Here is a 576,716-nt window from a genome sequence, read left to right as displayed (position 1 = left end):
GAAACTATGGAGACAGTAAAAATATCAATGGTTGCTGTGGTTAGGAGGGAGGGAGGAATGAACAGGTGAAGCACAGAGGATTTGGGGGCAATGAAACTATTATGTATGATACTATAATAGTAGATACATGTCGCTATACATTTGTCCAAACGCATATAAAATACAACACCAAGAGTGAACTGTAGTGTAAACTATGGACTTTGGATGATAATGATGTGTCAATGTAGGCTCATCAGTTGTAACAAATGCACAACTCTGGTGGGAGATGTTGACAGTGAGGGAGGCTGTGCATGTGTGGGGGCAGGGAGTATATGGGAACTTAATATGTTTTCTGCTTGATTTTGCTGTGGACCTAAAACTGCTCTAAAAAAGTATATTTAAAAGTAAAAAGAAACAAGTTATCTTAATTTTATAATATATTTTATTTAACCCAATATATGCAAAATATTATTGCAACATACAAAAATTATTAATGAGATATTTTATATTCTTTTTATAATACGCCTTTGAAATCTAGTGTGTAGTTTACATTTACAGACATCTCAATTCAGACTAGCCACATTTCAAGTGCTAATTAGCTATATGCAGCTAGTGGCTACCTATCACACTGAAGAGTGCAGGTCTATAGCATATTCAAGGAGGTGAGTTCAGTGAATATGCATTTAGATATCTTTGTAACGTCAAATTACTATGAAAGTTTTTAAATGCTTACTCTCAGTTTTTAACTTATGTCATCATGGACCAGCAGTGAATAGTTCAACAACCACATAGAATGAACCATACTTTGAGAAGCTATAGATTAGAAACCTCCATTCTGCACCAGATAGCAGGCATCAGTAACAAAACAGAAGACATGATAGTCATGAATTCTTTTTTTAATAAATTTATTTATTTTTATTTATTTATTATTTTTGGCTGTGGTGGGTCTTCATTGCTGTGCATGGGCTTTCTCTAGTTGCGGCAGCAGGCACTGCTCTGTTGCAGTGCGCGGGCTTCTCATTGTGGTGGCTTCTCTTGTTGTGGAGCATGGGCTCTAGGGGCAGGGGCTTGAGTAGTTGTGGCTCCCAGGCTCTAGAGCACAGGCTCAGTAGTTGTGGCACACGGGCTTAGTTGCTCCTTGGCATGTGGGATCTTCCCAGACCAGGGCTAGAACCCGTGTCCCTTGCATTGGCAGGCGGATTCTTAACCACTGCACCACCAGGGAAGCCTAGTCATGGATTCTTAAGAATCCTTTGTTCAGGGTGGAACCAAACTAAGGCTTTAGAGAGGTTCTTATGTTAGGGAAGATTAGGAAATCAAGTACAGACATCTTTCCTAGGCTTCTCTGCCACCTGGCTCCATGCAAACAGAAATTGAAAACACCAAACAAAGCTCAGAACAGGTAGTTTCAGCTATGGATACCTACCATCAAATTTTCCAAGGGGCTTAGAAATGGATAAACAGAGCTTAAAGTGAGATTTGAACAGGTAAAACAAAAATCAATTATTTTCAAATATAGGTTTGAATGGAGACAAATAAAAGAATTCTCTTAAGTAACAATGGCAGTTCTAGGGAAACAGCCTTGTTTATAGATGTATTAAAACCATCACAAACCTGTAAGGAGTCATTTTTCTGAGAAACAGTTCCCTTGAAAATAAATAAACAAAACTTATTTGCTCTGAAAGAGGAGGCAAAATTCACATACAACAGCTTCAAACAGCAACTTTTCAACCTAAATGAAACAGAAAAGCTTCATGTCTGAAAACCAGTCATAGCAAAGCAAATCAGTACTCAGAAAAAGTTCAAAATACAAAGGAAGCTTGAACAGAAAATAGAAACTAAAAGATGAAGATTTAAAAGCCCTACAAGTAACCATTAAAAGCAATCTCGGCCTTCCCTGGCGCAGTGGTTAAAACTCCACCTGCCAACGCAGGGAACAAGGGTTCGAGCCCTGGTCCGGGAAGATCCCACATGCCATGGAGCAACTAAGCCTGCGTGCCACAACTACTGAACCCAGGTGCCACAACTACTGAAGCCCACACACCTAGAGCCCATGCTCCACAACAAGAGAAGCCACTGCAGTGAGAAGCCTGCGCACCTCAACAAAGAGTAGCCCCTGCTCACCACAACTAAAGAAAGCCCATGTGCATCAATGAAGATCTAACACAGCCAAAAATAAATAAAATAAATAAATTAAAAAAAGAGAAATCTCCAACTGAGAATAACCAAATTTAATAGGTCCTCAGTCTACAGACTTCACAAAGTCAAGAACAAGCCAAATCACTTTCTATATATAGTTATGTAGAGTTAACTCTTAAATAGCTAATGAATTACAGCAGTGAGTAATTTGCCTAATCAATTTCCTGGTACTTGGATAATTACCCAAGAGCCAAAATCGAATTTAGAGGTTAGATTATTATAGACTAAATTGTTGTCCCCCATAAAGTTCATATGTTGAAGCCCTAACCCCCAATGTGACTTTATCTAGAGATAGTGTCTATAAGGAGGTAATCAAGGTTAAATGAGGTCATAAGGGTGGGGCCCTAATCCAGTAGGACTGGTGTACTCATAAAAAGAGGAAGAGATACCAGAGTTCTCTTTCTCCCTGAGCATGCACACAGAGGAAAGACCATCTATAAAGCAGGAAGAGGGTCCTCACCAGAAACAGATCCTGTCAGCACCTTGATCTTGGACTTCTAGCCTCCAGAATTGTGAGAAAATTAATTTCCATTGTTTAAACCACCTTGTGTATGGTTTCTCGTTGTGGCATCCCAAGCTGACTAACACAGTATATTTCGGAAATCCACAGTATACAAAGAGATTCCCAGATCATCTTTAGGGTCAATGAATATAATAGCAGCAAATTGACTCAGCTGCTATGATGCTGAGTGATCAAAATATGTGTGCCATTATATCTGTGCATGTGATTCTAATGGTGATGATCAGTCACAGGGGTTTTAGGCCTAATCAATCAATAAGAACTTGGCCCTGCAATAAATAGGAGAGACTAACACAACATTGTAAATCAAATATACTCCAATAAAAAGTTTTTTAAAACAAGGAGAGACCATTCCTAACAACTAAATGCTCACCATCTAGTTAGGGTGAGAAAAATAATGTGTGTAAAATACTTAATTATTCTCAATTGTGTTATTCATGCAATAGGCATTCTCCTTTTAGAGATACAGGATCAGTGCTTCCTTCACAAGAAGCTGGCAACAAAGGAATATCATTTGGTGCCACTGGTCCTGCCAGGATAGCCAATGTAGCTCATTAAAACCAAGGGGATGGTGCTTCCCTGGTGGCACAGTGGTTGAGAGTCCGCCTGCCAATGCAGGGGACACGGGTTCGTGCCCCAGTCCAGGAAGATCCCACATGCTGCGGAGCGGCTGGGCCCGTGAGCCATGGCCACTGAGCCTGTGCATCCGGAGCCTGTGTTCCGCAACAGGAGAGGCCACAACAGTGAGAGACCCATGTACCGCAAAAAAAAAAAACAAAAAACAAACCAAGGTGATGGGGACTTCCCTGGTGGCACAGTGGTTAAGAATCTGCCTGCCAATGCAGGGAACATGGGTTCGATCCCTGGTCCGGGAAGATCCCACATGCCTCAGAGCAACTAAGCCTGTGTGCCACAACTACTGAGCCTGCGCTCTAGAGCCTGTGAGCCACAACTACTGAGCCCACGTGCCACAACTACTGAAGCCCACACGCCTAGAGCCCGTGCTCCGCAACAAGAGAAGCTACTGAAATGAGAAGCCTGCGCACAACGAAGAGTAGCCCCCGCTCACCGCAACTAGAGAAAGCCCGCATGCAGCAACAAAGACCCAACGTGGCCAAAAATAATAAATAAATATATTTATTAAAAAAAAACCCAAGGTGATGGTAGTGAGAATACTAATGAGATAAGAATTAATTGTGTGGTGTGCTCTAATGCATTGAATCACAGAATGTCAGAACAGAACTTTAAAACTTTGGAACTAAACTTAAAGATCAAATGGTCGAAGCTCCCAACTTTACAACCCAGGCTTCTATATTCTTGAAGGACTATTCAAGAATATTAAGTGTACATAGGCTCCACATTGTCAAAAGGAAGAAAACTTCTTGAGACAAATGCTAGAGGATGAGGAAGGATGAAGAAAAAGTAAAGTAATACATATTGAGCATCTACAAAGTGCCAAGAGACACAGTGCTAAATATCTAACGTTAGTCATCTTACTTAAATTCTCTTATGTACCCCTTAAGGGGAAAGGTATTATTTATTCCATTTTACAGATGGAAAAGCAAAGGATCAGAGTGTGTGACTTGCATAAGACGATACTATACAGATAAAATGGCCTGAACCAGTGTTCTGCCCTAACCTCTGGCCAATTCTGAAGACTTCACTCTGCTTTTACACCTCAAACACACCCCCAGCATAATTCTTAAGCGTACCTTCGAGTCAAAAAGATTTTCAATGTAAGCATATCTCAAAAATAATAAAGTTCCTGCATATTGCCCTTTTGAGCCAAGCCATTTAATCTCCGGTTTGCCGAGAGTATTGGTTGCTCAAGATTCCCAGCTGAGTCCTCACCAGGATTTGCCCTTGGTAGACAGGAACTGCCCAAAGTTATCCCCATTCTTCAAGGGCAGCCACATCCAAGGCTGTGGCTGTGGGATACAAATGTCCAGCCCCTTTACCTCATTTGGGGGCAACTCTGAAGAACCAGGTCAGTTTCAGAGCTCCCCGCAAGGTCAGGTGAGGCCTCTGTTATGACTACATCACAGCTCAACTCCTCCCTCTGCCCAATCCTGCTTCCCTCACTCCCTTGCAAATGCTGATCTTGAGGGCACCTCCCCACCCTAAGAAAAAATTGGGAACCTGACCTAAGAAAAATATCATTTTTAATTTTACCAAAAATTTTATATAATGCTCCTGAAACAATGTGGAGAAAATTTTATCTTAACAGCCACTACATAAGAATCACTCCCTACTAATGGGAAAATAAGTTGGTAAGTCCTTTGAGGGGGTGCACATGGGGGTAAGAGCCTCAAGGGGCATGTCTGGTTAACAAATTAGGGTCACTAATTGGCTGAGATAATAAAGGGACGTTCAAAAACCGGGGAGAACTTAGTGAGATGAAGTGCAACATGTAGGAAGAACTAAAAGGAGACCCTGGACATTGGGACATCAGAGAGAGGAAAGAGAGGAGCTTGGTGGCAAGCAAAACATCTCAAGAAGATTTCAAGTCATTTGCAATGAGATGTGCAACATCATCTCGCTCCTCTGTCTCCCCTGCAAAATCTTCAGTGAATTGAACCCTGTTTACTTAGTGTGAGTAGATTCCCCTGGGGGAGCTCACAGAGGTTACTGTGGAGATATCTGGTACTTGGACTTCACTTTCAATGAAAAAAAGTCAAGTTATAGCTCAGGAAATGGTAACATAAACCCTAAGGAGACAGTAAACTCTAAGGAGACAGATGTACTGTGCCTCTCTGGTTGTAAGGATCTAAAGATGAAGCCCACTATCTATTGAAAGAGAAGCTACATCAATATACAAAAAAAGGGCAAATTTAAAACAACAGCATGCCATTTTCACTATCAGTCTAGCAAAGCGATTTTTAATGAAATTACCAATACAGGAAAAGAAAGTGCAAAGAAATTGACTCTCCTACACTATTTGAAAGATGGTATGTTGTTACAACCTTTCTAAAGGGCAATGTGGTGATATAGAGGAAGAAGCTTGTACATGTTCATGTTCTTTGACCCAATATTGAGCCGTAAGGAAACGTATCCCAAGGAAATGATGATAAACACAAAAATTTATGTACATGAAAATACTTTGGAACATTACTTGTAGTAACTAAAAATTATTCGAGTGGGAAAATGTTTAAATAAATTATGCCACACTACTGAAAATTCTTTCCTCAAAGAACATTTAATGAGATGGGGAAGTACTCGTGATAATGTTAAGTGAAGATATATGTACATTAGCTTTTTACACTAAATAAATGAGAATCCCAAATCTGTTAAAAAGAAAAAACTATAAATCTTTAAACTATTTGATCCAGGTTATAATATATGTACATGTGTTAATGAGTATATAGATACACCTGTGTGTATACATATTTGTGAATTAGGCAAAAATGGGTCGTGCGTTTTTTTACAAGCAGAAAAAAAATGGCATGAAAAAGAGAAATCAAACTAAAAGGCAAAATGCAGAACAAAATCTTTGATTTTATATCCTTAAACATAAGAGTAACTTGTTTCTTCTCATTTATATTAAACAAACAACCCATTTAACCACTCAAACTAAGTACCTGCCTGGTTGTGTAAACTATAGAACTAATAAAATCATTCCTCCGTATTTTCCCAGGAAATGAAAGAAACAGTTCCTATGAAGCCCAATTGTTGGGTCATCTGATTTAACATTTCACTTAAGGAAATATGGTTATGACATCCAAAGAATAAAGAGCCTTGTATGCTGTTTTCCTGTGGACAAATCTGCCTATTCTTCCCCCAAGGCTTAACTCAGGGGTTTTCATTTCGTTCCTGGTGTGGCAAGCACTAATGGAGAAGTTGTTAGGCAGAGAGGCATGTTCACATTGGCACTTCTGCTTTTCACTTAACTTTTCTATGAAATGTGTGAGAGTTCAGGATTTCCATAGACAAAAGGCTCATCTAGCTGATGAGCACTTTTCCCTAAAAAAAAAAAAAAAGCAGTCCTCCACAGATGAATGTGCTACCTCCTCCAGGAAAAACAGGAAACAATCACAAAAATACATTATTAGCTTTAAAACAACACTGTGTCATTCCCACCAAAAGTGGATGAGACACCGTTTCTCCCCTCCAGGACCTCACAGTCTACTAGGAAAATTAAACGTGTAAACAAGCAATTACAACACAATGAGATAAATATTATAAAGAAGTAGAGACAAAAGGTGGTGGGACCGTAAGTAGTTTGCCTCTGTGTTCTCAGTGCCCAGCTCCTGACCTATACAAGATACCTAACATATTTTCTTAGTAAATGAAAGAATGGATGGTTGAATTAAAGGATGAAGTAATTAATAGAATATGGAATGCTTGTACATGATCTTTTTTTTTTATTAGTTTCTGCTTTATAACAAAGTGAATCAGTCATACATATACATCTGTTCCCACATCCCTTCCCTCATGCATCTCCCTCCCTCCCACCCTCCCCATTCCACCCCTCCAGGCGGTCACAAAGCACCGAGCTGATCTCCCTGTGCTCTGCGGCTGCTTCCCACTATCTATCTACCTTACGTTTGGTAGTGTATACATGTCCATGCCTCTCTTTCGTTTTGTCACAGCTTACCCTTCCCCCTCCCCATATCCTCAAGTCCATTCTCAAGTAGGTCTGTGTCTTTATTCCCGTTTTACCCCTAGGTTCTTCATGACATTTTTTTAAAATTCCATATATATGTGTTAGCATACGGTATTTGTCTTTCTCTTTCTGAGTTACTTCACTCTGTATGACAGACTCTAGGTCTATCCACCTCATTACAAATAGCTCAGTTTCGTTTCTTTTTATGGCTGAGTAATATTCCATTGTATATACGTGCCACATCTTCTTTATCCATTCATCCGATGATGGACACTTAGGTTGTTTCCAGCTCCGGGCTATTGTGAATAGAGCTGCAATGAACATTTTGGTACATGTCTCTTTTTGAATTATGGTTTTCTCAGGGTATATGCCTAGTAGTGGGATTGCTGGGTCATATGGTAGTTCTATTTTTAGTTTTTTAAGGAACCTCCATACTGTTCTCCATAGTGGCTGTACCAATTCTTGCACATGATCTTGACCTTGAAGGATATGTAGGCTGTGATAAATATAGCCACAAGATTTTGCAGCTCCTTCCATTAAAAGGTGGAGTCTATTTCCTCACCCCTTTAATCCGGATTGGCTTGTATCTTACTTTGACCAATGGAATGTAGTGGAAGTGATACTCTGTGAGTTCTAAAGCCTAGACCTCAAGGGGCCCTGCAGCTAGCTTCTGCCTTTGATTTCTTTGAATGCTCCTGCCACCATGTAAGGAAGCCTAGGCTAGACCACCGAATGATGGCGGCATCGAGAGGCAGTGCCCAGACCCCAGATATGTGAGCAAAGCCATCTTAGACCTTCCAGCCCCAGCTGAGCTGCCAGCTAACAGCTTGAGTGAGCCCAGATGAGACCACCCAGTTAACCTACGGGGGTGTGGGAAATAATAAATTGTTGTTGTTTTCAGCCAATAATCTTTGGACTGGTTTGTTACACGACAATAGAAAACTAAGACTTAAGCATTAACTGGGGCAAAAAAGAAAGAAAAGGAAAGAGGAGGGAGAGAAGGAAGAAGAAGAGGGAGGGAGGAAAGAGAAAAAGGAAAAAAGAGAAAAGAAAAAATGGGGAAAAGGCTGTTCCAAGCAGAGGAAAGAACAAGTGCAATGCTGCAGAGTGTTCAAGAACACAGTGTGTTTAGGGAATGATGAGAACTCTGGGTGGCAAGAATATGAGATTCCAGTAAGAAAGCGGCAGGTAGATGAGGCTCGAGAGTTTGCTTGAAACCAGATGAAGGACTTTGTTTGCCAAGTTAGGGACTATGGGGAACAGAAAGGTTATATACAGCACTTTCAAACCAATATGACTTGGTTTGTTTTCTAGAAAAAAGTGACGGCAGTAAGGAGACTGAATTGGAGGGTGTGAAGCGGGTAACAGGAAGAGTGGTTGTGAGACTGTGACACAGATTCCAGTGCAAGAGAATGAAGACCTGAATGAAGGTAGAGTCAGTACAGATGAAAAGGAATGGATCCTGCTGAGGTTTCCAGGGTTGACACCCATGAATTTGACGGCTTCAGATGAGAGCAGGTGAGGTGGCATGAAAGAACCCCCATTTTATTATGCACATGAATACTGCGAGTCAGGTATTCAGACAGGGCACGGTGGGGACATCTCTGCTCCACAATGTCTGGGATGATGACTTGAACAGCTGAAGGTGACTCAAATGGCTGTGGTTGGGGGATCCTCTTCCAAATGATTTCCTCACTCATGTGGCTATTGCCTGGTCGGGACAGCTGAAGGACAGGCTGAGCTGAGACTGCTGACTGGATCACCTATACGTGGTCTTTCCATATTGTATTTCTCACATCATGAAGACTGGGTTCTGAGAGGGAGTGCCCTGAGAGGAGTGACTGGGGTCTATAACTCCAAGACACCAAGGCAGAAGCTACATGGCCCTTTCTGACCTAGCTCAGAAGTCATATGGTGTCACATCTGCCACATTTTATTAATTATAACCTTAATAAATATTATAGACAGATAGATAAATGATAAATTTGGCCAATAAAATGTGGTGGAAATGATACTCTGTGAGTTCTAGAGCCTTGACGTCAAGGGTCTTGCAGCTTCCACCTTTGCCCTGTTGGAATGCTCCTACCACCACGTAAGAAAGCCTAGGCTAGTCCCCTGAATGATGAGAGGGACAACCAAATAATAAGAAGAAAATTAATTAGTAAGAATCTTTATATTAATTATTAAACAAGTCACTAAGGCCAACCCACATTCCAGAAGAGGGTAATTTGGCTCCACTTCCTAATGGGGGAGTGGCAGGTCCCACTGTAGAAGAGCCTATGAAATGGGAGCTTTTGTTGCAGTGGTCTTAGGTAAAAACCAACTGCCACACTCAACAACATTGAGAGGAAAGAGGGGAGGAATCTAGGGCCAGGCAGAAGAGGACTTGATAAAAATGGACTTTCAGTAGACAAGGTCCAACTAGCAGAACTACAGCTTTCATTGAAGGTGGGGGGAGACAGTCCTTAACAGCTCATGGGTGCAGATCCTGTACACAGGGCCTGGCGGGTGATTTCCAAAGTCGGTGGGAGGTGGCATCAGGTCAAAGCAATTCACCCATTCTCCACTGAGCCACCCAGTCAACTGAGAGGAGTTTTAAGGTAGAGGAATCAAAGCTTATTAATTCAGCAGAACCATAGCAAGCAGTGAAAGGTGGCAGAGGTAAGCTAAGGTTTCATGGTGACAAAGGCATCTAGAGTGAATACCTGGCTCAACCAAGAGATGGTTTTTGGCAGCAATATTTTATTCTACACCACACTACACACAGGGGCTGAGGCTGCTAACAAGCCTCCTATTGTAATAATAGTAATGATAACTACTAACATTTATTCACATTAATTGAGCACTTATGATGCATTAAGACACTAGGCTAAGCACTTCACATACATTAAATACCTGAGAGCTGGGTACTATTATTATAAGCATTTCTCAGAAAAAAAATACTATGACTTAGAAAGGTCATAAGGCTAGCAAGTTGTGATGTCATAACTCATACATGGATCAGAGCCTGTCCTACTTTCTAGAAGTCAAGCTCTCCCATCCAGCCTAGGCCAAGTCACACTGCTAGTAGTAACAGGTGAAGCTGGGATGGGAGCCCAGGCTGACTGATCAGATGCAAGCATTTTTCCACTAAGAATTTCTGCCTTCCGTGACCAGCCTAGTCGGCAGGGTGGGCCAAAACTCCAAGGAACCCATTCTACAAATGCAGTGTCTGAGAGCTGCAAAAGGCAAGGTCAGGGGATGGGGAAGGAGCTGACAGGGAGGAGTGGGGATGACTCAGAAGTTTCTAGATTGGGAAACTGGGTGGATGTGGTGCTGTTACCCAACATGGGGAATGCTGGGGAGGAAGGGGTTTCGGAGAGAACACAGTGAGTTCAGCAATGGACATATCAAGCATGGGGGAATGTTATTCATTCACTTTTTGAACACGAAGTAAAAAGAATACAATTCCTCTCTTGGATTCCCTACTTGAAGAAAAAGGAAAAAGCTATTAAAGACAATTTGAGTCAAGCACTTGAAGGCCCCAGATATAGAACATGGAATTTCATACATGGAAGGGACCTTAAAATTCATACGCATCAATCTCCTCATTTTACAGATAAATAAATTGAGGCTCAGAAAGGTTAAAAGTGTTGCCCAAAGTCACACATCCAGTGTAATGAAGTAAGGCTCATTCTCTAAATCATAAATTGCCCAATTTTTTTTCATTCCTTCTCTTACTCGGAAATACATGAATGTTTTAAAGCCCCAAACAAGAACTGCAGCTATTTGGGGAAGAACCAAAAAAAGCCCCATCATGGTTTGTGCTATGCACGCAGCTCTAAAGGAGCTGTTATCCAATCACTGCAGTTGCCATAGCTCAGCTCACATCCTACATAAATGCCCTGACAGCAGCAAAAACGCAGCCCAAAGAGCTGGCTTATTCTGAACATCGTTCAGAACAAGACAGAGAGGGGAAGAGACAGAAGCCATCATTTATCATTTGGGACAAAAGCCATAGTCAGTGGGAAAATTTGATTTTCCATCATTTAAAGGGTATTAAAGTGAAAAAGAGACCTGGAAAGATGTTTCTGAGGAGGGTTTTTTTTTTAATAAAAGCAGCACATGGTGGGCTTAGCTACTATACATGTTTAGATCAGATGTGATGTTAAATCTGTATGCCAAGGGAGAGCATGAAAGACCTGTGGCTCACTGATTCCCCTCATTCAACCCCAGCTCAATATTATTTTATTAGCTTGTAATTAATGTTTTGATTCATGGAGCAGTGATAACATTCAGTGTTAAAATTCAGTACATAAGCATGAACACAGTGGAAGTGATTATATGAACAACCAAGAAATACCCTAATGTAAGGATAATCTGGGTGGCATCAAGTCTCTTAGACCACCATAATATTTTTTTAAACACTAGGGAAATAAAATAGAGAAATGGGAGAATGGGGGAGTGTAGGAGCTGGGGAGTCAATACAGGGCAGCCAAATAGAAATAAATATTGAGGGGGTTCTTTTCTCAATAGAGCACATATTTGTCCCCAAATTAATTTCAAAATGAGTTTTTTGGAATTAAAGTAGCTGAGAAGCTCAAGGCCTCATGAATAGCAGCCAAAGTTTTCACATATAGGCCTCACTGGAATTTGGCTTAGGGCCTGCAATACAGAAAGGGAGAATGGATGGGCCCTCCCCTCCCCAGTTAATACAGCCAAGCAAGATTGATCCACGCCACTCTCTCTCTACCCCATCATCCCCTGCCACTTGGGCCTTTATTCATGTAGTAGAAAAGGGGAAAGAAAGAAGCAGCAAGAAGGGAGGGCTTAAGAGAAAGCAAATATTAAGCTACCAAAATACCTGAAATACCTATTCTCAACAATTCCACCCTAAAAATGGCTGTTCTGTAGTTGGAGACCAAGCTGTCACATGCACGTTCTCTCCCATGCCACATTGCTTTCAGGTTCTCAGACATCAATAAATATGGATGATGTCCCTGTGGCAAAAAATTGTTAGCCATCCACTAAAACTCTTGCTCTCCCTCATAGTAAAGACTTGTTATGAAGACACACAGAACTGCACTTCCCCTCATCCCCTATTATCAAGGTGTGGCCATATGACTAGTTGTTCCTAATGGAATGCAAACAGAAGTAAAGTATGTTATTCTGGGCCAAGACTTTTAAGAAACAGGAATGCCTTTTCCATGCTTTCTTTCCCCTTCAATGGTGAGATACAGATAATAAAGATAATGTCCTTGGGAATAGTGGAGCTACAAGATGATGGAAGGAACCTGAGTCCCTGGGTCAGCATATGGAGTAAAACCAACCGTGGATGAGAAATACCCAATTGGAACATTATTCAAGCAAGAAATAAACTTCTATTATATTGGGGCCATTATATAAGTTGTGGTCATCTCACAGAAACAGAATGGACTTCCACCCAAAAGTCAGTTTGGATGTCGACACGGATGATGCCACAATACACAGTGAACATCTGGAAAGATTATTCATACAATGAGGTTTTCTGGGGGGAGCAGGACAGGGCCCCAAGGAGGTCCAAAAATGGCTTAAGAGAGCAAGAAGGGTCAACTAGCTTGGAGTTTAACCGTGATTAGGGGGCAGGGCTGGGGTGCAGGTTCCCACACGTGGACCAGGGCTTTTGTAGTTTGATCTTCCCACCAGCACCAAGGGAATAAATGCCCAGGCTTTCTTTTTGGCTTGTCCCAATGTGCAGTAGAAAGGGAAGGGAAGTGGTGGGCTTGAAAGCTGTCAGGAGTCACACGTCAAAAATTGAGGCAGATGCTTTATTACATTTACTCTTGATGTTTGATGACTGAAATGTGCCATGTTTCATTTAATTGGATGAACTTGTGTAAGTAGGCCATTATAGCCTTCTGTGAGGCCTGTAGCCTAAAGCCAGTAAGAGAAGTAGATGTTCTATTGAATAACTTGTCCAAGAGCCCAGTGTTGCATATTTTGAGAAATAAAATGAGTGCCTCAGTTACTCAATAAAGTCTGGAACGCTGAAGGGGATAAAGATGTCTTGGTGAGGCCTTGTGTTGTGGCTTTAGTATGTGTGGAGACGTGTGACATTCATTTATAATGTGTGAGGCAAGAGCTTTCCGGAGTCTTTCACCCCAAAGAAGGCATCCTTGGACAAAGAATTGCTACCATTGGCCGAGCCAGACAGCTAGACAATTAGCAATGACCCATGAATGTGTAAAATGTGCAAACGGGGCCAATTTCTGGCCAGGGCATCCATTGCTAACATGACTGCCTAAAATTCAGCCAATTGTGCTGAGGTTCTACCCTTGATCAGGTAAGATCTAGCTACGGGATGAAAACAGCAACTCTCCAGCAAGCTCCATTGCATGTGATAGTGGCACTGCCATACATAAAGTATATGAACTCCCATTGTTGTTCAGTCAGTTGATTCCAAGGGGCTTCCCAGGTAGCCCATAGGGTCTTACAGAGAGATGACCTCCTCCAGTTCCATGGCATCTGGCAAAGAACTGAGGAAAGGAGAGGCTCCCCACTCCTGCAGGTGGAATGCACCAGAAGACCCCAGATTTGGCTCCATCTGGTAGCAATGTAACCTTGGGGGCCATGCCAAGCTTGCAGAGTGCTGCTTTCATGATCCAAGGCATAATGGTCAGCTGAGTACAGAGGGTCACATGCTTGAGGTCTGAGAGCCTCCATCTTCAGAAGGGCCCAGCATCCGAACAGTACTTTTTCCTCTGATGGTGTATAGCATGTGGGCAAGGAGGGCAGTTTCTTGCACCAGAAGGCACTGGCAATTTATGACCGTTGTGGGTAGTTCAGAGACTCCAGGAGGCATGAGGCAAGGTCGCTACATTCTCTATAGTGATGGAGTCTCTGGGGGCATTAACAGGAGTACCTGTTTTATTACAGTTTGGACAGATTCCAGAGCCTTTTGTTGTAGGTAACCCCATTTAAAGTGGACGAGGTTATAAGTAACAGCATAAACGGGCTTAAGTAAAATTTGTAAATGAGGAATACATTGCCTCCAGAACCAAAAGCCAAAAAGATGCTGGGTTGATTTTAATGTCGTGGGTGCTGAGAGAGTTAACAACTGTTTCTTGACAATTTCAAAACTTTAACTTAAGTGTCAGGGTGCTGTACTATGTGTAGGGCAATGGCCCATACCTTTTTTGTGTTTGTATGTCCTGAATAAGCGTGCCAAATGAGTCTCAGAGGAGGAAGATGGAATCAGTTTGATGTCATACCTGTACTCCTAGAGAAAGTTAGATGTGCTTAAGATCTTGCCTGTAAGACTGTGCGAGACTACAGGGCTGTTGAGATACCCCATGGGCAGCCTGGTAAAAGTAAATTGAGTCCCTTCAGAGGTGAAGGCAAACTATGGCTAAGAGACCTTCAGTTAGACCCTGAACAAAACATATTAGCCAAATCTAGGATCACAAAGTACTTACCAGTTGCTGATTGGATGGAATAAGTAATTTAAATAATATTTGATATGAGGGCCTCAATGGATGGGACTGTTAGGGGAAACACCGACTGAAAGCGCCAGCCCTGGCCAGGCAAGATAATAGCCACTTGCATGAGTTATCTTAGAACAGGAGGTCCTGGTAAGGAACGTGGAACTAACAAGCTACCACCAACCTGAAGAATTCGGGAAAGGTCAAAAGGAGAGAGGAGACACCAGTCCATATGTCCTACCAAACTCCCAGAATCCTTCTCGCTGGAATCCATCTTGGCTGATTGATGGGCGCACCACCAGGAAGGACCCTGAGTCAAAATGATTGGCCAGAGACAACCCGGAAACTAACCCTATCACCATGAAACTGAGACTGTGAGCCACGTGGCAGAGCAGTTCTCCTGGGTTCCCTTACTCTCCTGCTCTCCGCCCAGGCACCCCTTCCCAATAAAGTCTCTTGCTTTGTCAGCACGTGTGTCTCCTCAGACAATTCTTTTCCGAGTGTTAGACAAGAGTCCAATCTCAGGCCCTGGAAGGGGTCCCCCTTCCTGCAACAAGACCATGAAATTATGGTGTCAATAATCCACTGAGAAGTGCCATCCATTCCTTCCAAGTTTAAGAATAGGCCAAAACAGTCTGCTAAATGAAGACGTAGTGGGGATAATCAACTCTTCTCTAAAATACAGTGGGTTTCAATCCTTGAAGGCCCTTCTATAACTAATGTGAATGAAAAATGTTGTCTGCCACATCAGCAAACAAAGGATGCCAAGGCCATCAAGCTACCAGCCACTACCAATTCCCCTAGGGTGAACCCTGAGGGGACTCAGGATGGAAAAGAACAGAAAACTGGCCCTAGATAGCTGACCTGCATATCAAAGGAATGATTTCCCTGAGCCTAGACTCTTGCATCTTCAAATACATAGAAAAGTGCTAAATTCATTATATTGAGATATCTGGTTTTCTTTAATTAACAATAATCTTTTGATGGTCCAACTACCTGGTTTTTGTTGCAAAAACTCCTACAAATCCTGGCTCCTCCCTGTTCTCTTCAGAGCCATCCCTCAGAGCTGTCTGAGAGGCAGCCTCCTGGGCCTGAGTCCTCAGAAAGTCCACCAAATAAAACAGAGCTCTCAACTTTTAGGTTGTGCATTTTTCTTTTCAGTTGACACTAACAATAGGCCCCCATACCAAACTCACCTTAATTTTGCATGTTTTTCCACAGCTGCAAAAGTGGAAACTCTGAAAAGGCTTATTTAGTTTCCACAGCTGGTTGTTTATATGATTACTTCACCCTATGAAGCATCCAAAAATCCAAACTCTGAGAAAGGGTGGCCTCTGAATCTACCAACCAGTTGTGTGGCAGCTTATTTGCTGTTTCATGTTGTTCTTGTCTGTGGTGGTCACATCCTCTTGCACTGGGGACTTGTCATCCAAGTCACTTGTTGCTTCCAAAGGAGCTTGCAAGTAGCCTTGGAAACTCAGGGTGAGAAGGTTTTATACAAAGGTAAAGAGAAAGGGGTGAATATTCCTTCATTGTGTGACTAATGCAACTTTCCTAAGGAGGATACAGAAAGCTGATGACTCACTTTCTGCATTTGTTTCCTATTATAGCGTTTATCTATTGACATATGGCTAAGGGGTGTTGCCATTGATGAAGCCTCAGCCTGCTGACTGAAGCCAGCCTAAACTTTTCAGCAGGGTGAAGCTTCCAGCTCTTGAATCTGGGATCCAGACCGTCAGCTCCCACATGGAGAACACCACGGACATAGGAAGAAAAGAAAAAGCTCTCTGTGTAAAAGTCAACCATGAAGACTCAGTTTAAGTAAGAATAATGCTGACAAGAGGGGTTTTTTTCTGTTTTTTTTTGTTCTTTTACGTTTTTGCTTAATGTTTTCCTCCTGTTCTGCTGTTTGCATAATTCAGAGTATGGCAGTTAATTTCTAATTACACAGACTGCTTATCATTTTCTTTTAGGAAATGAAATTAAATACTGCTCCTGGACTTGTACAATTAAGAGGTATCCTTGATCTACCTATCTTGTTATTTAATTCCCAACAAGGCCCAACCATTTGGGACACATGGTCTGCATGTTTTGATGTTGGTTTTTCCTGTGACTGGCTCCAGTTGCCAAGCCCCATTTCTCAGGGAAGTTGTTTTCATAGCAAAGGTTTGCTGGTGGAAAGTAATGAGATCTCATAAAGTAGGATTGCAGAAGTGCCTATTACTTGTTAAGTAGAGAAATTAATGCAGAGTTCATTTCTACAAAGTTTATCACATCAGATAGGAAACTCCTCTCTTCTGAGGATATGTGGAAGGGACTATAGGCACAGGAACAGACAAAACTGAGTTTGAATCCTGGCTCTACCACCTCATCACTTACTAGCTGTTTGACCTTGGGCAAGTTAACCTCTCTGAGCCTCAGTTTCCTCCTCCAGAAAATGAGGATGGTAACAGTATCTACCTCAAAGGACTGTCATGAAGAGTCTGGGAAACACTGTGTGTTCTTAGTTTTCCCCTCCCCCCATCCCATTCAAGCTCAGAGTTAGCTTTAAGTTCCTGCAAGAGGGGTAGGGAGAGGGACTAAAAGGCAAAATTGTCTACAAGTTTCCTAAAAGATCTTTGGTTTCCAAAAGAGTAATCCCCTAGGACCTAGAAGAACAGAGAGCCTCCAGAATACAGAACAAAAGTTTGAGGAAAAAAAATAAAGGAAGAAAGATTTGAGGACCCAGACTAGAGCAAGATTCCTCTGGGCAGAGGTAAGGAGTGAAAAGGGGAAGAAGAGATACACCAGACAATCTGGTAGTGAAACTGAGCAAGACTCTGTGGGGCCCTCCCAGGTACAAATCATTTCTGTGTCCATTTCTTGTTTGTAGGAAATAGGCTTCATTCAGCCTCCAGACCTTCCCTGAGTTCCAAAGGGCAGATTCAAACAGTTGCTAATCAGGGAAATAAGGGAATACATAAACAAAGGAGGAGAAATCAAGAAACAATAGTGCAGCGATTAAAGCAGGGTCCTGGTTCCTCCTCAAGGAATATACATAACAATATCTTTGAGTTCTTCTGCAGGAACTAAGGCCCCCACCCAGGTAGAGGATGGTAACTTCAGGCTGAGCATGAGATTCCTGGAGCACTGCCCTGTTTCCTCACCCCACCCCAATCAGAAGAAGTCACACACCCTGTAGCTCTCACCCCAAACTTTGTTTATAAAAACTTCTCCCCCAAAACCATCAGGGAGGTCGGTTGGGGTTCTTGAACACAAGCCACCGATTATCCTTGCTTGGCCCTACCATAAACCTTTCTCTGCTCCAAACTCTGACGTTTCAGTTTGTTTAGCCTCACTGTGCACAGGGCATACAAACTTGCATTCAGTAACAGTAGTATGGGTCTTGAACCTTGCTGACAATGTGGCTCCTGAACCCTGCTCCCCAGTAAGAAAAGACACTAAAGATGGCCAAGACCTCTCCAAGGAGTTAAGGGTTTGTGGTTCTAAACAATCACACTTGCTTGTCCCAAACTATCCTACCTATAATGTGTTACATTCTTTCCTCCTTAAACAGGAGACTTTTCGTATTGACTTAGTCATTTGCATTCATTGCCCTGCAGCTCTATTGAGTGATGCCCTCAGGTTCTTGCAAAATCTGTAGGGCCACTTACCTCTGCATTCCATGACCACAGACTATTGTGCTAATTGATGTTTGAATCTTCTTTCCATATTTTTTCTATAGTCCCCTGATCCCAGGCAGTCTCTCGTCCAATGTCCCTTCCTATCTGCAGTCAGCCATTATGTCTCCCTATAGCAGCTCCTCTTCTTTATTCCAGTTTGCTTTTACAAACTTTCTATGGGCTTAGAAATGAAACTGAGCAGGACCCTGTGAGGCTTCTGGGAACAGAAGCCTTTCCGTGTCCCCCATTTCTCTCTTTTTTTTTAACATTTTTTTGTTGAAATATAGTTGATTTACAGTGTGCCAATCTCTCCTGTACAGCAAAGTGACTCAGTTATACACATATATACATTCTTTTTCATATTCTTTTCCATTATGGTTTATCACAGGAGATTGAATATAGTTCCCTTTGCTATACATTAGGACCTTGTTGCTTATCTATTCTAAATGTAATTCCGTGTCCCCTGTTTCTTGTTTGTAGGGAACAGACTCCAGCCTCCATGACCTTCCCCAAGTTCCAAAGGGCAGATTTGAATAGTTGCTAATCAGGGAAGGGAGGGGACACAGAGACAAGGGAGGAGCAGCCAAGAAACAATAGTGTAGCCTTGGGGCAGGGTCCTGGTTCCCCCTAAAGGGATACACATAATATCTTTGAGCTCTTTACAGAACTGAAACCCCCAACAAATGGAAGATGTTAGCATTCTTCATTCCAGAGAAGATCAAAGTTTGATAACCTCGAGAAGCTCATCAGGAGACCACCTGAGACCAGATTAAAGGAGTGCAGGCCCTGCCCACACCATGATCCTTATCAGCAACCCCGCCCCTGAACCATTGCTATAAAACTCCTCACCAAATCTCCCCAGGTTGAGACACACAGTTTTTCAGGGCACGAGCCCACTGTGTCCCCCTTTGCCTGGCAAAGCAATAAAGCTATTCTTTTCTACTTCACCCAAAATTCTGTCACCAAGATTTGATTCAGCACCGGTGCACAGAGGCCAAGTTTTCAGCATCAGAAATAAAATTAAAATTTCTTAGAATTGATTACAGAATGAAATAAACAGAGGAACCCTGTAATATCTGTTTTGACTGTATTGTGGACTGAATTACTGTCCCCTCCCCCAAATTCATATGTTGAAGCCCTAATCCCCAATGTGACTGTATTTGGAGATGGGGCCTATAAAGAGGTAATAAAGGTTAGGTGAGGTCATAACGTAGAGCCCTAATCCAAAAGGACTGTGACCTTATAAGAGAAAGAGACATCTGAGCTCCCTCTCTCTCTACATACACAGAGAAAAAGCTATGTAAAGACACAGGAAGGGGCTTCCCTGGTGGCGCAGTGGTTGAGAGTCCACCTGCCGATGCAGGAGATACGGGTTCGTGCCCCGGTCTGAGAAGATCCCACATGCCGCGGAGCGGCTGGGCCCGTGAGCCATGGCTGCTGAGCCTGTGCGTCCGGAGCCTGTGCTCCGCAACGGTAGAGGCCACAACAGTGAGAGGCCTGCATACCGCAAAAAAAAAAAAAAAAAAAAAAAAAAAAAAGACACAGGAAGAAGATGGCCATCTGTAAGCCAGGAAGAGAGACCTCACCAGAAACCACTTTGATCTTGAACTTCCAGTCTCCAAAACTGTAAAAAGATAAATTTCTCTTGTTTAAGCCACCCAATCTGTGGTATTCTGTTATGGCAGCCTGAGCAGACTAATAGACTGAATTTTTTTTTTTTTTGGCCAGTTTCCAGGATCCTACCTGTGTTATTTAGAGTGGAATTGCTGGATAAGTAAGAAGTTACTTTAAAAAATTCAAATAACTTTGTTATAAAGCAGAAACTAACACACCACTGTAAAGCAATTATACTCCAATAAAGATGTTAAAAAAATTCAAATAAAGTATTATACAAGAAAAATTCACGGAGATGCTCCATTATGTGATCTATTAGGAAATGTATTGTAAGGTAAAATTCCAGTGCCACAATTGATCTTCACTTACATACTTGTGCAATAAGTCCTTTTGGCCAATGTAAAGCATAACTGATTAGCATTCTGGGGGTACAAATCTAAGAAGGGAAAAATACATTGTTATGAAGCCCTTTTGGTGCCCATGTTTTAATTCAGTTCTAAATACAATGATCATCACCAGGTTTCCAAAAGCACCATCAGGAAGCGTACTCATTTTGGTACTTATTGCAAGACTTTCCTGAAGAAGTACAGAAAATAAACTCAAGCTCCAAATATTATCTGGCCACTTCTTCTTTTTTTAAGAAAATACCACCAACTACTCAAAAACAGCTATGTTAAGATAAATATTAACCATTCAGATGAGGCCCATCCTCACTGCCATGAATGTGCTCTTTTATTATTGCTTAAAAAGATAAAAAATTAGCTAACTAATCCTATTCATGCATCACAAAGAAAAAAAATAATAATCTTAATTTTTTTCTGAATTCTTCTAGATCAGGGATGGCCAACTACAGATCATATGCCAAATCCAAATTCCAACTACATCCAGTTTTTGTAAGGCTCAGACCTAAGAATGTTTTTTAGATTCTTAAAGGATTGTAGATGATGATGATGATGACAACAATAATGGTGACAATGAAGAAGGAGAGATTTTATGTGGCCAGCAGAGCCAAAAATATTTACTATCTGGCCCTTTACAGAAAAATTTGCCTGATGGTAAAATTATGTATTGATTGGGCTTCCCTGGTGGCGCAGTGGTTGAGAGTCCACCTGCCAATGCAGGAGACATGGGTTTGTGCCTCGGTCCGGGAAGATCCCACATGCTGTAGAGTGGCTGGGCCCATGAGCCATGGCCACTGAGCCTGCATATCCGGAGCCTGTGCTCTGCGACGGGAGAGGACACAACAGTGAGAGGCCCGCGTACCGCAAAAAAAAAAAAAAAAAAAAATTATGTATTGACTTTGGGGCAAGCCCTATGAATGGTAGATAATGGTATTTATATGAAATCGCAAAGTAGGGCTAAATGTACAAGACTCTGCTCACATTGATTCCTCCTACAGTAGAAATACTGGATAATCAATCTCCACTAAAACAAAGAGTCAATGGAAAAGTGAAAACACTTAAAAGCGCCTGTGATTAATAACTGATATATCCCTTCTAATATAGAAAATAAGTCAATGGTTGCAACATCAGGGTAGGGAAGGGGTGCTGGGTAGAGAGGTACAAAGGACCATGATACAAAGGGATCAACTGATTGCAGTTGGTAGCAAATCAAAGAAAATTTAGGAGGAACACTTTTGTATAAGTCATTCCTAGAAGGCACACATCTTGACTAAATAGATCATAGATGTTAAAATCTGCCATTTAATTTGGCTGAGAAAAAAAAATCAGAAGCTAAAGACATTTGTATTATTCTTGGAAGGTTCTTGTGATAACAGAAATCTGTCTTTTCATCAAGGACAAGTATGCCAAAGAACTCTTATTTATATATATTACAGGGACTGAAGTGCAAAAGGAAGGTTTTTAAAATAAAGACTGCTTTTGCTGTAAGCAACCACCCCATGCAGAAGGTAAAGAACAGAAGAGCATTCCTTTTCCTTAAGTCTTGATTAGAATAGGTTGAGAAGAGGGCCATGTGTTATCTTTGTTCAAATGAACAAAGGACATAAAGAGGTAATTAACATTAGGAAATAAAGATATGAGAAAATGCTATCCTCCCAAATAAAGAAAGAACAATTTAAACTAATTTTGAGGCATCATTTTACGCTATTAAATTAGCAGGATTTTTTTTGACGGTAAGAACAACATATGCTGGCAAAGTTGGGGTAAAACTGGCACCCATCTACTGCTCTAGGGTGGGGTGGGGGTAAAGGGAACATCCACTGGAAATTGGAGGAAATGTGGCCCCTCACATTAAGAGACAGAAGATGTTCCTTCCCTTTGATGCAAGTGCTCACTTTGGAGGAAGTAATCTTAAGGAAATAATTCAAGAGAAGAAAAAAATTCTTGAATCAAAAAGATGTTCACTGTTGCCCTATAAACATAAACACAGGTAATCAGAAACAACCAAATATTCAAAACTGGGAGATGTGAATAAATACTGATATTATATCCATTTGGGAGATTATGCAGCCATTGAAATCCTAATAATAAAGACCACATAGTAACATGGAAAACTTTTAGGATACTGTTAAGTCAGAAAGCAAAATACAAAACAGTACGTAGAGTATGTTTACAACTATTAAATGTGTGCCTACTGGACAAAAACTTAAAAGCCATACCCCAAAATAAAACACTGTATGAGAGGATAGGGTTGTAAGATTACTGATGTTTTCTTGGCTTCAATTTTCTTTAATGTTGATATAAGTTTTCCTTGTTCAAGAAAAATTTGTTGAGCTTCCTGCATGTGCATATGAGCATTCCACTGAATGCATCTAAACCCCCTGGAATTTAATACATCCCATCTTGGATTTTTGGAAACTAGGTTTTCTGACCCTTGGTAATGAAAAACATAATTGTGGCCACTCGCATAGAAGAGTTTACAACCTTCTTTATGAGTCAACCAGAAACCTGAACTCAGAAGCGTGCTTCAGTTGTACATTTGATGTACTTTTGATACCAAGCAGGACTCTGTGGGGCTCCTGGGCACAACAGCCTTTCTGTGTCCCCCATTTCTTGATTACAGGAAATAGGCTTCACCCCTCAGTTCCAATGGGGCAGGTTCAAACAGTTACTAATTAGGGAAGGGAGGGGATGAAGAGACAAGGGAGGAACAGTCAAAAGACACAATAGTGCAGCCTTGGGGCAGGGTCCTGGTTCCCCCTCAAGGGACACACATAATATCCCTGAGCTGTTTTTTTGTTTTGTTTTTTTGTTTTTTTTGTTTTTGTGATACGCGGGCCTCTCACTGTTGTGGCCTCTCCCGTTGCGGAGCACAGGCTCCGCACGCGCAGGCTCAGCGGCCATGGCTCACGGGCCCAGCCGCTCCGCGGCACACGGGATCCTCCCGGACCGGGGCACGAACCCGCGCCCCGCACATCGGCAGGCGGATTCCCAACCACTGCGCCACCAGGGAAGCCCCCTTGAGCTGTTTTGAAGATACTGAAACCCCCACCAGGTGGGAGAAGTTAACTGTCTGCTGCCCACAAGCACAGAGACCCCAGACAGGTTGGAACCAGAAGGCTGATGACGCTGACTGCCACCTACCTCACCACCAACCAATCAGAAGAATGTCCACCAGCTGATCACGCCCTCTTTGAACCATTACTGTAAAACTTCTCACTACCCCCTCGAGGTCGGGACACACAGTTTTGAGGGCATTAGCCCACTGTGACCACCTTTGCCTGGCAAAGCAATAAAGCTATTCTTTTCTATGTCACCCAAAACTCTGTCTCCGAGAATTAACTCGGTGTTGGGGTACAGAGGCCAGATTTGGCTTCACTTTCTTCTTTTTCATATCTATATCTAGACCTTTACTTCCGCTAAGAGAGTCTTGCTGAGCTAGTATTTGAGTGTTGCCAGGCAAGCAAATAAATTCAGCTTTGTTTCAAACTGCCGGTTAGTAGTCTATCTTATTCTTTACATCCCACTACTATGGAATGTAGTATTATCTAAAGCTATCACTTAATATATATAGCTCTCATGACTTTTGGGAAACTGTCTGCCATGGCAGATCCCCTTCCCCCAATAAGGGCCACGATGGAAATTTGACTGCAAAAAGCACCCTATCGGCCTCCACTTGTTCCAGGAACTAGCCAGCCAGATAAAACGCTCCACCCCAACACTAAACAATCCTTCTTCTTTTGAAAAGTGCCCAAACTGCTAGTTTGCCCCCTGGCAGCCAACCAGGGACTGCTAGGTGTATTTAAAGACAATTAGAAAGTCTCCCCTGCTTCCAAAAATCCCACTTCAGTAGAATGCTTGCCAATTAGAAACTGTCTCGGTATTTCCTAACTTTCCACTATTAAACTAACTCTCCTCTCTACACTTTGAACCCCTGCTGAAACCAAAGTAACCTACAGAAGGCTTCCCTTGCTGAAAGTTCATGAATAAACAGCCTTTGTTAATTGTGCCTTAGTTTTTTTTTGTTTGTTTGTTTGGTTTTTTTTTTGCGGTAGGCGGGCCTCTCACTGTTGTGGCCTCTCCCCTTGCGGAGCACAGGCTCCGGAGCACAGGCTCAGTGGCCATGGCTCACGGACCTAGCCGCTCTGCGGCATGTGGGATCTTCCCAGACCGGGGCACGAACCCGTGTCCCCTGAATCGGCAGGCGGACTCTCAACCACTGCGCCACCAGGGAAGCCCTGTGCCTTAGTTTTGTCTTTGACACTGTGACAGTTTTTCTAATCGTCAAATAATTGAGATGGATACATTTGAAAAGGAGTAACAACCCAATGGTTCCTTAGGATTATAAAACAAATCCCATTAAAGGAAACCAAAAGCCAAATGTTTCATAGTTCAATTATGAAACAACCAAAGATGAAGAAAAGATAAGGCAAAATTTTAAAACTTATGAATGTGAGATTTCAATCACCTCTCAAAACGATTCAAATTAGAGAGAGGCATTTTACTCAAATCATGGATCGTTATACCAAGACTTACTTGCCTTTGGACGCATCTAGAATTCCAACAAAATCACTTAATTCCTGCTTCTTTGTCCAGTTACAGCTCCTTTGTCCTCTCAGACTCCTCTTGCTTGTCATGATCAAAGTGTCAGAGAAATCACAGGACCAGAGCAGACCCAATCCTCAGCATTGAAATGCAGTAGGCAGCATACCCCCAGGCTCTTCTCCCTGCCCCACCCGCCACCATTAAGTCCCAGAGATGATGAAAATTCCTTCTCAAAGAAAGCCTGCTAAAAATGTTTCCTTCAAACTAACTGTGAGTGAAAAATGCTGCCTCCATATCAGCAAACAAAGGATGCCAAGCCATCAAGCCACCAGCCATTGCATCTGCCCCCCAACAGTGCACCCTAAGGGGATTCAAGATGGGAAAGAACAGGATACTGGCCCTAGATAGCTGAGGTGTATATCAAAGGAATGATTTCAATCAGCCCAGACCCTTGCATCTTCCCATACATAGAAAAGTGCTAAATTCATTAACTTGAGATGGCTGGTTTTCTTTAATTAACAGTAATCTTTTGATGTTCTGAATATCTGGTTTTTGTTGCAAAAACTCCTATATATCCTGGCTCTGCCCTTACCTCTTCAAAGCAGTCCATCAGAGCTATCTGAGAGGCTGCCTCCCAGGCTTGAGTCCTCAGAAAGTCCACCAAATAAAATAGAATTCTCAACTTTTAGGTTGTGCATATTTTTCAGTCGACATAATCTATAAGTACCTACAAATAATTTAATGCAAACCCTTGTTGTGGGTTCAACTGCATCCCCCCAAAAGATATGTCCAAGTCCTAACACTCAGTATCTGTGAATATGACCTTATTTGAAAATAAGGTCTTTGCATATGTAATTAAGTTAAGATGAGGTCATACGGGACTAGAGCAGACCCTAAATCCAATGACTGGTATCTTCATAAGGAGAAAGTGATTTGGAGAGAGACAGGGAAGAAAGAGACAGAGATTAGAGTGATGCAGCTGCAAGCCAAGGGATGCCAAGAACGGCAGGCAACCACCTGAAGCTCGGAGAAAGGAGTGGAGAGTTTCCTGCAGAACCATCAGAGGGAACATGGCCCTGCAGACACTTTGATTTCAGAATTCTAGCCTCCAGAACTGTGAGAGAATAAATTTCTGTTGTTGAATTTGTGGTACTTTAATACAGCAGCTCTAGGAAACGGATACAACCTTCTTAGGCTATTTCCACTTAAAAGACATATAGCTCTAATGGTGGAAATGCAGGAATCAGTCAGCTGATGAGGAAGACTTTTAAAGAGTCACAGGGCCTCTGGGAAACCACCAGGAAAGTACATCAGGTATTTTATGGCAAAAACCAAACACTTGAAGGAACACAGGGGGTCAGTGTGGCCCCCAGAGTTGTGAGGAGAGGGAAGAAAGGACATCTGAAGTATTACCAAATGTTGTTCACACCTCATATCATTGCACATACAGCTTGCTATCGATTTACTAATTCAGAAACCCATCATTCATCTAGCATTAAATTATCTTAGTTCTCGGAACTTCTTCTTTACTTCCTTCCCTCTTCCTTTAACCATCTCACTAAGAAACTGCCCTAGAGAGTAGGCAAGCACAGAGGAGAAAGTAGTCCATATAGTCTATTAGCAACCATGGAAGGAATATTTATGGATACGCTAATAAGATCGTTTTCAATGAATTTTTCCCTTCCCTAAAGAAAGGAGAAAAGCCTTTGTATTCTTTTGCCCGGGAGATGGGGAGATTGTGCAGGCAAGAGGGGGAGGTGCTATTACATGGCAGAAAGCAGGGTAGGAGTTAGGTACAATTTCTGGCTTTCGTTTTCAAAGCCTTGAGATAATTGAGGCAATTAAATTAGGTCCTCAAAAGGAGGAGAAAGGGAAAAGCCCCTCCCCTTGTGTTGGGGTTGGGGTTCCAAGAGTGGAAGCAGCTAAATCAGAGAAGGAAAACACATCTCTGAGTCTTGGATTGAACCCTGACCCCTGAACTAGGGAGGACCTCAATGAGCAGAAGCTGGGGAGCCTCTAGGAGGCTGGGGAACCACATACAGATACACCGCAGCACCAGAAGCCCCAGCGAAGACCCCAGTGGCTGACTGACCTGGAAGCAGCCTAGGCTTAAACACGAGGCAGAATTAATCATGTGATATAAAAGCCAGGCTTCAACACAGCCCAAGGGAGGGAGAGACAAGGACCTGGTCATACCTGAAATAGTATTTCCCATAGCCCAGGCAGGATGGAGAGTAAGGGTCAGATTTCAACTGATTTTGGAAAAATTAAAGAATGCAAAATAATGTCTCTTGTGCACCCAAGTCTGTGGGCTCAAGTAAGAAGACTTAATGAAGGGGCAAGGAGGAGTTAATAATTAAATTTATTTGGAGGGTTGTATGTGAATTTCATTTCTGCAGTGTTTTTCATAGGCTAAATTAGTACAGAATTAGGAACTGACATGAATACGATTGTTCTTTATTTGTGGAGAGGTTTATTGCTGCCAAATAACAGAGACTTTGCCTATGTGGAGGCACTCATGTGTATGACAGCTAAAGCAGTCACCCATGAAATAGCTCCCCTGAAACTAAACTCCTGAAAGCAATGTTAGAAATTCTGGAGTAAGTGAACAGGACTTAGTCCTTGGACAGTGAAAGCAGTCTTTCTGCTACCCCATGACTGGCAAAGGTTCAGAGCAAAATCCAATTCTGTTTAGGTCAGATCACACAGGGCAATGTGTGACCACAGGTTGCACTGACCTATGGATAACAGAGCAAATATCTCAGCAGCAGACGCTCATAGCCATGATGCCCATAGCAACTAAGTTCCAACAAGAATCTGGACCATCACCATTGTGACAGACGAGGAAAAGGGGAATTGCAAACATGGGCTCAGAGTTGGAAGGGAGAGAGCAAATGCAGATTTTAGTCTGGCTTTATAAATTATCAGAAAGTCCATTATACTATATTATATTTTCAATTAAAAATTCTAAAATTACTCATAGTCTTGAAATGTGCTTTAAAACACATTTTGACCTTTTTCTCATTTTTTAAAGTTACAGATAGTCCTAATCAATAGAGGAGTTTGAGTTAACAATTTTCTGTAAGTGCTAATTAGAGGACAACATTAAGGCAGAAATTCATACAGCCAGAATCTGATTGTGTAAAAAATAATAATCTACGTTCAGGAATGAAATTATTGGAGTAATTCAACCTCTGACATGACAGCACAAGTAACTCCATGGACCCTCTCCCCAGCTAAACTGGTGAAAATTATTTTTAAAACAACCATTTACTATCTTTGGAAATGGCCCTATGATCATACAGCAAATGAAGAAACACTTATTCAAGAAAGTTCACTAAAACTCAGTAAGAACTATGAGTCTGTAGTATATAAACAAAAATATGTGCCCTCCCTTCTACCTCCCAATTAAATAAGACAAATTGCTCCAGACAGGTGCACTCAAGAACAAATAATTCCTATTGCTGAGACTAGTTTCTACGTAAGTGAGGCAGAGGTGGGGGCTCCCTTCTTCTTCCCAGCCCCCACTCACGGGACAGAAGCACGACCTGGGGCTCACTGCCACTGAGAATAGGGGGTTTCCAACTGTCCTTAACCCAGATCATGTTGCAGGGTTTTCATACCAAGAGAGACAAGCCTAGCAGACTGGGGCTGCTTTCACCCCTCCATCCAGCAAGCATTCAGTTCCCAAAGCCAAGGGTATCACTCAGAGACAAGTAAGCTATTAACTCTAACAACAGCACCAGAGCCCTGACTAAGAGATTTTGCCTCAGGGGAAGCAGGCCATAGTACAGAGAGTTCCAAATCCTGCTGAAGGAACTGACTTGATTTGGAACAGAGAATAGAGAAGTTCAAGCCTAAGGACACTCTCAAAAGTAGTAGAAGCTGTGCTGAAAGACAGCTGGGAGGAGATTGGTAGACTCATTGGAGATATACGCTAAATTGTAGGCCAGCTAGTTTGGAGAGAAATGGGGAAAGAGACAGCTAAGAAGAGCTCTCCTGGTGTCAGGACAAATCTAAAATACTGACCTTAGGAAATATCCTTTCAAAAGAGCCATCAAAGTAGGAACCCAAAGGAGGGCATCTCAAAAAATAAAGAAACAATATATGGGCAACTATAAATGCAACAGTCTAAGACTAAGAGTGGCATGCTCCAGAAACTACAAGTAGCTCAGGGTGCCTGGAGGAAAGGGCATGTCTAGAGTAAGGGAGTAGGGAGAGGTGACATAGAGGGGCAAGTGAGTGCCAAATTAGCAAGAAATTTTTCCTTGACCTTGCAAGTTACAGAAAATTACAGAAGGAGTTTAAGACAAGGAGTGACAGATGCTCTGAACTTCAGGATTAGTGCAGAATTTGTGGTAGCAATGGAAGGGGTAGACTAGAGGGGACTAGAAAACCACTAAAAGGAGGTGAGGAGTAAGGCAGGCCTAAACTAAGGAAAGGAGGAAGGATATAAGGAAGGGAGAACCTTTAAGACGTTATAATCCTATGGCTATCTGCCATGAGGGAGGACAGCTCTAGAATTCATTCTTTTGTTCATTCATTCATTCATTCATTTAATATGTGTTTATTGAGTGTCCATCAGTGCCCAGGCATACTGTTCTAGAATAGCCCCTAGGCTTAGGTTGAGTTACCCAGAAGCAGATCCCTGAGTTGATGATTTGTGGACAATTGATTTAATAAGAACTTGCTTTCCAGCAAAGCCAGGAAGGGAGTGGGGGAAGCAAGACAGAGATGGCAAGGAAGCCAAGCAAGGGGGTTGCTTCCTGTTGGGAGGGACTGGTGGTGGGTAATGCTGGGTGTTGCTCTGGTGGGCAGAGCTCAGTAAAACTTTCATCTGCTTGTCTGTTGATGGGTGGGTCTGAGTTCCCTCCCTGTTGGCTTTTTGCCCTGAGGAGACCTGGCACCGGAGGCTACAGGCTCTTTGGTGGGGCTAATGGTGGACTCCGGGAAGGCTCTCGTCAAGGAGTACTTCCCAGAACTTCTGCTACCAGTGTCCTTGTCCCCGCGGTGAGCCATAGCCGCCCCCAGCCTCTGCAGGAGACCCTCCAACACTAGCAGGAAGGTCTGGTTCAGTCTCCTATGGGGTCACTGCTCCTTCCCCCTGGTTCCTGATGTGCACACTACTTTGTGTGTGCCCTCCAAGAGTGGAGTCTCTGTTTCCCCCAGTCCTGTCGAAGTCCTGCAATCAAATCCTGCTAGCCTTCAACGTCTGATTCTCTGGGAATTCCTCCTCCCGTTGTCAGACCTCCATGTTGGGATGCCTGATGTGGGGTTGATTTTAGTCAAGTCCCTCAGAGAGTAGCTGCATTCTGACCCAGCAGGAGAACTTCGGAGTGTGAGTTACACCTCAGAGGTGTCCACATCTAACACAAGGGACCTGGGCTTTGATACTCCTGAGTGGAACCCCCACAGTGTAAGCTTTCTAAATGTAACTTAACTTTTTTTTCCTTACTTTTTATTTAATTTTTTGACACATGAAAAGTTGTACCTAATTAATGCATACAACTTCATGAATGTGGAGATAAGTATACATCCATGAAACCATCACCACAATCTATGCCATCAACCTATCTAACACCTCAAAAGTTCCTCCTCATAAAACTGAAAATAGAACTATTATATTATTGGGTGATCCCACTTGCTTCTATGTATCCAAAGGAATTGAAATCAGGATCTTGAAGAGATAAATGTGCCTTATCTATTAACTTGTTTGTCTTCTTTTTTTAATTTAGTGAAAGACAATTCTAACTTCTTGCAAGATTTCTTCTCACCTCAAGCCCCAAAGTCATCCCTGTTAATCTTCTATCACTCTTTAAAGTGTTCTTCCCTACCCCCTCCACTTAGCTATGCCATACCTGTTCATTCATTCAACAGACATTGATAGAGAACTTGCTGTGTGCCAGCCACTGAATTAAGGAGCTGGAAGTAAGAGAAAAATCAAAGATAAATAAAACTCAAATCCTTACCCAGTCCCAGCCTCTGATGACAAAATGATGTTAAATTTGTAATTAACTTTGTAATCTGACAGACAAAACACCTTATTTACAGACAATCTTTGACAAATTCACATAACCTCTCTAAACTTCAATTTTCTTAATTGGTAAAATAGGGATACTAATTAAACCCAATACTATCTATCTCCAAAGGATTTTAAAAAGATTAAACAATATATACAGAGGAAAACACAGGAGCTCACCAAAAAAGATACCGCACATCCAAAGACAAAGGAGAAGCTGCAGTGAGATGGCAGGAGAGGCGCAATCACAATAAAATCAAACCCCATAACCATTGGGTGGGTGACTCACAAACTGGAGAACAATTATACCACAGAAGTCGACCCACTGGAGTGAAGGTTCTAAGCCACACATCAGGCATCCCAACATGGAGGTCTGGCAACGGGAGGAGGAATTCCCAGAGAATCAGACGTTGAAGGCTAGCGGAATTCGATTGCAGGACTTCGACAGGACTGGGGGAAACAGAGACTCCACTCTTGGAGGGCACACACAAAGTAGTGTGCACATCAGGAACCAGGGGGAAGGAGCAGTGACCCCATAGGAGACTGAACCAGACCTTCCTGCGAGTGTTGGAGGGTCTCCTGCAGAGCCTGGGAGCAGCTATGGCTCACCACGGGGACAAGGACACTGGTAGCAGAAGTTCTGGGAAGTACTCCTTGACGAGAGCCTTCCCGGAGTCCACCATTAGCCCCACCAAAGAGCCTGTAGCCTCCAGTGCTGGGTCTCCTCAGGCCAAAAAGCCAACAGGGAGGGAACTCAGACCCACCCATCAGCAGAGAAGCTGATGAAAGTTTTACTGAGCTCTGCCCAACAGAGCAACACCCAACATTACCCACCACCAGTCCCTCCCAACAGGAACCTTACACAAGTCTCTCAGATAGCCTCATCCACCAGAGGGCAGACAGCAGAAGCAAGAAGAACTACAATCCTGCAGCCTGTGGAACAAAAACAACATTCACAGAAAGACAGACAAAATGAAAAGGCAGAGGACTGTGTACCAGATGAAGGAACAAGATAAAATCCCAGAAAAGCAACTAATGAAGTGGAGATAGGCAACCTCCCAGGAAAAGAATTCAGAATAATGATAAGGAAGACGATGCAGGACCTCGGAAAAAAATAATGGAAGCAAAGATTGAGAAGATGCAAGAAATGTTTAACAAAGACCTAGAAGAATTAAAGAACAAACACCTAGAAGAATTAAACAACAGAGATGAACAATACAATAACTGAAATGAAAACTACACTAGAAAGAATCAACAGCAGAATGACTGAGGCAGAAGAACGGATAAGTGACCTGGAAGGCAGAATGGTGGAATTCACTGCCATGGAACAGGATAAAGAAAAAAGAATGAGAAGAAATGAAGACAGCCGAAGAGACCTCTGGGACAACATTAAACGCAACAACATTCACATTACAGGGGTCCCAGAAGGAGAAGAGAGAGAGAAAGGACCAGAGAAAATATTTGAAGAGATTATTGTTGAAAACTTCCCTAACATGTAAAAGGAAATAGCCACCCAAGACCAGGAAGCACAGAGAGTCCCAGGCAGGATAAACCCAAGGAGAAACACGCCAAGACAAACAGTAATCAAACTGACAAAAATTAAAGACAGAAAAATTATTAAAAGCAACAAGGGAAAAATGACAAATAACACACAAGGGAACTCCTCTAAGATTAACAGCTGATTTCTCAGCAGAAACTCTACAAGCCAGAAGGGAGTGGCAGGATATATTTAAAGTGATGAAAGGGAAGAACCTACAACCAAGATTACTCTACCCGGTAAGGATCTCACTGAGGTTCGATGGAGAAATCAAAAGCTTTACAAACAAGCAAAAGCTAAGAGAATTCGGTACCACCAAACCAGTTCTACAGCAAATGCTTAAGGAACTTCTCTAAGTGGGAAACACAAGAGAAGAAAAGAACCTACAAAAACAAACCCAAAACAATTAAGAAAATGGTAATAAGAACATACATATCAACAACTGCCTTAAACGTAAATGGACTGAATGTTCCAACCAAAAGACACAGGCTCACTGAATGGATACAAAAACAAGACCCATATATATGCTGTCTACAAGAGACCCACTTCAGACCTAGGGACACATACAGACTGAAAGTGAGGAGATAGAAAAAGATATTCCATGCAAGTGGAAATCAAAAGAAAGCTGGAGTACCAACACTCATATCAGATAAAATAGACTTTAAAATAAAGAAAGTTACAAGAGACAAGGAAGGACAATACATAATGAGCAATGGATCAATCCAAGAAGAAGAAATAACAATTATAAATATACACGCACCCAACATAGGAGCACCTCAATACATAGGGCAAATGCTAACACGTATAAAAGAGGAAATCAACAGTAACACAATAATAGTGGGGAACTTTAACACCTCACTTACACCAATGGAAAGATCATCCAAAAGAAAACTAATAAGGAAACACAACTTTTAAATGACACAACAGACCAGATAGATTTAATTGATATTTATAGGACACTCCATTTGAAAACAGCAGATTACACTTTCTTCTCAACTGCACATGGAACATTCCCCAGAATAGATCACATCTTGGCTCACAAATCAAGCCTTGGTAAATTTAAGAAAACTGAAATCATATCAAGCATGTTTTCCGACCACAACGCTATGAGACTAGAAATCAATTACAGGGACGAAAACGTAAAAAACACAAAGACATGGACGTTAAACAATACGTTACTAAATTACCAAGAGATCACTGAAAAAAAATCAAAAAGGAAATCAAAAAATACCTAGAGACAAATGACAATGAAAACACAATGATCCAAAACCTATGGGATGCAGCAAAAGCAGTTCTAAGAGGGAAGTCTATAGCAATACAATCCTATCTTAAGAAACAAGAAAAATCTCAAATAAACAATCTAACATTACACCTAAAGGAATTAGACAAAGAAGAACAATCAAAACCCAAAGTTAGTAGAAGGAAAGAAATCTTAAAGATCAGAGCAGAAATAAAAGAAATAGAAACAAAGAAAACAAGACCAAAGATGAATAAAACTAAAAGCTGGTTCTTTGAGAAGGTAAACAAAACTAATAAACCTTTAGCCAGACTCATCTAGAAAAAGAGGGAGAGGACTCAAATCAATAAAATAAGAAATGAAAAAGAAGTTAAAACAGACACTGCAGAAATACAAAGCATCATAAGAGATTACTACAAGCAACTCTATGCCAATAAAATGGACTACCTGGAAGAAATGGACAAATTCTTATAAAGGTATAACCTTCCAAGACTGAACCAGGAAGAAAGAGAAAACATGAACAGATCAATCACATGTAATGAAATTGAAAATGTGATTAAAACTCTTCCAACAAACAAAAGTCCAGGACCAGATGGTTTCACAGCTGAATTCTATCAAACATTCAGAAGAGCTAATACCCATCCTTCTCAAACTCATCCAAAATACTGCAGAGGAAGGAACACCCCCAAACTCATTCTATGAGGCCACCATCACCCTGATACCAAAACCAGACAAAGATACTACAAAAAAAGAAAATTACAGACCAATACCACTGATGAATATAGATGCAAAAATCCTCAACAAAATACTAGCTAACAGAATCCAACAACACGTTAAAAGGATCATACACCATGATCAAGTGCGATTTATCCCAGGGATGCAAGGATTCTTTAATATACGCAAATTAATCAATGTGATCCACCATATTAACAAACTGAAGAATAAAACCCATATGCTCATCTCAATAGATGCAGAAAAAGCTTTTGACAAAATTCAACACCCATTTATGATAAAAACTCTCCAGAAAGTGGGCATAGAGGGAACCTACCTCAACATAATAAAGGCCATATATGACAAACCCACAGCAAACATCATTCTCAATGGTGAAAAACTGAAAGCATTTCCTCTAAGATTAGGAACAAGATAAGGATGTCTACTCTCATCACTATTATTCAACATAGTTTTGGAAGTCCTAGCCACGGCAATCAGAGAAGAAAAAGAAATAAAAGAAATACAAATTGGAAGAGAAGAAGTAAAACTGTCACTGTTTGCTGATGACATGATACTTTACATAGATAATCCTAAAAATGCCACCAGAAAACTACTAGAGCTAACCAATGAATCTGGTAAAATTGCAGGATACAAAATTAATGCACAGAAATCTCTTGTATTCCTATACACTAACAACGAAAGATCAGAAAGAGAAATTAAGGAAACAATACCATTCACCACTGCAACAAAAAGAATAAAATATCTAGGAATAAACCTAGGTAAGGAGGTAAAAGTCCTGTACTCAGAAAACTATAAGACACTGATGAAAGAAATCAAAGATGACACAAACAGATGGAGAGATATACCATGTTCTTGGACTGGAAGAATCAATATTGTGAAAATGACTATACTACCCAAAGCAATCTACAGATTCAATGCAATCCCTACTAAATTACCAACAGCATTTTTTATAGAACTAGAACAAAAAAAAATCTTAAAATTTGTATGGAGACACAAAAGACCCCGAACAGACAAAGCAGTCTTGAGGGAAAAAAACGGAGCTGGAGGAATCAGACTCCCTGACTTCAGACTATACTACAAAGCTACAGTAATCAAGACAATATGGTACTGACACAAAAACAGAAATATAGATCAATGCAACAGGATAGAAAGCCCAGAGATAAACCCATGCACCTATGGTCAACTAATCTATGACAAAGGAGGCAAGGATATACAATGGAGAAAAGAAAGTCTCTTCAATAAGTGGTGCTGGGAAAACTGGACAGCTACATGTAAAAGAATGAAATTAGAACACTCCCTATCACCATGCACAAAAATAAACTCAAAATGGATTCAAGATCTAAATGTAAGACCGGACACTATAAAACTCTTAGAGGAAAACATAGGAAGAACACTCTTTGACATATATCACAGCAAGATCTTTTTTGATCCACCTCCTAGAGTAATAGAAATAAAAAACAAAATAAACAAATGGGACCTAATGAAACTTAAAAACTTTTGCACAGCAAAGGAAACTATAAACAAGATGAAAAGACAACCCTCAGAATGGGAGAAAATATTTGCAAACGAATCAACAAAGGATTAATCTCCAAAATATATAAACAGCTCATGTAGCTCAATATTAAAAAAACAAACAACCCAATCAAAAAATGGGCAGAAGACCTAAATAGACATCTCTCCAAAGAAGACATACAGATGGCCAAGAGGCACATGAAAAGCTGCTAAACATCACTAATTATTAGAGAAATGCAAATCAAAGCCACAATGAGGTACCACCTTACACTGGTTAGAATGGGAATCATCAGAAAATCTACAAACAACAAATGCTGGAGAGGGTGTGGAGAAAAGGGAACCCTCTTGCACTGTTGGTGGGAATGTAAATGGATACAGCCACTATAGAGAAGAGTATGGAGGTTCCTTAAAAAACTAAAAATAGAACTACCATACGACCCAGAAATCCCACTACTGGGCATATACCCTGAGAAAACCATAATTCTAAAAGAGTCATGTACCAAAATGTTCATTGCAGCTCTATTTACAATAGCCAGGACACGGAAGCAACCTAAGTGTCCATCAACAGATGAATGGATAAAGAAGATGTGGCACATATATACAGTGGAATATTACTCAGCCATAAAAAGAAACGAAATTGAGTTATTTGTAGTGGGGTGGATGGACCTAGTGTCTGTCATACAGAGTGAAGTAAGTCAGAAAGAGAAAAACAAATACCATATGCTAACACATATATATGGATTCTAAGGGGAAAAAAAAAGGTCATGAAGTACCTATGGGTAAGATGGGAATAAAGACACAGACCTACTAGAGCATGGACTGAGGATATGGAGAGGGGGAAGGGTAAGCTGTGACAAAGTGAGAGAGTGGCATGGACATATATACACTACCCAATGTAAAATAGATAGCTAGTGGGAAGCAGCCGCATAGCACAGGGAGATCAGCTAGGTGGTTTGTGACCACCTAGAGGGGTGGGATAGGGAGGGTGGGAGGGAGACGCAAGAGGGAAGAGATATGGGAACATATGTATATGTATAACTGATTCACTTTGTTATAAAGCAGAAACTAACACACCATTGTAAAGCAATTATACTCCAATAAAGATGTTAAAAAAAAAAAAGACACATGCACCCCAATGTTCATTGCAGCACTATTTACAATAGCCAGTTCATGGAAGCAACCTAAATGCCCATCGACAGACGAATGGGTAAAGAAAATGTGGCACATATGTGCAGTGGAATATTAGCCATAAAAAGGAACAAAATTGGGTCATCTGTAGAGACGTGGATGGACCTAGAGACTGTCATACAGAGTGAAGTAAGTCAGAAAGAAAAGAACAAATATCATATATTAACACATATATGTGGAATCTAGAAAAATCGTACAGATGAACCAGTTTGCAAGGCAGAAATACAGACACAGATGTAGAGAACAAACGTATGGACACCAAGCGGGGAAAGCAGTGGGGGCGGGGATGGTGGTGGTGGGATGAATTGGGAGATTGGGATTGTCATGTATACACTAATATGTATAAAACAGATAACTAATAAGAACCTGCTATATAAAAAAATGAATAAAATTAATTTTTTTAAAAAAAAACAATGTATGCAAAGTACCTAGCAGAGTGTCTGGTATATAAAAAGCACCTAGAAAAAAAATTCTGTTAATTATAAGGAGTTTGGGAAAAGAGAGGGAAACTAATTCTGTCCCTTTCAAATAGTTGCAGCAAAACAGCTATAGTACAATGCAAAGATTAATCAGACTCACAAGATCCGGGTTTGAGTTTAACTCCAGTGCTTATCAGTGTCCTTGGACATATAAACTCTACTTTCCTCATTGTAGTAGATTTTTATTGATGGTTTAGAGGCTTCTCAGCATCTGATCCCCTTTTACATTTGGCGGGGGCCAAGGGGTCCCACTGTGTGAACCTTGGAGGAAGCAACTACAAAAGCCACAAAGCCCAGCTTTAGCAGCTAGGTCACAGGCACATGACCAGGCTCAGCCAGTCAGATGTCCCTCCTAGGGCTGAGCAAGAAATTGAGGACTCTGGTGTAGTGGAACCTACCATTTGGTGGAAACAGTGAGAGCAGTATCCAGTGGTCCTGGCAATGGTGCCAACAGAGGTAAGTCAGGGTTCATGTTCTAAAAACTGACCAGGATACGCTCTTCTGAAGATAAAGAGAATACCTATTTCACAGGGTTTCGGGGGTAATTAATTGTGAAAAAACTGATCACAGAGGCTGGAGCATAATACATGCTTAATAAATGCTTCTTGAGTCCGTTTATAAGGCTTTCTCAAGTTTCTCAAAAAAGGCTGAGAGTTTCTGAGTTGGCTCCATCTAAACAAGGAATTCCCAAGGACTATTTTTCCCATTTCATTTCTTATCCAAGTTATGTATTTCTCATCCCAATCATGTATTTCTCCTTGTTCTCCACTCCACATTCAAAGTACACTTAGCTCTGATATGTAGAAGAATTCAGTTCATTATCTCTAGTACTTGTATATTTTGTCTTGCTGTCTGGTTAAACAGTAACTACTTTATCTGGTGCTTTCTGAAAGGCAAGCTCAGAAGGCTTTGGAAGTAGTTTCCTGTCCTCTAGTTTAAGGTCTAGGTGAAGGAGAGAAAACTCAAAGCAGCTACAGTGAAACAGACAGTTACGTGCTAGATGTGATTTATGTGAGCAAATTTTGTTACAAAAACAGAGCTCTGTGTGACAATGTTCTGTGCATGTGGGCGTTCATAGGGTCTATTTTCCAGCCCTCTTCTTTGGCTCTACAAGGTGTCTTTTTGGGAAATCTCTTTCATTCTTTCAATTTCAACCACCAGCTGTAAGCTGGTGGCCCTCCAAGGCTGCCGTGCCACATTTCCACCCACCTGTTGTGCCCCTCCACCTGGTTCCACTCACACCTCTGCTCAGCACCAAAAACACTGAACTCATTATCTCCTACCTGACACTACCCCTTTGCACAGACCACTCCAGCCTCTGAGTTCTTTCTTTTTATTCATAATAACACCATTCCCCCAGTCGCCCAGGCCCCAGTCCTTGGTGTTATTTCTATTCCTTTCACCTCCTTCTCCTATAATTCATGCTTTGCATGGATATTTATACCCATCCTATCTTTTTCATTCTCACTGCCATCACCCCGGTTGAGACTCAAATGTTTTTTCTCTCTTGGTTATAACAGTAGCTGCCTAGTTAGCCTTTATCATTTCTCCCTTATTCCCTGGCTACATGCTTCCCTCCTCACAGACCTTAAATTACTAAACATTGCCTATTTAAGCCAACAAACATTTATTGCAAACCTAATCATGCATAACATTACAACACATACATACAAAACATTATCAGTGTTCAAAGACAAGGATAAATGGATTTGGTGTAAATCTTAAAAACAAAGTTTAAGAACTCCATTTCTATGGACTGAATGTTTCTTTCCCCCCCAGAATTCATATGTTGAAATCCTAACCCCCAAGATTATGGTAGTGGGAGGTGGGGACTTTGGGAGGTGATTAGGTCATGAGGGTGGAGACTTCATGAATGAGATTAGTGCCCTTATAAAAGAAATCCCAGGGACATCCCTTGCCCCTTCTGCCATGTGAGTGTACGGTGGGAAAATGGCCATCTATGCACCAGAAAGTGGGCCCCCAGCAAATTAGAAAATCTGTTATCAGCCTCCAGAACTGTGAGAAATAAATTCTTGTTTATAAACCACCCAGTCTATGATACTTTTGTTGTAGTAGCCTAAATGGACTGAGACACCCATCATTTGTATAAGATCTTTGACAATGAATAGGATTTTGACAGGTGGAGTTGAGTAAAAGGTCATTAAGGGAAAGGGGGCCACATTAGGAAAAATCCTGGGGTGGCAGCATGTTGGGGGGAGTTGCAAAGATTCCAGGAATTGCAAAGATTCCAGTTAGGACAAATTAGATAGAAGAAGGAAAGTACTGAAAGATGAGCTGGGAAAAGCTGGGAGGGCCCATTTAAAAAGGGGCTTTGAATGTCAAACTGAGAAGTTTATACTTCATTTCCTCTACACTGTCTAATAGATTTGAAGCATTATCCTTTGTTTTTAAGGATATTGAAGATTTTTGATCATGGAAGCAACACAAGCAAAGCTGTTAGTCTAAATGATGGTGCATGGGAGGTTTGGAGAGAAGAAACCGGAAACAAAGAAGTTAGGAAGCTTTTGCATTGTCACAGATCAGGGGCAATGAAGGAAGACCTGAACTAAGGCAGTGGCTGTGGAAATGAAAAGAAAAAAAATGCAAGAGGCATCATGAAGGTGAATCTTCAAGACCCAACAAATCATTTGAGGTAAAAGATGATGGAAAAGGAGAGTCTAGTATGATTCCATGTTGACTTTGAGAGTGGAAACTCCATTAATAGCGTCAGGATGTACTCAGGATTTAAGATGCTGTGGATAGGGTGATGTATCAAATCTTAGCTTGGTGTTTATAGTTATATCAAAGTCTCAGCAGGAAACAGAATTCATCCAGATTATTCAAATGAAGAGGCTTAATGAAAGGGACGCATCTGTAGATGTGTGGTTAATGTCAAGGGAACTAACAATGGATTTGAAGGAGAGATAGCAACAATGGGAAGTTATTAGCACCCCTAAGGCTGAAGGGACAAAGGGAAGGTATAGTATCACCAGAGCCTACTGAGACCTGGAGCCACCGAAGAATAGCTGCCTGGTGGGAGCTGAGATTGAGGAGGTGTGCAGATATCACACTAAAGCAAGAAAAGAGTGGGGAGAAATGCCCTGAGCTCTATTCCCTCCTGCCAGTGTCCTGCTTGTGCCTCCCACTGGAGCTCTGGAGAGAAGTTTCAGGTTCAGTCTCCCTAGGCACAGAGGAGGAAAGAAAGAGCAAAAAAAAAAATAGGGATAAAATTGAGAATAATATAGAGAAAAAGCCAACACAACAGTTTTCCAAAATTTGCCTTTAAATATTCCCTAATATGCTTTTTTATTCCCTGCTTCCATACATTGGTTCTTGCTAGTCCCTCTGCCTGGGAAATTTTCTCTTTCTCTGTTGAAGTCCTATCTATCCTCCAAATTCTAAGCTCAAAAGATTCTTCCTCCAAGGATACTTCCCTGATTAGCTCCAATCAGGGGTGTTCTTTCTTACCTGTAAATACCAAACCCTTTGTACTGCTCCTTCTGTGTTCATTAAAGGCTATCTTAATTACTTATGTCCATCTTTTACTATCTTACAGAAAATAACCTCAAGAAGTATAAAAATCTTCAGTAAGTACAAAAAATTCATTCATCGTATCACTCAAAAAGTCTACCATATTGTTTTACTCATGGTAGGAACTCTACAAACAATTTTGGAATACACGTGTAGGAACTGAACTCTTCGCTTTTATTCCAGCCGTTTGGCTAGCAATTTCTCTCTAACCCTCCTATTCTTTCCCCTCTAGGGTATCCATTAGTATAAGCTGCAGACTACCCATCAAACCTAAAAGCAAAACAGAACAGTTCAAAAAATATTCAGGAGTTTGGAAAAGGACATGGTTTGAGTAAATGCTGAGTGGGAAACTTCCTGTTTCTTTTATTGAAGGACTTTAGCAGAAGCATCTAGTACAATGGTTATACAGAGTAAGCACACAATAAATATTAGATGGATGAATGGACGGATGAATAATTGAAGAATATGTGGGGGAGGGACTCTCAAAGAATTTTTTTCACTTAACAGTTTAGAGAGGCTGGATATCAATTCTGGTTCTTCATGTCTTGAAGGCTGAGAATATAATTTTTATATGTTCTTTTCTAACATTCATTTCAACCTAACAACTGAATATTAGGCAGGGGTCTAGGGATCTTACCTGTTATGAAAATGAATTGGTCCTGAGAGCCTGCCAAGTCAGAATGGATTCAGCGTGAGTGCTGAAAAGACAGCTAACAGAGGTAACATCTATGTCTTCAGTCGGAAAAAGACAGATTCTCAGAGAGGAGCAGAGAGGTCATTCCAGTTGAAGGAAATGGTGACTACGGCAAAAATTGGTGGTCATAGACTGATGAATTTGGTTGTATGTCTGGAGGCAACGCTACAGAATATCCAAAACCAAAAACCTCAGGGAAAACCTGGCAAATTGGGTTAATATGCGTGAAGATATAGCAAAGTGTCCGCAGCTAGATTACATTTCCAGCACTGGGAATCTTAGGTTAAGAAGTTTAGAAACATCTTTTCAGGAGTCCTCATCTAATGCTCTGTTGCTTTATTTCACTTATTGTCATTTGCATTCTGCATATGGCCTTTTGATTCAAATTGGTTTGTTTCTTTGTTTTCTTATTCTCATGAATCTTTGTATACATCAGGAAATGCCCTACATTCTGCTTTATAAAGTCGGTGAAATTCTGACTTTTATCTGGTAGGCACTATACTCTAGGAAATGACTTCATGATGAGACTCAAACTAGTAGTTAGGCACAGTGGAATGTGTGTAAGCTGCTATCTCCATGGGTGTTAATTTTAACATGTTAATGAAAGACCTGGTTCCTCAGGCTGGCAGGCTCAGTCTCCTGCTGCGGCCAAGTGCTGTAATGTTCAACAGGGATATAATTTTTGACACTGACAGTTTAGAATTCAGTGGCTGCCCTCACTAGTGGACTCAGAAAGGCACAAAATAAGAAAAATATGCTGAATTTATTTAAAATGTATATGACCCATGATAGGCAGAATGGTGAGGTAGATAGAATGCCAGATGGGAACATAGGATGAAACAAAGACTCTGTGTTTTAAGAACAGTAACTGGACCATTCTCCCTGAAATGTTTGAAAAAAAGGTAGGAAAGTATTGGAGGACGAGGCCAAAAAAGTAGGATGGGGTTGTGTTCTTTGGGGGCTTGAGTATCAAGGTGAGGAGCTGTACTTAATTTGACAGACAATGGGAAGCCATAGATGTTTTTTGGGTTTGTTTTTGAGCAATTAACTAATATGATTAGAGCTGCTTAATTAATTATTAAAGCATGGGCTAACTTTAATTAAGGAGATAAAAGAGACCAGAAAACAAGTTGGGAAAGCATAATAGAGACAGCTCTCTGACCAATAAAAATCTATCCATGTCTTTTATGGTGTAGAGTTGATGCTGGAGAGTGGCCATCTATATTAACCAACATCCCCGCACCCAGCATCTAGTTGGGACCATATGACTGATTCTTGCCAATGAAATGTAAGCAGAACTGATGCTCACCACTTCCAGATTAAAGTGATTAAGTGTGCATGATCCTCCATGCTTTCTTTTTCCACTATCTGCCAGCCCCTTGACATCAGAGCAAATTTGAAACCACCAGATGGTAAAGCCATAAAATGGAAGCACAGACCTTTTCCACACTGTCAAGAATTTTTAAAGGTGTAGGAATCTGTTCAGGGCTACTTAACTTTAGTTACAACATGAGGCTCATAAGCCATAAATCAATTGCAGGGAAGCTAGTTTCTCTGTACAGAGAAAAACTGGAAGCTATGCTCTTGACATTCCTATCTTTTTCAGTCCCAGATGTTTCTTACCATCTCCCACCTTAGTATTTTATCCCAAAAACGACCTGATGAGGTAGCGTGCCTCAGTCATTAAAACCCTTGTAGAATTTAGAGAATTGATTTTGTACCCATTTATGGTAGAATACGGAGCCAATTAAACAATTCGATGGCCCATGGGAAAGTCTCACCCTAAATACATTCCTTACATTATCTGAAGTTCAAGCACCTAGAGATTCATTTACTGAAAACACACACACACACACACACACACACACATTTTCATAGGCTAACTTTCAGTGTGTCTACCCTAACTTCTGGGAAAACCACATAGCCTTCAGCTCCACAGAAGACTGCGCCAAAGTGGCCATGCACAATACCATTTACCGGTATAGTGAGTTGGGCAGGACCAGGCAGAGGGCCCCGATGAGTCCAGTTCACTCAAGACCCCCAGTCTTTAAGCCAAAATTCCCAGAGAAAATCAGAGTGCCTCACTCTATAGAGTGACTTGGAGAGCCCCGAAGGCCTGACAGGGTCATGGGAAGCAGAAGTCAAAAGGAGAGCAAGAGCAGGTCACAGCCAAGTCAGGGCAGGTCTTTGTGGGAAGCAAAGATTATACACAGAGAGGAAAGAACTGAGAGAGAAAGAGAGGCTCATTCCTAGAAGCACATCAATCGCTGATGTCTTTCTACTCTTTATTTCTAGTATGTGTGCATCCAAACAATATATTCCCCTTTCCTGAGGTAACCTGAGTGTAAAAGTCAAACTGACACAACATTTAAACAAGCTTACAGAAAAGGCTCCCATAAGCTTAAATCACCAATACTGATGCTGCTCTAAATTCCCTCCCAATTTTTATCAGTATACAAGAATATATTTTTTATTTAGTTGTAACCAGTATATACATCCTATTTTTTGTCCTTTTTTCATTTAACATTGTTTTGTATACATATTTCCAAGCAGCAACCTACTCCTATCATTTCTTCCATCTATGTATCATGCTCATGTGTTCATATGTCCAGTATGAAATACCTGTATAGTTTTCTACGTTCATTACTGTTAATAAACAGTGCTACAAACATCTTTGGACAAAATTTTTTTAAATTTCACTGGGATTTCTACTCAATTGGGGGATAACCAGGTTAAAAAACATAAACAGTGTTTTCATTCTTATTATCTGTTGCCAAATTGTTCTTCATAAAGATGCACATCTTGCTGAAAATGAAAATAACCCAAAATATATTAAATGTCTGCATTTAAAAGGAATGGAGGCATCTAAAAATCTATCCTAAAGAAATACACATAATGATTTTATGTAACAAGATGGTCATAATAATACTATTTATAACACTAAAAACATAAAAACTGAAATATTCAAATCACTGGGGAATGTCTAAATAAATTATGATATATCTACAGATATATCATGTGGCCATATATACTTTTTATTGCCATGAAAGTGATGTTTTCAAAGAATATTGACTGACATAAGAAATGCTTACAATATAAAGGCAAATGAAAAACACATTACCAACCCCAATATGCAATATAATTCAAATCATGTAAAGAAAAAGTTACCTACAAATATCTGCATATAAAGACTGTACACAGGGCTTCCCTGGTGGTGCAGTGGTTAAGAATCCGCCTGCCAATGCAGGGGACATGGGTTCGAGCCCTGGTCCGGGAAGATCCCACATGCCACAGAGCAACTAAGCCCGTGTGCCACAACTACTGAGCCTGCATGCCTAAAGCCTGTGCTCCGCAACAAGAGAAGCCACAGCAATGAGAAGCCCGTGCATCGCAATGAAGAGTAGCCCCCGCTCGCTGCAACTAGAGAAAGCCTGCGTGCAGCAACGAAGACCCAACACAGCCAATAAATTAATTAATTAATTAACTAAATAAATCTATTTTTTAAAAAAAGACTGTACACAAATATACTATAATGTTAATAGTAGTTATCTCTCAGTATAATGTTTTTATTAGTGCATCTACATTTTATAATCAGAAATAACAATAAATGTTATTTCAAAAAATAAATTATCAACATAGTAGAATTCTAAACACAAAATGATACAGAACAATAGTGAAGTTAAAATATTTAAACAGGCTATTGGTCAGTCAAACATGAGTGTGAACTTTCCTTCTAACTTAACTTGAAAGCATGTGCATGTTAGAGCTATAATAGGGGTGAGGAACTAGGAAGATGCAGGATAGAGGAGAAAATTTTAGAGCTTGGGGAGGAAAGGTCTAATGGGCAAGCTCCAGTCCAAAGACTTCTTCCGGTCAATAAGCTCAAACAATAAATTTTTTATATTCAGAATTTTGACCTTTGGCATTTACCTTTGTGATATAATAAAGAATATATTTTGGTCTTTGTCCCCCATTCCTGGCACAGAGCTTCAAAAATCCTTGGAGTTTCCTGATAGGAGTGTCTTTTGTTATACCTAAGGAGGCCCTTTCATTCATACCTCAGTTTATGCTAATGAAGTGACTGATGGTGGGTCCCCCTAAGTAGCTTCAGGATGGGACTGGTCACCAGAAAGACCAAGCATTATGAATAGAAGGTTGGAACTTTCAGCCTGCCCCACCCCATCTCTAGGGAGAGGAGGGGGCCTAGAGGTTGGGTTCAATCATGTGGCCAATGATTTAATTCATCATGCTACATAGTGAAATCTCCATAACAACCCTGAGGCACCGTAGAGCTTCCAAGTTGGTGTTTGTCCATGTTCTTGGAAGGTGGTGTGCCCTGATTCCACAAGGAGAGGGCATAGAAGCTCTATGTTACCTGCCTCCCAGACCTTGTCCAATTCATATCTTCCATTTGGCTGTTCCTGAATTGTATCCTCTATAATAAAACTGTAATCATAAGTATAGCACTTTCAGTGAGCTCTGTGAGTCATTCTAGTGAATTATTGAAACTGAAGGGAGGAGTGGTCTTAGGAAACCCCAAATGTGTAGCTGGCCAGGCAGAAGTGCAGGTGGCTTGGGAAGATCCAGGATCTGTGGCTGGCAGCTGAAGTAGGAAAAGCCTTGTAGGATGGAGCCCCTTAACCTGTAGGATCAGGGCTAACACTACGAGTTAATGTCAGAATTGAATTGAATGGATGGACTTAAGATTATCATACTAAGGGAAGTAAGTCAGACAGAGAAAGACAAATATCATATATCACTTATATGTGGAATCTAAAAAAAAAAATGATACAAATAAACTTATTTATAAAACAGAAAGAGTCTCACAGACACAGAAAACAAACTTATGGTTATCAAAGGGGAAAGAGGGGGGAGGGATAAATTAGGAATTTGGGATGAACAGATACACACGACTGTATATAAAATATATATTTTATATATAGTAGATATATCTGCTATACAGTAGGTATAGCACAGGGAACTATATTCAGTATCTTGTAATAACCTATAATGGAAAAGAATCTGAAAAAGAATATTATAGATATACCAAACTGAATCACTTTGCTGTATACCTGAAACATTATACATCAACCATACTTCAATTAAAAAAAAAATTGAACTGTAGAACCCCCAGTTGGTGTCAGAGAATTGCTGTGGGAATACAACCATCACGCACATATACAAAGGACAAAACAGTTCTCAAATATGTTTAAGGAGAATTCTATTAGTTAACATGATGCTAGCTGCTCAAAGAGATAAAGCCCATAATCTCAGTGGCTGAACTCCATAGTTTATTTCTTGCTCATATGAAGTCCAAAATGGGTGTTCCTGATTGAGTGGCCTTCCACATAGTCACTCAGGGACCCAGGCTACTTCCATCTTGGGTCTCCACTTCCTCCTCAGCCTCAAGAGTACTCCACACTCATCCAACAAATAGGGGAAGAGCACAGGGATTATACATGGGAAGTGTTTCTGGACCAGCCCTGGAAGTGGCCCACTCACTTCCATTAAGCTTTCATTGCCTGGAACTTGGGCCACCTCTCCCTCCAAAAGATCTTGGGAAATGCACTCTAGCTGTGAGCCCAAGAAGATGAAGTGGATTTTATGAGCAAGGCCAATCTCTACCACAAATAAATAAAATAATTTCCTTATTCCTGAAAACATTAATGACACAATCTAGATTTTAACCTTACTAATCTCAGTAGCTAAGAAAGACAGTTGTAACGAGGTAAGTTCCTCATTGCCAAGCGCTATGCTAGCATATTTCAAGATGGATCAGAACTACAGTATTTCAGTTCAGTGCAAGAAAGAGTTCTTCAGCACTTACCATCCAGGACCTATGGTAAGCAAACAGGGTACAAAGATGTCTAGACTTAGTCCTGCCCCGGAAGACCGTACCATCCAGTACAGAAGTTTACAGACCAGTGGAACTTTCCATTTAGCTTTCACACATTAAACCTATATACAATCAATGCAGACAAAAAGTCCTTAGCAAGTAGGAAGACAGTTAAAAAACAGAGATGCTTTAAAAATATAATATCAGTAGCACATTTAAAATGAGCATATTATTCAAAGAAGTGGATGGACATATTGATGGATGGATGGATGCATGGACGGATAGACAGATGTTCTGGTATATTTTAGAGAAAATTATTTTAATTAATGTAGTAAAACACATGACACAAGAATCAGAAAAGTATGGCTGACCTAAGGAAAGAAGGGGGAAAGCCACTTTTAAAAAACAACGAAATTCTTAGCTTCAAGAACAGGCAGTTCCCACATATATATGGAATTTAAAAAAAAAAAATGTCATGAAGAACCTAGGGGTAAAACGGGAATAAAGACACAGACCTACTTGAGAATGGACTTGAGGATATGGGGAAGGGGAAGGGTAAGCTGTGACAAAGGCAAAGAGAGGCATGGACATATATACACTACCAAACGTAAGGTAGATAGATAGTGGGAAGCAGCCGCAGAGCACAGGGAGATCAGCTCGGTGCTTTGTGACCGCCTGGAGGGGTGGGATGGGGAGGGTGGGAGGGAGGGAGATGCATGAGGGAGGGGATGTGGGAACAGATGTATATGTATGACTGATTCACTTTGTTATAAAGCAGAAACTAATAAAAAAAAAAAATTTTGCTTTAAAAGAACAGGCAGTTCCCAACACAGGCACTGGATGTGTTTGTTTATAAGTCAATTATTTGGAACTCAGAGTGCCTTTTCCCTTAGAAGCAACGTCATAAAGCATTATTTAGATTCCCAAGCAAAAGCAGAGCTGTCTGTTTAACCCCTAATGTATCTGAAGAATTGCATTGCACTCAGAGTCCTATTTCAACTGTAACTGAGCACCATCATCATTTCTACAAGAAAATGCATATGGTCGCCAACTTAGAAAACTGCTCCCACCATTGCAGCAAAAAGAATAGCAGGTAAAGAGGGGGAGACATTGTAGTCCAGTTTGGCTGAAGCAGCAACAGATTCCTTAAGATACCAAAATTCAACATGGAAGAAAGAGATGAAATTTCCGTGCTAGGGAAAATTGCAAGGGATAGGTGCTTCTGGGTTTCTGTAGCGAGTTCACATCTGTAGCTCCAGTTTCTTTTGAAAGCCCAGAAGATCTCAGTTCACATTATTACACAGCAAAAATCAGCTCTTCAGTTCGTGCAGTCTCCACCTTCCCTATAAACTTATACTTTTTCACTGCACTTATTTAAGTTGCCTGTCCAGCATGGTCAGTAGTATTAAATGCTACAGAGAGCTAAAGTAAAAGAAACGGAAAGTTCTAAATTTAGAGGATAAAGTGTAAACATGAGGGACTTTATGCCTAGTACGTATCTGTTTTGTAGGTTCCTTTCATCTGTTGAAAGTAGAGGGAAGGAGCTAGAGTAGATGAATGGGCATGGGCAGTGTAGGCCAGCTCCAGGTAGAGGCATTATCTTTGACATTGTCCCCAAGGTTGTATCTTTTACTTCAGCAGAGATTAGCAGCTTGGGTGTCAAAGTGGAAAACCCAAAAACACCTCAATAGATTTTCATAAGAGAAGGTACTTCTTGGAAAATTATTTCCCAGAATGTCCAAATTGGACAGAAAACGACAGTCATAGCCAAAAGGGGAAAAAGGAGGACATACAAGGTTTTTCTTCCCAAGCCATCATCACTGTCTGTATGGGTCATCTTTTAATTGTTTCCTTTATCAGATTTTTTAATCTTCCCAGGCAACATGAACCAATACCTCACAGAACATGACAGACCCATGGAAATAAAATGAAGCTGTATTTTTAAAATGAACTATTATATCAGGATGACTTAGTCTAAAAGAGTTTATTTGGGTGAAAAATTCTTTTTAAGGATTGTTTAAATCTTTTGGCAGTTTCATGTGACTAACATTTTTTTGAGGAGAAACTGCTAAGCAAAAAAGATCAAAAGTTTCCTTTGGGATTTTTTCCAGAAAAAAATGAATATAACATAGGAATTACTATGAATAAAGAACTTGAGGAAATGGTGGATTACTCAAGGAATCTAGACAAAAATCTAAGATCAAATCAAACGGCTCACTTGGGAAAAATGACTTCCAATTTATAAATGGTTAATTTTAAATATGTTGTTTTCCTTTATATTTGTATATATTTTATAGGTGAGAAAGAGTACATAAAACATTTAAATAAATTATAAATCAGAGTAATATAATAAAAATCAATGGAATCACTACCTAAGGACTATAAATTATCCATCATAAATAACTTGTATCTACTTACATATTCTTCCCTCATCAATCTTCCTACCTCCCTACCAGAAATATTTACTACCCTAAATTTTGTGTTCATCATTCTATTCCTTTTTTATAATTTTATCAATTATATATGTGCACCTAAACACTATGTTATTGAGTTTCCTTGTTTTGAGTACTAAAAAGCTATGTATACCTGCATATAATCTCTTGGAACTTGATTTTTTTTTAACCTAAGATTATGCTTCCAAGAATAAGCCATATTGTTGCTGGGAGATATAGTTCATGCATTTCATTGCTATATAATATTATATTTTATACATATACCAAACTTTAATCTATTCTTCTGTGAATAAACATTTGGAGGTTTGGGCGTTTTTTTTCATATGTATATATATCCTGGAGCACATAGGAAAGATTTTATTTAGGGTATTTACATAAAAAGAATTCCTAGTTCATAGGGTAAGTGATTGTTTAATTTTACAATATAAATGACAAAATTTTTTCAAGAATGGTTGCAACAATTTACAATCCACCAACAATTCATGAGTTCACATTAATCCAATCCTCTCCAGCACTTGATACTGTCAAATTGCATTATTTTTACAAAAATAGTGGGTATAAAGTCATATTTTATATTAATAGACAAAATAACGTGGGTGAATCTCAAAAACATGGTAAGTGAAAGAAGTCAAATGCAAAAGACTAAATACTGTATGACTCCATTTGTATGAAACTCCAGAAGTTTCAAAACTATAGTGACAGGACATAGATCAGTGGTTGCTTGGGGACAGGGGAGGGTATCAACTGCAAAAATGGGCATGAAGAAACTTTTTAGGGTGACAGAAATGCTCTACATCTTGGTTGTGGTGGATGTTACATGAATGAACACAATTCATCAGATTGTGCACTTAAAATGAGTGAATTCTATTGTATGTAAAGTATATCTTGTATTAGTGTGCTCAGGCTGCCATAACAAAATACCACAGACTGGGTGGCTCAAACAACAGAAATTTATTTTCTCACAGTTCTGGAGACTACAAGTCTAAGTTCATGCTGCTGTCAGGGTTGGTTTCTGGTAAAACCTGTCTTCCTGGCATGTAGAGGAGGGCTGTCTTCTCACTGTGTCCTTACATGGCCTTTCCTCTGTATGTGTGAGGAGAGACAGAGAGAGCACACGCTGGTATCTCCTCTTCTTCTTAAAGGACATCAGTCTTATCAGATTGGGGCCTCATTTTACCTATTTCCTTAAAGACCCTATCTGAGTACAGTCACACGGTGGGGCGGGGGGGTGTTAGCTCTTCAACTTATGAATTTCAAGGGACACAATTCAGTCCATAACATACCTTAGTAAGCTAAAAAAAATAAATAAAATGATTTTTGGTGTTTTTCTTAAGTCGAGGTAACACTGGTTTATAACATTATATAAGTTTCATGTGTACAACGTTATATTTTGACTTCTGTATGCAGTACAACATGCTCTAAATCATATTTCATTTTAGTCACTATTTCCATTTCCCTGATTACTAATGAGAGTGATTGTGATAGACATTATTTGTACTCCACCAGGTCCCCCTTATTGGGCCAGTGCAATTTTCCCCTAGATGCTGCTAGATTGGCTGCTAATGGTTCACATCTTCGCTCTTCTCTGGATAAATACACTTGGCCAATGGGAGTCACCTCACCTGAAAAAGCCTGGGCAGACCACAGCCAAAGACGGGTTGATAAAGAAATACAAAGGCCCAGTTCCTTTTCTTCAAGTGAGACAAATTTGTGGTGCCATCCAAGCTCCAGAGTTCCCCCATGGGATCAGGCTGAAACCACAACTCTGTTTAGCTTCTTCCCCTGCTCTATCCTGCTTCTCTCACTTTCTTATAGGTTTCTCCTTAGAGTACTTTCTTGCTGAAAAATCCCTATCTCAGGCTCCTGGAGAATGTAAACTAAGACAGTGACCATTTGTCCACTGTGTTTCTTTTTCTCTATAAAATGTCTTTTGCCCATTTTCCTAATAGGTTGTTGCCTATTCTTATTGGTTTAGGACTTCTTCATCTCTTTTGGGTACTAAATCTTTGTCTGTTTTATATTTGCAGATCTCTTTTACTAACCTGTCACTTATTTTTCATTTGCCTTTAAGCTGTCATTTGATAAACATAAGTTCTTAATTTTAATGCAGAAAAATTTATCAATATTGTTTTTACAGTTGGAACTTTTTATCTTGTTTAAGAAATCCTTCCATATCCTTAAGCATGAAATATATTCTCCCATATTTTCTATGAAATTCTTTTAATTTTTGATTTTTACATTTCCCTTTTAATCCATCTGGAATTGAATCCTGTGTATGGTGTGGGGAAGGGATTAAATTTCTTTTTTTTCTACACATGTATGTGTGTATGTATACATATATATGTATACATACACACATACATACACAGTAATAATCATTTATCTAAGGAGTCTCTTGGAAATAGATTTCTAGAGTCAACTGAGATGGTGATATAGGAGGCTCCTGAGCTCCCCACCTGCCACAGGTGCATCAAATGTACAGCTACACATGGAACAATTCCCTCCAAAAGAGATCCAGAAACTAGCTGAGTGATTCCTATACATTAAATGAATGAGAAAATGCCCACATTAAAATGGATAGGAAAGGCTGAGACACTCTCACCGTAAACCCCACCCCCAGCATAGCACCAGAAAATTGACAGGGAATCACCAACTCCTGGCTTCTCCCTGAACAGTGAAGAATTTTAACCCCAACTTTTAAGAATTCCACAAGAGGGACAGATTCCCAAAACACCTAGCTCTGAAAGCCAACCAGGCTTGTGTCCATGAGACCCACAAAACTATAGCAAACAAAAAAGCAATTCTTAATGGGCACACAACACTCCCATCCCCCAAGGCTTATCACAAACAGAGCAGGCAAAATCACCCATCTCCCAGTCTTTCCCTAAAAGAGGTTTAGTTGCATACCTTAGAAGCTGCAGCTTCAGGGCCAGGCTTCTAATTTAGCAGGCACTAGGGGCTGGATACAATCCTCCCCAGAGACTGGGGAAGCCAGAGGACACTCCTCCACCTCCTCTTTCCCACCTGCTCCAAATCACCAATACCTCTCTGAAAGGAGCTAGTACGCAAGTCTGCAGCCCATCTTTTACGGCTGCTGCCTGAAAGGCAGGTCTCCAGATTGTCTGGCTCTGATACAGTGGAGCTTCCATTCATAAGTCCCACAAGACTGTAGCAAACAAAGACACAATTCTTAACTGGTTATCAGCTCAGGGCTCAGCACACAGGGAATAGGCAAAATCACTTATCTCCTATCTTCTTTTGAATGAGGTACATCTGCATACTTTAAAAGCTGCTGCCTGAAGGTCAGCTTCTAATTTAGCAAGTGTATAAGTGCTGGCTGAAATATTCCCCAGATACCAGGGAAAACAGCAGATACCAGGGAAAACTGCAGATACCTCTCATGCCTTCTCCCTCCAGCTGACTCCAAAAAGACCAAGTCATCAGTATGTCCCTGGAAAGAGCTTGTGAACACACCTCAGGTCCCCACTTTTTGTAGCAGCCACCCAAGGATGGGCCACTGAATCACCTGGCTCTAACAGCCAACGTGACTGGCATTCACGAGTCCCACAGGACTGTAGCAAACAAAACAAAAGATAACCCACAATTTTTTAACAGATGCAGCAGCTCACTTCCCACCCGCACCCCGCCATGGCTACACACTCAAACCCCGCACAGAGGGAGCAGGCAAGAATGCCCGTCTCTCAGTTACTCTCTGGAAAGGGCCTAACTGTATACTTTCCTAGCTTCTGTCTGAGGGTCTGGTTTCCAATAAATGTACATCTAGGTACTGACTGCAATCCTCCCCTTTGGGTCACAGATGGGCCTTGGCACACCCTCAACTATGGGGAAGTACTAAGAACAAAGAAGGTAGCTTGGACAATCACAAAAGTCTGAGAGACAACCAAGAGCACAGACTGGTGATCAATGAAGTTCATCTCCTACATGAGACCATTCTGTCAAAATTGGGAGAGGTGGTTGTTTTATTTAACGTGTAGAAACTAACACAGAGAGTCAAGGAAAATGAAGAAACAGAGGAATATGTTCCAAACAAAAGAACAAGATAAAATTCCAGAAACAGATCTTAGTAAACCAAAGTTAAGTGATTTACCTCATCTGTAACAGGGAAGAGCTAAATCAGACTCCATGTTCGATCTGTTTCTTTGACTTTAACCTTTGCTTTCCGTTGCTTTTGTTATTATAATCATACATAATGGCCTGCCTCAGGGAACCCTGCGCCTCTGCCTGAATGTTAAAAGTGCCTCTGTTCAGCTCACCGGGAGACAATCTGACCCCACCCAACTGTGGATGGCTGCAAGAAAGAAGAAATTAACACATCCCCTCACTGAGGCTGGCCATTCCAGGGGATTTGTGCAAAACTTACGGCCTAAAATTTACTTCCTCATCTCCTCCCTCTCTCTGTGCTATAAAAGAAACTGGCATCCAAACCCAGATAAGATGGTTTTTCAGGGACACTAGTCTGCCATCTCCTAGGTCTGCCAACTTTCCAAATAAAGTCGTATTCCTTGCCTCAACACCTCGTCTCCGATTCATTGGCCTGTCATGCAGCGAACAGAGCGAGCTTGGACTCAGTAACACACTGAGTTCAAAATAATGGTTATAAAGGTGCTCACCAAAGTCAAGAGAGCAATGCATGAAAAAAGTGAGAATTTCAACAACATATAGAAAATACCAAAAAGTACCACAGAGAAATTACAGACGTAAAGAATACAATAACTGAACTGAAAAATTCAATAGAGGGGTTCAACAACAATCTATTAAGGATTTTTGCATATATTCAGTAAGGAGATTGGTCTGTAACTTTTTGTTGTTAAAATATCCTTGTCTAGTTTTGGTATTAAACTTATAGGATATACCAGTTCTTAAGTTTTCTAGGAGACTTTGTATAAGACTGTGTAAAATTAGAGTAATCTGATTATTACAGTTTTAATAAACTCACCTGTACAACCATGTAGAGCTGATGTTTGTCGGAAAATATTATATTAATTCAATTTCTGAAATAGTAATAAGACTATTAAGACATTCTTTTTGAGATAGTTTTGGTATGTTATATTTTTCAGGAAATTTTTCGATTATATCTGTATTTAATTGATTGGAGATAGTTGTTCATAATATTTTCATAATATTTTATTACATTTTAAACCTCTTCTATGTCTACAATTATATCTTTTTTATTCCTAATATTGTTTATTTATGCCTTCTCTTTCTTTTTTTTGATCAATCTGGTAGAGGTTTATCTTTTTTATTAACATTTTCTAATAGCCAAGTTACGCTTTGTTAATCTTCTCTATTGTATCTTTATCCATTCTCCTACTTTCTTTGATATGCTGTTGTTTTTCTAATTTCTTAGTTTTTGCTCATCAATTTAAAACCTTTTTTCTTTTATAATATAAACACTTTAAAATTATAAAGTTTTATCTTAATACCGATAATACTGATTTCTCTACATCCCCAAAATATGATATGTAGTATTGTCATCATTCAGTTCTAAGTATTTTTCAAATGTCCATTATTATTTCTTGTTCAATTTATTCACAAGAGTTTTGGGTAATTTCCAAATATTTGAAAATTTTTTGTTATTGACTTCTAAATCAACTGCATATGGTAAGAGAATGTGGTCTATAGGATATTAGTTATTTGAAATGTTTTAAAACTTGCTTTATGGATCAGTTTTTATAAATGTTCCACATGACATTGAGAAATATGTATATTCCTTAATAATTGAGTGTGGAGTTCTATATATGTCTATTAGATCAAGATTTTTAGTTATGTTCAAAATTTCTACATATCTACTCTTTTCTTATACATTGAGAAATGTATGCTGAAATATTTAACTATGATGTTGCATCAATTTTTGTATTCTATCAATTTTTACATTATGTATTTTGAGGCTATTTTATTAGATGCATACAAATTTAGGATTTTTATATCTCCCTGGTCAATTGAGCCTTTTATGATTTTGTGTTGATGTACTTGTTTATTGTGATCATTAGTATAAATGAACGTGTTTCTATGTCTTGTATTTTTATGTGACTTGCTTTTACTTCTCTTTTCTCCTTTAATACTTTTCAGTATTGATTCAGTCTATACAGCTGATTTTTTATTACATTTTATCTTTCTACTGATGTGGAATTTATGTATTCTATTTTTTACTTTTAGTAGTTGCCCTTGAATTTTTAAGCATTACTGTTTAAACTGCAAAATGTAATGATAAATAATATCTTAACCTACCTCTTGAACACTTTGTTGATTACCCCTTTTCTGACTTATATGCTGTTGTCTACACATTTAATAAGGCTATAATTACTGTTTATGACACAATATTTGCTTAGATTTACATATATATATATGATTTTATTTGTTCACCATTCCTTCTTGTATCTTACACCATCCTTATGGGATAATTCCTAATTTATAAAGAAAATTATTCAGAGTTTCTTTTAGCGCAGGTATCTTGGAGGTGAACTTTCTTAGGTTTTGTTTACTGAAAATGTATTTTACTCTCAACTTTGAAAGGTAGTCTTCTGGTAACACATTTGACAATTTCTTTGAACACTTTGAAGATACTATTCCACTGCTTTTTTTTTTTTTTGGCTTGTTTCCGTGGTTGCTGTGGAAAGTCTGATGTCATTCTAATTGTATTTTATTTATACTTTTTGCAGTATGTTGTGCGTCTTGGGTATATGAATTCATATTTTTCATCAGGTCTGGAAAATTCACATCCATTATCCTTTTATTTTTTTTTGAGTTCTTTTTTTAACATCTTTATTGGAGTATAATTGCTTTACCTTGATGTGTTAGTTTCTGCTTTATAACAAAGTGAATCAGGTATACATAAATATATATCCCCATATCTCCTCCCCCTTGCGTCTCCTTCCCACCCTCCCTATCCCACCCTTCTAGGTGGACACAAACCATGGAGCTGATCTCCCTGAGCTATGTGGCTGCTTCCCACTAGCTATCTATTTTACATTTGGTAGTGTATATATGTCCATGCCACTCTCTCACTTCGCCCCAGCTTACCCTTGCCCCTTCCCATGTCCTCAAGTCCATTCTCTAGTAGGTCTGCGTCTTTATTCCCATCTTGCCCCTAGGTTCTTCATGACCTTTTTTTTTTTAAGACTCCATATATATGTGTTAGCATACGGTATTTGTTTTTCTCTTTCTGACTTACTTCACTCTGTATGACAGACCCTAGGTCCATCCACATCACTACAAATAACTCAATTTCATTTCTATTTATGGCTGAGTAATATTCCATTGCATACATGTGCCACATCTTCTTTATCCATTCATCTGTTGATGGACACTTAGGTTGCTTCCATGTCCTAGCTATTGTAAATAGAGCTGCAATGAACACTGTGGTACATGACTCTTTTAGAATTATGGTTTTCTCAGGGTATATGCCCAGTAGTGGGATCGCTGGGTCGTATGGTAGCTCTATTTTTAGTTTTTAGTTGTTTTTTTTTAACATCTTTATTGGAGTATAATTGCTTTACAATAGTGTGTTAGTTTCTGCTTTATAACAAAGTGAATCAGTTATACATATACATATGTTCCCATATCTCTTCCCTCTTGCATCTCCCTCCCTCCCACCCTCCCTATCCCACCCCTCTAGGTGGTCCCAAACCACCTAGCTGATCTCCCTGTGCTATGTGGCTGCTTCCCGCTAGCTATCTATTTTATATTTGTTAGTGTATATATGTCCATGCCACTCTCTCACTTTGTCACAGATTATCCTTGCCCCTCCCCATGTCCTCAAGTCCATTCTCTAGTAGGTCTGTGTCTTTATTCCCATCTTGCCCCTAGTTTCTTCATGACCTTTTTTTTTTCTTCTTAGATTCCATATATATATGTTAGCATACGGTATCTGTTTTTCTCCTTCTGACTTACTTCACTCTGTATTACAGACTTTAGGTCCATCCACCTCACTACAAATAACTGAATTTTGTTTCTTTTTATGGCTGAGTAATATTCCATTGTACATATGTACCACATCTTCTTTATCCATTCATCTGTTGATGGACACTTAGGTTGCTTCCATGTCCTGGCTATTGTAAACAGAGCTGCAATGAACATTTTGGTACATGACTCTTTTTGAATTCTGGTTTTCTCAGGGTATATGCCCAGTAGTGAGATTGCTGGGCCATATGGTAGTTCTATTTTTAGTTTTTTAAGGAACCTCCATACTGTTCTCCATAGTGGCTGTATCAATTTATATTCCCACCAACAGTGCAAGAGGGTTACCTTTTCTCCACACTCTCTCCAGCATTTATTGTTTGTATATTTTTTGATAATGGCCATTCTGACCAGTGTGAGATGATATCTCATTGTAGTTTTGATTTGCATTTCTCTAATGTTTAATGATGTTGAGCATTCTTTCATGTGTTTCTTGGCAATCTGTATATCTTCTTTGAAGAAATGTCTATTTAGGTCTTCTTCCCATTTTTGGATTGGGTTGTTTTTTTTTATTGCCTTTTTGCATCCTTTTTATTCTCTCCTTCTGGCACTCAGGTTAGATGCATATTAGACCACCTTCTCATTCTATTCTCTATTTCTCTTTACTGTTTTCCATCTTCTGTCTTCCTACACCACATTCACTAATTTTCTCTTAAGCTTTGTCTAATATGCTATTTAATCTGTCATTGAGTTTTTATTTCAAGTTATATTTTTCACTTCTAGGATTTAATTTTTTTCAATTCTGTCTAGTCATTCCTGGTAGTATCTTGTTGTATATTTAGATTTATTGTTGTGCCTTTATTTCCTTAAACACTTCATACCCAACTGTTCAATGTTCAATACCTGGTTATATTCATATCTGCATCCTTGAAGGGTCCAAATCTATTGTTTGTTGTTTCTGATGATCTTCACTCATTGTGAATTCCTTACCATGGGTTTCATCATCTTTGATTGTGAGGTCATTGTTTCAATTTAATTAGTGGGAGTCTTGTGGGCAAAATTTGGAAAAGCTCTCCTCTAGAGAGTGTTTGCTTTTGCTTCTTCCAAGAGTCAAGCATTTACTTCAGCCTGAAGTGTTTGGCTGAGTGCAAGAGTCCCTGTATCATCTTCCCTACCTCCTCACTGTCCCAGGGCTCAGTATTCCAGCAGCAAAGCCTGTATTGCCATACACCTTCAGAGGAAATCTACCTCTCATTATAGCCCACTTCTCTGGTCTCAGTTCCCTGGCACTCCAGGTCCAATTCATAGTATGTTGGGAGTGCTGCCTGAATATATTCCCTTCCTCTGGTAATGTCTCAAAAAGTGTGTTCTATGCAGAATATAGTTGTTCTGAAGCAGCAGGGTTCTTCAAAGTTTGTATTTATCCATGATGCCAGAAGTGGAAATCCAGTGATTAATCTTTTTAACTACGTATTTAATTCATATCAACACATTCAGTTCATCTAACATTTAGTGAATGCATACTATGTTCCACCCAATGTTCTAGGTGCTGAAGATATAAAAATAAAACTATTTGTAGGTAAACTACTCTATTAACCCCCTCATTCAAAAAGCATTATTAGCTGTTTGAAACCTATTATTAACAGAATGAAAATCATGTCTAAAGTCAAACTCTATCTTTGCTAAGCTGATTCCTTCTCCATTTCTCCAGTTTCTGCTCATGGTACTCCTATTCTTTCCTTTACAGAGAATAAAACCTCAAGAGAGCTGACTCCTTCCTCTCCTTACCTCCATACATCAAAATAGTCCCTGAAAACCTCCCATTAATGCTTCTCTATCAACATCTCTTCCATCTGTCCCTTCTTTTCCATTTCCATAAACTCTTACTGCCACACACCTGGATTCTTGAAGTGCATTCTCCCTACTATCCCTGTCTTTTCTTTTTCTAGTGAACACTCCATATTGTTGCCAGACCAGTTTCCTTAGGCACAGCCCTAACCATGTCACTCATATCCACAAAATTCTTCATTGGGTTCCCATTACCTACCTCAGTATTTCTCAAATATTAGTAATGCGTGGATATCCCTTTAAAGGGAAAAAAAGTTAAATTAATTTTATCAGCATTTAATTTACAGAAAATATAAAAGTGTCATAAACGTTTTATGTTTAGATCTCTTATATAACCATAAACTAAAATAACTTTACAAATTAAATTAAAACAAAACTACCAAACCAATAAAAGTCAAATTAACAACACTAATTTAACATGACAGATAATAATTGGCTTAAACTAAATTATCTCAAACATAAGTACGGCACTGAATGCTATGGCACAGATTTGTTTGTTTGTTGTTGCTGCTGCTGCTTTTTGGCACACCTATACTGCAGTGTACCTGTGATGACTAAATCCTCCCACTTCTCTATTCAAAGCCCTAGGACATCGTCATTGTATGCTGGTGATGTCATTTGGCTTCAACTGGGGAAAAAACATCAGGATCATTTATTTTCTCCACCTGCCTCTGATTGGCTAGGGAATGCGAATAGAACAACCCACTGATACTATTTAACACTATCTAATCACTGAAGCCAACACAGCTCATTATGGTTGTCCTCAGTTTAAGGGTGAATTGTTCAGGTCATCTAAAATACATCAAAAAAATTTTTAGGGCTTCCCTGGTGGCGCAGTGGTTGGGAGTCTGCCTGCTGATGCAGGGGACGCGTGTTCGTGCCCCGGTCTGGGAGGATCCCACATGCCGCGGAGCGGCTGGGCCTGTGGGCCATGGCCGCTGAGCCTGCGCGTCCGGAGCCTGTGCTCCGCAGCGGGAGGGGCCACAACAGTGAGAGGCCTGCATACCGCAAAAAAAAAAAAAAAAAAAAAAAAAATTTTTAGATTATCATCTAAATAAAAACTTTTCCAGTTCTCATAGGCCTTATCTGGCCAATGAAATGCATCACTTCTGAACAAAAGCTTTAAATGACATGGCATAGCTTTGCATATTCTTCTTTTCTTCTGCCCTGCTAACCAGAAAGATGTTCCAGACAGATGCTGTAGCATTAGCTTGGGTCCTAGAGTGAAGCAGAGCCACAGCCGACCCATAATGTAGATATAAATGTGAGTGAGAAATAATCCTTCGTTGTTGTAAAAATAGTCTAAAAGAAAAGACATGGATCTTGTAGGTCTGTAAATCTCATTTTAAAAAATACTGACCAAAAATAAATAAATAAATAGGTAAATAAATACATAAATAAGCATTCACACTAGCATGTTTTAAATCCCTGGCTAATCTGCCCCAGTCAACATTTTCAAAATACCAAATACTCCCTCATCACTCCTCTGAATAAGTTCTATATTTTCTTACCATTGAGCTTTTAGTCACAGAATTATCTCTGTCTAGACATCCCTTTCCTCCCTTCTCACCTCTGCTCCCTATATACACTCAAAGAATTCTTCCTCAATCACTCCAGTGGAATAACTACCTCACTGCATACGTCTTTAATATGTACTACCTCTTTCCTTCTATCTTCTTTTCCTTCTATACTTTTTCCTCTATGTATCTCATATTTCCTACCAGATTCTCTCCCTGAGAGGTGCAATGGGTCTTTTATACCCTTATACCCCTGCCAGTGCCTAGCACAACGTGTTTTTTATACTAAATGCTCAATAAACAGTAGTTGAATAAATAAGTTTATTTAATCTTTTTTAAAATTTATTTATTTGTTTTTGCCTGTGTTGGGTCTTCATTGTTGCACATGGGCTTTCTCCAGTTGCAGCACGCGGGGGCTACTCTTCGTTGCAGTGCGCGGGCTTCTCACTGCAGTGGCTTGTCTTGTTGTGGAGCACAGGCTCTAGGTGTGAGGGCTTCAGCTGTTGTGGCACGCAGGCTCAACAGTTGTGGCTCACGGGCTTAGGTGCTCCACGGCATGTGGGATCCTCCCAGACCAGGGTTTGAACCTGTGTCCCCTGCATTGGCAGGCGGATTCTTAACCACTGTGCCACCAGGGAAGCCCTTTAATCTTTATTAATAAGATTTTAACAGCAACAACATTAAGATTGGTGAAGATGACAAATCCAGACCATGCAACTTTCTTTGTAATGCAGCTGTGAAAACTGCTGTCCTACAATGACTATGTTTTTGAACAGTTGTAAAACATTAGCTATGGAAAACGCCACAAAGGCAGAACTAATTTATCTGGTACTTAGTTAAAATTCTACACAGCATGAGGCAAGAGAGGAATTATTCTAAAAGCTCATTCTTATGAATTAATTAATTAGCCTTCTCTACCTATAGAACAAAATTAATTTAGAAATGAACACTGCTGGGAAAGTTTTTCAAAACATAAACTTTTTCAAAACTAGAAGCCTTTGTTATTAAATTTCACAAGGAGGTTCAAAAATAATGCAAAACAGTCCCCTTAAACATCAAGATAATTTTACATCAGCCACCTTTAGGAGTTGGGGGTGGTACAGAAAAGCTGGGCAAGACAAAACCAGAGAATAGAAGAATCATTAGAGTCCAGAGTCTTCAACTCTTTGCCCTCCCAGTCTTGCTTCAAAGCCATTGACCTCTCTATAGTCCATGTCCTTCTAGATCCTGACTTCTGGCTGTCTTGACCTTAGTTAATGGCCAGTCTGTTCTTCAATGCCCTGCCCTCACTCACTGTTAGCTTCGCGAGAGTTACAGCAGGAGACAGAATAGAGTCTTCAGTCTGACACTACATTTCCTACAATATCTCATTGAAGCTGATACTCCACTGCCTAGTTTTCACCTCCATAGTCACAGCAGGAGACTAACACATCAACACCCTCCCTTAGAGTCTCAGTAGGTTGAGAATTAAGAAAAGGGGGTCCCAGATACTCATATTCTGAGGAAGGTCTGCTGTATAAGCTGGGGACAGAGGGAAGGAGACACAATGGTTATAAGCAAAGAACCATCATGTGTAAAGGTAAAGGGCACTGTTATATTTAGGAAGCCGTTGCACGTTCAGTATGAGTGAGGCATAGATGGATGGTGGGGAGTGGTAAAAGAGAAGGCTTGGGAATATCACTGTCAGATTTTTGTTTTGGAAAGGTCATTCTGGAATGGGAAGTGGCCAAACTGGTGCCAGGGAGATCAGTTAGGAGGGGATAGCAGTCATATGGATGAGAAGTGGTGAGTAGAAAACTGGGATAGCAGCACTGGGGACAGAAAGAAGTGAAGAGATCTGAGAAATTTATGAAGATACAATTGAAGAATTAATCACTCTGTGTGTGTGTGTGCATGTATGTGTGTGTGTGTGTGTGTGTGTGTATGTGTGTGTTGCCAGGGGTGCGGGGGAGTGTAGGATGCTATGTTAAAACCAGGCTGAATGATCAGGTGAACCAGGGCCACTGTGTTAAAAGTCAATGGATTCTGGACATGCCATGGAAATAATTTCCTTCTTTTATTCAAATCTGATACCATTCTGAATTGAAATAATTTTCCTGACCTAAGCAATGGATCCAGGACATTTGCTCTTCAATCCAAGTCCCCAGTACTCTAACAGCTCCACTACCCAGTCACTTCAACTTCTGGCATCTTGATCCTCCTCCAATCCAGGTCTCTGATGAAGAAACCTTGCCTGTGTTTCTGACCCACTGATTTCCCTGGACCTTTTCTACCTTGGCTTGGGGAACAGAAGATGCTGATCTGCTTAGGTCAAGCAAGGCCACCCCTGGAGCTTGAAATGGGGACAGCTCTCCCCAACATACTTAGGCTGTACAGTAGAGGGTATAGTTAGATGAAAGGGAAAAGGATAATGTATCTCTTGTGAATATTCTCCTACCTGCCTGTTAAAATTTTACCCATTCTTCAGATAAGACTCAAATGCTACCTCTTTAAATAAGTCTTTCCAGACTCCACCCCCAAGCCCTGCAAACTTGAAGTGATTCTCCCTCTTTTATACTGTATTTTAAAAATATTTTCCAACCTATCTTCAGGTACTTCCATAGTCTATATTATATAATAGTCATTTGACTACATGTGTTCTGTCTCCTACTAAATTTTAAATCCCTTGAAGTTGAGAACTATGTCTTCCTAACTTTTCATTTATTCATTCAACAAATATTTGAATGATTAAATGAACAAAGGAATGAATCTCCCGTTACTCCCCACCACCTTATATATAACGTCATTCTTCCTCAGCAAATCTTTCCAGAGCTATTAAAGGCTATTTTTTTTATAGTCATGACTGTCACCTCCTTCTTCTGGGCTAGGAACAAAAGTGCAAATATCCAAAATAAAAAATGGAAATAGTAAAAAGAGGAGTTTGGGAGAAGGGACTTAGACTCAACTGATCTTCCTCTTTCCTTCACACCACTTTTTCCATTTTCTAAAAGTAATTGCTTTGAACCACTGATAAAAACCCAAAGGCTTCAGGATTTTTTTTTTTTTTTTTTTTTTGCAGTACGCGGGCCTCTCACTGCTGTGGCCTCTCCCATCACGGAGCACAGGCTCCAGACGCGCAGGCCCAGCAGCCACGGCCCACGGGCCCAGCCGCTCCGCGGCATATGGGATCCTCCCGGACCGGGGCACAAACCCACGTCCCCTGCATCGGCAGGCGGACTCTCAACCACTGCGCCACCAGGGAAGCCCCAGGATTTTTATAGCCTAGTTTGAGGTAAAGTTTTTCTTTACCCTGTAAATCTCTTCTCTATAAATATATTAAATATTTTCACCTTATTTTTCTTCCCATCAATATAAGCTTAAGTAAAATGATTTACAAAACATTGGTCTGTAATGGTTTGCCAATAAGTGACACATATTTGAAGCACTATCATAATGGAATTTTTAAGTAATTAAAATAATTTCACGACTAATTAACAACAGTTTAAAACCCCATAAAGCATTCCAACTTAAGCATTGCTATTCCTACTCCATCTGCCAAATATTAAGAAGACAGTACAAATATAAGAGAGGGGAAGCCATTTCCAATTATACCTCCATTTTTTACTCATTTAGGGCAATAGCTTTTAACTCAGATTACTTCTCTTGATTAATAGCATTTAATATATAAAAATGACTGTAAACATTCAGTATGAATGCAGAAGAAACACAGCTTTTTCTATTAAAAAAAGCAAAATGGAACTATCTTGATTTTATTTATCTAAACAAAGGCCAATACAAGTTATAGAAAACATCTGTTTGAATAAAGTCAGAAAATTCCCAAGGACATACTTAACTACTTCTGAGCATGCCTTCAGAAAAGACCCACCCATACGCGTATCTTGCAGTCCAGATGGAATGATGAAATTACCCAGTCCCTCCTGGCATTTATTTAAATGTTTGGCCTCCAGATACAAACTTCATCTAACAAATGAGAATGACTGTTCCAAAAATAAGTAATTCAAACCATCCTCTTACTTGCAGAAGTAAAAGATGAATTCTTCATGCATTAAATCATACTGTGCTAATGCAGTTTCTGTTCTAGAATATAAAGACTTTCAGTCATTCAACAAACATTGATTGGGATCCTGTCTTGCACAAGCCACTGTGCTAAGTACTGCAAGTATAGAAAGATGAATAAGATATGTCCTTCCCTTCAAGGGTGAAGTGTCTTGGTAAAAACCACAGAATTTTATTATGAATAACTATAATGCAATAGCAGTAAATTGCACAAGAGCAGAGCAAAATTATTCAAGTAAGGATTTAAAACTAATGTTATCATGGTAAACAGAATGAGTGGTGTCAGTTATAGCTGGAAAAATTAAGGAAGAATTTCTCAGAGGAGTAGTATTTGACAGAGAATTTAAAGGTTGGCTAGAATGTTAAGAAGCAGCAATATGAGGGACAAATAAGCAAAAACAGGAAATATACAATGTAAATGTGATGTGCATGACGTTTTGCAATACTATTTACAACATATACAAGACACTGTTGGCATCCAACCCATATCCCCTTGGAACTCACTGTTCTCTACACACTACCCTCAGACACAGAGGCATGGGAGTTGGTTGATAAGTTCCTCTGCTTCTTCACTTCTCAAGTACGATGTTCTATACCCTGTCCTAGAGGTCCTCAGCAAAACGGATCCCCAATTACCCACATCAACACACTCTATTAGCTATTTTCCCTTCCCTGTCTCCTTTCCTCATGTCCCTAGTAGTGCTTCCTGACATTACCTCCCAAATAAAATTCTCCACTCAGACCTACTCATAAGATATGCTTCTGGAGGAATCCAAATTAAAACACAATAGCTCAGACAAGTGGGGATGTTATTGATGACTGACAGAATGAACTGTTGTTTCACAGGTCGCTGAAAAAGAGCAATATTTCCCCAAACAGCGATAGGCTATCTGTGATCACTGATTTCCCTTTCATGGATATTTACAATACACATCAGGATAAGAATGGCACTGAAAAGTCCAGCAGCAAAACAGAAACCTATTTAACTTTGTTTAAGAATTAAACAAACCTATACGACACCCTTATTAACCTTCCAGTTAAAGCTAATTTGGAAAGTGCTGGAAATGATACTGACACATTCCTAACTTTTATGAAATTTTACTTACTCTTCTTTCATGGGGACCCAGAGCCAAATGAAGTATGTTTGCCGGTATCATAATATTCAGAGTTTTAAACCAAATTTTCATTTTGCTTAAATATATTTTAGCTTCTTTGCTAAATAATGACAACTGATTTTTTTTTTTTTTATCTTTGGCTGTGTTGGGTCTTCATTGCTGCGTGCGGACTTTCTCTAGTTGCGGCGAGCAGGGGCTGCTCTTTGTTGCAGTGCACAGGCTTCTCATTGCAGTGGCTTCTCTTGTTGCAGAGCATGGGCTCTAGGCTCACGGGCTTCAGTAGTTGCATCATGCGAGCTCAGTAGTTGTGGCTCGCAGGCTCTAGAGCACAGGCTCAGTAGTTGTGGTGCACGGGCTTAGTTGCTCCGCGGCATGTGGGATCTTCCCAGACCAAGGTTCGAACCCGCATCCCCTGCGTTGGCAGGCAGATTCTTAACCACCGCACCACCAGGGAAGCCCATGACAACTGATATTTAAATAGCTCATCCCCACTTGTCTGAGCTATTGAGTTTTAAACCTAAGCAATGTTTAGTGCTATTCAGACTCTCAGCTCACCTGGTTTTCTATGCACCAACGGCCTTGGCCTGGTTTTCTGTGGGCACCACCTACATTCAGAGGTGGAAAGAAAGTTAGAAGGGATTCTGGGAAGGTGTCAACAGAAACATGCATCCCTGCTCCCCAGCGCCTCACAGCACCAATTCAAATGCCTCTTACCTCTCCTCAACAGGAGCATCCACAGGGCCCAGTGGTTAGGTGGGGATTGAAGACAGTGAGGAAGGCCTGGTTAGACACCTTTGCATCTTGAAGGAGGAGCTGGCACCAAACTTTGCTTCCCTCCAGAGCTAGCTAAAGTCTAAGAAATTCCTGTGGCAAAAAGTCTAGAGATGAGAACCAGAGCTTTTCAGTTCCTAGAAGTAAGTCTGCTCCCTAAAAATCTTGGTATGTATCCCACCTCAGAGGAAGGGTAGTATGAGCCATAGGGAATGGTCCAGGGAGGACCTGTAGTGGAGCTGAATCTGGAGATGAGTCCTCCCTGCCAAAGAGGCTGCGAGAATCTGGTCTTTCAATCTGACAAGAGAGTGAGCAGGGCAGCTTCATCCTGCTGCCTCTATATAGGGCAGACCACATGCCAGAATGGAACTAAAATACTGAAACAGAATTACTAAAGAACACAGGTAACAACATGGGGAAAATAAAGGAACACCTAGTGATGGTCAACCACAGTTCAAAATAAGACTTTCTAAGACCAAGAAACATAAATTTTTTTCACTTTTTAAAAATCAGTGGATGAAATGAAAGAGAAGATGGTCACTTTTGAGAGCCATATTAATGGTCTGAAAGATCAAGGAAAAAATATTACAAAACAAAGCAATGGACTTCAACTTCTAGCCACAAAGGAGCAACATGTCTTGGATAAAAGCTGGTGCAAATGCACAAATTATCTGTGTGAAGTCACTGGAGATCAACAAGATAGGCAAGACTCCAGGGGTCAAAATTTCAGAGAGTTTGGAGGTATGTTGAGGTGAGTCCCTGTAGTACATTTGGTAGTTCACTGCATTGGGAATAGAGGCTTAGCAGAAAGCAGTGGTCAGGGCTTGTGGAAATCTCTCAGGGTTGCAGAGAAAAAAGTCAAAGCGTTATGTTGCCAAGGAGACCACAACTCAAATAGGAGGAGAGAAGTGAACAAAAAAAATTCTAGAATCAATCTCACCATGAGATATTTACTGATTCCTAACTTGTGCGCATGCTCAAGATGACAGTCCCAGAAAAGCAAAAAGAAAGCAACATCTAGGGCTTCCCTTGTGGCGCAGTGGTTGAGAGTCCGCCTGCCAATGTAGGGGACACGGGTTCGTGCCCTGGTCCAAGAAGATCCCACATGCCGCGGAGCGTCTGGGCCCGTGAGCCATGGCCGCTGACCCTGCACATCCGGAGCCTGTGCTCCACAACGGGAGAGGCCACAACAGTGAGAGGCCCACGTACCACAAAAAAAAAAAAAAAAAGAAAAAGAAAGCAACATCCAGGGGTGCTGAAGAGCTAATAAAAGACACCAGAATTCTAATAGTGCTAGGAAATCAAAGAACGGAGTTCAGGCTCAAGTAAGTAGATAGCCCTTTTAAACATACAAGACTTTAAATTGAGACTCCAAAAGAGAAAAGCCCTAAGACTAAGGGTGGTACTCTACCAGTAAGAACTACCAATAGACCAGCCATGACAAAGGCTAACACCTGCCATCAACTGGATCAAGGTGATCTTCCAGTGCTATGTCTGCCTTCTAGGAGAAATTTCAGATCAGCTGAAGCACCTACAATTTTTCATACACAATGTCCTGCGTCCAATTAAAAAGAGTTTCTGGACGTGAATAAACGCCTAAAAATCAAGAGAAAGAACAGACAATAAAAATAAACAGGTAGGGCTTCCCTGGTGGCGCAGTGGTTGAGAGTCCGCCCGCCGATGCAGGGGATACGGGTTCGTGCCCCGGTCCAGGAAGATCCCACATGCTGTGGAGCGGCTGGGCCCGTGAGCAATTGCCGCTGGGCCTGCGCGTCCGGAGCTTGTGCTCTGCAGCGGGAGAGGCCGCAGCAGTGAGAGGCCCGCGTACCGCAAAAAAAAAAAAAGAAAGAAATTAGGGGAGGACTTCCCAGTTGGTGCAGTGGTTAAGAATCCACCTGCCAATGCAAGGGACACGGGTTCGTGCCCTGGTCCGGGAAGATCCCACATGCTGCGGAGCAACTAAGCCTGTGCACCACAACTACTGAGCCCATGTGCCACAACTACTGAAGCCCATGCGCCTAGAGCCCGTGCTCCACAACAAAAGAAGCCACCGCAATGAGAAGCCTGCACACCGCAACGAAGAGTAGCCCCCGCTCGCCACAACTGGAGAAAGCCCACACACAGCAACAAAGACCCAACGCAGCCAAAAGTAATAAATAAATAAAAATAAATATATTTTTAAAAAGTTAGGGGGCTTCCCTGGTGGTGCAGTGGTTAAGAATCCACCTGCCAATGCAGGGGACACAGGTTCGAGTCCTGGTCAAGGAAGATCCCACATGTCGCAGAGCAACTAAGCCCGTGCGCCACAACTACTGAGCCTGCGCTCTAGAGCCCCCGTGCTACAACTTCTGAAGCCCGCACACCTAGAGCCTGTGCTCTGCAACAAGAGAAGCCACCGCAATGAAAAGCCCACACACCACAATGAAGAGTAACCCCCACTCACTGCAACTAGAGGAAGCCTGCACACAGCAACGAAGACCCAATGCAGCCAAAAATAAATAAACTAAATAATTTTTTTTAAGTTAGAAAGTTCTTACAATGTTCAGAAAATGATAAAGCATTTGTTTAAAGTATACTGTAATATGTCAATTATGCATGTTATAATCTATAGGATAGACAGCTCTCTCTTTCCCTGTTTCTCTCTGGAAAACTAGCTGGCTTCCAGTTTAGCCTGTATCTCCAATGAATATATCAATCTTCTCGCAATTGAGTTTTACCACAGCTCCCACTATTCTTGTGAGCCTATTAGGCTTTAATTTCTGCACATCTGTTGCAAATAAAGTAAGCTCCTTTGGGTGAAGATTTGAAGCTCTCTGTCCTGCAGTCTGCTTCTCCCCCCTACCCAAAATTCTGAACCAAGGGTCTGGTGCTGGTGCAGAGAGAACATTCTTCTTTCTCAGTGACACCAGTGCTTTAGGAGCTGAGCACTTAATGAATGGGAGAAGGCAGCATCAGCTTGCATCTCTCAGCATGGAACCCTTGCCCCACAAGCCAGAGTAAGGGCAATCTGGGCCCCAGTATTCTAAGCAGCACCATGCCCCAAGTAAAGCCTCCATCCCACTAGTGGGGTTAAGCAGAAGATGGGAGCCCCACCTCTCAGCCCCATTCATGAAGAACTTAGCCTCAGCAATGGGTAGCTAAGAGCAGAATGAGAAATGTTGATATCCTGCCCCTCCTTGGAAGGTAGCCCTCTAACTGGGAGCTGAAGGGAGAGGGAGCCTTGTGTTCTTGGCTTACCAGTCTGGAGTGGAGTTTCCAACTCACTAAGGTGGTTAAGGGGGAAGGATGGCACAGGTCTTGGTTCAAGTTCCATACACTTCTGCAATTCTTACCAAGTTTTAGAAGACTGTTTTGAATACATGTTTCTTCATTTGCTGTGTGCCCACAGGACCATTTCCTCAGACTCTAAATGGTTGGATTAGTTATAATTTTCACTAGTTTTACTGGGATATGAGTCATGAGCTCATCATACTGTCATACTGGAAGGAAAACTACTAAAATAAACTGTATAACTAACAAGCTAACAGAAGGAAAAGATGAAATAAGAAATATTTGAATAATATAAAAAAAGGCAACAAAGTAGGGAAAAAAACCAAAAAACAGATTCGACAAATGTATCATATATAGTACAATGGTAGATTTAAAAGTCATCTATATCATTGATTACATTAAATGTAAATGAACTAGGGCTTCCCTGGTGGCACAGTGGTTAAGAATCCACCTGCCAATGCAGGGGACACGGGTTCAAGCCCTGGTCCGGGAAGATCCCACATGCCGCAGAGCAACTAAGCCCGTGCGCCACAACTACTGAGCCTGCACTCTAGATCCCATGGGCCACAACTACTGAAACCTGCGTGTCACAACTACTGAAGCCCGCATGCCTAGGGCCCATGCTCCACAACAAGAGAAGCCACCACAATGAGAAGCCTGTGCACCACAACAAAGAGGAGCCCCCACTCACCACAACTAGAGAAAGCCCATGCACAGCAACAAAGGCCCAATGCAGCCAAAAATAAATAAATAAATTTATATTAAATATATATATATATAAATGAACTAAATATTCCAAATAAAAGACAAAATTATCAGACTGACTTTTTTTAAAAAATCAACTATATACTGCTTACAGAAGACATGCCTTATACATAACTACACAGAAAGTTAGAAAGTAAAAGGAAGGAAAAATACTAACCAAAGGAAAACTGGTTTAACTATAATAATATTAGATAGCATATTCTTTAAGGCAAGAAATATTATTTGAGATAAAGAATATGATATTTCATAATGATAAAATGGTCAACTCACAGAAACGTATAGAAATCCTAAATTTGTATGTACTTAGTAACACAATTTCAAATATATATAGCAAAAATTAGCAGAACTTAAAGGAAAAATAGAGAAATGCAAAGTAATATTTGGAGATTTTAATATACCTCTTTCAGTATCTTATAATAACAGTATCATTAAACATGTAATAGTTTTGAACAACAGGATTAATATGCTTGTCCTAATGGGCATATATAGAACACTGCAATCAACAACTGCAGAATAAACATTTCTTCCAAGTGGACATGGAAATTTTGCCAAAATAGAGCATACGTGGGACCAAAAATTTCAAATAAATAAAATCATATCCAAGTTTAATTCTCTAAACATAGTAGACTAAACTAGAAATAAAATCCCCCAAATGTTTTGTAATTACTCAGTAATCCATGGGTGAAATAAATTATAAGGAAAGTTAGAAAATATATGATAATGAAGATATAACATATCAAAAGCTTATGGGATTCAGTGCTTAGAGAGAGGGAAAGAGAGAGAGAGAGAGAGAACTTTTTAAATGAAATAATGGCTGAAAACCTTGTAAATCAGGGAGGGAAATGGTCATCCAGATTCATGAAGTTCAAAGAATTCTAAATAGGATCAATCCAAAGAAGACTACATCAAGACACATTATAATCCACTTGTCAAATGACAAAGACAAAAAGAAAATTTTGACAGCAGCAAGCGAAAAGCAACTTGTCATATATAAGGAAATTCCCCATAAGATATTAGTGGATTTCTCAGCAGAAACCTTGCAAGCCAGGAAAGAGTGGAATAATATATTCAAATTTCTGAAAGAAAAAAAAACCTGCCAACCAAGAATACTATACCCACCAAAAGTGGATAAAGTGAAGGAGACATACTTTCCCAGACCAACCAAAACTTGGAGAGTTCATCACCACTTGACCTGCCTTACAAAAAATGCTTCAGGGAGTTCTTCAAGTTGAAGCAAAAGCATGCTAAACAGCAATGTGAAAGCATATGAAAGTATGACTCTCACTGTTAAAGGTAAATATATAGACAAATATAGAACAAAGTAACATTGTAATGATGATACATAAATTACTTTTAAGGCTAATATAAAAAATTTTTAATTAAAATTTTTCAATGGATGCATAATATAAAAAGAAGCAAATTCTGACTAAAAGAATATAAAGTGTCAGAGGGAGGAGCAAAAGTGTAGAGTTTTTGTATGTGATTAAATTCAAATTGTTAACAACAAAATAGATACTAACAACCACAAGATATTTCCTGCAAACCTCACACTAATGACAAAGAAAAATATCTGTAAAAGGTTCACAAAACATAAAAAGAATGAAAGCAAATTACTACAAAAATTATCAAATAACAAAGGAAGACACCAAAAGAGGAAGAGAGGGACAAATCAACTGCAAAACAGACAGAAAACAATTAGCAAAATGGCACTAGTAAGTCCTCATCAATCAATAATTACTTTAAATATAAATGGATTAAAGTCCCCAATCAAAATGCATAGAGTAGCTGAGTGAATAAAGAACAAGATCCAGTGATATGCTGTCTACAAGAGACTTGCTTTAGATTTAAAGATGCATGTAAGCTAAAAGTGAGGAGATGGAAAAAGATATTCCGTACAAATGATAACCAAAATAGAGCAGGGGTGGCTATACTTATATCAGACAAAATAGACATTAAATCAAAAATATCTCTGGAGAGAAAGAAGGTCATTATATAATTATTAAAAGGCCAAATCATCAGGAAGATATAACAATTATAAATATATACCAGCCTAACATCAAAGCACCTAAATATATAAAGCAAACATTGACAGACATGAAGGCAGAATTTTACAGCAACACAATAATGGTAGGGGACTTTAATATTCCATTGACAATAATGGACAGAACATCCAGACAGAAAATCATTCAAGAAACAGCTAACTTGAAACATACTTTAGACCAAATGGACCTAACAGACATACAGAACTTTCCACCCAACAGCAGAAGAATACACATTCGTCTCAAGCACGCATGAAATATTCTCCTAGATAAGAGTACATGTGAGTCTTGTTTACAAATCAAGACTTAACAAATGTAAGAAGATCTAAGTCACGCCAAGTATCTTTTCCCACCACAATGGAATAAAACTAGAAATCAATGACAGCAAGAAAATAAGAAAATTCATAAATATGTAGAAACTAAACAACACATTCTTGAACAAGCACTGGTTAAGAAGAAAACAAAAGATAATTTTAAAAGTATTTTGAGAACATAATATACAAACAGGATGCAGCAAAAGTGGTACTAAGAGGGAAGTTTAGAGTCATGCAGCAAAAGCAGTACTAAGAGGCAAGTTTATAGTCATGAATACATAGGCTAAAAAAGAAGTATGACCTAAAATAACCAAACTTTCTACCTCAAGAAACTAGAAAAAGAACAACCAACTAAGCACAAAGTTAGCAGAAGGAAAGAAATAATAAAGATTAGAGCAGGAATAAATCAGACAGAGAACAGAAAGTGGAAAAAAATCAACAAAACTAAGAGTTGGCTTTTTGAAAAGATATAAAAGTGACAACCCCTTAGCTACATAAGAAAAGAGAGAAGACTCAAATGAATATAGTCAGAAATAAAAGACTCAAATAAAATCAGAAATAAATAAAATCAGAAATAAAATAAATCCATTACAATGGACGCCTAAGAAAGAAAAAGGATCATAAGAAACTATTACCAACAACTGGATAACCCAGAAAAAAACATAGATAAATTCCTTCAGAAGAAGACTTCAGAAAATTCCTTCAGAAGAAGACTTCAGAAGAAATAGAAAGCCTGAATAGACCAATAATAAGGAGAAAGAATCAGTAATTTAAAAAAACAAAAACAAAAACAAACAAACAAACAAAGATCTCTGAACAAAGAAAAGCCCAGGATCAGATGAGTTCCCTGGTAAATTCTACCAAACATTCAAAAAAGAATTAATACCAATCCTTCTTAAACTCTTCTAAAAAAATAGAAGAAGAGAGAATACTTCCAAACTCATTTTATGAGGCCAGCATTACCATGATACCAAAACCAGAGAAAGAAACTGCAAGAAAAGAAAATTATAGGCCAATATCCTTGAATGAACATAAATGTAAAAATTTGCAATGAAATACTAGCAAATCAAATTCAACAACAACACTTAAAAGAATCATACACCATGATCAACTGGGATATATCCCTGAGATGCAAAGATGGTTCAACATATGCAAATCAATCAATATGATACACCACATTAATAAAATTAAAGGAAAAATACATGATCATCTCAATAGATGCAGAAAAACCATTTGACAAAGTTCAACATCCACTCATGATTAAAACTCTCAACAAAATAGGTATAAAAGGAACTTACCTCAACACAATGAAGTCCTTATATGAAAATTCCACAGTTAATATCATAATCAATGGGTTAAAAATAAAAGCTTTCCCTCTAAGATCTGGTACAAGGCAAGTATGCCCACACTTTTCACGTCTGTTCGACATAGTACTGGAAGTTCTACCCAAAGCAATTAGGCAAGAAAATGAAATAAAGGTATCCAAATTGGAAAGGAAGAAGTAAAATTGTCTCTGTTTGCAGATGGCATGATATTATAGAGAAAACCCTAAAAACTCCACCAAAAAACTGTTAGAATTAATAAACAAATTCAGTAAAGTTAAAAGATACAAAATCAATATTCAAAAAATAACTTGTGTTTCTATACACCAACAACAAACTACCAGAAACAGTCCCATTCACAATAGCAGCAGGAAGAATAAAATTATTGGGAATAAATTTAGCCAAAGAGGTGAAAGACTTGTAGAGTGAAAATTATTTTTTAAAAGAATGAAGGAAACTTTAAAAGATACAGATAAACGGAAAGAAATCCTGTGTTCATAGATTGGAAGAATTAACATTGTTGATATGGCCATACTATTCAAAGTGATCTACAGGTTCAATGCAATCCCTATAAAAATTCCGATGGTATTCTTTTTTTTTTTTTTTTTTTGCGGTACGTGGGCCTCTCACTGTCGTGGCCTCTCCCATTGCGGAGCACAGGCTCCAGACGCGCAGGCTCAGCGGCCATGGCTCACGGGCCCAGCCGCTCCGCGGCATGTGGGATCCTCCCGGACCGGGGCACGAACACGTGTCCCCTGCATCGGCAGGCGGACTCTCAACCACTGCGCCACCAGGGAAGCCCCCGATGGTATTCTTTATAGAAATATTTAAAAACGCTAAAATTTGTATGGAAGCACAAAAGACCTCCAATAGCCAAAGCAATCATGAGGAAAAAGAGCAAAGAGGCATCACACTTTTTGATTTCAAAGTATATTAAACAGCTACAGTAATCAAAATAGTATGATACTGGCATAAAAACAGACATATAGACCAATGGAAAAGAACAGTCAGCCCAGAAATAAATCCATGCATCCATGGTCAACTGATATTCAACAAGGTTGCCAAGAACATACAATGGGGGAGAGGATAGTCTCTTCAACAAATGGTGTTAGGAAAACTAAATATCCACGTGCAGAAGAATAAAATTATATACTTATGTCATACCATATACAAAAATCAACCCAAAATGGCTTAAAGACTTAAACATAAGACTTGAAACCATAAATGTAGAGAAGAAAACAGGGGGAAATTTTCTTGACAACAGTCTGGGCTATGATTTTTCAGATATGACACCAGAAGCACAGGCAAGAAAGCAAAAATCAACAAGTGGAACTGCGTCAGACTAAAAAGCTTCTGCACAGCAAAGGAAACAATCAACAGAGTGAAAAGGCAATCTACAGAATGGGAGAAAGTATTTATAAGCCATACCTGATAAGGGGCTAATATCCAAAATATATAAGGAACTCATACAACTCAATAGCAAAAACAAAGCAAACAAAACAACCCAATTAAAATATGGGCAAAGCTCCTAAACAGACATTTCTCAAAAGACACACGAATGACCAAAGGTAAATGAAAAGGTGTTCAACATCGCTAATCATCATGGAAATACAAATCAAAACCACAATGAGATGTCACCTCACACTTGTTAGAATGGCTATTATCAAAAAAAGAACAAGTGTTGGAGAGGTTGTGGAGAAAACAGAATGCTTGTACACTATTGGTGGGAATGTAAATTGGTACAGCCATTATAGAAAACAGTATGGAAGTTCCCCCCCAAATTAAAAGAGAACTACATTATGATCCAAGCAATCCCACTTCTGAGTATATATTCAAAGGAAAGGAAATCAGCATCTTGAAGAGATATCTGCACTCCAGTGTTCACTGTAGCATTATTCACAATAGCCAAGATATGGAAATAACCTAAATGTCTGTTGACAGATGAATGGATAAAGAAGATGTCTTGTATATATATACAATGAAATGGTATTCACCTTTAAAAAGAAGGAGAACTTGGCATTTGTAACAACATTGCTGAACCCAAAGGACATTATGCTAAATAAAAAAAAGCCAAAAATAGAAAGACAAATACTGCATGATCTCACTTATATGTGGAATCCAAAACAGTCAAACTCATAGAAGCAGAGAGTAGAATGGTAGTAGTCAGCGGCTTGAGGGAGGGGAAAATACGGAGATGTTGGTCAAAGAGTACAAAGTTTCAGTTATGCAAGATGACTAAGTCTGGGAATCTACCGTAAAGCAATGTGAATATAGTTAACAGTATTGTATAGTACAGTTGAAATTTGCCAAGATAGACCTAAAGCATTCTCACCACAAAAAAAATGGTAACTATTAATATATGAGGTGATAGTTATATCAATTAGCTTCATTGTAGTGATTATTTCACAATGTATACATAAATCAAAATATTATCATAAACCTTAAATATATATAATTTTTGTCAATTATACCTTAATAATGATGGAAAAATATAATGAGGATATCATGAAAAATCTTTCTGGAAGGTAATTTGGCAATATTTATTAAAACTCTAATTATATAGGGCTTCCCTGGTGGCACAGTGGTTAAGAATCCAACTGCCAATGCAGGGGACACGGGTTCAAGCCCTGGTCCGGGAAGATCCCACATGCCGCGGAGCAACTAAGCCTGTGCACCACAACTACTGAGCCTGTGCTCTAGAGCCCACGTGTCACAACTACTGTGCCCATGTGCCACAACTACTGAAGGCCACGCAACTAGAGCCCGTGCTCCGCACCAAGAGAAGCCACTGCAATGAGAAGCCTGCGCACTGCAATGAAGAGTAACCCCCGCTCACCACAACTAGAGAAAGCCCTCGCGCAGCAATGAAGACCCAACACAGCCAAAAATAAAAAACTATAATTATACATTCTTTTCAACTCAGAAATCCTATTTCTTGGATTCTATCACACAGAAATAAAAATGCCAGTATGAAAACAAATCTCCAGTATGTAAGGAATAAATACAGAGATATTTACTGTAGCAATGTTTGTAGTGGCAAAAAGAAGGGAAGCAAAATTAATGTCAATCAACTGAAGCACAGAATATTAGGCAGTCATAGAAAAGAATGATGCAAGTACAGTGAAAAAAGAAAGATCCAGAAAAGTAAATTACAAAGATCCTGTTTTTGTTAAACAATTAACAGTGTGTGTGTGTGTGTGTGTGTGTGTGTGTACGTGCATAAAATTATATGATTGTGAAGAAAGTTCTGGAAGAAAAAGCACGAAGTTATTTACATTGGTTACTGGGGATGTCAGTGGGAGGTGGCGGGGTGTCAATAAAAAATTAAGTAAGTCATGGTTTTCAAAAGTTTCCATGAATTAAAGAAACAAGCATGTATACTATTAAATCATTTAAGTAAAAGCACAGCTGTGAGTATGCATGCATAAACATAAAAGGATAGCCTCCCAAAACATAATGCTAAGGATCTGGGATGGTAAGATTTCAGAAAACTTTTACTTTCTCTAGTACATTTTTCTAAATTGTTTGAATTTTTCACAATAAGTAAAAAGAAAGAAAGTTGTTGTTTTTTTTGTTTGTTTTTTGTTTTTTTGTGGTACGCGGGCCTCTCATTGTTGTGGCCTCTCCCGTTGCGGAGCACAGGCTCCGGACATGCAGGCTCAGCGGCCATGGCTCACGGGCCCAGCCGCTCCGCGACATGTGGGATCTTCCCAGACCGGGGCACGAACCCGTGTCCCCTGCATCGGCAGGCGGACTCTCAACCACTGCGCCACCAGGGAAGCCCAGAAAGAAAGTTTTAAAGAGGGAATTAATAAAGAAGCCAAAGTAAAACTAGAAATCAAGCCATGAAGCATCCCAGAAATATGATAGGAAGATCTCTGTCTTTGATTAAAACCCTGTCACCATGGCGGCCAAGTCAGGAGGGTCCCTGATAACCTCTTCTTTATTGTACCTTAAATCATCCTCAACTATATCTGAACCAGAGATGATTGATAATCTACACATGGATAATTATCTTGGGTCCTTCTGAGAAGCCAGGTGGAGAACACAGGACATAACATTTCTGGTAGGCCCCTCTGCTTTGTCAGCTTTCTTATGGGTCTACTTTGTGTGGACCAGTATAATTCTTTCCTTAGATTTTCTTATTCAAGATGACATCATGGTCCATTATGCCCAGGTACCAGTTTCCATTGTCCAATCCATCAACTTCTCTCTGTTCTTTGTGTAGTAAAAACAACTCTGCCCCAGCCACCACCCACCCAGGCTATAAAACAGATTTCAGGTTTTCACAGTGAATCACATCCCTGAGATGTTAACAGGAGCCTGCTTTTCCCAGACTGACATGTCTTTCCTTGAGGGTGACACCTTTCATTTTCCACCCACACACGACCCATAAAAGAAAGTTCTTTAATCATCTTCAGTTCTATTTGTTCTTAATAAATCTCATTCGTAGTTCCTGATGGGAATATGAGTGTGCTATCACTTTTCCTTTGCCCAATAACAATAACCATTTTCTCTTTCTTAATGACTATTGCTGAACTTTTCCTGATCCACTGAAATGTCACATTAACTCTGATTCTGAATTCTCCATCTCTTTCATTGTCATGTTGATCAGGCCAAAGATCTTGAAATCACACTTGACTCCTCACTCTTTCACATCCCACATCCATTCCACTAGTAAATCCTTCCAACTCTACTTTGCACAACAACATTAATCATTAACAGATTGCAAATTAAAACCACAATGAGATACCACTCCACATCCACTAGAATGGCTAAAATAAAAAATACTGACAATACCAAAGTCTGACAAACTTGAAAAGTGACTGGAACTCTCATGTACTGCTGGCAAGAATGCAAGATGGTATACTCTCAATGGAAAACAGTTTGGCAGTTCCTTATAAAGTTAAACGTACACTTACCATATATACCAATCACACTCTCAGATATTTACCCAAAAGAAATGAAAACTTATGTTCATACAAAAACCTATATACAAATATTTATACAACTTATTCATAATCACCAAAAGCTGGAAACCACCCAAATGTCCTTCATTTGGTTCAGTTGGTAAATGAATAAACAAACTGTGATACATCCATAAAATGGAATTCTACTCAGCAATAAAAAGGGATGAACTACTGATTCACATAACATCAAGGGTGAATGTCAAATGCATTTTGCTTAATGAAAGAGGTCAGATCCAAAAGGCTACATACTGTATGATTCCATTTATGTGAAATTCTGGAAAAGACAAAACTATAGGGACAGAAATAAGTTTGGTGGTTGCCAGCAGTTGGGGCTTAGGGGAATGGTATGACTACAAAAAGGCAGCATGAAGCAATTTTTAGAATAATGGAAATGTTCCATATTGTGACTGTGGTGGTGGATACATATATGAATATATGAATTTGTCAATAGCCCCCTGGTCCAAGCCACCATCAACTCTCCCCTGGACTCCTACAATAGTCTCCTAACTACTTTCTTGCCTCCACTCCTGTCCCCTTACAACATGGTAGCCAGAGTGACACTTTCAAACCTAACTTACATCATGTCATACCTATGCTCAAAGGGCTTAAAATAAAATCCAGTGTTCTTACTAAGGCACCATCTGTCCCCTGCCTACTTCTCTGACCTCATCACGTGGTACTGTATCCCTCATATTCCGGCCACACTGGCTTCCTTGCTTGTCCATGAAGACACCAAGGACACTCCAACTTCAAGGTCTTTACCCTTGCTGTTTCCTCTCACTGGAATCCAACTTCAAGGTCTTTACCCTTGCTGTTTCCTCTCACTGGAATGTTCTTTGCCAAATACCTGCATGGCTTATTCCATTGCTTAAAACTCTCAGTGACTCTCCACTGCCTATAGGATAAAATATCAACTCCTCAATGTGGCACTTATGACCCTTCATGATGTGGCCCACGCTCTTCTCTACATCCTTATCTGTCACACATTGGGCCCCAGCAAACTGTTTCTGAATTCTATGCACTTCCCCCTTTTTCCCTGGTGAATAAATAACTACCTATTTTTTGAAACTCAGCTCAGTCATCATCTTCAGATAAAATAGACAACTCCCTCTTCATGTACTCACCATGCCCTGCATGTGCTTCCATGTTGGGATGTGTTTTAATCAAGCTCTCCAGGTGATTCTTATGCATATTAAAGTTTGAGAAGCACTGGCCCAGCATTTATCATGTATATTATATTTGATTATGTGTCTGTCTCTCCTGGCTGGACTGAAAAGCCTTCAAGCCTTTGAATCTATTCCCACAGCCTAATGCAATGTCTGCCTCCCAATAGGACATGTAAATGTTAGATGAAAGAACAACTGAATGGATGCATGCCCATGCTTCCTTTCTTTCTACTTCCATGTTCCTGACAAAACAGAGCTCTCTTCCTGTGTTGACCATATGCCCAATTAGAGATTGGAATGGCACAGAAGTGCAGTTGAGTCTGGCACATATTTGCCTTATGTTGTTGTAACCAGACTGTGAGTCACCTATTTTTTTTTTTTTTTTTTTTTTTGGTACGCAGGCCTCTCACTGTTGTGGCCTCTTCCGTTGTGGAGCACAGGCTCCGGACACGCAGGCTCAGCGCCATGGCTCACAGGCCCAGCCGCTCCGCAGCACGTGGGACCTTCCCGGACCAGGGCACAAACCCGTGTCCCCTGCATCGGCAGGCGGACTCTCAACCACTGCGCCACCAGGGAAGCCCTGAGTCACCTATTTTTTGTCAGCTGGCTCACTAGGGCATTACATACTTAACTTGGGTTATTATTTATTTAGATAGTATTTAGCCACAAGACAGCCCTGAAATCTCAGTTTGAGAGAGACATTAAGTGCATAGCCTTGGTGCAAAGTTCTAGGAGTCATTGTAGAATTTTTAACCTAGAGCAATTATCTCACTAAGTCTTCATCTTTATTTGGTGGAAGCCATTCCTTAGATGCAAAATTTTGATATATTCATGCTGGGTTCTTTTTTTAAATTAATTTATTTATTTTTGGCTGTGTTGGGTCTTCGTTTCTGTGCGAGGGCTTTCTCTAGTTGCAGCGAGTGGGGGCCACTCTTCATCGCGGTGCGTGGGCCTCTCACTGTCGCAGCCTCTCTTGTTGCAGAGCACAGGCTCCAGACGCGCAGGCTCAGTAGTTGTGGCTCACGGGCCTAGTTGCTCCGTGGCATATGGGATCTTCCCAGACCAGGGCTCGAACCCACGTCCCCTGCACTGGCAGGCAGATTCTCAATGACTGCGCCACCAGGGAAGCCCCTGGGTTCTTTTTTTTGTGCTGAGTCATTTCATGGCTACTGCTTATGATTAGAGTTCACTATTCTAGAAAATAATGCTTTGAATAACATCTTTACCAATGTTCGTTTTCTACTGAATTTAATTTGTGCAAAGAACTTTAATCTGTAAAGTCCTTGACCTTCTCAGGTATTGACTGAAAGACAACATAGGTTCTCTCCACCCACCCGCCTTTCATTAGTATTACAACACTTCCTTTCCTGGTAGGGATGATGTATTACTGAATAAGGCGCTTAGCAATAGGGGTGGGGCACATGATATTTGTTCCTAGTAATATCATCAATCCAGAGAACTGTCTTGAGATTTTATTTCTTTTATCCAACAACTTATCTCTATTGTTTCAACCGCCAACTCCAACTCTAATGCTCTCCAGTAAAGCAAAGAGCTAGAAGAAATGGGAGATGGAAGAGAAAGGGAGAAGAGGAAGGAAGTGGCTTTCTGACTGTTATAAGGAAGATGGGCAATCAGGAAGGGAAAGAGGGGGCTGTCCAGACATTTCGCTTGGAGTAATATGCTCATGTCTACATCAGCCTGAATATTAGGTGGGTGTGGCCCAAGGAGAAGAAAAGGTTTTTAACTGATTGTGACTCACTCCTACTCTATGTACACTAATTAAGCTCCCACCCACTTATTTTTTCAGAAAAAAAAAATATATATATATATATATTTTTTTTCTTTTACAGCAAGATAGCCTTGGTCATTTGGACTGTGACTCAGCAGTTTCTGTCTGTGAAACCCAAACTGCTGCAAAATCCTAAAGGAATTGGATCATCTCTAAAGTTTGGATATTATGTATCAGTGGACCTTCTATCCCCAGGTGTGTTTAATCTAATTCTTCCAAATAGATTCCTCTACTGGACATCAGAAGCACGTGCAGCCCCTATAGGTAGGAAATAGAACAAGTCAAAAGCTTACCAATGCCATCTGACACTTTCCCTCTTGCAACCCCTTTATATAGGAGGGTGTGAAACTCAGTTTGGGGGTTGCTTAAACTACTGTAATTATTTTCTAGTTTTATTGCATTGTGCCTAAGTGCATAGACTGCATGATTTCTGCTGTTTAAAAGTACATTAGAGTTTTCTTTAAGGCCTAGTAAAAATAAATTTTTTAATTATGGTGTGGCTAATTAGAAAGAAACATTCTCTGTAAGGTACAAAGTTCAATATATTTTTATTAAATTAACTTTATTAATTATATTATTCAAATTAGACACATCCTCTTATTTTTATATTTTTTATCTGACAGAGTTGTCTTAACATCTCTAAAAAGCTATTAAATTAATATCAGTCTGTCAATGAGTTTCTGACAGTTTCTGCTTTATAAATATCAACACTAAGCTTATTTGGCATATATATTTCTTAGTTGTTATATCTTAGCTCTGTATAATCCTTTTTGCCTTGAATTCTGCTTTGCCTGAAATTAATATTGTCACCTTTGCCTGAAATTAATATTGTTTTCCTTTTATTTGCATTTTCAAAAATAAATTTTTGTCCATTTTTAATTTTTAAGATTCAATGTCTTTTTGTCTCTTATAAGCAATATGTAGATATGTGTTATATTAGGGCTTCCCTGGTGGCGCAGTGGTTGAGAGTCCGCCTGCCAATGCAGGGGACACGGGTTCGTGCCCCGGTCTGGGAAGATCCCACATGCCACAGAGCGGCTGGGCCCGTGAGCCATGGCCGCTGAGCCTGCGCGTCCGGAGCCTGTGCTCCGCAACGGGAGAGGCCACAACAGTGAGAGGCCCACGTACCACAAAAAAAAAAAAAAAGATATATGTTATATTATAACCTAATCAGAGAGTATTTCTACTTTAATAAGAAGTTATAATAATTTTTGTTTACTGTTATAATTGATGTTTCATTGCTTTTATGCCATTTTTGGTGTTCTTATTTTTCCTTTAAAGACACATACATTCTATGCATTGTTTGTGTTTATCCTATTTAGGCACTGTAAACTTTTGCAATCTATATAGTAAATGTTTACACAGATAGAGATCGTCAAGTTACTTTTTTCAAAAAATAACATGGATGCCATATTTCCCAAGTCCATAATACTCATGCCTTTCTGTTGCCTTCATTCATAAATAAATATTGACTATTTGAACCAAATCTTTTTCTCTCCAAATATTTTAGACATTGTCCTGTAGTCTTTCAGCATTTACCTTAGTTAAAAACACTGGGATTACCCTGATTTTTCCTTCCATTATAAGTAAACTAATTAAATGACTATTTATAGGATATGGTTAAATTCTTATAATTCAAAAATATATCTACATGAGAATTTCTTTGTATTTTTTGTGTCTGCAAGACTCTGGACTTTCAGCCTGCACAATCAGATCTTTTATTGACTCATGAACATTTTCTTCAATCATGTCTGATTATTGCTTGATTCCAGTCATACTAATCTCTTTCTCTGGTGTATCTATAATTTTTAGGCTTGATAATTTTTCTATTTACCCATGTCTTTTCATTTTTTTCTACTTGTTCCCTACATTCTGGGAAAAATTTTTTATATTTGTTTTCTGCATTACCGATTCAATATTTTCATTTCATTTCTGTTCTTTTCTGTTCCCAGAAAGGATTTTTGATTCTGCTATTGCATTTCTAGTTGTCTTACAGTTTCTTTTAATTTTTTTCCTTTATTTCAAATATTTTCCTGTTATTCTCCTACAGCTGACTTCATTTCTGCTACTACTTTCCCTAAGGCTTCTGCTCCTATTTCATAGAAGTTATGTCCTCTTGTAACCTTACAGATATAATTTTCTACTGGTTTCAATAGTAAATCATTTCACAGTTGGCATTCTTCTCCTGAGTCTTCAGGGTGGTGTTTCTCTTGTTCTGTCATATGTTTTTAACAGACCTCTATGTAAGTTGTTCCTATTTACTCATCCCCAAAATGAGGAGAGATCTAGTCTGACCCAGTTCTTGCCAAAAGACAGATTCTGGTTATCCTCATTTTCCCCTGGGCATTGCTCACATCACCTTCTGAGAACTCGATTGTGTTGATGTGCATTGCTCTCAATCCAATTTTCAGTGCCCAGAAGATATTCATTTTGAGCAACTCTGATGTACTAAGTTGGAACTTTCTCCCACCCCTATAGGTTGGCTTTATGGTGCACTAAATCAATAAAGAACATGGAAAACTATAATCACCAGCATACACTATGGTAAAGATTCTTTTGGTCTCCTTAACTGCAATGAGGTATTATCAATTCCCTCTTTACTTCCTTACAAGTAGTCTTCTGGAAGATTTGCAGTCTCTACTAAATACGAGAGATATACTAACAGAAAAGGAGATAAGCAAGAAAGAGTATTCTGGCTGTCTCATAATAGCTCCCCACTAGTAAGAGGATGGCTGTCATGTTTTCTGGTAGGCCCAGACCTGATGCTTTTGAGCCACCCAAACCCTATACTTCATTAAGGAAGTGTGGTGCTTCCCTTTATCACTTTGGCAAACTTTTTTTCTGTAACTGACAGCAAACTACCTGTATATCACAAATTGTATTTTTCAAATAAGTTTGTCACCCTTATAATTAGGTGACATTCTAAACAGAGTTGGGAAATGATAAAATGTTAGTCTTGATTTTCTTTGTTATTGTGAGCTTTCATCTTTTCTGTTTATCATCACTTTACTATCAAGTTGAGAATGTTAGCATCAGACCACCAGCCAGGTATCACCTTAAGACAAAAAATATACTTTGATTTTGACACACTACCCCCCAAAACCCCTCTCCCCAACCTGCCCAAAAAAAGCAGAATCAAGCCTGGTCATGTGACCTTTATTCACCAAGTTTAGTTTGGAATGACATTAAATTGTTTCCAAAAAGTTAATTCACGCTCAAAAGACAAAGTATTGGCAACATGGATTGACTTAAAATGCAGGCCATGGGCTCCCAAAGAGGAGTCCCAAAGATTCTTTGAGCCATGGCCACATTGAAAGAATGAGCTGAAAAAATTCCCATGAAACTACTTTGAAGAGAACGGTTCTCATCTGCATGCAGAAGTTCTACTATGTTGTTAAAAATTCAATCATATTACTTTATAGCCACACCTCTGTAGAGGTGCTTCTTTCTCACTCAGATGCTGCTTCATTAACTGCCATTAATCAAGCACCCATGTTGATGTCCTTAGGCCTAATCTTTACTTTCCTTGGGATAAAAATCTTACTTTTCTCAGTTGCCTGATTGTCTTAGGTTGACGTGCTAGTTATTAAGCTATTTTCACTCAGCTCCAAACCCAGCCTTCTTTGCAAAGCCTACTTTGCTTTATGGTGTTGGGACTGGGATCTTACAAACCACACTTCTGCTTGCCAGCTGTTCCCTTTTAGGCTTTGCTCGTACAAAGTGCTAGAGAGAGATGCAAGGCTGGAGGAGGAAGAAGGGACATGCTCCTTCCTGTTTACTTCCTATTTGCTTCTTGGAGTTTCGGATTAGCTTCCTGCTCCTAGGAAAGTCACCCCAACCTCACTTCCTTTTTTTTTTTTTTTTTCTTTTTGCCGTACGCAGGCCTCTCACTGTTGTGGCTTCTCCCGTTGCGGTGCACAGGCTCCTGACGTGCAGGCTCAGCGGCCATGGCTCACGGGCCCAGCTGCTCCGTGGCATGTGGGATCCTCCCGGACCGGGGCACGAACTCGTGTGCCCTGCATCGGCAGGCGGACTCTCAACCACTGTGCCACCAGGGAAGCCCCCAACCTCACTTCTTAATCACAGAAGTGGCAGTCTCTTCTTGTACCAGCAGCTGAATCCAGTTTGCAGTTTTTCCAACACTTGCAGAGGGAGTCTCATCATGCCCCCACTCCAGAGACACTGGCATCCCCTTCCTTTAGGGGTCTGGGTCCAGGCCACATGAGGCCTCTTCTTTCAGCACAAACACACCAGCCCCAGTCACCTGGTGTTCCTTCCTCAAGCATCCGTGTCTCAGCCTCATGTGGCCTTCCTCCAGATCTCTAAGCCTTAATAATTTTGACATCTTCTCTTTATTCCCTCAGTACTAGGGGTGGTAGCTGTTTCCTGAAGTTGCTACCTCTATGATACTTTAGAGATCTCTTTTTTCCTCTTCAGGCACCGTTATGGGTTGAACTGTGTCCCCTCAAAAGATGCTGAAGTCCTAACTCCTAGTACCTGTGAATGTGACCTTACTTGGAAATAAGGTCTTTGCCAATGATCAAGTTAAGATGCGGTCATGAAGATGAGCCTTAATTCAATATGATTAGTGTACTTACCAAAAGAGGAAATCAGGACAGAGACAAACATGTAGATGGAAGACAATGTGAATACACAGGGAGAATTCCATCCACAAGCCAGGGAAAACCTGAGGGTACCAGAAGCTAGGAGAGAGGCATGAAATATTCTCCCTCACAGCCCTTAGAAGGAATTTCCCTACCAACATCTTGTTTTCAGACTTCTGGCCTCCAGAACTGTGGGACAATAAAGTTCTGTTGTTTAAGCCACCCAGTTTGTGGTCCTTTGTTATGGTAGCCCTGGGAAACTAATACAGATAGGAAGTTAACAATTTTATACCTAGCTGACATTTTTTACATTAAATTCTCCTGTTAAAATAACTGGTGAGCTTTCTGTCACCTGACTGGACCCTGACTGATAAACTTGGGTTTCTCCTAGAAGCAGATCCTGCAAAAAGGATATAATGCATGTAGTTTATTTGGGGCCAGTTTATTTTGGAGGCAATACCAAGAAGAACCAGCAAGAGTGACAGGGGAAGGAAGGAAAGCAACGCAGGGTGGGTTAATGAAGTTTCTGCTGTGGGCAATTAGGGCTTAACCCTACTGGGGACCTCTGGGTGACGCTGTAGAATGTGCCTCAGAACTGTCCCACCCAAGGGGGGATGCAGCTGGAGTATTTATCCACCAACTCCTGTCCTTCATTACTTGAAGGCTAGTCCTGGAAACGTCAACACTCAGCACCTCCAGCTTTCCTTGTACATAGACCAAGTATGTTCCTGTGGCCAAAGAAAGCACTCAGGCAGTTGCAGGTGCTTACAGGAAGAAGCTGTGGGCATATATGGGAATGGTGAGGGCAAGAATAAATGTGGGCACCAACAGCATCTTCTACGCTGATTGTTAAGTCTTCAAGGCCTAGCTATTCAAAGCCCAAAGATGCCTTAAGAGGCACAGAAGATGATGAAATGTGGGCACCGTGTATTTTGCTAAAGAATTGCAGGGAAGCAGGAGCACTACTGCTCTTGCAAATCAAGAGCATCAGCCGAGCTGCACAACACAGTACAATAAAGCTCCCTTTGCACTCTTGCTGTCTGAGCTCATCTAATGCATGAAGATAGATTATGAAGATATATTTAAACTCTTTTGTTTACAGTCCTGATCCCATAGCCTCTGTTTAATGACTTGACAGAACCACTGAAGATAAGAACCAGAGGAGGTCTTAACAGATCAGCTAGAGTGCAAGTTTTAAAAAAAAAACTAGATTCAGAAACCTTTATACAAACAAAATCTTGCAATATGAAAAGCAAATGAAAATGGAGTCGCTCTGGTTTACACTTGTGAGAGGCAAGGGTTGAGGAAGTTTTATTTGTTGGGTGCCCTCTCATCTCACTGGCACCCCTGAAGTGAGGTCACAGACTTCCTCGAGCTCATACTGTCCAATTTTTTTTTTTTTTTTTGCAGTGCGAAGGCCTCTCACTGCTGTGGCCTCTCCCGTTGTGGAGCACAGGCTCCCTCCGGATGCGCAAGCTCAGCGGCCACAGCTCACGGGCCCAGCTGCTCCGCGGTGTGTGGGATCTTCCTGGACCGGGGCACGAACCCGTGTCCCCTGCATCGGCAGGCGGCCTCTCAACCACTGCGCCACCAGGGAAGCCCATACTGTCCAATTTTAAAAGCAGTGATCTACTCCAACTTTCTCATGTTAATGGAGAGAGAATTTTGATTTTTCTCCCTTAAAGTCTGCAAGATAATATCCATGTTTCCTAACACTAATGTTAGCTTTCTTTTTAAAATCCCCATAATTTGGATCACACTAATTCAGAGTGGTTGACTGGGCGTTCACTTGAGTGCTACTATTGAAAACGGGATTCACAAAGCAAATTAATTCGATTGAAATAAAAAGGTATGGGCTTCCCTGGTGGCGCAGTGTTTGAGAGTCCGCCTGCCGATGCAGGGGATACGGGTTCGTGCCTCGGTCTGGGAAGATCCCACATGCCGTGGAGCGGCCAGGCCCGTGAGCCATGGCTGCTGAGCCTGCGCGTCCGGAGCCTGTGCTCCACTACGGGAGAGGCCACAACAGTGAGAGGCCCGCGTACCGCAAAAAAATAAATAAATAAAATAAATAAATAAAAAATAAATTAAAAAAAATAAAAAGGTATGATGACCATTGCCACTTAAAATCCATTCCCATCACTTTTTAATTTACTTATTTATTTACTTATTTATTTTTGGCTGCATTTTGGGTCTCTGTTGCCGCGCACGGGCTTTCTCTAGTTTTGGCAAGTGGGGGCTACTCTTTGTTGCGGTGTGCAGGCTTCTCATTGCAGTGGCGTCTCTTGTTGCAGAGCACGGGCTCTAGGTGCATGGGCTTCAGTAGTTGTGGCCCATGGGCTCAGCAGTTGTGGCTCTCAGGCTCTAGAGCGCAGGCTCAGGGGTTGTGGCACATGGGCTTAGTTGCTCCACAGTATGTGGGATCTTCCCGGACCAGGGCTCGAACCCGTGTCCCCTGCATTGGCAGGCGGATTCTTAACCACTGTGCCACCAGGGAAGCCCTCCCATCACTTTAGGTAATGGGTTCTCATTTTTTTTTTAAATCTGGGTAAAATATCTAAGAGGAGGGGTGCAACTGAAGAGTGGGTGAAGAGAAAGAACTGGGAGATACCGATGTAAGAATCAGTAGTAGCTCTTAAAGAAGGAGTAACTTAACTTTGTATATGTGGATAAGCTCCTTGAAGGTATGAAGTCCAGAATGAAAAGAGCAGAAACCACAGGTTGGGGCTTAGAAGTCAATTATTTGATGTATTTATTTAGTGTAGCACAGCCGAGTAGTTAAGAATGCAGGTTGAATTAGTACACTGCCTTTGGCCAATGGTCTTATGGTGCTCTTGAATAGCATAGTTCTAATGAATGGTGAGGGTCCAGAGGATTCTAAAGAACATAGGTGTTCTTTAGATCCCTCTTGGGATCTTTACTAATTAAAAACACAAACACAAAACAAAACTGCTTTATGTGAGGTTCCTTTTAAGAAATCTTTCGTTAAACATCACTGTTAACTATAGTTCACTTTTCCCCTTAGTTTTCCTGATAGCCAAGATAATGGGTACCAATTGTAATGAATCACTGGCTCATCTAGAGGTTCTGCGATTTTAATCTGCATCACTGCTTGTTTTCTTGGTACAGTTATGTTTGTAGAATGCTAAGGCTGCTTTATTTGAGAGCAGTTTTTGCTGGATCCTCTGAGGATGGCTTGATTCTGGACATAATTCTTTAATTTCACAATTTTTTCAGTTTTGTACTTGTTGAACCATCATAATTTAGGTCATTTGAAAAGACCTGCAGCAAGCATCAGTGGTAGTTTTCATTATTTAACAGTTTTTCACAAGAATTCAATATGTTGGAATGCATCCTTCATTGGCATGTCAATATGTAGATCTGTACTCTACTTTAGGCAACTGACCATAATTCCTGTGGGCTGGTCAACCCTTAGTCAAGATCAGCCTGGCTGCAATAAATTGAAACTTCAATACTTTTGAGAATTACAGTGGTGTTCCTCATAGTGCTGAGAGTGGCTATAGGGAGCCCAATCACAAGCCTCTCATCAAAACAGAAGGTATCCCTCATTCATGTTGTTCCATAGAAGGATGATCTCTTTCCTTGATTCTTCTCCATCCCTGGAAATCTGCATTCCATGAGTAATGAGGACCATCATCCCCCTAGCCCTCAAGCGAGAGACACAGAATGATCTATATGCCTCTTCACTCCCTTGCCTCCCTGTGGGCATTATTAAATTGTTTCTTCTCTTTTTCACTTATTCTGGTTATGTATTGCTCTGTAACACCCCGAACTCAGTGGCATAAACAACTATTTAATGCTCACAGATTCTGTGGGTCCAGCAGGGATGGCTTGTCTACTACGTACTGCAATTTGGGGGCATATAGATACAGATTCAGATTCAGCTGAAGGTGACTCAAACTGTAGGTTGGAATTATGTGGAGACTTCACCCATCTGGCAGCTGGGTGGGGATGACTCTAAGGCTGGGCTCAGTTGGGAATGTCGACTGGAGCACCTCAACATGACCCCTCTGTGTGGCTTGGACTTCCTCACAGCATGGAGCCTGTGTTCCAAGAGGCAATGTCCTGAGAAGTAGCACGTGGAGAACAAGTATTTTAAGGGAGCCAGGCAGAAGCTGCATGGTCTCTTTTGACACAGCCTCAGATATCATACAGGATTACTTTTGTTACATTCCACTGGTTATAAGCAAGTCACAAAGGCCAGCCCAGATGCAAGGGGAGAGGCTTCTTGATAGGGGAGTGGCAAGTTCTCACTGCAGAAGAGCACAGGATGGGAGATATTGTTGTAACCATCTTTGGAAGAAACAATCTGCTACAACGCTTTTTTTTTTTTTTTTTTTTTTTTTTTTTGTGGTACGCGGGCCTCTCACTGTTGTGGCCTCTCCCGTTGCGGAGCACAGGCTCCGGACACGCAGGCTCAGCGGCCATGGCTCGTGGGCCCAGCCGCTCCGCGGCATGTGGGATCTTCCCGGACCAGGGCACGAACCCGTGTCCCCTGCATCGGCAGGCGGACTCTCAACCACTGCGCCACCAGGGAAGCCCCTGCTACAACGCTTTTGATGGTCATTTTTGCTCTCTGTTTCCTGATTACTCAGCAAAACCCCTCATCTAGGCCTTAGCCTTCTTCCAATCACAGAGTAATAGCCACCTCCACAATAGCTTCTCTGTTTCTTTTTCTTTTTTTAAAAAAATTAATTAATTTATTTATTTATGGCTGCGTTGGGTCTTTGTTGCTGTGCGCGGCTTCCTCTAGTTGCGGTGAGCAGGGGCTACTCTTCGTTGCGGTGCGCGGGCTTCTCATTGCGTGGCTTCTCGCTGTGGAGCACGGGCTCTAGGCGCACGGTTTTCAGTAGCTGTGGCTCGCGGGCTCTAGAGCTCAGGCTCAGTAGTTGTGGTGCACACGGGCTTAGTTGCTCCGTGGCATGTGGGATCTTCCCGGACCAGGGCTTGAACCCGTGTCTCCTGCATTGGCAGGCGGATTCTTAACCACTGCGCCACCAGGGAAGCCCCTCTGTTTCTTTTTTTAAAACACATATTTATTATTTTACAGTTCTATAAGTCCAACACAGGTCTTATCAGGCTAAAGTCAAGGTGTCTACAGGGCTGTGTTCTCTTCTGCAGGCTCTGAAGGAGAATTCGTTTGTTTGTTTACTCAGGTTGCTGGAAGAATTCAATTTCTTGTAGTTTTGTAGGACTGAGGTCCCATTTCCTTGCTGGATGTCAGCTGAGGGCTGTTCCCAGTTTCCAGAGGTCTACATAATTCCTCAGTTCACAGCCCCCTTCCCCTATCTTTAAAGCCAGCAATGGTGGAAGGTTTAAGGGCCTCTCAAACTTTGAACTTCACCTGCCTCTTCTTCCATAGCATCTCTCTGACTGACTCTTCTGCCTTCCTCTTCTACTTTTAAGGTCCCATAATGACTACATTGGGCTCACCCAGATAATCCATAATAGTTCCTTATTTTAAGAGCTGTAACCTTTATCATCAGAGGGTAATGGCAAAGTCCCTTTTGCCAGATAATATAACATGTAAAGGCATAAAACCAGGGATTAGAGTGTGGATATCTGAGCCGGGGGGAATGGTATTCAGCCTTACCATACTGACCCTCAGTGAGAACATCGTTTTTCTATTTTTTTAATCTGTTTTTATCTTTCTCTATTTTTCTTGTGATATATATATATATAAAACAAAAAATGTGCCATTTTTAAGTGTATAATTCGGTGGCATTGATTACATTCACAATGTTATACAACTATCACCACTGTCCATTTCCAAAACCCTTTCATCATCTCAAACAAAACTCTGTAACCATTAAGCAATAACTCCCCGCTTCCTCATCCCCCAGGTAACTGCTAATTTACTTTTTGTCTCTATGAATTTGCTTATTCTTGATATGCCATAAAAGTGGAACCATACAATATCTGTCCTTTTGTGCCTGTGTTATTTCACTTAGCAAAAGGTTTTCAAGGGTTCATCCACGTTGTAGCATGTATGACAACTTCATTCATTTTTATGGCTGAATAATATCCTAGTGTGTGTAAGTACCACATTTTGTTTATCCATTCATTTGTTGATTAGCACTAGGGTTGTTTCCACCTTTGGGCTACTGTGAATAATGCTGCTATGGACATTGACGTACAAGTATCTGTTTGGGTCCCTGATTTCAATTATTTTGAGTAAATACCTAGGTGTGCAATTGCAGGGTCTTATGATAATTCTATGTTTAACTTTTTGAGAAAAGGCCAAACTGTTTTGCACAGCAACTGCACCATTTCAACCAGCAATGTATGAGGGTTCTAATTTTTCCCTCATACATTGTTTATTTTCCCCTTTAAAAAAATTTTATAGGTGTGAAGTGGTATCTGATGGTTTTAATTTGCATTTCCCTAATGATTAATATTTTCAGCACATTTTCATGTACTTCCTGACCATTTGTATATCTTCTTTGGAGAAACATCTATTCAGGTTCTTTGCCCATTTTTAAACTTGGGTTGTTTGTCTTGCTGTTGTTGAGTTGTAGGAGTTCTTTATGTATTCTGGATATTAAAGCTTATCAGATACATGATTTTCAAGTATTTTCTCCCATTCTGTGGGTTGCCTTTTCATTCTCTTAATGGTGTCCTTCGATGCATAAAAGTTTTTAATTTTGATGAAGTCCAACTTATGTATTTTTTCTTTTGTCACCTGTGCTTTTGGTATCATATTTAAGAAACTATTGCCAAACCCAAGGTTATACAGAACTTCCCCTGTTTTCTTCTAAGAGTTTTATAGTTTTAGCTCATTACATTTAGGTCTTTGATCCATTTTGAATTAGTTTTTGTATATGATGTCAGATAAAGTCCAGCTTCAGTCTTTTGCATGTGGATATCCAGTTGTTAAAGTACCATTTGTTGAAGAGACTGTTCTTTCCCCCATTGAATGTTATTGGTATGCTTGTCGAAAATGAGTTGATCACTTCTCTATTTCTTGCATAACTTTCATAGGATAATCACTACTCTTTGCTTCTTTAATTTTTCACTCTTTATTCTCATTTAGCCATATTAATCCTATCCTCAGAATATCACAGTGGTTCCTCTACAGTCAAGGCTATTTTTCTCAGTAACCAGTGCTTAATCCATTTGGTTTCTCCCCATGTCCTATCATACTATCATGTAATTCTTCACTGTGCTAAACATTCTCCTCTGGCATAGAATGTCCTATTGACACAGTCTATTAATTGTCTTCCTACTCCTCTTTCAATGGCCTTTTAGGAAGCCACCTCACCCTCCTTTGTTACAGACTGTCAGAACTAGCTCAAAAAAACCTTTCCAGGGTTTCCCTGGTGGCGCAGTGGTTGGGGGTCTGCCTGTTGATGCAGGGGACACGGGTTTGTGCCCCGGTCCGGGAGGATCCCACATGCCGCAGAGTGGCTGGGCCCGTGAGCAATGGCCGCTGAGCCTGCGCATCCGGAGTCCTTGCTCCGCAACGGGAGAGGCCACAACAGTGAGAGGCCCGCGTACCGCCAAAAAAAAAACAAAAAACAAAAAACCTTTCCAGGACCTGTCTGGAATCCAAAGTCACAGGTTGCACTTGTGGCCTCAAGTTAAAGATTCATTCACTCATTCATTCATTCAACAAACACTTGTTAAATCCTTGTTAAATTAATGCCAGGCACTGAATTTCACGCTGGAATTTTCCATTCTCTGCCCAATTTCTTTGGAATGATATTTCATTCAGGCTCTTTGGTTGTCTACTCCAGCTCTGCCCCTGGTTGTAGTGTTTTGAATGCCTTTGACTCCATGCCTATCTTTCCTCAATTCCTGACAGTCTACCCTGGGTTTGAACCCTCTGCCCCCTGCTTGGCTAGAAACAGAGATCATATACTTTTCCTAAAAACGTTATTCTTCTCTTCACGGTAATAAAAGTGGCTACCTTATGTTGACACCTACTGTGTGCTAGAAGTTATACTGGATACGTGACAGGTTATGTCTAATGCTTATTCTGCTAATCATTGTTCTAGGCACTGGGGATACAGCAGTGAACAAAACAAAGTTCCTGCCTGAAAGGAGCTTATGTTCTCTCACAATCCTTGACATGATTCAGCAGGGTACAGAGAAGTTAAGTAAACTGCCCCAAACCACACAGCTGTTAAGTGGCAGAGCTGGAATTTGCAACTTAATTCTCTGATCCCAACACTTACACTCTCTCTACTGAATCCAGCTACCTCTCACGGTCTCACTACAGATAGTAACTCACATTTTCTAACACAAAATTTCTCAACACCAAGACTCTCACATTTTATAAATCTATTAAAACCTAATGAATGAGCAACTACAGAATGCATATCAAGGTACATGTAATTTGGAGGTTAACTAGAACATTTTGTTTCAACCTTGATTTTTAACATCCTTTAAAAATATATTAGCTAACTTTCCTGCTTTTACAAGAATAGTAATAGGGCTCCCTTAGACAATTCAGGATTTTATCTTAAGGTTATTATTCTAAGTAGCACTATAGATTCTCAGTATAGCATTATAGAAAAAAATTTGAGTAAATTGGATTAAAAATTCACTGACCCAAGGGCATACACTGAAAGGTAATTTTTAAATTTTTACTATATCTTTGGTATAAACTTATTTTTTCTTTTGTCTTTTGTCTTTTTCGCAGAGAGAGTAATGCTAAAAGAAGTCCGTTTAACTGTAACTGAGTACACCTTGAATTAGTGGACAGTACTCTAGTCTTGGCTCTGCTACAATGAGTTAGATGAACTTGTGCAGCTTAGGTCTTTCCTTACGCCTCAATTCTGCCTTCTGTAAAATGAAAGAGACTGGATTAAGAACATTCCTGTTTGTGTAGTGCTTTACATTTTTCAATGCAATATTTGTATATTATCTGACTTCTCTGCCTCAGTTCTTCACCCTGCTACTGGGTGTTTCATTCACCTTCCAAGTAAACTACCTACACTCCAGTCTTTGTGTCAGGTCTGCTTCTGGGGAAGCCCTCCACCTGACCTACATTTTACTTTGATGAATTCTCTGGTAATTCTTACTCTTCTATGTAGCTTTCATAATCTTGGTAATTTACAATCCAAGAAACAAGGGTCAGCAGAGTTGAGTAGAGTCCTAAGAGTTTACTTTCAAAATATCTCTCAAATTCAGAGAGTTCACAATAAGCAGTGGAGAGTCGAATCTCAAATGACTAAGGGAAACTTTTAGAAATACTCACAATGCTACTTATTCTTCCATAACTCCAAATCATCTTCCTCTGAAGCGTGAAGGTCGTTGTTCTCCTTTGAATGTTTTGGGGTTTTTCCCTCTAGCATCCTAGATGTGACAGATGCATGCACCCTTTGTCCCCTGGGATTTTAAAATATGCAACAATTGGCCCACATGGCCTTCAGTTTTAAATCTTTATATCCCTCTATGGCCTTACCTGACTGCTATGTTTAAAAGACCTAATGGTCTCTTTTCTTTGGCCTAATTTTGCCCAAGGAACATGAGTGCAAATATTTAGGGTTAATTTGGATTCTCCAAACTTAAACCCATCAAATAAGCAGTCAGTGACCAAACTGAAAGGATTTCTTTGTCCTCAGTGGATTGATTAAACATGGAATTCCATAAAGCTACTACTGTCCTGTGAACTGTGAGGCTCCAATACATTGAGTTCATTTGTTTCAACAAGACTTTGCAGGTCCCATTATATGTCATGACTTCTAGATATAGTGCAGTGGCACTTTCTGCAGCAAAAATAATTTCATCTTAAAACTGGAATGCAAATTAGAGTTTTTCTTTCAGATTTTACTTACTTAAATTTCTACCCCCTGAGGGTTGTGAGGGAGAGGAAGGGACAAAAATAAAGGGCACATTTCAAAAACTGAGTTCTTTAGAAACAGTATGGGTGGAAAGGATGTATACAATTTCAGGAGCAAACAGAGACCTGAACCATTTCTGTCATAGAACCTACAGGGGAATTTTTTATTTGCAAATGAAAAATAAATTAAAAAGAGAGAACTTTTCAGGGAAATGCTGGAGGAGTATACTTTGAAGCAGACTGTCCACCCAATAAGGCTTAAAATTGCCAATGGTCCATGAGGGTCTACTGGCTGATCAGTTCCATTGCAAAAATGGAAAGGCAGGGTTATGAGGACAGAACAGGCACGACAGAACAAGTAACTTCACTCTCTGGTGTCAGCCTAGGCGCACAGTACATAATCCGACTGTAGCTAAATCTCAGTTTCTTGGTTCTGAAAGAAGGCAATGATGCCCTTAAGGACAGAGAGAACAGGAAGAAAGGAAACATCCTATCTGACCCTCTGGGTCTGCTCCTTTTTCTACACTTACAGTTTCTCTCCGATCTTCCTGCTCCTCACCCCCACCCCCCACCCCAACACTAAATACCACCAGGCAGCCTCAGAGGAGAGGGGTTCAAAGAGACTGCTGCCTAGAGAAGTTTCTGTGTGTAAATCTTGGAAGCCTTTAATGCAGATGCGATCCGGAAGCTCCAAGCTTTGAAAACCTTTATTTTGAAGGTTTGAGGATAAACTTAGTTTTCTTGGCACTAGATAGATCCAATGTGAGGCATGATGACTGACATCTAAATTCCTTCCCTGGCTCATGTTCTGCCACCAAGTCAGTGATGGCCCCTACATCTGATTCAGCTCCCAAGGATTGTAGCTGTTTTACGAAAACAGAGGATGGTTATTTACAATGTTCTAGTTAAAATTATAAAGGTATCAGTTTTATAGAGAATGATAAGTTTCAGGATAGTAAACTGAATCCTCTCTACCTGTTGGCATGAACCAAAAGTAGTAACTTCTTTCATTTAAGTGATATCCTCATATTTCATTCCTGGCTCCATCAGACTTTTTACACCGCTTCATTGTTTATTTATTTAAATTGTAAATGTTCATGCCTGATACTTCTCTTCGTGGCTTCTACTCACTATTCATTTTTCTTTTTTTTTGTTTTTTTTTTGTTTTTTTAATTTTTATTGGAGTATAGTTGCTTTACAATGTTGTGTTAGTTTCTATTGTACAGCAAAGTGAATCAGCTATACGTATACATACATCCCCTCTTTTTTTAGATTTCCTTCCCATTAAGGGCACCACAGAGCATTGAGTAGAGTTCCCCGTGCTATACAGTAGGTTCCCACTAGTTATGTTTTATACATAGTATCAATAGTGTATATATATCAATCCCAATCTCCCAATTCATCCCACTAATCACTGTTAATTTTTCTTTGCTATTATTTTTGGACTTAATAAGCAGCGACATAAATTTAAATGCTGGCTTCTCAAACAAAAATTTCAGAAATAACTCCATGTCCCTTGCCAAATAAACAGATTTCTACATGCAAATATTTTCCATGTCTCTTGAGCCTCTTCTTCCCCTTCCCTTTGGATCCTTTTACCATAAGCAGTAGACCACCAACTTGTATAACATATATTCATATTTCACATAGTTTAAAAGTCAAATAGGTATATGAGTCTATACGGTGAAAATTTCTATTCAATTTTTATTCTCAGCCACCCAGTTCCACTGCCTGGAGGTGGACCATGTTGCCAGCTTTCATGTGTGTGTATATTTCCAGAGCTATTCTATTAATATATAAGTTACACACACACACACACACACACACACACCCCACACACACACACCCCACAATCATTATATATATATATATCTGTATTTCCTTCCCTCTTTTTACAAAAACAGTGACAACGTGCACACAGTTCTGCATCTTTTTTTCGCTTAACCAAATAGTGAAATAATCCCCATCTTCATGTATAAAGAGCCTTCTCACTCTTTTTTTACGGCTGCATAGCATTCAATTGCATGGATGTGTCATGATTTATAGAACCAGCCCCATATGGATACACAATGGGGATGTTTCCATTCTTTTCTATTACTAACAGTGCTGAAAAGCATAACTTGGTACACATTTCATCTTTCCCGTGAGCAAATATATTGGTAGGACATAGTCTTAAAAGTGGAATTGCTAAATTAAAGGTCACGTGCTTTTGTAATTTTGATAGGAGTGGCCTAATTGTCCTCCACAAAGTTAGTCCAATGTGCTGGTCTTATTCTCCTCTGAGCACCCCACTGTGTTTGAATCACATTGACACGTTTGTCTGCATTCTACTCACCTGCCCGTACCCAGGAACCCTCTAACTCTTGTCTTCTTTTTGTCAAGCACACATCCCATGAAGTATTTTGTTCTTATTCTGAATAACCTAAAAAGAAAAAGAAAAAAGGAAACTGGAATCAAAAGACTTGGATGTAAGTCTTGGCTATACTTCTTACATGCCTTGTGACATTGGGCAAATTATTCATCTACTCTGAGCCTAGTTTTTCTCATATAAAAAGTGGGATAAGGCTACCATTGCAAATGTTTTGTGAAAATGAAAAGAGACACTGCATAAAAAGCACCCAGTATGGTCCTGGCACACAGTAGGAATCCTGTAATTGACGGTTCCTTCCCTTCTATGTCTTAGTCCCATTTTGGTTTCCTAATTTTTAAAAAAGGAGCATAAAGTCTCAGAGAGTGTGGAATTATAAACTATGTGGAAATGTTTTGTAAACTAAATGTGGTAGACAGAATTCTAAAGGTGACCCCCAATGACTTACACCCCTATATAATCTCATCCTTTTGAATGTGGGAGGGATTATAAATGATATAATATGATTATTTTATGGTACATGGCACAACTGACTTTAAGTCAACTCAGTGGAGCTGACCAAATCCAGTGAGCTGTTTAGAGGCAAACAGTTTTCTCTAGCTAGTCACAGAGAAGAAAGGCAGAGTGACACTCACTGGCTGGCCTAGAACAGAGCACACATCCATTTGAACTGCCTATGGCAGCCGCATGGCCAGGAACTAGGTGCAGCCTCCAAAAGCTGAGAGCAGTCCCCAGTCAAAAGCAAACAGGAAAAACAGGGCTCTAAGTCCTACAACCCCAAGGAACTGAATTCTGCCAACAACCAGTGAGCCTGGAAGAGAACTTCAAGCCCCAGATGAGAATCATAGCCCTGACTGACACGTTGATATCAGCTCAATGAGACTCTGAGCAGAAAACCCAGGCACACTATGCCCAGATTCTAACCTACAGAATTGTGAGATAATAAATGTGTTGTTGTAGGCCACTAAGTTTGTGGTAAGTTGTTATGCAGCAATAGAAAACTAATACACTATATGAATTCTATGTCTGGTGAGATAAACCAGTGATGAGATTATATAGAGGTCATGGAAAACAAACACTAGTATTTCCTCCCTTTCAATACTACACTAGCATCATTTAACTTGTATTCTAGTTGATTCAATGCTTATCTTCCTTCTAGGAGCCAACCGCCCCCAAGCAGAAGCATGTACATTGCAACTTAATATTCCTTTCATGTTTTTAGGGCCTTGCATTCACTAAATGCCCACTGCTTGCTTCTAAGAAAACCTTTCTTTTCCCTTTTTCTTAAAACAATTTTTGATTCATTTGTAACTTAAATGACAAAATCTGACCTTAAAAGCACTGATGTGAGTTTTAGTTGTTTCATTTTATAATTCAGAAATGGTAGAACCCTCTCTCAGTCATAGACTAGACTGGATATTCCATGTATTGATTTGGTTATTGTTCTTGATTATCCACTTTGTATGTGTTTAGTGAATTTTCAGTATCTTATAAAGATAATTGTTCATTCTAAGTAAGATGAGCAGCTAGCAGTGACTTTCCTAAAGAGAAAGTCATTAGGTGACTTGACTTTAACTGATATCAGGGCTGTCCATGAGAACAAAATTATGAATCAGGAGAGCATGTAGCAGCTTAATTTGAAAGTTTATGAAAGTTTAAGACTAGCTATTATATGGTAACAATTATCTGAGAGATAAAACTGATAGATCTTATAAATGTTTTAAGTATGCTGGCTAAGACTTCTGAACTTTTTATATTATTGCATTAGTCCAGTTTTTTTACCCCTGAAAACTAAAACAATTATTATTCATTAAAAATGTATTTAAGGGCTTCCCTGGTGGCGCAGTGGTTGAGAGTCCGCCTGCCGATGCAGGGGACACGGGTTCGTGCCCTGGTCTGGGAAGATCCCACATGCCGCGGAGTGGCTCGGCCCGTGAGCCATGGCCGCTGAGCCTGCGCGTCCGGAGCCTGTGCTCCGCAACGGGAGAGGCCACGACAGTGAGAGGCCCGCGTACCGCAAAAAAATATAAATAAATAAATAAATTTTTAAAAAATGTATTTAATAAGAACAATATAGTAGTCAGATACAGCCTGTCTAATTTTTTAAATTGATGATGTTTAGGACATAATATTTATCTGAAATTTTATATTTACAATTCTGCATTCTGATTCTACCTGCTAACATAGGATCTTAGGCACTGAGATATTTGCATGACTTAAAAAATAATTTGGGGCTTCCCTGGTGGTGCAGTGGTTGAGAGTCCGCCTGCCAATGCAGGGGACACGGGTTCGTGCCCCGGTCCGGGAAGATCCCACATGCCGCGGAGCGGCTGGGCCTGTGAGCCATGGCTGCTGAGCCTGCGTGTCTGGAGCCCATGCTCCGCAACGGGAGAGGCCACAACAGTGAAAGGCCCGCATACCGCAAAAAAAAAAAAAAAAAAAAATTGGTGTACATGTGTCCATGGATAATATCTATCTCCCATATAGGGTTCAACGGGGTGAGCAAATTTCTAGATGGTGCTTCTACTCTTAGTTGTTAACTTGATGGACTAATTGATTAGGAACTTCTAATACAGTGATAAAAAGGTGCTTATGCTTATTACTTTTATTCTAAAACTATTGATTGTTTAAAAATTCATTTTTGATAGCTCGACTTTCCTAAATAAGGGAACTAAAGTGTCAAAGCACAGGCAGCCTGCTCCTATAGTGCTCTATAAGACAGCATCTAGATAAGAGACTACAGCTGCTGCCTCCACACCTCATTTTCCCCTTTGGAACTCAAGGGATTGTACAATTAATCCTCCTAACATCCATTAACACTTGATTAAGAACAGGTGGAGGGATCTTCATTTCACAAATAAGACTCTTACACATAAAGAGGTTAATGATTTGCTGACAAGCCAGCAACAAAACTGGGCCAGCAGCCCTCACGGCTGCCCTCTTGGCCCAGAATTCTCTGCTCCAGACCATCACGCTTCTATCTTTTACAGTCATACTCTCAGTGAAGCTGGTTTTCATTGTAAACCACATGCTTGCTTTTGGGATCAAAATGGAGAAACAGACACAACAGGTCTTTTATTATACTGGCTTCTTTTCATATTGTTCAAATAGTCACTGATCAATGTTGGTATTTACAAGATCATTTCTATCTAGTACTTTGGTCCCCTTTTGTCCCTCTATGTGAAGATGTTAGAAAAAAATGAAGTGAAAAAAAAAGAAAGAAATGAAGTGGTCTATTTTTATTTTTGACAAACACTTTTGGAATTCTGTCATAATAACAATATACAACTTTATGGTGAAGGACTAACATGGGGTCATCTTCTTGTTGGCATTAACACAGCTGAATACCAAAGAAAATATTTTTTTATTACATGAGTATTTTATGGAAGTGAGCTTCCTTTGTAACCATGTAAGTCTGCTAAGCCACTGAGAGTTTTTATGCAGTCATGATTATAAAACAAGTCTCGGAATTTGGGGAAACATCAAAAAACCTTAGGACCACACTGTACAATCTGAGGAGCCCCACTGTGTTATAAAATTTAAAACGGAGGGAAGTAATTGCAGGCTCCACTTTGAAGATATCAAACATGAGAATTTCACTCAAGCTGCCACCCCTTTTCTCCAGCTGGCAGCATCACCACCAGAATCACAAACAACAGCAGGTAATTTTAGCAGAATGTGTCTCATCCAAAAGAAAAAGAAAAGTTTAGTTGTACCAACAGACAAGAAAATTCAACAATTAGGCAACAATTAGCAAATAATGTGGCATCAATTCTATAAAGGATATTTGAAAATTGTAACTGAATTTTGAAAAATGCAAATTAACTTTGCTGGGAAAGATTGATCCAAAACACAGAAAACTTGTAGTTGTTTAATGTGGTCAGGAAATGGAATGTTCTTTTTTTCTTTTTAATTAATTAATTTATTTATTGGCTGTGTTGGGTCATCGTTGCTGCGCTCAGGCTTTCTCTAGTTGCGGCGAGCGGGGGCCACTCTTCGTTGCGGTGTGCAGGCTTCTCATTGCGCTGGCTTCTCTTGTTGCAGAGCACAGGCTCTAAATACACTGGCTTCAGTAGTTGTGGCATGCAGGCTCAATAGCTGTGGCACACGGGCTTAGTTGCTCTGCGGCATGTGGGACCTTCCCGGACCAGGGCTCAAACCCATGTCCCCGGCATTGGGAGGCAGATTCTTAACCACTGCGCTACAAGGGAAGCCCCTGGAATGTTCTTAAAAATCAACACTTTGATTAATAGAGGTAGCATGGTATTACATAAAGATTTTATGCGATTATGTGTCAGAAGATCAACTCTGCCTCTAGCATGGCTGTGTGACTTTTGTTCATTCATTTGACCTCTCTGAATTAGTTTTTTCACCTATAAAATGGGATGGTGGTGGGAGTAATACATATTCTTTTTATCTTACAGGGTTATTACAGGAATATATGTAAGCATAAAGTATAAACTTTTGTCACCACCATATATGGGGGTCTAGTTTTAAATTATTAGGTTAGAATCAACTGCATATGACATGAAAGCTAAGCTGTATATAAATGCATCTTTGATAAAGCAAGGATGTGGCATTAATAAATCTCATTCCACAAACCCATGGGTGCAAGGAATGACCTTTACATACATGCACCCCAATGTGCATAGCAGCACTATTCACAATAGCCAAGACATGCAAGCAACCTAATGTCCATTGACAGATGAATGGATAAAGAAGATGTGGTGTACTGATACAATGGAATACTACTCAGCCATAAAAAAGAATGAAATAATGCCACTTGCAGCAACATGAAGGGACCTAGAGATTATCATACTAAGCGAAGTAAGTCAGAGAAAGACAAATATATGATATCGCTTATAGTGGAATCTAAAATATGACACAATCTTATTTATGAAATAGAAACGGACTCACAGACATAGAAAACAAACTTATGGTTGCTAAAGCGGAAGGAGGGGAGATAAATTAAGAGTTTGGCATTAAGATATACACACTACTATACATAAAATAGATAACCAACAAGAACCCACTGTATAGCACAGAGAACTATACTCTATAGTTTGTAATAACCTATAAGGGAAGAGAATCTGAGAAAGAATATCTATATATAGAGATATAGATATAGATATATAGATATATATATCTGAATCACTTTGCTGTACACCAGAAACTAACATTGTAAATCAATTATACTTCAATAAAAAAAAAACTATATTCAATATCCTGCGGTTAAACCATAATGGAAAGGAATATAAAAAAGAATATACACATGTATAACTGAATCAGTTTGCTGTACACCTGAAACTAACACAACATTGTAAATCAACTATACTCCGATTTTTAAAAAATGACCTTTACATTTTTCCAAAATGTCACTTCAGTCGTTTTGGGGTTTCCCTTCCCTAAGGGCTGTCATCCATGTCTGTGATCTTACCCAGGGTCAAGGTACTGTTTGTGTGCATGTGTGTGGGTGTCCATCTGATCCTCTGTGATTCGTCTACACTGACAGCCACACTGGCCCTGACCAAATGGCACCCATTCCTGTCTTGGGTCTTGCTCCTTCCCCAAGGGCATTGCTGAGAAGCTGGGCACAGACCTCCTTGCTCTAGGGACCCATCAAACTTACCTCTGCTAGTCTGGGAAATGGTTGTTCAGCAGTTAGTTGTGATTTTGGTGTGCTAGTGAGAGGAGGTGAGGTCAAGGTCCTTTTCTGCCATGTTGGCTCTCTGCCACCTCAACAACAGTTTTAAAACAACTGTGGGGGGCTTCCCTGGTGGTGCAGTCGTTGGTGCAGTGGTTAAGAATCTGCCTGCCAATGCAGGGGACACGGGTTCAAGCCCTGGTCCGGGAAATCCCACATGCCTCGGAGCAACTAAGCTCATGTGCAACAACTACTGAGCCTGCACTCTACAGCTCACGAGCCACAACTACTGAAGCCAACGAACCACAACTACTGAGCCCACGTTTCACAACTACTGGAGCCTGCACGCCTAGAGCCCATGTTCCGCAACAAGAGAAGCCACTGCAATGAGAAGCCCGCACACCACAACAAAGAGTAGCCCCTGCGTACCACAATGTTCACTGCAGCTCTATTTACAATAGCCAGGACATGGAAACAACCTAAGTGTCCATCAACAGATGAATGGATAAAGATGTGGCACATATATACAATGGAATATTACTCAGCCATAAAAAGAAACAAAATTGAGTTATTTGTAGTGAGGTGGTTGGACCTACGGACTGTCATACAGAGTGAAGTAAATCAGAAAGAGACAAACAAATACCGTATGCTAACCCATATATATGGAATCTAAAAAAAAATGGTTCTGAAGAACCTAGTGGCAGGACAGGAATAAAGGTGCAGCCGTAGAGAATGGACTTGAGGACACGGGAAGGGGGAAGGGTAAGCTGGGACGAAGTGAGAGAGTGGCATGGACATATATACACTACCAAATGTAAAATAGCTAGTGGAGGTAGCACAAGGAGATCAGCTCGGTGCTTTGTGACCACCTAGAGGGGTGCAATAGGGAGGGTGGGAGGGAAACGCAAGAGGGAGGAGATATGGGGATATATGTACATGTATACCTCATTCACTTTGTTATAAAGCAAAAACTAACACACCCCTGTAAAGCAATTATACTCCAATAAAGACGTTTTTAAAAAAAAAAGTAGCCCCCGCTCGCCGCAACTAGACAAAGCCGGCGTGCAGCAACAAAGAACCAACACAGCCAAAAATAATTAATTAATTAATTAATTAATTAATTAATTAAGAAAAAACAATTGTGGGAAGAGCTGGGAAGATAAGGGTCCAAAACATGTAGTTGAAGGAGCAGGAAAAAAGTCACAAACGTGTCAGAACTCACAGGAAGTCAGCATGTCCTGCTGCTGGAATGGGACGACGAAGTCTCTGGAAGGTTGTTGGCTCTTCACGGCGGCCACCTCTGAGCTGTCAGCAAAGCGTCCGATGGAGGCCTGAGGTCGTTTTTGATGGTCAAGGCCAGCATCAGGAAGGAGGGAAGAGCCAGAGCGAAGTAGCACCCAGCCGCCCGCAGGGTGCAACCGTAACCTTCAGAATATCACGACCGCTGCTTCTCTTCTGCCTCCCAGAGCTTACACAGCTTGCCTTTCGGCCAACTCCAATATCCGTCTCTGACAAGAAACTCCTTGTTTGTGTGGTGCCCAAATCTCGGTGTCCCCACGTCAGTGCCTGGCAGCTAGCCGAGATGGCGGGAGACGCTCCTCAGAGCAGAGCCGGGCTCTTCCCGAGCCAGCGCGCGGGAATGGGCGTCCTGCGCGCTACGCGCTGTGCGTGCCGTTTACGCGCCGTGCGCGCCGTGTACGCACCGGGTATGCCCGCCCCTCGCAGCTTGAGCAGCCCGTAAGTTGTTTTATAAGAAGGTATGTGGTATTTCTGTGAAGCTGTATCAACAATAAGAATAAATCAGAACTAAAATGGTTCAAATTTCTCCACTGCAGCCACTGTAATTTAAGATTATCTGTGGTACAGAAAGAACAGACTTGTGGTAGGGGTGGGAGGGATGGATTGGGAGTTTGGGGTTAACAGATGTAAGCTATTATATATATAGGATGGATAAACAACAAGGTCCTACTATATAGCACAGGGAACTATATTCAGTATCCTGTGATAAGCCATAATGGAAAAGAATGTGAAGAAGAATGTATATATATGTACAACTGAATCACTGTACTGTACACCAGAAATGAACACATTATAAATCAACTACACTTCAAAAACAGTTTTTTTAAATGCAAACATTATCTGTGGTAAATTTAACCTCTTGTTCAGCCTTAAAACAAATTTTAATTCATCTGAGGCCTCACAATGGACCTAGTCCAGTTTAAGCCAGACCCACTTTGACCAGTTTGACCACTGGAGCAGCCCAGTTTCCAAGTCAGATTCCTACATCAATATGTATCCAGAATCCAACCATAGCTTTTCACCTCTATTGCTACCCCATGTGTTCCAAGCCATTATATTTTTATCACTTCACTCCTGGATTGGTGCACTAGCCTCTCACTGGCCTCCCTGCTTCTACTCAAGCTCCTCTATGGTCTATCATCCACATAGCAGTCAGAGTGAACCTATTAAAATAAGCCATATCATGTCACTCTTCTGATAATAATCCTTCAATGGCTCCTCTCTCTTGTCAAACTCCCCATAGTGGCCTACAAGGCCCTACATGACCTGATTTAGCTACTTCTCTGCCCTTATGTCCTATCACTCTCCCCCTTTGACATTTTTCCCCAGCAATACTGGCCTCTGGATGTTTGTCAGATATGCTAAGCACGTTTCCATCTCAGGGTCTTTGCAAATTCCATTCTTTCTGCCTGGAATGCTTTTCATTTTTACACGTGCAAGGCTTACTTCCATTACCTCCTATTCAAATGACACCTTATCAGTGAGGCCTTCCTGACACTCTATGTTATTTTTTTATTTTTTTATTCAACAAATATTTATCTATTTACTAAGTAGCAGGCACAGTGCAATACATTCAATTTTATCTCCTAATTATTTTTAACATCTTTATTGGAGTATAATTGCTTTACATTGGTGTGTTAGTTTCTGCTTTATAACAAAGTGAATCAGGTATACATAAATATGTATCCCCATATCTCCTCACCCTTGCATCTCCCTCCCACCCTCCCTATCCCACCCCTCTAGGTGGACACAAACCATGGAGCTGATCTCCCTGTGCTCTGTGGCTGCTTCCCACTAGCTATCTATTTTACGTTTGGTAGTGTATATATGTCCATGCCACTCTCTCACTTCGTCCCAGCTTACCCTTGCCCCTCCTCGTGTCCTCAAGTCCATTCTCTAGTAGGTCTGCATCTTTATTCCTGTCTTGCCCCTAGGTTCTAAATGACCATTTTCTTTTTTGTTCTTTTTGGATTCCATATATGTGTGTTAGTATACAGTATTTGTTTGTCTCTTTCTGACTTACTTCACTCTGTATGACAGTCCGTAGGTCCATCCACCTCACTACAAATAACTCAATTTTGTTTCTTTTTATGGCTGAGTAATATTCCATTGTATACATGTGCCACATCTTCTTTATCCATTCATCCGATGATGGACACTTAGGTTGTTTCCATCTCTGGGCTATTGTAAATAGGGCTGCTATGAACATTTTGGTACATGACTCTTTTTGAATTATGGTTTTCTCAGGGTATATGCCCAGTAGTGGGATTGCTGGGTCATATGGTAGTTCTATTTGTACTTTTTCAAGGAACCTCCATACTGTTCTCCATAGTGGCTGTACCAATTCACATTCCCACCAGCAGTGCAAGAGTGTTTCCTTTTCTCCACACCCTCTCCAGCATTTATTGTTTGTAGATTTTTTGATGATGGCCATTCTGACTGGTGTGAGATGATATCTCATTGTTGTTTTGATTTGCATTTCTCTAATGATTAATGATGTTGAGCATTCTTTCATGTGTTTGTTGGCAGTCTGTATATCTTCTTTGGAGAAATGTCTAGTTAAGTCTTCTGCCCATTTTTGGATTGGGTTTTTTGTTTTTTTGATATTGAGCTGCATGAGCTGCTTATAAATTTTGGAGATTAATCCTTTGTCAGTTGCTTCATTTGCAAATATTTTCTCCCATTCTGAGGGTTGTCTTTTACTCTTGTTTATGGTTTCCTTTGCTGTGCAAAAGTTTTTAAGTTTCACTAGGTCCCATTTCTTTATTTTTGTTTTTATTTCCATTTCTCTAGGAGCTGGGTCAAAAAGGATCTTGCTGTGATTTATGTCATAGAGTGTTCTGCCTATGTTTTCCTCTAAGCGTTTTATAGTGTGTGGCCTTACATTTAGGTCTTTAATCCATTTTGAGTTTATTTTTGTGTATGGTGTTAGGGAGTGTTCTAATTTCATTCTTTTACATGTACCTGTCCAGTTTTCCCAGCACCACTTATTGAAGAGGCTGTCTTTTCTCCATTGTATATCCTTGCCTCCTTTATCAAAGATAAGGTGACCATATGTGCATGGGTTTATCTCTGGGCTTTCTATCCTGTTCCACTGATCTATATTTCTATTTTTGTGCCAGTACCATACTCTCTTGATTAATGTAGCTTTGTAGTATCGTCTGAAGTCAGGGAGCCTGATTCCTCCAGCTCCGTTTTTGTTTCTCAACATTGCTTTGGCTATTCGGGGTCTTTTGTGTTTCCATACAAATTGTGAAATTTTTTGTTCTAGTTCTGTGAAAAATGCCAGTGGTAGTTTGATAGTGATTGCTTTGAATCTGTAGATTGCTTTGGGTAATATATTCATTTTCTCAATATTGATTCCTCCAATCCAAAAACATGGTATATCTCTCCCTCTGTTTGTATCATCTTTAATTTCTTTCATCAGTGTCTTATAGTTTTCTGCATACAGGTCTTTTGTCTCCTTAGGTAGGTTTATTCCTAGATATTTTTGTTGCAATGGTAAATGGGAGTGTTTCCTTAATTTCTTTTTCAGATATTTCATCATTAGTGTATAGGAATGCAAGAGACTTCTGTGCATTAATTTTATATCCTGCTACTTTACCAAATTCATTGATTAGCTCTAGTAGTTTTCTGGTAGCATCTTTAGGATTCTCTATGTACAGTATCATGTCATCTGCAAACAGTGACAGTTTTACTTCTTTTCCGATTTGGATTCCTTTTATTTCTTTTTCTTCGCTGACTGCTGTGGCTGAAACTTCCAAAACTATGTTGAATAATATTGGTGAGAGTGGGCAACCTTGTCTTGTTCCTGATCTTAGAGGAAATGGTTTCAGTTTTTCACCATTGAGAACGATGTTGGCTGTGGGTTTGTCATATATGGCCTTTATTATGCTGAGGAAAGTTTCCTCTATGCCTACTTTCTGCAGGGTTTTTATCATACATGGGTGTTGAATTTTGTCAAAAGCTTTCTCTGCATCTATTGAGATGACCATATGGTTTTTCTCCTTCAATTTGTTAATATGGTGTATCACATTGATTGATTTGCGTATATTGAAGAATCCAATGCTTCCCCCCAGCCCACCCCTGTCTCCACCAGTGAAGGGACTTCCTAGTGTGTGGAAACCTTTCCTCCTTCACAGCTCCCTCCCACTGGTGCAGGTCCCATCCCTACTCTTTTGTCTCTGTTTTTTCTTTTCTTTTTGCCCTACCCGGGTTTGTGGGGAGTTTCTTGCCTTTTGGGAAGTCTGAGGTCTCCTGCCAGCGTTCAGTAGGTGTTCTGTAGTAGTTGTTCCACATGTAGATGTATTTCTGATGTATTTGTGGGGAGGAACGTGATCTCCATGTCTTACTCCTCTGCCATCTTGAAGCTATCTCCCTGACACTCTATTTTAAATTGCAGTCCTATTCCTACAGTCTATCCCCCTTTTCTGCTTAATTTTTTTCCACAGCATTTATAACCATTTAACATACACTTCACTTTTTATTATCTGTCTCTCCCCACCTTCACCAGAATGCACGCTCCATGAGGGCAGGGTTTTTTTTCTTACTTGTTATGTTTTCTCTGCCTGGCTTGGGACTTGACATATGGGTGGGGCTTCACTGGTCTTTGCTTGTAACCAGCCCAGCTGCATCTGAGGTTTGGCCTTATGTTCGGAGGGGTCATCACATTTGTCTAGCTTGGAGGACTCCAGCTTTTAGAGGAGTCCCAGGTTCAGACTTTTTCAGTTCCTTTGGCTTCTCCATAACATTCCCATTCCTATGACCACGATTTGAGTCTTTTCCAATTAGGGCATTAATTTTAACCCAAGGAACCCAGCATGGCGTAGAAGCCAGAGAGTGTTGTTCTGCTTGTCTCACAACTGCATCCAGCTAGGCTCACAACTGTCTCCTCATTTGGGTCCCAGGTAGACTCAGATGGCCAGCATGTTGTATCGGTTATGGCTTGAAATCAGTAGTGGAAGTCTTTATGAACTTTTTTTAGCCAAGTTCCTTTTCAATCTAACAACTCCTCATGAAAATTGTGTTGGTCTTGATTCAGGGGTGGCAGCAGCCAAAAGTGAAATCATCAAAGGTCCTCTTCGAAGTCAACATGGAAATGGAATTAGGAGTGTAATAGGTTTATTGGGGGTAAAGCTTATGAAGGATAAAAAGGGGGCTGAAACAGAATTGGGCAGGGACACTTTGTAGATTGAAATGCAGAGTCTTTGCTCTGGAGCAAAGACTGCCAGTCGAAGAGTCCCGCATTGGGCAGAAACGGCCAGTCCCTAGACCTCTGCTGTGCTGAGTCACTGGCTGGGGCTGCCTGAGAAGAGCTTGCCCTCAGTTCCAAAGCTGAGGTGGATCCTGAAGACATTATAGCTGAAGGCTGTCAGCTGACTGAGCTCCTTGGCACTGAATGGCAAGTTCTTTCTTGAAGGGAGCTCTGAGCAGCACACCTCCCTGACTACCACACATAAGTGTTGTTTTGACTACCCCTGGCTCTCCAAGTTGGTCCATGGTGGATTGGGGAGGTAGAAACGTGGAAGCCAGACTTATGTAATGGTTCATTGCATCTGGGGGATGTCAGCTTGACCTCAATTGGCTGAGGACTGCTTGGTAGCAAGATTTCTTTTCTTTTTTCTTCTTTTATTTCCCCTTTGGTTGGGGGGAGAAAAGAACCAATAACTAACTGACCTTTATGACTTTGCCTGAGGTAACTGCCTCAAAATAGGAGCTTTTGAGCATTAACCAAAACCTTATCTTATAGTGACAGATAGGGTGATTCAGGGTTACGGGAGAGCACCAATCCTGTTTACATATTTTAAAATATCTCTCACAACTTATGCAAATCAGATGCTTTAAAATTTTAAATCATTCCCACTAGTGAACACTTCAAACAACAAACTAACACTGGCAGTTATTACATCATCTTAAAAAAAAACTCTTATAATCAATTAAACTCATTACACCTGAATAATCATTAGCAATGATGTATAATTTAAATAATCTCTGCAAGATGATTTATTTATGATTGTCAGACCTACTAACAATTTTCCAAAGCATCACTCTCTGATATAGTTTTCTACTGAAACCATTTTAAACTTAGGGAGTTTCCAGTACTACTCTGGGACAAACTATTACAGACAGGTAGAACAGCCCATGAAAATTACTTAAGGGTCTTGCTTTTCCTTATCTTCCTTCAGCTGGGCATCCTGGAAAGAATTTGTCTCTTTCTTGATATTCTCTACTTAAGCCACCAGATGTAATAACCAACTCACTCAGACATCCTTATATTTGGCTACCAAGTCCTGCAAATCCTCCTCCTTGATGGCCACCCACTCAGAGACCCTTGGGACAGCTGCCTATAACTTTTTTTTTTTTTGGCTGCACCATGTGGCCTGTGGGATCTTGATTCCCCGAGCAGCGATCGAACCCGTGTCCCCCTATTGGGAGCTCGGAGTCCCAACCACTGGACTTCCAGGGAAGTCCCCAGCTGCCTATAACTTAAGGGGTTGCTTTGCCACCACTGCGTGGACTACCATTTTCCCATCTTGGGACTGGGGGCACCTTATTATCACTGTGGAGTGATCCTACCATCCCTCCACATTTTCTCTCATGATCAATTGCATGCAACTTTATTCCCGTTTAGGCATGTTTGATAGCAAGAGATAGAAATCTAATCACACTAGCTTGAAGTGAAGCAGGATTTATTGTAACATTAAATGCTACAGTCTCATGGGCACTGGAGGATAAGAACTGGATTATAGCCAGGCCCCACAGGAATGGGAACTGGGTCGTCATGCACCGTAGAGGGCTTGCCCACTCTTGTGGAGCCACAGCAGAATTTCTTCTCTTGACGGGGTTGCTTGATCCTATCTTTTGTGGCTTTTTCACACCTCCAGAACTTCAGTTCACGTGTGCTGTTGGCTTGTCATGGCACTGACTCCTGCCCTGTCTCTATTTGATTTTATTTCTAAGATTCAGGCTCTCAGTGTCCCAATTTCTGAATTAAGTTTCGTAGTGTTCCAATTCTGAATTCCGAGGAGAAAGTCAGGTGCAAACCCCTGGTCCAAAAACCTGTGACTAGGACGAGGTTGCCATGACATTTCTATGGTGGAAGATGAAGCAGGTTTTCTAAGAAGAAAATATGGGTGGCAAGATAATGATCGATATGTCAGCTGAAAGTTGGGATTCAGTTTCTGGAGTCCCAGTGAGCATTTAGAAAGACGTATAAGAATTTGCATGAATACTTAGAATAATTTTATTATCAAGAAGTAGTATGGGACTTCCCTGGTGGCACAGTGGTTAAGAATCCACCTGCCAATGCAGGGGACATGGGTTCAAGCCCTGGTCTGGGAAGATCCCACATGCTGCAGAGCAACTAAGCCTGTGAGCCACAGCTACTGAGCCTGCGCTCTAGAGCCCGTGAACCACAACTACTGAGCCTGAATGCCACAACTACTGAAGCCCACGCACCTAGAGCCCATGCTCCGCAACAAGAGAAGCCACCGCAGTGAGAAGCCCGGGCACCACAACGAAGGGTAGCCCTAGCTCGCCACAACTAGGGAAAGCCTGTGCACAGCAGAGAAGACTCAATGCAGCCAAAAATAAATTAATTAATTAATTAATTTTAAAAAAGAAGTAGTATAGAATAATGATTAGGAGCAAAGACTTTGGAGTAAGACTTATAATCTATGTGACCTTGGACATGTTATTGAACTTCTATGTATCTCAGTTTCCTCGTTGGTGGAATGAAGATAATGGTACCCAGTGTTGTTGATACTTAATATATGTAAAATACTTAGAATAGTGCCTGGCTTGTATTAGGTGATAAATAAGCATGAGTTATTATGTTCTTAACTACATTTTTCTTAAAGTTCCTTACTGAGTAGCAGTATAAACTAAAGTTACATTTTATTGTTCAATTTCTATTTCTACAAAAATAAATATTATTTGTGTTATCTTATTGGCATCAATTGGTTGATAAATGGTTGGTGTGTGTAGACAGGTAAGGTCAGTTTCATGGTTATTTGGGCAATTTGCTTTATTATTTAGCACAGTGAAGAATTTAATATTTTAGTTACATAAGTACTGACTTTTGTTATATTTGTATACCACTTATCCTACTAGTTAATATTTTTCTTTAAATTAACACACTTAAATGAAGAAAAGTCTTAAGTACATTTCCCTAAAAGAGAAAGTACTTTATGATTACAATAAATACTCTGTATCACTTGCCTTAAATAGAAGATAACCATAGATATAAATACAATGAAAACAGTACAATTTTACTAAAGTCTAACTAGATAACACTTGCCTGCTCAGAGCTTGAGGTTAGCTTTCTGTTAAAAAAAAAAAAGATATCAGTAAGTGTTAGAAGGTGTTAAAGACCAGCCCTATGTTGAAAATTTGGTAGTGATGTAATCAGAGGATTAAAAAAATTCAACAGGGAATAATGCTCTCACTACGTGGCTTAATGTTATCAGATAGTGGGCGTGAGGCTGGCCAAAGCCATCCCTGAAATTCTCTCTCCTACTTCCAGTAGTAAAAGTTCTACACAATAAGAAAACACTGTCCTGGAGGGACTAAAAGTCTATAAGTAGGAAGAAGACTAGGAATGGTGCTTCACTCTTTTTTCCTCCATTTTCTCTGCAGGAGAATTCTACCTCAAGGGACATAGAGGGTCTGGAGTTCAAATCCTTTTCCCAACATTTACTAGTCTTATCTAGTAAATAGATAAGACTCCCATTTCATCACCTGAAATATGTGTGTGGTGGTGGGGGGTGGGCGTTGGGGTAAAATAATAGTATCTAACATGCAGAATTATTATGAAAATTAATTATGACCACACATGAGGAGTGCTCAGCACTGGTCTTGACTATAGTAAGCCCTAATAATATATATGTTTCGTGTTATAAATGGGATTGTGCATATGTTGACTTGCTTTTCATTCTTAATAATAACTTACAGTTCCCTCTCCATGTGACTTCATATAAATCTACCTCATTTTAAAAATGGCTACATAGAACCCCAGAGTATGTATATTCCATATTTTCTTTAACTTGTCTTTTGTTGGGGAACATTCAGGTGATTGTATGTGTGTGTGTGTGTGCGTGCATGTGTGTGTGTTCATTTTACAAGTGAGGGGACTGAGGCTCATAGAGGTTAAGGCAGCCGGGGCATACCAAAGCCACACCGTGCTCTATGCCTCTACACCCTGGAGCATTGTCAACAGCAGCTTCGTTCCCACCAATGGCAATGCTTTATCTACATATGCCAGAAATATCAGCTGTCCCTAAATGTCAGATTCCTGAACTGGAGTCAAGGCAGTTTGATTCACACATAAAGGGGGAAATGATATTACTCAAGGGGGTATGTAAAAGACCCCCTGCCTGTAGAAGGGGCATAAGTGTGTAGAGTGGAAGTGAAATGGGGTAGCCAGAGGTCGGACAGGGCTGGGAAAGGGGGTTAGGGGAAACAACACCAAGACTCATTAGAGGGAAAGAAAGAGACAGGAAAACTTTACAGGCTCACTCTGCCCACATCTCAATTTTGCATTCTCTTTTGTCCCCTGTTTATGGTGTAGAAGAAACAGCAAATTACATTTCAGTGCCTGTGTAGCACAGTGCCTCATCCTGAAAGTGCTCAATAAATATTTACTGAGTGAATGAATAGATTTACATTCCTGATTACCTAAGACTTATGGAATGTTGAGCCAGGCGTGTAAGCATGGCAGGGATGCCATCTAGGAGTAAAGGCACCATCCGACTTGGCCCTACGCAGGTGAGCCAACCGAGAGAAGTGCTGACCTTTATGGTTGCCACGTGGAATCAAACATAATTCATCGCATTGTTTCAGGTGCTAGTGGAGGAAGAAATAGCTTGGAAGAACCATTACGAGACTTCATATGTCCTTTGTGCAGCATCATAAAAACAGGATATCTTGCCCAAGTTTATGATTCCATTACAAAAGAAAAATAAAGCTATTAGTAAATCTAAGGGAAGATATTGACTACACATCTCTTTGTCTGACTCAGTTTACAGAATATATTGAATTGGGCTCTGTGGCCCCCAAGAGCAAAATCCATGAGTTATTTTTAGTGGAGTTAGAGCAAGTCTAAATAAATGTAAGGCTGTCTGCCTTGAGTTGCTCTTTATAGTAGCAGTATCATCCTCTTTATATCTTAGACATGCTTTCAAGATTCAATACTTGGAGCACAGGTAGCCTGCATTCCAGGTCAAATACCTGTGAACTGAGTGCTTTTAGAACAATGGTTCAAATTGATTTGAAGCAGTCCAAATCAAATGTATGTTATGCAGTTTGAATTCTGGTTGTTCCTCCTTTTAGCTATGTGTATTAGTCATGATTTTGCTGACATAAAGCTGTGTAATAAATAACTATCAAATCTCCCTTATTTTTCTCACTTGCAAGCCAGTGGATTGCCTACGGCTCTGTTGGGTTCAGCTGAGGTCAGCTTGGCTTGGTTCCAGGCTGTAGGTTGGGTTCTGGTCTGTTTCACATCCCTCTTCAATCTGCAGAAGATCCTCAGGGTATGTTCCCTCATGGTGAAAGTACAAGAAAGAAAGTCAAACCATGCAGGCACATCTAAAACCTCTACTTGTGTCATGCAGACTAACATCTGATTGGCCAAAGCCTATGTCATTGGAACAGGGAAGTATACTTCTTCCATGGGGAGGGGACAAGACAAGAAGGAAAAATTGTAAGCAAATAATGTAATCTAACACACCCTGGGACCTTGGTTAAGATGTGAAACCTCTTTGTGCCTCCATTTTCATCATCTGAAAGATGGGCATCGTCATGTTATCTACTTCATAGAGTTCTTTAGAGACTTAAATGAGTTAATATGCTTAAAGTAGTTGGAACAGTGCCTGGCTCATAGTAAGTACTCAAAAAATATCAGTTATTCATACTTAAGCTATTTTCTAAGCAAGTAAAGTAGAAAGTTCTTGGTTTCTAGGAACCTAAATTACAACAAATTTTAACATAATTATATCACTCATACTGATGGACATATTAACATATATTCAGAAAGATGATAAAATAGAGCTGAAGTAAGTAGAACCTTGATTAATCAGAATTCAACATGCATGGATGTAAGAATTTTAAATTGTTAAAATTACAGGGGAAATTGGAGATCCTCTCACCTCTGGAAGAGCATGGATTGGAGTCTGAAGATAAAGTTTAGGATTAAGTATCACTTGGGCATGTCCCTGAACTTAACCTGAAACATATATAAAATTGGGATATAATCAAGTTGTTTCTATGACTTGAACCCACGTCCACTGAAGAACTCTGGGAGCCAGTGGAGCACACAAGGGGCCAGGGTGCTGGAGTATTTGTACACCAACTCCTGTCATTTGTTGGATGAGCATTACTCTCAAGGGAGCATTAATTTCTCAGCCCTTCTGGCCTGCTGCATGGATGGCATAGCGGGCTCTGGAGGCCAGAGAAAACCTTCAGGCCCGCGTGCTCAGAAGTGGCAAGAGTGAAGGAATTTGGCCGGGGCTCCATTAGCAACTGCTACCCTCTCTCATTATATGCTGGTTTCCGCTGAAGCAGTGACTAGAACTGTCTTTATAAATCCTTATCCATGTCGTTGCTGACCTCTAACCTTCAGCCCTTGGAATGCTATCATATGGTAGCTCCTAAAACATATTGGTTGAATGAATCAAGGAATGATTTATTCTATCCATTAAACAGAAATGGGGGGTTGTTAATTAATAGATTTTCATTTTCAGGACAGTTTTGGATTTAAAGGAAAGTTGAGCAGAAAGTACAGAGAGTTTCTATATACTTCCTCCCCCACCCTCCCACCCCCAGTTTCCCCAATTATTAACATCTGGCATTAGTGTGGTACATTTGTTACAAATGACATACCAATACTGGTACTTTATTATTTACTAATGTCCATGGTTTACATTAGGGTTCAGTCTTTGTGTTGTACAGTTCTATGGGTTTTACCAAACGCATAATGTCATTTATCCACCATTACAGTATCATAGGGAATGATTTCACTGCCCTAAACATCCCCTGTGCTCCATCTATTCATTCTTTCCTTCCATCCTCCCCACAACCACTGACCTTTTTACTGCCTCTATGGTTTTGACTGCAACAGTCTTTTGAATAAACAGTTGCAAAGTATTTGAAAATTATAATATTTAGTTTAAAATTTTCAGGGGACAGCATGGATACTAGTTTACAAACTGATCAACTTGCTTTTTTGAAGAGACAACTTTTTTAATTTATTTATTTTAATTTATTTATTTTTGGCTGCATTGGGTCTTCCGTTGCTGTGCGCAGGCTTTCTCTAGTTGCGGCCCAGCGGGGGCTACTATTTGTTGCGGTGCGTGGGCTTCTCATCGCAGTGGCTTCTCTTGTTGCTGAGCACGGGCTCTAGGCGCGCGGGCTTCAGTAGTTGTGGTTCGCAGGCTCTAGAGTGCAGGCTCAGTAGCTGTGGCGCACCGGCTTAGCTGCTCCGCGGCATGTGGGATCTTCCCAGACCGGGGCCTGAACCCATATGCCCTACATTGGTAGGCGGATTCTTAACCACTGCACCACCAGGGAAGCCCTTGGACAGACAATTTTTTTTTTTTTTTTTTTTTTTTGCGGTACGCAGGCCTCCCACTGCCGTGGCCTCCCCCGCCGCGGAGCACAGGCTCTGGACGCGCAGGCTCAGCGGCCACGGCTCACGGGACCAGCCGCTCCGCGGCACGCGGGATCCTCCCGGACCGGGGCACGAACCCGCGCCCCCCACATCGGCAGGTAGACTCCCAACCACTGCGCCACCAGGGAAGCCCCAGACAACTTTTGTATCAAGTCCTCTTGTGGTCTCATAAATTGTCTTACCCCAATTTGCCTACTCTCATCCTTCTGCACTTGAATGCCCCTCCCTTGAGTTCTGGCATCTTTTGAGCTGCAAAACCCATTGCATTTAGGTTAATTTAGTGCCTGTTAATTGGAACTCAAAGCTGCTATACTTGGTATGATGTTAGATTATTGGACAGGTAAATTTTTTGTGGCTTCGGGGCGCTTCTTCAGGAGGGTGGTACTAGGGAGAGGGGATGTTGTTTGGCACTTTTTTCTTCTTTAGATTTTTCTTCCAATTTTATTTCCTATCCTAATTGCAGTGGGAACTGATTTAGCAGCTGTAACGTCACTCACAGCCTCTTGACATTGCTAGCAACTTGTTTATTTCTTCTCTTCATTGCTTCCTTCAGTTCCCTCAACCTGATTTCTCGTCTAAAGCACCTTGTTCAAAAACAAACAAAAATGTTTTATAAGGAAAACCCATAACTAAGAATCCACACTGCACTTTTCATATTAAAAAGCACTTTGGGGATCATCTTCATTTCTACCAACAAATAAACATTTTCCCAAGGCTTAAACAAAGGCATGACTTTAACAGTCTATAAAGAGACTGGCAACGTCTGATACTATATTAAAACGCTGATGTTACTACGTTAAAAAATTAGACAGATAACACATAAAGATTATATTGGCTGAATAATTTGTTTAAAGATATTTTAGCACCACTTTATTACATTTTTCTTTACTGGTGATATGTTTAACAATGTTAAAAAGCTTCGCAACGATTTTTATCATATGGTTCTCTGTGAAAGGGAGAGAGAAAATTAAGAATAAGACTGTATTTTTTAAGTCCATAGTAAATTGTTCAGGTCAACCAACACAAACTGGGTTATATTGTGACAACGTGCTAAGATTCACAAATACTAAGGCATAGTCTGTGTTGTAGGTTGGATTCTCCAAAAGCAAACAGTGAGATGGAGTTTGGGCTACATGATGGTTATTAGGGATCAGCACCTGTGAAGGGAATGTCCAGGGAGCAGGACTGGGCAGAGCGAGAAGCTGAACTGCAATGCAAGTCCCACAGAGTCTCCCTGAACCCGGCAGGGAGCTCTGGAGCAAAACTTGTCCATCAGAGTTGTCCTGAATCTGGCTGAACTGTCTGGAACTTGAAATCCCCAGCCTGAGCAGTCATTGATCGTGGGCCGGCCAGGAGGCTGTCTGTGGTGGAAGCAGACCCTGAAGGGGCTGACCACACTTCCTGAAGCCTGGAAGCAAGTCCCCTCCTTGAAGGGGGATATGGTGTGGTGGGAAGAACATACCCAAATATAATTTATCACAATGTGGGAAAAGCTATGATAGATGTGTGTCCAGGTTGCTATGGAAGCACAGAGCAGGGACTGGGCCAGGGAGGGTGTCAAAAAAGGCCTCTAGAAAGAGGTAACTCAGCTAAATGGGAGCTAGGGGCTGAAGAAGTGGGGGAAGATTTGCATTTTCAGAGCATATTTTATGTGAGGCTCTCCAAGTACTGACTTCATTTGGTACCTCTCTAGATTGGGACTTAGAAGAATTTAATTATTTCCCTTTCACAGCAGGATGAAATAAGCTATTCGAGGTAATTTAAACACAAAGCTAGGAAGAAACTTCAGTAGTTTGGGAGGCCTGTATTTTAACCACTAACTCAAAAGCCAGACTCAAATGGTTTGTCAGTTGAGTACAATATTCCAATCTGCTGAGGACAGGCTTCATAGGATGAAGGATTCTGGAGGCCTCACGCTGAGGTTGAGTCTAGTCATCAGAGGTTATGCTTCAATATGTTTGTTGTGTAATGTGTGATATGTAGACCTGAGGAAACATCTAGGTAACTCACTCAATTTTTCACTTTTTTAAAATGAATTTTGGTATCAGACACAAATTAATAATTACTATCAAAACTGTACAAAGAAGAAAACACCAAAAAGTGGCAAAGGTGGTTATTACCACACATAAAGCCTATTTCTCATCACCGAAATTTGTAGAAGCTAGTTCCAGTTCTCAGACTTTGCCTAATGTGACAAAAAGACCATTGTATCTATGTGTGACACTAAGGACAAGCAGGGCTGCGATTAGAAGGGTCTCAACACTTCATTTAATGCTCTGCTCTTGTCACTGTCTTGGAATCCTTAGTAATTTTATTTTTTTAATTTAATTTAATTTATTTATTTTTATACAGCAGATTCTTATTAGTTATCTATTTTAAACATATTAGTGTATATATATCAATCCCAATCTCCCAATTCATCCCACCACCTCCACCCTCATCCCCGCTTTCCCCAATTGGTGTCCATACGTTTGTTCTCTACATCTGTGTCTCTATTTCTATATTGCAAACCGGTTCATCTGTACCATTTTTCTAGATTCCACATATATGTGTTAACATACGATGTTTGTTTTTCTCTTTCTGACTTACTCTGTATGACACTCTCTAGGTCCATCCACATCTATACAAATGACCCAGTGTCATTCTTTTTTATGGTTGAGCAATATTCCATTGTACATATGTGCCACATCTTCTTTATCTATTCATCTGTAGATGGGCATTTAGGTTGCTTCCATGACCTGGCTATTGTAAATAGTGCTGCAATGAACATTGGGGTGCATGTGTCTTTTTGAATTATGGTTTTCTTGGGTATATGCCCAGTAGTGGGATTGCTGGGTCTTATGGTGACTCTATTTTTAGTTTTTTAAGGAACCTCCATACTGTTCTCCATAGTGGCTGTATCCATTTACATTCCCACCAACAGTGCAAGAGGGTTCCCTTTTCTCCACACCCTCTCCAGCATTTGTTGTTTTGTAGATTTTCTGATGATGCCCATTCTAACCAGTGTGAGGTCATACCTCACTGTAGTTTTGCTTTGCATTTCTCTAATAATTAGTGATGCTGAGCAGCTTTTCATGTGCCTCTTGGCCATCTGTATGTCTTCTTTGGAGAGATGTCTATCTAGGTCTTTTTTGATTTTTTGATTGGGTTGTTTGTTTTTTTAATATTGAGCTGCATGAGCTGTTTATATATTTTGAAGATTAATCCTTTGTCCGTTGATTCGTTTGCAGATATTCTGTCCCATTCTGAGGGTTGTCTTTTTGTCTTGTTTATAGCTTCCTTTGCTGTGCAAAAGCTTTTAAATTTCATTAGGTCCCATTTGTTTCTTTTTGTTTTTATTTCCATTACTCTAGGAGGCGGGTCAAAAAAGATCTTGCTGTGATTTATGTCAAAGAGTCCTCTTCCTATGTTTTCCTCTAAGAGTTTTATAGTGTCCGGTCTTACACTTAGGTCTCTAATCCATTTTGAGTTTATTTTTGTGTATGGTGTTAGGGAGTGTTCTAATTTCATTCCTTTACATGTGGCTGTCCAGTTTTCCCAGCACCACTTGTTGAAGAGACTGTCTTTGCTCCACTGTATATCCTTGCCTCCTTTGTCATAGATTAGTTGACCATAGGTGCATGGGTTTATCTCTGGGCTTTCTATCCTGTTCCATTGATCTATATTTCTGTTTTTGTGCCAGTACCATATTGTCTTGATTACTGTAGCTTTGTAGTATAGTCTGAAGTCAGGGAGTCTGATTCCTCCAGGTCTGTTTTTTTCCCTCAAGATTACTTTGGCTATGCGGGGTCTTTTGTGTCTCCACACAAATTTTAAGATTTTTTTGTTCTAGTTCTCTAAAAAATGCCGTTGGTAATTTGATAGGGGTTGCATTGAATCTGTAGATTGCTTTGGGTAGTATAGTCATTTTCACAATATTGATTCTTCCAATCCAAGAACATGGTATATCTCTCCATCTGTTTCTGTCATCTTTGATTTCTTTAATCAGTGTCTTATAGTTTCCTGAGTATAGGTCTTTTACCTCCTTAGGTAGGTTTATAGAATCCTTAGTAATTTTAGAACAAGGGATCTGTGTTTTGATTTTACACTGGGTTCCACAAATTATGTAGTCAGTCCTGATTACAAGCAATTGCTTAAATTAAGGAGCAGGTTTGTTTTCTGGGTCTATGCAAAATCTAGTCTTAATTGTTACTATGAAGTTTGGATTTTAAGACCTGGAAACTGCCTTTCTATCTTGTATTTTTATTTAATTAGCAAACTGTGTGTTCATTTTAGAACATTTAGTAAATACATAAACTTTAAAGAAAATCACCCAGAAACATTCCTTCCTCATGCCCCACTGTGATTGCAAAGATATTATTAATAATGTCTGATTAATTTCTCTTTATTTCCTATAACATTTAAAACATTTAAGTATGTTTTATACCAGATTCCCAAACTAGGGATGTGGAAAGGATACAGAGGAGACCCACAAGAATGCTGAAAATGTTTTTTTTAAAAAATGATGAGAAATGATTAGGGCAATGAGAACTTGAAGGTGAGATGTGTGTTTTCAACATAGCTCCAAAGAGTTAGTAAAAATGCAGAGTTCAACTCCGCTCCTTGGGGCTCCCTTCCTCCAAAGGTAAGCATAATTTGGAGGTTTCAGAGGGAACAGACATATTAGCAGTGTCCTGTTCACCACTGTATCTCCAAGTCTAACTTGATATTCTGAAAATATTTGTTCATTTGCCATTGAATTGGAGGACGATTTTTATGTATGAAGAGGTAATAGCAGAACATTGAAGCAGCAGGACCAAATAGGGTGACACTTGGAAAGATAAGGTGTGTCCGGAATACACCAATAGGAATGAAGCTGTGGTAAGCTGAATAGTGCCCCTCCCCCACACCCCCACAATAAGACCATGTCCTAATCCCAGGAACCTGTGAATATGTTACCTCACACGACAAAGGGGACTTTGCAGATGTGATTAAGTTAAGGATCTTTAGATGAGGAGATTATCCTGGTGGGCCCAATGTAATCACAAGCCTCCTTAAAAGAGGAAGGTAGGAGGGTCACAGACACAGAAGATGATGGTGGAAGATGCTGGCTTTGAAGATTAATGATGGGGCCATGAGCCAAAGGTAAGTGGCCTCTATAAGTTAGAAAGGCAAGGAAACAGATTCTCCCTTAAAGCCTCCAGAAAGAATAAAGCCTTGACAATTTATTTTAGAGCTTCTGACTTCCAGAACTATAAGGAGAAAATGTATGCTGTTTTGAGCCACTAAGTTTGTGGTAATTTGTTTTTGTAGCAATAGGAAACTATTAAAGAAGGAAAAGGCTAACTTGGGGAAACAGGGCAGATGATTCTGGAAAGATCAAGTTTCCAAGTAAATGAACATCTTTTATTCATAGTATAATGGTGAGCTAGTCTTAATCCTCACAGAAATCAGGAAGGGACATAGACTATAACACGATTAGGCATTTTCTTTCATCAGAGAATATTGTGGCATCTCTTCAAGAGGAATTTAAACACTGGAGAAGTTTTATTTACTGGTATGGTTTAGGTGCAATTCCACTAAAAACAGGGCCAATACTAGAGATTTATGAGTTGCACAGGTCATAAGCAAACTGTTAATAGATTTGCTTGTATTTCCCTATGATTAAAAAGGGTGTAGGAGTGAAGCCCAAGGGACACTACCAGGGAATATGTGTTCAAAACAAAACAAAACAGGTAGGATAATTGGAGAAAATTTTTGCCTAGAGTTTGTATCCAGAGCTGTGTGCCTAGCTTTCCTATTAAGATATTCAACAACGGATTTAGGGAAGGGGAAAACAGGCAAATTCAGAAGAAGAGAAAGGACGGGTAAAAGTGGAATTACCAAATATTACTTTTCCATCACTGTTGTCTTCCTTTCACTATTGGAATCTTGCTGCTTTTAAAAGCACAATTCCTGTAAATGACAATGAATACAAAAGTAATTTTCAGCTAGTAGACCATGGCATCTATTTTGTTAGTGGTAAAAATAAAAGTACTGTTGCTGTAATATTTTTATGTCTATAGGTAATGCTTTTTACAATCACTAACCCTGCTAATTTAACCTCCTAAATAAATCTCTAATCTGTTCATTTCCCTACACAGTCTGCCACCACCTGTGTCAATGGGGGTACCAACAGAAAACCTATGACATACTTGAATTGGGATAATTGAAGGTGGGATTATTTGCAAAGAGGTGAGTGCAGAGAAACTACATGGAATAGAAAACAGGGAAACCCTTGCCAATAAAAGCAAAGCTCCACAACCCCTAGGCCTGAAGGGAGCAGAGGAAGGAGCAGTTATGTGGAAACAGAGAGTCATGTACACACGGTAAATTTGAGAGGAGTGTGATCTTCCACTGAGGGACAGAGCCAGCCAGAGGCAATCCAGGAAGGAGGGAATTGGGAAAATAAGCGCCCTGACCTCCTTCCCCTCCAAATTTCCTATCTCCTCTAGGGGCTCCCCATTGACCAAACCCAACCAGAAGCCAGAAGACATGAGATCCTGTTTATGTAGTCCCTAGAATTCAGCTTCTCAGGGCATAAAGCAGGATGGAAAAGGTGAAGAGTAAACTTGGAAGGGCAAATAGAGAACATCCAGCATACCACTACCACCTTCGTATAATCCATCATCATCTCTCTACTAAACTAAAGCCTGAAGAGTTTCACACCATCCACTCTTGCTCCCCTTCCAATATATTCTCCAAACTTCAGTAGAAGTGATTTTTTTCAGTATGCAAATCTTATTATGGCAAATCTCTGTTTAAAACCTATCAATTACTTCCAAAGGGGATAAAAATCTTTACTCTGCTCCCAACCACATCTTGGGTCTCTTGTCCCCTCATTCCCTTTGTTCATGTCACACAGGTCTTTCAGTTCCTAAAATAAGCCACAAGGCCTTTGAACAAACTATTTCTTCTCCCTGGACTTCTCTACCACCAACCCAACCCAGCCCTTGGCCTAGACCATGACTCTGCTAGGGTTTCATGACTCTGAAACCCTATCTGCACTCCTCCACCAGACCCCCAGTGTAGGTAAAGTTCCCACTTTATACACATTGGTGAATTCCCTGAGAGCAGTTACGTTCATTTACAATTCTCTATCCATTTTGTAGGATCCTTTGATGAAGCTATCGTCTTCTGTTTTGGTCCCCCTGGTGCCTCCCATGCTGAGAACAATGCCAGGCACCTAGTAGGCGCCAAAAGAATGAATGACTAATGTTAACAAATTACAATTAAGTTTATTTCTTTGAATTCAAGCCGAAGCAAAAGTGGATATTGGAAAAAAAATAAGTAACTTTAACACACAATTATATAGGATCTTGCTGAAGAAAGCACTTCCTTGCCATAATGTGTTCTGTCCCTTCATTTCTGAGAGCTATGACACCTTCCATCATTCTCCTGTAACCATTTTCTCCAGCACAGCCTCAGCGCCCGGTCTCCAAGAGGAGGCAATGCTTCCCACAAGTGCCCGGTAAGGTCCAGTAAAACTGCCTCAGTGTTCCAGACACAAATGATGACTTAACTGGAAGCCTCTCCCCGCCTCCCTCCTCAGTGTTTGCCCTACCTCCCAGGTCACAAAGGATAAAGATTCATGACTCAGGAAATTTCAGCTTAGAGACTAGCTGCAATGTTTATTCCTCTCAGTCAAATGTCGGTAGAAAGGATCGTAGCGTATAATTATTTGGGTGTACATTGATATGTAATGACTTTTTTTTCCCCTTAGGATGAGAACTTCTGGGACCTGCTCTCTTAACAATTTTCCTATATATTATACAGCAGTGTAAACTATCATCATCATTTGTACATTACATCCCTAGTACATTTTTTAAAATTTAATTTAATTAATTTATTTTTTACACAGCAGGTTCTTATTAGTTATCTATTTTATACATATTAGTGTATATATGTCAATCCCAATCTCCCAATTCATCCCACCACCTCCACCCTCATCGCCGCTTTCCCCAATTGGTGTCCACACGTTTGTTCTCTACATTTGTGTCTCTATTTCTACCTTGCAGACCAGTTCATCTGTACCACTTTTCTAGAATCCACATATATGTGTTAACATACGATGTTTGTTTTTCTCTTTCTGACTTACTCTGTATGACACTCTCTAGGTCCATCCACATCTATACAAATGACCCAGTGTCATTCTTTTTTATGGTTGAGCAATATTCCATTGTACATATGTGCCACATCTTCTTTATCTATTCATCTGTAGATGGGCATTTAGGTTGCTTCCATGACCTGGCTATTGTAAATAGTGCTGCAATGAACATTGGGGTGCATGTGTCTTTTTGAATTATGGTTTTCTTGGGTATATGCCCAGTAGTGGGATTGCTGGGTCTTATGGTGACTCTATTTTTAGTTTTTTAAGGAACCTCCATACTGTTCTCCATAGTGGCTGTATCCATTTACATTCCCACCAACAGTGCAAGAGGGTTCCCTTTTCTCCACACCCTCTCCAGCATTTGTTGTTTTGTAGATTTTCTGATGATGCCCATTCTAACCAGTGTGAGGTCATACCTCACTGTAGTTTTGCTTTGCATTTCTCTAATAATTAGTGATGCTGAGCAGCTTTTCATGTGCCTCTTGGCCATCTGTATGTCTTCTTTGGAGAGATGTCTATCTAGGTCTTTTTTGATTTTTTGATTGGGTTGTTTGTTTTTTTAATATTGAGCTGCATGAGCTGTTTATATATTTTGAAGATTAATCCTTTGTCCGTTGATTCGTTTGCAGATATTCTGTCCCATTCTGAGGGTTGTCTTTTTGTCTTGTTTATAGCTTCCTTTGCTATGCAAAAGCTTTTAAATTTCATTAGGTCCCATTTGTTTCTTTTTGTTTTTATTTCCATTACTCTAGGAGGCGGGTCAAAAAAGATCTTGCTGTGATTTATGTCAAAGAGTGCTCTTCCTATGTTTTCCTCTAAGAGTTTTATAGTGTCCGGTCTTACACTTAGGTCTCTAATCCATTTTGAGTTTATTTTTGTGTATGGTGTTAGGGAGTGTTCTAATTTCATTCTTTTACATGTGGCTGTCCAGTTTTCCCAGCACCACTTATTGAAGAGGCTGTCTTTTCTCCATTGTATATTCTTGCCTCCTTTATCAAAGATAAGGTGACCATAGCTGTGTGGGTTTATCTCTGCGCATTCTATCCTGTTCCATTGATCTATATTTCTGTTTCTGTGCCAGTACCATATTGTCTTGATGACTGTAGCTTTGTAGTATGGTCTGAAGTCAGGGAGTCTGATTCCTCCAGCTCAGTTTTTTTCCCTCAAGATTGCTTTGGCTATTCGGGGTCTTTTGTGTCTCCATACAAATTTTAAGATCTTTTGTTCTAGTTCTGTAAAAAATGCCATTGGTAATTTGATAGGGATTTCATTGAATCTGTAGACTGCTTTGGGTAGTAGAGTCATTTTCACAATGTTGATTCTTCCAATCCAATAACATGGTATATCTCTCCATCTGTTTGTGTCATCTTTGATTTCTTTAATCAGTGTCTTATAGTTTTCTGAGTACAGGTCTTTTACCTCCTTAGGTAGGTTTATTCCTAGGTATTTTATTCTTTTTGTTGCAATGGTGAATGGGACTGTTTCCTTAATTTCTCTTTCTGATCTTTCATTGTTAGTGTATAGGAATGCAAGAGATTTCTGTGCATTAATTTTGTATCCTGCAACTTTACTGAATTCATTGATTAGCTCTAGTAGTTTTCTGGTAACATCTTTAGGATTCTCTATGTATAGTATCATGTCATCTGCAAACAGTGACAGTTTTACTTCTTTTCCAATTTGTATTCCTTTTATTTCTTTTACTTCTCTGATTGCCATGGCTAGGACTTCCAGAACCGTGTTGAATAAGAGTGGCGGGAGTGGACATCCTTCTCTTGTTCCTGATCTTAGAGGAAATGCTTTCAGTTTTTCACCATTGGGAATGATGTTTGCTGTGGGTTTGTCGTATATGGCCTTTATTATGTTGAGGTAGTTTCCCCCTATGCCCACTTTCTGGAGAGTTTTTATAATAAATGGGTGTTGAATTTTTCAGAAGCTTTTTCTGCATCTATTGAGATGATCATATGGTTTTTATTCTTCCATCTGTTAATATGTTGTATCACATTGATTGATTTGTGTATATCACTTGATTTACACTTTCTTCTCAAGTGCACATGGAACATTCTCCAGGATAGATCACATCTTGGCTCATAAATCAAACCTCGGTAAATTTAAGGAAATTGAAATCATATCAGGCATCTTTTCTGACCACAATGCTATTAGATTAGAAATCAATTACAGGGAAAAAATGTAAGAAACACGAAAACATGGAGGGTAAACAATACGTTACTAAATAACCATGAGATCACTGAAGAAATCAAAGAGGAGAGAAAAAAATACCTAGAGACAAATGACAACAAAAACGTGATGATCCAAAACGTATGGGATGCAGCAAAAGCAGTTCTAAGAGGGAAGTTTGTAGCGTACAATCCTACCACAAGAAACAAGAAAAATCTCAAATAAACACTCTAACCTTACACCTAAAGAACTAGAGAAAGAAGAACAAACAAAACCCAAAGTTAGTAGAAGGAAAGAAATCATAAACGTCAGAGCAGAAATAAATGAGATAGAAACAAAGAAAACAATAGCAAAGATCAATAAAACTAAAAGCTGGTTCTTTGAGAAGATAAGCAAAACTGATCAACCTTTAGCCAGACTCATCAAGAAAAAGAGGGAGAGGACTCAAGTCAGTAAAATTAGAAATGAAAACGGAGAAGTTACAACAGACACCGCAGAAATACAAAGCATCCTAAGAGACTACTACAAGCAACTCTATGCCAATAAAATGGACAACCTGGAAGAAATGGACAAATTCTTAGAAAGGTATAACCTTCCAAGACTGAACGAGGAAGAAATAGAAAATATGAATAGACCAATCACAAGTAATGAAATTGAAACTGTGGTTAAAAATCTTCCAACAAGGGCTTCCCTGCTGGCGCGGTGGTTGGGAGTCCGCCTGCCGATGCAGGGGACACGGGTTCGTGCCCTGGTCCGGGAAGATCCCACATGCCGCGGAGCGGCTGTGCTTGTGAGCCATGGCTGCTGAGCCTGCGTGTCCGGAGCCTGTGCTCCGCAACGGAAGAGGCCACAACAGTGAGAGGCCTGCGTACCGCAAAAAAAAAAAAAAAAAAAAATCTTCCAACAAAAGGCCAGCACCAGATGGCTTCACAGGTGAATTCTATCAAACATTTAGAGAAGAGCTAACACCATCCTTCTCAAACTCTTCCAAAAAATTGCAGAGGAAGGAACACTCCCAACCTCATTCTACGAGGCCACCATCACCCTGATACCAAAACCAGGCAAAGATACTACAAAAAAAGAAAATTATAGACCAATATCACTGATGAATATAGATGCAGAAATCCTCAAGAAAATACTAGCAAACAGAATCCAACAACACCTTAAAAGGGTCATACACCATGATCAACTGAGATTTACCCCAGGGACATTTTTTAAAAATAAATTTATTTATTTATTTATTTATGGCTATGTTGGGTCTTCGTTGCTTTGCACGGGCTTCTTATTGTGGTGGCTTCTCTTGTTGCAGAGCACAGGCTCTAGGTGCATGGGCTTCAGTAGCTGTGGCTCGAAGGTTCTAGAGCAGCCGCTCAGTAGTTGTGGCACACGGGCTTAGTTGCTCCACAGCATGTGGGATCTTCCTGGACCAGGGCTCAGACCCATGTCTCCTGCATTGGCAGGCGGATTCTTAACCACTGTGCCACCAGGGAAGCCTGTAATGACTTTAATGGTGGGTTTCATGGCTTCAAACAACCCCAGGTTAAAAAAATGACCCCCTATGTCATAGAATTCTCTGAATTTTAAGTGTACAAGTTTAGTGGGTTTTCCCACAATCCCACTGATAATTTAGTTGCCTTAATTGAACTATTCGTAAGGGAATGGGCATCTCTCAGTGCAGCCTGAGAGTCTCAACTTACTATTCTAAGCGGCCTATGTGGTCTTTTATGCCATAAATTCGCTCAAATGATATTCCTTGTCTCCATAAAACATTCATTCCAGACCATCCTGGACTCTAGTGTTCTTTTTAACATTTGTTATATTGCTTTCAGAGAAAGTAATTGTAAGGAAAGTAGCTCACAGGCTAAGGGGAGAGACAGTTTGCCCAGGTTTTTCTTCTTATTGAAAATCATCACGTTGGGTAGAAAAACTGCATTATCAAAATGCCCAGAATCCTTTTCCAGCCACTTTTATATTCTAAAGTTCATGGTCCAAAAGAATTTCTAGAGACTTTTAAACCTTTTGGGAACGAAGCTATTATTTGTTTGTGCAACTGTGAACTATGTCCACCCCCTCCACGTTACCTGGGTATTTTTGAACTTATGACGGGGCTACATTCCTTCACTTGACCAAAGTTCTGTCCCAGTTTGTTCCCACTTAAGCAGGTAGCACTTGGCCTACCCCCAAGTCCATTCTTGCTACCTGCTGACTGTATTTCTCCCTTGGCCTAGACCACAGTCTTCACAACGCTATCAGTCTTGGTCCGCTCAAGATATCAGCTGGAGCATTTTCTTTCATGTTACAGTAGCACCAACAGGCCGTAATCACTGCAAGCCTCGGCCCCTAGGATCATCCGGCCAGGGCATCTGTCACCCTTTTTTTCCCCTTTCCCTTCAAAAAGTGCTCTCTGGCTCACATCCACCGGTTACCTTCTTTAGGCTAAAGCAGTCTGTGATTTAACTGGTACTCTGGGATGTAACCAAGGGCTTCATCTTAGACACCCAGGCCCCATTCACCATTCTGCCCTGCCAACAGGCTTTGAAGGCAGCTACTCCAGTAAAAATTTCTAGCCTCTATCTCCACTTGGGTTGTAGGTATTATCTTTGGTGTAGAAGGAAACACGTAGAAAGTTTATGGAATAGAAATAAAGGAAACCAGACTGCTATCAAGATTCCACACTAGATGCAGTTCTCATTGGCTGGGAGAGGAGAGGGACTGGCATAATTATGAGAGACTAGCCTTCTTTCATCAGCACCCTTGACCCCCACTGCTACCCACACTCCACTCTCTGTTGGGTGCTCTGGGATTTCTCCAACCTCAGTGACCAAACCCAGTGAAACGTATTTGGTTGATTGATTTGAAGACCTGGCTAGCTTAGTCGGGTGAGAGTTTAGAACATGAACTTTAGGCTCAGGAAATGGGTTCAAATTCCGTCTCTACCTATGACTAATTGTGTCACCTTGGGCAAGTGACTTGGCCTCTCTTAAAACTGGGTTTGTTCTATAAAATGAGTACCACAGAAAGCTCTCTCATAGAGTTGTTAAAAAGATTTGAGATAAATATTTTAATTATACACTCGAATGCTTTTTAAATTTGTAATTGTGATAAAATACATATAACATGAAATTTATCATCTTAATCATTTTTAAGTGTACAATGTTAAGCATATTCGCATTGTTGTGCAATTCACCTCCAGAACTTTTTCATCTTGCATAACTGGAACTTTATACCCATTAAACAATAGCTTCCCATTCCCTCTTCCCCCCAGCCCCTGGCAACCACCATTTTACTTTCTGTTTCTATGAGTTTACACTTTATAACTCATATTTGTGAAATCATACAGTATTTGTCTTTTTTTTTTTTGGCCGCACTGTGAGGCATGCAGGATCCTAGTTCCCCGACCAGGGATCGAACCCGTGCCCCCTGCAGTGGAAGCTCAGAGTCCCAACCACTGGACTGCCAGGGAAGTCCCTATTTGTCTTTATTGACTAGCTTATTTCACTTAGTATGATGTTCTCAGGGTTCACCCATGGTGTAGCATGTAGCACAATCTCCTTCCTTTTTTTTTTTTTTTTTTTTTGTTGCTGTATGTGGGCCTCTCACTGTTGTGGCCTCTCCCGTTGTGGAGCACAGGCTCCGGACGCGCAGGCTCAGCGGCCATGGCTCACGGGCCCAGCCGCTCCACGGCATGTGGGATCTTCCCAGACCGGGGCATGAACCCATGTCCCCTGCATCAGCAGGCGGACTCTCAACCACTGCGCCACCAGGGAAGCTCTCTCCTTCCTTTTTAAAGCTGAATAACATTTCATTGAATGGATAGACCACATTTTGTTTATCTGTTCATTCATGGATGGACATTTGGGTTGTTTCCACCTTTCGGCTATTGTGAGTATTGCTGCTATAATCATGGGTGTATAAATCACTCCGAGACCCTGGTTTCAATTTTTTTAGATATATACACAGAAGTGGAATTGCTGAATCATATGGTAGTTCTATTGATATTTTTAATATTTTGAGGAACAGCCATACTGTTTTCCACAGCAGCTACATAATTTTAAATTTGCACAAACAGTGCACAAGGGTTCTAATTTCTCCACTTCCTCAGTAACGCTTGTTATTTTCTGTGTCGGTTTTTTTTCCTATACTGTAGCAGCTATCCCAGTGAGTGTGAGATGCATCTCATTGTGGTTTTGATTTGTGTTTCCCTAGTGATTAATGAGATTGTGCACCTTTTCATATCCTTGTTGGCCATTTGTGTATCTTCTCTGGAGATAAGTCCATTCAAGTCCTTTGCCCATTTTTAAATTGGGTTATTTGGATTTTTTATTGTTGAGTTGTAGGAGTTCTTCATATATTCTGGATATTAACCCCTTACCAGATATACAATTTGCAAATATTTTCTCCCATTCCATAGGGTGCTTTTGATTGTGTCCTTTGATGCACAAAATTTTAAAATTTTGATATTATTCAATTCATCTATTTTTACTTTTATTGCCTCTGCTTTTGGTGTCATATCCAAAAAAAGTATTGCCAAATCCAATGTTATGTAGCTTTTCTTCTATGTTTTCTTTTTAGAGTTTTATAGTTTTAGGTCTTACTCTTAGGTCTTTGATCCATTTTGAGTTAATTTTTTACATGGTATATGGTAAGGTTCCAGCTTCATTCTTTTGCATGTGGATATCCAGTTTTCCCAGCACCATATGTTGAAAAGACTGTCCTTTCCCCAGTGAATAGTCTTGGCACCCTTGTGGAAATAATTATACATTTGTCTTTGTGGTTATTTGATTTATACCTACCTCTCTCACTAACTTATAAGCTCCAAGAGAACAAGAGTCATGTTGATTTTGCTCACTATTATACACTCAGTGCCTACTATGTAATAAAGGGTCAGTAAAGTTTTATCAAATAAGGAAATAAATGCTTAAAAAACATTTAACACATTGCCCGGCACTAAATAAAATTTCAGTAAGCAGGAACTATTATTACTATTGTTGTTTTTTATTCAACCCATTGTTCCCTTTGCCTGAGGCATACTTTGCTTAATCTGAAAAAAAAAGAAAAGAAAACTTACTGCTTCAGAGAAACACAAGAAAGCCAATGTCAGGTGCACAATGATTCAGGTTTTGGTATCTGGCAGACTTGGTTCAAACATTGGTCCTTTTGCTTCTAGCTGTGTAACCCTTGGCACATTACTCAACCTCTCTCCAAGTCTCTCCAAGTCTCAGTTTCCTCATCTGTAAAATGAGGGCAAAAATATCTACCTCATAAAGTTGTTATGTGTATTAAACGAAATATGTGTAACATCTTTGCATAGTATCTGGCATTTATCATAAGCCCTCAATGAATGGTCCTTCCATTATTTCTTTACAGGCCATTAGAATCTCTATCTTTTCCCCTTAGTTTGACCTTGCTATTGTCTTTTAAAAGGCTACCTCCTTAGCTATTGTCTCCATTTAAAAGACAATTTAAAATAGATAACAAAGGTAAATCAGCTTGAATGGGAAATATTTGATCAGAATACTTAAGGCAAAATATCATTGAAGAGTTCCTATCAGATCTGGGAATTACCACAAACAGCCTGTGGAAAACCCAATAGTTATTTTTTTCTCTTGGCCAAAATGGAAAACATCTTATTAGTACAGATCCTAACATTATAGTTTATCTCTATGAGAATAAAGATTTTTTTTAAGTATCACTTATGAGAAGGTATGGGAAGAAGGAAATATCTCCTTTAGAATTTTGCAGACTCATACTGCCAGAAAAGACCCCCAGAGAGGATCTGTTCCATCCGTGCCCAGGGAGGGTAAATGATTAAACCTACCAGTGTTTATAGGCTTGTATTTCATATTGGTGACCTATTAATCACTTGATCTTTTCCACAGTGCACTTAACATAGTAAATCATACTCCTTTCTGTTGAGGGTGACTTACTTGATTCTTTGCAAGTTAGCCAGGGCTAGACTCAATATAAGTCACCCATTAGACACATTGCAGCTGATTGTGCATTTTTACCTTGTACAGTGGCAGTTTAGTGGCAGCCGGAAAGACAGTACCAGGAAATACAGAAAAGGAAATTAAGGAGGAGATACCAGCTTAATTTCCCACTTTACCATTGAAATCTCTCATAGCTAAGACAGAAGGAAAAATCCAAATGCTGTGTGAAGTTTTCATTTGTTTTCCTACACAAAAGATAGCTAGTAGAATTAGTGGAAGTAAATCCAATGACCTTTTCTCTGTCCCTGCTCTCTTTGATACTTCTTCAGCTTTGATACTGTTGACTGTCCCCTCCTCTATGAAAATCTTCTGTTACACATTTTCTTCCCAAGAATCCAACCACTTTGTTTCTGTTCGCTCCTCAATCTCTTCCTAGTTATGAGAGATTCTCTAACCCAATTCAAGAAACAAATAGCCATTTATTTAATAAACATATATAGAGTATTTACTATGTTCCAGACACTTTCTAGGTTCAAGGGTTGAAGGAGAAAGGCTATAAACAAAACAAACAAAAGAGAGTTCCAGGAAGTGATAAGGGCTATGAGGCCATTCATTCATTCATTCATCATTCAACAAATACTTTTTGAATGCCTACTGCACACCAGGCACTCTTATAGATGCTGAGAATTCTCTTTCATGGACCTGAATTGGGCCTCCCCGTGGTGAGCAGGATGTGACAAGCAGTCGGAATCAGGAGCCCAGTGAGTAAAGTGAAGAAACATTAAGTATGTGTTGATGGGGGAATGCATTGTGGTGAAGACTGAAGAAATGGGAGAGAAAGGGAGAATCTAGAAGGAATTTTGAAAGAAAAATTGACAGGATCCGGTGACTAGCTGAACATGGAGAAAGAAGTAGAGTGTTAAGACAATGCCAGTCGCCAGTGTTTGGGTGACTAGAACAGGGAGCCTCCCACCATTCATTCTGCCCTTCTCCTACAAAAAGTGTCCTGATGCTCCTTTGGGACCCTTTCTTGTCCTTCCACTCTCGGCCAGGAGATTGATTCCACACTCAGCTCAAGGGTGAGCCCTGGTTGGTTAAATTATTCAGTGACTCTCATTCCCTGGCTACAGTGACTGGTTCAGGGATAGTCATGTGCCTTATACCAGGCCAATGAGGGAGTGAATCCAAGAACGGGGCAGGACCTACTGGATAAGATTCCTCCTCTCTTGTCCTGGATGCTGATATATACGGAGGTAAGGTGTGAAACAGTGGCAGCTGTCTTGCCACTTCAAGGGGAGAGCCTGGAGCTCTGGGGGCCACCTTGTGGACCCTAAGGATGAAGCCAGTACCACAGAATGCAAAATGATATGACTGGGAGAAAGTGGATCTTCAGTGACATCATTTGAGTCCTGGATCATACCTCACATGAAGCTAGCATACATCTTGACTTCTCAGTTATGTGAACCAATAGATTCTCTGTATTGTTTAAGCTGGTTTGAGTGTTCTGTCACTTGCAACCAAAAGAATCCTGACTATTGCAATCCCCTTTAGCATGTAGCACAGTGTTGGTCCCCAGGAGGCCAGTGAGTACTTGTGATCTTAAGTGGCTCAATGAAGGGATATCTTTTGGTTAACTTTTGAGTTACAACATGTTCAGTGTATACCAACACTATGCTGTATCCAAAGGCAATCTTGTTTCCACTGAAAAACAAAAGGTTCCAGTGTCTCGTTCATTGATATTAAAGAAGGGTAAAATGAATCTTTAGACAGTGGTTTACAGAAGGAAACACATTTGTATTCAGATCCTCTTCTACTCCCTGAAGTGTTTTTCATTTCTTATGGTTTCTCCACCCTAGTGATGAAGTCAGCCCTAGGTCCTTTTTTGTTTCCATTTTTGTTTTTTCAGAGAGCATATTCAGCGGCCAGCATTAGGGCAATGGTTCTTAATTTTTAGATATTCAAGACTCACTTGGGGAACTTATAAAAATACCGATCCTTGTGACATGCTCCAGGAGACTGAGATTCAGGAGGCCTTGGGTAGGGCCCAGGAATCAAGATTTTTAACATTTTTCATAAGCTCCCACGTGATTCAGATGCAGTTGTCACTAGGAAAAACACTGTTGCTTTAGGTTGGGTTTTCCTCAAAGCAGATCCTGATAAGGGCATTTATGAGCAAATGATTTATTAAGAAAGTACTCCCAGGAGAAACCTGTTAGGGAATGAGAGGAGTAGGAAAGGGAAGGGGTGGGAAGCAGGCAAAGGCTTGTGGACAGTAGCTGCAGCTTAACCCCACAGGGGAGCTCAGGCTATAAGTAAACCCTCAGAGTTGTCCCCCCACCCCCGACCCCTGTGAAGGTAGCTGGACTTTACATTCCTGCACTAACAGCCAGATGGGGGAGACCTAAACTCCCAGGCACTTCCATGGGGGAAGTCCTCTGAAGTCACAGGTGTGGGCTTTGGAAGCAAAAACCTGCTGATGCTGGGGGAGGGACACCCAGGAATGGTTAAAGCCATCAGAGAGGATTTGAGTGGTGCACCTACAGTGTTGGCTCCAACAATTTAAGGAATTTTATATTTATACGGGGAGCATCTCCATTTTAAAAGTAACTAAGCAAGAGGACAGGGTGCAGCAAGTGGGAAAGGAAGAGTTACTTAAAAGTGCTACAGTTTTCTGTTCGTGCATGAGGCTTTGAGGGTCTCCGTTTACACATAAGACTCTAGTGCCACTGAAATATGCAGTCTTTTAATGGGTCAACTCTTAAAAATGGCATTTGATGCATTCTGCTCTCTGCCCGCTGCTTATTTCTCTAACCCCCACCCCCACCCCCACCCCGACCGCTTTCTTTCTACACTCTGTGATCCAGCCACGACCTACTTCTCCAAAAGATCATGTTCTTCTTCCAAAATAGCATATTCTTGCTCATCTCCAGGACTTCACAAATGCTGTCCTCTCTACCTAGAATCAACTGGCCCCCACTCCTTTCATCTGGTGAATTTCTATTCTTTCTTCAGTCTTCATGTAAACATTTCTTCAGTTGGGCCTTCAGTGACCCATAGCTCCCTTGGCTAGTTGCTCCCCATACTTCCCACACCCTAACGACCAGCACTCTTAATTGTAATTACCTGTCTGTTACTTGTTTTCTTCTAGAACAAAACTTGGAGTGGGCAGAGACCATGTCTGCCTCGTTTGCAGCTCTAGCCTCAGTGGTTACCAGACATTCATTGAATGAATATAAAATAAATGACTTGCCACATGATATCGGAGTATAAGTTTAGTGTATGCAGCTTTTTCTGGAGAGACTGATGGTCGCTTTCATTTGAGCTTAGAGCATCATGCTTACACCACCAGGAAATAACTTTATTCCAGTTTAAGATCATGCCATTCTTAGTTTTATTCATTAATTCAGTAATAATTTATATGCTTAAACGATCATAGCTACAGAATGAGGCTGCACCCTGAATTGCCTAAATTAACCCTGTGCCACGCCAACCTCTGTGTTGTACTCATGCTAATATTTCTGTAGAGTGTGTTTTCCCCTTGTCTATCGGTGTCATGTTGAAATTATGTGGGAGCCTAACAACCTGAGAGAGTCTAACACAACTGTGAAGTCCAATACCTCAAGGTCACTGAAGATTTTCACTGACATCTGAGAATCAAATTGGTTTAACAGCAACCCCGTCCTTGTGGGTCTTTTAATGTTTCTGAATTTTAAAAAAGACTTACCAGTTATATACTCAGCGTATATCTACATTATAATGAAGATAGAGAATTAATTCATTGATGGTTTTCATAGTATGGGAAATACTGCTGATTGGCTGCCAGAGCCAATTCCCCACCTACTTCTCCCTTGCCCATCTTCAAAGAATAGGCAGGAAAAGTCAGACCCCCGCATCCCCAGCTTCTCTTGCAGGTGAAAGTTGCCATGTGACTGTTCTGGCCAGTGAGATGGGGAAAGGATATTTTCTTTCCCTAACAAGAGATGGGAGAGAGAGCAAAACGGCCTTGCCTACCCTTGCCACCTTCCTGATTCCTGCCTTTGAATGCACTTTGATGTTGGAAATTGTGGCAGTCATCTTGTAATGATGAAGCAACATGCCTGAGAATGAGAAGCTAACATGTCAAGGATGGCAGAGTGGAAAGAAAGAACCTAGGTCACTGATGACACCGTTGAGTAGCTGATACAATGTTAGTAACCACCCACCTCCAGACTCCTTGCTATAGGAGAAAGGTAAGTCCCCCCATTTGTTTATACCACTGTTATTGAGTATTCAATTATTAACATCTGAACACAATCTAACTGATGCACCTAGTTACTTTAACATTTTCTTCATGGAAACTAAAATGGAACTAAATTATAGACACCTGATCATTTATAGGTGTGCGTATTTGAAGAGTATTGGGTTTTTGGAAGAAACCCAGAGAAGAATTAACTTCATTTAAAAGGCTTGGTCATTTTAATTGTAAAAAACAGAGGGGCTACTTCTAGCCACAAAGCATGGTACAAGTTCTGAGGGATTTGTATTACAGAGGACTTCAGTATCACTAAATACCACACTGGAAGCTGGGAGATCTAGGTTCAGATTAGATGCTGAGCTAAATACGTGACCATGGACATATATTTGTCTCTGAACTTTTTTTTTTTCATCTGTTGTACCATTAGTCGGATGCTTCCTTTGAAAGTAACAGAAAACTCAACTCAAAATGGCTTAAACAGTAAGGAAATACATTGCCTTATATGATGGGAAAGTGTAGAGAGTTGGCTAAACAAGAGATTGATAACGTCATTGAGGACATCTCCACCCTGCTGCCCCTCAGTTCCACCTTCATCTTAGGTCTGACTACCCTCATGGCACAAGACATCTGCTGGCAGCAAATGAGGGTGCATACTCTTTATTCAAGGCCAGTGTGATGGTTGGGGGATGGGGTGGGGAGAAACAGAGTGTTTCACATCCATAGTGAGGGGAAAGTCCTGAGCTTTGAGCTGACTGGAAGACCTTGCACCATTCAAGGCCAGAGATCAGGGAATGCCAAATTAGGCCAATCATGGTGGCATACCCCACAGCTGTAAATGACAGAGTGGGACTGGCCGACCTCTAAGGCTCTTTCCAAATCGAAACCCGCTGTGATTCCATGAGCAGAATGCAAACCTATCTCTGTAGTCGTCTTTTTTATTCAACTTCATTTCTTTTGTTTTATTTTGTCATTGTCCTTTTCTACCTCTGAGCATAGGTCCCTGTGGAAGATAACAAACCCCAAAATGAAGTCGACAAGACTTGGCATAGCTCCGACTTAGACTGGGGAAAGGAAATGAAGCTGACAAGGTGAGGGTCGCTGTACACTTCAAGGCAGAATGGAGTAACACCTTATTCACTAGGTACCAGGTGGATATGCCAATTTGGAGTGAGTGACTTGGAGCTGTGGGACCCCTCAATGGAGGCCATGTTTCCCGGGCTCTAAAGCTCCCTTCTCTCGAGAATGCACAAGCTCTTTGGAAAAGGAGGAAAACCTTCTCATACAATTACATTTTTCCTCTGATTTGCATTGTTTAAAAAAGGTCTAGTACTCAAATCTTTAACACTGGCAAATCTCTCAGCCTCTTAACGGAGTGGTCAAGGGTTTGCAGAAAACGTTTCTGAAGAGAAAATAGGCTGTCTCCACCCCCTCACACTCTTTGGTAAATACTATCTTTTTTCTTTCTTTCTCTTCTTCTTCTTTCTGTTTTAATTACCGTACTGAGAATTTTACCAGATGATTTCTAGAAGCTGATTTATGAACTAATCGGGCACTTCAGCTGTGCAGAGGAACAAAGACTTTTTTTTTCTTTTTATTGGTCCTCAACTGAGGCATATACCTGTCTGATGGCGTTGGCTCATTCCGCACATGCTCAGTTGAACAGAAATCTTCATATTGAATACAACCTAACAGCGGCAACACCCATAACCTCACTCCCTGGCTGACCCTGTACCATCCACTCCCTGTAGTTGCATTTTTATCCTGACATGCCTAACATTCGTAGGGAGTAAAAGGGGCAGAGTAGGTAGTGGGAATTTGGGAGGGGGCAATATACAAAGGGGTTTAAAGTCTCTATGACCCTGCTTTCCTGACCTCTCTCTAGGCTGTCTCTATGGGGTGTAGGCGCTGGATAGATATTTGAATTTGGGGCAGAATGCGGGAGAAGCAGTCTCTGTAAATTGCCAATTGTTGTTGCACATCTTCCTGGACAGTTTTTGTTTGGTCGTTTTCTTGTAGGTGGACAACACTTCATCCACAATCCTCGTTTTCATTAAAGAGTGACAGTGGCACTAAAAGCATCAGCCGCCTAGCAAGATCTGGAGTGACAACCTCGCCGCCTCTGTTCTTGCTTTCCCATTCATTAGGACCCTTTCCCAGCCTCCTCCCCCAGCAGAAACTGGGAAAGGCTTCTCGTGGTTACAAAAGGAGGGAGCGGCCGGGCTTCCGAGCCTCTCGCCTCAGAGAGCCAAGGAAGCGCGTTCGGTCGCAAGCCTTTTGTCCCCGACCCCTTCCGCGGCTTGGTCGCGGGGGTGACGACCCCGCCCCGCCCCCGCCTAAGCAGATGCCGCCCGCGTGCCTCAGCCCCCCACCCCTTCTAGATTCCCGGCGCCCGCCGGTTTGCCGTGACGTGGCCCGCGGCGCGCGCATGCGCCGCTCTCCCCGGGCTCTTTCCCTGGGCCGCCGCCTCCCGACGGGCTGGAGTGGGCGGGGCCTGTGGTTCTGGAAGTCGTGCGGCCGGAGTGGGAGGAGGGCTCGTGTGCGAGAGGAGGGTGCTCGGGGCTCGTGAGCTGGTCGGCGGCCGAGGCGGCGGAGGAGGAGCTGAAGGCGGCGGCCGCGGCTCCCGCCCGCACGGAGAGCCAGTCCCGCGAAGCCCCCTCCCACTCCCAGGCGGGCGGGCGGCGGCGGCAGAAGGAGGAGAAGGAGGAGGGAGCGTCTCTGCCGCCGCCACCTCCCTCCGCGGCGGTCTTCCCTCCATGGTCCTGCTGCGGCCCCCCCTGTAGCCCGAGCTGCCCCGCGCCGCGCCGGAGCCTGCCTCGACCGAGGGAGCGGTCGCGGCCTCGCGGCCCGCGCGGGCTGACGAGAGGAGAGCGAGGCGCCGCGCGGTCCCCGAGGATCCGCACGCCGGGCAGCGCGGCCCGAGCAGCGCGAGGAGCAGCGGGCGGGCGGGCGGCGCCGGGCCCGGGCCGCCCTCGCTCCAGCGCCCCGGCCCTGCCGCCCGCGCCGGGGCGGTCGCCCGCAGAGGAAGGCGCCGCAGTCTCCGGGCCTCGCCGCCCCGCTCGAGTGTCCTCGGCACCGAGGGCTCGCGGGTCCTGAGGGGAGGAGGCGAGCCAGGGGCCGGGCACTGAGCTCTTTGGCGCCCCCACCCCCCGTTTTCGGAGCCCTCCACGCTGCGGCCACTGTCCCCTCCGGACCATGGCCGACGACGACGTGCTGTTCGAGGATGTGTACGAGCTGTGCGAGGTGATCGGCAAGTGAGTCTCTACGCGAGGGAGCGGGAGTGTGGGAAAATGCATTTCAGTGATGCCTGGGTCCTCCCGCACCCGCACCCGCACCCGCCCGGGGCCTGCCCCCTGCCCTGCCCCCCTCCTCCCTCGTCCTCTTCACCCGGGAGTATTTATAGACGTGTACCTGAACCCCCCGCGGGGTGGGTGTCTGGGGGTTTCTCGGCGATCCGTGGAGGCCGACGAGCCGAGGTTGGCCACCCCATGAGGCGTGGGGCCGGCTGAAATCTGCTGTCGGCATTTTATCTGACGGTTGCACAGGGACGTGGCAGAGCCAATTTTATAGTTGCTTCCTGGGAACAGTTGGGCTTATTGTTACCTTGCGTGTACCACAGACCATTAACGAAAAGAGCAGCTTGCATTTCCTTTGCTTCCGTGGAGAGATAGAGAAAGAACGTCCAGGGTTTTAAATTGTGGGGTGTGTGTCTATTGTGCAGGGTATTAGATAGATGCCTTTGTGTTCACCCCATGCCCGGATTGGAGGGGGTCATTTAAGACGGGGTGCGTTCAGTTTCAGCAAATTTTTCACCTGGTGTAGACCAACGTGGAAAGAGTTGGGGGTTTCCGAATTTTTAATGCCTCGTTATGCAATGACTGTTAAATCAGTGTTCGAGGCTTCCCTCGACTGTTGTTGGGATGGTGCTTAGCGTGGTAGCGCCGTCTGCTTTGAGTCACCGGGCTGGTCCAGAATATAGAACTGACAGTCCAAATGCTCATCCTTTCATCTGTGTTGTATAATTACACCAGGGAAAAGCAGGGAATCAGATTAATCACAGTGCTGATTGAGAATTAAATCTGCAGTTCCTCATCTAATTGTCCATTTCTTAAATCTGTTTTGAATAGTTTCCTTTTCATTCTTGTCAAACAGTATTCCAAGTGCACAATCCTGCTAATTTGCTTGTGAGGGAAATGCTGGCGATCTGAAGTTGATTTCCTAGTTCAGCGTGTATTCTGTGGCTTTAGAAGTTGAGGAGATAAGATTTAAGAGAAATTTTTGCATAGTTATTAAGGATTACTAGATAGCTACCATTGAAATATTTTGCCTCTTTTTGGAAGCGGTGCTTTATCGTCTATTTTAAGGTCCGCAGTTGGGAAATGATAGCAGGACCTTAGAGCAGTTGGCTCTATCTCTTTTAAGTTGTCTGCAGTACTGGATTTCAATTTGTTTAAGTGCTGATAACTTATTATTTTCCTTTCATGCTGAGGTATTACAGTGTCTCCTCACATGGTGAAATTGTGGGTAGAGCTTGCTACACACTTTCCTCAGACCCAGTTGATACAAGGACGTGTTACTCCTTGCCCCTATTGTTACATGACCAGCCTGTTTACTGGAAGAAGGATATCCAAATGCGCCCTGGTAAAGTGGTTGTGGAAGTGCTCTAAAGCAGAGTGGTCCAAAAAATATATAATGTGAGCCCCATATGTAATTTTATATATGTAAAATTTCTAATAGCCACATTAAAAAGATTAAAAGCAAGTGGGTGCAATTAATTTTAATAAAATATTTTCTTTTACCCAGTAGATCCAGACTATTATCACTTCAACATGTGGTCAGTATAGAAATCATTAGTGAGCTATTTTACATCGTTTCTTTCATACTCACTCTTCAAAATCCAATGTGTATTTTACACTAACCACACATCTCAATTCTGACACTAAGCTAAACTTTCATCGTAAATACTTGTTCTGTATTTAAGTTTCATAAAATTTGCATTTGCAAAAGTAGATTCACATACCCAAGTTGTTCCAAACATACCTAAAAGTTTTCTAGTAACTGAATCAAGTATCTCTTTCTAAATTAAAATTAAAAATTCAGTTCCTCATTTGAATTAGCCACATTTCAAGTGCTCAGTAGCCACATGTGAATAGCACAGTTCTAGAGAGACAAATATGTCACAAAAAAAAAGTCTCCTTGGTTTCTTCATTCTTGGCACCCAGTGAAGGTAAATTAGGTGTTTCCCCAAAGCCCCCAAATAATTATGTGTGTGTGTGTGCATGGGGGGAATGATGTTTGTTGTGTCTTAGTTATATTTGATTTAAATGAGCCAGCAAAGTCATAATCGGAAAATGTGAGATTAAAATGTTAATTCTGTTGTGATAACGGAAAATAGGCATCATTGAATCAATGTTAGTAACTAGTTCTGATTCCTTGAGGTCTGAAAGAATGATGATGTGACTCTCTGGATATCGAAAAGAAGTGGTCAGCATCACATTAGCACAGTCAGTATTCTGCTGACTTATACTTGATAGAATATTTTCAGGAAACGCCTCTGGTAGAACTAGATTCATCTCCTCTGTTGCTTCACAGCTGCATAAGGATGGGGAGCAAGCTAATTTTGAGGTGATAGTTCCTCTATGGCTACCTTAACTACTGTGAACATGAATTCTCATTCATATCCTACAAAATCTGACTTGGCCAGTGCCGCTTATAATATGTCATTCCGTGAAATAATGAATTCAAGGTAGCCTTTGTGGCAGAGAATGTAATGATAGTGTTCCTCACCGTGTGTAAAGGTTGAAGGTTTTCTCCGGTAAATTGTCTCAGCATATATTGATCTGGAAATTGAAATTCACTTGAGATTTTCTTGCAGCGTCTCTGACAGCATGCATTTTAACTCAGAATTTGTTCAACTCTGGATTTAAACAGAAAGCCCTCACTTGTACCGAAAACCTTGTTGATTTCTATCCAAGTTCTCTGGAATTGTGATTTTTCTTTTATAACAAATTAGTATCACAAGTTGTTTTTGACCCCTAGGGCTTAACAGGTTTAAATTTTCACTGAAGTGCTTTAAAATGGATTTCACCTTTTTACCATCAGTTGACCACGCACTCACTGTCCTGCCTCACTACTTATCTACTCACTCACTCATCCATTAACTTACAGGGAATCGGGTGCCTGGTCCATTATGAATATTGGGAGAATGCCATATCTTTTAAAAAAAATTTAAACTCTTTTCCCCTGTGCTTTTTATTTTTGAAAGTCTTACAAATGGTCCTTGAATGCCTATTGTTTCCATGACATTTTCCCATGTAACATCTTTCAAGAGACTGAAACAAACCTGCAATGCTGTCATTGTCCCAAAACTTCTTGTCTTAGCAAATGTAGCAATTACTGGAAAGGAAAGGTATTATGCAAATACAGGCAATCAGCTAATTTTTATGGTTGTAAGCATTTACTGTATCTTTTGCAAATTGATGGTTTTATAGGCAAGTGCATAATCAGTAATATTACATGAAGGAAATTTTAAAATGATTCATCCAAATTAAAGCATAAAAATGCCTACCTTCATGGTACAGCGGTTTCTGTGAAAGAGAATAGCAAAATGTACACTTTACGCCTTGTGTAGGCTGAATATTTGCCTCAGTATTTAGTAACCTGTAACTTCTGACTTTCCTGCTTTGGTAGGACATAAACTAAAATTGGAATGATGCAGCATGACCCCTGCTCAAGGATGACATGCAAGTTTGTGAGGCATGCTGTATTTGCTTACACCTCAAGAGCACTTATCATATTTAATTACAGTTACTTATTTATGGGTCTCTCTACCTAGCTAACAGGGAGCTTCTTGAGGGCAGGGAATATATCTTACACATCTTTCTCTTAACACAGTGCCTGCAATGTAACAGTTGCTCATTAGCTATGGAGTGAATTGAGTAGTTTTAATAAAATCTCATTAAAAGGCAAAAAGCATGTTTATCAACCTCAGAGCAATTATTGTCCCAAAAGGCTGTATTAAAGTAGTGGTTCTCCACCTGGCTGCATATTAGAATCACCAGGGGAGCTTTTAAAAAGATCAATTCAAGGGGCTTGTGTCAGAGCAATGAAATCAGAATCTCTGGAAGTGGGTCCTGGTCATTGGTATTTTTTTTCTAACGCTCTCTAAGTGATTCTCATGTGCAGCTATGATTGAGAGTCATTGGTTTAAAACTTAGGTTATGTATGTAATATTTTGGGACTGGCTTTTCAGACGCTTACGGTTTTTAAAAACTAGAATAAATGTTTTGGGGGAAGTATTGAAGCCAAAAGACCAAGACGTGGATTTTTTTTTTCTCTACATTGTGTTCCTGAGCCTTATTGTATAAGAATTTTGTTTCAGCCTATGTTTGGCTTTGATTTTTTTGGGTCTTTTAAGATTCACATTGATTTATGACACTCACCTAATGCTAATATGGTGATTGTCTGATGACAATGAGAACAAGGATTGCTTCAATAACAGTTGATGATGGCTGTCTACTATAATGACTTAATTTAATATTAAGAAATCTATCAGTTTAGTATGGATTGTGTTTGGACATACACTCTATTAAAAGGGTATAGTTAAGTTGCTTATATACTTTAAATCTCATACTTGCAATTCCAATAATGCTGTTTGCCAGAGAATTGAGTTAAATGCAGCCTTTATGTAAATACCAGATTAATAATATGTAAAATATATAATTTAGCATAGAGAAAAATTCAGCTTTGCTAATTTGTCCTAATTACTGTGGCTTTCACATATATTGATTTGCCCAGTGATTTGGGTTTCTAGTACCACAGGGGGGAGTGTTACGTCATGTTGGAACACCTTCCCTGGGAATTTTGGCTAGACGTGGTAGGTAAACGAGTTGTTTTTTTTTTTGCGGTTCGCGGGCCTCTCACTGCTGTGGTCTCTCCCGTTGCGGAGCACAGGCTCCGGACGCGCAGGCTCAGCGGCCATGGCTCACGGGCCCAGCCGCTCCGCGGCATGTGGGATCTTCCCGGACCGGGGCACGAACCCATGTCCCCTGCATCGGCAGGCAGACTCTCAACCACTGCGCCACCAGGGAAGCCCCAGGTAAACGAGTTTTTAATGTTAGGAAAAGGTCAAGTGTGAGCCTGAAGTAACCAAGATTTTTCCAGAAATGAGTATATGTTCCACGAAAGAAGTGCTTGATCAGAGTGACAGTCATGTAACAAGGGAAAAGAAACACAATCACCAGCTAAAGTGCTGGTGCCCCAGGAAGATCCAAGCTGTGGGGCAGGCCTTACTGGGAGGAGGTAAGCAGTGTTGATTCCTGTTGATGGATTTTGATTCTGGGACCACTTTGGAGGGAACTGAGCCACTCAGTTGCTTTTCTGCCTGTGCACAACCTTCTCAGAGTATCTTCACGTCCGCTTTTTACAGACTGCGTTAGGACTTGGAGTTCCTAAAGTGTGGTTTGCACGTTGTCTTCATAATGCTTCCTGTGATTCCCTTACCTTCCATGACTGACATGTTCTATAGCCTTGACACATGCAGTTCACCCCTTTCCATTTTCCCCTTGTATCTGCAACAGTTTCACCTGCCATACTGCATCTCTCTAATGTCCCTTGTGTTTTTGGATATTTCCTTTAAATTGAAAATTCTTTCAACCATCTTCAGTTACAGCTCTACTCAGTAAATTAAAGAAGCAAGTGTACCTCACTTTTTGAGATTGTCCTTGAATTATTGCATTTTTGTAAATGTTTTCACATTTTAAATGTGGCAGAAGCAGTTTAAAGGAACTTTGACATAGATTGTCCACAAGTAAAAAAAAATCTTTTATAACTTAACATGCCTACTTCGTAAGGGAAGTTGCCATTTATGCCTTCTAATATTAGGCATTTTACATATGTTATCTCCTTTCATTGTTCCCATTTTACAGAAAACACTGAGATTCAGAGGGGGGTGAGTAACTTGCCCAAGATCACATGGGAATCCTACCAGTTCTAAAGTCCGTTCATTTCATGCTGCATTCTGCTGTTGATTCCAGTTGTGAAAATGCTGCAGTGAGTTTCCTTAAAATAAGGCGTATGTCTTCATTTTCAGAGTTTATTTACTGCAAAAATTTTTTTCTTGGCCGTGCCACACGGCTTGCGGGATCTTAGTTCCCTGACCAGCAATTGAACTCGGGCACCCTGCAGTGGAAGCGTGGAGTCCTAACCACTGGACTGCCGGGGAATTCCCTATTTACTGCAAATTTTAATTGTTCGACTTTCTGGTTAAATTTCTTACCTCTTCAGTAGAGGTTCCATACTACGGTTCATTTTCTCATCTTTTTGTCCTTTTGTCTTTCTCTCTAATGAAATACCAGTGTTTGCCACCAAACTGATAAGTTTATGCATGGAAATGTAGAATCTTGACCATCCATCCGAACTATAATTTATTTTGGAACTTTCTCCACCCCTTTTACTCTCCAGCTTTTTCCTTCCAATTCCCCTACCCCAACAGACAGAATAGTTGATTGATTACTCCTAACTTGCCAAACTAGAAGTAATGAGGTTTCAGAGATAGGTGTTTGTTGGGAGTGGGGTGGGGTTGTTTCCACAGGGCAGTTATTCCTATATCCTGTGATAAAAATACTGAAATTGTTTTCTCTGACTCTGAAAACTGTATACTGAACCACAGCTGCTGAGTGGTGAGCGTCTCAGCTGTCTGCCAACACTGCACACCTAAGTAATCAAGTGACTGAGTTACTGCTGCAGAGCAGGTACCTAACCATAGCCACAAGCTGATGGGGTGTACAGCTCTCACATTTTTGGTTTTATTTTTTAGTTGCATCTGAGAGTGCATATTCTAAACCATCAAATATGGCATTGGATTTATACTGCAGGGTTCAAGGTGGTAAAGGACCTACTTTCCTTTCTCTCCCAGAGTCACGCATTTATCTGGGTATCCCATCTTTCAACTGAGTAAAATGTAATTACCCTGATGGCCAGTCCCTTGGTATCTGTGAGGGGATTGGTTTTAGGATCCCTCTCCCCCGCACACACTAATACCAAAATCCGTGGATGCTCAAGTCCCTTATATATAATGGCATAGTATTTGCATGTAACTAATGCACATCCTCTCTTATACTTTAAGTCATCTCTGGATTACTTATAATACCTAATACAATGTAAATTCTATGTAAGTAGATGCCGGGAGGCAAATTCAAGTTTTGCTTTTTGGAACTTTCTGGAATTTTTTTTCGAATATTTTCAATCCACAGTTGGTTGACTATGCGAATACAGAACCCGGTGGAGGGCCGACTGTGTTATGCTATGATTGGTTATAGAGCCCAAATCAGCATAGGAGAGTCTCTCTTTGACTTTCTATACTGGGAAGATTTCGCTTCTGAAGCTAGTTTTGACTTAAAGTTCATATATGTTTCCAATTTTGAGATTTAGTAATATTCCATTACTTTTAAAAATTAATTAACTAGTTTTTATAAAATTATAAAATGAATTTTTTTTTTTTTGTGGCACACGGGCCTCCCACTGCTGTGGCCTCTCCCGCTGCGGAGCACAGGCTCCGGACGCGCAGGCTCAGTGGCCATGGCTCACAGGCCCAGCCGCTCCACGGCACGTGGGATCCTCCCGGACCGGGGCACGAACCCGCGCCCCCTACATTGGCAGGCGGACTCTCAACCACTGCGCCACCAGGGAAGCCCCTATAAAATGAATTTTAAAATATAGATGATGCAAAGGTAAATAGTGAATCTCTCTCCTTTCTCCCACCATCCATAGCTCTGTTCTCCAGAGGTAACCATTGTCCAGTTTTTGTACAACCTTTCTGGAAGTTTTTTGTTAAAAAAACCTGAAATATTCATTTTACATTGAGAATAGTGTATCTGATGGCCTTTCCATATCCATCTATATATCTGTCTAACTCTGTCTCCCCTTAGCCTGCTGCCTAGTATTCCATGATATGGATTGGTACTTTGTCTTTGAATTGAGTGCAGACCATTTCTAAGTGATCATTGCTGGAAATATACAGGTGGAGTTTGGGGGAGAGGTCTGGAATGATAGTGAATATTTGGGAATCAACTGTGTGGAAGTTAAACTATGAATGAATGAGTTCTTGGGGGTTGATGGAGCTCGGGGGGGAGGTGTTGTGGTTTGGAGTATAACTCACAAGAGTTAGAAGAATCGGGATAGCTGGACATCACAGAAGTCTCGAGGTTGGGCAGATCAATAATATAAAATGCCAGCACACTGATTGAGGACCAAGAAAAGGCTTATCTATAACAGAGGCAATTTAAAACATCTATCAAAATGAATATAATGTTTAATATTCCATCATGGTGTGACTAAAAAGCGAGATTCTGGCTTCATTTCTGTGGATGTTGGTAATATTATACTGTCTTTCTGTGAATCTATCTCAACACCAACATATTTAGGGTTAAAAAAAAAGTACTTTTTTTTTCACTAGAATTGTGTTTTGCAGATTCTGATGGCTGGCTTTTAGGTAAAACCATTTGGCTTTCCTAAAATTAGGTCTTTTTGATTCCCAAGCTTGGTGCATAACTTTCAATTAAATGGATACCTTTAATGAAATACAGTAAATTTTAGATACTTTTAAGTTCTTGATATTTGTCAAACCATTGTTCTTTTATTAAATCCTTCACCTATAGGGAACTGAATTCTTCCTTGCCTCAAGGTTTCTGGTCCCAGTTGGATAATTGTAGTACTCTCCTCCCCTTTTACATCCCTCTTCCCTCCATCCCCGCCCCCCACAGCTAAATTTGTTCATTGGCTTTTTTTAGTTGTCCACATCCACTCACAATAAGAAACAATTATTTTGTCGCACTTAAGCCAGTTTCTTTGTATCTAAGTGCATATTATTTCATTTCAACTTCTTGTATTCTGTTACACATTTTCTTTTTTATTTCTTTTGATATACTTTTTTTTTTTTTTTTTTTTTTTTTGCGTTACGCGGGCCTCTCACTGTTGTGGCCTCTCCCGCTGCGGAGCACAGGCTCCGGACGCGCAGGCTCAGCGGCCATGGCTCACGGGCCCAGCCACTCCGGGCATGTGGGATCTTCCCGGCCTGGGGCACGAACCCGTGTTCCCTGCATCGGCAGGCGGACTCTCAACCACTGCACCACCAGGGAGGCCCTCTTTTGATATACTTTGTTTAACTTTGTTATCTTTGTTTTGAATATTTGAATCATTTACATTTAGGAATGATGATTGTGTTCTCTCTCTCTCTCTCTGTAGTTTAATAATATCCAAAATATACTATGTTGAATCTGTATTCGGCTTGGTACCTACTTTCCCCCAAGCATATGGATCCACAGTGCTTTGTAGCTTGTAAGGCAGCCCCCTAAGATGTGATCTGGTAACCTTTGGGTACATTGTCACCATTTTCTCCTTATTTATAGAAGGAATGAAGATGGCTGCTTCATGAGCCATTTGCATGGATTAGTGATTGTGAAGTGCAGCATAAGTATTTTTTATTTCTAGAATGTCTCTGAGATACTCAAATTACTTTTGGCAGCTATGTAGATAAGTTTCAACAATTTCCAAATGTGCACTTTCTCAGTGCTAAACACAGGCTCTATTACATAAATAATATGGTGAAATGAACATTCTTTTCTACCATGTGTGTAAAACTGTTAGTGGTGCTAATTAACATTCATTCATTTTTTCATTTATGCATTCATTTCTAGCTGTGTGAGCCTGGGCAAGTTAGTTAACCTCTCTGAGCCTCAGTTTCTTTATATGTAAAATGGTTGTGATAGCATATACCTTGCAGGGGGCTTGTGCGGATTGAATAACATGGTATATGTAAAATGTCTAAAGGTTGTTATTTAAATTGCCATTATCATTATTATTCACCAAATACCCTAGTTCTCCGGCTTCAAGGACCCCTCGGTCCATGAGAGAATTTGACAAACAGTTAAAGCCTATTCTAACTAGACTTAAGTCCTGTTAAGGTCAGGGTCGCATCTGACTTGTTCATCTAGTATCCTCAGCATAACTCGGCAACTGACACATAGTAAGTACTCAGTCGGGAGTTGAAGGAGAGTGTGTTAAGTGAGCAATCCAGAGACTGTGACCACCTAGTAGGAGAAGGAAGTTGGGGAAATCTTTACAGAGGAGGTAGGGCTTGAATGATGTCAAGCTTCCTAGGTAACTTATTTAATCTTTTCAGGCCCGTCTCGTTTAGAAAAAGGAGTAGAGGAATACAGGTAGGGAAAATAAAAGAAATCTTAAAGGTTTTGAAAATGTTCACCCTATTTTATTTTTTAAATTAATAATCCTTATTCTTTAGAGCAGTTTTAGGTTCACAGCTCCTATTTTAGTTTCAGTGACACAGGTAACATAAAAAATTCAAACAGTAAGTATAAAGCTGAAGTTTTCAGGGACACCTTTAGGAATTTGTTGTTGTTCTCAGATCCTATGGTTTGAGTGCTCATTACGTGCTGGACATGGTGTTAAATTCTTTATATTTTTCTAATTTAACTTTGGCCACAGACCTTCCTTTTGAGGCAATCACCCCCCCTCCCCATTTTGCAGATGAGAAAACTGAGGAATAAGGAGATTAGTAACTTGCCCTGGGCAAAGTGGCAATAATAGTGGCAATGTGGGGATTTGCACCTGAGTATACATGGTCTAAGTGCCTGCTCTTCGGTACTGTTACACTGCTTGTCATTTAGTATAAGCAGAGACTGGTTGTCTTTTAAGAGATATTCCTACATATAACACTCTGATGTTCTGATTTTAGATGTTTTAGCAGATTAATAGAACGCCTTGTTTTGGATAACACCTTTTTGAGATATAATTCACACACCATACAGTTCACCCGTTTAAAGTGTACAATTCAGTGGTTTTTAGTATATTCACAGGGTTGTGCACGGTGACCATAATAAATTTTTGAACATTCTCATCACCCCCGAAAGAAACCCTGTATACTTTAACTCTTACTCCCCATCCTTCCCTACCCCAGGTAATGACTAATCTACTTTCTGTCTCCGCAGATGTACCTATTCTGGACATTTCATGCAAATGGAATCATACAACATGTCTTTTGTGACTGGCTTCTTTTTCTAAGCATAATATTTTCAAGGTTCATCCAGGTTGTAGATGTATCAGCACTTCATTCCTTTTTTAAGGCCCAATAATATCCTATTGTGTGGCTAGACCACATTTGTTGATCCATTTGTCAATTGATGGGCCATTTGGGTGGTTTACACCTTTTGGCTATTATAATTAATCCTGCTATGGACATTCATGTACAAGTTTTGTTTTTATTTCTCTTGGGTTTATACTTAGGAGTGGAATTGCTGGGTCAAATGGTAACTCTCTTTGACTTTTTGAGGAATGCCAAACTGTTTTCTAAAGTGTCTGTACCATTTTACATTCCCACCAGCAGTCTATGAGGGTTAGAACGCTTTTTAAAAAAATTAATTAATTTATTTGTTTTTATTTTTGGCTGTATTGGGTCTTCGTTGCTGCTTGCGGGCTTTCTCCAGTTGTGGCGAGTGGGGGCTACTCTTTGTTGTGGTGCGTGGGTTTCCCATTGCGGTGGCTTCTCTTGTTGCGGAGCATGGGCTCTAGGTGTGAGGGCTTCAGTAGTTGTGGCTCGCGGGCCCTAGAGCGCAGGCTCAGCAGTTGTGGTGCACGGGCCTAGCTGCTCTGCAGCACGTGGGATCCTCCCGGACGAGGGTTCGAACCCGTGTCTCCTGCATTGGCAGGTGGAGTCTTAACCACTGCACCACCAGGGAAGCCCGGTTAGATGCTTTTTAATCAGGGGAGTACTGTCACAGCTTGCCTACAGAGTCTGTTCTACACACTGTGACATAAAGCAAATTTTATGGGTTGTTGGTCAACCTTTTATCTCATGGACATATTTATACTGATTTTCAACAGTTTTAGATGTTGTAGAACAAGGGTTGGAAAACTGTCTGTAAACTACCAGATAGTAAATATTTTAGGCTTGACGAGCCACACATCTGTCACAGCTACTCAACTCTGCCGTTGTAGTGTGAAGACAACCATGTGAAAACAAATGTGTGGCTGAGTTCCAATAAAACTTTATTTACAAAAATAGGTGGTGGGCTAGATTTGGCCCTTGGGCTGTAGTTTGCTGATCCTGTTGTAGATTAAAAATGAAACTGGAGCTGACTGTCCAGTTCCCATTCTTGTTTACCCTCAAGGTTGGGTGGTTCTTTCAGTGGTCTCAGTAACCCCATAGTAGGTAGATTGTTTCTACCAAAATATAAAGAAATTAAGACTGGTCCACTGAACTGTTTTCACTGTTAAATGGGGAAGTACTGTACATTTAGGGTTTTTTTGTTTGTTTGTTTGTTTTGTTTGTTTTTACTGCTTTTGGATTCTCTTTTTGATCCTTGGTTAAAGGGGAAGAAACCCATTAAAATTCTTCTAAGATTGTCTGACTGGAGGCAGTATAAATGTGGAGTGCCTGAAAAAAACTGTTTCCTTCATTCTTGCTTATTGCCTGTAGAATGGATGAAAGCAGAGTTGAGAACATACTAGAAATTGTCAGAAATGGAAGATTTTTTTCAAAATATTAGCTTCAATAAAGTTAGGGGAAACATCACTAGCTAAATCTCCATCCCTAATTGGAAAGTTGTGATGTGCCATCTATGTATATTTTATGACTTCACCAAGAGCCCTTGCTAGAGTCATTATTTGGGATTAGGGTGTGTAGTGTAAATAAAACTTCAAATTCTGTTTTGTGTCTGAAATTCATTTCACTCGATACATTTTGTGGTAGTAAACATACACTATTTAGAGTGCTTTGTGGCTTAAAACAACTGTCATTGCCTCTTATGTACATAGGAAAGATAGCATTCTTTGAGCTTATAGATTTACATAATTTGTTTGCAAGACTGGTCTAATTTTGCCATGTTGAGAAAAGCTCCAAAGATTATGTTAAAAGAGGGAATTTTGTATCAGCTTTTGTCTTTGCATTTGGATATATGAAAGGTGAATTAACTGTTCATAATGTGAAATTTCAAAACTGAGACAAGGAGAATCCCAGAATATATATTTAGGAAACAGCCATATATAGGATTTATGGATATTATAGTGTTCTTTTATGTAACTTCCCCAAATTTTATTAAGGCAGCAGTGTCCACCTCTTAAACACAAGCAAAATGAGGTGGAAGGATTCTAAAGTTGTAGTCTCCGATACGATTGGGCACTGAATCTAAATTACCTACATTTACAGAACAGCATTTCATCTACTAGATCATGTTACATTGTCAAGTGGAAGAATGATCATGTTGGAATCTATTTAGACCACTTACTTTGATGAAAATACTTCTTAGGTTGGCTTCAGAGGACAGTAAAAGGCATCTCTTCCTATGATAATCTGTGGACAGTATTACTTATATTACGTTATTTAGGTTAGAAGTTTTTGCTGAATTCCATCTGAGCCATTAGTTCAGAAGCAGAATGGTGAGCTTTTATTTATGTAGAATCTTTACTGGTCTTCTTAGGCTTAATATTGTCTTAACTGGATTTTTGTCCCAGCAGTAATATCTGGCATTGAATTTGAGATTATCTTTAATATTCTTTTCTTTAGTCACTTGTAAAATAGATACTTGTAAAACAAATAAGAAGGCGTTTTCACTAAGAACTTTCTTTAATTATATTTCATGTAAATTAAAAAAAATTGTTACGGGAGTATTCAGATCACAGGTTAAAGTGAGAATGTAATTATCTCACATTATAATCAACATATGTAATACTTTTAAAAGCATGCTAATAAGAATGGGAAAAAACGTCTACTGACCATATGTATTGTAGATTATATTTCTTTCCTTTTTTCTTTCTTTTTTAAAAACATTTCCCTCTTAAAATGGATGTAAAAATGATTTGTGTAAATATCTATTCAAATGAATACATTATCACTGTTGCAGAAAGAGCCTGGGAATCTGGAGAGGGAGATTCTAGGCTTGCTGCTCTACTTTTTGGATTATCTCCATTAATAGTATTTCTCCCATTGCTGAGTGTTTCTATTGTACTGCTGGGAAGGGATCACTACACTTCCATAATCTGTGACCCACTTGCACTAAAGGTAGAGCGTGCTTTAAATTGCCATCTGATTCAAGTTCAGGCTTCTTGGTTAGACTTGCCTGGATGGCTTCAGCATTAGCCCCATGAATGTGAATATGGACTTGAAGATCTTATTAGAATGATATTTTTCCCCATGAAGACACATTCATAGACATAGTCCTGGAAAGACATGTACAAGTTGGATTTGATTAGTGCAGTTTAAAACTTACTAGGAAAAATAGTATTTTAAGGAAAAAATTTTAATTGTGACAAATCAGCATTTGGTTTGTTTTCCTCAGTTTCTTCATCTTGTAAAAGAAGGTTAGTAAAGGCTATATTATCTACCTCATTTGATCCTTATGAACATAAAATGACAAAATTCTTCAAAAGTCTTAAACTACCTTACATGTATTTTTTTTTTTTTTTTTTTTTTTTTTGCTATATGCGGGCCTCTCAGTGTTGTGGCCTCTCCTGTTGTGGAGCACGGGCTCTGGACGCGCAGGCTCAGCGGCCATGGCTCACGGGCCCAGCCGCTCCACGGCATGTGGGATCTTCCCAGACCAGGGCACGAACCCGTGTCCCCTGCATCGGCAGGCGGACTCCCAACCACTGCGCCACCAGGGAAGCCCACATGTATTATTTTGAAATGAGGCACTTCTAATTAGAAATGGGCTTTGTCAAGTATTTTTTGATTTTGCAAGAGTCATTTACTGTTGTCTTTAAAACTGATTTTATTTTCTTGTTTGATTTCTAGAGCTTAATACTTCTCAAATCTTTATAGGACTTGGAACGTGTTGGGTGAAAAATGTTGAATAAAGAGATTTGAGGAAGAATTGTGTGTATTTTAGTGATGGGGTAATGTTTACACTGAAGTCAAAGTGAAGAAAAAAATCCTGACTAGTGTGTTTCCCCTTGCTTTTCTTTAAATTACTTAATTTTATTTGAGCTTTGAAGTTTGGAACTTACTACAAGTGACAAATTTTTGTGGCCAATCTGGTGTGAACTTCAGCAGCTACTTAAAATGTTGAACTCCCTGTTTAGTAGTGAGGTCTACAGCAGTGGTTCTCAAAGTGTGGACCTCACCCTGACCAGCAAAAGCAGTATCACGTGGGAATTTGTTAGAAGTGCAGATTCTCAGGCCCCAGCCGTATAGATCAGAAGCTCTGGGGGTGGGGCCCAGCAATCTCCATTTTAACAGTTCTCCAAGGGATTCTGAGGCCCACTAAAGTTAGAGAACCATTGATTTAGAACTCTAGATCAGAGCTCAATAAACTATGGCCCGTGGGCCAAATCGGCCCACTGCCTGCTTTTGTAAATAAAGTTTTTCTGGAATACAGCCACACTCATTCATTTAAATAATGTCTGTGGGGCTTCCCTGGTGGCTCAGTGGTTGAGAGTCTGCCTGCCGATGCAGGGGACACGGGTTCGTGCCCCGGTCCGGGAAGATCCCACATGCCGCGGAGCGGCTGGGCCCGTGAGCCATGGCCGCTGGGCCTGCGCGTCCGGAGCCTGTGCTCCGCAACGGGAGAGGCCACAACAGTGAGAGGCCCGTGTACCGCAAAAAAAAAAAAAAAAATAATAATAATAATAATGTCTGTGGCTGCTTTCACACTACAAGGGCAGAGTTGAGTAGTTGTAGCAGAGACCATATGGTCTGCAAAGCCTAAAATATTTACTTTCTGGCCTTTACCACAAAAAGTTTGCTGATGCCTGCCTAAGTTGAAGCCTTAGTCGTACTGTTTTCTTGCCCATAACACTGAACTACAAATATCTGAAATCAATAGGCAAACAGCTATTTTTTTGGCCTTTACACCTGACCCTATTATTTCTATAAACCCATTGCTCTCTGATACCAAATTATTACTCAGTGACTAGAGACTTGTGAATGAAAATAATATACTACTGTGCCCTTTCCTTCTATGTTTGGTAATAGTGGTAGCCTGTTTAACAATTCCGTGACATTTCCTCACTGATTTTGCACTGGTATGTCCTTGGTTTTGCTGTACTCTAGTGTAACCTAACTTAATTATCTACTATAGTCTTCATTTCTCCCAATTCTTGCTGCCTTTTTATTTCCCCAAGAGAAAACCCACTTTGTGACTGCTAAGTTTAGGAATTCATGGGAGCTGTTTGGTGTACTCTAAGCCACTGAAATAGCACCATCCCATCTGGAAAATTTTTATCCTTGGCCTGGAGTGCTTTAGTCACTTGTACCTCACAAGGATGTTTATGAGCACATAGATAATGAATACTGTGGGTAATCTTAGGATGTTTACTGGGTGAGTTTTCATTAGTCTTCCCATAACCAGTAATGGCTATTTCTATCCTTAGTTGGACTATCATAATGCACCCTCAGTATTCTTTTGTACTTACTCTCAGGCTTTAAGGTAATTGGTGGTCAGTGTCATATAAAATACAAGAACTGAATTTCAGTGTTGTTCTTATTGATGCACTTGGAATCTTTCTCGCTACCCACACCACCGAAGGAAGTGAAAAAAAGGGGGAGGGGCCTTCTCCCAGTCTCCATTAGTTCTTTTAGTAAGATCAGGCAAAAGTGTTGTTTTTGCAGCTGTGACTCCCTGGTTGTACATGACTGATGTTTTAAGTCAGGAAACATGAGTTGGCTGAATGATTCTGAGCTATATTATTGGTGAGTTTCTTGGGTCCGTAATTTCTTTCAGTCAACTTGGGTTGACTACTTTGGTAGGGGATGCTGGGTAAGACATAGGAAATAGTGAGCTTGAGACTGGAAATGATTGAGTTAGACCTTTCATTTAGGCTTTCCCATTCAAGTTAATTCATACCTTTTGCCCTGCTTACTCATTGCGGAGGCGAGGTACAAGGAGAGAGGGTCAGGCAACGGCCAGCCCTCAGAGTGTGGCTACTTAGGTCTATTGTCAAAAGCAACCCATGTACAGGAGAACTTGAGCTTACTGTTTTGTACAATGTAGTGTGGAAATGCAGTGTTTTAAAACCTAAATTGTTATTTATAGCGATGAATAAAATGTGAACTCTTTAAACGGGAGCAGTGTTCTGCAGCCTAATTGTCCCAGTCAGCACAATAGCCACCCACACGAATCTTCTGAACAACCTCATCATTTCTGTTTTATCTACCTGAAATAGGGGTCAGGGGTGGGTGGTGATGAAAGCTTGGGAAATCACGCCACACTTTAGGCAGGAGAAGTGCTCTGGTGACTCCGGCTGTGTTGTTCTCCCTTGGTGTGCATAAGAGTCTCGGACAGCCCTGCAGAGCTGAAGGTAAGCTTTAATAGTTCCTTTTGTTCATTGGCAGCTGGCCGTGCTTGGGAGCTGGGTGCTACTTCCCTAGAAGCAACTGCCATAGTTCTGCCAAATGTGTGGATTTTAAGCCATTTGAAAGGCTATAATGTTCAGACTCAGAATTTCTTAGTAGGCAGAGAGTGTCATTTAAGGGTACTTATGCTGCAGGGATAAGGTTCATTATGAAATAGACACTGCAACAAGGCCTCCATGTGACATAAACTTATTGAAGCTTGTGTACTTTTAAAACCATATATTTCTTTAATATATCTTTTAAGCTTCATTAGGTCAGGATTCACGGCTGTCATAGCCAGTGCTGTATCTCTACACCTAGGACAGCATGTTCATTATATAGTTGTTGAACCAATTCAAAGAAGGGGAGGACGTAGCCGAGCACATTAGAAAAGATAAAATCTGACCCATAATGCACGAAGTCAGGAGTTCAGATTTTCATTTAGTGCTAATATTTTGCTGCTTCAAAAACCATCTAATTCTCATAATGTCCCTTTGGGATAGGTTAGCAGATATAGAATTGTACAGTATATGCTGAACATAATGATGGAATCCTGAATAACACTTAGCTTCCCTATTGAGAACTGTCAGGTCGTTGTTATAATTAAACTAGATGAATAAAAGACATTTCTAAGGTTGAAATGGAATGGAGAATTTTATGGTGAGTAAAATTACTAATACTTGCTTACCTGATCTGTCTAAAACTGCTTCCTCATTTGTAAAATGGATACAGTAGAATCTACCTGATAGGATTGTTTTAACGACTAAATGAGACAGTGGGTATAAAGCACAGTTCCTGGCACCTTGCAAGTGCTCAATAAATATGAGTTGCTTTCATCATCAACAGTAAGTTTTGAGAGCCAGGCTCTGTGCCAAGTACATCCTCCTTCCAGGTATTGCACCAATTTCCCTTTCCTCCCTCTTTGCTGCCTCACTCCTAGTTCCATCTGGGGCATCCAGGTTGAGGTATGAAGCTGGGATTGAACTTCAGTCACCTAGGCAGTCCCAGCTGACCTTGAGCAAAGGTAAGGGACCAGATGCTAAATTCTGCCATCTGCCTAATACTCTAGCCACTGGCCAGATGTGGCTATTTAAAGTTAAATAAAATTTAAAATTCATCGATTAGACATTTCTCCAAAGAAGATTTACAAATGGCCCATAAACATGAAAAGGTGCTCAACATTGTTAGTCATTAGGGAAATGCAAATCAAAACCACAGTGAGACTTAACACAATAAGACTTGGCTTAATGAGACTTAACTTAAACCACAGTGAGACTAAACATGCACTAGGATGGCTAGAATCAGAAAGATAGACAATAACAAATGTTGGTGAGGATGTGGAGAAATTGGATCTCTCATCCATTGCTGATGGAAATGTAAAATGGTGCAGCCACTGTGGAAAACACTCTTGCAGTTCCTCAGAAAGTTAAATATAGGTTCTACAACCCAGAATTCCACTCTTAGATATATACCAAGGAAAATTGAAAACATATATTCACACAAAAACTTGTACATCAATGTCCATAGCAGCATTATTCATAATAGCCCAAAGCTGGAAACAACCCAGATGTTCATCGACTGATGAATGGATAAATGTGGTAGTTGTACACAGTGGAATATTATTCGGCCGTAAAAGAAATAAGAAATGAAGTGCTGATATGTGCTACCATAAGGATGAACCTTGAAAACATTATGCTAAGTGAAAGAAGCCAGATGGAAAAGACCACGTATTGTATGATTTCATTTAAATGAAATGTCCAGAATGGGCAAATCTGTGGAGACAGAAACTGGATTAGTGGTTGCCAGGGGCTGAGGGGGAGGGAGAGGATGGGGAGTGACTGCTAATGGGTGTGGAGTTTCTTTCTGAGATTATTAAAATGTTCTGTAATTAGATAGTGCTTACTGATTGAGACACATGTTTGTGAATATACTAAAAAAACACTGAATTGTATGCTTTAAAAGGGTGAACTTTATGATATGTGAATTATATCTTCCTCATCTATGTCTGTTTTTTACTGAGTTTCTTTTCCCATTTCTTAGTCTTGGTATCTTTCATGTTAGAGGTATCCCTCAAGCTAGTTGAGGAGGTTGTTTCTGTTATGGAATAGTTGACTGGAAACTCAGTGTACATGAGTGGGGCTTGTTGACTGATGGGCTTCCCTGTGATGTGGCTGGGGGAAACCTGGGTATTTATGAGGAACTAACTGTGAAGTTTTTTTTTTTTTTTCCTTAAGCCAGTCAGTTTTTCTCCTTAGGACTCCTTGAATCTCTTGTGGGAAGGGATTTGGGTATAAGCTTGAATCTAGTATTCAGAAGCCCTACTTAGGACTCCTTGAATCTCTTGTGGGAGGGGATTTGGGTGTAATAAGCTCGAATCTAGTATTCAGAAGCCCAGTCTGGAAAGGGCTGGATCTTTCACCGTTGGCTGTGCAGATTTTTACTTTTTGTTTTCAGTAAAGCATCCCATTTCTGTTCTCAGTTATGGGCGGTGTTCCTGAGTTTGGGGACTCTGGTTCAGCCTCTCCAGAAAGTCTTCTGTTGTGTGGAGAAAAGGCAGTTGCCTGATGCTCTGGTTGAGGTGAAAGAATCTGAGAGTCTTACTGCTCTTTTAAAGGATTCCCCCCCTCCCTTTTTTTGAAAAATTAGATTCCTGTTTCCTTCAGATGTCCATGGAAGCGTCAATTCTTGAACTTTTACCTTCTGCTTTTCTAAGGCCCTCAGGAATGGACTAGCTTATTACTTGCTTCAGTTTAGATGGCCCCACTGGAGGTACTTGGCAGAAAGAAGAAAGATACAACGAAGTCAGTTACCTCTTTTTCAAAGGCTTTTCACCTAAAATTTTGTGGGCCTCTCTCTTTTACTGTCAGATTCTCTCCCACTTTCTCGATCTTGTTGGTTTATATCTTTCCTAATTCTTCACTCTCATGGCTTCTGAAGGGAGGTAGACAGATGCTTATATTCAGTTAGCTATGTTTAATCAAAAGCCCCTCCATCCCTTGAAACCCTCTCTTTTTCTTAGATTTCTAATTACTTCTTGGACACCTGGTTCCATAATTAGAATATGAGCTTCTCAAAGGCAGGAAGCAGGGACTTTATATCTCTAGCACTTATATAATGTCTGGAGTATAGTAGGGTTATTAGATGCATGGACTTTGAATGTGTGCCCCAGTCCACGCCTTCAAAGTTCAGGCAGTTTACCAGTTTGCCTTGGCTTTTACTTTCTTCTTGTACAGAAATTCAAACTAAACAGTGAAATCCTTCTGGTAGATAAGTTGGGAAGCTCTCCTCTTTCCTTGATCCTTGCTTATTCCTTGTCCAAAGTGCATCTAATGCAAGGCCTCACATGCATCCAACCTTCCAGAACCCCAAGAATATGTCAGAGCTTTAAGCCCCATATGGTTGTCTCATTCTCCAGAGCTCCGTTTTATGTATTTGGTTGAGGTCTCATTTGCCCCAACCAGTATTCTAGGCTTAGGCAGCTGTGATGTTTGTTTGCTAATGATCTCTATTGTTTTCGACAATGCTGCGGGCTTGGGGCTTTCCCTTGGAGCTCCAAATCAGGTCAGCTCCCTTTAATGGCAGTGTCAGTGTCCCCAGAGCTGCAATGCTACAGGTTGTAGTGGGGGTAATGGAAGCAGCCCCAAGTTAAAATGCCACAGACCCCGCTTGTACCTAGGATTGTTAGTACCTGCCATCAGAAGTCCTGCTCCCCTTCTTAGATTTTCAATATATTTTTTATACCCATTTATAATTTGATAGCTTTTCCTTTAGTATAAGTAAATAATTTCTGATGGCTGTGTATCATCCCATCATTTGGATGTCTCATAATTTACTTGATAATTCCCCTGTTGTTGGACTTGAGATAATTACTTGTTTAATTTGTTTCCCTTTGCCAAAAGGCTCTAAACTCAAAGAGGGCTGGGACTGTTTTTTTTTTTTTTTTCCAGTTCATCTTTAGTGCCTGACACAGTAATTTTTGTTGAAAGGTTTTTTTCTCAAATTTTAAAATATTATAATAAATAACACTTTGAAGAGTATCTTATTGCCAAAGCTTTATTCAGATTTCAGATTATTTTCTAAGAATGGCATCTAGAAATATAATTGCCTGGTCAAAGGATAGAGACATTTTTTAAGCGTCTTGACATAGGTTGCCTGATTGATTTCTGGAAGGGTTTTACCAGAATGTCTTCTTTTAGCAGCAAATGGTATCCCTAACTGTTGCAGTGTGCATTTGGCAACATTGAACATGCTAATTGCTTAAGTTTCATTGACCTGATGGGCAAAAATGTTATCTCATTGAACTATTTTGTCTTTTTGATAACCAATGAAAGCATTCATTTTCCTCATGTTTAATTTTTTGTATTCCTTCTATAAATTGGCCATTTGGGTTTCCCCCCATTTTCCTATTAGTTGCCTAGTGTTTTTCTTGCTAATTTATCTAAACTTTATAAATCAAACATATTAACCTATATCATTTTCTTTCCTTTTTTTAACATCTTTATTGGAGTATAATTGCTTTACAATGGTGTGTTAGTTTCTGCTTTATAACAAAGTGAATCAGCTATACATATACACATATCCCCATATCTCCTCCCTCTTGCATCTCCCTCCCTCCCTCCCTATCCCACCCCTCTAGGTGGTCACAAAGCACCGAGCTGCTCTCCCTGTGCTATGTGGCTGCTTCCCACTAGCTATCTGTTTTACATTTGATAGTGTATATATGTCCATTGTCTTTCAAGTATTTTTCAAGTTTAGTTTTTCATTCTGTTTCTGATGAGTTTGGATGTGTGGAAACTGACAGTCATACACAAGAAGCCTCTTTATTTGGTGTGATTAGATCTCATAGCTGGTCTGCTTAATAGGAAGCGGTATCCTAAAAAAGTTTATGTGTCTTCAACATGAAAGCTTCAGAATATACATTAAGTAGCTAATTCTTTTATCTTGGGCTGCTTTTCTTTGAATATGAGTCTAATTGATTAAAAATCCGCTATATATTTCTTTTTTACATCTCATCCAAAATTCATCATCAGTGGTTTCTAGTTTTAGATTCTTTAAAGTGGAGTGATGCCTTAATGAGCTGTAATCGATGCAGAATCCTTTCAGGTATTTTACAGATTCCCCCCCCACCCCAGTCTTTTGCAGGTTTGTCACCCACATTTAATTCAGCATCACCTTTATCTGGTCTTTATAGCCGGTTCCTCTCTTTTTGCACTCACCTCCAATGGATGTGACATATAGTTAAGAATTATAGTAACAGGTACACAACTAGCATAAAGAGGAACACATAAATAACTCTTGGTAAGTAGGCAACTTAATTTGTAGAGCTCATAGGCAGGTGTACCACACAGTAACCTGTTAGCCTTGAGCAATCACCGTGCTGTGGGCATTCATTAGGTTTCTACACAGCGGCTGGGGAATGGGTCAGTCTGCGAAATTGGTTAAATAGAGGTTGATTAGGAGAATTTCTACCATAGTCAAACTCTGTCAGTACTTTCCTTTGTTATTTCTGTAATTGTTTTGATGCTTAGAAAGTCCTTCTCTTCCTGGGAGTCATGTGGAAATTCACCTGCATCTGTCTCTTTGTTTTGATTTCTTATATTTAACTCTTTATCTGAAATTTATTTTGTTTTTTAGTATGAAGTTAAGATCTAAATAGATTTTTTAAATCCTCAAATAATGTGCCAGTTTTTCTAGTATAACAAGTGTTTTCTTAAAAGTGACTGATCAGAAGTGCCATTTCTAGTTCTCAACAATTAGTCTAGTCTTGGGAGTGGAAGGTCAGTATCATCCTTGGGTTGGGGCAGGGCAGGTAGTGAATAGAGTGGGATATTACACACACACACACACACACACACACAGAGAGAGAGAGAGAGAGAGAGAGAAAGAGAGAGAGAGAGAGAGAAAGAGAAAAAGAGAACTGGGAAATTGGGTAAGAACAGAGTTAGCAAGAAGTGGGTATTTGTCAAGAAACCCCTTTTAGAACCCTGGCCCTGCCCCAAATGGTGATTTGAAGGGGCAGCTGGTCTCTGTATTTGGATAATAGTGGGTTAAAGTAGTTTATTAAGCAGCTTAATAAACATAAACAGTTAATAACTAGTTTATTAGTAAAAGGTATACCAACAAGGAAGGAATTAAGCAAAGTTCTACAGGTACTGTCAAACTCCAAAGTGTGATTTGCCCACATCTATTTTACCAGTTTCTGCTGGGAAATTCTTTCTGATAATTCCTCGGTCCTTTGAATTATGGTTTCGTGTAAGCCTTTCTCTGGAATAAGTTGACCTCTCTTAGTGCAATTATTGCTTTTTCCTAGGCCATAGTATTAGGTCAGTTAGTGAAATACTGAGTCTAATACTATTTGAGGCTGTGAACAGCTTCCAAGTATTATATGGAAAATATGGGATTAATATTAAACTGCTATGTAGCAAATGTTACTAATGGTAAGTTTTATTATACAGTGGTATTTATGCTGGTTTTACATTTTAAAATGTTTTCTCTTTAAAGGACTATATGAATTTTACTTTCAAAATATTATTGTTTGGTTTGATAGGCTCTGTTTAATCTTCCCAACATTTATTTGTATTATAAGTCACTTCAAAGTGACTCATCAGCATGGTATTAAAGCAAACAACCAACCAACAACCACCCAACCGGGGAGATTTGTTTCAGCTGGAGCCTTACTCTCTTAAAGCTGTTTTCTTCCCTTGCCCTGGGAAGTACCCACTGCAGGCTCTTTTCCCCTCTCCCAGTTTTAGGTTATTGGGAGTTTTCACTAGAAAGCATAGCAGAGCACATGCAGCAAGTGTCCCCAAGTTTTTCAGACCATCTGGAGTTACCTGTGGCTGCTGTGTAGTCTAAAACTTCAGACGGCTTTGTGATCTATTGGCAGATGGCTAAATTGGAATCCTTGTGTCAGAGTTTTATCATATTTTTCGTTCCAGGATAGAAGAGAAAAGTGAAATGGGAAATAAGACATTGAAGGTTGTGATATTTTATGTGAATTTGAGAAGTAGACATTTCTCAGATAGAAGAATATTACTAGAGATTGATGTTGTTACTACTTTGGGTTTCTATCTTTTGAGTTACATTTCTTCACCTAGAATTAGCTGAGGAAAAGTGGTACTTGTAATGGATTGATGATTTCAGTAGATATGATTTTGTTTTTGATGCCTTCAGAGACATGACTTAAACTAATTAGAAAGATATCACTGCTTTGTGTAAGTCTCAAAAAGACTTGCTAAGCTTTGAATTCAGTATTTGCTGAGCCTGCTGTGCCTGATACATGAAAATAAATATCTTATGATTTACTGAAAAGGGTAAAATGGCCCTGATCTCAACAACTCCCTTGTATCCACACACACTATATTGCTTACTCCCCCTTTTGAATCCAAGGTGATTCCTCAACTTGGTACATTGTTTTGATGTTTCGCTCTATGTCTGTTTAGGACATGTGTAGACTGTTTAAATGCATTTATCTTGGAAATGTACAGATGTATCATACCCAGTTTTGTTTGCTTAGGTAGCACTAAAACTTCAGAAATATTAAATATTTGAGTATTTGGTTAGGAATTTGATATTTACACAAACACACAAACACACACACAAAACATATGGACTCAGCTAGCCCAGAAAAAGATGAAGGCCTCCTGGGCAGGAGCCGGGGCCAGGTTGAGGGTGGGATTTATGAGAACCTGGTTTGGTATATACTTATGATGAAAAATTTGCCCTCTGCCATAGTCCGTTCAGGCTGCTATAACAAAAATACCATAAACTAGGTGGTTTAAGCAACAAACATTTATTTCTCATAGTTCTGGAGGCTGGGAAATCCAATATCAAGGTGCTGGCAGATTCCGTGTCTGGCGAGGGCCTGCTTCCTGTGGCCATCTTCTCGCTATGTACTCACAAAACAGAAGGGGAGAGAGAGCTCTCTGGGGTTTCCTTTATAAGGGCACTAATCCCATTCATGAGGGTTCCACCTTCATGACCTAATCATCTCCCAAAAGCTCTACCTCCAAGTATCATCACATTGGGGATTAGGTTTCAACATATGAATTTTAGGGGAATGCAAACATTCAGTCTATAGCATTCTGATTTCCATGTAGCTGATCTTGAAGATCATGCAAAATTTCATTTTTATGTTGTGCTACAACTTTTATTTCTTCAACATTTTCCTCAGAAAATTATACTTCCATTTTGGAATAATCTAGTAGAGTGTATTAGGTAGCGGTACACAGATAACTTTGTACAAGAGAATATGCAATGTATTTTACATATTCTGTTTTTGCTTGTATGATTCTCTAAATCATCTCAGATGGTACCCATTGTGTACAGTAATATCAAGGGAGAAAGCTGTTAATATCACAGCTTCTAGCATATGTCTCCTGGTTGAGGGTGTATATGCCCAGTGTCAAAGGTATGCCATGGCTTACCCCTTGTGTAGAGTGGCTTTTAGAAAGTTACTGATGCTTTTCCATCCACATTAGCCAAGTAGGAGGATGGATTAGACAACAGGATATATCTAGTGCTTTTATCGTTGGCAGGTAGCTGTGTTTTTGAAAGAAGCTTTTATCTTCTCATCTAGCCAGAAGGTTTTGATTTATAACTTGAAATTTTCTAACTCTGCTTGCATGTATTTTTTTGTTCATTTTAAAACTAAGGTCCTTTAGCATTCAGACACATTAATTTGTAGCACTTATGGAACAATCACTTGTGCTATCCACGTATATACCCTTTATTTTCTGTAGTTAAGACCTGTGTTATATTTATACATTCAGTATGTAAGGTATTCCAAAGGTGACCTGAACAAACTTGACCTTAAAGATGTCTTTGTAACTTGTTCCACATTGTTACTGTTTCCTTTATAAAGTCTGCTCAGTTTCCAAGCTTCTATAAGTTATGTTTCTAGACTTTCCATGTGGTTTTAAGTGGTTTCAAAACTTCAAAGGAAATATTTTGGAAAACTGTAATGAATTTCACCTGGGAATATGTAGCACCTGTTTTAAAGATCACTGATAGTGGGATGTTAATGAGTACATTTTTTATATTACTAAAGCTTCTCTAAACATTGAAACTTCAATTACATTTATCCTGGGTACTAAGACTTGGATCTCAGGGGATACTTCACTGCTCTTATTGAGGTTGTGGTCATAGGTTATTCACTGTGGTAATAGCGACAAGTCATTTTATTTGGTAGGCAATCAAATACTTGCTGATTTGTTTAAACTTGCCTAGTTATTTTTACCTTATTATAAATTTTAGTCTATAGAGCTGAAGACATTTCTCTCCTTTGAGTTAAAAAAACAATACATATATGTGTGATAAACTTCCCCTCTCCCATAATGAGACTAGTTTTTCTTTTTTCATCTAAGAAGGTTATCCAATAGGGTAAAACTGAATTCTTCCGTGGATGCTAGTGTTATTTCTGCCTGGTGGAATTAAAGCTGTGAAAATGATTGGAATATACTCTCAATCGTATGTGCTTCCCCCACCCTAGTCCATTATTTCTTTGGTGTAAAATCAGAAGGATGAACTCTTAGTTGAGTTTTCTGTACTGCTACACAAGACTATATAGCCATGTTCTTCAAGTGAATTTAATTTTAGATGTTGAGTATTTTTAATAGGTAGCAAATTATGCTAGTTAAGAATAAATTACATATTATAGATTTATTACTAATTTATATGTTTATAGTAATTTAAAGTTCAAATTTTTTTCACACTCATTTTGTATATGATTTTCATATCAACCCTATGAGGTTTAAGTAGGTTTTCCTATTTCTTCCATCTCACAAGTGAAGGAATAAGGTTTTTTGGGGTTTTTTTTTTGAGAAAATGTGACTGGTCCAGAGTTGTAGAATTAGATTATATGATTTGATCTGAGTTACTTGATAGGTATATAAATCTTGATACATTTTCTCCATTGTAACATCTATGATTTTGTCTTAGAATTCTAGAACTGGGAGAAACTGAAGTTGCTACAAATGGAAAATAGGTTCTATATTGTGTGCCAGGCTGATCAGTTGCAGCTCTTGAGACTTGGTGTTGAAACAGTTTTGTAGACGTACTTCCAACTTATTGGGATAAAGTGGCCCTGATTGATTAACTGTGCTTGAAATGGACATGGGAGTAACTTATGGATGGCAAATATGCGGCAGTCAGGCTAAGTAAACCTAAGGTACTTGATATAGTTTTTTTTGTGTGTGTGTGTGGTATGCGGGCCTCTCATTGTTGTGGCCTCTCCCGATGCGGAGCACAGGCTCCGGACGTGCAGGCTCAGCGGCCATGGCTCACGGGCCCAGCCGCTCCGCGGCACGTGGGATCTTCCCGGACCGGAGCACGAACCCGTGTCCCCTGCATCGGCAGGCAGACTCTCAACCACTGCGCCGCCAGGGAAGCCCTTGATATAGTTTTTTACAGATTCTGTTTTGACATAAATTTAGAATAAATTTGGTTAATTCCTCAGTGAGTTATAGGATTCTGTGTGTATCCATTAAGGAGTTGAATTTCACTATCTAGAACAGAAAATCCCCCAAACAGTGGCCTAAACAAACCTGAGTTTACTTTTCACTCACTAAATGAGTGAAAGTTTAGCATTCCAGGGCTGGTAGGGTGTGTCCAAGATACTGTTAGGGACTTAGGCACCTTCTACCCTTCTTCCCAGGCATCCTTAGTGTATGCTTATGGTGACAAGGTAGCTCCTGAGTCATCCCATCTGTGTTCTAGGCAGGCTGGAAGATGGGGAGGAATAAAATGGTGACTGCCAGGTAAGACCTCTTTAAAGAACTTTCTTGTAAACCATATCCAGTGAAGTCTGCTTTCATATCATTGGCCAAACTATATTACATGGCCACCTCATCCACCACAAAGCTGGGACATGTATTTTTTTTTTTTTTTTTTTTTTTTCTGTACGTGGGCCTCTCACTGCTGTGGCCTCTCCCGTTGCGGAGCACAGGCTCCGGACACACACAGGCTCCGCGGCCATGGCTCGCGGGCCCAGCCGCTCCGCGGCATGTGGGATCTTCCGGGATCGGGGCACGAACCCGTGTCCCCTGCATCGGCAGGCGGACTCTCAACCACTGCGCCACCAGGGAAGCCCTGGGACATGTATTTTTACTTGAGCACATTGGAGCCCAGTAACTTTGAGCTTCTGATAGCAAGAAAGAAGGGAGAATGGATATTAGATAGATGATGAACAATCTTTGCTGCAGTATACTCCTTTAGCTATCCAGTCCTCGTTCAATCTTCTTTCCATACAAAGAGCATGCTCAGCCCCCGCCCCACCGCAGTGGAAATACCTCCGAAGTCTTATCTAGTTATTGTATCCAGTTTCTAAGTCCTCAGTTTCTTGGTGATGTGCAGTCCTCCGCAATAGGTCTAGGAACGGCTTCCTGTGGTCTGGTGTCCCACAAACTGCCTCCCTCCTTCATTGTTATATTGGTAGAAAAAGAATAGGATAACTCTAGTGAAAGTTCTTTCAGAAAGAGGAAGAATGGAAAAGATACCAGTGATCAAATACTACTGGGCAGGAAGAACAAAAGCTCCCTGCCCTGGCAGTGAAGTTCCTTTGATGGCCTATCTAGCAGCCCCTGGTTCTGCTTGCTAGGGGGATTTCCTTTGCCTGGGAAATAAATTTGTGAGGGGAGTCCCAAGATCCTTGAAGAGTTCTGTGATTGCTTTTCTCTATAGGTCAGAAGTTGCAGTGAGAACTGCTGCCACTGAATTAGCAAACCTAAATACAGTGGAGGTAATTAGGATCCTTGGGTGGCAGAGGCCAAGTGGCACTCAAGTCACCAAAGGCAAGGTAGGTGTGGTTATCTAAACTGACAGCAGAATCAAAGCAGCAATTGAAATAGTCTGAATAATACACGGGGATTTCTGTTGCCCCAGAACAGGCCCCTGACTGATCTCTAGAGATTCTTTATTGTGCATTCTTCATGGCCCCATCTGAAGTACCCACTGGGGAATGTACTTTTCTTGGGGAATGCACAGCTTTCACAGCTAATGTTCTGTGGGTGAGAGTTGGGGGCAACGAATTACTTTAGAGATTTAATACTTGCTGGCAGCTGCAGAGCAGTCTTGGGGTTTCTATGATAATATTATTCCCTCAAAAACTTAAAAGAGTTTTGCTATTTTTGCTTTTAGTCAGCTCCATGGTGGGGGAAGCTACATCTAGACATAGTTTCTAAGCTTGAAAATTCTTTGCTTACTGGCCTCTGTGCTCAGCCCTTTTCCTTTAGCCTTTTTTTTTTTTTTTTTGCGGTACGCGGGCCTCTCACTGTTGTGGCCTCTCCCGTTGCGGAGCACGGGCTCCGGACGCGCAGGCTCATCGGCCATGACTCACGGGCCTAGCCGCTTCGCGGCATGTGGGATCTTCCCGGACCGGGGCATGAACCCGTGTCCCCTGCATCGGCAGGCAGACTCTCAACCACTGCACCACCAGGGAAGCCGCTCCTTTAACTTTTAAATTAATAGCCAGCTGCCTTGAGGTAGGCAGCATTCTTAATCTGATTTTTGCTGGCTGGTTTTCTTCCTTGTCCTGAAGAGAACTCTTAAAACAGCTTGGGGCTGTGGTCTTATCTCCTGCTAAGACAACTACTTCTCTGAGTTACTGCTTATAATCACTTCAATTTTTAAAAATAAATTTATTTATTTTTGGCTGCATTATGTCTTCCTTGCTGCATGCAGGCTTTCTCTAGTTGTGGTGAGCGGGGGCTACTCTTCGTTACGGGGTGCGCGGGCTTCTCATTGAGGTGGCTTCTCGTTGCAGAGCACAGGCTCTAGGTGCGCGGGCTTCAGTAGTTGTGGCACGCGGGCTCAGTAGATGTGGCTCGCAGCCTCAGTAGACGTGGCTCGTGCTCTAGAGCGCAGGCTCAGTAGTTGTGGTACACGGGCTTAGTTGCTCCGTGGCATGTGGGATCTTCCCAGAGCAGGGCTTGAACCCATGTCCCCTGCATTGGCAGGCGGATTCCCAACCACTGTGTCACCAGGGAAGCCCCCAGTCACCTCAATTTGAGGTGCAGAGGCTGTTGATGTTTACAGCCCTGCAGAGCTTCAAATTATGTGACTCTCAGTCAATCTAGATTGAAGGCTGCAGGCAGAGAATGGCTAGCTCTAGTTTGATTGGGTCTCTTGTAGGACTGGGCTCAAAAGCTGTAAGAAAAAGCCATCATACACCCATATCCTGAAGTGTTCCTATATTTCCATGAACTATAGCCTCATTTGGCATATGGTGTTATCAAATATTTCACCACCACCTAACGAGTAACCAGCTTTAAGAGTCACTAACTTTGAATTGGTTAGAGACTGATGACATTAGTTCTTATGACTAATTTTCTGTAAAGTCTTTCCTTTTCCTTGATATAGGTATATTCCAAGCATTGATGGCAGCTTGGGGTGCATTCACTTTTTAGACACACAAATTGGGAGAAATTAGTTCTGGGGAGTGCTTTTTCCTAAGGACAGGAACATTTGGAAAAAGACAAGGAAAAAATGAGAGAAGAAATAAATGGACATAATTGCCAAGAAGGGAGTTAATCAGTGATGGGTAAATGGTCAGTGTGTTCTCTTTAATCATATTAAAGCAGAACAGATGTTATGCCAGCCATTTTCTTATTTCAGCCACCAGATGATGCAATTTACCCAGGGTCTTGGTTCCTGTTCATAGCGGGAGAGAGGTGTATCATGGTTAAGTAGAAAGTGAACATATAACTAGTCATTTATAAGTTCTCCAATGTTAGAACCTTTTGGGTGGGAGTCCCAGAAAGAGCAGAAAATGAGAAAGGGGCAGAAAGCTTACTTAAAGAAGGAATGATAGAAAATTTCCCAAATCACAGGAAAGAAATGATCCATAATATTCCAAGTACTTCTAGTAGGCCAAACATCAAGAGGTCTTCACCAAGGCGCGTTATAATCAAATTGTCAAAAGTCAAAGACAGGATTTTTAAAGCAGCAGGAGAAAAGCCACTTGTGCTGCCACTGGCACCTCCCCCTCCTCCACCCCTATTTCTCCCCGCCCCCCCCCACTCCCTTAGGCTATCAGATTTCTCACCGGAAACCGTATAGGCCAGGAGAAAGTGGAATGATATATTCCAAGTGCTGAAAGGAAAAAAACTGCCAACCAAGGACACCATATCTAGCAAAGCTGTCCTTCAGAAATGAAGGAGGGATAGGCTTTCCCAGACAGACGAAAGCTGAGCAAGTTCATCACCTGTCTTACAAGAAATGTGAGAGGAATTTTTCAAGTTGAAATGAAAAGATACTAATTAGAAACAGGAAAACATGAAAGTATAAAACTTACTGGTAAAGGTAAATATATACTCTCATACTCTAATACTGTAACAGTGGTGCATAAACCACTTTTAACTCTAATATAAAAGTTAAAAGACAAAAGTATTAAAAATAACTATAGCTACAATAATTTGTTAATAGATACACAATATAAAAAGATGTAAGTTGTGACACTAGTAACATAAAATGTGAGAGGGGAGTAAAAGTATAGAGTTTTTATATGTGTTCAAAGTTATCAACTTAAAGTAGACTGTTATAACTAAGATGTCTTATGTAAGCCTCATGGTAGTCACAAAGAACAAACATGTAATAGGTGCACAGAAGATAGAGAAAGGCATCAAAGAATACCACTACAAAAAATCATCAAAGCACAAAGGAAGACAGCAAGAGAGGAAGAAAAGAAAAAAAAACTACAAACACAGTCAGAAAACAATGAACAAAATGGCTTACTATTGTAAGTCTTTACCTATCAATAATAATTTAAATGTAATGAATTAAAAAGCAAAACCCCAACTGTATGCTGTCTATGAGAAACTCACTTTAGATTTAAGGACACACACAAGGTGAAAGTGAAGGAATGGAAAAATATATTCCATGCAAATGATAAACTAAAGAGGGTAGGGGTGGCTCTACTTATATCAAACAAAATAGACTTTAAGTCAAAAATTATCACAAAAGACAAAGGTAGACATTGTATCGGGTTGGCCAAAAAGTTTGTTTGGATCTTTCCATAACATCTTACAGAAAAACCCAAATGAACTTTTTGGCCAACCCAATATAATGATGGAAGGTTTAATCCACCAGGAAGATATAATAATTATAAATATATATACACTCAACATCAAAGCACCTAAATGTATAAAGAAATATAAAGCAAACATTGACAGAACTGAAGGGAGAAACAGACAGCAACACAATAATGGCAGGATACTTCAGTACCCCACTTTCAGTAACAGAAAATTCAGACAGAAGATCAATAAGGAAATACAGGACTTGAATAATCCTGTAGACCAAATGGACCTAACACACATACAGAACATTCCATCCAACAGCAGTAAAATACATGTTCTTCCCAAGTACACATGGGACGTTCTCCAGGGTAGATTTTATGCTAGGCTGCAAAACAAGTCTTAACAAATTTAATAAGTTTGAAATCATTATCTTTTCCAACCACAATGGTATAAAACTAGAAATCAGTAATGAGGAAATTTGGAAAATTCCCACATGTGGAAGTTTACACACTCCTAAACAATCAGTGGGTCAAAGAAGGAATCAAAAGGGAAATCAAAAAATGTCTTGAGACAAAAGAAAATGGAAACACAGCATACTAAAACTTACAGGATGCAGCAAAAGTGGCTCTGAGAGGGAAGTTCATAGCATCACTCGGCATAACTAATCATCAGGAAAATGCAAATCAAACCCACAGTGAGATACCACCTAACACCTGTTAATATGGCTATTATCAAGAATACCCCAAGTGTTGGCAAGGATGTGGAGAAAAGGGAATCCTGGTATATTTTTTGGGGGAATGTAAATTGGTACAGCCATTTTGGAAAACAGTATGCAGGTTCCTCAAAAAATTAAAACTGGAACTCCCATTTAATCCAGCAATTCCACTTCTGGGTATATATCCAAAGGAAATGAAATCAATATTTTGAAGAGATATCTGTACTCCCATGTTCATTGCAACAATATTCATTATAGTCAAGGTGGAAACAATCTTAAGTGTCCATCAGTGGATGAGTGGATAAAGAAAATATGTGTGTGTACACACATATACATACACACAGTGTAATATTGTTCAGCCTTTAAAGAAAAAAGGACATTCTGCCACTTGTGACAATATGGATGAACCTGGAGGACATTATGCTACGTGAAGTAAGCCAGACACAGAAGGACAGATACTGAATGATCTCACTTAAATGTGGAATCTAAAATAGCCAAACTCATAGAAGCAGAGAGTATAATGGTAGTTGTCAGGGGATGGAGGGTGGGGGAAATGGAGTGATGTTGCTCAAAGGGTACAAAGTTTCAGTTGTGCAGAATGAGTAAATTCTGGAGATCTAATGTACAGCATGGTGACTATAGTTAATAACACTGTATTGTGTACTTGAAATTTGGTAAGAGAGTAGATCATAGATGCTCTCACCATATAAAGAAAATGGTAATTATGTGAGTTGATGGAAATGTTAATTAACTTGGTAATTTGTGGTAATTTTTTCACAATGTATATGTATATCAAACCATCACATTGTACACATTAAATGTTTGCAATTTGTTTAAGCTAATTTATTTATTTATTGTTGGCCACACTGCACGGCATGCGGAACTTCCCGGACCAAGGATCGAACCCGCGCCTCTGCAGGGGAAGCGTGGAGTCTTAACCGCTGAACGACCAGGGAAGTCCCTGTATGCAATTTTTATTTATCAGTTATACTGCAGTAAAGCTGGGAAATCAATACAACAATCCCAGGAGGTGGGTGGTATTATCCTCACTTTATAGATATATGTAAATGGAGGCTCGGAGAGGTTTTAAGTTGGTTGTCCAGGGTTACCAAGCTCTTGAGTAGTAAAGCTGGGAGCCTAAGGGAATTTGACTCTATCATCTGAACTGTTCAGCCACCTTGCTATAATTGTGCACAGTCCCTATCATTTGGGAGCTTGTTTAATAGGAGAAGTAAAGATGTAAATAATACATTGAATTACTTCACTTTCTTAGTTTGGTCGTAGTTGTGATTGTTTCATAATGTCTGTAAACCATAAGTTGCATATGTGAAGCAGTTTTAGCATGCTAAGTCAGAATATCATTTTTGAAGCAGTAAACCAAAATTTTCTATCAAGTGAACCAAAATGGTATGGAGCTTCTTGGAAACATTCAGTTCAACAAAGTGTATTGAGCAGTTATTATGTTCCAGTTTCTTCTGAGTCCTGGGGGGATAAAGCTGTGAATAACATAGCAGGTGCCCTTTCTGTCATGGAACTTGTGATCAACAGAGAGAGAGAGATGTTAAATGATTTTACAAATAATTGTTGAAAATTCAATTGTGAGTGCTATGAAGGAAAGCCAAAGGGGTGCTATGACAGAATATAGAAAGAGAACCTAACCTACTTCAAAGGTGAGAATCGGGGGAATGACCCAGCTTCTGAGTAGGGATATCTTTTAAACTTCACAACATACTTTAATATTTTATCAGTGTCTTGTGACTTTCTAGTCATTCTTCTTTCTACTAGTATGCAACAGTCTTGTGATGTAAGGGGAGGGAGAGAGCTTAACTTGATCTGAGGGGAGTTAAAAACAATTCTTAGATACTTGAGGTAAGTCTTGAAGGATTGGTAGAGCGGGGTTAGACAAGGGGAAGGGTATTCTAAGCAGAGGGAACAGGTTGTACAAAGACATTGGGGGCAGATGAGAACCTAATCTTTTAAAGATAGTTGTGGTTTGTATAGGTGGATGTAGTGTGTGTCTAGATGGTGTTAGGAGATGAGATTGGAAAGATAAATAGATGTGAAATATTTATGTAACCAAATCTGGTTTCTGTAGAGTTGTTCTACTGACCTTTCCCTATCATTCTAGAGAATCTAAGAGATGTGGGGAATAGAGTAGGATTTTCTTTTCTCCCCCACATTTTAGTTGTTAGCAGTTTTAAGGAAAGTATAAAGATTGACTTAAACAGTTCAGATAATGAGATATTTTATAGTTAAAAACATAATTGCACACAATGCAGTAATTATTTATAAGGGTTGCAGTCAGACTACCAAAGCATGGTTGTTGATTAATCAAGTGGATTTGGATCTCCTGGCCAGGGTGAGGCTTGGGTGTTGTAGGAATATATATATTACTGCATGTGTGTAAGATTAAGTTGACATAAAGAGAAAGTTTTTTTTTAAGCGTGGTGTTCCAGGCATATTCCAATGATGAGGCAGAATATTTGTTAATGATCAAAGGAAAACTAAGAGATTGAGTGGAAGGAAATGATTAACATGGGCAGTTTGATGTAGAGCACTGAGGACTGCCTAGGAGTCACATGGCTTGCGTGTGACCCAGCCTCTACCACTGACTGACCTTAGGCGAGTCACTGCATGTTTTGGAATCTCAGTCTCCAGTTTTTTACTTTTTTTGAGCTTTTTACTGAAGTATACCGTAACATACATAGGAATATATAAATCATAAGTGTATGTAGCTTGATGAGCTTTTGCAAACTGAACACACCAGCACCCAAGTCAAGAAACTAGGACATTTCTGGAAGCCCTCTTTGTGCTTCCTGCACTTCCATTTTTATCTTTAAAGTGAGGGTAATACTGTCTTCTTCATTTTTCAGGGGTGTTGGGAAATGACAAGTTTAAAAAGTGCCTTGATCTCTCTCAGATAGTGTTGTGCAAGTGAAGTGAGCTGGCTCTTGCATTATGAGTTAGACCCAAGGAAGTAGGACAGGTTTCCAAAGTTGTATAGATCGTAGAGCTTACTTATAGTATTATTAATAAAGCTGTTAAATTGGGAGTGAATAAAGAAATAAGTCCGAAAACCACAAAGCAAAGAACAAAGCAGTTGTCTTAATTGTAAAGATGTGTACTTCTACATGATGCCTTACTGTGTTAGTTCCTACAAGGTGTCATTCTTGGGATTCAGTAAAGCAACTTGCATATTTTTACATGTTCAACAGATGTGAAACTACTCTCACTATTTGTGAATGTTCAAGGAGTGGTAAATAAATGTTTATTTCCCTGCAATAAAAGCAAGTCGCATATTGAAAATACCTACAAGTCTTGAATTCACCAAATATTTCTGTTAGGTTTCCAAAGGTCTGATGTTGAATTTATTTATATTAATCTGAGTGTTAATGAATGCTTTTAAGGACAGGAAATCCTCCTTCATGTTCTCAATACTCTTAACTGAGTAATTGATTTCTTGCTGAGTACTCGTAAATGAAATCACATACTCTTGTAGCACTTTCTGGAAAAAAAATTTCAAATTTATTTAGTGTGATAACAGACTGGTGCTTACAATTTCTAACAAATGACACTAGCCCTAGTCACAATAATTCATGCATTTTTCTATTGCTTCCAAATTCTCCATCATCTCCCTGTACAGCATCTTATGAGATCTCCTTAAGGTCTGTTCTGAAATTTACCTATAAATGAAAGACAGTGAACTGTGATTTTTAATTTCTGTAAGGTAAGGGCATTTTATTTGCATATTTTTCTTTTTGATATTTAAATATCTTTGCTGAGCTCAGAAGTTTAGTAATCTTTCAATTATTTGGTGATTTACTTGGGAAGTCCTTAACATGGGCAGTATAGTTCTAAAGAATAAACAAATAGAGCAGCTATGTTTATAATAAACATTTGAGTGTTGCCTAGGATTTCCAGATTTTATAATAGAATTTGAGAAAAACCCCGAAATTAGACCCAAATATTATTTGAAATTTGAATTCTTCCCATTTGGCCCCTTGTAGTCAGCGATTTCAGTCTGTTCCATCTTGGGATGGCCAGCTCTGGGTCTCAAGTCAGTCTGAGACAGAGTGGAGGAAGGCCGAATTGGACAAGCACCTGTGATAATGCTGCCCGCAGTGCATACTTCAGGATACTGGTTTCCTTCATTTGTCATGTGACTCTCAGTTCCTTCAGAAAGCCTGCTGCTTCTACATCTTTGGGCAAAGTTTAATTAGCATCGATAGATGCTCTGGAAGAGGTAGGTAGGTGTGTTTAAGAGTGAGAGTGTTGTGTGTTTTTTTTTTTCATACCATGGAGAAAGCAAGAAGGTAGAATCTAGGTTTGTGATTACATTGGGTATCTTAAATGTGAATACAGCATAAGGAAATTTAAATTAAACCACATCCAGGAAAAGAAGCTATCATAATCCTTCTCAACTACTTAAATTTCTTGTAGGTGTTTAGGCAGAATTAAAAGGCTACCAGCAATCACATGGCTCCTTGAGTAAAGGTAAACCCCTCCTCACTGGAACAAGGACTTTCCCATATAGCATTAGAGCATGTCTTTCTCAGGCAACAGAGTCATATTATTAAGATAAATCTACTCAGTAGGATAGGTAGGGTTTTAAAATTTTAATTGTTTCTGCCATCTAATGAACAACTGATAGAAGTTTGAAAACATTTGTAACTGACATCCCATAGTTTGCCACTGTAGTTAGTACTGGTAGATAGAACATTTCAAATTGCATAATGTGTATGTAATTACATTTTATATCATTCCCAAAATTCCATGCATGCTTGGTAGAAGAGTTAACAAAATGCTCTCCTGATTGTTTACTGTAGGCTCACCAAACCCTGCAGCCTTCAGTTTAGCAGAAAACCTATATAATCATTTCAGGTTGCCACCAAATTTATATAATCACTTCAACAGAAAGACTTCCCAAAAACTATAGGGAGAATGTCAATCTAAAGAGTATTTGTGGGCTTCCCTGGTGGCACAGTGGTTGAGAGTCCGCCTGCCGATGCAGGGGACACGGGTTCGTGCCCCGGTCCGGGAGGATCCCACATGCCGCGGAGCGGCTGGGCCCGTGAGCCATGGCCGCTGAGCCTGCACGTCCGGAGCCTGCGCTCCGCAGCGGGAGAGGTCACAACAGTGAGAGGCCCGCGTACAGCAAAAAAAAAAAAAAACCAAAACAAACAAATAAAGAGTATTTGTTCTTTGGAGTAGGAGTAGCATGTGTCTAGTCTACCTGTAGTATGACACAATCTTATTTGAAACTTCTTTGAGTCCAGGTAATGAACATGTTCCATATCAGAACCTGTGTTTTGCCTTTTATATTTAAATGACCTTAAACTGTGTCAAATTTTGAATAAAAATAATTTTCAACGTATGGACACCAAGGGGGGAAAGTGGCAGGGGCAGGTGGTGGTGGTGGGATGGATTGGGATTGACATATACACACTAATATGTATAAAATAGATAACTAAAAATAACCTGCTGTATAAAAAATAAAACAAAGTTCAAAAAAAATTTTCTACAATTTACTCTTTTACTATGAAGGGTGTGTTATCTTTATACGTTATAATGCAGTCCACCCTCCTCCCCGACCCCCAGGAATTGAATGTATAGTTTGTTGTTAGCTGTGTTTTTTGTCAACATTTTACTTGATGTGTTCTTTTTTTTTTTTAATGAAGCTGATGTTATTTATTTATTATTTATTTTTGGCTGTATCAGGTCTTAGTTGCGGCACGTGGGATCTTCTTGTGGTGCATGGGCTTCTTTCTAGTTGTGGCGTGCAGGTTTTCTCTTCTCTAGTTGTGGTGCGCGGGCTCCAGGGCGTTTGGGCTCTGTAGTTTGCGGCACACAGGCTCTCTAGTTGAGGCGCACGAGCTCAGTAGCTGTGGCACGTGGGCTTAGTTGCTCCGCGGCATGTGGGATCTTAGTTCCCTGCCCAGGGATCGAACCCGCGTCCCCTGCATTGTAAGGCAGATTCTTTACCACTGGACCACCAGGGAAGTCCCACTTGATGTGTTCTGAGTTGAAGTCAATTCCACAAATACATGAATACTCCAGGTCTTGAATGAGGCTATCAGATAGCATCTCCCAAAATATGCTTCAAAGAATATTGGTTCTTTTTTTTTTTTTTTTTTTTTTTTAAGATTGTGTGCTCAGAAGTTTAGGAAAAGCTGGTTTTAATGAGATTTAACAATTTTCCGTTAGACCTTTCAGGGCCTTAAATTTGCTTATATTTATTGATTTTTTTTTTAAGATACAGATATTATAGAATGTTTCCTAAATTTACTTTACTCTTATGGAACTTTTGAGTAGTAGAGCATTTTGTAGGAATAGTGAGCCTCAGAACAGACCTTGGGAAATGTGATAAGGGATATAAAGATGATTAAAAATACGAGTAACCAAGGTTTCATATGAATTTTAAAATGTATTTGGCATTCTCCAGCCATTATGATTGTTTGGAAGGAAAAGAAATAGAGAACAATATGAAGTGAATGAAGACTGTTGTACTTTTAAGTTCCAAGATTCAGGTCCTAGCTCTGTCACCAGCACCTCTTGTGTCCATGTGTTTTGAGATGTGTTGGAGATGGTGCTTGTCTCTTGCCTTTTGCAGACCTAGAGTCTTAATCTATAAAATGAGGGACTAGATCAAGTGACACCTGGAGTCATCTCTACATTAGACGTTTTTAATTCTAGATGAGGCTCACTACCGAAACAATGTATAGAAACCAGAATTTTAGGTGATTTTATTGGGCACTTGCTTTCTTTGCAAAAAAAATGCCCTTCACTGTAGAGAAATCACCTTTTTAAGCTGAGTTTTATCAGTTTTCCCCTCAAACTCATTTGTATGTAGCTCACATATAACTAAGTTTTCAGAAATAGAACGTGTAAAGTTAAATCCACCTGTATCTGTAGGAATTTATTTTTTGATTCTTAGGTGTTTTTTTTTTGACATTATGTGATTGATGTTGATTAGTGCTAGTAGTGAAAAAGTTGGTCCTTTAAAACTCAAGCATTATAGCATACTTATTTCACTTAAAACATGTACTAGTTAATTTATTAAAGCATATACCCACACCTCATGAAAATAAAATGTATTCTAGGATGTATTTTTTGTTCCTTCCCATTTAAAAATTTTTTTCAAATTGTAAAATGTATATAATACAGAATTTGCCACTTTCATGCTTTTTAAGTGTACAATTTAGTGGCTTTAATTGCCTTCACAATGTTGTGCAACCATGTCTAAGATGTATTGTAACCTTTTTGGTAAGTGAGGCTTTGTTGTGACTTAAGTTGGTGGTACAGTTGACTTTTGAACAGCTTGGGTCCACTGCACAGAGGGTCAGCACCCCCAGCCCCCATGTTGTTCAAGGGTCAGCTATATTTTACAGCTCTTTAAACCAGGATACCTTTCTGCTAAATTACAAAAATATCATTACCCTTCCTATTGTGGGAAGGGAGGTGTTGTGGGAAGGGAGAGAAACTCGTGGTATAGAATGGTAAATGATTTCTTAAGACCCTGGTGTTTTAGATCTGGATTGACTAAATCCTTTGATAGATGCTGTAGTTTGATCTGATTGGTGAGAATTGAAACTGGCAAGTACCTTACTGAATAGCTGCTTTTGTTAGGCACAGGTATTCCACTGCCACAGCATCTTTCTAAGATAATGAGTATATCAAACAAAAGAAGTGTGGAGATATGTCTAATGTTTATTGGCATACCCTCTTCCTCTGGGCTTTGGTCTTTCTGGTGGTCTCAGGTTACTACTATAGGTTTTGCCCTTGTACATAATATCTATTTGGCAGTGGGGTTGGACTCTGGTAACTTCTATGAGGAACAAACCTTTCCTCCACTCTGGAAATGCTGTGCCTCATGAGTATTCTCCTTCTTACTCCTGATGGTTAATCTTCAGTCTTTGGGAAAATAAAGTGACTTGTCCCTGCCAAGAGAGATCGGGGACCAGTCTAATTCCCCTATTTGAGGGAAGCTACAACGAATTGGAACTAATAGTTAGTGATGAATTGCGAAGTAGAACACACATGTTCCAGTCTACAATCAGAGAAGATTGTCCTGTGGTAGTTGATGAAACAGAGAGGGGTGGGGTCAATAGGAAAACCTCTGAGGAAACCTCCAGTGCCTTATGTATTTTTCTGAAGTCAGAATGTAGAGCTTGGCAGAATGGAAGCATTTATCTGCCTCTAACACGCTCTATTAAGTGAGGAAGCAGTCACAGAGTGACTGTGACTCAAAAACCCATCACTTGCAAAGCCAGAACTGGACACCCATATTATCTCTTGACTCTTGATCCAGTGCCAGATATATGGTACTGTGGACTCCATGTTTGCCTCTGGTAGTTTATTTGCCTACAAAATACTTGGTAGAATTGTCTCTGTCATGTATTTATAGAATTACTCCAGAAGAAACATTTTTGATATACTAATTCTGTAATACCTTCTAACCAACTAAGAACATGATGTTCTTAGTGACACTTAACAGTGTAATCATTCAGCAGAAAGGAAACTTATACAGCATTAACTTCATTTTTGTAAGTTTGAAAATTGCTTTTAAACTAAACTTTGAATATGAGGAGGGATGCTTTCTACAAAATACAGTATTTTTCTCATATTATATAGATGAATACTTACTATATAGTCATTAAAAAGAAAATCCAAAGTACTATAGAACATAAATAAAGCACATAAGGCAACTGAAGTCTGCAAAATTTCCTGATAAATACAACAGATGGGTTTTTGCTTCTGTAAAGGGGGTAAAGATTGAATAACTTCAGCAGGGGACCTTGGGCATAATTCTGATACAGGTGTGAGGAAGGGATAACATAGTGGTTAAAGTCATGGGCTCTGGATCTGGAATCTTTGGATATAAATTCTGATTGAACCAGTTAGTACTAGCACTGGGGCTATGGCCAAGTTATTTAACTTCCCTGTACCTCAGTTTCCTCTTCTCTAAAATAGGAATAAAGACACTATCTGTTTTATAGAGTAGTTACGAGGATTAAATGAGTTAATACCAGCACGTCTTAGAAAAGTGACTGGCATGTAGTGAATACTAAATACCCATAATACTAATAATATATCAATACTAATACTATTTCTAATATATACTAATAATACTAATATAATACCTGTTACTAATAATTTTGTCATTCTTATTGTTGCTCTCTTTGGAAAACTATGGTAAATGTGACATGTGAGTGGGTAATCCTTTTATGTGTCTTTGATAAGTGCAAGACTTTTGACCTGTGGAAGCTTTTGACTAGTTGGATATAAATATAAATATTTTAATCAGAATTAAACCAATATTAATGAATTTTTTGTTGAGAAAGTATTTCTCAGCCCAGATGGTCCCACTAAGCCAACTTAATTCCTTGATCAGTTTTCTGTATCATACACTTAAACCATTTATAATTTTTTCTATTTTCATATTTATTTTCCTGAAAGTATTGTATTTTCATTGGGATTAATTTTTTTCTGTATAAATCCTAAAATCAGGCTTTTTTAAATATCAAATTTTATCTATTATAGCTTCCACTATTGTAAGTTTTCTTTTGTACTGGAATCATACTACATTATTTTTTTAATCGTTATACACTAATATACTAACCAATATAGTTTTTTTTAAAGGAAGCATTATTATGCCTTCTTGATTATTATGCTTCATTGAACGTGCATTTTTGTTTCCCTGGCAGTCCTCCCACCAAGTTCCCCTCACCTTGATATTGTTGGTAACACTACTTTCTTCAAAACATCTACATAACGCTAGAGTCAGAGGGCAAGCAGAGGTTATTATGGCTCATTAAGTGACTAGGAGTGAAGGTGTCCCCATAGTGATGTTTCTGATGGCTGTGGCTTGGAGAAGACCAAGGTGTTGTGTATGAGGAGTTAAAGCTGGGGAAAGGGGCCTCCCTGGTGGCGCAGTGGTTGAGAGTCCGCCTGCCGATGCAGGGGATACGGGTTCGTGTCCCGGTCTGGGAGGATCCCATATGCCGCGGAGCGGCTGGGCCCGTGAGCCATGGCCGCTGAGCCTGCGCATCCGGAGCCTGTGCTCCGCAACGGGAGAGGCCACAACAGTGAGAGGCCCGCGTACCGCAAAAAAAAAAAAAAAAAAAAAAAAAAAAAAAAAAAAAAGCTGGGGAAAGGAAGAAGGCTCTAAAATAGTTTTGCAAATGCTCTAAAGAATCTGAGTTCCTGAAGAGAGGGAATTTCGACGGGACCAGAAGGCCATAATGTTTAGTCAGGCCATAAAGAAGACTCACTGGAATCAAGGAAGAACCAAAAAGGATTATTATGATGGTTTTCAAATATTGTTGTTTCTGATCAGTTCTACTCTAGGCAAATATACAAGTAGAGAATTTTACTTTTTAAAGAACATATTATTGAAACTGTTCTCTTGCTTAGCAGTGACTTCCTGGTTTTAGGGTAGGAATCTCTCCAAGATTTCAGATAAAGCACTAAAAACAGATTTGCTCTAATGGCTTTAGCATTATGTACTGTGGTTGATAGTTTAATTTATTTAATGTTTTATTAAGATTGAAAGGCATTAAGCATGGTATATTTGAACAAGTACTAATACAAACCAGTAGGCGTCTGTTACTATTCATGCTTGTCTCTGTTCTGTGGAAAGCAGCATTATGGCAAGGCTGAGAGTGTCCTGAGCAGTGATTGAAATAGTAGCCTTTGATAATTCCACTGAACCACAACCATGTTTATTTTCTGATCACTGTGATATATTTTACCTACTAGAGTTAAGGTTTAAGATGAGTGATCTCTTTCAAAAAGAATTATTAGCCTTGATCAATAGTGTATTACCAGTAGATGAGATTTTCAGCCTAATATGGTTTCCTTAGCTGGTATTGAGATCCATTTTATCCAAGAAACAAAAGCAGCAGATATGTAATACTTTGGATTGTTTGTGTTATGGATCAGCTAAGTGTTTGTGGTAAATCAGAGGTACAAAAAAGCTCAAAAATCCAGTCTGTTATATGGAAGTAACAAACTGCAGTCTCATTAAAGGACAGTAACTCTGCATTTGTGTACTATGGAAGTACCAGAATTTTTCCACAAATGGCATGGTAATGGCTTTTTTGGTGTGCTCCCTGGAAAGAATTGTGGCTCATCATTTTTTCAACTGATAATAAATTCTTTGTTATTCAGTACTTTCAGTATTATTTACTAATAGTGGTACAGCCAAAATAAAATAGTACTGTGCAGTGGAACTAATTTCTTCTCTCTGTTATAATAAGCTGGATCTGTGAAAGATGTTTGAGGAAACCCTAATTGCCCACAGCCCTACGGTGAATTGCACACCAGGTGAACTGTTTTAAAGTCTTGGTTTGGTATGCATTTTTCACCTTTTACTTCAGTTTTTAGCCTTTTGTTTGAACCACTCGATGTTAAGTGGAATAAATGTGACTTTCTAGGCAACATAATTGGGTTCTCATTTTTTCCCAACCAAGAAAGCAAGGTCAGCATCAACTTTGCATTTTCTTCTTAGACTGTCTCTTAAGTGGGTCAGAGTTGGGTCAAGGTCAGAAATATTGATTTCTTTCTTCTTTTTGCTAAAATTTGTAGAATGACTAAATATTTGGGGTAAAAAGCTTTTATGAAAGTTTATATTTTAGATAATATTCAAATGGCATCATTGCAGTCTTTTTGTTTGTCATTACTTCTGACAGAAGCACTTTTCTGTAAGCTTTTCACTTATTTTATTCTTCAACCACAAAGTATTTGATCATATGAGGATACAGGAAGAAATAAAAGAGTGAGCCCATGACCTCAGCAAATGTGTTAGATGTCTTATACAGGATTAGTTCTAGATGAGTTCCATGAAGTGGATTTGAACTTTCTCAGCTCTTGGGTAACATTTGTCATCATCAGCATATCTGCCCTCACCCTGAGTCCTATGAATTCTGATCTCCAGTCTGATTGGGCCCGTGAGTACCTGTCTTCTCTTGGCAGTGGGGGAGGTAACTGGCCAGCAGAGTCCTCTATGAGCTTCTCCTAGAGCAGCTGCCACTAACAACTTTCCTTCTGAAGTCTCTCTTTAAGGGACAGCCACCCTTGAAGGCTGCTTGTGTTGTCAGTGATAACTGGCAGCCAGCTTAAGTCATTGGCCAGCACTAAGTGAAGAGAGGGGATCTGGAATGGGAAGAGAGTCAGTGCCAAATGCCAGCTTTCTCCAGTGCCTCATTTCAGCCTAGGACCAGCTCAGGCTCTGGCTTGAAAAGGATTAGCAAAAGGCTCTTCCACTTACTAAGTTCACTTTGGTAATGATTGTGCTTCAGCAGCCAGGCCCATCAGTGACCTTGATGTCATTGTGTTCTGGCCTGATTATCATCACCCTGAGGAAGAGTGCCAACCAAGTCCAACATAACTCAACCAAGAAATCTTAGTTGTTTTCTTCACAGAATCTTATCTGAACTCATTATGCATTTCAGGGAGAGGGAAGGCTCTGTTAGGTTATGAGATGGTTGATGGCTCATCTACTTGTACAAAATGGGATAAAAGTGGTAGGCAGGAAAAGTAGTCTAGAATCAGTCACATTTTGTTAGACTTTTCGCTTAAGGAATACTTACTTGTGGAGATTTTGACTTATTTAATTGGGAAGTTATAAGATTTTTCCACACTATGACACGCCTTCAGAAACAATGAATCTTTGTAAGAATTGCCAGAGTACTGCGAATGAAAAAAAAAAGAGAGAGAGAGAGAGAGAGACTCTTCATAGTGTTAATTTAGTCCAAACATGTAAAGGCAGTTTGTGTGGCAGGTAGAAAATTTTAGCTATTAAATACTTATTTTTACTTTTACATGAATAGGGATTGAAGTGACTTTAATAACTAAGAAATGAACACTATATATGCATGAATGTAGTGACTTGCTTCCAAAGACTACAGTATGGAAAGGGAAAAGAAAAGAATAATTTTACAGTGGAGAAACCTGACAAACACTACCTCAACCAGGTGATCAAGGTCAACATCAAAACTGATAAGTCATCTTGACAGTATGTACCTTTGATATGATATGATAAGAATGGCACTTTACCTCTGTGGTCTTCCTTCCCAAAACATAACTCCAGTCTAATCATGAGGAAAATATCAGAAAAATCCCAGTTGAGGGAAATTCTACAAATTACCAGAATAGTACTCTTCAAAACTGTCAAGGTCATCAAAAACAAGGTAAGTCTGAGAAATTGACACAGCCAAGAGGAGCCTAAGGAGATATGACTGAATGTCATGTGGTATCCTGGATGGATCCTGGAAGAGAAAAAGGACATTTAGGGCTTCCCTGGTAGCGCAGTGGTTGAGAGTCCGCCTGCCAATGCAGGGGACACGGGTTCGTGCCCTGGTCTGGGAAGATCCCACATGCCGTGGAGCGGCTGGGCCCGTGAGCCATGGCCGCTGAGCCTGTGCGTCCGGAGCCTGTGCTCCGCAACGGGAGAGGCCACAACAGTGAGAGGCCCGTGTACCGCAAAAAAAAAAAGAAAAAAAAAAAAGAAAAAGGACATTTAGGCTAAAAACTGAGGAAACCTGAATAAAGAATAGACTTTTGTTAATGCTGATGTATCAATATTGGTTCATTAATTGTAACAAATGTACCATTCTAATGAAAAATGTTAATAATGGGAAACTTGGTACAGGGTATATGGGAAGTCTATATATTATCTTTGTAATTTTTCTGAAAGTCCAAAACTATTCTAAAAATTAAAGTTTATTAAAAAAAGAATGGTATCATAAGATGTGATCTGACTCTATTTAGATGATCTCTTGTTGATGAGATGAATAAAATATTTAAGGAAGGTTAGGGGAGCATGGGTTGAGATGTTCCTTGAGATCTAGACACTGATAATCCTGGTTATGTAGTATCGTTTCTTTGACAAGTACAATTACTTATTCTAAGTAGAACTGACACACGGATTTACCCATAAAAGAATTGAAGGGGTAAGAAGCACAGTCATTTAGCATAAACTGAAACCTCCACACTGAACATGTCATGGGATTGAGATCAACACTTTTGGGGGACATCTATGTGGGGGTTGGGCAACCTATTTCTGTAAAGTGCCAGAGAGTAAATATTTTAGTTTTTGCAGGCCAGACAATTTCTCTCACAACCACTCAACTTTGCTGTTGTAGCCAAAAAGCAGTCATAGACAGTAAGTAAAGAAGTGCACATGGCTATGTTCCAGTAAGACTGTATTTACTGAGATAGGTGGCAGTCTGGATTTGGCCCATGGCCTGTAGTTTGCTGACCTCTAATCTAAGTGATCTTGTTGCCCATCTCTGTTAGGTGCACCGTAATTTCTCCTTTAAGATTCATAAAGAAATACAGTCTGAGCAAGATAGAATAATCTTGCTTTACATCTGATTTCAAGGAGAGTAGAAATGGCAGCAATGTAGGTATAGATGTCCATGGGACATCCTTGGAAGCTCCAAGGTATGTCCAAGGTATACTCCAAGGTATGTATATATGTATTGTGTATATGTATTGGAACTCAGGGCATTTCATTAACCATGCTCTTTTTAGGTTTAGTCTGATTATGGTCTTTTTATTTGTTTTTAACTGATTTTATTATGATACAGAATTCAAAATCCTTTAGGGAAACCCTATACCACTTTTCTTTCGGTCCAAATTTCTAACCAGGGCTTAAAATAATATTTCCTAAAGTGTGTGACAGGTACTGTGGTAGTCTGTATGATTTCAAATGCTACCCCAATAAATCGTTAAGTAAACAGTAATAGAAGGAATTCTCTATAGTCTTCTTTCAGTCTTTCTGATTACTCTAATACCTTTGAGAAAGTCCAGTGTTAATATAACATTAACAACCAACATAGCCTTTTTTTCCCCCAAGTGATAGTAGTCCTTAAGCTTACAGCATTTGGAAGGAAGGCAACAGTACCTACCTAGAATTTTTAGTGCTATTGTTTTAGTTCTATTTTATTTATTTATTGATTGATTGATTGATTGATTGATTGATTGCGGTACGTGGGCCTCTCACTGTTGTGGCCTCTCCCATTGCGGAGCACAGGCTCTGGACGTGCAGGCCCAGTGGCCATGGCCCACGGGCCCAGCCGCTCCACGGCATGTGGAATCCTCCCGTACCAGGGCACGAACCCGCGTCCCCTGCATCGGCAGGCAGACTCTCAACCACTGCGCCACCAGGGAAACCCAGTTCTATTTATTTTTAAGGTCACCTTCTATTTATGGCAAGTGATAATTTTTTTCTGTTAATGGAAGTGGTATGGTTTCTAAAAAATAAATTTGAGTAAAGAGGATCGATTTAAAGGAGTTTTCCTAGAGAAAGACATGTGAAAGGGCTTTGATGCGACAGAGATTCTCCATTGCTGGCTTGAAGATGGAAGGGACTGGCAATACAGGTGGGCTCTAGGAGCTCTGAGGCTGGCTAACAGCCAGCAAGGAAATGGACCTTTCTTTAGTTAATTACAGCTGCAAAGAACTGAAGTCTGCCAACACCCTGAGTGAGCTTGGAAGTGGATTCTTCTCCAGAGCCTCTAGATAAGAGCACAACCTGGCTGACACCTGGATTTGAGCCTGTGAGACCCTAAGCAGAGAACCTAGCTGAGCCGGCTGGACCCCTGACCTACAAAAACTGAGATCATGAAGGGGGCTGTTTTAAGCTGTTAAATGTCTGCTAATTTGTTATGCAACAATAAAAAACCCAATACAGCCTATAGGCTTCATTCTTATTTCTCTTCAGACTATTAGAGAGCATGTCCCCCTTCCCCAACACCACTTCTCCACCTAAAACAAAAAGACTCATTTCATTAGTAGTCTGACTGTAGGTTTTCAGGGTACTCCTGGTGACTGGGAGATCTCTTTTCTCTGAGTTTAGCATGGCTGGCTTTACAGAATGAGGCATTGCATAAGAATTTCTCAAAAAAGGGAGCCCTCCTACATTGTTGGTGGGAATGTAAATTGGTTCAGCAACTATGGAAAACAGTTTGGAGGTTCCTTATAAAACTAAAAATAGAGTTGCCATATGATCCAGCAATCCCACTCCTGGGCATATATCTGGAAAAAACTATAATTCGAAAAGATACACGCACCCCTAAATTCATAGCAGCACTATTACAATAACAAAGACATGGAAGCAGCCTAAATGTCCCTTGACAGATGAATGGATAAAGAAAATGCGGTATGTGTACACACACACATGGGCACGCACACATGCGCACACACGCACTCATGTGCGCTCATGATGGAATAATACTCAGCCATAAAAAAGAATGAAATAATGCCATTTTCAGCAATATGGATGGACCTAAAGATTATCATACTAAGTGAAGTGAGTCAGAGAAAGACAAATATATGGTATCACTTATATGTGCAATTTAAAATATGACACAAATGAACTTATTTACAAAACAGAAACAGACTCACAGACATAGAAAACAAACTTATGGTTACCAAAGGGGAAGGGGGGTGGGGGAGGATAAATTAAGAGCTCGGGATTAGCAGATAAAAGCTACTATACATAAAGTAGATAAACAACAAGGTTTATTGTACAGCACAGGGAACTATATTCAATATCCTATAATAAACCATAATGGAAAAGGATATGAAAAAGAATGTATATAATTCTTATAACTGAATAACTGCTGTACACTAGAAACTAACACAACATTGTAAATCCACTATACTTCTAAAAAAAAAGAATTCCTCAAAAACACTATGCCTGGAGAAGTTCAACTTTCCTGTTTCTTAGACTTTAAATTTTTGTTGTTTGGGAAAAATCACCCAGCATAAAATACAAGAAGCAAAATCAAGACATTACAGCTTAGAGAAAGGAAATGAGTTTGGAAAACACAGAATATTGCCTACAGATTAAGAAAAACTAAGATTTCTTGGACATGCTCAGGCTGATAAGAAGAAAAGAACGATAACAAAACAAGGCAAGAGGAAGACCAGATAGGTGACCGGAGGAATAGCTGTTGAAAATGATTTAAACTGGCTTCCCATTCTGGCCTGTAAACCCAGTTCTCGGAGCATTTTTCTGTAGCTGATCCTTGACCATAAAATCTCCTCTGTGAATCCTCAGTCGAGTACTTGTTGAGTGTCTGCAATGTGTCTAATGGCACCTACTGACCATTTGCTGAGGCTTTATCCTTCTAAATTCACTTTTCGTTGTTCCTGGCAATAATGGCACAAGATATAGCATGGATCGCAGAAAGCCCTCAGACCTTATAGCCAGGCAGAATTTACATTAAAATCCTAGCTCTGCATTGTATTAACTGTGGGACCCTGGGTAAGATTTTAAAATTAATGTTCTTGGGCTTCCCTGGTGGCGCAGTGGTTGAGAATCCGGCTGCCAATGCAGGGGACACGGGTTCAAGCCCTGGTCCAGGAAGATCCCACATGCCGCAGAGCAACTAAGCCCATGCACCACAACTACCGAGCCTGCGTGCCTAGAGCCTGTGCTCCGCAACAAGAGAAGCCACTGCAGTGAGAAGCCCACACACCACAACGAAGAGTAGCCCCCGCTCGCTGCAACTAGAGAAAGCCCGCGCGCAGCAACGAAGACCCAACACAGCCAATAGATAAATAAAATTAAATTAATGTTCTTGTCTGTAAAATGGGAATAATAGTGTGTTTCTTCTAGAGCTATTGAGAAAATTGCATGAGACCTTTTGCAAAGCACCTAGTAGAATGCTTGACAACCAATAGGTATTCAATAAATAGTAGCACTGCTGTTATTATCATCAGGGCAAGTCCCAGGAAGAAAGAACTCTTTCAGAAGCCCTCAGGAAAACAGAGGGATGACAAATGTGGGAGGAATACAATACATTGAAAATAATGGTCCCCATAGCGGTAGCCCCAGAGCTGTGGCTGGAGTGGAGGTGTGTGCCTTTAGGTTAGCTATGGAGAGGGAAGGAGTCTTTGCTCAGAGGCTACCTTCTTAACGAGGCCTACCTTGACTACTGTATTTAATACTGAAACCTGTCTTACACTTACTTTAGTTTATATATCCAGTTTCTCAACATTATTTTTTTCCTATAGACTTATCCCCTTTTAATATACTCTATAATTTATTATGTTCATTGTTTGTATATTTTTCCATACTCCCAGAACACACTAGTAATATGAGTGTAAATTTTTTATTTTGTACTTTGCCTGTCCTGTTTCATTTTTATTTTCTCTCACGTGATTGTTTTTTTTATCACTCCATTCCCTATCCCTATTTAGTTTGGAACTTAGGCACTGTGCTTCAATTATTTTAGGAGTTATCCTTAAAATAACAACATGTATTATGCACTTACAAGATGTAATATTGTTAAGTCTTATTACCCTTATCTCAGCCAATGCAAGGATCTTAGGACATTTTTACTTTACCCCTTCTTGATTTATATGTTACTATTTGTCAAATATTTTAATTCTCTATATTTGTAAACCCAGAAGATATTATTTGTTGTTGTTTTATACAGTCAGCATTTACTTACATTTACTCACATATTTATGTCTTATTTTGTTCTTCATTCTTTGCTGCATCTCTGACTTTGTATCTGGGGTAATTTTCCTCCTGCCTGAAAGTACCCTTTAGAAACTCTTTTAGTGTGGGTCTGCTATGACATACTCCTTCAGTTTGTGTTTGTCTTTAGTTTGCTTTCATTATTGAAATCCTTGGGTATAGAGCTGTTTGGATGGCACTTCATTTTATATCATTGAATACATCATTTCATTGTCTTCTGGTTTCTGTTGTCAGCTGTCAAACTCACTTCTTTGAAGATAATCTTTTTTAAAACTTCTAGTTATTTTAAGATTTTTCTTTGTTTTCTGTGATTTGTCTTGGTATATAGATTTATTTTTATCTTGTGATTCACTGGGAATCTTGAATTTGTGGATAGACAAGTCTGATGAAAATTCTGTGAAATCATTCTATGAAAAATTCTCAGCCATTTCCTCAAATATTGCCTCTACCTCATTCTCTCTCTTCTCTCCTGCTGGGACCCCAATTAACATACATTAAATCTTCTCATCATTTCATCCAAGTCTCTTATCGTATCTTCTATGTTTTCTTTTTCTCCATGATGTATTCTGGATAATTTCTTCTGACCTATATTCCTTTTAACTAATTCTTTCTTCAGCTCTCAGCTGCTCTGAAATCTATCCATTGAGTTTAAAATTTGGGCTGTTATATCTTTCTGTTTTCGATATCTCGTGCCTTGGTATTTTTCTTTTGTCTCTTATTCTGATTCTTGTTCACACTAAGATGACAGTATCTTTCTCAAGAGAGGGTTTACCTCTGTGCCAGGTTTTTAGAGGAGAGCTTACGGCCAGGACTACCTTAATCCAACTTTAAGATTTGAGACTACCAGATGAGAGGGAGCCAGGCTTCAAGTCCTTGCAAGGCTAGGTTTGTTTTTGGTTCACCTCCATCCTAGGTTTCTTTTCAGAAGAAAACAGAACAAAGTGGGGATTGGTCTATCAGGTAGATGGCAAATCTTCTCTTCACTCATCCATTCCTATGAGGCCCTTTGAGTCCTGTGAGGCAGCTGCTTCCTAAGGGTGGAGAATTGCCCTACAGGCAAAAGTAGCTGTATATGGCTGAGCTTACTGCTGTGGCTTCCCTTGTTCTCCTAGATCTTTAACTGGCAAAATTGAAGTACCTTATAAGATATTTATACTTTCAAGAAGATTGTGTGTGTGTGTGTGTGTGTGTGTGTGTGTGTGTGTCTGTCCAGGTTTTATTTTGTTTCTCTGTAGGAAGGTTAGTCCAGGTTACTTATTTCACTGTTACTGAAAACAGAATTCTCTAGTTCTTTGCTGATTCTTGGTTTTGATAGTGAAATTGTACCCTTGTAGTATGTGAGACATTTTATATTTTTTAGGGGAGAAGTAGTGAAGAGGTACTTGTCTAATAACAGATCAACCCTGAAGAAGTCCCCTCTGTGCATATGTACTAGGCACAGCCCTTTATACCTTCTGTTATCTCTTCAGAACCCTTTGAAGTAGCTGTTATCTCCCTTTCACAGTTTAAATAAAGTGGGCCCAGAGAGACTGAATAACTGCCCAAATGTCATCAGAGTTAGTAATGGGCAGATCCAGGATTCAGCCCCAAGTCCATGCTCTGTTTACGCTGTTTTGGCTTTGATTCAAAGAGGAAAACGTTAGTCTATCAAGGGTTAAAGTGCCTTATCTTAAAGGGACTTTTTCATGCTAAGCGATGTTTGCAGCTGGAGTGTTTGTACTTCCATGTTGCTTGGGCACACCAAAAGAAGTTGTAAGTTCATTATGAAATTTTTTAAAAAATTCATTTACTTATTTATGGTTGTGTTGTGTCTTCGTTGCTGCGTGTGGGCTTTTCTCTATTTGCGGCGAGTGGGGGGCTACTCTTCGCTGCAGTGTGCGGACTTCTCATTGCAGTGGCTTCTCTTGTTGCGGAGCACGGGCTCTAGGCACATGGGCTTCAGTAGTTGTGGCACACGGGCTTAGTTGCTCTGCGGCATGTGGGATCTTCCCGGACCAGGGCTCGAACCCATGTCCCCTGCATTGGCAAGCGGATTCTTAACCACTGTGCCACCAGGGAAGTCCCCATTATGAAATATTACTGTGCAAGGACTCTTGGCTGGTAGAATAAATTTTTTTTCCTTTAAACATTTCAATGGTCACTCAGTGGAGCTGCCTAAAAAATTCATGGTTAAAAACATCTTGTTCTTTTATATGATCTCAACCCATCTGTGTTGTATCTATGCTAGATATTCTTCGTGCTTCATTTCTTATTTTTTCATATTGGTTGCTATAAGATAAAGGATTTGATTAAAGTACAGGAAATAGTAATTGCATATGTGTTGATTTTTAATGAACTGATTAATAGTCATTGGTTAAAATGTTTCTAATTTTATGATCTCATGTCTATTTACTGATTTAAGCTTGTGCTTAAAATTGTCAGTCTTCAATTCACCATTAATTAGGAACCGTGGAGTTTCTTTGTCTTCTAAGTCTTAATTGAGTTTATTTGCTTGTAGTTTCACCAAAAAAGGTGATCATGTGGCTAAAATAAGTAATTTATTTCCATTTAATTATATCTTGTAGTGGTAAACTATTATAGTGATTGAGGCTTATATTTAATCTTGTCAGATTATACAAACTGAAATTTGTTTTAAGTAAACTGTTTAAAGAAACAAAAGATTGAATTAACTTTGAGCTAATCATTGTCACAGCTAATTTTATAAACTTTTAGATTGAAAAGCTTTCTGAATTTTAGGAGCTATGTTTGGTTCTCTGCCATTGCAGAATACTATTTTTGTAAAATGCCTCAAGTTTACAAGGCCTATTTTAAAGCATTAAAACAAAGTATTTAAGAACAGATGTTAGTACATGTTAAAAGTAAAAAAGGCTGCTTTTTTGAGTTTTAATTATGATAATATTAGAAGGATTTTGAATTGGCAATCAACATCTCTAGTAAAAAAAAATCATTTTTGAAGAAGTATTTAAAAATTAACATGTTATATGATTTTACAGCTTTTACCTACCTTTTAGTAATTGACATTGACAAATAAAAATTTTTATTTCTACTAGATAAGTGAAAATCTCTCCCAAGAGATGAAAGAGGTATAAAAGCTATTAAAGAGCTGTAAGTTGAGATTAACTGAAATATAATGCAAGTATCTTAAAGATGACACCTATGTTTGTGCATTCTAAAATGGCTTTATCTGTCCATTTGTCTATCCAGAAAGCACTTACTGAGTCTTCACTATTCTACATGCTAGAGATACAGTGTCGGGTAAGAGAAAATCCTTGCCCTCAAAGAACTAGTATAGTCAACCAGTAGGTCTTTTTTTAAAAGCTTACCTTCAGTTATGTATAACGTTATTTATGTAGGTTATTATAACCCCTAACTTTCCTCACTTTCTATAATGTGTAAGACCAAATAATGAGATTGTTATTAAAAACACCATTTCCCAGCCAATGTGCCATGACTGAAATATGCTAAATAGACTTTGGTGTCTTAGCTCTCCTTTTAGACTCAGGAAGGCTGTGAGGCGGAGTGAGTGTGTATACATGTGCATGTGTGCATACATGATGTGCGGAGACAACGGAAAGGCACCCCTATTCTAGTATACTTTGGCTGGTTTGATGTTTCTCAGCCTGGGATTTGAAGAATACCAACTATGTTACCAAATGCAAGTTTGTGTGCCCAAATGCATGGTGAGGTGAGACAATACCGAAACATAGGAGTTTGGAGCAGAGAAAGGTTTATTGTAGGACCAAGCAAGGAGACGGGTGGCCCCTGCCCCCCAAACCCTGAACTCCCCGAAGGGTTTCAGCGAAGCTTTTTTTTTTCTGCAGTATGCGGACCTCTCACTGTTGTGGCCTCTCCCGTTGCGGAGCACAGGCTCCGGACGCGCAGGCTCAGCGGCCATGGCTCACGGGCCCAGCCGCTCCGTGGCATGTGGGATCTTCCCGGACCAGGGCACGAACCCGTGTCAGCAGGCGGACTCTTAACCACTGCGCCACCAGGGAAGCCCTCGGCAAAGCATTTTTAAAGGCCAGGTGAGGGCTTCCCTGGTGGTGCAGTGGTTGAGAATCTGCCTGCCAATGCAGGGGACGTGGGTTCGAGCCCTGGTCTGGGAAGATCCCACATGCCGCGGAGCAGCCAGCCCCGTGAGCCACAATTACTGAGCCTGCGCGTCTGGATCCTGTGCTCCGCAACAAGAGAGGCCGCGATAATGAGAGGCCCGCGCACCGCGATGAGGAGTGGCCCCCACTTGCCGCAACTAGAGAAAGCCCTCGCACAGAAACGAAGACCCAACACAGCCATAAATTAAAAAAAAAAAAAAAGGCCAGGTGAGGGAGGGGGGCCGTAGGGTATGTCATCAGCTCATTGGTTGATATTGAGGTAAAAGGGCGGTTAACTTTATCAACCCTTAGGCGCCAGTAGGTCTGGGGCTACGTGCTCTTGATCATCAAGTAGTTAATTTCTTCCATTTGGTGGAGGTTTTTAGCATCTGAAAAAACTCAGGAGATATGCATGAGATACTATTATCTGAGTACTTCAGAGAGGAGCTAAAGCAGAGGATATGGGGGAAGGGCATGACCCGGGAATGCCCCATAGGTTCCTGCTAAGTTACAGTTACTTATTTGAGACCCTAAAATTCTGAGCCGGGTGTCATGGAGAAGTATATTATGGACCTGATGAGTTTAATGGCTACTATTTTTAACTTGATACATTGGACATAAAAGAACTGTCACTTCTCTCATAGTTTTGAATGGAACGGATTCCTAATGCTAGCCAATGAAAAAGGTTGAAAATGCACAGACTTCCATTTCTAGGACAGGGTGGTATAAGACTCACTTTTTTTTTTTTTAAGACTCACTTTTAACTATCCCTTCCCCCATTAAGTACAATTAAATGCCCTAGCAGTCATTCAACTGATAGCAGTAAAAGAACTCTGAAACTTGGGAAGAAGAAGGCAGACTAGCTAGGAACCTCAGCACTTGAGAAATGACAATATGGAGAGTTCACGAGGTTTTCTTTTTACCTTCCATTTACCCCTGGGCTGGCTGTTAGAGAGACCTACTGCCCAGAACCACCAAAGGGCATAAAAAACAAAAACAAAAGCCTGCTTTCACTGACCAAAGGACTTGGAAAGGGGAAGCCCAACAGAGACCTAGTTGGGTCCACATCTGGGACCTGATGGGCAATCCGATCTGCCCACAGCCCCAGCAGGAGCAGTAAAGGCCCTAGCGATCCCAGCCCTTGCTCCATAGACGGGGCCTTGGCAGATAGTCTGATCTGCCAGCAGCAGCAGACATGGCCATTTCAGCCCCCATGCCACGATCCAGTCCTGTCATCTGGCCTGCTGACAACAGCAGCAAGAGCAAAGGCCAGGCTATACCAGCCTCTTCTCCACAACTGGCCCTAGTGGGCAGTCTGCCCAGGCCCGGTAGCTTCTGAACCCCTCTCCCTCAAGGTTGCCCTGGGGTAGCAACTGGCCCTAGAAAGCACCTTTTTTTTTCCTGCAGATGGCATCAGCAGGGATTGACTGGGAGCCCCCAACAGCACCAGAAGAATGAAGCAGATCAAAGTAGCATTGTAAGGGCTCAGAAAACTAAACTGTCATTGGAACTAAAGCCCACAAAATTAGTCTAGGACGTATACACTAAACCTAAACAGGGCAACTGCCTGTAAAATAGAAGATCTGTGATCAAGGGTCTCCTAACAATGACCAGAATATCCAGGATACAGTTGAAAACCACTTGTCATACCTAAGTACCAGAAAAAACACAATTTGAATGAGAGAAGACATTCAACTGAGGCCAATAGTGAGTTGAATCAGATATTGGAATTATCTCATGATGGTTTTAATTCAGCTATCATAAAATTGCTCTAGGAATTGGTTACACATTTTCTTGAAACAAATGGAAAGATAGAAGATCTCAGCAAAGTAGAACCAGGAGCATTTCCTAATGAATTGGATTTGGAATGTGAAAGAAATAAAAGGATCAAGATTGGCACCATAATTTTTGGCTAAGCAACTGGAAGGAAATATGGAGTTGGCCTTCAAATGTGATAGCAAGAGAGGAGATCAGGAGTTCAGTTTCAAACATGTTTCAGGATACGATGGCCCTTTCTCTTTTTATCCTCCATGCCCAGTATATTGTGTGCCTTATTGGTGAAGGGAAGTCCTTTTATGAGCCCTGAAAGGTTGATCCATCCTTGGGAAACTGATTAACATTGAACATTACTAACTTGCGTACTCTTTGTAACATGCAGGGACTTCGGTTCCTTACCTAACTTGAAAAATTCCTTAACTGTTTGGATATTTAATTTTACTGTCTTACACAAACAGTTATATCCACTTATTTTATACTCTTATTTCTTTCCCCTAAAGCAGTTGCTTTCCAGGTCATCTCCTTTACTTCTTTAGACCTAGAAACTGATTACTACAGTTATAATTCAAAACCTATTTTCTGCTGCCCTGCACTGAGCTGAGTAATTGGGTGTAAATGCTTATTTCCTTTGTATGCTTTGCCTTTTTGCTAACTGTTTTTTGGTTAAAAGACCAGAGGTTGCATTATTGCCTGCTTAATATGCTTATATTAACATTTGTAAAAAGTAAATTACTTTTGGGGGTATTAATGAATAGACATTTAAATTGCATAGTTAAATGTTTTCCATCCTTTACTAAGCAAACAGTTGAATTACCCTCCTCTTTATAAGAATTTAAACAACTTATATGCCATGTTTGAGAAAAAGAATATTTATTTCCGAAAAAAAAGTTGTTTAAAATCTGAGTGATTCATATTTACATCATAATTTGTATTGTTTGTTATTATAAATTTTAAAATTTAGATCAGGATATCTGAAGTGTTGTTCAGGGAACACTAATGATTAATAGGTGCTACATGGATGATATGGTTAGAGTACGGTAGAGGAGAGAGATGCTTGTTTCCTAACTGAAAGACTTGGCTGCTAATATGTAATGTGAATATGAGGTGGAGGTGGAGGGTAGGTATTGTATATGGTGTTTACCAAACTTACTTGACAGAGAAACTTATATTCTTTAAGGATTTCACAAGACTCCAATTTGGGAAACCCCAATTTAGAGTGTTAGTTACATTTTTGTTTCTATGCTACTATATAAATTTTGCATAATCCTGATGCAACTAAAATGAATAATAGAGAAAGGAGTATTGCCGGCTTTGCAATTTCTTTTACTAACTTATTTAATTTAAATTTTATTTAATAAAAATAAATAAATTTTATTAACTCAGAAGTGGATTTAACTTGTTATGGAGATCCATAAAACATGGTTCTGAAGGGGAAGAGATTAACAGTACTCCACAGAAGTGTCACTGGAAAAAAATCTGTTAATGAATTTAGCAACTTCTGAGTTCAAATATTAATTCCCCCTCCCCCTCTTAGATGCAGAGTTGTAATTAATGGCAGGCAAAAATACCATTATAGGCTAATGTAGTATTTGGAAAACAACCTATGTTAGTGACATATTAACAGAACACATTCCTTTTATAAATAGGATTTACAATGTAATTTCATAGTGTCAGACTTCCATAATCATTAGTTTCAGCTTATAAGACTGGATTATGCACACAGAATTTGACAGTTCTGATAATATTAGTACAGTCATTTCAATATCCGTGGAGGATTGCTTCCAGGACCCCCGTGGATACCAAAATCCTCTGATGCTCAAGTACCTTATAAAATGGCATAATATTTGTGTATAACCTACGCACATCCTCTCATATACTTTAAATCATCTCTAGATTACTTAAAATACCTAATACAATGCAAATGCTATGTAAATAGTTGCTGGTGTGCAGCAAATTTAAGTTTTGCTTTTTGGAACTTTCTGGAGGTTTTTTTTTTTTTTCACCAAATATTTTCGATCTGCAGTTGTTTGGATCTACAGATGCAGAACCTGTGGATAAAAATGACCACCTGTACTAATTATAAGTAATTAAGTTCATGAACACTAGGAGAAAAGGTCAGGCGCATGTTTCCAAAAAGTTGTTTCTCTATTAAATATTTTCATTGGGCCATTATTTGATATATAGTCCCACATTTAGAAAATAGCAAAATGGGAATGTGTAGCTCTTAATTTAAAAGTGAAAATTACACTTTTCTTGTGCCAGCCTTGAGAAGAATGGGGAGAACTGTGTTCATGTCTAGGGAAGACCCTTCTAAGCATTTGGTCTTCATGGCTGTACTTCTGCAAGATAATATGTTATAAGAACTTGCACTTCTTTTTTCTTTCTGGGCTTCTTGTAGTCTTTAGCACTTCTTTTTTCTTTCTTTTTTCTTTCTGGGCTTCTTGTAGTCTTTCTGTGGGGGTGTTTCCAGTAGTTCCTTGGGGAGGAATTGGGGGATATGTCCATTGTTTTCTGGGGTTCAGTCTTCTGTCCTTTTTGGTCTGTATTCTCATTTACATCAATGGCTCCTGTTCACTCATGCTTCCTAGGGAGTATAGAGATGAGAACTTAGATTTTAGAGTTTGATATGTCTAGGCTTCAGTCCTGACTTTACCATCCACTAACAGTTTGGCCATAGACAACCTGGCTTAGCCTCAGTTTCCTAATCTATAAAATGGGGGCTAACAGTATATTCGCTATTATGCTAAATAAATTATAATAAATGGGAGAATCTATATAAAGTTCTCAGTGGCATGCTTGGCACATGGTATGTTGCAAATGGTAGTTGATGTTACCTTCATCATCTACATGTTGACCCCTTCCTTGAACTTTATACTCCTATCTAATTGTGCTCTCTAAATCTCTGCCTTGGTCCATGGAAATCACTATTTCTGAAATTGGTATTTTCAAAACACAGTCATGTGTCTCCTTTCTTTCTCAGCTTCTTTCTTCTTCTACCAGTTCTTTCTCCTATGGTAGTCGCTCTCTCATGTGGTGGTATCATTATTTACCCTGTAACTTTTGCCAGAAATCTGTACGTCATTCTTTCAACCAACCCCCAACCATCCCCTAGCTAATCATTCACTACGTTGTCTTGTCAATTTATTTTAAGTCTCTCTCAGTTGCCTCTACTGAGGCATTGGTTTAGGTCTTTATCATGTTATGCTTAGGCTAATGTAATAACTTCCTGACTGGCCCCCATTCACTCCTCAACCTATCTTCCATTCTTCTGTCACAGTGATCTCTGATGCCCTTCTCCTTTTCCAGCCACTTCTCACCCTCCAGTTTTTCATGCCAGCAATACCAAACAGCTTTTAGTATCCATCGCATGCCATGCTTTGAGTTGGCTCCAGGCTGTTTCACATGCTACTACTTATTTCTAGAATTTTCTCTTTATCCTTGTTGGCCTGGAAAAACTCTTGTTCACCTTTCTAAGCCCTCCTAAGTGTCCCTGTCTCATAGAGGCCTTCTCTGACCACCTTCCTATCCACAGATAATAAATCTTTGTATTATACTGTTTTCAATACTTTGTTCTATAACATACTGAAATTATGTACATTTACCCATAGCAATCTATTAGATTGGGAGTATCCTGAGGGTAAGAATTGCTTTATTAATCTTTTTTTGTTTGTTCTTTGTATTTTTTTGGTCTTATTTCCATTAGGGAAAATGAGGTAAATGAATGAGATAAAATGTGCAAGTATCAATAGAATTTTTTTAATGTTACTGCTTCAATATCTATTTGTGAAAGTTCTTTACATATTGAGCTAAAAAGGTCGAAACATGTACAACCAAGTCAGAGTACTTACTTTGGGATATGTTTATCTTACAGTCCTTTATGTGTTTTCTTTTTCATTTCTTTCCTCTTACGTCTATGTCCCTTTTTCCCTGTTTCTTATCTGTTACAAAAATATTTTTTTCTCCTCTCTCAGCAACTCTCCTGATACATGCTCCATCATATACAAGCTAACAAAGACCTAGAGTCCATATCCCTCTACCTTGGCTCTAACTAACCCCAGCCCTTCAAACACACCCACACACGCACATATACCAATCAGATTTCCCAGAACTTCTGGATCCGCAGAGACTGCTGTGTATGCCCTGAAGTCCTTGCATAAAAGTAGTGAACGGTGAATGTAGCATACATAGACTCAGACCAGAGGATGATGTGCTATATAAAACCTAAAGCAAGGCCTACTAAATTTTTCACTGAACTGTCAAGGTTTGACAGAAGTACTAATTATGCCAATACAGGTTCCAACTTAGTAAATGCTAGTCTTAACACTATGAATTACTCATCTTTGACAGTTGAGCCAAATTTGTTCTGTTAGCATTTTGGAGATCCATTGCCAACTTTTTCAAATAAGCCTGCCCTTTCTATTTTCAAGGAATGATTTGAACTGTATGAGCTTAATTCCTTTGTCAGGTCTTTAATTGTTAACATTTAGGCAACAGTTCCTGAGACTTTGATTTTAATAATTTCCCACTCTATGTGTGTTTCTTTAGCAGTGGCTATGATTAGGCAGACTTTTTTCCTTTGGTTTAGTCACTATACCTAAAGTCACTCAGTTTGGTGTGTTTATGAAAGTGTATATGTTGGTGGTGAGAGTGGGTACCAGAAGTATTAAAGAGAAAAAAAGTTTCAGAACAACATTTCTGTTCCCCTTTCACTACCACAAAGAAACAGGAAGACAAGGAAAGGATTTATAGATGGAATGATAAGCTCTTCTTTAGTAGTAATGACTAAACCAACAGTGTTGAAATAAGAGGAAAAGGACCATTGTTATCTCTGTTAGGTGTCATTCTTATATACATTTATGTGTCTATAGAGTATCATTTTCAGTATTATGTTCTTACTGCTAATATTGTCATCATTACTATTATATTTTTGCTTTGTTTTCTTTTTGCCCACCCACCATCTGTTTCCCTCAGTTCCTGACATCAGAACTGTACAGACAGTAGTAGCAAGATGCAGATTTAGTAAATGAGTGGAAAAATACCTAGAAGTACCATATCTCAAAATTGTATATGTTTATGTGAAATTCTGTGATATAAGTTTTTCAGTGGTTTGTTCATTCCTAGTTTGTTTTTGATATATCATTCACCAAATATTTCATGAGGGCCTAATATATACCGGACACTCATTGAGTTTATCTTCTAGTATAAATATTGGGTTGGCCAAAAAGTTTGGGTTACGGAAAATCCTGAACGAACTTCTTGGCCAGCCAATGCATGTAACATAATATTTGCATATATATTACATAAATTAAATGCACATACATATGTGTGTATTATGCACACACACAGTCGATGCTCATTATTTGTGGTAGTTATGTTCTAAAAAGTTGCCATGAACACTGAATGAGTAAATACTGAATCATTGCTCCTAGGTGAGATGCAGGGTTAGGTTCCTGTGAGCCTCCGGTCATGTTTTCTTCAACTAATCAATACATAACCTGTTTAAAGACACCTTATTTCATATGTATACTTGATTCTTTAACATTGAACTCATGACCAATAGCCCTATAATTTATGCCTGAATGAAGCTTACCCAAAGTTTGTTTTCTCCATAAGACATGCCACAGCCTTCTTGCACTTAGAAACACAAGAGAGTACTTTGGCAGTACACTTGGGGGCCGTTATAAACAGTGAAATCACCAACAAAAAACACAAAATGCACTAATTAAATGGCAAAAAGGACACTTGCTTACAGTGAGAGCCGAAACAAGAAAGCAGAGCATCACCTTGTTCAACCTCAGCTGGTAACATGTCAGGTGACTCAAAATTTTCACTGCTATGCATGTGTCCGTGAATGACTGTGAAAGTGCTGTGATTATTGACTTCGGGTTACAAATAAATTTTAGTAAGTGACTTAACAAATACTTAATCTGCAAATAATGAGTATTGACTATATGTCAACTATGTTGTATGTATGTATGTGTGTGTGTGTGTGTGTGTGTGTGTGTGTGTGTGTGTGTGTGTATGAATTTGTTTTTGGTCTTCATTTCCCCCACCCATATCTTCCCTTTGGTTAATTGGTTGTTGTTCTTCACGGTATCCTACATCTATTGTAGTACATTGCGCAATTCATTATAAATCTGATGAAGCTTCTAGGCCTGTGATACGGACAGGAAGTTCACCTCATTTATTGAAGGTTTCCTCATATACGATGTTAGTTTTTGTCTGTAAACCTCTCACAGGGTGAGAACTTTACATTATAGATGTCACTCCAAAATCTACTTGTAACAACTTAGTGTATATTAAATTTAGTTCAATTAGATGTAGAATTACAATGAACATAATCGATACTGACTTTATGTTTGAGAATGTAAACATAGTTTTTCTTCATTTATATATATCAGGTCACTTAAAATAATTTGTATTGTACAGATATTTTAAAAATTAAGACCTCTTTTGATTAGTGAGATCTTAGGGATGTACCCTCAGCTGTTAAAAATGTTATTTTTACCTGGGAAATATATTTGTGGAGGAGTGCATAAAGTTTATGTGTGTGCACGCGAGTGTGTGTATTTTAAAGAATACTAATGAAGTGAAAACCCATGAATCCATCATCCAAGTTAAGAATAGAATATTACTAGTACCTTTAAAAGCCACTGTGTGCCCCTTCCCAGTCACAATCTCCTTCTCCCCGTAACCACTATCCTGGCTTTTATACTAATGATTCCTTTTGGTTTTCTTTATAGCTTTACCATCTATGTATATATCCCTAAACAGTATATTGTTTATTCATTAAAAACTGAGTAGCAAGCACAAACTTAGCTGTGTAAGGAAAGGGCAATAATACCACTATTGTGTGAAGACTCAGATGAAGAGAAGCTGAACAGAACCTTTTGTTCACAGTTTGGCTTCAGATACCTGAGAGCATATAGGAGCCCTTGCTGGCAAGTCCGTTGGCAAAATCCCAAGTAAATCCCAGAACATGGAGCTCTTCATAGGCAGGACATCCGTGCTGTAGTGCAGCGCTGGGTACTGAACATCCAGCAGGAGTGCGGTCAGAGGGCATGCACTGCTCTGCATTTCCTGCTTTTCAGCTCTCCGAGGCTGCCTCCCGCTCAGCTATTCCTGAGAACACTGCTGTGGACTGAAATGAGAGTCCTCTGCTGATCGGGGCAGCAGAGAGGAGCAGGAATCTCATCAGCCCCTGGTCAGAAAAAGCAAAACAGAGGAACCTGGCCCCAGATTACGTGGTTCTTCTGTTTTCAAGTTAAAGAGGTGATCAGTGGCATTGGGAATCTTTGATGGCTCTCTAGTTAACCTCTGCTCAATGCTTAGCTGTCAGCCTGAGATCTCACTCTCTTGTATTCTTGTGTTGAATCTCCTGTTTGCTGTCCCTTGGCGTCCTTTTTTACTGGTCTACTCTCTTGTTCTAGCAAACACATCCTACAATAATTTCTTCAGGAAGTATGCATTGCAAGTAATGTATTGAGCTTTTTCATGTCTGAAAATGTTTTTTTATTATTGATTTTTCTGACTCAGTGTAGACTTTAAAGGTTAGAAATATTTTTCCTTCATGATTCTGAAGGTGTCGCTCTAATGTCTCATTGCTTCTAGTGTTGCCATTGAGAGATCAGAAGCCATTGCAGTGCCTGATCCATTGTGTGTGAACTATATCGTCCTCCCCTCCTTGAGCACCCTTACCCCTGCTGCTGGAAATCTGAACGTTTTGTAGCCCATAGGGTTCTTATATTTCACAGTGGCATGTGTGGACATGTCTCTTATCTATTTTGCTGAGTACTTCATGGGTGCTCTTCTTAAAAATTTTTATTTTATATTGGGGTATAGTTGATTAACAATGTTGTGTTAGTTTCAGGTGTACAACAAAGTGATTCAGTTATACATATGCATGTATCTATTCTTTTTCAAATTCTTTTCCCATGTAGGTTGTGACAGAATATTGAGCAGAGTTCCCTGTGCTATAGAGTAGGTCCTTGTTGGTTACCTATTATAAACATAGCACTGTTTACATGTAAATCCCAAACTCCCAGTCTGTCGCTACCCCCCTTCCCCCCGTAACCATAAGTTCATTCTCTATGTCTGTGAGTCCATTTCTGTCTTATAAATAAGTTCATTTGTATAATTTTTTTTAGATTCCTCATATAAGCAATATCATATGATATTTGTCTTTGTCTGACTTACTTCACTTAGTATGATAGTCTCCAGGTCCATCCATGTTGCTGCAAATGGCATTATTTCATTCTTTTTTATGGCTGAGTAGTATTCCATCATATAAATATATCACATCTTCTTTATCCATTCATCTGTTGATGGATATTTAGGTTGCTTCCATGTCTTGGCTATTGTAAACAGTGCTGCAGTGAACACTGGGGTGCATGTATCCTTTCGAACCATGGTTTTCCCTGAGTATATGCCCGGGAGTGGGATTGCTGGATCGTATGGTAGCTCTAATTTTAGTTTCTTAAGGAACCTCCGTACTGTTCTCCATAGTGGCTGTACCAGTTTAGATTCCCACCAACAGTGCAAGAGGGTTCCCTTTTCTCCACACCCTCTCCAGAATTTATTGTTTGTAGATTTTTTAATGATGGCCATTCTGCCTGGTGTGAGGTGATACCTCACTGTAGTGTTTTTTTTTTTTTTTTTTTTTTTTGCGGTACGTGGGCCTCTCACTGCTGTGGCCTCTCCTGTTGCGGAGCACAGGCTCCGGACGCGCAGGCTCAGCGACCATGGCTCACGGGCCTCTCACTGTAGTTTTGATTTGCATTTCTCTAATAATTAGCGATGTTGAGCATCTTTTCATGTGCCTCTTGGCCATCTGTATGTCTTCTTTGGAGAAATGCCTGTTTAGGTCTTTTGCCCATGTTTTGATTGGGTTGTTTGTTTTTTTAATATTGAGCCACAATAGCTGTTTGTAAATTTTGGAGACTAATCCTTTGTTGGCATTGTTTGCAAATATTTTCTCCCATTCTGTGGGCTGTCTTTTCGTTTTGTTTATGGTTTCCTTTGCTGTGCAAAAGCTTTTGAGTTTAATTAGGTCCCATTTGTTTATTTTTGTTTTTATTTCCATTACTCTAGGACACTTCTCAGAAAAGATGTTGCTGTGATTTATGTCAGAGTGTTCTGCCTCTGTTTTCCTCTAAGAGTTTTATAGCATCTGGTCTTACATTTAGGCCTTTAATCCATTTTGAGTTTACTTTTGTGTATGGTGTTAAAGAATGATCTAATTTCATTTTTTTACATATGGCTGTCCAGTTTTCCCAGCACCACTTATCGAAGAAACTGTCTTTCCTCCATTGTATAGTCTTGCTTCCTTTGTTGTAGATTAATTGACCATATGTACGTGGATTTATTTCTGGGCTTTCTATCCTGTTCCATTAATCTATATTTCTGTTTTTGTGCCAGTACCATACTGTTTTGATGACTGTAGCTTTGTAGTATAGTCTGAAGTCAGGGAGCCTGATTCCTCCAGCTCTGCTTTTTGTCTGGTTTTCTTATCAATGCATTGATAGGAATTGCATTGAATCTGTACATTGTCTTAAATAGTACAGTCATTTTGACAATATTGATTCTTCCAATCCACGAATGTGGTATATCTCTCCATCTGTTTGTGTCATCTTTGATTTCTTTCATCACTGTCTTATAGTTTTCAGAGTACAGGTCTTTTGTCTCCTTAGGTAGGTTTATTCCTAAGTATTTTATTCTTTTTGATGCGATGGTAAATGGGATTGTTTCCTTAATTTCTCTTTCTGATCTTTCATTGTTAGTGTATAGGAATGCAAGGGATTTCTGTGTATTAATTTTGTATCCTGCAAGTTTACCAGATTCGTTGATACGCTCTAGTAGTTTCCTGCTAGCATCTTTAGAATTTTCTATGTATAGTGTCATGTCATCTGCAAACAGTGACAATTTTACTTCTTCTTTTCCAATTTGGATTCCTTTTATTTCATTGTCTTCTCTGATTGCCGTAGCTAGGACTTCCAAAACTGTGTTGAATAAAAGTGGCAAGAGTGGACATCCTTGTCTTGTTCCTGGTCTTAGAGGAAATAGAGGAAATGCTTTCAGCTTTTTATTGTTGAGTATGATGTTAGCTGTAGGTTAGTCATATACAGTCTTTATTATGTTGAGGTATGTTCCCTCTGTGCCCACTTTCTGGAGAGTTTTTATTGTACACGGGTGCTGAATTTTGTCAAATGCTTTTTCTGCATCTGTTGAGATGATAATGTGGTTTTTATTCTTCAGTTTGTTGATGTGGTGTATCCCACTGTTTGATTTGTGCATACTGAAAAATTCTTGTATTCCTTGGATAAATTCCACTTGATCATGGTGTATGATCCTTTTAATGTATTGTTGGATTCGGACTGCTAATATTTTGTTGAGGATTTTTGCATCTATGTTCATCAGTGATATTGGCCTGTAATTTTCTTTTTTTGTGGTGTTTTTGTCTGGTTTTGGTATCAGGGTGATGGTGACCTCATAGAATGAGTTTGGGAGTGTTCCTTCCTCTGCAGTTTTTTGGAATAGTTTCAGAGGGATACGTGTTAACTCTATCCCGCTTTCAAATGTTTGATAGAATTCGCCTGTGAATTCATCTGGTCCCGCACTTTTGTTTGTTAGGAGTTTTTAAATCATGGTTTCAACTTCATTACTGGTGATTGGTCCGTTCATATTTTCTATTTCTTCCTGTTTCAGTCTTGTGAGATTGTACCTTTCTAAGAATTTGTCCATTTCTTACAGGTTGTCCATTTTATTGGCATACAGTTGCTTGTAGTAGTCTCATGGTCTTTTGTATTTCTGTGGTGTCAGTTGTAACTTCTCCTTTTTCATTTCTAATTTTATTGATTTGAGTCCTCTCCTTTTTTCTTTTTTTTTGATGAGTCTGGCTAAAGGTTTATCAATTTTGTTTATCTTTTCAAAGAACCAGCTTTTAGTTTCATTGACCTTTGCTGTTGTTTTCTTTGTCTCTATTTCATTTATTTCTGCTCTGATCTTTATGATTTATTTCCTTCTACTAACTTTAGGTTTTACTTGTTCTTCTTTCTCTAGTTGCTTTAGGTGTAAGGTTAGGTTGTTTATTTGAGATTTTTCTTGTTTCCTGAGGTAAGATTGTATTGCTATAAACTTCCCTCTTAGAACTGCTTTTGCTCCATCCCATAGGTTTTGGATCGTTGTGCTTTCATTTTCATTTGTCTCTAGATATTTTTTGATTTCCTCTTTGATTTGTTCAGTGATCCATTGGTTGTTTAGTAGCATATTGTTTAGCCTCCACTTGTCTGTGTTTTTTATAGTTTTTTTCTTGTAGTTTATTTCTAATCTCATAGTGTTGTGATTGGAAAGGATGCTTCATATGGTTTCAATTTTCTTAAATTTACCGGGGCTCGCCTTGTGGCCCAGCATGTGGTCAGTCCTGGGGAGTGTTCCCTGTGCACTTGAGAAGAATGTGTATTCTGCTGCTTTTGGATGGAATGCTCTATAAATATCAATTAAGTTCATCTAGTCTACTGTTTCATTTAAGGTCTGTGTTCCCTTATTGATCTTCTGTCTGGATGATCTGTCCATTGATGAAAGTGGGGTGTTAAAGTCCCCCACTATTATTGTGTTACTGTCGATTTCTCCCTTTATGGCTGTTAGTATTTGCTTTGTATATTGGGGTTCTCCTATGTTGGCTGCATATATATTTACAACTGTTATATCTTCTTCTTGGATTGATTCCTTGATCATTATGTAGTGTCCTTGTTTGTCTCTTGTAATAGTGTTTATTTTAAAGTTGATTTTGGCTGATATGAGTAGTGTTACTCCAGGTTTCTTGTGATTTCTATTTGTATGGCATACCTTTTTCCATCCCCTTACTTTTAGTCTGTATGTGTCCCTATTTCTGAAGTAGGTCTGTTGTAGACAGCATATATATGGGTCTTGTTTTTGTATCCATTCAGCCAGTCTGTGTCTTTTGGTTGGAGCATTTAATCCGTTTACATTTAAGGTACTTATTGATATATATGTTCCTATTGCCATTTCCTTAATTGTTTTGGATTTGTTTTTCTAGGTCTTTTTTCTTCCCTTCCTCATTTGTTCTCTTGTCTTGTGATTTGATGACTAACATTAGTTTTGTGTTTGGATTCGTTTTTCTTTTTTATGTGTGTCTATTGTAGGTTTTTGGTTTGCAGTTACCATGAGTTTTGATATAGCAGTCTACGTATACACAAGATTGTTTTAAGTTGCTGGTCTTTTAATTTCAAATGCATTTCCAATATCCTGCATTTGTGTTCTCCTCTTCTTACAGTTGCTGGGTTTTATATCATATTTGTATGTAGATGATTTCCTACCTTTACTTTATATTTGCCTTTACTGGGGAACTTTTCCATTTGTAATTTTCTTGTTTCTAGTAGTGGCCTTTTCTTTTCTGCTTAGAGAAGTTCCTTTAGTATTTTTTCCAAAGCTGGTTTGGTGGTGCTGAATTCTCTTAGCTTTTGCTTGTCTGTAAAGTTTTTGATGTATACATATAACTGATTCACTTTATTATACAGCAGAGACTAACACAACATTGTAAAGCAATTATACTCCAATAAAGATGTGAAAAAAAATCTGAGTGAGAGCCTTGCTGGGTGAAGTATTCTTGGTTGTAAGTTCTTCCCTTTTATCATTTTAAATATATTGTGTTGCTCCCTTCTGGCTTGCAGAGTTTATGCTGAGAAATCAGGTGATGACCTTATGGGAGTTCTCTTGTATGTTATTTTTTGCTTTTCCCCTTGGTGGCTCCTTTTAATTTGGACAACTCAGGATTTAAGGTCTGGGAAATGTTCTTGGATTGAGTTCCTCCCCTCCATTTTCTTTGTTCTTTTGGTTCTACTTTCTGGGAAATTTCCTCAACTTTATCTGCTAGCCCTTCTATTGAGTTTTAAATTTCTTCATATATTTAGTTTTCAAGAGCCCTCATTTTGTCTTCTGAAAGTTCTGTTTTTGTTTCATAGTTATAGTATCTTTCCAATGACATTAATGGTAGTTGAACGTTTTTTTCTTGTTTAGTCTGTTTCCTCTAAGTTGCTCTTTCTGTTTTGATCTCTGTCTTCCAAATTAGACTCTTCTCCAGATGTTTTGGGAGGTTGGTTATCTACTTATGATTAGGAATAGAGCAGTGGTTCTTGAGGGACATTTGACAACGTTTAGAGACATTTTTGCTTGGCAAAACTGGCTGAGGGGGTGCTACTGTCATCTCCAGGTAGAGGCTGGAGACGCTGTTAGGCACCCTACAATGCACAGGACATCCTTGCACAACAAAGAACTATTCAGCCCAAAATGCCAACAATGCCGAGGTTGGAAAGCTGATTGAAAACTCTGAACTTGTGGCAGAACTTGTTGACTTTGGATTTCAAGGAAGGTGATCTGGTTGAGTGGTTTGAACAATATAACGTCATTATTTTTAGGTCTTTCCTTCTGGGCTGGTCACGTATTCAATAGAAAATCTTTCCTTTCCTGCCTGAAGGGTAAAGATCTAGCTTCTAACATTCCCCCCTGTTAATGGGAAATAGGGATGGGCTGTCTACATTCAGTTTGTGTGTGATCACATAAACCCCTTGCTTTTCATATAGTATCCACTTCCTCAACTGCCTTCTGTCCCCAGTTCTAAGACCCTGTGTTTTACCGTCTCCAGAAAATGGACCTCTGTGAGGATGAGGCAAGGTAGTTACCCGGTGGCATGGAGTAGAGGAGGAGGACCTAAGACTCTTAACTGCTTCTCTAATAGATTTCACTCAAACCTTGTTAGTTTAGCCCCACCCTCTCTTTCTCAGAGTTATCTGGTGCTGCCAGTTCAGGTGCTTCCTGAGAGTTCTGTAGTGTAAATGAGTTTGGTTCTGAACTTTTCTTATATTCTCCTTGCAATTTGGCTTTCCTATGAATGCTAAGCCAGTTACCATTACTCCATCTGCCTTCTTGCTTTCAAAATTTGATTATTAATTACTATTGTATTCTCTCATTCTCCCAGTCCTTTAAGACATTTTCTTTAGCCCCTTTTCTCTCATTTTAATGGGTTCGGGGAGAAAAGTTAGTTTAGATGCATTTGCTAAATCTATCCTATTATCCTGGAGACCAACACATTATACTATATTCTAGCATAATTTTGTTTAATTCTAGTCACTTTTGATGTGCAATTGTCCCTCGCTATTTGCAGGGGATTGGTTATAGGATCCCTGCCAATACCAAAATCCATGGATGCTCAAGTTCCTTATATAAAATAGCATATTATTTGCATATAACCCACACATATGCCTCATATACTTCAAATCATCTCTAGATTACCTACAATACCTAATACAGTGTAAATGCTGTGTAAATAGATGCCAGTGCAAATTCAAGTTTTGCTTTCTGGAACTTTCTAGAATTTTTTTTCATATATTTTCAATCCATGGTTGGCTGAATCCACAGATGTGGAACCTGCAGATACAGAGGGCCAACTGTATTTACTTTTGGTTTCATAATTGTTCAATTCCTAGACATGACCTTTCTTCACATTAATGAAAGCTAGAGGAGATTATTCTCTGTCTGCATAGAGACACAGCTACATTCTTTTCAAAACCTTAGGGAAGTAATAGCAAATATTCAATTGTAACATATTCTAGTTTAATTGACCTTTTACTTTAAAACTTAGTATTCTGAAAGCAGCCAACTGCCTTGAGTAGAACCTTGTGCCACAATCCCAATCAATATTCAGTATTCTTAAAGAATTGGGTAAAGAATATAGATTTTATCAAATCTGAAATGCCGTCAATTGTCTTATCATTCCAGTTTGATTAATACCCTGGCCAGAATTAGTGGAAATATGAGAAAGATAGTAGTTTATAATGATGGCTTACAACTACCTCTGTCAGTATTCCCCCTCCCCCCATAATTATTCAAGAATCGACTGTACTATAGACTAAAAATTTAAGGATGAAATTTCAAGATTCAAAAAAAGAGTTTAGGCCAGACTGAAACCTAGGCCTCCTGAATTTTTGCTGTTCCTTGAACTGTCATTCAAGTATAACTAATAAGTGTAATACAGAAGTTTTTACATACATTTTATTACACTCTCCTCCCCATTTTAAGATGGGAAAACAAGCCAGATTTTCTTATATCCTGTGTCTTTTTAGCGTTTTGATGAAATAAATATAATCAAGTCCTGCTAAAATTATAGACACTATATACTCATTCAAATTTTTATCAGTTTCCACTGAGTTTCCAGTTGATGGATTAAGTCCCCAAAAAAGTTAAAAGATTTTCAGTGTCTTTTTAGTGTACTAAATGGTTCACCTTTTCTAACCCCCTGGATGTCACTGAGAGACAGATCTTTGAAACTCTTTCCTCGTGACCTATCTTCATGTCATCAATATTTCAGAGATAAATTTATTTTCTTTGCCTCACATTTTTATAAAAGTAGCCTAAAGAACCAAGGATTTGGTTCCTTTTTTTCATTCACAGACTTAAACACGTTTTTGGTGGGGTTTTTTTGTATCGGTATTCCCTTTTTCCTGGGTTCTTCCTAGCTTTCTTCATTCTACTATTACTAAAAGGGTTGGGGGAGAAGCTATGTTTTCTTCCTCACCTTTGTTTAAACAGGAAAAAGTAAAGAATTGAGTCTATTGACCAAAAATGATCCCACATACAGATCTTGGAAAGTATCCAAAAGGTGTAGTGAATTGAAGCATACTACACAAATGTATATATAAATAGAGTCCCAAGGGTTTAATGTTGTACAAAAACCAATTATGCTAAACATTTCCTGAAATTGCTTGCTATTGTCAGGATAAGTAATCACAAGTAAGACATCCAGATTGAGAATGAAAACATTGTGGGATTCCTGACTCACATTGTTATATTGTCTTCTCACAGAGAAAAGTCTTTGAACAGTTTTGAGTGATTATCAAAAAGGTCCTTTTCCTATAGAGTTCTGAAAGGTACGCTATTACCATTTCTTTTCCTTCCAGTTTAGCTTTGTTAGGTTGCTTGAAGAGAGAGATTTGAAACTGTAGCGTAACTGATGTCCTGATGATTGATAGTGGGATGAAATCAACTGATTCATATGATCTCAGAGAAATGTTTAAGTCTAGGTTAGATTATATTCGTTTGCCTGTCCTCTGAAAGAATAAAGACAAACTTACACTTTAAGGCAAAAATATCATAAGTGTCCTGTAAATGAAGAACTTTTCTCTGTCTTCTGATTGACCACATGCATCCAGGTGTACTGTTTCTACCTGTAAAAACCAATGAGAGTGTTTTGTTTCCTGAGCAGGGGGGAAATACATACATGTATACACGTACATGTGTGTGTATTTAATAACTTAAACCATACTAGCCTTCAAATAAAATACTACAGTATATTGCGATTGCATTCTACATTAATCAATAGTTGATTCAAGCATGTTGGATTATCTTTAGTTCAGATACTTATTTGATAAATATTAATCACAAGGAACCGAGAGTGTGTGTTTGTGTTTTTAATGCCTGGGACCGGGCATTGTTATTTTATCAGTCATCACAGTTGATTCAACTGTATGGTCAATATTGAGAGCCACCAATTTCAATTGAGGAGAGGACTGGGTAAGAAAGTGACTGGACCACTGGTTTTGCTAGTAGAAATTACTTCCTCTCCTATGGCAGTTGAGAATAATGCTAATTTGAAGTTTGAGGAGGATGAAGGATTTCTCTGTGACTTCACGTGATACTGCAGAGGTTGTTGGAAACTAAATCATGTAGGGCTTTCTCTTTGTGAAGTGCCTACTTAAGTCTTCTGCCCAGATTTCCTTGTAGTATATTTTCTTATTTAAGAATTATTTATGTATTTTGGTTCTTGACTAAATACATGTGTTGCAAATACCTTCTCTCTGGGATTTTAAGCAGAAACATAATATCAGATTTTCATCTTTAAAACATCACTTCAAGAATGAATGGGAGAAACAAGTTTTCAGTGGTCCTGGTAGAAACTGTTAGTGGTTTAGACTATGGTATGAGTCATGCAGAGAAGTGGACAGGATTAACAGATATTTGAGATAAACTCAGTAGGACTTGTTAGTGAAGATTAGATAAGTGATGGCTAAGATGAGAGAATGATTTAAGTTTCTGGTTCAAAAGGTAAAAGTTGTATACACTACCACTGTGAACTATTATTTTGTTTAAGATGCTGATAATATGTAGAGAAAATTACAGAGATTATTTGCCTTGAATATAAGAACGCTATCTCAAATTTTTAAAAGTGATTTTGAAAGTAAATTTGTTTCTTATTGTTCTGGTTTATCAACTTCAAATAAATAACTACCTCATGAATTATAGAAAAATGTGTTCAAAACTATATTAAATTCTATTTTGAAAGCTATGGCTATAGTAGACAATGAAATATGAATAAACTGTTGAAAGGAGATAGAAACTTAAAATCAACAAATTAAACTTGGATTTTTTTTTTTTAGGGGTCCCTTCAGTGTTGTACGACGATGCATCAACAGAGAAACTGGGCAACAATTTGCTGTAAAAATTGTTGATGTAGCCAAGTTCACATCAAGTCCAGGGTTAAGTACAGAAGGTAAGAGATGGATTTCAAGTAAGTTATTTGATGTCTGGCTTTATTTCATTTCCAATCCATCTATCAACTTAACCTTCATCTGGGGGTGGGGAAGCAGAGGGTGTAATGTAGTGGGAAGTGGGTGGAGACAGTTTAAATTCAATTCTAGTTTGTAAGATTTCTAGAACATAGTATTTGAAAGATAGCTAAATTTGATTAACAGTGTTATGAAGTCATCTAGGATTGCTATTGGCCTATGTTTTTTGAATAGAAAGGAAGTAAAATCTGAAAATATATTTTTTAGGATCTAACTTGTAGTCCTATAGTATAGAACATGGGATGGGAAGGGTGAGAAGGGAAATAATGGCACAAATATAATCATTGCAGATTCAAAAGAAACTAAGATGAGTTCCCTTCAAGTCCATAACTTATTACCCTTAGGATTGTGATCTAATAGAACTAAAAGACTAATATATCACATATTGCTTAAGTCACTTATGGTGTATATGTGTAAATTTGAAAGATCAGTACTGCCAGGACTTGCAGGACTCAAAATTTTGTTTCAAGACATTGATATGGCTAATCATATTTATGTATAAATATTTATAAACAGTACAGAAGCATTTTAAAAGGTTTTTTTTGTTTGTTTTTTGCTGTTTTAAGCCATAGTTCCATGTAGCCATGATTCACATATGGTCGCACTTCAGATGGCACAATTACTATTTTAAAGTTTCTAATTAGCCTGTCTTCTGTCTTTAGACTTTTTCGCAGTCCAGTAAAAGACATATCCTTCTTAAGTCCTTTCCTTCTTAATCCCAAGAGCAATGCAGTTAATAGTTTAAATTGGAAAAGCTAAGGCAGAGTAGCCTATTTATATTTTATCCAGTTATCTTCCTTTAAGAAGTAGAAGCCCAGATACTGTGAGCTCCAAGTTAATCTATTCCTGCAGATCCTTTTTCAGGATCACTACTTTTAAATACTTTTTTGAAACCTTCTAAATTATTATTATCCATATACTGAATGTAGAAGATTCATAGAAGTTATTACAAAGAATCAATAACTGATTTTTTTTTAGTGCTTTAATCTTTCAATTCTTAAGGTAAGATTTAGGGATTTTATATCTTACGGTTTCATATTTTGGAACTGGCTATTATTACTTTTGAATACAAATTATTTTATAAATTTAGCAGAATTTAAAATTCACTTCTAATCAGGTTTCACCACTATATTATGTTTCCTAAAACTTTTAAACTGCATTTAATATACTGTATTTGATTTTCTGTACCTCAGTTGTCAACTAATTTTAACAAAAAACTTTCTCAGTACTTAGGTAATTTTGTATAAACCTAGTTCATTAAACATATAGATGTGTTGAATCTTTATTTCTCTTAAATGTTTTGATACTGTTGATGAATTTAGTAAGATTCCAGTTTAAAATCACAAATCTATATCAGTTACTCAGTATACCTATATTATGTTGATTTTGTTTATCACTGTACCTAATTCTGAATCTACAGACTAAAGACATTTTTTAAATTACATCTTTATTGGAGTATAATTGCTTAACAATGGTGTGTTAGTTTCTGCTTTATAACAAAATGAATCAGTTATACATATACATATGTTCCCATATCCCCTCCGTCTTGCGTCTCCCTCCCACCCTCCCTATCCCACCCCTCCAGGCGGTCACAAAGCACCGAGCTGATCTCCCTGTGCTATGCGGCTGCTTCCCACTAGCTATCTACCTTACGTTTGGTAGTGTATATATGTCCATGCCTCTCTCTCGCTTTGTCACAGCTTACCCTTCCCCCTCCCCATATCCTCAAGTCCATTCTCTAGTAGGTCTGTGTCTTTATTCCTGTCTTACCCCTAGGTTCTTCATGACATTTTTTTTCTTCTTAAATTCCATATATATGTGTTAGCGTACAGTATTTGTCTTTATCTTTCTGACTTACTTCACTCTGTAGGACAGACTCTAGGTCTATCCACCTAATTACAAATAGCTCTATTTCGTTTCTTTTTATGGCTGAGTAATATTCCATTGTATATATGTGCCACATCTTCTTTATCCATTCATTTGATGATGGACACTTAGGTTGTTTCCATCTCCGGGCTATTGTAAATAGGGCTGCTATGAACATTTTGGTACATGACTCTTCTTGAATTATGGTTTTCTCAGGGTATATGCCCAGTAGTGGGATTGCTGGGTCATATGGTAGTTCTATTTGTACTTTTTCAAGGAACCTCCATACTGTTCTCCATAGTGGCTGTACCAATTCACATTCCCACCAGCAGTGCAAGAGGGTTCCCTTTTTTCCACACCCTCTCCAGCATTTATTGTTTCTAGATTTTTTGATGATGGCCATTCTGACTGGTGTGAGATGATATCTCATTGTAGTTTTGATTTGCATTTCTCTAATGATTAACGATGTTGAGCATTCTTTCATGTGTTTGTTGGCAGTCTGTATATCTTCTGTGGAGAAATGTCTATTTAGGTCTTCTGCCCATTTTTGGATTGGGTTGTTTGGTTTTTTGTTATTGAGCTGCATGAGCTGCTTATAAATTTTGGAGATTAATCCTTTGTCAGTTGCTTCATTTGCAGATATTTTCTCCCATTCTGAGGGTTGTCTTTTACTCTTGTTTATGGTTTCCTTTGCTGTGCAAAAGCTTTTAAGTTTCATTAGGTCCCATATGTTTATTTTTTTTTTGTTTGTTTGTTTTTTTTTTTTTTTTTTTTTTTTTTTTTTTTTGCGTTACGGGGGCCTCTCACTGTTGTGGCCTCTCCCATTGTGGAGCACAGGCTCCGGACGCACAGGCTCAGCGGCCATGGCTCACGGGCCCAGCCGCTCCGCGGCATGTGGGATCTTCCCAGACCGGGGCACGAACCCACGTCCCCTGCATCGGCAGGCGGACTCGCAACCACTGCGCCACCAGGGAAGCCCCTATTTTTGTTTTTATTTCCATTTCTCTAGGAGGTGGGTCAAAAAGGATCTTGCTGTGATTTATGTCATAGAGTGTTCTGCCTATGTTTTCCTCTAAGAGTTTGATAGTTTCTGGCCTTACATTTAGATCTTTAATCCATTTTGAGCTCATTTTTGTGTATAGTGTTAGGGAGTGATCTAATCTCATACTTTTACATGTACCTGTCCAGTTTTCCCAGCACCACTGATTGAAGAGGCTATCCTTTCTCCACTGTACATTCCTGCCTCCTTTATCAAAGATAAGATATATGTGTGTGGGTTTATCTCTGGGCTTTCTATCCTGTTCCATTGATCTATCTTTCTGTTTTTGTGCCAGTACCATACTGTCTTGATTACTGTAGCTTTGTAGTATAGTCTGAAGTCAGGGAGACTGATTCCTCCAGCTCCATTTTTCGTTCTCAAGATTGCTTTGGCTATTCGGGGTCTTCTGTGTTTCCATACAAATTGTGAAATTTTTTGTTCTAGTTCTGTGAAAAATGCCAGTGGTAGTTTGATAGGGATTGCATTGAATCTGTAGATTGCTTTGGGTAGTAGAGTCATTTTCACAATGTTGATTCTTCCAATCCAAGAACATGGTATATCTTTCCATCTATTTGTATCATCTTTAATTTCTTTCATCAGTGTCTTATAATTTTCTGCATACAGGTCTTTTGTCTCCTTAGGTAGGTTTATTCCTATATATTTTATTCTTTTTGTTGCAATGGTAAATGGGAGTGTTTTCTTGATTTCACTTTCAGATTTTTCATCGTTAGTATATAGGAATGCCAGAGATTTCTCTGCATTAATTTTGTATCCTGCTACTTTACCAAATTCATTGATTAGCTCTAGTAGTTTTCTGGTAGCATCTTTAGGATTCTCTATGTATAGTATCATGTCATCTGCAAACAGTGACAGCTTTACTTCTTCTTTTCCAATTTGGATTCCTTTTATTTCCTTTTCTTCTCTGATTGCTGTGGCTAAAACTTCCAGAACTGTGTTGAATAATATTGGTGAGAGTGGGCAACCTTGTCTTGTTCCTGATCTTAGTGGAAATGGTTTCAGTTTTTCACCATTGAGGACGATGTTGGCTGTGGGTTTGTCATATATGGCCTTTATTATGTTGAGGAAAGTTCCCTCTATGCCTACTTTCTGCAGGGTTTTTATCATAAACGGGTGTTGAATTTTGTCAGAAGCTTTCTCTGCATCTATTGAGATGATCATACGGATTTTCTCCTTCAGTTTGTTAATATGGTGTATCACGTTGATTGATTTGCGTATATTGAAGAATCCTTGCATTCCTGGAATAAACCCCACTTGATCATGGTGTATGATCCTTTTAATGTGCTGTTGGATTCTGTTTGCTAGTATTTTGTTGAGGATTTTTGCATCTATGTTCATCAGTGATATTGGCCTGTAGTTTTCTTTCTTTGTGACATCCTTGTCTGGTTTTGGTATCAAGGTGATGGTGGCCTCGTAGAATGAGTTTGGGAGTGTTCCTCCCTCTGCTATATTTTGGAAGAGTTTGAGAAGGATAGGTGTTAGCTCTTCTCTAAATGTTTGATAGAATTTGCCTGTGAAGCCATCTGGTCCTGGGCTTTTGTTTGTTGGAGGATTTTTTATCAGTTTCAATTTCAATGCTTGTGATTGGTCTGTTCATATTTTCGATTTCTTCCTGGTTCAGTCTCGGAACGTTGTGCATTTCTAAGAATTTGTCCATTTCTTCCAGGTTGTCCATTTTATTGGCATAGAGTTGCTTGTAGTAATCTCTCATGATCTTTTGTATTTCTGCAGTGTCAGTTGTTACTTCTCCGTTTTCATTTCTAATTCTATTGATTTGAGTCTTCTCCCTTTTTTTCTTGATGGGTCTGGCTAATGGTTTATCAATTTTGTTTATCTTCTCAAAGAACCAGGTTTTAGTTTTATTGATCTTTGCTATCGTTTCCTTCATTTCTTTTTCATTTATTTCTGATCTGATTTTTATGATTTCTTTCCTTCTGCTAACTTTGGGGTGTTTTTGTTCTTTCTCTAATTGCTTTAGGTGCAAGGTTAGGTTGTTTATTTGAGATGTTTTCTGTTTCTTAAGGTGGGATTGTATTGCTGTAAACTTCCCTCTTAGAACTGCTTTTGCTGCATCCCATAGGTTTTGGGTCATCGTGTCTCCATTGTCATTTGTTTCTAAGTATTTTTTATTTCCTCTTTGATTTCTTCAGTGATCACTTGGTTATTAAGTAGTGTATTGTTTCGCCTCCATGTGTTTGTATTTTTTACAGAACTTTTCCTGTAATTCATATATAGTCTCATAGCATTGTGGTTGGAAAAGATACTTGATACAATTTCAGTTTTCTTAAATTTGCCAAGGCTTGGTTTGTGACCCAAGATATGATCTATCCTGGAGAATGTTCCATGAGCACTTGAGAAAAATGTGTATTCTGTTGTTTTTGGATGGAATGTCCTATAAATATCAATTAAGTCCATCTTGTTTAATGTATTATTTAAAGCTTTTGTTTCCTTATTTATGTTCATTTTGGATGATCTGTCCATTGGTGAAAGTGGGGTGTTAAAGTCCCCTACTATGAATGTGTTACTGTCGATTTCCCCTTTTATGGCTGTTAGTATTTGCCTTATGTATTGAGGTGCTCCTATGTTGGGTGCATAAATATTTACAATTGTTATATCTCCTTCTTGGATCGATCCCTTTATCATTATGTAGTGTCCTTTTTTGTCTCTTCTAATAGTATTTATTTTAAAGTCTTTTGTCTGATATGAGAATTCCTACTCCAGCTTTCTTTTGGTTTCCATTTGCATGGAATATCTTTTTCCATCCCCTTACTTTCAGTCTGTATGTTTCTCTAGGTCTGAAGTGGGTCTCTTTTATTTATTTATTTAGTTTTTTTTTTTTTTTTTTGCGATACGCGGGCTTCTCACTGTTGTGGCCTCTCCCGTTGCGGAGCACAGGCTCCGGACGCACAGGCTCAGCGGCCATGGCTCACGGGCCTAGCCGCTCCGCGGCATGTGGGATCTTCCCAGACCGGGGCACGAACCCGTGTCCCCTGCATCGGCAGGCGGACTCTCAACCACTGCGCCACCAGGGAAGCCCGTAAAGACATTTTTTATGGCGACAGTTAATTACTTTCTCAGCTGTCTGAGGTTCTTTCTTTTTTTAAAAAAAAATAAATTTATTTATTTATTTATTTATTTATGGCTGAGTTGGGTCTTTGTTGCTGCGCGTGGGCTTTCTCTAGTTGTGGCAAGTGGGGGCTACTCTTCGTTGCGGTGCGTGGGCCTCTCATTGCGTTGGCTTCTCTTGTTGTGGAGCACGGGTTCTAGGCATGTGGGCTTCAGTAGTTGTGGTGCACAGGCGTAGTTGCTCTGCGGCATGTGGGATCTTCCTGGACCAGGGTTCGAGCCCGTGTCCCCTGCATTGGCAGGAGGATTCTTAACCATTGTGCCACCAGGGAAGCCCTTGGCTGAGGTTCTTTATTGCCAGATTTCTTCAGCAAGGAATCTCTGTAGCTATAGACCCAGACTGCTAGGCTGAATCTCTTTTATTGTCACGTAACCAGGGAGTCAAACACCAGACTTAAAAAGATGGGGCTGGCGTATCATCCGTGTCTCTGAGGTTAACTCTTCTGAAGTTCACTCATTTGTCGCTTTGGCATTGCTTTGAGTATGTAAATGTCTTTAAGTCCTATTCTGAAGACAAGGCTAGGGCATTTCATTGATCTTATATGGTAGGGTCACAGCCTATAGATATTAAATGATATCCAATTGAATTCTGCATATTACTCATGACTTTATCTGGTTTTGATAAGGGTTTGATATTATTCAAATGAAAATGTGCAATTGTTCCTTTATATTTATGGCACCAAAATGTGGTTTTCCCATCTTCTTTAGCACAATGACACTCGCAATGATTAAGAAGCAGAGTAAAAATTTCATCTCCACCCCACCACAGCTATTTTTCCTTTTGAAAAAAAATTTGCAGTGGAGTTCCTATACACACTATTGCTTATTTTCACACTAGCTTACTTTATTTTAACTTGCACACATTGTATTATAAGATATATAATAAATAATAAGTTATTTATTTTATATTATAAAACCTCTTTGAACAGTATCCTCCACCCCAACTTCTTTCAACAGTTTTCCAAAACATATTTGCCCTTCCAGTCCATTTACAAATTGTTAGTGTCCAAAAATGACCTTATTCATGGCTAAGGATAGGAGATGTAGTATTAAGAAGAAACATATTTTGAAGTGACATGTGAAGTACAATAAAAAGGAATCTATAAGTTTAAACAAAAGTACCTAGAAATATCTATATTTACCATTATATTCTCTTTTTTTTAAATTAATTTATTTGGTTGCACTGGGTCTTAGTTGCGGCAGGTGTGCTCCTTAGTTGTGGCTCGAGGGCTCCTTAGTTGCAGCTCACTGTCTCCTTAGTTGCAGCACATGGGCTCCTTAGTTGCGGTACACGGGCTCCTTAGTTGTGGCTTGCCAGCTCCTTAGTTGCAGCATGGGGGCTCCTTAGTTGTGGCATGTGAACTCTTAGTTGCGGCATGCGTGTGGGATCTAGTTCCCTGACCAGAAATCGAACCTGGGCCCCCTGCATTGAGAGCACAGAGTTTTAATCACTTCACCCCCAGGGAATTCCCTATAGTCTCTTCTAATTAAGCCTGTCTCTCAAGCAACAGATAATTTAAAATCTATTTTATTCTTTATGTTTTCTTTTTTATTTTATTTTTGTCATTTTGATTTATTTAATGTTTGTCATTGCATCAGTATTTTTTCTTGTTAGTACATTTGTATTCAAATACATTATTGAATAAAATAGTTTTCGTAAAGTGTCATCTGGGAAACTAAAGTATGCTATTTATTTGGATAGGACATTATGATACAAAGACAAGTAAAAAGAGCACCTATTTTTAAAAAATTTTTATTAGAGTATAGGTGATTTACACTGTTGCATTAGTTTCTGCAAAAAGCAAAGTGTATCAGTTATACTTATACATATTTTAGATTCTTTTCCCATATAGGTCATTACAGAGTATTGAGAAGAGTTCCCTGTGCTATACAGTAGGTCCTTATTAGTTATCTATTTTAACAGCACCTATTCTTAAGAAACTTGCAGTTTAATAGTCCCAACCATTGTTACTAATATTATTTTTATAAGAAAAAATATGTAATAAATTCTAAATATATAATTTACAAATTAGCTTTTTAAATTAAAAATCTATAGTAGTTAAAGACCACTTATATATGTTTTAATATTTTACATTGTCATTGCTCTATTGAAGGTCAGGTGTTGTAATTATTTGAATATCTGTTCTGTTTTCCCATTAAAATCATATTTTTTTGTTCAATAGCGGCTCTTATAGGCTGCAGAGTATCCAAGAAACCCTTAAATTGTAAGCAGGATTATGTATATATGTTCATTTTCCAGAAAAAGAGTCTACAGTTTTTATTAGATTCCTAAAAAGGCATATTATTCCTAAATGGTTAAGAATTTATTCTTTCACATATATGAAAAAGTGAAGTTGACTCTTATGAATGTGAGGTGAATAAGAAGTTTCTATTAAATGAAAGCTAGGTGAATTTCTATTAGGATTGGAGGACATTTTCATCCTTAAATACACAGCCTCCATTAATGAAATTCCTTGATTATTATCTTAAAACCTTTAATTAATGGACATTTTATCTCTTACTCTGCTGAGCCACTAATTTAAAGTTGACTTTTTTGTTTTAAAAATAAGTATCAAAATTAATTCAAGCAAATTGTTAATAGGGAAATTTAAGGAATGTAAGATGTACAGAATTGAAAACTGAATTGACAGGAGTTCTGATACCTTGAAAGGACTCAGTTCTTTATGGCTTAATTTAAAAAGTTCAAAAATGGTGGTTTTTATTTTAGAATATTAAGTTATCTTCTAGAAAGAATATAGATTGGGTTCCAGTTTGCATAGTCTCCAAGAATATCTCATTCAAAAAATCCCAGATAGCAGATGTTAGCAAAATTGGAGGAGTAAGGGCCTTTGATAATGCTCATCTCTATAAAAACAAAGGGGAAACTGGCAAAAGTTGTCAAAATCAGCTTTTTCAAAACTCTGGAACAACACATACACAGAGCTTCTGAGCAAGGACTAAGCTAACCAAGCAGAGATAGTGGCCACATACAACAAAGGATACAGACTTTCCAGAATTAGTTCCAAAAAGCCACTAAACAAATGAACAGGAACAATGATAACAAGAATAAGAACAAGAACAAGAACAACAACAAAAACCCAGCAACGGTAACAACAAATCCTGGAGGAGGGGAGATTCTTATTTCCAGAGTTGGCACATTACTTAAAACATGTAGTTTTCAACAAAAAATTATGAGTAATGCAAAGAAACGAAGTATGGCTCATTAACAGGTGAAAAAGCAAGCATATCAAGATATACATAACTGAAGTCTCAGAAAGAGAGAAGAGAAAGGGACAGAAAGAATATCTGAAGAAATAATGGCCCCACATTTCCTGAATCTTATGAAAAACATAAACCAACACATCCAAGACGCTCAACAAATTCTAGGTACGATAAACTCAAAGATACATCATAAGCTAACTGTCAAAAGCAACAGTGAGAATATCTTGAAAAGAGCAAGAGAGAAGCAATTCATCATGTACAAGGTATCCTCAATAAGATTAACAGTGATTTCTCATCAGAAACCATCATGTCCAGGCAACATGAAATACCATATTCAAAATGATGAAAGAAAATGATTGTCTACCAAGAATTCTATATCTAGCAAAACCATACCTCAAAAATGAAGGATACATTAAGACATTCCCAGGTAAACAAAACTGAGAAAATTCATCACTAGCAAACCCACCCTACAAGAAATAGTAAATGTAGTTCTTTTTTTTTTTTTTTGCTGTACGCGGGCCTCTCACTGTTGTGGCCTCTCCCGTTGCGGAGCACAGGCTCCGGACGCGCAGGCCCAGCGGCCATGGCTCACGGGCCCAGCCGCTCCGTGGCATGTGGGATCTTCCCAGACCGGGGCACGAACCCGTGTCCCCTGCATCGGCAGGCGGATTCTCAACCACTGCGCCACCAGGGAAGCCCCGTAAATGTAGTTCTTAAGGCTCAGAAGAAAACATTAGATAGTGACTAAAACCATGAGAACTAAAAGAGCACAGTAAAGGTAACTACATATGTAAATATAAAAGGCAGTATAAATATTTTTTGATTATAACTTTTTCCCTCCTGATTTAATTGAGAACTGCATGAAGTAGTAATTATAAATCTGTGTTGATGGACATAAATGAATAAAGGTGTAATTGGAATGAAAATAAGAACACAAAGGAGGGAATGGAACTGTATAGGATGAAAGTGTCTGTATACTATTGAAATTAAGTTTATATTAATCTGAGCCATATTGTTACAAGTTAAGATCTTAATTTTTATACTCAAGTCAGGAAATAAGAAAATAACCCCCAAAATATAATTTAAAAGTTACAAAGGAATTAAAGGGGTACACTAGAAAATATCTATTTAACGCAAAAAAGTCAATAATGGAGGAATACAAAAACAAAAAAGACATAGAGAAAACAAATAGCAAAATTGTAAACATAAATTTTACAGTAAGTCCCATACATATGAACGAGTTCCATTCCGAGAGCACGTTCTTAAGTTCAGTTTGTTCGTAAGTCCAACAAAGTTAGCCTAGGTACCCAACTAACACAGTTGACTATATAGTAGTGTACTAAGTTATGTGATTGGGCATGCGAACGTATGTTCTCATCTTTGAAAGCTCACAACGTTTTTTTCTTTCTTAGGATTTAAATTTCATTTTATTTATCTTCTTTCTTACAATTTTATTGAGATACAATTGATGTACAGCACTGTATACGTTTAAGGTGCATAGCATGATGATTTGATTTACATACATCATGAAGTGGTTATCACAGTAAGTTTAGTGAACATCCATCATCTAATATAGATACAAAATAACAGAAATAGAAAAATTATTTTTCTAAGATTTAAATTTTAAATAATGAGTTTAAATATAGAGAATGTGTACATGGCACAGTATTAGCTTTTCACACTTTAAATTTGGTGAAAATAAGATGAATATGTTTTGTGAATGCCTACCTTGTTAGTTATTTTGTTTATTTGTCAAATAAATCGATGACTTAATGTAAAATCTGAGTTCTTTTTTTCATTTTTCTTAAGCTTTTTATTTTATATTGGAGTATAGCCAATTAAAAATGTTGTGATAGTTTCAGGTGCACAGCAAAGTGGCTCAGCCATGCATATACACGTATCCATTCTCCCCCAAACTCCCCTCCCATCCACGCTGCCACATAACATTAAGCAGAGTTCCCTGTGCTATACAGTAGGTTCTTGGTTATCCATTTTAAATATAGCAGTGTGTACATGTTGATCCCAAACTCCCTAACTGTCCCTTCCCCCCATCGTTCCCTGTGGTACCCATAAGTTCGTTCTCTAAGTCTGTGAGTCTGTTTCTGTTTTGTAAATAAGCTCATTTGTATCATTTCTTTTTAGATTCCACATAAAAGGATTATCATATGATATTTCTCTGTCTCTGTCTGACTTACTTCACTCAAGTATGACAATCTCTAAGTCCATCCATGTTGCTGCAAATGCCACTGTTTCATTCTTTTTAATGGCTGAGGATTATTACATTGTATATATGTGCATCTTCTTTATCCATTCCTCTGTTGATGGACATTTAAGTTGCTTCCATGTCTTGGCTATTGTAAACAGTGCTGCAATGAACATTGGGGTGCATGTATCTTTTCGAACCATGTTTTTTTTTTCTGGATATATGCTCAAGAGTGGGATTGCAGTGTCATATGGTAGCTCTGTTTTTAGTTTTTTAAGTCACCTCCATACTGTTCTCCATAATGGGCATACCAACTTACATTCCTACCAACAGTGTAGGAGGGTTCCTTTCTCTCCACACTCTCTCCAGCATTATTGTTTATGGATTTTTTGATGATAACCATTTTGACTGGTGTGAGGTGATATCTCATTATAGTTTTGATTGGCATTTCTCTAATGATTAGCGATGTTGAACATCTTTTCATGTATTTGTTGGTCATCGGTATGTGTTCTTTGGAGAAATGTCTATTTAGGTCTTCTGCCCGTTCTTTGATTGGGTTGTTTGTTTTGATGATATTAAGCCTCATGAGCTGTTTGTAAAATTTGGAGACTAATCCCTTGTCAGTCACATCACTTGCAAATATTTTCTCCTAGTCTGTGGGTTGTCTTTTCTTTTTGTTTATGGTTTCTTTTGCTCTGCAAAAGCTTTTGAGTTTAATTAGATCCCATTTGTTTATTTTTGTTTTTGCTTCCGTTATTCTGGGAGACTGGTCAAAAAAGATACTGCTGTGATTTATGTCAGAAAGTGTTCTGCCTATGTTTTCCTCTAGGAGTTTTATAAGGCCCAGTCTCACATTAGGTCTTTAATCCATTTTGAGCTTATTTTTGTGTATGGTGTTAAAGAATGATCTAATTTCATTTTTTTTACATGTAGCTGTCCAGTTTTGCCAGCACCATTTGTTGAAGAGACTGTCTTTCCACTACTGTGTAGTCTTGTCTCCTTTGTCGTAGGTTATTTGACCATAGGTGTGTGGATTTATTTCTGTGCTTTCTATCCTGCTCCATTGATGTATATGTATATTTCTGTGCCAGTACCACACTGTTTCGATGACTATAGCTTCGTAGTATAGTCTGAAGTCAGTCAGCCTGATTCTTACAGCTCCGTTTTTCTTTCTCAAGATTACTTTGGCAGTTCGGGGTCTTTTGTGTCTCCATACAAATTTTGAGATTTTTTTGTTTCAGTTTTGCGAAAAATGCCATTGGTAATTTGATAGAAATTGCAGTGAATCTGTAGATTGCCTTGGATAGTATAGTCATTCTGACAATATTGATTCTTTCAATCCACGAACATGATATATCTTTCCATCTGTTTGGGTCTTCCTCGATTTCATCAGCATCTTACAGTTTTTGGAGTACAAGTCTTTTGTCTACTTAGGTAGGTTTAATCCTAGGTATTTTATTCTTTTTGATGCAGTAGTAAATGGGTTTGCTTCTTGAATTTCTCTTTCTAATCTTCCGTTGCTAGTGTATAAGAATGCAACAGATTTCTGTGTATTAATTTTGTAACCTGCAAGTTTACTAAATTCATTGATGAACTCTAGTAGTTTTCTGGTAGCATCTTTAGGATTTTCTATGTATAGTATCATGTCATCTTTAAACAGTGACAGTTTTACTTCTTCTTTCCCAATTTGGATTCCTTTTTATTGATTTTTCAACTCTGATTGCCATAGCTAGGACTTCCAAAACTATGTTGAATACAAGTGGCAAGAGTGGACAACCTTGTCTTCTTCCTGGTCTTAGAGGAAATGCCTTCAGCTTTTCACCAGTGAGTATGATGTTAGCAGTAGGTTTGTCATATATGGTCTTTATTATGTTGAGGTATGTTCCTTCTCTGCCCGCTTTCTGGAGAGTTTTTATTGTAAATGGGTGCTGAATTTTGTCAAAAGCTTTTTCTACATTTATTGAGATGATTATATGGGGGTTTCTTTTGTTTCTTTTTTATATTTTTTAACATTTTTATTGGAATATAATTGCTTTACAGTTGTGTGTTGGTTTCTGCTTTATAACAAAGTGAATCAGTTATACATATACATATGTCCCCATATCTCTTCCCTCTTGTGTCTCCCTCCCTCCCACCCTCGCTATCCCACCCTTCTAGCTGGTCACAAAGCACCAAGCTGATCTCCCTGTGCTATGCAACTTCTTCCCACTAGCTATCTATTTTACATTTGGTAGTGTATATATGTCCATATATACACTACCACTCTCACACGTTGTCCCAGCTTCCCCTTCCCCTTCCCCATGTCCTCAAGTCCATTCTCTAGTAGGTCTCGTCTTTATTCCTGTCTTACCCTAGGTTCTTCATGACCTTTTTTTTTTTTTTTTTTAGATTCCATATATATGTGTTAGCATACGGTACTTGTTTTTCTCTTTCTGACTTAACTTCACTCTGTATGACAAACTTTAGGTCCATCCACCTCACTACAAATAACTCAATTTCGTTTCTTTTTATGGCTGAGTAATATTCCATTGTATATATGTGCCACATCTTCTTATCCATTCATCTGTCGATGGACACTTAGGTTGCTTCCATGTCCTGGATATTGTAAGTAGAGCTGCACTGAATATTGTGGTACATGACTCGTTTTGAATTATGGTTTGCTCAGGGTATATGCCCAGTAGTGGGATTGCTGGATCATATGGTAGTTCTATTTGTAGTTTTTTAAGGAACCTCCATACTGTTCTTCATAGTGGCTCTATCAATTTACATTCCCACCAACAGTGCAAGAGGGTTGCCTTTTCTCCACACCCTCTCCAGCGTTTGTTGTTTGTAGATTTTCTGATGATGCCCATTCTAATTGGTGTGAGGTGATAGATATCTCATTGTTGTTTTGATTTGTATTTCTCTAATAATTAGTGATACTGAGCAGCTTTTCATGGGCTTCTTGGCCATCTGTGTGTCTTCTTTGGAGAAATGTCTGTTTAGGTCTTCTGTCCATTTTTGGAGTGTGTTGTTAGTTTTTTTAATATTGAGCTGCATGAGCTGTTTATATATTTTGAAGATTAATCCTTTGTCCGTTGATTCGTTTGCAAATATGCTCTCCCATTCTGAGGGTTATCTTTTCATCTTGTTTGTAGTTTCCTTTGCTTTGCAAAAGCTTTTAAGTTTCATTAGGTCCCATTTGCTTATTTTTGTTTTGATTTCCATTACTCTTGGAGGTGGATCAAAAAAGATCTTGCTGTGACATGTCAAAGAGTGTTCTTCCTATGTTTTCCTCTAAGAGTTTTATAGTGTCCAGTCTTACATTTAGGTCTCTAATCCATTTTGAGTTTATTTTTGTGTACGGTGTTAGGGAGTGTTCTGATTTCATTCTTTTACATGTAGCTGTCCACTTTTCCCAGCACCACTTATTAAAGAGGCTGTGTTTTCTCCACTGTGTATTCTTGCCTCCTTTATCAAAGATAAGGTGACCATATGTGCGTGGGTTTATCTCTGGGCTTTCTGTCCTGTTCCACTGATGTATATTTCTGTTTCTGTGCCAGTACCATACTGTCTTGATGACTGTAGCTTTGTACTATAGACTGAAGTCAGGGAGACTGATTCCTCCAGCTCCGTTTTTCTTTCTCAAGATTGCTTTGGCTATTCGGGGTGTTTTGTGTTTCCATACAAATTGTGAAATTTTTTTGTTCTAGTTCTGTGAAAAATGCCAGTGGTAGTTTGATAGGGATTGCATTGAATCTGTAGTTTGCTTTTGGTAGTATAGTCATTTTCACAGTGTTGATTCTTCCAGTCCAAGAACATGGTATATCTCTCCATCTATTTGTATCATCTTTAATTTCTTTCATCAGTGTCTTATAATTTTCTGCTTACAGGTCTTTTGTCTCCTTAGGTAGGTTTATTCCTAGATATTTTATTCTTTTTGTTGCAATGGTAAATGGGAGTGTTTTCTTGATTTCACTTTCAGATTTTTCATCATTAGTGTATAGGAATGCAAGAGATTTCTGTACATTAATTTTGTATCCTGCTACTTTACCATGTTGATTGATTAGCTCTAGTAGTTTTCTGGTAGCATCTTTAGGATTCTCTATGTATAGTATCATGTCATCTGCAAACAGGGACAGCTTTACTTCTTTTCCGATTTGGATTCCTTTTATTTCTTTTTCTTCTCTGATTGCTGTGGCTAAAACTTCCAAAACTATGTTGAATAAGAGTGGTGAGAGTGGGCAATGTTGTCTTCTTACTGATCTTAGTGTAAATGGTTTCAGTTTTTCACCATTGAGGACGATGTTGGCTTTTGGTTTGTCATATATGGCCTTTATTATGTTGAGGTAAGTCCCTTCTATGCCTACTTTTTGGAGGGTTTTTTTTTTGTCATAAATGGGTGTTGAATTATGTCAAAAGCTTTCTCTGCATCTATTGAGATGATCACAGGGTTTTTCTACTTCAATTTGTTAATATGGTGTATCACATTGTTTAATTTGCATATATTGAAGAATCCTTGCATTCCTGGAATAAACCCCACTTGATCATGGTGTATGATCCTTTTAATGTGTTGTTGGATTCTGTTTGTATTTTGTTGAGGATTTTTGCATCTACGTTCATCAGTGATATTGGCCTGTAGTTTTCTTTCTTTGTGACATCTGTGTCTGGTTTTGATGTCAGAGTGATGATGACCTCGTGGAATGAGTTTGGGAGTGTTCCTCCCTCTGCTATATTTTGGAAGAGTTTGAGAAGGATAGGTGTTAGCTCTTCTCTAAATGTTTGATTTAATTCGCCTGTGAAGCCATCTGGTCCTGGGCTTTTGTTTGTTGGAAGATTTTTAATCACAGTTTCAGTTTCAGTGCTTTTGATTGGTCTGTTCATATTTTCAACTTCTTGCTGGTTCAGTCTCGGAACATTGTGCATTTCTAAGAATTTGTCTATTTCTTCCAGGTTGTCCATTTTATTGGCATAGAGTTGCTTGTAGTAATCTCTCATGATCCTTTGTATTTCTGCAGTGTCAGTTGTTATTTCTCCTTTTTCATTTGAGTCTTCTCCCTTCTTTTCTTAATGAGTCTGGCTAATGGTTTATCCATTTTATCTTCTCGAAGAAAAACTTTTAGTTTTATTGATCTTTGCTATCATCTCCTTCATTTCTTTTTCCTTTATTTCTGATCTGATCTTTATGATTTCTTTCCTTCTGCTAATTTTGGGTTTTTTTGTTCTTCTTTCTCTAATTGCTTTAGGTGTAAGGTTGGGTTATTTATTTGAGATGTTTCTTGTTTCTTAAGGTAGGATTGTATTGCTATAAACTTCCCACTTAGAACTGCTTTTGCTGCATCCCATATGTTTTGGGTCGTCGTGTTTTCATTGTCATTTGTTTCTAGGTATTTTTTGATTTCCTCTTTGATTTTTTCTGTGATCTCTTGGTTATTAAGTAGTGTATTGTTTAGCCTCTATGTGTTTGTATTTTTTTACACATTTTTTCCTGTAATTCATATCTAGTCTCATAGCATTATGGTCAGAAAGGTTACTTGATACAATTTCAGTTTTCTGAAATTTACCAGGGCTTGATTTGTGACCCAAGATATGATCTATCCTGGAGAATGTTCCATGAGCACTTTAGAAGAAAGCATATTCTATTGTTTTTGGATGGAATGTCCTATAAATATCAATTAAGTCCATTTTGTTTATCATTTAAAGCTTGTCTTTCCATATTTATTTTCATTTTGGATGATCTGTCCATTGGTGAAAGTGGGGTGTTAAAGTCCCCTACTATGATTGTGTTACTGTCGATTTCCCCTTTTATGGCTGTTAGTATCTGCCTTATGTGTTGAGGTGCTCCTATGTTGGGTGCAGAAATATTTACAGTTGTTCTATCTTCTTGGATTGATACGTTGATCATTATGTAGTGTCCTTCTTTGTCTCTTGTAATAGTCTTTGTTTTAAAGTCTATTGTGTCTGATATGAGAATTGCTACTCCAGCTTTCTTTTGATTTCCATTTGCATGGAATATCTTTTTCCATCCCCTTAGTTTCAATCTGTATGTATCTCTAGGTCTGAAGTGGGTCTCTTGTAGACAGCATATATATGGGTCTTGTTTTTGTATCCATTCAGCCAATCTGTGTCTTTTGGTGGGAGCATTTAGTCCATTTACATTTAAGGTAATTATCGATATGTATGTTCCTATTCCCATTTTCTTAATTGTTTTGGTTTCGTTATTGTAGGTCTTTTCCTTCTGTTGTGTTTCTTGCCTAGAGAAGTTCCTTTAGCATTTGTTGTAAAGCTGGTTTGGTGGTGCTGAACTCTCTCAGCTTTTGCTTCTCTGTAAAGGTTTTAATTTCTCCATCAGATCTGAATGAGATCCTTGCTGGGCAGAGTAATCTTGGTTGCAGGTTTTTCTCCTTCATCACTTTAAATATGTTCTGCCACCCCCTTCTGGCTTGTAGAGTTTCTGCTGAAAGATCAGCTGTTAACCTTATTGGGATTCCCTTGTATGTTATTTGTTGTTTTTCTCTTGCTGCTCTTAATATTTTTTCTTTGTATTTAATTTTTGATAGTTTCATTAATATGTGTCTTGGCTTGTTTCTCCTTGGATTTATCCTGTATGGGACTCTCTGTGCTTTCTGGACTTGATTAACTCTTTCCTTTCCCATACTAGGGAAGTTTTCAACTATAACCTCTTCAAGTATTTTCTCAGTCCCTTTCTTTTTTTCTTCTTCTTCTGGGACCCCTATAAGTCGAATGCTGGCACGTTTAATATTGTCCCAGAGGTCTCTGAGACTGTCCTCAATTCTCTTCATTCTTTTTTCTGTATTCTGCTCTGCCATAGTTTTTTCCACTATTTTTTTTTTTCGGTACGCGGGCCTCTCACTGCTGTGGCCTCTCCCGTTGCGGAGCACAGGCTCCGGACATGCAGGCCCAGCGGCCATGGCCCACGGGCCCAGCCACCCCGCGGCATGCGGGGTCCCCCCAGACCGGGGCACAAACCTGCGTCCTCTAAACCGTGTCCTCTGCATCGGCAGGCGGACTCCCAACCACTGCGCCACTAGGGAAGCCCTTTTCCACTGTTTTATCTTCCAGGTCACTTATCCGTTCTTCTGCCTCAGTTATTCTGCTATTGATCCCTTCTAGAGAATTCTTAATTTCATTTATTGTGTTGTTCATGATTTTTTGTTCGATCTTTAGTTCTTCTAGGTCCTTGTTAAACGTTTCTTGTATTTTCTCCATTCTATTTCCAAGATTTTGGATCATCTTTACTATCATTATTCTGGATTCTTTTTCAGGTAGACTGCCTATTTCCTCTTCATTTGTTAGGTCTGGTGGGTTTTTTCCTTGCTTCTTCATCTGCTGTGTGTTTCTCTGTCTTCTCATTTTGCTTAACTTACTTTGTTTGGGGTTTCCTTTTCATAGGCTGCAGGTTCGTAGTTCCCGTTGTTTTTGGTGTCTGCCCCCAGTGGGTAAGGTTGGTTCAGTGAGCTGTGTAGCCTTCCTGGTGGAGGGGACTCGTGTTTGTGTTCTGGTGGATGAGGCTGGATGTTGTCTTTCTCGTTGGCAGGTCCATGTCTGGTGGTGTGTTTTGGGGTGTCTGTGACCTTATGATTTTAGGCAGCCTCTCTGCTAATTGGTGGGGTTGTGTTCCTGTCTTGCTCATTGTTTGGTATAGGGTGTCCAGCAGTGTAGCTTGCTGGTCGTTGAGTGGAGCTGGGTCTTGGCGTTGAGATGGAGATCTATGGGAGATTTTTGCCGTTTGATAATACCTGGAGCTGGGAGGTCTCTTGTGGACCAGTGTCCTGAACTTTGCTCTCCCATCTCAGAGGCACAGCCCTGACACCTGGCTGCAGCACCAAAAGCCTGTCATCCACACTGCTCAGAATAAAAGGGAGAAAAAAAAGAAAAGGAAGAAAGAAAAAGGGAAGATAAAATTCAATTAAATTAGAAAATTATTAAAATAAAAAAATAATTATTAAAAAAATTTTTAAGTAATTAAAAAGAAAGAACAACTGAACGAAAAAACACATCTACCAATGATAACAAGTGCTGAAAACTATACTAAAAAAACAAATAAACAAACAAAAAAATGGACAGACAGAACCCTAGGACATATGGTAAAAGCAAAGCTATACAGACAGAATCACACACAGAAGCATATGCATACGCACTCACAAGAAGAGAAATAGGGAAAAATATATATATCCTTGCTCCCAAAGTCCACATCCTCAATTTTGGATGATTTGTTGTCTATTCAGGTATTCCACAGATGCAGGGTACATCAAGTTGACTGTGGAGATTTAATCCGGTGTTCCTGAGGCTTCTGGGAGAGATTTCCCTTTCTCTTCTTTGTTTGCACAGTTTCTTGGATTCACCTTTGGATTTGGCCCCGCCGCTGCATGTAGGTTGCCTGAGGACGTCTGTTCTTCAGTTGGACAGGTCGGAGTAAAGGAACAGCTGAGTAGGGGGCTCTGGCTCACTCAGACCGGGGGGGAGGGAGGGGTACGGAATGCAGGGCGAGCCTGCTGCGGCAGAGGCCAGTGTGATGTTGCGGCAGAGGCCGGTGTGACGTTGCACCAGCCTGAGTAGCGCTGTGTGTTCTCCCGGTGAAGTTGTCCCTGGATCACATGACCCTGGCAGTGGCGGGCTGCACAGGCTCCTGGGAGGGGAGGTGTTGATAGTGACCTGTGCTTGCACACAGGCTTCTTGGTGGCTGCAGCAGCAGACTTAGCGTTTCACATCCATCTCTGGTGCTCACCTTGTGACCCAGCATGTGGTCAGTCCTGGGGAAAGTTCCGTGTGCACTTGAGAAGAATGTGTATTCTGCTGCTTTTAATGGAGTGCTCTATAAATATCAATTAAGTCCACCTGTCTACTGTTTCATTTAAGGTCTGTGTTTCCTTATTGATCTTCTGCCTGGATGATCTGTCTGTTGATGAAAGTGGGGAGTTAAAGTCCCCCACTATTAATGTGTTACTGTCGATTTCTCGCTTTATGGCTGTTAGTATTTGCCTTGCATATTGGGGTGCTCCTATGTTGGGTGCATATATATTTACAAGTGTTATATCTTCTTCTTGGCTTGATCCCTTGATCATTATGTAGTGTTCTTCTTTGTCACTTATAACAGTCTTCATTTTATTTTATTTATTTATTCATTTAGTTTTGGCCACACCTCGCCGCATTTGGGACCTTAATTCCCCGCATTCACACCCCCTGCATTGGAAGCACCGAGTCTTAACCACTGGACAGCCAGGAAGTCCCAACAGTCTTTATTTTAAAGTCTGTTTTGTCTGATGTTAGTATTGCTACTCCACCTTTCTTTCGATTTCCACTTGCATGGAATGTGTTCTTCCATCCCCTCACTTTCGGTTTGTATGTGTCCCTAGGCTGAGGTGGATCTCTTGTAGACAGCATATATATGGGTCTTGTTTTTTGTATCCACTTAGCCAGTATAGGTCTTTTGGTTGGCACATTTAAACCATTTGCATTTAAGGTAAATTTCAATATGTGTATTCCTATTGCTGTTTTCTTAATTGTTTTTGGTTTGTTTTTGTAGGTCTTTTTTCTTTTTTTGTTCTCTTGTGGTTTGATGACCATTTTTGTGTTATGTTTGGGTTGCTTTATTTTTTTTGTGTGTGTGTATATTTTAGCTTTTGTGTTTGCTTTCCCATGAGGTTTTGATATGGCAGTCTGTATATGTACAAAGTTTTTTTTTTTTAAGCTGCTAGTCTCTTTCCTTCCTAGAGGAGTTTCTTTAGCATTTTTTGCAAAGCTGGTCTGGTGATACTGAATTCTCTTAGCTTTTGCTTGTCTGTAAAGCTTTTCATTTCTCCATTAAATCTGAATGAGAGCCTTGCTGGGTGTTCTTGGTTATAGTTTCCTCCCTTTCATCACTTTAATAAATCGTGCCACTCCCTTCTGACTTGCAGAGTTTCTGCTCAGATATCAGTTGATAACCTAATAGGAGTTCCCTTGTATTTTAATTTGTCATTTTCCCCTTGTTTCTTTTAATATTTTCTCTTTTTCTTTATTTTTTTCAATTTGATTACTATGTGTCTCAGCCTCCTACATGGGACTCTCCATGCTTCCTGGACTTGCTTGACTATTTCCTTTCCCATGTTAGGAAAGTTTCAACTCTTATCTTCAGATATTTTCTTGGGTCCTTTTTCTCTCTTTTCTCCTTTTGGGACCCCTATAATGCTAATGTTGCTGTGTTTCATGTTGTCCCAGAGGTCTCTTAGGCTGTCTTCATTTCTTTTCATTCTTTTTTCTTTATTCTGTTCCGCAGCAGTGAATTCCACCATTCTGTCTTCCAGGTCACTTATCTGTTATTCTGCCTCAGTTATTCTGCTATTGATTCCTTCTGGTGTATTTTTCATTTCAGTTATTATATTGTTCATCTCTGTTCATTTGTTCTTCTAGGACTTTGTTAAACATTTCTTGCATCTTCTCAATCTTTGCCTTCCTTCTTTTTCCAAGATCTTGTATCATCTTCACTATCATTATTCTGAATTTTTTTTCTGGAAGGTCGTCTATCTCTACTTCATTTAGTTGTTTTTCTGGGGTTTTATCTTGTTCCTTCATCTGGGACATAATCCTTTGCCCTTTCATTTTTTCTAACTTTCTGTGGTTGTGGTTTTTGTTCTGCAGGCTGTAGCATTGTATTTCTTGCTTCTGCTGTCTGGTAGATGAGGCTATCTAAGAGGTTTGGTAGAAGCTTCCTGATCGGAGGGACTGGTATTGGGTAAAACTGGGTGTTGCTCTGGTCGGCAGGGCTCAGTAAGACTTCTGTCTGCTTGTCTGCCGATGGGTGGGTCTGTGTTCTCTTCCTGTTAGTTGTTTGGCGTGATGCGACCCAGCACTGGAACCTACAGGCTGTATGGTAGGGGTAATGGCAGCGTATGGGAGGGCTTTCACTAGTGATTCCTTCCCAGAACTGCTGCTGTCAGTGCCCTTGTCCCTGTGGTGATCCACAGCCGCCCCCTGCCTCTGCAGGAGTCCCTCCAACACTAGGAGGTAGGTTTGGTTCAGTCTCCTCTGGGGTCACTGACCCTTTCCCCTGGGTACTGGTGCGAACAAGACTTTGTGTGTCCCCTCCACGAGTGGAGTCTCTCTTTCGCCCATTCTTGTGGAAGTCCTGCAATCAAATCCCTTTGGTCTTCGAAGTCAGATTCTCTGGGGATTCCTACTCCTGTTGCCAGACCTCCAGGCTGGGAAGCCTGACGTGAAACTTAGAACTTTCACTCCAGTGGGAGAACTTCTGTGGTATAATTGTTCTCCAGTTTGTGGGTCACCCATTCTGCAGTCATGGGATTTGATTTTATTGTGATTGCCCCCTCCTACTGTCTCATTGCAGCTTTCCCTTTGTCTTTGGATGTGGGGTGTCTTTTGGTGCATTCCAGCATCTTCCTGTTGATGGTTGTTCAGCAGTTAGTTGTGATTTCAGTGCTGTCTCAAGAGGAGGTGAGCGCACGTCCTTCTACTCTGCCATCTTGAACTAGTCTGTAAGTTTGCAGCTTGAAGTTTCGTATGTAGTGGACTTACTTGTACCTCATTAGTAATTAGTAATTACATTAAATGTAAATGAATTAAACACTCAGAAGGCAGAGATTAGCATAATTGGTGAAAAACATGACCCAACTATATGTGGTCTGTAAGAGACACAGTTTATTTATTTTTTAAAATTTTATTGAAGTATAGTTGATTTACAATGTTGTGTTAATTTCTGCTGTACAGGAAAGTGATTCAGTTATACATGTATATATTGCTTTTCATATTCTTTTCCATTATGGTTTATCACAGTATTGTGAGTATTATTCCCTGTGTTATACAGTAGGACCTTGTTGTTTATCCATCCTATATATAATAGTTTGTGCCTGCTAATCCCAAACTTCCAATCCTTCCCTCCTCCACACCCCCTCCCCCCTTGGTAATGACAAGTCTGTTCTGTATGTCTGTGAGGCTGTTTCTGTTTTGTAGATTTGTTCATTTGTGTCATAATTTAGATTCCACATCTAAATGATATCATATGGTATTTTTCTTTCTCTTTCTGACTTACTTCACTTAGTATGATAATCTCTAGGTCCATTCTTGTTGCTGCAAATGGCATTATTTCATTCTTTTTATGGCTGAGTAATATTCCATCGTATATATTTACTATATCGTCTTTGTCCATTCATCTATCGATGGACATTTAAGTGGCTTCCATGTTTTGGCTATTGTAAATAGTGCTGCTATGAACATAAGGGTGCATGTATATTTTTGAATTATAGTTTTGTCTATATATATGCCCAGGAGTGGGATTGCTGGATAATATGGTGACTCTAGTTTTCTTGAGGAACCTCCATGTTGTTTTCCATAGTGGCTACCCCCCTTTACATTCTCACCAACAGTGTGAGTGTTCCCTTTTCTCCACACCCTCTCCAGAATTTATTATTTGTAGAATTTTCAATAATGGCCTTTGTGGCTGGTGTGAGGTGGTACCTCACTGTAGTTTTGATTTGCATTTCTCTAATAATCAGCAATGATTTGCATCTTTTCATGTGTCTATTGGCCATCTGTTTGTCTTCTTTGGAGAAATGTCTATTTAGGTCTTCTGCCCATTTTTTGATTTGTTTGTTTTTTTGTTATTGAATTATATGAGCTGTTTTTATATTTTGGAAATGAAACCCTTGTCTGTCACAGTGTTTGCAGATATTTTCTCCTAGTTTGTAGGCTGCCTTTTCATTTTGTTTATGGTTTTCTTTGCTGTGCAAAAAGAGACACACTTTAGATACGAAGACACAAATAGGTTGAGAGTAAATGGATAGAAAAAGATATACCATGCAAGTAGTAACCAAAAGAGAGCCGTCATGGCTTTAGTAATAATCAAATAAAATAGGCTTTAAATCAGAAATTATTACTAGAGATAAAGGACATTTTATAATGATAAAACGGTTCATTCAGCTAGAAGGTATAATAATTATAAACACATATACACCTAACAACAGAGATACGTGGAACAAAATGAGGCATAATTGAAGGGAGAAATAGACAATTCAAAAATAATATTTGTAGACTTCAATGACCCACTTTCAATTATGGATACAACAACTAGACAGAGGATCGAGAAAGAGAAGACTTGAACAACAGTATAAATCAACTAGAGCTAATAGACACCTATAGAACACTCTGTCCAACTACAGGAGAATATACATTCATCTTAAAGTACACATATAAAATTATATAGCATAGGCTGTATGTTAGTACATCAAATACATTTCAGTAAATTTTATAGGATTGAAATCATGCAAGGTATATTCCCTGACCACAAAGGAATGAAACTAGAAATCAGTAACAGAAAGAAATTTGGGGAAATCAAAAATATGTGGAAATTAAACCACACACTTTCGAATGGCCAGTGAGTCAAAGAAGAAATTTTAAGGGAAATTAGAAAATACTTTGAGGTGAATGAAAACAGGAACACAGCATACCAAAATTTATGGGAAATTTTTATTGTGAATGCCTGTGTTGAAAAGATCAATAACCTAACCTTCCACTTCAAGAAAGTAGAAGAGAAATCTAAACCCAAAGCAGGCAAAAGAAAGAAATAATAAAGATTTGCGGAGAAATAAATAAAAGAGAACAGAAAAATAATAGAGAAAAATCAATGCAACTAAAAGTTCTTCAAAATGTTCCCCCCAATTTGAGTAGCTTTTATCTAGACTGGCCAATAAAAAAGGAGAGATGATTCAAACTAATAAAATCAGGAATGACATTACAAAAGTAAGAAGCATTATAAGAGACTACTATGAAAAAGTGTATGCCAACAAATTAGATAACCTAGATGAAATGGACTAATTCCTAGAAAGAGGCAAGCTACCAAAACTGACTCAAGAGGAAATAGAGTATCTGAATGGCCCTTTAACAAGTAAAGAGGTTGAAAATGTAATAGAAAATTTCCCATATAAAGTTAGACCTAGGTGACTTCACTGGTGAACTTTATTACACATTAAAAGAATTAATACCATTCCTTCACAGATTCTTCTAAAAAGTTAGAGGAAGGAACACTTCTCAACTTATTCTGTGAGGCCTTCATTACCCCTGTAATAAAACTATACAAAGACACCACAAGAAAAGAAAACTACAAAACAGTTATCACTTAAGAATATATATGCACAGCTATCCTCTAAAAAATATTAGCAGATAAGATCCAGTGGCACATAAATTGTTTTATAGTTCTTCAAAAAGGCAAAAACAGAGTTATCATATACCCCAGCAATTTCACTCTTAGGCATATACCCAAAAGAAATAAAACACATTTCCACATAAAACCTTGTATGAGAATATTAAAGCAGCCTTATTCATAATAGCAAAAAGGTGGAACCTAAATGTCTGTCAACTGATGAATGCTTAGACAAAATGTTGTATATACATCCAGTGGAATATTATTCAGCCATTAAAAGGAAAGATGTACTGATATAAGCTACAATGTGGATGAACCTTGAATACATCATGCTACGTGAAAGAAGTTAATCACAAGAGACGACATGTTATATATTCTCTTGATATAAAATGTGTAGAAAAGGCAAACATATAGTGACAGAAGAAAGTAGATTACTGGCTGCCAGGATCTGGAGAATGGTGGGAATAGAGAGTATCTTAATAGGTATGGGATTTGTTTCTGAGGTAATTAAATAATTAAAAATTGAATGTGGTGGTGATTACATGACTGTGAATATGCTAAAATTTATTAAATTATACATTTTGTTGGTAAAACATATGTCAGTTACATCTCAATAAAGCTATTTTTTAAAGCATTGTATACCATGAATAAGTGGGATTTATCCTAGAAATGCAAGCTTGGTTGAGCATTTTAAATAATCAATGTGCAATATACCTTATTAATACAATGGACAAAATCCACATGATCATCTCAATAGATATAGAAAAGCACTTAACAAAATTCAACACCCTTTCATGATAAAAACACTCAACAAAGTAGGAGTAGAAAGGAACTTTTTCAATGTGATGAAAAGCTTCCAAGAAAAATAATGGTTAACTTCATATTTGATAATGTATGACTGAATGCTTTCCCCCAAGATTACGAATAAATCAAGAATGTCAGTGCTGGTTACTGTTAATTCAACATTGTACTGGAAATTTTAGTCAGGAAAATTATGCAAGAAAAAGAAATAAAAGGCATCCAGATTGGAAAGGAAGAAATAAAACTTCCTCTGTTTCCAGAGGACTTGATCATGTATGTAGGACACTTTAAGGAATCCACCAAAAAAATGTATATTTGGTATAATAAATGTGTTTAGGAAAGTTGAAGGATACAGGATCTATATACAGAAGTCTGTTGTATTTCTCTATACTAGCAGTGAAGAATATAAAAATGAATTTAAGAAGAAAATCTATTTAATATAGCACTGAAGAGAATAAAATAGTTGGGAGCATATTTGTGTTTTAACATCTTTATTGGAGTATAGTTGCTTTATAATGTTGTGTTAGTTTCTGCTGTATAACAAAGTGAATGAGCTATATGTACAAATATATCCCCGTATCCCCTCCCTCTTTCATCTCCCTCCAACCCTCCCTATCCCACCCCTCTAGGTGGTCACAAAGCACAGAGCAGATCTTCCTGTGCTATGTGACTGCTTCCCACTAGCTAGCTATTTTACATTTGGTAGTGTATATATGTCAATGCCATTCTCCCACTTCGCCCGAGTTTACCCTTCCCCTTCCTCATTTCCTCAAGTCTTAGGAGCATATTTAACCAAGGAAGTATAATACTTGTAAACTGAAAAGTATAAAATATTACTGAAAAAAATTAAGGGCATTCTAAGTAAGTGGAAAGACATCCCATGTTCATCATTCAAAAGACTTAATGTTATTAGATGAAAGTTCTCCTAAATTGATTTACAGATTTGATGCAGTCCCTATCAAAATACAAGCCATCATTTTTGTAGAAATTGCAAAGCTGATTATAAAATTCACACAGAAAACCAAGGGACCCCTCAAATAGCCATAATAATCTTGGGGGAAAAGGGTGACATTGGAGGACTCACATTTCCCTACTTTAAAATTTTCTGCAAAGTTTCTTTAATACACATAGTGTGGTACTGACATAAGGATTGACATATAGATTAATGGAAGTGAATTGGGAACCTAATAATAAACCATACATTTACAGTTAAATGATTTTCAACAGTAGTGCCAAGACGATTCAATGGAGAAAATAATCTCTCCAAAACAGTGGTACTAGGGCAGGTGGACAAAAGCATGAAGCTGGACACCTACGACATACTATATACAAAAGTTAACTCAAAATAGATAAGAGACCTAAATGTAAGAGTTAAAATTATAAAACATTTAGGAGAAAACATGGGCATAAATTATTACCTTGAATTAAGTAATGGTTTTATAGATATGAAACCTGCAGCACAAGCAACGAAAGAAAAATAGATAACTTGGACTTCAGCAAGATGAAAAACTTTTGTGCTTCAAAGGACACTATTAGAGTCAGAAGATGAGACACACAATGGGAGAAAATATTTGCAAATCATATATCTAATAAGGATATAATATCCCAAATATAAAAAGAATTCTGGGGCTTCCCTGGTGGCACAGTGGTTGAGAGTCCACCTGCTGATGCAGGGGACACGGGTTCGTGCCCCGGTTCGGGAAGATCCCACATGCCGCGGAGCGGCTGGGCCCGTGAGCCATGGCCGCTGACCCTGCGCATCTGGAGCCTGTGCTCCGCAACGGGAGAGGCCACAACAGTGAGAGGCCCGGGTACCGGTTAAAAAAAAAAAAGAATTAGAGACAACTCAATTAAAATTGATAATGGTTTTGAACAGACATTTCTTCATAGAAGATGTACAGATTGTCAATAAACATGCCAAAACGTGCTCAGAATCATTGGTCATTAGGGAAATGGAATTCCAAACCATAATGAGATTCTGCTTTACACCTACTAGGATGGCTATACTGAAAAAGACTCTAACCTATGTTGGCAGGGATGTGGAAAAATTGGAACCCTCATACATTACTGGCAGGTATATAAAATGGTGCAGCTACTGTAGAAGACATTTTGGCAGTTCCTCAAAAGTTAAACATAGAGTTATCCTATGACCTAGGAATTCCACTCCAAGGTATGTACCCGAGTATTGAAAATATATGTTCATGCAAAAACTGGAACAAAAATGTTTATAACAGCAGTTTTCATTCACTGTAGCCTAAATGTGGAAATAAACCAAATCATCAACTGATGAGTGGGTAAACAAAATGGAACATTACTTACAATGGAATAGTATTACAGTATAAAAAGAAATGAATGGTACACTAGGCTGGTTCATCATCCAAAAATCAATTACTGTAAGCCATCATGTCAACAGGCTGAAGAAGAAAATATATGCAGAAAAAGTATTTGACAAAATCCAACACCTATTGATGAATAAAAACTTTCGGCAGCCTAGGAATAGAGGGGAACTTCTGCAACTTAATAAAGAAAATCTACCAAAAAACTCCCATAGCTAACATCATACTTATTGGTAAGAAACTACATGCTTTCCCTCTAAAATTGGGAACAAAGCAAGGATATCCCTGCTTTCCACTCCTATTCAACTTCCTATGTGGAAGTTCTAGCTAATGCAATAAGACAGGATAAGGAAATTAAATCTGTATAGATTGGGAAAGAAGAAATAAAACTTTGTTGTTGGATATGATTCTCTGTCCATGTAGAAAATCTCAAGGAATCAACAAGAAGTAACTCCTGGAACTAATAAGTGATTATAGCAAGGTCTCAGGTCCCAAGGTTGATATACAAAAGTCAGTTGTTTTCCTATATACCAGCAATGTGCAATTGGAATTTGAAATTTAAAATACAATACCATTATATTAACACTTAAAATATTGAAATAGTTACGTGTAAATTTAATAAAACATACAATAAAACTCATGAAAGAAATCAGAGAAGATGAAAAATAAATGAAAGATATTCCATGTCCATGGATAGGAAGTCTCAAATTTTTTAAGAGTCCGTTCTTCCCGACTTCACCTACAGAGTCAACACAATCCCAATCAAAATCCTAGCAAGTTGCTTAATGGATATTGACATACTGATTCTAAATTTCATATGGAAAGGCAAAAGACCCAGAATAACCAAGAACAAAGTTGGTGGACTGACACTACTCAATTTCAGTGCTTACTTTAAAGCTACAATAATCAAGACTGTGGTATTTGTGAAAGAATCAGCAAATAGATGAACAGAAAAGAAAATAGAGCCCAGAAATAGATCCATATAGAGTCAGCTGATCTTTAACAAAGTAGCTAAGGCAATCCAATGGAGAAAGGATAGTCTTTTCAACAAACTGAGCTGGAACAGCTAGACATTCACATGCCAAGAAAAAGAATCTAGACATAGACCCTACATCTTTCAGAAAAATTTACTCAAAATGTTTTTTCCCTCAGAATGGGAACAAAGCAGTGATGTCTACTCTGACCATTCTTATTCAACCTAGTGCTGGAAGCCATCTCAATTAGACAGGCAAAGGAAATACAAGCATATAGACTGGAAAGGAAGAAATGAAACTGCTCTTATTTGCAGATGACGTGAAAGTCTATGTACAAAATCCCAAAGATCCACCAACAAACAAACAAACAAACCTCCCATAACTAATAAGTGAGTTCATCAACAATATGATATGAACATAGCAAAATATATTTCTGTATTCTATATACTACTAAAGAACACCTGGAAACCCCAGTTTAAAACAAAATACTATTTGCAGTTGCCCAAAGCAAAATGAAATTCTTAGGTATAAATCCCGCTAAACATGTAGAAGCCTTGTATATTAAAAACTACAGAACTCTGATGAAAGAAATCAAAGATCTAAATAAATGGAGAAATGTACTCTGTTCATGGATTGGAAGACTCAATATAGTAAAGATGTCATTTCTCCCCAAATTACTCTATAGATTTGCTCCAGTTCCAGTTAAATTCCCAGGAAGATTTGTTGTAGAAAGCTTATCCTAAAATATACATGGAAAGGCAAAAGAATAAGAAATTTTGAAAAATGATTATAAAGTGGGAAGAATCATTCACCCCATTTTAAGACATATAGCTATAGGAATTAGTACAGTGTGGTACTGGCAGAGGGATAGCCACAGAGTTCAGTGCAACAGATTAGATTGCCCAGAAGTAGCCTCACACAAGTACAGCCAACTGATTTTTTTTATATTTTAAAATATATTTTACTTAAACTATATTGACATACATTTGCATCATGCCTGTTTATTTTCTACTTTCACATCCCTTTAATTTATTTTTATTTTTATTTTTTAACATCTTTATTGGAGTATAGTTGCTTTACAGTGGTGTGTTAGCTTCTGCTTTATAACAAAGTGAATCAGCTATACATATACATATATCCCCATATCTCCTCCCTCTTGTGTCTCCCTCCCACCCCAGCCAACTGATTTTTGACAAAGTTTCAAACCTGATTCAATGAAGAAAGGATAGTATTTTTTAACAAATGGTGGTAGACCAATTAGATATCCATAGGCCAAAAATTGAACCTCAACCTAAACCTCACATCTTACATAAAAATTAATTCAAACGATTATAGATTTACATGTAAAACATAAAACTGCAGAACTTTTAAAAGAACACATACCAGAAAATCACTGGGACCTAGGAGACAGAGGTTTTAGACATGATACCAGATGCACAGTCTATAAATGGAAAAAAAAATCTCAACAGTAATAAAGGGAGAGAGATAAAGAGCCTGCATAGGTGTGTGTGCCCAGGAGGGAGTGGGGGCTGAGGGAGAGAGGGAGAGAAATCATCCAATTAGGTGATGGGTAAAAGAAACATTTTCCCAAAAAGGATTGTACAGGTTCCTCCCAAGCACATGAAAATATGTTCAACATCATTATCTATTAGAGAAATACAAATTTAAACCACAGTGAGATATCACTACACAACTATTAGAACAGGTACCATTAAAAAAATAATGATAGTACCATATCTGGCAAGGGTATGGGGAAACTGGATCTTTCATATGTTGCTGTTGGTAATTTAAAATGGTATAGTCACTATGGAAAAATAGTTTGCCGTGCATCTAGCAATTGTACTCCATGGAAATGTACATCCCAGAGAAAGAAAAACCTATTTTCACACTAACACCTGTAATCAGGTTTTCATAGCATTTCTATCTGAAGCAGGTAAAATTTAGAAAGAACTGAAATGTCCAACAATGGGTTAATGATTAAACAAATTGTGGTACATCCATACCATGGAATACTACTCAGCAGGAAAAAAAGAGATGAAAAACCTATTGATGCATACCAGTACTTGGGAATTATTCTGTATTTTTAAAAAATATTTCTAAAGTTCATATACTGTATTATTTTCTTTATATAGGTTTCAAAGTGATAAAATTATAGAACTGGAAAACAGATTAGTGATTGACGGGTGCTGGGGACCACAAAGCTTGTGTGAACAGCAGGAAATGGGGGTTAGGTGTGAATATAAAGGAAGGGATAGTACGTTAGGATCATTGTGGGGGATCTTTGTGGAATAATTCCATACTTCTGTTGTGGTGGCTGTGTGAATTTACACATGGTGATAAAATTGACTAGCTCTACACATACACACCAGTGCATATAAAACTGGTGAAATCTGAATAAGGTCTGTTGTTTGTACCAATGTCAATTTTCCAGTTTTGATATTGTACTACAGTTAGTTACATAAGGAGAGACTCAGTTAAGCATACACAGAATCTTTCTGTACTATCTTTGTACTTTCTGTTAAGTACAATTATTTTAAAATAAATATTTTTTAAACTTTTCTTATAATCTATATGCTCACCCACAAAATGGATAATTAGCCCACAAAAATTTGAGCATATAAGGAGTGGGGCCTATTTTAATAATAACTTTATGGATATATAATTCATACCCTATAAAATTCACCCCCTTTAAATTGTACAATTCAGTTCCTTTTAGTATATTCACAGAGTTGTGTAATCATCACCACTGTCTATTTCCAGACCAGTTTCATCACCCCCGAAAGAAACCCCATACCCATTAGTAGGTGCGCACTATCTAACCCTTCCCTAACCTTTGGAAACCACTTATCTACTTTCTGTCTCTATGGATTTGCCCGTTCTGGACATTTCATTAAAATGGAATCTTACAATATGTGACCTTTGTGTCTGGCTTCTTTCACTTAACATGTCTTCAAGGTTCATCCATGTTGCAGCATATATCAGTGCTTCGTTCCTTTTTATGGCTGAATAACATTCCCTTGTGTGGATATACCACATTTTATATATTTATTTATTAGTTGATGACACTTGGGTTGTATCAGCTTTTTAGCCATTATGTATAATGAACCTTCATGCATAGTCTGTCTCCATTCACAGTTTCTGCATTTGCAAATTTGCCTACTTTCTAAAATTTATTTGTAACCTCAAAATGAATATGTGTGGCACTTTCACAGTCATTCACAGACATGTGCAGAGCAGCAAAAAAATTTGAATCACTCAATGCACACGTTCCCAGCTGAGGTCGAACAAGCCACACTCTGCCTTCTTGTTCTGGTTCTCATGATATAAACAAGGGCTCTTTTTGCGATCTGTTTAGTGTTACATTTTTTTGTATTTCTGTGCTTTTTGCTTGTGAATTTGCTGCTTCAAGTCGTCCCCAAGAATAGTGCTGAAGTATTGTCTAGTGTTCCTAAGCACAAGAAGGTTGCATTGTGCCCTACAGAGAAAATACATGTGTTAGATAAGTTTATCCAGGCATGAGTTATAGCAGGGGTCCCCAACCCCCGGGGACTGCGGACCTGTACCAGTCCACGGCCTGTTGGGAACCGGGGGTAAGCGGCAGGCAAGCGAGGGAAGCTTCATCTGCCATTCCCCATCACTCCCCATCGCTCCCATTACCACCTGAACCATCCCCCTCATCGTTTGCATTACTGTCTGAACCATCCCCCGCCACCCCCCATCCCCACCCCCGCCATCCCCCGTCCATGGAAAAATTGTCTTCCGTGAAACTGGTCCCTGGTGCCAAAAAGGTTGGGGACCGCTGAGTTATAGGACTCTTGGCCCTGAGTTCAATATTAACTAATCAACAATATATAGAGACATATCATGTTTTATTGCCCTTCACTGTGAGCTTCGCAGATATTGCATTTTTTACAAATTGAAGATTTGTGCCAACCCTGCATTGAGCAAGTCTGTCAGCACCATTTTTCCAACAGCATTTGCCCACTTCATGCCTCTGTGTCACATTTTGGTAATTCTCCCACTATTTCAAACTTTTTCATTATTATATTTGTTATGGTGATCTGTGATCAGGACCTTCAAATCTAGGTCAGTTCTCATCAGTGGAGACTCTGGAATTGCTGGTTCCTATTATTAGGTTATCCTCTTTTTATTTATTTTTATTTATTTTATTATTTTTTTTTTGGCGGTACATGGGCCTCTCACTGTTGTGGCCTCTCCCGTTGTGGAGCACAGGCTCCGGACCTGCAGGCTCAGTGGCCATGGCTCACGGGCCCAGCCGCTCCGCGGCATGTGGGATCTTCCCGGACCGGGGCACGAACCCGTGTCCCCTGCATCGGCAGGTGGACTCTCAACCACTGCGCCACCAGGGAAGCCCCAGGTTATCCTCCTTTTAGAAACCAGTTCCATCACTTACAAAACAACCCGGTAGAAATTATTTCTTAGGACAGTTTTGGGGTCATACTGTACACTCAATTTGAGACCACATTTATTTTTGCTCTCGTGTACAAAATGATAGGCACTTGGAGTTAGAAAGAGGATATACCCAAGGACTATATAAGTACAAAAAATTTTTTACAGTGGAACCTTTCGTTGACAGGTCGGGTATCAACTTCTGAGTCTTGAAAGATCTTGAGAAGAAATAATTTGTAATTTGACTAAAGCCTAAATTTGATTTGCAGAAGATGAATGGCTAGGATCGGAGATTTACTTAGTTTGATAGTAAATTTAGCCACTTGCTACTCATTGTGTACCCCTAAGTTCTTGCCGAGTGGTAAAAAAAAAGGTTTTTATTTGTTATATGAACTGTTGCTTTGCAATATCTTAACTGTTCACCTCTCCAGTAGCATGAATAATTGACTATATAATTAAATGATTTTAGTAATAGTACATCAAAAAGAGCAGTATTTATAAACAGAAGCAGGTTTTTTTTTGCGGTACGTGGGCCTCTCACCGCTGTGGCCTCTCCCGTTGCGGAGCACAGGCTCCGGACGTGCAGGCTCAGCGGCCATGGCTCATGGGCCCAGCCGCTCCACGGCATGTGGTATCCTTCCGGACCGGGGCACGAACCCGTGTCCCCTGCATCGGCAGGCGGACTCTCAACCACTGCGCCACCAGGGAAGCCCTCCCCCCAATCTTTTAAAATAAAAAAAGTGAGTTTCCCTTTCCCATTTAGATTTTACATGGTGGCTACTTTCTGTTGAAGTTTTCTCTTAAGGTAATCAAAGAAAATGCATTACTAGTATCTTTTAAAACTTTTCTTTGCCTTAATATACTGTTAATGCTTCAGCAAAGAGGAATTAATAACAGTTTTTCGAATGTACATGAAAAAATTGGGAATTTGTCAGGAGATCCTATTAAGTAATTAATAATTATTCAATTAAACCAAGAATAATTAAAAGGGTAAAATTACAGTAAAGTGATATTTATGTCCTCTTTTAAATAAAATTTGACAACTATTAGGCTAGCCATGCACAAAATCTGATATTTTAAAACTAATCTCAGCCAAAGGCCAGAGTGGTGTGGTGACATGGACCTGGGTAATATATTAAGGAAAATGCTCCATCAGGCTCACAGGGAAACTGGCACAGTTTCATTTCCACTATATTTTACTGGTCAGAGAAGTTATGGAGCCCACCTAGAGATTGAAAGGGAGGGGATGTAGATCCCACCTCTGAATGGGGAGATGACGAAAAATTTCTGGCCATCTTTAATCTGCCACACCAAGTAATTTTTAAACTTAGTTAATGTTTGAGTGAGGTTGTAGTAGCTGGTGCTGCTCCATTCTAAAGCAGTACTAAAATTCTACCATAGGATCAGGTGTCCTCATCAAGTACCAATTCAGGATACATATGACAGCAGTGAATAATTTGTCACTATGAATAGGAGACCAAAATAAGGACATATTGTGTTCTACAATTAGAAAGAGACTATTTAAAAATCTAGTCTGACACTGTTTATTAAAACTGAATTTTAATATTTTTGGTAATCAAAAGATAGGGAAATTATTTTAGGCAGGCTGTTTCTTATAATATCATTTTGGCAGTCTTCTCAGAAAAACATAAGGAAATAGGTAGTGATTACCTTTTAAACTGTAAATTTTAGTAAGAGTTTTAGGTCTGTAAAATAATTTGGAGGAACAGATCATCTGTCAACCAGTGGTGGAGTGCCCACCAGAAGGCTCAAGAGTCCTGAACATGTCATAAAATTCTCATGTAGGGACATCCTTAGAGGTGAGTGCAGAGCTAGTTTGATTTCACCAGAATAGGCAGGTATAGATTGTAAAAAAAAAATCATGAAATGAAGCATACTTTCTGTTGTTGGTTTTATAATACATTTTTATAAATGTTCGATTCTAAAACAAAGAATTCTAAAACTAATGTCTCTCTTTCCTTTGATTCTGTATGTGACCAGTTTAATTTCTGTGAATCCAGACAATCATTTGTTCCAGACAATGAATTTTTTGGGTATCTACAGAGAATATTTTATCACTTTAGATAATCTGGTCATATCAAAGGCCTCTTAGAGCCCAGTCAGAATGTTGGTTTTTTTTTTCCTTCCTGGATGAAGGTGTGGTGTATTGGTCAAGGTCCAGTCAGGAGACAGAAACAAAACAGTAATTTGAACAGGCAAAGTTTAATATGAAAAAATTAAACTGGAATAGTGGGGAATTGGCTAGTCAGAATTAGAGAACTCTGAAAAATACAGGAATAGCAGACAGCGAACAGCCACAAACCCAAGAACTGAAATAGAACACTCCAAGATGGCTGGCCTCCCTCCCGGCATGGCTGAGATCCAAACCTTGTAGGAGAGGGCGTGGCCATGGCTCAATTGATACAAAGAAGTTTACTGAGACACCATGGTAGTGGGACTTCGAAATCTGCTCTCCGAAGTCCAGGGGAAGCCGCCCTTAGTTGAGGGCATGCCTCATCTTTGAACTTTCAGCAAGCTGGCAGAGGGTGTGCTGGAGGAAGCTCTGCTGCAAACCTACCTGCTCATAGAAAGGTGCTGCATGCTGCTGGCCACTGGGCACTACAGATAAACTACACACGGCAGGAGCCTGAGCAGAAAAACACACTGGAACCAGGAGGGCAAACCTCTTTCTCCTCCAGTGTCCCTCCAGTGCCCCTTACTGACAAAATGTAATTTTGTGCCGGCTGGAAAGATATTTAGAGTCCAGCTCCAGTAGTGCAGGGCAGGCAATGAAGGGTGGATTTGGAGCTGAGAGACAGTAGATTGATAACTGGCATGGGGATGGTGTGTATGCCAGTGATGCGCTATCATATCAAGCAACCCTATCTGTAATACTTGGCAGTACTTTATTTTGCTTTTCTTTTTCTTCTATTCCTTACTCCCCTGAAATGATTAGTAACTAAAAATTATGAGTTATTTCAAAGTAGAATTTTTAGTATTGATTTTCATCACTTCAACAAAATTAAATTTTAAAAGTCAAATTGTACCTGAAAAATCATCCATTTAAATAGAATAGACCCATGACTTTATTTAGAGTACTGGATTAGTCCATGTTGAGTATTTGTTCCTGTGATATTAGGGTTTCACATATGTTACCTAAATAGATTCTGTAGAATAATACTGGATGTCCAAGTGAGTTTTGGTGAAAACATTATTACTCTGTATGTTAAAGTAAAAGCCAGAATGTTTCTCTGAAAATAAAGTTTAAAGTACAGTATGAGGAAGGAGGTGTGATCAGATGAATCTCTTCAGTACTGTGCATTATATAAATGCAAACAGACATATTGTGGAGTAGTGACACCAATTGTCTCATTGTTAAGGCTAATTTATCTTATCATTTTTAATAACATAAATCTTATACCTTTCTCTCTCTTTTCCATTCCTACTTAACAGTGCCTCAGTCAGGCCCTAATCTTCTCATTGCCCAACTACTGCAAGAATCTTCTTATTGGGTACTCTCCAGTCCAACCCCATCTAATTTATTCTGCTAACTACTGCCATTTTTATCTTCCTTAATTACTACTTTCATCATTTTTCCCAATCTTGGGAACATATAATTATTAATGTTTCTCCCTGTTGTCCTATTGTTTTAGGATTGAATTAAAATTCTGTTGTTTGGTATCTAGACCCACATTACCAGGCTAGTCTTATTTCAACCCCTACTTCCCAACATGAATCCTTTGATAGATTTATTTAACAGACCTTTATTAATTTCTTACTGTGTGTCAGATACTGAGAAGACAAAAACAAACCTACCCTAAAGGAAGTCACAGTGCAGGCAGGGAGGCATGCATATAAAAATGATTATCGTTATGGTGTGTGGAAGGCAGAGTAATGCTCCCCCATGGCCAAAAGATGTCCATATCCTAATGTAGAACTTGTGAATATGTTACCTTAAATTCAAAAAGGGATCCTGTGGATGTTATTAAATTAAGGATTTTAGGATGAGGAGATTATCCTGGATTATACAGGTGGGCTCAGTGTAATCCCAAGGATGTTTATAAGAGGGAGGAAGATGGAAATTTGGCTATAGGAAAAGGCAGTGTGACAAAAGAACCAGAGATTAGGGTGATGTGGCCACAAGCCAAGAAATGTCAGCAACCTCTAGAAGCTGTCAGAGGTAAGGACCTGATTTTCCCCTTAAGCCTCCAGAAGGAACCAGTCCTTCTAACACCTTGATATTGGCCCTGTAAGACTCATTGCAGACTTCTGACATCCAAAACTGTGAGAGAACAACTTTGTGTTGTTTTAAGCCACAAGATTCAAAGTAATTTCTTACAGCCACAATAGGAAACTAGTAACAGTGGAATAAATATAAAAATATAAGCATTCCCTGTTGTCGTACAGAGGGGAAATGACATTCTGTTGTGATAAGATGAGGAATTCACAGACGGACTTGGTGGGGGTAGGCCACTGAAAGTAAGGGAAAAGTATGTGCAAAGATGTGGAGCAGTGAATTATTAGCAAGGCATGTTTAGGAAAGTACAAGTAGTTTGGTTTTGTTGGAATTGAAGGGGAGGAGAGGGTGAGAGATACACCAGTTAGATTATGAATGCCTTGTGAGCAGTGCTGAGAAGTTTGAACTGCGTTCTCTAGACAGTGGGGTGCCGCTGGTAGGTTTTAAGTAGGAGAGTCACACAGTCAGCTTTGTATTTTAGGAAGACCAGTAAAGTAGCATAGTGGAGGAGGCTGGATAAGTAGGGAGAACCTGCTAGGAAGTTGCAGTGGTCCACACAAAAGATAGGTGCCTGAATTAGAAGTTTGGCAGTAGTCCTGGATGGAGAAGAGGGGCTAAATAGAAGAATATTAAGGAGATTCAATCAATAGAACTTGGTATTGGGTTTAGGTTCAAAGAAAATTCTGGGAAATACCCACATTTTTGGTTCATGTGACCAGTTGGATAGCAGTGCTATTTATTTTATAAAAACAGAGACACTATCAAGTGGCAGGTGAGTCAGGGAGAATAAATGAGTTTTGAACATGTTAAGTCTGAGGAACTTTTGAAATATAAATGTTGATGATCAGTAGGCAGTTAGTTTTATTTATTTATTTATTTATTTATTTTTTGCGTTACGCGGGCCTCTCACTGTTGTGGCTTCTCCCGTTGCGGAGCACAGGCTCCGGACGTGCAGGCTCAGTGGCCATGGCTCACGGGCCCAGCCGCTCCGCGGCATGTGGGATCTTCCCGGACCGGGGCACGAACCCGCGTCCCCTGCATCGGCAGGCAGACTCTCAACCACTGCGCCACCAGGGAAGCCCGGCAGTTAGATATTTTACTCTAAAACTTAGGACCAATGTCAGAGCAAAAGAGAAAAAATTTGAGCATCATCATGTAGGTAGCAGATGAAATCCTGGAAGTACATATGATTGCTTGAAGACAAGATATTGAAGGACCGCAGTGAAAATAAAACACAGTCAAGGTCAGGATCCTGAAGAACACTTACCTTTAAAGAAAGGATAGGTCAAGAAAGAGGAACCAGGAAGGGGATAGAGAAGTAGGAAAATTATCATCTGCCACAGAAAATGAGGTCACAGAAGCTGAGAGAGATTTTCTGTGGTTTCAAATGCTGTAAAGAGACTAAATGAGAGAATCGCTGCAATGTCCATGGAATTTGGCAACACGGAAATCAGTGGGAACCTTGACCAAAGCAGTTTCAGTGTTGTGGTGGGGATGGAAGCCAGATTGTAGTAGGCTGAGGAAGGAATGGGTAGTGAGGATGTGGGGAAAGTAAATATAGAATAATTTTCAAGAGACTAGACTGGGAAGAAGAGAGATAGTGGTAGGTGGAGGGGCATGTGGAATAGGAGTAGAGTTTAAGAAGGGATTTCAGCATCTTTTTATGCTGGGGGGAATGAGCTAATAGAAAGGAAAAGGATATACTGATGGAGTGAGGTCTTTGATAGGCAGCAGGTAGACGATGGGTCTAAAGCATAGATGGGAGTTGGGCCCCTCTTCCACTGAGACAGAAAGAAGACTAGGCACAGAGCTGGGTCTTTAGGCAGGAGGAGAAAGCAGAGGATGTTAAGTCCCTCAGCTGATAGCCTGATTTTTTTGGTGAAATAGGAAGCAGAGCCACCCGCTGAGAGTAGCAGTGGTAGTAGAGAGTAGAGAGACAAGAGAGTTTGTAACTGCACTTCAGAGGAATGGAAAGGAGATATGAGGAGAAATTGCTAGACTGCCTCAGGGGCCCAGCTGGGGCTGGATGCAGGGAGTTTGTAGCAGCACTTATCAACATGCTGGTAGTCCCTCAGCAGCACTAATTAGCCTACAGTTTAGGAGATGAGAACTGTGTGGGTGGATTGCGCCAGAGTGGGAGGTATTACACACAGCAAACATGATGGATGAAGGAACCAAGAGAGCTGAAAGTAATGGCAAGAAAAAAGACCATAGAGCTGGATGAGGAAGAAAGATTTCAGAGATATAACAGAAATATTCTAGTGGGTCAGTCTGGTTACCAGTCACAATAGCTGTGGTGACTGCTGTAATGGGAACTATAGTGCCATGAGGAAGAACAAGGAAGATTTAGGTTCAAATTTGACCTTACGAAAGTTACTTGACTTTTAAACAAGCTTGAATTTTTATACATAGTAAATGCTCAACAAATGTTTACAAATAAAGTAATATGTCAAGAAATGGAATGTACAGTATGACACATCATTAGTGATGCCACTCGAGCACAAAGAAACAAAATCAAGAATGCATTTTCATTTAGAACTAATAGACAGTTCTGATCAGAACATTTTTGCTTGACCTCAGTGGTGTTCTAGGTACTATGGCTGCATAACAAATTATCCCAAAATCTAGTGGGATAAAACACCATTTACTATGCTCACAGATTCTGCGGGTCATCAATTTGGACAGGGCACAGCAGGAATAGAGTTTGTATGTTCCACGGTGTCTGGGGCATGATCTTGGAAGACTCGAGGACTGCGGACTGGAGTCATCTTCAGGCTCACTCACTCGTATGTCTAGCCGTTGTTGCTGGCTGTTGACTTAGAGACCTTAGTTGGGACTCTTGACCACACTTCACGTGGCCTCTCCATGTTGAGAGGCTTTCTCACAGCATGGCAGCTGAGTTCCAAGGGTAAATGTTGAAAGCAACAGACATACAGAGAACTAAGTTGAAGTCCTATCGTCTTTAAGGACCTAGACTTGGGAGAACGGGAAATACACCATGTCTTGATGGGGAATGGCATGGTTCTAGAAGAGCATGTGCTATCAGAAATATTGCTGTTGGCTATTTTTAGAAAATACAATCTGTCAAACATTATTTCAAAATTAGATATGTACATTTTAAAATTAATTTCACTGAGGTGTAATTCAACATACAATATAATGCACCTATTTTAAGTTTACAGTTTAATGAGCTTTATCCAATATATACTTCTGTGTAACAGCACTATAATTAAAGAACATTTTGGTTATCCCAGAAAGTTCCATTGTGCTCCTTTGTGGTCATTCTCCCCTATCCCTGCCCCAAACTGACCTGTTGATACTTTCTGTTATACTCAATTAGTTTTGTGTTCTGGAATTCCACATAAATGAAATTATATGTTTTGTATGACTTCTTTTGTTTAACATAATGGTTTTGAGATTCATCCCCATGTCTGTTATACCAGTAGTTCTTTTTTCATTGCTGAGTAATATTCCATTACATGGATTACCTAGGTATATGTTTTGTTTTGTTTTTTTGGCCACACCACATGGCTTGTCGGATCTTAGTTCCCCAACCAGGGATTGAACCCAGGCCCTCAGCAGTGAAAGCGCAGAGGCTTAACTATTGGACTGCCAGGGAATTCCCCTCCATTGCATGAATATACCACAGTTTTAAAAATCCATTTTCCTGTTGATAGAAATACAGATTATTTCCAGTTTGGGGCTTTGAATGGTTGTGTACAAATCTTTGAGTGGACATATATTTTCATTTTTCTTGCATAAATGCCTAGGAGTGCAGTTGCTGGGTTATTTAGAACTGCCAAGCTATTTTTCACAGTGATTTTCTATCACATTACTACCAATAATGTATGAGAGTTCTAGTTGCTCTGCATCCTCACCAATATTTGGTATTGTCATCTTTTAAAATTTGGGCCATTCCAGTAAGTATGTCACGGTATTTCTTATGGCTTTAATTTGCATTTATCTGATAACTAAAGATGTACTTATTGGCCATCATATATCTTCTTTGTTGAAATATCTTTTCAAATCTGTGTGTGTGTGTGTGTGTGTGTGTTTATTGAAGAGTGTATCTTCTTTTTATTGGCTGTAGGAGTTCTTTATATATTCTGGATAGACTTCCTTTGTCAAATATATGTATTGCAAATATTTTCTCCCAATTTGTGGCTTTCCATTTTATATACTTAACTGGAATATTTTAAAGAGCAGAAGGTTTTAATTTTGATGACATCCAATTTACCGTTTTTTTTTCTTTAACAGTTCATAGTTTTTGTGTCTTGAAATTTCACCTACATCAAATTTGTGAAGATTTTCCTCTGTATTTTCTTCTAGTTTTAGCTATTACTCTAGACTTATGATCCATTTTCACATAAGAGTTACGTATCATGTGAGGTAAGGGCTGAGATTCATGGATAGTCAAGTTATGCCAGCACCATTTGTTGAAAAAACTACCCTTCCCTTTCCCTATTGGCACCTTTATCAAAAATAATGTGTTGGCTATCTCTGTACTTTCTAATCTATATGTTTATCTTTATATCAGACCCACACTGTCTAGATTAGTCTTCCTTAAGTCTTAAAATCCAGTGGCCTAAATCCCACAATTATTTTCAAAAGTGTTGAGGCTATTCTAGGTCTTTTACATTTCCATAAAAAATGAATATGTCAATTTTTGCAGGAAAAAAAGCATGGAATTTGGATTGGCATTACTTTGAATCTGTATATTAATTTGGGGAGAATGGAAAGCTTAACAGTATTAAGTCTCTTAATCCATGAACATAGTATGTTTTACCATTTATATAGGTCTTATTTACTTTCAGCAATATTTTTGTAGTTTTAAGAATGGAGATCTTATGTATATTTCATTACATTTATTTTTAGGACCTCATGTATTTGATGCTATAGTAAATGGTGTTATTTAAAAATTTTTTAGTTAGAATTGTTGATAGCATATAGAAATACAATTGATTCTTGTACATTGACCTCATATTCAGTGTTTTGCTAAATTTACTTATTAGTTCTAGTAGCTTTTTAAAGATTCCTTAGGATTTTCTATTTGCATAGTGTGTCATCTGCAAATAAAGACACCTTTTATTTCTTTCCATTCTGTATGCCTTTTGTTTCTTTTTCTTAGCTTAATGCCCTGGCTAGAACATCCAGTTATATGATCTTGGGAGGAAAGCATTCAGTCTTTCATCATTAAGTATGATATTAGCTGTAGGTTTTTCATAAATGCCCTTTATTAGGTTCAGGAATTTTTCTCTTCATAATTTGTAGAAATTTTTATCATGGACAAGCATCGAATTTCTTAAAATGGCTTTATTTGTATATTGAGGTTTTTATATGGTCCTTCTTTATTCTATTAGTTACATTGATTTTTGAATATTAAAACAATCTTTTATCCCTAGGGTAAACCCCATTTGGTCATGGTGTATTAGACTTTTTGTATATAGATAGAGTCAATATACTTATATTTTTAAAGGATTTTTGTATCAGTGTTTATGAAGGATATTGCTTTCCAGTTTTCTCTTTAAAGTTTTTACTGGCTTTGTTATCAGTAGAATCAAGTTATACTGGTCTCATATAATGATCTCCTTTCTCTGTTTTCTTGAACAGTTTGTGTTGGATTGGTTTTACTTTTTCGTAATGTATGGTGGAATTCACCAATGAAGCCATCTCAGCCTGGGATTTTCTTTTATGGGGAGATTTTAACTTATATATTCAATTTCTGTAATAGAGACAATGCTATTCAGATTTTTCTATTTCTTGTGTCAATTTTGGTAATTTGAGTATTTTCAGGAATTTGTCAATTTCATTTTATTTATTGGATTTATTGATATATCTTGGTTATAGTATTTCTTATAATTTTCTGTCTCACATTTGTGTAGTGATCTCTCCTCTTTCCTTCTCAGTGTTGATAATTTGTGTTTTCTCTCTTTTTCCTTGGTCAGTATAGCTAGGGGCTTATTATTTTTATTGATCTTTACAAAGAACAAGCTTTTATATTGTTGACTTTATTTTTTGTTCATTTTCCAGGTCACTAACTGCTTTTTTTCCCCCCTATTTACTTTGTATTTAATTTGCTGTTTTTCTGTCTACTTAGAATGGAAATTGATTTCAGGCTTTTAAACCTATTGCCATGTAAATATTTAAAGGTATAAGCTTCTGTTTTAAAAATTGTTTTAATTGCATCTCACAAATTTTTTTTATATTAAGATCAAAATATCTTCTAATTTCCCTTGTAATACCTTCTTTGTCCTGTGGGTTATTTTACAGTGTTTTTGAATTTCCAAATAATTGTTGCTCTTCTAGATATCTTTTTATTATTACTGTCTATTTCAGTTCCACTGTGGTCAGAAATTGTACTGTGTATAATTTCAGTCTTTCTAAATTTACTGAGACAGAAATTATCTTTTAATTGAAGTATTTAGACCACTTAACATATTTTCCATAACTTAAGATGTTACGGAAAAACCCAAACGAACTTTTTGGCCAAACCAATATAATGTAGTTATTGGTGTGTCTGGGTTTGATTGTGTCATGATTTTATTTTCTATTCCTCCTATCTGTTTTTTGTTCTTTTTCCTCTTGTTTCCTGCCACCTTTAAATTTGTTGAGTATTTTTTAATGTGTGAGTTTATTTTCACTCTTTGCTTCTTAGCTGTACCTCTTTTTTTAAAAATGTGGTTGCTCTAAGGTTGAAAATGTACATGTTTAATTTATTGTGGTTTGCATTCAAATAACATTTTACCACTGCACATACAATATAAGCTCCTTACAACACTCTGTCTCCATATGGCCTCCCCCTATCCTTTGCACTATTCTTTTTGTATCTTTTGCTTCTTTATATGTTATCAACCCTAGGTATATTGTTATTATTTTTACCTTAAAGAGTCAGTTATCTTTCTTTGACAGTTTTATTTCAATATTATTGATATCCAAAAATCTGCACACATCTGAAGTGTACAATTTGATAAGCTTTAACATATGTATAAACCTGTTAAACCATCAGTGCAATTAAGATAATGAAAATATCTGTTAGGACCAAAAGTTTCATCATGGCCATTTGTAATCCCATCTTCCTGCCTTTCCCTGCATCCCCTCCAACCCCAAGCATTTTCCAGGCAACCACTGATTTGCTTTCTGTTACTGTAAATTAGTTTACATTTTCTGTATAGTTTTATATAAATGGAATCGTACACTTTGGTTAGGCTGCTGTAGTGTGTATCAATAGTTCTTGTTTATTGCTGAGTAATATTTCATTGTATGAATATACCAGTTTGTTTATTCATTGAGCTCTTGGTAGACATATGGGTTGTTTCTAATTTGGGGCTACTGCAACTAAACTTGCTCTGAAATTCAATTATTTGTATATCCTTTTATTTCCCTTGGGTAAATGACTAAGAGTGTAATGGCTGAATCATATGATAGATGTATGTCTAACTTTTTAAGAAACTGTCTTAACTGTTTTCCAAAGTGACTGTTATCATTTTATATTTCCACCAGCACTGTATGAGAGTTCTAGTTCCTCTACATCCTTGATAACACTTAGTATGATCAGTCTTTTTAATTTTAGCCAATCTACTAAGTATGTATTGGTATCCCATTTTGTTACTAATTTGTATTTCCCTGATGGCTAATAATGTTGAACATTGTTTCATGGGCCAATTTGACATCCATATATCTTCTTTGTTGAGTTGTCTGTTCAAACGTTTTGCCCTTTTTATGTTGAGTAGTTTTCCTGTTGTTGAGTTGTGAGAATTCTTTATATATTCTAGATGTAAGTCCTTTATAAGATTTATGATTTGCAAATATTTTTAGCCAGGCAGCAACTTTTCTTTTTCTTAATAGTATCTTTTGAGGATGAAAAGTCATTAATTATGATGAAGTCCAATTTGTCAATTTATTCTTTTATGGTTCATACTTTTGGTGCTGCTTCTAAGAAATCTTTGCCTAAACCAACGTCAGTCAGAAAGGTTTTCCCGTTTTTGTTTTTTCTTTTTTTTTTTGTAGAAGTTAATAATTTTGGGTTTTACGTTTAGGTCTGTGATCCATTTTGAGTAAATACTTGTATCTGATACCAGGTATAGATACAAGTTCTTTTTCTTTTTGCATACTGATACACAACTGTTGCAGCACTGTTTATTGGAAAGACTGTCCTTTCTCCATTGAATTCCCCTTGTAACTTTGTTAAAAGTTGGTTGTACATGTAAGTGAGGGTCTATTTCAAAACTCTTTATTCTGTTCCATGGACCTATTGGTCTATCTTTAGGGCAATACCACACCGTCTTGAATACTGTAGTTTTTTATAAGTCTTGAGATCAGTATCAGTACCCCAACTTTGTTCTACTTTATCAAAACTGTTTATGCTTTTCTAGGTTCTTTGTATTTCCATATGAATTTTAAAATTAGTTTGTTAATTTCTACCCAAAAAAAGTCTCCTTGGATTTTGATTGGGATTATGTTGAATATAGGTGGTCCTTACCTTTGCATGGTACAGTGTTAACTGAAACATGTGCATATTGGAACCAAGGCCTCACCTTGCTTGGTTCTAATATGTGCAAAGTAAGTACAGCCTGTGTATAGAATAATTTGGGGAGAACTGACTGCTATGGTCCAAATGTTTATGTTCCCCCCTCCAAATTCATATGTTAAAATCCTAATGCCCCATGTGATGGTATTAGGAGGTGAGACCTTTGGGAAGTGATTAGGTCATGAGGTTGGAGCCCTCATGAATGGGATCAGTGTTCTTATAAAAGAGACAACATATTGCTCCCTAGCCTCCTTCCACCATGTGAGGACACAGCTAGAAGGTACTGGCTGTGAACAAGGTAACAGGCTCTCACCAGAGTGTGACTGTGCTGTTTCCATGATACTGAATGTCTTAGCCTCCAAAACTGTGAGAAATAAATTTCTGTTGTTTATATATAAACTACCCAGTATGTGGTATTTTGTTATAGCAGCCTGAACAGACTAAGACACTGACATATTAACAATATTATTGAGTCTTCCAACCCATAACCCAATATCTCTATTTTATTTGCATTAAAAAAAATACCTCTCAGCAGCATTATGTAGGGTTTTTTGTTTGTTTGTTTTTGTTTGTTTGTTTGTTTGTTTTTGGCCGCCTCGTGGCTTGTGGGATCTTAGTTCCTCTACCAGGTATTGAACCCAGGCCCTCCACAGTGAAAGCACTGAGTCCTAACCACTGGACTGCCAGGGAATTCCCACATTTTGTGGTTTTTAATGTAAATGTTTTCCACATATTTTGTGAGATTTATCTCTATGTATTTCATATATATGATGTTATTATAAATGGTATATTTTTAGTTTTAATTTCTTTTATTTTCTCTTAGGATGTATATATACAATTGATTTTTATATATCAGTCTTGTATTCTACAATCTTGCTGAACTCTGTAGTTCTAGGATTTTTTGTAGTTCCATCTTTTTCTATATGAACTGTTATGTCAATTATGTCATCTTTAATACAATCAGCATTTTTTCTTCCTTTCCAATCTAGATTCCTCATTTGGTTTTCTTGCCTTTTGCACTGGCTAGACCCTCCAGTATAATGTTGAATACAAATTGTAAGAGCAGATACTGTCTTTCTTATTCCTGATCTTGGAAAACATTTGATCTTTTACTGTTAAGTATGATGTTAGAGATAACGTTTTTGTGGATGACCTTTTTCAGGTTGAAGAAGGTCGCCTCTATTCTGAGTTTGCTGAGAGTTTTTATCAAGAATGGATGTTGGGTTTTGTCAAATTCTTTTGGTGCATTTATTGAGATGATCATGTATTTTTTATTTTCAGTTTATTAATATGGTGAATTTTTTTTACAGATTGATTTTATAGTGCTACACCAGCCTTTATTCCTGGAAATTGGATGTTTATCTGTAGTTTTCTTTTCTCGTAATGTCTTTATCTGGTTTTAGTATTGAGGGAATGCTGACCTCATGGAATGAGTTGGGAAGTGTGCTTTCCTTTTCAGTTTTTGAGAGTGGTTTATGTAGAATTGATACTATTTCTTGATTATTTGTTTGGTAGAATTCATCAGTGAAGCCATCTGGGTTGAAGTTTTCTTTGAGGGATGGTTTTTAACTAAAAATTCTATTTTTAATATAGGACTATTCCTTTTATGTCTTCTTAAGCAAGTTTTTTTAAGCAAGTTTGATAGTTTATATCTTTCCTAGAAATTGTCCATTTAATCTAATTTGGTGAAATTTATTGGTATGAAGTTGTTTATAACATTTATTATCCTTGTTGTATCTAAAATCTTCAGTGATATCATCTCTCTTTGTCCTTAGTATTAACTCATCTCTTTTCTCTCTCTCTCTTTTTTTATCTTGATCCGTCTGACCAGAGGTTTATCACTTTCATTGACCTATTTCAAGAACCAGTGTTCTGTTTATTTTTTTCCTGTTGTTTTTCTTGTGTTTTTTCCATTTCATTTATTTTCCCTTTGGGCTCTATTTTTTCCTTTCATGGCCTTATTTTGGTTTAATTTGCTCATCTTTTTTCTAGTTTCTGAAGTTGGAAGTTAACATCATTGAATGGAGACCTTTCTTCTCTTCTAATGTATGTGTTTATTGCTATAAATGTCCCCCTTAGTGCTGCTGTAGTGACATTCCATGTTTTTATTAGTTCAGAAAATTTTCTCTTTTCCCTTTTTGGTTGCCCATGTGTTATTTAGAAGTGTTTTATTTTATTTCCCAATATTTAAACTCAAATATTGAGTTCTAAATTAATTATGATCAGAGAACATACTTTGTATGCCATGAATCCTTTTAAATTTGAGACTTTTCTTTTTTTTTTTTTTTTTTTGTGGTACGCAGGCCTCTCACTGTTGTGGCCTCTCCCATTGCGGAGCACAGGCTCCGGACACGCAGGCTCAGCGGCCATGGCTCACGGGCCCAGCCGCTCCATGGCATGTGGGATCTTCCCGGAGCGGGGCACGAACCCGTGTCCCCTGCATCAGCAGGCGGACTCTCAACCACTGTGCCACCAGGGAAGCCCGAGACTTTTCTTTTAATGGCCCAGAATATGGCCTATTTTGGCAAATGTTCCATGTACAATTAAGTAGAAGGGATAATCTGCCCTTGTGTGTAGTGTTCTATGAATATTAATTATTTCAAGCTAGCCAATAGTATTGCTCAACTCTTCTGTATCTTCATTGATTTTCTGCTTTCTTATCAATTATAATTGTGGATTTGTCTATTACTTCATGCATTTCTATCATTTTTGTCTTTCACATATTTTTTTAAATAAAATATTGGCTATATCCCCTGTGCTGTATAATATATCCTTGTAGCTTATTTATTTTATAGATAGTAGGTTGTGCCTCTTAATCCCCTATCGCTATCTTGCCCCTCCCCCTCTTCCATGTATTTTGAAGTTCTGTTATTAGGTCATATACATTTAGGATTGTTATGCCTTCTTGATGAATTGACCATATTATTATTATGAACTGATGTTTTATCTTTGTTTTTCCTTTATGCAGTGTTTTTCCTCTGACTGCTTTTAAAATTTTGTTTTTATCACTGATTTTATGCAGTTTGTTTATGGTGTGCTTTGGTGACTTTCTTTTTTTGCATTTTAATCTCCTTGAGACTCTTTGAGCTTCTTTTATCTGTGGGTTTATAGTTTATATAACATTGGGGGAAATTTTGGACATTATTTCTTCAGGATTCTTTTCTGTCTCCACCTCTCCCATCTCTCCTTTGGGGGCTCCAATTACATGCATGTTAGACCCCTTAATATTGCCCTGCATGTCACTGAGCTTCAATATTTTAATTTAAGTCTTTTTTCTCTCTTGAGAAATGTGCTTTACATTTGGGAAATTCCTGTTTCTGTGTCTTCAAGTTCATTGATTTTTTTTCATACATTGTCTCATCTTCTGTTTAGTTCATCCAGTGAGCTTCTCATTTAAGATAATGTATTTTTTCAACTCTAGAAGCTCCTTTTTGTTCTTATTTCTTCTATTTCTTACCTCATTATGTTCAATCTTTCTTTTAAATCCTTGAATTCTTTAAATTCCTAAAAATTTTTGGATTTCCTGCCTTGCAGTGCCTTCATAGCTGTCATTTATAGGTCTGTTTGTATTGATTAGCTTTCCTTTTCATTTTTACAATTTGCTTCTTCCTTCATTAGTCCAGATCTAAAGTAGCCTTTATTCTAGGGCTTAATTTAGCTTCATTACTTAGATGTAACCTTTCTGAGGTCTCTACTGATTGTCTTTAGTGTTCAGCAAGGTCTCTCTGCGGTGACTGGTTAGAACTCCAATGTCTCCCTGATCTCTTTGCCTAGCCTCATGGAGTTTCAACCTATATATGCACAAATTATTATTAAGATAAAGACCTATGGAGTTCTTTGTACAGATTTTTGGAGCTCTTTCTAAACCTTAGCTCCCTTCTCTCTGATACTCTGCCCTGAACATTCTGTCTCCCTCATCCTCCCTGAACTGTGTTCTCTGTGTCCTCAACTCAGTGACACTGCCACGCTCAACTTTGTTTTCCTCCTTGTTCTGAGAAGTAGAAAATGATAGCCAGGCCTTTCATTAGGCATGCACTCCCTTCATTTCCCTTTCCATAGGAATCATAGTCCTTTACTGTCTGTTGTCCCAATGACTGAATTTGTTCAGTTTTCTAATTGAGTGGGAAAAGAGTTTGTTCCAATTAAATTTTCATGGTTAGAAGCAGAAGTCATTATCATGGTTTTTAACATAACTGTAAAGAATCTTAGTTCTAATGAGTTTGCTTTCAGAAAGAGACAATATTATAGAATTTTGTCAAATATAATGGGTAGAACTTAGCTTGTTGCCACTGATGCTCTAGTTGGAAGACTATTGCTGTATTTCCAATATGGTTAAGAATAGAAGTTTGTGAGTTTGAAATAGAATAGAGTTTTACAGTGACAAAAATTAATTACACAATAATATGCCAACAGTGGCTAACATTTATGTAGCATTTTAGTAGTGCAAGGTGCCTTGTGAAGAAATGTCTCAATAGTTCCTCATTACAATGTGATACAGGTACTGTATTATGCCCATTTTACAGATGAAGGAATTGAAGCTTAAATGAGGTTAAGTGACTTGTTTAAATTCACATATCAATCAAGTAAATGGCAGAGCCCGCATTCAAACTCAGTTCTGTCAAACTCTCAAGGCCCTGTTGTTCATCATCACCGTTCCATGTTGCCTTCAGAACAAGTGGATGGCAGCTGTGACTATTATGGGGTCAGCTTCAGAATTGGGAGTCTGGGATGCAATACTTTTGGGGCCCATTTCCAGATTTTGTATAGCAGTCTTTCTTGGGTCACACTTTCACTGCTTTTTGTTTCAAAAGGTCAAGTCGGGCATCTTTTAAGCAACACTTCTGGACAGGTCTGATGGCATCTTCCTTTGTCTGAACATGACTGGAAGTCTAAGGAGAGGCTGGGTGGTTGGAAACATCATTGGCCATCATTTTTATTGTAATTGCATTAAAACCATTTTTTAAGAATGATAAAGCACCATGAGAGCAGAGATGACTGGAAAAATGGTGGCTAGGTTTATAGAAGCAAAACATTCAGTAATTTTCTGACTGAAATTATTTCAAAATAAAATGATTAAAAAATTTTTAAATTACTTAAAATCTTCTTTGTGGTTTAGCTTACCAACTTGCTATATTAATGGGTTATTTGTATCATTTTGAGTTTTATTTCTACGTACTTTTTAAAGTTTCATTTTGTTTTATAATTATGCAAAACAATCTACATGGTTCCAAAGACAAACTATAATAAAAAAAAAAGAAGTGTATTTTCAATCCCTGTTACCTCCCTCCTCTATAAGTAATTATTTTCATTTGCTTTGGTTTATTTTTGATTGTCTTTTCTTAAAAATTATAAATGTATGTGTGTTTGTAAACACATACACATGTGCATGTTTGTATACTTCCCTCTTTCTTACATATAAGGTGGCATATTTCTACACCCTATTCTGCATCTTTTTTTTTTTTTTTTAGCTAAAGTATATTCTGGAGTTCACTCCATAACGATATATAGATTGTCCTTGTGTTTTTTTTTGGCTGTACGCGGGCCTCTCACTGTTGTGGCCTCTCCCGTTGCGGAGCACAGGCTCCGGACGCGCAGGCTCAGTGGCCATGGCTCCCGGGCCCAGCCGCTCCGTGGCATGTGGGATCTTCCCGGACCGGGGCATGAACCCGTGTCCCCTGCATCGGCAGGCAGACTCTCAACCACTGCGCCACCAGGGAAGCGCCATTTTTAAATATATATATTCCATTGGGTTCACATTCTTTCAAAATCTTATTTTGTAAACATTTGTTGTCTGCTATATATATCATCTACCAAGGGTAGTGTATGACATTTTGCAATAAACAGAAATATGCAATATATAGTCTTCACCCTCAAGAAACATCGAATTTTAAAATACTTTAAAAATATATATACCTCACCCTGATATACAGTAGCTGATCCAGTAATACTTTTAATTTTTACCCATCTACTTTTTAGAAAACACTGAGTAGAAAGTTTTTTGGCATCTACTGTTTCTTCATTTAATGTTATTTCAGTAGTGTTTGTTAGCATCCTAGTGAATGCATCCCAACATTTAAAATACTTAGATATCTGATCATAAGGTGTGTGGCAGAGGAGTATGCATCTCTGAATGCATGCTATTTCTAAATATTCCCCATTAATTTCAGTGCCTGTAAAGTCACAATGTACCATATAGTCTGGATTACTGTAATTATACTGTCCTTTTAAAAGCCCAACATCCCCCTTTTATTCTACAGTACTCTAACCATTTTTTTAATACCGGGTTCCTATTCTACACCTCATTTCTCTGCACTCTTCTCCAATATTCCTTATTTCTTTAATAGCCCCACGTCGTAATGATTTCTTTTGAAGACTTACGCAGTGCCGTGTGGGTACTCACCTGTGGTAGTTTGTCACAGCAGTGGCTGTATCTGTGTTAGGCAGTAGTACCATTTTTACCTCTATGTTGGCTCCTAGGGGAACTGACTTTATCTCAGGATCCTGAGTTGGACTTTGTGTCTTTGAATCTGGTGTCTTTCCTCAGAGTAATCTTGGTTATACCTTGGGTTTCCCCTCCTTGCCCCTCCCATACTTTTTTTTTCTTTTTTGCCTATTCTCCAGTAGTGGCCCCATGATATCATAGTATTGTTTGGCACCTTCTGTCCTTGACCTAGTGGCTCCTAAACTCAGCATATGATGCCCTTTCCCCCTTCTCCCTTCCTTTTCCTCACCTGCCCTCTCGGTTTCCTAATCGCTTTTCACTCACTAGATATTGCTTCACTCAAGAGTAACCTTTGGGCTTCCCTGGTGGCGCAGTGGTTGAGAATCTGCCTGCTAATGCAGGGGACACGGGTTCGAGCCCTGGTCTGGGAGGATCCCACATGCCGCGGAGCAACTAGGCCCGTGAGCCACAACTACTGAGCCTGCGCGTCTGGAGCCTGTGCTCTGCAACATGAAAGGCCGCCATAGTGAGAGGCCCGTGCACCGCGATGAAGAGTGGCCCCTGCTTGCCACAACTAGAGAAAGCCCTTGCACAGAAACGAAGACGCAACACAGCAAAAATAAATAAATTAATTAATAAACTCCTACCCCCAACAAAAAAAAAAAAAAAAAAAAAAAGAGTAACCTTTGTCCCGAAATCCACAAATATGAAGCTAGGAAATGTCTGTGTAGTCTTCCTGGGGAAAGAGGCTTCTTAAAGTCCTTTTATGCTTCCTAGTGAGTTTGAGATTGCAGCAAGGTCAAATAGCTGAGAACAGTGAAGGGGGACGTGTTTCAAGAAATTTCATATGATTTCATTACATAAATGTGGATTTGGTAATCTGGCACCTATCACATTAATTAAAGCATTTCCTACAGTGAAAGCTTCTGAGAAAATAAATACTATGCAAGAAGTACCCTCACAAAAACCTTTTTAATTCAGAAAGTTGATTCCATGCTCACAAAATCAGCATTTTCTCTCAGCAGGCATCACAACTAATGACATTAATGAGACCCATGCCATATTTTTTTTAAAAGAGAGAATAAAAATGGACAAAACAGAGAATTTTAAAAGGAAGTTATTTCTAGTGGTCTGTTTGAACCTTGTAATTAACCAAGAAATAAAACAGGGGAAAAAAACAATTTTAACTGTGATTTTTAGTACTCCATTACCAGTGGATCAAATGACATATAAGTTGGGAGAGTATAAAATGAATGCTTATGTTAAAGTGAGAGAGCCATCAGTCTACAGACAAAAAAAGCCTTATATTTAGTTCACAGTATCCAAGACCTGAATGAGTCTTACCACGGTTTAGGTAATGCTTTTTAAAATTTCTATTGTTTTACCAAAAGATTTTTTTCTTTTAATATTATAGAGGAGAACAAACACTAAATTGCCTAATAAATGAAGTTTAAACAAAAGACAAAACAGCTTGAAATTGTTTCCTTTTGTTGGTGGTGATATGCTTTTGCAGCTTCAGCACATCACATCAGCTTTGTTATCCTGTACAAGGAGCTTTGTAATTTGTAAATATAAAATAACAATTCCCCCAAAAAGAGGAGAGCCTTGACTGGTGTTCAGCTTCTTACAAAGCAAGCTTATTAGAGATCCCTGGTATCACCTTAGTAGTTTCAGTTAGAAAAATGGACTTTCTAAGGACCCTAGTTCACAGTTGTACTCTCTCTCTTTTCTGTCTTGTATGTCTTAAGTATTTTGTTCTGTTGTATTTTATTTTATTTTATTTTAAAAAATTTATTTTTATTTATTTATGGCTGCATTGGGTCTCCGTTGCTGCGTGGGGGCTTTCTCTACTTGCGGTGAGCGGGTGCTGCTCTTCGTTGTGGTGCACAGGCTTCTCATTGCAGTGGTTTCTCTTGTTGTGGAGCATGGGCTCTAGGCACATGAGCTTCAGTAGTTGTGGCATGCAAGCTCAGTAGCTATGGCTTACGGGCTTAGTTGCTCTGCGGCATGTGGGATCTTCCTGGACCAGGGCTCGAACCCGTGTTCCCTGCATTGGCAGGCAGATTCTTAACCACTGTGCCACCAAGGAAGTCCCTGTTCTGTTGTATTTTAAATGTGTGGATATCTGTGTGTGTATATATAGATAAATATTCAGCGAATGGTGAATTGACAACTGTGTAAGAAAATGTTTGCACCCAGCCCCAACAGTTCTAAAGTTCAGTATGTCATAAGGAATTGGTGGGAGAATGCAACCAATTGAATATTTTTTCCCAAATCACTTGAAACTCATTGTTACACTTTTTTCTTGAGATATGGATAATATATACCCTATAAATTGAGATGCGCCTTGAAGCCCAAGAAGTGGGTTAGGGAACAATGAAAAAAAGCACACTATATTATTTATTTATTTTTAACTTTTTATGTTATATTGGAGTATAGCCGATTAACAATGTTGTGATAGTTTCAGGTGTACAGCAAAGGGACTCAGCCATACATATACATGTATCCATTCTCCCCCAAACTCCCCTCCCATCCAGGCTGCCACATGACATTGAGCAAGTTCCTTGTACTTACTATACAGTAGGTCCTTGTTGGTATATACTTTATAAATGAAAATTCTAAAAATGGATAACTATATATTTATTCCCCATCTTCAACAGATTTGTATATTTTTTCCTAGTGACTGTTTTAGCAAGCAGCACTTACTTTTTCCTTGTAGTAGTTTTTGTTTTGTTTAGTTTTTTAATTTGTAAATATTCAAAATCTCACCGATCTTGTCTCTACTTAATGTCTCCTCTTTCTTCAATAATCATAACTGTATGAGTTTTGATGGATTAAATATAAAGGTCTGTTTTGGTTCTTTATATATTTGAGTTTTACTTTTATCTAAATAATATAAGCATATAGGTTTTAGAAGTTAAATCATACTACTTTTAATAACAGCAAAAGGCAGTTTCTGTCCTAATTCATTCCAACGCCACCAGTTCATTATCTAAGGCAACCACTGTAAGCAGTTTTTGCTATTTCTTTAGTAACACTATATGCTTATATTTCTTTTTCTTGATTTTATAGTTTTCGATATTATCAGTATTGACTTACTGTTATGAAAGATGTAGCTCTCTTATGCTGTTACCTTCTGTCCCTCCTCACTTGCCTTCCCCCATTTTTAAAACATTATTCATATTTGAGGCATTAATGTAATATGATTATATTTCTTGTACAATTTGTCATACCTGAGGTAAACAGTTAATTTATTTCTTTCATTGCTTCATTACTATGTATTATAGCTAATTCATCCCCAGAGTACCCCATTGAACTATATATAACTTCTCTCAGTACATTTAACCCCATCAGATAATTTATCACATTTTTTTTTTCTTGGCAACAAAGAGCTCCCTCCCTGAGCCCTTCATCTGTTTCATTCTAAATTGGTTGCAGTCTTGGCCTTTCGGACTATCATCATGGGAATTATCTTTGCCCTTTATCTGTTCTGGATTCCTTGTTTCCTGGATTTCCTATATTCTTTTTCAGTTTTCATCTTCATTTTGGTAGAGTATGTCCTTCAGTAATTTCTGGAGGAAAGGTATATTTTTTGAGATATCTGAAAATGTCTTTATGCTACTCAACAATCTGATAGTTTGGCTGGGTGTAGAATTCTAGATTGGAAGTAGCTTGCTCTTAGAATTTTGAGGAGGTATATCATATGGATAAAAGCTTATACTATACAATCAGATAGCTTGGGTTCATGTCTTACTTACCAGCTGTGTGGCTTGGGAATGTCACATAACCTCTCTGTGCCAGTTTCCTCATCTAATAATGGGCATAATAATCTTACCTACCTCTAGAGTTATTGGGAAGAATAACAAAAATAAAGCACTTAGAACAGTGCCTAGCCCTTTTTCTTTTTCTCTGAAAACTTTACTGATATTCTCTTTACCCTAGTATACCAAAATTTCACAATGTTGTGCTTTAGTGTGGGCCTTTTCAAAAGTCGTGCTGGGTTCTTGGAAATCTTTTTAAATCTGGAAGGTTGTTCTTCGGAGAAATTTTTTTTTATTATTTCTTAGACAAGTTCCTTCTCTCCAGTTTCTCTGTTCTTCCTTTCTGGAGTTACTGTTATTCAAATTAATATCAGGGTCAGGGCTCACAGGCTTGATCTTTATCTCTAACTTTTTCTTCTCTATTTCCATCTCTGTGTTTTTGTTCTACTTTGAGATATTTATGCAACTTGATCTTCTAACCCTTCTATTTGAGTCTCCTGTTTTGGCTCTCATTTTCTGTTTTTAAGGGCTTATTTTGTACCCCTGAATGTTTCTTTTTTAAATTATTAGTATTATATAGTTTCCTATTCTTGTTTCATAGGTTTCATATCATTCTTACCTATCTTAAAATAGTATATTTTTTGAAATTTTATTTGCTTTGCTTATACTGGAAATGGTTTCCTCGGAAATGTTTTTTTTCCTATTTGTTTGTTTTAGTCTCTTTCCTTTTAGAGGCTTTCCTCAAATGTCTGGTGATCCTTGGCTGTTCTTTTATATTTAAGAAGGAAGTCTTAAACAGTTGCCTGGAAACTCTGTGCATGAGTAATTTAATTACAGGTGATCTAACAAGGACTGGACCAGTTTTCAAGAGCCCCGTGGATGTCAGTATCTGTAGGTGTTTTGTTCTTAAGCAGATTAGTTTCACAGAGAACAATCTTTCAATCTTATACCTTGGGCTAGGGGTGTGTGTATGGGGGGGGAGGGGGGGCGGCTATGCATGTCTAAGCCTGATTGCAATAGCTTCAGGAGCCAAGTCGGGGAAGGAGGTAAGGGTCTTTATTTTAACATGCTTATTTATTTAACACATGAACTTTACAGTTAATCCTCCTGTTTAAGTACAGCACTTCATTTTTTTTTTTTTTTTTGCGGTACGTGGGCCTCTCACTGTTGTGGCCTCTCCCATTGCGGAGCACAGGCTCCAGACGCGCAGGCTCAGCGGCCATGGCTCACGGGCCCAGCCGCTCCGCGGCATGTGGGATCTTCCCGGACCGGGGCACGAACCCGTGTCCCCTGCATCGGCAGGAGGATTCTCAACCACTGCGCCACCAGGGAAGCCCCAGCACTTCATGATGTGAGCTATGAGTCTGGTGTCTAAAGTCTCCAAAGAGTAAGAGAGGAATAATTTGCTTGGTCAAGGATATCCAGGGTCAAACTGCTCCTGTAAAGGTTCAGCCAATCCTCCTGTTGTCTGCTCCACTGTATACCCCTGTTTTCGAAGATACATGTTGCTTCCATTTCCTGAACCTTTTTGGGAGCATTTTGGTAGACTTATCAGCTTGCTTCTTACTGCCTTGCTTGTGCAAGCTTGGTGTGTTAGTTCAGGCTCTACAAAAATTATATGCCAAGAAAGGATTGGATATGCAAGAAGTTTACTGGGAAACTACCTGTAAGCCAAAATGAAAGGAGAGGGAGCCAAAGGAGGCTGGGAGAGCCATCACAGGTTATGCAGGTCTAACTCCTTCGGAGGAGAAAGGGTAGAAAAAATCTTAGATTAAGGTACTCTTCCAAGAAAGATTTGGTGAGGCCTATTGGGAGTCCTTGAGCCAATATGGGCCTTCAGAGTCCCATATCTCATAAAAATGATCCTGCCTTAGTAGTCCTGCTGCTTTTAGTAATGGCTGAGAGTAGCCTGTGGGAAGCATGGTATTGATGGAAACACAGTGATGGATTCATAGTCCTGCACCTGGGATTGTCAGTCAGTCGCAATCCCTGGAATAAGAGATTGAGGGTCACATCTTAATAGCTGTCACATTTGAATTTCAGCTTTCTCTGATCTGCTAACTTTGTCCATTTACTTTCTACCATCTGAGATTTTGTTTACTTACCTAGTGTGCTGTTGCCTCCTCTCTCATTCTTTTTTTAAATTTATTCATTTATTTATTTTTGGCTGCATTGAGTGTTCGTTGCTGTGCACCAGCTTTCTCTTTTAAGACTTCATGAGTATGTTTCTCTATGTTCATCCCAATTGCCACTTGGAAGTCAGTTGCGGCGAGTGGGGGCTACTCTTCGTTGCAGTGTGCGGGCTTCTCATTGTGGTGCCTTCTCTTGTTGCGGAGCACGGGCTCTAGGCATGCCGCCTTTAGAGCACAGGTTCAGTAGTTGTGGCACATGGGCTTAGTTGCTCCGCGGCATGTGGGATCTTCGCAGACCAGGGTTTGAACCCGTGTCCCCTGTATTGGCAGGCGGATTCTTAACCACTGTGCCACCAGGGAAGCCCTCTCATTCTTTTTATCTTTGTGTGTCCATGTCTTTTTAATATGTTTATTGAAATATTAGTTTGGCTTCAAGAGGTAGAAGAGAAATGCATGCATTTAGACCACCATGTTTAAATGGAATTAATGGTTTATTTATTCACACAGTTGAATTATGATTCCCTAAATCATTATAAGCATTTATTTATTATAGCGTATGAATCTCTGGTTATCCTCTCCTACAATATAGCCCACTGTGGACACATCATGATCACCATTTGAAACTTTATGGGAGCAACAAGAGCTAAGGACAAAGACATAAGCAGGGGCCTGTTCATTGTGGTTCTCATTCTTTTTTTTTTTTTTTTTTTTTTTTTCGGTACGCGGGCCTCTCACTGTTGTGGCCTCTCCCATTGCGGAGCACAGGCTCTGGACGCACAGGCTCACTGGCCATGGTTCACGGGCCTAGCCGCTCTGTGGCATGTGGAATCTTCCCGGACCAGGGCACAAACCCGTGTCCCCTGCATCGGCAGGCGGGCTCTCAACCACTGCACCACCAGGGAAGCCCCTCATTCTTTATTGTACAGAGTTGTGGGGGAGGAGAGTGAGGGTGGTGCTTGTTAAAAGCACTACTTGGTCTTTGGCCTCTTTCCGCAGTGGGTCCAATCTAGTAGGTATGGGGTATGGGCCAGGGACCTCTTCATAAAATTAAGTACTGTAGTGATTCTGAAAAGCTCCAAATGGACCAATAAGCCACATCTAAGGGGAATAGAGTTTGAGTGTAGGGTAGGAGACCTATAGTCAGATATGACTGAATTTTAGTTTTAGAAGAAGTTTTGACCATAATATAAGGATGAGATTTGAAGGCTTTTGCAATAACCTGGACAAGTTAAATGATGGCCTCAATTGACTTCCAAGTGGCAATTGGGATGAACATAGAGAAACATATTCATGAAGTCTTAAATAATAGAATCAGATAACCTGGTTAATATTTGAATATCTTCTACATGGGAGGTTTGTCTGTTTTCCCCAATTAATTTACTTATTTATTCAATCTTTTTATCGGTATATTTTTTCAGCTCTTTTTTCTCTCTCCTCTCCTTATGGTATTCCCATTATACATATGTTAGTCTGTTAATGGTGTCTCATATTTTCTCTGAGGCTCTGTTCATTTTTTCTTCATTCTTTTTTATTCTGTATTCTTCAGATTGTATAATCTCTATCAATCTGTCTTCAAATTGCTGATTCTTCTTCCAGCTCAAAATCTACTTTTGAGCACCTCTAGTAAATATTTCATTTTGGTTATTGTACTTTTAACTGTAGAATATAAATTTTGTCCTTTTTTATAATTTCTCTTTACTGATATTCTCTATTTAATAAGACATTGTCATAACATCTTTCTTTAATTCTTTAAACATGAATTTCATTTACTTCTATGAATATATTTATACTAGCTCCTTTGAACTTTTTTGATAAGTCCAACATCTGGGCCCCCTCAAAGGCAGTTTCTATTTTCTGCTTTTTTTTTTTTTTTTTTAACATGTACAAGGGTCACACTTTCCTGTCTTTTGTAAATCTCAACTTTTTGTTACAGCAACTCTGGATACTAACACCCCTCCCACACTCCAGGGCTTGTTGTTCTTGTTTGGTTGTTTATTTGTTTAGTGACTTGCCAGTTCAGTGCAACCTCTGATGTCTCTCTTCAGAGGGAGCAGCCTTGAGAATGTGCACAACCTTCCTGACCATTAGGAATGACTATGGCTTTAATTGGGCTCTCTTTGACACTCTCTTCCCCTAATCTCCCATTAAGATGGTCGACCTCTATTGGCATCACACTGTACTAATTGCTAGTGATTGCTCTGTTGTTTTTGACAATGCCTTGTGGTATAACTTGCTCCATATTCCGTTGAGCCCCTTGTCAGGGGAAGGGTTTACTAGTCTGTGAGGCTTGCCATACATTCCCCTGAGCAGAATCTCTGCTATGGAGCAAGAGCTGGGTGGAAAGGGGAACTCCTTCTCACTGTCTGCTCTACCCAGATCCTCCCTATGGAGCAAGGCTGTACAGGATTTTTTTTTTTTTTTGGAGGAGCAGGGGTGAACTGGTGCTCCCTCCTGGCTGCTACTACCACTCAGTATGGATCTTCCACATCAAAGCCATTGTTCACCAGATGCTAAATGTACTTGGACTAGTTCTTCAGCCTAGGAAGTTGAAGGAGATGGGAGCTACCACTGGGCTGCCGAGCCCACCTCTATGGCTCTCCTGCAGCACTGAGCAGTGCAGGACAGGGGGACTGACTGTACTCTTTACCAGCTGCCCCACCTGGATAATCTGTATTTAGCTGGAGTTGGGAGTGGGAAATAGGTGCTGCCATCCAGCTTCTACCACCCACTCAATATAGGCCTTCCACAGCATGGAACTATGGAAAATGGGATTTGCCAATGTTTACCAGTTGTGAAATCCACCCCAAATAGCTCTTCTATCTCAAGGAGCTGATCTATACACAGCTGCTGAGCCACTTGGAACAGTTCCTCCTCAGGCAGAGCTATGGGGCCACAGGTGCAGTCCCTATCCTGAATGCCACAGCCTCCCATTGTTCTTACGGAGTTTCTGTAGATTTTATTGAATAAGTTCTTCTCAATTTGTTGTAAGCCTTTTGATCAATCTCCAGAGACTTTGAATGATTGTTAGTTTTGACCACGTTAATATATGTCTCTCCACGGGGGAGGTTTCCCTGCGCTCACACAGCCGTTCTGGAAGCCCTGCCTAGTCATTGTATTTTTAATGATTCTGCACCTTACAGCAAACTAGTTTTTCAAAGTTGTAATCAGGTGACTTGAATTGAAAGGACTAAACTGAGAATTTTTTGAAAGGTATTAGGATTTTATTACTGAAATTTGCTCTGATTGAACTTTAAATTTCAGCTTTTAGAAATAATACAAATAGCTTATCTATAAATTTCATCTTCGGAATTGAGTACTTGTAGACCTAAGAAGCAGTATAGCAGAGTGTTTAGAGCATAGGTACTGGGACCAGACTGCCTGGGTTCAAATCCTTGCTCTGCACTTCATTAGTTCTGTGAATGAGTTACTTAACTGCTCTCTGCCTCAGATTCCCACATGTGTAAAATGAGTATCATCTTCCTCTTAGGGTTGTTGTTAGAGTTAAATGAGCCCACACATCTAAAATACATAGAGTCTGACTCAGAAAATGATAGGTGATGGTTACTGCTCTTGTTAGACATGTCAAAGGCAAATAATCTTCTCATCTGTGTATTATATTATGAAGGCTAATAATATTATTTTCTATAGCCAGAGATCTTGATGATATTATTTGTCTAACTAGCTATAATATGATCTTTAGTGTCCTCTAGTGGAAGAAAATTAGATGTGCTCTTTTTTTTAACAACTTTATTGGAGTTTAATTGCTTCACAATGGTGTATTAGTTTCTGCTTTATAACAAAGTGAATCAGTTATACATATACATCTGTTCCCATATCCCTTCCCTCTTGCGTCTCCCTCCCTCCCACCCTCCCTATCCCACCCCTCCAGGCGGTCACAAAGCTCTTTTCATAAACCTACTTCTTTTGGAATTATGTGATCATTTAACCTAGTACAATTACTCCTAAATATATAACCAAAGGCAAGATCCATGTATATAAATGGCCTTAAGAAGTTGTTAAAATTTACATGGAACTTTAAATCTTAAGTATTCTTTCAAGAGAAGACTTTTTTGGCCATGTAACTTACAATGTTAAATAATATAGTACATATACTCTACAGTGACATAGAAATGTTAGACATACATTACTTTTGTTTTAAGCCAGTGTACTCAGTAGTGGGAGTACCTTGAAGTTTTTCATTTTAAGTTGTGGTAATACAATATACAGAATAACATTAGCACCCAGTTATCTGCACATAGATGGCATTTTTTGGTCATTCTCTGAAAATGCTTTAGTCAGTATGTATATGCTACCTGGAGTAGAGTGCCTCAAATTTTGTAGAGGAGCATGGGACGGCTCCTTTACTGTCCCATTTCTTAACACTCTCTGATTCAGTGATATATATGTGTGTACGCATCTGTATCTATATCTATATCTATATCTAGCTATCTATATATATATATGAGACAGAAGACGTAATAGACGTTGGCTGAGTGAGTTCTGTGTGCTTGGTGCTGCCTTCCATCAGGGTTGGCAAGAATATAAATCACTAGCAGTAGTACAGTTTGGGAAATGCTGAAATACTGAGGTGTGTATAGGGGCTGTTGTAAGATCACAGCGGGGTATGCCTACCTCAGCTGGGGAGACTGTTGAGGAGAACTTTGAGGCAAAGTGTGAGTAGAATTTTGAAGAATGAGTTGGTGTTTTTCAGCAGAGAAGGAAGCATACAGAGTATCAAACAGAGGGAGCAGCATTTTCAAGAGCACAGAGAGCATGGGGGAGGGGGAGGGTGGAGTGGGTGTTGGTAGCTGCAGGTAGTTCAGGATGGGAGTCAGGGAGGATTATGGGAGAAGTTAGAAAGGAATGTAATATGTGTGACAGCCTCCCCCCAACAAAGGAAAAGAAAAAAGTAAACCTAAATTACTTGACTAAGAAGCAGGAGAACTAGGTTCCTTTCTCAATTATGTTGCTAAATAGCTCTGTGGACCCCAGTTAAGTTGTTTGACTTAAAATCATTTTTAGAAGGCTTTCCAAGCGGAGCTGAGGGATTATAATGTCTTGGTATATAGAATGGAGAGCAATGAAGTTTTTGGAGTAATATGGTAATACCTGTTTTATTTTATTTTATTTTTTAATAAATTTATTTTTTAATTTATTTATTATTTTTGGCTGTGTTGGGTCTTTGTTGCTGCGCGCAGGCTTTCTCTAGTTGTGGCAAGCGGGGACTAACTACTCTTCGTTGCGATGAGCAGGCTTCTCATTGCAGTGGCTTCTCTTGTTGCTGAGCAGGGACTCTAGGCACATGGGCTGCAGTAGTTATGGCACGCAGGCTCAGTAGTTGTGGCTCACAGGCTCTAGAGCTCAGGCTCAGTAGTTGTGGCGCATGGGCTTAGTTGCTCCGCGGCATGTGAGATCTTCCCGGACCAGGGCTCGAACCCGTGTCCCCTGCATTGGCAGGTGGATTCTTAACCATTGTGCCACTAGGGAAGTCTGATAATAGTTGTTTTATTTATAAAACTATGATGACAGTTTAATGAGTAGAATGAAAAGAAAGAACTGGAGGTAAAGAAACCCATTAGAAGATCTTTGCTGTGATCCAGACAAGAATCCACGAGGGCTGAAGCTAGGATAAGTGCAGGAAGGGGCAAATTGTTTTGACAGGTGTTGCAGAAATAGAATGGGCAGGTTTGGGCAGCTGCATATAGGAAGTGGAGGGAAGTAGTAGCTGGTGTGAGGATGACTCCAGGAGTTGTCTAGAAGAATAATGATGCTGGTAGTCAGTAGGTCACACACATGCAGCTATGTGGATTCTGTTTTACTTTTTATTTTAACCAGTGTCATTATTAGACACTTCAACTATACCTGCTTTTTACCTTTTTCCCCCAAATAATTCTTTGGTCAACTTCAGATTCAGTTCCTTATGAGCTATATTACGTGGTTTCCAAAAAAATTGTAGATGAAAAATTTCGAAGTAAAAGTAGGTTTAGAACTATGCAGTAGTGTGGTTTAGTAATTGGATGTTCATGTTGCCAACTTCTTGCCATCAAACTTGGTTTGATTGGCATTTGGTAAAGGTAGGAAAGAATTATTTCCACCAAAAATGGTCAAAGGGGAAGGAAACAAACCTTACTGTGCACATGCTCTGTGTCATGCACCATGGCAAGCACTTTCACATACTTTATTAATCATCCAGGGCTAACTGCAACCAGTATGGGAGCTATTCTCTTACTTTTTCCATTTTATAGATGAGGAAACTGATGTTTAGAGTTATAACAGCTACTAAGTAATGGAGATAAGATTTAAAGACAGGCCTTTTGACTACAGATCTGTTGCTCTATTATATCATAATGCCTCCGGACAGAAGAGTGTTAGCATTTGAAAGGATAGGTGCTAGATCTGTGGAAATAGGTGACCAACCATCCCGGTTTGCCTGGGACTGAGGGCAGGTTCTTGGGACACAGAACTTTCAGTGCTACAACTGGAAAGTCCTAGGCAAACTAGGATGTGTTGGTACTCTTTCTGGAAAAGTCACTTACATGAAATAAGCCATTATCTAGAATGACCTGAATAAGGAATTGTTTGTATTTGTTTCCCAAAATATTGAGACATGAAATAGGCCTTTTGTTACTAAGTGACAAGTGATTAAGTGAAGAGGGATTAAGGCCCTACCTGACTTCCTTCTCTTGTTTTCACCGGCTCTGCCTTGCTGGGATTGCACTAAACTGTATGTGGATCAGATGCTAGAGGCCTCTGTTTCTATCTCAATTTTTAAGGAAACGTATGTTTTACCCATTCCAAGTCTGATGAAATGGCAAAAGAGCTATTGAGAAAAACATCAAGAAAAAGGTAGATTGATTGTAAATGTACATTCTTTAAAGAGTAAGGAAATACATATTCTGGCATTCAACCTACAACAACTAGGGAAACCCCTTAGCATAAATATAAAGTATATTTATTTTATGTGTGTAAACATTATATTCCAATAAGTAAACAATTTATACTGTTTTGATATCAAGATGGGAAACAGGAAATTGGGCCACATGGAATGTCCCCAAGAGAATGTTCTGTAATTTTTCAAAAAAAGAAGAAAAGCACACTTTGTGATAGTTTCATGCATTTCACAGAGCTAGGCTTGGGGTAGAAGCTAAAATAATATGAGGGATTTACTTACTTTTTTATCTAAGTAATGGTTATCCTCAAATTGTGCCCATTATGTGGGTGTATAAGGAGGCACTAGCTTCTATGGCTTTCCGGTCTCAACAGTGCTCTTGTGGCCACCATGAGATGGGTTAGATGATTATCTGTCATGATCTTGATCCTTGGACATCAGTTTCTAGATCAGTCCCTTGGGCTTTTCCTTCCCTTAAATTTTACCACAAAATCTTTATCACTATCACTGTAACAGATTTAGAAAATGGTTTCTGGCCAAATAAGTTAAAAATTGCTGATATAGAGAGCTTCCACTTTTTCAGATACTTAAGTATGCTACTTCCTGGTTTTGTAGAAAAGATTAAATGAAGATAGTTTATTCTAAGGGTAAAGCAGTGTATTATTTACTTAAAATTTTATTAAAACAAGGAGAAATATGGCCTTTTCAGAATTCCCCATGTTTCCTTAGTCCAGAGTTTCACTGTGTACAGAAAGCATCCTTTCCTCTTTGCTACTTTGAACTACTATCAGTGATTCTACTACTATTCTTTGAAGCTGCTTGATGAGTTTTTTAAAATTAAGATTACAAGGCAAATGATGTAAAGGTACACATACCCCTTAGCCATTTGCAGCATCCATATAAATCTGGATTTGGGCAGTAGACCAACAAAATAAAATATAGAAATAATTTTGGCAGTTGAGGTCATGAGTCTCCAGGGTTATGCATAATCCCGAATATCAAGTTGTTATTTATCAAAACTATTAGCTAGTTGTTTTTTTTGTTTTTGTTTTTAAATTTATTTTTGGCTGTGTTTGGCTTCGTTTCTGTGCGAGGGCTTTCTCTAGTTGTGGCAAGCGGGGGCCACTCTTCATCGCAGTGTGCGGGCCTCTCACTATCTAGGCCTCTCTTGTTGCGGAGCACAGGCTCCAGACGCACAGGCTCAGTAATTGTGGCTCATGGGCCCAGTTGCTTCGTGGCATGTGGGATCTTCCCAGACCAGGGCTCGAACCCGTGTCCCCTGCATTGGCAGGCAGATTCTCAACCACTGCGCCACCAGGGAAGCCCTAGCTAGTTGTTTTTATTGATCGTTTTCAAAATAAGTGTCATACATTTGTACTTAGTTTTTACTATAAATCTGTTTTTTTCCTATCGTGAGATTTGTTTACAGGATTCTACTGCTGGATGCAGGAAACTCATATTATTAAAAAAATGTTATGATACTTATTTCACTATGCCATAGAGAATTTTGGCCTCAGTCATTCTTTTATTTGTATATTAAACACTATAAATTGCTTTCTGGGGAGAATTTTGGTCCTGCTGGCAGTATTTCCTCGGCATGCCCCATTCTGCAGAAAGGAAGTGTGGGAGGAAGTGGGTAGTAAGGAAGCCCGTCCTACCACATATCCTTGTTGAACTCCTCAGCTGGAAGTAAATAAAAATAGAAGGTAAATAAAGGTGTCCCCTGCTTTGTTGAAAGTTCATGTCACAGCACTTTGCTTTTACAAAAGACCTACATTAGTACCTGTTTTCACTAACTGAAAAAAAATCTGAAGAGAATTTTTGCTTTTATGAAAAAAGATAATTGCTTCTTCACTTCATGTCATTTTGGCATGTAGAAGGTTTCATAGAAACACTCTACTTTCAGGTAGTGGGGGAAACCTGTGTAGATAACATATTTAGGAAAATGTGAAATACAAGATATGTGAATAACGTTTTTTTAGTTAGACATATTAGTTGAATTCCTATCTTATTGCAATAACTTTTTTCTTTTTTAAACTTTATTGAATAAAAATTTATTTAAGTGTACAGTCCAAAGACATAATATATATACAATGAGGTTTTTTTAATTAAAAAATAATTTTTTATACAGCAGGTTCTTACTAGTTATCCATTTTATACATATTACTGTATATATGTGAATCCCAATCTCCCAATTCATCCCACCACCACCACCCCTCCCCCACCACTTACCCACTTTGGTGTCCATACATTTGTTCTCTACATCTGTGTCTCAGTTTCTGCCCTGCAAACCGGTTCATCTGTACCATTTTTCTAGGTGCTACATATATGCATTAATATGCAATATTTGTTTTTCTGACTTACTTCACTCTGTATGACAGTCTCTAGATCCATCCACATCTCAACAAATGACCCAATTTCATTCCTTTTTATGGCTGAGTAATATTCCATTGTATATATGTACCACATCTTCTTTATCCATTCGTCTGTCGATGGGCATTTAGGTTGCTTCCATGACCTGGCTATTGTAAATAGTGCTTCAGTGAACACTGGAGTGCATGTGTCTTTTTGAATTATGGTTTTCTCTGGGTAAATGCCCAGTAGTGGGATTGCTGGGTCATATGGCAATTCTATTTTCAGTTTTTTGAGGAACCTCCATACTGTTCTCCATAGTGGCTGTATCCATTTACATTCCCACCAACAGTGCAAGAGGGTTGCCTTTTCTGCACACCCTCTCCAGCATTTGTTGTTTGTAGATTTTCTGATCATGCCCATTCTAACTGGTGTGAGGTGATATCTCATAGTATTGAGCTGCATGAGCTGTTTATATATTTTGGAGGTTAATCCTTTGTCCGTTGATTCCTTTGCAAATATTCCCTCCCATTCTTAGGGTTGTCTTTTCATCTTGCTTGTAGTTTCCTTTGCTTTGCAAAAGCTGTGAAGTTTCATTAAGTCCCATTTGTTTATTTTTGTTTTTATTTCCACTACTCTAGGAGGTGGATCAAAAAAGATCTTGCTGTGATTTATGTCAAAGAGTGTTCTTCCTATGTTTTCCTCTAAGAGTTTTATAGTGTCTAGTCTTACATTTAGGTCTCTAATCCATTTTGAGTTTGTTTTTGTGTATGGTGTTAGGGAGTGTTCTAATTTCATTCTTTTACATGTAGCTGTCCAGTTTTCCCAGCACCACTTACTGAAGAGACTATCTTTTCTCCATTGTATATCCTTGCCTCCTTTGTCATAGATTAGTTGACCATAGGTGCGTGGGATTATCTCTGGGCTTTCTATCCTGTTCCATTGATCTATATTTCTGTTTTTGTGCCAGTACCATACTGCCTTGATTACTGTAGCTTTGTAGTATAGTCTGAAGTCAGGGAGACTGATTTCTCCAGCTCCGTTTTTTTCCCTCAAGACTGCTTTGGCTATTCGGGGTCTTCTGTGTTTCCATACAAATTTTAAGATTTTTTGTTCTAGTTCCGTAAAAAATGCCATTGATAATTTGATAGGGATTGCATTGAATCTGTAGATTGCTTTCTGTAGTATAGTCATTTTCACAATATTGATTCTTCCAGTCCAAGAACATGGTATATCTCTCCATCTGTTTGTGTCATCTTTGATTTCTTTCATCCATGTCTTATAGTTTTCTGCATACATGTCTTTTGTCTCCCTAGGTAGGTTTATTCCTAGGTATTTTATTCTATTTGTTGCAGTGGTAAATGGGAGTGTTTCCTTAATCTGTCTTTCAGATTTTTCATCATTAGTGTATAGGAATGCAAGAGATTTCTGTGCATTAATTTTGTATCCTGCAACTTTACCCAATTCATTGATTAGCTCTAGTAGTTTTCTGGTGGCATCTTTAGGATTCTCTATGTATAGTATCATGTCATCTGCAAACAGTGACAGTTTTACTTCTTCTTTTCCAATTTGTATTCCTTTTATTTCTTTTTCTTCTCTGATTTCCATGGCTAGGACTTCCAAAACTATGTTGAGTAATAGTGGTGAGAGTGGACATCCTTGTCTTGTTCCTGATCTTAGAGGAAATGCTTTCAGGTTTTCACTGTTGAGAATGATGTTTGCTGTGGGTTTGCCGTATATGGCCTTTATTATGTTGAGGTAGGTTCCCTCTGTGCCCACTTTCTGGAGAGTTTTTACCATAACTGGGTGTTGAATTTTGTCAGAAGCTTTTTCTGCATCTACTGAGATGATCATTTGGTTTTTATTCTTCAATTTGTTAATATGGTGGATCACATTGATTAATTTGTGTATATTGAAGAATCCTTGCATCCCTGGAATAAATCCCACTTGATCATGGTGTATGATCCTTTTAATGTGTTGTTGGATTCTGTTTGCTAGTATTTTGTTGAGGATTTTTGCATCTATATTCATCAGTGATATTGATCTGTAATTTTCTTTTTTTGTAGTATCTCTGTCTGGTTTTGGTTTCAGGGTGATGGTGGCCTCATAGAATGAGTTTGGGAGTGTTCCTTCCTCTGCCATTTTTTGGAAGAGTTTGAGAAGGATGGGTGTTAGCTCTTCTCTAAATGATAGAATTCTCCTGTGAAGCCATCTGGTCCTGGCCTTTTGTTTGTTGGAAGATTTTAAATCACAGTTTCAATTTCATTACTTGTGATTGGTGTGTTCATATTTTCTATTTCTTCCTGGTTCAGTCTTGGAAGGTTATACCTTTCTAAGACTTTGTCCATTTCTTCCAGGTTGTCCATTTTATTGGCATATTGCTTGTAGTAGTCTCTTAGGATGCTTTGTATTTCTGCGGTGTCTGTTGTAACTTCTCCTTTTTCATTTCTAATTTTACTGATTTGAGTCTTCTCACTCTTTTTCTAGATGAGTCTGGCTAAAGGTTTATCAATTTTGTTTATCTTCTCAAAGAACCAGCTTTTAGTTTTATTGATCTTTGCTCTTGTTTTATTTGTTTCTATTTCATTTATTTCTGCTCTGATCTTTATGATTTCTCTCCTTCTGCTAACTTTGGGTTTTGTTTGTTCTTCTTTCTCTAGTTCCTTTAGGTGTAAGTTTAGATTGTTTATTTGAGATTGTTCTTGTTTCCTGAGGTAGGCTTGTATGGCTGTAAACTTCCCTCTTAGAACTGCTTTTGCTGCATCCCATAGGTTTAGGATTGTCATGTTTTCATTGTCATTTGTCTCTAGGTATTTTTTGATATCCTCTTTGATTTCTTCAGCGATCTCTTGGTTATTTCGTAGCGTATTGTGTAGCCTCCATGTGTTTCTCTTTTTTTCGGTTTTTTCCCTGTAATTCATTTCTAATCTCATAGCATTGTGGTCAGAAAAGATGCTTGATATGATTTCAATTTTCTTAAATTTACTGAGGCTTGATTTGTGACCCAACATGTGATCTATCCTGGAGAATATTCCCTGCACACTTGAGAAGAAAGTGTAATCTGCTGTTTTTGGCTGGAATGTCCTATAAATATCAATTAAATCTCTCTGGTCTGTTGTGTCATTTAAAGCTTGTGTTTCCTTATTAATTTTCTTTTTGGATGATCCTTCCATTGGTGTAAATGAGGTGTTAAAGTCCCCCACTATTATTGTGTTACTGTCGTTTTCATCTTTTATAGCTGTTAGCAGTTGCCTTATGTATTGTGGTGCTCCTATGTTGGGTGCATATATATTTATAATTGTTATATCTTTTTCTTGGATTGAACCCTTGCTCATGACGTAGTGTCCTTCCTTGTCTCTTGTAACATTGTTTATTTTTAAGTCTGTTTTATCTGATATGAGTATTGCTATTCCAGCTTTCTTTTGATTTCCATTTGCATGGAATATCTTTTTCCATCCCCTCACTTTCAGTCTGTATGTGTCCCTAGGTCTGAAGTGGGTCTCTTATAGACAGCGTATATATGGGTCTTGTTTTTGTATCCATTCAATGAGCCTGTGTCTTTTGGTTGGAGCATTTAATCCATTCACGTTTAAGGTAATTATCGATATGTACGTTCCTGTGACCATTTTCTTTATTGTAATGTGTTTGTTTTTATAGGTCCTTTTCTTCTGTTTTGTTTCCCACTTAGAGAATTCCTTTAGCATTTGTTGTAGAGCTGGTTTGGTGGTGCTGAATTCTCTTAGCTTTTTCTTGTCTGTAAAACTTTTTATTCCTCCATTGAATCTGAAGGAGATCCTTGCCGGCCAGAGTAATCTTTGTTGTAGGTTCTTCCCTTTTATCACTTTAAATATGTCATGCCACTCCCTTCTGGCTTGTAGAGTTTCTGCTGAGAAATCAGTTGTTAACCTTATGGGAGTTCCCTTGTATGTTATTTGTCATTTTTCCCTTGCTGCTTTCAGTAATTTTTTTTCTTTGTCTTTAATTTTTGTCAGTTTGATTACTGTGTGTCTTGGCATGTTTTTCCTTGGGTTTACCCTGCCTGGGACTCTCTGCGCTTCCTGGACTTGGGTGGCTGTTTCCTTTCCCACGTTAGGGAAGTTTTTCACTATAATCTCTTGAAATATTTTCTCAGGTCCTTTCTCTGTCTCTCTTCTTCTTCTCGGACCCCTATAATGTGAATGTTGTTGTGTTTAATGTTGTCCCAGATGTCTCTTAGGCTGTCTTCATTTCTTTTCACTCGTTTTTCTTTATTTTGTTCCACAGCAGTGAATTCCACCATTCTGTCTTCCAGGTCACTTATCCGTTCTTCTGCCTCAGTTATTCTGCTATTGATTCCTTCTAGTGTAGATTTCATTTCAGTTATTTTATTGTTCATCTCTGTTTGTTTGTTGTTTAATTCTTCTAGGTCTTTGTTAAACATTTCTTGCATCTTCTCGATCTTTGCCTCCATTTTTTTTTTTTGAGGTGCTGGATCATCTTCACTGTCATTATTCTGATTTCTTTTTCTGGAAGGTTGTCTATCTCCACTTCATTTAGTTGTTTTTTGGGGGGGTTTATCTTGTTCCTTCATCTGGTACATAGCCCTCTGCCTTTTCATCTTGTCTCTCTTTCTGTGAGTGTGTCACAGTGAGTTTAAATATATACACTCTATTATCCCACAGAGTTCCTTCAGCTGCTAACATATACTTTTTTTAAGACTTTAATATTGAAAAGTAATTGAGGTATAAACTGATATATCTCCAATTTTCTTTTATAAAGTTAGGAGTACCATTTTGAAATAGGTATCTGGGTTTTATAAGAGTAAAATGCCCCCATCTTTTTCCCTTTTGTAAAACTCTTTTGGTTTACATTTCCCAAAATGAACAGCAACCCAGGAATTGTACCTTCTAGAGGTGTTTAGAACATTGTATTTCTACTTTTATCATGTGCAAAATATGATCTTAATAATGGTCCATCATATATTTGAGAAAAACTCCAATGCTGGAACTTTATGTTGTTTGGATTTCAGTCATCTCTGCCTTTTTCCTTTATCCATGTAATTAACATCTTTCTATTTTTATTAGTTGAGTTCAGAACACATTCTCACCAAATTCATGGTTGAGTAACTCCTTGAATAGATGACTCAGAGTTATATCTTGTAAGAGACAGATAATTTGGTTTCATTTTAACCTAATGTTGGTTCTTATGTAAGAATGTTTTGAAGCACATGTTCTTCTTTCAGGACATTTTAACACCTCAGAAGATAAATATTATAAAGATCATTGAATTGGTCACCTGTAATCTTTATTAATATCTAATTAATAAGCTAAATGAATTATAGTACTTCAGTATTGATTAAGAATGACCTGGAGTTGTTTTAAATGTAAGTCCCTAGGAAATAAATGACACTTTAGATAATTATTTACCAAACTCATCCTAATGAAGAGTGAGAAGGAAGACAAATAGTTCTTACAGCAGTTGGCTTTATTATAATTTCCTGCTGATAGTTGTTGATAATACATCAAATATAGTGTTGAATTTAGTTTAAATTTGGTATTCAACTGGGCAGGCTGCTTTAATAAATTTATTACACTTATGAGAACTGTAAATTCTTTGGGAAATATATTACCAAAACCCCAGTAATTTGTAAATGCTTAATGTAATCAAGATTGATTTTTAACTAATTTATTTGCCTATTTAAGAACAATTTACATCAGTCAAACATCCTCAATTAATGGTATGCTCCTTATTTTCTTTATCCACCTGAGAGATGAGATTTTAGGCCATAAGCTTGTATTAAATTGGCAAGAATTCAAAGAAATTAGAAGCTGCTTGGATTTCTGTTTGTATGTGAAAAAAGATAATAAAATGTGCTAGTAAAATGTGTAAAAGATCAAGGAAATAATGACTTTCCCATTAACCCAGGTTGGTGTGGTGCCCTGTCTGGGCCTCTGGTCATCCACTAGTTGAGAAGGTCAACTTTCTTGATTTATAGGAAGGTGGCCTCATTAAAGCCAACCTGACCTGTATTATTGCCAAAGGCAGCTGGTATCTTTAGTCTTCAAATTGGTTATTAGTTAAAGGTTGAGCTCAGCAGCAGAATTTGACTTGGCTGCTCTAATCCTTCCAAGGTTCTGCTTGGTTCCCTTTCTTAAAATATCACATGGTCATTAATTTCAGCACACCAAGGAAAAAATGTTGAGTCAATAATGACTTTCATTTAGCTATTTTGTTATTAATATTGATTCAGATGAACACATTAATACTTGTCCTAATTATTTTATGACTAGATTGGAACATTCTTTATGTGCATTTGGAGCCTGGGTCAGCTCTTAGTGCATTTTAACTGTTGAGTTTCTAACAGAAACTGGAAATTCTTTGGAAACAAATTAGAATACTTATATATTTATTAGTAAAAAAAATCAGTGTCTAATTTCTGATTATCACTGGTGACAGTGCAGCTGAAATATGCTGGTTCTTTAGCAGTCTTGATAGCTTGTCACCCAAGTCAGTGTTACCACATTAACACTCTTATATGATTGGATCTTAAGGGCACATATAAAAACTACATAGCCCCAGGACCCATTGTGGTATCATGTAGAGAGCACTGGAATTCAGTTATTAGCTCTGCTTCCTCTACTTACTACTTGTGTGATCTCAACCGCTTATGTATCTCACTGAACCCGGGGCCTCAGTTTCTTCCTTTGTAAAGTGAAACTAGATATACCTACAGGGTTATTATAATTATTAAATGAGGACTTACAGAGGAACACTTAAAATCCCAGATATTATGCTGCATAGTCTAAGGTCATTCAATAAATTTTGAAGGGTCCAAAGGGCTGCTATACAGTGGATGTTGACTACCCTTTTTGTGTTTGGTAGATTAAGCAAGATAAAACGATTAAAAACTACCAAACAAGTAAAGGATTTAGATTAACAATAGGGAAGAAATTCCAGATTTAGTTATTAAGTGATGGATTTGGGTTATTAAAAGCTGTAGAGTTTACTTCTATGGAAGTGCTTTTTAAAAACACTTCTGTTTGGACATAGACTTACAGACATAGAAAGCAAACTTATGGTTACCAGAGTGGGTAACAGGGTGTACGGGGGGGAAGAGATAAATTAGGAGTTTGGGATTAACATGTACACACTACTATATATAAAATAGATAAATAACAAGGACCTACTGTTTAGCACAGGGAACTATATTCAATATCTTCTAATAACCTATAATGGAAAAGAATCTGAAAGAGAATATATATATGTATATATTTATAACTGAATCACTTTGCTGTACACCTGAGACTAACACAACACTGTAAATTAACTATACTTCACTTTTTTGAAAAATGGTTTAAAAAATCTGTTTAGATTCTTTTTGGAATGACTGAATGACTTTACAGATAGTTGTGTAAGAAACGCAGAAGAACTCACAATTAAGAGGATAATAATTAAAGCAAGTCAATTTATCCAGAGCTGCACCATTCTAATTTGGTAGCCAGTAGCCACATGTGGCTATTGAGCACTTGAAATACAACTGCTCCCAACTGAGATGTGCTATAAGTATAAAACACACTGGATCTCAAAGACTTAGTACAAAAAGAGAATGTAACATATTTCATTAATACTTTTTAATGTGACTATATGTTGAAATAATAATACTTTGGATATATTGGATTGCATAAAATATGTTAAAATAAATTTCACCTGTTTTACTTTGTAATGTGGCTACTGAAAAAATTTTAATTGTATATGTGGTTTGCATTATATTTCTGTTGGGTGATGCTGAACTAAATCCTTATTGAATGATTCTGTGAAAGCTGACTCTTAAATTTGACCTTTAAATCTCAGATATTAAGGATGAGATTGTTGCTCCAATGCTAAGAATGTCAGAAAGCATTCCTTTCCTCAGTCACATTTGTAAATACCCAACTTATTTTTTTTTTTCTTTTGCTGTACACGGGCCTCTCACTGCTGTGGCCTCTCCCGTTGTGGAGCACAGGCTCCGGACGTGCAGGCCCATCGGCCATGGTTCACGGGCCCAGCCGCTCCGCAGCACGTGGGATCCTCCCAGACCGGGGCACGAACCCGTGTCCCCCTCATCGGCAGGCGGACTCTCAACCACTGTGCCATCAGGGAAGCCCCCAACTTATTTTTGACCCCATGGTCAAATTAGCTTGCTACAGAGTCGTGGCACTCTGAAAGTGGCATCTGACTTTTAAAAGGTAGCATGAAAAATTCTCCTATTCCAAGAACAACTAATAGTAAAATGAATAATAAATACTTTTCAGGAAAATTCTTTTTAAAACAGACCGTCTGAAACAGCTTTCCTAACTCTCCCTCACTTGAGGGGCAGACTGAAAGGTAGACCCTGGAGGACATAGTTGTTCTACTGTTGTCGGACAGCTCGAACTTCTTAGGAAACTGGTAGGAGTAGTAGTTCTCATGCCATATAGTGGGGCTGATTCAATTGAAGTGTGTTTCTCCAATTTTGATCAGAAGATCAAATATTGCTTTCCATATTACTAGTGCCCCTTTTAAAAGAAAATAAATTGATGAAATATAGGCACATAGTTAAATATAGGGGCACTAAACATAGAAGTAGATTATTTTTTAAATCTTTAAAGATTTCCCTGCAAAATTACAAAATGAAAAAATACAAGGAAGAGTGGAGGAGTTACCAGTCACTATAGATAAAGTAGAACTTCAAAACAGCCATGGTAACTGTGGGTCAGGTGACTCAAAGGAATGTTCTGAGCTAGTATCTATAAGCAGCCAGATAATCACAATTTCAAATCATATTATTATATTATCATCTACTTTCGAATTCCTTCCTAGTCTGCTTCATGAGCTGATTTGTAGGAAAATACTATTTTTAGTTTGCTATATCAGCAAGGAGTTAATAACAGTTAATACATACATCTTTAATTCACATTCACATCTAAAAGAAACATTTTGAGCTTAACATTCTTGGAATCCATAGTTTGAATGCATATATGGTGCATTAATGTTTTATAAACTGTGATTTTCTATTTGGGCTATTTAATACACCCATATAATTGATACTTGAATTATGGAAAATGGTGCCACAGCTATCCTAGATGTAGGCCATCTTTTGCATCATTGCCCTTATAAGTTCAAATACATTTTTATGTTGTTAGTTTTGTGCTATTCAATCAGTGTTCGGATTTTAGTCCCTGAAATGTCAGACCTGGTGATGTTTAAATTGTTTTAATCTTTGAAGGTAGGGTCCCCAGCAATCCTTCATTTTGAGGGTGGGTAAAGTGATAAGAGACTAGACCAGGAGCATGTTCAGCTATATACCAAGCAGACATGTGCATGTCAAAGAGAGGGGTCTTTAGAGCGTCCGTTTCTACTTATGATTTTTCAGTATGACAAATGTGGCACATGACAAATGGTGAATATGGGGGTTGAAACACACTGTAGTTACATAAAAGGGGCAAAATTTAAAATAAACTGAAAACAGGAGAAAAGACCAGTTTTCGTTGTGGCAAACACTAAATCTCTTTTTACTTGACTCCAGTGTCAGAGCACTGAATTAAAATCAGACATTTAGCAGAATAGGAAGAAATGGAAAGAGAGAAACTAAGGTGAAAACAGAAGATATGAAAAGGGTGACTTCCAGTAAAACGAGAAGCTGGAGATAAACATTAAAATGAGTACTAAAACTCCTAAGCTTTTCATAGAATCAGAAGGCAGAACAATCTTAAAGAGAGAGAAAAAACTGTGCAGGCATCTGATTTATGTCGTCTGGCTTTTCAGCCTGGTCCTCCAGCGCACTTGTCAAAAGCCTTCCCCATAGTTATGACTTCCGAGCGCAAAAGCCACACCTCTTCACACCTCTCGTCTGCTGGAGGTGGAGACCATGTTTCATTTGTCTCTCATTTCTTCCTTCACAATGAACACTGAAGCACCTTAACCCCCTCAGCCCCACAGTGCTGCACTCCACACAGTCCTTTCACATCCATTCTCTCATTTGAATCTTGTTGCTGCCCTCTTAAGTTGTAGACTGTGTAGGTCCTGCATGACCTATCACATAACCCATTTCATTTGCCGTAAGGAAGGCATTTTGTAGAGGTTAGCAGTCAGCCGGCAAGTAGTAGTGACAGGGGCTGGACTGGCACCAAGTTTTCCGACTCCAGATCCTGTGGGATTTTCATCACTGCCATTTACAAACACACAGTGTTCTCTTTAAAACAACTGCAAAAACAGACAAACAAATCAAACCTTCTTTGACCCTGCTATTCCTTTCTTATTACCAGGATCATGTCTAAACACACCATGGCATCATGGAAGGACTGACTTTGGAGTTAGACAGGCCAGGGCTCAAAACCTACCCCTTGTAATAGCTATGTGATCTTGAACAAGTTTCAAAGTCTCAGTTTCCTCATCTGTAAAATACCTACCTCACAGGCTTGTTGGGACATTAAATGACAATGACCATATTAAGTACTTAGACCAGTGAGAGATACGATAAATCTAAATTTATCATATAATTGTTGTCTGCATCCTGACTTTGAACCTGACCTCTCCACAGAATTTGATCTTAGAACATTTATGGTCTTTTCTGGTTGAATCTTACAGCCTTTTCTCAGCCTTCTCCAACTACTTATGCCTTAATTCCCCTTATTTCCTTGAGTTTCTTAATAATGTATTATTGATTCTTCCTTTTCTGGTGGCTTCTCTTTGTCATATTTACTGACTTCTTTTCCTCACCTATACCTTGTGTAAATTTTCTAAGGTTCCTTCTGCAGCCATTGCTCTTGTTGACAAGACTAAGTTGAATTAGCAAATCAGAGAGGAGATAATGTTATCTCTTCTGCTTTGTGCAATATATCCTTAACCTTCGTTCTTTACCTGTCTCCCTTCTACTTCCAAATATAAAAAGTGTCACATTGGATTTTATTCATTGGCAAGCAGGTAAAACTCAAGCAGTGTTAACACAGGAAGGCTTTAATTATCTCATTCCATGTAGACATGGCAAGTGATACCTATGCCTAAACTATTTTTGTGTGATGGCGATGATGATGATGATAATGATGATTAGCGTGACAATGAGGATATTAACACTTTTATTTTCCAAATAGTATTGTGTAACTTACACAGTAGTGTTACCTACATTATCTGAATTTGTTCTTGAAAATAACACTGTGGGTAGTGCCCTGAATTATCCAACACATTTTATAGATGATGTAAAAAAAATTCTGACTTTGACGCTGGGAGTAATGCCTTTTCTGTTTAACCATACTATCTTTTTGCCCCCTATCATGTAACTTCCCTGATGTGTGTCTATAAATGCTAGATTTTAGGCTAAAGAATAAACATCATATTCTTAGGCAATTTAGGGAAAACTAAGAAAAAGAAGTAAAATTCAAGACAGCAAATTGAGTTACTTATTAGCTGATCAAGAAAGAGTTATAAATTTTGAAACCTGTTTACAAGAGTTTGAGGAAAGTGTACTATTTACATTTCTTATTAATAAGAGCTGACTCTAATGTATATAGATTTAAGCTGGCAAGAAATATGAGCAAGTTATATTGTCAAAGATTTTAAAGGACAAAAAGTTAAGCTTAGCTTGAATGGGGGATTTCATCTCTATAGTTAGAGAAGTCTTCATGTTACCATAGATCACATCCATTCATTCATCATTCACTCTGATTGTCTTTTGATCCTACCTAACAAAATGTTATGTGTTTGTTTTGCAGATCTAAAGCGGGAAGCCAGTATCTGTCATATGCTGAAACATCCCCACATTGTAGAGTTATTGGAGACATATAGCTCAGATGGAATGCTTTACATGGTTTTTGAATTGTGAGTGTACATTCTCTTTTCCGAAGGGGCTGAAGTGGGTTTTTTTGTTTGTTTTAGGGTTAAAGTTTTAAGCAATGTTGATCTTAGATAATGCTGACGCTTTTCTCTTAAAATTTAAAAATACTTGTGAACTCATCTGTTTAGAAAGACCTAAAGTAATAAGAATAAAAGCAATATCTCATCTTAAGGTTCACAATGGCTAAGGAAGCAAAAGTTGGGCATATTCAGTTACCCTCACAGTTTTAGCCTACTTCAGAGAAGAGGAAATAGAGTTCAGAGGAATAGGAGGTCCCAAAATATAAAATTCTGACTACAGGAGTCTTAGTGAAAAGGATTGGGCTGGGAGTAGAGGCCTCCATGTAGCCAGCCTCTCTAGCAACTAAAAACAAGTAATAACAGACTTAACTTCCTCTTTTGATATAATCACCATATTGGCATATGAAGGAAATTCTGTAGACAACCATATATCTTGATTTTAGTAAGCCACTCGACATGTTTCTCACAAAATTTTTGTCAATAAGATGGAGGAATGTGAGCTAAGGATAGTATAATTGGGTAGTTTCATAGCTGGTTGGATGATTGTGTCCAAAAAGATTGTATAAAACCTTATGGGATGGCATACTATTCTGTTCAAAATTGTAATCAGTGACTTTGATTAGGGTCTCTCACAAGGTGGTAATCAAGGCGTTGGCCAGGGCTGAAGTCATTTTAAGGCTCTGCTCGGGATGGATCTGCTTCCAAGCTCACTCACATGGTTGTTGGAAGCACACTATCAGACTGAGGGCCTTAGTTCCTCATGTGCTGATGGCCCAAGACCTCCCTAGGTTCCTTGTCACTGGGCTTCTCTGTAGAGCAGCTCCATGGCAGCTGGCTTCATCAGGGCCAGGAAGCAAGAGCACAAGAGTAGGAACAAGACAGACGTCAGTCTTGTCACCTAATCTCTGAAATCACACACCATCACTTCTGCCATATTCTGTTAGTTAGAAATAAGTCACTAGATCCAGTCCACACACAAGGGGAAGGGATTACACAAGGATGTGAAGACCTGGAGGTGGTGATTACTGGGAGCCTTGTTAGAAGCTGCCCCCTACAGAGGGCTAGCTTAATACATTGAATATCTAGACCAAATTTTAAAATATTTTACAAGTTTGTAGCAAAGGAGCTGAAACAAAGAAGGTGAAATTTAAGACCAGTTAATGTAAACTCATTCATTCATATATATAAGTGCAAGATCACTATGAACTTAATTGTAACTGCTTATGTGAAAAAGATGTAAACAATTTAGTTAGTTGTTGCAACAGCTTTAAAAGCCTTGAATGGAACCTTCAGATACCTTAATTAGAAGTGTATAGTATTCAGAACCAAGCCATAGGCCCAGTGTGTTGTGTATTGCTCATTCTCCCTGGAGTGTTCCTAGTAAGCAGGACACTGGCATGCTTCCAGAAAGGGGTAGCCAGAGTGGGAAAGAGCCTAGAAATCCTGTCATAGAGTCACAGCCTTCAAAATCTTTGTCAGCAATCCTGCTAAAAGATGTTTGAAAACTGTGTACCTCCACACATATCTTTCAGTTGATATATACAAACTTTTATTGTAAGGATGTAATTTTTAGTGTTTTGTATATTTTTTAAAATATTTTTTCTTCAAAAATCTCGAGCTGTACCTTTATCTCATTCAATTTATGGAAAATGTCTGCTATGTGACCTAAATTGCAAAGCTAGTCATCATTGTCAAACTAGTCAGCCAAATCAGACTTGCTTTCTGTCAGAAAAAAATCTGACTTCATTTTTCAAATAAAATTAAAGTGTTAATAGACATCACTGTGACAATCATCTTACTATTGATTTCTAATTCTAAACTAGATAAGGTTTTGCCATGAATATATTGTCTGCATGAAGTAAGGTGGCTCTTCCCTTCCTTTACAAAGCTGTTTTGCTCTCACAGATGGCTCGCTCCCTCAGTAGCTTTGCATTCCCCCATTGTCTTTTTGAAATTAGGCAGGCTTCTCAGGATGGGTGAGCGGTTTGTCTTTTGAGATGGGTTCCTTCGAGTGGAGATACAGAAGAGAACTCAGCAGACCACAGACTTGTTTTCAGACAGACCAAATTATGGCAAATGTAGATATGGCTTAAATGCCTTAAAAATATCCTAATACATGTATCCCCTGGAAGGGCTTTGAGTACTCCCAGAGATACCCAAGTCCCACTTTGAAGACCACTTGGCATGGAAGAGCTATTGAAAAGATGGGGAGACTTTAGTTACCCAAGAATCTATTCATTTTCTTTTACCTCTATAAGAGTCCCCAGATCAGAAGCCCATGGCAGGTCATAATGGATGTCTTTAGTTCTTTGAAATATCGTCAAGTGTAAGAGGATTATGTATTTATTCAGTGTAGGGTGAGGAGCTGTAACTAGAATCAACAGGTGGCGGGTATGAATGAAGTGGCTGTCCACGAATGTAGCGGCTGTCTCACAGAGTCTGCCGTTCCTCACTAGAAATGCTCAAGCTAAAGGTGGATCCATCCAAAGGTCCTGAAGAAAAGGTTTTAATTTTGGACTAGAGAGAGCCTCTAATGTCCCTTCCAATTTTAAGATACTATAATTATTTTCATTTTATTCTTTATTCAAGAAATCTGTTTCTGTCCTTTTTTTTTTGCGGTATGCGGGCCTCTCACTGTTGTGGCCTCTCTCGTTGCGGAGCACAGGCTCCGGACTTGCAGGCTCAGCGGCCATGGCTCAGGGGCCCAGCCACTCCACGGCATGTGGGATCTTCCCGGACCGGGGCACGAACCTGCGTCCCCTGCATCCGCAGGCGGACTCTCAACCACTGCGCCACCAGGGAAGCCCTGTCCATATTTTTATTCACTGAGAAAACTAAAAACCAGCCATATACTATGAAGTAATGAGCACAGAAAGCCAAATTTAAAAATTTACCTAAATTTCACATTTGCTGTCTGTTTCAAAGGGGTCTAAGTGACAGTATAGTAGAGAGAAGATGATCCTTGGTGTCATAAAACTTGGGTTAGTATCCCACCTCTGTCACTTTTACTAATTATGTGACTTTGGCCATAATCTCTCTTTTTTTTTATTTTATTTATTTTTGGCTGTGTTGGGTCTTCGTTGCTGCGTGCAGGTTTTTTCTCTAGTTGCGGTGAGTGGGGACTGCTCTTCATTGCGGTGCGCAGGCCTCTCATTGCGGCGGCCTCTCTTGTTGCGGAGCACAGGCTCTAGGCGCACGGGCCTCAGCAGTTGTGGCTCGCAGGCTCTAGAGTGCAGGCCCAGTAGCTGTGGCGCACAGGCCCAGTTGCCCCACGGCATGTGGGATCTTCCCGGACCAGGGCTCGAACCTGTGTCCTCTGCGTTGACAGGTGGATTTCTAACCACTGCGCCACCAGGGAAGCCCTGGCCATATCTCTTAACTTTAAAATCTTCATAAGATTATGAAAACTAGATGAGAGAACTGTGTGAATTCACCTTATAAGGTGGTGACTTGCTCTACAGTGGTAAGGTATTGTTTCCAGTGGATTTAACAGCTTAGTTTTAGTTTCTCAATGTTGAATTATATGGGATTTTTTATATAGCTAATTTTGTATGATTCAGTTGTGATTGGAATAATTCATTGATGGCTATATATTGAGAATAAGACGTCATTAAAGTTGCATATTTACCAGCCCCCTAATCTCACTGTTAACCCAAATCACTAGAACATGGCTTCCTAGTTTTTAACCTTTTATTTTGGAAATTTTCAAATAAAAGAAAATAGTATAATGAACTTCAGTGTACCTATCACTGAGCTTCAATAGTTATCAATACTTTGCCATTCTTGTTCTATCTATCCTTTACTGTTGTCTTTTTTTTTTCTTGGCAATTTCTAAAGCAGTATCATTTCACCTATAAATACTCCTGTTTGTATTTATAAGGACTGTGTGTGTGTGTGTATAAAATACTATTATCATATCTAGCAAAATCAACAATAACTCCTTAGTATCATAGTGTCATAGTCAGTTAATGTTGCTTTCCCTGATTGAACATGAATTTTTAAAGGACCTATTTCTCAATTTAAAATTGTTATATTAGCTCTAGGAATCTGGAAGTAGATTATAAATTTATAAATTTATAAAGATTATAAATTGATAGTTAAAATAGTTATTTCTCAAAAGGGCTAGAAACAATATAGAAATATAAAATTGTTCTTTTGTATCATCCTTTTTTGTAAATTTACCTTGACAGTTGTCCTTGCCCTGTTTTTTGCATTCCCTTTGATTTCCTCAGTTTAAACAAATGAACAAACCCAAACCATACATTACTTTAAGATTTAAAGTCCTGTAGATCAAAGAGCAAAGCAGTAAGTTTGTGCATGTCTCCACCTACTGGCTAGGTAAGAGATTGCTTACATAGCTGCAGTGTAGACAAGGCTACACCAGAATTTTTCTGGCAGTAGATGTAATGACCCCTGGTATTCAGGGTCTCATTGCTCAGGTGATGGGTTATCTGGATCCTTTCCACAGTTTTCTAACATGACACCAATACAGAGTAGACAGGAAATGGAAAGCAAATGAGATAAGATCAGTTGACTTTGCTGTTTGTTGGCTGCTTGGAAATAGCTCTGATAATTTTGATGGAGAAAAGGCTAGACCAAACAATATATTTGGGTTATCAGTGAGTTTCTTATTATGGTATCCATATCTTTGTTTGCCACAGACTATCTATAACCAACTCTCCCTTTTCTTCCCTGAACTGAAGTCATGAAATTATATGGCTCAATCTTGTTGCTTATCATGTTAGCAAATCCTTAGAACTAGTCGATATAAATGATTTATAAGTTTAAAGCATACTCAAATACAGAGACAGAACCAAAATTTTAGCACTGGAAAAGATTAGAGCAGTAGATTTCAAAATTTAGCATTGGAAAATCCTGAGTAGAGCTCGTTAAACCAGCATGTACCCAGGCCCCACCCCCTAGATATTCAGTTTCAACAAATGTGGGTCCAGAAGTGAGAGGTCAAGAGATGATTGACCTTTAAAGTAGGGGTAATACTATTTCGAGACTATGTTGTCATTTTTCCCAACACACTCAGTAGTTTGTTACAAATCTGCATGTGTTTATACTATATCTATTGCTTTGGGATTATACTTAAATTAGGACTAGTCTGTAGCGGTTTGCTGTTATTTTTAAAAATAAACATTTAAAACGTAGGTTCAATTTTAAAGACAGGGCTGTGTCATGTCACACACACACACACACACACACACACACACACTGCACCCCACCAAAAATTAAATGTTTATTTGTCATGTCACACACACACACACACACACTCTGCACCCCACCAAAAATTAAATGTTTATTTCTAAGTCATACATCAAAGCTTATGTTCAGTAATGTCTGATACTTGAGTTAAGCTGAAAATCCTAAATTGGCTGGCCAAGAAATTTTAATTACCTTATTATAGAATGATTACATATACCACAGGGAGACTATACAGTAATTAAATATGGTCTTAAAACATTTCTGACATGAAAACAATAGTTTGTATCTTTTAAAATAATATTAACGGTTTGTATTTTTGAAGCTCACAAAGGAGATAGACTGAAAGCTCTTTATTTAAATTTTATTATTATTATTATTTTTGCGGTACGCGGGCCTCTCACTGTTGTGGCCTCTCCCGTTGCGGAGCACAGGCTCCGGACGCGCAGGCTCAGCGGCCATGGCTCACGGGCCCAGCCGCTCCACGGCATGTGGGATCTTCCCAGACCGGGGCACGAACCCGTGTCCCCTGCATTGGCAGGCGGACTCTCAACCACTGCGCCACCAGGGAAGCCCCTCAAATTTTATTTTAAAAATTTTATTTTTAGTCTGGTGTTTATGCTCAGGGAAGGGAATGTTTGTGGAATTCATTTATACTGATAGAGTAGAACTGATTACTATTTACCAGCAAATTTGCCACTTAAGAGAAAATATATTTGTTTCATATCAAGCAAGAAAAATCTGGACTATAGCATTTTAATTTATATGAACATTTGTACATATTTTTATAACTTATTTTATCTATTTTGATTTTTTGTTTTTATGGGTAATGATAGAAATTGCTATTCATTCATTCAGCACATTTATTGAATGCCTTCTTAAGTGCTGGGTAATAGGAAATGGTTGGGAAATACTCTTTGGTCCTAGTAAACATTAGAAACTTGATATGGTAATTCAGTAAGCTAAGATACAAGAAAGGACCTAGCTGAGTGACTGTGTAGGCCTTTGATAAATGCTAGTTGAAAGAAAACAACTTCTGTGTCATTAACTTTTTAAAATTAAACATTTCTCTTGACTTAGGTTTACCACTATACTAAATGTTCAGTTGCATTTTAGTTTTAAGAACTATGTGTCAGGGATACCCAAGACCATTCCTAGGTCTGATGATTCATTACGAGGACTCACAGGACTCAGCATATAGGCATATTCACAGCTATGATTTATTAATAGCTAAAGGGTATAAAGCAAAATCAGCAAAAGGAGAAGGTGCATGAATTGAAGTCCAGGGACAACGAGGCACAAGCTTCCAAGGGTCTTCTGCCAGCAAACATTTGTGACAACACATGTGAGATATTGTCTATCAGGGAAGCTCATTAGAGACTCAGCATGCAGGGTTTTTGTTGGGGGCTTGTCATGTAAGCACCCTCTGCCTGGTGCATACCAAATTCCAGAGTCCCAGAAAGAAAGCGGGTGTTCAGGATAAATCATATTGTTTGCACAAGCAGTTTAGACACAGTGAGCCACTCTTTTCAGTTAGGAGGGGAGGAACCCCTCCAAGTTCCCAGATGCCAATCAAAAGCCAACCTTGTAGGCGGGCCTTGCAAGCCTTTTGAGAGATAATAGTTAGGCCTGGTTAAATAGTTAAATAGTTAACTCTTTTCTGCACAAACTAAAGTAGAGATCAACAGGAGAAGGGTTTGAGTTAATAAACTCCTGGATCTGCAAACAAAATATACTTACCTATAAAGATAATTGCAGAGTTTGGGGTTTTAAAAAAACTTTTAAGTGTAATTACTGTATCATTTTGATATCTATTGGGGAAAAAATGTAGGTGTCCCAATTTTTGTATAAAACAAATCCTAGATTGAGATGTTACAGTGTAGAATAGATTTTAAGCTTTGAATACTTTAGGAAACAAACTGCATTCTGACTATCTTAGAAATGTATTTGAAGTTGTCAGTCTCGTAATTTTTTTGTATATGAAAGCTCCTCTTCAACCACTAAAATAATTTTGAATAAATTTATGTATATATAAAATAGGAAGAAAAGTCAGTTAACTTTCTGTTATTTAAAAGAAGTAGTTCATTTAAAATGAAAATTATAAGTTGTTTTTAGTGTAATATACATTCTTTGTACAAATTTAGAAACTATGGAAAATTATAATGACAAAAATAATACCATTTGCAAAAGGTACTCAGAGCGAGCATTTCAGAACGTTTCCTTCTATGTATACTCATGATCACAGTTGCACTAAATTGAGATCATTTTATATATGCAATTTTGTATCCTGATTCGTTTAACTTAATAATTTTAAGCATTTTATTATACCATTAAATACTTTTTAGATACAACATTTTAATGACTGCATTAAGATGTCTGAACTATATGCATGTGCCATATTTAATATTTTCCCTAAAGTTGGACATTTACACTGTTTTCTGTTTTCTGTATTAGAAATAATGTTATGATTAATAATATTCTTGTACATAGTTACTTGTGCTCACCCCCTGATTGCCTATTTTCTCAAGATAAGTTTTTAGGAGTAGAATTACTGGATATTAGAATTAGTGTATGAATGCATACAAACACCTACATCACCCATAGATTTAACCTTTTTTAATAGAATATATTACATTTAGAAAAATGCATACACAGAACTATACAAACATAAAGAATTATTGTAAACAGCCACGTACAACCCAGGTCAAGAAATTTAAAAACTGCCAGCACCTCAACAGCCCTCGAATTCCCCTTTCTGATCATAACCCCCTGCCTCTCTCAGAATTAACTTTAATCTGGACTTCACTTCCATGTTTTTATATCTATACTATCTAAATAGGTATCCCTGAATAGTGTAATTCAGTGTTTTCTATCTTTTTAATCTTTACTTACATGGAATCATAGAGTATACACGTTTTTTGGCCTGTGAGAATATCCAGGTTAGTTTGATCTCCTTCACTTTATTGCTATATAGCGTTAGTGAGCAAACATTCACAAGTTATTTATTCATGTAAATGTTAATATGTATTTGGGTTGTTTCCAGATTTGGCCATTTGAACAATACTGTTGTAAACAATCTTGTACCTGTATCCTGGTGCACCTAAGTAAACGTTCATATAGGGTGTAGACCTAGGAGTGGAATTAATAGGTTTCAGAGTATGTACAGCTTCAGTTTTCCTAGATAGTACCAAGCTATTTTCTAAAGTAGATGTATAAACTGACCCTTTACCAATGGTATATGCCTCTCTAAGGTGATCCAAGTCCTAGTTTTCCTGTCACTGCCCCTGTTTAAAATACTGTTGTTTGTCCTTATTCACAGTGCCTTCCTTTTATTCTCATGATTAATTACTACCTATGTTACACACCCTTGCTAATACTTGGCATTGTTGGAATTTTTGCCAGTTGGTGTGTAGTAGAATCTCCTTGTAGTTTTTCCCGATTATTCTTCCCTAATTGCCATTTAGTGACCTATCTCTTCATTCTTGTAATGGTATATTTTGATTAACAGAAGTTTGTGATTTTAATATAGTCTAATTTATCATTTTTTAATTTTATGGCCAGTGTTTTTGTATTTTGTTTAAGAAATATTTACTCCCCTGAGATTATGAAGATATTCTCCTATGTTTTATCATCCATCTGGAATTGATTTGGGGTATACTGTGAGGTAGCAGTCTAGTTTCATTTCTTTCCATATGGATATTCAATAGTCTCAGCACAATTACTGAAAACACTGCTCTGCAGTACCACTTTTGCCATAAATCAGGCATCTGTATAGGTGTGATTGTTCTGGGCTCTATTCTGGTCCCTTGGCCTATTTGCCCGGCATTGTGCTGTTGTCTTATTTACTATGACTTTACAGTAAGCCCTGGTAACTGGTAGAGCAGGGTCTTCCACTTTGTTCTTCTTCAGACATGTCTTGAGAGCTGTACTTGTCTTTGCATTTTCCATATACATTTTAGAATCAAGTTGTCAATTTACACACACACACACACACACACACACACACACACACTTAAAAAACTGTTGGGATTTTGCCTTGAATTATTATATCAAATCTTAATAGCAACTTGAGAATAACTGACAGACTTATTGAGTCTTCCACTTTAGGAACATGGTATCTGTCTTCCCATTTATTTAGGTCTTTGATGTCTTTCAATAAAGTTTTATACTTTTCTCCATAGAAGTTGTGTACATTTTTTGTTAGATTCTTAGGTATTTGCTTTTAAAAGTAGATCAGTCTGGGGCTTCCCTAGCCATCCAGTGATTAAGACTCCACGCTCCCAATGCAGGGGGCACAGGTTTGATCCCTGGTCGGGAAACTTAAGATCCCGTATGCTGCATGGCACAGCCAAAAAAAAAAAGGTAGATCAGTCTCTCTCTTTCTCTCTTTCCCTCCTTCTTTGTATTGACATATACTCCTATTCGTCAAGCTTCATCAGTTCCAATAATTTATCTATAGAACTGTTTGGATTTTCTGCATCATATCATCTGTGCATGAGGAGGATTTTGTTTATTCCTTTCTAATTCTTTTACATTTTATTTCTTTCTCTAGCCTTTACTGCAGTGGATAAAATATCCAGAATAATGGTGATAGCAAATCTTTGTTTATTTCTGATCTTAGAGTTTGCTAAGCATAAATGGATGGTGAATTTTATCAAATGCTTTTTTTCTGTGTATATTGAAATGATCATATGAGTTTCTTCTTTACTCTGTTAATGCAATGAATTTCATTGATCCTTTGGTTAACCACACTTGGTCATGACGTATAATCCTTATAATCCTTTTTATATATTGCTAGATTTGGTTTGCTTATATTTTGTTTAGACTTTTTACATCCATATTTGTGGGAAGATTATACTATAATTTTCTTGTACTATCCATATCAGGTTTTTATATGTAGATTATGCTAGACTCATAAAATGAATTGAGGAGTATTCTCTGTTTGTTGTTTCTCTTATGTGATTGGTAGAGCTCACTTATAAACCCATCCAGGCCAGACTTTCTTATAAGAAGGGTTTTCATTTCCGATTCAGTTTCTTAAATATTTATAGGAATATTCAGGTTTTCCAGTTATTACTCTGTCACTTTTGGTGAATTGTATTTTTCTAGGAATGAGTGCATTTTATCTAAACTTTAAACAATTTTGTCATAAAGGGGTTCATACTATCTCTACAGGATCTTTTTCATTCTTGATACTAGCAATTTATGCCTTTTTTTTCTGTCTCAGCCTTGCCAGATATTTACCAGTTTTATCAGTCTTTTAAACAATGACTTTTAGCTTTGTAAATCCTTTTTTTTGTGTGTTTATTTTCTATTTCAGTAATTTCTGTTTGTTGTTATTTCCATCCTTCTACTTTGGGTTTAATTTTCTAGGATTTATTTCCTTTTTAAATTTCAACTTTCTTGTATCCTTGGGTTTTAGATGCATCTCTTGTTAAACACATACAGTTGTTCTTTTATTCTAGACTCTCAATCTTTGTCTTTTAATTGGAGCATTTATTCCATTTAATTTTATTTTAGTATATTTTGATTGACATTGTGGTCTTATGTGCTTTCTATTTATACCACCTATTACATGTTTCTTCACCTTCCCTGATTTATTTGGATCAGTTGAATATTTTTTAATCATTTCATTTTTCTTCTATTAATTTGGAAGTTTTAGCACCCTTTGCTGAGTGTGTACCCCAGAAATTACAGTATGCCTCCCTAATTCATCAAATCCTAATATTGATACCATTACTGTCTTCCTGAACAGTACAAGCACTGTAGAACACATTAATTCCATATAATGCAACCTTGACTTATAGGCTATTGTTTTCATGTATTTAAATTATATTTGTGTGTATAAATGCATGTTACATGTATTTACATCACTCCAAGTTATATTATTATTTTTATTCATTTAGATTTACCTACACACATCCCTTCTCTGTTATTTATTCTTTCAGCATCTCTAAGGTTTTATCTGGATTCATTTTCCTTGTGTCAGTCTGCTGGGTGCGAACTCCATTTGTTTCAGAATTTCCTTAGATTCCCTTTAATGTTGAGGGATATTCACTGAGTGGAGAATTCTAGGCTGGCATTTTCTTTACATTAGATACCATTCTACTGTCTTCTGGCTTCCATTGATATTAAGAATTCAGCTAGCAGTCTGTCACTTTTCTCTGAGAGTAGTCTGTCTTTATTTTTCAGGTTATTGAAAAAATGTTTTATTCATCTTTTGTTTTCTGTAGTTTTCTCTGTGATGTGGGGTGTGTATGTGTGTTTTAATCCTGCCTTAGGTTTTTAGGTCTCTTGAATCAGTGTATTGATATTATTTATAGTTAGGGAATATTCTCAGCCATTATCTCTTCAGATATTGCCTCTGCCTTTTTCTTTCTCTCATCACCTTTGTGACCCAATTAAGTGTAGATATAGGCATACCTTATGGTATTCTCTATATTTTCTACCTTCTTTTCTGAATTTTGTGTTTTTCCTTTTAAAATCTATATTTTTTTCTCTTTTTTTGCAAAAAAAATTCAAGCTCAGCTTTTATGTTCTGGGACACAGTAAACTTCATTATTTAATAATCTATGTTGGATAATCTCAGTATATGAAATCCCTGTTTGTCTTTATTGTCTGTCATTTTTGCTGGTTCTTGGTCAAAATATCTTACCCCTTTATGTACCTGATTCATTTTGACTGTGTGCTAGAAGTTATTTTGAAAATTATTGGCGTTGAATGATACTTTCTTCCTCTAGAGAGAACTTTAATTTGCTCTTACTAGGCATCTTTAAGCAGTAGCAGTCTGGGACTATCTTAATCAAGGTTCAAGGCTTAGATTTTCAGGGCCATTCAGAGAGAAAGCCAGACTGCAAGTATGTGAAGGGGCTGATCACTTCCGGTTCACCGCTAGCTCTTTAGGGTCCTAGCTCAACGTTGGAGAGAAGTTTATGATATTACCCTGAATTCTGACTTTTTCCCCCTTAGAGATCTGCTGTATAAGCAAATGTCCCCAGGACAAGAAGGACTCTGATCCTTGGCTTTACCTCTCTGAGTTCCCATTCTTTAGCCAGTATTCCTGACAATTTGGTTAGTACTTTGATGCTTTCAGGAAGTTTTTTTATCCAACCTTTCTGCTGTCTTCACTGAGACACATCACCTATCAGAAGTCTAGCCAATAGAGTTAAAACTCCTTTTACATAGTGTCATGTTATTCTTCATAAAGATTGTACCAATTTATATTCAAACCAGTGGTAGATGAGAGCATTCATGTTTACATTTTGATAGGTCAGAATGACATTTTGGTTTAATTTGCATTTATTTTGTTGCTAGTGTGGTCAAATATTTTAAATGTATGTTTACCCATTTCTTTTTCATCTGTTCACTTTCTTCAGTTTTTTGTCATTTTGTAAGAATTCTTTATTTACTAAGGATATTTACCTTTTTCATGTATTTGCAAATATTTTGCCAAAATTTGCCTGTTTAATTTTATTTACATTATTGGACTTTTTTGTATATTGACTTTTTTAAATATGCAGAAGTTTAAAATTCTGTCAGAGAAAGAAGTTACAAATAAGCAAGAATGAAGGCTAGAATGAACCCTGTGGTGCTGGATTAGAGTTGGAGGTGGTGGAATGACAACATATTTAGTTTAATATGTGTACACACACACATATGTATAGATATGTGTTTGCATGTATATATACATATGTACTTATATGTACATACAGGTAGATACAGAAATAAATATAGATACATGTGAATGGGTTAGTACACATACATACGTTTCTGCCACTGAGAGGGCCTTAGAAGCAGCTACGCTGAAGTAGTAATGAGCAAGCCCACACCCACATATTCATTTATAAATACATTCTCTAATAGAAGGAACTGAGGCTCTTTAGAGAAATTATTATTCTGGGACTGGGGCAGAGAAGATACAAGTAAGCCTGGAGCATTTTACAGTGCCTGGAAGTAAGGAAGTGCTCAAAAAACAAAAAGATGGGGACATGTGAAAAGGTCACAGGAACCAACCTGAAAGAGCTCCCAGTGGCCAAAACTGGAACAATTTGGGCAACAAAATAAATAGCATAGTACTAGACTATAACCCAAGGTATAAATTAAGTATATATGAGCCCATACCAATATAAAGAAATTATTGAACAAATAAATAAATGGGAAAGAAGAGACAAACCTTCCTTACAGAAGAATTCAAAATAATATATGTAGATAATCCCCTCCCACCTTAAGGGTAGACTGGACTTAGTGACCCCGCTTTTGAAGAACAGAGCATAGAAAGGGGAACATAGTAAGTTTACAGTGGAGAAACCTGGCTGACCCCTCTTAACCAAAGAATCAAGTTAACATCACTGATGATAAGTCATGTGGATATCACGTGCCCCCTGAGGTGGTGTTCTGAGAAGGACACTTCACCTCTGTGGTAGCCTTCCCCCAAAACCCACAACAGTCATCTAAAAATGAAAAAAAACTTCAGAACAAAGAAAGTACGTTAGTCAACAAACCGTGAAGTCCAAATACAATCTGGAGTTGAGTTAATAGTAATGCACCAGTATTACTCTCTTAGTTTTGACATGTTTACTGTAGTTGCCTAAGATGTTAACATTAGGGGAAGTTGAGTGAGGGGTATACAGGAACTCTCTGTACCATCTTTGCAATTTTTTTGTAAATCTAAAGTTATTAGAAACTAAAAAGTTTTCTTCGATCATAATTAAACAAGCAAACATGAAACTATGAGTTTACACCACTATTTCCAGTTTAAAGTAACAATTATGGATTTTTATTTAGTGAGACATTTATTAGATAATAAGGAATTGTTAAAGTCTTTAGTGTATGATTTTATAATTTTAGTTATTTTACAAAAAGAGTTTCTACATTTTGGAGATAAGTACTGAAATATTTATGCATAAAGCCTGGGATTTGCTTCAGAATCAGGTGAGGGGTGAGCAGTGGGTACTGGGTTGAAGTATAGGTAAAATAGGATTAGCCAGTGAGTTGTTAATTGTTGGAGCAGGGTAATGGATATATGAGCCTTCATTACTCTACACTTTCTACTTTTGAAATTTTCCATAATATAAAGTTTTTCAAAAGCAAGAAAGAAATTACAGTTTTTACTTAGTTTCTTTAATTTTTAAATTATTTTTTAAATTGAGGTATAGTTGATATAAAATAATATGTAAGTTACAGGTATACAGTATAGCGATTCAGAACTTTTAACGGTTGTACTCCATTTGTAATTATTATAAAACATTGCCTGTATTCCCTGTGCTGTATGATATATCCTTGTAGCTTATTTATTTTATAACATAATAGTTTGTACTTCTTAGTCCCCTACCCCTTGCCCCCACCCCTCCCCACTGGTAACCACAAGTTTGTTTCTCTATTTATATCTGTGAGTCTGTTTCTTTTTTGTTATATTCACTCCTTTGTTTTATTTTTTAGATTCCATATATAAGTCACATCATGTCTTTCTCTGACTTATTTCACTTAACATAATACCATAATATTTAGCATAATTTAGTAAAATTTTACTTAATTTTTAAAATTTTATATTTGTACTTTTCACTGAAAATCGGGGTTTCTTGCCACATTAACATACTTGCTTCCTCCTACTAGTCTAAATAGATAATAAAAGTAAGACTACTGAATACAGATTAGGATTTCTTAGCCCTCCTTTTCATCCTTAGAGTGTATCCCCGTAGGGATGCACAATCAAAACACTGGATTTTAAAGTCACTTAAATAACTGTTCTCTTTGTGGTTATGCCACAAGCTTGACCTAGAGTTAGGTTTAGAGATCCTTGTATTGGATAGATGTTGCCCAGTTTCTCCCAACATTAACATTTTGCAAAACTAGTATGATATCACAACCAGGGTATTGCACTGATATACTCTCCTGATCTTACTCATATATCTGCATCAATTTAATTTTAGGGATTGCCTCTTATTTCTTCTTGATTTAATTTTGTTTTTAGATTATGAAAAACATATACATGATTGGAAAGTCAAACTTATGAATAGGGTTCATTCAGAAAGGTCTGGCTTGCATCCCTGTCCCCATTCACTTCCCACCTTAGAGGAAGTTATTTTGTAAAATTAGTTTTAATTTTATTTTTCACTATTTCTGTTTGAAAATATAAGAAAATATGTATATATTTATGTTTTTGTACCACCCCCTTCTTACACAGTCTTATATACTCTCTTCTAAACTTTGATAATTTTTAATTTAACAATATGAAAATACCAGCGATCTCTCCGTAGCAATGTGTAGACATCTCCTTCATTCCTATTTATACCTGGTTAGTACTCCATTATGGATATAGAATTATTAAGCCAGTTCCCTATTGATGGACATTTGGATCATTTCCAGTCTTCTTCTTTTACATTAATAACCTTATGCATACATCATTTCATACTGTTGTTAGTGCCAGATTCCTTCCATAAATGTTGTACCACTTTGCACTCCTACCAGCATTGTATGAGAATTGTAGACTTTAAATTGTAATCTAAAGAACTGAACTAATCTCTCAGTCATATTAATTAGTAAATATCTTATTTCATTCTAAAACTGACCTTACATGTATAAATCTAGACAGAGTTATAGATAAATTCTGTTTTATTTTTATGGCCTTAGTCCATATCTGTGGACTTGACCAGAATGCTGTTAAGTAGAGTGGATTTCATATCATTGTGAGGTAACTGGCCCCAAGAGAATTTTTTGGCACTTCTTGGTTCCATCCTTCACTAAACTCCCTTATTCCTCAATCAATATCCAGTGCTCATGCTATGCATGAGCTCAGTTCTGAGATATGCTCCCTATATGCTCTCTTGGTATCTCTTTGCTCCCATTTGGTATCCCTATCTGGTAGCTCATTTCCTTAGTGAGAGAGATAGAGAGTGAAATATTAAAGGACACATGGAGAGGCCTGTACTATTGTCCTAACTCTGTCACCAACTTTATCCATTTAGTAATTTTTGTTTCTTAATGCCTTTTAAGAGATATAGCTAGAAGCTCAGGACAGAGATGGATGGACATGGAAACAATTATAATGAGAGGGACGAAGAGAGGAAAGAAGAGAAAGACCCTCATAGAGGAGACAATACTGAGGTTTGAAGGATGACCAGGAGTTTGCCAAGTGGTAATGGCAGGGACAAAACTATACAAAAGTTGTAAAGATACAGGAATCTCATGAAATGTAAAGAAAGGAAACAGCATGAAGTCAGGCCTCATAAGAACGAGAAGGAAAAACCTCAGGAAACGGGTCACTACTCCCTTCATCCCTTGGGGTTTTGCATCTACTTTGTTCTGGAAAGACCAGCTTGCCCTGTTTACTCAAGGACTTGCACATAGCCCCAAACAGGCGCCCCAGTCCCCAAGTCTGCATGACCTGAAAGGCCAAGTATTTCCTTCTGCTTCTCTTACTTGACATTCCAGACAGAGAGAATAAGAGCATATGAATGAATGAGTGAATGAATTTATCTGATTATCTCAGTTTCCTCCTTCTCTTCTAAAACCCTGAGTATCCTAAGGTATTGACTTGACCCCCCCTATGGATAACCTCCTTTTGAATCTGGGATCTGTTCCATGTCCAGCCAGGGCAAATAAAAGCCCACTTCTGTTTCCATGCTTGGGCTAGGGTTCTCAGTGGAAGAGTTTAATAGTGTAGGAGAGGCAAATTGACTGTATGAGTGGGAAAGGAGGTAAGCATTATAGGCAAGGCAAAGAGCATGTGGAATGGCCAGAAATCTGACTCGGCTTATATGATTGGGGAACTATTAATAATAGTGGGCTGTTACTTTGGAACAAGGTACAAGATGAGAGAATGACTGTAGATGAGCTTGGACATGTAATAATAAAAACCTCTGGTGATGTGTGTAACTGCACTGCTACACTTTATACTTGTTTATTGTCTGTTAATTCCTCTCAACAACCCACTAAGGTTACTTACTAAACCCATTTTACAGATGAGAAAACTGCAGCTTAGGAGGTTGTGGCTTGCTCAAGGTCACAAAGTTGGTGTGCTGCAGCCAGGATTCCAACCTAGGCAGTTTGACTCTAGAGCCCTCACTCTTAATTGCTCTGATATGTCTAGGGTTTTTGCTGCCATGTTAAGGATTTTAATACATCCATTCACAAGTGTTTATTGAGTGCCTACAATGTGCCAGGCACTGTTTTAGGTGCTGGGGATTTAACGGTGAGTAATTCAAAGTCTATGCCGACATGAAACTTATATTCTAGTGGAAGAGACAAACTAACAGTAAATGTGTGGTAATAATAGCCAGTAATGATAAGTGCTATGAAGAACAGGGGCCACGTAAGGGATAGAGAGTGATGAGGATGCTACTTCAGATAGGGTGTTCACAGAAGCCCTTTCTGAGGAGGTGACATTTGATCAGACTTTAAAGTTTATTCTGTAGGTGGTAGAGAACATAGATATAATTTTACCAAGGTAATAATATAATCGGATTTGTATACTATAGAGAGACCCCTAGACTCCATATGAAAAATGTGGTAGAGGGTCGAAATTAAAGTCAGTAAAGAATTCCAGCCAAGATGGGATTTTGGAGTTCAACTTCTTCATTGTAACAGAGACTGAGAGCCCCTTAGGGGAAGGGAACTGGAGTCTAGCTCACCACATGAAATTCAGGGAAGAGACAGAGATGCTCAGCCTTAAACAGTGGCTAAGAAAAGCTCTAGCCATCATATATAAAGAGATAGCTCAGGGGACCGAAAAAGAAAAACAAAAACAAGAAATCCCCACTTAAGATTAGTGTTCAAATGAAATTTTCAAAGCACACAAGGAAAACCTAACATCCTGAAACAAACTCAATATAGGAAATTTGGTGTAAAGGAAATGGAAATAATAGGAAAATCTGAAAGGGACTTCAAAGTCCTCAAAAAGACAAAGAGAACAGGTAGCATTCATAGAACGAGAGGCTGTTCTATTTGGTAAATGTTGAAAAATCCTTCAGAGAGCATGTGCATGTGTGTGTGTGTGTGCACTGTATGTCTGTGTTTGGAATCAATACGGCCAAGTCAAAAGATGGTATTGAAGAACCAACATAGAACAAATCACAGTTAAACAGAGACAGTAAGTATGAAAGAGAAGCTAAGAGTCATGGAAGCCACATTGAGAAGATCCAACATACACAAATTCATACAGAATTCCAGAAGTAAAATGTAGAGGGAATGATGGAAGAGGGGAGACCTTACTCAAAAAGGTAATAGTCCAAAACTTTCCCAAATTGAAGAAAGACCTTTAGAGAGAAATAAGGTTTGGGGAAGAAAATTACTCATTTACTTTTGGATCATCCGAGTCTGTGGTGACTGTGGGACACCTACCTGGTGATGTATGGTACACAGCTGCCCATATGAATCTGGCCCCCAGGAGAAGAATCTGGGCTTGAGGTGAAGTTGAGGAGTCATAACCATTAGAACAGGGCCCATTTCGCCTCTTGGCACCTCAGTTTCTACCCTACCAATTTGTGAGAATGAAATGAAATGTGGGAGTATTCTGATAATCAAAACACTAGATAGTCTTACCATGACCTTCACTGTCATTGTCATAAATTCTGTTTATTACAGAGCCTCAGGATTAGAGGTTAAGAGCCAGGATTCTGGAGCCAGATTGCTTAGGTTCAAATCCCGACTCTGCTACTTTCTAACTGTGTGACCTTGGACAAGTTATATAATAAAATTTGTCTTAAGCCTCAGTTTCCTCATCTGTACCTGTCTCTTTGTGTTGTTATGAGGGTTAAATAAGTTATTACATGTAAAGCTCTTAAAATGGTACTTGGTGTGTAGTTAAATGCTCAGTAAATCTTTGTTGTTAGCTATTAACATATCTGCATTTAACAGGAACCTTCAGTATCTTATTCCAGAGGAGTGACTGATGTGAAAATCATAGTTTATGAGGATAATAAATTTAGGTATCTGTGTCTTCCTGTAATACTCAAAGGATCTTTCTAGTTAACTGCTGACTTTTATTTGTCCGCATACAGAGTTTTGTTGCTGTTTGCAAATTGGCCGTGATGTTATTTGAACAGTCAATAATTCCATTTTCTTTCTTTGTCATGTTTGAAACTTGGAAATAATTCATGGGCATATGGAATCTTCTCGTGAGGGCATAGTAATTGTTCCATTTTTCTTGCTAAATTAGAACAATTTAATCTTGGGCAGACACCTATGATTATGCCTCTGTTTTTGTTTATATCTCTAGTTTTATAAGTACCAACATTAACATTTTCATGTTAGCTAGGAACTTGCCTAGAAGTAAGAATTATACCAGCCAGTTTGATTTCAGAGTACAAATGGTGGTAAAATGAAAACAAAATCAATAATTAACTGTGTGATTTTTTAATCCCTGGTGTGTTTGCTCAAGATGGGATCGTTTTCCAAATTAGCCCACCTTCCTCATCTGCAAAACCACATCAGAGTGTGGCACGATTATTTACAGTTCTTTAGATGTTCTGAGACAGATGAACAGAGGACATGCCAGAAGTAGAACTGTCAAAGAATGACCCCGAATCCTTGCATTCCACAAATGGCTAGAAGGAACATGTTGCGGTTTTCATATCTACATCACTTGAAGGTGTGCTCCCTCCTATAGGCCAGGACCTTTACTGCTATTGGTTGCAGGGACTGCATTGAGGAACCGGCCTCCAAATGAAGAGAAGGCTTTAAGGAGCAAGAGGGAGAACTGTATTTCTAGAGAGAAGAGGTGGAAAGAAGAGCTAGAGAGACTTACAAAGAATCATAAATATATTCCCCCATACCAGAGTTATAGGAACTTATGCAGGATAGAAAGTCAACTGATGCAATGATTATGATTCATTTGGTTTTGAGCGGCAGAGGTTCTATCTTGACTCTCACCTGTGAAAGTAAGTAGGACTAGATCAGAGGTCTAATTTTTTTTTTCTAGAATTAATGAAGTTAAAAGATCTGGGGAGGACTTCCCTGGTGGCGCAGTGGTTGGGAATCTGCCTGCCAAGGCAGGGGACACAGGTTCGAGCCCTGGTCTGGGAAGATCACACGTGCCGCGGAGCAACGAGCCTCTGCGCCACAGTTACTGAGCCTGCGCTCTAGAGCCCACGCACCACAGTGAAGAGTGCTCGCTGTAACTAAAGAAAGCTCGCACGCGGCAACGAAGACCCAGTGCAGCCAAAAATAAATTTAAAAAAATAAATTAAGAAAAAGATCTGGGGAGAGTAGGCAGGATAGAAAAGAGAGAAGTTCGAGTACCTGGGTCTTTGGATACTTTGCCCTGTGCAAACATAACGGGGGCCATATAGTAACCAGTGTCTTAGATGAACTCTGTAGACCTCATGCTGGGAGCAGAAACAAGGGTACTTTGGAAACTTAGTTCCTCCCTAGCACCATGAAACCCTGTCTGTCTCCTGGTCATACGGAAAAGAAAGCACAGATGAGATTCTCTTCACTTGTGAGGATTTGCAGTAATTTTTTAAAAGCCTCTTAAAGAAGTAGAATATCACTGTCCTTTCAACAAACCACAAAAGTCTATGTTTAGAGCAAGGGAAAAGTATAACCTCCTCCTTCAAAAAGGTGAGCAGGAAGGATGGGGTTATACAGGGGGCTGAGAGTCAAGAAGCTGAGGTTCTAGTCCCAACTGCCATGAATTAGCTACTGACCTAAAGCAAGTCTTTCAATTAAACTTCCAGTTGTAAAATTCTGTGATATGACTCATCATGATTTCTGGCTGGAGGCCCTCCCCCTCTTGGTTTTTCCTTCAGAGCTTTAACTGAAAGAGGAAGAAAGTGTGTGTGTATGTGAATGTTGAAGGTTGGGGAGGTAGGTATTTAGTAGTGAGGATTAGTGAGAATGCTGAGGGCTAACAGTAAAATTCTTACCTAGTAAACAGAACAGAGTTTGTTGCTCACAACTGCCTTCCTTTCTTTTCTGGGAATTTCAGAAAACCACACAGAGGGGCATGCTGCGCCTGTCTTAGGATCATTTGCTATCACTTGTAGCTGGAGTTTCCTCATCCACTAGGAGGCACCATTGTCAAACAGCATTGATAAGGGGTCAAGAAAATGGTGACAAATCAACCTTTGATAACTAGACAAGGCATTAGAACAATACTCAATTTTTAAAACTTGATCAACAATATCTTATACTACATTTCAGTTTTAGAAGTGGCAAATTCCTTCAAGCCAGTCCTTTTTCAAAGAATCAGAATTCCGTGGGGGTATTAAGAGACTTTAGAAATTACTAAGTTAAATCCCATCATTTTACTGAGGACTCATTGTCAACACAGAACGGTTAAGTTGCATGAGCTAGGTCCCACAGGCAGCTAAACGTAGACTTGAGAACATAACCCATATGTAGGGGTCATTTCTCATTGGTTTTGGCTGTCCAGTGTCTGAAACCTCTTATGGTATTTGAAGAATCTCCCATCTTAAAGAGTCTTGAGGGAGGACAAAGCCCACCTTCTACTACAGAAGCTAAAAATGCCAGGTATTTGCTCTCCTTGGCAGTTAGGATATGGGAATATGACATGGGTTTCATGAGTCAGACACATCCACTCATGATGTAATAGCTAGTGACAAAAAACAAGGACCATGTGGAACTCTCAGGTAATAGCAGGTACAATTACTGGGATAGTTGTAGTAGCACTCTGGATGGTTTCCAATGTCTAACATTAACAGAGACAGTGGTGGAAGCTGCTGCAGCTGTTGTAGAACAGCTGCAGTGGTACCCTTGTCAGATCAGTTCATGGTTTTATTTCTGACTGCATAGCACCAGTCTTGGTATTATAGGCCTCCTTACCACTCTGTGAGCAATCCAGTGTCCTATTAATAAACTCCTTGTCTGCTTAAATCAGCCAGAGTTGGTTTCTGTTTCTTGTAACTAAGAACCTTAATTGACCCAGCATTAAAGAATAAGAATGAGTAGAGGAGGCGGTGGCAGAAGACACCATTCTAAGAAGGGAAGTCAGTGGTCTTGTTACATAGTTGTAAAATCTGTGGTTGGACCGGCACCTCTTGTGCGTTGGGATATCAGTCATGGCATAGGAAGGCTGTAAGGTTAGGCATGGAGCTGGGGGTGGGGCCAAGGGCCGGATATCCCAAGATGCCATGTTCTGGTAAGGAAATCTGAGGAACCCAAGAATTCTTAATAGAACCTAACCTTCTAGGTCCTTATGAATCAAAGATTAGAACATATTTAGCAGTTTGTAATTTTGATGTATAACTTTTAAATATTTAGACATATGGTACCATGGGCTTCCATTGGTACACTTGTCTCAGGCCCTACAAATGCTCCAGATGGGCCTAAACTAAGGGAGGTCACTGGTAGCATGTGAGCCAAAACAACTTTGAATCTGTACCCTGCTGGTCCCAGGCAGAGTTGTGAGGTAGAACAATTTGTGTGATGTGCTCTCTCTTCCCTCTTGATGACCATGACCTTTCCCTTACTTTGGTGCTCTGTCTTCTTGTGTCTGCTCATCCTCAGTTGAAGACCTTCTTGGTGCATTCATTCCTTCAAGCAGCTGTGAGAAATCCCCTTCAGATGTTACCTAATCTGCAGCACCCACCAGTGGTAGTCTTCTTTTTAGACACTACTAAACATTCAGACCCACAAAATACCACAGGACACCCTTGGCATCCGATCCACTTAGAAGGATACAGGACAAGAAATACTGCTTGCCAGCCAGGCAGTGCCAGGCATTCCTCTTCAAAGGAGTCCTTTCAGCAGGGCATACAATAAAGTACAGTAAATATAATAGGGAAAAGAAGGATTTTTAAGTAGTGTTGAGAAAACTAATTAGCAATTCAGAAGTCAATTTAGACCAGTTCCCCCAAAACAGAAAACCACAGACAGAATAGAGTTTATATAAACAAGTCAAATCATAGGAAAGCTAGCAAAAAATAAAATTATTTAACAGATCTTCGGAGAGCTTTTATAACTTCAAAGGACTGAGATTCACAAAGGAAAACATCAATAGATTTAACTAAAATTGAAAAAATTAGAAAATTAATTTGCTTCAATATTGACATAAAAGGGTTACATTTTATATGGGTTACTGAACACTGCTAAAGAGAGTTCACGCCAATGGAAGGGAAGGTATTAAGCTTCATATACAAATGGGCAAGGACAAGAATATACAGTTCCCACCAAAAGAAATACAACTGGTACATAGGCATACGGGGATATTCTCCGTCATTTTAATGTATTTGACAATAAATCAAAATTGCTTTATCAAGCAATTCCCGTTGCAATGCACACCCCCCTTCTCCATTGAAAAGGTGAAGGTTTCTGTCTACTTCCATATTACAGTTAACAAGCCTGTGTAAATACCTTCTCTGGTCCCTTTGTGTTCATACTGAAAGAATATGACTGTACCTCATTTTCAAAATAGGTGGGAGAGGAAGGCTTAGCTGAAATTATGACCCCGTGAATATTTCCACAGTCTACCCCAAACCCACCTAACATGTTGACTCATTTCCTAGTGCTCCAGGCCTTATTGTTTGCTTGTCGGAGGAAACGCCTTGAGGTGCTGCTCTCCTCTAAACTACCTTGTAGTCTCCACCACGCCCCTATTCTCTCGCTTTCTCTTATCCTCACGGCTCCTCTTCTCCCTTTCCCCTGTACTTTTCTTCAAGACCCATCTCAAAGGCTGCTTACTCCATGAAGACTGTCTGAATCCCTCCAAGATATGCCCTTTCCTTCCATTGGAACTCTAATATGCACTGTTCTAACTCCTCTGCAAAATGGCGTAGTTTAGATGGGGGAAGGGTTAGAAAAAAAAAAAAGGTCATGTGTCCATGACTCCTCTCTCTCTCTTTCAGAAATGAATTCACCACCAAGTATATTTAAATATTCATCAATATGTGGGATATTATGCTGAGATAAAAGGCCTGTTTATGCCCTCACGTTACTTATAGTCAAATTGTACAAACCAGTCAGGTCTGTACCTGACTGTATCCGTGATACAGGTCTGTATCCATGAAATAAATAATAATAACTGGTAGTATAGGTTTAAATGACCATAGAGAGGCACAGATTCTTAGGGCCCTAAGAGATCAGTGGAGGAAACATTTGGGAGCTGGAACAGGCAGGCTGGCTTGTATAAAGTTGATGAAGAGCATTAAAGTAAGTGTAGGAGAGAGGTCGAAAAGTGGAGAGAGGACATTCCTAGCAGGGCCATAAAGAGAGTAAAAGTATTGGGAAAAGATGATGGGACATTTGTGAAGCATCAAGACAGTACCACAAGCAAAGCCCTGAATTAGAAGAAAATAAAGAAGAATTAAAGTTGTGGTTTTTTCTAATCAATAAAGATTGATTTGTATATGCAAGGATTAAAGTATTTATCAGCAAACTTATTAAGTATAGAGAATTCATTTAAACCATATCAACAGTACAGTATTTACATGTATCATCTGGGAAGATGGGGATGGAGGCGCTGCATTTTGAAGATTCCCCCTAGGTGGTTCTGGAGCATGGGGCCCCCATAACACCATGAAAATGCATTTGTTATACAGAGCCCTCCCTTATACTATGATTTTACCTTCTTAGCTGTAATCTCTTAGCTTGCATTAAGTGACTCAGAGCCTTGAACAGAAGTTAGAAGTTTCCCTCTTTGTGAACTGAACATTTGGAGGGGCGGGGGGCAATGATTCATAGACTCTAAAGTCAGACTTGCCTGAGTTTGAATCCTGGCTCTGCCATTTACTAGCTATTTGATGTCTTGGGCAAGTTACTTAACATTTGCTGTTTCTCAGTTTTCTCATAAGTAAAATAGGGGTGGTAACAATACCTACCCCATAGACTTCTTATAACTATTAAATGAAGTAAAGCATGTAAAGCACTTAGAAAATACCTCTCACATAGTAAGCACTCAATAAATGCTAGCTTTATTTATTACAAAGTAAGATTATTTCTGTTTTTGAACTATATATAAATCATACTATGTTGTGCAATGTCTGCTTCTTTTACTCTTTAGGATTTAGCCAAATTCCTTTGTGTATGCATAGTTAATTTCTTTTGATTGCCGTTTAGTAGTCTATTTTGTGACTATACCAGTATTTTATCTATTCTACTACCAATGGACATTTGGGTTGTTGACACCTAGTGATTATTGTGAACAATGCTGCTGTGAACATTCAGGTACACATCTCCTGGTCCACATAAGCACACATTTATTTGAAGAGACTGTCTTTGCCCAGTACTCTGCAGTTACCTTTTTGTCATAAATCAAGCATCCATATTTATATATGGATCTGTTTCTAGGCTTGCTGTTATGTTCTACTGTCCTGTTTGTCCTAGTGTCAATAGCATACAGCTTTAATTACTATGCTTTATATTACAAAACTTTGAAGACAAGTAGAGCAAATCTTCCCACCTTATTATTCTCCCAAAATATCTTAGATCTTCTTTTCCTTTTGCAATTCCATATACAATTTAGATTCTGCTCAGCAGTTTCTATAGTATCTGTTGGGATTTTGATTGGAATTCCATTGAATTTATGCTTTAATTTGGGAAAGATGGGCCATTTACAATACTGAGTTTTCCAGTCTGTGAACAGGATAATTTTCTCTCCATTTATTTTAGTTGTTTAATTTCTCCTAAAAAATATCATACTTTCCTCCCTAGAGGTCCTGTACATCTTTTTATTATATTTGTTTCTACGCTCTTTAAAAAAATTCTTTAAAATTTTCATTTGGTTTATGATAATGATTTTGCTAAATTCTGATTAATTTTAATTTTACCTTAGATTATTTTGAATGTTCTGTATATAGTTATACCATATATAAATAATGACAGTTTGTTTCTTCCTTTTCAATTCTTATACATTTCATTTCTTTATGTTGCCCTTACTGCACTGCCTAGAGCCTGCACAATATTGTTTTTTTTTTACATCTTTATTGGAGTATAATTGCTTAACAATGGTGTGTTAGTTTCTGCTTTATAACATAATGAATCAGTTATACATATACATATGTTTCCATATCCCGTCCCTCTTGCGTCTCCCTCCCACCCTCCCTATCCCACCCCTCCAGGCGGTCACAAAGCACCGAGCTGATCTCCCTGTGCTATGCGGCTGCTTCCCACTAGCTATCTACCTTATGTTTGGTAGTGTATATATGTCCATGCCTTTCTTTCGCTTTGTCACAGCTTACCCTTCCCCCTCCCCATATCCTCAAGTCCATTCTCTAGTATGTCTGTGTCTTTATTCCTGTCTTACCCCTAGGTTCTTCATGACATTTTTTTTTTTAATTCCATATATATGTGTCAGCATACAGTATTTGTCTTTCTCTTTCTGACTTACTTCACTCTGTATGACAGACTCTAGGTCCATCCACCTCATTACAAATAGCTCAATTTCATTTCTTTTATGGCTGAGTAATATTCCATTGTATATATGTGCCACATCTTCTTTATCCATTCATCCGATGATGGACACTTAGGTTGTTTCCGTCTCTGGGCTGTTGTAAATAGAGCTGCAGTGAACATTTTGGTACATGACTCGCTTTTTTTTTTTTTATAGTAAACATTTTTTTTTATTAGTTTCTGCTTTATAACAAAGTGAATCAGTCATACATATACATCTGTTCCCACATCCCTTCCCTCATGCATCTCCCTCCCTCCCACCCTCCCCTTTTGAATTATGGTTTTCTCAGGGTATATGCCCAGTAGTGGGATTGCTGGGTCATATGGTAGTTCTATTTGTAGTTTTTTCAGGAACCTCCATACTGTTCTCCATAGTGGCTGTACCAATTCACATTCCCACCAGCAGTGCAAGAGTGTTCCCTTTTCTCCACACCCTCTCCAGCATTTATTGTTTCTAGATTTTTTGATGATGGCCATTCTGACTGGTGTGAGATGATATCTCATTGTAGTTTTGATTTGCATTTCTCTAATGAGTAAAGATGTTGAGCATCCTTTCATGTGTTTGTTGGCAGTCTGTATATCTTCTGTGGAGAAATGTCTATTTAGGTCTTCTGCCCATTTTGGGATTGGATTGTTTGTTTTTTTGTTATTGAGCTGCATGAGCTGCTTATAAATTTTGGAGATTAATCCTTTGTCAGTTGCTTCATTTGCAAATATTTTCTCCCATTCTGAGGGTTGTCTTTTGGTCTTGTTTATGGTTTCCTTTGCTGTGCAAAAGCTTTTAAGTTTCATTAGGTCCCATGGGTTTATTTTTGTCTTTATTTCCATTTCTCTAGGAGTTGGGTCAAAAAGGATCTTGCTGTGATTTATGTCATAGAGTGTTCTGCCTCTGTTTTCCTCTAAGAGTTTGATAGTGTCTGGCCTTACATTTAGGTCTTTAATCCATTTTGAGCTTATTTTTGTGTATGGTGTTAGGGAGTGATCTAATCTCATACTTTTACATGTCCCTATCCAGTTTTCCCAGCACCACTTATTGAAGAGGCTGTCCTTTCTCCACTGTACATTCCTGCCTCCTTTATCAAAGATAAGGTGACCATATGTGCGTGGGTTTATCTCTGGGCTTTCTATCCTGTTCCATTGATCTATCTTTCTGTTTTTGTGCCAGTACCATACTGTCTTGATTACTGTAGCTTTGTAATATAGTCTGAAGTCAGGGAGCCTGATTCCTCCAGCTCCATTTTTCGTTCTCAAGATTGCTTTGGCTATTCGGGGTCTTTTGTGTTTCCATACAAATTGTGAAATTTTTTGTTCTAGTTCTGTGAAAAATGCCAGTGGTAGTTTGATAAGGATTGCATTGAACCTGTAGATTGCTTTGGGTAGTAGAGCCATTTTCACAATGTTGATTCTTCCAATCCAAGAACATGGTATATCTCTCCATCTATTTGTATCATCTTTAATTTCTTTCATCAGTGTCTTATAATTTTCTGCATACAGGTCTTTTGTCTCCTTAGGTAGGTTTATTCCTAGATATTTTATTCTTTTTGTTGCAGTGGTAAATGGGAGTGTTTTCTTGATTTCACTTTCAGATTTTTCATCATTAGTATATAGGAATGCCAGAGATTTCTCTGCATTAATTTTGTATCCTGCTACTTTACCAAATTCATTGATTAGCTCTAGTAGTTTTCTGGTAGCATCTTTAGGATTCTCTATGTATAGTATCATGTCATCTGCAAACAGTGACAGCTTTACTTCTTCTTTTCCAATTTGGATTCCTTTTATTTCCTTTTCTTCTCTGATTGCTGTGGCTAAAACTTCCAAAATGATGTTGAATAAGAGTGGTGAGAGTGGGCAACCTTGTCTTGTTCCTGATCTTAGTGGAAATGCTTTCAGTTTTTCACCATTGAGGACGATGTTGGCTGTGGTCATATATGGCCTTTATTATGGTGAGGAAAGTTCCCTCTATGCCTACTTTCTGCAGGGTTTTTATCATAAATGGGTGTTGAATTTTGTCAAAAGCTTTCTCTGCATCTATTGAGATGATCATATAGTTTTTCTCCTTCAGTTTGTTAATATGGTGTATCACGTTGATTGATTTGCATATATTGAAGAATCCTTGCATTCCTGTAATAAACCCCACTTGATCATGGTGTATGATCCTTTTAATGTGCTGTTGGATTCTGTTTGCTAGTATTTTGTTGAGGATTTTTGCATCTATGTTCATCAGTGATATTGGCCTGTAGTTTTCTTTCTTTGTGACATCCTTGTCTGGTTTTGGTATCAAGGTGATGGTGGCCTCGTAGAATGAGTTTGGGAGTGTTCCTCCCTCTGCTATATTTTGGAAGAGTTTGAGAAGGATAGGTGTTAGCTCTTCTCTAAATGTTTGATAGAATTCGCCTGTGAAGCCATCTGGTCCTGGGCTTTTGTTTGTTGGAAGATTTTTAATCAGAGTTTCAATTTCACTGCTTGTGATTGGTCTGTTCATATTTTCTATTTCTTCCTGATTCATTCTTGGCAGGTTGTGCATTTCTAAGAATGTGTCCATTTCTTCCAGGTTGTCCATTTTATTGGCATAGAGTTGCTTGTAGTAATCTCTCACGATCTTTTGTATTTCTGTAGTGTCAGTTGTTACTTCTCCTTTTTCATTTCTAATTCTATTGATTTGAGTCTTCTCCCTTTTTTTCTTGATGAGTCGGGCTAATGGTTTATCAATTTTGTTTATCTTCTCAAAGAACCAGCTTTTAGTTTTATTGATCTTTGCTATTGTTTCCTTCATTTCTTTTTCATTTATTTCTGATCTGATTTTTATGATTTCTTTCCTTCTGCTAACTTTGGGGTGTTTTTGTTCTTCTTTCTCTAATTGCTTTAGGTGCAAGGTTAGGTTGTTTATTCGAGATGTTTCCTGTTTCTTAAGGTGGGATTGTATTGCTATAAACTTCCCTCTTAGAACTGCTTTTGCTGCATCCCATAGGTTTTGGTTCGTCGTGTCTCCATTATCATTTGTTTTAGGTATTTTTTAATTTCCTCTTTGATTTCTTCAGTGATCACTTTGTTATTAAGTATTGTTTAGCCTCCCTGTGTTTGTATTTTTTTCAGATCTTTTCCTGTAATTGATATCTAGTCTCATAGCATTGTGGTCCGAAAAGATACTTGATACAATTTCAATTTTCTTAAATTTACCAAGGCTTAATTTGTGACCCAAGATATGATCTATCCTGGAGAATGTTCCATGAACACTTGAGAAGAATGTGTATTCTGTTCTTTTTGGATGGAATGGCCTATAAATATCAATTAAGTCCATCTTGTTTAATGTATCATTTAAGGCTTGTGTTTCCTTATTTATTTTCATTTTGGATGATCTGTCCATTGGTGAAAGTGGGGTGTTAAAGTCCCCTACTATGAATGTGTTACTGTCAATTTCCACTTTTATGGCTGTTAGTATTTGCCTTATGTATTGAGGTGCTCCTATGTTGGGTGCATAAATATTTACAATTGTTATATCTCCTTCTTGGATCGATCCCTTTATCATTATGTAGTGTCCTTCTTTGTCTCTTCTACTAGTCTTTATTTTAAAGTCTATTTTGTCTGATATGAGAATTCCTACTCCAGCTTTCTTTTGGTTTCTATTTGCATGGAATATCTTTTTCCATCCCCTTACTTTCAGTCTGTATGTGTCCTTAGGTCTGAAGTGGGTCTCTTGTAGACAGCATATATATGGGTCTTGTTTTTGTATCCACTCAGCCAATCTGTGTCTTTTGGTGGGAGCATTTAGTCCATTTACATTTAAGGTAATTATCGATATGTATGCTCCTATTCCCATTTTCTTAATTGTTTTGGGTTCGTTATTGTAGGTCTTTTCCTTCTGTTGTGTTTCTTGCCTAGAGAAGTTCCTTTAGCATTTGTTGTAAAGCTGGTTTGGTGGTGCTGAACTCTCTCAGCTTTTGCTTGTCTGTAAACATTTTAATTTCTCCATCAAATCTGAATGAGATCCTTGCTGGGTAGAGTAATCTTGGTTGCAGGTTTTTCTCCTTCATCACTTTAAATATGTCCTGCCAGTCCCTTCTGGCTTGCAGAGTTTCTGCTGAAAGATCAGCTGTTAATCTTATGGGGATTCCCTTGTGTGTTATTTGTTGTTTTTCCCTTGCTGCTTTTAATATGTTTTCTTTGTATTTAATTTTTGACAGTTTGATTAATATGTGTCTTGGCGTATTTCTCCTTGGATTTATCCTGTATGGGACTCTCTGTGCCTCTTGGACTTGACTGACTATTCCCTTTCCCATATTAGGGAAGTTTTAACTATAATCTCTTCAAATATTTTCTCGGTCCCTTTCTTTTTCTCTTCTTCTTCTGGAACCCCTATAATTCAAATGTTGGTGCGTTTAATGTTGTCCCAGAGGTGTCTGAGACTGTCCTCAGTTCTTATCATTCTTTTTTCTTTCTTCTGCTCTGCAGTAGTTATTTCCACTATTTCATCTTCCACGTCACTTATCTGTTCTTTTGCCTCAGTTATTCTGCTATTGATCCCATGTAGAGTATTTTTCATTTCATTTATTGTGTTTTTAATCATTGCTTGATTCGTCTTTATTTCTTCTAGGTCCTTGTTAACTGTTTCTTGCATTTTGTCTATTCTATTTCCAGGATTTTGGATCATCTTTACTATCATTATTCTGAATTCTTTTTCAGGTAGACTGCCTATTTCCTCTTCATTTGTTAGGTCTGGTGGGTTTTTATCTTGCTCCTTCTCCTGCTCTGTGTTTTTCTGTCTTCTCATTTTGCTTATCTTACTGTGTTTGGGGTCTCCTTTTTGTAGGCTGCAGGTTCGTAGTTCCCGTTGTTTTTGGTGTCTGTCCCCAGTGGCTAAGGTTGGTTCGGTGGGCTGTGTAGGCTTCCTGGTGGAGGGGACTAGTGCCTGTGTTCTGGTGGATGAGGCTGGATCTTGTCTTTCTGGTGGGCAGGTCCACGTCTGGTGGTGTGTTTTGGGGTGTCTGTGGACTTTTTATGATTTGAGGCAGCCTCTCTGCTAATGGGTGGTGTTGTGTTCCTGTCTTGCTAGTTGTTTGGCATAGGGTGTCCAGCACTGTAGCTTGCTGGTCGTTGAGTGAAGCTGGGTGCTGGTGTTGAGATGGAGATCTCTGGAAGATATTATGTGGAACTGGGAGGTCTCTTGTGGACCAGTGTCCTGAAGTTGGCTCTCCCACCTCAGAGGCACAGCACTGACTCCTGGCTCCTCAATTTGGGATGATTTGTTGTCTATTCATGTATTCCACAGATGCAGGGTACATCAAGTTGATTGTGGAGCTTTAATCCGTTGCTTCTGAGGCTGCTGGGAGAGATTTCCCTTTCTCTTCTCTGTTCTCACAGCTCCCGGGTCTCAGCTTTGGATTTGGCCCCGCCTCTCCGTGTAGGTCGCTGGAGGGCGTCTGTTCTTCGCTCAGACAGGACAGGGTTAAAGGAGCAGCCGCTTCGGGGACTCTGGCTCACTCAGGCCGGGGGGGGGGGCACGGAGTGCAGGGCGAGCCTGCAGCGGCAGAGGCCGGCGTGACGTTGCACCAGCCCGAGGCGCGCCGTGCGTTCTCCCAGGGAAGCCGTCCCTGGATCCCGGGACCCCGGCAGTGACGGGCTGCACAGGCTCCCCGGAAGGGGGCCGTGGACAGTGACCTCCGCTCGCACTCAGGCCTCCTGGCGGCGGCAGCAGCCCCAGCGTCCCACGCCCGTGTCTGGGGTCCGCGCTTTCAGCCGCGGCTCGCGCCCGTCTCTGGAGCTCCTTTAAGCAGCGCTCTTAATCCCCTCTACTCGCACACCAGGAAACAAAGAGGGAAGAAAAAGTCTCTTGCCTCTTCGGCAGGTCCAGACTTTTTCCCGGACTCCCTCCCGGCTAGCTGTGGCGCATTAGCCCCTTCAGGCTGTGTTCACGCCGCCAGCCCCAGTCCTCTCCCCATGCTCCGACCAAAGCCCGAGCCTTAGCTCCCAGCGCCGCCCGCCCCGGAGGGCGAGCAGACAAGCCTCTCGGGCTGGTGAGCGCCGGCCGGCACTGATCCTCTGTGCGGGAATCTCTCCGCTTTGCCCTACCCAGGTACGTGGGGAGTTTCTTGCCTTTTGGGAGGTCTGAGGTCTTCTGCCAGCGTTCAGTAGGTGTTCTGTAGGAGTTGTTCCACGTGTAGCTGTATTTCTGGTGTATCTGTGGGGAGGAAGGTGATCTCCATGTCTTACTCTTCCGCCATCTTCCCCGGAAGTCTGGCACAATATTGTTGAATATAAATTTTTGGAATGGACATTTTTGTCTTCTTTAAGAATTTCTTAAGGTTTAGATACAGTTTTATTAAATGTTTTTGGCATTTTTGAGATGATCATAATTTTTTCTTCTTTAATCTGTCTCAATGTTCAGAATCCTATTAATTGAATTCCAAATGTTAAAACAGTTTTGCATCCCTTTGGTAAACCCAGCTTGGTCCTGGTGTAATTTTTATTTTTTTTATTATTTAAAAAAAATATTTATTTATTTATTGGCTGCATTAGGTCTTTGTTGCTGCACGTGGGCTTTCTTTAGTTGGGGCAAGTGGGGTCTACTCTTCGTTGCGGCACATGGGCTTCTCATTGTGGTGGCTTCTCTTGTTGCGGAGCACGGGCTCTAGGTGAGCAGGCTTCAGTAGTTGTGGCATACAGGCTCAGTAGCTGTGGCTTGTGGGCTCTAGAGCATAGGCTCAGTAGTTGTGGCACATGGGCTTGGTTGCTCTGCAGCATGTGGGATCTTCCCAGACCAGGGCTCGAACCTGTGTTCCCTGCCTTGGCAGGTGGATTCTTAACCACTGTGGCACCAGGGAAGCCCCTGATGTAATTCTTAAATATTGCTGGGTGTGGTTTTATTTGGCTTATTTGCATCTATGTTCATTAGTGAGATTGCCCTTTAATTTTCTCATGCTGTCCTTAACAGATTTTAGTATCTAAGTTAAGCTAGCTTCTTAAAATGAATTGGAAACTGTTCCTGCTTTTTATTCATTTTATTTCTCCTCAGTAGAACTTCTCTTCAGTAGAACTTGTCAGAAATGCCATCTAGGCTTAGAGTTTTCTATGCCAGAAGGTTTTAAATTACTGATTCAATTCCTTTAATCAGTAAAGAATTATCCAGGTTTTCTAATTCTTTTTGTGTTTTGATGAGTTTTATTTTTCTGGGAATTTGTCCATTTTTATAAATTTTCAAATTTGTGGCATAAGGTTTTGATATCATCTTTTTAATATCTGCAGGATATGAAATGATATCTCCTTTTTCATTCTTAATATTGGCTGATGTATATGTCTTCTCTTTTTTTTTAATCAACCTTGCCAAAAATTTATCATTTCGCAGGGAACAACTTTTAGCTTTGTTAATCCCTCCAATATCTTTTTGTTTTCCATTTCATTAATTTCTGTCCTTATTTACTTCTAATTTGTTTGAGTTTAATTTGATGATTTTATATAACTTATGGAGATGATTGCTTATCATAAATTTTGAGCCTTCTTTTCTAATATATGCATTTACAGCAGTAAATTTCCCTCTAAGTACTACTTTGCCTACATTTTACAAGTTTTGATGTGTTTATTTTTGTTATTATTCAGTTTTAAGTATTTCCTTATTTTCTAATGAGATCTGTGTAATAAAACTATATTGTTCAATTCTCAAGCGTTGGGGATTTTCTAGTTCAGTTTTATTAATCTTTTCGAAGAACCTATTTTTTTGCTTTGCTTCTTGCTCTATTTGTTTATTTGTTTTTTCTTCATTAATTTCTGCTCATTATCATTTCCTTCTACCTTCATTGGATTTAATTTGCTGTTCTCTTAAAAAATTTCTCCTGATGGAACGTCACTGACTTCAGCTTTTCTTATTTTCTAATATTTTACATCAGTATTTGTAATATTTATGTTAAATTTAAATAATTTTTAAAGTATTAAAACTGCCTTATAGATACTGTTTTAGCTGCATTGTGAAGGAGTATTTTTGCATTTTATTTTTTTAACATTTAGAACTGTTTTTAGTATGACAAAAATGGTAGTACCTGTTCATTTTTTTAAAGTAAAAAGAAAACAAAAAATCTAAACACAGTCCTACCCACTTACTCTTTAACACCCTGTTGTAATATCCAAAAATTTCTCAGTGCATAGATATGCATATATATGTTTATATATTTTAATATATTGTGAACATTTTTCTATATCAATAAATATACTTCTATAGCATCATTTTAATGGCAGCATAATATTCTACTCTGTGGATTGGATTTACCACAATTTATTTGACCATTCTTCTATTGTTGGGCATTTAGGTTGTTTCCAACTTTTCCCTATTATAAATAACCATGATAAACCCTTGCCATTAAAGCTTGGCAAATATCTCTGATTATTTCCCTTAAAATAAAATTATTGGGTCAAAGGACATGCACATTTTTAAGACCTTTGTCAAGCATTATAAAATTGTCCATTGGAAAGGTTGTATTGATGTTTTCTTTTCATCAACAGTGGATTACCTGATGCAAGAAAAGTTTCTCCAACACTGAGGAGTGTGTGTTGGGGGCGGGAGCTAGCTAGCTTCTCCTACTGGAAGGTTGGACCTATTCCCCAACTGCTTCTTTCAGCCATTTCTATATTTCTGGGTCTAATAATGGCAACACCCAAATCTTGAAATGTAATGCCTCAGTCCTGCACAACTTTTGATATGTACTGTTTTTATTATCATTGTTAGAAATACTTTCTAATTTTCAATGTGATTTCTCCTCTGATTCATAGGTTTTTTAGCATGTATTTCTCAATCTCCAGGTATTTGGGGATTTTCTAGTTACTTTGTTTATTTCTAACTTTACTGTGATTAAGAAAGATACTCTGAGTGCTTACAGTTCTTTAAATTTTGTTGGGTCTCAGAAATCCACTTGTGCAATATCTTGAGTTGTAAGCTGAAATAGTATTTTGCATGAGTGTGTGTGTAACATCATTTTTACTTGAAAGAATGACTAGTAGACGGACTGAACAGACTAACAGACTTTAGTCTCTCAAACTTGAGAGACTCAAGACTCAACAGTTACTCAAACTTGAGTATGCAGCAGACGTTCAATAAAAAATGAACAAAGTGAGCCTGCTGCTTCCAGGGAAATAACTCACAGTAGTTGTCACCAGTGAATGAAATTCAAATTTTCAAGTGAAACTTAGAATTTTGAAGAACTTGTATCTGCCACCATGAGCTTAACAGCTTCCCAGGATTTAAAGAATGTTTCTAATGTAATCAGCAGTGATATTAATAAATGTGATTTTTGATATCATGTAATCAAAATGTGTCAGTATTTTGAAACTGTGTAACTCAGTGGACCAGTGTTTTTCAGATGACTAATGTGGAACGTTACAAAGTCATGCACAGGTAAAACGTCTATTCAAAGAACAAGAGAGAACAATGGATTATATTATAACAGAGTACAAATAGCTCATTGATACGGTTTCAGATTCTACATTGCAATTTGCCTTTAAGAAACTACCCATTCTTGAGTCTTGGTGTAGTATCAAAGAAGAATATTCAAAAATATCTACAAGGGCCACTAAAGCATACCTTTTTCTTCCAATTATGTATCTGTGTAAGGCCCTATCTTCTTCATTTACTTCAACCAAATAGCACTGTAACAGATTGAATGTATAGAAGCAGATGTGAGAATCTAGCTGTCTTCTATTAAACCAGAGATGAAAGAGATTTTCAAAATGTAAAACAATACCACTCTTCTCACTAAATTTATTTTGTTTTAGAATACAAAGTTATTTTGCATGACAAATATTATTTTGGTTAACATGTAATGGGTTAATTATTATTATTTTAAAATAAATTTTTTTACATTTCTGGATTTTATTTTTTTTAAATTTATTTTATTTATTTATTTTTGGTTGCATTGGGTCTTCATTGCTGCACACGGGCTTTCTCTAGTCGTGGCGAGCGGGGGTTACTCTTTGTTGCAGTGCGAGGGCTTCTCATTGTGGTGGCTCCTCTTGTTGTGGAGCACAGGCTCTAGGTGCACGGGCTTCAGAAGTTGTGGCTCACAGGCTCTAGAGTGCAGGCTCAGTAGTTGTGGCACACGGGCACAGTAGTTGTGGCTTGTGGGCTCTAGAGTGCAGGCTCAGTAGTTGTGGTGCACAGGCTTAGTTGCTCCACAGCATGTGGGATATTCCCGAACTAGGGCTTGAACCCGTGTCCCCTGCATTGGCAGGTGGATTCTTAACCACTGTGCCACAGGGAAGCCCACATTTCTGAATTTTAATTTTTAATATAGCAAATACTGATAGATAAAAGCCCCACAAATACAATCCCTTTGGGGTTCTCAATAATCCTTAAGAGTAGAAAATGGCCCTGACATCAAAAAGTTAGATACCTTAGTGGTTGCCCTAGAAATTACAGTATGCCTCCCGACTTAGAAGTTACTGTTGTCAAGTATGTGTATTTAAAACCAATCAATCCCCTCCCGTTCCCCCCACAAACCCCTTCCCCTCCTGTCCCATACCTACCTCTCTCTCTGTCTCTGAATAGTAACTGTTTTATATGGTCTCTCTCTCCAGAATGAGACTGAGAAAATAGTTGTTTTATACAATCATTGTTCGTTTAGATTCACCTACATATTTACTACATTTTATGTTTTCCATGCCTTGCTGAATCTGAATTTTCATTTGACTTCATTTTTCTTCTACCTGAAGAATATTATTTTGTATTTCCTTCAGTGATAGGTATGCTGGTAACAAATTGTCTCGGTATTTTGCTTATCTGAAAGAATTTATTTTTTCACCTTCATTCTCTAGATTTATTTACTGACAAGAGAAGTTTATTTTATTTGTTTTTTATACAGCAGGTTCTTATTCGTCATCAATTTTATACACATCAGTGTATACATGTCGATCCCAATTGCCCAATTCATCACACCACCACCCCCAACCCCCGGTGACTTTACCCCATTGGTGTCCATACGTTTGTTCTCTACATCTGTGTCTCAACTTCTGCCCTGCAAACCAGTTCGTCTGTACCATTTTTCTAGGTTCCACATACATGCATTAATATACGATATTTGTTTTTCTCTTTCTGACTTATTTCACTCTGTATGACAGTCTCTGGATCCATCCACGTCTCTACAAATGACCCAATTTCATTCCTTTTTATGGCTGAGTAATATTCCATTTTATATATGTACCACATCTTCTTGATCCATTTGTCTGTCGATGGGCATTTAGGTTGCTTCCATGACCTGGCTATTGTAAATAGTGCTGCAGTGAACATTGGGGTGCATGTGTCTTTGAATTATGGTTTTCTCTGGGTATATGCCCAGTAGTGGGATTGCTGGATCATATGGTAATTCTATCTTTAGTTTTTTAAGGAACCTCCATACTGTTCTCCATAGTGGCTGTATCCATTTGCATTCCCACCAACAGTGCAAGAGGGTTCCCTTTTCTCCACACCCTCTCCAGCATTTGTTGTTTGTAGATTTTCTGATGATGCCCATTCTAACTGGTGTGAGGTGATACCTCATTGTAGTTTTGATTTACATTCCTCTAATAATTAGTGACATTGAGCAGCTTTTCATGTGCTTTTTGGCCATCTGTATGTCTGCTTTGGAGAAATATTTATTTAGGTCTTCTGCCCATTTTTTGATTGGGTTGTTTGTTTCTTTAATATTGAGCTGCATGAGCTGTTTATATATTTTGAAGATTAAACCTTTGTCCTTTGATTTGTTTGCAAATATTTTCTCCCATTCTGAGGGTTGTCTTTTCGTCTTGTTTATGGTTTCCTTTGCTGTGCAAAAGCTGTGAAGTTTCATTAGGTCCCATTTGTTTATTTTTGTTTTTATTTCCATTTCTCTAGGAGGTGGATCAAAAAAGATCTTGCTGTGATTTATGTCAAAGAGTGTTCTTCCTGTGTTTTCCTCTAAGAGTTTTATAGTGTCCAGTCTTACATTTAGGTCTTTAATCCATTTTGAGTTTATTTTTGTGTATGGTGTTAGGGAGTGTTCTAATTTCATTCTTTTACATGTAGCTGTCCAGTTTTCCCAGCACCATTTATTGAAGAGGCTGTCTTTTCTCCATTGTATATCTTTGCCTCCTTTGTCATAGATTAGTTGACCATAGGTGCGTGGGTTTATCTCTGGGCTTTCTATCTTGTTCCATTGATCTATGTTTCTGTTTTTGTGCCAGTACCATATTGTCTTGATTACTGTAGCTTTGTAGTATAGTCTGAAGTCAAGGAGTCCAATTCCTCCTGCTCCATTTTTTTCCCTCCAGACTGCTTTGGCTATTCGGGGTCTTTTGTGTCTCCATACAAATTTTAAGATTTTTTCTTCTAGTTCCGTAAAAAAATTCCATTGGTAATTTGATAGGGACTGCATTGAATCTGTAGATTTCTTTGGGTAGTATACTTATTTTCACAGTATTGATTCTTCCAATCCAAAAACATGGTGTATCTCTCCATCTGTTGGTATCATCTTTAATTTCTTTCATCCATGTCTTATAGTTTTCTGCATACAGGTCTTTTGTCTCCCTAGGTAGGTTTATTCTTTTTGTTGCAGTGGTAAATGGGAGTGTTTCCTTAATTTCTCTTTCAGATTTTTCATCATTAGTGTATAGGAGTGCAAGAGATTTCTGTGCATTAATTTTTTATCCTGTAACTTTACCAGATTCATTGATTAGCTCTAGTAGTTTTCTGGTGGCATTTTTAGGATTCTCTATGTGTAGTATCATGTCCTCTGCAAGCAGTGACAGTTTTACTTCTTCTTTTCCAATTTCTGTTCCTTTTATTTCTGTTTCTTCTCTGATTTCCATGGCTAGGACTTCCAAAACTATGTTGAATGATAGTGGTGAGAGTGGACATCCTTGTTTTGTTCCTGATCTTAGAAGAAATGCTTTCAGTTTTTCACCATTGAGAATGATGTTTGCTGTGGGTTTGTCGTATATGGCCTTTATTATGTTGAGGCAGATTCCCTCTATGCCCACTTTCCGGAGAGTTTTTATCATAAACGGGTGTTGAATTTTGTCAAAAGCTTTTTCTGCATCTATTGAGATGATCATTTGGTTTTTATTCTTCAGTTTGTTAACATGGTGTATCACATTGATTGATTTGCATATTTTGAAGAATCCTTGCATCCCTGGGGTAAATCCCACTTGATCATGGTGTATGATCCTTTTAATGTGTTGTTTGATTTTGTCTGCTAGTATTTTGTTGAGGATTTTTGCATCTATCTCCATCAGAGATACTGGCCTGTAGTTTTCTTTTTTGTGACATATTTGTCTGGTTTGGGTATCAGGGTGATGGTGGCCTCATAGAATGAGTTTGGGAGTGTTCCTTCCTCTGCAATTTTTTGGAAGAGTTTGAGAAGGATAGGTGTTAGCTCTTCTCTAAATGTTTGATAGAATTCCCCTGTGAAGCCATCTGGTCCTGGGCTTTTGTTTGTTGGAAGATTTTAAATCAGTTTCAATTTCATTACTTGTGATTGGTCTGTTCATGGTTTCTATTTCTTCCTGGTTCAGTCTTGGAATGTTATACCTTTCTAAGGATTTGTCCTTTTCTTCCAGGTTGTCCATTTTATTGGCATAGAGTTGCTTGTAGTAGTCGCTTAAGATGCTTTGTATTTCTGTGGTGTCTGTTGTAACTTCTCCTTTTTCATTTCTAATTATATTGATTTGAGTCCTCTCACTCTTTTTCTTGATGTGTCTGGCTAATGGTTTATCCATTTTGTTTATCTTCTCAAAGAAGCAGCTTTTTGTTTTATTGATCTTTGCTCTTTTCTTTGTTTCTATTTCATTTTTTTTTGCTCTGATCGTTATGATTTCTTTCCTTCTACTCACTTTGGGTTTTGTTTGTTCTTCTTTCTCTAGTTCCTTTAGGGGTAAGGTTAGATTGTTTATTTGAGATTTTTCTTGTTTCTTGAGATAGGCTTGTATAGCTATAAACTTCCCTCTTAGAACTGCTTTTGCTGCATCCCATAGGTTTTGGATTGTCGTGTTTTCATTGTCATTTGTCTCTAGGTATTTTTTGATTTCCTCTTTGATTTCTTCAGTGATCTCATGGTTATTTAGTAATATATTGTTTAGCCTCCATGTGTTTGTGTTTTTTTCCCTCTAATTCATTTCTATTCTCATAGCGTTGTGATCAGAAAAGATGCTTGATATGATTTCACTTTTCTTAAATTTACTGAGGCTTGATTTGTGACCCAAGATGTGATCTGTCCTGGAGAATGTTCCATGCGCACTTGAGAAGAAAGTGTATTCTGTTTTTTGATGGAATGTCCTATAAATATCAATTAAATCAATCTGGTCTATTGTGTAATTTAAAGCTTGTGTTTCCTTATTAATTTTCTGTTTGGATGATCTGTCCATTGGTGTACGTGAGGTGTTAAAGTCCCCCACTATTATTGTGTTACTATTTCCTCTTTTACAGCTGTTAGCAGTTGCCTTATGTATTGAGGTGCTCCTATGTTGGGTGCATATATATTTATAATTGTTATATTTTCTTCTTGGATTGATCCCTTGATCATTATGTAGTGTCCTTCCTTGTCTCTTGTAACATTCTTTATTTTAAAGTCTATTTTATCTTATATGAGTATTGCTACTCCAGCTTTCTTTTGACTTTCATTTGCATGGAATATCTTTTTCCATCCCCTCACTTTCAGTTTGTATGTGTCCCTAGGTCTGAAGTGGGTATCTCGTAGATGGCATATAGCTGGGTCTTGTTTTTGTATCCATTCAGCAAGCCTGTGTCTTTTGGTTGGAGCATTTAATCCATTCAGGTTTAAGGTAATTATTGATATGTATGTTCCTGTGGCCATTTTCTTAATTCTTTTGGGTTTGTTTTTGTAGGTCCTTTTCTTCTCTTGTGTTTCCCACTTAGAGAAGTTCCTTTAGCATTTGTTGTAGAGCTGGTTTGGTGGTGCTGAATTCTCTTAGCTTTTGCTTGTCTGTAAAGCTTTTGATTTCTCCATCGAATCTGAATGAGATCCTTGCTGGGTAGAGTAATTTTGGTTGTAGGTTCTTCCCTTTCGTCACTTTAAGTATATCATGCCACTCCCTTCTGGCTTGTAGAGTTTCTGCTGAGAAATCAGCTGTTAACATTATGGGAGTTCCCTTGTATGTTATTTCTCGTTTTTCCTTTGCTGCTTTCAGTAATTTTTCTTTGTCTTTAATTTTTGCCAATTTGATTACTCTGTGTCTTGGCGTGTTTCTCCTTAGCTTTATCCTGTATGGGACTCGCCGCCCTTCCTGGACTTGGGTGGCTATTTCCTTTCCCATGTTAGGGAAGTTTTCTACTATAATCTCTTCAAATATTTTCTCTGGTCCTTTCTCTCTCTCTTCTCCTTCTGGGACCCCTATAATGCAAATGTTGTTGCGTTTAATGTTGTCCCAGAGGTTTCTTAGGTGTCTTCATTTCTTTTCATTCTTTTTTCTTTATTCTGTTCTGCAGCAGTGAATTCCACCATTCTGTCTTCCAGGTTACTTATCCGTTCTTATGCCTCAGTTATTCTGCTATTGATTCTTTGTAGTGTAGTTTTCATTTCAGTTATTTTATTGTTCATCTCTGTTTGTTTGTTCTTTAATTCTTCTAGGTCTTTGTTAAACATTTCTTGCATCTTCTCGATCTTTGCCTTCATTGTTTTTCTGAGGTCCTGGGTCATCTTCACTATCATTATTCTGAATTCTTTTTCTGGAAGGTTGCCTATCTCCACTTCATTTAGTTGTTTTTCTCAGGTTTTATCTTGTTCCTTCATCTGGTACATAGCCCTCTGCCTTTTCATCTTGTCTATCTTTCTGTGAATGTGGTTTTTGTTCCATAGGCTGCAGGATTGTAGTTCTTGCTTCTGGTGGATGAGGCTATCTGAGAGGCTTGTGTAAGTTTTCTCATGGGAGGGACTGGTGGTGGGTAGAGCTGACTGTTGCTCTGGTGGGAAGAGCTCAGTAAAACTTTAATCCCCTTGACTGCTGATGGGTGGGGCTGGGTTCCCTCCCTGTTGGTTGTTTGGCCTGAGGCAACCCAACACTGGAGCCTACCTGGGCTCTTTGGTGGGGCTAATGACAGACTCTGGGAGGGCTCATGCCAAGGAGTACTTCCCAGAACATCTGCTTCCAGTGTCCTTGTCCCCAAGGTGAGCCACAGCCACCCCTCACCTCTGCAGGAGACCCTCCAACACTAGCAGGTAGGTCTGGTTCAGTCTCCCATGGTGTCACTGCTCCTTCCCCTGGATCCCGATGTGCACACTACTTTTTGTGTACACTGCAAGAGTGGAGTCTCTGTTTCCCCGAGTCCTGTCGAAATCCTGCAATCACATCCCACTAGGCTTCAAAGTCTGATTCTCTAGGAATTCCTCCTCCCATTGCTGGACCCCCAGGTTGGGAAGCCTGACGTGAGGCTGAGAACCTTCACTCCAGTGGGTGAACTTCTGTGGTATAAGTGTTCTCCAGTCTGTGAGTCACCCACCCAGCAGTTATGGGATTTGATTTTACTGTGATTGCACCCCTCCTACCATCTCATTGTGGCTTCTCCTTTGTCCTTGGATGTGGGGTATCTTTTTTGGTGAGTTCCAGTGTCTTCCTGTCAATGATTGTCCAGCAGCTAGTTGTGATTCTTGTGTGCTCACAAGAGGGAGTGAGAGCACATCCTTCTACTCCGCCATCTTGGTTCCTCCAGCAGAAGAGAAGTTTAGATTGGCAGTTATTTTGATTTAAGATACCTTTCCACTGTATTCTGGCTTCCACTGTTGCTACTAAAAATCGGCTATCAGTCTAAGAGTCCATTGTTTTCACTGTTTGTGAGATTTTCTATTTTCCTTTGGTTTCCTGCAGTTTTCACTGATATGTATCTAACTATAGATATCTTGCTTGATGTTTAGTGGGCTTTTCAAATCAGTGGATTGCTGTCTTTAATCATTTCTGGGTAATTATCAGCCGTTATATTTTCAGTATTGCTTCTGCTTCATTTTCTTTTCACTTTTTAAATTAAACTTCAATAAAATACATGGTGACTTTCTCACTGTAATCTTTTATGTTTCTTATTCTCACTTTTATATTTTCCATGTTTTATCTCTCCTTGCTTCAATCTGATTATCTTCTGGTTCACTAATTTTCTCTTCGACTATGTAATCTGCTCAAATTCTTAATTTTGATTTTATGTTTTTCCATTCTGAAATTTCTTCTTGCTACTTTTTCAAATCTGTAGTGTCACTTTTGATGATTTCTTGTTTCTTACTGAAGTTTTTAAATTCAGCTTTTGTCTCCATGGTAAGCATTAGGGTTTTCCTATGATACCAGTAAGACATACCAGAATATATTCTATACCCCAGTTTTCAAAACACAGCTCTTTATGCTTCCAGCCTGGGGTATAAGGTATTTTATCAGAGCCTTAGCCTTTGGTGGGCTCTTCTGAGGTGTGCCAAAAGAATAGCTCTGTCTCTCCTCTTGGATCACCCTGCTGCAAAAGAAGTTGGACCCTGTAAATCTCCATCTGACTGCCCCCTTCCACTTCTCTGGAGCTCCCCAAAAGTGAAGCCTCCTGCCTCCACAGCTGCCTTCTTTCCAGAGCCCCTCCCTATCCCCAGGGCACAAGCAGCTCTTGCTCACCTCTTTGAGTTCTAATCCTTTCTCTGTTCTCACTAGGTAGTTTTTCACTCTTTATGCTGGTGATTCTTTAATGCTTAAAAAATTTTTTTTTATTTCATCCAGTCTTTGTAGTTGTTTCTGTCACCTTCAGGGGAAATGCTGGTCAGAGAAATCCAGATTTGATCTGTCCTTTACAGTGTTTCTCAAAGAATAGTTTGTAGACACATTCCAATCTACCAGCCATTTACCCCTCTATAATGAGATAAGTAATTTGACATTGCTGTGAAATTGTAGCACATGATTTTGTATTTTGTAAAAAGTATTAGTTCTTAATATACCTGAGGGGGGGAAAAAGCTAGTCCTTCACCACAGTTAATTTGAGAAGCACTTCTTCATACAATCAGGTACAAGTCTCCTACAAGCCTCGTCTTTCTTTGCTTTTGCAGAATATATTGTAGAGGAGGGAAAAAAACCTTTCCTCTATGCTTTTTGGTTATATGACTGAGGCCTGCAAATTAAACTGGCAAATGACAGATAAGCAGGAGAAAAGATTTTCATTCGCACATGGGAGGTGGGGGACATGCTCACAGAAAAAAGTGAAAGCTACAGAGACCCAGAGGCTTATATACCATTTTAACAGTGAAAGTAAAGAGACTAGACAAGGGAAGGGGGGAGTTTGGGCGTCTGGGGTTGGGGGTAAATTGTGGGAAGGTGATCAGAAAATATATGGTAAGTAAGAGTTATTTAGTAAGGTTTATTATACAGTTAAGAGTAGTTTGCTTCTTCCTGGTACATGAGAGGGGAACACCTTTACAAAAGGAAATTTCTGTCACCTTTACAAAGGGAAATTTATGCCCTGTTTTTAGGCAGAATGGAGGAGAGTACAGCATTCTTCCTGTATCTGCTGATTTTCGATTGCCTTCAGTTCAAAATAATCCTGTGCTAAAGTGACATATTTTGAGTGGCATATTCTGATTCCCTTCAACATATAGCCAGCCATACCTTGTGCCTCTAGACCTGTGATGTGTTTTGTTTGTTTGGAGCATTTGTGTATGGACAGTTTTTAAAAATTTTATAAGTAATGCATGTTTATTACAAAATTTTAAAAATTCAGATAGATGAAGGGGGGGAGGTTAAGATCATTCATAATCCCATCAGTTTTCACAATTCAGAGTAAACCTCCCATAGTCTTTCTCTGTGTATAGTACAGAAGCATTCCCCGTACTCTTCCTTAGCAGGGTTTCTTCTCTGTCTCATTTACTCCCTCAGAATGGAACCAACTGGGGAAATTCAGAACATGCTTCTTGAAGCTTCTTGGCAGCTCCAGAAACACACTAAGATGGGAAGCCAAAGCGAAAAACAATAGAAAAAGCCTTATAATTGGTTTTTTAAAAGTTTATTGATTTATTCATTATTTATTTTGGCTGTGTTGAATCTTCATTGCTGTGTGCAGGCTTTCTCTAGTTGCAGCGAGTGAGGGCTGCTCTTCGTTGTGGTACGCAGTCTTCTCATTGCGGTGGCTTCTCTTGCTGTGGAGCATGGGCTCTAGGCATGCAGGCTTCAGTAGTTGTGGCACGCGGGCTCAGTAGCTGTGGCGCACAGGCTTAGTTGCTCCACGGCATGTGGGATCTTCCCGGACCAGGGCTTGAACCCCTGTCCCCTGCATTGGCAGGCAGATTCTTAACCACTGCGCCACCAGGGAAGTCCCATAATTGTTTTTAAAATCATATTATCAGATAAAGTTTATCAAAGAATTAAGGCATTGAACTTTTTGTTCAAGGTTATTATATTAGGATTGTATGCATTATGAATATGTATATTTTAAGTTTCTGTGATGAATAAAATTTGCATGAATAGCAGTATTTTAAGTTATTTCTGTATCTCATAAAATTTAAAATTAATGGATTGCCTCTTTTACTTTAATATCAATTAATGTTGCAATTAACTAATCAACTAGCTTTAATAATAGAAAATTATTTTCACAGTAATGACTTACTTTCAGACTCAACCCTCATAGAGCATGCCGGCATGTTTTAGAAGTTCCATAGGTTTTTTTTTTTTTGTACCCCTGGTTATGAACCATTGTATTAAAAAATGTATAATAGCCAAAAGATCCCATTTATAATAGCAACTAAAAATATAAAATGCCTTGGGGGGTGGGGAACCCAATAATCAATATTTGGAACTAATGTGAAGAAAACCTTAAAACTATAACTTAGAGACATGAAAGGAAATGGGGAGGCATATCATGTTCAAGGATAAGAATATTAGGAAAATGTTAATTTCTACTGGTTAATCTATAAATATAATATTATTTCAGCCAAAATATAAAAATTTTTTCACGTTTGAGAAACTGATTTTAAAGTTCAGCTGGGAGAAAAAACTCATAAGAAAATGTTTACAAAGAATAATAATGAAATGAGACTTATTTTGCCAAATATTAAAATATACTATTGCAGAATTAAAAATGGTATGGGACTAGATACAAAAATAGTGGAAAAGAGTAGAAACCTAAAAATACCTTGGTGTGTTTATATGTAAATGTAGAAATTGTCATTTCAAGTACTAGTGTTTCAGATATGTCCACAAAAAATGAGTCGATTCATGCTGGTGATTGTAGAACAGGGCAGTAAGCAATTTCCAGTTATTTCCCACTGACTGGTTCCCTCCTTAAGTGTTGGCCTCTCACCACCTTAGTACCTTCCTACCCTTAAGGTTTTTTTCCCCCTCCCAGATCCCTCCAAAAAAGCCTTCCTCTAGCTCTAAGGATTCTTATTGCTTTATGATGCAATCAATTTAGCTCTCTCCTTTGCCTAACTCTTCTCTCTTCTAAGTTGAATAGTGCTTATCCTCACATTTCGCAATTAAAAAGGAAAATGCCTAAACAAAACTGTAATTCCCTCACTATGTGTTTTTAGTCTTCACAGATCAACCAACCAGCTTAAACTGCAGCCAGCTTTAAAAATAGTGCTTTTTTTCTCCCCACAACACAAAGAAATGAGAAATATTCAGCCTCTTTAGTAGGCAAGGAAATGTAAATGAAAGCAATCGTGAGTGACTTTTTTTCCTCTTATCTGATTGGCAAAGATTAAAAAGAATAGTCACCCTAGTAGAGACAAGGTAGAGGAAAGAACACTTTCACACCCAGTAGTGGCAGTATAAATTGTTAAAATTTTTCCAGTAGTGTATGTATCAAAAGTATTATTGTCTGTGCCCCCTGACCTAGCAACTCTGCTTGTAGGACTTATACTACAGCAGATGATCAGGGTTGTTCGCAAAGATACATGATCGTGTTCATCCGGGCTTTATTTCTGATTGTGCAAAATGGGCACTGCCATACTTCAGAGTAGACTGAGCCATCATAAAAATTATTTTGGAGAAGAATCCTATTTGACGTTGGAAAATGTTCGTTGGCTGTGAAATGAAAACTAGGTAAAATTTGTAAAGCCTTGTATAAATGTGAAAGTATTTTCATTTGCATAAAACCACACCAAGATTTTAATAAACTATTCATTAAATATTTACTGTGTGCATAGTATTCTGCCAGGTTTTGGGTAGGAGTATGTTGAAAATATAAAATATACTTGTTCTTTAGGACTTCACCCTATTTTTGAACTGTTGAGCTTGAATGTGTACATTTGTTCCTTGCACACCTAGTAGGTGTAGCTGTAGATAATGGAAAGAACATTAAATATAGATAGGGATTTGAATTCTGTCCCTGTAACATACTTGTCTACTCACTTAGACAACTTGTTTGAGAACAGGAAGGATGCTGACCTCATGGGATGATGGTAAGAATGAAGGGAGATATAACAAGGAATGCTTTCCATGATACTTGATGAATAGTAATATTAGTTAGTAATGTTTATTAATTATTATTAATGGATTAGTTATTAATTATAGGTAATAGTAATGAATAGTTCCTTTGCTTTTCCTTCTGGAAGTCTATTTCCTCAGTATAAAACCTGCAACAGGTATTTTGGTTCCTGAGCTACTAAGTAAATGAATGAATGAGATACTGGATTTGCAAACACTTTATAAGACTTAAAGCATTATGAGAATGTTAGCTAACTATTCATTAATATATGTAATGATCTGGCAAAAGTTTCATGTATACACATAAATATGTTTCTATGTAAGTGCTAAATGTTATAATATGGGCTATATAGAGTTGTTACAGAATTTAAGCAAAAGAAGGCCTTAATGTGGCTGGTAATCATTGAGAGGCCTTCCTGGGGAAGGTGAGATTGGAATGGAAGCTTGAATTAAGGTAGGTTTTGAATGTGAGAAACAATATATGCAGAAAAAGAAAAAAATGGTATATTCAGGGAGTAGTGTAAGACTAATCTGCGTAGAGAGTGAGTTATTCTTGAAAAGTCATTAGACAGGGTAGGTAGAAGAAGCAAGGTATGGCTGAGACAACAAGAAGCCTTACTGATCTGGTGAGAAATAGAGAACCATTTTAAGTTTGGAGGCAAGATAGTAACCCTGCGTTACCAGCACATCAGTGTGTTAGAGTATGTTTGTAGCACTTAACTTTGGTAATGGAAGTATAAACAAAAATAAATTATGGATTAGCTAATTATTTTTTTCCTTTCACAGTATATAGCTTGAATTCCCTTTTAGTGGTGATAACTATAGCTAAATGTTTTAGAATCGTTGTTGTATTCTTAAAATATTACATGATATGACTAGATACAATTTCGGAATTTGATTCAAAACTATGCCACAACCCCCAACATTGCCCTTTTCTGAGACTTTTTGTTGTGATAACCTAAAGAAAATTTATAGGCAATTTCCCACACTTTATGTTATTTGATGCTACCATTTGCTTGTTCTTCCTGTTTTTTTCCCCTGTAGATTTTCAATGTTAAGATGGTTATAATGTCCTTTATAATTTATGCCTATTTTTCATCAAAAGAAAGGAGATTTAAATAATTTATTATAATCTTTAGCTGTAAGTCAACTAAAAACTTAGTTACAATGTATTCACTTTCAATGTTTTCTTCCTGAAATTTTCTCTTTCCTAATATTCTTTTTCACATTTCTCTACAGTATGGATGGAGCGGATCTGTGTTTTGAAATCGTAAAACGAGCTGACGCTGGTTTTGTATACAGTGAAGCTGTGGCCAGGTATGTAATTTATATGAACTCCCCAGAAGTAAAGGTAGAAGTAAAAGAAGGAAATGACAAGGAAATCATATGAAGTGGCCTGCTCTTTGAACTGATGACTAGCATACTGCCACTCTTCCTTACAAGGAGCATCCCTCTTTTAATGTGTATTAGTGGAACCAAACAGTGACTGGAAATGCAAAATATTGAACAATGAATTGATCTATTTATATGGATTTACAGTTTAACATCACTACTGCTATCTTTTCCATTTCTGATGACTTTTATACAAGGAGGAATTTGATAGCTCAGGAACCGTGTAGAATTAAACTTGGGTTTTTTTGTGTGTTTGATTTTTGCTTTTTAGCAGATGTGCCTCATTAGTTCTTCAGTTTGCCTTTTAGTGATAGCAAATTGTTAGGTGACCAGTTAATCTGAGAAAAAGCATAGAACAGTAAAAGGAACAGAAATAAAAGCACAAGTTTTTCTGCTGAATATATTTGCTTCAGGCCAGTGTTTGATCTCCCAATCAAGTAGCCACCATTGTTCCAAGTGTAGGCGTTCTTGTAAAGAACTAATGACTCAAAATAAGGATTTAATATGAAAAATCACAAGAGCCATGCACTGGGCCACTTGCTTGTAGATTTGAAGCAGTACAACTTTCTGTTTTAGTGACAATCATATCATAAATACCCACTCCAATAAGTTGCCTTTTTAGTACCTGGGGTACAGCATCCCTCCTCAGTCACTAACCATAGTATGTTGAAGGGTTCAAACCCACAAACCCATTAGGATTTATTAAAACTTTCTACCATTAAATAATTATAACTTTCTCCCTCCTATCATTCTTTTTATAATTATGGCACAATGGACAGATATGGCTGAAAATAGCTTAGAGACTACCTCATGCGACTTTAAGCTTAGAATGGCTTGACTTTCTTCAAATTCTTTGCCCTGCCTTCTCCTGACTGAGGAGCAAGGTCCCCAGTCCCAGGAGATGGAGCAGCCATAGCTATAACACAAGATAAAGAATATACCCGATTGTAGGTAGCTGCTGTTTTGTACTCCTGGAGCTAGGGAGAAGAAGCAAATGAGAGTTTATATATACTAACTTTAATTCCTTCTTTTAACTCTTGATGTATGCATGGTAGAACTGAGGCTAAATATCCTTTTTTCTTTTGTGCCATGTTCACTAAAGCATATTCTAGGGTTTTCTTTTTTTTTTAATCCCATTTTACTCTTGTTTTGAATTCTTATCACAGTTTAAAATTTTTATTTTGTATTGTGTTTCAGAATTAAAAAGCATTCTTTAATACCAAAAGTAGTCAATGCCGTCTTGATTTTTCTTATGGCACAGTGGTAAACCACTTTCTCCTACTAAATGAAACTCTCAGACTTTTGCATATCATTGTTCACATTTATTTCTTTAAGAATTTGAGTTTTGTATTTTCCCACATTAATATCTTTCAACAGCAGCATCAAATAGGGAAAACTAAAAATTCTAGATGTTGATTTTATAAAACAGTGAAGCTTGGTGGAGGAAGATGACTTTTTCCTTTTGGAACCACAAAAACACTGGTGTACCTGGCATATAGGCTGTCAGAGTTGATGTTAAACCAGTACCACTTTTACTCTGTTCCCTACTCATCCCTATCACTTTTCCTTAACTTTGAGCCTGTCTCTGCCACTGGACTAGGTGATAGGATAGGGAGAATAGTAGTGTTGTAGAGGTGATGTCATACAGTGAAATGACTTGAGTTCTCTCCCAATCTTGAGATTTATAGAAAAGTTAGATGTTTATATATATCAAATGATTGTATATCAATCAAGCCTGTTGATTTTAAGATCTACCTATATTGCTGTTAAAATGGTGATTTTATGAAAGGAACTTTCCAGAATGGAGCAGAAAAGAGTAGTATTGGGATTAGTAAGTGACACTGCATAGAGAGTGGTTTGGCACAATTTATTAAAAACCCTAAAAATGACAAAAGGGACTGGCCTCAGAACGTATGATTATGTATTTCCCCTACTGCAGAGTACCAATGACCATGTAACAAGGGCACGTAAATCCTTCCTTTGGTTTAGAGCGTTCAACCAGATGATTTCTACCTTCCTTCTCTCTGATTCTGTGATTTGTTTTTGGAAAATTCAGCTTGCATTAGTTATTCTAGTGAGACCAATTGCAAGAAGACTCTGAGACACCAAGTAATCATATTGATAATGTTGTTTTTCTCCAACTGGCTGAGCATCAAGAGGAGCAGCAAAGCATGACATGAAAGAAAACTGCATTCAGTCCTTACAACCCAATTAGTGATTACCTCTGTTCTTTCAGAGGTGGTGAGTTGTGGAGCAGGCTAACATATAGGATCAGATTATCAAATCAAACTCTCACAAATCAGAGAGATATTCTTGCCTAGCACCAGGCTTTACTAAACAATTATAAGGATACAAGCAATCAAAAGGCTCAGCTGAAGCAGACAGAGATCTGGGCCTTTTAAGGGCAGCTCCTCACTTCATTCCTTCCTGCATCAGAAATGCACCTCTGGGGCTTCCCTAGTGGCGCAGTGGTTGAGAGTCCGCCTGCCGATGCAGGGGACATGGGTTCATGCCCCGGTCCGGGAAGATCCCACATGCCGCGGAGCGGCTGGGCCCGTGAGCCGTGGCCGCTGAGCCTGCACGTCCGGAGCCTGTGCTCCACAACGGGAGAGGCCACAACAGTGAGGGGCCCGTGTATCGCAAAAAAAAAAAAAAAAAAAAAAAAAAAAAAGAAATGCACCTCTGGCCCAGAATAGATGAGGTCTCTATGTGAGGTTTGTGAGATTCCACACACAGAGGGGAGCATTTAAATTATGAAACATCTCCATTGTGTATCTTGGAGAGTTGTATAGCTTACGCGACATCTTCCAGGAAGCCATTCATGCCTGAGAGATCCTGGGTTCTGTTTATCATAGGTAGTCCTTAGCCAGGAACATTCTGTTAAGGGAATTCCAGAGATAAGCTTTCTTCAGCCTAGCAAAGAGCTTTTTTAAGTGTAGTCTTTTTACCCAGAGTTGCCAAAGAGAGTAGGCTGAGTCACCTCCCTTCTTTTCTTCCACCCCCAAAATACCTCCTTCCAAAGGAAGTGAGAGGATTGCTGGCCAGCTCTTTTCTTTCCACAGAGTTATCATCATTCCTGATCCTTAGGGATGGAGACAAACATAGATATTGATGAGTTTCTCTGAAAGTATAGGCCACCATGATGCTTCATGAAATGAAGCTTTTTGATTAAAGTTTAGTCAGCAACTCTCTAGAATGTATATGGGTGGATTTTGGTTCTGTAGTCTGCTTGCACACTATTCACATGCACAGCCTCCCAAGGGTCATGACTGGGAGGGTGGAGAAAGATCAGTTTAAATATGTTATATTTGGGGGAAAAAAATTCTACCCTGCCCCCACAGAGATTCTAATATGTATGTATATTTGGGTTAAATAATTGAGTATTCGGATTTTCAAATGCTCATTCATTGAGGTTTTTTCTTTTTAAATAAGACTTTGAGATAATAATTTTTTTTTTTAGAATTTTCTTCAGGCTAAGGATAGAAGTGGCTGTCCTAGTGCTAAGTATCCAAAGTAGTCGTGCTGTTAGGTATAAGCTAGGTCCATATTACCTAACTTAAACTTACCTACTATTCCAATGTTCACACCTAGATGCACAAATAGGCTGTTCCTAAATCTTGACTAAATTTGATAATAATAGACTTAACCTTTGTAGCATGCTTTAGAGTTTTTAGAAATTACAGTTTTTCACACTTGTTATCTCTGCCATTTCGGGGGGTCACAGATCCTCCAAAGCATGATTTGAACCAGGAAAGGGCCATAACACCAAGTTAAGAACCCCTAACTTAAACAGAAAGTTAATTTCAACTGCACTGGCCCAGGCAAAGAATATGTGACCATGACCCACCATGTGTACATTTGCAAAGTAAGAAAAATTGAACATCACAACTGCAGGAGCCTGGCTCCTTCTGCTTAGAGCCCAGTTGTGAGGAGACAATGATAAGTACAGGAACAAAGCCTGGGTTTTTTTTTTCCCCCTGCCTGTCTTTCTTTTTTTTTTTTTTTTTTTTTTTTGGGTACACGGGCTTCTCACTGTTGTGGCCTCTCCCGTTGCGGAGCACAGACTCCAGACGCGCAGACCCAGCAGCCATGGCTCACGGGCCCAGCCGCTCTGGGGCATGTGGGATCTTCCCGGACTGGGGCACGAACCCGTGTCCCCTGCATCGGCAGGCGGACTCTCAACCACTGCGCCACCAGGGAAGCCCCCTGCCTTTCTTTTTTTTTTTTTTTTTTTTTTTTTTTGCGTTATGTGGGCCTCTCACTGTTGTGGCCTCTCCCGTTGCGGAGCACAGGCTCCGGACGCACAGGTCCAGCGGCTATGGCTCACGGGCCCAGCCGCTCCGCGGCATGTGGGATCCTCCTAGACCGGGGCACGAACCCGTGTCCCCTGCATCGGCAGGCGGACTCTCAACCACTGCGCCACCAGGGAAGCCCCTGCCTTTCATTTTTAAACTAGAACCTTCTGATCAATTCTAATACATGAAATAATGCATATGCTAATTAGAGGGACATTGATGTGAGTTTGGCTAGATAGTAGCATACCAAAGAGGGAACTCAATGGAAATGTCTTTTAATTTTAAAGCAGGAGTGGAGAAAATTTTTTTTGGTCTTGAGTCACAAGCACACACACAAGGTCATTTGTAAGTACCATTAAATTATTTAGTTTTTATTTTAAAGTGTGGGGAATAAAATATCTGGATAGAAAAAAACAAAATGCAATAAATACTAAGCAATAATTAATGTTAAGTATATTGCATTTCTGTGTCATGGCTAGTTGGGAAGGAAAAGGGGAAAGTGAGAAAGGAAGAGGGATAGTAGGGGGAAAACGACAGATATGAAGGGAATAAAATTCAGAGGAAGAGAAGATGAAAAAGACCCTCAAAGAAGAAACAGTGGGATTACAGAAGAACTTCAGAATGGAGGGAAGGAAATCGAAGTAAGTTCTGAAGTAATACTGAATGAACTGCTCTTGTCACACCCTGTGGCTAGTTGACCCTGTTACCATTTTTAAGGACTGTTCTTTAAAATGCTCGCTGCTCCTCTGTTCTTCACCTGGACCCAGTGCGGAGCCTCTGTGGACCCTGCTGACCTTGTGAGGAGTTTGACTTCCTAGGACTTAGGCCCAGAAGGAAGTCTGCTTTGTTCAAGGATGCCCCAACTAAAACTTGATTATGTTGCAAAAAGAAATTGTAGAGGCATAAGAGGGTTCTTCTTTCTTGTTTGTCCTTAGAGCTAAATGGAAATAAGACAGAGAGTCAGCCTCTGCTGACAGATAAAAGGTTCCCACCCCTTTAGTCAGAATCCTTGGTGTACCTCTGAGCACTGGTCACTTAATAGCAATCCAGTGTAACTAAGTAGAATTAACTGAGTGTCAGAACACTTTTTTTTTCATGTTTTAAGCTTGAATTTTTAGTTTGCAGAGCTATTTTACTTATGAACGGTGTGAAATTCCTTTGACTTAGATATCTCAGAAAATACAGAACACATTAATTCTTCATAAAGCTCATAAACTTATGCATCTGCCAACTTTTTCATTACTAAGCTGCACATTCCACCAATCTTGTCTACTCAAATGAAAAGTATCCGTGGACAGTGAGTATGAAGGTGGGAGTTACAAACTAGGGACACTGTACATTAAGTTTTAAAAATATAAGGTTGTTTTTTTTTTACAGTTTTAGATTTCTTTTGTTTTTCTACAGTCATTACATGAGACAGATACTGGAAGCTCTACGCTATTGTCATGATAACAACATAATTCACAGGGATGTCAAGGTAAGTCATTTTTATCACTAACTTTAATATTTGTGAATAGAAACTAACTTATAGCAATGATAAGAATTAGAAATTTTTCTTTAGTGTTCTTATAAAGAGTATCTTAAAGTTAATTTTACTTACAAATAAAAATTCAACTGGTTTATATTTGGAGAATTGTACTAGTTCTTAATAGGAACACTTTTTATCATTTCAGTTTCCTTATTTTTATTAAAATGTACAGGCATTCTAAAATTCTGTTATTCCTCCTTCGCCATTATGTGTGTAAGAGAGAAGTGTGAAAATCCAACAAATAGGAAGAACCAAACAATATCCTATACTAAGTTAATTGGGGGGAAATTAGAATTTGGTTTATATAGTAAAAGTTCATCACACACTTATATTTTAATGTTGCAATGTAGAATAGTCAGCATTTTATTTTCTTTGCAGAGAGTTTTTAAAAATAGTCTGAAATCGTAATTATAAATGCAATATAGTTTGTATCCTTAGGAATATGAATATTACCATTATTCAATCTTTGTGCCTGTTTAATCCCAGTATCAAGTTTATGAGAACTGTCAGCCCCTGGCTTGTAAGGTGTCAGGCAGGACATGGAGGCATGCAAGAAAGGAAGCCATGGGCCTTCCTCCTGATGCCTACCCCCTTTCAAGGCCTCGAGTCACTAAGAGCCCCTGTGGTCTCTCTGGCCCTGTTGTCTACTTTCACGTGCTCCTGTTTTGTCACTGGCCTCTCTCTAACCTGCAGCACCCACAGATATGGCGCTCTCCTTCCCTCAAGATGTATTATCAAAGGCTTGGCTTCTTTAATGTATTTTAATGGTTAAGAAAATTAAGTAGAATTTAGTTAAATTTTCTATAACGTTTGGGAAATTTTAACTGAAATTCTTGTGGTTAAAAGCTGAGGGAAAGCATGAGCAATTCCAGATCAATCTGGTAGAATGTTATAATAGCAATGAAAAATAATTGGAGAAATGCTCAGAATACACATTAGTGTAAATTAGTTGTAAAATGTTTTATTCTTTTCAAATGTGGTGATAGGAAAATGATATTATTATCGCCACTCAACATTAAACAGCCCAATGGATACATAGCACTTTTATAAGGAAGTATTCTTCAGTTATGCAAACAAAGAGAATAAGAAGTGTAGAAAGATAAAGGGGGGAGGGAATGGTCAATGATAGCAACGTGCTGTGTCATTCTTTTGCATTTAATTAATGTAAGAAAATGCATGTATACAGAGTGAAGTATATCTCCTTATATACAATGACAAAAATGACAATTTGAGGGACTTCCCTCGTGGTCCAGTGTTTGAGACTCCGTGCTTCCACTGCAGAGGGCGCAGGTTTGATCCCTGGTTGGGAAACTGGGATCCCACATGTCGTCCGGTGTGGCCAATAAAAAAAAAAAAGACAATTTGAAAAGTTAAAATATGTAAAACAGATTCTTAGTTCATAGAGTAGCATTGTGTTAAAAAACACTTTTGCTCAAGAGGCAATTTTTTAGATTGAGATATAATTAACGTTTAACATTATATTAGTTTCAGGTATACAGCATAATGACTTGATATATGTGTACACTGTGAAATGATCACCACAGTAAGTCTAGTTACTCTCTGTCACCATACAAAGTTACAAAATGTGCAATATAGTATTATTGACTAGTCACCAGGCTGGACATTACATCCCCCTGACTTATTTATTTTATGGCTGGAAGTCTGTACCTCTTACCCGCTTCACCCATTTTGTCCACCCAACCCACTTCCCCTCTGGCAACCACCATTCTGGTTTCTCTGTCTGTGAGTTTTGTTTTGTTTGTTCATTTGTTCTGATTTTTAGATTCAGCGTGTAAGTGAAATCATAGGGTATTTCTCTGTCTGTATCTGACTTATTCACTTAACATAATATCCTCAAGGTCCATCCACATTGTCACAATGGCAAGAGTTTGTTCTTTTTTATGACTGAGTAGTATTCCACTGTGTATGTATGTGTATATGTGTGTGTGTGTGTGTGTATACACACTACATCTTCTTTGTTCATTCATCCATCAACGGACACTTAGGTTGTTGCCATATCTTGGCTATTGTAAATAATGCTGCAGTGATGTGTTTTTTCTTTTAGCGTTTTCAAATTAGTGTTTTTGTTTTCTTCAGATAAATACTCAGAAGTAGAACTGCTCGATCATATGGTATTTCTGTTTTTAGTTTTTTTGAGGAGCCTCCATACTGTTTTCCAGAGTGGCCACACCAATTTACATTTCCACCAACGGTATATGAGGGTTCCCTTTTTTCCTACATCCTCACCAACACTTGTTATTTCTTATCTTTTTGATGATAGCCATTCTAACAGGTATGAGGTGATATCTCATTGTGGTTTTGATTTGCATTTCCCTGATGATTAGTGATGTTGAACATCTTTTCATGTACAGGTACCATCTGTCTGTCTTTGGAAAAATGTGTATTCAGATCCTCTGCCCATTTTTTAATCAGATTGTTTGGGTTTTTGTTATTAAGTTGTAAGAAGCAATTTTATTTTGAATTCTGTTCTTGAAAGGTAATTATATCAATATCATATGATAAATGATTGACAACGTACTCTACTGTAATACTTTCAATAATATAGTCAGCTTTTTGATTAGCCATGGTATTTGATATAATGACAATCCAAAACCAAATAAAATCCCAAAGTAGTTATGTTTGAATGCTGTGCTTCACCTTCTAACTTACATTCTGATTGATTTATTCAACAAATATCCGAGTGCCTACTTCATGCAGTATACTGTGCTTGGAGCCCTAAAGGCATTATTATGGTCTCAGTAGAGAGATGAGATAGTGTATCTGTTACCAGCTACTACGGAATAACACACAGTGACTTGCAACAACAAGCGCCATTTATTTGCTCTCAGTTCTGCAGTTGAGCAGAGCTTGATGGGGACTGCCTGATTCTGTTTCACAGGCTGTTGGCTAAGGCGGCATGGTCAGTATCCACAAAGGCTTCACTCACTTTTCTGGCATCTCAGCAGAAGTGAATAGAACAGCTGGAAGCTGGCTAGGCCCTCTTCATAGTCTCTCATTCAGAACATTTCTCTCTTTCTTTGTCTTTCTCCCCGCTTCATGGCCCACTTTTCTAGCAGGACAGTGTCTCATGGCACCAAAGGAGCAAAAATGGAAGTTACCAGGCCTCTTGAAGCCTCGACCTGGAATTGGCACTGTGTCCTGTCCTCTGCGTTCTGTTAGTCAAAAGGTCACAAGAGTAGCCTGGATTCAAGAGGAGGAAAAATAAGTTGCACCTTTTAGTTGGAGGAGCAACCTATGTGCACAAGAATAGGAGAACTTGTTTGTGGCCATCTTCACAGATAGACAAAACAAATAATTATCGTCCAAGGTACGGGATGGTAAATATAATTAAAAGACAGAGTCAGAGAAACGTCATGGAGGAAGTTACATTTGAGCCTAGTCTTGAGTCATGGGGGAGTTACACAGGGATGAGAGGACATTTCAAGCAACAGGATAGTGTGTGCAAAGGCTCAAAGTTAGTTTTGTGTTGGATTTTAATAAATTTGTTTATTGTGTCTAAGGCACATGCCAGATAATTTTGAGGAAGCATCCAGAAACATTCTAAGGAAGGGAAGAGAGAAGTGATTCTGAAACTGCAAGTTAATAAGAAGAAACCACCAGAAAAGGCACCATTGTTGAGTTGGGAAGCAGACTCTCAACACAGAGCACACATTATTGTTGATATTCTTTATATTTCAGTACCTGAAATCTATACATTTTGCATGGGTAAATGTAATACTCACATTTAGCTAATTGGTAAATTTGAACTTGGGTGTATTCTTAAGACATGCATCCAAAAATATGTATCGAGTGCCTACTATGTGTCGGGCACTATTCTAGGAACCGGAGCTACATCAATGAACAAAACAGACAAAATCACTGCCCCTGTGGAGCTGACTTTCTAGTTCAGGGAGACAGACACTCATCACTGAGCATAAGGAAGTCAACTGTGTAGTAGGTTAGAAGGTGAAAAGGACTACAGAAAAAAAGAGCAGCCAAAGGGGTAGGTAGGGACTGCTGGAGAAGGGGTTGCAATTCTAAATAGGGTGATCCAGCAGGCCACATTGAGAACCTGACCTCTGGCAAGGACTCGAAGGAGAGAGAGAGAGTGCACTAACTGACATCGAAGGAGGAGAGTTCTGGGTAAAAGAACAGCCAGTGTAAAGGCACTAAGGCAGGAGCATAAGTGCCCTTTTGAGCAAGAGCAAGGAGGCCAGTATGGCTGAGGCACAGTGAGCAAAGGGGGACAGTGGACAGTAGATGAGGTTAGAGAGGAAAGGCGGGGAGGGACTTTGACTTTTACTCTGACGGAAATGAGGATTCACCAGAGAGTTCTGACAAAGATGGACTATGATCTGACTCTCCACGGTAACAGGACTATGTTGCTTTGTTGGTAATTCATTGAATAGGGGCTCAAGGGTGGAACTTGGGAAACAGGAGATGGTCCTGCCTGGCAGGGCCAGAGTGGTAGCAAGGAGGTGGTAAAAAAGTAGATTTCCAGATATATTTGATGGTTGTGTCAACAGGATTTGCTAATATAATTTCAGTAATTTAGGTAACCCAAAGTAGTTCCATTCAGGGCCTTATAATTATAGGGGTTTTCCAATGTAGTGATCTTTAATAACAATACATTTCACATGGCTAATAATTTAAAATTTCACTTGATGTGTTGTTACTGTTTTTGCTAATAACAACTAATTTTGCAGCCTATTAGCTTTTCTTCACATTCAGATATTGTATATTCAGTGACTTGTCTGAATAGATTTCTTCTGTATGTAGATTTTGGTTTCTGCAGTTTTTGTCAAAATTTTCTTCCCTTTACTTAGTAAAGAAAATAGAAGACCATTGCAGCGTTCCATTCCTTTGAGAAATATTTAGATTATTTAATCATCTGTTTCAGCTAGCCAGGAATATTCTCATTTTCTCCCTGGTTCTGGTTCTCTCTCTCTCTCCTTCCCTCCTTCCTTCACCTCCCCCCCACCCCAAGTTCTTGATATTGATCCAAAAGCATTGGGTTTCCCAAAGGTCCTAACATTATATTAATAATACTTTTTTCTTTACTTGGTATTCATTTCTTTTAGAAATCATAGTACCTGAGTCTAAAAATGTTTGGTTATATCAGGTTAGATTTGAGTATATGGTGCCATGTGACCTGTAGTGGAAACTGCTCGCTTTCGAGAAGCAGTTTCACATGAAATTGTGTAAAAAATAACTATATAATCCTTTGAAATTTGGGAAGGTGTGTCATCATAGTACAGCATCTCCCAACAGCCATGCACATTTGGGGCCAGGCACTTTGTTGTGGGAGGCTGTCCTGTGTGTTGTTGCCTCTACCCAGCCTCTACCCACTACATGCCAGTAGCATTTCCCCCCAATTGTGACACTCAAAAATGTCTCCAAACATCGCCAAATGTCCCCTGGGGCACAAAAAATCACCCCCAGTTGAGACCCACTGTCATAATGGCATATTTCTCATGTTTTGACTCCCTATAGGCATTAATTAAGGCATGTATTTTATTCCTTTTTTTCTTATGAAAGGATGTGTGGTAACTTTCATTATGTTTCAGTGTTTTCTTCCTCTCACCCCTGAATTACAAGTACTTTAGAAAGAAATAGAACAGTTTTCAAGGTAAATGCAACTCCTGGCTCCTTGCCTGCCTTCACTTGCTCTGTTAAGCAGTGAAAGTTGAAATTTTCTTGTCTCTCCTGACTCCCAGAGACAGCCTCACAAAGCATCACCTGGGCGTGGAGAGACAAGCAAGCCGTAGACCTTTCTGTGGCTCTGACCTACTGATGTACTGTTCTAATAAACGAAGTTGAAGTTAAGCAGCTTCTTTGAGAGCAAATTGCTGTACACACAGTCACTTTCTATTCTGAATAGGGCCTGTGCCCAGGAGGTTTGGGGGCTCCGTTTTTAGTTCTCAGAACTGCAAAACCCCAATCTCACAGCCGCTCAGCCAGGAGCCTCCGCCCAAGCATTTCTGTGTGTGCTTCCTTTAAATGGTTTTCCTCGCTAACCCGTGAACACGCCTGGCTGCTCTCTGGTCCCCTTATGGTATCAGTTCTCCTTTCACCAGCTTAGGGCCAGACTTCATTATAAATGGGTGTTCATCAGATCACGCTAGTTGCCATAGCATTGTGGATTTCTTACGGTATTTCTTCCTCTATTGCTCTTGACATTTCTTTTACATCTCTTACCACAACTCCCAAAAGTCCCTCATGTTTATATAAAATATTGAAATTCTCCTTAAAATGAGAACTTATTCTATTCTTTATTATAATCACACAGGCTTACCTTCTGCGTTACTTTCGTAAGGTTGTTGTGAGCATAATGTACATGTTCAGATTGAAAGTGGGGTTTTAATACTTAGAAATACAAGATAAACTTAAGATGATTTTGCTTCTCTTTTTCCACCCACCCCCCTTCAAAAAAAATCAACTCCTTGATTTGAAAAGAAAAGAATGACTGTTTCTTTTGCTTAACAGATGTGAATCCTTTCACTGCTCCTTTCCTTTTTAGCCAACGGTAGCAAGCATGTATGATACAGCAGGAGCATTTGTGCTATCAGGTATAAAACCTTTCTAGCTGTAGTAACTCTTGCCACTGATATCAACTCACTTTGAATTTGGGGGCAGTCAGAGAAGGTTCATGGCATTGGGCTGCAGGATTGAAATGCTTAGCAAATTACCAGTGTCCCTCTGTGCTCCCTTTGTGGTTTGCCAAGCAAGATTTCCTTTCAACCTGTCTTCACACATTTGTTCATAACAACTTCCACCCTGCAGACTGCAAAGCCAGAGGTGGGCTGCAGTCGTCCTTACCAAATCAGAACAGGGTTGACATTGTAGGGGAACAAAACTTGCCACCCCCAAAATGTATCTCTTTGGCTTGAAGATTATTTGGGGCTGGTTGTTTTTAAGAAACAAAAGATTCAGGAAGTCTTTCTTTTTACCTCCTCCTTAAGCGCCTGAAAGAATTTAAAGGGCCTGGCCTAGGAAGAGTACTATCACCAGAGATGTCTGCAAAGAGTATGGGCTGGTATGGTGGGGGAGCTGAGCAGGCTGGGGACACCAAAGTCCTCTCTGTGTTCCATTGTCTTTGCATGGAGTAGCAAGCACTTGTTTACCAAACATTTGTTTTTCTATCTCCATGTGAGTTGCCTTCCTCCCCTTTGAAGTCCCAAACCCCTACCTCCTTCTCCTCTCTCAGATGGCATGTAAGTTCCAACTGCCCAGCTTGTCCTTGGGCCTCATATTCCTATGGAACGCCCATAGGTACATAATTTAATTTGTTTTTTCTCCTGTTAATCTGTCTCATGTCATTAACTCTTAGACCAGCCAGGAGAACCTACAGGGGCAGAGGAAAATTTTTTCCTTCTTCAACATCTTCCTCTTCTACTCACAGAATAGAAACTCACTTTCAGGTTGAGTAGTACATCCTTAATTTTGCTGGTCTAGTCTTAATGGTATGTATTCCTGATTAATAGTTTGCAAGTTGCCTTGATGGGAGTGTATATATGAAAGGATAAAGGGGGAAATAAACATTTATCATGCCTGTTAAGATACAATCTTGTTGATCTTCAAGTCAAAATTTGAGGTTTCTGAAATTGTGTTTGACTATAACTCACGGACACATTAAAAACATTGTTTTTCTGAAATTCACACTTTAAAGTTAGGGTAAATTTAGAAAGGGATACCTTATATAAAATATTTGCCGTAACATTAAATAGGCAGTACTTCAATTACACAAAAAATTCAACATAATTTACAATTACCTATTCACGAAAGCATCTGTGGTGTAAAGATAAATATGGTGATTAATAAGCTCAGTACAGAGAATTAAATCAGAAGTTGTCTATCAGAATGAGGAACTTGAGAAATTGCATATCTTTTTTCCTGCCTTTTTTTTTTTTTTTTGCGGTACGCGGGACTCTCACTGTTGTGGCCTCTCCCGTTGCGGAGCACAGGCTCCGGACGCGCAGGCTCAGCGGCCATGGCTCATGGGCCCAGCCGCTCCGCGGCATGTGGGATCTTCCCGGACAGGGGCATGAACCCGTGTCCCCTGCATCGGCAGGCGGACTCTCAACCACTGCACCACCAGGGAAGCCCCCTGCCTTTTTTAAATGTAGGAAACTCTACTTTGGTGTAATATCTTTTATCTTTTATTTAAATAGTGGTGATATAAAGTGATTTTTTTAGTAATGATTTTTACAAGTTACATATATTTTTAGAACTCCTAAGTGCAGTGAGATTTAATACAGTACTGCTTATGTTAAATGAAAACTATTGATCATCTTCTCAATTCCTCTTAGTCTAATGAGTTCTGGTTTTAAAACTTATGTAAGAATAAAAGTATTGCTGTAACTGTGGAGAAAGCTGGATGTCTTGGGAAGTCTCCTGGTCGACTTTGAGTTATTATGTGATTCTCATGTATATGAAATTACTAGATTGGACACCCCTGTGTAGAGCCAGCACTTAGGGAGTCACCTGGAGTTCCCAGGTCTTCCTTCGTCTCTGCAAATTAAAAATAATAAGACAGAAATAAGATTGCTACTATAAAAGAATAGTTGTATACTGTAAATATTTGAAGCCAGCATGTGTTTTTTCTGATGTTTCTCTGAACATTTTCTTCTCTCAGTTAAACATTGAAGTAAAAAAGGAGAAAAAATATTTACTGTTTTCTATTATTTTTCAATGAAAATTGCACAGATGTGTTGGGAAAACCTCTAGTGATTTTGAACACATGGCTCTTGGGGAATCTGTATAGTGAATTGTTTCTATATTTTAAATTCTAGAACGAAACATGCTATGAGATTAAAGACTTAGAAGTGCCATGTGAACTTTAAACTTTCTGAGCACTGAAGAAATTACCATGTAGAGAATAAATGAGTCTTTAAGCAGTCTGTAACGAAGTAGCAGGTTACAGTTAAGGTTTATTCAACTTCAGTTTTATTCAGCTGTTTATGTTTGGTTCTTATCTGAGCAGAGAGAATGCGAGTACCATAGGAGTAGAAATAGAAAAGAGACTAAAGCTCCAAAGGTGCTTATGATCTCTTTAGGAAGATAAAGCACACATTCTTTTTTATTTTAAATTATAATATATATAATACAGAGTATAGCCACCATCATTTGTCTTACTGTGACAAGACTGCATGGAAGAAAGAAATGACCATTCAGAAAGGCTTACCCTTTAAATATTTACTTAGATATTGGAGAAAATTTGGGTGACTTATTTAACTACGCACTTCAGTTTTTTCATCAGTAAATTGGCATACGTTAGGGTTGTGATGATTAAAATAATACATGTGAAGCATGTAAGCAGAGTGCCTGGCACAATAGCAAGTACTTAGTAAAGGATAGCTACTCATAATAGTAACATCATCTGGTTTAATCATAGTACTTATGAATTACATAGTATTTTTTCATTCTACAAATGAAGAACTTAACACTTAAAGTGGGTGATTTGCCTAAGATTGTCCAGCTAAATAAGAGGTGGAACTAGTATTGAATCTAGGGACTCTAACTCCAGAGACCAGTCTTGCAACGATGATACTGTTATACTTCCTATCATTCATTCATTTATTTCACAGAAATTAATTAAACATATTTACATGCTAGGTACTGTTTGTCATTAATAACATTATTTATATTGAATACAGAGGAAAATATACAAAATGTGATGAAGATCAGCATGTAATGGCATTATATTCATTTTTATTTTGACAAAGCCTAATCCAAATATTTAAGCATATTTATAAATAACATCTACTTAATAAATACTGGAATCAATGAATGTTGCTTCTCCCAGGATCATGAACCAGATAACACCAAATAAATAATGTGTTTATAAAATAAAACCTTGGATTTTTATAGTACATTATTCATACATTTAGATAGAACTTAAATGAGGAAATTTCTTATTCACTTTTTTCTTTTACTTGTTTTTAAAACTACCAATAAGACATTACCCATAGATGGACCCTTGTATTCTAACTACTAAAAAGTAGAAAAGTCATAAACCATTTGCTTCTTTATCCTATAGTTGTGATGTATTGTGTTTTGAATAGAAGCATCCATGGTTGAGTTTAAACAGAAAATGGTCTGTTGGCTTCATATGCAGTGGGATCCTTTCAATATGCTTGACTTTTGCCTCTGTTAACTCTCTGCCATCTCAACTTTCACTATAAGTAGAACCGTAAAGTGAGTTTTATGTTTGCTTGTTTGTTTGTTTATTTTTAAAAACCAAAGAGATTTTCTTGGTGCCTATTATCATCCAAGCTCTGACCTGTTAATCATGTAGTTTAGGGTCCCTAATAGAGTCATATGAACACTTTTCTGCTTGGTGTTGTTTTCCATTCAGAAATCAACCAGAGGGTTGTATATGTGGTGACTCAGATTTTGTAAAGAGATCATATAGTGTCTTCTTGAATGTTTTATCTAAAAAAAGAAATATAATGGGGTCTGTGCTACTTCTGGCTGATGCAAGACAGGTGAGGATGTTTTTTATCTCAATTAAATAATTCAGTTGCTGACAGTCTGATCCTTGGCGTAGAACAAAAAAAATGGGTTTAAAAATGCTATATGGAAGGAAGCAAACTATTAGTAGAATCTGGATAACCAAAAGGTGCCTTTTCACAGAGCTGTAAGTCAAATCTTTCTCTGTAATGGATGTACAGGTCCTTACTTTTCTCAGATGGTTGACAAAAGAGTAATATGATGTTAGTACGACTAAACATGAAAATCCAATAAATGTGGTTCCAATGAGGCCTGCAGTCTGAGAGATCATGGCTCCTAGTTCCATCTGCCGATTGTAGCACAGGGTCTCTTCTCCTTCTGTGGCCTCCACAACTGAGTAGTATATGATAATTGGAATAATTACGCCTAGAGCAACTACCCATATGTAAACACATAGTTTTCTAGCAAAGTTGGGCTGGCGAAATTTTTTCAGTAACTGGCCATAAAATATTTTCTCGTAGCACGAAGTGGTCTCTTGTGTGGAATCCTTTTTCATTAAGGTAGCATAGCGGCTTATGGCAATCCAACTTAAAATTAAGAGGCTGACAAACATACTTACATGCATGGATAGAGTTCCCAAAAAGTTGACCACCCTGCATTGCGCAGATTGATATTCCCATTGAAAACCTTTCAGGAAATAGATAACCATGAAAGGCATGGCACTGCACACAAGCAAGTTTGCAGTCACAAGATGTGCTAGGTAGATGTGCGTTGATGTTTTCTTAGCTATTTTTGTTAAAAATACCCACTGAGAGAGAGAATTTCCAAAGAGACCAATGATACAAAGGAAGGTGTAAATGATCGGTAAAGCCATGGAAGAGATCATGGATGGTTGAATACATGTTGAGTTGTTACTCATTTATATCAGATTTCCTTGAATTTTGCCACAGGAACTAGAACAAAATTGCAGATATTTAGTATTAAAATTATAGATGGTATTTCAGCTAAATAGTTTTTTTATAAAGCACTGGATAAAATAAAATAGTAACATAAATATATTGGATGAAAAGGGAAAGTATAGATGCCGTCTCACCTTTTCTAATCACGATTGTCCAATTGAAATAAAAGAAAGTTGCTTATTGTGGATGGTGCCTTTGTCTAAAAAACAAAATTTGATAGAAATAGTTAAATGCCTGAGATTTATTATTTTATACTAGAGAAATTTATAATTCTTAGATTTTAAGGCAATTTGTAAATGACAATTGATTTTTAGCCTAGAAAGGTAATTTAAAAATTTTTAAGGCACATACTAGCCAAAGGAAAGTGTTGCAAAAGTATTTTGTGGCCATGTTAATAGAAGACCGATTTTTAATTACCACGTTAATTGTACCTAAATACTTTTCAAAATGGTGTCTTTTCATGGCTAAAGAACTTCTCTATAATCTAATACTATTAGAAAAGTCACTTTTCATATTTCAGAAGTAAACTTAATTCTACATAAACACTTAGGCAAGGTCCTAAATTGAACAGAAGGAAAGTGTAGTGACCAAGGATGGACACCAGAATCCCAGGGTCTTTACCAAATGGCATCAGTAATTTCTTGTTTCAAATATTTAATGCTAATCTATCATACTTCAAGAAAAATCTAGTTTAAGATTCTGTGTCAAAACTGTAGTTGCTACTGCTTGTTGGTTAGAGCACCCTCATGTGTCTTTGTGTGTAATTTAGTATCTTGGTTTTTCAGAGAAGTTTTTTTTTAGAAGATATTTTAATCACAGTATAAATGCAGGTGTGATTTTGCTTTTTTTTTTTTTTTTTTTTTTTTTGCAGTATGTGGGCTCCTCACTGTTGTGGCCTCTCCTGTTGCGGAGCACAGGCTCCGGACGCGCAGGCTCAGCGGCCATGGCTCACGGGCCCAGCCGCTCCACGGCATGTGGGATCTTCCCGGACTGGGGCACGAACCCGTGTCCCCTGCATCGGCAGGCGGACTCTCAACCACTGCACCACCGGGGAAGCCCTGATTTTGCTTTTTTAATGTCTTATTTTTAAATATTTCTTGCTTCAAAAGGTACAAACTCCTTTTTATTCTTATTTTTCTCATGCCTTTACTTCTTTCAGGTGGAAGTAAGAAAACTTTTTGGATTCTGGTCAAATAAAAATCATGAGCTCTATTCAGAATGTGCTTCATTTCTCTGTATTTTTCACCATACCTTTCTAAGTACCACATTCTCCACTCTTTTATAATCTAGAATAGGGATTCTCGATCTTTTTCTTCTCATTCTCTCTTTTGATAAACACAAAACATTTTACTACCCACTGCCTTCTGAGGTTCTTATATGCCCCCAGCCCCTCAGGAATATTTTACTCTCTACCCCTCTTCAGAATCATGATTATATTTTCTGCATCTTAGAGTATAGAAATAGGGATTTTTCCCAAAATATACCATTATAATTTTGAAATAACTTTTTAAACCAATCTTCACCCAAAGGCTTTAAAGCTTGAGTATCTCAAGGTTCAAATACTAAGACCCTTAATGTCTACCAGTGTCTTTATCATTTTATTTTGTTGCTTTGCAATTTTTATTTAGAAAATGGTCCATATGCTTCAGATTGAGTTTGTATCTGAATCCAGTACAGCCTGGCAAATTGGAATTGATTTTAAAATCAGTCAGATTAAAAAAATGGTTCTGAAGAACCTAGGGGCAGGACAGGAATAAAGACACAGAGGTAGAGAATGGACTTGAGGACACGGGGAGGGGGAGGGTTAAGCTGGGACGAAGTGAGAGAGTAGCATTGACATATATACACTACCAAATGTAAAATAGATAGCTAGTGGGAAGCAGCTGCATCGCACTGGGAGATCAGCTCCGTGCTTTGTGACCACCTAGAGGGGTGGGATAGGGAGGGTGGGAGGGAGACGCAAGAGGGAGGCGATATGGGGATATATGTATACATATAGCTGATTCATTTTGTTATACAGCAGAAACTAACCCAACATTGTAAAGCAATTATACTCCAATAAAGATGTTAAAAAAAAAGATTGAGGCTGAAATGAAATATTTACAGACAAACACCACCTGAGGGAGTTTATCAACAAGAGACTATCACTAAAGGAACTTTAAAGGATGTAGTTTAGGAAGAAAGAAAAATGCTCCCCAAAGGATGGTCTGCAATGCAAAAAGGAATGATGAGCAAATAAAATCGTAAACATTTATGTAAATCCAAACCAAAATAGTCATGTATTTTAAGAGTAATTTCAAATTTGTGGATTTAAAACAGGACAGAACGAAAGTGCTGGGCAAGAATAATATGCAAGTCAAGAGTGGGGTCTAACTTGATGTTCCAATGTCTTTGTATTCTTTGGGAGTGGGATTAACATACTGTTTCACTTTAGTATATGTCGAGTTAAATATGCATGACAAAATTTCAAGGTAACCACCTAAAAAATAGAAATAGAGTGCTGAAATTCTAATTTACCTGGGGGTGGGGGGATGGAACAAAAATGAAAAAAATCAATTAAAATATGGAATAAATATTTTTAAAAAGTAAGATTATAGAAATCATCAAAATAAATATTAATGGACTAACCTTGCCCATGAAAAGAGCAATCAGGGACACAGTGAGAGAGTGGCATGGACATATATACACTACCAAATGTAAAATAGATAGCTAGTGGGAAGCAGCAGCATAGCACAGGGAGATCAGCTCGGTGCTTTGTGACCACCTAGAGGGCTGGGATAGGGAGGGTGGGAGGGAGGTGCAGGAGGGAGGAGAGATGGGGATATATGTGTACATATAGCTGATTCACTTTGTTATACAGCAGAAACTAACACAGCAATGTAAAGCAATTATACTCCAATAAAGATGTTTTTAAAAAATCAGTCAGAGTGAAATTAGCTAGTTTATTTCTTAAGAAAAAATTATCTGATCAAAGTAAATTTTTATATTACATAAGGAATGGAGCTTCCTTTTATGATGATGTTAAAGAAAAACACTAACCCCTGCCTTGTGTAGATAATGCATTATGTACTAAAATCTATAAAGGTGGTGCTTCTGTATTAATGGATAGTACTCCTTTTTTTTTTAAACTAGACCACCACATAGAGGATCTGTTATCTCATATTATTCATTACCATTGCCTTGCTTTTCTACTAGCAAATGCTTCAGAACAGAAGAGAGGTAAAAAGACTTTCACAGAGGCTAGCTTTATCAGACAGATGACATCGAAACTCTATAGGAACCTTCACTATAACAAACGACAACTAGTTGACCATCTTTAGCTTCCCAAACATCAAATTTGTATCTACTGTGTACCTCTCCTTTAAAAGTAAAGTTTGATTATAAAACTGCTAGATAATTGTTTTCTAAAATTTAGAAAATACTCTAAAGCTTAAGAAATCAAATAACAATCACGTTATATATACAGGATTGCTCTCTAGAAAATGTGTACAAGTCTGCATTCCTCTCAGCAGAATGTCTTGTCTTGAATCACTCCTGTAAGACATTGTGCCTCTGCTAATTTGACAAATGAAAGAAGTCTACAGTTCTAACTTCAGTTACTAATGATTATCTACATAATTAATATGCTGACCTTTCTTAATGATCAGCTTTCAAAACTTAAACAGTTTAGTCCTGTTAGAGTTTTTATAGAATTAACTTTTAAGTTAAAAGTGATCAGTCTTACCTGTATGAGTAGTTTATGCCAACCAAGGCTCTGTTGTTCAGGGTGGTGATGCTAAATTTCAGATTTTAAATTCTCTGATCATCACTCTTCCATTATCTTTCAGTTTTAGTCAGCGTGAATAGATTCTTGCATGACACGAACTGCAGTCGGAAGAAAAGGAAATTAAACAAGGGTATTGAAGAAATTCAGTAGTTACGGTAAATGTAGCAACTACCTTCTCAAAAAAAAAACAACCAAACTCATTTCTCTATTTCTATAGTGGGAGGAAATTAGTGGACAGTATATATACTGTGCTTCCTTTTGATTATTTCATGAACCGGTTACACCTCATTTAACTTCATTAGCATGCTTGGCAGAAGTTAAGTTCAAAGGTTTAATCCCCACGACTAGTTAGTTTTGTACAATACAGTGGTAGAGGGAACCACTCCATAGTAACCCAATAAAATATTGGTACAAACTTGTCTGTAAAATCGTTTGTGGATGGCTTATTTGCAATTCAGCTTTATCACGAATAAAGGGAAACTAAATGCAAAGTTTTCTTACTTGTAGCAGGTTACTGGAATCAAATATAGAGCTGGGGGATAAAGAAGTGAGGCCCAGAGCAGTACATTCAGGGGTTTGGGTCACATCTTGGTTAATTAATGAACTAACTTATTCTACTTCAAATTGTCCTGTGCTGCCTCCATTCAGATTCAAAGTAGTACATTGTTTGGAGCATTTCATAATGAATTTGGGGAATCCTGGAAAGTGCCAGAATCCGAAGACCAAATATGCCTCAAATAAAATCAATAGTTATATTACAATATAAAGAATTGTGAAACCAATTTTATGTATAGTATTGTTTAATCAGTCTATGAACTATTAACTAAATGAAAGCTAAGTGTGTACAGCTGAGGAGCCAGACCTGCATCACACATTACCCTTCCTTGGGTAGTTAAACCAGTGGGAGTCTGAGAATGGGAACAGAAATCTAATTTCATCAAACTCAAGCACTTTAGTTATCAGTAAATCTTCATTTAAAATTAATAAACGTACTTTGCCAGTTCTCATAACCCCTGATGCTTATCTTATTTCTTGTTGATTGCATAAATCCTTCCTAATGTTTGCTAATACTTCTCTGTAAAACTAAAGTGAGGACTACATGAGTGTCTGGATTTTGTTCTGCTGTTATTCATCTTTGCATTTGCGGTGCTTGCCATCATTTAATTAAGAACAGTGATTCATCCAGGGGTACATGGCCATTGACTGTAGAGTAATTTGACCTCTGGAATTCCTATCATTTTTACTTCAACAGTTTTTCATGTTCCAGGAAGGAATTATTTAGAACAAAAAAACACTTCAAAATAATTTAGAGAAGAAAGAATGGAAAAGGAATCCTGTTTATAAGTGATTGAAAGATAATTTTAGTATTACCTGTTTGAGGCTTAATAAGTACCTTCGGTCCAAGAAAAAAGAGTGTCCTTACTCTCCACAACTTATCTTCTATTGTCCCCGAGGTCAGTAGATGACACCATCACTTCTTCAGTTATTCAAGCCAAAAACCTAGGAATCATCCTTGATGCCTCTCTTTCCTTCACATGTCACAGCCAATCAGTTGCTGCTACTGCAGCTTCTACCACCACCACACCAGTATTAGCCACATTTAATGAAAGCCTATTATGTACCAGGCATCCTGTTACGTGCTTTATATGCCTGTCTTATTCAATCTTCACAATACCCTGTTAAATAAATATTATGAAATAAATATCTTCATTTTAAAGGTGAGGAAAAGTGAACATCAGAAAAGTTGCATAAGTTGCCCAAGGTCATGCAGCCATCTGTCCTCATAGAGCAAGTAACTAAAAAGAACAAGGCCATAGTTGCAACGCCTGTTTTTGATCTAGCCTCTAAAGTCAACACTGTCACTTCTGCTGTATTCTGTTGGTCACCCAAAGCCATCAGTGATTCAGTGTGGGAGGGATAAATATCAGGAGGTGATGGTCTTTGGGAGCCATCTTGGAAGCTGGCTACCACAGATGTCAATCAACCAGTGAACCAAAGAAGAGTCAGAAGTACTGCTTAAAATGATGGTCAGTTGACTGATAATTTATAGGGCAAGAATGCCTGGATAGGTGTAATTTTCGCCGTTTCTTCCTCTATTTTGATTTTTTTTTTTTTTTAGTGCTCTGTAGTTTTCATTTTTTTGCGGTACACGGGCCTCTCACTGTTGTGGCCTCTCCCGTTCCGGGGCACAGGCTCCGGACGCGCAGGCTCAGTGGCCATGGCTCACGGGCCCAGCCACTCCGCAGCATGTGGGATCTTCCCAGACTGGGGCACGAACCCGTGTCCCCTGCATCGGCAGGCAGACTGTCAACCACTGCGCCACCAGGGAAGCCCTGTAGTTTTCTTAAACAGTGCAATTCACAAATATTTATTGGAGTTCCTACTGTGTTTCTAGTGGCATGTGGAGGTCACAGAAGTATATCAACCACAAGCTAATTTAGGGTCTCTGGAAATTCAAGAGTGGTTCCAGAAGCAAGCCAAGATTCAGATTAATATGTGATGTGTGGTACAGACTTTAAGTGCTCTATGAGTTAGAAAGGGAGAAAACTAAATCAGAGTGGTTCTTACAGTCCAAAGGAACCTAAAGGAAAGAGAAGAGAATGCATGGTGAGCAACAATCCTGTGCCAGTACCAGGCAGAACATTTTACATATAAGAGCCCTAGTGATGGGTGGTGGTAGCCCCATTTTACACATGAGGAAATTGAGTCTCAAAGATGTTAAATAGCATGCCCAAGGTGACACAACTAGTAAATTAACTTCAAGGCACATGTTTGGTTTTTTTTCAACCTCACCCTCTACCTTAGCAGAAATTACTGGTTTTTCTCTGGAGTCGATAAGGGTACCTTATGGTAAGTAAACTGGAATCAAGTTTTGAATATTTTTAATTTCATTCATACAGGGTTTCTAGACTCTAAGTAGCAGAATTGACTGGAAGAACTCAAGCCCAATTTTTTTCTTTCTTTGAAAACTTTGGACTTCAGTAAGCTAATTTTTTTATCCCATCAATATCAGTATAAATTCTTTATGATTTAAGTGATTTTGAGTTCCCTAATTGAAATATAAGGAAATTTTTATTTATATTTTCCTAACATACTGGGAAGTGTTATTGCAGTTGGTAAAAGGTGTAAATGTCAGAGAATACAAGATTAACAGAAATACAGCTTGTCAGGCAGAAATTTCAAGAATTTCAAGTTCTGTGTAAAAGTGGCCCCTTGGACTTTTCTCATTTAGGTCACCTACAGTTTTCTTTGGTTCTCATTCATCTTTCCCATGCTTCTCCTCTTCAAAGTTCTGCTTCTGTTTCCAAGTCTAAATGTTCTTGCCTAACCATTCTAATTACTTCCTATATCATTGCCAAATACTGGCTTCCTAAGTGTTCTGCTCTGACCCTTATGATTTACTCCTCGAGGTGTTAGAGTAGTTCCCCAGAGTGTAAGTCCTGCCTTGTACGAAGTTTCCTGCTTTTGAGATGTTTGAGGTTCAAAGGGTGGGCATGCTATAATTTACTTTGACAATCCATGGTGAGCTGTATTCAGCAGGGGTGCATGAGAGCTTTCCTGACGGATTACTGGGGTTAGGATAGGGTCCCTTTTCAACTTGCCTCAGAGCCAGAACCCAGAAGACACAGGACAGCTCAGTCTTACCTGAATCATTGTGCTTCAACTAGACAGTTATTTTGGGCTACCCAAGCTAGTGTCTTCTAAAATGGCGACAGTTGGCCTTTTAAGCACTCTATCTGACCCATCAGAAGTTCAGAGCGTTGGGAGGCTGGTGTGCAGGAAGAGAAGACATGCCTTATGTAGTCCACATTAGAACTTGACATTCAAAAGATAATTATTTCTTCAAGGGGGAGTTGGGGTTGGGGTGCAGTGGAAGCCTTTATCCAGTTCATTGCACACCCGAGCCAGTAGTTACCTTTAGGAGGAGTGAAGCAGAGACCTGTTACTCAAAGCTGTGGTTTGTTCAAGGTTCTCTGAGCGCCCCCGCTCTCTTCAGGATGTGGTGTCTGGCCACAGCCCTGTCTCTGTCTCCAGTTGCACTGTGCTCAGGCCCTCGCAGTCTACCACGAGCAGCTATAATCATGGCTGTCCCACCCTTAATCAGGGTGTGAAGATCCTCTACTTGCTGCTACGAGCTGGTTTCTCAGCAAACCATGGGAGTATTTTCCTCAAGAACTATTAAAAAACAGCAGAAATTAAAGTCCAAAGTTTATAAATTTATAATAGCACAAAAAAGTGATTAGCTTTGTAAGAAAGGTCTAATGACTAAATGGACCTGCCAATCAGAGTTTCACTATACTTCACCTTTGGCTTTTGTCTTTCCGTATCGGCTTGAATGCACTGGATAGACATTTTCTTCTAGAAATGCACACCATAGAAACATGGTGACAGTCATTAGAATTGGAATGACCTCAGAAGTGGCAGTTGGAAAACAGATGGGAAATTAGTAGGTTTAGGGAAAGGGAAACTTTAGCATTGGATTAGATGAGGCAAAGATATTTTTGAGGACAGATTTTGAATTTCAACATCTTTGAGTCAGTCAAGTTTGGTTCATATCATGCTTCAGAACCTACCTTTTTTTTTTAAGGTTCTTTGAAAAGCCAAAAGTAGATTAAAATTTCTGAAAATGAAGCATTTGATTATAGAATTCTAAAAATAATTTAAGCCATTGTATTGCCACAGGTACAAAACACATATATACACCTTGGATTATGACTTGCAATGAGATTTAAGGAGTTAAAAAGACATCATATATCAGTGCCCAGAAACCTCACCACTGCCCCTTTCTTCTCAAGACCATTTCCTGGACATTTTATTACCAATCACTTCTTTGGAATTTCTAGATAAAATTGTCTTGAGGTTAAATCTCCTGCTCCATGTCACTGTCTTTATTCAAGGGGAAAAAAGAGATGTCAAAAGAAGATGAGGAAGAGTTGGGTATCTGAGGTCTTACATCCTGTACCTATTAGTGTCTATATTTACTTTCTCTTATTAAGAACCCCAAGTATTGAAGTAACAAGCTTTCCTGAGAACCACTTTTAGAAAATTTATAATAATAATAAATGACAACCACTGAAGTGCTTTTATATATATTCACTTAATTGTTAAGATATTTAATTAAGATATCTCTCAGATGGATACCATTATTACTATCATTTTCAAGATGAGAAGATTTAGGTCCATAGAGGATAAACAACTTGTTGATGGTAATGTAACTGGTGTATTGTAGGGCCTATATTTGAACCCAGGTAGTGTGACTTCAGATCCCATATTCTTAGCTACTACCAGAATCTGGATTATTGTTTTAGATAAAGGTGACCAAGTGTCCCTGGTGACCAAAAATGTATCAGTTTTCAATCTGGAAATTTATTAATTGCTGCCAACTCTCCGTTGTACTAGTACTTTTCCCCTCTGTAATTGGCAAGTAATCTGATGGTCATATTTTGAGACTCTCTGAATATATTTTTTCCCCTTTCACCCAGTGGATTTTAGCATTCATTGATGGTCCTTGCCTGAATCATTGCATATATTGGTGGTTGCGTTTTTATAATGTTTTGACAGAGATATATTAGACTTGAAGTAGTCATTTTAAGGTATCACTCTAAACAAGTGTTGGTGTCTTATTAGATAGTTCTCAAATTGTACTATATATGGTATAGTTTCTAATGTTACTATGTGCTCTCTTCTTCCTCCTCCATCAAAAAGCCAGCCTAAAATGTATTGTTTTAATAAACCTGCAAATAAAATATTGAAGCCAGGAAATATAAGTTCTCTGGAGTTCCATATCGCCAGAAGTATCTGGTAGAGAAAATTGGAAAGAAGAAACCACAGTTACATTTTAACACAGAAAAAGTCTGTAGAGAATCATTTCTTTGGCGACGCTCTGACCAGCAGAGGGCAATCTATTACCAGCCCTAGTTAAACCTCTTTTGCTGTTAAAGGCTGAAGCATAAGCTGCCCGCCTTGCACTATTTTCCAGCTAGAAACTTAGAACAATTTAAAAGTTTAGTTTTTTTAAGCCCTAACAAAATGATTCTTTATCTCAATAGCTGAAAAAAACTTTAAACGTGATAGAATAAAAATAATTGTATGGACAGTGGATTTCTGTCCTTAAGGTGAAAACCCATTGACACTCATCTGCCTTTAATAGGCTATGTCCTTTGGAGATTTCATTTTGTTTTGTACTAGTGATTATCACAAGAGTCACCTTTGTAAACTCATTCACAACTACAATTATCCTAGCGGTAAAAAGAAAGTCAGACATTTTAGCATGCGAAAGTTTTTCTCATATCTTTAGTTTTTCTTAACTTTTTTTTTAATCATAGCAATTCATGGACATAGTTTTTAATAGTCAAATAATACTAAAAGGCTTGTAATGAAAACGACATGTCATGTCTATCAACAAGTGTAATTTAAAGTGTATTTTACCTAATGAAGAAAGCATAGGAGAAGTCACCTTTATCCTCCACTGTAGTCACTTCTTCCTGTCAACTTAAACTACACAGATCCCCTCCTGTTAAGATACCACCTAACCAGGTGCCTCATCATGCAGCATATGCTTGTTATCTCTGACAACTCATGGTTCGTTAGTAAATCTTCGATAACCCTGCCACTCTCCACTCTGCAGTGGTTTGGAGAATAAATATCTCTCCCTCTCTCTTTCACACCCAGATACACACACACACACACACACACACACACACACACACACACACACACACAGCTTTTAAGCAAAACAGAGGCATTGTCTTTTTTGTTAATGAAATTACTTACTATATTGTCACCTTTTTAGAAATTAATGGTACACATATTTTTAATTTAATTTTATATGCATCATTTACCTATTGCTGCATGCCAAACCACCGCCAGACTTGGTGGCTTATGACAACAACCATTTGTTCATTCTCAATCCTGCAATTTGTTCTGGGCTCAGCCACGCAGTTCTACTGTCAGTCTCTCCTGGGGTCATTCATGCAGCTTCTTAGTTATCTGGCAGCTCAGCTGAGGCTGGATGGTCCATGATGGTCTCTCTCATGTCTGGAGCCTCAGCTGAGATGGTTGTGTGGGCTGAATATCTCCATGTGATTTTTCATCCTGGGTTTATTTACACTGTGATGGTCTTGGGGTTCCAGGAGCACAAAACTGGAAGCTGCAAGGCCTCTTAAGGCCTTGCTTAGATGCCATACAATATCCACCACGACTTATTGGTCAAAGCAAGTCACAATACCTGCTCAGATTCAAGAGGTGGGCAAAGACTCCACTTCTGGATGGGAAGAGCTGCAGAGAATTTACTTTTTTAAAATTTATTTATTTAATTTATTTATTTTTGGCTGCATTGGGTCTTCTTTGCTGTGCGTGGGCTTTCTCTAGTTGCAGCGAACGGGGGCTACTCTTCATTGCAGTGCGCAGGCTTCCCATTGCGGTGGCGTCTCGTTGCTCTCTTGTTGCGGAGCACCGTCTCTAGGCGCGCGGGCTCTAGAGCGCAGGCTCAGTAGTTGTGGCGCAGGGGCTTAGTTGCTCTGCGGCATGTGGGATCTTCCCAGACCAGGGCTCAAACCCGTATCCCCTGCATTGGCAGGCAGATTCTCAACCACTGCGCCATCAGGGAAGTCCCGCTGCAGAGAATTTTAATCTACCACATTTTCTTTACTGTGCTTGCAACAGCAGAGTTCTAACTAGATTTTTATATTTTTTTCCTCAAAGTACAGTACATTGGCTCTTCCTTTGGGATTAATATAGTATGTGTACCTCAGAGTCCATTGCGTCTTGGATAACATCCAAAAAGAAAAGTTAAATTAACTTTGCAAAGGGATACCCACTGTGCCTCAGTTCAGTCTTGGAGCTGTCATTTTCTTTTGATTATTTCTTGTATTAAAAGGTGTACTGAAAGTATCAGGAATCCATGCTGTTTCCTTTGTACTTTTTATCCTCTGTAAATAGCCCTTTTCTATTTCCAGAACTAATCTAGCTTTTCAGTAAAACTAGAAGAAAAGTCTGTTTCTGCTTATCTGATCCTAAGAACTGGATAATTAATTGAGATCTCCAATACTAGAGCCTAAAAGGATACAGAGGGATGCTTAGTCTAGCTTGCCCCTTTAGTAGCTTTTTCCCCCACCATGCTAGGTTGTGCTTATTACTGGAGGTTTAGTTATTTGCAGGATCACAAATGCCAACTATCAGAGCATGAGACCCTCAGTTACTTATTTAGCTGACACCTCTCACTACTTGCCACATATATTTGGAACTCTATAATCAGTCCGCACAAGAGCTGACCCTGTGTGTTCCAGTGTTTTTCAAGTCTCACTGGCCACAAAGGGGAACTGAATATGAACATGCATGCAAACCTCATCAGTTCCCTTTGCAACCAGCTGAAAGTTGTTTTTAATATAGCGGAAACTGTTTTTCTTTTGAGTACAAACGAAATTTCCACCCAAATAATGAAGCATTTCTGCTTCTGACAAATCAGGGAACACATAAGAGGACACTAAATTGCGAGAAAGGCAATTAAAAGAGAAAGTCAGAAAATGAAGAGATAAAACTGAACTGGGGAAGAGAAAGAGGTGCTGCTGAGTACAGGAAAGGAAAAAAATAGAGGGGGAAGTATTGGGGGTACTAGAAGATCTTGGTAGGTGATAGAACATGAGAAGAGGCAGGAAGCATAGAAGGGAAATGTGTATAACAGGAAAGGGCCTGTAACAGTATTGCCAGCAGTGTTAAAGGAAGGCATTAAGATTTTTTAGTCCAGAAGTTTGCCATTGGATAAAATTTTAAAATATCACACATCAGAGGGATTACCATTCCCACCTCAGTTTATGCTATTGAGCCAGTTTTACAGTGCAAGTGCCTTGACCCCGCTTCAGGATGCAGTGCAGTAACCTGTTTGACCACTCTGATTATGCATAACAAAGCCAAGTATCAGTAAGAAAGCAAAGAAATGAGCACCTAACATAACAAATGTCGCAAAACTCCCAGAATCCATCAACTTATTTTAGACAGAGTTTAAACAGTCTCTCTGGCAGTAAATATTAATGAATGCCTGTGATGTGCTGAGCAAGGGACATGGGACAAATCTGCTACAAAAGGAGATTCTGGGAAACTGCTTGGGGACCATTGACCATACAGCAAGCAGCCTCCTTCCTCTACCCCCCAGCCGCACACATCTGAATAGCCCTGAGGGCATGACTGTATGGGCACAACCTGATGGAGCAACAAGATCACAGGTGGCCCCTGGTTGCCACTCATTATTAAGGTATTGAGTGTTCTGTAAAACCCAAAACTTCTGTTAAAGGGATCTAAAGAACATCTAATCCAAACTTTATTAAATGCTTGAAATGCTTTGCTGCCTTCCCAGCTTGCTGAGGATCCATACTATATTGAAATAGTTCTTCTACTAGCAAATAACTCACTGGCTTTCTATTCCATTTGAGATCTGCAATTGTTAGAAAAGCCTCTTCTACAGTCTGGTGAAACATGCTGCTTGCAACTCCCATCCTTCACTGGTCCTCTTTCTGCTTGTTCTCTGAGGCTACACACACACCACACACACACACACACACACACACACACACACACACACACATATTTTTGCTCTAATGCCTTTCTTTTAGTCTTCTGCTTTAAGGCTAAGTAATCCCATTCTTTCAAACTGTCCCTCTTCTGGCATCCTCTCCTCTTCTACTTGCTCAAGTTTCAGAGTATGGTTCTGACAGCATGGGTCTGCTGCAGCTCCTGTCCTGGACGTTGCTGTTATTAGTGAAAGCTAAAGTTAAATTACCCTTTATGAGTGCTTTCCCCGCCTCATTTGGTCCAGGTCAGCTTCCACTGTGTATCTTCCTAGTTCTGTTGTGTATCTTCAGCTTCTGACCATTCCATTTTATATATTTCCCCTGTCTTTCCTTTGACATTTGAGTATTTCAGTAAGTAACATACATTGAATGTTTCCTAATGGCCAAGAACATTTATTCACTCATTTAGTCTCCATAGAGTTAGGTGTTCCTATTATTTTTTGTTTTCTCAGTAGAGGAAAGAGAGCTTGTACAAGGTTACATAGTAAGTGGTAGAGCCAGAAATTGAACTCAGGCAGTCGTTGCAGCAGCTGCCCTATTAACCTGTCCATTATGCTGCCTCTCAGTTCATTATTTAATGTTTAATGTCAGTAGGCTAAGAAGACCTATTGGATGCAGTGCTACCATAATCCTCCCCATGGCTTTACCAGTGGGATGGTAATACTCTTGGTCCATTGGTTAAGACTATTCCCCTGGACTCTGTCTGGGTGGGCAATACCAACATCTTCCTAGTCTCCACCCCCCTTTTTCTTCCAAGTTTCCCTCACTTACCTGCTAGTGAATGGCCAATTCTTTCTTTAAATATGTTGATACACTTAACAGGTCAGCTCCTGGTCTAGGAGACTTTCTATCCCTTTAAAATCGTTTGCATATCTGTAATACTTAGATGTTTGAATTTTGTAGGTTAAGTCTCAGAAAACATTTTTGTTTTCAGGGGACACCTCGTTTGCACTCCTATGTACTATACTATTTCTGACTGAAATGCCAAGCTGTCTAATTGTAAGATAATTTCATCTGCAAATTCTTTAGCTTGGTCCTTGAGGGGTGTATATATTTCAGAAGGCCAGGGTTCATCTAGATTCATTGATTAGAAAACATCTTCCTTTCCTTATGGTGCCTGGCAAAAGAAACCATAAGCAAAGTAAAGACAAGTCCCATACTGGTAGAAGTTATTTGCAACCCATATAAAGAACAAAAGATTAGTGTACATAATATATAAAGAATTATTTCCACAACTTGAAAAAAAAGGAATAAAAACAACTCATTAAAGGGAAAAGGGGAAATGGTATAGATATGAATAGATGATTCACCCAAGAAGAAACATGAATGGGCAAAAAAGAAACATGAGGTGATGCTGCTCCTTTTCACTGGCAGTCAGGGAGGCACAAATTAAAACCACAGGGAGATGCCATTTCACACCTCCCAGATTGGCAAAAGTTAGTAAATCTGATAAAACCACGTATTGGTGAGGATGTGGGTAGAGGAACTCTTATCTTACTAGTGGTGGGATAGGTGTATAAATTGGTAAAATCACTTTGGAGAGCAATTTGTCACAACGGAAATAAACTGAAGATGTTTATATCCTTTACAACCAAGCATTTCTACTTCTAGGTGTCAGCCATAGAAAAATTCCACACATGCACACAGGAGACTTCACTTGAACGTGGTTTCTAATAGTGAAAAAGTGGAAACCACCTAAAGGCCCATTGTTAGGAGAAATGGAGAATTGAACTGTTGTTTACTCTCACAGTAAAACACTATGCATCTGTTAAAACGAATGAATCTATCAACACAAACATAATTTGAGTGAAAAAAGTTACAAAAGGATGTATTAGTGAGATACTATTTGTTAAATTTTAAAAACAAAAACTAATGCACATTGTTATTCATGCCACTTACGAATGTCATAATAGTATAAATATGTACATCAAAATGATATACACTAACTTTAGGCAAGAGGCTACCTCCGGATGAGCTTTAGTATATCTTCTTGGCTTATGTATAGGTACAAGAGAACAGTTAAGCAAATAGGGCCAAAACATTAACATCTGCACAATTTGGGTGATGGGTGCTTAGCTGCCTGTTACGTTGTATTTTCACTTTTTTGTATGTTTGAAATACTTTATACCTAAAAAATGATTATATATGGAATTACCAAACCAGAGTATAACTGTAACAGTTAACTGTTGCTCCTGGAATAACTTGCATGGCTTACTAACACGAAAAGAGATTCTATGCATCATCAATACCTGTATCCAAACCACAGTTAGAAACCTTTTCCAAAGCTCATCTTATGATGGTTTTTTATGCATTTCCTGGGCTAGAAGCAAAATTAATAAGGGTGAGATGCTCTAATTTGATTTCTTTTTTTTTCTCCTTCTATTCAACCTGTATGCTTTTGTACTGCTTTATTGTTCATGTTTCAGGCAGAGCTTTCACAGAATGTACAAATGTGTGATAGCTAGAAAACTAGTTCTTTAAGATTTTGGTCTTTTGACATCACACAATTTTGATGAGTAATAAGCAGAATTTTTTGCCCTAAATACATATTAATACCCATTTATGTTTTTTTTAAAAAAACAAAAGACATCTCAGTAATTACCATTGTGCTTGGGCAGAATGAAATGAAAACGAAAAAGTGTCTTAGCAGAGACAATGCCTGTGGAATAGAAGTCTACCAACTTGCATCCCCTCATATGTAAAATACAGAAAATACTTCAATCACGATGCAATGAGGAGTAAATGATAATAATGCATTGCGAGCACCCAGCACAATAAAAGGTACATAAATATATTTTACTTTGCTTCCCATTCCGTTGCATGTAAACTTGAAGGGGGGAAATAAGAGGCAAAATAGAAGTTTACGACAAACCTAGCACTTCCATTTTAGCTCTGAGTCTATTGTTACCACCACGCAAACAGTCCTCCACGTCTTAATTTGAAAACCAGACTGAACTGAGGCACTGTAGCAGCCACTTATAGGAATGTGTTCTCAACTGGGCCATGTAGCTACGAAAAAGGACACTGCATCATCCATCGTGAGAGTTTCTGTCTCATTCGAGTTGTCATAGTTCAGATTATATTCTGAGATTCAAATGCTTTCTTCTGATCAAAAATACAAGTTTCTTTGGAAGTTTATGGTGTCCGTTGGTGCCTGACATAAAAAACTCTCCAGTAAATGTCATATCTGTTGTGAATATTTTTCTCACTTTGTTGCTTTTGCTTTTATTTTTGTTTATGGTTTTTGACAAAAAATAGTCTACTTTTAAAAGTCAAATCTATGCATCTTTCCCTGTGGTCATTTCTATTTTATTATTAGGAAGTCTTTTCCCTTCCACAGATGGGTTAGTCACATATTTTTAAGTCTTTTAACGCATTCATTATTTACATTTAACTCTTTGATCCAGTTATAATTTTTTTTGGTGTGATACGAGGCGAGGCTATAAATTGGCTTTTATTTTAAATAAGCACAGAACTATTTATTAATTCATTTCTTCCTTCCCCTATGCTTTTTGTGATGTCTCCTTTATTTGCAGTGATTCTCTTTGAAGGAGGAAAGTGTATCAGAGCCACTCAGAAAACTTTTTTTTTTTTTTTTTTTTTTTTTGGCGGTACGCGGGCCTCTCACCGCTGTGGCCTCTCCCGTTGCGGAGCACAGGCTCGGCACGTGCAGGCTCAGCGGCCATGGCCCACGGGCCCAGCTGCTCCGCGGCATGCGGGATCCTCCCGGACCGGGGCACGAACCCGTGTCCCCTGCATCGGCAGGTGGACTCTCAACCACTGCGCCACCAGGGAAGCCCTAAATGAATTTTTAATAAGTTTTCCATGAATTTTTAAGAAGTTTTCTAGGGCCTCCCTGGTGGCGCAGTGGTTGAGAGTCCGCCTGCCGATGCAGGGGACACGGGTTCGTGCCCCGGTCCGGGAGGATCCCGCATGCCGCGGAGCAGCTGGGCCCGTGGGCCATGGCCGCTGAGCCTGCACGTGCCGAGCCTGTGCTCCGCAACGGGAGAGGCCACAGCGGTGAGAGGCCCGCGTACCGCCAAAAAGAAAAAAATTCATTTAACAGCAGAAACCAACACACCATTGTAAAGCAATTATACTCCAATAAAGATGTTAAAAAAAAATTCACTGAACCCCACTTTGCAAGCTTCTAGCACATCTTGACTAACAGAATCCTAGGTTGCCCTCTGATTTGTTCCTGCTCCTACCCTGTTGAGAGTGATTAATTTGTCATATAATCTTCTCATGTATCATTGAGGGTCTGCGTAGAGCTGTGCCTTCTGTTCCATTGATAAGTTTATCCTTGCATGTGCTCCACAGTGTTATCCTTAATGAAGGATAAGAATATATTTTAATATCTGGTAAAAATAAGTGTGCATTCATACTTCAAAAGGCTAAAAAATAATTAGCCTGTTAACATGTTTCTGCAAAATCCAGGCTGCCTGTTGAGAGAACTCTATTTCATGCTGTTTTTCTCTTATGGATAACTTTTCAGTAAGGCTTTGCTTCACAGAGCTGTAATTATATTAGTTCTACTTTCATATCAGCAGGACTGAAGAATCCATTTTAAAAAGAAGTTGAAAACAAAACCTTCTGTACTAGAACAGAATTTTCTTTTTCTATTGACCTGATCTTAGAAATTCAACTGCCATCAAACCCAGCTCTGCACAGAATACTTTTCCCAAACTAACAGCAAAACTCAGCATTTAGGTCTTACTCTCGCAACCAGGCAGTTAATTATGCCTTTGTTTGGTTTTGCATATGTGAGATGTTATTTAGAAACTTGTTCTCAAGATCTTTTGCAAGGTGAGGATATGTATATACTTCTGAACTTCCCTTTTCTGTATGCTTCTGGAACTAAATCTTGGCTTGGGGGAGGTAAGGACAGTGTTTCCTACTTCTGTACACCAGTGTTCAATAAGAAATAAAAGATTATATGAAATAAATAGCCTTAAATTTGGTAAGTTTAGCAAATTTTTCTAAAAATTTAGTAACATTCTCAGGATTCAGGTTACTCTAAGGTATGTTATTAGTGAAACTTCTGTCGGTAAAGAAAATCTGTTAGGAGCTTATCGATAGGTTGACTTTTAACAAAATTTATTTTATCACAAATAATTATAGCAAGAATTGACTCAGTGTACTTTTTTACTTTTTTAAGAATGCCATTGTGCAGGGCTTTATAGGGATCATCTCATTTAATATAAATAATGAGAAAGCTTCTAGAATTATGAGTGTATAGGTGTTTCTTTTAATGTTCCATAAAACTACTACTAGTAATAATAATAGATAATGTAATTTAAGCATTCAAACTGTATGTTTACAATAGACACATGTAGGGATATAAAATGTTTACCAGTAATGTAAAAAAGATTTTAATTTTGAGAACATGAGAGAAAATCAATATTGTCATATTTTTAAATTACACAAATACTGAATTTCAGTTTGGTATTTGTTAACAATTGTCAGAGCAGAGTAATTAATATAAAATTTATTACTTTTTTCTGAGCCTCTGATTTTTCTGCAAATTTCTATTTTTATTCTCAAATGTTTCTTGTTTTTTAAATATAATTCTGCTTTGACCGATTGTTTGTTCAACCATTTGTGTACACTCACTGAAATACAACTAACTGAACACTAACTGTATACAATCCAAATCTCATTAAAATAAGTTCAGCCCTAATGAAATTCTTCATACTCTTTAATATTGATTTCCCAGTCAGTGGCCTACCTGAAGTTTAAAGAAGTATTCTGACTATAAAAAAAAAAAAATTCTCATACTCTGTGACAGAAACTTATGAATGGATCCTTGCAGTTTGTCATAACAGGCATTTACATATTAAGTCAACAGCATTCTCATTCTGTGTGTAATCAAAAAACTGTTATAAAGCAAAAACTAACACACCATTGTAAAGCAATAATACTCCAATAAAGATGTTAAAAAAATAAAAAAAGAACAATGCTGGCCAAACTTTTGAGAATGGTTGCCTTAATGGCATCTCCTGATTACAATTGTATGACGTTTTCTGCAGCTATATCTAGATACATTGACTAGGAAAATAACCTACTTTTTCAGTTCTGTTAAGCACCCCTTCCCTCCCTCCTTCCCTTCTCATTCATCCATCCATTCATTCACTCGTTCATTCAGTTATTCAACAAATATGTATTGATCTTCTTTGTGCTAGACAATGCAACTATGCTCTGGGTAGTCAGTGATGAATGAGGGCCCTTTTGGAACCCTCTTACACTGTTGGTGGGAATGTAAATTGGGGCAGCCACTATGGAAAACAGTATGGAGGTTCCTTAAAAAACTAAAAATAGAGTTGCCATATGATCCAGCAATCCCACTCCTGGGCATATATCCAGAGAAAACTATAATTTAAAAAGATACATGCACCCCTATGTTCATAGCAGCACTATTCACAATAGCCAAGACATGGAAACAACCTAAATGTCCATCGACAGATGAATGGATAAAGAAGATGTGGTGTACACACACACACACACACACACACACACACACACACACACACACACACAATGGAATACTACTCAGCCATAAAAAAAGAATAAAATAATGCCATTTGCAGCAACATGGATGGACCTAGAGATTATCATACTAAGGGAAGTAAGTCAGAAATGGAAAGACAAATACCATATAATATCACTTGCATGTGGAATCTAAAATATGCCACAAATGAATTTATCTACGATACAGAAACAGACTGACAGATATAGAGAACAGACTTGCGGTTGCCAAGGGGGTTGCCCTTGGGATGAGGGAGGGCTGGATTGGGGGTTTGGGATTAGCAGATACAAACTAGTATATATAGAATAGATAAACAACAAGGTCCTACTGTATAGCACAGGGAACTACATTCAATATCCTGTGATAAACCATAATGGAAAAGAATATGAAAAAGAATATATATATATATATATATATGTATAACTGAATCACTTTGCTGTACAGCAGAAATTAACACAACATAGTAAATCAACTATACTTCAATAAGATAAATTTTTTAAAAAAGAATACGAATAAGGGCCCTTTCTCGTAGAGCTTACTCTCTAGTTTTTTTTTTCTTTTTCTTTTTCTTTTTTTTTGGGGGGGTACGTGGGCCTCTCACTGCCGTGGCCTCTCCTGTTGCGGAGCACAGGCCCCGGATGCGCAGGCTCAGTGGCCATGGCCCACAGGCCCAGCTGCTCCGCGGCACATGGGATCCCCCCGGACCGGGGCACAAACCCGCGTCCCCCGCATCGGCAGGTGGACTCCCAACCACTGCACCACCCGGGAAGCCCCTCTAGTTATTTTTGAACATACATGAAAATTTCAGAATTTGCTCCTTTTAATTCTAACCTACAGGTTTTCTTTATTGTTATGAAATATTTCAAACACTCAAATATATACCAAAAATTACATAACAAATACCCATGTATTACCACACAGGTTTAACAGACATTATTAATATTTTGCCATGTTTGCTTCAAATCTCTCCAGATGTAACCATTAACCTTAAGTTGGTATATATGTTTATGTATATTATGACGTATGTTTTATATTTTTATTGTATATGTATAGATCTGTAAAGAATACGGTATTGTTTTATGTGGTTTTGTATTTTACATAAGTGATTTCATAGGGTACATACCCCTTTGCAGTTTTTGTTTTTTATTCAACATTATTTTTGCCAATTCTCCACGTTGATGCATGCAGATGAAGTTTTTTTCTCCATTTCTTTGCTGATGCATACTCATACTTAGGTTGTTTACATTTGTTTAGTATTGTAAGCAGTAGGTCACTGAGCATCTTCACACATGTTTGCTTGTATACATGTTTGAGTGGTTCTGTAAGATATATACCTAGTAGTGGACTTGCTGGATCATAGGGTGTACACATCTTCAATTTTGCTTTATCAAAGTGTATGGTCCAAGATGGCTGAATTGTTTATAAATCTGTTTTAAGTAAGGTGCAGTCTTAAGTACTGTCACTAGGCTATTGAATTTTAGCTCACCTATTGTACTAAGCAGTGATAGATAGTGGGTGATTTCATTTTTTATTAGAATTTTATTATTTCTGTTAATAGAGGTTTAGACATAAATGAATACAGTGGCAAATTATACAAGCTTTTTAAATGACAATGAACATATTTTCTGGCATTTTAAGTCGGTCCTCAAATCGGTTAACTTTTAAGCACACTTTAAATTAGTATTAGGTACTTGATTTTGAATAGCTACTTTAGTGACTTGAGAAAGTATAACATTTTCTTTAATTATTCTGTGGTTAAAACCATAAATTTCATTTAATTTTATAATCTATGTTAACAGTGTTAGCCTAAAAGATTTTATATACAGATTTAAAATCTAGTGATGAGTGTAAGCTTGCACTTAAAATATTTTGTAATTAAGCAAATGAAGTATCACAAATAAGCAAAGAACTTTGGGAGGATCTAAGCTTTGTAAATGCTAGAGCTTTGTTTCATAATTTTTTGTTCTTCAAGGAATTAGGCTGTATTTTATCATTCTTTTTAATATGTTTACCGTAAGTGCTTTAAGAAGTAGACTGAATTTTAGCTGCAGCAAATGTATCATGCAGGGAGTATCCTGGTTTAAATTCTGAAGTGCTTTCACTCCTGCTCGCTTCCCCTTGAAACCGTCTAGAAAGAAGTTGGCACATTATTTTGCGAATGTTACTGGACATCAGGAAATACATGACTGGATCTAAACAGCTATTAAAAGATGAGAAAACCAGCATGATCTCATTGGTTTTGTGAACGATTTCCTTCCAATAGCAAGACGACATATTTAGCTGTGAAGAAATATAGACAAATCGGAAGCCATGATAGGGAACAAAACATACAGTAAAAATTATAAGCACAATAAAGGAATTCCGGGCTGTAGTGGCATATTTGCCAGAATTAGGAAATTTTGACCTCCTTTTAGAAATCCTCAATAGATTCTTGCCAATCTTAATATAGGAAAGGATTATTAGTAGGAAAATTAGCCAGAACATTACCACAAGAATGTAGTTAAATATTGCTTCTCCTTTTGCATTATGCTTATCTCTATAATGGAAACACATTGTGGAATTATGACCTCCTTTCTTAAGGGTTAAAATAATCATAGTTAAAAATCCAGCAAGAGCAATTATCCATACTATACAGCAAACATAAATACTCTGTTTGGTTGTTATCGCCTTCCGTTGTTGTATAGACCGATTAATTTTTATGTAGCGATCCAAACTGATGAATCCAAGCAAAATAATGCTAATGTACATGTTCATATAAAATAGTGTTCCCACAACCTTGCAAAGAATCACACCTAGTGTCCACTTGTTTTGGTTAATGTGATACATTATTCGGAAAGGGAGGCAGAAGATAAGTAAGAGGTCTGCAATGGCTACATTGAGTAGGTAAATCTGAATGGAATTTCTTTTGCGGTGGATACCCAGAAATACATAGAGGGCAATTATGTTTCCAACGAGGCCCACGATGAAAATAACAGAGTAGAATGTTGTTAACACATTAGAGAGTAATTTTTCATCCATGGAACAGGCAGTAAAATTTGAGGCTTCTGAGAAGTTGTGTGGCCATTGGATGCTGTGATTAGTTATAAAGTGCACTCCCTGGGAGGAGCAAGGCCAGCTGCTGACTGAAGTTGTCGTCATTGTTACCATCTGACTTCTCGTTGTTTTCTGTAGGGATCAAAAAGTGAAGGTGCTAAATGACATGTTCCTTGACTGTAGCTTTTATGTCTTCAGATTTCTCCTACAACAGAATGCCAAACATTGAGTCACTTGTTATTTTAATAACAATTACTTTAGCTCAAAGCACAAATAGTAAATGATTTATTTTCAGACATTGTGAGAAGCTTTCCTTTTATCCTACTTTGGACCATTTGGATATCTACACAATATATGTAGCAGCCTTATGGTATCACAAAACAAGCAGCACATATAGTAGAATCTTGTGGATTGTCCTGCTCTAACCTTTTCTATGGTATGATAAATGTTCAAGGTTTGTTTCACTTATTATATTAAAATAAATATCTGAACTATGGAATCATCTTTTCTTAGGGAAGTTTTTATGGGAATAGAGATGGAGGTGAAATGACAGCTCATATTTTTCGAAGATGAGTGTCAGTTTCCCTAAAGGTAGTTACAGACATGAGTGAGCTGGGCCCACTGCTGGCCCCTGTCCAGCTTCCTGCCTTGACTCTTTCCCTCATAGATGGCATTCATTCATTTTGACATGTGTTGCCACACAGTATGTGACAAATAAACTGTGGCAGTCTCTCATTCCATGGTGGGAATAGGGGAAATGGTCCTAAATTTCTTCCTTTTCAACTTAACACCAAGTTGAGGGTATTAAAATCACTTGCCTACGGGGGCATGCAATTACCGTAACAGACCAGTAGAGCACAGCACTTGCCTCATTAAGCAGGCTCGTAACACTGCACAGGAGAGCAAAGTAGCCAAACAAAACCAAGTCAGGTGGTGACAGCTGCCAGTTAGGCACCTTGGAGAGTCTCCTTGACCTAGAAGCATAGAACATAGAGTGATAATGTAGATGGGAAAGAGGATGTGTAAACCAAGATTTTGGAAGGAAGTAACTGCAGCTGAAATATTCCGTGGGCTAGGTCATGTGAGACTGTTTGTAAAATAGTGTGTGAATTCCACTTGTTTGTGGCAGCAGAGAATGTTAGCAGTGCTATTTGTTACTGGCTCTTTGCTGGGCATTGGCTGCTGTGAAGAGCTCAGTCTGAGAGGCCATCATAAAGAGGAGATGTGAGGAGAGGATTCCAGGGGGTCTTGTCACATTCCTTTCTTAGAGTGACTTCCCTATTTCTTTACAGAAGCTTCTTAGCAGGTGTCATAAAGACATTCAGGACAAGGTTATCAAAATCAGACCTAACTAACTCTGTGACCTTCAGCCAACAACTTAATCTTTTCTAAGCCTTAGTTTTTTTGTTTGTAGAAATAGAAAAATGCATTCTACAAACAACAAAACTGGAACATAACAAGTGTTATGTTTACATAACACCTGGAACATAACAAGTGTTATGTTTACCCTGGAACATAACAAGTGTTCAATGACAGTTAGCTTTAAAAAAAAACACCTTTTGATTAATTTTGTTTTAGTGAATATCTCACACTTGGCTAAGTACTGCTTGGAAAATGAAGGTGAAAATGACAGAGACCCTGCTCTTGGTAAATATTTTTTCAGGAGTGTGCATTTAAACTTTGAATGCTGTACAATGGATTTGAATTACCATAATTAATTTCCTGATTTGACCTTATACACAGAGAAAAGCATTTGGAAGAAGTTAGCCTTTCTTAAAACTACCTATAATTTGATCAAGAAGAGACCATTTTAGTAGAGTGTGAAATTCCTGTTTAAAATTTTGTCAAGGGGGGAAATTGAATCCTTGGTAGAGGAACTGACTGGTGAAGAGGAAGTTATGTAATCCCTGGTAAAAGCCTGTCGCCAGAGCTGAGGACAACGGAGGGAGGGAGGCAAGAGGACTGAGCCTGGTTTGTCATGTGTCTCAACTGCACGGAGACAGATTTCACAAAGTTTATAGAAACTTACACACGTGTTTCTGGTGATCTGAAATTCTAAAAATGAAAGGGCAATCCAGGAAGAATGGCAGGCTGCCAAAAATGGAGCTGATAATGCAATGTAGATTACCAGGAAGAGGAGAAGGGCCCCTGTAGAGGGATCTGTGTTGTGTGGTCACATAGGGAGCTGGCTGAGGCTCAGGTAGAAATATCTCATAGCCACTGATGAAAGTGAGCTGAGGCATGACAGGTGACACGATTTTGAGAGCTCAGACAGCTGAAATGACTTTAAAGGTCAGAGTTTTTGTTTTGTTTTTTTTTTCCTTCTCCATTGCTGTATTTTAAACTCCATTAGGGTTAGGAAACAAGTCTGTTTTGTTTGCCTCTGTGTACCACGTGTTTAGCACAATAAATGCTGTTGAATGAAAAAGGGAATTTAGTAGAAAAGTATGTAAAGTCCTACATGTGGATATTAAAATAAACTATTCAAGTACAGGAAGGGCTTTAGCTACATGAACAAAAACACAATTGCAATTGACTGCAGTTGCTGTGTCTGCAGTGTGACGTGGCTGCAGCAAAAACTAACCTGTCTTTGGTTGACTTCATACCTATGGAGTGTCTTAAACGAAGATTGTCACTACTAATCGGTACTGTCCTAAGCTGGTAGGGTTCCACCTAGAATACAGTGTTTCATCCTCAGCAGCACACTTAAAAAAGGCCACAGAGCCGGTGAGGGGGAAGAGCCCAAATCATGTCAGAGGAGCAAGTGGAAGGAAACAGGCACCTGGAGATGTGAACACTTTCAAGGCCATGGAGAAAAGGATTTCACCTCCTGATGTATGTCTTCCGAAAGCAGAAGAAGGACCAATGAGTAAAAATGCAGAGACAGATGTTGCCTGCTTTTAAGGAAATGCTTTTTTAGAATGAAACAATCTATCTGGGGAAGCAATAAGGTTTTACCACGGAAGATTTTTTGAGACTACCACAGTTGGATACTTTGTAGAAGAGACTCTCAGTGGCTCTCAATCCCGGCTGCATATTAGAATCCTCTTGAGGGCTTTTTAAAGATACCAGTGCCTGGCTCCATCCCCAGATCTTCTGATTTAATTGGTCTGGAATGGGCTTAATTGGTCTGGAATGGTTTCCTTTAAAAGCTCCTCAGGGGATTCTAATATGCAGTCAGAATTGAACCCTTGAGCTAGATGACTGAACCAGTAACTAATATTTATTTAGCATATGCTGTGTACCAGACAGTGTGTTAAGCACATTTATATTATTTCATTTACATAATCCTTATAATAACTTTGTGAGGTAGGTATTAATGAAAGATAAAGATGTTATGTTTGTTACCCATGACCACACAGCTCTTAAATGTCTGTACCCAAGTTGAGACTCAGATCCGTCTAGCTTTTAGAGCCCATGATCCTTTTCACCAAACCTTACTCCTACTAATCACATATGATCAGCATTTTCTTTATTAATGATGAGTTCTGTCAGCGGCATTTTGACATGATTCCTTTAGCATTATCCACATTAGCGATTTTAAGAAAAGATTGTCATCTAGTTTTACCTCTTTGGAAAAGGTACTAACCTTTTTATTTGCTATGTCCATTATAGTAAGTAAGTAAGTCCAGAGTTTACAGAATCACAAATCATTCATCAGAATGTGCAGCATATCCCCCAGAGCATATCTTTTCAAACTTATTTCTAGGCCTGATTGTCATAATCAAGATGTTTCTAGAAAGCCATTAGTGCAAAGCACGTAGCCTGAAACCATTTGCCTCAGTTCTAATCTGCAAATAAAATAAATAAATAATAGTTGTACAAGATCACCAATAAACCTTTCTGGTTTTGCTTTATTTTCAAGCTCAAAGAGAGTAATGTATTTGTTTAAATAGTAGTAGTAGCTGTCATTTAGAACCCTGTATTGAATGGCTAGTGTTCAGTCATTTATTAACAAATTAACAGATTAGATTCTGTTTGGAACTTAATGGCTGATTTCTGCCTCCTGTACAATGTGTCAATCACTCACTGTTCCTAAGGCCATTTACTGTTTTAAAAACTACTTACTTGATTTGTTAAGAATGGCCAGTAAAGATAAGAAACAAACCACTGCATTCACATAGGGACCAGTTTCCCAGTGGACATTAGTTGTGACTGGTGTGAAGTGGTCACGGTGGTTTTCTGATAGTAGATGGTTAATGGTTTTTAATGTTGTTACTTGACAAATCCTGAAGTTTGCAACCCTGTATTAGTGCTGCATTGTACCCACCAGCACCACCCTCCCCTTGCCTGTAATTTTTCAGCTGGCTCCTACAGGAGCTTCTGCATTAGAGGGCAGGACCCGACAGATTCCACTGTGGCCTCCAATGAGCAAAAGCTTTTTAAATGCAGTTTGGGTATGTTTGTGAAAGCATCACATTGCTATGTTAAAATACATACCTAGGTGGCAGTGGTAGCAGCCGTTGACATTTGTAGTTTGACTTGATAATCACTGAATCATTCAGGCCATGCTTTAAAAATTGCACTAATTTCTGCATACAAAGTGAAAATTGAAAGCATGTTACTTTAGAAAGAATATTATTAGTAGTACATTAGCTTTTGATACCAATTTAACTATGGCTAAAACATTTTTTAATTTTAGGTGGATTCACTAAAGGATATTTTGCTTTTTCTTTTCTCTAATATTCACCATTATTAACTTCTGAAACATGAAACTTAAAATTTAATTGGTCTGGTAAATTACCATAAAATAGAAATCATATAATAAAGAAAATACTATTATTGAAAATAGGGAGTCAGCATAACTTAATAAAGTTAATAAGTTACAGATCACTTATAATACACTGGAAATAAAATTTGTTGCATATGAAAATAACTTTTAATTGATTCAAGGAGATCTGCAAGTCTTTGTGGCAGTATACAAAATACAGTATAAACAATGTGACAGTATTGATAGTATGAGCATAAATATCTCATGTCCTAAAGTACTTCAAGTAACTAAGAAGACAGCCTCATTTTAAGTCAAGTCGCAGCAGAGGTATCATTCAGTTTACTCAGGTTCTAGAAGCAAAGTGTTGCTAGTCACCATGAAGCAGGTTTCATTTATATTACTCAGATAATCAGAATGTAACTTAAAAAACGGATCATTTATGCAATTGAAATCAAGGCATACTCACAGTTCAGGCTCTCTTGAAGTAAAAGGAGCTGAACCCTAAGATTCCTAGACACAGAGACTCGTCTTGGTGTGTCAGCTGGGTTCCTCCATCCGGTTGTGGTGCAATTGGTTGAGGTTGTCTTTTTATTTTTTATATTTGCATGTGGTGGTAGGTGTGTTTTTTCTCTTTTCTTTCTTTTTTCAATATGACAACCCTTAGACTCCTTGTGAAAATATTTTTAAAAACCCTACCACTATGCAACAACTTTAAGCTTAATCAACACTTAACTTTAAGAAATTATTTATATCTTTTCTATGAATACCTTCCACTTTGACAATTGTGAAAAGTTTTCCCTCCTCCCCCCGCATAAAGTTTATAAATTCTAAGCAGAAATATGCATTTTCTGTTTTTCCTAACTAATGATACATAATATGCTATATGTACTTTTAAAGCACAAGCATTTAATTTCTCTTTCTTTCTGGATTCATTTTAGAAACTAACAATCACATAAAGTGGCATTCCTGTGTCAACAAAAAATTGGTATTTTCCATTGGCACTTGCCATCTACCTCTACAAGGATTAAGTCATGTGCTGCTGCAGCTGTTGACTTTCAACACGCCCTGAAAGGAGTTCAGGGTGGAGAGCTGAAATGAGGCCCTCTGTGCTCTGGGAAAAACTGGCTGAACAGGGCTTCAGATAGTTAGATATTTTCAGGAGACAATTGTATGAGCCCAATTCTTGTATCTCCTCATATCTAGAAAAGCCCTAAAATCCTTCATGGTGATGACTGCTCGTGACTAGCAGTAACCTGCAGGAGACTAGCAGAAACCTTCTGTAAAAAATATGTGCTTGACTGCACGTATTCCCCCTTCACCAAAATCACTGACCTGCCCCCCGTCTCTTTGGAGCAGTTTCTCAGAGCTATCTGGGATGCTGTCTCCCAGGCTGCAGTCCTCATTTTGCCCCAAATAAAATGTAACTCGCAACTCTCACGTTGTGCATTTTTTTAAGTCGACACCTGTATTGCATTATAGTAACATGAGTAATGAATTATTTAATTTTTAAAAGGTTTATTTGATCTGTGTGTTATTTTAGTATATTTTCATGTATTCCCTTAAGACCTTGGATTTATTTTCTAAAACAATCTTATAATTTTAGAATTAGATGAAATTTGTGATAGTATTCTCTCCTTTTTAGCACCATGATGAACTCTCCCAAGTAAATTAAAATATCTCCTATATTTTAAAGAAAATAATGAAGTAATTCTGCAGGGGGATTTTTTGGTCCTAGTGTAATATTTAACCACTATCTGTCCATCTATGTAACTGTTGGCCCTGCAGTTTAATGTCATTTCTTCTTTTTTGTTGTCATCTGAAATGAAGAAAAGTTAGTTATTATCCTCCCCATAATTGTTACCCTGTAGCTTTGTTTACTTTACACTAAATAATATTTAACTCATTGGGCTTTATCTAACATTCTAATTATTTCTGGGTACATACACTCTTCTAAACATCATATTCTCCAGAGCTTTTAGTTTGTTATAAATATGACACATGGGACAGAATATTTTTAAATTGCCAGAATAAAAATATTTTGTAGCTCTTACTTCACTCTAGAACTTCTGAGAAGGAAGATGATTACTGTATTGGTCTAGGAGGAATTGTGTGTGTGTGTGTGTGTGTGTGTGTGTGTGTTAAAAATACATAGCATTAACTATCTTAACTATTTTAAAATGTACAGTTCAGTAGTGTTAAGTATATTTATATTGTGCAAGTATACTTATATTGTTATGTTTATACTTTATAAAGTATATTTATATTGTTCAGTAGTGTTAAGTAAATATACTTATTGTTGTGTTTATATATAGAAATTTTTCATCTTGCCAAACTGAAACTCTGTGTCCACTAAACATTAGCCCCCTCTCCCTCTTCCCCTACCCTTGGCAACTACCTTTCTACTTTCTATGATTTTTGACTACTCTAGGTAATTCATTTGAGTCAGATCGTACAGTATTTGTCCTTTTATGACAGGCTTATTTCGTTTAGCATAATATCCTTGAGGTTCACCTATGTTGTACCATGTGACAGGATTTCCTGCTTTTTCAAGCAACATAATATTCCATTGTATGTATATACCATATTTTCTTTATCCATTCATCTGTCAGTGGACATTTGGGTTGCTTCCACCTCTTGACTATTGTGAATAATGCTGCAACAAACATGGGTGTGCAAATATCTTTTTGGGATCCTGGCAGGATTTATTTAAATGACTAAATAATGTTTATCTATTATATGTTCTATTTCATAAAATCTAATATAAAATTTTTATCATGCTAGCTATTTTTCCACACCTAAGCCGTCCCTTTTCAAAGCGCTAATTCTGTTTTAATCTTCAGTTCCCTGATGACCCTACTGTGACCAGATTTGAATGTAAGCTTTTCTTAGTTCTTCCTTTATATGAGCTCTTTCCTGTTCATTCTGAACTTTCTGCTTTTTGTTTTGGTGTTCTCAGCTTATTCCCATACATCCTCTTCTGCTCACCCTTCCCCTTCCTCGAACTCTGTTGATATCTTAGCTTTTTATTTATACAAAAGATAGAAGTAGAAAAGAAGAAATAAACGGATGTGCTTGTTTGGTGCCATCCATTTATGATATTACCGGCCTCTCTTTATCTAGATCCCAACCCTTGTTAAATTCAGCTCACCACCCATTCCAGGCCTGAACCTCACCAGCTAAAATGAAGACTGCTGGGTACAAACACAGAATAGTGCTGATTGGTCTTGCTTCAAACTCATGACCACAAACCTCGAGTGGGCCCCTATGCTGCCAACAGTCCTGCTATATTTCCTTAGTCTGGTGGTTCTCAAAGCATGGCTCCTAGACCAGTAGCATCAACATCACTCAGGACAAAACAAACAAACAAAAAAACCATCACTCAGGACCTTGTTAGAGATGCACATCCTTAAGCTCATCCCAGACCTTATGAGTCAGAAACTCTGGGGATGTAGGCCAGCAGATCTGTGTGATTATGATACTAAAGTTTGCCAACCACTGTCTTAATTCATTTTCATGTTCTTTGAAAACCCTTTTCACACCTTCACTCTTCTGCCAACAACCCCCTCTCTTTCCTCACTCCCACCTGCTGATCACTTTTTATTTCAAGTAAATGAAAAATAGAAGTGCTCAGAAGAGAACTTCCTCATCGTCTTACATCCACATCTGCCTGCATCTACAGGTGCCCCTGTATCCTGCCTTCTTTGCTGTCACTAGGGCCAACCCCCTTCCCACTTGCATATTATATCCCATCCCCTTTCTCTTCTGGGGTTGTTTTTTCCTTTCTACAGGATCTTTCCCATCAGCGCGCAAATGTCTCTCTTTAAAAAAACAAAACAAAAAAACAAACCTCCCTGAAGATGTCTAGGTAATGCTATGGAGTCATCTAATGCACGTGTTGTTATGTGAAAATTTTGAGTATTTGTATGTATTGTCTCATTTTCAAAACAAAACCAAACAATGGGAGGATAAACCAAAAACTAATGCCAATGAGGCGAGAGAAATTGGGCACAAGGAGAGGGGACAAAAGCTAGGCCTCTCTGAAAGGTATTTGTTTATGGTTTTGCCTTTGGAACTTTATGTACATGTTTTGTATAATTAAAACACCAAATTAAGTCAAAATCTAATTAAAACAAATTGGCCTCACTATGTAACAAATTGAAAGTATAACCACAAGGAGAATTCTTTTAAGTGACTTTAAAATAGGGTGGGTTGTTTTGTTTTCATTTTACATAATTTTAGATTTACAGAAAAGTTATTGTACAAGAAAAGTACAAGGAATTCCAGACACCTTTCACTCAGATTCCCCATACGTTAACATTTTACCTTTTGTAGTTAGTAAGTATCCTGTGGGGAGCTACTCTGAGATTATACAAACATCTTGTCACTCTTCAAGCTTTCACCCACTAGTTAGAACCCTTTGCTGGTTCTTATCTGACTCAGTTATTACGATGATAACTGCCAAATGGTGATTTTCTAATGCCAGAATTTATTCTACATTTATGAATTGATTTTCTACTTAAAGGAAAGCTTTTCCTTCTCCCATTCATTTACTTATTTATTCACATCAGCATAGACTCATGAATTCTTACTTTGTTGAATAGTAAAACAGTATTTTGATACATCTGACAAAAAGAATCATGAAGAAATCCTAAACAGCATACAGTGGTTTTGTTGTTACTGGTAATGGAAATGTTGTTATTTTGAAACTTTTATACATACACATTAAAGGAAAAAGCAAATGAATGATTATGTTAATGTCATTAGGTACCAACATTATCTGACAAAATTGAAGAAGTAAAATTAAAAACTATAATTGAGTGGGAAGAAGCATCAGTATGAATTGATGATTTACTTATTTTCCTTCTAAAAAATAAGTAATTTTTAGCTGTGTCCACTTAAAGAGTCGAAGCGGTGATAACCTAATAGCAATACTATACCTAATATCCATATTGTGGATTTAAGTACCTTTACCCACTAAACAGAAATGGGGCTGTTTGGAGAAATGGCCAGCTCCAATTCTGGGGCAAGAAATGAACAAGACAAGCCTTGAACACCTTGTGCCTGAAAGCAAGGAAGTTGTCAGACTCCTAGAGTCTTACAAAAGGACATAAAAGCTGACTTAAGTAGGGGCTCTCACTGGCCAAAAACAGGACAATTCGAGCATCAAAATGAATAATGACTGCAATTGATTAAAACACATCAAAAATACTAAAAATCTATAAATCATTATAGAAAACCGCAGAAGCCTCCTACCTGGTCTCCTTTCTTCCACTCTTGTGCCCTTGCAATCTCTTCTCCACACAGCAGCTCAAGTGATCCTTTCAAAACCTAAAACTCATCTTAATGCTCTCCTCCTCAAAACTTTCCAGTGGTTTTCTATCTTGCTCAGCCTAAAACCCAGAGTTCTGGCCTTGACTTCAAAACCCTAGACCATAGGGTCTTTGATCACCTGAATCGCATTTCCCACCACTCTTCCCTTTGTTCATTCCTTTCCCAACACACTGGCTTCTTTACTCTTCTCCAAACATACCAACCCCCTTCGTGCCTCTGGGCCTTTGTACTTATTATCCTCCACACCAAGATCTTGCTTCCATGTGGTTTGCTCTGCGACTTCATTCTGGTCTGTGTTCACATATTACCCTATTAGAGAGGCCTTCTCTGACACCCCTTCTCTTACTAAATAGCAGCTCCCTAGTCTTGAAGCCTGTCACACCTACTTCCCTACCAGCCTAATTTTACTTCATAGCACTTAACACTACCTAGTCTTGTATTCATTTACGTATGTTGGTTTCTTTGTTTATTCTCTATCTTAAGTTCCAATTTTATGACTTATGTCACTTAAGGGTTTGTTGAGAGTGACTGAATCCACGCGCTGACGGATACATAGATCTCAGTGTAACATTAACTTAAGCATAAATGTAGTCAACAAACTATATAAAGTATATACTCTGGGATCCTGATTTAAGCTTCTACTACTCCTTCCTAAGAAGGTGATGAAGACACTGGCCAGGAAACCCTGTCTGGGTCTAGTTTGTATTTTCTTCTTCTGCATCATGGCCATCCTTTTCTAGGCTGGTTCATTTGCTGTGCCCCACCCTAGAATCCTGCTAGGGCTATTGCTTTTTTCTTCAGGTCTGTTGTCATTGATCTCTATTTGAACCAGCTGAAAGTTCTCATTGAGGGTGAGGACTCTTTATCAGTTGGTTTCTATAGAGGTTTGCTTGTTCTTCCATAGACCCTTCTGGCTACTCTGTGTCTTCCTGCAGTTTGCTCACCATCCATGTGCACTTGCTTTTTCTCTCCTCTCTTTCTCTAACTCATACACGCTCATACATACATTTATGTTCAAGGGCTCATCTTTCTTTGTGCTAGACTCTATCGTAAAGGTCTTTAAACAGCCTTGGACAAAAAGTAACTTCCAAAGTGGAACCCTGATGCTTTCATTGGGCAGAGTAAGGATCCCTCCCACTTTTGCATATCCATCATCAAACATCTCTCCGGGTGTACCAGCTCAGAGTTTTATTGCACAGGTCTCTTCATGCCCACTTTCATGTAGGCTAAACCTGAACTAAAACTGTGTCATTTTATGTATGAGCAAGTATAGGACAGAATAAAAAATACTTTTATCTTCCAAGCCTGAAGAGGCTTGCCTTTTTCACTAACTGGTATTTTAAGAACAGATCATAGCATATGTAATGTTAGTCATGTTGGGGAGCATAGTATTTGAGCAGAGACCAAAGTTCCCTACAATTAAATGCTTTCCTAACACCAGCCCCAACAAGGTCCCAGAAAGAGGCAGATGCAGAGGACAAGCTCCTCCAAAGAAACTCTCATTGTGACCACAAAGCATATGATTCTTAGCCCTGGTCAAACAGCTACCCCTCGGGGAGTTTGTCTTTACCCTGGACTAGAGGCCAGCCAAGTAGTCTCCTTTCCCTCTTCTCCTTTCTCACCTCCCATTCCCACAGAGAGGAAAGGCAGGTCCAGAGAAAAGACCCCAGGAAGAGCATTGAATTCTGCAGGAGCCAGGCTCAGTTAAAGTCATTAAATCTGACTCTTCTTACTTGGGGGTGGAATGAATAAAGAAAAGAAATAGGATGGTGGGAGAGTGGACAAAGAAAGGGCCATCAACATCCCCTAAGGGCCAAGATACAGTGGCTCTGTAGGTCAAGTCAGAGGTTACAAGAAACACAGGTATAAAATATATTTTTCCTTAAACAAATGTAGAGTGTCACTCAAAGGAAGAAAATATTGCATGAAAAGGCAGAAAACATGTCTGTCTTGAACATCCATGCTTCCTAAGTAATTCCTAGCACCACACCCTAGTCTTGGAAACAAATAATTCCTGAAAAATATTGGATAAAACAGGTAAGTCTTTGGAGAAATCAGCCAGAAGTGAGAATAGAGAAATAATTCAAACATCCAAAGTAATTCCAGGAGTTTTTAAAGTGTTACAATATGGTCATGTTATTCAGTTTTGTGTAAATTGAATTGTTCATCTTCAGTTAATCCTTATCTTTGGTTTGTTTGTTTGTTTTTCTTTTCAGCCCCACTGTGTTCTCCTTGCCTCAAAGGAAAACTCGGCACCTGTTAAACTTGGGGGCTTTGGGGTAGCTATTCAATTAGGGGAGTCTGGACTTGTAGCTGGAGGTAAGAACACTATTTTTAAATTTTCCTTCAAAACCTCATCACTTTCAGGCTGGTGTAAAACTTTCAAACTAAATATTAGTCCATCCTCAGTGTTTCATACTGCATTCTACCTCACCCTAACCCACCCACAAAAGTGCCATAATGTAGTTTTGAATTTAATAATTCTGTAGTCATAATTAAAATTTTAGTCCCTTAAGATAATAGACTCTGTCTTTTTACTCTTTGTATCCCCAACACTTAACAGGGAAGAAACCCAACATACAAAGATTAAAACAGTATTGGAAGAAGATGATATTTGAGGCAAAGTGACTTTTAAAGTTGAACTGGCCAAACGAAGTCAAATCTAAAATGTGTGGATTAACTACTTTCAGGTTGCATCTATGGCTAATTTTTAATTTCACACTGTTTTCCTCTTTCCACTTGTGAAAGAGTCCCACTCAAGCCATCAATCTGTGTATTTGGGAAGAGCAAGCAGATGTGAGTACAGACTGATTTTATTATTAGCCAAAACAAACATAATTAGAAAATTCCCATGCCAGAAAAAAAAGAAGAAAAGTTCAAATGGAAACTTTCTTCACCAGTGTACAGAGGTGGATGCTAATTACAGATTCAAGTATTTGGTTTTATTTATTCCTTTCAGTAGATTCCAGCTCAGAATGCTGCCCTGTTTTTAGTTTTGTTCTTTAGTTTTGCAAATTACTTAGTTCTCCCTTCTGCAGACTACCAATCTTCTAGTCATTGCTTTATATTTTCCATCTTGAAGTATTGCCAGCCTTCACAAAGAGGAAAAATATCAACAGTACTAAATTCAAATACCTAACAAATGATAAATACTAAAATAATAATCTTTTACACAGGATATTTCATTTAATTCACTATTACTAAAACATCGAAGCAGTATTAACATAGACCATCTTCTGAAAAATGAGCCATGAGTCATAGTTGTATTCTTTAAATCATTATTTTACCACATTGCCCTCTAAAATTAAATTGTGTTTTGTTTTGTTTTTTTCGGTACGCGGGCCTCTTACTGTTGTGGCCCCTCCCGTTGCGGAGCACAGGCTCTGGACGCGCAGGCTCAGCGGCCATGGCTCACGGGCCCAGCCGCTCTGCAGCATGTGGGATCTTCCCGGACCGGGGCACGAACCCATGTCCCCTGCATCAGCAGGCAGACTCTCAACCACTGCACCACCAGGGAAGCCCTCTAGTTTTGCATTCTCTTCTAATCATTTCCAAGAATATGAGAAACTGCAAGTTGAGTATAGTTTTGAAAACTGATTTTGTTTCCTTCTAATTCTAATGAACTAGTGAATTCAAAACTAATGAAAAGTTTTGAAATTTTTCATCTGTGATTAGAAGACTGACCATAGGGTCAGTTAACAAAGAACAGTTTAATCACAGAATCATTGAATCTCTGAATTCGAAGGGGCCTTAACTTCTCCAGTCTTGTAACTAATGATTGAATTCTCTCATAAAATTCCCAGCAAAGGACTGATCTCTAGTTTAATTCCTCATGTGGCAAAGAATTCACTGTGTCCCAGGACAGTTCATTCCATTTTTGGAAAGCTCCTAAGTATTGAAACGTTCATTCTTGCGTTGAATGGAAGTGTGTCTTCCTGTAACTTCCACCCAGTGGTCCTAATTCTGACTTTTGGAGCCACAGTAAACAATTTTAATCCTTCCATATGATAGTCATTCAGATGCTTGAAAACAGCTGTAATGTCCCCCTAAGTCCTATCCAAGTTAACTTGCCTAGGTTAATTTAGTCATTCCTCACATAAACTGGTTCAGAGTCTCCTGACTGTGCACCAAGTACAGAGCCAGAACTGAGCACAACGACAGGTACTTCCAAGCACACAGAAGCTTGAGGTTATCACTTCTTTTGCCGTGGATCTTACATTTCTGTCAGGCTCCCCAAATTGCATGAGCTTTTTGGACAACCCTATAACACTGCTGGCTCATATTAATCGTGCAATCAACTACAAATCTTGAATTGTTGTTTTTAAACAAACACTGCTGTTAAACTGACCCTCTCAAATCCAGTATTTGTACAAATCACCGCCATGTTAAGAGTACACAATTAAATAACACATAATTTCTGACAATTACATCCTCAAGGTCGATGGGATGATATGAAATAAAACAAATTCCTTTTATATGCTGTATACTGGCCATTTATAGCGTCTTTGTTTCTCTTGATCTGGATCTTCATCCTGTTAGTATTAAAAATGGTATGGGCTTCATATTTTACTGTGCATCTCAACTGAAGGGGAAAAACAGATTCATTTGATTTACCCAGACAGTTTTTACATGTTAATCTATTTTCCTAAAGTCCATGAATCTTTCCCCTAAATTGTATATTTTTAAAGCTGATTTTTAACCCACAGTGTGTCAGTTATGCAAAATTTATTTTTCTCAATTCTTCTAGAATTAAAATACTTTGTGATGGTCAAAATATTGTCATTTCTTAAACATACCTTTCCTTGCAGTCTTGAAATAACTACTTCAAGCATTGAAATGTCTTTTAAAATACAGTCTACATATGTAGATAAGGGGTAAATGACTTCTCTTATAAAAAGCTTTCATATTGTTTAAGGTATCAATACTTTTGAAAACTTTACTATTTATCAGCTCATTTGCTAATATTTAACAGAAAGCTATTTTCCTGTCAGATTAGAATCTTTGATCACTCAGTCCTCCAAATAGAAAGGAATTCTCTCCTTTATATGTTCCATATAGTAAAAACCATTTACGTATATTTATACTTCCCCTATCTGAAACTCAGCTGTTTGGAAAACTCACTTATCCAGAATATATCTAGGAACCTAGGAAATAATTATAATAGCAGCAAGGCATTTCCTGCCCTTAATACCTGTTCATGGTTCTCTCAAGTGAGCATCTAAAGACACACTCTGAGGCTGACAGTGCTTCCATTTTTCAGAAACTTTTGTGGATTCGTGTTCCTTCATACCTTGCACCTGCTCTTCCCTCTGGTTAGAACGCCTTTTGTCATTTTATGTGTCTAGTTAACTAAGTATTCTTGAAGGCTGAGCTAACAATCATCTCTTAAAAGCAGGCTGATCTTCACCATCCCAAGTGAGGTAACCCTATTCCTTCTCTCCCATATTACCATAGCTATCTGGGCTACATACCTCCATGTAGCATTTGATGCAGGGATTTGTAATTATATCAAAGACTGAGGTTTGTGAGGGCAAGGGGTGGGGACCATGGCTTATCTCTTGTACACCCACAGTGGTCCTAGATTGTGTCTGGGACCTAGCAGGCACTTAGGAAATTTTTACTAAATGAAAGAATCTGGTTTCTAATGAGATTACAGTTTATAGCAGATTTTATGCAAAAATTGGGAGAAGACAGGGCTAGAGTAAGCATAGTGAAAGAAAAGAAATGAAAGCCTGACAGAAAGAAATACATTGAGCAGACACCAAAAGTTGGACAGCACAGCAGCCTTTTGGTACTGAAGAAATGAACCCTTGCATACCTCTGAAGTTCCCAAGGGCGATTTTGGTTCCATACCAGAGTTCTTTCATTGGTATCCACAATGATAATTCTGAGTCATCAAGAAGAGGTTAAATTATGTGCAGCATCTTGTGTAAGAGAAGTCAGGAAATTGTAGAAAGAGAGCCATCCAAAATTATTAAAGTAAAAAGGTTTGGGTGCATAAAGATCCAGGTCCTAAAGTATTGAATGTGTACCTATACAGAACAACTCTCCCCACCCTGAGGTTCTAGGTAATAAGCTTTTATTATATTATCAAAAAAGGTAACATTTAAATATTTAAATGTACATCGGAAGTGTCTCATATACAGTGACATTTAATTTGGCTTGGTAATTGGCTTCCCATTCTTAGAATTCTGTGGTCAAAGTCATAAAAATCAAGTGACCACAAAGAAGGAAAAGTCAAGTGATCACAAACCAGGAAATTGGGGAGGTTGGTGTATGTTAAAGGTTGACTCCAGTCCTTTCACACTTACCGATTTTCATGAAATAAAAAAATCATTCCTATGTATTCTTTCTACCATGGTCTTTTCCCCTTTCATCTGTGAGCAAATTCTTGAACCAAAAGACATGTATATTCCTCAAGGATGAACCCTAATTCTCCAGAACCAGGGTAGTCTTCAATATGGATAAATGGAAATAACCTCCCCTGGATGGCCGGGGCTGGCTGTGGTGGCTCTGACTAGTCCCAGATTGAGGCCTACATTTTGAGATGCTTGGTCCTGTCTTGTAAGGGAAATAGTAGGAGTCAAGTTGAGTTTCAAAGCAGTATCCCAACCATCAACAGGTACCTGGCTGGTGCCCTGGTACCAGTACTCTGATCTCTTACCCTGCTTTTCCCTACTTTTACCAGCTCCTGTCCATCAGACCAAGGCAAATTCTCCAAGGGCACTGCCCTATCCAGGCTGTTAATGAAGTAGAAGGCTTAGTTCTCATCATTTCAACTTCTTTTTGTTTCTTGAGGAAACCAAATGGGGCAATATGGAAATAAAAATCTTTCCTTCTAACCAGTAGAATTTTCACTGATCTACTATACATTTTAAATAAAAATATTTTCACTCCCTGAACCCTGAACTTAATCTCTTCTATTATGGGGGAAGGAGAGGAACCATTATGATCTGCAGCAAAGGAATATTCCCAGGACACAAGCTAAGAGCTGCTTTATCCTTCTCATCCCAACCAGGTTTGACAATCACTAACAAAACTTTTATGATATATTCTCTCTAGCTGGATTAGAAGATCTCTGAGGTCTTTTTTAAAACTCTGATCACAGTTCTGAGCTCTACATAAAGTTTTGTGCAAGCTTCAAAATAAAAATTATCTTGGACTCGTGATGATGAGGGTGGGGCTGTAGAGGGAAAGGGAGGAGAGGAGGGGTCTGCATAGAGCTAGAAGTGCTGCCAAGTCTGGTGGGCAGTTCCCCTCCCACAATAATTTCCCTACAGGGTACAAGCCTTTCGTTCTCGAGTAGAAGAAAAGACTTCTTTTGGGATGCTGAGTTAAAGATGGTTACTAGTGTACAAACAACTGCTTTCAGATTCCTTCCTGAAACCTAACTTTGATAGGAAAAAAAGAAAAAGAAAAGCGCTTCAAAGAAGATAGAAGTCAAAGAAGATTGAATGGGAGGAGCTTCATGATTTTACTTTGGTTTATGTCATATATTTGCTCTCATTCTGTTCAAATGTTAACATTTGGAGGAAGCTAAAAAATCTTATTATAACAAAATATTACTAACCATTGTTAATTGCTGCAGTTAATTCCTAAAATCAACCGAACAGGATTTCAGATTCATATTCCAAATAAAAGTTCTCAGCATTAGGTTTAATTTGAGAATTTCTATTTGGCAGTCAAAAGTAATCTTTTTCTCTACAGATACTTTCTCACTTGCCCCCCCCGCCCGCTCCTGCCTCTGCTCTGTATTTTTAGTAATTTTCAAATTTGTGAAAATTAGAAAATGTAAACAACTTCTTCATGAAGCAACAAATAGGTAAATACTTACCATGCATCCTATGGAATTCAATAGGAAGTAACAGTGCTAGAAGACAAAGTGCCTCTCCTGGGCTCAATATTTTCAAGATGTGATTAGATAAATAATTTTTTTCTTTCTGCCTTTTTTCCTTGATTTTATAGAGGAGGGAAGAGGTGGTAAGAGAATATTTGCATTGTTAACCTTGTCATTCACACTGTTATTCTATTATTTTCAGTTTTCAAATGGGAAACAAAAAGCCCATTTTATGTAAACATTTTTCCTTGATGTTGTCATTTTAAATGTAGGACGAGTTGGAACACCTCATTTTATGGCCCCAGAAGTTGTCAAAAGAGAGCCTTATGGAAAACCTGTAGATGTCTGGGGTTGTGGCGTGATCCTTTTTATCCTGCTAAGCGGTTGTTTGCCTTTTTATGGAACCAAGGAAAGATTGTTTGAAGGCATTATTAAAGGAAAATATAAGGTAACATATTATGAACGTTTTATTTTTCCGTTGAGATTAAATTATTCTGAAAAATGTGTTTTGAAGTTGCTGTCTGTCTTTGGATTACTTATTGGTTGTCCCATAGTCACCCAGTCAGAGATGCTTGCATCATTGATCCACCAGCCTTGTTAGGCAACAAAGGCCTCAAGTAAATTTGACCCTATCGGCCGAACTGTCATCCAGATGACTGGCTTTAAAACAACTATTGCCTCACCCCTCCCTTCTCATTCCCTCTGTGCTGCCCCTAAAGTCTATCCCATGTATTTGGATTCCAACTCTGTGTTCAGTCCAGAAAACAGGGTCCCCACTCGTCTTTGATACAGTGTAAAAACCAGAGATCAGATGGATGTTCCCCTTTTCCTCCATGTGATAATCAACAGTGTAAGAGTCCTGGGCTCTCAGAGTCATAAAGCCACACTACAAATCAAATTTTTTTACCACAAGTACATTCTAGCAAAACTGCCTCTTTAGCTATAAGTCAAAGTAATTGGTTAATGCCCTACTTATTTCAAATAAAACTCTAGCTCAGGGAAAGAATTTGGACTGCTCCTTGGAATTTATTGTGAGCAAATTTGACCTTTTATTTTACCCTGCGTAAGGTGTTTGTGACAAACCTGTGCCCAGATTTTATAGTATCCATTAGCTATCTGGTGACTGAACCCATTTATTCAGGCTAAGCTGGAAAATAAACTTCTTTGGCCCTTCTTTGTGTAATTTGAGAAAAGGGCTTTATTTTTATTACTTTTTGCTTGATTTGTAAAGTTAAAATGGAAATTTCATCCAGGTAATTAGTCATTCTTTATCTTAATTTTAGATTTAGTGTCTATTAGCCTTTATTTGATTTTGCTTTATCATACATGTTATTTTATTGCATTTTATGTAGTCAGCCAGCACAGCTGAAAAATTTGCCATTTACCTTCCAGGATAAACTGAAATGCCAGTATCACAACGGCATTTCATAATATAATTTAGAGCCATTTTGCTGTGATTTAAATATTTATATTCATCTTTGGCTACTGTGAATTGGAAACTGCATGTACTATTCACAGACTCCTGATTAGTACATTATTACTTTCATTACTAAGTAATTTAAGAAGTCATTACTGACATCATGAGTGGCTATACCAAAAAGACCTAGGGAATTCTTAGAAATAAGCTTAAGGTTGGTTTCACTACCCGAGCTCTTATACTTTATTGCCCTGTACTACCTTGTATGGCTGACGGAGTAGGATGCTCTGTATGGGAAGCACAGAGGAGTATGTGTCTGGATATCAAATCAGGGCAGCTTATTTTGAGGAAGTTCTTTTTCCTCCCATTATTATTAACACATGTACTTTCTATTCAACAGAATCACTGTTTCATTTTCAGCCATGCCTGGCAACATAAAACGAAACACACAGGTTTATATAACACTACACTCCAAAACTGTGAGGCCCCTAAAGTGTTTTTTTTCCAATTCCTCAGTTATGTTAGAATTTTATATGGGACTTGAAACAAATAAAGAAAAAGAAAAAAAAAGAAATGAAAGGTAAAATAGTTTCAGAGTTGTAGCCTTATCCTTTAAGCCATAACTGAAGCTTGTGGAAGTGAGAAGGTGAGAATGGTCTGTACTTTTTTTCCCTCGGGCTTTATGTACCATCAGCTTATAAAGGCATACAGGTTTGTCTTTTATTTTATTTGGATTAAGATATATGCCAAAACTCTGTTAACAGAGAAAGATGTTTTAAGTATAGGTTTTTCTGCTTCTCTTAGAGTCAGTTGACCACTGGGGAATAAAATCAATCCTTTCAAGGTAACTAAAAGTCTCGGGAAACTGCTTGTAAGTAATCATCCCCCTCCAATCCCTTGAAATTGTAAGTGGCTATCAGGAATGCACGGTTATGGCTTTCTGGTTGAATTTTGCCAAGTGAAATCACAGATACTAGCATATGAAAATAAACACAGTAATGCATCAGCATAATAATAATACTAGCAATAATGATAGCTAACTCATACACAGCACTTACTATGTTCCAGGAACTAAACACTTAGTTAATAAGCACTTATTCTAAGCACTTTACTTATATTAACTCTTTTCATCCTCACAGCGACTTATGACGTAGGTACCATATAATAAAATCTCCCACCTGCCTTTTTGAGTTATAAGCATTCACTAATAATAGAATTCTTCCTTTGTGTTTGTTCCGTTGCTAACTTCCTGGTTTCCAAGGCAATGTGCTTCATTCCAACAGCTTCTGGTATTTGATTTTGTCTATTTTTAAAGTATTGAATAGTTATCTTTGTTTAAAAAAAAAAACTTGGACTGTTCACATATGTCCAAAAATTTGTTTGAAAATTTCCTATTCTTAGCATTATAGTATAATATAGTCAGATGGATGGTGGCAGCTATACCATAATTTGTGTACCTGGGGGTTTGAAGCTTTGAGGTTAATTCGTATTTACTATTACTTGGCTAACCTCACCTCTCACTTATATTCATGGCTTTCCTTACAAAAGCCTCAGGTTTTCAGCACCTTAGTTTGAAGTATAGATCCATCTCTATCATCAGTGATGAACCTATTGGGCCTTTAAAAAAAAATACTGTGCTGTGATTGTGTCAGCATTTATTTTTACATTTTTTATTACTGAAAATTTCTAACAAACAAAATAGTAGAGATAATAGTATAATGAACCCCCAGCTTTAACACTTATCAATGTACAGCCAATCTTGTTTTATCTATATTCCACATGCTACTAGATTATTCTGAAGCAGATCTCAAAAATATCATTTTATCACCCTGGTGGTCCTTAACAAAAAAAATATTAAAATTCTTGATCTCTATGAGTAGTTTCAAGAAATTTTTGATGACATATTTTAAATGTAGTACATTTAAATTGTCATAGTTTATAAACTACTACTGGTCTTAAATGATTTTAATTTAACTTTTTATTCTTGTTTACTAGCTTACTTGATCTTTTAAGGTCAATATGGGAGAATACTATTTAGCTAAAATATATGCTAACATTTAATTTCAATTAATTTTTTTATAAAGGACAGAAATATATTTCACAAAGTCTCTAAAAGATACAGTGTCATCTTATATCACTTATTTCTGGATAGCCAGTTGGTATCTACACAGCAGGAGTTCTTAGCTGCCTGGCTTTAGTATTCAAATAAGTGAGACTGTTTTATAGCCCTGTTTTGCTCCCCCTTATGTACTCAACCTCCCAAGTTAATTTCAACTAGTCTTCTCTGCCAAAGGAAGAGAAAACCCTGGATTGGGCTTCCTCATAAAAAGGACTGGGGAGTATACTTCTCAACCTCTATTCACTTCAGAAGTCTTACCACCACTTTCAGATGATTTCTCAACCCCTTTCCTGAGGACAGATCATTCAGACTTTAAAGACTACATCAGCTCCAAGATGGGGAAGAGGAAACAAGGCTATCTAAGCCCCATCTAATCACTTACCTCCTTATTTCAAACTCATCAACTGATCACAATTTCAGTAGGATGACAATATTTCAACAGTCTCATGGCATTCATTTTAATTAAGGGATCTGACAAGAGAAGTGACTATCGTTTGGAATTCTGCCTGTTAGAAAAAGAAAATGGAACATTTTCCACTCCACGTCTACTAAAACAAAGCCTCACGTTAGCCAGAGCAAAATGTCTAATACTAACCCTTGGCAAGATCATAATGATTCATGTGTACTGTGATGCAAGTTGTGATTTCATTTGCCTTTAACCTGTTGTGGACTTTATTCTGCATCTTTCTCCCTTAGGAGGTGACAAAGGTCTTTGCCAGTTAAAGCCATGGCATTGCTTACAGCTCTTGGCACCAGGCAGCTCCCATGAGCTCACCCAATCAGCCAGTTTCCTCATATTAAATAGGGAGTGAGACCCTACTCCATCTCTACCCTCCTGTCCCCACTTACCTTCCCAACTCCAAGTCCTAAGCATTCCTTTCCATTTTTTCCTGGTTCCTGGTCTCAGACATACCCCTTTTCCCAGGAGCCTTCCAACTCTTTTCCTCATAGATCCACAGCCTTTCTCACAAGTCGTGTGTCTTAGGAACAACTCATAATTTTTTTGTTTGACTTTAGTTAATTTACCTTGTGGCTTAGTTGTCTCATCTCTAAAAGAGAAAAAAAAATAACTTCTTTAAGAACAATATACAAGTGAATTGGGTTTTTTGTAGGGCCTTTAGTAATGGTATATTTTTTCCTAAATACTGAAAATGACATACAGTGACCAAAGTCTCCTATTAATAAAAGCTACTTTGCATAGCTTCACAATTACTGCTAATTCCAAGTTTTAAAAGCAAAATATTAAAAATATTTCTTCAAATTTTAAAATTTCATTTTAGTCCTTTCTGGATCAAAGTATTCTAACCTTTTTAGAGTCTACATTCTAGACTTTATTTTAGCTGAGGTAGAACCTGGAATCATGAACATTCTATTCTTCAATTATTAAAAATATTATTACATATATAACAACAAGAACATGTATAATGAATATTTACTGCTGCAAATTCTCATGTATTGAGCAACAACAGAAAAAGAATTGCATCTGTCCTCTTCTTCCTTAGAAAGCAAGCCTTTAGAATCAGATTTCTCCACCCTGCTCCAAGAATTTTATTCACGTTGAAACAGCACAGGAATATTAAATAACAGAGAATGTTAACTTCTCACTGGACATAACTGTGTAATTTTCCTTTCCCCCTCTTCAGATGAATCCAAGGCAGTGGAGCCATATCTCTGAAAGTGCCAAAGACCTAGTACGCCGCATGCTGATGCTGGATCCTGCTGAAAGGATCACTGTTTATGAAGCACTGAATCACCCATGGCTTAAGGTACATGAGCTCATAGGTGGCCATCTACACTTTGTTTAAACAGTTCCAGTGACAGGAATGCATTGTTCTGTAAGGTGCCCCTTTCCACCCTTTTTTTTTTTCCTGAGCATTTTTTCATTACAGTTTTGTTCATCTTATCTGCTGTTTCTGTACATCCTCTGTAAACATCTAAGAGGATGTACCATTTGAGTGACATTCAGCTCTCATCACAAGAGGGTACAAAAGCGGATTAAGGCAGAATCCATCAGGGAGGAAGGCCTATTTGTTCTCTACCAACACATGTTCCAAAGATGTGCAACATGAACAACGGAAATAGCACTCAACTGTGTGATAATTAAAAAGTGATTATCATTATTTTGGGTCTGAATGTATACTTCATAGCATTATTTTTATTTCAGTAGATACTAGATGTGGGTTTATCGTCTTAGGAAAAAGGCAGATTTTAAAAGTTGTTTTCATATCCCATCCTGCTGATGAAGTATTAAAGGTATAACTTGGGACTTCAATGAGACAGTACTATTTGATGAAGACATTACACTGCTCAACAGTTCCAGGAAATTCTCACTTTACATGTGAGAAAACTAAGCCTCAGAGAGGTTAAGAATCTTGCCCCAAGTCACGAAAGTTGTCAGTGGTGGAACCAGGATTTTAATTCAGCCTGCCACACCCACTTCCTTTGTACTCAAGATCCTATCTAGTTCACTTACTCAAGGTCACCCGCTCTTACCTGCATCATCAACTTCCTATCTCTGTTGGATCTAACAAGCTACAGTTTATTTTTATTACACACACACACATCTTCTCCTGACCTTACTACCCCCTTCAGCTTCTACCCCTATTCTCTGCTCTCCTTGACAGCAAAACTCCTAGAAAGATTTATCTCTACTCACTTTCTCCAGTTTCTCCCATCTCTTTGTCTTGAACCCACCCTAGTCAGGTTGCAGTCCTACCAACTCCACTAAAATAGCTCTTGTCAAGTCACTGCTGACCTTCACATTGCTGAGTCTAGTGGCCAAATATCAGGTTTCTCCCTCTTGGCATATCAGCAACATTTGACATCCATCCTTCCAAAACACTGTCCTCCCTTGGCTTCAGGACACCTTGCTCTCCTGGTTTCCCTTCTACCTCTCTGGCTGCTCCTTTTCAGATGGTGCTGATTCTTTCTCATCTCCCCCCACCAGGTCTTCACAGTGGGGTGCCACAGCCCCTCCTCCTCCTATCTACACTCAGACCCTTGGAAACCTCATCTAGTTTTAATGGCTTTAAATGCTATCTGTACACCCTGAATTTATACCTTTAGGCTAGGCCTTGCCCCCTGAGGTATTCTTAATTTAGTTTACAGTTTTGCTCCCCAATACCTCTCTGATTTCACCCCTTACTACTCTCCTCTTCTCACTTTGTTCCTTCACGTTGGCCTCCTTGCCGTTCCTCAGCAGGCCCATACTTGCCTCAGTGCCTCTGTGTTAGTCGTGCCCTTTCCCTAGAATACTCTTCCCCAAGGTATCCTCATGACTTATTCCCTCACCATCTTCAGGTCTTTGCTTAGACATCAGATTCTTAGTAAGATCTTCCCTGACCACCCAATTTAAAATTTGAGAGAAGGAATGTTCCCTGCCACCAGTATTCCCTATCCCCCTTCCCTGCCTTAGTTTTTTCCATAGTGTTGGTCACCATGAGACATACTTATATTTTACTTATTTGTTTATCTGTCTACTCCCATAAAATATAAGCTGCATAAGAGTGGGAATTTTTCACTCTTGGTTCACTTCTGTATAGAACCTTTGAAAGTGTCTGACATGTAGTAGGTGCTCATAAGTATTAGTTAATGATTTAATGAGTGAATGAATGAATAAATGTTCATACTACTATACCATGCTAACTCTCCAGAAATTATACAAAATAATAATGTATATTTAAACATAGATTAATAATGTATCTTAACAGCGATGACAAGGAATAATAATATTATCAAACAGTGTTGAGATTCCAGTGGATCTTGATTCTCCCTTAAGAATATTACTTCTCACATCTGCATTCAACCCTCTGATACTTGGTTCTAGTTATTCTTGACTTGAATTTCCCCAGTTGTAGCTATTCCTGAAAAGAGTAAACAGTTCTGAGATACTTTCTTGTACTTATTTTCTCCCAGAAATAAACCATTTGGGGGGACTCCTATTTTTCCTTTGCCTCTGTTTCTTTTTTTTTTTTTTTTTTTTTTGCCTCTGTTTCTCATAATGGGGATCTTTTGTTTGTTTGAAGCTAGTTTAAATGCCAAATAACAGTGAAAATGGCAGCCATATTAGTCATTTTTAAGATCCTTTAGAAAATTTGGCTTTCATTATCGTGCATATCTTGACTAATAACATTTGTTTTTGGAAACCCTTATCCCTGCAATGATTATAGTTCTTTTTCCAAATAATCTGAGCTTAATACACAATAGATTTCTGGCACCAGAGAGACAAAAGACAAAAAGTGTCCATTACTTAAATGAAAAAATTCCAGGAAGCTGTTCGAGCTTAGTGTCACATGCCATGTCTGAACTACAGTTTACCTTCACTGCAGTGTGTTATCTGAAGTTGGAAGAATTCAATGAGAATATTATCTAGCTGATGAGAACAGGCTTATATTTCAGTACTTTTCCATGTATACTTTTAAATCATTTCTGTGCATATAAGTGGTGGTAATTTAGCAATGGCTAAAATTTAAGCCATGGCTTAAATATGAAAAACTCCTGAATAACTGCAATGTAGAGAAATAAAATGATAAAAATCCTTGTAATGAAGAGTACCCAAAGTCATGATACCATTGTTTTATGTCCAAAAAAATTATTATTTCTTTGGCAAACCACAAAAAAAGTCCTGTTCAATCATACCATCTCAAAAGGGAATTTGAGTAAATAGACCAATTAACATGTGGATGTCTTGTGGTTGTTAAATTATATGTATTTAACACTTTAAATCTAAATTAGTGCTGTTTCCCTGACTTCAGACTATACTACAAAGCTACAGTAATCAAGACAGTATGGTACTGGCACAAAAACAGAAAGATCAATGGAACAGGATAGAAAGCCCAGAGATAAACCCACGCACATATGGTCACCTTATTTTTGATAAATGAGGCAGGAATGTACAGTGCAGAAAGGACAGCCTCTTCAATAAGTGGTGCTGGGAAAACTGGACAGGGACATGTAAAAGTATGAGATTAGATCACTCCCTAACACCATACACAAGAATAAGCTTAAAATGGATTAAAGACCTAAATGTAAGGCCAGACACTATCAAACTCTTAGAGGAAAACATAGGCAGAACACTCTATGACATAAATCACAGCAAGATCCTTTTGGACCCACCTCCTAGAGAAATGGAAATAAAAACAAAAATAAACAAATGGGACCTAATGAAACTTCAAAGCTTTTGCACAGCAAAGGAAACCATAAACAAGACGAAAAGACAACCCTCAGAATGGGAGAAATTATTTGCAAATGAAGCAGCTGACAAAGGATTAATCTCCAAAATTTATAAGCAGCTCATGCAGCTCAATAGCAAAAAAACAAACAACCCAATCCAAAAATGGGCAGAAGACCTAAATAGACATTTCTCCAAAGAAGATATACAGACTGCCAACAAACACATGAAAGGATGCTCAACATCATTAATCATTAGAGAAATGCAAATCAAAACTACAATGATATATCATCTCACACCAGTCAGAATGGCCATCATCAAAAAATCTAGAAACAGTAAATGCTGGAGAGGGTGTGGAGAAAAGGGAACCCTCTTGCACTGCTGGTGGGAATGTGAATTGGTACAGCCACTATGGAGAACAGTATGGAGGTTCCTTAAAAAACTAAAAATAGAACTACGATATGACCCAGCAATCCCACTACTGGGCATATACCCTGAGAAAACCATAATTCAAAAAGAGTCATGTACCAAAATGTTCATTGCAGCTCTATTCACAATAGCCAGGAGATGGAAACAACCTAAGTGTCCATCATCAGATGAATGGATAAAGAAGATGTGGCACATATATACAATGGAATATTACTCAGCCATAAAAGGAAACGAAATAGAGCTATTTGTAATGAGGTGGATGGACCTAGAGTCTGTCATACAGAGTGAAGTAAGTCAGAAAGAGAAAGACAAATACCGTATGCTAACACATATATATGGAATTTAAGAAAAAAAATGTCATGAAGAACCTAGGGGTAAGACAGGAATAAAGACACAGACCTACTAGAGAATGGACTTGAGGATATAGGGAGGGGGAAGGGTAAGCTGTGACAAAGCGAGAGAGTGGCATGGACATATATACACTATCAAATGTAAAATAGATAGCTAGTGGGAAGCAGCCACATAGCACAGGGAGATCAGCTCGGTGCTTTGTGACCACCTAGAGGGGTGGGATATGGAGGGTGGGAGGGAGGGAGACGCAAGAGGGAAGAGATATGGGAACATATGTATATGTATAACTGATTCACTTTGTTATAAAGCAGAAACTAACACACCATTGTAAAGCAATTATACTCCAATAAAGATGTAAAAAAAAAAAAGATGGTTAGACAGCACTTTGAGCTCATACTGAAGAAATACATGTCATTTGTAAATAACTTAGGACTGCTAATTAAGACAGAATCCGACTAATTCCTTCAAGCCATCTTCTACTAGAAACTTTTTTAAATTTATGTGATTAGGGCTTCCCTGGTGGTGCAGTGGTTGAGAGTCCGCCTGCCGATGCAGGAGACGCAGGTTCGTGCCCCAGTCCGGGAAGATCCCACATGCCGTGGAGTGGCTGGGCCCGTGAGCCATGGCCGCTGAACCTGCGCATCCGGAGCCTGTGCCCCGCAACGAGAGAGGGCACAACAGGCTAGAGGCCCGCGTACCGCAAAAAAAAAAAAAATGCAAAAAAATTTATGTGATTACTTAGATAGTTCTCTGGAAATGCAACTATCAAGGCAAGTTTATTATAACTTCCTTACACATTCTGTCTACTCAAATCTTCATCTAGGCCCAGCTAGCAAACCAGGCCAAGGGACAAGTATTAAGAGTCACTCAGACCTCTGGTTTTTTTAAAATGCTATTTCTGAGAAGACTCAGAGCCACAGAGAAGTCAGGAGCCATCACAGTATGACTCCATCTCCTCCCACATCCATGCTGGGCAGGACTTTTCAGCACATCCCAAGTTTCCTGGGTTTTGCAACAGCCCAGGGTAGCTCCTTAAATCTGCCGTGCCTACTCTCTCAACAGATCTAGGCACTACCTAAAGGGAGTTTGCCAAGTCACAGTCTCCTTTGTGGTCTGTGAGTTCCACGAAGGCAGGAGAGTTCTCATTCATATTTGTATTCTTAGCACACAGAGCACACTTAACAAATATTGAACAAAAATAAAGCCTCAGTCCTGAACTGCATTCTACAACTGCTCCTTGAACTCTGTCCCATCCTGCTATCAGTTATCACAAGCTCTGCTGTTCATTCTCCCATTTCTGTCCTGGTTTCACCTTTGAGACTGTCCTCACACTGTTATCTTTGCTGCTTGGCTGCAATTCTGAGTCTCTGTGCTAGAGATACTGGTTCCAGAACCCTGAGGAAGCCTTCTCCTGGTTTGGCCTGCCACTGGACTCTATGCTGGTCCAGGATTGTCACAGCAGCCCAGCCAAGATATATCTGGGAGAGGGGTCAGCATCCCTGCAAACTTCTTGGATTGAGACAACTTTCATCTGAGCTACGTTATTGAAGAATTTTCAATCTAAAAATAGGAAAGCCCTTCAACCCCATTCCTCATGCCTCCTTGTCTTGTGAAAGAGATCGTGAACCACCCACCAAGAAAGAAATAAGAAAATGGCAATGAAATCAGACTGAATGAACAGAGGGAGTAAGTGTATCCACTGAAAGGTTGGCATTGAGCATTTGGAATTTAAAAGACCAAAAAAAGTCTTGGTTTTACCTTTTTTTTTTTCCATTTTCAAAATGTTTCGGTGGCTAAAATAAGTTATACTTTGAATTCACTTAAGAGCAATGAATGTTAATATATTAGAAGTTACTTCATGAAATAAGGACAATGTCTTCAAAATACTTCAAAGTAGTCATCTGAATATTTGACAAAAATATTATATTTTATTAATCCTGTGTTTAAATGATTGCTTAATTACTTAGTATTTTCATTTACACTAGCCAGAAGTGATTACTTTCCACATTTTAGATTTTTCAGAGTAAAAATGATACAATCTTAGACTGGACTTTAAATTGGCTGTAAACTGGGTTTTTTCACACATAATTTGTGAATATAACTGATGATAGCTACTCTTAGGTATTTATCCCAAAAATGTTACATTGGGGGTCCTTGGGGGCGAATTCTGATCTTTATATTCACATTGTTGGCCAGTAATAAACTGACATTTAGCCTAAAAAATAAATAAATAAATAAATAAATAAATTAGTGCTGTTTGCTGTAAATATTCATTCCAACAAAAGTAAGACCAAATAAGATTGTAATTTTCTTATAAACGACCGAGCTCTTTTCACACCCTTTGTAGCCTTAATATATTATAGACTCCAAGTATGTTGACTATGATAAAGATGAAAAGGGTATTTATATTAGGCTAATCAATTTGAATTTTGGAAAAATCAATCAACACCAATTAAATGTATATTCAGCATCTAGTGTGCACAAGGGACAGTGAATCAAGTACTTCATTAAAGTGTAAGACACGTTGCCATAGACATTTTTCTGAATTCATATCATATTACTTTTAGTTTCAGGTAGGACTGTTTAATACAGAAAAATATAATTTTTTTCTTTTGTCTCATTTTTATAATGCTTTGAGGTTGTTATTATTTACTTGTTTTCTGGTATGAGGTACCTTAACAGACTTTTTTTTCAATCTTGTGATTTCATCTGCTTAGAAAATACCAGAAATCATAATTTAAGCATAATTTTATTAAAAAAAATTTTTTGACTGTGTCCTTATCTCTCTCTCCACTTCACCTTAGTGAATGGTGAGCAGAAGAGGTGTTCACTAGAAATAGAGTTCACAGTCTGCTATGCACTAAACTTCCCAACCTATTAGAGAGAGAAAGGCATAGTCAGCCCATGAAATGAATTTTCAAATGCTGTTAATATAACATAAAGAAACAGAAAGATAACTTCAAAGAAGTCACACGTGAGAAGCACCTCACAAGAATACAGAAGTATGAGCCCAGGAAGACTAATGGGGGGCATGAGAGGTCACTGTAGGCCAGCACTCCAGAGAGGGCTGCACGTAACATGTTAGTAGGACTGAAGGGGGCTCATGTGGGAGGTACAGAGGAGCACAGGAAAAACATTCTAAGTGTTCAGGGCATTCAGGGGTGGGGTCAGGGAACACTGGCATAATACAAAAGTCAGCTATTTGAAGGGTTGCAGTAGTAGTAGCCTGAAAATTTGGTTTGAGGGAAGAATATATCTAGAATGCCAAATTAAGTACTTTAGATATTAGGGTATAGAGAGTTAAAAGCTACTGCAAGCTTTTGAGCAATGATACAGGGCAAGCAGTATGCTCATATAATTCCTATGGACACTGTGCACAGGTGGGTTGCCTGTCGGGATGCAAGCAGTAGAGGCAAAGAGATCCTATAGAAGCTGGGCTGTCCAGTTAGGAAGCGACAGGGGCCTGGAGCAGGGAGTAAAAGTGGGAGTGGGAAAGAAATACCCAGACCAAGAGCGATTAAGGAAGGAAAATTGATGAGGCTCAGTTGAGTGATTCAAGATATTCAGAATTAGGAAGCCTGTAGAAGGGTTAAACATATAGAGTGGAAGTGATTTATTTTAAGCTTTCAAAAATTAAATTTAATTTAGTTGAGATTTTCTTGGTTCTTAGTATGAAGAGTACTTCTGGATATTGTGCTGCACATTTTTAGTATTATTATGTTATGAGACTATGATTCTTATTTAAATCTTCTATTTTGGTAGGCAGTTAACCCAATTAGATTCAGAACACATGTCCTAGTCCACTTCTATGGGCTGTGATTCAAATGCCAATTTCATTTTCAATGCCTTTGCAATACTCATCTAGTCTGTCCCACTTGTATGCTACCCAGAGGCTCATTTGGAACCTGGGAGGTACTTCATAAACCATAGTTTAGTCTCAAAGTTCTTGCTCTGTTGGTTGTCATTGGTTTTACACATGGGTATACTAGGGATGTGCCAAAGCCCCTCCTTCCCCAGCTACCTCCTCTTTGTAATCCTGCCCCTGTTCTCTAGGGGTGGGGTGCCACCTCTTTGCTCTTCTTTGCTTCAGGCAGTGCTGGTTTGGTGGAAAGTGTTCTGAGGGGGAGGAACTTGGCTTCTTTCATGGTGATCCCCTGGAATGGAGTGGGTGAAGTCAAAAGGGTTCTGTCCTGCAGAGCCAAACTCTTCTCAGTCCTTTGGCTAAAGACAGGGGGCTTTTCTTGGGAGTTTCCAGGTTGTGGGCTGCTCTCGCACCCAGGTGAAGATATGTTAGGAGGCCAAAAAAACACCTCAGATATATCACCACAGAATCACACCTCTGAGTCCTAGGGTCCCTCCGCTGTCGGACTTCTTTTCTCTAGCTTTCAATCTTCTGTTAGCTGCTTTCACTTTTGAGTCATTCATTTCCTTGTTATCAAGACCTCTTAACTAAAAAAAGTAGACTTTGGAAAAAGAAGAGTTTATTCTGTGGATTGGGGAGTGCTTTAAAAAAGCTCCAATGCCTGTTTCTGGCTCTAGAATCCAGACATGACATGTATCTTTCAAGCCGCTTTCCCCAGGCCCTGTCTCTCCCTCTCCCTCTCCCCCTCCCTCCCCCTCTCCCCCTCTCCCTCTCTCCCTCTCCCCCTCCCTCCCTCCCTCTCTCTCTCCCTCCCTCTCTCTTCCTCCCTCTCTCCTTCTCCCTCTCTCCCTCTCTCCCTCCCTCTCCCTCCCTCCCTCCCTCCCTCCCTCTCTCCCTCCCTCCCTCTCTCTCTCCCTCTCCCCCTCTCCCTCCCTCTCTCTCTCTCTCTCTCTCTCTCACACACACACACACACACACACACACATACACACACACACACACACACACACACACACACACACACGGCATCAGCCAGAGACTTGATCTCAGTTGTACTATCTGCAAAGAGAAAGGGAATGAAACCCCCCTTTTTCTTAAAAAGCAGTGGAAATTTTTTCTGTTACATTTGCCTAAAATGTTGAACAATTTCATTTTAAGTGAAATTAAGTTAGATTTTAGCCTCAGTTCAGTAGTAGTAATAAGGAAAGACCCCCTACTAGCTCTGTCCAATAAGAATTTTCTGCCATGAGGGCAGTGTTTATATCTGCACTGTCCAGTGTGATAGACACTAGCCACATGTTGGCTGTTTAGCGCTTGAAATGTGGCTAGTACAACTGAATATTTAATTATATTTAAATATTTATCATATTATTATATTTAAAATATCTAAATATATCTTACCTAGTGGTTACTGTACTGGACATAGCAACCTTAGACTCTCTATTCAAAAACATGCTGTAAGTAGGTTCACCTTTTTTGGAAATGAATAAAGTGAGTAAGTTTTAAAAATTAAAAATGTGTTACAGATTTGTTCCTCTGTAATTCTCACTGTTCTATTTTTAACCTTTTTTCTTATGTAATAGGAACATGTTTTCATTTAGAAAATAGCCAAGATTATTTAGTAAACTCTTTGTTCTCACACACACACTTTAAAAAGCTCCTAAACTTTTTTATGTCAGAGATTTCCATGTCTTGACTAATAAAAATGATTATTAAAACTCAGGGAAGGGCTTCCCTGGTGGCGCAGTGGTTGAGAGTCCGCCTGCCGATGCGGGGGACGCGGGTTCGTGCCCCGGTCCGGGAGGATCCCACGTGCCGTGGAGCGGCTGGGCCCGTGAGCCATGGCTGCTGAGCCTGCGCGTCCGGAGCCTGTGCTCCGCAACGGGAGAGGCCACAACAGTGAGAGGCCCGCGTAATGCAAAAAAAAAAAACTCAGGGAAACCAAACATGTACCTATACAGCATCTCATTTAATCTTCATAACAATCCTGTAAGATTAGTTTGCAGAAAGGCACAACTGATACTGAGAGAATGTAAGGTCATACAGCTAGACCTAAATGACCCAGAATTTGAACAAAAGTCTTTCAGCTCCTAGGCCGTTGTCTTCCTACTATACCATGCAGTACCTTTTTGTTTGTTTGTTTTCTTCTTGTTGTTTATAAAATCTTCCCTGGGGTTTTTTCCCCCTGTATTCTATCATGATACAAAATAATTTTTATTCAAAAAATAATGTAAAACCCATTTTGATGTTTGTTCTTCAGTGTACATTAATTAAATATCACCAGACCTAACACAATTAAAATTTGTAATCTACAAGCAATAACAGAAATCCATGAAAAGATTCCATTGCTTGTTCTAAAATAGTAATTTTATCCTTCTCTCTGCTAGTTAATTATTTGATAAGTTCTTATGTCTTCTGTACTGGTGAACCTATTTTGGCTCAGTGCAGGAAAAGGATGTTAAGCCCCTAAAGATAATGAAATTATTTATAAGATGTTTAGCACATGGAATCTAGCAGAAATAAAAATTGGAGTCATTTTGACATTTGAGTGTTGTATGTGTACTCAAGATTATCATTTTGCTCTCCAGGGAACTTTTGTTACTATTAGTCATTAATACAGAAAATAAATTTTCAAGTGTTTGTATTCATTCCTTAGGAATTTTCACTGATAATAAGGTGAAGCGTTGACAGGACTGACTGTAAAATCCTACTTAAATTCAAAAGTAAATTTTGTAAGTACATGATACCAAAATATTTGATTTTCGAAGTAGTTCACATACAAAGAGAAATTTTAGTTACAAAATAATAATAATGTGATCTTGGACTTAATTTGAAAATATTATATGGTATCCAGATGGCAAATAAACACATGCAAAGATGGTCAACATAATTAGTCATTAGAGAAATACAAATTAACACCACAACGAAATACCTATACACATATATATCAGAATGGCTAAAATCAAAAAGACTAAACACACCAAGTGTTGGTGCAGATGTTGAACAACTGGAACTTATACAATGCTATGGGAATGTAAAATGGTACAACCACTTTGGGAAACTGTTGGGCAATTTCTTAAAAAGTTAAACATACTCTTATAAAATGACCCAGCCATTTTACTCCTAAGTATTTACCTAAGAGAAATGAAACATATATCCATACAGAGACTTGTACATTAATGTTCACAGCATCCTTATACATAATAGGCAAAAATTGGAAACAACCCAGGGTCCATCAACAGGTGAATGAATAAACAAGTTTATGGTACATCTATACAATGGAATACCCCTCAGCAATAAAAAGGAATGAACTATTGGTACATGCAACAACATGGGTGAAGTTAAAATATTTAGGCTGAGTGAATGAAGTTGGACAATAATTAACATGTACTGTATTATTCCATCTATATAAAATTCTAGAAAATGCAAACTAATCTCAAGTAATGGGAGAGTAGATCAGTGATTGCCTGGGGATGGGGAAGGGGATGACAGAGACACAAGTAAGCTTTTGAGAGTGATGGATATGTTCATTATGATTGTGGTGATGGTTTTATGTTTATATACATATGTCAAAACTTATCCCATCGTACATGTGCAGTTAATTGTATGCTAATTATACCTCAGTAAAACTTTTTCGGGAAAACAAAACAAATTACATTCAGAGTCTATCTCCCTTTCACCCTTTTTATTGTTTCCATCTGGTTTCATCTACCATCATCTCTCCCCTGGATTACTACAATAACCTCCTAACTGGTCTCCCTGCCTTTTTTTTTAAACCCTCACCCCCTTCCAATCTATTCTCAACACAACAACCAGAGTGTTCCTCTAAACTTGTCAGATCACGTCACTCCAGCTCAAAAACCCCCCAGTTGCTCCATCTCCCACTCAGAATAAAAGCCAAAGGCCCTTTATGCCCTCCACCAGCCTTGCCACTTCTCTAATCTGATCTACTATTTACTCCACACACGGGTCTCCTTGCTATTTATTGAAAATTTCAGGTACACTCTCTCCTTTGAAAGGCCTTTGCATTAGTTGTTCTATCTGCCTAGACCCACTCTCTCACCTCTTTTGGATATCACTTTCTCAGTTGAGCCTACTTTGACCATCCTATTTTAAATTGCAATGTACCTTTACCCTGCCTTACTTTTTGCTTTATTCCATAGCACTCTTAACATACTCCATAATTTACCTTTTTTTTGTATTTTCTTATCTCCTCCCACTGAAATATGAGGTACATGAGGGCCAGAATCTTTGCTGGGTTTGTTTACTTGTTAATCCCAAGAGCATAGAACAATGCCTGGCATATAGTAGGCACTCAAGGAATATTTCTAAAATAAATACTTGTAGCATAAAATCTTCCAGATACACTGACAAATTAGACTAGAATCAAAGAGGGAGACAAGGAGAATGAAACACAGGTTGAAATATACACGAGAAGTTGAGGCAACTGGAGATGTTATCACAGAGAGGAATAGATTTAGTGGAAGCATGATCCCACTCTTAACTACTAAAGGGGTATTATATGGAAGAGGTAGTATGTTTGCTGTATGATCCCCAAGGAGAAGAGCTAGTCCATACAAGCCAGATGTGGGACCAGGCTGAGTAAGAATTTTTTTACTTTCTTAAAATTGTAATGGGCTGCCATAAAGTAATCTGTTGTATGAGGTCAAACAGAATGATCATCCATCAAGGACTGCAGGGGATCCCACATTGGGAAGTGGTTGAATTAGATGGCCTTGAAAAGTTTGTCCTAGTTTGAAGATACTGTGACTTTTTTTAAAATCCAGTTATTCCTGACAACTCAGAATGCTGAGTTAGTTGTGGAGTTAATTTTTTAAAGGCTCATTTTACCTGACAAGATTGTATCAAAGGTAACTTCATACCTTCCTAGTAATTATGATTAATTGTTTTAGCCACATAGCCATATATCTGAAAATTACATGGACCATTATTTTAGCCCTTTGTTATTGCTGAAAATGAAATAATATTTTACTATCAGTTTTGACCTTCATATCCAATTTGGGCTTACTGTTTATTTAGATTAAGCTCCTTCACTCTTTTAAACAGTTATGTGTGTTCATTATCTTTCATCTTTTATAGGAGCGGGATCGTTATGCCTACAAGATTCATCTTCCCGAAACAGTAGAACAACTGAGGAAATTTAATGCAAGGAGGAAACTAAAGGTAAATTAAAGAAATCATCAAAAAGCCAGATAGAGGCAGTTGATGATAATGTTTTTATTCTGTTTCAGTGCCCATAAATATTATCCTGGTTGGCTGTTGCTTTCTTACAGCTAAATTCTTACTTCCAAAAGTTACCATTATTTCAATAAGGTTTTGGTTTTTTAAGTCATTTAAGGTAATATCTAAGTACAAATCCAAACAGTAAGTTATAATAAATGGAAGATTAATCATATTTTAGATTTATGTTATCTCTAAAATTCATAGCAGAGATATAATTACTTTAAAAATAGTAATTTGCTATTATTACCCATTATTGTTGAATTTTAATCTAGGCCATGCTTTCTCAAACTTAAATATTTTGTCAGAAAATGTGAGTTTAGTTCAATGGGAATAATACCAAATTAGAATTGGAACTAGGGCTGAACAGCCATCACAAAGCAGTAAAAATCCCCACTACCTTGGTCTACTAGAAAATATTTTCAAATCACTTTTCTCACTTTTTCTTTATTCTTCCTAGGGTACCTTTCTCCCGTTTACCACGCTCCCTATCCTCCACCCCACCAAAAACAAACAAACAAACAAAACACAATATTTACTTCATATGGAGGGCCCATTTGACTTTAAAAGGTTTTTGAGGTTTTTGAAAAAGACCCAGAATAAAGTAATGGAATCTTTCAGCACTGGGCAAAAATCTTATGGGACAGCACTTCCCGCCTCCCCCCAACAGAGGAAACTATTATATTATGGTCTTAAAATTAACTTATACTTGACTTACTTTAATTACTATTAAAAAACTTAGCTCTGTCCTCTAAGTGGTTAATTAGATGAGTCCTCCTTAGCCATGTGACTCCTGCCAACTATAAAACTTCTCTTCATAAGTATTTTCAGATATGTCATAAGTTGCAATAATATTATTAATTCATTGTTATTTGACTCCTGAAATATGTGAATGATTGTATTCAACTCTAGATTTATAAGAACATTTATATGAATTTTCAGGAAACTATGTAGGCTACAGTATTATCATATGGAGCTGAACTGGCCAACATATTAGCCACTAGCCACATGTAGCATTTTAAATCTAATTAACTAAAATTAAATAAAATTAAAAGGTCAGTTCCGGGACTTCCCTGGTGGTGCAGTGGTTGAGAATCTGCCTGCCAACACAGGGGACACGGGTTCAAGCCCTGGTCCAGGAAGATCCCACATGCTGCGGAGCAGCTAAGCCTGTGCACCACAACTACTGAACCTGCGCTCTAGGGCCCGCGAGCCACAACTGCTGAGCCCGCGTGCCACAACTACTGAAGCCCGCGTGCCACAACTACTGAAGCCCACGTGCCTAGAGCCCGTGCTCCGCAACGAGAAGCCACCGCAAGGAGAAGCCTGCGCACCGCAACAAAGAGTAGCCCCTGCTCACCGCAACTAGAGAAAGCCCGCACACAGCAACGAAGACCCAACATAGCCAAAAAATTAAATTAATTAATTAATTAATTAAAAAAGAAAAAGGTCAGTTCCTCAGTCACATTAGCACATTCCAAGTGTTCAGCAACCATATGTGGCTAGTGGCTGCCATATTGGACAGAGCAGATATAGGACATTTCCATCATTGCAAAAAGTTCTATTGGAGAGTGTAACTGTAGAGTAAGGGAAATTCTAACATGTCACTGTTGGTGATGATTATTCCCAGTTAAGCCTTTTTCCTAGTTGTTTTTGCAGTCAGGGGTACAAACTGGCTCTTCTCTATTTAAAAATCCTCAGCAAAACAATAATTATTAATGACATGCCATTATTGAGATGGTGCCCAAAGAAGTTTCCCAAGACTTTTGTTTTTTTGCTTTGCTATACACCTGAACCAGTATGGCCTACAAAAGAAAAAAAAATCTTACCCAAAGTGAATGGTTAGCCGTTTTTGAAGTTAATTTCTTTCCCAAAGAAGCTATTAATTATACTTCTTTCTCAATTCTTCCCTAAAGTCTTTTTAACTCTATTGTTGCTTTGGCCATTGTGACATTACCCTGTCTGGGATTGAACCCTTCATTGCCCAAATAAAAGCTGTTTACTGTAGGGCTCAGGCTTGCCCCCTCACAAGAAACACATGCTGTATTTCTCCCAGTGCCACTGAATCAGACTTGGGCCTAAAATAGCCGAAGTGGTGACTAAGATTCATTTGGACAGGAGCAAGCTGTCACAGCAGAGAGGGGTCATGTGAATTTACCACATCCCTTTGCAAGCCTCTTTAAAATTTAAGACCCACCAAACAACCTAGAATTAGGAGCATCAGCAGGGTTATCATTGAGTATTTTTTCAGCTTCTGGTAAGGCTGTATTCCTTTGTGTATTCAGCCACCCTGGTTAAAGCTTGTTATACCTACTCTCCTCAAGAAACTAATTCTCATTCTGCCATTTCTGTGAGCTTCTAGAACAGAGATTGCAACTTCCCTGGCTTTCAGAGCCCACCACACAATTTATTTTCACAAATGAACAGCTAGGTACCCATCCTTCTACCTAGACACTGTTTTTAAGCCCATCAAATGGTGGGAAACACCCTAATTATTATGATTCCCTTTGAAGTTCACACAAAGCAGTAGAAAATTGATTTTATTACTAAGTCAGAGGTAGGAAATTTTTATTGTCAGTGGCAAGAAGAAAGTGAATGAGTACAGTGTTATGGGAAAGAGTGACCTCTAGAGCTACATCGCCTTAGGTGAATTCTGACTCTGACACTAGCTGTGTGACCTTGAACGAGTTATTTAAATTTTGTGTGCCTCAATTTCCTTGTCTATAAAATGGGGATAATAATAATAGCTAACTCATAGGGTTGTAAGGATTTAATGAATTAATATAGCAGTTAGAATAGTACCTAGCGGTCATACGTGCTCCATAGATATTATTTTCTATTAACATTTTATTGTTATTGTTTTATTATTATTTTAATATTTAATACCTTTGATTTGGTCTCTATTTATTACCAACTGTAATTCCTAAATGGACGCTTCATACCATTTTAGCTTTTCCCCAGTAACATCATTTACATTTTTGAGATTTTTAAAGGCTTTCAAAAAATTACAGAACACCAAAAATGTCGCTAAATAATCTCTATTTATGTATTTCTTCCAAAGTAATGATGCTTAGACTTTTCTGACCATTTTGATCATCATTTTCCTTCACAGTATCTAGAAAGAAAGGATCTTATACCTGTGATATATTATAATAGTCACTCCCCTTCTAGTGACTCTAGTATCTTTCCTCTAGTGTCATATCCATCCTGTGATATACATTCTTTAGAGCAGTGCCTCTCCAAGTGTGATCCCCAGACCATCAGCATCAGCATCACCTGGGAACTTATTAAAAATACAGATTCTCAGGCTCTAGTACAGTCAGGCAAAAAAACAAAAACAAAAAGCATCCAGATTGGAAAGAGAGTAAAGTTGTCTTTGTTTACAGATGACATGATCTTGTATATAGAAAATCCTTAGGAATCTGCAGATATCTATTAGAAATAATAAGTTCAGCAAGGTTGCAAGATATAAGATCAGTATATATAATTGAATTGTATTTCTATATATGAGCAATGAACAATCTTAAAATGAAATTAAACAATTCCATTCACAATAGCATCAAAGAGAATGAAACACTTAAGAATAAATTTAACAAAAGAATTTTAAGACTTGTAAACTAATATTGCTGAGAGAAATTAAAGAAGATCTAAATAAATGGAGAGATATTTAATATTCGTGGATTGGAAGACTCAATATTGTTAAGATGGCAGTTCTTCCCAAATTGGTCTGTAGGTTGAACACAATCCCTCTCAAAGTTTTAGCAGAAATTGACAAACTGATCCTAAATATACATGGAAATGCAGAGGACCAAGAATAGTCAAAACAATCTGTTGAAAAAGAACAAAGTTGGAGGACTTATATTTTCCAACACTTACTATAAAGCTATAGTATCTGTGGTACTGGTATGGTATAGGGTTAGACATGTAGATTGGTGAAGAGAATCAAGAGTTCAGGAATAAACTCTTATATTTATGGTCAGTTGATTTTCAACCGAAACGCCAAAGCAATTCTATGGGGAAGGAATAGTCTTTTCAACAGATGGTGCTGGGACAATTGGATATTGACATGCAGTAAAAGACATAAACAGCCACATATTGGATGGTTCCATTTATTTGCAATATCTCGAATAGGTATTTATGTCCATAGAGACAAAAAGCAAACTGGTGATTGCCAGGCACTGGGTAGTGACTGCTTAATGGGTATAGGGACTTTTTGGGTTGTGATGAAGATGTTTTGGATCTAGACAGAAGTGGTGGCCGCATAACATTGTGAATGTACTAATTAGCACTGAATTGTACACTTTAAAATGGTTAGTTTTATGTTATGTGAATTCCACATAACCTACTTTTTTTTTATACCATCTGACAAAAGAGTCTTCTTAAATACTGGCTTTCACTTTGGCACACTTGAAGGACATGACACATTCACATAGTAACAGTAGCTCACCACACCAGTCAGCTCAGCCAAGACACCACCCATCCCTCCCCACCTCAGCCCCAGGCATGCAGGAAGTTGGAGGGGCATGCGTTTATTGAAAAAGCCCCATGGGTGATTCTGATAAGTTTACCTTATTGAGAGTCATTACTCTAAAGCACAAACTTGTAATTGGTCTACAAAATTCCATATGTACATATCATAATTTAATTAACCAGCTGTTGGACATGGACATTGCTTCCAGTTTTCCACAACCATAAATACTATTGCATTGACTCTATTTTCACTAATCTTTGTACACCTCTGATTATATTCTTAGGGTAAGTTCTTTGCTACTGGAATTGTTGGCATCAGAGTGTATACATGTATTTAAGATTTTTGATCTCTATGAATAACTTACCTTCCAAAAGGCTTATACCTGTTTATAAATTTTAATGTATTCTTGGTAGTGAGTTTATTATTTTTGCAGTTGAACCTTTTTCCCATTCTGAAAGTTTTGTGAAACTATTTTATGCCAGAACATAAAACATTATTCATTTTACTCTACTGAAATTTCAAGACTATTACTCATTATTGGTTATAATAGTGTCAGTACTCAGCAATCAGAAATTGTTCCTTTCCATATTCATACATTCATTTTGGCATTTAACCTATTCAGCAAGCTAGAGGACACAACAAATCCCTAATGAGAAAATTATTTGGACAAGTATAAAGCATTGACATCATTTTTCAGACTATCTTTCGAACTGTAGGTTTTAAAAGTTTATAGAACCCTACATGTGATTTGAATTATCACACATTTCTTTTTATTTTCCTTTCTTTCTTTCATTATTTTACATGTGTGAATGATGATGGAAAATTTCTTTTCACCATTTTGGTTATCAGACATTTCATATGTTGAATTTTTCCCCTCCTTTTATTTCATACCAAGCTCTAGAATTTTAATACTTGAGTTTTTTTACATCCTCTAGAAATAATACTTCTTATATAAACTACATAGTCCTGAGTACAGGACTAGATATGAGGATTGTATTTTCTCAGACTGAATATTAGGATGCATGGGACAGACTGTGTGATCCAGACTGTCTGGAAAATCTGTGCTCTATGGGTATGTGTCTCCTAAGGAGGCATACCTGTACTTTAACTCTGGGTGCCATTTACATGAAGGAGTTACTGTGCAAGGGGGCGAGGTGGGGAAAGGGGCTGTGGGTGTCTGAGCTTGTCTATCTAAGGAAGAGGCTCAGCAGGAAATCTGTTCTAGAAATCATTCCCTTTGCTTCATGAATTAGAAAGCAAATTTCCATATAGTGAAGTATGTCAAAGATATTCTGTACAAATAGAAGCAATATTCTATATTTGGGTAAGCTTATTGCAATCACTTCAGGAAAGGGTGAGTTGAATCTGTGTAATTCAATTTAGAGGATAAAACCATTTATTCCTTGTATATACAGAAAGTGAGGGAGATTTCTGATAACTTCCTATAATTTTCCTTTATTGATTTTGCAAATTACAAAAATATAGCCTGCATTACTTCTCTGACTTACCAGTCGGTCTCTTGGGTTCCTGCAATTTGAAGAACTAGAAAAAATTTGTTTAGGAATGCCGTTTTCCGGTACTCACTATCCAATACAATAGCCACTAGGCATATGTGGCTACTTAATTTTTAATTTTAATTAATGTTAAATAAAATTTTAAATTTGATTTCTCGGTTGCACTAGCCACATTTCAAGTTATCAGTACCACATGTGGCCGGTGGCTACAGTATTGGGCAGTACAGGTATGGAACATTTCTGTCATCACAGAAAGTTCTGTTGTACAGCACTGCTACCTGCAAGAGTAATGCTACACCTAAGCAGCACCTTTTGAGAGGTCAACCAGGAAGCTTTAATTAGCTGCCTTTTGTCAATCTTCCCCCTTGTATCAATTCATCAAGAGCTAACTTAAAGATTTATCGAGGACCTTTGTGCCCTAATGAAAACCAGCACTTACCCAGAGTCCTCTAATTACAGGAGAGAACAGTAAATTAGCAGAGAGGTTTCAGGCTCCAGCTCCTCAGAGCAGTAAATCTGGTATCCAAAAGGCACCTTTGATTCTAAACCTGAAAACGGTTATTCTGGTATGAACAGTTACATAAATAATAATTGACATGAGTTTGACCTTATATTTTATAAAGCAATTCTATTAGTTGCTGATTCTGAAATATAGAGTTTATTACTCTCAAAGTTAGTCTAGCTTTTGAAAGTTATTATGTACATTAAAAGACCATCTTTATGAAATACTTTTACACAGACCCAAAAGGATTCCTAAGATATCTATTCCATGCAATTGCTCTGAAATATAGCCATACCTACTACACTAACAAGTCTCATTTTTAATCTTCTTCAGAGAAGATAGCACAGCCTCCTTTAATCATATGCCCTGACTTAATTTTGAAACTCTAGCTTTTAGACTTTTGTTTAGATTATGCTTAAGTATCAAATACATATAGGCTATGCTGACTAAACTGAATGATAACTTTGGTTGTGACTATATGGAGAGAGGTGGGAAGTTCTGATTTAATTAATGATCTTACCTCATTATCATCTAGGACCTAATTCTTACATGTAGTCAACCTAAATCCTTTAACATTTCTGCCTCGAAATGATTTTCTAGCCTTTTGGTCAGCCTCAACCACTCCAAATTCTCCACCCTTTTTAGGGTTTTGAGTTGTGTTCTGAATCTTAGTAAGATGATCCTCTCTCAAATTCTTAAGTCACACTTGAATTTGTATGTCCCTGTGATGCGTTTCGCCCCCTCAGTATATCACAAAATGGTTGTGTGACCTTGCCACTTGGGTGCAAAGCCAGTATTCTATATCTCATACTTGTGTGTTTTGTATTTAGACTTTTAAAAATATACCTCCCTGCCCTTGTGCCTATCAGACTTCATGGTACTTGTTTCTGAGCTCAGTTAGGGAGCACCAGAAAGGGGATATTGGCTTTTGACTCTGTCTTCAAGTCAGTAATTCATCTGTGTTCAACTCTCCTGTTCCTTAATAACTTTCTTGCTTCCCTAAGTGCATGTACAGTAGCTTAACTTAGCAGAAGTCTGAGCTAACCATTTTCTTTGTTTGTTTTCCACTTCCTTAAATGAGACAGAATCATCTAGTGGGGAGTGTTCCATTTTGGTGTTTGACATATTAACTACAATCATGATTGAGCTTAATTACTTGTAGTTCTCTTTTTCTTTGAATTTAAAATCTGCCTTCTCCTTTCTAGGTTAATTTGCTTAGTAGAAAATTGCATCATTGGGCTTCCCTGGTGGTGCAGTGGTTGAGAGTCCGCCTGCCGATGCAAAGGACGTGGGTTTGTGCCCCGGTCCGGGAAGATCCCACATGCCGCGGAGCGGCTGGGCCCGTGAGCCATGGCCACTGAGCCTGCGCTCCGCAACGGGAGAGGCCACAACAGTGAGAGGCCTGCGTACCGCAAAAAAAAAAAAAAAGAAAGAAAGAAAAGAAAAAGAAAGAAAATTGCATCATTAATATTAGTAATCAGATTGTGAATGGTCTTTTTTTTAAATAGATTTATTTATTTATTTGTTTTTATCTTTGGCTATGTTGGTTCTTCGGTGCTGCACACGGGCTTTCTCTAGTTGAGGCAAGCAGGGGCTACTCTTCGTTGCGATGCACAGGCTTCTCATTGTCATGGCTTCTCTTGTTGCAGAGCACGAGCTCTAGAGTGCAGGCTCAGTTGTTGTGGCTCACAGGCTTAGCTGCTCCCTGGCAAGTGGGATCTTTCCAGGCCAGGGATCAAACCTGTGTCCCCTGCATTGGCAGGCGGATTCTTAACCACTGTGCCACCAGGGAAGCCCGTGAATGGTCTTCTTAACTCAAAATTGTTATGTTTTACTCTCAAAACTTACTGAAGTATAAGTAAGATATACTGAAGTATATCTTCTAAACTAAAGTAGATAGAAAACTTCTTTACGAAGGATTTAATAAACTGGAAAGTTTGAAGAACTACTTGTATAAGATATGGTTTTATGTTGTTATATCCACAGGCTCTTCAATAGCAACAGTGTAGTAGAGGGGTTGGCAAACTACAATCTGGGGACCAAAGCACTCACATAAGAGCTTTACGCTTTCACAAATTAATACATCTATATTTCTGTTTTTATATATAAAGTTTTATTGGAACACAGTGATGGAAATTCTTGTACATATAGTCTATAGCTGCTTTCACGCTAAATGGCGGAGTTGAGTAGTTACAACAGAGACCATATGCCCTGCAAGCCTAAAATATTCACTGTCTGGCCCTTTACAGGAAAATATTTTTGACCCCTAGTACAGTAAAGACCCTTGAACTGGGGAGAGTAGTCAGAAGACCTCCATTCTGTCTACTCTTGATTCTATCTCTAAGTTGGCAGCAACCTTAATAGGTTACTAAGCCTCTCTAGACCTCTCTTCATCTGCAAAATGAGTCTCCTAGAATGAATCATCTTGAAGGTTGACTCTCCAACTCCAGTAAAATTCTATAAATCCATAAACTGTTCTGGAACCATTTTGCTGTTTTACATAATAGCTTTGCATTGAATTTTTGAACCACATGCAGTCACTGAGTTTAGAGAGCTAAATAAACAAAACTGCTAACCATAAGACAGATAAATTAGGAACTTGCTACTATTGTTTCAAAAGAATTTACCTCTCAGGGCTCTTTTAAATAGTGCTTTCCCAGTATAAGTATTTCTAGATCTTTGACATAGTGGTAACCAGAACAGACCTTGAAACATAAAACTAACATATTAAGAAACTCAGCTGAACTTCATTTGGAAATAAAAATAAAGCACCTCTAAACTTTTAGTTTCAGTGTATGGGAAACATGTGCTTTGATCTATAAAAATTCCATTTCACCCAGCTTTTAGGGAACATGTATAATATGTAAAGTGAAATAAGCTCTACTACAGAAAGAAGAACTCAACATTCAGTACTATTTTTTCATCATGGTAGCTGACCAGAAAATTCTGCATAAGAACCTCTCATGCATTAACCCTGGACTATTGGAAATCTAAAAAAGTTGCCTGGAATGGTATCATCAAGATCACTTCTCTACTCTTTGCTCTTCCCTTTCTGTTTATATTTGCTCTTTTTCAGTTTATATTTGTAGAAAGAAACCCTAACATAACCACCCCCAAAAAAATGAACCTTGTAGAAATGTGTTTCCATTAATAATGTTATTAGAATTATTAGTAATTATTAATTTTATTATTATTGTGATTATTAATGATATTTAATAAATACCTGTATACACAAAAGATTGATCTTTCTTTTCAGAAAAATCTAAGAGTTCAATATTTAAAATTTAGACTTAAGTTACTTTACACTTAGACTACTAGGGTGATATGATACTTAGACTACCTAAGTGAGCAATTCTCCCTAAAGCAGCAAAGGCTCTACTCAGGTTCTAGCTACATATTAGTAGGATTAGTAATAATTTGCACTTACAAAATGCTTTATGGTTTGCAAAGCACTTTCATAAACATTACGACTTTTGACAATCACGTAAGGTAAGCTATGTCAGTTTTAATATCCTCACTTTACAAATGAGAAGACCTCAAGAGGTTAAATGATTAAATCAAGTAAAGTCATGCAGATGGAAAGTGGCAGAGCCCAGGAACACACTTGGATATTCTGACCTACACCTAACACTCATGTGATTCTAACCTACACCTAATACGTGATTCAACACATACAAAATAACTTTTATCATTCTTATTGTTACTGAAACAATAATTCCCAACATTTTTCTACCCAATAGTCTTAAGGGATATCATGGACTCAATATGACAGTGGTTCTCAACTAGGAATCAAGGGAGGCTATGCATGTGGTTTAGAAGAGTCAACATGTAGTTGATTCTGTTGGGTGGCCTGAGTGAGAATACTGTACAAGAGTAACACATAGTCACTATTAATATCAAAAAGAAAGGAAAAAAGATTTAAAAAAAGAAAAATGGCTCACATTCCTACTACCCAGGGATAATTAATACTATTAACATTTTGGTATATCTTCGGTCTTTTATATCTTTATTAACTTTTTTTTCAAAAATAAGATCATACTACTACAGATTTTTTAAAACCTTTTTTTGTGTAATTCATCACAAACACCTTATCATTTCAGTAAACACTCTTCTGCAGCATCATTTTATAGTGACTGCAGAATATTTCATTATCTAGTATATGTTTAAGTTCAAGATGTAAATGGTTTCATATACTTTTACAATCCCCAACAGTGTTAGTCTGGTATGTGCGTGTGTGATTTATCTAAAGGAATCCAAAATTATTTAAAACCACCTCTTTTCTAGCTATCATCTCCTATATATTTGACCTTCTGAATAATTCTTAAATAAATATTCGGTAATTAACTTTTTTGTATTTATGTATTTCTTTTTTATCAATATTTTTTATTGAAGTATAGGTGACTTACAATGTGTTAATTTCTACTGTACAGCAAAGTGACTCAGTTATACATATATACATTCTTTTTTATATTCTTTTCCATTATGGTTTATCTTAGGATACTGAATATAGTTCCCTGTGCTATACAGTAGGACCTTGTTGTTTATTGTATTTCTTTTAATAATATCAATATACATTTTTCATGATTTCCCTGGTGGTCCATTGGTTAGGACTCTGCACTTTTCACTGCCAAGGGCCTGGGTTCAATACCTGGTCAGGGAACTAAGATCCTACAAGCTGCGCAGCATGGCCAAAAACAAAAACAAAATTTAAAAAAATATATATATATTTTTTCATCTCTTTGCTTTAGGGTGCAGTACTAGCAGCTGTGTCAAGTCACAAATTCAACTCATTCTATGGGGATCCCCCTGAAGAGTTGCCAGATTTCTCCGAAGACCCTACCTCCTCAGGTAATTGAATCATTCATTCATTCACCAGTGTGAATCATTTAGTGTCTACATCCTTTCTCTTCCATTATGAATAAACTTCTGTGAATCTAGCCAGATCCTCCATGGGATTCTAAGGAAGTTTGTCAGCAGCCAAATTCCATCCACATGTGTCTGATTCCTTTTCATTTTAATACCGAAATTGCTTTCCCCTACTGCTCCAAACTGACATTTCACTTTTTTTTTTAATCTCAGAAATACTTCTTCCCCTTTCCCCCCTCCAGACCCAACACTGCACTTCATCCAATCCAACATTTGTAGTCAGTCTTTTTTAATCTTTGTGATTAACTTCTACTTCAACAAAAATTTCCAATGTAAGATTTTCCCCATGTCAACTGTAGCAGATCAGACTTTGGAACAGCACTGCTTTTAATTGAATCTTTCAATGTAAAGCTGTCTTGTGAATTATCTCTAGAAACAATCTACAGGTTCATCTCTTTTTATAAAGTCTATAGCAAGTCTACACAAGCATTCAAGGGAGAGGAACCTAGAAGAAGAATTGCCTATTTTGATGAAATGTATATAGGTATTCCTGAAAAAACCCACTAATGTTCACAAAATTATTTTATAAAATGCTCAGATTTCCATCTTACCAGTGAGGTATTCACAAGGATTATTTACTAAAAATACATAGGACCCATTTATATGTATATGTAAATGCATGTATATGTGTTACAGTTTTTAATTTTTATTTGCATATTTATTCACTTAACTCCTATATCTTATGTCCTCTGGCCTCAACTTTTCTTTCTTTCATTAGAATTACTCAGTATTTGTTATGTGGTTGACTTTGCGCTAGTGATTTTATTTTTGTACTCTCGGACTGGCTCATTCAATATTCGTGCATCAGCATTGGAATCAAGGCCCAGGGCCCTTCCTAAAGCATGAGTTTTTTGTCCTTTACCGGTAGCCATATAGGAAGAATGGATGTGCTAAGCTTCTTACATGTTGGAACCATGAGCATTTGTCAGTATTTATGCTTCTTCCTTCCTCTGTTATACACGTATGTGCACATACCCGCTCACATACACATATACACACAGAGTTTCTTACCAACTGGTATGTGCTTATACCTTGTGCAAAATAACAGGATCAAATTTCCCATTCCAGCAGCTATATAGTTCCTTATTTTGACCTTTACCAATTGGGATGTGAATCTTCCTCTTTTGAGTGAAGGTGATTTCCAAAAGCATTCATAAATGGGAATCTTAGAGAAGAGACTCTGAGGAGGACTTGCTCTTTTCCTCTTGTGCTGACTTGGTAATTATCCAGAGTCCTTCCCACAGGAAAGGCAAGGCCGTAGTGTTATAGGTATATTCCCCAGCTTCCCTATTGTTTCACATCTGTCTTTTTTTCTTCCGGTCCATTTTGTAGCTTTCTGTTGTTGTTAGCTCAGACCTCCTTCTTCCTTCCTCACACTCAGATTACAGTTAACCCTTTCTAGGGGGAGTGAATCTAGTAACAGTTTTATGTTGTACTGTGGCTACATGATATAGTCACATACTTGGAATATATTTAGAGATTTTGGGTCAAGATCTCTAATACCACTTTCATCTTTAGAAATGGGAGGAGAGCAGGATGGGCCTTGCAACAGCTTCATAGACCTAATCTTTAAAGTTGCCCCTTAATATTTACCTCTGCTTAGCAAGACTTTAATGAGCTCTTAAGTATTCCTTTCTGTGAAGAGCTGGATTTTTCTTTTAGGAAAAGGAATTGTCTATAGTTATGCTTATTTTCTGTTAAATACATTTTTACTGCCCAATTTTTTTCTGTTTTTTTTTAGTAGTCTCTAAACGATATGGTTGAAATAGTTTCTGATTACAGTACTTGCTTTTTAAAAAAAGAAATTTCTCACACTGTCTTGTGGGTAGCCTGCAAGCCCTCAAATTAGTTGTTCACAATTTTGCATATATTGCTTCCCTTTCCTGTAGTCTCACCCTATGCCTTTTTTTTTTTTTTTTAAGTTTCTGGATCTTAACGATCTTGCAAGCAGTCTGTATCTTCATTCGATGTGCTAAATGTCTCTAAAATATTTTTGAGGGCACTGTCCAGCTGCTATCAATAAAAGATAAAATTGTTATGCAGTGTAAGTGTCTGATTACCTACCCTAAATGAAGAGGAAATTTTTATATAGTCAGATGTCAAAGACAAAGGAAATTCTTGAAGAAAATTTTAATGTTTTCCTCAATTTCACATGGCTATCAGGAATTATCATATGTTCCTAAAATTAACTTTTAATACTAGGCCATTTAAAGGGAGGCATTATCTATTATTGTCAGCATTATTTATCAAATATCTGTCTTTGCAAATTTCCTTTACTGCAACTAACAGCAGTGGTTGTATGGTTAGTTGCAGAAAGCCTATGATGTTTTATCTAGACTCATATAAGGGCTTTATACTTACATAAGTTAACACATCTGTATTTTCATTTTTCAATGCATCTTTATTTTTAATATTTTCATTAATTTTAAGCCTAAATTCTCTGTTTAATCCTAGCCCTTTAATTCTCCATCATTTATTTTAAGTTCCCAATGTTATCCTTTCCACTGCCTTTCTGTTCAAATTTGCATGGGTTTGTTTTACAGTACAAAACATAAAGCACTTTTCATCTTTACCTGAATGTTCTTCCAGAAAGCCCATGTCAAAAAGAAAAAAGTGATCATAAAGCATGTGCTTGTAGGGCAGGGGTGAAGGGGTGGGGAAGGAGGAGTTAGAGAGAGAGAGAAGAGTGTAAGGTCGCCAACTGTCCTTTCTTGAGATGGACTGTTTTTCATCTTTAGATAATGCCTTTTCTATTCTTTCTGTGAAATGATAGTAAATGGTAGTTTGTTAAATTTTTTTTCTTAATGACCTTGCTTGACAAAATTAAAAGCTGGCAATCCTATTTTCCTCCCTGCAAATTCTATTCAAAATCATAATTTTAATTTTTACAAAATAATTTAACAGAGCCTTTCATTAACAGTGGAAAAAATAATTTAAAATGAATCAGTTTGTCATCTAAAGAAGAGTTTAACATGTTTAGGTATGCTGTTTACATTGTAAAATAATGTTTATATAAGATTTTTTTCCTATTTTGATTATTGAAATTAGTCCATTATACATTCTCTAGAATTTGTTAGGTTTAATCTTAAGATAAACAGTGTATTGTTGCTTTGTTACTTAACAAAGTGGAAATATTCTGTTCTTGTCTTTCAAATTAAAGAAGTCAGAATCAGAACCCAGGGGATGTTCTCATGGAACACAAGGGCTCACTTTGGGCTCAGCTAAGAGACCATGCTTCTTGTGGCTCATCTACTGGGCCCAACTGTGGCTTGATAACCCGCTTGCTCTAAAATCATACTGTTTGTTGTTTGTCCATATGCTGCCTTCCTCCTAGGACTTCTAGCAGCAGAAAGTAGGTATCCCTTTGCTTTCCTCTAAGGTTTATCTTTTATGCAAAAGTGTTTGGCTTTGCATGGTTCATAATCAGCTTGACTTTTTCCTTGGCTGTTTCTGCTTAGATGTTTATTTATGAATTTTAACACTGCTTGACCATACAATAAAAACTTGGATATATTGATTTCCTGAAGCATTGTTATACAAATAATACTAACTTCTTACTTCTTTCATAAGAGGAAAAAGAGGCAGTGTTAAAATTTTAAGTGCACTTAATATTATTTCACATATGAATTTCAAGCACAAATACATTAATTCCAGGGAAAGGCTAACAATTTATTTTATAGTTTGCTTTCAAGAAAACTTTCAGGGTAAGTGAACGTTCCTTCAACAGTTATGTAATCTATAAGCAGTTTTTTTTACTCTGTTACTGACTCTATTTTTAGCTTATTGACATGGAGCTGTGAAATAAACTCCTGGATTCATGTCTCTTAACAACTTCTACCATCAGAAAGAACATTTATAAAGAATAATGTAATGGCTAGATTTTCATTACAAAGGGATATAATTTGAGTATGTGAGAATAGTAAAGTAAAAAGTATGTAAGAAATTACATACACACAAATGAGTACTAGTAAAACTAAGGCAATCTAAATGAGATGGGTGGATTGTATCAATGTCAGTATTCTGGTTGTGATATTACACTATGTTTTGTAAAAAGTTACCTGTGAGGAAAATAATACAGGGATCTCTGTATTATTTCTTACAACTGGATATAAATCTCCAATTATCTCAATAATAATTTCAATTAAAATAATAGAATAAATCTTTACCTCAACATTGTGCTTACTGGGGGGAAAGTATATAAGAGACAAAGATAAATAGAAAATCTGGGTGCTACTAATTAAATTCATTGCCATACTTTCTTGCATTAATTACTTGTAGCTCAAATTGCAGCCAATTTAATATAAAAATCTCACAGTATGTTAGTTATCTGTTGCTCTCTAATGAATAAGCTCAAAACAGCATTTATCATCTAACAGTTTCTATTGGTCAGGAATCTGGGCATGGGTTAGCTGAGTACCTCTGGCTCAAGATCTCTCATGACATTGCAGTCAAGATGTCATCCAGAGCTGTGATCTCATTTGAAGGCCCAGCTGTAGGAGGAATCCTCTTCCATGCTCACTCACATGGGAATTGACAGGCTTCAGTTCCTCACGGACTGTTGGGCCTCTCCATAGGGCTGCTCACAGCCTAGAAGCTTGCTTACCCTGGCACATATGATCAAAGAGAGAGGGCAAAAGTAAGAGAGAGCACCCAAGACAGAAGCCACAGTCCTTATAACCTGATCTCAGAAGTGACATCCTATCACTTCTGCCCTCTTGTGCTTGTTACAAGTGAGTTAATAAATCCAGCCTACACTCCAGGGAAAGAATTGATTATATAAGGATGTGAATACCAGGAGTCAGGGATCTTGGGGGCCATCTCGGAGGCTGCCCACTATGTACAAGTTAATGACCACTGGAGTGTAAGACACTTCCCATTTGTAACTGTTTTTGTTTCTCCAGATTTAATACCCCTCTCCTTTTTTTTTTTTTTTTTTTTTTTTCCAATCAGCAGACCTATTGTGTCATTTGGGAATGAAAGCATCTTGGAGGTATCAAGTAGTGCTTTTCCTTAGTTGTAAGGCCTTATATGAATGGGCACTTAACAACCAGCAGAATGTTATTTAAAGTACTTTGACAAATTTGTGCCCAGCGATGTTGCTATTTGGAAATATAGATTGTTTTAACAAGTAAAATGGCATTAGAATTATGGTATCTGTACTCTGACAGAATACATTTGCAGAGTTTTTACTTCTTTTAACTAATAAATTTTAAGGCATCTGCACTATAATCTATACATAAAGAATCTAAAGCATTTATCACCATGTGTAAGTTTTCATAACTTGAATTGGATATAGCACAGATGCTTAAGTCCAAAATACAATTTTCATTACAGGATTCACTATTGCTTATAACTTGACTGATAACCAGGATTTGCTTTGTACAGTGGGAATAAAACCTGTTGTCCAGGGGTAGGGGTAGGGGGAAGAGATTGACTGTAAAGGGACAAGAAGGAACTTTTGTGGAGTGATGAAAATGTACACCTAAATTGATGAATTTTAACTTAATTCTACCTTAGTAAGCAGATTTTTTTTTTAATGCTACTGTGCTTGCAAGGAAGGGCTTTGATTGAGTGGGTGATATGAGTGTATGTGTACTGATTCAGTGTTATATAAATAGGACTGCTAATGTAATAGGAAATAGAGGTTACTGATAACTCTTCAGGAGAAAGTAGACTAGATTGAGATGCTGAATTTGCTCAGTGATATTAGGTTTTATAGCTATACATATAATTTTTAAAATATATACATACAAATCTTTGTTGCTGAAATAACTGCATACATGGGTGTATATGTGGCTTATCAGATGTATGCAGTGTATACATTTATCAAAACTCATTGAATGGTACACTTAAGATTTGTGTATTTCACTCTATGTAAATTTTACCTGAGAGAGAGAGAGAGAAGTATTAAAATCTATGATGATGTACTTAGAGGTGAAGTGTACTGATGTTGACCATCTGCCATTTATTTTGAGATGAATGAAAAATAAGATGAATTGATGTGTGGATAGATATGTGATAAAGCAAATATCGCAAACTGTTAATTGTAGAATCTAGGTGGTGAGTACAGTTCTTTCAACTTTCCATATGTTTGAAACTTTTCATAGTAAAGCTAGGGGGAAATAGTTTTAAGACAGACTCAACCTACTTTGACACTGAGAACGTTTTAAACGTTCTTCTATTTATTTTTCTGTCCTCCTTTCAGGTTATTTTTACTCAGTCAACTTTTTTATGAGACTTTTCCACTCTTGTAATGAAACTGTTTTGGACTCAAAGTTTTATTGACCTTTAAAGCATATCTCTCTTTAAAGAAATAGACTCAGAAAACATTTTTAAAACAGGTGACATATTTATGCTTCTTTTGATTATTACTTCATAACAGTAGTAGAAAACTTTTTAGAAAGTATCAGTGAGATTCTTGGAAAAGTAGAAATGTTCAAAGTTAAAATGTATGATTATCAACCTAATTTTTAGATACAAACTTGACTACCAAATGAATTATGCAAAAGTTAAAGCAAAATACTATTCTGAAGACAGGGCTTGATTACTTTCTAATAAATTTATCATTGTGAAAGTTTGGACCAAAGCCTAAGAAAATAAACCTTATGTGGTAAACAAAATTCAGATCAAAAAGAAAATAGAAATTGGATATCATCTCATTACCAAATGCAGATTATTCAGGTGTGTTGCTGAGGGTAAAACATGGTTTCAGGAGGGACCAGTCTGTAGTGGAAGGACTAGGTGTTAGAGACCTGGGTTCTAAGACTCACTCTCGTACTCACTGCTGTGGCTCCACAGTCATTTAACCCCAATGAGCATCCGATTTTTCAAATATAAATACACTTGTCTACAGGACAGGGTTATTGTGGAATCACATAAGATAATAAGTGTGAAAAGCACTTTGGAAATTATAAACTGTTACACAAATATAAGTATTAAAATAATTTTCATTGTGACTTTGAGGAAACTGCTATAAAATAAACTGTTTTCAGTGGTTACATATTTCTCATTATAATATTTTATTTGCAATTCTTTAGAATTTGCTCAGAAAACAATCATTTTAATCAAACCTATTTTATTGTGTCTCTTTGTACAAAGCACACTGCAAAATGCAGCCTGGAATACAAAAGTGAATAGAATACCTACAGTCCTGCCATTAGATAAATTGCCCTCTGAGGTGAACTTATGTACTATTGTTTGTTTTTTCTTTTTTAAGATAGTTACAAATTTATTCAGCGGTTTTATAGAGAAAAACATCCTTTTCAGTTTTTGAGGAAAGTCAATAGCTCTTTCAGATATGACAGTATTGATCAGCAAAAGAAATACTAGTAACAGCTTAAGAGCTTGTGTGTGTTGTGTTGTTGTGTTGTGTTGTATTAATTATTACTACTGCCTCTGTGTTTAAAACAATAGCAATGGGGCTTCCCTGGTGGCGCAGTGGTTGAGAATCTGCCTGCTAATGCAGGGGACATGGGTTTGAGCCCTGGTCTGGGAGGATCCCACATGCCGCGGAGCAACTAGGCCCGTGAGCCACAACTACTGAGCCTGCGCGTCTGGAGCCTGTGCTCCGCAACAAGAGAGGCCGCGACAGTGAGAGGCCCGCGCACCACGATAAAGAGTGGCCCCCGCTTGCCACAACTAGAGAAAGCCCTCGCACAGAAACGAAGACCCAACACAGCAAAAATAAATTAATTAATTAATAAACTCCTACCCCCAACATCTTCTTAAAAAAAAAACAATAGCAATGGAAAAGCCCCAGAAATGTCTTTGTGTACATTTATATTTTATAATTAATTGAAAAATTATGAGATTTTTACATGGGCTTGGTGTTGAACTGCGGATATCAATCGTACGCATCTGTGAGATATGGTTCTGCTGGTCATACTCAAAGAAATAACGAAACTTAGAAGAAGTGTCAGTAGGGAGTGTTAAAATGATCAAGGGTAAAGAAAGATATTGAGGTTAGACCAAATATATATGTTTATTCAATATGAAAAGACAAAAGAGAAATTGAATAAAAACTATAATTTTCCTAGCTAATTCCAGAAACTTTAAATTAGGGGCACTTTTCAGAGCTTGAAATAGGCAACTTGAGTACACCTGTGCAAATGTTTCCTTTCATGATTGAAAACCTACAAAGTTAATCACATTTGGGTACAAGATAAGACTATAAATCAGTTCAGAAAAGGTGACAGATCCAAGGAAATTAAATAGACCTGTTGACCGGGTGGGTCTTGCCTACTAGAGACACAGGCAATAGATGCCTTTGTGCTTTCCAGCAAAGCATCCACTGGGTCTGCCAGAGCACATTGGAAACCTAGGTGGGGGTGTTGAATTCCTGCTCATCTACCTCTTCTCTGAGACTGTCCCACCTCCTCCCTGGGCAGCCCTATTTCTGTACCACTTTATTTTTTATCTCTTCTCTATTGTTTGCTTCAGGGTATAGTATGCCTACTTCCCACACCAGCCTGAGAGCCCCTTCCTTGAGACCAGGGATCATACCTGTTTTCCCTGAACCCCCTGCCTCACACCTGGCAAAAAGCAGGAACATTTGGTAAAGGTTTTTTGGTTATTGTCTGACCCAGTAGGGTTCAAGTTCTTTTCTAACCTTCATATCCATGCATAAACCACGTCACTTCTTGTTGAAGGTTCCCCCTATGTTTCCTAGTACGGCCAGTTACTGTAGTAAGTCAAGAAGAGCATACACTTTGGATCCAGACACACTAGGGTTGAGTCCTGGTTGTACCACTTCTAGCTGTGACCTTCCTTGACCTCTCTGAACCTCAGTTCCCTATCTGGAAAGGTCAGGTACTATATTTACCTTACTGTGTTCTGGGGATGTGCCTGACACATAACAAACACTTACTAATTGGGAGCTGCTATTATTGTTTCTTTGGTACTTACTTAATTCAAGGCATACTTTGTGGATGTAATGAAATGGATCAAATATCCACCTGCCTTAAGGACCTCACAGCACAGAAACGAAGAGTGAGCAAATGCAAACGTAGGGTAGTGCTGGTAGGACAGGAATTGCACAGAGCTTTGGGAGTTCACAGACCAACAAATGATACGTCCCTGATCGGGTACAGCCAAAATTCCTTCCCAGTGGTTAGACTTTCCATCTTAGTATTCGCTAGATACAAGGTTGTTTTATTTTAATCTTACAGTATTAATAAACTACTACCTAGATTATATATCAGCATAAGCAGTGCTGGATAGAGACAATAAAAACTAGATAAGATTCCACTAAGGTAACTGAGTGAAAATGATCATTAGCTTTCTGTGCTATGTGTTGAATTTTTTTAATATACAAAAAAAACCCACATTTCATTTGTATTTTTGTTGTTGCAGTTAATCCAGAAGCTTAGAACTAGCTTTACTAACTTTATAAACCTCGCATCATTTAATTCTCCTGTTGATGATGTGCTGGGGTCCGGGGCTCAATGGGATATTTGGGACTAATATCTTTACATCATCTCTTGCTTTCCAAGGCTTTTAATAAGGCACGAGAGAGCTGACTTTTAACTAATTTCCAGATTTTTTTTTCCTATTCAGAACAAAGTAAAAGTCCTGAGAAGAGCAGGTAGAAGGAAGTGGATTAGGTTAATACATTTTCAGGAATAGCAGGGGAAATGAGGACTGGTTTCTGCCTTGTACCTTTATTATTCCGCTTAGTATCCACTTAATATTTTCAATGAAAGAATACCAGTAGCCTGGTATGTGTAATTATTCAAAATTTAAAAGTATCCATAGTCGCATCAACAGATGAATGATCAAATTGTGGTACATCCCCACAGTGTTCATTGCAGCTCTGTTTACAATAGCCAGGACATGAAAGCAACCTAAGTGTCCATCGACAGATGAATGGATAAAGAAGATGTGGCACATGTATACAGTGGAATATTATTCAGCCATAAAAAGAAATGAAATTGAGTTACTTGTAGTGAGGTGGATGGACCTAGAGACTGTCATACAGAGTGAAGTAAGTCAGAGAAAAACAAATACCATATGCTAACACATATATATGGAATCAGAAAAAAAAAAAAGGTTCTGAAGGACCTAGGGGCAGGACAGGAATAAAGACGCAAACGTAGAGAATGGACTTGAGGACACGGGGAGGGGGAAGGGTAAGCTGGGATAAAGTGAGAGAGTGGCATGGACATACATACACTATCAAATGTAAAATAGATAGCTAGTGGGAAGCAGCCACATAGTGCAGGGAGATCAGCTCGGTGCTTTGTGACCCCCTAGAGGGGTGGGATAGGGAGGGTGGGAGGGAGGGAGATGCAAGAGGGAAGAGAGATGGGAACATATGTATATGTATACCTGATTCACTTTGTTATAAAGCAGAAACTAACACACCATTGTAAAGCAATTATACTCCAATAAAGATCTTTAAAAAATAAATAAAATAAAATACCCTTTTCCAAAGGGTGGGTGATCATGGGGGGGAAAAATTTGTGGCACCTCCCTGCCATGGAATACTACCCAAGAAAAAAAGGATTAAACTATTGATACATGCAACAACCTGGATGACTCTCCAGAGAATTATGCTGAGTCAAAAAAGCCAGTCCCCAAAGGTTACATACTGTATTGTTTCATTTATATAGCCTCCTTGAAATGACAAATTTATAGAAATGGAGAACAGGTTAGTAGTTGCCAGGGGTTAGGAGGGGGAAGGGCAGGAGGGAAATTATTGCAGTTATAAAAGGGCAACATGAAGGATCCTTGTGGTGATGGAAATATTCTGTAGCTTGACTATATCAGTGTCAATATCCTGGTTATGATATATGACAGTTTTACAAGATGTTACCATTGGGGGAAACTGGGTGAAGGGTACATGAGCTCTTTCTGTACTATTTCTTACAACTGCATGTTAATCTACAATTATCTCAAAATAAAAAGTCAAATTTTAAAAAAATTAGCTACAGTAATTTCCATGTGGATAACCACTTGATGTGTGTCTTAAGCCCCAGATTTTTAACCTAATTAAATACTGCAAAAAGCAGTTGCTTATATAGCAGCTTTTTTTTTCCATTGTAGAAACCTTGGAACATATGGACAAAAACAGAATGAAGTATAAATAGGAAAATAAACATAACTACTATTACCTTTTTGGTATTTTTCATTCTGTTGGGGTTTTTTTTCTGAATTTGTAAATATATTTTTTTCACTTATAATTGGGGATATATAGTTTATGAGTTTTTGCATTCTGCTTTCTTGAATTTCCCATCATACAGATTTCTGTCTTTAAAATTCTTCAAAAACAATTTTCATGTGGCTATATATTCCCTTATATGGATGTTCTATAATTTATGTAATCATTCCCTAATTATTAGATATTTATCCATTTTATATGATAGATATCCTTACACATAAAGCTTTTTCTACATTTCCTATTTTTTCCTTAATGTAGGTTTTTGTAAATGGAATTACTGAATCAAAGTGCATGAGCATTTTTAAGGCTCTTTGATATAAATTACCAGATTGCTTTCTGGAAAAGTGGTACTAATTTACATTCTCACCAATAAGTGCATGTGAATGGATGAGGTCCAAGACCAAAAGTAACTAGAAACAGCATAGAGTTCCAGAACAGAAAGATTCAAGATTTTTATCTTTATGTAAAGCAGAGTTTCTCTACTTCAGCACTATTGACATTTTGGGCTACATAATTCATTCTTGTTGGGGAGCCATCTTGGGCATTGGAGGATGTTTAATAGCTTAATAGCATCCCAGGCCTCTACCTACTAGATGACAGTAGCACAACCTATTTCCTCACTCCGACCACCACCACAGTTGTGACAACCAAAAGTGTCTCCAGACATTGCCAAATGTCCCCCTGAGGGGCAAAATTGCTTCTGGTTGAAAACTATGAATCTAAGAGTTACATGTGCAGTGAGGCACTTATCATTAGAATGTCTCTGACACTGTGTACACTAACGTTCTGAAGCGTAGCCTCTCAGGGTGCTTTTCTTTCTCTGAAGTGTGTATGTGCATGTTGTCTGCAAAGTAAAATTGGCTAATCATTTCTTTAAGGCTAAGTGACTTTGTTAATACTTGGTGTGTATTTCTCCCTGGTGCTACCTCTCTGGGTCCCTGGTTATTAGAGGAAATTTAAAGAAAGTGACCACACTGCCCTGCAAAAATGATTTCCCCTAGTACCTAATATGGTATTTGAAAGTGTCCGTCAGTATACCTACCCTTTGTCTTTGTCCTCTGAATAAAAAGGGCCCCAATAGGCTAAGAACAACTTGGTTCCCTTGACTTTGTATGTAAAGGAAGGAGAAAGAGTGGAGTGGGATTTTTGCTAACTTAATTTTGAGCCTTAAAAATCCTAAGAAGCCTATTTTACACAGCAGGAGCTCCCAGTTGAAGGTTTGTCCCTCAGATCTACAGCCGACTTTACCTTCCGTTCTTGATAGAATGCACCTGTTTGAAATGGCCACCTATGTTACTTCTGTAATATTTCAAAACAGCATGGGGTTATTGGAACCCACACTCTGTTTCTGATGTATTGATATAACGTTCTGCACCCAGATCTTCTAGTAGCTCAGTTATAGTTGATGAATTTCCTTAATTCAAGTAAGACAAGATTCAATTTACTTTGAAAAATGAGGAACACATAAATACATTGTTAAGAACATAAACTCACTGCAAATACTCTATCCTTAAGTGATATGAAACGCATTTAAGTCTATTTTTCAGTAAAGACCTGAACCTTTGAAGTTCTGTCTGTTAGCCCACAGTTCTGAGGTGTAACATTTGGCTTATGAAGGTTAGTTTGACATTGACTTTCTCTACTGGCTGTTTCTGTTTGTTCCCCTTAGGAGCAGTCTCACAGGTGCTGGACAGCCTGGAAGAAATTCATGCACTTACAGACTGCAGTGAAAAGGACTTAGATTTCCTACACAGTGTTTTCCAGGATCAGCATCTTCACACACTACTAGATGTAAGTCTTTCTTTTTATTAATTTTTTTGGGTAAATTGAACATTTACCATACCGTTTTACTTTACATGAATATCCAAATGTCCATCATAACAGTCCTTTTTCAGTTGCCTTCAGTCTGTGAGAAATGTGGGAAGTCATCCATCATAGATTCATAACTGAAATATAGTATCTTATATATGGTACAAATGCAGTATAGCCTAACAAGTCAGAGTGGAAAAAGTTATATATTTTATATATGTGTTTCTATTAGAAGAATCCATTGATCTTAGCTGTGATTACCTTTTATTGCTTTTAAACATTGTTTTCAAACATTGCACCTCAAACATGAACATAGGAGAGAGAAAAGTAAGATATTGTGCAATGGGCTGTATTCACATACGTATTTCATACTTAACGTTGCTGGTTTTCATAAACGTAGTGTCTTCTCCTTAAAACATAAGAATATATTCCATCATTAAATATGACAGGCTCCACTGACAGATACAAGGAAAAGTCAGAAGCTGACAGTTCACATCTGCCTTCATTTCAGTCACATTTTAAGTAAAATACCTTTCTTATAGAACTTGGTTAACTTCAGCAGTGAGAACTTTCTTAGTGTACATATTAGTCTACTAGTACATATAAGTCTTTTTACAAGAAAAATCTTTCCTTAATAAGAGAATTATTTTGCTTTGGGATGTCTAGAACTTTTTGGTGCTCACTCTGATTAATCGATCATGTGACACGGATTAAACTAAAGCAAAATTTCCCAGAATGTATTCTACAGAGCATTGCTCTGGGAGATAGTGGTGGGTCTTGCCATTCGAGAGGGGAGAGTAGATCTTAAATTTACTGGTTAAATTATTTATTGACTATATAAGTTTGGAAAATGCTGCATTCTTTATTCCCTTTATACGGATTCACAATGGTGTTAGTATATAGCAGCTCTAAGATGTCCTATAGCAAAGAAACCTTATTAACTCTAATAGCATTTCTCAAACTAATTTGGGCAGAGAACTTTTATTCACAATCCTGTCGAATTGGTAAGGACCAGTTTGGGAAAAGCTAAGCTAAGAGTGTCACAGTATGTTTCAACTTCACACTAAGTGCGGTCATAGGTATCTAACAGTTGCTTCTATCCATAGATTTGGTCAAATCAAATTAATTATTATTTTTTAATTAGTTAGGCTTTTTAAATAGTGTATGTATTAATTCAGGACTAACTGCTACAGCATGCAATCCTAAAATTTGAGTGGCTTACCGGAATAGAAGTTTATTTCTTGCTCACATCACAGTCCAATGCAGGTAGATGAGGAGGGGAGGAGCAGGAAGAGTCTCTTCCACAGAGGCATTCAGGGATCCAGGCTTCTTCCACTTTGTGATTCTGCCATCTCTCAAGGTTTTGGAATCTTCCACTGCATCCTTTGCACCCAGCCAGCAGATGAGAGAAAATGGAGAATTTTGCAGGGTCAAGGTTGGAAGTGGCCTGTATCACAGTTGTCCATATTCCATTGACAAGTAATAGTTACATGCTTACCTAGATGTAAGAGAACTGGGAAATAGTTTTTAAATGTTCTAAGTGAAATAAGCCAGATAGAGAAAGACAAATACTGCATGGTATCAATTATGTGTGTAATCTTTTAAAAAATGTCAAACTCATAGAAACAAAGTGGAATGATGGTTGCCCAGGCTGGGAGGTGGGGGAAATGGGGAGAAGTTGGTAAAAGGGTACAGACTTTCAGTTATAAGATAAATAAGGTCAGAGGATCTAATGTATAGCGTGGTGACTACAGTTAACACTGAATTTTACAATTGAAATTTGCTAAGAGAATAGAACTTAAGTATTCTCATCAAAAAAAAAGATAGATACGTGAAGTGATGGATGTGTTAATTAACTTGATTGTGAGAATCCTTTCACAATGTATACATTTATCAAATCATCATGTTGTACACTTTAAATATATTACAATTGTATTTGTCAATTATACTTCAGTAAAGATAAAAAATGTGCTCAGGAAGATAAGGAAATGGGTTTTCTCTTTAGTGTAATTTCTCCTAAGTAATTTGAAGACATTTCAGATTAAGTTTATTTCAAGTAACTTGTTACTTTCCTTGGACACCAAAAAGCCCTTGAAATTCCTTCTGTTTTGTGGATAGCTCCTAACATTCCATTTTCTCCTACTTCATTGTCATCATTGTTATTGTTAATGTGTTATTTGAATTAGAGTTTGACCTCTTTTCATTGGCTATTTAAATATCTGTTCTTCTTTATCATTGTTTCATATGATGCAGAAAGGTTTTTTTTGTTTTGTTTGTTTTTTTGGCCGCGCCACAACACGGCATGCGGGAGTTCCCCAACCAGGGTTCGAACTCGCGCCCTCTGCAGTGGAATTGCAGAGTCTTAACCACTGGACTACCAGGGAAGTCCCAGATGCAGAAAGTTTTGACAATTGTGAATTTTCTGCAGAAGTCACAGCCTTTACTAGAACTAGTAAGTGGGATATTTGAAAGAAGCTGCAGCAGAGCATGGAGATTTGGTTTATTTCAGTGCAGTCAGTGGTTGTCATTGCTAAGATTTACTGGCCTTTAGATCAAGGACTTCTTGTCATTTAAAGGCTAAGAGTAGCCCAAATTAGTTTTCAAAGTTGGGTTTTTCTTAACTTAATGTAACAAGGTATCTGAGCATACCAAGCTTGAGACTGCAGGGGAAATGCAAGAACATTGCTAGTTTCTACAAGGAGGGGCAGATATTCACACACAGACTGGACTTTGGAACTGAGCCAGGCTGCCAGACCTCACTGAAAATAATTATTTTGAATAACTGCTGCATTCTTGGGTAGGCATTGTTACAACTTCAGAAGAGATTCACAGATTTTAGTGAGGAAAAACATGTTTAAAGTTCCTTTGGATTTTTATTAATTATATTTATATTCCTTTGTAATTTTTATTAATTACACTTAAAGAAGTGTCTGTAGTATCAGTATGTGCCCTGTCAATGCATCTCGATTTGAAAAGGATTTGGTGGGCTGGAAATGAGTGTGCCCAATAAAAAGACACCGTGTCTACAGAATTTTGCAGACAAACACTACATGTGAAGCCCAAAACTCTCCTGAAATGACTGACTATAAGGCCAACCCTGGGCAGTGTTGGGATGCATTTGGTTCTGAAGATCCAAACTGAGCCATCCTTCAATGAAAGCTTAATTGTCATGAATGAAATAATGCCCTCATGATCTACAGCCCTTATATATGTCTCATTAAGCTCTTGTTTCAGAGTTAACAGGCTACATTTCAATAATGTGATCAGTGAAGTGTTCAAATGGCTGCCATGTAGAGAAATCTATTTTTTTTACATCTTTATTGGAGTATAATTGCTTTACAATGGTGTGTTAGTTTCTGCTTTATAACAAAGTGAATCAGTTATACATATACATATGTTCCCATATCTCTTCCCTCTTGCGTCTCCCTCCCTCCCACCCTCCATATCCCACCCCTCTAGATGGTCACAAAACACCGAGCTGATCTCCCTGTGCTATGTGGCTGCTTCCCACTAGCTATCTATATTACATTTGGTAGTGTATATATGTCCATGCCTCTCTCTTGCTTTGTCACAGCTTACCCTTCCTGCTCCCCATATCCTCAAGTCCATTCTCTAGTAGGTCTGTCTTTATTCCTGTCTTACCCCTAGGCTCTTCATGACATTTTTTTTTCTTAAATTCCATATATATGTGTTAGCATATGGTATTTGTCTTTCTCTTTCTGACTTACTTCACTCTGTATGACAGACTCTAGGTCTATCCACCTCATTACAAATAGCTCAATTTCGTTTCTTTTTATGGCTGAGTAATAGTCCATTGTATATATGTGCCACATCTTCTTTATCCATTCATCTGATGATGGACACTTAGGTTGTTTCCATCTCTGGGCTATTGTAAATAGAGCTGCAATGAACATTTTGGTACATGACTCTTTTTGAATTATGGTTTTCTCAGGGTATATGCCCAGTAGTGGGATTTCTGGGTCGTATGGTAGTTCTATTTTTAGTTTTTAAAGGAACCTCCATACTGTTCTCCATAGTGGATGTATCAATTTACATTCCCACCAACAGTGCAAGAGGGTTCCCTTTTCTCCACACCCTCTCCAGCATTTATTGTTTCTAGATTTTTTGATGATGGCCATTCTGACCTGTGTGAGATGATATCTCATTGTAGTTTTGATTTGCATTTCTCTAATGATTAATGATGTTGAGCCTTCTTTCATGTGTTTGTTGGCAATCTGTATATCTTCTTTGGAGAAATGTCTGTTTAGGTCTTCTGCCCATTTTGGGATTGGGTTGTTTGTTTTTTTGCTATTGAGCTGCATGAGCTGCTTATAAATTTTGGAGATTAATCCTTTGTCAGTTGTTTCATTTGCAAATAATTTCTCCCATTCTGAGGGTTGTCTTTTCGTCTTGTTTATGGTTTCCTTTGCTGTGCAAAAGCTTTGAAGTTTCATTAGGTCCCATTTGTTTATTTTTGTTTTTATTTCCATTTCTCTAGGAGCTGGGTCAAAAAGGATCTTGCTATGATTTATGTCATAGAGTATTCTGCCTATGTTTTCCTCTAAGAGTTTGATAGTGTCTGGCCTTACATTTAGGTCTTTAATCCATTTTGAGTTTATGTTTGTATATGATGTTAGGGAGTATTCTAATTTCATACTTTTACATGTACCTGTCCAGTTTTCCGAGCACCACTTATTGAAGAGGCTGTCTTTTCTCCACTGTATATTCTTGCCTCCTTTATCAAAGATAAGGTGACCATAGGTGCGTGGGTTTATCTCTGGGCTTTCTATCCTGTTCCATTGACCTATATTTCTGTTTTTGTGCAGGTATTGTACTGTCTTGATTACTGTAGCTTTGTAGTATAATCTGAAGTCAGGGAGCCTGATTCCTCCAGCTCCATTTTTCGTTCTCAAGATTGCTTTGGCTATTCGGGGTCTTTTGTGTTTCCATACAAATTGTGAAATTTTTTGTTCTAGTTCTGTGAAAAATGCCAGTGGTAGTTTGATAGGGATTGCACTGTATCTGTAGATTGCTTTGGGTAGTAGAGTCATTTTCACAATGTTGATTCTTCCAATCCAAGAACATGGCATATCTCTCTATCTATTTGTATCATCTTTAATTTCTTTCATCAGTGTCTTATAATTTTCTGCATACAGGTCTTTTGTCTCCTTAGATAGGTTTATTCCTAGATATTTTATTCTTTTTGTTGCAATGGTAAATGAGAGTGTTTTCTTAATTTCACTTTCAGATTTTTCATCATTAGTGTATAGGAATGCCAGAGATTTCTGTGCATTAATTTTGTATCCTGCTACTTTACCAAATTCATTGATTAGCTCTAGTAGTTTTCTGGTAGCACCTTTAGGATTCTCTATGTATAGTATCATGTCATCTGCAAACGGTGACAGCTTTACTTCTTCTTTTCTGATTTGGATTCCTTTTATTTCTTTTTCTTCTCTGATTGCTGTGGCTAAAACTTCCAAAACTATGTTGAATAAGAGTGGCGAGAGTGGGCAACCTTGTCTTGTTCCTGATCTTAGTGGAAATGGTTTCAGTTTTTCACCATTGAGGCCGATGTTGGCTGTGGGTTTGTCATATATGGCCTTTATTATGTTGAGGAAAGTTCCCTCTATGCCTACTTTCTGGAGGGTTTTTATCATAAATCAGTGTTGAATTTTGTCAGAAGCTTTCTCTGCATCTGTTGACCATGTAGTCTTAAAGAGTGAACTTCAGCAAATATGAAACCATCTGGGTAGTAGGGCAGTGGTGGTGGCCCTTGTGCTACCTGCCTCCTGGGGCTGGAGATTGAAGTACCCTGAAGCTTGCTTTGGATATGGGGGTCTCTCATTCCACTGTTTCTAACTGGATGGGCAAAAACTCCCATGTCTGTTTCCATCAGAGTATCGAAGTATTAGTGTCAATAGGAAAGTATCACATGAAACAAAATTCCTGAAATAAAGAGAGCTAGAAATATTATATGTCCTAAATATCTTCAAAGTAGTTTTTCTTCATTCTTAATGTAAATATCAATAAACTTAAAGGAAAAAAATAAGCTACTAAGAATATGGTCATTTGTTACGCAGCAATAGAAAAGTATTATAACTAGAAACAAAGCAAGGATTGTCCACTGTTACCACTTCTATTCAACATTGTTATGGAGGTTCTGGCCAGTGCAGTAAAGCAAGAAAAAGAAATTCAAGGCATGCAGATTGGAAAAGAAGAAGTGAAACCATATTCTCACAGAGATATAGTCTTGCATGTAAAAAATCCTAAGGACACTACAAAAAAATATACTAGAACTAATAGGCAAGTTTAGCAAGATTGCAGGATACCAGATCAACATACAGAAATTAACTGTATTTTTATATATAAGCAACGAATAATGTGAAAATAAAATTTTAAAAATATTCACAATACCATTGAAAAGGATAAAATACTTAGCTAATTAAACAAAAGAAGTATAGGACTCATACATTGAAAAGTACAACTGTTGCTGAAAGAAGGTAAGGAAGATCTGAATAAATGGAGAGACATAAAATGTTGGATTGGAGGATTCAATATTGTTAGGATGGAAATTTTCTTCATATTGAGCTATAGATTCAATACAGTCCTTATTAGCATCCCAGCAGAATTTTTTAAATAGAAGTTGACAGTCTGATCCTACAATTTATATGGAAATGCCATAAACAATTTTGTAAAAAGAACAAAGCTAGAGAACTGACTTCAAAGCTTGTTATAAAGCTACAGTAATGAAAATAGTATGGTATTGATGTAAGGATAGACATAAGGATCATAGCATTCAGAAATAAACCCTCATTCATGGCCAGCTGATTTTCAACAAAGGTGCCAGGGCAATTCAGTGGGGAGGGGATAGTGCTTTTTTTAAACGTGGTGCAGGAACAATTGGTTATCCATATGCAAAGAAATAAACTTAGACCCTTACCTCACACCATTACACAAAGATTTCCACAAGATGGAAATTGTAAGCTTAAAACTGTAAAATTTTTAGAAAAAAATATAAGGAGTAAATCTTCATTACCTTGGGTTAAGCAAAGCGTTCTAAGATACAACACAAGAGAACGCTTGAGGATGAAGAAAATATCCTAAAACTGTATTGAGGAGATGGTTGTACAACTGTATGAATTTACTGAAAGTCATCAAGCTGTACACTTACAATGTGCAGAATGTACAGTTTATAAATGATACTCAGTAAAGCTTTTAAAAGTTAAAAAATGAGAAGTAATGTATTTTTATTTTTAAAAATTTATTTTACCCTTTTTGCATTATTTTAAGGTAAAGCACTGTTGGAAGTTTCTTCCATGTGCTATGAGTTATAGTATACTGTGGATCATCCCAAAATATCATTTGTATGACACTATGACAGCAGTTTCCAGTGTCTCCTGGCATTGTCCCTGTGTCCTAACACCAATCTAGCAAAGCCAAGCTGCCTACTCTCTGCAGTGCCCAAAGCCCACTGAAGGGATCATCCCAGTAGATTTCACAGCATCATTACACTGATTTCCCCATCTCAACATTTAGCTTTATTGCTAAGAATTTACCTTTAAAATTTAGCATTTTAAAGTTCATTGACTTTAAAATGCTAAATTTGTTTTTCTCTCCCAAGAACTGTTTTATTAACCAATATGTGGTTGTGACTTGTGAAAGAAGTCCAAATTGTCTTTTTTTTGTTTAAAAACATTATGAATTACATAATTGTACGTATTTTTCAGTAAGGGAGGGGGCATCTTCGCAAAGCAACATGTTTTAGTTTATTCTTTTAGTTCATTTCTTCTATATTCAAATGCATAGTCATTTCCCCAAATTCACACCTTCGTGGCAGATTTTATGTGACATAATTTCCACTTTTTTGGTCTCTTTACTGTGGTAAAATATACATAACATAAAATATACCACTTTAAGCATTTTTAAGTGTACCATTTGGTGGAATTAAGTACATTCACGTTGTTGTGCTACCATCACCACCATCCATCTCCAGAACTTTTTTCAGCTTCCCCAGCTGAAACTGCACCCACTAAACAGCAACTCACCATTTCCTCCTCTCCATAGCCCCTGGCAGCCACCATTCTACTTTCTGTCTCAAGGAATTTGACAATTGTAGGTTCCTCATATAAGTGGAATCATACCTTATTTGTTCTTTTGTGACTAGCTTATTTCACCTAACATAATGTCCTCAAAGGTTCATCCATGTTGTAGTATGTATCAGAATTTCCTTCCTTTTAAAGACTGAAAAATAATCCATCTTATATATGTACCACATTTTGTTTATCCATTCATCCAATATCAGTGTTTTATGGTAGACAGTTATATACTAGGAAAAGCCAAATTCTCCAAATAAAACTATCCAGTAGTAGGGAATTCAGCCTTAGTTTCATCCCCAGGCAATTGCTCTATCTGGTCTCCTATGATATATATCTTTGTGAAAGGAATGTGTGATTTTCACTGAAACTATTATTAACTACAGCAGTCCCTCTCATTCCCTTATTTGTTCAGGTGAATTACTTCTTAAAACAGTGATTGGAGTTTACTCTAAAATACCAAGAATCAGCTTGTCCCCAGTACCAGTGTTTCACACTGAGTGCCCTTCTCTTTTTATAGCACCATAGTCAACTTTACCGGAAGGCAGAGGAATGTTCAAAAAGCCTTCCAAGTGCAGCAAGCTCTGATTCTTCTTCATGCTATTCTCAAGGAAAGGGGGGGTTCCCCCCAGAAAGGAATGTGATATGCTCAGTTGAAGAATGTTTGATGGGGTTGGCTTGTAGCATTCACATCCAAGAACATAGTTGCTTTCTTCTCTTTGTGGTCCTTCAAACATTAGTTCATAAAACCACTTCTGCCAAACTGTCTTTTTTGTTCTCTTAAATTTCCACAACAGAAATTCATTTTTGCTACTTGTAGAAATGCTTGTAGCTTTGCTACAGCTACTTGTACAAATGCTTGGTGTTTGTTTATACAAAATAATTCATACCCTAAGTCAAAACTTATTGAATTGCCTCAGTAATTGCATATCATATGACACACCTAATGTAAATGTTTTCTTTTAAAGTGGCAAATTAATAATAGGATATTCATTTACTGTAAATATTATTTAACTATTAATGTAGATGCTTCAGAAGAGCACCTTAGGAAATGAGGTTTTAACACTTTTTAAAATTTGTAGTGGTTTTTTTAAATGGAAAAGAAATTTATATTATAGTGAAATTTCTCACACTTGGGCAAACTCTTAGATCTAGTAATCAAATGTGCCCTATTTCATAACATTTAATTAAAAGCAAAATAAAGCCTGCCTGTATCATCTAACTGGTTGTTTTTCCTCATGCTTTCTTTTGCTTGCTCAAGAATAGGCATTATGGGGCTTCCCTGGTGGCGCAGTGGATGAGAGTCCGCCTGCCGATGCAGGGGACGCGGGTTCGTGCCCCGATCCGGGAAGATCCCACATGCCGTGGAGCGGCTGGGCCCATGAGCCATGGTCGCTGAGCCTGCGCGTCCGGAGCCTGCGCGTCCGGAGCCTGCGCTCCGCGACGGGAGAGGCCACAACAGTGAGAGGCCCACATACCGCAAAAAAAAAAAAAAAAAAAAGAATAGGCATTATGATTTGTTTCTTACAAGGCTTCATTTTAGAGTTATTTGCCAACTGAAAAAGGCCTAGAGAACAGTCAAGTCAGCTCATCTGAGGCCAGTGTTTGAGTTTCTCAGAAAGAGCTGCCAACTGACCAGAAATCCAGCACAGTGGCCTATGTTGTTAGGCCACCGACAGTCTTTTTAGATTGAACTAGGAGGTCAAGCAGGTCTTAATTTCTTGGATTCAAAAATAAATCCCTGTAAGAGCTATGTTATAATGGGATTGAAACAAAAGCAGCTCTGTACACAGAGAAGTAAAGCCTAAACCAAACAAGGGCCTCCTTAGGGTAACTTTTGCTGTCAAGATCCAACATATTTTGCAACCCTTTCAGGAAATCTTAAAATGGCCCAGATACACTGGTTTTTAATTTCCTATTTGCCCTCAGAATAAAACTTTCATAATGGATTTAGGCCAGCTGAGCCCCTTCTTAAGACTTGAAAGGATATATATACCCCATCATGATTTTCTAAAACTTGATCTAAGCTAGCATTTCATTGCTATACTCTTAGGTTAAAGCTTTCCTGGGACATCTAACCCAACGGCTTCCAGCAACATTCTTACTGGCCACTAAGTACAGTATACAGTCCATTGGATATCCATTTCTAACTTGCGTTACCCAGCATGAACTGGGCCATAGTATTGGTAGCAGCCCTGAACCTTTCTCTAGGAAAAATCTAAATTCCAAGTTGAGACTCCTGCTACTTTATTATCATCACTAGATTTGTGAATTTGATATACTTCTTTTTTAGGTGAGAAACAAATTTGGTTTAAGATTTATAAAATTTAGCTATTTCCCTGTTTTCTGGACTTTTAGAGGGAAAGTTAGCACATAGTACAAATTGTGAAGAACAATGTACAAATAATGAAAGTACACTCTTCAAATGAATGGAGTACATTATCTCCATTCAGATGGAGAGTCATCTGCATGACTAATGTTTGAGTGCTTTCTTCAATTATTTTAATTGAATTGATTTTTAGAAATTTTACAGAATATAAATGTTTAGGCAAAACAATTTTTAGTGCTGATAGAATAGGCATTTTTTATCCTGTAAGAGAATGATGCCTTAGGTGATTTAATTTCTTTTTCTAAATCATAATATCCCCATGGTGCATAATCGTTCTTAGATTTGTAAGATGGACAGGTTATATAAGTTCTTCCCAAAGTTTAATTGCAGTTCCTTAAATATTTAAAAATGCCATTTTAAATTTTGTGGTGTGTTTCTTTCACACTTAATGTTTCCCATCACACAATCTTTAAACCACTGTTAAGTATACTGCTCTTTTCCAAGTTTGGAGTATGTCATTTTTTTTAATGGAAGTATAGTTGCCATATAATATTATATGTTATAGGTATACAATTAGTGATTCACAATTTTTAAAGGTTATACTCCATAGTTATTATAAAGTACTGCCTATATTCCCTGTGTTGTACAATATATCCTTATAGCTTATTTTAAACCTAATAATTTGTACCTCTTAATCATCTTCCCATATATTGCCCCTCCCCCCTTCCCTCTCCCCACTGGTAATCACCAGTTTGTCCTCTATATCTGTGTGTCTATTTCTTTTTTGTTATATTCACTAGTTTGTTTTACTTCTTATTTTATTTTTATTTATTTATTTATTTTTGGCTGCGTCGGGTCTTTGTTGCTGCCTGCGGGCTTTCTCTAGTTGCGGCGAGTGGGGTCTACTCTTCATTGCAGTGCGTGCACTTCTCATTGGTGGCTTCTCTTGTTGCGGAGCACGGGCTCTAGGCGCGCAGGCTTCAGTAGTTGTGGCTCGCGGGCTCTAGAGCGCAGGCTCAGTAGTTGTGGTGCACAGGCTTAGTTGCTCCGCAGCATGTGGGATCTTCCCAGACCAGGGCTTGAACCCGTGTCCCCTGCATTTGCAGGCGGATTCTTAACCACTGTGCCACCTGGGAAGCCCCTGTTTTATTTTTTAGATTTCACCTATAAGTGATATCATACAGTATTTGTCTTTCTCTGACTTATTTCACTTAGCATAATGCCCTCCATTTCCATCCATGTTGCTGCTATGAATATTGGGGTGCATGTAGCTTTTCCAATTAGTGTTTTTGTTTTTTTTAGATATATACCCAGGAATGGAATTGTTGGGTCATGTCATATGGTAGTTGTATTTTTAGTTTTTTGAGAAACCTCCATACTGTTTTCCACAGTGGCTGCACCAATTTACATCCCCACCAACGGTATATGAGGGTTCCCTTTTCTCCACATCCTCACCAACACTTGTTATTTCTTATTTGATGACAGCCATTCTGACAGGTGTGAGGTGATACCTCATTATGTTTTTTATTTGCATTTCCCTGATGATTAGTGATTCTGAGTATCTTTTAGTGTGCCCGTTGGTCATCTGCATTTCCTCTTTGGAAAATGAAACGTCTATTCAGTTCTTCTGCCCTTTTTTTTTTTTTTTTTTTAGCGGTACACGGGCCTCTCACTGTTGTGGCCTCTCCCGTTGCGGAGCACAGGCTCCGGACGCGCAGGCTCAGCGGCCATGGCTCATGGGCCCAGCCGCTCCGCGGCATGTGGGATCTTCCCGGACCGGGGCATGAACCTGTGTCCTCTGCACCGTGTCCTCTGCATCGGCAGGCGGACTCTCAACCACTGTGCCACCAGGGAAGCACTCTTCTGCCCATTTTTTAATTGAGTTGTGTTTTTGTTTGTTTGTTTGTTTGCTTTTGATGTTGAATTGTGTGAGCTATTTATAAATGTTAAATATTAGCCCCTTATCAGTCATATCATTTGCAAATATTTTATCCCATTCAGTAGGTTGTCTTTTCATTTTGTGACTATGTCATGTTTAATGACACTAAAGATTGTTGAAAGGGCATTTCTATATTTTTAACCTAAAGACAGTAAGTTTATATATAAACTTGAGCAGGAAAGATAGATTTTTAGATCTCAGAAGATTTTCTCTGATCTCTAGCTTCAGAAAACTGGCTCCAGTGCAGTAGTTGAATATCAGTTCTTTATATTTTAGTATTAAATCACCTTTCCCTAACATTTTTCCAGATTTCAAATGTATTTTTTAAAATACTATTTGATATCAATAGCTGATCTGCTGGGTTCACTGAAAAGATGTGATACTGGAACTTTGTTCCTAATCACCCAGCTTCTTCACAGCAACTGTAAGGAAATTCTTAATACGATAGTCTATGTTTCCAGAGCAAGTCATTTCAATTCCCATTATTGTTGTGCAATATAAACTTGTGAACACTGTTATTATCTTTTACTAGGATCACAGACACATTTCATTACATAATTTGCAGCTAAATATTTGACTCTTGAAAACTTTAATTCTTTTCCAGCAGGGAGCTTCTTTGGTATCTTTGATTTAGGTGGTAAGATGATGGTTGCTAATATACTTCTGTGTTCCCAGCAGCTCTACAAACCCATTCATTATTTGGCTCATGTCTGTAGCCTAGTTGCAAAAGTTATCATCTTTCTCAACTAAGTACATTCTGGTCCTTAGATTTGGTTTTCTCTGTGCTAGAAAGTTAGTGGGACACATAACCCGGTGATAGTAATTTTATAGGTTCTCCACCAACCACTCCGTTTTAAATGTTAATATCGCTAAGTGCTGCATATAAACTATGAGCAAAACAAAGATTTCTATTTGAGGATAAAAATCAGAAGAAAGTGAGGTACCGTGGAGTATGGTAAAAAAAAAAAAAAAGAAAGAAACTTGATTTAGTGTTTTGAATGTAAATAAAAAATGACATTAACTTGTTAACTTATGTTTGAAAGTACAATCTCAGGAGAGTTCAGTTTAATATTACCACCAACTTTATTCTGCCTTATTTAAAACAACCCATCCCAAATATAGAATGTGGCCTTTTAACAGAACTGTGCTTTTCTACTCCTTAAGACAGAAAGGTGAAGCATGTCCATGTAGCCGTGTGGGGTCATATCTGACCCAGCGCCAGAGACTGGCAGTGAGCAGAGTCTGTGAGTGAGACAGCATGAAAGAGTCTGTTCCCCTTGCAGCTGTTCACATTTCCTCATTTTGCCTTGGGCTGTGTGTGTGTGTGTGTGTTTTAATAAAAAGTGCTGAACTTGGGTAACTATAATTTCATTAGAAAGAGAAAACAAACAGTAATACAGTCATTCTTGTTTTCTCTCCAGGAATAATTTATTAACAGTCTTCCCTCCCTCTGCCTCACCCTCTACACCTCAGCTTTACAAATACACTTGAAATCTTCAGATGGCAGGAAAGCAAACAACAAACGGAAATATATTTTGTCATTTCAGTTCGCCTTGAATTTGAGCTTCTAGAGCAAGTGTTGGCAACTACAGCTGTCAGGTCAAATCCAGCCAGCTACTTGCTTTTGTAAATAAAGTTTTATTGGAACCCAGCCATGCCCATTCATTTATGGACTATTAATGGCTGCCTTCACATACATAGCAAGGTTGAGTGGTTGTGACAGAGTCCATATGGCCCACAAAGCCTGAAATGTTTATCATCTGGCCAGGCAAGGATTAGGATTCTAACATTCTTTAATAGGGCAAGGCTTGTAGTTGATTGCCTAGTGTCTTTCAAATCACATTTAGGGACTTCTCTGGTGGCACAGTGGTTAAGAATCCGCCTGCCAATGCAGGGGACACGGGATCGAGCCCTGGTCCGGGAAGATCCCACATGCCGCGGAGCAACTAAGCCCGTGCGCCACAACTACCAGGCCTGCACTCTAGAGCCCACGAGCCACAATTACTGAGCCCACGAGCCACAGCTACTGCAGCCCGCGTGCCATGACTTCTGAAGACCGTGCGCCTAGAGCCCATGCTCCACAACAAGAGAAGCCACTGCAATGAGAAGCCCGCACACCGCAACGGAGTAGCCCCCGCTCGCCACAACTAGAGAAAAGCCCACGCACAGCAATGGAGACCCAATGCAGCCAAAAATAAATTTATTTATTTATTTATTTATTTATTTATTTATTTATTTATTTATTTATTTATTTATTTATTAGTTTCTGCTTTATAACAAAGTGAATCAGTCATACATATACATCTGTTCCCACATCCCTTCCCTCATGCATCTCCCTCCCTCCCACCCTCCCCATCCCACCCCTCCAGGCAGTCACAAAGCACCCAGCTGATCTCCCTGTGCTCTGTGGCTGCTTCCCACTATCTATCTACCTTACGTTTGGTAGTGTATATATATCCATGCCTCTCTTTCGCTTTGTCACAGCTTACCCTTCCCCCTCCCCATATCCTCAAGTCCATTCTCAAGTAGGTCTGTGTCTTTATTTCTGTCTTACCCCTATGTTCTTCATGACATTTTTTTTCTTAAATTCCATATATATGTGTCAGCATACGGTATTTGTCTTTCTCTTTCTGACTTACTTCACTCTGTATGACAGACTCTAGGTCCATCCACCTCATTACAAATAGCTCAATTTCATTTCTTTTTATGGCTGAGTAATATTCCATTGTATATATGTGCCACATCTTCTTTACCCATTCATCCGATGATGGACACTTAGGTTGTTTCCATCTCCGGGCTATTGTAAATAGGGCTGCTATGAACATTTTGGTACATGTCTCTTTTTGAATTATGGTTTTCTCAGGGTATATGCCCAGTAGTGGGATTGCTGGGTCATATGGTAGTTCTATTTGTAGTTTTTTAAGGAACCTCCATACCGTTCTCCATAGTGGCTGTACCAATTCACATTCCCACCAGCAGTGCAAGAGGGTTCCCTTTTTTCCACACCCTCTCCAGCATTTATTGTTTCTAGATTTTTTGATGATGGCCATTCTGACTGGTGTAAGATGATATCTCATTGTAGTTTTGATTTGCATTTCTCTAATGAGTAAAGATGTTGAGCATCCTTTCATGTGTTTGTTGGCAGTCTGTATATCTTCTGTGGAGAAATGTCTATTTAGGTCTTCTGCCCATTTTTGGATTGGGTTGTTTGTTTTTTTGTTATTGAGCTGCATGAGCTGCTTATAAATTTTGGAGATTAATCCTTTGTCAGTTGCTCCACTTGCAAATATTTTCTCCCATTCTGAGGGTTGTCTTTTGGTCTTGTTTATGGTTTCCTTTGCTGTGCAAAAGCTTTTAAGTTTCATTAGGTCCCATGTGTTTATTTTTGTCTTTATTTCCATTTCTCTAGGAGGTGGGTCCAAAAGGATCTTGCTGTGATTTATGTCATAGAGTGTTCTGCCTCTGTTTTCCTCTAAGAGTTTGATAGTTTCTGGCCTTACATTTAGGTCTTTAATCCATTTTGAGCTTATTTTTGTGTATGGTGTTAGGGAGTGATCTAATCTCATACTTTTACATGTCCCTATCCAGTTTTCCCAGCACCACTTATTGAAGAGACTGTCCTTTCTCCACTGTACATTCCTGCCTCCTTTATCAAAGATAAGGTGACCATATGTCCGTGGGTTTATCTCTGGGCTTTCTATCCTGTTCCATTGATCTATCTTTCTGTTTTTGTGCCAGTACCATACTGTCTTGATTACTGTAGCTTTGTAGTATAGTCTGAAGTCAGGGAGCCTGATTCCTCCAGCTCCATTTTTCGTTCTCAAGATTGCTTTGGCTATTCGGGGTCTTTTGTGTTTCCATACAAATTGTGAAATTTTTTGTTCTAGTTCTGTGAAAAATGCCAGTGGTAGTTTGATAGGGATTGCATTGAATCTGTAGATTGCTTTGGGTAGTAGAGTCATTTTCACAATGTTGATTCTTCCAATCCAAGAACATGGTACATCTCTCCATCTATTTGTATCATCTTTAATTTCTTTCATCAGTGTCTTATAATTTTCTGCATACAGGTCTTTTGTCTCCTTAGGTAGGTTTATTCCTAGATATTTTATTCTTTTTGTTGCAATGGTAAATGGGAGTGTTTCCTTGATTTCACTTTCAGATTTTTCATCATTAGTATATAGGAATGCCACAGATTTCTGTGCATTAATTTTGTATCCTGCCACTTTACCAAATTCATTGATTAGCTCTAGTAGTTTTCTGGTAGCATCTTTAGGATTCTCTATGTATAGTATCATGTCATCTGCAAACAGTGACAGCTTTACTTCTTCTTTTCCGATTTGGATTCCTTTTATTTCCTTTTCTTCTCTGATTGCTGTGGCTAAAACTTCCAAAACTATGTTGAATAAGAGTGGTGAGAGTGGGCAACCTTGTCTTGTTCCTGATTTCAGTGGAAATGGTTTCAGTTTTTCACCATTGAGCACGATGCTGGCTGTGGGTTTGTCATATATGGCCTTTATTATGTTGAGGAAAGTTCCCTCTATGCCTACTTTCTGCAGGGTTTTTATCATAAATGGGTGTTGAATTTTGTCGAAAGCTTTCTCTGCATCTATTGAGATGATCATATGGTTTTTCTCCTTCAATTTGTTAATATGGTGTATCACGTTGATTGATTTGCGTATATTGAAGAATCCCTGCATTCCTGGAATAAACCCCACTTGATCATGGTGTATGGTCCTTTTAATGTGCTGTTGGATTCTGTTTGCTAGTATTTTGTTGAGGATTTTTGCATCTATGTTCATCAGTGATATTGGCCTGTAGTTTTCTTTCTTTGTGACATCCTTGTCTGGTTTTGGTATCAGGGTGATGGTGGCCTCGTAGAATGAGTTTGGGAGTGTTCCTCCCTCTGCTATATTTTGGAAGAGTTTGAGAAGGATAGGTGTTAGCTCTTCTCTAAATGCTTGATAGAATTCGCCTGTGAAGCCATCTGGTCCTGGGCTTTTGTTTGTTGGAAGATTTTTTATCACAGTTTCAATTTCAGTGCTTGTGATTGGTCTGTTCATATTTTCTATTTCTTCCTGATTCATTCTTGGCAGGTTGTGCATTTCTAAGAATGTGTCCATTTCTTCCAGGTTGTCCATTTTATTGGCATAGAGTTGCTTGTAATAATCTCTCATGATCTTTTGTATTTCTGCAGTGTCAGTTGTTACTTCTCCTTTTTCATTTCTAATTCTATTGATTTGAGTCTTCTCCCTTTTTTTCTTGATGAGTCTGGCTAATGGTTTATCAATTTTGTTTATCTTCTCAAAGAACCAGCTTTTAGTTTTATGGATCTTTGCTATCGTTTCCTTCATTTCTTTTTCATTTATTTCTGATCTGATTTTTATGATTTCTTTCCTTCTGCTAACTTTGGGATGTTTTTGTTCTTCTTTCTCTAATTGCTTTAGGTGCAAGGTTAGGTTGTTTATTCGAGATGTTTCCTGTTTCTTAAGGTGGGATTGTATTGCTATAAACTTCCCTCTTAGAACTGCTTTTGCTGCATCCCATAGGTTTTGGGTCGTCGTGTCTCCATTGTCATTTGTTTCTAGGTATTTTTTAATTTCCTCTTTGATTTCTTCAGTGATCACTTCGTTATTAAGTAGTGTATTGTTTAGCCTCCATGTGTTTGTATTTTTTACAGCTCTTTTCCTGTAATTGATATCTAGTCTCATAGCATTGTGGTCAGAAAAGATAGTTGATACAATTTCAATTTTCTTAAATTTACCAGGGCTTGATTTGTGACCCAAGATATGATCTATCCTGGAGAATGTTCCATGAGCACTTGAGAAAAATGTGTATTCTGTTGTTTTTGGATGGAATGTCCTATAAATATCAATTAAGTCCATCTTGTTTAATGTATCATTTAAAGCTTGTGTTTCCTTATTTATTTTCATTTTGGATGATCTGTCCATTGGTGAAAGTGGGGTGTTAAAGTCCCCTACTATGATTGTGTTACTGTCGATTTCTCCTTTTATGGCTGTTAGTATTTGCCTTATGTATTGAGGTGCTCCTACGTTTGGTGCATAAATATTTACAATTGTTATATCTTCTTCTTGGATCGATCCCTTGATCATTATGTAGTGTCCTTCTTTGTCTCTTCTAGTAGTCTTTATTTTAAAGTCTATTTTGTCTGATATGAGAATTGCTACTCCAGCTTTCTTTTGGTTTCCATTTGCATGGAATATCTTTTTCCATCCCCTTACTTTCAGTCTGTATGTGTCTCTAGGTCTGAAGTGGGTCTCTTGTAGACAGCATATATATGGGTCTTGTTTTTGTATCCACTCAGCCAATCTGTGTCTTTTGGTGGGAGCATTTATTCCATTTACATTTAAGGTAATTATCGATATGTATGCTCCTATTCCCATTTTCTTAATTGTTTTGGGTTCGTTATTGTAGGTCTTTTCCTTCTGTTGTGTTTCTTGCCTAGAGAAGTTCCTTTAGCATTTGTTATAAAGCTGGTTTGGTGGTGCTGAATTCTCTCAGCTTTTGCTTGTCTGTAAACGTTTTGATTTCTTTTTTAAAAGAAACGTTTAGTTGCTTTTTTTCTCTACAGCCTATAAATGGCATTTTCTACAGTTCTTTTCCCGAATATTTGCTGAAGGTGTCTCCCTGGCATGAGACCATGTTACTGAATTCTAATACAAACCAAGGCACTCTGGTATGAGAGAAAGGACAGCACACATCAGGAAGCCAGTCTAGTCCCTGCTACTCTGGCTGCAGGACCCTGAGTGCATCCCTTCATGTCACTGGTCATCAGCTCTCTCCTTCTTAAAGTGGAGGAATTGAATCATGTTGATATCTAAGATCTCTTTTACCTTGAAAATTTTTTGAAGTCAGACTTGAAACATAGCAAAAAAAAGAATTAAATGTGGTCAAACTGTATTTCTTAATTTTGAGGGAAAGTTTTTAACTGTGCAAGCAGGACAGAAGATACTGTGATACCTGGTTCCTAAAGAAACAAGGTGAAATAAGTATTCCTACTCTGTTTATTTTTATATTACTCTGATTTTTAAAAAATATATCTATTTACAGTTCCTGTGCACCATTTAAATACTCATTTTTTTAAGAAACATTTATTAAACATCTACTATGTACTCAGCCTCATGCTACGTGCTGTTACTGAATGTCAAAGGACTCAAGAGTCTGATCATGGAAAAGAGAAAGAACCACTCAAACAGCATGTTCTGTACTCGTGTCCCTCAGGCTGCCAGTGCCCTCTTGGCTGTTAATGCCCGGGGTGTGGCAGGTATCCAGATGTTGTCTCTGTCCTGGGTTGCTCCTGCATCATCATGTACTCTGCAGCTGGCCTCAGCAGCACTCTCAGCTCCTGCCTTCAGCTGTGACCCCACGGCCACTCCTGGGTCCCCTTGCTCTGTGCAGACAACCCTCTTGGTCAGGGTTCCGCCAAGATGGCTCCAGCCAGATTACGTTCTCAGGCAGCTCCTTGACTCATGGGAAACACACAGTCTTGCCATAAAATACACTCCAAGTGTGGGCTGCCCCGCTGTTGGCCTCCCACCCTGCCATCAACCAGGAAAGAGGCTCTTTTCACTTGAGACCCCAAACGCCACATGTCAAGCTACTCCGAAGACTCCCACACAGCGCTCTTCTGGGTGCACCAAGATGGACCTTGTAAATTGCTGCAACTCAGCAAGCATCCCTGCAGAGCATGAGATAGTGAGCTCTCCTTGCTGGCACCTCTAGTTTGTGTACATGGGTCTTTTGGAGCATCTACCATCCTTCACTTTGCATGAGGGAAGAAGCAACTCCCTTTCCTTTCCTCCCCAACAGGAAGGAGAAGGAAAAATCAAATGCTCCCTTGCCTCAGTCCTTTAGATTCTACAGATTCCAAGCATCTGTCACTATAGGCAGAATGGGGTGCTAGGGTGAGCATGGAAGGACCATTTTAGCTACCTTTCAGCAAGTCCTGGAAGGATGGTCTGGCAGCTTCCTAGCAGACCACTTACTTCCTATTGGCCTTAGCTCTGGGCTTTAGCTGAAAGTCCAAGACAGCAGGCCAAGTCCCAAAGTCACATCATTCTAAGAATTCTTTGTATATGGTAGAAGGGGGACGGGCAATAAAGGGTGATAAAGGAAGAGAAACTGCAGCCTTCCTTTGTTCTCAAAACTCAACCACCTCTCACTTGCCTCCAGACCTTGGGAAAACTGCACCTGAATTTGAACTTTGAGTCCTGAATAGCATCTCCTAGGCAGCACAGAATATGAAGATGACCCATAAGAATGAGAAGTTGAAAAGCTGCATACTCCTGACGACTGTTTTAAAACAATTAAACGTTACATTGCATTCAAAATTTCCTCTGTTGATGACTTTTTATTTACATACTTTGCCATATCTCTCAAACAGTTTGTAATTGTTATGGGTATCCCTAAAATATTTTGAATCCCTAAGGCAAAGATAGAGTCACAGAAATAGGGGGCAGGGGAATGCCATGCATACACATCCAGATAGTCCCCAACTTGGGACTGCTCACTGAGATATTTCCTAGTTGATATTGCTGGGGACCAAGGTACTCTCAGGTCCTCAGGGGGATCAAGCTGGCATATGTTCCTGGGCCTTTGGTTATACATGTCTTTGGAATTTGTGACTTCTTTGAGCATAGCAACTATCATCTTTTTCCTCTCCATAACCCCAGTGAATTTCTATTCTATTCCACTGCCTAGTACATGGTAGGACCTCAGTAAATATTAGATGGTTAGATGGATCAACAAGGGGTCACTTCTTCCCACTGATGGTGAAAGTAAGCCCCTTCCCTGTCCCTTCCTGCCTCAGTTCTTAATTACTCTTTTGGTTAATGAGCAGGCAGTTGAAATTCACCATCTATTCTTAACCACATGGACACCATCCACTCTATCCAATGCCTGCCTTGACTGCTCCAGTCCTGCACTTTCCTAGGAGTTGGAGGGGCGGAGCCCAGTGTCCCCACCTCAAGCAGAAGGTCCCTTCATTTAATTCCTTCCTATTGTATCTGCCTTTCATATTAAGCATCTCACCTCCCCCTCATCCCACCACTAGTTCCACTGAACTTTGGGTGAATGTGTGATTAATTGGATCAGGCAAAACCAAAGGAGCAGAGGGAAATTTGGTCTGAGCACTTTCCTTGGATCAGGGCCTTATCTGCATGCCACCTGTGAAGTTGTTGTAAAGCTAGAACATTGGTTCTCACTTTGCTACTCTCTGCCTTAGTTTCCTCATGTGTAAAGTGGGAGTAGTAAGGATATCAACATTACAAGGTTGTCTGAGGCTAAATGAGAGAATATATATTAAGAACTCTGACTAGTAACTAGCATCTACTAAGTGCTCAATAAAAGTAACAATTATCATTGTTGTTAGTATCTGTACTACTACAGCTATTCTCAAAAGTTGGTACTGGGCATAAGATTTACGAATATCTAAGGAGTTTATTAAAGCACAGATTTCTGGATCCCCATTTCAAATTCTGATTCAGTAGATCTGCAGTGGGGCCCAGAAACCTATACGTTTAAGTAACTACTCCAGCTGATTCTGCTACAAGTCCTCAAGAAACCATACTGATATAAGACCTAGGGAACCGTACTTGGCATCATAAGACCAAGCCAAAAATAAAAGGTCTCCAGTGATAGAGTGAGAGCAATTCTGGGAGCTTGGAATTTTTGTTGCTTTGTGAGTTAAAACTAATGTGCATTTATTAAATGTTTAAATAGAAACTAATCCTAATCATGGTTGAAAATTTTGAAAGTAGCATTAGTAATAGTCCTTGTTCAAGAAAAAGGCAAAACTTTTTGTGGTGAAATTAGGCATTATAAAGACATTATAAATGATAGTGCCGTCAACTTGAAAAGCCTCAAATTAAATTTGCTTTCTTTTTCCCAAACAGCATTTAAGAGTTTTAAAAATCTTTTTAATTATCCATGTAGGTTTTTTATTTTGTTTGATTATTAATATTACGACATGTCAGGTGATGGCTATATCTATTTTTTAAGTGTTAGGTATTTTAAATGTGTTTTTTTAACTTATGATTCCTTACTTTTGGGGGGTTGGGTTTTTCCCCCCTCCTACTTTTTATTGCATGTGTACAGTATTTCATTTATCTCTATAGACTAGTCTGGGAACCTACACTGCATATACCATTATTTCTATGGAAAAAATATATTTGGTGGTTCCAAATTTCAAAATTTACAATCTTTAGAGTTGGAAGTCATTCAGAGTATGGAGACTGCCCATGTGTATTCTACAGGGATTCGAGCAAACTTTTATAAACAAGCCACATATCACTAGTTCCCTAAATGTTAATATAATATTTTAAATAGAGTGTATTTTACTAGCCTACTTATACTATTTATTTAACCTCTAATTTAGTAGTACTTTCTTAATGCCGCCATTTTAAAATGGTCAGTGCTCTATCTTCACATTGCTATCATTATGCTTTATTTATTTGTCTATCTGTCTGCCTATTAATCATTAGGAATTTTTATGTATGGTGTGGCCCAAACATTTACAAGTCATAAAGCTTTATCCTGCATCAGTATAAACAAGTGTAACTGTAATCTGAAGAATATTATGGTATGTGACCTCTCCACTAGCACTGCTGTGCATAGTAGGGAAGGAAAAAAGAACAGAACCAAAACCAACCCCCAAAACCCCCCACTTATTTTAGAGAAGTTAGGAAATAGAAGTGGCCGGCTAGCCAAGACCATTTTAAACTTTTCACTTTTCAAAGCAGACTGCTGAATGAGATGTTTCGTCTGAAGTAGAAATTAATACTTTAATTGCACTTCTACACTACAGAGATTTTTCTCTAAAGAATTTACTTCAGAAAGTTAAATTTTGGATCATTTAGATTTGAGGAGTTTTTAAAGTATAGATTCTTTTCAGCTTCTTCCCATACTCTGTGAATTTACAAATTAAAAAGGAAAAAGGTTTATGTCCTTGATTTCTTGCTGAAGGATGCCAGCACTGATACTGTTAATGAGCAGCCCTAGTAAAACAAGTATAAACCTTTCGTGAGAGCATTCCTTCCTAGAAGGAGTTGGGTTTGCCCTTTCCCAAGATTTAGATTGCTGTGAAAATTCCTTCAGACGTGTCTTGGCCAGAAAGCATTCTTTCATTTTACTCTGTATTCATCTTATTAAATGTTGCTTCTATCAGAGGGAAAAAATGCTGTGATTACTGAAATATTGGTGATTTTTAAAAAGATACGCGTAGCACTCATCCCAACAAGTTTCATTTGAATGAATAAGACATTAACAAGAAGATCCCACTAAAATCATCAGCCTGCCTTTTTGGGGTTTTTTTTTTTTTTTGCCATACGCGGGCCTCTCACTGTTGTGGCCTCTCCCGTTGCGGAGCACAGGCTCCGGACACGCAGGCTCAGCGGCCAAGGCTCACGGGCCCAGCCGCTCCGTGGCATGTGGGATCTTCCCGGACCGGGGCACGAACCCGTGTCCCCTGCATTGGCAGGTGGACTCTCAACCACTGTGCCACCAGGGAAGCCCCAGCCTGCCTTTTTAAGGGGAAAATATTGTTTAGTGAAATAATAAATATGAAGCTCTGAATTTATGAAAGAATTATGAATGTTGATTGGATTTTCTCCTTTGCTTTTAGCTATATGACAAAATTAACACAAAATCTTCACCGCAAATCAGGAATCCTCCGAGTGATGCAGTACAGAGAGCCAAAGAGGTAAGCGATATATATTTTGTCAGTGTATTTGGGTGTCATACTTGGTATGAAAACATTTCTGCTGCACAGTAAGAGGCAGTTTCCTTGAAGTCACAGTTAGACCATTATACTCAGATTTAGTGTTTCTAAGTTTATCACTGAGCATTTACATACAGAAAAGAAAAAAAAATCTCGGCAGCAACATTGCTTAGATTTCTAGTTCTGGTATGTAAACTTGAACATGTTAACATACCAATTTTACTCCTGTTTTTTTAAAAAAAGAAAAAGTTATTTTACCACTCTTGGTGGAAATCGACATGCTATGCAAGTTTGAGTTGCTTTTTTAAGGTGGTAATTTTTGAAAGTTAATTGAATGTTTATAACAACTAAGTTCAGAGAGAAGTCATTTTTATAAATTACTGGTTAGTGTACATCTTTCACAAAATTTTAACTTTTTTTATTATAGAAACATCACACTGCAGAAAGTTTGGAAAGTAAAAAGTCGTCTATAATGCCATCACCCTAACACAGTAATTTTCATTTTTGCATATCCTTTTCTAATCACTATCCATTTGCATATAAATTTTTATGTAGTTACAATCAAAATATATCTTTCTTTTAACCTAGCCTAATATAATAAGCATTTTTCCATGTTTCTGCTAGGTCTTCATAAATAAGTTCTCATGATGGCATAATTTTTCTCTGCTGTTACTAAATTATAATGAATTATAAATGCTCCACTGTTAGATACCTAGTGGGGTTTTTTTTCACTTTTTGATGTCATAAAAGTCTTTATACAAATAAATATTTTCCTTTGAAAAAGTATTTTTATTTTTATTCATTCATTTATTTATTTTTGGCTGTGTTGGGTCTTCGTTGCTGTGCGGGCTTTCTCTAGTTGTGGTGAGCGGGGACTACTCTTCGTTGCAGTGTGCGGGCTTCTCATTGCAGTGGCTTCTCTTGTTGCGGAGCATGGGCTCTAGGCAGATGAGCTTCAGTAGTTGTGGCTTGCGGGCTTCAGTAGTTGTGGCTTGCAGGCTCTAGAGTGCAGGCTCAGTAGTTGTAGCGCACGGGCTTAGTTGCTCCGCGGCATGTGGGGTCTTCCCGGCCTAGGGCTCGAACCTGTGTTCCCTGCATTGGCAGATGGATTCTTAACCACTGAGCCACCAGCAAAGCCCAGAAAAATATTTTATAAAGTGAAATTACTAAGTGAAAGAATATGAAAGACATAATTCCTTCCCTATCAGATTTTAAACACAAGACCGTACTGGAATATATATATTCACTGAGAACCAAGTGCAAGGTTGTGGAAACCGCTAGGCCTGCCCACCTGGTCAGGGCAGCAGTCAGGAGAGGTTCTGTCTGCATTAGGAGACCACACCTCAGTGTTTAAAATCATAGGCTGGGAGAGTAGCAGGGGACCAGAGAGAGTATATTGTTTCATCTTTTGTTTCACTGGTTTAGAAACTCAAAGCAGAAAATACACCAAAGGAGAATTGGCTTATCATCATTAAACAATATGAATTAACAGCATAACCAGCACTTGTTAAGAGTACATTTTTCTAATTGGGGTATAGTTGTTTTACAAGAGTACATTTTTTTTTTTTTTTTTTTTTTTGCGGTATGTGGGCCTCTCACTGTTGTGGCCTCTCCCGTTGCGGAGCACAGGCTCCGGACGCACAGACCCAGCGGCCATGGCTCACGGGCCCAGCCGCTCCGCGGCATGTGGGATCTTCCCAGACCGGGGCACGAACCCGTTTCCCCTGCATCAGCAGGCGGACTCTCAACCACTGCGCCACCAGGGAAGCCCAAGAGTACATTTAGATCAGAAGGAAACCTTATAGTTTTTGTTTGTTTCTTTGTTCTTCTCTGAGGAGGTGGTTGAGTAGCTGGCTGAGATCTAAGCCTTAGGCTAAGTGACCTCAAAACATTCCTTCCTGGCCAGAATTAAGATTCTCAAAGGCGAGGACTTGCGTGCCCCTGACATCCAATCCTGCTGAAGCAATCCTCGATTGGCTCAACTTTTAGGATTGAGTTCAATGTGTATAACCACTCTGAGTCCAACTATGTACACTTGGAACTGTAGTAGTATGTGTACTCTGAAAAGGAACAGAGGCCTTCCCCTGGGCTCATGTCACATAATCAAATTTTAAATGGGTAAACTCCATCCTAGTGGTAAGGGATAACTTTCTAAGAACAATTTCATTTGAAAACAACCATTTAAACCTATATAGAGAAAATGTTAACAACTAATTCATGAAGAAAATGTGAGTGAAAAGAGAAAAGTTTTTGATTGTGTGTCTTATTTTTAAATTATTCTCTTGGATTCCCTGACAATTAATTCTAGGAACCATTGCCGAGATGTGGTGAATGTGAGGAGATGAGTGTGGAGAATCACATTGATTCTCTCAGGCTACAAGGAAAAGTACTTAAGTGTTTTCTCTTTTTTAAATTGTTTTTATTTGAGCCTTTGTCATTTTAATCTTTCTGAAAGGAATTGACAGTTTTATTAATATAAAAGAAAGCTGTTACCAACTTTTATTACAGATTCATCTTGATGGTGAGTTTGGAAAAAGATTTGCAGAGATATTTTCCCATTAAGTTTAATTAAGTTGCTTATACCTATAATAAATATGTATTATAGACTTGTCATTGTGTTTTGTATTTTTCAGTAATCTTTTGAGTTATAGTTGGGTAATGAAGGCAGAGACTATTACAGCAATTTGTTTTATTTTCTATTACCACCAATGTGGCTCTTTTATATATTAATAACCTTTGAATAAAATGATGAATTTTTTTCCAAAATAATTATTTTGCCTGCCATAAAAATCCATTCATAATTTTTAATTTAAAAGAATTCTATATTTTCTAAATCTAGCATCCTCATTATACTATTAAATATCTTCCTTATTTTTTAGGTACTGGAAGAAATTTCATGTTACCCTGAGAATAACGATGCAAAGGAACTAAAGCGTATTTTAACACAACCTCATTTCATGGTAAGTAACAATTAAACTTCCATAGAAATAAAACCTCACTTTCAAAAGAAGTTTTTACTAATCCTTATGAAATACAGCAATCTTCATCAAATGTGCTTTTAGCCGCATAATATCAGACGGTTAAGATTACAATACCAGATACACTAAAATTTTTTGTTGTTGTTTACTTTGTGTCATAGTTGTAAAGATGCTGTTTGCCAGCCTCATGGAGTTGGAATAAGAATTAAGTAGATGATACATCTACTGTGCTTAGCACAGTGCCTGATATATGCTTGATGCCTAATAAATGTTAGCTAATGAATATTATTAGTTTCTCCGTAGTATCTGTCATGTGTAGGGCACATAGTAAGTTCTCAGTAAAACATTGAGTAGATTAGGAACTTGCCCGTTTGCAGGTAGGTTAGCCCCACCTCAACTGACTGTTCTGTGCAGTGTGTTTTCCGTAGATAGAAGCCTGTACGTTTTGGACAGACATGTCTGTCTATAAACTGATAAGTAACCTCAGCTCAATTCCGAGAATGATGTAGGACCATTTGATACCCATAGATCTTTCAGATTTGAAGTAAGCTAAATAAAGAAATTAATATATACCCAAATAAAATCCTTTTTTTAAGGTTAAGGTTTTTTTGAAAACCATTAAAGCTCAGACAGCCCCATCTCTCACAACTTACCTACCTTCGAAGCCTTGGTTTATTTTGCTTTTCTGACATCAGAGAGAAATTAATATGTGCACTGCTATTAGTAAACATTTTCAGAAATAATAAATAGTTCTTGTAATTTCTGAACACCCAGCTAGGTACCTAAAAGACATTTTCATTTACTCATCAAATATGTAAATGCCTACTATGTGCCAGGCACTGTGCTGGGCACTAAGGATAGTCGTGAATAGGACAAACGAACTTCCATTCTAGGTGAGACATGGATAGGTGAGCTAGAGACAGACAGTGAGCAAGTAAAACAAACAATATAACTTCACATAGTGATAATAACTATGAAAAAAAAGGATAATGGGGCAGAGATGATAGTAAAGTAGAAGCTACTTCAGATAGTCAGAGGAAAGCCCCTCTGAGGAGCCAACATGTGGGCTGAGACTTGTTATTTGAAAGAACAAGCTTTCTGAATGTCCAAGCATGGGGAAGAGCAAATGCAAAGGCCCAGAGGCAGGAAAGAGTTTTGTAGGGTCAAAGTACAGAAGTAAGGCCATTGTGGCTGGGATATAGTAAACAAGGGAAAGGGTGGTACAAGAAGAGCTGGAGGGCTTCCCTGGTGGCGCAGTGGTTGAGAGTCCGCCTGCCGAGGCAGGGGACACGGGTTCGTGCCCCGGTCCGGGAAGATCCCGCATGCCGCGGAGCGGCTGGGCCCGTGAGCCATGGCCGCTGAGCCTGCGCGTCCGGAGTCTGTGCTCCGCAACGGGAGAGGCCACAACAGTGAGAGGCCCGCGTACCGCAAAAAAAAAAAAAAAAAAAAGAAGAGCTGGAGAGGGTGGCAGAGGCCAGACCACATAGGGTCTTCCAGACCATGGTAAGGAGTCTGGATTTTCTCCTGATTGCAGTAGGATGACACTGAGTGATTGCAAGCAGGAAAATATTGTTAGAACTGTGCTTTAGAGATTGCTGGGGTTGTTGTGTAGAGAATGGACTATGGTGGGGTCAAGAGTTTAAAAAGGGAGACCAATTAGGAGGCTGTTGTGAGGTGGTAGAGGCTTGAAGAAGGATGGGGCTGGTGGAAAATGAGCAAATTGGGATTCTACTTTAGAGATGGTTAGACATGACAGGACTTGCTGATGGCTGGGATGTGAAGTGATGTGATTAACTCCATTTTACAGTTCAGAGAGGAAACCACAACCTAGAAAGGCAAAGAGGCTTGCTTTAGGTCATCCACCTAGTAAGTGGCCTCACTGAGGTTCAAAACCCAGATCTTCCTGGCTCCAAAGCCTGTGCTCTTAAATGTGGGTTGACTTGTAATGAGTATCGATTTTCCTACAAACTTAATTTGAACTCATTGGTCATTCCCAAATAAGCATATGTTTGGATAATGTCCCATGTGGCAAATATAATTCCAAGCTATATATACTGTGTTAAACTTTTAAATGCTGGAGGTTTCTATCTTATAAGCATTTTAAGATCATGTGGACACAGTGGGGGAAGGAGAGGGTGAGATGAATTGGGAGATTAGGATTGACATATATACACTACCATGCGTAAAATAGATAGCTAGTGGGAACATGCTATAAAGCCCAGCAAGTTCAGCTCCATGCTCTGTGATGACCTAGATGGGTGGGATTGGTGGGGAGGGAGGTCCAAGAGGGAGGGGATATAGGTATACATATAGCTGATTCACTTCACTGTACAGCAGAAACTAATACAACATTGGAAAGCAATTATACTCCAGTAAAAAAAATTTTTTTTTAAGAAAGGTCATGGTTTCAAAATCTGGTATTTTTAAAGAAATATTAATAGCTAAAGGAAAATATTTTAATGCTTATAATTTTTATTATACCAAGGTTTGGGAGTTATTCTTAGCATATTTATAATTTTATACTTATTTCTTCAATTATCTGACTTTTTCTTTGCTTTCTGATCATTAAAATGAGGATTTAATATTGGATTACCTTATACTTAAAAATACAGATACTTATAAATATTTACAGTAATTAAGAGTAAAAAAGTATAGATTTAAATTTTTTTTAATCTGTACTCTAGAGGTCATGATAAAAAATATTATTACACTATCCTTCAGTTACTCCATTTGAAAGACTTATTTTTTAAAAAAGAACAGATCCTTTGCTTATTATTGCAGTTGTAAAATATAAAACATTAAGGGTAAAGACAATATAAACAGAATAGAATGTCAGTGCTTTAATTTTTTCCTTCAAAATTTTCTGTTCTAGATCCTATTTTTTAAAAGCAAATTTGTATCCTACTTTCCCAAAAAACAAGATGTTTAAAAATCGCCTTAGGTTGATATGAAAGCTTCATTATTAAGTGATTAATTTTTTGACTTGTAATTGTAATTCAGAAGCCAGAGGAACCACTTTCAAACCTAAAATTCATATTTTTTCCTATAAATTTTATTTTTTGGTTTTTGGTTTTTTGGCTGCATTGTGTCTTCATTGCTGCGTGTGGGCTTTCTCTAGTTGCGGCAAGCGGGGGCTACTCTTCTTTGCGGTGTGAGGGCTTCTCATCGCGGTGGCTTCTCATTGCAAAGCACGGGCTCTAGGCACATGGGCTTCAGTAGTTGTAGCACGCAGTCTCAGTAGTTGTGGGGTGCAGGCTCTAGAGCTCAGGCTCAGTAGTTGTGGCGCACGGGCTTAGTTGCTCCGTGGCATGTGGGATCCTCCCGGACCAGGAATCGAACCCTTATCCCCTACCTTGGCAGGCGGATTCTCAACCACTACGCCACCAGGGAAGTCCCTTTCCTATAAATTTTAAATGAATTTTTCCTACTTTGGTCTGAAGTTCTTAGTTGTCTTGTCCACGTCCTTTTTACATACATATGGAAGTGTTTCCTATTACATGATTCTTCTTATGTAATTAAAAATAATAGCTATTTCAGCTTAGTAACAATTGCTGAATCATACCTCATGACATACTTGAAGAAAAATATTCAAACTCTGATTTCCCTATTTTTTATTTGGCATACTCTTTTTTTTTTTTTTTTTTTTTTTTTGTGGTACGCGGGCCTCTCACTGCTGTGGCCTCTCCCGTTGCAGAGCACAGGCTCCGGACGCACAGGCCCAGCGGCCATGGCTCACGGGCCCAGCCACTCCGCGGCATGTGGGATCTTCCCGGACCGGGGCACGAACCCGCGTCCCCTGCATCGGCAGGCGGACTCTCAACCACTGCGCCACCAGGGAAGCCCCTAGCATACTCTTTTTTTTTTTTTTTTTGTGGTACGCGGGCCTCTCACTGTTGTGGCCTCTCCCGTTGCGGAGCACAGGCTCCGGATGCGCAGGCTCAGCAGCCATGGCTCACGGGCCCAGCCGCTCCGCGGCATATGGGATCCTCCCAGACCGGGGCACGAACCCGTATCCCCTGCATCGGCAGGCGGACTCTCAACCACTGCGCCACCAGGGAGGCCCTAGCATACTCTTTTTTAATGGCTTTTTTTTTAACTGTAGGTGACCCCTTTTTTCTGTTTGCATATGCATTGGATTAAGTTTCATTTTGTGGTAGCAGTCTTTTACAGTGACAAATAGCGGTTAATATCAAGTATGACCTCATTTGATGATATAATTTAAGGATTTTTCTCTTAAAGTTCAATTTTGGTATTATTTTTGTGATTGTGGGCTTATCCTTCCTTATAAATAATACATTAAATACAAGTGTTTGCTTATATAATTTAAAAGGATGGATAGAAATCATTTGTAAAAAGCAGTAGAAACACTTTCTCCAACCCATGTAACTGGCATTATCCTAATGAAGCTTGGTTCTCTGTTTACCTGGGTATATATCCTCCAGTCATACAAAGCATGTTTTTTAAAAATTGTTTTAAAATTCACTGTTTATAGAAGACACATCTATAATTAATACAATGAACCTAATTTTAACAGATGAAGTTTTTCAGTTTGTCTATTATTGATTTTTACTTTCTGCACTAAATCTTAGTCTCTTAAGTGGCTACAGTTAAACAGGAAAAAGAGGGATTTCCCTACATACCATAACCACCACCACTTTGGCCTGGGGTATTAGTGCAGGGTGTAGTCAGGGCACTGGTCAGGAAGCCAAGGTCCCCAGGACCATTGTGGAGCCCTGCTTTCAAGCTGTGCTGCTTAGTGCCCCTCGGTGCCCCTCACCTAGACCCCAGTTTAGGCCAGCCCTCTGAGATCTTGGAAATATCCAGCATTTCCATTACAAATTCAAAACACTGTAAAGCAATTATACTCCAATAAAGATGTTTTTTAAAAAATGGGTATATTGCTCCAAGCATATGCTCTATTGATGTCTGATCAACATCATCATCTTTATGATTTTACCACATTGTTATCTTATTTTTGCATCGTATGCGTACCTTTAAAGTACCTAAAATAGCCAAGTCATGACTTTGGTAAATCTTTTAATTAAATAACTTAATTTGAGATGCTACAAGCTATACTTTTAAGGTGATTTTAATTATGTTTCATTATCTCTAGATATTTCATTACCAGACAGATCACAGATTAAAATAAAACTGAATTTATAGTTAGTACACAAGAAAATATAATGCATAAAGCACCAAACATACTGATACTCAGCTGTAAAATTCTCTTTGAAGTAGAAATGTTCAAATATTCGTGCTTATTAAAAACTTTCTTATGATGGCAGAAAATGTACAGTAAGTAGAAGAATAGCCTTTTTTAGGCAAACAAGGGATATTTATTACCCAGTTTCACCAAGATGACATATGGAGATATCAATGCAAAGAAATCACTTTTTCTTTGTTAATTATGGGCTTTGCAAAAAGAAGTCATAATAATAACTGTCAACTTACTTTTTATTTATGCAAGTGCTCCAAAAAGTAGAAATGAACAAAAACATTAAAAAGGTTTAGATTTTGAGCTCCATATCATGTGATATTTTGGGAAATTACATTTCTTCAGGTACATTTGTGTGTGTTTTTATTTCTTTTACTAAGATGTATGATATAAATTACCCTTTGCGTTATATAGCAGAGTTATTGTTAATACCATTGATGAAAGACATTTGCTCAGTGCACCAATTATTGCACTGTTTCTTTTTAAATTTGTTTCCATTTTAAGCCCCAGCACAAATTTGCCAGCTCTATGTACAAATGATTCTTTCTGCTAAATTATTTGAAATTGCATTATGTCAGCCCTTAATTGAACAAGTTAGTTGGTCATTTTTTCATAGCATCGGACAACACCTCTTACCCAGATAGTCAACAAACACATCCATTCGTTGATTGACTCACTCATTCTTTCATTTGTTCCTTCATTTTTAAAAATCCGTCTATCATGATTATTTATCACAAAGAAATTATGGCATGGCTATATCTAGGTGTAATGTGCTCTGAGTTCTCTTTAGATGAGAGATACCTTTGAGAGGCAAAGAATAATTTTATATATGTTTATATAATAGACTTCTGCTGGAATAGTTCTATTATTAATATTTTATTTCCTTCGTAAAATATCAGGCCTTACTTCAGACTCACGATGTAGTGGCACATGAAGTTTACAGTGATGAAGCATTGAGGGTTACACCTCCTCCCACTTCTCCCTATTTAAATGGTGATTCTCCAGAAAGCGCAAATGGAGACATGGATATGGAGAATGTGACCAGAGTTCGCCTGGTCCAGTTCCAAAAGAACACAGATGAACCAATGGTAAGTAGGAAAAGAAAGTTTTCTGTGTTCTCATAAAATCCCAGCATGAGTTAGAGCAGCTACCTTCCACCTATACTACTAGGAGGTGGGGAGGAAAGGAGGGCATGGATAGTTTTAAAGAAACCAGTTCCCAGGTCCTAAATAGGCCACCACCATACCCCCCCACCCCCACCTAAAATCGTTCTGCCTGACACCATGCCTAAGGTATGTTGGCTTTCCTTCCCACCTCTCCTTTCACAGTTGCTCTTCAACAACAACAAAAAAGGACAGACCTGATATATTAGTCTAGAGTGTAAAAACCTCTGGGGCAGCAAAGGAAGTTTGAAACATTGGAATTGGTGTTGAAAAAGTGAACATCTAAAATTCCTTTTACAAGTCTAGTGGTTTCCAGATCTTTTGCCTTCAACAAAATTAGAGGAAGACTAATTCGGAAGGCATTCAAAGAATTCAGTGCCATTGCTAAAATAAAATTCCTTCCATTCATGTCTACCTATTTGATGTGAATTCGTTTTCTCAGTACTTAGGTGTAGCATTGGAATAGAATGATGCTGAACCCTGCCTCATCCTCATAGAATTTTCATAGGTTGGGAAGATCAAGGAGAGGCTCCTTGATGTTAACAGAGGGGCCAGGGAGAGTAGAGACCATCCAGGCAAACCAAGTAGCATATGCAGAAACCTGCTAGTGAAAAGGCTCTTAGCAGAGTTTTTAAAATGGAAAGAAGGCACCACAGCTGGACTGTAGAAAACAAGGTGTACAGCAGGAACAGGACCTCACAAGTGTTGATTCTGTTTTTTATCTTAAAAACAGTGGGAGGCTATTGAAGAGTTTTAAGCAGGGAGATAAGATCAGATTTTCATTTTAGAAGTAATTACTCTGGAGAATGGATTAGAGGGGGACAGGAGTGGGTATAGGGAGACCAGTTAAGAGACTGTTATTGCAGTAATACAGGGAAGAGATGATGGAACTCTGAACTAGAGGGATGGATGTCAAATGGAAAGAAGTGAATAGATTTAACAAAAGACCTTGATAATGGATTAACATTGGGGACTGAGGGAGAAGCAAGTATTGAGGATGACCCTAAGCTTTAGGCTTTTCACAGCCAGATGGACAATGATGCTGCCCACTGAGACAGGGAATATTGGGAAAGTCCCAAGTTCTAGGAGAAATCATTTCTTTAGGGAAAAGGAAAACATTCAAACATATGCATTCATATGTTTTCCTCAGAGCATAGAAAAGGGATATTGGGATATAGGAAAACAAATTGCTTAAGAAAGTTGCCCAGTTGCTTTCCAAGTTATAGGAAGAGTTACAGAGCAGTGATCCTATGATTGCAATTTCCAGAAAGCCCTCAACTCTAGACATTCGGGTTGTAATTCTCATTTACTGTTCTTTGCCAGTTATACTATATTATCTCAGGACTTACAGCAGACAGGGGACATGCAAATCACCTCACCCATCTGGTGCTCTCCAAGCAACTCTTTGACTTAAAAGAGTGTGGGCAGTAGCAACTTTTGGGTACCTCGGGCAAATCACTTCATGTCATTGGGCCTCGTTTTGCTCATACTTTGCTTAGCAAGTATTACCAAAAGTGTGCTTGACTACACGATCCCCAAAATCCCACCCAGCTCTGAAAGTGTAATATTCCCCTCATTCATTTTATGTATTCATTCACTCATTTAGCAAATCTTTTTAAGTGCTTATACTATGTGCAGATCACTGTATGCCAGTGATGTAGTGGCAGATAAGACATGGCCCCTTCCTGGAACTCAGTTTCCACAGGGCTACCTACTTTTTCTCTTTTTTTTTTTTTGGAGTGGGGGCCACGCTGTGGGGCATGCGGGATCTTAGTTCCCTGACCAGTGATCGAACCTGTGCCCCCTACACTGGAGGTGTGGAGTCTTAACCATTGGACTGCCAGGGAAGTCCCAGGGCTACCTAAACATTTAAACAAGTAAATATGCACTTTAGCACAGTTTGTTTAATGGGTGCAGTTATGACAGAGCTATAGCAGAGAGAAGGCTGTGTCAGAGAAGCAGGAGGAGGGGTGATGTTCAGCCAATCAGAGCAGACAGGAAAGTGGAAGTGACCACAAGAAGGAGGCCCAGAAATGTCTTGTGATCGTCATATCCTAAAGCAACCCAATGACAGTTGCTTGATCTTCTGTATGGTTAACTACATAGAAACATAGACTGAGTAAAAGCGTAAAACTACACCCCTGAGTTACATTTTTCAGAAAGCATAAAATAGCCTTGAATCTTCCCTAAAAGTCTCCTTAAAGAAGCCCCTCCTGTCTTCCGTCTTCTGTGATCCTAGTGAAGGTGTGTATTTCTTCTTTTAATTGGTTGCCATAAAAACAGAAATTATTTTTATGTGAAATATATTTTCAATAATATAGTTTTCTATTACATTTAATACAACTTCATTTGCTTGCTTATTTGTCCTGTTAAAAACATTATATTACCATGCAGGATATACCTGTATGATCTCTTTTGCTTTTTGGACCTTCTACAATGTATCCAACTATGTATGCTGGGTCCATCTCCCAAGGGTGTTATACTCCCATTACACCCTTGTTTTCCCATTTTTAACATCTTACTTATAATTATTTCTCTATTGATTGGTACTCCCATAGTTGCAGGTGTTAAAGACCAAACTTAAAATAGCTTAGACAACAGGGGAGAGGCTTATGTAAACAAGGAAAGGCCAGGAGTTTACCCCAAGCTGGGGTAGGTTCAGTGGTAACTGGGCCAAATCCTTTCCCTGGAATTTGGGAACTTATGAACAGAGAAAACAAGAATCAATTCCTCTCTGCAGAGAAATGTTTGAAGTAGACAAAATAAGAAATATTAACTCCAGTTGGTTTGAGGTGAACTTTCCCTAGCCATGAGAGACCCTGTCTATCTCATTCACTACTTTGTCTAGCAGAGTGTCTACCATATAACAGGTTCACAGTAATACTGGTTGAATGAATACATTAATTTATTAATTTCAAGGATGGAACCACCATCATACTATCATTTCCCTTCTGAAATTAGATTTGACTTACACATTAACTTACAACATTTTTCCAGGAACACCTTCTCTTGGTAACCATAGATGCTGATTGAATGTACAAGTTGGAAATGATACTTGAACAATACAGTTGAATGTGGGCCTAGAAACATTTGATAAACCAGTTTTTTAAATTGCTTGCCTACCACTTCTAAGAACCACAAAATAGGAACCATGCAAAGTTATATTTTATAGAACTGTACAAATTCAGACAGGGTCTAGATTATAACGTCTCAAATATTTTCATGGAACTTTCTAACAGAATGTTATTTTCCAATGAAGAAGATAAGACAGAGTCCCCCTACCCCTAATCATCTCAAATTTAAGACCAGTTTTCACCAAGGGAGCTTGTTAAAAATGCAGATCTGGGGGACTTCCCTGGTGGCGCAGTGGTTGGGAGTCCGCCTGCCGATGCAGGGGACGCTGGTTCGTGCCCCGGTCCGGGAGGATCCCACGTGCCGCGGAGCGGCTGGGCCCGTGGGCCATGGCCGCTGAGCCTGCGCGTCTGGAGCCTGTGCTCCGCGACGGGAGAGGCCACAACCGTGAGAGGCCCGCGTACCGCAAAAAAAAAAAAAAAAAAAAAAAAAAAAAAAATGCAGATCTGGGCTCTATTCCACACTTCCTGAATCTAAATCCAAAGAGTGAGTTTAAAACTCAATATTGGACTTCCCTTGTGGCACAGTGGTTAAGAATCTGCCTGCCACTGCAGGGGACATGGGTTCAATCCCTGGTCCAGGAAGAGCCCACATGCCACGGAGCAACTAAGCCCATGTGCCACAACTACTGAGCCTGTGCTCTAGAGCCTGCGAGCCACAACCACTGAGCCCATATGCCACAACTACTGAATCCCGTGTGCCTAGAGCCCATGCTCCACAACAAGAGAAGCCACCTCAATGAGACGTACGTGCACCACAACGAAGAGTAGCCCCTGCTTGCAGCAACTAGAGAAAGCCCACGTGCAGGAACAAAGATCCAATGTAGCCAAAAATAAATAAATAAAATATAAAATAAATAAATAAAGTTAATATTATTTAAAAGGTCCCCATGTGACTCTTAGAATCAACCAAGTCTAGTACAAAAATATGTTTATGAAAGCTTCTCATATAATGGTGAATAATTGGAAAGTAAAAGTAATCTATTCCATAGAATAGTATTCTAGCATTAAGTATATAGAGCTTCCACTTCCAACCAAGGTGGAGTAACAGGAACAGATTTACCCTCTCACCTGAAACAACCAAAACAAATTTTAAACACATAAAATGAAGTAACAGTTTTCAAGACATTGGACATCAGGCAGCAAAGGACAGTGATCCCTAAGAAACAGGAAGCAAATAAGGTGAGCACTATGATTGCCCCACCTTACTGACATGCGAGAGTTTCCAAGTCACAACACAGTGAGGGGGAACTGAGGCAGAGCAGGCAGACTCCCTGAAGAGACAGAGCTGAGGCCTGGGAAGACCAAAGAACTAAAGTTCATAGGACAGAGTACTGAAGAGGAGAGAGCTGTACAGAGATAGAACCCTAGAGATCTATAGAGGGTCCCCCTCAGGTATTCATCTGGATAATGATCAGCACATTTATGAAAGGAACCTACCCGGAGCCAAGGAAAGACCATCCAAAAGGATGAGAGGGAACAGTGCCCAACACTCACTGCCTGTTCCCACCACCCAGACTAGAAAAACCAATTCAAGGGGCATTGTGTAGAGTGCTTAGGAAGGTCTTGCCTCAGTAATGAGGAATAAGTAGTCCTAGATAGAGAACTGCCCCAGACCTGCCTTAACAAATCATGAAAGCAAGACCCAAAGGATCAAACTATTTCCAAGTAACTGAACTACATCCCAGGACAAAGCTTAAGAATATTTACAGGAATAAAAAAAAATCTAGGGCTTTGCTGGTGGCGCAGTGGTTGAGAGTCTGCCTGCCGATGCAGGGGCCATGGGTTCGTGCCCCGGTCCGGGAAGATCCCACATGCCACAGAGCAGCTGGGCCCGTGAGCCATGGCCACTGAGCCTGCGCGTCCAGAGCCTGTGCTCTGCAATGGGAGAGGCCACAGCAGTGAGAGGCCCGTGTACTGCAAAAAAAAAAAAAAAAAAATCTAGCATGCAATAAGATAAAATTCACAGTATCTGCAATCTAATCAAACATTGCTAAGCATGTAAAGAGGCAGGAAAATGTGACCTATAATGTGGAGAATAATCAATCAAAACTGACATGCAACTGACAAAGATATTAGAATTAGCAGAAAAATTGCACTGTGGGATAAATGGCAGATTAAACATTTCAGAGGAATAGATTAGTGAACTCAAAGGACATAGCAATAGAAACTATCCAAAACAAAACACAGAAAGAAAAAGAATTTTTAAAAATGAAAAGAATATCACTGAGCTATGGGACAACTTCAAGCAGCCTAATATTTGGTTACTTGGAGTCTATGAAGGAGAAGACAGTGAAGAAGAAAAAGGAAATATATTTGAAGAAATAATGACTGAAAACATTCCAAACTTGATGAAAACTATAAATCCACAGATGCAAGAATCACAATGAACCCCAAGCACAAGAAACATGAGGAAAACAACACCAAGGTACCTCATAATCAAACTGCTTAGAACCTGTAATAAATAGGTCTTAAAAACAGATAAAAAAGAAATGTTGCGTACAGGGGAACAAAGATAAGAATGATATCAGATTTCTTATGAGAAACAGTACAATTAAGAACAATGGGGGCTTCCCTGGTGGCACAGTGGTTGAGAGTCCGCCTGCCGATGCAGGGGACACGGGTTCGTGCCCCGGTCCGGGAAGATCCCACATGCCGTGGAGCGGCTGGGCCTGTGAGCCATGGCCGCTGAGCCTGCGCGTCCGGAGCCTGTGCTCCATAACGGGAGAGGCCACAACAGTGAGAGGCCCGCGTACCGCAAAAAAAAAAAAAAAAAAAAAAAAGAAGAAGAACAATGACTTTAAAGTACTGAAAGGGAAAAAAAAAAACCTCTCAGGTTAGAATTCTAAACCCAGCAAAGGTATCTATCAAAAAATAAAGGTAAAATAAAAACATTTTCAGACATACCAAAACTGAAATAATTCAGTAGACTTACAGTATATGAAATGTTAAAGGACATCCTTATCATTTAAATCTCTCTAAAAGATAAATGGAAGTCTAAACAAAAATAATAGCAATGTGTTTGGGGTTTTGTTTTTTGTGTGTGTGTGTTGTACGCGGGCCTCTCACTGTTGTGGCCTCTCCCGCTGCGGAGCACAGGCTCCGGATGCACAGGCTCAGTGGCCATGGCTCATGGGCCCAGCCGCTCCGTGGCATGTAGGATCTTCCCAGACCAGGGCACGAACCCGTGTCCCCTGCATCAGCAGGCGGACTCTCAACCACTGCGCCACCAGGGAAGCCCTGTTTGGGGTTTTTTAACATGTAAAAGTAAAATGTATAACAGCACAAAGGTCAGGAGGAAGGAAGTGGAAGTATAATGTTATAAGGTTCTTATACTGTACATGACATGGTATAATATCACTTGAAGGTAGACTGATAAGTTAAAGATGTATGCTGTAAACCCTAAAGCAACCACTAAAACAACAAAACAATTATAGCTAATAAGAAAACAGGAGAGAAAAATAGTATGAAAATAAATCCAAAAGAAGGCAGGAAAAGAGGAAAAGGGGAACATAGGACAGATGGGACAAATAGAAATCAAATAGCAAGAAGATATATTTATACCTGACTGTATCAGTAATCACATTAAATGTAAATAGTCTAATTTCCCCAAATTAAAAAGCAGAGGTGGTCAGGTTGGGGTGTGGGGAGGAAGCAAAACTGAATTATATACTGCCTGCAAGAAATGCTTTATACATGAAGACAAATCTTTTCAAAGGAAAAGGATGGAAAAAGATATACTATGATGATGACATTAATCAAAAGGAAGCTGGAGGGCTTCCCTGGTGGTGCAGTGGTTGAGGGTCCGCCTGCCGATGCAGGGGACATGGGTTCATGCCCCGGTCCGGGAAGATCCCACATGCCGCGGAGCGGCTGGGCCCGTGAGCCATGGCCGCTGAGCCTGCGCGTCCGGAGCCTGTGCTCTGCAGCGGGAGAGGCCACAACAGTGGGAGGCCCGCGAAACGCAAAAAAAAAAAAAAAAAAGCTGGAGTGACTCTATTAATATCAAAGTATATTCTCAGACCACAATGGAATTAAATTAGAAATGAATAACAGAAAGATGTCTGGGAAAATCCCCAAGCACTTGAAAACTAAATTATCCAATCTAAATAACCCATGGATGAAAGAAGAAATCAAAAGGGAAATTTTAAAGTATTTTGAAGTGAATGAAAATGAAACCACAGCATACCAAAACTTGTGGGATACTGCTAAAGCAGTACTTAGGGAGAAATGTGTAGCACTAAACACCAATGTTTAAAAGAAGAAATAAAACAATGACCTCAGCTTCTACCTTAAGAAACTAGAACAAAAAGAGCAAATTAAACTCAAAGTGAGTAAAAGAAAAGAAATAATAAAGATCCAAGTGGAAATCAATGAAATAGAAAATAAAAACAATAGAAAAATCAATAAAACTTTTCCTTTGACAAGATTGGATCAGTCAAGGAAAAAAAAAGACACTAATTACCAGTATCATTCATAAGAGAAGTGACATTACTACAGATTCTACAGATATAAAAAGAATAATAAGGAAATATGGTAAACAACTTTATGTCAATAAATTCAACAACCTAAATGAAATAGACAAATTCACTGGGAGACAAACTACCAAAGCTCACTTAAAAAGGAATAAACTGAATTGCCTTATACTACTTAAAAATTGAATTTAGGTTAAAAAAAAAATCCCTCAAAGAAAACTCCAGGCCAAGATGGCTTTACTGGTAAATTCTACCAAACATACAATAAAGAAACAGTACCAATTTGTATACAAACTCTTCCCAAAACATTGAAAAGGAAGGAATTCTTCCCAACGAACTATTTTTGATGAGAAGGAGAAGGAGGAAGAGGCAGCTAGCATTACCCTGATACCAAAAGCAGACATTTTGCAAGAAAAGAAAACTGCAGACCAGTAACCCTCGTGAATATAGATGCAAAAATTCTAAACAAATCCATATCTTAAAAAAGGAAAAATACATCATGGCCAAGTGGAGACTAATCCATTAATACAGCTTTATTTATAAGAGACAAAAGCTAGAAGCAATTCAGTGGGTGAATGGATAAACAAAATGGTATATCCATACAGTGGAATATTCGGCAAGAACAAAGAATGAACTATTGATACATGCAATGATGTAGTTGAATCTCACGTCGTGAGTGAAAAAAAAGCAACATTAAAGAGTTCATACCGTATGAGTTCATTTATAGAAAGTGCAAACTAATCTATAGCCAGTGAAAACATATCAAAGGTACTTAGGAATGTTGAGGTGGGGGAGCAGGGCATGGAGGGATGTAAGTAGATTACCAGTGGGCATGAGGAAACTTTTGGGAGTGATGGATATATTCATTATCCTGATTGTGGTGATGGTTTCATACATGTATACATATATCAAACTTGTCAAATTGTATACTTTACATAAGCATATATCAATTATACATCAATAAAAAAGTTTTAAATTATTAGCAACATGGAAAATAATTATAGGATTAAAAAGCATTATACAAAATGTATGTGTACTATTATTACAGTAATCAAAATATCAAAATTAATATTTCTGTCGTGGCATAATGGAGTTTTCTCCTCCATTTTCCATATTTTCTTTAATGTTTTCCTAACTTTTGTAATTAAGGTTATCTACAGCAAAATCACAAATGTAAAAAGAAGTGCCCTCTTATAGTAATTCTGTTTTTCCTTAACTTTTTACAGGGAATCACTTTAAAAATGAATGAGCTAAATCACTGTATTGTTGCAAGAATCATGCATGGGGGCATGATTCATAGGCAAGGTAAGTTCCATATATAATTCTTTCTTTCCCTCCTTAATTTTTTTCCTGTAGCGTAGTGTTTTATGATCCATATAAAAGATCAGTTTCATTTATGTTTTATATAAATGATTTATTTAAGTTATCTGTCTTTGGTTTTAATCACTGTTGGCCTCCATTCGCTTTTATTCATCTCCACATGCTCCAATCTGTAGATACTCAAGGGAGGGTATATTATAGTTTTGTTGCAGGAGCATCTCTGAGTCACTCTTTAGATCCTGACTTATTAGAGGCCATGGGAGATAAAGTATTATCATATCAGGCCTCAGGATAGGTGGAAGACGTCTGTACTGGGATACAAGATAGATAGATATATATTTGCAAAGTTAAATGACAGTTGAAGAATTGCTCTCGCATTCATTCAGGAATGAGATATACTATTTATAAATTAGGAAATTAGAATTTGATAAATAACAATATAAAATTTAAATGGTAAAATAAGAGATATCAAATCTGTGATTAACTTCTTAATACCTGCTACAATAAGTGCAGTCATTCTGAGAAGGGAATACACTAAGGACCGAAGTAGACAAAGAATGATTTTTTGAGAAAGTGGAACTATTGTTAACCCTCAGGTGGATGGGATTTTTAGACATGTAGGTTTAGGCTCCTCTTTGAAAGGACTGAGTTATATGCATTAGTATTTAGAGCCTGATCCAAAAATGATTCTCCTGTCCAAAAATTAGACTTCCTTTCTTTGAGATCGTGTTATTTTTGTACTTAACACCTCTTTCCTTAACCCTGGAGAGCAAGAGGTAACACCATAAGCCTTTTAGTGCCTTCTTGTCCTCTTTAGAGATGACTGCTGTGTCTGGCATTACTGCTGCCTTCAGAGGAATCTGTAGGTTTCATGAGTGAATAGCACTCACACAGGATAATGTTTGGTTTTAAATTCCTGTATGAATTTTTTGTTTATTTTTTTAAATAACTTGCTATAAATTCAGTAAAGTCACAACACCATTATTTCTTTAATCTCTTTTTCTTATATTACCGCACTGGCAAAAACTTGCTGTCTTTAATAGAAGTGGTATAGTGAACATCCTTGTCCTATTCTTGTTTTTAAAAGGTAGCTTTCCAATGTTTCCCCATGAAGAAGAATATTTACTATAGATTTTTAGTAGATACCTTTTATTAGGGCTGAAGAAGTTCTCTTATATTCTTAGTTGCTGGACATTTTAATTATGATTGGGTTTTGAATTTTATCAAATGCTTCTTCTGCATCTGCTGAGATGATTTATTTTCTTTTTACCTATTAATGTGGTGAATGACTTTTAAAGACATCCTAATGATAACCACCCCCCTCCTGGCATTTTTCAGATAAACCCAGCTTAGTCATTGTGTATTATCTTTTGGTATGTACTGCTTGGTTCTGTGTGCTATTATTTTGTTTAAGATTTTTGTGATTGCAATTAGGAGTGAGACTGGCCTGTAGTTAATTTTCCTTCCTGTGTTTCTCTGTCTGATGTTAGTTTCAAAGTTACATTGGCCTCATAAAATGACTTGGAGAACCTCTCTTCATGAGTTCTCTGAATATTGTATAATATTGGAATGATTTGTAGCCTGTAAGTTTAGTAGAACTTGCCTATAAAACTATCAGGGGCTGGTGTTTTGTGTTTGGTTTCTTTCAAGGAAGATTTTTTTTTTACCACTGTTTAATTTCTTTAACATTCATAAGGCTATTCAGCCTTTCTATATCTTGAGTGAGTTCTGGTAAATTACATTTTTCTGAAAAAATCTTAAGTTTTTAAAATTATTCTAGTAAGCTTCTTCTTAGTGTCCTCTTACCTTTTTATTTTCTGCTGTCTCTGTAATTATGTACCCTTTATTCCTAATATTTATTTGTGCCTTGTCTTTTTTCTCTTGATCAACTTAGCAGAGGTTTGTTCAAAAACCCACTTTGGGTTCTGTTAATTCTCTCCATTGTATATTTATTTTCTATTTTATTGTTTTATGGCCTAATTTTTATTTTCTCCTTCCTTCTACTTTCTGTTGGTTTTATCTAACTTTTAAAATTCAACACTTAGTTCATTTATTCCAGTCTTTCTTCATCTCTAATATATACATTTAAGGTTAAACTCTACCTCTCTAAGTACTGTTTTATCAGTATCCCACCAGTTATGATATGAAGCATTTTTATTGTGATTCAGTTCTAAGTATTTTTGAATTTCTAGTGTTATATTTTTCATTGACCCACAAGTTATTAGAAATGTTTTTATGTACCACATTTAAGTGGATTTCCTGTATATCTTTTTATGTTTTACTTCTAACTTAATTGCATTGGGGTCAGAGAATGTGGTCTGTATGACACCATTTCTTTGAGGTTTGTTGAGACTTGCTTTATTATGCCACTTTAATCATTTTTGTAAATGGTCCATGTGTACGTAACAAGACTGTTTATTCTTTAATTGTTGCATGCAGAGTTCTCTATATGATTGCTTGAGGTTAATTTTTTTGTTCAAATATTCTATATATTGACTAATTTCTTATCTGTTTGACCTATCAATAATTGTTGAAATATTCCAATTATCATGGTAGAGTTTTTCTATTTCTACTTATAGATCTCTCACTTTTGGTTTTATGTATTCAAAGCTGTTTTATTAGGAGCATAGAAGTGCCTGGTAACCATGTCTATCCTTAATATACTTTCTACTTAAAACCTATTTTATAGTAATATAGTTATTCCAACTTAATTTTAGTATTTCCTAGCATGTCTTCTTCCCTCATTTCTAACCATTCTGTGCCTGTATGCAGTAGAGTGTGTCTTACAAACATTTCCAAATTTGGGTTTTTCATTTTGTAATGCACTCTGATGATTGCTATCTTTTAATGGGCAAGGTTAGTCCATAATATTTATTTTGATGATTTCTATCATCTTGCTTTTTTAAATATTTATTCCATATTTTAATTGATTTTTTTCTTCATTTTTGTTCCATCCCCCCACCCCCCAGTAAATTAGAATTTCAGTACTCTATTCCTATTTTTTAGGTGGTTACCTTGAAATTTTGTCATACATATTTAACTCAACATATACTAAAGTGAAACAGTATGTTAATCCCACTCCCAAAGAGTACAAAGACACTAGAACATCAAGTTAGACCCCACTCTTGACTTGCGTATTATTCTTGCCCAGCACTTTCGTTCTGTCCTGTTTTAAATCCACAAATTTGAAATTACTCTTAAAATACATGACCATTTTTGTTTGGATTTACATAAATGTTTACGATTTTATTTGCTCATCATTCCTTTTTGCATTGCAGACCATCCTTTGGGGAGCATTTTTCTTTCTTCCTAAACTACATCCTTTAAAGTTCCTTTAGTGATAGTCTCTTGTTGATAAACTCCCTCAGGTGGTGTTTGTCTGTAAATATTTCATTTCAACCTCAATCTTTTTTTTTTTGAACATCTTTCTAAGAGTATAATTGCCTTACAATGTTGTGTTAGTTTGTGCTGTATAACAAAGTGAATCAGCTATATGTATACATATACCCCCATATCTCCTCCCTCTTGCATCTCCCTTCCACGTTCCCTATCCCACCCCTCTAGGTGGTCACAAAGCACCAAGCTGATCTCCCCATGCAGTGCGATGCAGCTGCTTCCCACTAGCTATCTATTTTACATTTGGTAGTGTATATATGTCAATGCTACTCTCTCACTTAGTCCCAGCTTACCCTTCCCCCTCCCCATGTCCTCAAGTCCATTCTCTACGTCTGTGTCTTTATTCCTGTCCTGCCCCTAGGTTCTTCAGAACCTTTTTTTTTTTTTTTTTTTTTTTTAGATTCCATATATGTGTGTTAGCCTACGGTATTCGTTTTTCTCTTTCTGACTTACTTCACTCGGTATGACAGACTCTAGGTCCATCCACCTCACTACAAATAACTCAATTTCGTTTCTTTTTATGGCTGAGTAATATTCCATTGTATATATGTGCCACACCTTCTTTATCGATTCATCTGTCGATGGACACTTAGGTTGCTTCCATGTCCTGGCTATTGTAAATACAGCTGCAATGAGCATTGTGGTACATGACTCTTTGTGAATTATGGTTTTCTCGGGGTGTATGCTCAGTAGTGAGATTGCTGGGTCATATGGTAGTTCTATTCTTAGTTTTTTAAGGAACCTCCATACTGTTCTCCATAGTGGCTGTATCAATTTACAATCCCACCAACAGTGCAACAGGGTTCCCTTTTCACCACACCCTCTCCAGCATTTATTGTTTGTAGATATTTTGATGATGGCCATTCTGACTGGTGTGAGATGATATCTCATTGTAGTTTTGGTTTGCATTTCTCTCATGATTAGTGATGTTGAGCAACCTTTCATGTGTTTGTTGGCAATCTGTATGTCTTCTTTGGAGAAATGTCTGTTTAGGTTTCCTGCCCATTTTTGGATTGGGTTGTTTGTTTTTTTGATATTGAGCTGCCTGTAAATTTTGGAGATTAATCCTTTGTCAGTTGCTTCATTTGCAAATATTTTCTCCCATTCTGAGGGTTGTCTTTTCGTCTTGTTTATGGTTTCCTTTGCTGTGCAAAAGCTTTGAAGTTTCATTAGGTCCCATTTGTTTATTTTTGTTTTTATTTCCATTTCTCTAGGAGCTGGGTCAAAAAGGATCTTGCTGTGATTTATGTCAAACAGTGTTCTTCCTATGTTTTCCCCTAAGAGTTTGATAGTGTCTGGCCTTACATTTAGGTCTTTAATCCATTTTGAGTTTATTTTTGTGTATGGTGTTAGGAAGTGTTCTAATTTCATTCTTTTTCATGTAGCTGTCCAGTTTTCCCAGCACCATTTATTGAAGAGGCTGTCTTTTCTCCACTGTATATTCTTGCCTCCTTTATCAAAGATAAAGTGACCATATGTGTGTGGGTTTATCTCTGAGCTTTCTATCCTGTTCCATTGATGTATATTTCTGTTTTAATGCCAGTACCATACTGTCTTGATTACTGTACCTTTGTAGTATAGTCGGAAGTCAGGGAGCCTGATTCCTCCAGCTCCGTTTTTCTTTCTCAAGATTGCTTTGGCTATTTGGGGTCTTTTGTGTTTCCATACAAATTGTGACATTTTTAATTCTAGTTCTGTGAGAAATGCTATTGGTAGTTTGATAGAGATTGCATTGAATCTGTAGATTGCTTTGGGTAGTATAGCCATCTTCACAGTGTTGCTTCTTCCAATCCAGGAACATGGTATATCTCTCCATCTGTATCATCTTTAATTTCTTTCATCAGTGTCTTATAGTTTTCTGCATACAGGTCTTTTGTCTCCTTAGGTAGGATTATTCCTAGGTATATTTTATTCTTTTTGTTGCCGTGGTTAATGGGAGTGTTTCCTTAATTTCTCTTTCAGAGTTTTCATCGTTAGTGTATGGGAATGCAAGAGATTTCTGTGCATTAATTTTATATCCTGCAACTTTACCAAATTCATTGATTAGCTCTAGTAGTTTTCTGCTAGCATCTTTAGGATTCTGTATGTATAGTATCATGTCATCTGCAAACAGTGACAGCTTTACTTCTTTTCCGATTTGGATTCCTTTTATTTCTTTTTCTTCTCTGATTGCTGTGGCTATAACTTCCAAAACTATGTTGAATAATAGTGGAGAGAGTGGGCATCCTTATCTTGTTCCTGATTTTAGAGGAAATGGTTTCAGTTTTTCACCACTGAGAATGATGTTGACTGTGGGTTTGTCATATATGACCTTTATTATGTTGAGGTAAATTCCCTATATGCCTACTTTCTGGAGAGTTTTTATCATAAATGGGTGTTGAATTTTGTCAAAAAGCTTTTTCTGAATCTACTGAGATTATCATATGGTTTTTCTCCTTCAATTTGTTAATATGGTGTATCACATTGATTGATTTGCATATATTGAAGAGTCCCTGCATTCCTGGGATAAACCCCACTTGATCATGGTGTATGATCCTTTTAATGTGTTGTTGGATTCTGTTTGCTAGTATTTTGTTGAGGATTTTTGCATCTATGTTCATCAGTGATATTGGTCTGTAGTTTTCTTTTTTTGTGACATCTTTGTCTGGTTTTGGTATCAGGGTGATGGTGGCCTTGTAGAATGAGTTTGGGAGTGTTCTTCCCTCTGCTATATTTTGGAAGAGTTTGAGAAGGATAGGTGTTAGCTTTTCTCCAAATGTTTCATAGAATTCACCCGTGAAACCATCTGGTCCTGGGCTTTTGTTTGTTGGAAGATTTTTAATCACAGTCTCAATTTCACTGCTTGTGATTGGTCTGTTTATATTTTCTATTTCTTCCTGGCTCAGTCTCAGAAGGTTGTGCTTTTCTAAGAATTTGTCCATTTCTTCCAGGTTGTCCGTTTTATTGGCATAGAGTTGCTTGTAGTAATCCCTCATGATTCTTTGTATTTCTGCAGTGTCAATTGTTACTTCTCCTTTTTTCATTTCTAATATTGTTGATTTGAGTCTTCTCCCTTTTTTTCTTGATGAGTCTATCTAGTGGTTTATCAATCTTGTTTATCTTCTCAAAGAACCAGCTTTTAGTTTTATTGATCTTTGCTATTGTTTCCTTCATTTCTTTTTCATTTGTTTCTGATCTGATCTTTATGATTTCTTTCCTTCTGCTAACTTTGGGGGTTTTTGGTTCTTTTTCTAATTGCTTTAGGTGTAAAGTTAGGTTGTTTATTTGAGATGTTTCTTGTTTCTTGAGGTAGGATTGTATTGCTATAAGCTTCCCTCTTAGAACTGCTTTTGCTGCATCCTGTAGGTTTTGGGTCATCATGTTTTCATTGTCATTTGTTTCTAGGTATTTTTTTATTTCCTCTTTGATTTCTTCAGTGATCTCTTGGTTATTTAGTAGCGTATTGTTTAGCCTCCATGTGTTTGTATTTTTTACAGTTTTTTTCCTGTAATTGATATGTAGTCTTATAGCACTGTGGTCGGAAAACATACTTGATACCATTTCAATTTTCTTAAATTTACCAAGGCTTGATTTGTGACCCAAGATATGATCTATCCTGGAGAATGTTCCATGAGCACTTGAGAAGAAAGTGTATTCTGTTGTTTTTGGATGGAATGTCCTATAAATATCAATTAAGCCCATCTTGTTTAATGTGTCATTTAAAGCTTGTGTTTCCTTATTTATTTTCATTTTGGATGATTTGTCCATTGGTGAAAGTGGGGTGTTAAAGTCCCCTACTATTATTGTGTTACTGTCAATTTCCCCTTTATGTCAGCTTCAATCTTGATTACTTCTGCTGAGAGCACAGTTTTAAATTAATGGTTACCATTCTGTTTTCTTTTGCCATCTGTTGTTTGATATTGAGAAGTCTGGTGTCACTGTAATTGTCCTTGCTTTGTAGGTGATCTCTCCTTTCTCCCTGGACTTTTTAAGGTCTTTGTCTTTGATGTTCTGTAGTTTTACTACCTCCCAGCATGGATTTCTTTTTATTTTTCCTACTTGGGATACATTATTCTTCCTGGAGCTGTGTAGTCATGTTTTCATCAGTTCAAGAAAATTTGCAACCATGTTTCTTCAAATATTGCCTCTTCTCCATTCTCTCTATTCTCTCCTTCTGAACTCTAGGTAGATGTATGTTAGACATTCCCTCCATATCTCTTAATATCTTTTTCATATTTTCTTTATTTCTTGTTTCCTATTTTTCTTATCTCCTTACTTCTCTGAACTGCATTCTAGACAATTTATTTGGTTATGTCTTCCAGTTCACTGAAACTCTCTTCAGCCATATCTGAACTCCTGTTCAGCTCATCCGTTCATTGGTTTATGCTACCAATTATATTTTTCCTTTCTAGAGGTACTAGTCACTTCTTCTTCTTTTTATTTTCAGATCTGTATGTTCACACCTGATAATCTCTTGTTGCATGTTCATCCTTGTAAATAGGTCCCTTTCTTTCCCCTAATATTTAACATATAGCTATTTTACACAGGCATACCTTGGAGATATTACAGGTTTGGTTTCAGACCACCACAATAAAGTGAGTCACATGAATTTTTTTGTTTCCCAGTGCATATAAAAGTTATGTTTGCACTATGCTTTCATCTATTAAGCGTGCAATAGCATTATGTCTAAAAAATATACATACTTTAATTAAAAATTACTTTATTGCTAAAATATGCTAACCATCATCTAAGCCTTCAGCAAATCGTAATCTTTGCTCCTGGTGGAGGGTACTGTCTAGATGTTGATGGCTGCTGACCGATCAGGGTGGTGGTTGCTGAAGCTTGAGGTGGCTCTGGCAATTTCTTAAAAGAAGACAACAATGAAGTTTGCCTCATTGATTGACTCTTCCTTTCACAGATGATTTCTCTGTAGCATGAAGTGCTGTTTGATAGCATTTTACCCATGGTAGAACTTGTTTCAAAATTGTAGTCAGTTCTCTCAAACCCTGCCACTGCTTTATCAACTAAGTTTATGTAATATTCTAAATCCTTTGTTGTCATTTCAACAATCAGGTAAGTTTGCCATCTTATATGAGCACAGTTCATGACACCCCCAAAACAATTACAATAGTAACAGCAAAGATCACTTATCACAGATCACCATAACAAATATAATAATGATGAAAAAGTTTGAAGTATTGCGAGAATTACCAAAACATGATGCAGAGACATGAAGTGAGCAAATGCTGTTGGAAAAATGGTGCAGATAGACTTGCTCAACACAGGGTTGCCACAAACCTTCAATTTATAAAAAATGCAGTATCTTTGAGGCACAGTAAGGCAAGGCACAAGAAAACAAGGTATTCTTGTATTCTATATCTGACCATTCCAATATCTATCCTCCTCGAGGATCTAAATCTGTTTTTTCTCTTTCTGATGACTCGCATAGTAGTTTGCCTTATTGTATGTTTGGTGATCTTTGATTGTAAGCCTATTGCTTGTTCAAATCAGTGGAAGTCTTGGGGGCCTAAACTGGAAACGCTTTCCTCCAGAAAGGGTTTGTTCCTTGTTCTACCAGCTGCCATGGAGTACCACTGATCTGGGTCTTGGCTCCCTACAGAATCCTAGGCTCAGCTTCTCTAACTTGCTATTGGCCCAAGGCTCAGAATCCGGCCAGCAGGCATTACAGCAATGGCATTTACCCCTCCCACTATTTCATTCCATCCTTACTTTGCCACCACTCTGGATGCAGCTCACAGGGTTCTTTTGTGTGGAGGGGAGAGTGTGGATGGAAGTGGGAAGTGTTCTTGGGAATTTGCATTCCTTTTGTGAGACCAGTAACAGTTCAAGAGGTGTGCCCTAGACGGGATTTGTAGTTGTAAGAAAGTCTATGGGTACCTAATCAACCATATTTGAAACAAAAGTCCCCAAATTTTTATGTTTTATTATGTTAACTTTCAAACATGAGTAGAGAAAACAGTGCAGTCAGTTGAAGTAGAGAAAAGTGGAAAGAATAGTGAAGTGCTCGCCCACATACCCATAAGCCAGGTAGAATTATTGTTAATTCATGGCCACACTGGTTTCATCTGTATTTGCCCTACTGCCCACCCCCCTGGATTACTTTGAAGCAATACCAGGCGCCTTATTTTCTTTATATGCATTTTAGTGCGTACCTCTTAAAGATACAATGAGCTTTTCATGATGAGGTCAGGTCAATAAGTAAACGTGCACAATTCATAAATAAGAAAGCAAAATTTTATATAACACTATTTAAGCATTGGTTCTCAGTCGCTTTTTCTAGTTGAAGTATTACAGGACCCTGAAATGCCTACCAAGTTATTATTAAAAGGTTGCAGTATGTCTAATATAAACTTGTTGTTACACAGATATTATCATATCACAATTCTTTGAAAATCAACAGCCTTTGTATCATATTTGGTAGATAATAATGATAATAACAGCAAACACTTAAATGGTACTGACTATGTGCCAAGAACAGTTCTAAGCCCTCTACATGTATTAAACTCATTTAATCCTCATAACAATCCTATGAGATAGATACTGTTTTCATCTCCATTTTACAAATGTGAAAACCAAGACATGGAAAGTTTCAGTATGTTACCCAAGATCTTAAAGCTAGTATAAGTGATGAAGCAGAGGTATGAACCCAGACAGGCTGCATCTAGAAGTTGTAGTTTTAAACCACTATATACACACTGTCTCTCTCAGAAAAATAAGCAGATTTCTACAGCCATCTTTCAAAACTGTGTCTTCCATAAGTTATGTGTATCTGTTTTGGTGAGTTTACTATTTGAGCCTAACTTGTACCTGGTTCTGAAATATTGGCCTTCAGTATTTAGCTTAATTTTTTTAATTACTTACATTGCTGCCTTTGGATTTTATTATTATAAAAGTATATATCATTTCATGTTTATAATTTTGTGTAATTTCTTAGGTACACTTCATGTCGGAGATGAAATTCGAGAAATCAATGGCATCAGTGTGGCTAACCAAACAGTGGAACAGCTGCAAAAAATGCTTGTGAGTAAATGAAAATCTCTTTTTCTAAGATTGACTTTCAGTTCATTAACTTATTTATTAATGCACAAATAAAGGATATTCTTTTATAATCAGTATCTCTGGTTCCATCATTTGTGTGGACTTGAACTTATACAACATTCATAAAAACTGAGAACTAGGAAAATGTTCACATGCAGCAGAGCTTAGAAACATTTTGCCCATCTTTAGCAGTGTGGGCTTGAACATTCTCCTTTCAATCCTTTGTCTCCTGTTTCTTATTGAGCAGATGTTTAAAGAAAACCTTTGCAGTTGTGCATGCTTGTGAACTAGTTTCTCACTGACCTCAACTCTGCTGACATCAGCAGTGTCAGACGCCTCTTTCCTGTGTAGCTGAGTCATAGCCAGCTGTATTGGATTTCTCTACAGCACAGGGGAAAGGAAAGTCATAGTAGACCAAGTCATTTTTTACCATGTATATTCAAAATCCGTGTTCAAATTAGGCTTTGGATTGGGGCGGGGTGGGGGGTGCAGAGTGACAGGCCCTGGCGAGCAGAGGGAGATGTTTTGGACCTCTTGTCCTGGACCTTCTTCCCACCACAATGTAGCAGCCTCCCATGTTACTTATATTTATTAAAGGTGAAATAAGCACCACAGACTCACTACAGTCAAAACTAATGCCAAAATTATGAAATAAAGAGCAGATTTTTATGGAATACACCATCATAATGTAGCCTACCAAATATAATTCTTACGTAATTACTTGTTCTATTGTACAGTTCAACTTACATTCACTCTTGAAAGGCATGTCACTTAGAGTTGTGTTCGTGTCTATGAAAAGGTAACCATCAGAGGTCTGTTATACCATTGCTGTATGACCAGGACAGTCAGCCTTGACTTTGCAGGGCTTTTCCCAGGAATAACCTCCACTGTTAGTGTGAGCAGTTCCTGCTTTTATAACTCAGTTTCATTTTAGGCCCATGCACTCTCAGCTGACTTGCATTAAATACCCGCCCCCACATTTTCAGTGGTTTCTTGCGCGTTTTTGTGTGCAACATTTGTTTGTTAAAAGAGCTCTCCTTTTTTTTTCCTCCAGCGGGAAATGCGGGGGAGTATCACCTTCAAGATCGTGCCAAGTTACCGCACTCAGTCGTCATCCTGTGAGGTAATAGCTCTAACGAAACACCCCGTCTCCTCTGGGTTCTTAACTAACTGTCTGCTGATGGCTGAATGTTTTGGCTTTCTGGGAAATTGTTTCTGCCTGTGCTGTTGATCACTGCACACCAATTTTACAACAAAGATAACGGAACAGAGTAGGTCCCATCCACCTACTCAGCCCTGCTTCCATGGGGATGTCCTCAGCACTTTAACTTTCTGCAGGCTGGAATCAAAACAAAATACATATAGAGAAGCTCCAAATAATGACAAAGGCTTAATAAAGAACAAACAGAGTCTCTGGGGGAAAAAAAGGTAATTGCAATAATATTTCCAGGAAGTGCATTCACTTCCCTTGTTAAGAAATCACATAGATAGTTCTTCTTTCCAAGGATCTGAGAAGTGGTCTATTTCTGTTAAGATAGAGTAGTTCAAATAATTGTGACAGGTCTCTAGATGGATGTTAAGTCTATGAGAAATTGATAACTGACATTATTAGAGGAATATAGGCTTTTGCAACCTTCTCTGAAATTGTTTAAATTGGAATGTTATCTGATTCGTAAACAAGTTTTCTAGAGTAATACAAACCCAAAGTTCCTTTCTTACAATAGGCTTATCCTTTAGAAATTGTAGCTTTCCCAACCTATATTATTCAGTTTGCTATTGGTTAGTAAGTGAGATTCAAAAATCTATTCTTTTTATATTTGGAAATATGAGCCGGCCTAAATGGTGTCATCCTTTGGTCATTGCACATTCAGTTTGAATATTTTTTTCTGAAGCTTGTTCTTTCTTGTGCATCTTCCAAGTATGTGTACATCAATATGAAGTACACATTTCCTCCAGTTAATATTTAAGACTGACAGACAACTTATTTCATCTAGAAGATTGAATTTGTACTTAGGAGAAATTGATGGAGAAATTATAATGTTTCTTCCAGTCTCTAGTAGTGATGTAAATTTCACAAGAAAAATCAGAGGCTTCATGTTTTTTTGTAAACCTATTGAAGATAATGTATAAGAATTTGTAGTTTTGTCAAGTATATTTTTAGTGAGCCTTGACAATTGGGGTTTCTGTTATATCAGGTCTTGAGCTCCTCTCGGTGGCTTTTTATGGAACTTCAATTAGTACTATATTTCAAAACAAAATATAGAACTACTTCTGCTCCAGGATTTATAGTTTTGAAATTTGTTAACTAGTACACAAACCTTACTGGAAAATAGAGACTGTCACATGCATTTTTATGTAAAGCATTTTGATAGTCTAAAAATCACAGGTGGTCCTCATACCATTTCTCATCTTGGAAGAAATTTAGTAAATATGATTGATTTTTGTCTTTTTGGCTCACTAACCAGAAAACAGTGTTAGTTATTAAAAAGTTTCTCTTGTGTTTTTGAGTGGTTGAACTAGTTTTGGGATGGGACCAGAATTACACATATAAATGCTATGCTCTCGAGTAAAAAGAGCCCTCTCTTACCTTCTTTACCTCTGAAGAATAGGAAAAAATGTACTCCCCTCCTCGCCCTACCCCCAATCTGTTTGACTCTCCTGTGCTCTGGCAGAATTCAAGCCTGTGGTTGGACTCTTCCCAATTACAGCAGTACTTCCCAAAGAAAAGCTCTCTGGCCACCTTCATCAGCATCCCCCTGGCCGTTGGTAAAAGAGGGGACCCCTGCCCCACACCCTGGCCCTACTGACATGAGTCTCTGGGGGTGGCGCCTAGACATCATTCTGCTCACTAACATCTGACAGTACTCATCTAAGAGATCCCATTATTTAAAGGCTAACAGGTTCCGGAGGTTTTCTTTAAGTCTTCTAGAAAAAGCAAATGTCTTTTGAGCAGACATGCACATTTCAAAGGTTTCAAAGAACTCTACTAAACCAAAAATTTTTAAATACTTATTTTCATCCCCTCCTTTTTCTAACATTAAAGTTGATTTGGACAATAAGGGAGTGGAGCCTGGAAAGGATTTTGAGCATGTCACATAGTATAGTGGCTGTGGCTGCTGGGATCTTTGCCAGAATCTTTAGAGGCTCAAGATTATTGTTTTAATTAATCTGCTAAAATAATCTAAAAGAATAAAGGTTTCTTCTCTGGTGTATATCTATCTTTTACCCTTATTAGTAATATCTATCCTAGAAAGATTCTAAGGTGATTACAACATGAGAAGTCTTTTTTTGAGATTCACTTCACTTCAAATTGCATCATTCAGTAATTTTTGATACCGAGGTACCTAAGGATTATTAAATACTTTTCAAACCTAATTTTCAATAAAAATTAGGCAGTTGGGATCTTCAGCACAGTAATTTTATAGTAATATTTGTCATTTTACAGTACTTGGTAGGATTTTAATATCAAGTCACCCTTTGGGGTCTTATTTAAAGAAAGCAAAGGTTATAGAATGTTAGAGACAGGAAAGAAATGGTTAATGAATGACACGGTCATCACTTACAATATGTGAATCTTCAAACTGTAAAATTTTTTTTCATACTTCTGTGAAATCATGCAAGTAAGTCAGTATGGCACCTTTATAGCTAAAACCTCAAAGGAAATGGTTGTCAGACTGTGGTTGTAACTGTTGATGTGAATATCTCTGTTTCTGTGCTGGTGTTCTGTGTTAATGAACCTTGTGTCTTATTTCAGAGAGATTCCCCCTCCACTTCCAGACAGTCCCCAGCTAATGGTCATAGCAGCACTAACAATTCTGTTTCGGTAAGAACTCTAGCTCCACACAGCAAAGTGTGACAATTTTGTTGGTGCCACCTGCCATGAGTGTTCTAGTTACATGTGTTCAGTGGAAATATTGTCTTCTGCCGATATACAAGGCTACTACAGCTACAATGCAGTTTACTCCTGGAAAATCTTTTTCAACATTTTCTTCTCATTAAAAATGCCTTTCATTAGTTAAATTTGAAATGTAGTTCAAGACTGCTTTGGTCATTCTCAAAATATTTCTCTGTCACCCATCTACTATTTATGACTTTGCTCAAAGTTATGCAAAGGATGTAAGTGGAAGTTTCTTGAAATTTCTCAACATTTTTTTTTAATTTGAGAAAGATAAAGAAATGTAAGGATTTTGCAGAGTAGGCATTTGGGTATTCTTGGGCTTTGTAGTTGTCTATTCTGAGTGATATCAGCAACATGTTTTAGTTTCCGCTATCTAAGTTTACGAATTGGTGTGCCCTCTGTTATTGTGGTACATGCACATACTTTTGTGAATTATAAGCCTTGCCTGGATATAAACAGCAAAAGGAACTGGCTTCAAACTGCACTAAAGCCACGCTATTATCACATCTTTAACACAAAGTACTTTATATTTTGACTTGAACTTGGAATTTTACTTTTTTTTTTCAGAACTATCCATTTTGGAAAGTAAAAAGAATTGTTTTTAATTTAAACAAATGGGAGCACTTAATACGTGCAGGTGTGCAATATTTGGGGTAACAAAATCTCTAAGTTGCTGATATTGCTGTTAAAAATATTGAGAGTTCTAATAATACAGCAGTATCACTTTTTTCCTGACTATTAACTTGCCCTTTAAAAATATATCAACATTTTTATCAGATACATTTTAAAATAATTTAGAGATCACCTCAAATGGAATGATATAAGAGAAATTAAGGAAGAAAATTTCCTAAGACTTTTATTTGCAGCTTCAAAACAGGCTACCAAAGGAATTCATTTATAACATTTAATAACTTTAAGATGGTGAAAATCCGTACAACCATTGAATTTTTCGAAATCTAAATGGTCGCAGTGACTAAGTTGAAAAGGGCAACAGCTCTTTTGAGTTTTGGGGGGTTTTTTAAATAGGCTATTTCACTTGCAGTGGCTTTTGTGTTGAAGATGCTGAGTTGTTTCTTAAGAACACATTTTCTCTCTGCTTAAACTTACCTGCTTTCTTCAGCTTGCTGCTAAATGGCCTGGGTTTGATTTTTTTTTTTTTGATAACTCAACATTTCTGAGAAATGGAATAATGTATATTATCTCTTTACAACTTAAATCTAGCTCATTTTTTAACCATATTGTAACAGAACACACAAATTACCTTGTACTCTTTGAAAAGTAAATGAAAATTTTTCTCCTGGGTTGGCTTTATTCTACAGGACTTGCCATCAACTACCCAACCAAAAGGACGACAGGTGAATAGATACCCTCTATAGAAACTTCTCTAAACTGAGCTGCTAATAGCCAATCCTTTATTAACCCTTTTCATCCCATAATGTCTGCATTTGGACCATAACATTTGAGCATTGAGAGCTTGTACCATTTCATTTTAACACATTACACATGACTAATTCTCTATAAAGATTTTTTTCCTAACATCTTTGTAGCTGTGATGGTTATTGTAATTTCAACCTGATCATTTTATGTTGATGGTTGAGAATTCAGCCTTTGGGGATCTTATGGGCCTGCCTCTGGGGTGGAAAAAAATTTTTAAAGGTTACAAAATTCTTAGAATTCTAAGAATAACTACAGCGTACATGCCAGTGAACATTTTTAAGCAATAATTATCTGAAGTTTGAAGGCTTTTTCGTAATTTGTATCCGCATGTGTATTTCTAAAAGCCATATACAATGAAAAAAAAAGAACAGAAAATTCCTGGCTTTACAGCCTAATCAAACATGAAAAGTTAAGTGCTGCCTAACACAAGTAACTTTCAATTTGCTGGCACTTTGAGTATGAATTTTAGGTGCAAATGCAGAGACTTGTTAATTTTATAGGCTGGATTTCTGAAAAGAAACTTAAACAGAATAATCACACAATAGTTCCAAAGCCTTCAGGTTGGTTTTACAGTGACTTAAACATTAATATTCAAATTTAATTTCAAGAGATAGAATTTTTATGGTATTTTTTGTGAAATGTGCTATTAAAAAATATCAAATTGTGAGTTAAGATTTGCATAAACTAGCACCTAATAGAACTCACCCATAAGTGATGCAACATTCAATATCTAGCACCTTATTTTAAATCATTTAGAAATCCAGTGATTCATAAAGTGGTGCCATATAACCCCTTGTATGCTAATCTGTTTCCTTTATAATATTTACTAGTTATATTCACATATCATAAAATTCAGAGCCTTAAACCATGCATATCTTGAAGCTCTGTGCAGATTTCAAGTGTTACGCTGGCAAAGCCAGGATTCAAACGAATTTTTCTTCTCTAAAAAGAGTAAAATACAAAGTCTAAATCCTGTTTAAAGAATAAAACTATTTTTAAATGCTTTAAAAAATTGTTCAAATTACATTTAAGCTTATCAGCAGTGTGCAGACACACTGCCAGTTGTCATGTAGGCATTTTACAGCAAGATACCAGCACAGAGTTCTTGCTAGTTTTGTATCATGTACTCCTTTAGGGTTAAAACCTGTCCTGAATGCTTGTGGTCATGGTTTAAAGGCTGCCATGTGATCATGACAACTTATGCATAATAGCAACTAAATAGATTCAGATTTTAAAATGGCAAGCATACTTCTCTATAATTTTAAGCCTATCCTATTATAGTAAAAGCAGAAATTAAGTCTATTTTTACTAAGCAAGTATCTTAAGTGTTCCCTCCAAATAAAAAGAGCAAAAACTTGAACCTGTACACACCAAAAGTAGTACATTGTTTCTAGTGGTAGCAGTTTTTTGTGTTGTATTTCCATGCATCATATTTGCTTTCACCATCTAATGTCCTGTTCGTATTGTAGTAAGTGTTAGTGTGTGGTTATTAAGTTAGAGCTGACTGTTTTCTTTCACATCACCATGGCATTTTTTCTTACAAACTCCTGTTTTATAGATCTATGTAAGAGCACAATTTGAATATGATCCAGCCAAGGATGACCTCATCCCCTGCAAAGAAGCTGGCATTCGATTCAGAGTTGGTGACATTATCCAGATTATCAGTAAGGATGATCACAATTGGTGGCAGGGTAAACTGGAAAACTCAAAAAATGGAACTGCGGGTCTCATTCCTTCTCCAGAACTTCAGGAATGGTATGTTTTTGTTGTTTTCTTATAGTTTACAATAAAAATGAAGCCTGGACATCCATTTTTCAACTTTATATTTTATTCTTTTATAGGGTAAAACCTGTTTAATATGTTCCTTGCTCTATTAGCCAGATACAGTTCAAATTAGTCATCCAAGAATTCTAAATTGTCAGCACCAAGTAAGCTCCTGCTTATAGAGTCAGGTCTTTGTTTCACACATAAGGAGAGGAAGGTCTGTAGAAAGGCTGAGCAACTAGCCTCAGGTCATGGTCACATCGTGGTCTCTTAGCAGAGCCCTCTATTCCTATATGCTGTTTCCATCCTTTTAGAATTGCATTTTTTTAAATGTACCCTCTCCTTGCCCCTCCACATGCTCTCACCACCCCCATTCCACTCCACCACCAGCGAAAAACTCAAATGCCAGGATTCATGGTCATTCCAGGTATTTAAAATGTTTCACTATTAGAAGGGTAAGAGTCAGAAGCTTCGTTCTTTACCTTTCCAGGTCTTTTTTTTAAATAAATTTATTCATTTATTTATTTTTGGCTGCGTTGGGTCTTCGTTGCTGTGCACAGGCTTTCTCTAGTTGCAGCGAGCAGGGGCTGCTGTTCGTTGCAGTGCGTGGGCTTCTCATTGCTGTGGATCCTCTTGTTGCGGAGCATGGGCTCTAGGTGTGCGGGCTTCAGTAGTTGTGGCACATGGGCTCAGTAGTTGTGGCTCGCAGGCGCAGTAGTTGTGGCTCGCAGGCTCTAGAGCACAGGCTCAGTAGTTGTGGTGCACGGGCCCAGTTGCTCCGAGTCATGTGGGATCTTCCCGGACCAGGACTCAAACCCGTGTCCCCTGCATTGGCAGGCGGATTCATAACCACTGCACCACCAGGGAAGTCCCCCTTGCCAGGTCTTTAAAAATGTGTGTCTCTTAGTTTAGGCTTTGAACGCAGGTTAAAGTCAAACAGTTTTTAGACATGTTTTTAACTGAGAGGAGTCACGGATTACTGTGTATTTTGGTAAAATCTATTTCTGTTACTAATGTTACAATTTGCTATTTTTTGAAAAATGTCAATACTTTTACCTTTGTCAGTACTTTGGCAATATATATCAGAAACCTAGTGCAAAAAAGATAACTTCATGTCCAAAATACTTGAACCTAGCTGAAAGAGACCAAAGGCATAGAGTTCATAGACACATACAACTTTTCATCCTTTTTTTTTTCACTAATTAAAGGGATTTCTCAGCTAATCTCTTTTGCTTGATCACTTCTTTCAGCTATACTCTTAAATTTAGAATGTCAGAGCTGGTAAGAACTTCAGATGCCATCATTTTACACGAGGAAACATAGGCCTAGTTAGAGGAAGTAGCATCCTTCCATCTGATGCTGTCTTTCAGTCTGATCTTCAGAAAACAGTTTAAGCATTAGTGAGAGGAAAGTGATTTCTAAGTCATTCTGATGGTGATGTTACTATGTTATCACTGATATTTATGTTTTACAAAATGTGTTCTTGAATGTTGCCATACATTAATGAGCATTTGTTGAAAATAATTATGTAGAATCCAGACCTCTTCTCCCTAGTCAGCTCGTTTGTATAAATCATGTCTCACCAGTACCTAGAACTCTGAGTCCTCTGGAGGAAGCCTGAGAAATGGCAGGGGGAAAAGCAGATTTGCTTCTTGTTTCCTATAATGGTAGACTAGGTTATTTGGATCAGTCCTCCCACTGGAAAAAAAAAATGAAAAGTGCTACAGAAAATATGTTTTGGAAAATGACTGAGTAGCTGAAAAGGTATTGGGGAACTCAGTGACCAATTTTTATATGAAAGCCATTAATCAGAGCAGTAAAAATTAGAGTACCAAATTGGTCCATTTTGCCAGGAGGGCATTTCTATTACTAAAAACTTCTCTGCCAGAGGACCAAGGTTAAGACCTAATAAGGCCTGTACAAGTAGGAGAATCTTTTAGGAGACTCATCCCGCATTGTCAGGATCTGCAAAAGGCTATACCCCCAGGTTAAGAGCAAACAGATAAACATCCCCTCACTGCCCTTCCACACCAGGGGACTGTAGAGAAGGCTGCCTTGTCCGTGAGCAGAGCAAAAGGAAAGCAAAGTTCCCCTGAAAAAACTGTGGCCACCGGTCCACCTTGAGTGGATTTGCACCCAGGTACACATAGCCTGGGACAGCCAGGGAAACTCCAGCTATGCGCTTGATGTGAGGCTTCCCCTTTACTAATAGTTCCAAATATCTGTTATAAACAAATGAAAGTCTCTGAAGGAGAACACTTTTATCCTAGGCCTCATCCTAGAGCTCCTCCTGACCCCCCACGTAAACTTTCTTGAGGGCAGTTACCAGCAAGTCAAAATAAGCAGGTGCACATGGAAACCAGTGAGACCTGACAGAAATGAAAGACGCCAGGAACAAACTCAAACCTACTTCATATATTGGAATTAGGAGACAAAGGTTTTTAAACAACTGTACTTATTAGCAGGCTTTTAAAAAATCAGTAAAAGCTTAAAAAATATCTTCAGAAAAGAGGGGGAAAATATTTAATGGCATAGCAGATTTGAAAAAGAACCAAAATGAATTTCCAAGGACAAAAAGTGCACTAACAAAAACTCAGTGGCCACACGCCTATTAGAATAGCTAAAATTTTTTAAAGTTTTCATCAGCAGGTAAATGGATAAACAAATGATGGCATATGCATACAATAGGATGCTCTTAAGCAATAAAAAGAAATGAACTATTGATAACACACAACAGTATGGGTGAAACTCAAAATCATTAGGCTGGGTTTCCAGGCAATAAAGAGAACATACTGTATAATTCCATTATATAAAATTCCAGAAAATGCAGAACTAATCTACAGTGACAGTGGTTTCCTGGGGATCTGGAGGAGGAAGGGAGGGATTACAGAGGGGCATAAGAAAATTCCTGGGGTGATGAAAATGTTTGTTATCTTGATTGTAGGGATGGTTTCATGGGATGTATAATGTTTCAAAACTGATGAAATTTTACACTTTATATGTTATGTTCAGTTTATTACAGAAAAACTGAACTCAATAAAGTTGCAGTGACCATAGAGGGAGACAGGGATTCTAACTAAGATGAAGAGGAAGAGGCCCACTGGGCAGTATGTTCCTTGAGACCACAGTAGGACTCTGGAGGTATAGGAAGGCATTCCCAGCTGAGGGGAAAAAGCAGAGTCCCTTGTTGGAAAAGTGAATTGGTCTCTAGAATGTCGATGGACATGTAATACTAATGAGAAAGATTTGAAACAATACTATCAGCCAGACCCAGAAGCTTTGTTCAGATGTGTTGCTACCAAGTCATATTTTTCACATCCTCTAGATGAGAAATCAAATTTTTTGGACCCAAATACCTTACCTTATTTATCCTTGGTAAATCTCATCTTGCTTGACAAGGCCCATCAGTCTAATCCTCTGATATGATTTGAGTCCCTGAATCTGTCATCCCTTCCCTTGCCTACTAGATCCTCATCCAAGTCAGCAATAAAATGTTAAACATGTGTTTGAAATTTCCTTCCAGGTTGACCTAAATTCTAACACAGTTTCCTTGCACATACTGAGCTAAAAGAAATAACATTCATTTCCTGAGTGCCTAGTAAAAATCAGTATCATTCCTCTGTCATTACACCACATATGGCCACACCACAAATTTTTACTGGGAACTTCTTTTTCTTAAAGTTTTTAAGCTGAAAAACATTTATTATAAGATACTCTGTACACTATAACGTAAGCTTCACGAGGTCAGGATTTCATCTCTTTTAACCTGTCAAAAATTCCTCAGTTCTGTTTATGTTTCCAAAGATCCTGTGCCTCACAGAAGCTGTAGTTATGACTGACAGCACATATTGGCTTGAACTGGAAGAATTCCCAAAGCAAAGGTTTCATTCATCAGCCTCCTCTGTATGCCACTTAGGTAATATATGGAGATTGACTTTGTTGCTGTTGCTGAGAGTTCACAGTATTTCCCAATAAATGTCCTTCTCCTAACCAAAAATAAATAAATAAATATAAATAAAGCCCTCAAAGAGCAAGAGAGAGAAAGAGACATGGAGGAAAGACTCTTTAAGAAAGTAGAAGAGAACACTTCCCAACTCATTTCATGATGCCAGCATTACCCTAATACCAAAGTTCACTAAAGGCAAAAGAAAACTACAGACCCGTATCCCTCATGAGCACAGATGTAAAAATCCTCAGCAAAATATTAGCAAATTGAATCTAGCAATATATAAAAAGGATATACATCTTGACCCAGTAGAGTTTGTACTGGGAATGCACAGCTGGTTCAACATTGGAAAACCAATCAACCTGATTCACCATATTAACAGACTAAAGAAGAAAAATCCACATGGTCATAGCAATAGGTGCAGACTTTAAAATTCAACATCCATTCATGATTAAAACTCTCACAAACTGTGAATTGAAGGGAACTTCCTTAAACCTGATTGAGAGTATCTACAATAAACCTACAGCAAACATTATTGGAAGGGAAAAAAATATAACAGGTGATATGATTCTGTGTAGAAATTCAAAGGAATCTATAGATAAACAATTAGAATTAATATGAGAGTTTAGCAAGATGGCTGATGTAAAATCAGTGTACAAAAATCAATTATATTTCTATTTACAGTAAAAAAAAACGGAAAATAATTTTTAAATACCCTACATAACACCACCTGCAACACCATAATACTATAAAGTACTCTTGCAAAAAAAATAGAACTTAAATTTGATTAGGCCTCTAGATCTAATTAGCTATTTGCAGGAAATGCAAAAGACAAAGGGACTTACTGAAGACACCACAGGGGTGGGATCAGAAACTATAGGACAAACAACCGGTTTCTGCAACAAATAATTTGCAAGAAGAAAAGGGAGAGAGGGAAGGAGGGGGAACCTATAGGTTTAAAGGGAATTTAAGAATATTTAAGGAAGAAATGATACAAACTTGGATTTTTTTCAAAGTAACCTTAGGGTGGGTAGGTTGTAAATAAAACAAAATAAGCCATGAGTTAATAAATGTTGAAGCTGGGTTGTAGATATTTGGGGTTCATTACACTATTCTCTACTCTTGTATATGTTTGAATTTTTCAATATTACAAATTTTTTTAAATATGATTGATAAGTTTTTTAATCAACAACCTAGGAACAAATCTAATAAAGTTGTTCAAGACATTTAGAGGATAAATTATAAAACTTATTGAGACATTAAAGAAGACCTAGATAAATGGAAAGACATACTGTATTCAGGGACTAGAAGACTCAATATTGTAAATATTGTAAAGATGTCTATTCCTCCCAGTTTGATTCATAGATTCAATTCAATCCCAACCATTTTGAAATTGACAAGCAAATTTTAAAGTTTTCAAGGAAATGCACAGAATCAGGAATAGTCAAGATGCTCTTCTAGAAGCATAAGGAGGGAGGCCTTGCCCCACTGATGCCAAGATTTATTATAAAGCTGTAGTAATTAAGACAATAAGGTATGGGCTTAGAGATGCTCAAATAGACCAATTGAAGAGAACCCCTGAACACTCTCATACATAAATAGTCACTAGTGAGGAATGAATAGACATTTCCATAAGTTGTGCTGGGGCAATTGGTTATCCATTAGGGAAAAAAATGAGAGAAATTGGACCCCTAACTTCACACCACATACAAAAATCAGTTCCAGTATATTAAAAACCAAAACATGAAAGACAAAACTATAAACCCTTGAGAAGATAATATTGGAGAATATCTTTAGGGACAAGGATTTCCTAAAAAAGATATCAAAAATATTTCCCATAAAAGAAAACATTGCTAGATTTGACTAAATTAAAACTAATAAGTTACATTCATCAAATACCATGAAAAGATTAAAAAGGCAAGCCACGGAGTGGAAGAAGATACCTCCAACACATGTAACTAACAAAAGTGTAATATTCAGACCATATAAAGAATTCCTACAAATCAAAGAGAAAAAGACAACTGGATAGGAAAGTGGTCAAAAGATTTGAACAGGCACTTTACAAAAGAGGAAATCCAGTAGCCAATAAGCATATGAAAAGGTGCTCAATCTCATTAATCATCAGTGAAATGCAAACTCAAAACACAGTGTTATTTCATTACTCGTCCACCATGATGGCTAAAATTATAGACTGATAATAACAAGTGTTGACATGGAAGTGGAACAATAGGAACTTTATACTGCTGGTGGGAATGCAAATCAGTACAGTCTCATTGGAAAACAACTCATCATTTTCAATAGCATTGTATGGCATTCTGATAGTGATTTTGGATTCCCCTCATATGTGGCTCACTCGGGCACCCCACATTGGCCTACAAGCAAAGTAATTAAGCAAAACCTTCTGTGGTAATATCTTGAAAGGCAAGTACTTGCTTAGCCTAAACCTAAGAGAGCAACTTTTTTTTATTATTATTTTTTTTAATTTTTGGCTGTGTTGGGTCTTCGTTGCTGCGCACAGGCTTTCACTAGTTGCGCCGAGTGGGGGCTACCCTTCGTTGTGGTGTGTGGGCTTCTCATTGCGGTGGCTTCTCTTGTTGTGGAGCGTGGGTTCTAGGCATGTGGGCTTCAGTAGTTGTGGCACATGGGCTCAGTAGTTGTGGCTCGCGGGCTCTAGAATGCAGGCTCAGTAGTTGTGGCGCACAGGCTTAGTTGCTCTGCGGCGTGTGGGATCTTCCTGGACCAGGGCTCAAACCTGTGTCCCCTGCATTGGCAGGCAGATTCTTAACTACTGTGCCACCAGGGAAGTCCTAAGAGAGCAACTTTTTAACAACATTTATGTACATGTTACTAATGCTGAATACTATAATTATGTAGAACAAAATTATGATTTTTCTGAATGTAATTCTAACTGGATTTAATCATAGTTTTTTTTTTCCCTACCTAGAATCTTCAAGTAGTAGTAGTACCATTTATTAGGCATCTACTGTGCCTGCCACTGTGCTAGGGATATTATTTACATTTTTTGTTCTAATTCTTTACAACAGCCATTCAAGAGGCTCCAAGAGATTAAGGAACTTGCCAATAGAATGTACTGCTTAAGAGCATGGGCTCTGGTGCCAGACTGTCCTCACTCTCCCACTTTATCAGCTGTGTGATTGGGACAAATTAATTAACCTCTCAGTCCTTTGATCCCCTCATCTGTAAAACAGTGACATGATTTCACGTGTTGTTAGAAAGATTAAATGAGTTAATATATGTAAATTTCCTAGAAAAGCACCTAACACTAAATTGATAAAAGCTAATAAGTGATAGAGCCAGGATTCAAATCAGACCTGTCTCAACTCAAAATCCCACACTCATTTCACTGTATTTCATGACTATATGTTTAGACTTTTCATCTGTGTTATCAGTTAGTGTATGTTCAAGTGATACAATGTTATTTTCGTGTAAGCCTGCATTTTTAAAACCTTTCTAGGAAATTGTCAAGGAGCAGCCTTTATCTGAATGATTTGAAAAGTTTGTGAGGAGTTTGTTCACGCAGGTTCATGTGAACTCTTCAAATGACTGGTTTTCCTCTTTTATCAGCATAAAATTATACATTAGTTTTATTCTTTTCTTTGTGTGCTAGGCGAGTCGCTTGCATTGCCATGGAGAAGACCAAACAGGAGCAGCAAGCCAGCTGTACTTGGTTTGGCAAGAAAAAGAAGCAGTACAAAGATAAATATTTGGCAAAGCACAATGCAGGTAGGGAAAAGTACGACTTACTGAGACCGGTTAAACATCTCAAAGACTGAAGTAGATGTAACATCTCAATTCCGTCTTCAGAGTTCTCTATCAAAAAAATTTCACCATATGAGATCATCAGCTTGCAAAAACTTTAAGAATCCCTTACCTTCGATTATTATGTTGGTTATTTGCCAAATATTTTACAGAGCTATACTTTATAGGAAGAAAATGCTATTTGGAAACAGTACTCTCTGGAACTCAAAGAACCCAGTACATTAAGTCCTCCCCTGAGAAATGAGAGATTGAGAGTTTGCTGAATTGCCAGGATTCTTGCCTCCTTGCTGAGATTGGTCTTGAGCAAATACCCTCACTCCTGGCTCCTCTCTGGCCCTTGGACATGGCCCTGTGCCACATTTCTAAGGGCAGAGGTGCACTCTTAACAGAGAGCTGTGCTGCAAATGGTTCAGTGATTGATTTTAAAGAGTGCAAATGACATTAGATAGATATTAACTTAATTTGGTCAGTTCCTGTCACTAGCCTTCTTCCTTCATGGTATTTCTTAGCCCCTAAAAGACCAAGAACATTATCTTGGCCTACCCTTCATGGTATGTTTGTCTGTATGGAAGCTTGCATTCAACTTAAGTCAAAATATTCACTCATTTGCTAAGAACTGAAATGAATACCAAAAAAGCATGCTCTGTCATTGCAGTAGAATTCCCAGAAGACTCACAGGATGTAACTTAAGTTAACGAAAAGGCATGATGATGTAGAGTGGGATTTACTTATTTTCAATAACTTCTTAATATGACTCCTTTTATAAGGAGCTTTTCTGAGGAAGTGCAAGCCCCAACATTGGCATTAGATTAGTTCCCAAGGTTTCAGAAATAACTCCAAACTTCAAACATATGGCAAAGAAAATCAAGTGAATGCAATCATGCATACCCAGTTTGACAGTATATTTCTGACAAATATGAAATGCATTTCCCTCTGTAGAACGTTATATTTTATTAGCATTCACTAGGAAAAATTATTTTGAAACTCTGAATGATTCATTTCTTGATCAGAGAGTAAAAGTAAACATTTTGAAGTATTGTATAATGTGGAATGAATGTGAGTGACCACATGGCTTAATTTCAAATGGTTCAGTTAAATAAGGAAATCTTTCCCATCATGATAGCTACAGTGTGCCACATTTTTATTTCCAATAAAAGGTATCATTTCTGGTTATATACCACTACAGAGCACTAGTCTGATAATGGCTTTTTTTGTTTTATAAAGGGAAGAAATATTCAAAGTAGATTAGTTAAATATAATTAGTTAAAACTAATTGTAAATGCTCCAGTAGTACTATTTGAAGAAATTCACTGTAGTAGCAGCAGAATGTTGTTTAACATAAAATGTCAGTTGGTTATTGCCAAGTCTCCATAATCACCTTTATTTCCATCAGCTTCTAACAGGCTCAAAAGGTCTGTTGACATTACATATATATGTATAACCTTGTAATTTTTACAATGATTTTAAATGATATATAGATGGCATTAAAATTAATTTAAACCTAGAAAAGCAAAGAAATGGCCGATAAGGCTGTCAATTCATCCTTAGCTTTTTATATTCTACTGATGGAAGGCATGTAGACATGAGTATTCAATTTGCCAGCACTCTTTAATTTAGCTCTGAGGAAAAATAAGAAGCCAGTTAACTGAAAAAACTAGACTCTCTAAATTCTGACAGAGTCCGTTGAATCGTTCACTTAAGAATTTTGCCAGAGAATCAGCATCCTATCTGGTGGCCAGTGTTTTCCACAGTTAACTTTTTCCATTCTTTGACCACTGGGGCACCACTGATCTTCCATTGTCCCTGTTCTTTCTGATTCATCACAAGTGGTGCTTGGTAGTCCTGCAAACGCACCTGTAAGCTTAACAGCCAGCCCAAGCTAGGACCAGAAATTAGCACACCTGTGTATCCATGCACCTTTGGCAAATCACTTGGCTCCTGTGGGCCTCAAAACGAGGGAATTGGATTAGTCAATGAAGGATATCTTTTCTAATTCTAAAGTTCAGTGGATCTCAGGTTATTTCATCGCTGGGCCTGATAAATGGATATTATTTAATGAAGCCAAGTACTCATTTACTGTCCCTTATCTTAAGCTTTATCTCTGGTAAACATTGCCCATTACGTTTGAAGGCTATATCACCCTTGCTAGAGAAGGCAGGAACCTCATAGACATGGAATAGAATTGCTGTTTCTCTGTCGTCTTTAAACACAACACCTCCTATCCAAAACCATGGATCTATCTAAGTTCTTGTAAACTTAAAACTAAGAGGAGACCCACCACTTTTTTGTTATCCACAGCATCTTCCTAAGCAGTGGTCCTCCGGGCCTCAGAGCCTTCCTCATGCCCACAGTTCCTTCTCTATGTCAGTATTTGTCACTGCCTGAGAGCCTCCTTTGGTAGAAAATCTGAGCTTTTTATAAGGTCCTTGCAGGGCCACTCAAGTTTCTATACAGAACTTGTGTTTAGGCTCATTTGTGACTGTCTAGTCAGAATGTCATCGTTAGGATTCCCACCCACACAAAATCATCACTCATGAGCTCTCCTATTAGTTTTTCTGGTCTGGAGAATATGGCTGGCTTTTTCCCTGGACTTTCTAGAATATGCTGCCTGGCATGTCCTTTCTGCCACCATCTCTTCAGCATTCTTCCCCATCACCAACCAACTCTTACATTTTGTTAATTATAAAGACCAGAAGAACCATTTACTTACTGATTACCTTGCCTTTACGAGAGATGAAATTGTCAGGGAGGAAAGTCAAGTATTTTATCAGCTGTTCTGCTTTTAGCTATGATGAAAGTTTATCCTAATATGTGGTATTGCCTACATAAAGAATTGCTCTAAAAGAGAGAAACACATACTGTTGACCTCCATTGGGAAGGCAAATGCTTTGAGAACTTTGAAATACCATATTCTTTAATACCAAGAACTAGCCAAATGGGTTCGTAGGCCACAAATCCAACTATATTTCTGAAAGGTGTTTTCTGACTTATTCAAAAGTCGATTGTAAAATACAGTGGGGGAATCTTCCCATAGTCCTCAGTAAATTAAAATAAGGGCCATTGGGATTAACATATACACACTACTCTATATAAAATAGATAACCAACAAGGACCTACTGTGGAGCACAGGGAACTACACTCAATATTTTGTAATAACCTATAAGGGAAAAGAATCTGAAAAAGAATATATATATATATATATATATATATATATATATATATATATATATATATAACTGAATCACTTTGCTGTACACCTACCTGAAACTAACACAACATTGTAAATCAACTGTACTTCAAGTTTTAAAAAATGCAACTGATTTTTATACATTGAAAAATAAGTAATTTTTAAAAAATAAGGGCATACGTTTTGTTTCCTGCTTCAAATCTTTGAGAATTCAGCAGCTATTGTTGGCAAGATCCAAACCTTATCATTAAATTCTGAAGTTGTTTACATTTGTAGTAAAAATAAAGGATGAGAACTTTATCAATATCTAGAACTGATGGAAATGATAAAATACTAGAATTAATTATTTCCATTTTATGTCACCAGGAAATTCTACATGTCTAGTTAAAGCAGAATTCTGTTCAAACTGTTGCCTACCTCTCACATTGTATAGTGGCAGTCTATTAGCTGAATGTGACCCATAAATAAATTTTATTTTTCCCATATACACACGGTGTTTAAAATAATCTTAATTAGTTATCACATTTGAAAATCAAATATTTAACATAAAATCTGGGTTTCTGCCTTTTCTTGAAAGAACAGAGGATGTGGTAACATTAGGCCCACTTTACTCGGCCCAGTGTGACCGTGTACAATGGCTTATCTAAGTGGAGGTTTGTACAGTATTTGAAGATACTAGTATACTTCAAAGCTACTTTGAAGATAGCTTTTCCAACTGAGATATGGAATCAATGTTAAAGGCTTATTTATGGAAAAGATTTTACTGGAGAACAGGTATCTAAATACTCAAAAGTGTCATGAACATGGAGTAGCTTACCAGGAAGTCAGGACAATATGCCAGACAGTATTTCTGAAGCCTTGGGAATAGATTTCATTATGGTGTGTGTAGCGTTTACAGCAAATACATTTTCTGCAACGCATGAAAGACTTTTAGCCACATAAATTTGATGCAAAAAGCACTGTCATGCTTCTAGAAGAACTATACTCTTTGAGGCCCTGAGATTCCTCAGCCCTAGAACTTCCAAAATCAATTTAAGATCAAGTTATTAATGTAAACTTTTTTTAAAACTCTTCATTGATTCATTTTCTTTTAATGTTAGAGCCCTGAGCAGTGGTACTTAAATATCCTGAGAAATCCCATTTACATACACACATACAAACATAGAGGATTTCTACAATACCATTCATAGGTGTGTTTAAATTATGTTTAATACCACAAATTAGTACTGTTGACTTTAAAAAGCTATTATTTTTGTTTTCTTTAATACAGAGAACTCTAAAGACGACAAAAAGTGGCCCATAATCTCACTGCCCTGTTGACATTTTTTTAATAGTAAAAGTAATAGGCACACATAATTAGAAAAGATACAGAATCAAAAGCAAAAGGCTTCCACACCTACACTCCCTGCAAAAGGTTTCTTGTAACTATTCCCAGACAAAATTTGTATGCATATGCTAGTATATAAAACCCACTGGCTTTTATATAAGGATATTGTTGAATTTTTATTAAAGTGAGTTTGTTTCTTAATGTGATTTATTTGCCTCATGTTTAGAATATTGCATGGTAAAGTTTCTTTTGTGCATATTATACTTTTATTTTACTAATATATTAAAAGCCATATTTCAATGACCCCTGTACATTTTTCATGCTGTCTTACTCCCAATGGCCTCTGTGCATGTAAGTAACCTGTTGAGTGACTGTGCCTCTTTGTTTTTGACCGTTTCCTTTCATTAAGTCCCTTTTTTAAATCAGCAAACAACTTAAAACCTTTAAAAGTTCAGTCTCTAAGTGTTCTCCTTATATTCTTTGTATGTCGTATTTTAAAATATCCTTTTTTATTGTTTATCCACCCTATGACTACGTGATGATTTCATTTAGACCGGAGTACCCTCTTCATGCTACTCGTATATGGTTAAGATACTGATGTGTAACATATCTGTTCATTTGTCATGTTGATTGTTGATATCTAATTCATTCTTATATGTTCGAAAAAAATGACTTAATTCAGTAGGATTGGAGTCAGGGCTCTGTAGAGGGAAAGAGATGTGTATACCATTCAGAAAACTTGTGTCATCATCTTGCTCTTTTGTGAGATGCTTGATTATTTCTATATAATAAAATATATCAGCTTGTTGATGGACCTCTTTCATAAGCATACTTTTCTTGATGAAAATATCACTCAGAGGGCAATAGGTATAAAAAGCAATGCCGTAAGCTCTCCTGCTTTTATTTTTGCAACTCTTCGTCACTCCATTACCACTGCAGCATGACTAGCTAGCTCCGCCACGCAGACAACCTCATGTTCATTTTGATTTTGTGAATCTGCCATTCTAAACACAGAAAGCATTTTGTGGTTTTTAGCTGTTGCTAGAGAATATGCTTTTAAGTCTTTTAGTCAACCTTTATGCAATCAAGTTATCCAAAAAAATGCACAAATACCCATTAACATGCACTAACCCTTATTTTAACATATTGTATTTCTTGTTTTTTAGTATTTTGGGAATGATAACTTTTGTTCGTTTGTTTGTTTCTGATCTGTTGCATTCCAGAGTATCCTTTTTTGCATTTTAAGGTTCTTTGCTACTGGGAAGAACACAAATAAATGTTAAGGACTGAGCTGATATTCAAAAGCATTTGGCCATATTGTTTCAGGGAGTAGAAGCTTCTCTTAATGATTGACTGAAGCATCTTAGATTCCTCTATTACATCATGGAATCAATTTCATGGAATTTATTTCAACCCCTCTAAAATCCAGAGCTTATTCAATATTCTTTTTTTTTTTTTTTTTTTTTTTTTTTTTTTTTTTTTTGTGGTATGCGGGCCTCTCACTGTTGTGGCCTCTCCCGTTGCGGAGCACAGGCTCCGGATGCGCAGGCTCAGCAGCCATGGCTCACGGGCCCAGCCGCTCCGCGGCATATGGGATCCTCCCAGACCGGGGCACGAACCCGTATCCCCTGCATCGGCAGGCGGACTCTCAACCACTGCGCCACCAGGGAGGCCCTCAATATTCTTTAAAAAAAGAAATTTCAGTGTGTGCTTGACAACATATGGGTAGTACCACACAGAAAAATATTCTGGGAAACATACACACGTGATTTTAGCCTTCTTGTGAGAATTTTCAAATGTGTGTGAGAATTGGACTACCTTAAACTTCAACAGGGATGGTCATCCTCTTGGGAAAGTTTTTGTAATAGTTTTGTGAAGAGGCAGGTTTCCAAAAAATATTTTTTAAAGCGTTTCTTCTCAGTCTGTAATGATTAGAGAACTCCCCTTTTGCAAAAGTTTCCAAGCTCAGACTGCTTCATGCTTCTTCCCATTCTGTCCGTCCTAACTTACTTACCACACACAGGCTGACAAAGTTTGGGGCCCAGGGAAGCATGTTCCCCTACTTACATACCCAAGACTTTCCATTGAATGGATAGCTGGGTTACAGTAAAACTTGTGAGATGCTCATTTCCAAAGCGTGTGAAATCATAGTTGCAAAACTTGACTTTGAAGGAAATCTAGCATGCTACCTTCAGCAACTCTGTTGAAAGAAAGAAACATCAAGTTAAAGACCAGCTGTCCATGCATCTCTCATCCATCCCTAGAAATAATCTAGCTGGCCTCTTTCTTGGTTAACTTTAGTTGCATTCATGTTGGTCACTGTCTGCAGACTTTTTCTTTTTAGTATTGCTGATTTCTTAGAATTGCAAAAATATGAACAGCATGTTGTTTTGAATGAATTCATATGATTTGTTGGATACTGCATGAAAAGATATGCAGCATCTTTTACAACTGGACTTTTATGCATGTGCTCAACATATCTTTGGATGACCCTGGTTCTAAAGTGCATTTTCATGGGCTTAAAAATGAAATTTTCTCCCAAAAGGTTATATGACTTAAATTACATGTAAGCTATATATCGTAAGTTGGATTCATATTTTTTAAGACATGGCTTTACTATAATTTTGGTTTTGCCAGTAAAATTATAATTTACATACATGAAATATTCCTTCTGTAAATTTATATTCTTTCTAAATCTTTGCATTTTAGTGTTTGATCAATTAGATCTTGTTACATATGAAGAAGTAGTAAAACTGACAGCATTCAAAAGGAAAACACTAGTCTTATTAGGTAAGTTTAACTGCATAAGTGGCTTTCTTGTTTTCATCTTCAAAACATTTTATGAATATTATTAACAATTATCAATTTTTAATTTCCTTTTTTAAAAATGACATAGGTGCACATGGTGTTGGGAGAAGACACATAAAAAACACCCTCATCACAAAGCACCCAGACCGGTTTGCGTACCCTATTCCACGTAAGCAATGTTTCACTCTCCTTTAAGTATATTTTTCCTAGTACTTTTCTAATCTTGTAATTTACATATTTTTTCTGATTACATAAGTAATAACTATTCATTATAGGAAATTTGGAAAGTCCAGAAAAGAACAAAGGAGAAAATGAGTTAACAGTTAATCCCAACCCCACTCTCAATATTTTATTGTATACCCTTCCAGGCTTCTCTTGGTGCAAACACGTCGTGTGTGTGTGTGTTGTTATCATTGTTGTTGTTTAACAAGACTGGGCTCGTTCAGTCTATTTGTAATCTAATTTTTCCAACAATATGCCATAAATGTTACCCAGATGAATTATTCTTCAGAAAAATAGGTTTTAATGATAGTATAATTTTCTTTGCTATAACAATATTTTCCTTAATCTGTACCTAAATTGTTGACTTTTATCACTTTTAAAACCCAGTGTGCTATCCATTGTTTATTGTAAAGAATTTTAAATCTGTAATATTTTTATTCCCCTTATTTTCTATATCTTATCCTTAACCTCTTGTCCTCTTTGTTTCCTCAACTACAAAATGAAGTAATTCCAGGAAGATAAAGAGGATTTGAGATCATATGAACACTTAGCAGATACTGGATAGATAATAGCCATCTTGCTACCATCATTTTATTTTATTTTTTATTATTATTATTATTCCAAAGTTTAAAATTTGAATCCCAAAAGCTTTTTAGCAGTTAGAGCTTTGTTCGGGGTGGGAAGAGCTAAAGGAGAATGATTTTTAAGAGCAACAGGAGAGTGAATTCCCTGGCGGTCCAGTGGTTAGGACTCTGTGCTTTCAACTGCCGAGGGCCTGGGTTCAATCCCTGATCGGAAAAAAGAGCAATAGGAAAAAATGGGAAGGTTTGCTCCATCCTGTAGGGCCTTCCAATGCCATGTCAGCACCATTTACTGTTTTCTCTACATCCTAGAGAGCTATGAGGCTTCATAAGACCACTCTCATCCCAGAACCCTGTCTGATTTACTCAAAAAAAGAAATTCATCAAATATTCTTTCAGTTGGTACCACTGGAGTTTTCTAGTAAAACGCTTTAAAATGTTCTTTTAATTCTCCTTATGTCTAGATCATGAGTACAGCTAGCTTCGCTAACATTTAGTTTCTTCTTGATCACATAAGCAATTGAACTTCCATGTTGTTAAATGGCCAATTAACTAGCTTGGTTTTAAAGTGTGTTATTGCTGACCCCAATCATGTCTACTTGCTGTAATATTTGACCCTTGGTGTATACATAGCATATGTTTACCTACCGAAATGACCGAAGATAGGACAGCATCAACATAGTATGCTGTTTCTTCAGCTTTTCATGTGCCTGGAGAAAGCGTTCTTCTTTAAAACATCCACATTTTGATGTCCATGAGCACTTGGCAGTTCTACAGTCTAGTTGGGGCAGGAGAGGGGAAACTCCCCCTGGGTTTGGACTCATGTACAACAAAGAATAGCATGAATTTGTTCTTGCTCAAAAAAGGAAAGAAGCAAAGGGAGAAAGAAAACTAAAACTGCTGTTCCTGGCTTGTCTAGAAAAACATTTCCTAAAGTGTGTTTTGCAGAATCCTGGTCCTATTAGTATCCCACAGAACTAGGACTTATTGGCAGATATTTTAGTATACACTCGCTTAGGTCAGGGGTCAGCAAACCTTTTCTGTAAAGGACTAAACAGCAAATATTTGAGGCTTTGAAGGCCATATGGTCTCTGACACAACTGCTCAACTCTGCCATTGTGAAAGCAGCCACAGACAATGTGTAAACAAATGAGCATGGCTCTTTTCCAATAAAACTTTATTTACAAGAACAGACAGTGGGCCGTATTTGGCCTACAGGACCTAGTTTGCCAATTCCTGCTTTAGGTCTTTCCTAACTATTATGGCCATATCTGGCTACGGTCATTATGTTTTCAATATGGTATCCCTTTTGCTGTATCCTGACACTCTTCTTTTGCATGATGCTGTATACCAGCACTGTTCAATAGAACGTTCTCTCATAATGACAGCATTAGATATCTGCACTGTGCAGTACAGTAACCATTAGCCACATGTGGGTATTGAACCCCTGAAATGTGGCTAGTGAGACTGAGGAACTGAATTTTTAATTTTATTTAATTTTAATTTACTTAAATATAAACAGCCATATGTGGTTTTCCTTTTTTTTTAATTCTTCTTGTTTCCTTCTCTTAAGACCTAACTGCATTAAGGCATAGAGTGAGTTATGTTAATCCTGGGTCATTTAGTGTCTTTCCCCTGTGGTGACCCATGAAGGGATGAAATAGATCTCATCTAAACACAGAAAGATTCACCAAACCAAACAACTAACCAACTACTGTGGTCCGATGTCACATAAACAAATATGACTTCTAGAATTTAGTTCTACAAAGCTACTGGGGGTGGGAACAGGGCATGAGACATACTACAGAATCCATAGCATTTAAGAGGAGATTGAGTCTGGGTAGGTCCATTGGGAGCATCAGCTCATAAGCTCAGCCTTTTAAACCTCTCTTGACATGTAACTTTGCAGACACCACCAGACCTCCAAAGAAAGATGAAGAAAATGGAAAGAATTATTACTTTGTATCTCATGACCAAATGATGCAAGACATCTCTAATAATGAGTACCTGGAGTATGGCAGCCACGAGGATGCAATGTACGGGACAAAACTGGAGACCATCCGGAAGATCCATGAGCAAGGGCTGATTGCAATACTGGACGTGGAGCCTCAGGTAATGCCTAGCCAACCCTGGCACCCTGTCGTCCTGCCTGCATGCTAAGCTCAGGTTCTAAAATTAAAAAATGGCATCAGAACATCACAGGTCACATAATAATTTAATAGTAAGCTACGGGAAAGTATCAGCAATGAGGGCACCATGAGTTAACCGTCTAGAATGCAAGCTGACTAATCGTTGCACTCAGGGCACACACAGTGTATTTAAGAAGTAGAGACTGTTCTCTTACGAGATTCGTTATACTCAGAAGCTCAATAAAGTGCCCAATCGGGTCTGTGCCTGCCAGAAATGCTACAGTAATCTGACTCAGGATGAGACTCTGGCACTTTAACACAGCAGCCACCTTGCCTCTCTTGGTACAGCTCACACTAGACCATCAGAGTCTCTGCCAGCATCTTATATTAATCGCCAGCAAGAAACTCTGATCCTGGGGCCTGGGTCCGAAATACAGCACCAGCTTTATGAATGCAAGCATGAGCGAGCCCCGGGGGATGCCAGGCAGAGGAGGGGTAGAGACCCGTGGTGGTTCTTAGCCTTTGCCATCACTTTACTGAGGGACGATGCCTGACCCTGAGCTAAAACGAGGAGGCATATGGAGAACTTGGAGAGGACTCAGAGCTAGACACAGAGACAATTAGATGACATGCAGATACGTCCTATGCTAGAAGCAATAGAAATTGTTAAACTTGAAAAGGAGAAAGCCAAAGGCCTTACATCAAAAATGCTAACAAGCTATTTTTCATCTCTGAGGACAAACTAAGAAGAAGTGGGACTCAAAGTCCAATAGGAAGGATTTGGGAGTTGTAGACATCAGGGCAGGTTACCAGAGAGGCTTGTGGATGCCTGTGTGACTCCCAGGCCTGCCGTTTCTAAGACCAACCTGTACCAAAAATCCCTTATCACTTACAAATAGAATCAGTATACCACCTGCTGAAATGGTAGACCAGCTCCCCTCAAGCGGGCTCCGTTTCATCAGGGGGCTTACCTGGCTACCCCAGGCAGGGAAGATCCCTGTTCAAGGGCCACTGTATGAAACTTGGTCCCCTAGCCATCCCTGAAGGGAGGATGGAACCAGCTTAGCCAGGGTCTGTGTGACTTGGGGCCTGATGGCTCAGTTACTTGGCTCCAAGATCCTAACATCAGGGCCAGTGGCTTCACCCATTTCCATGTCACAGCACCTGATGGGGTTCTTGAACTTGGAATCTGGTTAAGGGGCTGGGGAGGAAAGCAACATTAGGGTGAACACTATGCAGTTTACTTAACAATGAACTTGGATCTTTATAGAACTAAATATATGATGTGTAGTGCAGATTGATTTTTGTTTAACTACTAATCCCTCCTTACTAGGGATTGGAAAAATCTTCTGGCCAGGGGTGGCTAGAGGAAAAGTCTCAACCCTGGTCCTGGTCTTCGACATCCTCCCCTTGGGTTCCACACTGGTCTTCACCTGAACGTCGTTTTCTGCTGGTAGCAATGTCTCTAGCAGTATGCTAGCTGCAGGGCTCCTCAGACCCCCTCTGCATTACCCCAGTCCACTTTCCAGGGCTTTCTGCCTCACCTGCTACCGCCACCGCCACCACCGCCGCTATCGCTGCTGCTGCCCCACTCCTGGCGTCCAGCTCTCCCCTTGCCCAGCCCAGCCCAGCCCAGCCATGCAGTGCCCTGCACTGCTGAGCGGGGGATACTTCTCTCGGCCTTATCAGGCTGCCCACAGCAGTCACTTTCACATGTGGCACTGGGCACCAGAACACCCCTCGGCCCGGCCTGGGCATTTTCCCTGCTCCCTGTCTGCTGGAGGGCTCACTGCATTCTTTTCTCCTGCTTCCTTTGTCCCCTCCTCAGAACCGTGATCTCTTGGGAGAGATAGGGATCCTGTTCTCTGCCTGAGCCTCTTAGGGCCCGTGGCCCTGGGGTCAGGTATCACCCGGATCCTGCTCCTCTAGTTGGTCTGCTTGACCACTCTGGTCCCAGGCTCTCCTGCCCAGTGCTTCCAGACCTAGTCCTGCTCTCACACTGGCCACTGCATCCAGCGGTCCAGCTGCAGGTGCCCACAGACTCTGCACCGCCTGGGCTTCACCCTTGGGCTTCTCTGCCTTCAGCCCACTCTCTCCCCAGGCTGGACAAGGCCCGCACCCTGCCTTCAGGATGCCCGTGGCCATGACTGACTTGCTGTCAGGCAGATCCTTGTTGCTCCAGGGAGGCTCTCTCCTTAGGACCTTGTCTCCATGCCCTTGTCCCACCCCGGCCCATTTGATTACCTGCTGTACTGTACCTCACAGACAGTTTGACTCAACCAGTGTGTATTAAGTACTTGCTGTATTCTAAGCATTGTGGCATGAGCTAAGAATCCAAATAAGGCAAGCTGGTAAGGGTGAAATTCCTTCCTCAGTGTTCATCAAAAACTGTCTATGACAGAAGTACCACGTGGCTTTTTTTTTTTTTTTTGGCTGTGTTGGGTCTTCGTTTCTGTGCAAGGGCTTTCTCTAGTTGCAGCGAGCAGGGGCCACTTCATCGCGGTGCACGGGCCTTTCACTGTCGCGGCCTCTCCTGTTGCAGAGCACAAGCTCCAGACGCGCAGGCTCAGTAGTTGTGGCTCACGGGCCCAGTTGCTCCGCGGCATGTGGGATCTTCCCAGGCCAGGGCTCGAACCCGTGTCCCCTGCATTAGCAGGCAGATTCTCAACCACTGCGCCACCAGGGAAGCCCCCCATGTGGCATTTTTAAAAACCCTCTCACTGCTGACACCACTCCCACTCTGTGTGGACCATAGAAAGCCCCACCTAACACTGGGGTTCAGCTCATTTTTTTTTTTTAGGCACCAAAATTTTTATTAACCCACCTGCTTGCTCTCTTTTGACATTATAAACCAAATTAATCTCTTTTTGACCCAGAGTTGTGATGGGAACCATCAAGTTACAATGCGCTTTTACGTTTCTTTGGCCCCTCTCAACCTCTGGCTATCACTTCTCTTGTCCTTTCTTGGCTATCCCTTAACAATATATTCCAACCCCTGTAAAATAGGGACTAAAAGTACCAACCTCATCATTCTGAGGTTTAAGAGAATGCCAAGCACTAAGCCGGGCTCTCAGGAGCATTCAAACGCCAGCAGTTCCCCCACACCCTTTGACATAGCTCTTTCTCATCTGTCATGGGCTGAGGAACCGATGAGCCTGTAAACCAAGAACATGGGTATACAGTCCATAGGCCAAGTGAGGGCCTGGATGGTAAAGTGCATGGGCTTTGTGATCACCACCGCCAACTTCCAGCCTAAGGAAGGACTGACTGAGTGAGCAGTTCCAAAACCCCTGAGGTCATGGCTCCCTGTGGGTAACTCCCGTGTACCTCTATCATGACCAGGGCTTGAGGAGGGACTTCTCAATTCCCCCTGCCACACTTGGAACAGTATGAGGGATGCAGCAGAGGCCAAAGACTGAGTGACTAGCCCCAGGGAGTTGATGGGGAACATTATCAAACCAGTCTCAAAGGTGGTGCCATTTGTTCTTTGGGAGGAGAGGTGGGACGCAGGCAAGGACAGCAGCTGGAAGGCAAAGGGCAGGCCTGGTTCTCAATAGCGGTAATGATCAGGTTTGAAGGGGCCGTCACGGGACATGCCCAGGTACTGGGCCTGCTTCTCAGTCAGCTTGGTCAGCTTCACATTCAGCTTGCCCAGGTGGGCTTCAGCCACTGCTTCATCCAACTTCTTGGGCAGGAAGCGGACCCCGACAGGGTACTTGTCTGGGTGGGTCCACAGCTCAATCACCTGGTTGGTGAAGGAGTTGCTCATCACGAAGCTGGGGTGGCCCATGGCGCAGCCCAGGTTGACCAGCCGGCCCTCGGCCAGAAGGATGATGCGGTGCCCGTTCTTCAACAAGTAGCGGTCCACCTGGGGCTTGATGTTCACCTTCTCCACAGTGTTCTCATTCAGCCACTTGACATCGGTCTCCACGTCAAAGTGTCCGATGTTCCACACAATGGCGTCATCTTTCATCTGTTCAAAGTGCCGGCCGAGGATGATGTCGATACAGCCCGTGGTGGTGACAAAGATGTTGCCCTCCTGACAGGCCTCATCCATGATGGTCACGTCATAGCCCTCCATGGCAGCCTGAAGCGCGTTGATGGGGTCGATCTCCATGATGATGATGCGGGCCCATCTTGTACAGGTTGTGGACCCCTGTTGTGGTCTCTTCGGAGATGCCTCGGATGCCTGACAAGGAGCTGTGGGTACTTGGTGTGGATGAGGTTGGTGAGGTCACCACCATCGTCCAGAATCATGGTCCTTGAAGTACAGCATCTGCTCAGTGCACCACAGATACTCCTCGTCCGTTTCACCCTTCCAGGCGTACACTGGAATGCCAGCCTTGGCAATGGCAGCTGCTGCATGGTCCTGGGTAGAGAAGATATTGTAGCTGGACCACCGCACCTCAGCACCCAGGGCAACGAGGGTCTCAATGACGACAGCTGTCTCCACGGTCATGTGCAGGCAGCCGGCAGTGAGGCGCCCTTCAGTGGTTTGGAGGCCGAGTACATCTCCCACATGCACGTCAGGCCCGGCATCTCATTCTCTGCAAGGTCCAGGGCCTTGCATTCCCAGGCGGCCAGGCTGATGTCAGCGACTTTGTAAGGCAGCTTGTCTGACATGCTGGCGGCATTTCCGCACAGAGTGATGGACACGGGCGAAGGGGGCCAGGCCTCAGGCTGGGGATAGGCACGGGGAGGGCGGCGCCGGGCAGGGCCAGCTCATTTAGTCTGTGCCGTCTTAATTAATTCTGGATAGTTGAGGCCAAACCAAACACATGTCTAATTATACTATATAAGATGTTGTGGTCCAACTTTAAACCTAAGGGACTATCCTAAAGACTTTAAACCAGAAGAAAATGAGTAACCTGGCTTCTTTTAAAATAATGAGAGTAGATTGTGTTCCTCTATATTTTGCCAAGCATTAGTACTCCTTACCTAATCCTTGTAACACCGAGATAGAGACATCAGTATCTACTTTTGAGGATGAAGAAACCAAGGCTTAACGTAATTTTCACTTGAACAGTCTTGGTTTGGATTTGGGGGGTTTTTTTGTTTTGTTTTTACAGTAAATCTTAGACTCCTTTCACTGTACCATCCTGGAAGAGTTAACCCTGTTTAATCCTTAAGCTGGTGTGCCTTGTATGTATGTAGTAGTACAATTTAAATCTTTATTTTAACATTTAGAAAAATCTGTAAGGTGGTCAAACCTGAGAAAAGCTATAGAGCTGACTTCTCATAAAGCCATGGCTCAGAAAATAATCTATGTCCCTAAAGCTGGAACTATAATAGCTCCAGTGTGTAATCAAAACAATTTTAGATTTTAATTTTATTCTGATTTGTCCATTTGCAGCATTAAAGAGTTGACAGTAGCAGAATATTTGTGGCTTTGCTTCTGCCCCCAGAGGGAAAGGTTGTCATCAAGGGGTAGGTACAGTCTTGTTAGGAATCTGTGCTTGGAAACAACAGCCATGTTTTGAACTAGAGGCTGTTTTGTGAAGTCAGTTGGCTCTCTTAAGATTGTTTCTGGGGGTCACTGTGTTCTTCCTTAAACCCTTAGATCTTTGTGCAAAATGACTCAGATGCTTGCCCTTTTTAATTTTGCAAAAAAACAGATAAGTCTTAAAGATGTCTGCTTCTTACATACTTGGTCAAATGAGTTTTATTCCTTGAGGGTAGTAACCTGACAATTATTGGCCATAGATGAGCCATTAAATCAATTTATCTCCAAAAGAGAACTTTAAATGTTAAATTACTGCTTCTTTGGCTGTTTGAACCCAGTGCATTTTCAGTGATCTTTCTGGACTCTCTCTCCCCTCTCTGGGATTCAGAAAGAGATATTTGCCTGTAAATATTAACAAGTTTGTGTCTCATCTTAAAAGTCAAAAAGGAAGAGGTTATAGAGATCATCTTAAAGCCACCTATTAGTGGCCTGAGGGAGGGGAATCCTTGTGAAGCAATTCCATTTCCTGTTCCTGAACTTCAGGCAAGCTGAGTCTGCACACACACACACACACACACACAAAGAAAAAACTGGCCCCCACTTGAGACCCATAAGTAGAGCAGAGTATGGGGACAGAGGCCTTTGAGAAAAAAATGAGGACGTGTGGTGACTCTGCTGGAGATAAGAGGGAGACTAGGCAAGAAAATCTCAGTCAGGATTCTAGGCATCTTATAATCTTTGAAAGTACAATAATATAGGAGAGAAACTCAAAGCCATGAAAAGGAGGAGGAAGCAAATATATTCAGTACTAACCACAGAGACTACTGTAGTTACTGTGATAAACATGAAATTTGGCTCTGAACTTCCTGGCAACCAGGACAAAAAGGAGAACGTCACGGATCACATAATTCTCATCTAATAGAAGTATGTCAGTTCTTTCCTTGGAGTTAAATTACTAAAGGAATATAACCTGATTCTTAGACATAAGAGGCATTTGGTGGTGTGGTGAGTACAGTCTTCCTGGACAGTCTCATGCAGTAGGTGCAGAATGACCTTCGTGTCTTCGTGGATAAAAACTAAGGGCGTGAATGCCGTGCAGAGAAGGGTAATCCGCAGGGAGCTAACGGTTGCCGAGTTGTGTGTTTTCTGCTGTAGAATAGAACAGCAGGCTAGAACTGAAAATACTCAGACAATTGGGTGGCTATCAGGCTGCAGTCATTGAGTGGAGAAAAGACCATTTCACGCCTGGGGTGGCATTCTCGACTTCATCCGTGGGTTGTGGCTGTGTGGACTTCCATCTGGCACTCAGAGTAGCTTCAGGGATGGAAGCAAGGGTAGGGACTGTGCCTCAGGATTTTTTTTTTCCCCATCTAAGTTGCCCAGAAGGTGGCTCTGGGTGGATGTGGGATGATGAGGAAACCTTATGTCTCAACTGACCCTGGAGTCACCTGAATTACGAGCACAGGAAGGATAGAAAAAGGCCCAAAATAATATTCACAAAAAGGACAGTTCTAAGTGAAGATCACTGTTAAGCTCAATTGAGCTATACACAGACTTTTTCATGAAGGTTGTTCCTTGCTAAAATCTTCAGTCACAAAAGGATTTGCAAGGAAATGCCAATTGCCTCTTTCAAAAATGAACATATAGAAGCTTGAAGAGCTTTCTCCCATGGGGAATCTGAGCCTGTGACTTTCACAGTTAAAGCAGTTTGAGGGCAGGTAAAACAATGTGCCAGGCTCCCTTACCCCACAAGGAGAAACTGTAACTAAACAAGAGGAAAAGACAACCCTCAGAATGGGAGAAAATATTTGCAAACGAAGCAACTGACAAAGGATTAATCTCCAGGGTTTACAAGCAGCTCATGAAGCTCAATATCAAAAAATCAAACAACCCAATCCAAAAATGGGCAGAAGACCTAAACAGACATTTCTCCAAAGAAGACATACAGATTGCCAACAAACACATGAAAGGATGCTCAACATCACTTATCATTAGAGAAATGCAAATCAAAACTACAATGAGGTATCACCTCACACCAGTTAGAATGGCCATCATCAAAAGGTCTACAGACAAATGCTGGAGAGGGTGTGGAGAAAAGGGAACCCTCTTGCATTCTTGGTGGGAATGTAAATGGATACAGCCACTATGGAGAACAGTATGGAGGTTCCTTAAAAAGCTAAAAATAGAACTACCATATGACCCAGCAATTCCACTCCTGGGCACATACCCTGAGAAAACCATGATTCAAAAGAGTCATGTACCACAATGTTCATTGCAGCTCCATTTACAATAGCCAGGACATGGAAGCAACCTAAGCGTCCATTGACAGATGAATGGATAAAGAAAGATGTGGCACATATATACAATGGAATATTACTCAGCCATAAAAAGAAGCGAAATTGGGTCATTCGTAGAGATGTGGATGGACCTAGAGACTGTCATACAGAGTGAAGTAAGAAAGAGAAAAACAAATATCGTATGTTAACGCATATATGTGGAATCTAGAAAAATGGTACAGATGAACCTATTTGCAGGGCAGGAATAGAAAGGCAGACATAGAGAACAGACGTGTGGACGTGGTGGGGGGGGATGAACTGGGCGATTAGGTTTGACATCAATACACTACCATGTGTAAAACAGATAGCTAGTGGGAACCTGCTGTATGGCACATGGACCTCAGCTTGGTGCTCTGTGATGGCCTAGTTGGGTGGGATGTGGGAAAGGGGAGGGGATGTGTGTATACATGCAGCTGATGCACTTTACTGTGTGGCAGAAACTGACACAACATTGTAAAGCAAGTATAGTCCAATAAAAATAAGTAAAAAAATAAAATTCAGAAACATAATCCTAGGAAAAGTGAACCTTGCACTAAACAGGAAAGTCAAAACCTTTACGAACCAATTTGCCTCTTACATGCCTTTATATTCATAGAGGCCAAGAGATTCTCTTCAGCCATGAAAGCACAGTGCCCGCTAGTCAAACCTGCCTCCAAAGGCAAAATAGACTTTGTGTGAATTATATGTACTGCTTTTACATTTTTGTTTGATCAAAAGACTATTTCTGCCAGGTGCCACCTGGGGCAGGAGGAGGACAACTGAACAAGACGCAGCCCCTGCCCTCAGGAAGCTTAGCCGCCAGCATCCAGGCACTTGCATTTCCAGGGTGGCGGGCACTACAGGTGCCTAAGTGTGGGTGTGTCAGGAGCATACCGGCAGGGCGCCTCACTCGGCTCAGAGCCCATAAAGGACTTTCCAGAAGAAAGAACACTCAGCCAAGCAATAGGGAAAGTGGGGAGGGGGATGAGGGGATGGAATGTCCAGGCGGAGGGAGTAGGAAGACAAAGGCTGGCCCTTCCTGGAACTGAAAGTACTTCAGCGAGGCCAGTCCATGGAAGGGAAGGGGGACAGAAAGGTAAGCGTGGGCCAGCTCATGAGGCAGGGATCTGACGTTTATGCTCGGGGGGCTACATTTTATCCCAAGGCCAAGAAGGAGCTCTTGAAGGGCTTGGAGTGGAGGAGTGATGGAATGGGATTTGCATTTCCGAAAGACTGTTCTAGTGGCGGGGTTTACTAGGATTGGAAAGCAGCAAAACTGGAGGCAGGTCACCCAAATTGCTACTACAGCAAACCAGACACAAGAGGGAGGAATAGGGCAAAGCAAACAATTGAAAGGCTATTTACAAAGCAAACTATGTGGCTAACAGAATAGATATGTTAAATTCTTATATAAAGGACAGCAAGATATTTACCCCTGACGCATACGAATTAATTACGTGTCAGTCACTTGTGAACTGTGTGCCTATGTTGGGTTTTGTTGGCGGGGTTGGGGGGTGTTCTCTTCTAGGGGAGCAGCAGAAGCAGCAACCCCTTACCAGAATCAACTCCCACAGCATCAGATGCTGGCTTTGCAGTATGTCTGTGCAAACTAGTAGCTTGCAGTTAGAGGTTTCTGATACCTTGGAATGGAACTGAAAGGGGCCTCAGAGGTCCCTCTCCCTTGAATGCGGCATCTTCTCATGGGCCTACAAATTGCCCACAGCCATACGGCTTCTATAGTGGCTCCAGGCTCCATCCCTGGACAGGGTGTCCCTTCCCTGTGAGTCCCACAGAGGAGAGGGCTTTCCTCAGGACAACTCCAAAGGCCTGTGTCAGTGCGAACACAGCCCTCGCGGTCACAGTGACCATGATTTGCTCTCCTCATGAGCAATCTGAAATTTGAAATGTGGTGTAGTGCGCTCTGGATGAATGCTGAAGCCACCCTGCTGGTCCGAGTCTACCCCAAAATGCATTTCCTAGGAATTAAAATTCAGGCTACAATTAATAACCAGGTTTAAATGAACATTAACCGACATAATCAGTGTTCACTTTTCTGAAGAAAAATAAGTCGGATTGATTCATGAGATTCATAAGAAAAACGTCCAGTTTGTCAGCTTTTATTTGTCAATGGCTATTGTCCATCCTTTGGATGAAAAGAAGTTGGTAAATTTAATAATATCTTGCCAAAAATTTGAATCAAGGGCTTTTCCAGTTGTATAATTTTCTGTGAACTCATTTGAATGTTGCATTAGTTATTTCTCCTTTTAAGTCTGTTTTCTTTTTTTTTCTTTTTTTTTTTTTTACACAGGCGCTGAAGGTCCTGAGAACTGCAGAGTTTGCTCCTTTTGTTGTTTTTATTGCCGCACCAACTATCACTCCAGGTTTGAATGAGGTAAGAATTAATCAGTTTTTCCTCTAATCAGCATTCCCCCAAGTAAGGATGCGTTTGTGTTGTGCATTCCAGAGCAAAGCCCCATCTCATTAAGACAACTAAATGAAGCTCTGCTTTGTTTTCCATGCTGGCCAGTAAGATTTCCAGAGCTTGAGGTCCTCTTTCAGGAGTAGGAATTACACACCACAGAGAGGTGTGGTTCTTCTGAGATCAGAATCATTAGGCAAATGCAAGCTTTAGTCTCCAGTGCAGTCCGCCTGGGGCCCTATCCATGGGTCTGCTCCCGCCCTGAGGGGCTGCCAGCCCCTCCTCTCCTGATAGCGACTGTACTGAGAGCTCTGGGCCAAGAATCACCTTGCCTGGGGAGAACTATAAGGCATCCACCTCCTTGGCTGGGCTGCCCGGACTCCCCTAGGCAGCCTCCGGAGTGGAACCCGTGCAGAATCTCTCCCCAGGCCCCTGGAGACTACCAGACCTGGAAATGAGCTCTGTCCCCTCTCAGGCCTACTCAAGTCAGCAGCCGCCACGGAGATGGTGCCCGCGAGGGTCGGCAGCACCATCTAGAACCAGGCTGGCTTACACAGCCTTCTATTGCTGGGCAGATAAGAAGGTAGTTATGGAGTGTCTGGTGAGTATATTGCTGCTTATGTGCTGTAGGCTCATTCTTAAGAGGAAACTCTACACAGAGTTTTCCTGAAGGCCATCACTTCTGCAGGGTCTAGAAATCACCAGGACGCTCTTGGCACTGTCCAGTTAACAGTGGCCTAGACTCACCCAAGCTTATGACAGTAAAATCAAGGCTTGGAGATTTTCACTTTAAAGAAAATTAAATATCTAGATTTAAGGAAGATTAAAGAACTAGATTTCTATGTCACTCATATTTTTCAGTCATTTTTTGTCATTTCATTTGCAAAAGATGTATTCCTTGGTAAATTCTACTTCTCCATCTTATTTAATACACAGACATGTTTGAAAGTCCACATTGTGGTTAGCTCTTATCCTTTGGTTACCATGTATTTTTCTTGAATTATCATCTTTGCTTTGTTTTTGTTTTTGCCTATTTTCCTGCCCTTTTACTAATTTTCTATAGCTGCCAAAATGGTGCAGAAAATTGCCTGTAAGTACCAGCTAGGAGGTGATGAAATACAGCCTCGTCTCCTTTCATAGATTTAGAATGTAGACATTTTGTTCCCACAAATCCTTGCTTTTGCTGTTAGAATAAAGGCATTTTGTTTTCACTGAGTTAAACCCTGCTCACGTGTAAGTCAAGCCTGCAGACAAGCTGTTGTAGAGGAAGAAACTGACAAACATGGCTTCATCTTAGAAGGTCCTTAAGAGGGAGCTTTATTTTTTGTGTGTGACGAGAACTGCATTAAAAATTTGATGCTCTCAGCCATAAATTTTCTTGAATGTTTTCATCAGCCCAGCTTTCTGAGCAAATTATAAGCTCTGCTAGTGGTTCTTGAAGCCCACCCAGGACTGTATATTCCAATAGAATCCCCTAGCCCGGAGAGTGACGTGGTAGGAATTGCTCCTTCTCGTACTGGTAGGAAGCACTCCTGTCTTTGGGTGAATGCATGTTTCCTAAAATGGGGCTTTTGCTTTGTGTTTATTTTAAAGCCACAGTGAAAATACTATGCTTTTTAAGTGCAAGCAGAAAGTGTGTTGATATGACCTTAGAAGGTGATGATTAACTGAGGTCTTATCTACACTGAAGTAGTTAACACCTAACATCCAAAGCATGCCACGTCCTGCTTTGAAATTCCGGTAGATGACAAAGCAGGTTAGGACACTCTCATTTCAGGGTGTCCTGATAGAAAAGATTGAGTCCCCAACTTTTCTGGTGTCTGTCATCCCCACCGTGGTGCTGTGATGGAATCGAGTGTTATTATTTCACCTCGAATCCCCTTGCCAGAGGGCTGCACCCACAGGCCGAGGTTCATCAGAAGAGTCTCTTACGAACAGATGGGCCTCCGAGAAGAGGAGGGCTCCTAAGCCAGCAGTGGGTGCCAACAGCTCCCAAGTCCCTGAAGGCACCGCACCTTTTAGTTTCTCTGGAGATCTGTCTGTCTCTGTCATCATGGGCCCCCATTTCCTAGTAGACTTTCTCTGTCTCTTGACTATAGATTTAACAGTCATCAAATCGTATAATGGCCAGTATTAGTCAGCCAAGTGCTTGTTCTTTTGGTAACATTTATTAAGCACTTACTATGTATAAGGCACAATGCCAAGTGCTGGGCACAGCAAGGCAAGTTTGAGCTCTAGTTGGGGAGAGAGATACTAATCAAATAAACAGGTATTTAATTGTATCTCTATATATTTCAGACTCCACCCAGCAGCTCAGCTATCTAGTCGGTTACTTTGACTTACAAAGTTTCCTGGTTTCAAATTTGAACTTGCCCATTAAAAGTTCAGCATAACAAGATCTGCCCCGTGAAGATGCAGAGGCAGACTTTCTGGTGGCCCTTAAGGGATCCCCATCGTGAAAGAACTGCCGTCCTGAGGCCCTTTGTAGTGTGCTGCAGGAGTTGAGGGAAAGCCTTTACTGCCGCGAAGAGTTCAGTAGCTGCTTTTCCTTCCGAGTTGTTTCCATAAGAGATGTAAGTACTTATGAACAGTGATATTTGGCCATTTCCAATGCAGACCAATGTGAGGGGATTCATCAGATGCCAGCTGCCGTTGTATCTGGGAAATGGCCTTATTTCATCCATTATTTGTAACATCCAAAAAGCTTTGCCTCTGGCATCCACTGCTGTTGAGTGAGGGCCGTTACATGTAACTGAATTCCTGGAACCTCTAAGTAGAATAGAGAAAAATACAACTTAATTTGTTGTCCAGAGGCAGGGGCTTCTTGGCGCAAACACAGCTGGGCTCTGGGGCCTGGTGCAAGCAAGTGCAGAGGACCAAGGGAAGGGGATGCAGGGCTCTGACCTCGTCCGTCCCCTGAAGCCCCCCCACCCCCACCCCAAACAGGAGAGTGGCTTGAGACGAGGCGGGCCTGGGTCAGAGGATGAGGACAGAGTGGCTCGACTCTGACAGTCTGTCCCCACTCACCCCGGGGCAGACACTGCTTGGCCGGGGTGGGGTGATGTGTTTGCTGAAGAGTGTCTGTTTCCTCTGGTCCGTCTGGTTTGGCGTGGAGCCCCCTGTTGCATGGTGAGCAGTCGTGGTTGCAAGCCGTAGTTCTGTGACCCTGCCATCCCGGGGACCGTCATCTCCTCTGTCACGAAGCGGGCTTGGCCTCACGCCCAGATGTGGCACATCAAGGTCTGGCCTTGACTGTTTCTGACATTGGGACGGACAGAAATGTGACACGAGAAAAAAATCCGGCTGACTTTTCTCTTTGCTTTTCCCTCCTCCCACACCCATCCCTACCTCCATCCCATCACCATTTAGGATGAATCTCTTCAGCGTCTGCAGAAGGAGTCTGACATCTTACAGAGAACATATGCACACTACTTCGATCTCACAATTATCAACAATGAAATCGATGAGACAATCAGACATCTGGAGGAAGCCGTGGAGCTCGTGTGCACAGCCCCGCAGTGGGTCCCGGTCTCCTGGGTCTATTAGGCCTCTCCCCAGATATCTGCCGCATAACTGGGAGCCACCTCATACATGGAAAAGCCTCTGTTATCGGCCTTGTGTCAGCAGGTCGTGGTCCCTAGAGACTACCTAGTTGTAGTGTGACCTACATTTATAATTATTGTCATGTCTGAATAGATAGGAGGAGAAAAACAATTACACACTAATTTAAAGAGACAGTATCTTTTTTAATCAGTTCTCCTAAACTTTAATAAAATGTATCTTTAAATGTATGTATTATTCAATCCTTTGGAATGTTATATTTTTGGAAATCATAGCTTTTTATTTCCAAGGCCCCTAAAAACTGCACAAAATAGATGCTGCTTTCTATAATCTATTTTAATAATAATAAACAATGATTCTGTTACCTTGACTGGGGTTGGAACACTACATTCTTTTTAGAGTCTGATTTTATGGATTGGAATATCTTTCTTTCCTTTATTTATTTTGAAATAATCAGTCTAGTGATTACAAAACTCATAAATTTTTAAAGGCCTTTCTTTTCCTCTTTTTTTTTTTAGAACAATATTTTTTTTAAGTCCTTTATGTAACATCCAGATAATGTGATACTGTCTCTTTGAAGCACCCTGTAAACCTTTTAGAGATTTGAAGTTGGGTCTTGACTCTTAATGCATGTGGACAGTCGCGAGCGTTTATGCTGTCGGTGTGTCTGTGTTGGACAAAACAATCTGTAATCTACAGCAAAGTACATTCCGTTCACGGGGCACACCCAGGGGAATAAGAATAAAATGCTATTATGACTAAGTTGTAAACCTATGCACATCCCTTGCATTTCGGGCAACTTTATAAAAAACAAACAAAAAGAAACTGATTTTTATTAATAATAATCAATCATGTAGTGAAATGTGTTTGTAATTTTGTCTCAATTTAATTTGTTGTAAGGTGGGAGGGGGAATTGCTGGTTTCACCATTTCAGATCTGTGTTGTCTGAGAGTATTAACGTTTTAATTAAGCAAAGAAATGAGGATTTTTAATATGTATGTAATTGTTTTAAAGCACCCATTTTAAGAGAATATACTGTGCAATGAAGAAACCAGTTTAGGCATTTGCTATGAACTGAATTATTCCAAAAGAATAATCTATAACAGCCCTGTAAATTCCTTTAAAATGATAACTAACAGGACAGTTTGACCAATTTTTTTTAAAATATACTTCCTTTTATGTGTTCAATAATTAAATGCCTTCGGGTCCTTCATTTCATTATAGATTTGTTCAGGTTTACAAGGTGATGATCTTTTAGATTTTATAATCCATTAGATGCTCACTGAAACATCAAAGGCCCAGGAATGACTATCAGTTAGCAGGACAACAAAATACTCTGCACCCAAGGGCCACTAATGTGCACCTGTGCTTTCTCCTTCCTCTTGCTATATCCCTTGGCACAGGAGAATCATGTCCTTGTTGCTTTAGAGACATTAACCATCTCATCACCCTTCCGTGAGGTCACATTCTTCCAATAGAGGAGATTCAGGCTGGGGTGGGGGGGTCTTCTGACTCTTTGCTAGAGGTCAGTGGAAGGTTTTTCATGAGACTGTTTGTCGCGGTGTGAAGTGGTTCTATTAACCTGAGATCCTTGAAAAAAATACCATCAAGTTTGCTTCTTGTCGGTTAGATGGCCTCATTGCTTTGTGCCCTGGCAGGATGTGCAGGATGTGTTCTGAGCGGAACAGCTCCTCTATGAAGGACCACTCTGAGAAGGCATTTGTATACTCTTTTTAGGGTGTCACCCTCCCCTCCCACCTACTCTTATTAAACAATGCTGATTTTTCCTCTGATGTTGTCCTTTGTGGGTAACCAGATGAGTATACAACTTAGTAAAGTGCTGAGTAAACTGCTTCTGTTGGGACCCACAGCAGGGTGACCAAACCACCAAACCAGAGACACCGTGGATGGAGGGAGAAACCCCAAGAGCTGATTAGGGCTGTGTTAGGACTGATGTAAATCTACCTGATGCCAAGCCCAGGCAGTCATTCCCGTGACAGTACTGGTCACAATCCGGGCTCTTCTCAGTGTGAAACTGCCCGCTCTACCTCTTTTCCAATGAAGCACAAAGAAGAATACAACTAACACTTGAGAACAGAAGCTCCCTCCCTCTGGTAGAAACCCCACTTGTCCTCTGAGACCAAATCTCCAGAGATGCTCGACGATGCCTGTCTTAAGCCACCCACCATGCTGATAAAGGTGGGTCATGCAGAGGAAGAGAAAAGCAATGCCAGTGTAAATGTCTGGCCCCAGGATTGAGAAGCACTGTAGCGCTCATCCTCTCTCCTCCACCACTTTATGCGTCCTCAGAGAAGCACACAGACAGGCGGCATTCTCACCATTGCGCGGGTGGCAAAATTCCTGCACCCAGAACTCATTCTAACTTCTCAGAGGTCGTCTGTTCCCTTCCACTAATACACGTCTTCTCTCAAACAGTGTCTTTTTGACCTAGCAGAAAATACTTAAATTTCTGAATCCAGAGTAATTTCGGTACATTGCTGCTGCACCTCCATTACAATTGTCCACTAAGCAATCAAAATTGCTAAAAAGCTGCTTTACTGTTTCCATTCCATCAACAAAATCATTTTTTTTCCTTTAAAAGAACAGAGCGAATGATTAGATTATTAAATCTTAGCACTGATCAATTGAGCCATGTTCTGAGGGCTCTCTTTCCAACCCCATTGCCCACAGCAAGAAATGGGGTGTTTTTCATATGTCAAATTATCTGTTAAAAAGAATGTCCTGATTTTCTAATCATAAAACAGTAATTACTTTGCACACGCAGCACGTTCCATTCTAACACTAAAAAGGAAAATATCAATTTAATTCAGGAAGCTTCCCAGTGTCAAGATAATATGGTAGCTTTTTAAAATGCAATTAAGTGGAACTCCTGTCAAGTGAGATGGTTTAAAATATTTGCTCAGAGAGGAAAAGAAATGGGTGACCTACTTCTTGCAATTTGCATTCAGAAGGTATCTTCTGAGCCCGTCCCATTGGTGGTGGGATGTCAGAAGATGCTGCAAAGCCCTCACCGCACAAAGGGTCAGCACATGCTCCCTTCCCCGGGTCCCATTCCATCTCCCACCGCTGGGGCCAGCCTGCCAGGCCTGGACTTCATGCTACAGTTATTTTTTTAAAACCTTCAATCTCATTGCAGACGAGGTTTTTTGGTTTGTTTTTAAATCACTTGTAGTTAATCTGTTCATTAAGGCTTTGAGTTCATTCCTTGAAAAAGTGTAGTCAGTTGAGCCACGCTTGGGGAAACAGAGGTGGAGATGCCCGGCGTGGACACTGCCCCTTAAGGACAGGCAGCCCAAAACAAATGCTCTTGTCTCCCACTGATATCCTTTTCTTCATTTCAGGTCAATCTCTTGGGGCAAAGAGAACATGCCACTAAAGCTAGCAAGAACATTTCTTGATTAATAAATTCTTAATTTTAACACCTCCCACGCTGTCTCCTTGGAAAGAGGAGAGGGCAACTTGCAATCAGCATTCCAAACAAGCCCCTTCTCATCCTCATCCCTCCGGCTTATTTCCTATCATCAAACTGGTGTGTGTGTGTGTGCGTGCGTGCGTGCATGCGTGTGTGTGTGTGTGTTGGGGGGGAGGGGCTTGTTTTTCCAGAACTGGACACAGCCTCCTAATTCCATCCTCTTTACAAGGGGTTATGATACCAAGGTCCCCCAAGCATTCTTTCTCTTGTTCTGCGCCTCTGATTAATTCTCCTCTTAGAAAGCTCTTTTGCTTCTCACTGCAGCTTGCAGAGGGGCTACAAGCTTTACTCATGAATCGTTTCATTTGGTAGAAATTTTCCACTTTTTACCCCTTTAGAAGTAAGGTCTTCCTCTCCATTTGGTGTCTTCAGTTACAGGACATTGCCTGTAAGGCTCAAGGCTTGATTGGCTTTGCCCACACCCAGTTATCAGTTTGCCTTAAACTTGGAGCTATTGGGAGTCTCAGGTCTTCCAGCTTAGCGAGTGAAGTTTAGGTGTGACATGCATCCAGGAAGTGGCAGAAAGGGAGAAAAAGAGTATGTTCCCCAGTCCACATCCCTTTATCTGGTCTTTTCTCTGCTACTCTTGGGCTGCAGAAGGTGGGCAGACCTGGCCCACAGAAGGAGGAGGAAGGCCGCACCATCTCTAGGCCAGGCATTGCCAAGTCTTATCTCTTCATGGGGCGGGGATAGAAAGTCCAGAGCTCCCACCACCCCTCACTAGCCATCAACTCTCTTGACCCTGTGCAAATGGACCAAGCAAAAGAAATTGGGAAGAGGTGTTTGGCACAGGAGACCTCGTTTCTGGCCCCAAGCACAACTCGCTATCTACGTATGCGCAGAAACTTGGAGCTTCGCTGCCCATTTCTGTGTTCCTTCCCTCCTCTCCCGCACGTCACCAAAGGAACGTGCCAGTGGTCTTGCCAATAGAGCCCTGAGGGTGAACATCTTGGGACCCAGAGGCCATGCAGTCTCTTCAAAGGAGTTCTGCTTGGGGGTAGAAACAGGTGTTCCTCCACAGTGCGTGGCCCCAGCTATTATTTTCATTTTCAAGAGACCAAGAATTGGAGGAATCGATTTTCGGTCTCTGCTGTGTCCCTGGATGGTGCCCGTGCAGGCGGTAGGAGGCTATGGGGGCAGCAGGCCCCGGGGCTGGTGCGAAGACCACACGATCCTCACGTGTGGAGGCCACAGCATCATGTTTAATTGCCAGGCAGATGCGCCGCCGTTCAAGCTCAGTTCTGGGGTTGTTTTGCATAAAGTTTTGCCAACGTGTTTTTGTTTGTTTTTTTCTGTATGTATAATTGCCTTTTTATAAAAGGTTTTGAAGTATTGTCTCAGTGATAAAAAGAGAGCGATGTTAACAGTTGTTGTATATTTCACCGTATCCAATTGTAAGTATCTGAAGGGTACAGCGAAGCCTTAGCGTGCAAGAGCGTTTGTGCAGGAGGTGTCCTCTGACACCCAGGAGGTGAGAGGATCGGGAAGTTTCGGATTCTTTGTAAATGCCCCGCTTTTCTTTCTCTCTGTGTGTATCTATTTACATGCCTTAGCACACGCCCTCCCACCCTGATCCCTTTGCCCTGTCGCCAGAACAACCAGAACGCTGGTGCACTGCCGGTACAGGACAAGTCGATAGAACCCTAATCAGTTATCTCTCGTGTGCCAGGGGAGGAAGAGAAACTCCATAGTATTCTTTGTAGAATATACATACCTGTAGGATGCTGTGTAATGGGAAACCATAGAATTGGGTTTTTGTCATTTCAAAGTTGGAGAAATGTATGAATAAAATGTATAAAACACGAAAAGGTAGTTGTCTCCTCAGATTGCAGGCCAAACAGCTTGGGGACAAACCACCGGAGGATCACTTCCCGGCTCCAGTGTCCACCCTGGCAGCCTGGGTCATCAGCCTGGCTGTCCAGATTGCATTCTGAAAGCAGTTCAAGCTCAAGTACTTGCATTTGGATGCAGATTTTAAATAGCTTCAGTTTAAAAAAAAAAATCCAAGTTTGACAGCTCCTGGGAAGAGACGTCCAAATTGATTTGAGTGGTGTAGGCACCCAGCATGGAAAGGCTGTCCCTTGCTTGACATTTGCATAGAAAACCTCAGGAGGAAGGCTGCTGCCCTTAGTGTTGGGTGATTGGCTTTGGCCTCTGGTCTGAGACGTCGCCCCTCGCGTGCCTCAGTGACCTAGTTTACACACTTCCTTCCCAGCCCTGGGCCCGGGCTCTGTCCAAGTACAGAACCATGGTGGCTTCAGAAACCCACAGTTGCATATGGCCAGTGCCGACACCCCCAGAAATACCCCAGCCTGAATGTGCTTGCACGGCTGACCCCATTTTTTTTTTCTCTAACCGCTCACTTTAAGAAGATGCATATTAAGGAAACATAAACAGGAGCGATTATTTACTTTAGTCAAGTAAACCTCACCCTATCAAAAATACATAGAAGAGTCTAGGTCACATTCAGACACAAGAAATTGAGCCTCTGGCCTTCTGATTCAGGGAATCCCAAGTCATCTTTCTGCAGACTTCTTACTCTAGATGTACAGACAACCGAAAGCATAATGCTACCATTAAGCTTATTTTCTGCACTTCAGGGCATTGAAGACACATCCAACATGTCACTGGAAATGACTAGAAACATGTATTTCTATATTTTTCCCAGTTTACAGTAATATGATAAGCTGAATAAATAATACTTGGTATCATTCCGTGACCTGCTGCAGCAGAGCCTGGGAATCTGCAACAAAAACGCAGCGATACTGGTACAGGGTAGTAGACAGTGACCCTGAGTTCAAGGTCACCGAGAGTACTGACCCTGAGTACCCTGAGAGTACCAAGCCCCTTTAAAGGACAATGCAATAGTGCAGCTAGTAACCCAAGGTAGCATCTGACTTTCTCCAGGAATGAACACACAGGCCACAGGGCCTGCTGTGAAACCCCATGGTCAAGGCGGTGTCGAGCATCCTGCACCCGCTGGCCTGCTCTCCACGCTCCTCCCCCATCCTCACATTTCAGTGAGTGGTGCCCAGAAACGGTTTGGCCAGAGACTCATTCTTAGGCTAGATCATTAAACGCTTCAAGCGTCTGCTGTTCCCTCTTCACGTCTCAGGAGAGGGGGAGACAAAGCTCCAGGCCCTCGAGACGTTAAACTGAGGCTGGAGATGGGGAAATCGAGCCCACTCACAGGCTGGTCCCACACAAATCAACAGCTTACCACAGGATTTCCCCTAGAACTTTCTAGGGTGGTGGAAATGTTCTATTTCTTACTTGGGGTGGTGGTTACATGGGTATGTGCCAGACACATCGAACCTAAGATCTGTGCATTCTACGTATTTAAAATATACCTCAGTTTCAAAAAAGAAAAGAGAAAAATCATACGATCGTCTTCACAGCTGCCAAAAAAAATTTCACAAAATTCAGTTCCCACTTCTAGTTTAAAAACAAACCAAAACTCTTACAAATAAGATAGAAAATATCCTCAGCAGATAAATAGCAATTTCAACCCACAGCCAACATAATCCACCTAAAGGTGACACAACAAAGGCATTACAATTGCCATTATCTTTTAAATTATCTAAATAACACATGATATTCATAAAATGATTAGAAAATATGAATAAAACAAAAAGGAGACATTCAAGCAGATTCTGCCACTTGGAGACAACTGCTATAAACACTTCTGTGTAACTCTGCCAGGCTAGTATTTTTCCAGGGAAATATACCTCTATATATCTGTATTTTTAATGCAGTGAGGGGGCGTATACAAAACACATACTAAACACACATACTAAAATATTCTCCTCCTGCCATGATTATTTAATATTGCTTTTAAAGCACCACCCAGAAACAGAGCAAAGAAGTATCAGCACTGGAAAAGATGAGACAAAACTGTGCATATTTGCTAATAATATCGTCATATATCTTGAAGTACCAATGAGAACAACTGGCGATCCATTCAAGTTAATAAGGAGAAGGTACAAAATCACTCAATGCTATTCTTATATATTAGCAATAAAGTTAGAAAATTTTAATGGTGAAAGTAGATGCCATTCTCCATTGCAAAAAGTTTTTAAAAACCAACAAAATCACAAGACCAAAAGACAACCCTCAGAATGGGAGAAAATATTTGCAAATGAAGCAACTGACAAAGGATTAATCTCCAAAATTTACAAGCAGCTCATGCAGCTCAATAACAGAAAAACAAACAACCCAATCCAAAAATGGGCAGAAGACCTAAATAGACATTTCTCCAAAGAAGATATACAGATTGCCAACAAACACATGAAAGAATGCTCAACATCATTAATCATTAGAGAAATGCAAATCAAAACTACAATGAGATATCATCTCACACCAGTCAGAATGGCCATCATCAAAAAATCTAGAAACAATAAATGCTGGAGAGGGTGTGGAGAAAAGGGAACACTCTTGCACTGCTGGTGGGAACGTGAATTGGTACAGCCACTATGGAGAACAGTATGGAGGTTCCTTAAAAAACTAAAAATAGAACTACGATATGACCCAGCAATCCCACTACTGGGCATATACCCTGAGAAAACCATAATTCAAAAAGAGTCATGTACCAAAATGTTCATTGCAGCTCTATTTACAATAGCCAGGACATGGAAACAACCTAAGTGTCCCTCATCGGATGAATGGATAAAGAAGATGTGGCACATATATACAATGGAATATTACTCAGCCATAAAAAGAAATGAAATTGAGTTATTTGTAGTGAGGTGGATGGACCTAGAGTCTGTCATACAGAGTGAAGTAAGTCAGAAAGAGAAAGACAAATACCGTATGCTAACACATATATATGGAATCTAAGGAAAAAAAATGTCATAAAGAACCTAGGGGTAAGATGGGAATAAAGATACAGACCTACTAGAGAATGGACTTCAGGATATGGGGAGGGGGAAGGGTAAGCTGTGACAAAGTGAGAGAGTGGCATGGACATATATACACTACCAAACGTAAAATAGCTTGTGGGAAGCAGCCGCATAGCACAGGGAGATCAGCTCGGTGCTTTGTGACCACCTAGAGGGGTGGGATAGGGAGGGTGGGAGGGAGGGAGACGCAAGAGGGAAGAGATATGGGAACATATGTATATGTATAACTGATTCACTTTGTTATAAAGCAGAAACTAACACCACTGTAAAGCAATTATACTCCAATAAAGATGTTAAAAAAATCACAATAAAAAAAAACCCAACGAAATCCATGGGATTTATATGAAAAGACCTCAAAGATGCACTGAGAATGTAAAAGACTTGGATAAACAGAAATGTTTCTGGGTGGAAAAACAAAGTATTTTAATGGCATCAATTTTTTCCAAATTAATGTGGAAGTTTAATACAGCACCAAATCAAAATCCAAACAAAAATGTTGGACCTTTACAAAATGACTATTCATCTAGAAGAATAAACAGTGGGGTTTTTTTTCTAATTTTAATTTTAATTAAAGGAAATACTAGGGAAAAGAGTCAAGGAGGGATGAGTAGCTCTTCCAGATTTTAATCTGTTCCAAAGCTAAGACAATTAAGATACCATACACCAAAATGAGTTTTAGACAAAGAACTATTTGACGAAATGATAGAAAATGAAAAGAATACAGAATTAACTAGTCAATAAAACTCTGAAGACAGTAACTTTTTAAGTTTATACAGAAGTCACAAAGCGACTGAAAGATTTGATCCCTTAAAAATATAAACTTTTACATGAAAATGTTATAGACCACAAACTTGGAAAGACATTTTGCAGCAAGTATGATATACAAAGAGTTGATATATTTATTATACAATGAACTTATTATATATAAACTGGTTAAAAATACTAACATCCCAATATATGAACTAAGGACAGGAACATTTAACAGACAATAAAATGTATAAACCATGAAAGAAAAGGATCAATAAAGTTGAATTAAATTAAAAACTAAAAAGTTCTGTTTACAGAAGACACCATAAACAAACCAAAAAGATAAGCCACAAACCTGGAGATGATGCTAGTGACACACCTAAATGACAAAGAATTATCATCAGTAATTTGTAAAGAATTTCAAGAAATCACTTATTTTTAAAAATTTATTTATTTTATTGTTGGCTGCATTGGGTCTTTGTTGCTGCATGTGGGCTTTCTCTAGTTGCAGCGAGCAGGGGCTACTCTTCATTGTGGTGCATGGGCTTCTCATTGCAGTGGCTTCTCTTGTTGTAGAGCATGGGCTCTAGGCACACGGGCTTCAGTAGTTGCTGCACGCAGGATCAGTAGTTGTGGCTCATGGGCTCTAGAGCGCAGGCTCAGTAGTTGTGGCACACGGGCTTAGTTGCTCCGTGGCATGTGGGATCTTCCCAGACCAGGGATTGAACCTGTGTCCCCTGCATTGGCAGGTGGATTCTTAAGCACTGTGCCACCAGGGAGGCCCAAAAAAATCACTTTTAAAAGAGAAAAAAATGGACTTCCCTGGTGGCGCAGTGGTTAAGAATCTGCCTGCCAATGCAGGGGACACGGGTTCGAGCCCTAGTCCGGGAAGATGCCACATGCCGTGGAGCAACAAAACCCGTGCGCCACAACGAGCCTGCGCTCTAGAGCCTGCATGCCACAACTACTGAGACCACAGGCCGCAACCTCTGAAGCCCATGCGCCTAGAGCCCGTGCTCCGCAACAAGAGAAGCCACCGCAATGAGAAGCCTGCACACTGCAACGAAGAGTAGCCCCCGCTCACCACAACTAGAGAAAGCCCGCGTGTAGCAGCGAAGACCCAACGCAGCCAAAAATAAAATAAATTTTAAAAAAAAAACAGGCAACTCACAGAAGGTAAAATTTAAATGGCCTTTCTTGAAACTCACAAATAATCAGGAAAATTAGAAATTAAAGTCTTAAAATGGATTTCACATTCCACTAACAGCAGACTATGTGATTTGGACCAACCCGCATACTTAAGACAACTGAAACAGTTGATTGAAATATTTAAAACATCTGTTTAGAGATGTTAGTAAACTAACAAGATAGTGAAGAATTACAGGGCCAGGATTGGGAGGAAACTGATGCCCAAGAGAGGGAGTGAGCATTTAGGGCCACTTTCCTCTGGAGACATTCGCCCACTCCAGAGGAGGCAGCCAAGAGACCCAGTAGCACTTGGGACAGCTTCCCAGGGGTGGGGGGAAGGGATGAGAGCCAGGGCATATTAGGGGGGTGGTTTGAGGAGGGACTGGTGAACTTCCCTCACTTTCAGTGGGGACCCTGAAAGTCTGCCTCTTAGGAGTAATGGTGACCCATCAGTAGACAGACCCTCACAGTGATGCTCAGCTTCAAACCTTCTCAAGCCCTGACATTCAGTGGAAGTAATCCCAGATTGCTTGTGCCAGGTGCCTCGCAGAAGAAAATGTCATTCCTCTCTTGAGGAAGAGATCAGCATCCTAGGCCTCAATTATTTTCCACAAATATTTAGCAGATACAGTGTCTGACGAACAACATAAGGAGAAAATAGGCAAATAGATGGATACATCTGTATAAATAAATAACACTAACGTTTGGTTGGATTTTAAATATACACAGAATTAAAATACATGCTAACTCTGACATATAAGTTAGGAAGGAAGAAAAAAAATCAATATGTCTTAAGGGCTTTACATTGTCAAGGGAGAGGGTATGAACATTAATTGTTAAATTTTTGTGAGTCAAGGATGCAAGTTTACAGTAACCACTAAAAGAAAAATAAAAGAGGGAACTCCCTGGTGGTCCAGTCGTAAAGAATCTGTCTTCCAATGCAGTGGATGAAAGTTTGATCCCTGGTTGGGGAACTAAGATCCCACATGCCGTGGGGCAACTAAGCCTGCACGCCACAACTACTGAGCCTGCATGCCTCAACGAGAGACCCCATGTGCCGCAAGCTACAGAGCCCACGCGCTCTAGAGCCTGCGCGCCACAACTACAGAGCCCATGTGCCCTAGAGCCTCTTCGCCACAATTAGAGAAAACCCACATGCCACAACTGGAGAGAAGCCCGCGCACCACAACTAGAGAAGACCGTGCGCCGCAACAAAAGATTCCGCATGCCTCAACGAAGATCCTGCGTGCTGCAACTAAGACCCAAAGCAGCCATAAATAAATAAAATGAATGAATGAATGAATGAATGAGTGTGTAAATTCCAAGCTAATAAAATGATCAATCCAAAAGAAGGCAAGAAAGAAGAGAAACAATAATAATAGTATAGAAGGTACAAATTGAAGGCCCTTAGTAAGAAAGTAAATGTAAACCCGAATATATTTTAAATTCTTCATTAAATGGAAAAACACTAAATGCTCCAATTAAAAGAAAAAGATGGTCAGACTGTACTTTTTAAAATTTTAGTCTCTAGACTTACGAGTCACATCTTAAGCATTAGGTAAAGGTTTACAATAAAAAGGACAGAAAGATATATTGTTAAAACACTAGCCAAAAGAAGCCAGTATAGCTATATTAATTAAAAAAAATAGACTTTTAAGGCAAAAAGCATTACTAGAGATCATTTTATCATGATAAAAAAGTTCAATCCACTAGGAAAATATAACAGTTCTATACTGGTAATCACCTAATAACCCAGCCTCAAAGTAAAGGGGAAAAAATGACAGAACTTCAAGGAGTAATAGACAAATCAGTGTAATAGTGGGTTATTTTAAAATACCTCTCTCGGTAATGATATGCAAGCAGACAAAAAATTAGTAAGGATATAGAAGATTTGAACAACAGAGACTTCCCTGGCAGTCCAGTGGTTAAGACTCCATGCTTCCATTGCAGGAGGCATGGGTTCAATCCTTGGTCAGGGAACTATGATCCCACATGCTGCATGGCGCAGCCAAAGGAAAAAAAAACGATTTGAACAACATCAAACACCTAGGAATAAGTCTAACAAAAGACGTGCAAGACTCTTACGTAGGTTATAGTTTATAAAATGTTATTGGAAAACTTGAAAGAGGACCTAAATAAAGGGAGAAATACACAATAGTCATGGCTGGGAATATGCAACATCATAAAGATGTTAATTTTCCTCAAAATGGTCTACAGATTCAATGCAATCAAATTTAAAATTTCGAGGGCTGTGGGTTTTTGTTTTTTTTTTTGGTTGTTTTATTTGTGGAACTTGACAAACTGATCATAAAATTTGCATGAAAATTCCAAGATCTAGAATAGTTAAAGCAATATTGAAGGAGAAGAACAAGGTATGAGAACTTCCTCTAAAGACATTTTTTTCATTGAAATATAGTTGATTTATAATATTGAGTTAGTTTCAGGTGTACAGTATAGTGATTCAGTTTTTTTTTTTTTGGTTTTTTGGCAAATTATGTTCCATTATAGGTTATTACAAGATATTGGGTATAATTCCCTATGCTATACAGTAAACACTTGTTGCTTCTTTATTTTATGTGTAGCAATTTGTATCTGTTAATCCCATACTCATAATTTGTCCCTCCCTGTCTCCCTCTTCCCTTTGGTAACCATAAGTTTGTTTTTTATGTCTGTGACTCTGAAGACTTTTAAGATTTACCATAAAGCTATAGTAAGTAAACAAGTGTGATATTAGCACAAGGACAGATATATAAACCAATGGAATTGAATAGCTCAGAAAGAGTCCCAGCATATTTGGACATTGGCAGAGCAGTGGGCAGTGGGGGAAGGACAGTCTTTTCAATAAATAATGTGAGGATGATTGGATAAACATGTGAAAAAAAATAATTCTTGATCCCTACTTTACATCAGACACACAAATCAACTCTGGGCAGAATACAGATCTAAATGTGAAAGGCAAAACAATAAAGCTTCTTCAAAGTAGTATTCTAGAATATCCTTATAATGTAGGATAGGAAAAGATGATTTAAACAGGACACAAAAAGCATAAACCATAAAGAAAGAGATTGATTAATTAGACTATTAAATTTAGGATCTTAAGAATGAATTAAGACTATTTATCAAAAGACAGGATTAAGAAGTTGAAAAGGCAAGCCATAGAATGGGAGAAAAATATTACAAAATATATATGGCAATGGGTGATTTCCTACAAATCAATAAGACAGACAACCCAGTGGAAAAATGTATGAGACTTCAACATGTACCTCACAAGAGTGGATATCCAACTAACCAATAGATATATTCTCAACATCAGTAGTAATCAGGGGAGTGTACAGTAAAACATCAAGATATCACTATACACTCAACACATCAAGATATCACTATACACTCAACACACTGGTGGTGTCAAACAGTAGCAAGTACTGGTAATGATGTGGAGGAATGGGGATTTCATACACCATGGAAGGGAATGTAAACCAGCAAAGAGTTTGGTGTTATCAACTAAAGTTGAAGATATGAATAACCTATGACCCAGTTATTCCACTCCTTGATATATATACAATGGAAATGCACATACTTGTACAGAATATTAATATGTACAAGAATATTAAGAGTAGCATTATTCTTAAGAACCCCAAAGTGGAAATAATCCTGATATCCAGCAGCAGTAGAATAAATAAATAAGTATATAAATTGTAGTATATTCATGCAATGAGATACTACATAGCAAGGAAGATGGGCAAACAATAGCCACACAAAACAACATGGATAAAACTCACAAATATAATGTCAAATAAAAAGAAGCTACACACAAAGGAATACGTAGAGTATGATTCCATTTACCTAAACATTGAAAACAAGCAAAACTGTAGTGTTCAAAGATACTTGCTATACAGATGGCCAACAGGCACATGAAAAGATGCTCAACATCGCTAATTATTAGAGAAATGCAAATCAAAACTACAATGAGATATCACCTCATACCAGTCAAAATGGCCATCATCAAAAAATCTACAAATAATAAATGCTGGAGAGGGTGTGGAGAAAAGGGAACCCTCCTACACTGTTGGTGGGAATGTAAATTGGTACAGCCACTATGGAGAACAGTATGGTGTTTCCTTAAAAAAACTAAAAAAAAGAACTACCATATGACTCAGCAATCCCACTCCTGGGCATATATCCAGAAAAGACAAAAACTCTAATTTGAAAAGGTACATGCAGGCTTCCCTGGTGGCGCAGTGGTTAAGAATCTGTCTGCCAATGCAAGGGACACAGGTTTGAGTCCTGGTCTGGGAAGATCCCACATGCCGCGTAGCAACTAAGCCCGGGCGCCACAACTACTGAGTCTGTTCTCTAGAGCCCATGAGCCACAACTACTGAAGTCCGTGTGCCTAGAGCCTGTGCTCCACAACAAGAGAAGCCACCGCAATGAGAAGCCCACGCACTGCAACAAAGAGTAGCCCCCGCTCACCGCAACTAGAGAAAGCCTGCACTCAGCAACAAAGATCCAACTCAGTCAAAAATAAATAAAAATTTACAAATAAATTAATTTAAAAAAAAGAAAAGAAAAGGTACATGCACCCCAACGTTTAGAACTAGCAGCACTATTTACAATAGCCAAGATGCGCAGGCAACCTAAATGTCCATCGACGGGTGAATGGATAAAGAAGATGGGGTATATGTACACAACGGAATATTACTCAGCCATAAAAAAGAATGAAACATTGCCATTTGCAACAACATGGATAGACCTAGACATTATCATACTAAGTGAAGTAAGCCAGACAGAGAAAGACAAATATTATATGATATCACTTATATGTAGAATCTAAAAAAAAATAAAAATAAGCTTATTTACAAACCAGAAATAGACCCACAGACATAGAAAACAAATTTACAGTTACGAAAGGGGAAAGGGGAAAGGGGGTGGGGGTGGGATAAATTAGGAATTTGAGATTAACACATACACACTCCTATATATACAATAGATAACCAACAAGGATTTACTGTAGAGCACAGGGAACTATACTCAATATTTTGTAATAACCTATAGGGGAAAAGAATCTGAAAAAGAACATATATATAACTGAATCACTGTGTTGTACACCAGAAACTAACACAACATTGTAAATCACTATACTTAAATTTTAAAAAAACACACAAAAAAGACAGCCTAGAGGATGAGTTATGGCCCACTTCCCCTCTTAAGTCAGGAGATGATGTTACTCTAAAGTGCACCAGCTCCCTCAGTTACATCAGTTAATCCATCCACCTGCCTACTTCATCCCTCCACTTGGATGTCGAATAGGCATCTTAAACTCACCAAGGCCCAACCATAAGCAAAACGAAAAGACAACCTACGCAATGGGAGAAAATATTTTTCTCCCAGCAAAACAAGGCATTAATTTCCAAATATACAAACCACTCATACAGCTCAATATCAAAAAAACAAACCAAATCAAAACATGGGCAGAAGACCTAAACAGACATTAATCCAAAGAAGACATCAGATGGCCAATAAGCACATGAAAAGATGCTCAACATCACTAATTATTAGAGGAATGCCAATCAAAACTACAATGAGGTATCACATCATACCAGTCAGAATGGCCTTCATCAAAATTTCCACAAATAATAAATGCTAGAGAGAGTGTGGAAAAAAGTGAACCCTCCTACACTGTTGGTGGGAAGGTAAATTGGTACAGCCACTATGGAGAACAGTAGGGAGGTTCCTTAAAACATAAAAATAGAGTTACCATATGCTCCAATAATCCCACTCATGGGCATATATCCAGAGAAAACTCTAATTCAAAAAGATACATCCAGAGGGCTTCCCTGGTGGTGCAGTGGTTGAGAATCTGCCTGCCAATGCAGGGGACATGGGTTCGAGCCCTGGTCTGGGAAGATCCCACATGCCGCGGAGCAGCTAGCCCCGTGAGCCACAATTACTGAGCCTGCACGTCTTGAGCTTGTGCTCCGCAACAAGAGAGGCCGCGATAATGAGAGGCCCGCGCACCGCGATGAGGAGTGGCCCCCACTTGCCGCAACTAGAGAAAGCCCTCGCACAGAAACGAAGACCCAACACAGCCATAAATAAATAAATAAAATTAAAAAAAAAAAAGATACATCCAGCCCAACATTCAAAGGAGCACTATTTACAATAGCCAAGACATGGAAGCAACCTAAATGTCCATCAACAGATGAATGGATAAAGAAGATGTGGCACATATATACAATGGAATATTAGTCACCCATAAAAAAGAATGAAATAATGTCATTTGCAGCAACATGGATGGGCCTACAGATTATTAACACTAAGTGAAGTCAGACAGTGAAAGACAAATATCAAATGATATCACTTATATGTGGAATCTAAAAACAAATGATACATGTGAACTTATTTACAAAACAGAAACAGACTGGTTCAAGATGATGGAGTAGAAGGACATGCACTCACCTCTTTTTGCAAGAGCACCGAAATCACAACTAATTGCTGAACAACCATCGAAAGGAAGACACTGGAACCCACCAAAAAGGATACCCTAGATCCAAAGACAAAGGGGAAGTCACAATGAGATGGTAGGAAGGGTGGAATCATGATAAAATCAAACCCTATAACTGCCCAGTGGGCACCCCACAAACTGGAAAACAATTATACCACAGAAGTTCTCCCATTGGAGTGAAGGTACTGAGCCCCACGTTAGGCTTCCCAGCCTGGGGTCCAGCAACGGGGGTAGGAACCCCCAGAGAATCTGACTTTGAACGCCAGAGGGATCTGATTGCAGGACTTCCACAGGACTGGGGCAAACAGAGACTCCATTCGTGGAGGGCACGCACAAAGACTTGTGTGCACCAGGACCCAGGGGAAAGGAGCAGTGACCCCATAGGAGACTGAATCAAACCTAACTCCTAGTGATGAAGGGTCTGCTGCAGAGGTGGGGTAGGGGGTGGCTGTGGCCCACCACAGGGACAAGGACACTGGCAGCAGCAGTTCTGGGAAGTACTCATCAGCATGAGCCCTCCCGGAGGCCACCAGTAGCCCCACCATACAGCCTGTAGGCTCCAGTGCTGGGTCGCCTCAGGCCAAAAAACTAACAGGGAGGGAACACAGCCCCATGCATCAGCAGACAAGCAGATTAAAGTTTACTGAGCACTGACCCTGCCCACCAGGGCAAGACTAAGCTCTACCCACCACCAGTCCCTCCCATCAGGAAGCTTGCACAAGCCTCTTAGATAGCCTCATCTACCAGATGGCAGATGGCAGAAGCAAGAAAAACTAAAATCCTGCAGCCTGCAGAACGAAAACCACAATCACAGAAACTTAGACAAAATGAAAAGGCAAAGGATTATGTCCCAGATGAAGGAACAAGATAAAACCCCAGAAAAACAACCAAATGAAGTAGAGATAGGTAACCTTCCAGAAAAAGAATTCAGAATAATGATAGTGAAGATGATCCAGGATCTCGGGAAAAGAATGGAGGCAAAGATTGAGAAGATGTAAGAAATGTTTAACAAAGACCTAGAAGAACTAAAGAACAAACAAACAGATGAACAGTACAATAACTAAAATGAAAAATACACTAGAAGGAATCAATAGTAGAATAACTGAGGCAGAAGAACAGATAAGTGACCTGGAAGACAGAATGGTGGAAATCACTGCCACAGAACAGAAGAAAAAAGAATAAAAAGAAATGAAGACAGTCTAAGAGACTTCTGGGACAACATGAAACACACCAACATTCACATTATAGGGGTCCCAGAAGGAGAAGAGAGAGAGAAAGGACCTGAGAAAATATTTGAAGACATAATAGCTGAAAACTTCCCTAACATGGGAAAGGAAACAGTCAACCAAGTCCAGGAAGTGCCGAGAGTCCCAGGCAGGATAAACCAAGGGAGGAACATGCCGAGACACACAGTAATCAGACTGACAAAAATTAAAGACAAAGAAAATATATGAAAAGCAACAAGGGAAAAATGACAAATAACATACAAGGGAATTCCCATAAGATTATCAGCTGATTTCTCAGCAGAAACTCTGCAAGTCAGAAGGAAGTGGCATGATATACTTAAAGTGATGAAAGGGAAGAACCTACAACCAAAAATACTCTACCCAGCAAGGCCCTCATTCAGATTTGATGGAGAAATCAAAAGCTTTACAGAAAAGCAAAAGCTAAGAGAATTCAGCACCACCAGACCAGCTTTGCAACCAATGCTAAAGGAACTCCTCTAGGCGGGAAAGAGACTAGTAACTTAAAAAAAAAAATGGGAACAGCAAAACCAAAACCTACAATAGATACACACAGAAAAAAGAAAAAGCAACCCAAACACGGCACTAATGATGGCCATCAAACCACAAGAGAAAAGAATAAAAGAGGAAGGGAAGAAAAAAGACGTACAAAAACAAACCCCAAACAATTAAGAAAATGGCAATAGGAATATTGATAATCACCTTAAATGTAAATAGATTAAATGTGCCAACCAAAAGACACAGACTGGCTGAGTAGATACAAAAGCAAGACTGTATATATGCTGTCTACGAGAGACCCACCTCGGACCTAGGGACACATATGGACTGAAAGTGAGGGGACGGAAGAAGGTATTCCACACAAATGGAAATCAAAAGAAAGCTGCAGTAGCAAGATTCATATCAGACAAAATAGACTTTAAAATAAAGACTGTTATAAGAGACAATGAAGGACACTATATAATGATCAAGGGATCGATCCAAGAAGATATATGGGTGCACCCAACATAGGAGCACCTCAATATATAAGGCAAATACTAACAGCCATAAAGGGAAAAATAGACAGTAACATAATAATAGTGGGGGACTTTAACACCTCACTTTCATCAATGGACAGATCATCCAGACAGAAAATCAATAAGGTAACACATTTCTTAAATGACACATTAGACCAGATGAACTTAATTGATATTTATAAAGCATTCCATCCAAAAGTAGCAGAATACACATTCTTCTCAAGTGCACAGGGAACATTCTCCAGGATTGACCACATCCTGGGCCACAAGGCGAGCCTTGGTAAATTTAAGAAAACTGAAATCATATCAAGCATCGTTTCCGATCACAACACTGTGAGATTAGAAATAAACTACACAAGGGACTTCCCTGGTGGTGCACTGGTTAAGAATCTGCCTGCCAATGCAGGGGACACGAGTTCAACCCCTGGTCCAGGAAGATCTCAAATGCCACAGAGCAACTAAGCCCATGCGCCACAACTACTGAGCCTACGAGCCACAACTACTAAAGCCCACATGCCTAGAGCCCATGCTCCGCAACAAGAAGCCACCACAATGAGAAGAACGCACACCACAGTGAAGAGCAGTCCCCATTTGCCACAACTAGAGAAAGCCTGCGCGCAGCAACGAAGACCCAATGAAGCCAAAAATAAATAAATAATAAATAAAATTTTTCTAAAAAAAGAAACTACAAGAAAAAACTATTAAAAAATGAACACGTGGAGGATAAACAATATGCTATTAAACAACCAATGGATCACTGAAGAAATCAAAGAGGAAATCAAAAAAATACCTAGAGACAAATGAAAACAAAAGCACAATGATCCAAAACGTATGAGATGCAGCAAAAGCAGTTCTAAGAGGCAAGTTTATAGCAATAAAATCTTACCTCAGGAAACAAGAAAAGTCTCAAATAAACAACCTAACCTTACACCTAAAGCAACAAGAGAAAGAAGAACAAACAAAACTCAACGTTAGTAGAAGGAAAGAAATCATAAAGATCACAGCAGAAATAAATTAAATAGAGACAAAGAAAACAATAACACAGATCAATGAAACTAAAAGCTGGTTCTTTGAAAAGATAAACAAAACTGATAACCCTTAAGCCATGGAATTCCCTCGTGGCACAGTGATTAAGAATCCACCTGCCGGGATTCCTTCGGGTATGAGTCCCCGAAGTGGCTACTCCTTTAACCCTGTCCTGTCTGAGTGAAGAACAGACGCCCTCTGGCGACCTACACGCAGAGGCAGGGCCAAATCCAAAGCTGAGACCCGGGAGCTGTGAGAACAAAGAAGAGAAAGGGAAATCTCTCCCAGCAGCCTCAGAAGCAGCAGATTAAAGCTCCACAATCAACTTGATGTGCCCTGCATCTGTGGAATACATGAAAAGACAACGAAACATCCCAAATTGAGGAGCCGAGTAGATGAAAGGCTCTTGGTGCTGCAGCCAGGAGTCAGTGCTGTGCCTCTGAGGTGGGAGAGCCAACTTCAGGACACTGGTCCACAAGAGACCTCCCAGCTCCACGTACTATCAAATGGGGAAAATCTTCCAGAGATCTCCATCTAAACACCAGCACCCATCTTCACTCAACGACCAGCAAGCTACAGTGCTGGACACCCTATGCCAAACAACTAGCAAGACAGGAACACAACCCCACCCATTAGCAGAGAGGCTGCCTCAAATCATAAAAAGTCCACAGACACCCCAAAACACACCACCAGATGTGGACCTGCCCACCAGAAAGACAAGATCCAGCCTCATCCACCAGAACACAGGCACTAGTTCCCTCCACCAGGAAGCCTACACAACCCAATGAACCAACCTTAGCCACTGGGGACAGACACCCAAAACAACGGGAACTACGAACCTGCAGCCTGCAAAAAGGAGACCCCAAACACAGTAAGATAAGCAAAATGAGAAGACAGAAAAACACAGAGCAGGAGAAGGAGCAAGATAAAAACCCACCAGACCTAACAAATGAAGAGGAAATAGGCAGTCTACCTGAAAAAGTATTCAGAATAATGATAGTAAAGATGATCCAAAATCTTGGAAATAGAATAGACAAAATGCAAGAAACAGTTAACAAGGACCTAGAAGAAATAAAGATGAATCAAGCAATGATTAGAAACAAAATAAATGAAATTAAAAATACTCTAGATGGGATCAATAGCAGAATAACTGAGGCAGAAGAATGGATAAGTGACTTGGAAGATAAAATAGTGGAAATAACTACTGCAGAGAAGAAGAAAGAAAAAAGAATGAAAAGAACTGAGGACAGTCTCAGAGACCTCTGGGACAACATTAAATGCACCAACATTCGAATTATAGGGGTTCCAGAAGAAGAAGAGAAAAAGAAACGGACTGAGAAAATATTTGAAGAGATTATAGTTGAAAACTTCCCTAATATGGGAAAGAAAATAGTTAATCAAGTCCAGGAGGCACAGAGAGTCCCATACAGGATAAATCCAAAGAGAAATACGCCAAGACACATATTAATCAAACTGTCAAAAATTAAATACAAAGAAAACATATTAAAAGCAGCAAGGGAAAAACAACAAATAACACACAAGGGAATCCCCATCAGGATAACAGCTGATCTTTCAGCAGAAACTCTGCAAGCCAGAAGGGACTGGCAGGACATATTTAAAGTGATGAAGGAGAAAAACCTGCAACCAAGATTACTCTACCCAGCAAGGATCTCATTCAGATTTGATGGAGAAATTAAAACGTTTACAGACAAGCAAAAGCTGAGAGAGTTCAACACCACCAAACCAGCTTTACAACAAATGCTAAAGGAACTTCTCTAGGCAAGAAACACAACAGAAGGAAAAGACCTACAATAGCGAACCCAAAACAATTAAGAAAATGGGAATAGGAACATACATATTGATAATTACCTTAAATGTAAATGGACTAAATGCTCCCACCAAAAGACACAGAGTGGCTGAATGGATACAAAAACAAGACCCATATATATGCTGTCTACAAGAGACCCACTTCAGACCTAGAGACACATACAGACTGAAACTAAGGGGATGGAAAAAGATATTCCATGCAAATGGAAACCAAAAGAAAGCTGGAGTAGCAATTCTCATATCAGACAAAATAGACTTTAAAATAAAGACTACTAGAAGAGACAAAGAAGGACACTACATAATGATCAAGGGATTGATCCAAGAAGAAGATATAACAATTGTAAATATTTATGCATCCAACATAGGAGCACCTCAATACATAAGGCAAATACTAACAGCATAAAAGGGGAAATCAACAGTAATACATTCATAGTAGGTGACTTTAACACCCCACTTTCACCAAAGGACAGATCATCCAAAATGAAAATAAATAAGGAGACACAAGCTTTAAATGATACATTAAACAAGATGGACTTAATTGATATTTATAGGACATTCCATCCAAAAACAACAGAATACACATTTTTCTCAAGTGCTCATGGAACATTCTCCAGGATAGATCATATCTTGGGTCACAAATCAAGCCCTGGTAAATTTAAGAAAATTGAAATTGTATCAAGTATCTTTTCCGACCACAATGCTATGAGACTAGACATCAATTACAGGAAAAGATCTGTAAAAAATGCAAACACATGGAGGCTAAACAATACACTACATAATAACGAAGTGATCACTGAAGAAATCAAAGAGGAAATCAAAAAATACCTAGAAACAAATGACAATGGAGACACGACAACCCAAAACCTATGGGATGCAGCAAAAGCAGTTCTAAGAGGGAAATTTATAACAATACAATCCCACCTTAAGAAACAGGAAACATCTCGAATAAACAACCTGACCTTGTACCTAAAGCAATTAGAGAAAGAAGAACAAAAACACCCCAAAGTTAGCAGAAGGAAAGAAGTCATAAAGATCAGATCAGAAATAAATGAAAAAGAAATGAAGGAAACGATAGCAAAGATCAATAAAACTAAAAGCTGGTTCTTTGAGAAGATAAACAAAATTGATAAACCATTAGCCAGACTCATCAAGAAAAAAAGGAAGAAGACTCAAATCAATAGAATTAGAAATGAAAAAGGAGAAGTAACAACTGACACTGCAGAAATACAAAAGATCATGAGAGATTACTACAAGCAACTCTATGCCAATAAAATGGACAACTTGGAAGAAATGGACAAATTCTTAGAAATGCACAACCTGCCAAGACTGAATCAGGAAGAAAGAGAAAATATGAACAGACCAATCACAAGCATTGAAATTGAAACTGTGATAAAAAATCTTCCAACAAACAAAAGCCCAGGACCAGATGGCTTCACAGGCGAATTCTATCAAGCATTTAGAGAAGAGCTAACACCTATCCTTCTCAAACTCTTCCAAAATATAGCAGAGGGAGGAACACTCCCAAACTCATTCTACGAGGCCACCATCACCTTGATACCAAAACCAGACAAGGATGTCACAAAGAAAGAAAACTACAGGCCAATATCACTGATGAACATAGATGCAAAAATCCTCAACAAAATACTAGCAAACAGAATCCAACAGCACATTAAAAGGATCATACACCATGATCAAGTGGGGTTTATTCCAGGAATGCAAGGATTCTTCAATATACGCAAATCAATCAATGTGATACACCATATTAACAAGTTGAAGGAGAAAAACCATATGATCATCTCAATAGATGCAGAGAAAGCTTTCGACAAAATTCAACACCCATTTATGATAAAAACTCTGCAGAAAGTAGGCATAGAGGGAACTTTCCTCAACATAATAAAGGCCATATATGACAAACCCACAGCCAACATTGTCCTCAATGGTGAAAAACTGAAACCATTTCCACTAAGATCAGGAACAAGACAAGGCTGCCCACTCTCACCACTCTTATTCAACATAGTTTTGGAAGTTTTAGCCACAGCAATCAGAGAAGAAAAGGAAATAAAAGGAATCCAAATTGGAAAAGAAGAAGTAAAGCTGTCACTGTTTGCAGATGACGTGATACTATACATAGAGAATCCTAAAGATGCTACCAGAAAACTACTAGAGCTAATCAATGAATTTGGTAAAGTTGCAGGATACAAAATTAATGCACAGAAATCTCTGGCATTCCTATATACTAATTACAAAAAATCTGAAAGTGAAATCAAGAAAACACTCCCATTTACCACTGCAACAAAAAGAATAAAATATCTAGGAATAAACCTACCTAAGGAGACAAAAGACCTGTATGCAGAAAATTATAAGACACTGATGAAAGAAATTAAAGATGATACAAATAGATGGAGAGATATGCCATGTTCTTGGATTGGAAGAATCAACAGTGTGAAAATGACTCTACTACCCAAAGCAATCTACAGATTCAATGCAATCCCTATCCAACTACCACTGGCATTTTTCATAGAACTAGAACAAAAAATTTCACGATTTGTATGGAAACACAAAAGACCCCGAATAGCCAAAGCAATCTTGAGAACGAAAAATGGAGCTGGAGGAATCAGGCTCCCTGACTTCAGACTATACTATAAAGCTACAGTAATCAAGACAGTATGGTACTGGCACAAAAACAGAAAGATCAATGGAACAGGATAGAAAGCCCAGAGGTAAACCCATACACATATGGTCACGTTATCTTTGATAAAGGATGCAGGAATGTACAGTGGAGAAAGGACAGACTCTTCAATAAGTGGTGCCGGGAAAACTGGACAGGGACATGTAAAAGTATGAGATTAGATCACTCCCTAACACCATACACAAAAATAAGCTCAAAATGGATTAAAGACCTAAATGTAAGGCCAGAAACTATCAAACTCTTAGAGGAAAACATAGGCAGAACACTCTATGACATAAATCACAGCAAGATCCTTTTGGACCCACCTCCTACAGAAATGGAAATAAAGACAAAAATAAACCCATGGGACCTAATGAAACTTAAAAGCTTTTGCACAGCAAAGGAAACCAAAAACAAGACCAAAAGACAGCCATCAGAATGGGAGAAAATATTTGCAAATGAAGCAACTGACAAAGGATTAATCTCCAAAATTTACAAGCAGCTCATGCAGCTCAATAACAAAAAAAAAACAAACAACGCAATCCAAAAATGGGCAGAAGACCTAAATAGACATTTCTCCAAAGAAGATATACAGACTGCCAACAAACACATGAAAGAATGCTCAACATCATTAATCATTAGAGAAATGCAAATCAAAACTACAATGAGATATCATCTCACACCAGTCAGAATGACCATCATCAAAAAAATCTAGGGCTTCCCTGGTGGCGCAGTGGTTGGGAGTCCGCCTGCCGATGCAGGGGACACGGGTTCGTGCTCCGGTCCAGGAGGATCCCACATGCCGCGGAGCGGCTGGGCCCGTGAGCCATGGCCGTTGAGCCTGCGCGTCCGGAGCCTGTGCTCCGCAATGGGAGAGGCCACGGCAGTGAGAGGCCCGCATACCGCAAAAAAAAAAAAAAAAAAAAAAAAAAAATCTAGAAACAATAAATGCTGGAGAGGGTGTGGAGAAAAGGGAACACTCTTGCACTGCTGGTGGGAATGTGAATTGGTACAGCCACTATGGAGAACAGTATGGAAGTTGCTTAAAAAACTACAAATAGAACTACGATATGACCCAGCAATCCCACTACTGGGCATGTACCCTGAGAAAACCATAATTCAAAAAGAGTCATGTACCAAAATGTTCATTTCAGCTCTATTTACAGTAGCCCGGAGATGGAAACAACCTAAGTGTCCATCATCGGATGAATGGATAAAGAAGATGTGGCACATATATACAATGGAATATTACTCAGCCATAAAAAGAAACAAAATTGAGCTATTTGTAATGAGGTGGATAGACCTAGACTCTGTCATACAGAGTGAAATAAGTCAGAAAGAGAAAGACTAATACCATATGCCAACACATATATATGGAATTTAAGAAAAAGAAAAATGTCATGAAGAACCTAGGGGTAAGACAGGAATAAAGACACAGACCTACTAGAGAATGGACTTGAGGATATGGGGAGCAGGAAGGGTAAGCTGTGACAAAGCGAAAGAGAGGCATGGACATATATACACTACCAAACGTAAGGTAGATAGCTAGTGGGAAGCAGCTGCATAGCACAGGGAGATCAGCTCGGTGCTTTGTGACCGCCTGGAGGGGTGGGATAGGGAGGGTGGGAGGGATACGCAAGAGGGAGGGGATATGGGAACATATGTATATGTATAACTGATCCACTTTGTTATAAAGCAGAAACTAAGACACCATTGTTAAGCAATTATACTCCAATAAAGATGTAAAAAAAAAAAAGAATCCACCTGCCAATGCAGGGGACACAGGTTCGAGCCCTGGTCCGGGAAGATGCCACATGCTGCAGAGCAACTAAGCCCATGTGCTACAACTACTGAGCCTGTGCTCTAGAGCCCACGAGCCACAACTACTGAAGCCCCGCGCGCCTAGAGCCCGTGCTCCGCAACAAGAGAAGCCACCGCAATGAGAAGCCCATGCACTGCAACAAAGAGTAGCCCCCGCTCGCCACAACTAGAGAAAGCCCGCACACAGCAATGAAGACCCAATGCAGCCAAAAAAAACCCCTTTATCCAGACTCATGAAGAAAGGGAGAGGACTCAAATCAATAAAATTAGAAATGAAAAAGAAGAAGTTACAACTGACACCACAGAAATACAAAAGATCATAAGAGACTATTACAAGCAACTATATGTCAATAAAATGCACAAGTTGGAAGAAATGGACAAATTCTTAGAAAGGTACAGTCTCCAAAGACTGAACCAGGAAGCAAGAGAATATATGAACAGACCAATCACAAGCACTGAAATTGAAACTGTGATTAAAAATCTTGCAACAGGGCCTTCCCTGGTGGCGCAGTGGTTGGGAGTCCGCCTGCCGATGCAGGGGACGTGGGTTCGTGCCCCGGTCCGGGAGGATCCCACATGCCGCGGAGCGGCTGGGCCCGTGAGCCATGGCCGCTGAGCCTGTGCGTCCGGAGCCTGTGCTCCGCAACGGGAGAGGCCACGGAGGTGAGAGGCCACAGAGGTGAGAGGCCCGCGTACCGCAAAAAAAAAAAAAAAAAAAAATCTTCCAACAAACAAAAGCCCGGGACTTGATGGTTTCATAGGCAAATTCTATCAAACATTTAGAGAAGAGCTAACACCTATCCTTCTGAAACTGTTCCAAAAAATTGCAGAGGAAGGAAAACTCCCAAACCCATTCTATGAGGCCACCATAACCCTGATACCAAACCCAGACAAAAATACCACAAAAAAAGAAAACTACAGGCCAATATCACTGATGAACATAGATGCAAAAATCCTCAACAAAATACTAGCAATTCAAAGTCAACAATACATTAAAAGGATCATACACCATGATCAAGTGGGATTTATCCCAGGGATGCAATGATTTTTCAGTATCAGCAAGTCAATCAGTGTGATACACCACATCAACAAACTGAAGAATAAAGATCATCTCAATAGATGCAGAAAAAGCTCTTGTCAGCACCCATTTATGATAAAAACTCTCCAGAGGGCTTCCCTGGTGGCGCAGTGGTTGAGAGTCCGCCTGCCAATGCAGGGGACATGGGTTCGTGCCCAGGTCCGGGAAGATCCCACATGCCACGGAGCGGCTAGGCCCGTGAGCCATGGCCGATGAGCCTGCACGTCCGGAGCCTGTGCTTCGTAACGGGAGAGGCCACAACAGTGAGAGGCCCGCATACCACAAAAAAAAAAAACCACTTTCCAGAAAGTGGGCATAGAGGAAACATACCTCAACATAATAAAGGCCATATACAACAAACCTACAGCTAACATCATACTCAATGGTGAAAACTGAAAACGTTTCCTCTAAGATCAGGAACAAGACAAGGATGTCCACCCACTCTCGCCACTTTCAACATAGTTCTGGAAGTCCTAGCTATATCAATCAGAGAAGAAAAAGAAATAAAAGGAATCCAAATTGGAAAAGAAGAAGTTAAACTGTCACTGTTTGCAGATGACATGATACTATACATAGAAAATCCTACAGATGCTACCAGAAAACTACTAGAGCTCGTCAATGAATTTGGTAAAGTTGCAGGTTACAAAATTAATACAAAGAAATCTTGCATTTCTATACACTAACAATGAAAGATCAGAAGGAGAAATTAAGGAAACAATCCCATTTACCATTGCAACAAAAAGAATAAAATGCCTAAGAATAAACCTATCTAAGGAGACAAAACATGTACTTTAAAAAACTATAAGACGCTGATGAAAGAAATCAAAGAAGACACAAACAAATGGAAATATATACCATGTTCGTGGATTGGAAGAATCAATATTGTCAAAATGACTATACTACCCAAGGCAATCTACAGATTCAATGCAATCCCTATCAAACTACCAATGGCATTTTTCACAGAACTGGTACAAGAAGTCTTAAAATTTGTATGGAGACACAAAAGACCCTGAATAACCAAAGCAATCTTGAGAAAGAAAAACGGAGCTGGAGGAATCAGCATCCCTGACTTCAGACTGTACTACAAAGCTATAGTCATCAAAACAGTATGGTACTGGCACAAAAATAGAAATATAGATCAATGGAATAGGATAGAAAGCCCAGAAATAAACCCATGCACCTATGGTCAATTCATCTATGACAAAGGAGGCAAGACTACACAATGGAGGAAAGAGTCTCTTCAACAAATGGTGCTGGGAAAACTGGACAGCTACATGTAAAATAATGAAATTAGATCATTCTTTAACACCATATATAAAAATAAGCTCAAAATGGATTAAAGACCTAAATGTGAGACCGGACACTATAAAATTCCTAGAGGAAAACATAGGCAGAACACTCTCTGACATAAACCTCAGCAATATATTTTTCAATCCACCTCCCAGGATAATGGAAATGAAAACAAAAATAAACAAATGGGACCTAATTAAACTCAAAAGTTTTTGCACAGCAAAGGAAACCATAAGGGCTTATGCTGACAGAGCGGAGCCAGCAGCGCCAGGATGGTGCTGCTGGAGAGTGAGCAGTTCCTGACGGAGCTGACCAGGTTCCTCCAGAAGTGCTGGTTGTCGGGCAGCGTGTTCATCACCCTGAAGCAGTATGATGGAGAGGACTGGGGCTGGCGGCAGGAAGAGAGCCTGAAGGAGTTAGTGCGCCGCGGCTGGCCCGGAGGGAGTCCGGGGAAAGGGTCTGGAGCTGCCGGAGAGGCAAGAGACTTTTTTCCCTTTTGTTGCCTGGTGCGCGAGGAGAGGGCATTAAGAGGGCTGCTTGGGGAGGCGCCGGAGACGGGCGCGAGCCACGGGTAAGGCGCGGACCTCGGAGGCGGGCGTGGGACGCTGGGGCGGCTGCTGCCGCCGCCGCCGCCCGGCCGCCGGCCGCCGCCGCAGGGCCTCTGTGCGAGCGCGGGTCACTGTCCGCCCCGCCTTCCGGGGGGGCCTGTGCACCCCGCCACTGCCGGGGTCCCGGGACCCGGGGACGGCTTTCCCGGGAGGGCGCACGGAGCGCCACGGGCTGCTGCAACGTCACGCCGGCCTCTGCCGCCACAGGCCCGCCCCACACTGCGCGCCCCTCCCTCCCCTCTGCCTGAGTGAGCCAGAGCCCCCAAATCAGCGGCTCCTTTAAACCCGTCCTGTCTGAGCGAAGAACGGACGCCCTCCGGCGACCTACGCGCAGAGGCGGGGCCAGGTCCAAGGCTGAGACCCGGGAGTTGTGAGAGCAGAGACAGGGAAATCTCTCTGTGCAGCCTCGGAGGCAGCGGATTAAAGCTCCACGGTCCATTTGATGTGCCCTGCGTCTGTGGAGTGCATGAATGGACAGCGAATCATCCCAAATTGAGGAAGTGGACCTTGAGGACAAGATTTAAGACTTTCCCCCCTTTTTCCTCTTTTTACAACGAATTATCCCAAATTAAGGAGGTGGACTTAGCAAGATTTCAGACTTCTCGCCCTTTTCCTCTTTTTACAACGAATTATCCCAAATTGAGGAGGTGGACTTGGAGAGCAAGATTTTTGATTTTTCCCCCTGCTCTCTTTTTGTGAATGTGTATGTGTAATCTTCTGTGTAAGATTCTCTCTGTATAGCTTTGCTTCCACCATATGTCCCAGGGTTCTATTGGTCCGTGTTTTTTTTCAATAATTACTTTTTAATTTTAATAACGCTACTATATTTCATACTTTATTCTATTTTACTTTACCTGCTCTTTCTTTTTTTCCTACCTTCCCTTCCTCCCTCCCTCCGCTCCTCCTTTCCTTCTTTCTTTTTCTTTCCTCCCTCCCTCCCTCCCACCCTTCTTCTTTCCACTTTCTTTTTCTTTCCTTCCTCCCTCCCTCCCTCCTGTCTTTCTTTCTTTCTTTCTTTCCTCCCTCCCTCCCTTCTTCCATTCACTCTTCCTTTTGCTTTCATTCCTCCCTCCCTTCCACCTTTCTTTCCTTCTTTCTTTCCATCCTTCCTCCCTCCCTCCCTTTCTTTCTTTCTTCCTTCCTTCCTTTCTTCCCTTCTTCCTTTCTTTCCCTCTCTCTTTCTTTCTTCTACTAATTCTTTCTTTCTACTTCTTCTCACTGTTATTCTGAGCCGGGTGGATGAAAGGCTCTTGGTGCTGCAGCCAGGAGTCAGTGCTGTGCCTCTGAAGTGGGAGAGCCAACTTCAGGACACGGGTCCACAAGAGACCTCCCAGCTCCACATAATATCAAGCAGCGAAAATCTCCCAGGGATCTCCATCTCAACACCAGCACCCAGCTTCAGTCAACGACCAGCAAGCTACAGTGCTGGTCACCCTATGCCAAGCAACTAGCAAGGCAGGAACACAACCCCACCCATTAGCAGAGAGGCTACCTAAAAACATAATAAGGCCACAGGCACCCCAAAAAACACCACCGGACGTGGACCTGTCCACCAGAAAGGCAAGATCGAGCCTTGGCCACCAGAACACAGGCATTAGTCCCCCCCACCAGGAAGCCTACACAACATACTGAAACAACCTTAGCCACGGGGGACAGACACCAAAAACAACGGGAACTACGAATCTGCAGCCTGCAAAAAGGAGACCCCAAACACAGTAACATAAGCAAAATGAGAAGACAGAAAAACACACAGCAGGTGAAGGAGCAAGATAAAAACCTACCAGACCTAACAAATGAAGAGGTAATAGGCAGTCTACCTGAAAAAGAATTCAGAATAATGATAGTAAAGCTGATCCAAGATTCTATTTCCAAGATCCAAAATCTTGGAAATAGAATAGACAATATGCAAGAAACAGTTAACAAGGACCTAGAAGAACTAAAGATGAATCAAGCATCAATTAAAAACACAATAAATGAAATGAAAAATACTCTAGATGGGATCAATAGCAGAATAACTGAGGCAGAAGACCGGATAAGTGAGGTGGAAGATAAAATAGTGGAAATAACTAATGCAGAGCAAAATAAAGAAAAAAGAATGAAAAGAACAGAGGACAGTCTCAGAGACCTCTGGGACAACATTAAACGCACCAACATTCGAATTATAGGGGTTCCAGAAGAAGAAGAGAAAAAGAAAGGGACTGAGAAAATATTTGAAGAGATTATAGTTGAAAACTTCCCTAATATGGGAAAGGAAATAGTTAATCAAGTCCAGGAGGCACAGAGAGTCCCATACAGAATAAATCCAAGGAGAAATACGCCAAGACACATATTAATCAAACTGTCAAAAATTAAATACAAAGAAAACATATTAAAAGCAGCAAGGGAAAAACAACAAATAACACACAAGGGAATCCCCATCAGGTTAACAGCTGATCTCTCAGCAGAAACTCTACAAGCCAGAAGGGAGTGGCAGGACATAATTAAAGTGATGAAGGAGAGAAACCTGCAACCAAGATTACTCTACCCAGCAAGGATCTCATTCAGATTTGATGGAGAAATTAAAACGTTTACAGACAAGCAAAAGCTGAGAGAGTTCAGCACCACCAAACCAGCTTTACAACAAATGCTAAAGGAACTTCTCTAGGCAAGAAACACAACAGAAGGAATATACCTACAATAACGAACCCAAAGCAATTAAGGAAATAGGAATAGGAACATACATATCAATAATTACCTTAAATGTAAATGGACTAAATGCTCCCACCAAAAGACACAGAGTGGCTGAATGGATACAAAAACAAGACCCATATATATGCTGTCTACAAGAGACCCACTTCAGACCTAGAGACACATACAGATTGAAAGTAAGGGGATGGAAAAAGATATTCCATGCAAATGGAAATCAAAAGAAAGCTGGAGTAGCAATTCTTATATCAGACAAAATAGACTTTAAAATAAAGACTATTAGAAGAGACAAAGAAGGACACTACATAACGATAAAGGGATCGATCCAAGAAGAAGATATAACAATTGTAAATATTTATGCACCCAACATAGGAGCACCTCAATACATAAGGCAAATACTAACAGCCATAAAAGGGGAAATCAACAGTAACACAATCATAGTAGGGGACTTTAACACCCCACTTTCACCAATGGACAGATCATCCAAAATGAAAATAAATAAGGAAACACAAGCTTTAAATGATACATTAAACAAGATGGACTTAGTTGATATTTATAGGACATTCCATCCAAAAACAACAGAATACACATTTTTCTCAAGTGCTCATGGAACATTCTCCAGGATAGATCATATCTTGGGTCACAAATCAAGCCTTGGTAAATTTAAGAAAATTGAAATTGTATCAAGTATCTTTTCCGACCACAATGCTATGAGACTAGACATCAATTACAGGAAAAGATCTGTAAAAAATACAAACACATGGAGGCTAAACAATACACTACTCAATAATGAAGTGATCACTGAAGAAATCAAAGAGGAAATTAAAAAATACCTAGAAACAAATGACAATGGAGACACGACGACCCAAAACCTATGGGACGCAGCAAAAGCAGTTCTAAGGGGGAAGTTTATAGCAATACAATCCCACCTTAAGAAACAGGAAACATTTCGAGTAAACAACCTGACCCTGCACCTAAAGCAATTAGAGAAAGAAGAACAAAAAAACCCCAAAGTTAGCAGAAGGAAAGAAATCATAAAGATCAGATCAGAAATAAATGAAAAAGAAATGAAGGAAACGATAGCAAAGATCAACCAAACTAAAAGCTGGTTCTTTGAGAAGATAAACAAAATTGACAAACCATTAGCCAGACTCATCAAGAAAAGAAGGGAGAAGACTCAAATCAATAGAATTAGAAATGAAAAAGGAGAAGTAACAACTGACACTGCAGAAATACAAAAGATCATGAGTGATTACTATAAGCAACTCTATGCCAGTAAAATGGACAACCTGGAAGAAATGGACAAATTCTTAGAAATGCACAACCTACCAAGACTGACTCAGGAAGAAATAGAAAATATGAATAGACCAATCACAAGCACTGAAATTGAAACTGTGATTAAAAATCTTCCAACAAACAAAAGCCCAGGACCAGATGGCTTCACAGGCGAATTCTATCAAACATTTAGAGAAGAGCTAACACCCATCCTTCTCAAACTCTTCCAAACAATATCAGAGGAAGGAACACTCCCAAACTCATTCTACGAGGCCACCATCACCTTGATACCAAAACCAGACAAGGATGTCACAAAGAAAGAAAACTACAGGCCAATATCACTGATGAACATAGATGCAAAAATCCTCACCAAAATACTAGCAAACAGAATCCAACAGCACATTAAAAGGATCATACACCATGATCAAGTGGGGTTTATTCCAGGAATGCAAGGATTCTTCAATATACGCAAATCAATCAATGTGATACACCATATTAACAAGTTGAAGGAGAAAAACCATATGATCATCTCAATAGATGCAGAGAAAGCTTTCGACAAAATTCAACACCCATTTATGATAAAAACTCTGCAGAAAGTAGGCATAGAGGGAACTTTCCTCAACATAATAAAGGCCATATATGACAAACCCACAGCCAACATTGTCCTCAATGGTGAAAAACTGAAACCATTTCCACTAAGATCAGGAACAAGACAAGGCTGCCCACTCTCACCACTCTTATTCAACATAGTTTTGGAAGTTTTAGCCACAGCAATCAGAGAAGAAAAGGAAATAAAAGGAATCCAAATTGGAAAAGAAGAAGTAAAGCTGTCACTGTTTGCAGATGACGTGATACTATACATAGAGAATCCTAAAGATGCTACCAGAAAACTACTAGAGCTAATCAATGAATTTGGTAAAGTTGCAGGATACAAAATTAATGCACAGAAATCTCTGGCATTCCTATATACTAATTACAAAAAATCTGAAAGTGAAATCAAGAAAACACTCCCATTTACCACTGCAACAAAAAGAATAAAATATCTAGGAATAAACCTACCTAAGGAGACAAAAGACCTGTATGCAGAAAATTATAAGACACTGATGAAAGAAATTAAAGATGATACAAATAGATGGAGAGATATACCATGTTCCTGGATTGGAAGAATCAATATTGTGAAAATGACTCTACTACCCAAAGCAATCTACAGATTCAATGCAATCCCTATCAAACTACCACTGGCATTTTTCACAGAAGTAGAACAAAAAATTTCAAAATTTGTTTGGAAAAACAAAAGACCCCGAATAGCCAAAGCAATCTTGAGAACGAAAAACGGAGCTGGAGGAATCAGGCTCCCTGACTTCAGACTATACTACAAAGCTACAGTAATTAAGACAGTATGGTACTGGCATAAAAACAGAAAGATAGATCAGTGGATCAGGATAGAAAGCCCAGAGATAAACCCACGCACATATGGCCAACTTATCTTTGATAAAGGAGGCAGGAATGTACAGTGGAGAAAGGACAGCCTCTTCAATAAGTGGTGCTGGGAAAACTGGACAGGGACATGTAAAAGTTTGAGACTAGATCTTTCCCTAACACCATACACAAAAATAAGCTCAAAATGTATTAAAGACCTAAATGTAAGGCCAGAAACTATCAAACTCTTAGAGGAAAACATAGGTAGAACACTCTATGACATAAATCACAGTAAGATCCTTTTGGACCCACCTCCTAGAGAAATGGAACTAAAAACAAAGATAAACAAATGGGACCTAATGAAACTTCAAAGCTTTTGCACAGCAAAGGAAACCATAAACAAGACCAAAAGACAACCCTCAGAATGGGAGAAAATATTTGCAAATGAAGCAACTGACAAAGGATTAATCTCCAAAATTTATAAACAGCTCATGCAGCTCAATAGCAAAAAAACAAACAACCCAATCCAAAAATGGGCAGAAGACTTAAATAGGCATTTCTCCAAAGAAGATATACAGACTGCCAACAAACACATGAAAGAATGCTCAACATCATTAATCATTAGAGAAATGCAAATCAAAACTACAATGAGATATCATCTCACACCAGTCAGAATGGCCATCATCAAGAAATCTAGAAACAATAAATGCTGGAGAGGGTGTGGAGAAAAGGGAACACTCTTGCACTGCTGGTGGGAATGTGAATTGGTACAGCCACTATGGAGAACAGTATGGAGGTTCCTTAAAAAACTAAAAATAGAACTACCATATGACCCAGCAATCCCACTACTAGGCATATACCCTGAGAAAACCATAATTCAAAAAGAGACATGTACCAAAATGTTCATTGCAGCTCTATTCACAATAGCCCGGACCTGGAAACAACCTAAGTGTCCATCATCGGATGAATGGATAAAGAAGATGTGGCACATATATACAATGGAATATTACTCAGCCATAAAAAGAAACGAAACTGAGCTATTTGTAATGAGGTGGATAGACCTAGAGTCTGTCATACAGAGTGAAGTAAGTCAGAAAGAGAAAGACAAATACCGTATGCTAACACATATATATGGAATTAAAAAAAAATGTCATGAAGAACCTAGGGGTAAAACGGGAATAAAGACACAGACCTACTTGAGAATGGACTTGAGGCTATGGGGAGGGGGAAGGGTAAGCTGTGACAAAGCGAAAGAGAGGCATGGACATATATACACTACCAAACGTAAGGTAGATAGATAGAGGGAAGCAGCCGCAGAATACAGGGTGATCAGCTCGGTGCTTTGTGACTGCCTGGAGGGGTGGGATGGGGAGGGTGGGAGGGAGGGAGATGCATGAGGGAAGGGATGTGGGAACAGATATATATGTATGACTGATTCACTTTGTTATAAAGCAGAAACTAATAAAATAAAAAAAAAGAGAGAACATGGGTTTTTGTGGCTAGGAAGACTCAATATTGTCAAGAGATCAGTTCTTTCCAAAAAAAAAAAAAAAAAAAAAAGAAGTATGATGGTCGAACTAAACCCATTCCAAGGAAGGGTTCTGTGGAGGGCTTTGAGCCCTCAGATTACAAGTGTCTGTTAAGAGCTACTGATGGGAAAAAGAATATCAGCACTGCGGTGAGCTCCAAAGAAGTAAGTTTCAGATGGCTTATTCAAACCTATTGAGAGCTAAC

General features: G+C 38.8%; 3 protein-coding genes and 2 pseudogenes across 10 annotated transcripts in view; 2 read left to right on the top strand and 3 right to left on the bottom strand.

Annotated features, from left to right (window-relative positions):
- Positions 1-143,085: 143,085 nt before the first annotated feature.
- Positions 143,086-540,184, top strand: CASK (calcium/calmodulin dependent serine protein kinase; the record flags this gene model as incomplete). 6 transcript variants are annotated; one of them, XM_079727524.1, is made up of 27 exons in its annotated part: positions 143,086-143,144; positions 217,771-217,883; positions 298,134-298,239; positions 347,446-347,523; positions 353,298-353,370; positions 399,982-400,084; positions 405,875-406,050; positions 410,782-410,904; positions 424,051-424,134; positions 435,427-435,526; positions 438,939-438,956; positions 448,432-448,553; positions 472,571-472,648; positions 475,546-475,626; positions 481,759-481,947; positions 490,855-490,933; positions 501,279-501,364; positions 502,437-502,505; positions 505,137-505,205; positions 506,600-506,635; positions 508,276-508,472; positions 516,056-516,171; positions 523,446-523,511; positions 523,618-523,698; positions 526,242-526,444; positions 536,528-536,611; positions 540,008-540,184. In XM_079727524.1, 27 exons carry the CDS (start codon positions 143,086-143,088, stop codon positions 540,182-540,184), a joined length of 2,766 nt encoding a protein of 921 aa, XP_079583650.1. The 6 variants fall into 6 exon arrangements, with proteins under 6 accessions (XP_079583650.1, XP_079583649.1, XP_079583648.1 ...); XM_079727523.1 differs by having other exon boundaries at positions 523,431-523,511; XM_079727522.1 differs by lacking the exon at positions 438,939-438,956 and having other exon boundaries at positions 523,431-523,511.
- On the bottom strand, positions 363,782-364,792 carry GPR82 (G protein-coupled receptor 82; the record flags this gene model as incomplete). Its single annotated transcript, XM_079727876.1, has 1 exon — positions 363,782-364,792. The coding sequence occupies one exon, from the start codon at positions 364,790-364,792 to the stop codon at positions 363,782-363,784; it is 1,011 nt and encodes a 336-aa protein (XP_079584002.1).
- Positions 386,713-387,840, bottom strand: GPR34 (G protein-coupled receptor 34; the record flags this gene model as incomplete). Its single annotated transcript, XM_079727750.1, has 1 exon — positions 386,713-387,840. Exon 1 carries the CDS (start codon positions 387,835-387,837, stop codon positions 386,713-386,715), a length of 1,125 nt encoding a protein of 374 aa, XP_079583876.1. The 5' UTR covers positions 387,838-387,840.
- On the bottom strand, positions 530,012-531,084 carry LOC307069050 (adenosylhomocysteinase-like; annotated as a pseudogene). The gene is made up of 2 exons: positions 530,616-531,084; positions 530,012-530,584 (listed from the first exon to the last, which is right to left on the bottom strand). The product of its transcript is annotated as an adenosylhomocysteinase-like (transcript).
- Positions 540,185-569,267: 29,083 nt separating the features above from the next.
- The window catches only part of LOC307069632 (signal recognition particle 14 kDa protein-like), a 7,512-nt pseudogene continuing 63 nt past the window's right edge, over positions 569,268-576,716 (top strand). The window contains exons 1-2 of the transcript in view: positions 569,268-569,362; positions 576,540-576,716. The exon at positions 576,540-576,716 is cut by the window's right edge and continues 63 nt beyond it. The product of the transcript in view is annotated as a signal recognition particle 14 kDa protein-like (transcript). The remainder of the gene's footprint in view (positions 569,363-576,539) is intronic.

Source organism: Hyperoodon ampullatus, assembly GCF_949752795.1.
Source record: "Hyperoodon ampullatus genome assembly, chromosome: X".
NCBI lineage: Eukaryota > Metazoa > Chordata > Mammalia > Artiodactyla > Ziphiidae > Hyperoodon > Hyperoodon ampullatus.
This window is presented reverse-complemented; position numbering and strand designations above follow the sequence as displayed.